Source organism: Gambusia affinis, linkage group LG20, assembly GCF_019740435.1.
Source record: "Gambusia affinis linkage group LG20, SWU_Gaff_1.0, whole genome shotgun sequence".
Classification (NCBI taxonomy): domain Eukaryota; kingdom Metazoa; phylum Chordata; class Actinopteri; order Cyprinodontiformes; family Poeciliidae; genus Gambusia; species Gambusia affinis.
The window spans coordinates 20,832,867-21,405,025 of NC_057887.1; the positions used below are offsets into that span (position 1 = coordinate 20,832,867).

General features: G+C 37.6%; 32 protein-coding genes and 3 long non-coding RNA genes across 60 annotated transcripts in view; 20 read left to right on the plus strand and 15 right to left on the minus strand.

The window, feature by feature from the left end:
* Positions 1-7,677, plus strand: part of pth3r (parathyroid hormone 3 receptor) — a 50,596-nt gene extending 42,919 nt beyond the window's left edge. For all 6 annotated transcript variants that reach the window (XM_044103303.1, XM_044103302.1, XM_044103306.1 and 3 more), the window contains 7 exons: positions 717-870; positions 1,005-1,065; positions 3,070-3,136; positions 3,221-3,315; positions 4,582-4,723; positions 4,808-4,849; positions 5,748-7,677. In XM_044103303.1, the coding sequence (XP_043959238.1) occupies positions 717-870; positions 1,005-1,065; positions 3,070-3,136; positions 3,221-3,315; positions 4,582-4,723; positions 4,808-4,849; positions 5,748-6,188 (1,002 nt within the window). In that variant the 3' untranslated portion in view covers positions 6,189-7,677. The remainder of the gene's footprint in view (positions 1-716; positions 871-1,004; positions 1,066-3,069; positions 3,137-3,220; positions 3,316-4,581; positions 4,724-4,807; positions 4,850-5,747) is intronic.
* A 5,312-nt stretch (positions 7,678-12,989) lies between these two features.
* Positions 12,990-23,016, plus strand: rundc3ab (RUN domain containing 3Ab). 2 transcript variants are annotated; one of them, XM_044103307.1, is made up of 11 exons: positions 12,990-13,403; positions 14,971-15,086; positions 15,990-16,117; positions 16,235-16,320; positions 16,731-16,820; positions 16,913-16,993; positions 17,188-17,350; positions 18,301-18,458; positions 19,386-19,505; positions 20,318-20,418; positions 20,511-23,016. In XM_044103307.1, exons 1-11 carry the CDS (start codon positions 13,297-13,299, stop codon positions 20,651-20,653), a joined length of 1,293 nt encoding a protein of 430 aa, XP_043959242.1. In that variant the 5' UTR covers positions 12,990-13,296; the 3' UTR covers positions 20,654-23,016. The 2 variants fall into 2 exon arrangements, with proteins under 2 accessions (XP_043959242.1, XP_043959243.1); XM_044103308.1 differs by lacking the exon at positions 14,971-15,086 and having other exon boundaries at positions 13,121-13,403; positions 20,511-21,060.
* Positions 23,017-27,174: 4,158 nt separating this feature from the next.
* On the plus strand, positions 27,175-40,650 carry LOC122823555 (glucocorticoid-induced transcript 1 protein-like). Its single transcript, XM_044103310.1, has 8 exons — positions 27,175-27,855; positions 29,443-29,588; positions 30,987-31,082; positions 31,348-31,464; positions 33,804-33,932; positions 34,008-34,176; positions 35,345-35,507; positions 37,903-40,650. The coding sequence occupies exons 1-8, from the start codon at positions 27,732-27,734 to the stop codon at positions 38,177-38,179; spliced, it is 1,221 nt and encodes a 406-aa protein (XP_043959245.1). The 5' UTR covers positions 27,175-27,731; the 3' UTR covers positions 38,180-40,650.
* A 1,942-nt stretch (positions 40,651-42,592) lies between these two features.
* Positions 42,593-46,712, plus strand: LOC122823556 (cytochrome c oxidase subunit NDUFA4-like). Its single transcript, XM_044103311.1, has 4 exons — positions 42,593-42,770; positions 45,035-45,123; positions 46,222-46,282; positions 46,437-46,712. The coding sequence occupies exons 1-4, from the start codon at positions 42,723-42,725 to the stop codon at positions 46,491-46,493; spliced, it is 255 nt and encodes an 84-aa protein (XP_043959246.1). The 5' UTR covers positions 42,593-42,722; the 3' UTR covers positions 46,494-46,712.
* A 1,305-nt stretch (positions 46,713-48,017) lies between these two features.
* Positions 48,018-55,350, plus strand: cenpt (centromere protein T). 4 transcript variants are annotated; one of them, XM_044103316.1, is made up of 14 exons: positions 48,031-48,355; positions 49,416-49,536; positions 49,617-49,752; positions 49,836-49,929; positions 50,031-50,167; positions 50,294-50,348; positions 50,432-50,568; positions 50,857-51,501; positions 51,673-51,948; positions 52,892-53,164; positions 53,243-53,342; positions 53,452-53,616; positions 53,791-53,895; positions 55,163-55,350. In XM_044103316.1, exons 1-14 carry the CDS (start codon positions 48,270-48,272, stop codon positions 55,290-55,292), a joined length of 2,460 nt encoding a protein of 819 aa, XP_043959251.1. In that variant the 5' UTR covers positions 48,031-48,269; the 3' UTR covers positions 55,293-55,350. The 4 variants fall into 4 exon arrangements, with proteins under 4 accessions (XP_043959247.1, XP_043959251.1, XP_043959248.1 ...); XM_044103315.1 differs by having other exon boundaries at positions 48,032-48,355; positions 50,857-51,113; positions 51,144-51,948; XM_044103312.1 differs by having other exon boundaries at positions 48,018-48,355; positions 50,857-51,948.
* Positions 55,351-56,089: 739 nt separating this feature from the next.
* Positions 56,090-73,571, plus strand: LOC122823558 (speckle-type POZ protein). Its single transcript, XM_044103317.1, has 10 exons — positions 56,090-56,185; positions 61,928-62,143; positions 62,463-62,584; positions 63,816-63,967; positions 65,965-66,092; positions 66,168-66,345; positions 68,088-68,143; positions 68,877-68,999; positions 70,179-70,321; positions 71,960-73,571. The coding sequence occupies exons 2-10, from the start codon at positions 62,066-62,068 to the stop codon at positions 72,102-72,104; spliced, it is 1,125 nt and encodes a 374-aa protein (XP_043959252.1). The 5' UTR covers positions 56,090-56,185; positions 61,928-62,065; the 3' UTR covers positions 72,105-73,571.
* Positions 73,572-76,183: 2,612 nt separating this feature from the next.
* LOC122823559 (neurexophilin-1-like) lies at positions 76,184-83,453 on the minus strand. 2 transcript variants are annotated; one of them, XM_044103318.1, is made up of 4 exons: positions 83,427-83,453; positions 83,382-83,393; positions 79,410-79,517; positions 76,184-77,606 (listed from the first exon to the last, which is right to left on the minus strand). In XM_044103318.1, exons 3-4 carry the CDS (start codon positions 79,461-79,463, stop codon positions 76,875-76,877), a joined length of 786 nt encoding a protein of 261 aa, XP_043959253.1. In that variant the 5' UTR covers positions 79,464-79,517; positions 83,382-83,393; positions 83,427-83,453; the 3' UTR covers positions 76,184-76,874. The 2 variants fall into 2 exon arrangements, with proteins under 2 accessions (XP_043959253.1, XP_043959254.1); XM_044103319.1 differs by having other exon boundaries at positions 83,382-83,447.
* A 5,320-nt stretch (positions 83,454-88,773) lies between these two features.
* LOC122823560 (alpha-tectorin-like) lies at positions 88,774-184,541 on the plus strand. Of its 8 annotated transcripts, none has more exons than XM_044103323.1 (37): positions 88,774-88,852; positions 88,994-89,058; positions 89,645-89,671; positions 90,337-90,360; positions 90,582-90,605; positions 90,825-90,848; positions 91,101-91,124; positions 92,054-92,077; positions 92,301-92,324; positions 92,773-92,796; positions 130,340-130,363; positions 130,779-130,802; positions 132,815-132,838; positions 133,039-133,062; positions 133,378-133,401; positions 134,923-135,038; positions 135,129-135,407; positions 135,487-135,582; positions 135,718-135,883; positions 137,591-137,991; positions 138,098-138,674; positions 138,758-139,341; positions 140,068-140,620; positions 140,715-141,313; positions 141,520-141,674; positions 141,837-142,237; positions 142,368-142,564; positions 180,324-180,719; positions 180,805-181,088; positions 181,203-181,480; positions 181,585-181,704; positions 181,903-182,087; positions 182,176-182,336; positions 182,732-182,983; positions 183,072-183,231; positions 183,306-183,411; positions 183,500-184,541. In XM_044103323.1, the coding sequence occupies exons 2-37, from the start codon at positions 89,013-89,015 to the stop codon at positions 183,592-183,594; spliced, it is 6,522 nt and encodes a 2,173-aa protein (XP_043959258.1). In that variant the 5' UTR covers positions 88,774-88,852; positions 88,994-89,012; the 3' UTR covers positions 183,595-184,541. The 8 variants fall into 8 exon arrangements, with proteins under 8 accessions (XP_043959258.1, XP_043959255.1, XP_043959257.1 ...); XM_044103320.1 differs by lacking the exons at positions 180,324-180,719; positions 180,805-181,088; positions 181,203-181,480; ... (5 more) ...; positions 183,306-183,411; positions 183,500-184,541 and adding exons at positions 143,781-144,176; positions 144,261-144,544; positions 144,656-144,933; ... (5 more) ...; positions 148,032-148,137; positions 148,230-149,065; XM_044103321.1 differs by lacking the exons at positions 180,324-180,719; positions 180,805-181,088; positions 181,203-181,480; ... (5 more) ...; positions 183,306-183,411; positions 183,500-184,541 and adding exons at positions 143,781-144,176; positions 144,261-144,544; positions 144,656-144,933; ... (5 more) ...; positions 148,032-148,137; positions 148,230-149,065 and having other exon boundaries at positions 88,818-88,887.
* On the minus strand, positions 147,823-150,944 carry LOC122823562. Of its 2 annotated transcripts, XR_006369354.1 has the most exons (4): positions 150,582-150,944; positions 149,093-149,147; positions 147,995-148,055; positions 147,823-147,912 (listed from the first exon to the last, which is right to left on the minus strand). It is a non-coding gene; the product is annotated as an uncharacterized LOC122823562 (long non-coding RNA). The 2 variants fall into 2 exon arrangements; XR_006369355.1 differs by lacking the exon at positions 149,093-149,147.
* Positions 155,071-157,709, minus strand: LOC122823563. The gene is made up of 4 exons (XR_006369356.1): positions 156,890-157,709; positions 155,914-156,060; positions 155,564-155,665; positions 155,071-155,250 (listed from the first exon to the last, which is right to left on the minus strand). It is a non-coding gene; the product is annotated as an uncharacterized LOC122823563 (long non-coding RNA).
* Positions 184,542-189,178: 4,637 nt separating the features above from the next.
* Positions 189,179-191,590, plus strand: LOC122823498 (sushi, nidogen and EGF-like domain-containing protein 1). The gene is made up of 5 exons (XM_044103164.1): positions 189,179-189,188; positions 189,481-189,596; positions 189,723-190,001; positions 191,192-191,287; positions 191,411-191,590. The coding sequence occupies exons 1-5, from the start codon at positions 189,179-189,181 to the stop codon at positions 191,588-191,590; spliced, it is 681 nt and encodes a 226-aa protein (XP_043959099.1).
* A 363-nt stretch (positions 191,591-191,953) lies between these two features.
* On the plus strand, positions 191,954-213,764 carry LOC122823499 (IgGFc-binding protein-like). The gene is made up of 36 exons (XM_044103165.1): positions 191,954-192,045; positions 192,719-192,786; positions 193,760-194,034; positions 194,126-194,702; positions 194,786-195,369; positions 195,845-196,397; positions 196,492-197,090; positions 197,297-197,451; positions 197,614-198,014; positions 198,145-198,341; positions 199,571-199,966; positions 200,045-200,328; positions 200,443-200,720; positions 200,824-200,943; positions 201,699-201,814; positions 201,900-202,178; positions 202,262-202,357; positions 202,493-202,658; positions 202,995-203,395; positions 203,487-204,063; positions 204,147-204,730; positions 205,527-206,079; positions 206,174-206,772; positions 206,978-207,132; positions 207,699-208,099; positions 208,215-208,411; positions 209,128-209,523; positions 209,609-209,892; positions 210,005-210,282; positions 210,380-210,499; positions 212,118-212,302; positions 212,389-212,531; positions 212,696-212,947; positions 213,036-213,195; positions 213,307-213,412; positions 213,505-213,764. Exons 1-36 carry the CDS (start codon positions 191,954-191,956, stop codon positions 213,597-213,599), a joined length of 10,722 nt encoding a protein of 3,573 aa, XP_043959100.1. The 3' UTR covers positions 213,600-213,764.
* A 17,610-nt stretch (positions 213,765-231,374) lies between these two features.
* ngfrb (nerve growth factor receptor b) lies at positions 231,375-269,866 on the minus strand. Its single transcript, XM_044103329.1, has 6 exons — positions 268,151-269,866; positions 259,968-260,109; positions 251,333-251,692; positions 238,022-238,259; positions 235,800-235,960; positions 231,375-235,464 (listed from the first exon to the last, which is right to left on the minus strand). The coding sequence occupies exons 1-6, from the start codon at positions 268,202-268,204 to the stop codon at positions 235,121-235,123; spliced, it is 1,299 nt and encodes a 432-aa protein (XP_043959264.1). The 5' UTR covers positions 268,205-269,866; the 3' UTR covers positions 231,375-235,120.
* Positions 269,867-281,576: 11,710 nt separating this feature from the next.
* On the minus strand, positions 281,577-293,321 carry eif3c (eukaryotic translation initiation factor 3, subunit C). Its single transcript, XM_044103330.1, has 23 exons — positions 293,139-293,321; positions 290,447-290,564; positions 290,305-290,370; positions 290,026-290,215; positions 289,820-289,945; positions 289,686-289,737; positions 289,030-289,151; positions 288,165-288,298; positions 287,943-288,081; positions 287,183-287,286; positions 286,802-286,943; positions 286,525-286,650; positions 285,771-285,864; positions 285,491-285,678; positions 285,188-285,412; positions 284,915-285,106; positions 284,027-284,198; positions 283,778-283,937; positions 283,387-283,452; positions 282,929-283,016; positions 282,649-282,814; positions 281,999-282,040; positions 281,577-281,900 (listed from the first exon to the last, which is right to left on the minus strand). Exons 2-23 carry the CDS (start codon positions 290,542-290,544, stop codon positions 281,821-281,823), a joined length of 2,772 nt encoding a protein of 923 aa, XP_043959265.1. The 5' UTR covers positions 290,545-290,564; positions 293,139-293,321; the 3' UTR covers positions 281,577-281,820.
* A 694-nt stretch (positions 293,322-294,015) lies between these two features.
* On the minus strand, positions 294,016-300,780 carry LOC122823567 (protein ADP-ribosylarginine hydrolase-like). Its single transcript, XM_044103334.1, has 8 exons — positions 300,692-300,780; positions 300,004-300,124; positions 298,795-298,903; positions 297,750-297,848; positions 297,573-297,678; positions 297,093-297,359; positions 295,962-296,176; positions 294,016-295,578 (listed from the first exon to the last, which is right to left on the minus strand). The coding sequence occupies exons 1-8, from the start codon at positions 300,697-300,699 to the stop codon at positions 295,430-295,432; spliced, it is 1,074 nt and encodes a 357-aa protein (XP_043959269.1). The 5' UTR covers positions 300,700-300,780; the 3' UTR covers positions 294,016-295,429.
* A 770-nt stretch (positions 300,781-301,550) lies between these two features.
* On the minus strand, positions 301,551-309,815 carry LOC122823566. Of its 3 annotated transcripts, none has more exons than XM_044103331.1 (9): positions 309,607-309,815; positions 305,694-308,339; positions 305,546-305,579; positions 304,678-304,809; positions 303,634-303,723; positions 303,105-303,218; positions 302,899-303,009; positions 301,842-301,892; positions 301,551-301,688 (listed from the first exon to the last, which is right to left on the minus strand). In XM_044103331.1, exons 2-9 carry the CDS (start codon positions 306,927-306,929, stop codon positions 301,654-301,656), a joined length of 1,803 nt encoding a protein of 600 aa, XP_043959266.1. In that variant the 5' UTR covers positions 306,930-308,339; positions 309,607-309,815; the 3' UTR covers positions 301,551-301,653. The 3 variants fall into 3 exon arrangements, with proteins under 3 accessions (XP_043959266.1, XP_043959267.1, XP_043959268.1); XM_044103332.1 differs by lacking the exon at positions 309,607-309,815 and having other exon boundaries at positions 301,552-301,688; positions 305,694-306,106; positions 306,158-306,567; XM_044103333.1 differs by lacking the exon at positions 309,607-309,815 and having other exon boundaries at positions 301,553-301,688; positions 305,694-306,106; positions 306,209-306,567.
* Positions 309,816-310,871: 1,056 nt separating this feature from the next.
* si:ch211-136m16.8 (microtubule-associated protein futsch) lies at positions 310,872-321,317 on the minus strand. The gene is made up of 6 exons (XM_044103335.1): positions 320,951-321,317; positions 313,199-317,944; positions 312,084-312,279; positions 311,923-312,002; positions 311,206-311,303; positions 310,872-311,103 (listed from the first exon to the last, which is right to left on the minus strand). The coding sequence occupies exons 1-6, from the start codon at positions 321,008-321,010 to the stop codon at positions 311,043-311,045; spliced, it is 5,241 nt and encodes a 1,746-aa protein (XP_043959270.1). The 5' UTR covers positions 321,011-321,317; the 3' UTR covers positions 310,872-311,042.
* A 2,326-nt stretch (positions 321,318-323,643) lies between these two features.
* si:ch211-180a12.2 lies at positions 323,644-345,532 on the minus strand. The gene is made up of 14 exons (XM_044103338.1): positions 345,412-345,532; positions 344,957-345,130; positions 336,675-336,989; positions 335,595-335,888; positions 334,515-334,820; positions 333,702-333,812; positions 332,016-332,177; positions 330,413-330,727; positions 330,279-330,329; positions 329,232-329,486; positions 328,012-328,359; positions 326,375-326,644; positions 324,856-325,131; positions 323,644-323,932 (listed from the first exon to the last, which is right to left on the minus strand). Exons 2-14 carry the CDS (start codon positions 345,120-345,122, stop codon positions 323,901-323,903), a joined length of 2,901 nt encoding a protein of 966 aa, XP_043959273.1. The 5' UTR covers positions 345,123-345,130; positions 345,412-345,532; the 3' UTR covers positions 323,644-323,900.
* On the plus strand, positions 344,976-352,134 carry zgc:123217 (uncharacterized protein LOC641414 homolog). The gene is made up of 5 exons (XM_044103341.1): positions 344,976-345,104; positions 348,789-348,867; positions 348,963-349,057; positions 349,152-349,297; positions 350,035-352,134. The coding sequence occupies exons 2-5, from the start codon at positions 348,845-348,847 to the stop codon at positions 350,332-350,334; spliced, it is 564 nt and encodes a 187-aa protein (XP_043959276.1). The 5' UTR covers positions 344,976-345,104; positions 348,789-348,844; the 3' UTR covers positions 350,335-352,134.
* Positions 352,135-355,330: 3,196 nt separating this feature from the next.
* On the minus strand, positions 355,331-361,687 carry aldoab (aldolase a, fructose-bisphosphate, b). The gene is made up of 7 exons (XM_044103340.1): positions 361,550-361,687; positions 359,952-360,070; positions 358,577-358,843; positions 358,336-358,496; positions 357,233-357,491; positions 356,067-356,266; positions 355,331-355,980 (listed from the first exon to the last, which is right to left on the minus strand). The coding sequence occupies exons 2-7, from the start codon at positions 360,061-360,063 to the stop codon at positions 355,888-355,890; spliced, it is 1,092 nt and encodes a 363-aa protein (XP_043959275.1). The 5' UTR covers positions 360,064-360,070; positions 361,550-361,687; the 3' UTR covers positions 355,331-355,887.
* Positions 361,688-366,142: 4,455 nt separating this feature from the next.
* Positions 366,143-381,504, plus strand: LOC122823571 (integrin alpha-M-like). Its single transcript, XM_044103337.1, has 30 exons — positions 366,143-367,103; positions 368,391-368,493; positions 368,581-368,684; positions 369,345-369,415; positions 369,517-369,631; positions 369,759-369,886; positions 370,107-370,249; positions 371,921-372,071; positions 372,468-372,618; positions 372,837-372,925; positions 373,012-373,135; positions 373,346-373,482; positions 374,087-374,227; positions 374,347-374,568; positions 374,879-375,012; positions 375,154-375,296; positions 375,371-375,525; positions 375,632-375,757; positions 375,977-376,050; positions 377,612-377,753; positions 377,822-377,920; positions 377,999-378,078; positions 378,156-378,242; positions 378,334-378,403; positions 378,505-378,603; positions 378,679-378,759; positions 379,016-379,126; positions 379,246-379,359; positions 379,444-379,554; positions 380,825-381,504. Exons 1-30 carry the CDS (start codon positions 367,067-367,069, stop codon positions 380,903-380,905), a joined length of 3,423 nt encoding a protein of 1,140 aa, XP_043959272.1. The 5' UTR covers positions 366,143-367,066; the 3' UTR covers positions 380,906-381,504.
* Positions 381,505-389,234: 7,730 nt separating this feature from the next.
* LOC122823570 (integrin alpha-M-like) lies at positions 389,235-405,038 on the plus strand. Its single transcript, XM_044103336.1, has 30 exons — positions 389,235-389,448; positions 392,869-392,971; positions 393,042-393,142; positions 393,767-393,837; positions 393,916-394,030; positions 394,158-394,285; positions 394,433-394,575; positions 395,482-395,632; positions 395,744-395,894; positions 396,132-396,205; positions 396,293-396,416; positions 396,629-396,765; positions 397,190-397,330; positions 397,450-397,671; positions 397,982-398,115; positions 398,381-398,523; positions 398,598-398,752; positions 398,859-398,984; positions 399,198-399,271; positions 401,477-401,618; positions 401,689-401,787; positions 401,866-401,945; positions 402,025-402,111; positions 402,203-402,272; positions 402,374-402,472; positions 402,548-402,628; positions 402,957-403,067; positions 403,179-403,292; positions 403,377-403,487; positions 404,187-405,038. The coding sequence occupies exons 1-30, from the start codon at positions 389,412-389,414 to the stop codon at positions 404,283-404,285; spliced, it is 3,423 nt and encodes a 1,140-aa protein (XP_043959271.1). The 5' UTR covers positions 389,235-389,411; the 3' UTR covers positions 404,286-405,038.
* Positions 405,039-405,736: 698 nt separating this feature from the next.
* Positions 405,737-415,342, minus strand: LOC122823573 (integrin alpha-D-like). The gene is made up of 17 exons (XM_044103339.1): positions 415,130-415,342; positions 413,822-413,924; positions 413,637-413,734; positions 412,264-412,334; positions 412,071-412,185; positions 411,816-411,943; positions 411,428-411,570; positions 411,014-411,164; positions 410,559-410,709; positions 409,869-410,005; positions 409,458-409,598; positions 409,122-409,343; positions 408,678-408,811; positions 408,394-408,536; positions 408,165-408,319; positions 407,942-408,067; positions 405,737-406,143 (listed from the first exon to the last, which is right to left on the minus strand). Exons 1-17 carry the CDS (start codon positions 415,164-415,166, stop codon positions 406,054-406,056), a joined length of 2,145 nt encoding a protein of 714 aa, XP_043959274.1. The 5' UTR covers positions 415,167-415,342; the 3' UTR covers positions 405,737-406,053.
* Positions 415,343-421,979: 6,637 nt separating this feature from the next.
* On the minus strand, positions 421,980-425,315 carry vkorc1 (vitamin K epoxide reductase complex, subunit 1). Its single transcript, XM_044103343.1, has 3 exons — positions 425,038-425,315; positions 423,347-423,456; positions 421,980-423,212 (listed from the first exon to the last, which is right to left on the minus strand). Exons 1-3 carry the CDS (start codon positions 425,217-425,219, stop codon positions 423,001-423,003), a joined length of 504 nt encoding a protein of 167 aa, XP_043959278.1. The 5' UTR covers positions 425,220-425,315; the 3' UTR covers positions 421,980-423,000.
* A 976-nt stretch (positions 425,316-426,291) lies between these two features.
* mapk7 (mitogen-activated protein kinase 7) lies at positions 426,292-434,898 on the plus strand. Its single transcript, XM_044103344.1, has 7 exons — positions 426,292-426,407; positions 428,179-428,459; positions 428,556-428,721; positions 429,328-430,769; positions 431,523-432,583; positions 432,664-432,794; positions 434,595-434,898. The coding sequence occupies exons 2-7, from the start codon at positions 428,195-428,197 to the stop codon at positions 434,740-434,742; spliced, it is 3,213 nt and encodes a 1,070-aa protein (XP_043959279.1). The 5' UTR covers positions 426,292-426,407; positions 428,179-428,194; the 3' UTR covers positions 434,743-434,898.
* Positions 434,899-435,766: 868 nt separating this feature from the next.
* zgc:92313 (uncharacterized protein LOC436869 homolog) lies at positions 435,767-440,977 on the minus strand. Of its 2 annotated transcripts, none has more exons than XM_044103346.1 (6): positions 440,684-440,977; positions 440,415-440,512; positions 440,136-440,212; positions 438,680-438,951; positions 437,715-437,875; positions 435,767-436,244 (listed from the first exon to the last, which is right to left on the minus strand). In XM_044103346.1, exons 1-6 carry the CDS (start codon positions 440,727-440,729, stop codon positions 435,990-435,992), a joined length of 909 nt encoding a protein of 302 aa, XP_043959281.1. In that variant the 5' UTR covers positions 440,730-440,977; the 3' UTR covers positions 435,767-435,989. The 2 variants fall into 2 exon arrangements, with proteins under 2 accessions (XP_043959281.1, XP_043959280.1); XM_044103345.1 differs by having other exon boundaries at positions 440,403-440,512; positions 440,684-440,976.
* Positions 440,978-448,689: 7,712 nt separating this feature from the next.
* Positions 448,690-459,368, plus strand: pax10 (paired box 10). Of its 2 annotated transcripts, XM_044103349.1 has the most exons (8): positions 448,690-448,805; positions 449,437-449,628; positions 450,793-451,005; positions 454,187-454,269; positions 454,807-454,963; positions 455,221-455,294; positions 457,181-457,313; positions 457,414-459,351. In XM_044103349.1, exons 2-8 carry the CDS (start codon positions 449,523-449,525, stop codon positions 457,512-457,514), a joined length of 867 nt encoding a protein of 288 aa, XP_043959284.1. In that variant the 5' UTR covers positions 448,690-448,805; positions 449,437-449,522; the 3' UTR covers positions 457,515-459,351. The 2 variants fall into 2 exon arrangements, with proteins under 2 accessions (XP_043959284.1, XP_043959283.1); XM_044103348.1 differs by lacking the exon at positions 448,690-448,805 and having other exon boundaries at positions 449,319-449,628; positions 457,414-459,368.
* Positions 459,369-464,726: 5,358 nt separating this feature from the next.
* Positions 464,727-467,066, minus strand: LOC122823582. The gene is made up of 3 exons (XR_006369358.1): positions 466,161-467,066; positions 465,758-465,804; positions 464,727-464,995 (listed from the first exon to the last, which is right to left on the minus strand). It is a non-coding gene; the product is annotated as an uncharacterized LOC122823582 (long non-coding RNA).
* LOC122823581 (transient receptor potential cation channel subfamily M member 4-like) lies at positions 465,727-484,020 on the plus strand. Its single transcript, XM_044103350.1, has 28 exons — positions 465,727-465,983; positions 469,450-469,511; positions 469,581-469,758; positions 470,579-470,759; positions 471,681-471,850; positions 472,017-472,194; positions 472,346-472,410; positions 472,485-472,718; positions 472,949-473,051; positions 473,127-473,248; positions 473,340-473,639; positions 474,185-474,286; positions 474,357-474,485; positions 475,091-475,220; positions 475,715-475,860; positions 476,787-476,899; positions 476,990-477,103; positions 478,262-478,296; positions 478,385-478,623; positions 478,720-478,835; positions 479,704-479,836; positions 479,941-480,115; positions 480,526-480,691; positions 480,888-481,069; positions 481,588-481,720; positions 481,797-481,869; positions 483,014-483,107; positions 483,271-484,020. Exons 1-28 carry the CDS (start codon positions 465,921-465,923, stop codon positions 483,300-483,302), a joined length of 3,768 nt encoding a protein of 1,255 aa, XP_043959285.1. The 5' UTR covers positions 465,727-465,920; the 3' UTR covers positions 483,303-484,020.
* A 1,779-nt stretch (positions 484,021-485,799) lies between these two features.
* On the plus strand, positions 485,800-494,561 carry LOC122823583 (cilia- and flagella-associated protein 251). 2 transcript variants are annotated; one of them, XM_044103351.1, is made up of 6 exons: positions 485,817-486,808; positions 489,310-489,413; positions 490,298-490,369; positions 490,474-490,528; positions 490,623-490,659; positions 490,753-494,561. In XM_044103351.1, the coding sequence occupies exons 1-6, from the start codon at positions 486,244-486,246 to the stop codon at positions 490,772-490,774; spliced, it is 855 nt and encodes a 284-aa protein (XP_043959286.1). In that variant the 5' UTR covers positions 485,817-486,243; the 3' UTR covers positions 490,775-494,561. The 2 variants fall into 2 exon arrangements, with proteins under 2 accessions (XP_043959287.1, XP_043959286.1); XM_044103352.1 differs by lacking the exon at positions 490,753-494,561 and having other exon boundaries at positions 485,800-486,808; positions 490,623-490,663.
* Positions 494,562-497,226: 2,665 nt separating this feature from the next.
* LOC122823584 (carbonic anhydrase 4-like) lies at positions 497,227-527,898 on the plus strand. 3 transcript variants are annotated; one of them, XM_044103355.1, is made up of 17 exons: positions 497,227-497,313; positions 497,466-497,517; positions 497,686-497,712; positions 498,499-498,675; positions 498,761-498,909; positions 499,002-499,091; positions 499,165-499,231; positions 499,663-499,829; positions 501,187-501,286; positions 502,274-502,303; positions 502,386-502,568; positions 503,565-503,719; positions 503,800-503,889; positions 505,294-505,341; positions 505,433-505,514; positions 505,601-505,764; positions 527,502-527,898. In XM_044103355.1, the coding sequence occupies exons 1-17, from the start codon at positions 497,266-497,268 to the stop codon at positions 527,661-527,663; spliced, it is 1,791 nt and encodes a 596-aa protein (XP_043959290.1). In that variant the 5' UTR covers positions 497,227-497,265; the 3' UTR covers positions 527,664-527,898. The 3 variants fall into 3 exon arrangements, with proteins under 3 accessions (XP_043959290.1, XP_043959288.1, XP_043959291.1); XM_044103353.1 differs by lacking the exon at positions 527,502-527,898 and adding an exon at positions 508,381-508,672 and having other exon boundaries at positions 497,230-497,313; XM_044103356.1 differs by lacking the exon at positions 527,502-527,898 and adding an exon at positions 508,381-508,672 and having other exon boundaries at positions 497,270-497,318.
* LOC122823585 (carbonic anhydrase 4-like) lies at positions 514,843-517,961 on the plus strand. Its single transcript, XM_044103357.1, has 9 exons — positions 514,843-514,896; positions 515,066-515,141; positions 515,261-515,287; positions 515,361-515,531; positions 515,984-516,132; positions 516,218-516,313; positions 516,399-516,474; positions 517,160-517,323; positions 517,412-517,961. Exons 2-9 carry the CDS (start codon positions 515,066-515,068, stop codon positions 517,586-517,588), a joined length of 936 nt encoding a protein of 311 aa, XP_043959292.1. The 5' UTR covers positions 514,843-514,896; the 3' UTR covers positions 517,589-517,961.
* Positions 527,899-534,796: 6,898 nt separating the features above from the next.
* On the plus strand, positions 534,797-537,902 carry LOC122823586 (carbonic anhydrase 4-like). The gene is made up of 9 exons (XM_044103358.1): positions 534,797-534,846; positions 535,016-535,091; positions 535,214-535,240; positions 535,314-535,484; positions 535,928-536,076; positions 536,162-536,257; positions 536,341-536,416; positions 537,101-537,264; positions 537,353-537,902. The coding sequence occupies exons 2-9, from the start codon at positions 535,016-535,018 to the stop codon at positions 537,527-537,529; spliced, it is 936 nt and encodes a 311-aa protein (XP_043959293.1). The 5' UTR covers positions 534,797-534,846; the 3' UTR covers positions 537,530-537,902.
* Positions 537,903-550,729: 12,827 nt separating this feature from the next.
* Positions 550,730-554,077, plus strand: LOC122823587 (carbonic anhydrase 4-like). The gene is made up of 9 exons (XM_044103359.1): positions 550,730-550,970; positions 551,140-551,215; positions 551,335-551,361; positions 551,435-551,605; positions 552,046-552,194; positions 552,280-552,375; positions 552,454-552,529; positions 553,276-553,439; positions 553,528-554,077. The coding sequence occupies exons 2-9, from the start codon at positions 551,140-551,142 to the stop codon at positions 553,702-553,704; spliced, it is 936 nt and encodes a 311-aa protein (XP_043959294.1). The 5' UTR covers positions 550,730-550,970; the 3' UTR covers positions 553,705-554,077.
* A 2,788-nt stretch (positions 554,078-556,865) lies between these two features.
* Positions 556,866-569,535, minus strand: mmp25b (matrix metallopeptidase 25b). Its single transcript, XM_044103360.1, has 11 exons — positions 569,469-569,535; positions 569,285-569,385; positions 568,204-568,336; positions 567,053-567,194; positions 565,649-565,935; positions 564,946-565,125; positions 563,202-563,286; positions 561,108-561,190; positions 560,872-561,024; positions 560,022-560,309; positions 556,866-558,546 (listed from the first exon to the last, which is right to left on the minus strand). The coding sequence occupies exons 1-11, from the start codon at positions 569,488-569,490 to the stop codon at positions 558,290-558,292; spliced, it is 1,731 nt and encodes a 576-aa protein (XP_043959295.1). The 5' UTR covers positions 569,491-569,535; the 3' UTR covers positions 556,866-558,289.
* Positions 569,536-572,159: the final 2,624 nt, after the last annotated feature.

The following is a 572,159-nucleotide window of genomic DNA, read 5'->3' on the forward strand; positions in this document are numbered from 1 at the left end:
TTTTAAAACTGAGTAACTGTTATTTTTCTGGTTTTGTGAACATGATATAAAGTTGTAACTCCTGAGCTTGAATTGAGCAAATATTGGGCCCCTCTGTTTCACTGAACGGAGTCAGGCTAAAAGCGTCCATATGTTTCCAGGCTTTATGCTCAGATAAGAGCATAAAGACTTATCTTTATGGTTGAAAGAGTTGTACGGAGCCTCGTGCTGGAAGCCCTTTGAAATGCTGTTTACATGGTTTTAAACTGTGATTGTGAGCGTGAGTGGGAATGAAAATAGCAACAGGTATTTTGTTCCATATAACACAGTAGGAGTGCAACCAGTAAACCTTTTATGGATGCAAACTTGACTAAGAACCCACCTGATTAGGATTGTATTTAAAACGTAATAAATTCCAAATTTATTGATGGAACTTGACTTCATGTCGTGTTTGATTGTTGATTCCATGTTGCATTGTGTTTCTGTGTCTAATATGATGTAAAGCACTTTGAAATGCCTTGCTGCTGAAATGTGCTATACTAATAAAATTTGATTGATTGATTGATAAGATGGCAAAATTAGCCTGTGTTTAGATATCAGCAGGAATTTGTCTAAGTGCATGCACCAAAAATGGCCGACTAATTACTGGAAGCCAGTAGAGCAGTGGCCAATGTTCAGACAAAAGTTCCACTAATGGGTTGATTTGTTTCCAGTAACGGCTGCTTCTGTGCCATCAGGCTGGGTGTAAAGCTGCGGTTACGCTCTTCCTGTATTTCCTGGCAACCAATCACTACTGGATTCTGGTGGAGGGATTGTACCTCCACAGCCTCATCTTCATGGCGTTCCTGTCTGACAAGAACTACTTATGGGCTCTGACCATCATGGGTTGGGGTAAGTGGTGTCCCAGACGGGCTGCACAGGTCCAGAGGTGGGCAGAGTACCCAAAAAATACACGACACTAACAGCTAAACAGTATGAAAACTTTCTATCAGGATTGACTGTAAAGTGTCTTTTGCTGATCCCAGGTGTTCCGGCTGTGTTTGTGTCCATTTGGGTCAGCGCTCGAGCTTCGCTGGCAGATACTCAGTGAGTTAACTGGCACAACTTAATATTTATACTCATAAAATTAGCTCCCTCCACAATTCCTGGCTCTACTGGCAACCTATGTGTAATTGAAGTTGCAGAAACTGATTGAAATTGTAGGAATCAAAATATAACCATTCAATAGTGAAAAAATAAGTAATTACCATTTTTCACAGAATTACAAAAGCAAAACATTTTAAGGTAATCTATACTGCAAAAAAACATAACATTTTACCAAGTGTTTTTGGCTCCTAGTGGCGATATCTCTGTACACCTGAAATAAGACAAAATTAAAAGTAACTTTTCAGCAAAATACAGAAGATTGTGTTAAGTCGGCAATTACTTAATCCTGATTAAAAGTAGCAGATTATTTCACTTAAAACGAGACTTTTTTTCACGTTATAATTGAAATTTTTCACTTATAGAAAACATGTCTTGTTAAAAGTGCAATAATCTGCCAGTGGAACTAGAACTTTATGAATATCAAGGATTTATTAACTACAAACAAACTTCTCTATCTTGAAAAGTTGTTTTGTCTTATTTAGGCCTGTCACGATAAATGAGAAATCGATTAATCGTACGATAAATTAAAACTATCTACGTCATTTTAATTATCGCCGTTATCGTCTCTTCCAGCGTTTTTCTCTTTCTGTTGATGACGCTAAATGAAAAGGCTCAACTCCGGTGCTCTCCACTGACCCTCCCTTCCTCATTTCCTTAGTGTAATGTCCAGCGCACACTACACCATCTTAGTGCTGTCGGTCGATTGTCGGCCCATTTTCAAAATCTGAGATCACACATTAGCCGACAGAAATCCTAGGTATAACGGTTCCATCGGGTTCGATGTGCCGTGTGATGTCCAACAGTGGGCACAACATAATGGCTACAAGTCCAGCTAACTAATTTTAAAACCAGGCATTAATCAATGTTTTACTACAATCTATCTGCAACGCATGTGGCTCTAGTGTCAGCATAACGTCCTGACTGAATGAAAACCATTATAACCTATTTATGTCACGTTAACGAAGAACAGCTGAAAAGTTACCGGGTTCATCAACTAGCGATTTCGCTCCAACTCCTCCCCTCGTCATTTCTATATTCTTTGCAACAAATGTTTTATAACCATTAATGTTGTTTCCACATATCATCTCCAATGTCCGCTGGACTTCAGGTTGCGCCGTGTCAGCTGTTTGGGATTCCCCTCGGTAATTTCCCCTCAGAAAGCGCGGAGCAGAATCCGGCTTTCTGATTGGCTACCTGTCACATTCAACAGGCTGCGTTAACGATCCCAGCGGGGAAAACCCCTGATTTAGATCGGAGGGGCCACAACGGTCTACCATAACACACCATACACTACAGGATGATCACAAGAGACAATCTTAGAACGATCAAAGTTCTAAGATTATCTTAAAGGGAAAATGTAGGTGTGAACTAACGTGCAGTGTGAACTATTGCATCAGGTAGTCGATGTTCCATCTTCTCTATTTAAATCTAATGATTACTGAAGGGCAATATGGTAAACCGACTTCATAATCTGCACTCTTTTGGTTGAATGCAGTATTTATTTACACTTTGGCTTTATGTTATTTCGTTTTTATTCAAGTATATTTTTGTTAATGGAGACTGAGAATCAATTTTATTTTTATTTTTGGTTGTTTTGTTTATCAGTTCCAGTGTTGGTTGTTCTTTTTAAAATAAAGTGTATCTATCTTTGGCAGGAAATCGCATGCATTATTACGTCATTTCCATTAAATCAGTGTAAAAAGGTTTTCAAACGATACTATCGTCTATCGCAATAGTTTTTTGAGACAATTAATCGTTCAGCAAAATTTGCTATCGTGACAGGCCTAGTCTTATTTCATGTAAACAAAGATACTTTCAGCAGAAACTAAACCAAAAATACTTTGTAACACAAATCTTACAAAGTAGGAAAAGATGCCATTTTCTGGCTTTTGGGCCTGTATTTTTTCATTATGTTCACTATAGTTGCTTCTTTCCTGCTTCCAGATGTTGGGACATCAGCGCCGGAAACCTGAAGTGGCTCTACCAAGTTCCCATTCTGGCAGCCATTGTTGTAATCAAAATACTTTTTCCTTCAGTTGCCTTATTGATGGTTTCAGTATAATGATGGTATAACTTTACATCTCTGCCCATCCAGGTGAATTTCCTCCTTTTCCTAAACATAATCCGTGTTCTGGCCTCCAAACTGTGGGAAACCAACACCGGAAAACTGGATCCTCGACAGCAGTACAGGTAAAGGTTTCGTAAACGTGAAAACGGGCAAAAATCTACATAAAAGTCAAATCGTGGTTTTAGAAAAAACTATAAGAGATATCAAAAAGCTGAATCACATGAAGATAGCTTAATATCTTGTGACTTATTTAAAAGTTGATCTGAGTTTCTAGGTTAAAGTAGGCAGAAGTGGTGAGCTGTCAAAGAGCACAAAACCTTGTGGAATTCATTCATCACAATGCATTTCAATGGAGCTGAAATTTCCATCCATCCATCCGTTTTCTATTCAGCCTTTGTCCCTAATGGGGCCAGGAGGGTTGCTGGTTCCTCCCCAGCTAATGTTCTGGGCGAGAGGCGGGGTCACCCTGGACAGGTCGCCAGTCTGTCGCATGAAATTTCCATAAACGTTAAAAGAAACCACAGACAACGTTTGAGTTTTCAACCAAGCTTCTGCAGAAGGAGAAGACACAGCAAACCACTTCTCCAAGGTGTTTACCATGCAGTCTGACTCCCTGCTGCTGAACCCGGCTTTTGTATTCAGCAGAAGAAGGAAGGAAGTCGAGAGTGAAATGTGGGAGAGTGACAAATCAAAGAATGACTTTTCTGAAACAAGGAAGAACTGCATTCTACACACAAGCAGTTTAAGGAGTATCCTCCCAAGATAAGAAGCAGGTGCAGCTTCAAGGTTTAGGGAAAAAACAAGTTTTGTCTTTCACACGGTTTAACAAATTCTTCCTCTCTGGGCTGTGAATACTAAACCTGTGAAACTGGTGACTACTTATGTAAGAATGATAACAAAACATAATTATTATAACATTTACTGTAGTACTTACTGTTCAACCAGCAAAATTAGCTTAGCTAATGTAGCTTTTATCCGCTAGCTATCCGCTACACGTAGCCTACGTGTTTGGACTACATGTATTTACTCTGCCAGCCACCAGAACCCTGTTATCCACACAAAGAGTTAATATGTCCTTTACAAATCTGTTTAAACAACTGATTGTTAGATTTCATATGAAGTACCTCCGTGGTGTCTTCACTCTTCCACCTCATGCGGGTCGATCCCGACAGCAGCCATTTTGTTCATGTATCTTTTCTTGCATATTAAGCAACAGGTTTTCTCTTTCTTTGTGTCGAAGCCATGGCTCTGCAATGCGCTGCACCTGTGCTTGTCTACTAAAATGGCCCAGATCACTTCCAGTCTAAACATGTGGGAGCTAGCTATGATAAAGAAAACACTTTGAGCTAAAACACTTTGAGTTTTCTCCCTTGTATTGATTTCTGCAGGAAGCTCCTGAAGTCCACGCTGGTCCTGATGCCTCTGTTCGGAGTCCACTACATAGTTTTCATGGCGCTGCCCTACACTGAGGTGACTGGGCTGCTGTGGCAGGTGCAGATGCATTATGAGATGTTCTTCAACTCTTCTCAGGTCAGAGCCCAACCTGGCTGTTTTCATCGTGGTTAACGAGTCAACTATTTATGCTAATTGTTTTCTTAAAATGTGTGTTTTCAGGGGTTTTTTGTGGCGTTCATCTACTGCTTCTGCAATGGCGAGGTAAAACTGCAACTAAATAATTTTAGTTATTGATTAAAAATTTGCACTTTCTGCAGATTTTTTAGTTAAGCTTTTCTTATACAATCTTAGAAATTTATTAAAAATGAAAATAAATAATTAAATTAAATTTTTTTTTTAAAATAAACTTTTTATTGCCTAAAAAGCAATAATATAGCATTCCTTTAGTGAATGAAGTCGAAAAATATTTCTAACATCAACATGTGAAAAGCTCAGCCTTTTCTATTTGACTTAACATCAAAACAGTGTAGGGCTGTTGGGTTTATTTTTCAAAAATTGGTAACAAAAGGTGCTTAATATGAGATATTTTAAACACAATTTAAAATAGGTGAAGCTAAAATTATTCCACTTGAGGAGTTCTGGGTTTAACATGTTTATGCACTGCAAAAACACAAAATCTTACTAAGTATTAGTCAATAATTCCTGAATATTGATGAAAAGTACTAGTTTCACTGGAAGAATATATTTTAAAAATTGGATGATTTTTAATTTTTTTGTAAATAATTTTTCAGCAGTATTAGAGACCAACTGATTTAAAACAAGTTCCTATATTATGCTGAAAAATTACTTCTCAGTTAGTTTTGTCTTATTGTAAATATACTAAGAAACTAGACAAAAAAATGCTTAGAAAGATTTTGTTTTTGCATTGTAGACAGCATTTTTATTTTTTAAAATTTTGTAGACTTTGGTATTAATTACTCTTCTCAGAATGTTGTTCTTTCAGAAATTGTCCATTTTTAATTCTGTATACTCCACTTGACAAATATTTGAACAATCAATTAATCAGGATTAATTCGATTAATCGTTTCAGTTGTAGTTTTGTTGAATTAAGTTTCCAGAGGTCAGAGGAGATGAGTATGTGTCTTTTGATGTAAATCAGGTGCAGGCAGAGGTGAAAAAGGCCTGGTTAAGACGCAGCTTGGTGCTGGACCTCAAGCAGAAAGCCAGGATGACCAGCAGCGGCGGCGGGAGCTGCTACTACGGCGGCATGATGTCCCACGCCACCACCCACAGCGTCTGCATGTCTGCCATTCATCCCAGGGCTTTCTCCTTCACAGCGGGGTCCGGAGGGGCCCCCGGGGGGTCAGGGGTCAGGCCGCCCCGTCACTCTGCCCCGTCGTCGCTTCCCCACAACCACAGCAGTGTGTGTGTGTTCGTTCCCAGCACCGCTGGGACCTCAGGCTCCCAGCAGGACGCGGCGGTGTGGAAACCAGGGAGGGCCGAGTCCAGAGCCAACAAAGAGAATGATAGCAGCAGCAGCAGCGCAGCAGCAGATCCAGACTGCCCCGTACCTGTGAAAGAGCTAGAAACCATTTTATAATCTTCACTGATCGTTGTTGGCAGGACACAGTGGTTTTAAAACTGGATCTTTTCTGCGTCGTCATGGTTATATGGAGAGATTCACTATATTCACTATCTTGGAAATTGAGGGTTTCTCCTTTTATTTTAACAAAAAAAAATCAGAATACAACCCCGTTATGGGTTGCCCACTCCAATAGCTACACAAAACAAAAGTATATAGACCCTTTGCAGCGCAAGATCCCGCCGCCATCATTCTACTGGAGGGCAAAAAGCAGCTGGCTGACCACGACCAGCACTGGTTTTAGCTGTTAAACTATCAATATCTTAGGAAGGGGGTAGTTCAGTTATTCTTGTTTGACTTGACAACCTTAATATATAGATGTGATGTATTTTTACTAAATAAAAAACAAAGATGGCCCACACACCAACTCTAACAGATCACTAATCGTTGATCTGTTTGCTGGTATTTAAATTAGCTAACCAACCTCCGCTGTTAGCTAATAGCAGCGATAGCTAATCTACCACAGCGATCACTTATTAGTAATCACAAAGCAAACATCAAACTTGAAAACATGACACTGTAACGGACTGAATGTCCTGATCTTTGTATGGGAAATATTTGCGTATTTTTTCGGTTCTGAATCCTGAAACCTGTCAGTTGCTATGGCAACGTAGCGTAGCCGACACAGAGAGTGAGAAAAAAAAAATAGGAGTAGTTTTGAGTTGTTCTTCAGTGGCTTTTCTGCGTTATTTTTCCCTTTTCTGTGGCGCACTGCACTGAATTACAAATACCTACATCTCAAGATTTTATTTTAACATTGTTGTACCGCGGCAGCGCGAATATGAATGACGTGTTCCTTTTTTTCCCCCAGCGTTGTGCGCATGCGCGAAATTTCCGGATCCGAGCAATAACTTGTGAGGGTCTAGCAAAACTAAAGTCAATTCCTGCAACTTTATAATCGCAAGTTCGATTAAATATTGACATTACAGGATGGAGCTATATTACAATGGTGATGATAACAAAAATGCACTTAAATAAATCTAGAAATAAATTTACATGAAACATAAAGGGGTGCAAACAATTTAACAAATCCATAGAAATAAGAAGGAGGGGCTCCTGATCTTAAAGTCACACATTTATAACAGTTATAATAGTTTGTAAAGTGTTTACAGTGAGGTATGGGAACAATCTGAATAACTATAGACATTTTTTGTAATGATAACAAAATAGAAGTACAACCCATTTACACATTCCAAAAATATCCATACCCTTTGGACCAGCTCTCACTTTCTTCCTGATCTAATCCATAAATTGTTCTTCAGCACTAAATTAAAGAGTAGGGTGTGAATACTTTTGTAAGGTTGTGTGTTTTGTTAACAAATTGAAGTTTGTGTTTCACTGCACTGCAAAAATGCTAAATTTTACAAAGTAATTTTGGTCTAGTTTCTAGTGCAAATACCTTAGTGCACTTTATATAAAGTTATAAGTAACTTTTCAACAAGATGTAGGAGCTTGTTTTAAGTCAATAAGTTCTATTTCCTCTGGCAAATTATTTCACTAATATCATAAGAAAATGTTTTCCAAAATATTAAGGCACCACTGACTTAAAACAAGCTCCTGTATTTTGCTGTGAAGTTACTTATGAGTTAGTTTTCTCTTATTTCAAGTCTTCTAAGATATTTGCACATATAGACCAAAAATACTTAATAAGTTTTGTGTTTTTTGCAGGTAAACGGTGACAGACAAACATGTTCCCCATTCATGGTTTATGTTTTATTGTTATTTAAGCCCTCTGGTTCTGATTTATGGTGCCTGGCATTTAATTTCTCTCACCGTATGAGTTGTAATATTGCTTTTTTTTTTCATTCATGTGAGAGTAATCTGAGCAGGTTCACGTGCAAACAGTGGAACGATGTGATGCCGGGGAGGATTTGGTGAAACCCACTCACACTGTGTGTGTGTATAAACAGTGCAATATTTTCCAGTGTGATCCTTCTCCCTGCTCTCATCTGCCTGTGTTTGGTTTTCCAAGCTCCTGTGGAGGACCCTCAGTCCAAGTCGTACTTCCGACGATGCTCCCTTTTCCAAAAGTAGACCTCCACATGGTATTTATTACAAGGACATCATACAGTAACTCCAGCTCCTACTTTAACAACCCATCCATCAACTTCTCAGTATTTTTTTGGAGTCTAGACGGCGTGTCTAGACAAATCTCCCTCCCTTGTTGTTGCCCAAGCGCTCAGAACGGTCCTATTTGTCAACCTGTTACAAATCACAGGGCTGATGCACTTTTCACCCTTGATTCCTTCCTCCGGTGTGACCTCTGCCCCGGGTTCCCTCACAACACCGTCCAGAATTTCACACGTTCCCTTCAGGCCGCGGCTCGGAGCAACAGACACCGGAGTTATTTTGGAGAGCTGGAGCCTGAGTGAGAAGCCTGCAGGGCGAGCCGCCAGGATTCACCTGGTAAACAGACAAAAGGACTGCATCTGTAAATATTTTATGACGTTTACTCTGTGTTATACGACGGCGTTTCAGGGCCAAAAGAGGAGTACATTTCAGCAAAAACAAACAAAAATATTTTTAGATTAACTTTAGAAATTTTATGGAATAAACTTGGAAATTTCTGAGTTTGAAAAGTTAAAAAAAATATAGAAGAAACTCAGAGATTTTGAAACCTTGGAAATTTGAGCTTAAACTTTGGTAGAAGAAAACTCAAGCTTTTAATTTTTATCTCCAAAATTTTGTACAAGAAGCTTGACTTAAGAAATTTCAGAGTTTCTTAAGTGAAAAACCTGCTAGAAAAAAAGTCAGAAATTAATCTCAAACATTTTCTAGAAAAGATCTTGGATATTTCTTAGTTTGAAAAGTTTAAAATTTTCTAGAAGAAACTGAAATTTTTATATCAATCTTAAAAAAAACTCCAGGAAAAAACTTGAAAATACAGCTCAAGAAATCTAAAACTTTCCAAAAAACTCATAAATTTAGATTTATATACAAAATCTTGTATAAAATGAAATGTCTGACTTTCAAAAGTTGAAAATTTGCTAGAAACATTTTTTATTTTAGATTCATTTCTGAAATTTTCTAGAAAACAAACTTCGAAATTTGAGCTTGAAAACTTCAAGATTTGCTTGAAAAAAATGAATATTTTTGAAATTCATCTGAAATTTTGCAGAAAAAAACTCGTGGGTTTCAAACATCAAAATTGTCCATGTTTTCTCCAGGAGATGTTTGATATTAATTCTTAGTTTTTCTTAAAAAATTTTGAGAACTTCAGACATGTTCACATTTTGTTTCTAAAAAAAATCAAATATTAATCTCATGATTTCTGATGTTTTCTGAAAGAACATTTTAGACTTCTCAAACTCAAAAATTTCATTCTTCTTTCAATTAAAAATTCTGCGCTAAATCTCAAAATTTGAGTGTGTTGCAGAAATTTACTCCATTTGTTTTTATCTATACTGGCCCTAAAGCGCTATTGTAGTTTTGTGTATTAATTGTAATAAGAAAAAAAATAATTCTGATTATTTAATAAATGTTTTTGAAGTAAAGTGTGATATTTCTAATAAATTGTGCAGACTTGGTTGAAAGTCTTTAACTCACTTCAGTATTTAACTTTGAAAAAGTGAAGAAAATGAATTGAACTCCCAAGGAAGATCTTGCGCCCTCTGTCGTAAAAAAAGAGTACTGCGACACCCACTCATCTTTGCTCATTTAAAAGCTTAAAGAAGAGAAGCACATTTTCAACATTTGAAGTAAAATTAAACGGTATCTGTGTTATTGCTGCTATAGTTACTGATTATCATTAATTATTAGATAATCTCTGGTTCATCAACCAGAATAATCCATTCCAAATCCAATCTGAAAAGACCTAAAAACTGATGTTTCAAAGAAGCTTTCCTCTGACCTGACTCAGAAAATGTTCATCTGGTTTCAAACAAGCTGCAGATGCAACATCAGTAAAAATGTATTCTAGAAAATATTGACTCATATGGCCATTAATAAAAATATAAAATACAAAGGAAATACATTTAAAACTGTGGTTTTAATACCTGGAAAAGATTAAACAGTGTGCACTGCAAAAAACACAAATCTTAACAACTATTGTTGGTCTAATTTCCAACACACCTGTCATAGTACACTTGAAATAAGATAAAATGAACTTAAAAACCTTTAAAGTAAGACATAGGATCTTGTTTTAAGTCAATAATTCCTTAATAATGATTAAAAAAATTACTGGCTCTGGATTATTTTCCCCTTTTTATAAGTGAAACATCTGCCAGTAGAGCAACAGTAAGCCATAATTAATGTTATGGAGTTATTTACTTCAAACAAACTCCTACATTTTGCTGAAAAGTTGCATGTAAGTTTGTCTTAAGTGAATGAAGATATTTGCAGTAGAAACTAGATAATAAATACTTGATAACATTTTGTGATTTTTGCAGTGTATCTGCTGTATTACTTCGCATGATGCAATATATTTGCATTACTAATAATAAATTAGTTTTATAATTGTTTGTTTGGGGGAAAAAAGCTGAATCAATCCGTTATTTTGTAATTGTGTTGTTTTCTTTTTTTCTTTAAGTCTTTAAAATACCATAATTTGGACATAACGTTTTCTTTTTTTAAATCAAGAACTTACTTACTTTTGTACTTTTTCATGTAAAATGTTAATGTGGTACTTTTACTAGAGTGCTTTTTCTTTATTTATTTGTACTTCTTACTTAACTAAAGTGTTTCTTTACTTTCTATTTAGGTTCATTTGTTATTTCAAGTGCCAGCATGGTTTTGTTGTTTTGGTCCTGTGACGTTTCCAGGGTGAACCTTCGCCTCTCACCACATGACTGCTGGAAAAATGTCATCACAAAATGGAGGTATGTGAGAAAATCCCACAAAACCATCAGCACACAAGGATGCATGTGAGTGATTACTGCTGCAGCAACACCAAGGAGCCCACAAATCTGCTGCAAGACTCACCAGAGACATGGTGGCAATCCTCTGTCAGCTCATTGGAGAGGAAAAAAGAAATGTGACACCACCAGCCACATGTATAAGCATTTATAATCATTTAATGAGAAGGAAGGAGAAAGGGAGGAGTAAAAGAAAACGGTGAAATAAGCTGGCAGGATGGCTGTGGTGATGGTTCTTATTGCGTCATCGTCCGTTCTGTACTGGGAACCAACTTTCAGACCAACAACATGTAATCATGATGTCTGGAGCAACAAAGCAGACACATGTTTGTGTTATTCTTCAAGTGGAAACAGAGAGATTTATATATTTAGCAATGGCTCCCACTGAACAGTTGACAGCGGTTGACATAGATAACATTAATTATGATAACAGCTAAAATGAAACGTACAAAAACATGAAACCCTGTGTATCATTACGTTTCTCTAAGCTATATGTTAAGATGTAATACGCGTAAAGACAAAAACAGAGCAGAGTTAGCGCAACGAACAAACAAACAACAACAGAAAAAGGGGGAGAAATTGTCGGTTACCGGTTGCTATGGTAACCACCAACAGCCAAGAGCAGCGTGACGTAAAATGACTTACCGAAGCGAATAAATAGCTTTTTGCCTTAACAACATTAACATTGTTACAATTCAAGCAACATGCTTTGGAATTGTAGTTTTAAAAAACTTCTAATTTCACAGAGCACACAAAATTATCAATATCTAATATTATTTTTTATTTAAAGCTGTTTTTACTGTAATTTCGAAATAGTGTTTTTTTCGACAGCGGTATGTGGACAAAGTTCTGCGCACAGAATGACGCTTCACAGCAAGAACAAAATAACAAAAAGGATTAATTTAAAATACATCCAGAAGACCTTAATGAAAAATAAACTTACATAAATAAACTATACATATATAGGTCTATTGCGCTTGGTTTTGTGTGTTTTTGCATGGTGGGTCCTCCAGAGCGAGCCCACGCATGCGCACACTCCACGCAGAAAGGTCAAGAAACTGGACTTTCTTGTTGCTAGGCAACAGTGCTAACAACTGTAGCTCCATGCAGCTCCAGTCACATAAATATAAACATAAAGCTGCAATGGATGAACAGTTTGTACAAGAAAAAATATCTATATATTTTTTTTGTTTTATTAGCTTCTCTGATACAAAATCATTGAAATAAGAATTATAGCCTGAGCAAAACTAATAAAATTAGCTGTAATAAATCAGAGTACTTTTAAAAGTTGGTTTAAAGAAAACTGAAGTGTAGCAGGGTGTGGTTTAGAGATTACATAGTTTCTGTTCAAGGCAACAAATATTCTGGAGGTCAATTAAATGTAAATAATGAAAATCAATATCAAAATTTCCGGAAAAAGCTGGTTATTTTCTGACTGTTAAGGAATAAAACCAAGTACCTTGTTTCTTTATTTTTAATATACACTGTAAGAAAAAATGGTTTGATTTACGTCCGGCAGAATTTTACGGTACACAAATGTTACCATCTATAAGGATTTTACTGCATAAATGTGGTAAAATCTGTATTCATATGGTGAAATTCTTTGGTTGTCAGAATTTTATCACATACGTGTGGTAAAATTTGTTCAGTAAAATTAGTAGAAATATGAATTTTATCGTATAAATACAGTAAAATTTCCAGTATAAATTTTAGCTTAAAAAAATTCTGGCCACCACAGCTGCAGAGATACAGTTTTTTTTTACAGTGTAGTATTGTGAAATTTGTCCTTGCGTTAAATATCCTCTACGTAATGTTATCTGTTGAAATAAAATGTAAAAAAAAAACAAAACAAAAAACACTGGCACACTGGAGCTAATACGTCATGTCCCTCTGTCTGTCTGAAGATGACGCACGCCGCTTACGTCACGATGAAGTCACCATTTAGGTGGAGAAATCGCGATAAGACACGGGCGCTTTTGAGTCCTCTAAACGCAGGAATCATAATAAACCCGGGTCATCTGATGATCCGATGAGTTTCGGGGGTTTGCTTCCTTCGCGCCGCTTCAGAAACACGCAGTCGCGCTGCTGCAGCCGGACGGCGGACGTGATGATGCGGCCCGTCAGCCTCAGCATCCTCCGCCGGCAGTGACCGCGGAGGAGCCGCGCGCGGCCGGCAGGGAGGGGTCCCTCCTTCCCGGGGCTTTTTCCTCCGCATGGAGCCCGGATACCTGCAAGCAGCGATGGCGATGGCAGAAGTGTCGAAGAGGGTGTCGGCTCGAAACGTGGCGGTGGAGAGAAAAAACCTCCTCACGGTCTGCAGGTAAGTTTAATTAAATGTTTTACTTTAATATTCCCTTTTCTGTTCTGTTAATATGAATTATAATGAATATAAACAAAGGGAGGACATGTGATGGTTCTGGAGGATGAATTGCAGTTTATTTTTGTGAACTCTGGTTGCCATGTTGGTAAGCGTCCTGGCACCCCAGGGACTGAGGTATCACGTTATGAAGCGGGCCGGCCGTAGGCATATGCGAGTTAAGCAGCTACTCCTCTAGCAGCCCCCAAAAACACTAAGATAAAGTAAAGTAGTAATTTTTTTACAAATACTGTTTTACTTGAGGACAATATTTGGATATCCTGCCCACCTCTGCGAAGCTAGCCTGATAAATACATGTATGTAAAATAGAATAATAAAACACTAAGTACTGTTACAGATAGAAAATCTATTTCTGTTATTTTTACAGTTGCAGAATTATCTGTCTCCAGTTAAATGTCTGTTCCAGAAACCTTTGGGCTCATTTTTAGTGAAGTGGAGAATGATTCGTCCTGCTTTCTGTGCTGCTGCGACCGCGATGCTAATGTCCTCGCTTTGAGGACAGTCGTCCAGTTATCATCCAACCCAAACTCAATGAGACATTGTTGTCTTGGGAACAATGGAGGCTGAAATCGCTTTGTTAAGTTAAGCTTTGTCTTATCAATGTGTGAAAATGGACAGACTCTGTGGGTTAAAGTTATACATTAATTAACAGATTAGTTTTACTTCAATTTATTTGCTGAAATTAAGTTTTGTTATTTTAAAGAACAAAATTACAATAATTCATATAAGTAACAAAAAATAACAAAATCAGGCAAAAGAAAATGTTTCCTAATCAGTTTCTTTCAGTAAAAAACTTATGAAGCTTTAAGAAAAACAGCAGAGGAGTTTCTGTCTGGTGACTTTTTGGTTAAATCATCCTTCTTTTTTATTCAGTGGGTAAAAAGCCACACATTTTACTCAACTAAGAGTAGAGATATGTAATAAGAAAATTACTCAAGTAAAAGTAAAAAGTACAGTGTAGTAAAAATACTCCTAAAACTAAATTTATATGTATATAAAAAGGTTACTACTATAAGAAGGAGACATTTTTGGAGAGCATTTATGTTGCTGAAAAGTAAAAGTTTGGTTAAAATCTTTTCAAGAATCAACCTTTAAAATCTGAACAGATGTCAGTCTGCGTATAAACAGAAACATAAAAGCTCTACAGTAAACTCTTTGTTTGAGCTTCCTGACAGTCGGCATGACCAGGTTTTCTTCGCAGGAAGTGGATGACATCAGGCCGGATTACAGAAAGGAAGATGCATCAGCAGTGATGCTCTCAGTAGTCACCAGAGTGTAATATAACAATATGGAGGATTAAATCATGTCATCACCATTTCCTTTCCACTAAGAGACAAATCTGCTTCCAAATATCAATTAGAAATTCAAAATATTTTTAAGAAGCGCTGCGATAATGTTAGATTTTAACATTTTTACCAGTAATTTCCTGCCATATTTTGATTATTGTTAAGTTTCCTGTTGGAAAATCTATTTTCCAAGGTTACTTAATTTTTATTTCTCTCCCATGCAGGTTTTCCGTTAAGACTCTGTTAGAGAAATACACTGCCGAGCCCATCGATGATTCGTCCGAAGAGTTCATAAATTTTGCAGCAGTCCTTGAACACATCCTCAGCCACCGTTTTAAAGGTAGCAAACCCAAATATCAGAGCCCAACTTCAGGTTGAAAAACAAAAATAATGAGATGCTGGCAATGATTAAATTCCCTGGATTTAAATTTAACTGGTTCATGGTTATGGGGCGCCATTTACAAAAGTTATTGTCAAAAATTAACAGCAATAATTTGGATTATTTAGCCTGTCATGAGAGTAAAAAATCTGGGTTAATTTAATTTTGCAAGCTAAATAATACATTTATAAACTGAATACTAATTTCAAATGAAGTATATAGCTTGCTAGCTAAGTAAGAAAGTGTAAACTACACATTTAGCTAGCAAGCTATATATTTAATTTACCACCTAAATATTTAGCTTAGCAACTATTTAGGCGCAAACAAAATATTAAGTCTTGTTTGAAACTACATACTGACCAAGCAAACTAAATAATTAGTTTGGAGCAAAGTATTCGGCTAGTAGCTAAATATTCAGTTGTTTAGCGAAGCATTTAGTTAGCAAGTTAAATATTGTGTTTACCAACTAAATATTTAGATTAGCAATTGAATATTTAGCTCCAAACTAAAGATTTAGCTAGCAATTGAATATTTAGCTCCAAACTAAAGATTTAGCTAGCAAGCTAAATATTTAGTTAGTAAAAAAGTTTTAATTTATTAGCTCTATGTTTCAATCCAAACTAGACATTTTATTAACAAGCTAGCAAGATATTTTTACTTGGTAAAGTAAATATTTAATGTCTAGGCTAAATAGACTTAATAGACTAAATTTAGCCTAGTTAGCATGTTATTTAGTTAGCATGAAAATACTTTGTCGCAGACCAAATAACCCAAATCATTGCTGTTATTTTAACAGCCTATTGATGGTTATGCTGTTTTCAACCTAAATATAATTTATGTTGTTCAAATGTTTTTATTTTCCAGGCTCTGGTAGCTGGTTTGACGGTCAGAGAAGTTATTGGGACTACATCCGCCTGGCATGTGCTAAAGTCCCAAACAGCTGCATCAGCAGCATTGAAAGCATGGAAAACATCAACACATCTCGAGCGAAAGTGAGTCACAAAAAAACAACCGGTAGCTGTTAGCGAGGAACATAGCATAGCAGCATAGCATAGCACCATAGCGGTGTTGGTGTAAACTGTAGCCGTCTTTCCATTTGATGTTTTCAGGGTCGAGCCTGGATGAGAGTCGCCCTCATGGAGAAGAGGCTGTCTGAGTACATCGCCACTGCTCTGCGGGACAGCAGGACAACCAGGTCAGACTGACTGTCTTCCAAAGTGACTAACGGTCCTCCAAAATGGCTGACTGAATGCCGCCAAAGTGACTAACTGTCTTCCAAAATGGCTGACTGTTTGTCCAAAATGACTGACTGTCCACCAAAATGGCTGACTGTTCGTCCAAAATGACTGACTGTCCACCAAAATGGCTGACTGTTCGTCCAAAATGACTGACTGTCCTTTAAAGTGACTAACTGTCAACCAAAATGGCTGACTGTTCGTCCAAAGTGACTAACTGTCCACCAAAATGGCTGACTGTTCGTCCAAAGTGACTAACTGTCCACCAAAGTGACTAACTGTCCACCAAAATGTCTGACTGTCCTTTAAAATGTCTGACTGTCCTTTACAGTAACCAGGTTCCTCTGTGTCTGTTGTCTTTGTTCTTCAGGAGGTTTTACTCAGAAGGAGCTATAATGTTGAGAGAAGAAGCCACAGTGCTAACAGGAATGCTCATTGGTGTGGGAGCCATAGATTTTAGGTACTGGGATTGACCTTTGACCCTTGTACAGAGAGTAATATTTTTGTTGATGTAATTTATGGTCTTAATTTAGAGCGTCTTCCTTTCCGCAGTTTCTGCCTGAAAGGAGAGGCCCTGGACGGGAAATCCCCGGCGGTGATCGACTACACTCCATACTTGAAATTCACACAGAGGTAACGGCTGCAAAGCAGCAGATAAGGTTGTTTAGACAGCAGCAGGAATGTTCAGCGTTTCACTCTGGAGCTTTAAAATGAGAAACGAGCTGCATCAGTCGGGTCGGCCATCTTACTCTAAACAGTAAAACAAGATGGCTGTAAAACAGTCACAGAGAGAGAGAGGGGAAGTACAGCAGTTGTTTTCTGTGCAGCTATGAATACTTGAGTGATGATGATCGGCAGAGTGTCGACAGCAGCGCCAGCGACGACAGCGTCCCCGAGCATCCGTACGTCCCGCTGGTCACCGACGATGAGAGCTGGAGCACAAAGTGCCGCAAAATGGAGCAGAGGTTCAAGATCGTCAACGCTCAGAAGGTGTTCGCACATTTCACTGCTTCATCCCCAAACAGACTCTCAAGTTAGAGACACTGTGGACGGAAAAACAGGAGAAAAATTCTGCCAAAAAATATTATTATATCATGATTTCTGAGATTCATTTCAACATTTCTTAGATGTTTTCTAGTAATTTCTGACTTTTCAAGCTCTGAAAATGTAAAGTTGTTTTCTTGAAAATTTAGTCTCAGTCTGCAGAACTGGAGCTGCAGTTCTTTTGTTCGACTTTTCTAACTGAGAATTTTTTATTTTTTATTTTTTTAAAATTTGAGTTTAATCGAGTTTTTTCTCACAAATTTTTGACTTTTCAAGCTCAGGAAATTTCAAGTTTTTTACTAGAAAATGTCTGAACTATTTTCTACCTTTGAAGCTCAGAATTTAGTTGTTTTTTTTTATAAAATTTAAGATAAAGCTCAAAATTTATGATTTTTTTGTAGCAAATAATCTTTTTTCCAGATATATCTTTTCAAAAAATGTTAAATTAATTGTAAAATTAGCTATTTTTTTCTAGCAAATTTTCTACTTTTCAAGATGACAAATATATATTTATGGAGGTTTTTCTTTTAGAAAATTTGAGATTAATCTTAAAAGCTTCTCAGTTTTTCCAGAAACCTTTTAACTTTTCAAGCTTACACATAAAAACCTTTTTTAAAAATTCTGAGATAAATCTCAAAATTGTTAATTTTCTTGTAGCAAATTTTCTACTTTTCAACTTGAGAAATTTTATTCTATTTTTTAAAAATAATATTAATGTGCTTTAATAAAATTTTATGTGAGAAATCAACACAATTTAGTTAAAGATTATGATTTTTGACATAATCATAATCTAAATAATCTCCTAAATAATAATGTGATTATTTAGCATATTACTAAATAATCACCAGTGCATTTTGTGCATAAAAATCAAACATAAATTTGGAAACCGTTGTCAGGGGTACCTGGAGGAGCTCGTGCGCCTGCGTGAGTCCCAGCTGAAGAACACAGAGACGGAGAACAAGAAGCTGAAATCTCAGCTGGAGGAAATTCAGAGCCAAAGCCAACAGGAGAAGAAGGAGCTAGAGGCTGTTATCCTGGAGCTGCAGGAGCAACTGTGAGTCCACTAAACGTCTTCATCATGTCTGATCAGGTCACATCAGATCAGGGGAATCTCCCAGACCTGAAGGTTTTGGCAGCTTTACTCAACAGGACAGGAATTCATCCACAAAATTAATGGTAGCACACGCTAACAATTTAGTACATCTGAAAAAATGTATTAATATCTTTGTACTCTCTCTGTACCAAGGCTGCAGCCCATTTAACTCACCACCAATCTGTAAAGGTGACCCGTGCATGCACTCTGGGTTACACAAAACATGTTTATTTCAGTTGTTGCACATAAAAGTTTTAGATAATAAGATTTCAGTCTGCGCAGTTCTGCCTGTTGAGGCAGGCAGAACTGCGTTGACGATCAGAATGAGCTGTTTTACAGCGTCCTGTCGCTTTAAATCCAAATAAGCTGCTGCAGTTGAAAATGGCTGGAAACAAGTGCATAATTATACAACCGTATGTCTTTGAAGAGCATTATTAGAGCCTCCTGCACAACCAACAAAAATGCAGAAAGTAGTGGTTTCTGGACGGTAAGTCAACGACAAAACTCTTGTCTTTTCCAGCAGTCATTGTACAGCAGCCATTGAACAGTTTTTACAGTGTTTGTAAAATCAAACACGCTGGAGCTCCAGTTGGGTTGCTAAGTAACGGGCTGAGTTAGGCTGGGGTTGCTAGGTGACGGCGCAGTTTTGTCATTTTCCACACAACAAAAAACATTAACTTATCACCAAAAATAGTTGGGTGTTTTGTTGTTTGTTTAAGCGCGTGGATTGTTTCTTGAATGAGTTGAGACCCGAATGGAAGAATAAAAACGTGCAAAAAGTGAATTTTGCATCATAAGTCGGCTTTAATTTAAAGGAGGTTCTTTTTGGTTTTTGGAAGAAAAATAAACCAGAATATTTCCGCCATGTTTCCCTCTGCTGTGCATTAGGACGAGCCTGATTCCATGCGACTCCAACCACCTGGCCAAAGATCTGCCGATCCCCCTCATCAACCAGTGGCCGACCCTTGACCCCTACAACATCCAAGAGGACATGAAGCTTTTCCGCAGGTTTGACTGGCAAAACTTCACCTAAATACAACAATTCATTATTATGATGTTGGAATAACAATCTTTAATTCAGTGAGGCTGGAAAATACAAAATATGAGAAGTTTGAATAATTCAAAGGTCGTGTTAGTGAGAACAATTTATCCTACAAAATTAAAAATATAAATAGTTTAATTACAGATTTTTTTTATAGATTGCTCTTGTAATCTATGTTTGTTTCCTTCTAGTTACACACTTTTTATTTGTTTTTGCTGTTATGGGCATATCGTTATTTTTCTTCCTTTGTTTTTCTGTTTTTCAGATTCTTTTCAGTCTCTTTTATTGCCCATTCTGTTTTTATTCTTTGTTTTACTTTTTGTTGCATTTTTCTTCTCTTTTTGTGTCACGTTATGTTTATGGATTTAAAGGATCCAGGTAGTCGTGGATTAAGGATTTAAATATTTCTAGTTATGGATTCTGGGAATTCTTAGATAAAATTGGCATAATATTCATGGATATATTTGGTTTTTGGTTTTTTCTTAACAAACCATCTTTAAAAGTTTTGGTGAAAAAATCATATTAAAAAAAGTTTTATTTTGTACCCAGTAAAATTTTTCCACTGGATAAATGTGTGTTAAATCACAGATTTATTAAAATTACCGACTGAATTTTTCTTTCTTTTTTTGTTTTAATTAAATCTACTAGACCAGAAACAGAGCTCCCTGCGAACAGGAATATTGACTGCATTCAGTTTGTCTGTCAGTTAATTCAGATTAATGCGACTCCGGGCCGGCTGCTGAGCGTCTCCCTCTCTTGTCCTCCTGTTGACCTGCAGGAGGAGTTTCCCGAGCACAGAGCTGCTGTCCGTGGAGGTCAGCCTGGACTCCGACTCCCAGAGGATCGAGGGCAAACAGAACGGAGGAACCTGGTGCACAGGTGGCGCTGCAGCTGCTGAAATGTTTACTTTTAAAACTTTAAATGATTATTTACCCTAAATATTCAAAATGGCTGCTTTGTTTCCCCTCCAGGAAAGGACTACACCCCCTCCATGATGGGCCTGTGTGGGTCTTTGGCTTCTCTGCCAAGCACCAAATCTCTGGCTAGCTTCAAATCAAGTGAATGTCTGGTCAACATCAGCACAGAGAACAGCCCTGCTCTGTCTCCCAGCTAGGGGGCGCCAAAGACGCACTGGAAAAACAGACAATTCAACTGTTAAACAAAGTGACTGCTCCTCACTGCGATGGCCTGTTAGGGCCTCCATAGATACAAAAAGAAAGTACATTTCTGCAAAAAAAAACTCTTAAATTTTGAGATGAATATCAGAAATATTCTGGATAAAACAAGGAGATTCCTGAGCTCCAAAAGTTGAGAGGAAAAATTCTTACGTTTTGAGATTCATCTCAAAAAATTTCTAGCACAGAGAAAAAGTCAAAATTTTGCCAGAAAAAAAAAACACCTCTTAAATTTTGAGACTAATCTCAGACATTTGGTTAGGAAAATCAAATAAATTTCTGAGCTGCAAAAGTAAACATTTTCAGATTAATTTCAGATAAATCTCAGAAATCTTGCAGAAAAAATGTGGAACTTTTTTTCTGTTTAAAAGTTGAAAATTTACCAAAAAAATCTCAGTTATTTTGAGAAAACATGAACATTTCTGAATTTGAAAAGTTGTAAATTTTGGACGTTTGAAACTGAAAAAATAAAATCCAAGAGACGAGTTCCAAAATTTCATTTTGTGATTAATGTCAAAATTTAAGAGTTTTCCTGTCTTGCAAATTTTCAACTTTTCCAGCTCAGATTTTTCTCTAAATTCTGAGATTATTTTCAAAATTTTTGACTTTTCTTCTCACAAACCTAAGTCTTTTGGAGCTCACAATTTTTCTTGTTTTTGTTTTTTTTCTAGAAGATTTCTGCGATTAATCTCAAACTTTTGGAGCTTCTTGTCAGAAATCTAGCCCTTTCTTTCTGGCTGTGGCACGCCGTCGTACCTCACTGATGTGCGCTTTCATCTGACCCTTGACCTCTACGCTCTGAGCCCGTTTCTCTCTCTCCTGAATCAAACTTGAGTGAAGGAGGATCCTGCATGTCCTGAACTTTTCCAACACGGATGCAGAAAAAGCTGCTGTACTGCCTCGTTCTTCATTTCCGCTGCATTTCAGAGCCGGTTTACGCTTCACGTAGATAAAGTCCCACATCACCGTCCGTCATCACCGTACATCCCTGTCCGTTGAGTCCGCTGTCTTTATCAGTCCGTCTGTGTTTTCTCTCTGTTGCCTAACAGGCAGACTGGCTCAGCTGTTGTAACATTTTGGGATATAAAAGCAGCATTTTACGATAGTTAAGTACAATATTATCAGAGATCAGAGCGAGTTGAGGCTTTTTATAGTGAGCCAAGTGAACTATGGTGAAGATTATTTAAAATGTAACAGAGAAAGTATGTAATAATCCAATTAGATGCTGATTTTAGGACATGTGAGTCTGCCTCGGTAAACCTGTTGCATAAAAAGACAAAATGCTTTGGGACTATGCAGGATGAATGTTCTCTTTGTGTTTTTCTACCCGCTTGATGAAAAAGTTTGAGTAGATGAGAACTAGTGGATCTGCCACGTGTCTGTGTGCCTTTGTTCCCTTTGTTTTCATTTCCCGACCACTTTCATGATGCCCTCCGTACTTAATTGTAAGATCTGGTAAAGATATGAAGAAAAAAAAAAGGTGGAAATAAAGTCAAATTTCACTGAAGTAGCATATCTTTTGAAACATTTAGTTAAAAAATTCAGTGATTACAAAGTTCCACACAGATCATAGTTAACAGTGAATTTCAGTTGTTTATCTTTATATTTATTCAGGTTTTTTTTCTAGTACGTTCGAAATAAGACAAAACTAACTTAAAAGTAAAATTTCAGCAAAATATAGGAGCTTTCTAAGTCAACAATTCCTCATAGTGGATGAACATATATGCAGAAAATGCCCTGTTATGAGTGGAACTTATACATACAGTACATTTTTCATCAATATCAAGCAATTATTGACATAAAAGTCTCCTATATTTTACTGGGCAGTTACCTGTAAGTTAGTTTTGTCTAATTTCAAGTGTACTAAGATATTTTCACTAGAAACAAAACTCTCAAAACCAGAAAGTTGTGATTTAAATTGTAAAACAAATTTAACATAATCTTTCCCCATTGAATAATTGTGATTAAATCCGGTGTTAGATTTTGCTACTGCAGTAAGATGTGAATTTATTTTAAACTTTTTACACATCTTTAACATCGTGTTCAGTAAAAATGGAGGACGCTGTAATTTTTCCTCCATCAACATTTCAATCTAATGCCGTGTGGTTGAAAGCTGGAAATCATCGCATTACTTAAAACTGCAATAAAAACTGCCTTTTTTTGGAAACAGTAATTGCTGGTGTGTACATGTTGTTCCCCCAAATAAGCATTTCACTGTCAGATATAGATTTACATTTCTCGATTATGGGGTCGTTCCTAAAGTTGTTGGATGGATTGGAGATGAAAGTCTAGCCATAAATAAAAGTAATAAAATGAATACTGAGTTTTTAAAAACTTTTTTGGTGTGAAAAAGTTCTAGTTCCACTGGCAGATTAATGTCACTTATCTGACAATCAACTGGCACTTCGCCGTTACCTAGCAACACCTGCCAAGCCCAGTCCGTCTCCTAGCAACCCAGTTTGAGTTCCGCTGGCAGATTATTTCACTTATAAACATTTTTTTCTTCATTTTACGGTTGAATTAGCACATTTTTCATCATCAATATTAAGGAATTATTGACTTGCAACAAGCTCCTATGGCTTGTTAAAAAGTTACTTATATGTTAATTTTGTCTCAATTCAAGTGTACTAAGATATTTCACTAGAAACTACACCAAAAATGCTTAGTAAGATTTGTATTTTTTGCATTGTAGGCAGTTAGCACACGTTTCATTCAGGATGTTAATTCCTGACGCACCACCTATTACTATTTCTTTTCTGTAACTAACTACCAAATATAAACAAAATTTTCCACATTAGAAATTGGTCTGATGTACATTAAGAAATTATTAATTTAAAGATAGCTCATATCTTTCTGAAATGTTACTTATGTGTTAGTTTTGTCTAAATTCGAGAGAATTAGACTAGTAATTACACATTACTTTGTAAGTTTTGGGGTTTTTCAGTTGACTTGATGTTGGTTTTCATTTATGACAATGAGGAAAGTCATCTAACCCCTGGAGAAACATGAAGCATTTATGACAACTGAAAATTACTCTTTTGTGTCACAATGAAGAAATTCTGGTCCACATTTCTTTGCAGAATTGATTTAATTCAGCCTCACTGGATGGGTTTTCAAACTAGACCAAAAATACTTGGTAAAATTTGTGTTTTTGCAGTGTATCTGAAGCCCCCTGAGATGTTCTAACCCCCAGAATGACTATTATAAGTTTTAACACTTTAATTTTGACTAAAATCTTCATTATTATGAAGATTATTTGGGCCACAGAAGACTTTAGTGTTAATTTTAATCGTACTGTGTTGAGATTCAACTTCTTTTTCACAGCACTGACAAAGTTATTCTGTTAATTTAACACCAGATAAAAGCTACACCACAGAATCTGCTGACTTCAGTGTCATTTACTGCAATACTCAGAAACCCACTAACCCACCATCTTCCTCCCTCCTCTACTTTTTTCACAGTTTCCCTTTGCAAAGCTAACTTTGTCTTGTCTCCCTTCAGATAGGTTTGAAATAGCTCACGTGAGGTCAAAGGTTAGGCTCATTTATCCATTACCTCGGACAAATAGACAGAGCTAAACAAACATTCGCTGAATGTCCTTTGGCAAATGTTGGAAATGCTTTATGTGAGACATGCATTCCTGATTGACGTACCGTCCAATTAGCTCCCTGGCTGTAAATGAATGGATGCCAGTGGGTTTTGTGAAGAGTTTGAGTTTAGTTATCAGGCTTTGTCTCTGTTTCTTTCCACGTGTGACATCAATTCTTGGGTAGTTTTTTCTCTATAGTTTAGTTTAGTTTATTTCGTTGAGACTGACTGAGTTAGTTTTAACTTTTAGAGTGTGCTTGCTAGTTTTTTTTATAATGATTAGTTAAATATTGTTAATTATAGTTATACTGTCTTATACTTTGGTTAATCTTTAGGGGCAGAATTAAAAAACGTTGAAAGATATTTATGAGTGGGTAATGAATACTCAACAGAAGGTATAATTTTCTAAAACTGTATTTAGTTATTGTTGAACAACCAACTGACTGTGGCGTTTTATCCCAGCTTTTGCTGTTGCTATTTTAGCGGAGTAGCTTAAGTGCCGCCAGGAAGGGTATGGGGTGCCGTAAATTGCCGACAGATGACGTAAACAGCTTGGGTGGCGGAAAGCACGAAAACGAAGGGTATTATAGCTATAGCTAATATAAGTATCTTTTAGTTAAATAAACGCTCGATGTTGTTCCAGTTAGTTATATTTTTACCTCACGAATTACCGTTTTTATTTATTTCAGTAAACAAAAATGTTTTCTCAATTTCAGTTTTTGCTAGTTTTAGTTAATTATAATACCCTAACAAGCACCCGAAGCCAAATGGAAACCCGTTATCTCTGCGTTGGGGGGCATGAATCCTTTCGAGGAGGGCACAATTTTGGATCTGCGCGGTTTTGATGAGGGGACGGGTTGAGGTTTGGCGCTGGTCTGGGATCAGCTTGAGAAAGCGGTGTCACGTTATCTCTTGCCCTCTTCCCCTGTCCCCACCAATGGCACTCCCTTTCACACACAGGCAGGACATTTATCTCACACAAAGCACGCTGTCCTGCTAATACACACACACACACACACACACACACACACACACACACACACACACACACACACACACACACACACACACACACACACAGCTGGCAGTTATTGGTTGAAAAAAGGATCAAATGAAAAAGATATTTTGATTATATGTTGTCTTGGAGAAAGTCAAACATTGTATTTAGGTAAAAGCACAGTTGGGTGTTAAACTTACTTAACTTTTTTTGAAAAAATTTACTTTTAGGGGTATTTGTGCTGTACCTTGGAGTAATTTTACTAAGTATTGTTACTCTTACTTGAGTAAAAGTTCTGGATTTTCTACCCACTGAATTAAAAACAAAGAAATTCACCAGACGGACACACATCTGCAGATTTTTCTTAAGTTTCATCAGTTATTTATTGAAAGAAACTGATTTGGGAACATTTTCTTTTGCCTGATTTTGTTATTTTTTGTTACTTATATAAATTATTGTCATTTTCTACCTTAAGAGGACAATTTTAAGGAAGGATGTTGGCATTTCAAAATGCCACCATTTCCACCTTACTTTATATTTTGGTCCGTCTCATTGTGTAATTTTGAAATACTAATTATTTGTAATTTGATCAGTTACTCAGTACTTGATACTTTTCACTCTTTTAGATGGTTATGTTTTACTTTTACATTAATAAAATTACGCTGAAGTAGTGTTATGAGGACATACATGAGGACAATGTTTAGATACTCCACTCACCTTTGGATAAAAGGTTCAGATTCTTGTTGTCATTTAGATTTTTTTTTCTCATTTTGCTTTTAATTATAGATTTTTTAAAAATCCAGCTGTGCCTTCTTTTTTCTAAGAGACCAGAATCAGTTGTAGTAGATAAACAACTGAAGGTTCTGCAGAATATAGTGAGAAAGTACAGAGCACTGAACCATGAGAGACTCCTCACATCCTCTTCGTGAACCTTTTGAAAGTTAACATGAAATGCACAACAACCAGATGACTGTACAGGTTTCTGCATTAAGCTGTTAAAGATAGCCTTTGTCATATTACCAACTTATTGTACACATGTTTATCGATTGTTGGTTTTCATATATTTGTGTTTTATTATGTTTCTTACATCCCTGCCTTTTGTTATATGCAATGAATTAACAATAAAATGTATATTAAATGAATAAAAACAATAAGAAAATGTATAAAATGAAATGTAAATTGAATGTGACAATGATTTCATTTTGCTCTTGTTTAATTGGTCTGCAAGAAATTTCCACCCTTCATTGTGACAGAAAATTCACCTGAATAAAACCTCAATTCAGGGTTGCAGCAAACATTTTGAGGCACAACAAATCAACAATTTTCAAATATGAGGATCTGCTGTTTATCAGTCACTCTGGGACTCTGCTAATTGGTCTGGAGCTAACTGTTGTTAGCAATTAAATAAGATAACAATTCTCTCAATTTTATGTTTTTTTTTAATGAAAGGAATATGTTGACAAGTAGAGATTTTATAGCTCTATGTGTGCTACTGATTTAATGAGATGCCCTTCAATGTTTGATTTTACAGAGGAGTTTGGCTAGTAGCTTTAAATACTTACCAGAAGTGATTTACTGTCATAATTATTCCCTTTTTGAAAGCAGTCTGTTCATCTGTAATGAAGTAGGTATCAATAAAAATGAGAATTTACAGCCCTAACAACATAAAATTTAGTATTTAGGGGGATTTTAAACGTAGTAAATCTGTTAATGCGACGTATGAATGGGGGCGGGGACAGAACATTTTATTGTTTGAGATTTGACGGATTGATGGGGCATTGACCAATAGCGTTCAAGAGCGAGTCCGCACCAGCCAATCAGAAGTCAGAGTGCGTCTAAGTTTGGCATAATTAAATCCACTACAGCGTGGTTGCGGTGGAAGTGTTTTGAGTTTGCCATTAAAGCCAGAACACTGGAGGGGGAAGAGAACCACGTCTACTTTCGCAACTTTCAAGGCCGTTAAAAACACACCTCGGCCCGAAAAACACATAATGAAACAGGCCTCTAAATGAGCTCTGAAGACGGAGGAGTTGACGTTAGAGTGACTTTTTTTGAAGCTAGAGCTGCTTCCTCGTTCGACAGAGGGGTGAAACATCTCAACATCCTCACAAAGAAACTTTGCTTTGCTAGGCTGCTAACTCGAAAACGACCAAGTCAACAACAAAAAAAAGTATCACTAGCGACGGCGCTTGCACAATAAAACGTTTATATGTCGAGCTGAGTGACGTTAACTTCTTTAATTCACTGTGAAAGTGTTATGTGTGCGGTTCAGGGGAGAACTTTGTAACGGTTTCGAGTAATCATCATCATCACTACAGGAGGAAGAGCTGCAGTGGGTAACTTTAGCCAAGCTACGAGCAGCAGCCCAACTCGTACATCTGAAACTGGGCTGCCAGTTTTTAGGTGATTAGTTCAAGCTGGTTCCCGCAGACATGTCCGGCCGAAGTGGAGCTGGACATCCCCGGCCTGGCTCTCTGGGTCCGCAGCCCCTCAAGGCGACTGTTCCCTTCAGGCTGGCCAGCAAACCGCGACCGAACCGGAGGGATGGGAAGTCAGGTATGGACTCAAAACACCTGTTAAGCTCTGACTGGAAACAGAAACTTATATAACATATCAGTCAAGGATGACGAGGATTTTTAGACAACTTTTACTCTGGAAAGATGTCATATTTATTCCCCCCAAAACAATTTTTAACAGAAAAATTACTCAAGACATTTTGTGCTCTAAATGTAAAATATTTTTGACTTATTTTGCAGTAATCTGGGCATGATCTGTAATCCTAGATCAGAGCCATCTTTGATCTCAGGACAACAGAACAAAACTGGTAATATGTTTTGACAAAGGGCGACTTACAATTTGAATAAATGTCTACTGGAGGAAATGTTATACTTTTAAACAACCACCATTTTATATCTATTTTTACGCTTTAAAGTGAAGAAAAACGAGTCAAGAAAGTTGATATTTGTGAAAAATATCGATCTAAAAAATATTGCTGGTACTTTTAGTATCATTCTGTTGTGGAAATGCACCTAATTTTATATAGAAAAGTGGTCTATGTGTTTTTTAACTTGTTTATTATTAGCTGATGTTATTTATTGTGAAAGTTTATTGCACCACTGTTAATGAAACATCCTGTGTGGTACCGCATAGGAAGAAATAAGATTATATCAATAATCAAACACTAATGGGCTTCTTACAAAACAACTAGTTATAAAATGCATTTAGTTATTTTAGGCTCTTAATGTTGCATTAAATATTAGGTAAACAAATAGGAAGTGAGTAACGTACTGAGAGTCTGGAGGTGACTTTTCTATTTGCAAAATAAATTCATAATTTGTTTTCTGATCTGGAGACGTTTCATTCTCCTCCAAAAGGGCAGAAGTAGCTTAAAGGTTACTGCAGTTTCACAAGCTCTTTTCCTGCCTGATTGAATGTATTCATGAGGTGGTTTTAAAAAAAGTTATTGGTTTTTAATCCAGTTGCACCAAATTTAGTTATGACTACCAGAATAACTAGTTACACCAAAAGTTTTTTTAAAATTGCTTTTATTTGAAACAGGAAAGCAGTAAATGTACATAGCATGTTAGCTATTACAGTGTTAAACATTGATTTATTCTTTTGTATGCATGAATTTAAAATATGAGCTGATATGGTTTTTTATAGTGTAACATTATGAATGCAACAAACTGATATTTGCTGGGTAATTAGTCAGCCTGTGTAACCTCAATGGGTGGGGTTCGTTCAGTTTTCACAACATGACTGTCTGGTTTTATCGTCTGTTTCTTGGCAGTGCAGTTCAGTAACTTTAGCAGCAACAGGTAGGGGAGGGGCAACGCTGTAAAACCATGTACAACATCCATATGTCTACGAAATAATCGATTAAATATTGGTGATGTTTCTGTGAAAAGTTTTGATGTCCTTAAAGTTTTGATGTCCGTTTTGATGAGGAAATTGAGATGCAGATTTTCATAGAAGGAACTTAAATATTTATTAATAAAATGGTCAGTTTCATTGTCCAGATTTATTCCAAAATACTCCCTTACAAAACCGGATGTTTAAATGAAAACATGAATTTCCGATGCAAAATGTCTAACCTGCTTGCCTTTTTTAAAAATACATTATATTTTTCTGCAACGTTTGTAGCTGGAAAGCCCAGGCTGCACCAGCTGAGCTCTGGGATGAGACGGACGATGTCGCTGGACGCCATCATCGGGCCGTACCTGCAGGGACACTGGCCGAAAGAACCCGAAGTCCACTGCGGTCCGTCCTGCAAGGACAAATCAACCCAGGTGTGCTATAAATGGAGTTAATCAGCAATAAATCGACTAATCGCATAGTAAATTAACATTACTGTGATAATTTCCAGTCGTTAAAAAGAACCTTTCCTTTAATATAATCGAAAAGCCTCCATTTTGAAACTCGGCCTGCCACGATAGATCTTACTGGACGATAAATCGTCCTAGAAGTTATTGCGATAAACGATAATGTTGTTTTTGAGATAATTTTCAATTAATATAATGGCAATAAGACATTCTCAAAGATCAATAAACTTTAAAATCTAGAGAACATTTAACTCTGGAGCTGGGAGACATTTTAAATATCTAAAATAAAATAAAACAAATATAGTCTCTGTAAACAAAATTATCCTTCAAAAAAAGGGCCTTGAGGCCAAAGCACCAAAATGAAAACTAAAACAACCAAATAAAAAACAGCCAATAATGCAAATGGTAATTATTGATCTTGTTTTAATTTATAATACGATTAATTGACTTATTGCTACATTTGACACCCAGTAAGAAGCAGCTAGTTTGCACTTCCTGCCACTTTTGCCTGTATTATTCTTATTCTTCTTATTATTATTAATATTTTTTTTTAAATGCAGTTTTGGTTATCGAGTCTTAATAAACAGTTTTAATCAATGTTGTTTTGTTTGTTCATTTTGTACATTTGAAATATTTTCCAGTTCCAGGGTTGAATGTTCTTTAGAAATGTATATTTGAGAGGTTCTGCCTGCGTCAATATGTTTATATTTTTAGTTGAAAATGGTCTCAGAATGACAATATTATCATTTACCGCATAACTTCTGCAGCATTTGTTATTTTAGGAGTTTAAAAGTGAGTCAGAGGAATGAGTTTATCACAATTTTGTTAAAGCTCTGCATGAGTTTACAGTTTAGTTTTGTTTAAATGGACAGATAGGCTTGAGTCACGGTGTCTATTTATTACCCTGCAGTTTTCTGCAAAGATAGAAGTGAGACAGTGAGTGGAAGGAGGGGAAGAAGAGCGAGACGGAGGGAGGGAGTGTCCGGTGCTTGCACAGCTATTACATAGTGTGAACCACAGCCATGAGAACAGTGACTGAAGTCAGCTGATGAGGCTGTTCTGGCTGCACCCATCCTCTCTGCTCCGCGTGTGCAGGCCCTCGCCACTGGTCTTCGGTAGCCCACATCCTCCACCCGCTCTATTTTTCAGTTTCTCCTGCTCTTTTGCTCTTCTAGAAGTGTGAAGAGCATATCTGTGGGTGTTAACTGTTTAAATTATCAAGTCAAGAATGAGATAAAACCATCTTGTCTGTGCGATCTAGACCAGAGGTTTATTCTTGTCGCTGTTTTTGGCCAGACTCAGATGATGTGATAATCTGAGTTAAAAATTTATATTAAAAACCTTTTTTGTTGTTTTTATCTGTAGACTCCAGAGTCATGGGTGGAGAAGTCCAGGAGCAGGCGAGCTAGCAACAGCCACAGACGCTCGGCATCGTGGGGCAGCGCTGAGCATCTTCGAGAGGTCAGTTTCTGCTTTTATTCCTCAGCAGGTTATAACTCTGGATTCAAGTGGCCAAACTCATTAAAAAAAGCTTTTCTGAGCAGTGATCTCATCTGCTGCCTGGAAACTTCCTGTTTTCTCACCTACATGCACATGAAGCTCTTGTTACAGCATATTTCAACTGTTATTTGCAAATGAGTTTTATTTTTTTTAACATGCATGACTAAAGCTATTATTGCCGACGTATGCACAAATGTGATTGGCTGCAACCTGTGTTATTTTGCAGATTACCAAACTGAAACAACAACTGCAGCAAGGCAGCAAGCCTGCAGCCTCTGGGGTGCATGACAAAGATCGGCAGTGTTGTTATGCTCATGGGAGCTGTAGCCTAGGAGCAACTCAGGTACTTTACCACCATCATCAAACAAACACAGAGGCCCATTGAGACTTTATAGTCTTCTACTACTACTGTCTGTGTCCAGTTTTTGAACTTATACGTCAAGTGTGCAACTATTTACAGGAAGTGTCTGAATTAAAACACTGAAGCAACAGGAAGATCACTACATCACATGTACTTCTTCTTCTTAGGAAGAAAGGCCTAGTTCTGCTTTTGAGCACAGCTGGTCATTTTGTAGTGTTTGGTAATTGCACACTTGATTTGGTTTTTGAGGCTTGTGGCCACAATTGTTTAAAATAAAATCAATTCGTAGTTTATACTGGCTATTTTAGAGCAACAAAGACAGTCATTCTAGGCTCATTTTGTGATCTATTGTTGTGTGAAAGACCCAAAATCACACACTTTCATAACAACAATTTGTAAATTAAAGCATAGCGTTTAGTTCCTGATGAAACAGAAGTGTTGTTTCTTTAAATTCTGTCTGCTCACAAGGAAACATCAATATGAACTGAATTATCAACAAGTCCTATCAAATCCGAGGAAACAAGCTAGCATTAGCCTAGCATCTCAGAAAACTCCTTCCTGTGCAAAGATCCTTAGCAGAGTTGGATGCTTGTTCACTGAAGAGTTTTTCTAGCCGAGTCAGTTAATCCGTTAGAAAAATTAAGCAACAAGTGTTTTTTTAGGGGAAGTGTAATTGGAGCATAACAACTTTCTGAAACCCAGTTCTCTGGGTTTTTAAAGTTTTTCATTCATACCCCCTTTCAAAGTTTTGCAATATGTGTGCAGCAGCGCCTGTTGCAAATCAGTTTTTCTGTTTTCTTCACATCTTTTGAGTCTACTATGACCAAGCACTCAACAATGAGAAGCTGGGATTGTGGAACCAAAGGGGCGTGGCTTAGAATTCCTGTCTTTGCTCAATAAAATTTCTCACTCATTCTGCAATCCCTTCTCACAGACGCTCCATTTAAATCTGTATTTTTTTAACATAAATCATGAAATTTTATTTACACTGAAGAAATTAGCTTAATTGCATGAAAAGCTGTTAAGCTAATCATTGTTTTAAGCAAAATTTCTGGTAAGATTGAACAATTTCCTTGAGTTTAATATCAGATATTGGGTATATTGGGATGTGGACATTTTAGTGTGAGATCTTTCATTTTCTCTTCCTGAAAGATGAAAAAAATGAATATTTTCGACACGGGGAACGTGACGAGCATTCAAAACCACCACTAGCAACATTAGCTGGTGTTCTGGATGCTCCAGCCGTTTACAATGTTGAGAAGGAATTTTGTCCCTTTCTTCTTTACAACTCGGCTACATTTCAGTTCCTTGCAGCAGAAGGACAGGGGTTCATTGTCCTGTTGGTGATCCAGTTCTGGTGCAGCAGGGTTAGATTTAGTTTGTAGTAAGTATTTTTTTTATAATTTCTAGATATGAGTAGAAGTTAAAATATTCTCATCTCATATATTTAAATGTTTACATTTTCTTAAAATGCTACAGTACACTTTTCTCCATTTTTTTTTTTAACAATTCCTGTTTATAGCAGTTGATTCTTCTAGAATATAAGTTATTAGGGATGTGTAATTTTATCGATTCTACAATATTTATAGATTTTTTTACTCCAAGTATCAACTTTTCATCTGCAAGTATTGATACGTAAAATCCTACTTTGAGTTTTTATGTAAAATGAATCTCACACATGACATGTTTTGCCCAGTTGCACTGGTACATTGAAAATTACGTGTAATGAAACCACCAGTTTATATTAATTAAATAATAAAATTAAATGGACAAAGTACATTGTAAAATAAGTGAATAAGACAAAAAAGGTTCCTTTTCTACATAGCAATATACACAAAACCACACGATTGGCATTTAATCAAAGCAAATGTATAAAAAAACATTTATTACACCATCAGTTCAGTTAATTCATTTTCACAAAATGTCACCAACATCACTAAAATCTTTCAGAAAATCTTTGAAAATGTATTGAATCATATTGTTTGCAGAATATCGTCAAATATATCGTACTGTGAGCAGAATATCGCTTATCGTATCGTATTATGGGATTAGTGCATTGCTGCAGCCACCTCATTATAAATGTCAGTCACATTTCGATGTGATTGTTGGCTGTGTTTTATAACTTTGTATTTTTTGTGTGTTTTTATGATGTAAACTTTGAACTGCCTTGTTGCTGAAATATGTTTTGCAAATAAACTTGACTGATTAATTTATATCAAATAGCTGAACTGGTAATTTGTGTGGTTGTTGACCTGAAGGCAGGAGCTGCTCTTACAGTGTTTTGAACTAAAAGTGAAGTGTTTTTGTGTTTGTGTCCTCAGACCCAGCCGGTTCCCATCCCCCTCTCGCCTCTGTCTACTCTGGTTCCCCGCCTGCGCTGCAGCGTGGAGGGCCTCAACCAGGAGCTGGAGGGCATGTTCATCAGCCAGTCTCCTCCCCCACAGCACAGGGTTGGTGTCTCTCATGTCTTCTGTCTTCAGACAATCACAGTGATGCCTGATCTATTTTGATCTCCTTCTCGTCAGCTGCTTGAAGTTCCAGACGGTCACCGCGCTCCGGTGCCTCTGCACAGCTGCAGCAGCGGTTCGCAGAGCGACCGCGCCACCACACCCCTCTCCTCCTCCTCCACCTGCTCCTCCCCCTGCGCCTCACCTCCATCTAACGCTCTAGATGCTCCTCTGGACCCTCACCAAGGCTAGTTTATATAGTTTATTACGCAAAATAAATCCACATTTTGGATGTTTTTCTACTTGCATTTGGCTTCTAAAATCAACCCAAGCACTTAAAAATAAGTTAATGTTTTTTTTTTGGTGTCTGGAAAACGAGCCGTTTCAAAAACCTGAACTCTCATTGGACGCTCACTAAGCCTGTCGCAGTCACAAATTTTACTGGACAATAAACTGACCAAGAAGTTATCGTGATAAAAGATACTATTGTTGGTTTGGGAACATTTTCAAGTAGTAAACTGGCAAAATAAATCAAGAACACATCAAAGATCAGTGAACTTTAAATTGTAATGAACATTTAACACTGGAAATGGAAGACATTTTAAATGTCCAAAATAAATAAAACGACAAATAAAATGAATTTTGAAATATCTTTAAACAAAAAAAAGGGATAATTGAGAGAAAAGCACCAAACTGAAAACTTTTGTCATCCAGTTTTTGGTAGAGAAAAACAAACATTTTAATTTGTTATTCAGTTAGTCACGTTTGTTCGTCTGGTTTTGCCCCTGTGTGTGCTGTACAATGGCTGCTGGAAAAGACAAGTGTTTTGTTGTTGACTCATCGTCCAGGAACTACTTGCTGTATTCTTGTTGGTTGTGCAGGAGGTTCCACTTCTGCTTCTCAAAGATGTACGGTTGTATAATTCCGAATCTGTTTGCAGCCATTTTCAGATGCGAATGTAAATGTGGCCAGAAGCAGTTTGTTTGGATTTAAAGTGACAGAGCCCTGGGGCGTGCTCCGGTGGCGTAGAGGCTAACGCGCCCCACGTTTGGAGGCCTTCAGTCCTCGACACGGCCGTCGCGGGTTCGATTCCCGGACCCGACGACATTTGCCGCATGTCTTCCCCCCTCTCCTTCCCCCTTTCCTGTCAGCCTACTATGAAAAAAGGGACACTAGAGCCCACAAAAAGGACCCCCTGGTGGGGAAAAAATAAAAAATTAAAGTGACGGAGCCCTAAAAGAGCTCATTCACTGATCGGACTGAATTCTCATGATCTAAGAATGATTTTGACCAAAACATATGATGAAACTGTTTTGTATAAACTCATCCTAACCTGTTGAAGGAAGACTAATACGTCTCCTTTAATAAAGCAGCAAACAAAAACGTTATTTGCATGTTTTTCCTTTTTGTTTCAGGCTCGGTAGAGAAATGTCCGCTGTCTCCAGTGTCCTCCCAAAGCGAGGCCGAGCTCAGCCAGCCGCCACAGATCTCCTCCTCTCCAGGCCTGAACAAAAGCTTCTGCTTCCAGCGAGAACCTCCAGAGGGCTGCGAGAAGGTCCGAGTCTGGGAGGAGTTCAGGTACCGTTCTGCTGCTGCAGGGACGTCCAGATAATCTCAGTTTGAAATGTAGAGAAAGGGCAGAATGTATCGATGAAACCACCTGCTAGCAAAACATTATTAGAAATAAATAATATCTTTTTACGTTGTTTATTTGGCAGCTATACAGATAAAATGCTTTGATTTGACTGATAAAATGATACACAAATTTTAATTAGAATAGGAAACGGCTAAAAGAAATCTGTGAAGTTTTAGGGCTGCAAACAAAGTTACACTCAAGAAAGAGTAGTGATACTTCAAAGTAAAAGCATTTGATAAAAAGTTTACTCAAGTACTGAGTAACTAATCAAATTATCAAAATATTTAAAAATTACATAACAATATAAAGTTGAGCAGAAGTTTAGGTATTTTAAGGACAAAAATTACAATAATTCATATAAATAACTTTAAATAACAGAATCAGGCAAAAGAGATTTTTTTCCAAAACAGTTTTAGTTCAATACAAATTTATAAAACTTTAACAGGAGTGTGTGTGTGTGTGTGTGTGCGTGTGTGTGTGTGTGTGTGTGTGTGTGTGTGAATTTTTGGTTAAAACATGTTTGTTTTTGATCCAGTGGGTAGAAAATACAGAAATTTTTACTGGAGGAAGAGTAGAAAGTACAGCATAGTAAAAATACTCCTAAAGGTTTTGTTTTTTTTTTGTTTTTTTTTTACATTTTAATCAAGTGACAAGTTATTTCCCTATTCTGACTGTAACTAATGATTATTTTTAGTTATCGATTAATCTATTGATTATAACACATTCTGTATTTAAGCTTAAAAATACAATAAAACGTGCAAATGACAAATAAGTCTATTTTTTAAATAGGAAAATAAATTTTGCCTGAAATGCAGCAAAGGATTAATCTGCATCTAAAAAGTACTTCTAACATCGACATGTAAGACTGATTTGTAGACTTTATATATATATATATATATATATATATATATATATATATATATATATATATATACATATAAAGCAATTGTGATTAATATTTGTGCATAAAGAAACAACTGAATGTTTACAGGAAATGAACAAACTTTCCAAATAACAGCAGGGTTGTCATTTGACGCTTTAACAGAAACTGTTTGTGACGCATCGACCTTTTCTGATGAGCAACATAAAATTTTATTATTTTTATGTAGATAAACTGAAACAAATATTTTAGCATAGTTCCTTCTCCGCCTGGCAGAATATCTCGTTTCATTTCCACTTTTCATGATGTGTGGAAATTGTTTTGCATTATTGGCTGAAAATGAACTGAACTGTTGAAACTTATTGGGTGTAAAATCTCTAACAGGAAGTGAAGCTGCGTTTTCATTCCCGTTTGTCTCGGTTTTAGTCTCTCACTCCCTCATGAGTTAAACTAACAGCTTCTGGTTTACAGTGACGACATGTAGCTCCTTTTTCAGGCACATTGCTCATAATTTGGTAATCTGGTGGTAATCTGGTGGTAATCTGTGCATTCATTAATCCAAACCAGTATTATAAAAGTTTTAGGTTTTTCATTGTAGCTTAGTTTGATTGTCTAATTCTGTTTATTTGTTAAATATTATAATAGTAGTTTTAGTTTTTTCATACTTTGTTTTAATTGTATGTGCAAAATGCTAAAGTATGGTATCGTGATTGGGTGACAAATACTCAACAGAAATTACTATTTTCAAAAAATTTATTGATTTATTGCTCAGCAACCAATCGGTTTGGGTAGAATATCCAAAAATTGTCCTCAAGTAAGAGCAGCACTACTTCAACATATACTTTTACTTCAAGTAAAAGTATCCATCAAAGAAATTAATCAAGAGTAAAAGAGTATTTGGTAAAATGTTTACTCAAGTACTGAGTTACTAATCAGATTATTAATCATTTAATATTAAAAGATTTTATAGTAACAAGTGGAAATTTTGGTATTTTAAGGACACAAATGACAATATAAGTAACAAAAAAGAACAAAATCAGGCAAAATAAATGTTTCCAAATCAGTTTATTTTAATAAAAACCTTATGAAACTATAAAAAACTGCAGGTGTGTGTTTTGGTTAAAACATGTTTGTTTTTCATTCAGTGTGTAGAAAATCCTGACATTTTACTCAAGTAAGAGTAGAAATACTTTATAATGAAATTACTCAAGTGAAAGTAAAAACTCTCCCAAATGTAACTGAGTAAATGTAACTAGTTACAGTTAAAATGTAACGCAGCTGATTAAACTAAAATTAATTTCACATCAGTTTGAAAGGTTAATAAATATGTTAATAAAATGTCGTCGCTGTAAGTTCAGTATGTTTTAGTTGGTTTATAAAAGTTACAGTTCTCCTCAGTTAAATTGTTTAGTTGCCGATGAAAACCTCGATCCAAACCGTCCTGATCTCTCCTGCAGTATCCCACACCACCACAAGGAGGCCCCGGTCTCCTCCTGCCCCGACCCCAACAAGGTGAACTTCACCCCCCACGGCGGCTCGGCCTTCTGCCCCGTCAGCCTGCTGAAGCCCCTGTTCCCCTCCATGGACCTGCTGATCCGCAGCCTCACAGTCTCTCCCGTCGGGAACTGCTCCGGCCCGGGAACGCCGTCCGCCGGGAACCGCGGCGCCTCCCCGGATCCGGCCGCCGCCTCCGCCGTGCTGGGAGACGCGTCGGGAGAGGCGCTCGCCTTCTGATCGCAGCTGCAGCTCTTTTCTGTGAAAATGATGATGCAAATGTTTACCTGGACCAGGACAGGTGTGTTTGAACTGCTCTTCTTCTTTAGATATAAAATAATCTGATTTATAAATGACTCTGGAGGAGGGCAAATAAATGACATGGCAGTGCAAACACCCCTGGTGAAATTTAGGTATTTTTACTGACTAATCAACTCTTTCCACCTTTTATTGTGACTCCTTCTCTCAATCCGTTTCACTTTCAGTCAAATTTAACTCTAATTTTAATCCAAATTCATTCGTTTGTAGATGTACATTTAATTATTCATATTTCCTGACGTATTTGGATTTTAAGTCTCACCTTGAACCAAAACATTATTTCTCAGCATGATAAAACTGTAAAATGAGTTTTGTAGTAAAAAAATAGAATAATATAGCTGTATTTATTTACATTTTTATTAAAATTTGTGTTGCAAATTATTTATATCCTTCTCAATAATTGGTTTGTGAGTCTCGGCTCCCTCTGTCTGAGCTTTAAAAACATTCATTTCACATCCACATCCCAGTAAAATTAAAATAATATAATAATTTGATACAATAATTTTGTGCTTTTCTGTATGTTTGGACTTCTAATTTTTATTTTCTAGCAGAAATCCTGAAGGTTTTGCGTAAAAATTCCTAAAAGTTTTCAGAAATGTATCCACCATTAGCAAGAAAATGAAACCGAACCCACAGCATAATGATGCCACCACCATGTTTACCTCTTTAGGGAATTCTCTCTTGAGTCCCTTCTTCTTAGTCTAGATATATGGATAGTAGAATATATCGTCTGATATAGAATCAGTGCTGCTGTTGCCTTCCTGACGGGTTCACGTTTTGTTTTTGGATACATTTCTCAAGGTGAAATGCTATAAAAAAAAATAATGCTGAGGAATTTTATTTGTAGCCTTCTTCTGACTGGTACCTTTAAACAATGAGGCTTTTCTGACTTTAGCAACCAGATTCACTAGAAAGATGGTAGAAAATCTGAATGCAATTAAAACAACAGGTTATCGCTGCTTTTTCCCCCCCAACATTTTTTCTCTTTAACAGGTCAGGTCAGAATATGTCGCATTAAAAGTGGAAAGTTTTGATTATTTATCAGGATTTCCTTTAAAAAAAACAACATTTTACCAGGGGTATGAACACTTCTGAGCTCCGTCGAAACCCAAAGGAAAGACTTTATAAGCTACAAGTTGTTTCCAGGAGCTCAAAACATTTAAATTGGGGTCAATCAGTTTTATTTTCCAAAGAAATTTATGGCCAAAAAAATCCATACAACAGAGCTTTGACTTTACTGACTTCACTTCCTGCCTAGATCCTCCTCTTTTTTATGTTTGTCCAAAATATCAGGAGTCTAGGTCTTCTGAGAACACTCACCTGCTATTAAAATGAGTTTTCTTCCTTGTTTTAGGTATTCAAAGATATTTATGTGTAACTGGATGTTGCTAGTGCATGACAAATCAGCTGGTAATCTTTGCTTGACTCAAGAGAAGACAATGAAATCACTTTTTTTGTTTTATTCTACTAGACTGAAGGGAAATTTCCGTTTTTGTTGGAGTTGGGTTGCATTTATACCCAAGAGCTTCAGCTTCCTGCTTTAAGGTAGTTTGTTGTTTTTGTAAAAATATGTATGAGTTTGTAGTTAAGGATGTTGTTTCTCGATGTTGGTGTATCAAGAATTCACCAGACGGGTGTGTTTTTGACACTATGTTGATAGTTTGAGGTTTCACGGCCTAGTTGACTACCTAACCAGTTTTAGTGGTATAGATGCGTCGCCTTTAATGTTTGCTTTGATATGTTTTCGTTCTGCCAAGCTGACAAGTCGATCAACTAGTTTTATTTCCGGTAGACATGTTTGCACAGATTGAACTGTTACCTTTGAGTTGCAATTCTTTGTTGTTGTCGTTTTTCCTTTTTTTTTTTTTTTTTTTACATTCATACCCTTTGTACTTCATTGTAAATCTTCAGAGTAGTAAAGTGTATTTTGTGTGTCTTTATCAGTTTCCTGCAGCATAAGCTAAAAGTAAAAAAAAAAACAACCATCCTGTTATTTCTAGTTTTGTTGATGTTCGTTTGTGGCAGGTTTTTCATCGTCGGTGGAGTTTTATGCACTTCCAGGAGAGGATGTTTGGTTTTTTTCCACTTTTTACACATTTCTGGGTAAAATGTCCGACAGATGTGTGTGCGTGTGTGTGTGTGTGTGTGTGTGTGTGTGTGTATGGTGATGGAGACTTGATTGGTCTTTGGACTAACTTGTAGTTTTTTTATTTTATTATTAAAGATACAGAATAGAATTGTTCTTTTCCCATTTGATATAAAATGCTTCCTTTCTGTTTGGATGTTGGGAATTTGCTGTTTTCTCAGGTTCTGTGTTCTGTCCACATAAATATCGTGTGACAATAAACTCTGGTTTCTGTCATTTCTCCACTTCTTACCACATCCGTCAAAAGAAAGCAAATAAATTTGCCCTTTTTCTTTTTTCCATTTTCAGTTTTTCAAAATGGGTATTTATTGTCGATCCAAAAGTTGATCGGGATAAAAAAAATAATAAAGTAAAAGGCAGAGTAAATTTCTGCCAAAAACTTCAGAAGTTTAGTGATTAACTTTCAAAAGTGAAACATTTGAAACTCAGAAATTTTGAAAATTAATTTCTAAATTTCTGATTTTTTTGCTAGTAATTTACTACTTGCTATTTTTTCTCTTTCGCTCTGATTACATGATTGTAGATTTTGCACATTTCTTATATTAAAAGAAAGTTTGTAGTTTGGACTTTTTTGGTTTGATTGACTTTATTTTCAGTAATAACAGAATTTAAGTCACTTTCTTTAAAAACTTCCTATATTTAGACGTTTAATTAAAAAAAAAGTTAATTTGTTGTGTTTTTTCCAGAAAAAGTCTCTGGATATATAGTTTTACATTTCCTTTTAAAGCTTGGTTATAAAAATATGAATACTTTGTCAGAACATTATGTCGGTAATTATTTAAGTCTTATTAAAAACTTGAATCCCTTTTGAATTGCAGTTTGAGGGCCCTGCACAAAATCAGTCTTAGGGCCACCAAAGGCCCGTGGGCCACACTTTGGACACCCCTGACTAGGTCTCTTCTGTACTGATGTGAAATGAAAACTAGTTACTAGAACCTTTCATGTTGACTCCAAAGTTTGCAGATTTGGCCCAAACTTTAGCGCCCTCTGCTGGTGCGTGACCCATGCGGGCGTTTAAATTCACAAAGATTTCTAAAAATAAATAAACACATTTTGTTGAGGCTAATTAAAAATCTCGGTCGCTTTTCACCAGTGATTGAAGCCATTTTGGTTTTTATCACCATAATTTTAAAAATGATAAAGATTTCCCCCCTGCTGGTCGCAATCATTGTTTTAGTTTTGTTTAATTACTTTTGTAATATTTCAATTAATGTAGGAAAATGTTTTTGGAGAACAAAGAAACATTAAAACTCTTTTGTTTTGGGTTAATTTGGATCTGAATGAGTTTTGACCTGCTTTTAAAGGTTTTTTAAATTTTTTAAATGACAGTTTTTGTTCTAGTTTCTTGTGCAAATATCTGTACATTTGAAATAAGACAAAACTAACTTTCAGCAAGACATTAGAGTTTGATATCAGTCAATAATTCCTTTTATATTGATTAAAAGGTTCTAGTTCCACTGGCATAACAAAACATTTTTACCCATGTTAGTTACTTGTAAGTTAGTTTTGTCTTATTTCAGGTACACTAAGATATTTGCACTAGAAACTAGAACAAAACTTGGTCAAATTTGTGGAGGTTTTTTTTTGTTTGTTTTTGGCAGCGTGGCAGAAATATTTGGTACTATTTCAGTTTGATTTACAGAATCTGTATTAGCAACTGTTTTCCTGCAAGTACGAGTAATAACATTTCCTTCCAGATGTGTTTGTAATCAAAATTTTAAACTTTACTAAGTTTAACTTTAACTCTGACTTTACTAAGTGTAAAGCATAATATAGTTAATTTCTGTTAGTAATTCAGTTGAACAAAGTGGTGTATTTCATGTATTTATCATCATAGAAATTAGAATGTTGTACAAGAACAATAGAGTTCTTTTGTTGTTGTTTTTTTTTGTCCAAATGTTTGAATAAAAAGTTGAGTGGAAGGAAAAGGTGAGGTTAACAAAAGGTGCACAAACACATGGGAGGATTCTGATGGAGTTTTGCCTCAATTCTTTGTGATTTACTATTTATTCAAAAACTAAAAACAACGCATATTTTATTGAAATGCATCAAAGTTGTGGTGCATAATGTGAAAATGTGATTGTAAAAGCAGAGACGGGCGGCAGCAGGTGATTTTTCTTTAAGAGGTCCGCAGCCTCGCGGTGTGACCGGGGTCCGCGTACCCGGCCGGGATTGGCTGGCAGCGGAGGAGTGGGTGTTCAGCTCCGCTGCGTGTCTGCAGGCCTGCAGAAAGAAGATCCGCAGCAGCTCTGCCTGTTTGTCCGCAGATTCCTACAAACCCAACAGACTCTGGTTGCTGTTGCGAAAAGACCCTCCACCATGTCCATGTTCTCGGTCGTCCGGAAGCAGATGAAGAGTCACCCCTCTGTAAGTCTCAAATGCTGTAATTTAATTTAATTTTTTCCCTCCTGTGCTTTTTATCCTTATTTGACATTGAAACGTGCGCGCTGAGGGTGAGGCGCGTTCCCGATTGCTGAAATATTCAGTAGGCTAAAAGGGCGATCACTTATTAAATACTATTAAAAAATTAAACAAAATATATCCACATTACTGGGATCAGAACCCATATGTTTGGGTTTTTTCTTCCAATAACCTTAAATCCTAAAATTTGACCTAAATGGCTTATTATTTTTTATACATAAAAACCACCAAGAAATGAAAAAGGAATGGATGATTAAAACACGAACGCACCTCATTTGGGTTCATTTCTTCAGTAGAAACAAATGAATTGCACTGATTTTTCCTTGCGGTTACCTTTTCACCTGCTGGGATTTGCTGCACTTTACACTCAGGAGCAACATCTGCCAGATTTACTCTGGAGAACCCAGCCGCCAAAGATCCAGGTGGGGGATACATACCGCAGCCATGCGTGGTAGTCGCCCAAGCACGTATGATATTCATACAGGCCTGAATTGACTGAAGTCTATTTTTCCAAGGACGACGAGGTGAAACAGTCTGCTTTACGGCAGAGACCATATAAATAGACCACTGATATGTTTATGTCCTCTGCTGGTCGGTGACTCATTTGCCAGTTTGTTTAGCTGGTTGGGGCATTTAGTCGTGAAAGTTTGATTATCGCACCAAATCTCCAATTTGGAAATAAAATTCAATCGACTTCAGAAGAATAAACCCCCCAAAATTAATGGATAAATGATTTCAAAACCCCTTTATCCCATCCACTCCAACTGATTAATATAATTTGTTGTCGTGAACTTTTTGATATACTTTCAATATTCAATCCTTTTGGATTCACGCAGTGAACCCAAAAATAAAACTCAGCCCTCAATTTGCATTACTTAGCTAAACAGCTACATTAGCTGCGTTTTGGTTGACCTTAAAATTGCATTTTATTACGAAAATAAATTTGCTTAAATTAAGGTTATTTCAAAAATTTGCGTCTTTCAGAACGCAAATTAAGAAAAAGTGAACGTTTATTTTTTTCATAAAAAGAGGTTATTTTCCGGCTGAATCAAGAAGTGTCTTTTCCCGTGTCACATGAATCATGTGATCAACAACCGGATGTTGCTGCTGGCGGAAATAACGAAGACTACAGGAAGTGGTAGGAGGATGATTGCCAACACTTTTTAAATGACTTATAGCGTGAACAAACTTATTTTAACTATGTTATTTATTTAATAGAAACACTGCAATTGCAAAATTGTGTTGTTTTTTTTTAAATTGGCAGAATATCAACAAAGTTTTGTGCACATTTGTAATAGAAACAGCTTATGACAGGGGAGCAACTACATACTTTCGTATTTGAGGAAAAATGAGATAGCACCCCTACACACCTGTAACTACAACATACAGTAGCAAAACAAAAGTCTTGCTACTACATTTTATTAGTAACATAAAGTAACCTGAATACTTACAAGCCTCCTCTCGATAGACTGAAATAATTCTCATCAATCCTGTCATCAAACAGGATTCAAATAAAATAAAATAAAATAAAATAAAGGCAGTCACACTTACATGCTTTCTACATAGGACAGTTTTTCCACCATCATTTGGCGCCCTCTTTAGCACAGCACCCACATGCGTCGCATATAATGCTTACACACTTTTTTGTTGTTTGACTCGAGAAGAAATTTCGCAGAAATCATTTATATTCACAGTTTATCTGTACTAAGAAAAAGGTTTGCCTTTTTTTTTTTTTCCAGAGAAAGCATCTAGGGCTGGATAAAATATTGTAAAAACTTTGTTGGATGAAACCAAACATATTTTGGGCTGAAATTGCCACTGGCAGCGTTGGGTTGCCGGTTTGAATCCCCGATCCTTTCAGCCTCAGTCTCTGTGTAAACGTATAAATTACTAAATGTAGATTAAAGAGCTTTGGAGTCCTCTGACTTGGTAAAGCAAAAGCCATTTACGATTTCTTCTATTTTACAGTAAAACATGGTAGGGGTGGTATTATGATCTGGGATTTTCAATGTTTTTTAGCTAAATTGTACAGCTTGTATGTAATATTAAAGGGGGAAAACATGATTTTTTTTCTATTGTTTTACGTCACATAAAGACTGTATATGTGAAATGACATGGGTTTGTGTTATTATCTCTTATTCAATGTAATAAGGCCTTATTATCATATTATCTGATTATGTTTTAACACAATGAATGCTTGTTTTCTACAGCTGATTCCCCTCTTCTTCTTCATCGGTGGTGGAGCGACGATGAGCATGATGTACTTGGCCCGACTGGCGCTGAAGAATCCTGATGTCTCGTAAGTATCTCTGCACTGCAAAAACTTACCAAGTATTTTTACTTTAGTTTCTATGCAAATATCTTAGTACCCTTGAAATAAGACAAAATTTATTTACAAATATCTTTTTTAACAAGATATAGGAGCTTGGTTTAAGTCAAAAACTCATTAAAAAGTACTACCTAAAGTTTAAAAAGAATATTAAAATTTTTCTTAATTAAGAATATTAAAAATTAAAACAAACCAATTTTAAATGGCTGAGGCTGTTTGTTTGTATTTTTGTGTTTTGATATTGTTTGTGTGTTTTGAAGTATCTTGATTTGTCTTTTTTGTGATTTTATTGCAATGTTTGTCTCTACACTGTAAAAACACTAAATCTTACCAAGTAGTTTCTAGTGTAATTATCTTAGTATTCTTGAAGTAAAACAAAACAAACTTACAAATAACTTTCCCACAAGATCTAGAAGCTTGATTAAGTAAATAATTTCTTAATATTGATGCATTTTATTTGTTCTATTAACAGATTATTTCACTTATAACAAGGCATTTTTCCCAGGTTATAAATATAACTACCACTTTTTCATTAATATTAGGGAATTATTGACGTAAAACAAGCTTACTTCAAGTGTACAGAAATGTTTCCACTGGAGTAATTTTATGTTTTTGCATTGAAAATTACCTGCAAAACAGCATAAATACAAATCTAACCAAGTTTTTTCATCTGGTTTCTAGTGCAAATATGTTAGCAGTGCAAAGATATGTAGGCTTGCTTTAAATAAATATTTCTTTAATATTGATGACACAGTACTAGATCCACTGGTAGATTATTTAATGTATAACAAGATATTTTCCCAAGTTATTAGTTGAAGTATCTTCCAGTGGAACTAGAACTTTTTCATCAATACTAAATAATTATTTACTTAAAACAAGCTGCTATATCTTCCTGAAAAGTTACTTGCAAGTTAGTTTTGTCTTATTTGAAGAGACTAGACAAAAGTTCTTGGTAGGATTTTGTGTTTTTGCAGTGTAACACAATATATAGTGTGATTTTAAGATTGTTTTGTTTTGTAAATCATCATATTTTAACCTCTGATATCCCCTACATTATGTCATCTTCAGGTGGGATCGCACAAACAACCCAGAGCCCTGGAACAAGCTGAAGCCCAATCAGCAGTACAAAGTAAGACATTAAAATAAAACACATGCTAGTTAATAGTTGTTATTTCTTCGTATCAGGTTAAAGCACAACTTGTGTTCTTATCATGCGTCAAAGTCCATGTTTCCTTCCTCACCCTGACTGTGTCCTTTCACGTTTCTTTTTCTCACTCTTCCAGTTTTTAAGCATCAACACAGATTACTCCAAACTGAAGAAGGACCGGCCAGATTTCTAGGTCCTTTCACAACCGGGGTGCCGAGATTATCCACTTTTTTGTTTTGCTAAAGTCCAAGTTGAGTGTTGGTCATTTAACAGTCGATTATCAACAGGAAAAGGATCATGAACCTATAAACGTTTGAATAAAAGCAGGGTACCACCTGTTTCTATTGATAAATTCTGTTTTTTTTCTTCTATGTGTTGTAAATTATTAAAGCAATTAAAATGATTAACCTCATTAATATGTTTTTTTTTTTTTTTTACATAATCAAAGGTTTTATAAACACAGCTGTAGTCGAGGCGACTATTCAAACTTTTACTTGGATCCTCAATTTAAGTTTCGTTTTTCTCCAAGAGAAAACGTCACGGTCAGTTTGTTTTGTAAATAATTGACTAATCAAGATTAAAAATAAATTCTTTCCCAAAGCAAGTTGACTTGAAAACATTCCTCTGGTGACGTCACAAAAGGAAACGGATCTGAGATATTTAGTCTTCTTCTTTTTTGTTTACTTGCATCTTTTTTCAATTATTTCTTCCTTCAAATGGGTTAAATTGCATTTGCTTCAGCAAAAACTTTGAAATATAACTGCATAGTAAAACACATAGAATTGGACAGATTTTGTCCTTAAAAATTCCCATCTAACCATTAAAGGCTAACAATATTGACATCACTTGGTTTTTACTGAACATGAAGGTTGAGTGTTTAACCATGGAGCTGTTTCTTCTCCAAGTTAAAATGTCACTGCTTTTGCTTTCACACTAATATTTACATTTCAGCAGTGAGCTGCACTAAAGCATTGCCAGCCCAGTGGAAGCTGCGACTTCTAAAGCAAACTTTGACCTGTCAGAAGCAGAGGATTTCTATTACTAGTATAAAACATTATCAGTAGTAAACAGAAGACTGAACCTGCCTGGAAGACTTACAGGAGTTGGGAAATATCACTCGAAAGTGGAGCAAGGAGCAACTGGAAGTGAAGCAAGATGTGACTCTGTTATACGAAAAACAAACTATGAGACAGAGCTTCATTTCCTATCTGTGGGAAATTGCATGAAAATATACCTCTATGGAAAAAGAGCAGGGTTGCAAAGAAAGAAAGGGAAAAAAAAACCCCACGCTTTTTGAGCTCAAATAGAGCCCCGGCTATTTTGTCATATCAGGCAAAATTTCTTTGCAAAGATTTTGAGAACTATCTTATTATCGTATCATTGTATATTCTTTCCTTGTGTATTTTCTTATTTTTAAAATATATTTTACATGATAAATGGCCACAATAACTATAAACAGTGCAATGCAAATACAATTAAAAACAAACAGGTTCAATTAAATTACATTGAACAGTATGTTGCAAGTGTAATAACTCATTTTAATGAGGAATAATTGAAAAGTGTAGTCACATTAGAATATATTTCTGCCATGACGAAAATGCAAGAGAAAAACAAAAAGCTACAATTGTTGCTACCCTCTACCGCCGCTAGAGGGAGCCAACACACAAATCGAACCACGCCACGTTGAAGAAGAAACAAGGTAAAACTTTCTTATCGCGAGACTTCACTCAAATGTAGCGCGGGACCGTTGTTAAAAACATTAATGTTGAACCAGAAAACAGTTACAGCTTAGCGCATACGAATCTCATGGTAATTTAGAGTCGAGCGAGAGTAATTTACGCCGTTTTTGGCTCTCTTTGGTTCGTAAAACTTCGCGCTGTTGTGACAGTTTGTCTGTGGCTTCAGCTCGTTGTCAGACGGAGTTCCTCTGAGGTTTGTTAGCTGTTTTTCTTTTTAGCTCGGCAGGCTAATGGATTCTACGGAGGATTTATCCCCTCGAATTCTCCTCAAGCAAATTCTGATCACCGAGCCGCCCAGGACTCCTGTCGGCAGCAGGTACTGTCTTCTCTTTCAGGGAGAAATAGTGTTTGTCTTTTAAAAGTATAAAGTTTAAAAGTATAAATGATAAACCCCGTCACAACATCCTGCTTTTTAAATAAATTACCACAATTATTGGCACTCCTACTATCGTTACTACGTCTTATTTGTGCCCTTTTTCGTTAGGAAAGCATTGTACTATATTTTTTTCCTTTCTCCAGATTTATGTTTGTTCCTCTGTTTATTTGGACAATTATCTTTGAAAATTACCCTGCTGAAAGACCCAGTCACGACCTATTTTCACTTCTCTAACAAACGCCATGACCCTGCAATAAACCCTTTCGGTATTTTACAGAGTCTTTAAATTTAAGAGGCAGTATGGACCTTATCACAGTATTTTCTCATTTGTTGAAAAAAGTCTGACAACAATGTACAACTGGATCGGAATTAACTTTTAAGTGAAAACAAAATGTACATTTACTGGACGAGAAATTGTCCCAGAGGTTTGTGCGATAAAGGATAACGTTTTTTTGAGACCGTTTTCAAGTACAGTTATGGAAATGGTATAATAATACAAGAGCACATTCTCAAAAAATCTATTAACTTTAAATTCTAATAAGTTCTAAGTATCCAAAATAAACTAAACAACAGAAAAAGCAAATAAAATGAATTATAAAATCTCTGTCTTTAAAAAATGGCTAGACCAAAGCAGCAGATGTAGACTTTTGTCTTCCAGTTTTGGTAGAAAAACAGAGAAAAGAAAAAAAATCAGTACATTTTTCAAATAGAATTAATGAGTTTGTTTTAATTTATTATGTGGTTAATTTATTTATTGCTTATTGTGACAGACATGTTGTGTTAAAAGACGCTTTGAGTTTAAGATGTTACCCTTTGCTGCAATTAGCTAACAGTTTTATGTTTTTAGCCATATCCAGTGTTATAAAGACAATAGAAATTGATGCTTTAGTTGTGTTAACAGGAAGTCGCTTAAATGTAAAAATTTAAAGCTGCAAAAAAAAGAATACTAGAAATTTTAATTGAAAACGGGTAATTTTCTTCTTCTCTGTCTGCATGTCAGTGAGCCCCAGGCAGCAGGTAGCAGCGAGCCACGGCGCAGCAGCAGGCGCAGCAGGAGAGATGCTGAGCCCCAAACTCCACAGAACATCCTGCGACGCAGCCTGAGGAACAAAATCCAGGAGGTGAGAAGAACGCAAACGACTCGGCTGTTTAAGGTGGCGTCAGTTTAACCCGTTAAAACTGACCGTGTTTTTGTTTTCAGAATATAACCAGGAAATCCCTGCCTCTCAAGCGAAGAACCGCCTCCGCTGTGCTCAGACAGCAACGTCCCTCCTCCTCCATGATGTTTGATGATGGAGAAACTCCCAGGCATTTACTCAGGAACATCCTGCAGACAGGTGAGTGGATTTATCTGGTTCTCAGTGAGGCGGATGTTTTTGTTTTCCTCTTTACATCCATGTTGTTTGGTTCTGCTTTTCAGAGCCTGTGAAGTCCCCAGTGGTTCATGACAAAGTCGCCCCTGCAGAGCTGCAGCCTCCTTCAGAAGACAATACAGTTACTAGAAGTCGGTCTAGGTGGGTTTAAGACGACTGTTTGGTGTAAAATGTAACTTTCTTCTGTTTCTCAGCTCCTTTATGTTGACTGTTTGTACATTTGTGTTTATTTTTGTGTCCAGTTTTGAGCTGTCAGGTCTGGATCTGCCGGATGTGACGATGGGGAACATTGTGAGCGCCGCTAAGGGCCTGAGCAGAAAGAGACCCCGTCAGAGCCTCAATGTCACCGCTTTTGAAAAACGACTTAAAGGTGAAAACGGTAAAGTTAAACTTTATTTATTTATTTTTCCGTGAAAGATTGTAAACATTTTTACTTGTGCTGATACAGACTCTAGAGTTAACAGAGTTGTAATATTTATGTGATTTGGGGATTTTTTGTTTACAGATGCTGAAGAACCAGAAAATTCAATAGGTGAACATTCATCTCTTTCCCTGTCAAGGTAAAGTTTAAAAAAACTCTTCCAAGTGAAATAATTGTATTTATTTAATATAAAATGATCTGCATGTTCCTTCTGCCGCTCAGCTCCTCCTCCCTGAGTCTGAAAACCCCGTTTGTCGACGTTCACACTGAGAAGAGAGGCCTTCAGAGACGAGTTTCGAACCGCAGAAAGATCACAGAGGAAGAGTTTAGTGCTGCCCTCAGCAAGCAGCAGACGGGAGGTGAGTCTGTCTTTTCACTGCGACCAAAAGCTTCTGTTCATTTCATTTTTCTGATTCTTTACAGCAAAGGTGTCAAACTTGAGGCCCTGGGGCCAAAGCCGGTCCGCTGTAGCTTTTTATGTGGCCCTCTAGACTCCAATAAGTTCCTCAATTTTTTCACAAATCTGCAAAATTCACATAAAATCAACAAATCCCTACTTTTTGTTTTACAGCAAATCTTTATTACCAATAAGAAGAACTTTCCTTTTTATTTTGGCTCTATTTCTTTTTCTCTACTTTGTGTCCCAGATGTGAGCCGCGAAGCACTTCAGGGGCGAGAGGTCGGCGGCGAAGACACAAACTTGGCGGGAATTACGTTGGGTCTGAGCAAACTGAGCGAGCCCGACGTCACGGTCGACATCGTGAACTGCCAGACGGCTCTGTACGACCAGCATGACGCCATGACCTCCAACTTCTCCATCACTGCCACTCAGGATAAACCCACCGTCATGGCGACTCAGCTCCAGAGAGACATGCAGGAGGAGGAGGAGAGACAGAAATCAGCTGAAGAAGAAGAAGTTATGACCAACATGGAGGAAGAAGAAGAAGTTATGACCAACATGGAGGAAGATGAAGAAGTTATGACCAACATGGAGGAAGATGAAGCCAAGGAAATTGCTGATAAAACACAAGATGTTTCATCAAAACCTGAGGAAAAGGACGATGCAGTTGGATTCCAGACTTTTGATCTGGATGATGGAACTGAGGCTGCAGCCGATTCTCAGTCTGAAGACGTCGAAGGAGGTTCTGAGGAAGAGGAGGCTGCAGTGGGTTCTCAAGCTGAGGATGAAGGTGTGGAGCAATCCCCAACTGAGGAAGAAACTGCAGCCGATTCTCAGTCTGAAGACGTCGAAGGCTCTGAGGAAGAGGAGGCTGCAGGTGAGGAGGAGGAAGGTGTGGAGCAATCCCCAACCGAGGAAGACGCTGCAGTAGCTTCTCCATCTGAGGAAGAGGATGCAGTGAGCTCTCAAGTTGAGGATGAGGGTGTGGAGGACGGTCCTCCTGAAGACGCTGCAGCGGCTACTCCGTCTGAGGAAGAGGAGGCTGCAGGTGAGGAGGGGGAAGGTGTGGAGCAATCCCCAACCGAGGAAGACGCTGCAGTAGCTTCTCCATCTGAGGAAGAGGCTACAGCTGGCTCCCAACCCGAGGATGAAGGTGGATCAGTAGTAGGACTTAATCAACTCCAACGTGACAATGAGGAAAAGTGGGACGGAGCCGATCATCAGACTGACGAAGACTATAAGGATGAAGAGAGGAATCGGGAGGAAGAGCGACACATCAGTCGCAGGGCTTTTCGCTCAGAGGGCGGGCTCGTTCTGCCCGTCGTCAAGGCGACAGAAGGTACAACTATTCATCTTTTGGCGTCATCTGCGAATTTACAACCCAAACTGACATTCTTACCCAAGTTATCAATTTATGAGTTTATCTAAAGTTGATTGATATTATCGATTGAATAATAATTAATCGGTAGGCGGCCATTTTCTTAAAAACCTCTCCTATCAAGAGGGATGACCGTCTTTCCTAAATCTTTCATAATATACTTAATTTAACATTATTTTGTGTCAGCTGTATTAAATACTGACTGAATAAACTTAAAATTTTGTTTTCACATAATTATAAAATATATCACATATTTTTAAAATATAGCTAAACAGAAACCTCTTAGGTTGCTGAATAGAAAAATTAAAATGTTAAACATTAAATCCCGTACTAACAGTCACGCAAAGTGGTGTGTGGTTGATGTAGAAGGAATGTTGATGCAATTAATGGAGAAAAGTTTTAACCTACGATAGCCATTAGGCTACATTTCTCTGTTGTGTCCTCCGCTTTTCTGTCATAAATCCTCGCCTTCGTAGCACGTCGGTCATTTTTGAATAAGAAATTGACGCAGCTCGGCTAAATGAGCGATATTAAGGTGAAAACTAAAGGATTTTGTCGAGTGATTACAATTCAAAACAACTCAAGAAGTTTGAGTGTTTTTGTTTCAAAGCCGCATCCCGTACCGGACTCTCTCTGGACCGTTACTCTTTACCGTTGCTTAATGGGCGCCATCTTTGATTCTTTATCAGCGGCTCCGCTTAAGGAAGACCAGCGGCGCCCTCTGCCGGATGGCGGTCAAACCGCAACACTAAAAGAAGGTCAAAGCAGACGTTATTAGTCAGAAGATTGGAATTTTTTTTTTTTGAACAGTCACTTATGGATCTGGATGAAAAGAGATGATAAAAGGAGACTCAAATATGTTTTTATTTTTAAAAACCAAATTCCTGCCGTTTTATTTTTACAGGTATCTCAGTCATAAAGTCCAAAAGCTATAGCGCTCTGGGTTTGAACACCAGCTTGGAAAGAATTCAGAATCAAACTGGAAAACCAGACTGGGCTAAACCTTCGCTCCAACATCTGGACGAAGATTCCTGGGATGTAAACGATCCGGCGGACAGAAAAAACGCCTCGTTCCACCTCCTCCGTGTCAGCCATGATGCAGAGGTCAGCGGGCAGCAGGAGGATGTTGAAGCTGCTGCAGAGGAAGAGTCAGATGAGGAGGAGGATGATAATGAAGGTGAAGGCTCGCACCTTTTAGTTTGTGTGATTCTTCATATTTAAAAAGTGATCATAATTTGGATTCTTTAAAATGCAGATTTCCCAGGCAAGACGCCAGCTTTTGTCAGAGAGAAAATAAAGTTTTTTACCTCCAGTCTTCCAGCGTCGCCTTCAGTTTCTAAAAATCTCCCAGCAAGGCAAGTCACATTTCTTTCTGCAGCGTCAAACAAGCTTTTACCCGGTGAAATAACGTGCTGAAGTCTAACATTTCTCCTATTTACTGCTTGTTTTTTATCCTTGCTGTAGTGCAAGCGAAGCTTTACCTGCAGCTAAACCAAAGCAGGCGAGACGGCGGCGAACTGGGCTGTCCAGGAGGGAAACAGTCCTACCAAAGACCTACCTGACCAGTGTCTTCAAGCACTTTGCCAAAACAAAAGTCTCTGCAGATGTCTTCCCCGTCCTAAATGAAATGTAACAAAAATTATACTGGTTTTGTTTATACAAGAAAAATCAGCGACTTCATTCTGAAAAGTTTTTTTTTTTTTTTTTTTTTTTTACTGCTGTTCTTTGTGAGATTTTGATCCTGCAGAAATAACCACAAACAGTTTTTACTTTTGTAATTGATGCTCATCCACTTTGTGGCAGAATGGATAAGTTCTTCGACCGTGTTGCTGAGGACCTGGAGACGTACGCGGCCCACGCCAAGAGAAAAACTATCGAAGTTGAAGATGTTGAGCTTCTGTTGAGACGGTACGTTTGGATTTGACGTGTGTCAAACTCGAGGTCTGATTAATTGCAGTGGCAACAGGATTTAGTGTTTAGTTACTCTTCCAGTGCAGTTTCTGCTGAGTTTTTAACGTTAATTTACAAAATTTTAAAAATATTTTTCAACAGAAAAAATCAGATTTAAAACATTCAAATTCAATCAGCCAGATTTCCTCATGTTGATTCCAGAGATTATAGTTGGAGACGCACCAATCAGCTGCTGCAGGCCGATTCCGATTACCGGTTTTACTGGTTTTACTGGTTCTTTGAAACTCTGTTTTCACTAAGCGGTTTAATGTAACACATTAACCACAACTTCCTGATGGAGGCAATAGTTTTAAAAAGGAAGGATGTGCTTTATTCTATCAATTTATTTATCAAAATGTATCTGATTTTCACCAAACTTTAATGTGCGTGGATTATATGCTGTTTGCTGTGTTCACAAAACAATTTTTTCTGTTTTTTCCCTACGAATCAATCGGGAGAATCGTCCAATTTTTATAACTTTTAGATTATTGTTTTATGGTTTGATTTGACATAACCAACATCTTTAAAGGTATCCTGAACATTCAATACATTAGAATATTATTGAAAAGTCCATTTATTTTATCCAGCGAAAACATTATGTAGATTAATTACACACAGATGGATGTGTGAAAACCTTTATTTCTGTTATGGTGATTTTCCATTTATAGTTAATAAAATCTTTACATTTAAAATTAAAATGTTACATAAAACCATTTTTAAAAAAAACTATTGTTAAAAACAGAAAAGCATTAGCTTCTGCCTGGGATTCACAAACAGAAAATGCTTCAAAATGTAAAGAATCAAATGAAAACAAATTTCTCACTTTTATTTACTATTCAATAATTATTGCATTTATTTAGCATAAATTCTGCCTCCCTTATGATTTTATTTGGCAACCAGTTTTTAGAGGAAAATATTATCAGGTATTATATCATGACTTTATTAATCTGATGTTGAAGAAATTACCAGATAAAATTTTCCACCACAATCCCCTTTTGATAATAAAATATCCAATATTTTTCTATTAATCCATCAAATTTTATTTAATCTTTTTTCTTGATGGTTCCTTCTGACCGTCCATTTCTAGCTTGAAAATAAAATTTTCCTGACTGAAAAGCTCAGTCCTACATGAATGGATTCTTTATAAATAAACCTTCACAGTTTGCATGCATTACTCTGTCAGTTTTTAACTCATGTTTGTTTTGGTTTCTTTTGCATTCTGCAGGCAGGGATTCGTAAACGACAAGGTGCCAGTGGAGGTTCTCATTGAAAAGTATCTGCGCATGGACCAGCGAAAGATCCTAATCCCCATCGCAACCAGTGGAAATGTTGTGATCCCTAAAATACGGAAGTGAATACTTTTAAAGAACCTTTTTTGTCTATTTATCTCTGTTAATAAATGTTATTTCTATATGGAGTGGTTAATCATAGCATAAAGGTTTTTGTACATATGTAAATGTTCCTCGAAAAGATATTCTTTCCATCGTTGTATTGTTTTTTTTCTTCTGTATATGTAAATGTTGAGAGGGTTGTGCTCTGATAAGTGGGATTGTATGAATTATTTTTTAATTTTATTCTCTCTTCTGATTGAATACACAAATAGGTATATAGTTTCAACCATTAATAAAGATTAATCTGCATAACAAATAATTTTAGACTTTAAATTATTTTACCTGCTAGGTATTATGAAGCAACTTGCAGCTGTAGCTGAACTAAAAACTGGTTTTACATTTTTTTGCTTTTTATTGGGGAATTTTAGGTTGAAAGTTGGCAGGTTTCTTTACTGTCCACTAGATGGCGCAAATCACCTGAACTATTCCAGGTGATTTGCGCATTCAACAGCTTTCTTCTCAGTAAAAGAAACTGAAACCAAGTCCCCAAACTGTACTGCAGTCTTGTGCATTTGTTTTAGTGCTTGTTGAAGTCCAATTGGAAATGCTTTCTGCTAAATAATGTGCAATACGTCCATGGATGTTCGCTGGATGCCGCTAACTTCTTAAACTCAAGCTGTTGACTCAAAAGCATACATAGTATTCAATTTTAGTTTTTTTAATACATTAGGATGGAAATATAACCAATCTATTTTACACTAATATGAGAAAAGCTTGTTTTTATTGTCACTGGACTGTAATTCCACCCCTTGGCACCAGGGGCGCTGTTCATGTAACGTGACTATGGAGAGCTGTCACTAGCTAACAACAACAGAAAATCCCGGTCGGCAAACGTTTTAATTGGACCCGACATAAAGGTGAGTTTGTCCACAGATGTACTCAGAAAGAATAATATTAGGATTAATAACTTGTAACCCCACGATGGGGACGGTTGTGTTGCTTTTATTTATCAACTGGAGTAAAAATCCCGGTGTTATTTGTTTGTCTCGGGTTAGCTGCTACAGGAGTGAAGCTAACCGAGACCAGCTCTGTGGAATTAGCTGCCATGTTACCGTTAGATTACCGTGGATTATTGATGGGCTTTCTGTTGTTTTAGCAGGGTCGGACGCTGTCATTTGTCATTTAAAACTGACCTTTTCGTCTTCCTGGGTGTTTTAAATTGAAATGAAGTGAGGTGTAGGCTGTGTGCATTGCTAGCAGGTTAACTACCTGCTCCGCCTACAATGACTAACTCTAAAGTCTTTAAGTTTACAACATCTAAGAGTTTTTGACTTGATGCAAAATCGGTCATTTTTAAATTAAACAAAATTTGAGATTCACATTTAAAATATATAATGATATTTTGTGTCGTGTCCCTTTTATACGTGTCATTTACGATCTTTTACTCAATTCATTGTAGCATATTTGTTAGTGGTTTATGTTGGGGCTTGTTTTGTTTTACCTCAGGAGTAATTAACGAAGCAGCTCAGGCACTGACAGGCTCACCAGCTGGTTGGTTTTATTGTTTCAAAGATGACATGATAAAGTTAAGTAAGATATTACTGATACACCGCAGACAAACAAGAGTAGCGCTACTTCAACATATTGTTACTCTAAAGTAAAAAGTAGCATCCAAGAAATTACTCAAGAGTAAATAATATTCTGTGCAAAAGCTACTGGAGTATATCTGTCAAAAATATGAATTTATATGCAAAGTCAGGTACTTTTAAGACCAAAATGAATGAAAACAAAATAACTAGTCATTAGTATCATTACAATATAAAGTAGAATACACAGAAGAAACACTTTTCCAAATAATTTTTTTTCAATATAAAACATGAAAACGGCATTAGAACAAACAAAGCTTTGTTTTGGATGCTATGTTAAGTTATTTATTTAGAATAACTTAACATTTGTTAAGATATAGGAATGACTATTGAATTAATCACAATAATCATTCCTGTTGTTGACATTTTGTTGCTTTTATTTGATGTTTTTCACCTCATTTCTCTATAAGATTTGCCTGTATTGACAAATGTAAACTGAATGAAAAATATCCACATAAACTCTTAAGACTGGCTTTTATTTTTGGTAAAGTTTGGCGAAACAATAAAGAAGTGAATCAACATTTCTGAAAATAAAATGCGTATTATTCCTTCATAAAGTTAAAGTTTGTAGGAGTTTTATTTAACTCTTTTTTTGCTTGTTTTCAACTTGCTTTTAGGAAATTATATTGTGTTTGAGTTACTCTTGTTTATGTATGTTTTGGTGAGTCTTTCATTCAATCTGTACTGAAAATATTAAGTCAAATTTACACGTTTAATCTTATTTAATGTCTTGAAAGTCATTTTTATTAATTTAGCAGAACTTGTCGATGCATATCACCTGTTTCAGTTACATAATATTAATATATTTCTAAAACGAAGTGAATTTAAATTAAATTTGTGTTTCACGGTTGGTATAAACATTGTCCGGACACAGAGGCTAATAGCTTTCATATCGTCTTGCAGTGCTTTTTGGCAACGCAGCAGTCTGTTGTTATCTTCTCAGCTAAACAGTTTAACACGTTAAAAACATTGTAGTATTTTATGCAAACAGCAGTGAAAAGTATTTTGCTCTCAGTTGGACTTTTCAGTCATCCTTCACCTTCCCAGCCTTGAATCTGAAGCGGCTTGTAAGGAATAAATGGGCTCACCTAAATGTGACACACAATAAATCAGAGTTTCTATTTATTCTAACTGAAAATGTAAAATTTGCCCCAGTGTCAGGGTCTTGCTTTGTGGCAGTTTTTGCTGCAGCAGTTATTTAAAGGTTTAAACACTTAGCAAGAAGCTAACATGACAGCTAGAATCAGTCCTGACTGGAAGAACTGGCTCATCCATTTCTCTTATTCAAACTTTTCACATTTTGTCACTTTACAGCCATAAACCTTAAAGCTTTTTATTGGGATTTTATGGGATGGATCAACACAAAATGCATGAATGTGGATAAAAAAAGAAAATAACAACTGCTCTCAAATTTTCATACAAACATAAAAATTTTAAATTTGTGCCTTATAGTAGGGCTGAATTGATTAATTGTAATTAACCAATTATTTAAATAATCGTCAACCAATTTAGTAACCGATTAATCATTAACTAGAGCATGCAGACTCAAAAAGGCCATTTTCCTAAACAACAACAAACTCAGAGCAGGAATTATCCAAAACTGTAATAAAATATACATACTAGGACTGAATCAATTAATCACTATTAGGTGTGATTAACTGATTATTGAAATAACTGTCAACCAATTTAGTAATCGATTAATCGTTAACTGGAGAATAAAAACTCAAAAAAAGGAAATTTCCTGAAAGAACAACATAGATATTAAGAAAATATACACATTTTGCATATAAGATAAAATGTAATTTTACTAATTGGTTAATCCAAAAATGAACCCCAATACAATTATCAATAATAGTCAACTAATTCAATAAGCAATTAATTATTGACTGGAGTATAAATATATAGAAAACATAATACACATACAGACATTTTGCATTTAATATATAAAAAATTTGTTGTTAAATATCAAAAATTTGTTGTTAAATATTTTCAGCCAAGATTTCCTCAAGTGACAGTTTTATTTCACCTGGTTTAAATTTTGTACAAAATCTCCTATTGAGTACTTTTGTTATCAGGTATTAATCGGTTAATAAAAACAAACAAATATAAGAATAAAGAGATGAGCCCCACACTGTTTATGAGAAGTCAAGAAAAGGCTGAGCTGATGTATCTGATGTTACAAATGATTCAGCATTCACTAAACAAATGCAGTTGTTGCGTTTTAAAATGTTTATTTTCTTCATAAAATGGAATTGAACATTTGTTTATTTGCATCTTTTATTGAATCAGCAGAATGTGGCATTTTTTTATCTGATTAATCAATTAATTGTCAGAATAGTTACAAGTTGCAGGCCAGGTTTAAATGTAAAATAAATGAAGTGTAGAGGTTGAATTGTCTGAACGAGGTGAGCGGACGTGTTGGTTATGCATTGGGGTCCCTCCTGCGTTTAACCTGCCAGGTGTGGAGAAAACAGCAGAGTTTTTGTTGGGAGCCTCAGATGGGAGGAGGTGAAGGCCGGCTGCTAATGTTTTCTTTCTTTCTTCGTTTTTTTTTTTTTTTTTGCCCTTCACTGTAATTGCGGGTCCGCACAAAGTTAGAGGGCTGTGGTTGGTGGGGGATGAAAGCGAGGCGAGCCGGTTGCTGGAGCAGAATCAATAGTTCATACCTCACTGAGATTGAGTTTTTAGGGAAGGAGAAGCGCCGTGACCGAGGGCAGAATATGAAATCGCTTCCACTGAGGCCGAGCGCGATCGTTGGAATCGATCCCGGCTCCTGTACCAATTACAGCTTTAAGGTTCGTCTTTGGCTCGCCGCCGTCCTCACAGACCGCCGCTTTGGAAACAGACGTCGTGTTCGCTGACACTTTGACAAGCGCTGCAGTTTTTTCATCTCTCTTGGAAATTGCGCTCTGAAATGCCTTCATACTTTCAGTCTTTAATTTGGAGCGGAGATTGATTTCTTCTTTCTGATGTGAAATGTCGATGAAAAGGACATAACTGCATTTTCTGTCCCACATGTTTTCAAATTTCACATTTTTTTACCTTCAGGTCAAAAGTCTGGCTGTTGTGGATGTTTGCTCTCTACAAAGTGTGCTGATAAATTGCAACATCTTGGTGCATAAAGCAAATATTTCTGGGTGAATTTTAGCCATTTAAAGCTGAATTTCATCAATATTCTGATGAAATGTGAAATATGTGTTTGAATTTCACCGTTTATTTCAGGAACCAAAGTTTACAGACTCCTCTTTTATGGATGTTTGGTTGTTGGTATCAATAACAGAATTATCTTCTTTTTATTTAAATTTTTATTGTCATATAATAATAAAAAATACAGATGATAAAATTGGGTTTACAATAAAGAAAAAAAAGAAAAATAGGAGAAGAGTCTAGTGTAGTACTTTGTAAATTTGTAGTTTGTTGATATGATAAATCAAATGGAAATTTAATGACCTCGTTTTAGTTTTCTGTGTGGTTAATTGATTTATTGTTTGTTATTAATTCATTTCATAATTAATAGGTTTTAAACTCTGACTGCTCTGTGCAGCAAATGAAACCGATTCTGTTTTATTTTATAACTTTTCTGGACACCTTACTGTGTTTATTTTCTCTTATTTCAAAGTTTGAGTCTCCATTTCTCATTTTATTTAGCTTTTCTAAAACATCTTATATTTTATTGTCAGAGTTGGGCAGTAAATTTACCTTTACTTTATTTCTTTACTACAATTTACCTGAGTAATTTTATCATGACGTATTTCTACTTTTACTTCAGTAAAATTTCTGGATTTTCTACCCACTGAATGAAAAACAAACCAAACATTTACCAGACACAAACACACACCTGCAGTTTCTGTTACAGTTTTGTAAGTTTTATTTTAAAAGAAACTGATTTGGAAAAAAAATATTTTACTTAATTTTGTTATTTTCTGTTACTTATATGAATTATTGTCAATATAACCCTTAAAATACCTAAATTTACCTCCTAACTTTATGTTATTATGTAATTTTTAAATACTAAATGATTGATAACTTGGTTAGTTACTCAGTACTTTTCACCAAATACGTTTTTTCTCTTACTTGAGTATTTTTTGGGTTCTCTCCTGCTCTGGGTGTCGTTTCCCACCTGCAGGTTTAAAGTTTCCTCTCCTGTCTGCAGATCTGGATTTGATTTCTCTTTCATGCGTTTCTTTGATTCTCTGCCGCCTCCATCTAACCTCTTTTTGTTCCAATTTATCTTGGTGAATGGTTCCACAGATGCGGCTCCATCCTTCATCCACCTCTTGATTTTTCATTTCACTTTTCCTTTAATCGTCTCCCTCTGCTCTTTCTTTTCTGGTCATCTTCTCTCTCCGTCTCACCTGGTGCAGAATAAGAAAAGCTGCTGCTGATAATTTATGCTGATAGATGGAAATCTGGATTGATTAATTTGTTCCTCAGTATTTCAGGGCAAATTATCGACTGATTTTCTCAATAACTTTGATTTAAATTCAGACAGAAGTCTCTTTATCCATTCATCTTTTCTACTAACTTTGAATCTAATTTATTTATTGTTGAATATTTTATATTTCACTTTAATCCCATCGACTGGTTCTGATGACGGATTATGACTCCAGATTAAGGCTTAGAGTTAAGTCTGGTGTGATAAAAGAAAAAAGCAGAGTTTTAATAAACATTAATATTGAAACAATATCAATTGTAAGTAATGAAGATTAAATTCTGTCTTGATCTCCATCAGTTCCTCCTGATCACACAGAACAAATGAGAACAACTTACTTCCTTCTTCCTTTCTTTCATTCATCTGTTTGTTTTGGTAAAAATTCTCAGTTTTATTTAATTAATGTTATTTTAAATAAATACATTTTAATTCTTTCTGTTCAGGTGAACCAGGATCCTCGTTTATTTTTACACCCCGACATTAAAACAAAACGCAGAGACAGTTTATCTCATCCTGCAACATGAACTGAATAATAATAATAATAATAATATTGACTCTACTGTGTCTGGTTCTGCCTGTAGGGGGCGCCCTGCTTCCCTCTGCTGTTCACCGATGCAGATGGACGTCGGGACCGACGCTGACTAGAGGAAGTGTCACATTCCAGCTCTTCTCCTTCTTCTTCTCCCTTGTGTCCCACTCCTCCCTCTGTCACACTGGCAATGTCCAGGGTCCCGAGTCCGCCGCCCCCCGCGGAGATGTCCAGCGGGCCCGTGGCTGAGAGCTGGTGCTACACGCAGGTAAGATGATCTCAAACTGCACAATTCTGCGACAACGCTTGTAATCGTTATTTACAGTTGATACTTTCAGACACCAACTAAAAAGAGACAGAAATACTTTATTTGAAGAGTTTTACATAAAGACTGACATGAAACTTTTAATGCAAAGATAAAAGTTTGAAACAAAGCAGTTTAAAAAGGAGCTTATTGATAAATATGTTGTGTATGAGAAGTTTGAAAACTTACTTTAAGAAAGTAAAAAGAGTTCTTGAATAAATAAATTCAGGCATTTATCTATCATAAAACACTTCAATCTTTTGCTGCGTCGTCTCTCTAACAGATCAAAGTGGTGAAGTTTTCCTACATGTGGACCATCAACAACTTCAGCTTCTGTCGTGAGGAAATGGGCGAAGTCATCAAGAGTTCGACCTTCTCTTCTGGGGCCAACGACAAACTCAAATGGTGAGAATCACAGGAAATAATGTACAAAAACAAAAAATACAGGCTGGAAATCAAACTTCATATTTTAACTCTCCAGTGTATTGTAAGCCTGGTGGGTCACCAGGCTTTACTTCCTCCCCCGCCAGGCTAATGTTACCTGTTTATGTTAAATGATAATTTATTTTATATGTACAACAGTAACAGTAATAGCAATATAAAACATTAGGAATCTTTAGTAGACAATTACCTATTTAAAAAGATAATGGCATAACCTTCTATTAATCTATTTTCTTTGTTGTTGATGTTTTATTTCCAAAATTTCCTGTCAACTTTTTTAAACATAAGAACATCGTAGGTCAATGCTAACACCGCGTTTGGCTAGTTTCCTGGGTGAGACCCTGAACCTGCACATCTCTGCTGTTGGGTTTAGTCTCTGAAATTTATCTTTTCCTGTAATTTAATCTACAAGTATTTTGAATCTGGACATTTATTTTCCAGTTCTTTGCTAAGTTTAGCTGAATTTCGAATCTTGCCAACGATTCTCAGTTGGATTTAAGTCAGGACTTTGACTAGGCCGTTCTGATATATGAGTATTCAATTCAAAATTACTGTTTTTACCCCAAAGAGAAACTAAATGTTGCTGTAACTCGTATCCTTGAAGTATCTTCGTAGAATGGTGATGAGATGCGAACAACATCCAAAACTAGAGGAAATAACTGTCCAAACATGCAACGCCTCAAAGAAAGAAAAAAAAGATTAGGATATCTAAAAAAACAGCAGATCAGGGCTAACATAATGCAGCTGCTTCATGAATGAATTCATAATTCTAGAAATTATGAATTATAATTAAACTTTGAGCTAAGCCATTCTTCGTATTGCAAAAATATACAAATCTTACCAAGTTTTTTTGCTCTTAATTTCTTCTGAATATATCTTAGTACACTTCAAGTAAGACAAAAATAAATTACAAGTAGCTGTTCAGCAGGAAATAGGAACTTTTTTTATACCAATAATTCCTTAATATTAATGAAAAAGGGTTACTTCCACTGGCAGTTTGTCTCACAACCGTTACCTAGCAACGCCTGCCAAAGCCAGCCCATCACCTAGCAACCAAGTTCTAGTTCCACTAACAGACTTTTTCACTTACAACAAGACATTTTCCCATTTCATAGGTGAAGCCAGTGGAACCAGTACGGTTTGGGTTGGTTAGCACTGACAGGAGGTTTTAACTGCTTATTTTATTTTTCCTCAGGTGTTTGCGAGTGAATCCCAAAGGCCTGGATGAGGAAAGCAAAGATTACCTGTCTCTGTACCTGCTGCTAGTCAGCTGTCCAAAAGCAGAGGTGCGAGCAAAGTTCAAGTTCTCCATCCTCAATGCCAAGGGAGAGGAGACCAAAGCCATGGGTGAGCAAAAACATTAATAATAATAATAATAATAATAATAATAATAATAATAATAATAATAATAATAATAATAATATAGTTTAGATATAATGCCCCGTATATCAAAGGACAGGAAACAAGAACAAAACAAGCAATTTTAATTAACATTATGGAGCATTCAGAGCTGGTAGTACCTACCGTATTTTCACGACCATAAGGCGCACATAAAAGTCTTAGATTTTCTTCAAAATGTGAGGTGCGCTCTATAGTGCAGTGCGCCCTGTGTGTGTTGTAAGGCGGACGTATTAGAGAACACCATGAGAACGTTAAAGGTTGAAGTGGGCGTGGATTGTGTATAAAAGAACGGGTATGTGCGTTATGCAGAATATTGTTGTTTTAACAACCCCTAAAAATGGCGAAGAGACACGCATATGAAGCTCAGCTTAAACTGAAGGCCATCAGCTACGCGGAGGAACATGGGAATCGTGCAGCCGCAAGAGAATTTAAGATTAATGAATCTATGGTTCGCAAGTGGAGGAAGCTGAAAAACGAGCTCCGACAGGTCAAGAAGACGCAGCTGAGTTTCCGCGGACGTAAGGCGAGGTGGCCCGAGTTGGAGGAAAGACTAGAGCAGTGGATCATCGAGCAAAGAACGAGTGGGAGAAGCGTTTCGACGGTCACCATTCGACTAAAAGCAGTATCACTGGCAGAAGAAATGAAAATCGAACATTTCCAAGGAGGTCCGTCTTGGTGCTTTCGTTTCATGAAACGGTACCATTTTTCCATCCGGACCAGGACTACGGTAGCGCAGCAACTTCCAGCGGATTATAATGAAAAGCTGGCCGCCTTCCGCTCCTACTGCCGCAAACACATCGCCGACAAACACATCCAGCCCAGCCACATCACTAACATGGACGAGGTGCCGCCACATCCCGGTGAGTCACACGGTGGAGAAGAAGGGGACCGCCACGGTAGGGATACGCACAACGGGGCACGAAAAGTCTTCGTTTACTGTTGTGCTTAGCTGCCATGCTAATGGACAGAAACTGCCGCCTATGGTGATTTGGGCTAACGTGTCTGCTGACACTGTTGTTCGAGCGTTCGCAAAAGCCGGCATCATTTCCGAGGACGGAAAGTGAGTCTGACAGTGAGGAAAGTGAGCCTGTCATGTTAGATAGAAATTTAGCGCTGCTGTTCAATTCAGACACAGAGGATGAGGACTTCGAGGGGTTTGACTGATGACATTACCGGTAAAACATTGATGATTGATGTTAGTACTTTGTAGTTAATACTTAAATAAAGCACAACCAAAATCAGTTTTGCTTCCACTCTATTTTTAAATACATACTTGTATGCTTGTGTGTGTGTTGTTGATGTAAAACCCGCGCCCTATAACACGGTGCGCCTTATGTGTGTGTTAAATACAGTAATGGCACACAAAACTGAGACTGCGCCTTTTAGTACGGTGCGCTCTATGGTCGTGAAAATACGGTAGTTATATTAACGTGAGTAACTTTTTTGAACAACTTTTTTAAAAGTATTTTTACTACGCTGTACTTCTGAGTAATTTTATTATGAAGTATTTCTACTCTTACTGGAGCAAAATGTCTGGATGAAAAACAAACATGTTTTAACTAGACACAGACACACACCTGCAGTTTCTGTTAGTTTCACAAGTTTTCTTACTTTTTCTTTTGCCTGATTTCATTATTTTTTGTTACTTGTCATTTTCATCTTTAAAATAACAAAATTGCCACTTTTTTGGTTTGTCTGATGAAGTAATTTAAAAACATTAAATGATTTATGATTTGATCAATTACTCTGTAATGTTTTTACCTAACACCTTTTTACTTTCCTTGAGTAATTTCTTGGACAGCTATTTTTTACTTGAGTAAAAATATGCTGACGTAGTATTACGTACAATTTTTGGATAGTCCTCCCACCTCTGGTAACATTTTAGAATATTTTTTTACAGTGTAATTCTTCTAAATCTTGAACCTTTTTTTGTCCGTCTGCAGAAAGCCAGAGGGCGTACCGCTTCGTCCAGGGAAAAGACTGGGGCTTTAAGAAGTTCATCCGGAGAGACTTCCTCCTGGACGAGGCCAACGGTCTCCTACCTGACGATAAGCTAACGCTGTTCTGCGAGGTAACGCTGATTTTCTCCTGTTTCCATCGCGGCGGAGTGTTTTCTGTGTTTCAGCTGCGGCTTTGCTTCCTTCAGGTGAGCGTTGTGCAGGACTCGGTCAACATATCGGGTCAGAACACGATGAACATGGTGAAGGTACCGGACTGCCGGCTAGCGGACGAGCTGGGCGGCTTGTGGGAGAACTCGCGCTTCACAGACTGCTCCCTGTGTGTGGCTGGACAGGAGTTTCAGGCCCACAAAGCCATCCTGGCAGGTGAACAAACACACCTATCAGGTTAACCCTGAAACCCTTTAAGTCCTAAATTTCAAATTTCCGCCTGGATATTTTTGCTTATTTTAATTGTATGCGGTTCTTTAAATGTCCTGTGTGTAAATATATTTTCCCACTTATCCATAACAAATAGAACTTTCAATATCTAGGAAGTTATTTTCGTAATTTACCTCAGGTAAATTTTACTTCCTGCTACGGTGGGAGTGAAATTACTGTAATAACCCGATATTGGCTGGAAAGCGCAGCGTCTCCCCTTTCCAAAACTGTTGGAATTTTTCAGATAGTGCAAAGTCTTGGGGTTATTATGGTAATTTGTCCGGGTCATCATCGCTGATCCATTAGGTCTGGAATTGACATAACGCTGCCTTGGTGGCATAGGGGATAACGCAACCCATGTTTGGAGGCCCTGAGTCCTCGACGCGACCGTCGCGGGTTCAAATCCCGGACTCTGCGACATTAGCACGTGCTAACGACTCAGGGCTCCATGCTAACGTCTCAGGCTCCGTGCTAACGTCTCAGGGCTCCGTGCTAACGTCTCAGGGCTCCGTGCTAACGACTCAGGGCTCCGTGCTAACGACTCAGGCTCCGTGCTAACGTCTCAGGCTCCGTGCTAACGTCTCAGGCTCCGTGCTAACGTCTCAGGCTCCGTGCTAACGTCTCAGGCTCCGTGCTAACGTCTCAGGGCTCCGTGCTAACGTCTCAGGGCTCCGTGCTAACGACTCAGGCTCCGTGCTAACGACTCAGGCTCCGTGCTAACGTCTCAGGGCTCCGTGCTAACGTCTCAGGGCTCCGTGCTAACGACTCAGGCTCCGTGCTAACGACTCAGGCTCCGTGCTAACGACTCAGGCTCCGTGCTAACGTCTCAGGGCTCCGTGCTAACGTCTCAGGGCTCCGTGCTAACGTCTCAGGGCTCCGTGCTAACGACTCAGGGCTCCGTGCTAACGACTCAGGGCTCCATGCTAACGACTCAGGGCTCAGTGCTAACGACTCAGGGCTCCGTGCTAACGACTCAGGCTCCGTGCTAACGACTCAGGCTCCGTGCTAACGACTCAGGCTCCGTGCTAACGTCTCAGGGCTCCGTGCTAACGACTCAGGCTCCGTGCTAACGACTCAGGCTCCGTGCTAACGTCTCAGGGCTCCGTGCTAACGTCTCAGGGCTCCGTGCTAACGACTCAGGCTCCGTGCTAACGACTCAGGCTCCGTGCTAATGACTCAGGCTCCGTGCTAACGTCTCAGGGCTCCATGCTAACGTCTCAGGGCTCCATGCTAACGACTCAGGCTCCATGCATTGGCATTTAAACACCTTTTCATACTACTGTTTATTTCTAAGCATTTTCCTGAAGGCAGATTTTCACAAGCCGGTATTATTCAAGTAATTTTGTCCTGCAGTATTCACACTTACATCCAGTCAGACTTTTCTGTCCCTCATTTGTCCTCTTGGACTTTTCGTTGATGTCTCTGTTATTTCCCGCTAATAACCTTACAGACTTGACGTAGTTACAGAATTTTCTTGTCTGCCATCTTTGCCTCAGTGTTGGCTTATGAGGGAAAATTGACTCTAAAAATGAGGCATTAATATCTGCCTCAATAACAGTGTGGTTGTCGGAGGACTGCTCTACTTCTCCATGGGGGCGGAGCCGGCGTTATGGAATGTTAAGGAATAATTGACTTAAAACAAGCTTGTATGTGCTCAAAAGTGCTTGATATTGTTTCCTCTGTTTCAGCGCGTTCCCCTGTATTCAGCGCCATGTTTGAGCACGAGATGGAGGAGAGCAAAAAGGTGAGTCCGAACCGTCCCCCTCCTAAAAAATTAATTTGTTTTGTTCCTTGATGGCTGTAATTTTCCAATTTTTGAAGGATTGCGTGTCACTGAACAGCTGCAACACAAAGGTGTTTGCAGAAACTGGATGATAGTGAAACCCAAACGCAATTGTCCCGCTTTCACTCGGGGGTCGGGACTCATCCTTCACTGTCAGAGACGCAGAAACAGAGAATTGCTTTTTCGCCCTTCTGTTGACGACAAGAGATGAAATTACAGGCCCACTGATTTTTTTTTTTTGTTAAGTCAGACCAGCAGAGATACTTTTAATTTTAAATGTAAATTTATTAATTTAAATAAATTTGGAAAAATGTACAGTTAGATTATATTTACATTGGTTTTCACTACAGTGGCATAATTTGTCTTTGATGCAGCACATAACCTGATATCTTTACAAACACAATAAATGGGCTGACGTGTCCCAACGTTCGTTTTAATCGATTTATTGTATATTTAGGATAATTAAGAGAAGATTTAACAACACATTTTGAAATAAAACCTTTTGAATTTTAAAAAATACCAGAAAATGAAGAAAAAATTAAAGGAAAAAACTCCTCACCACCTCTTCTTTAGTACGGTGTTCTTGCATGATTTGTTGCAGAAATTATGGGTAAAAACTAAGCAGGTAAATGTTATTTTTTCTTTTCACAAGTGTTTTAATAAATCTCATTAATCAACCGTCCTCCTCCGTCAGAATCGGGTGGAGATCAACGACGTGGAGCCAGAAGTCTTCAAGGAGATGATGTGCTTCATTTACACAGACAAGGCTCCCAACCTGGACAAGATGGCCGACGACCTGCTAGCAGCAGCCGATAAGGTAATGCACTCACTTCCTCCTCCTGGGCTCATTGTAGGTTGGAAAGAAGACATTTCAGCAGTAGATATTTTATTATATTCTTCATTAAGCAAGAAGAAAACATTTCATTTGTAAATATTTCCAGTGTGATTCAGGTCACATACACCAGTTATTGCATTTCCAAATGCATCTACATTTCAGTTTCTACAATGACTGTTTATTATATCCAATTGTTTATGATTTTCTGCCTGGCTATCGTTAAAAATTTATACCATGGGGAAAACAGCCGCCCAGCTGTTAGCTGATGATGAATAGCTTTGGTTTTAGCTAGCAGGTTGTCAGTATAACGCACAAAATCTTAATTGTATGCCTGATATATAAAAGAAAAATGGATGTGGTGCTTTGCTACTAATTGTCAACAACTAGATATCAAGACCAGGAAAAAGTTTATTTAAGAGAAAAATATATATAGGGAGAGGGAAGCTGTTCTGTTATGCTAGCTTGACTTTGAAAATCGTAACATGTAGATGTGCTGTGGAATTCGGTGTGTTTCGTTTCAGATAAAAATTAAAAAAAAGGCGACACTCTTTGATGTTATTAATCTCAAAACAAACATCGAGCCTGAAAACATAAAACTGTAACGGACTGAATGTTCGGTTCTTCCTGTGGGAAATGTTTGGTGTTGAGTCCCGAAACGTAAAGCGCCGTTGTTGTCAGTTGCTACAGCAACGAGTCTGTGTGTAGCGTAGCCGACACAAAAAACCAGAAAAAAGAAGAATATGAGTTATTCTCCAATGGTTTTCTGCGTTTTTCTTTCTTCTTTTTTTGTGGTGCATTGCACTAAGTTAATAATAATACCCACAACTCCAGGTTTCATTTTGCTAACGGAGCTGTTTCTCCGCGACGGTGCAGTTTTGGATGGGAAGTAAAAAATATCCTTTTTGCCTTCCAATTTTGCGAAATTTTCAAATGTAAACGAGAACGTGCAACATTCAAATAGGAAACATTCAGTTTTAATTGATTCAGAATCCACAGGGTTGGACCTCCAGTGCCATTTTTACGAGTACATGTTGTGTAGCTGCTCTACCCTCCTCTTATAACCAGTTATCTCTGTCAGAAGTTGGATTTAAAATCTTGTTGCTGTAAAATAGAGGTCAGTGTTGGGAACACGAAGGACTCAGTGTCTCTGTCTTCTTTCAGTACGCTCTGGAGAGACTCAAGGTCATGTGCGAAGACGCGCTGTGCACCAGCCTGTCCGTGGAGAACGCCGCCGAGATCCTCATCCTGGCCGACCTGCACAGCGCCGACCAGCTCAAAACGCAGGCGGTCGACTTCATCAACTAGTGAGTTCACACACAGACGGCCGCTCTTCGACGCGCCTCACAGGTCCGCCGTGTTCGCGACGTGTTCGCATCGTGTCAGCTCGTTTAATCTCGTTCCTTCCTTCCAGACGGCACCAGGACTTTGTTAGAGTTGCTGATTTAATTTCACATGTGTCTCGGTGAAGTGGCGGGTTGGATGTTATTAAAGCGTGTCGAATGTTCCTGAAGGATCGGGGCGTCCTGACTCCTCGCCGCGCCCCGTCGGCACCTCCTCTGTTGCCGCAGAGACGGGATGTGTGATAAAGATTGATCACGTGTCTTTCCGGACTTCTGGCTCACACAGACTTTGTGTAGGAGCCGACGATGGGTCACAGAAATGTTTGAGTTAGTGGTAAGAAACATAAATAGGCAAAATATGATGAACAAACTCAATACTGAATCTTTTAGAGTTTTTTACTGATTCATCATGAAAAATGTTGGTTTTTGTGAAGATTCACATACGGGTGAAGTGATTAATCACGATTAATCGATTTTTGAAGTAACTGTCAATTCATTTAGTAATTGATTAATTGTGAAATGGAGGACACAGACTCACATGTTAAAGTATTTTTAGCTGCAGATTTCCTGGAATTTATCAAACGTTCATTAAAGAAAAGCTCTTATTGCTTTTCAGGTAATAAAATGTTTATTTTCGTATTTTAAAAATGAATTAATTATTTATTTATTTGCATCTTTTAATGTATTTCTAATATTTTATGTTTATGTTTTGTTGTTTTCTGTGCCAAATGAAATGTAGGAAATTAAGCAGATTGTTTGGTAAAATAATGCAAAGTTTCTATGATGGACAAATTGAGTTCAACTCTAAAACATTTAAAAATGTTAAAAAACATCAGAATATCAGTAGTTTTAGTTCTTTCAAACAATAACAGAAATCCTGTTAAGTATCTTGAAAAGCCTTTTTATTTTCAGAAAACGTTTTGGAGGATGTTTATTAAAACATGTTTATATTCTTTGGAAGTGAGAATATTGTAACTTTCTCTTAGTTATTGATTTTTTTTAGTTTCAATTAGAATTTTGTATAGATTTTTTTAATTTTTGTTTTTATTGATTGATTATTTTTTGTTTTATTTTTTATAGTTCTGCCGGATCGCGGTAGTTTGTCAGTAAACAAACTACCGTGTTGATCTCTAGCTGTTTTTATTCGCTCCATAACAAGAAATATGATTAAATGAAAAATGTGAAGTTCAGAAAAATAAAACTGATATATGTTGGAGACCTATATCTGTAATCAATACTGATATTGATCGGTTCATCCTTCGTTTTTTGGTATTCCAACTGATTTTTAATGTTTTTTAAATTCTCTTATTTATTGATTCTTTTTCATTTAAATTTTTTACAGAATTTCCTGATTTCTACGTAATTTGAAGAAATCAGGAATCTGGATTTTATTGCAACTTTAAAGGTTAACAGATAAAAAAGCAACTTATAATTAGGATTAAAGTGAACAGCATTTAATTTCCTTTTGACATCTAAAGTAAATGTAATTTGTAATTTCCTTTCTTTATTTAAAATGAATGTCCAGCTATGAAATCCATTTTTCCTTCGTGTGCCAGGTGGTTTAGTTTGACCTCTGGTGACCTCTGTCTCTCGTCCCTCCAGCCACGCAGCGGAGGTGATGGAAACCGCCGGCTGGAAGTCGATGGTCGCCTCCCATCCGCACCTGGTGGCCGAAGCTTACCGCTCGCTGGCGTCCGCCCAGTGCCCCTTCCTCGGACCGCCCCGCAAACGCCTCAAACAATCCTAAAGGCAACAAAACACACACACTCTCTCTCTCTCTCGCTCGCTCTCTCACACACACGCACAAACAAACAGAAGCTCCCAGACACACAGGGATTCCCATCCTCCTTGCTGTTACCTACAACACCACCACCCAGAACCTGCTGTATCCCGTCTTTTTAAAGAAGAAGAAGAGGAAGAGGAGGGAATTGTAACAAGGATCTTTTAGTGTTTACAATAAAACCCGCAGCACCCTGTTCTTCTTCTTGCTCCCCGGTTCTGATGTTGTTCTCCTTGTTTTTTTTTTAAATTATTTTAATTTTTTCCCGTGTATCCAAGGAAGAGTGGAGCGCCTCCTCAAAATTCGCAGATTTGGAGCGTGGGGGCAAATAAAGTGTCTGTTTAATCGTAAAGCGAATGGCGCGATCCACCCGAGACACTGGAGGACTCTGTAGGGAGGGCTCTGGTTGCAAACTGGAAGCCCGAAAAGAAAACCAAGGGCTAGTCAAAATCGAAAAGTTCCCAGTAAAACTTGGGGGGAAAAAAAGAATTGCACTAACGCCACAAATCAGCCCTCGCCAACCCGTAACCAGCGGCAACCAAGAAATACTGTAGGCAAGCACACAATGGACCCAGCTGGACCACAACCACCACCAAGAACAACAACCACAACAACAACAACAACAACAACCAGTTCCCTTTAAGAAAATCTGTTCAAGTGACTCTAACGAACACCGGCGTCCATCTTTCTGTCTTCTAAACGCCAGGAAGCATAAAGAAATAAAAGCAACGCACAACTAGATGTCGTTGGTATTTCTCCTGAAGTCTGAGAACAACGTCAGGAAACGGTTACGGATATTTAAAGGAAAACCGCAGCGAAGGGTTTGGTCAGACGCGCCGTTTTGTTTTTTCGCTTTCATAGGAAATAGCGCAGATATAAATTTGTGTTTCAGGACTGAGAGCGTTTTTCTTTGCAGCATAAAGACTAAAGGGAAATGAGATTACAATGAACACGTTTTAATGTTCAGATTATATCAATTGCTGACAAAAACAAACAAAGGAAGTCCCGAACTACAGAAAACACAGTCAGTGTGAAAAGAAAGTACACCCTCTGTCAGTTCCTGGGTTTTAATGTTTCAATTTCCTGTTTTTTATCAGGTTGAGAAATTATTTAAACCAAACCACAGATTCCACCACTATTTATTAAAATGGAAAAAGTTTGGTACAAATAAATTAAGTACACCCCCTAAATATGTACAAAATGGGTAAAACCCTTGAATTTAAGGGGTTGTACTTTGTTTTTCTTTTCTTTTGTTTTTAGCCAGGACTGTACATTTGAAGTTTTCATTTCAAACTGTTGGAAAATTGTAACGATAGAAGGAACCGTTGTTTCTTTTCCTGTAGATATTTCTGATTTTGAGAAGTGACACTTAGCTGTTGCCATTTTTTTGTTCCCAGAAAAAAAATAAACCACAACTATTTTGTATTGAACGCCGTCCTGATGTCGTCTGAGTGTTTTTATGAACACAAAGGATATAAAATATTCTGATTGTTGCTTATCAGAACTCCTGGTACAGAGCCTGCAAATCCTTAAATGTATTTTAATGTTTTACCAAAGATTTAGGAATATCCTATGGCATCACATTCCTGACAAAAACCTTACGTAGTGGTTTACAACAGTAAATTTTTCTAAACAAAGGTCACATTTCCATGTATTTGCACCCTCCATGAACGCAGCATGGGAAGTAGTAATAAAATGAAGACGGCTATGGAAAGCCGCTAGCACCCTCTTCATCCGACCGTTCAATCCCTCCAGGATTTTCTGATTGTTTTTGTAATTCTTTAATGAAAAAGTGACTAATTTGTGGTTATGTTTTAGAAATATCTGCATGGAAATTTGCGTTTATGTTTAACAGTAAATTTACTTTCATGTCCATTAAGGATAATAATTTGACACCAAGTAAAGCGGAGGCAGCAGTGGAGTGGAATTAAGAAGTACTGCCACCTGTTGGTGGGAGTTAGCATCAACTGGAATAATGTTTTGGACATTTTTATTGCAGAAAATTTGCAATAAAGTCACAATTATCCATTAGTGCAAAAAAAGAGAGAATCTTTAATTTTTCTTGAAATCTCATGATTATAGAATCACAAAAAACTGACAGGATTAATATTTTTATAACAGAGTAAGTTCAGTCAGAGGCTTCATCTGATCTCGCTGCAACACTGACTGCTACAGTACATAATTTCTACTGTACAATGTTTCTTTTTTAAAAAAAAAAACTTGGATGAAATGAGCTACAACCTCTAATTTCATTGTGGGATTAAAAACAAATTTTAAGTAAAATTTCTGTATTTTCTACCCTCTGAATGAAAAACTGAAAATTCACCAGACAGACACTTCTGTTAAAGTTTTCAATTTTTTTTTTTATTGAAAGAAACTGATTTGTATTTTTTTTTATTTGCCTTATTTTATATTTATGTTATTTATATGAATTATTTGCATTCTGATCTTTAACATTCCAAAATTTCAACATAACTTTGTATTTAGTCCGTCTGATGATGTAATTTTTAAAATATTATTTAAAAGATGTTTTGATCAGTTGCTCAGATTTTGAGTAGACTTTTTACCACATTTTTTAAAAATATTGTTTATTTTTATTTGTGTAAAAGTTTAATGTTCTGAAGCACAAACACCTTAGATTTTGAACCTGGATCTTGATCTGATCCCACATGAGGTTTGAGAAAATAGTGAAAAAAAAAAAAAGCGCTGAACTTGGAGAAATAAAATAACTTAAAGCACCTTACTTTGGCACTTTTTGCAGGGAACTCGTGCAGAAATGTGTCGCTGTCGGCAGATTCTCAGCATGAAATGTGTCAACTCTGCAAACCTGACTAACTGTTTTCTCACATCCACTGCAGCCTGAGAGTTTCTCTCTTTTTCCCTCTAAAAATCATCAGAGAGCTGATGAGGTGCTAATTGGAGGATTTCCATTGACTGGGGGTGAAAGGTCAATGCGTTTGTTGCTTCACGATTCCCTCTGATTCTGTGTGAATATTGAATTTAGAGCTTTTAGGGCTGATGAGTTTATTCAAAGATGTTCTTTCAGTTTCAATAAATAATTTTTCTATACGTTATGAAACCTTTTATCTTGGACTAAAAGATTTACCATTATGTATCTAGCAACTCCTTAATCATGTAATGCTGAAATATTACAATTTTGTTTTTATTTTCTTGCATAAAATTTCAATTTCAAGTTAAAATAAAAATATTTTATTGACTCCCAAAGAGAAATTAAATAAAAAATAACTTGGTTTACTTAATTTTAAAGTTTTTTTTTCCCGTTTTAGTAAATAATCAATGTTAAAAACATATTTTTGCTCCGGTTATCTTTGATATTTAAGGTTTAATTGCGCTGAATGTGTGTTGATTTATGGTTTCTGTTTGGATCAGATATTATGAACTCTTATTTAAAACCAAAATAACTGATTGCAAATGTGACGCCAGAGAATTATACAACATTTTCTTCTTGTACACTATAAGATGGTATAAATTAATTTAAAAATCACAAAAGAGACAAATTATTTTAAAAATATCTGCCACCAGACAACTTAAACTGCAAAAGTTTGAAAAAGGCGTTATTATGAAGGCTAAATTTTTACATATTCAATTTGATCATTTTTGATAAATATTGAAAAGTAATATCAGCTACAATGATTTATTTTTCAACAGGAGACATCACCAAAACATATATTTTATTATATTTAATCAAGCATGTTCTTAAAGGATCCCGTTTGTAAAGTTACATAATCAAAATTAAAACCAAAAAGTTTATATAAGAGGGAAAATATAAATTTCTCAAAGTCACATTTTCACCACGTTTTTCATTCATATATTAAGGTTCCAGTTCCAAACTAAATATTTACCATGAACACAAATATTTAGCTCAATTTAATTAGTAAGCTAAATATTCACTAATATTTAGATCTCTCAATATTAGTAAGCTAACATTTAGGTTACTAAAATTTACTAGCTAATAATTTAACTTACTATTAAGCTGGTAAGCTAAGTATTTAGCTTATCAGTGAAATGTTTGTTCCAAACTAAAGATTAGCAAGTTAACAAGCTGAATATGTTTTTTACAAACTGTTTATTTTAGCTAAATATTTAATTTGTAACTAAATATTTAGCTCAAAACTAAATATTAGTAAGTTGGCAAGCTAAATATTTAGCTCACAAGCTTATAGTTAGCTCATATTAACAAGTTAGCAAGCTAAATATTTTTGCTCCAATCTAAAGTTTTAGCAAGTTGGCATGTTAAATATGTTGTTTACAAACTATTTAGCTAAATATTTAACGATCAAGCTATATATTTAATTTATGTTTAGCTCCAAGCTAAATATTAGCACATTAGTGAGCTAACATAATATTTAGGTAGGTTGTTGCTTACAAGCTATAAAGCTATTTAGCTTGTAAACTCTGAACTAAATATTTAGTTTCAAACAGAATATTAAGAAGTTAGCAAGCTAAATCTTTAGTTTGGGTCTAAATATCTAGTTAGTAAACGAAATATTTAACTTGCTAAATGAATATTTAATTTGAAACTGGGACGTTTATAAGTGAATGAATAATATGGACAGAATATGAAAAGGAAACCTATTTTTCCCGCTAAATAATCCAAATTATTGCTGTTAATATTTGACTCACTTACTGTACAAACAGCATTCCACATATTTCAGGACAAAGTTTTGAACGGCTCAAACAGCATCGTCCCTTCATCCTCGTCTCCTGGGCCCATGTTCACCCTGTGGGCAGGAAGGGCGGGACCTGGGCGCTGTAGTCCGGACAGACTTTCTGGACCAGCCTGTAATCGGTGCTGTAGAACGACATGTAGACACAGATGACCTGGAAAGGCTTGGAGCACATCCAGGTGATGTGGCTCTGGGTTTGTTCTTGGTCGCACGTCTTCGACGGGTCGTAGTTGCACAGCATCACCTTCTTGCTGCGTTCGGTTTTCTCGTAGTCCACCCTGCAGTTGAACGTCTTCGACTCCTTGGGGTGGACCACGCTCTGGCGCTCCAGGTCGAACTCCACCTCCTTCATGGGCGGGACCAGGCTGACCGACACGTTCCCAACACCCGTGGAGTTGTGGCGGAAGTAGACGCCGAGAGAGCCGTTGCCGTGATCCACAATCTTCCCCATTATCAGCAAATTCAGCTTGACGGTTTTGATGTTGGAGTAAAAGTCGCCCCAGCTGAACAACCTCGACGGTTTGGAGAGTCCTTGAACTTTCATGATGGGCTGAAGCTTAATTTTTACTGACGGGTTGGACTTGGACTTGGGGATTTCCCAGAGCTTCTGCTTCAATAGAGGAAACGAGGGATTGTTGAGGACTTTGGAGTTCTGGACGGCGGTCCTGGACTGGAGGGCCCAGAGTTTCTGGAGATGCTTCTCTTGGTCTCTGTGGGGTTGAGGTGATGATGAGTTCATGAAGGGGAAGTTGCTCTGAGTCTCATGTTGACAGAGAACCAGCTAGATGGGAAATAGTGAGAAAATGAGCCTCAGAGGAAGTTTCAAAGAGCGTTACTAGATTCAAACTAGACTTTTTTAGCAGCTTCTTTCAAACTACAGTGTTTACCAATTCTGTTCTTTGTAGTTTTTGGGTTTTACTTATAAATTTTGTTTGAATTTATTGTGGAAATCCAATTTTACAAAGATATTTTTCCTTCCCTACCAATACCTGAATAAATGTTTCCAGGATTCAGAGAAACCAAACAGTTTTTGTAGTTGTGAGAAAACTTTTGACATTATTCTAGCCAGACATTTGAGCTCAGTTTTTGTCAGATTTGGTAAAGTTAATTTAAAGTGGTTAATTATTGGCTAAAGACTTTAATGTTAATCCAGAAGCTTAATATTAATCCTCTTTTCAAGTATTGATACCAAGAAATGCAGGTTTTAAATAACTACTCTTGATTTGTGCTCACAAATTAACAAAATCAGTATTTGTACCCAACCAGTTCTTTTTGACTGCCAGCAGAGGAGGAGGGTAGAGTACCCAGAAAAGTACTCAAGTAAGAGTAGTACAACTTAAACAACGTATTTTTACTCTCAAATGGAAGTAAAAAGTAAACATCCAAGAAATGACTCGAGTGAGTGAAAAGTGTTTGGTGAAAAATCTCCTCAAGTACCGAGTAACTGATCAAGTTATCAATCATTTAACATTTAAAAACTACATCATTAGACGGACCAAAATATAAAGTTAAGTGGAAATTTTGGTATTTTAAGGACCAAATGACAATCATTCCTATCAATAACAAAAAGAAAACCAGGAAAAATAAATTTTATCTAAATCAGTTTCTTTCAGTGAAAACTTCTGAAACTTTAGCAGAAACTGCAGGTGTGTGTTTGTTTCTGGTTAAAACATGTTTGTTTTTCATTCAGTGGGTAGAAAATACAGAAATTTTGCTAAAATAAGAGTAGAAATACTTCATAATAAAATTACTCAAGTAAAAGTCAAAAGTACAAGTAACATTGTTTCTGTATATTAATCAGCCTGAATTCATAGTTAAATAATTTGAAGTTGGATTTCCTTCATTATTCCACGGAGAAAAGAAGCATTACTAATAATGAACTACACTGTAAAAACACAAAAGCTTACCAATCATTTAGTCTAGTTTCTAGTGCAAATGTCTTAGTACACTTTAAATAAAACAAAACTAAATTAGAAATAACTTTTCAGGAAGATATACAAACTTGTTTTAAGTCAATAATTCTTAAATATTGGTTAAAAACTACTAGTTCCACTGGCAAATTATTTCACTTATAACAAAAATATATTTCATATGATAAAAGTGAAATAATCTGTATTAAAACTAGAACTTTTTTACCAAAAATTAAGGAATTATTGACTTAAAACAAGCTCTTTATATATTGCTGAAAAGTGACTTGTAAGTTGGTTTTGTCTTAATTAAAATGTTTTCACTGGAAACGAGAGTAAAAATACTTGGTATGATTTGTATTTTTTGCAGTTCTTGCTAATTACATTTTTTTTAGTTGCTCAAGAAAAAAATCAGTTAAAAAGTATCATTAAAAGCTCTAATTTACAATATTAATCCCAGTTTTTTTCAGCATATCATCTACTGAAAACGCACTACAAAATTATTTGAAGCATAAATTAATCATCACATTTATTTCCTTCTAATTTGTAAAAAAAAAACCCCAAAAAACTTGCATTCTTGTTCCTTTTAAGCATTTTGTCTATTTCAGTCTATTTCAATTTACTGCACAGGTTCCCTTCACAGCTGTTTAAATCTGTTAAATTAGACTTTTACTCACCAAATTAAAGCTTCCGGTCAGAAGAATCCAGCGGATCCAGGAGAACCTCTCCATCGCTCCACATCCACCGGAGCTTCATCCAGGACGAGCCGCGTAACGTGATCCCCTCTGGAGCAGGAAGCGTCGGTAAGCTGCTGCCTCTGACCGAGAAAACCTCCGATCGGGACGTTTTCTCCGTCTTCCTCACCGCCCCCTCTTCATCGCTCACACACACGTTTCTTTCTTGAAATCCCCAGAACACACAGATTTGACTGTCCACCTGTGTTTCCGCTGAATACTTCATCCATTGTGTTTGTAATGAATCAGTCGGTTAAAATCAGAATTTATTTGCATCTTAAATGAAGAGGCTGATCAGATGTGGTGAAATACTGCCATCTTGTGGCCAGCAGAAAGAATGCAATCTCGAAGAAAACATTAAAAGTACCAAATTAGTCAATTATTTAATTAAAAATACGCAAGTTTATTTGTTGCCATGATCTGGAATTAATTAAACTTACAATATTTCAGTAAAACAATCAGTGCAGTTGGATTTGTATTTATTTTTCATGTACTTCATAAAAAGTACATGATATAGAAACTAAAAAAGGGTTTGTGGTTTTCTGAGCAAATTCTTGATTTATTTTATTGCATAAATATCTTAATATACGTGAAATAAGAGAAAACTAGATTAAAGTAATTTACAAGGAGCTGGTTTAAGTCAATAATTTCTTAATATTGATGTAAAAGTTTTGCTGTCAGATTATTTTACTATAAACATGGGAAAATATTTTGTTATAAGTGAAACTAACACTTTTTAGTCAGTATTAAGGAGTAATTGACATAAAACAAGTGTCAGGACTCCGGGCTTTGGGTTGGTTTTGCTGCTCATTTTATTTAGCTTCATGTTTTAGTTCACTTTAGTTTAGCTCTTCATGGTCCTTTTGATGTTATTATTATTTGAGGTATAAAATAAGGATAGAAAATATCCTTATTTTCAGTCCTTTATAGTGTTTCTAGGTTTATTCTTATCTTAGGTTCTGTCCTTGTTAGTCTGAGTTCATGTCAAACCTTCTTTAGTTTAATTCTATTTTATCCTTCTAGTTATTTCTTATTTCTGGCTCCCTGCAGTGTTTCTGGTAATGTTTATTTCTTAATTTCATCCCTACAGGTTCAGTTATTCTTCCATGTCTGAGTTTATGTAAATCTTTCTTTAGTAATTCTAGTTTCTTTCTTAATTCCTTCTATCTTTCCCTGTAGTGTTATTAATTCTTATTTGGTCTCTTTATGTTCGGTTCGTCTTTCTTTAGTAATTCTAGTTAGTTTATTTCTTTGTTTAGATCTAGTTCCTCTGGCTCTATCTTCCTTAGTTCTTATTGTTGTTAGGTCAGTCTTGTTTCTGGTTATGGTTCTTTCTCTCCTAGTTCATCAGGTTTTTCTTACTCTTAGTGTCTTTTGTCTCTATAAGTATTTTTCAGTTCCCTGTTTCCTCCCCTTTGTGTTCCCAGTAGATCTCCTTGGTTTCCCGGTGCCACCTTCTCCCCACCCCTCAGTCAGCTCCTGTGCCAATTACTGACACCTGGAATCACTCCTCTCATCCAGCGAGGCCTTTGTTCCAGTTCCTCACTCCCAGTATTTAATCTCCTCTACCAGTCACAACTCGTCAGTCCGTCTCGTCACCCTGATTGTTATTACCCATGATTCCCTCCCTGGATTTCCTTTTGTTCCCTCGTGTTTCCAGTTTGTTTTGTTTTTGGATTTTCTTGTACCCTTGTATTTTGGATTTTTGTTGGTTAATTTTTTTTTCATTAAAACATCTTTTTATTTCTTCGTCTGCTGTGTTTGGGTTCACCGCCACACCATGACAACAAGCTCATATATCCATCCATCCATCCATTATCTGAACACCCTTCTTCCCTAATGGGGTCGGGAGGGTTGCTGGTTCCTCTCCAGCTGCGTCCCGGGCGAGAGGCGGGGGTCACCCTGGACAGGTCGTCAGTCTGTCGCAGGGCAACACAGAGACACACAGGACACACAACCATTCACACACAACCATTCACACACACACTCACACCTAGGGAGAATTTAGAGAAACCAATTAACAGTCATGTTTTTGGACTGTGGGAGGAAGCCGGAGAACCCGGAGAGAACCCACCATGCACAGGGAGAACATGCAAACTCCATGCAGAAAGACCCCGGGCCGGGAATCGAACCCAGGACCTTCTTGCTGCAAGGCAACAGCTCTACCAACTGCACCACTGTGCAGCCCTGTAACAAGCTCATATATTTTGCTTAAAATTCATTTTTAAGTTAGTTTTGTCTTATTTCAAGTGTATTAAGATATTTGCATTAGAAACTAGACCAAAAATACTTTGTAAGATTTTGTTTTTTAAAGTAAAGTGCACAAATCGTACAAAAACAAGCCCAAACCATCACTCCTCCACTGCCTTACATCACAGTGAGTGAGAGGGATTTGTAAAATGTCTCCATCTTGCTCTCATGTGTCCAAATGGCCGCGTACCAAAACTGTTTTGGTTCGTTTCAGTGCAGATTTACAAACCAAAGCAGTGCTGCTGCATTCTTCTCAGAGTGAGGAACCTTTTTCCTGACAGCCCTTCCCAACAAGTCGTACTTGTTTAGTTTATTTTAGATTCTCCTGAGATGAACTTTAAACACTTCAGGCCTTTACGGCCTCTGATGGAGCTCCTGCACTGCAAAAACACAACATCTTATTCCTACCAAGTAGTTTTTAGTACAAATATCTTAATACACTTGAAATAAGAGAAAACTAACTTACACTGGTACTGAGGACAAAACAGTCCAAGTACTCTTTTAAAAAAAGCCTTAAGACGTTTCTTTTTAATAAAACTTTGGTTCATTTTCTTGAACCAATCTCATTTATTTATTTATTTTTCTCCAATAAAATTGCTTGTTTTGTTTTGGAGGTTCTTTTGCCCTTTGAGATTTAAAGATATAAAAGGCATTATAAATAAAATTTGTAACAATAATAATAATAACTACTGTTATTATTATTATTACATGTTTCTTATCAGCAGATGTAGCAGCTGGTTTTAAGTCAATAATTCTTTGATATTGATGAAAAATTACTAGTTTCACAGGCAGATTATTTCACTGAAAACATGGGGAAAATGTTTTTAGTGAAATAATCTGCCAACAGAACTAGAATTTGGTTGCTAGGTAACAGGCTGGGTTTGGCAGGTGTTGCTAGGTAACGGCGAAGTGGCAGTTGATTCCAGTGGAACTAGTAGAACTTTTTCAACAATTATGAATTATTTACTTAAAACAAGCTTCTATATTTTGCTGAAAAGTTATTTTGAAGTTACTAAGATATTTGAACCATAAACTAGACAAAACTCCTTGGTAAGATTTTGTGTTTTTTCAATGCAGTCTTGTTTAAAGTGAAGTTTTTATTAACATTTATGTAGACTGGTTGCATTTCTACACCAGTAAAGTAAGTCGATTAAAGTATGACAAAGGTAAAAATGATCCCAGACGGATTTGACAGCCCAGCTGTCAGTGGAGTCACTCACAGTTTATCATCTGATAGCAGCCTGGAGGTGTTTGTTTTGGCATTCGAGTTCAAACAACAAGGAGTCACGGTTCGGCAGTGAGCCAACAGGAACAAATAACATTAACGTGACTCTGATAGTGGTGTTTCTCTGAACCGGAACATTTTTCTGCGTGTTCATGATTGTAATGCATTAAAAAAGAACAAGAAGAAAGAAACTAAAGGTGCCGCCCTCATTCTCAACCACAATACAGAGATTTTCCAGTTCGCCCAAAGCTGCTGCTCTTACTGAAAACCACTCAGAGTTTGTGGAGGAAAAGTATCACTTCATCAACGTTCGTGATTAAACATTGTTTGGTTCCAAACTGACTGCATTGTTTTGAGGATTTACTGCAACACGACTCCATTTCTTGGTCATTGCAGCCATTCCAGGTGCTACCTGGAAATGCTTCTTCCAGGTGACTCACCTTCACCTCGACCTTCAGGTCAAACTGGATGTTTTCCTGTTTGACCTTCAGGTCAAACTGGATGTTTTCCTGCCAAGCTGGAAACTCTGTGGAAAAGAGAGAGAAAAAACACAAAAAGAAATTAAAAATGGAACGAACCACCAAGATTTCAAAGTTTTGAACAAATTGATGCTGCAGGTTTTGGTTTCTGTGCTCCTCAGCCGTTGAACCAACTGCATGAAAACCTGATATCTGCAGAAACTGTTGGATGTTTTTTTAATACAAAAAGCCAAAACTGCCTTATAATTTCTATGTTGTCTTTATTTGCCCCAATAAAGCGTGAAGGTGAGTCATCTGGAAGATATTACCAATCATTTGGTAATATGATTCGTCCTCGTTCTATTAGCAGATGAATTTACTTTTAATAAGACAATCCACCATGTTATAAGTGAAATAATGTGACAATAGAACTAGAACTTTTGCTCCAATGTTAAGGAATAATTTCCTTATTTAAACAAGCTTCTATATTTTGCAGAAAAGTTTCTTATAAGATAGTTTTGTTTTAAAGTTTACTAATACCAGAAATGAGACAAAAATACTTGGTAATATTTTATATTTTTGCAGTGAATGCACAGAGAACGTGTTAAATGTTCTGATTGACCCGGTTCAATCATCTGATGATGTATGCTGGACTTACATTGTTATTTTAAGAGCTTTTTTAAAAATGTTCAAAGCTTATATGTTAATATTTTGTTCTCCCCATTAACACATAGTTTTGTTTTACTGGAAAACGAAACACGCCTCCTTCAAAAATGTTCAGACGTGAGTTACAGGAACAAACAAACGTTCAGGCGGGTCAACTGGGAACGTCTCACAGCTGGAGGTTTCTACAGCCAGAACCTGTTGGTGGATGTTTACACTAACAATAAACAATGAAGAATAAACTTACATCACATTTTTTAAATTAAAACAATAGTTTTTTAGTGATAATTTAGTTGAAAGGTGTGTTTAAAACTGACATGACACTGAATGAGTCATGACGGGTCATTTGGTAAAGAATGACACTTTTAATGCAATTTTTAATGGAAATTTACATTAAAAGTTTCATAATTTACCAAATTATGTAAAGTTGGAATTTTAATGGACTTTCAATGCAAGTTTTAATGCGACTTTGCATTAAAATTGTCTTTATTTTCCAAATGACACTTCATGACAGTCGTAAACATTTATGGAGACTCATGTCAGTCTAATGCACAATGCTTTAAATAAAATGTCACCAGTTTTTCATTAAAAAAGAAAAGAAAAGTCTTTTTTCGTAAGAAATGGACGTGTAATTCATTATAAATCCCAAACTATCAGTTTTGCATGTTTTTTTCTGTTAAAAGAAAGAAATATTTAGAAACATGTAATTTGGTAACTTTTTATTTGAAAACACTTGCTGTACTTTCCCAGGATTTAATAAAATAATTCTGATAATAGGTAGAGTTGCACGTGGCCCCACAAAGTCAGGTCACGTCCCGCAAACGGCCCCCAAGCCACACTTTGAATCACAGCATTCTTGTGTTTATTTTGCACCTGCAGGCAGAACGAAGGTGGAGCAGCAATGATTTAGCAAATTTTACACATTTTACTCATTCGTACGACAACTTGTTGCAAATATAAATCTACTGTTGTAGAGATTAGATCATTTAATAATGGTTCCGTCAACAACAACTCTGTATTAGATCAGATTAGAAAATAAGATTTAATGAGCTGAAATTCTGGCAGCAGCAAATTTTCAATGCAAAGAATCTTTAATAAAAGATTAAACTGCATCATTTAATGTTCAAACTGCCTTAAAAAACTCAGTGTTACAAGAATCAAAAGTAAATGTCACTCTGATTGATCTGTGTCTGTATCTGCGTTGTAGCATTTCTGCACGAGATAAAATGTGTCCTCAGTCTGTGCGTGTGTGCAAAGCGAAACCAGAGAGACGAAGATGTCAATCTGTCACATTAAAACACGACTCCATCATCTGCAGGCGTGTTTGATATTCACATTGTTATTTAATGAGGAATTTGTGTTTTGTTCATCTGGTTAACTCATACATTAACTTTAAAGAAAACGCTACACACCTTGTTTAACAATGTTCAACCAGGAACCAAAGTTCCCTTCTGTCAGGTGGGAATGTCTCTGTTTCTAAATCCTCTTTCATCTTGGTATTAAATGTTTTTCTTGACTCTGACTACATCAGATCAGGTGAGGCGTCTCTACAGACTGAACATATAGTTTGAGATTCAACTATATGAGGAACAAATCTAAAATAAAACTGTTTGTATAACTGTATTTAGTCTAGTTCCCACCTGCCACCAGTCACAGATTAAACTGACACATTTCAGCCGTCCTCATGAATGATTTTTATTAAATATACTCGTCCCTCCTGGGTCTGAACGTCCTTCTCAAACTCTCTCGCTCCGACACCAGAACCAAAACAGGTTTTAGAAACAACAACTTGAAAATCTGGGATGTGCAGAAACTGTTGTGTCTTTTAAATCCAGAACAAAAACCTTCCTGTTTATCACAGATTATCTGAAAGACTAAAGATTTGGTCTCAGCCTTTTATTATATTATATATTATATGCGACGCCTTGTTTGTCCTTTTGATATTTCATCTAATTTTTAATCTCTGATTATTTCTGGAATGCATCTTGAATAACCAGCTGTGTGAATGAACAGCTGACTTTTAGTTTTGGTTCTTTTTAATCAATAAAACAATCAAACTTTATTTGTATAGAACATTTCAGCAGCAAGGCATTTCAAAGTGCTTCACATCAAATCAAACACAAAAACACAAAGTGATGCAACACAGAATCAACAATAAAAACACATCAAGTCAGATTCCATCAATAAATTTATAATTGATTACGTTTCAAATAAAACTCTAAACAAGTTTTTAGTTGAGATTTAAAGGAAGTCAGTGTTTCAGCTGTTTTACAGTTTTCTGGACGTTTGTTCCAGAATTTGGTGCATAGATGCTAAATGCTGCTTCTTCTCGTTTGGTTCTGGTTCTGGGGATGCAGAGCAGAACCAGAACCAGAACCTGAGAGTTCTGGAAGGTTGATACAACAGCAGCAGATCTTTAATGTATTGTGGTGCTAAACCATTCAGTGATTTATAAACTAACAACAGTATTTTAAACTCTATTCTTTGAGCTACAAGGAGCTTTGAGCTTTTAGTTTATATTAAGTTGGAGTGAGAACCAGTTAAATCTCTCTATATTATTTGGTTTTATTGTATTTTCCCACCAGTTTGTATCAGATCTATTTTATGACTGAACTCTACCTTCATACCTTCACACCATATAAAAACAAAAACTTTTTTTACCTCAGAGTGGACAACTTTCTATCTTTCCTATGTCAATTTGATACACGCTCCTTTTTTTAACAGTTACAACTGTTTAATTAAGTTTTAACTGTTTAATTAAGTTTTAACTGTTTAATAAAGTTTTAACATGACGTATCCAGTTTTTCCGAGTCGCCTTTAAACGCAACACGAGCGCTAAGACGCTCCGCCGATTTGAACGACCTGCTGCTGCAGCAAACCGGCAAAAGACAGAAAAACTTTTGCACAATTTCCCCCAAAAAACAAACTAACGGAGTGAACTGATAAACGCTGATGGATGCAGGCAAATGTTGACTAGCTAATGTCAATATATCACGTTTAACTTACTAGCAAGAAAAGGCTTCTGGTGTTATTCATGTAGAAAGGTGGTAGTACTGGTTACATTTACTTGAGTAACTTTTTGGAAAAAAATGTACTTAGAAGAGTTTTTCTGCACTACTTTTCTCTTTTCCTTGATAGATTTATTTTGCATTTGAAGGAGTAGATTTCAGAGATGGAGCTATTATTACTCAACATTTTAAACGTGTTGCTGTTTACATCTTTATTGTTTATTTTGTATTAATAAACATGGTTATTTTTATTAAAAAGATTACACGAGGATTTCTGTATAATTTTATATTAAAGTAAAAGCTCATTTAGTCAGATAAGTCAGTGCGCCTCATGCTAAGCTCCTCTGGGAGGAAACAAGGAAACACAGTCTTTTATTTTATTTTAACCTGTCTGAAACAGTGACCTGTCTCTGTTACTGTTTCAGCTGAACTGGACTCACTGTGCTACCTGTAGTGCTGCCAGGTCTTTGGTTACATGGATTCATGTTTTAAAGAAATGGTGGGTTTGTTTCTTCTTGCTTTTCCTCCGTATGATTCTCTGAAGAGATTCACATCAGCATGAATCAGCTCCCAGTTACCAACAGCTGAGCAGTTACAGGTTGAACTCGCTGCGCAGCTTCGAAGGTTTTCAGATGTTTTCAACTAAATCAAACAAAGAGCAGCAACATTTTTTGCTCTCACGGCCTGAAAAACTCCTGTTTGAGTTTCTCCCATGACTGAAGAAAACAGAAACCAAAACAGAGACAACTGTAGATTTTCTTGACCAATTTAAATTTTTTTTCTTCTAGTTTTAACAGCATGTTGCTGTTTCCTTTTGAATTGATTTGTCACAAATTTGCATAAGGCAAAACATTTTTAAAATCTGAGCTAAATTTTGCTTTATGATACAAATCTCTAAAGCATGAAGTGCAGATTCATCTGTCATCACGTTTTATTTTCTTTGTTTTATTGTAAATAATTAAAATAATTTTAATCCTGATCAATACAGATATTTCTGTAGATAGAAATTGCAATAACTGATTCCTTATTCTTTATTAATAACAGAATAAAAATATTCTACCTGTTCATGTGCTTCACTGACGTTGCCAGGTTTGCACGCCGCTCCTTAATCTGACATCGCACTTCAGGTGATAATTCTGCTGTCAGATTACATCTGCATATTTAACTCTGCAGTTTCTCTTCTGAAGAAACAAAAAGTTAAATGATTGGGATTGGGGGCCGCACAGAATCAGTCCAAGGGCCAGAAATGGGCCCCAGGCCGCAGTTTGGACACCCCTGCTTTAGGTGATTACAATGAAAACTTACATAACCAAACAAAACATGTTGATCTGTTTAGCATGATCGTTTTTCTGGTCACATGATTAGCCTGTTTAGCGAAGCTTAAACTTTAATTTTAGCAACATTATATTAACCTATTTCCAAATTGCAAACAACCTTTATTCTCCTTTATGTAGATATAACTGCTGCTATGCATGGTTTGTTTGCACATCTCTTCTTAATATCTACTTAATTTTTAGCTGTAAACTCTAAGATACTTTGTGATAATTTAGTTTATAAGACCCAGTAACAGATTAATATTAATGTTTAACCTGAAAGCTGTGAGGCGGCCTTGATGACCGTATTGTGCTAAAATATGAGGAAGCAGCTGAGTTTCATCATTTCAATGCAGCTTACTGGAAAAGAAAGAATAATGGGCTTGTGCCAGCTGACTGTATATAAAGCATTGTTGCAGTGCAGGTTGGTCACCTGAGATGCTTTTGCACCAGAGAGGCAGTTAGACAGGTAAAAACTACAAACTGATGTTTTTATTTAACTCTGTGAGTAAAAAAACAAAAAATATTATCATAGTTTTTACTGCAAATTTTGATGCATTTCTTGATTAACATGAATTCAGATGCTTTTATTTTTATATTTTTAAAACAGGTTTGACAGATTTGGTAAAATGGCAGTTTGCATCTTGCTGCCTTTACTGCTGCTGTCAGTGATACGTAAGTAACTGCACTGTAAAACTTAAATCAATGCATCTAGTTTAATTTACTCAGAGGTGTGAAAGATGAAAACTTGAAGTGTTTATATATTATTACTCTACACATTTACTGTGTTACTAAATCTATCTGATGATCTCATGAACTTCACTAAATAATTAAAGCAGTTTAAACATACAAGAACAATTATTATGTAATCGCAACATGATTTTTGCTGCAGAGAAAAAAGAGCTAATTTTGAACTTTCTTTATAAAATGGCTTCATCTTTAAAACTGAAATTTATAATGGTGTAAAATATACAACTGAAGTATTATAGCCTGAACAGCTATAAATATATTCTATCATCGATTTTTTAAAAACAACAAACTGAAATAAAACCTACTAAATACATCAGAGAAAAACAAAGAGAGCTTGTATTAATAAGAGTCTAAGGTAATAAATGATAGAGTAATCATATCCTAAACTTATATTACTGTATACATTGCTAATTGATAATTAAGTTCACCTGTAATTACAATCCAATCCTGCCAAATTAAAAATGCTAATTTGTTGGTATGTTTAAGTTTATGTTAAATATTTGTTTTATAGCTGGAGTGACAACACAAAACATTACAGGTAAGCTGAAAGTTTCTGTCTTTCTGTGCATAAATATATATAATATTTGATTTTACCTCCAGATATTATTATATCGTTACGTTTCCAAGCAGAGCAGGGCTCCTGTTGGAATTATACAGATTTTTCCTTTTTTGTTACCAAGTCTGCAGAAGCAATGCAGTGGAGAGGAAAGTCTGTTATAATTTATGTCATCAGATAATCCTAACCCAGAATAGGTTACTGTAAATGATATCTTTGTTGTTGTTTTATCTCAGAATCAAACTCGGTTTTGTCTGTTCCAAACATCTGATCTTTTAATTGTCAAAGAATACTGCAGAAATAATATTCAAATTTCCAAAACACAAAGTAACAAAAATAACCTCCAACATTGTCTTTGCATCAGTTTTTATCAAACTGTGGTGCCGGGACCATTAGTGGTCCATGGCGCCCCCCAGTGGTCCGCGCGGTACTGCATGTAAACAACGGCTTATTTATTTTTAATTTTTTTTTAAGCAACAGTTTATTTGTAAACTACTCAAGTAAATAATCAATACTGTATATTACAAAGGAAAAATGTTTGTCATACCAATGAATGTAGTGATTAAAAATTTACTACACAATAAACAAATCTGTTATTATTGACTTTAGTTAAATTAATATTCAATATTATCTGTGTGTTTTTACAGCTGCAGTGACAACTCAACGTCAAGGTGAGCTAAAAATTTAGACCAATCTTCTTTTTCAAGAACTTTGTTATGTTTTTATAATTCTTATTAATAGATAACAGTAAATAATCAATACTGTATATTACAAAGGAAAAATGTTTGTCATACAAATGAATGTAGTGATTTAAACTTTACTACACAATAAACAAATCTGTTATTATTGGCAATAGTTAAATTAATGTTCAATGATGTCTCTGTGTTTACAGCTGCAGTGACAACTCAACAACAAGGTGAGCCGGAAGTTTAGACCAATCTTCTTTTTCAAGAACTTATATTTTTATTGTTATTATTACATATATAATGGGAAATAATCACAACCTCATATTTTATTTTAAAAATGTTGGCCAATCCAATGAAAGTAGTGGTTTAAGCCTTGCTACACAAAATAAGACATTTTTAATTAACATTAAAGTCAATTTAATAATCAATACTATCTGTTTGTTTTATAGCTGGAATTTCAACTGTGGGCCAAGGTGAGCTGATAATTTATACGTATCTTCTAACTTCAAGATATTATTATTAATATCTTAATAATGATAATAATAATAATAACATTTATTATTATTATTATTATTATTATTATTATTATTATTATTATTATTATTATTATTATTAATTAAATAATTAATCACAAATCATTACGCTGGATCATTTTAATTAAAATGCCACACACATTTTATTTTATTAACCTAAATTACCTTTATTTTATCTTTGTGTTTCTATAGCTGCAGTGATCGCTCAGAATCAAAGTAAGCTCAACGTTTCTTTCAAAAGTTTGTTTTAATTCAATAGCATGTCTCAATTTCTAAAACACATTACAAAATAACATCAGACTTTACTTTAAAATATTTTCTAATTACGTTTTTCTCAGTCGCTTTCATGCATTTCTCAGAACAGAAGTGAAATTCTCAAACCTGCTTGTTGAAATCAGTGTCACTTCTGCACTTCAAAAAAGTATCAAATTTAATTATATAAGTCTTCACATGCAGAATGCTTGAATAAGGTGTCATAATATGTAGAGCATATTTTTATACGTTTCTGTTAGACGTTTTATCTAAATCTGTGCTCAACTGGAGAATTTTGCCCAGATAAATGCTGAGTTTCTCCAGTGCAGGTACATTTGTGAACCATTAGCACAGCCGGTTTTCTTTAAAAAAAAAACTGGCTTTTGCAGATAATTCCTGGTGTTTTGCTCTTTGCATGAATTGCTCTGAGAAATATATTTACTGTTTTGCAAATGTCAAGATCGATTGGAGAAATGCACCAAAACGACTTAGAATATTAACAGTAAATAATCAATACTGTATATTACAAAGAAAAAATGTTTGTCATACAAATGAATGTAGTGATTTAAACTTTACTACACAATAAACAAATCTGTTATTATTGACTTTAGTTAAATTAATATTCAATATTATCTGTGTGTTTTTACAGCTGCAGTGACAACTCAACAACTGAGCTAAAATTTAGACCAATCTTCTTTTTCAAGAACTTTGTTATGTTTTTATAATTCTTATTATTAAATAAATAACAGTAAATAATCAATACTGTATATTACAATGGAAAAATGTCAGTCATACCAATGAGTGTAGTGATTTAAACCTTATTACACAATAAACAAATCTGTTATTATTAACATTAACTAATTTAATGTTCAATAATGTCTCTGTGTTTACAGCTGCAGTGACAACTCAACAACAAGGTGAGCCGGAAGTTTAGACCAATCTTCTTTTTCAAGAACTTTATTATATTTTTATTATTATTATTACATATATAATGAGAAATCATCACAACCTCATATTTTATTTTAAAAATGTTGGCCAATCCAATGAAAGTAGTGGTTTAAGCCTTGCTACACAAAATAAGACATTTTTAATTAACATTAAAGTCAATTTAATATTCAATACTATCTGTTTGTTTTATAGCTGGAATTTCAACTGTGGGCCAAGGTGAGCTGATAATTTATACGTATCTTCTCACTTCAAGATATTATTATTAATATCTTAATAATGATAATAATAATAATAATAATAATAATAATAATAATAATAATAATAATAATAATAACAGTTATTGTTATTGTTATTATTATTATTATTACTATTAATATCTTATTAATAATAATAATAATAATAACACATTATTATTATTATTATCATCACTATTAATATCTTAATAATAATAATAATAATAACAACACTTTCATTATTATTGTTATTATTATTATTATTATTATTATTATTATTATGACACACATCATGATAAATAATTCTGTCTGCATATTACGTTTTTAAAATGTTAGCTATTCCAATAGTGGATTCAATCTTCTTTACAGCTCATATTTATTTGACAATAATTATCTTAATTTAATGTTCAATAATGTCTCTGTGTTTACAGCTGGAGTGACAACTCAACGTCAAGGTGAGCTGGAAGTTTCGGACCAAGCTCTTTTTCAAGAACTCATTATATTAAAATTTTGTCCACTGTCATGTTGGTCTTTCTTTCATTAACCGAGTGGTACCAACAAATGTTGTCCTTTTGTGTATGTATATTTAAATATATGTCAATGTGTGAGTGTGTATATGTCTGTGTGTAAAATATGTTTTTATATATGCAGGTTTTGTTTGTTTGTATTAATAACAGTAACTTAATGTGCACAAGTAAACCTGCACATTACATTGGAAAACTGTTTATTATAGCAATGAAAATAATGCCCTAAACCTTAAACACGTCTAATTTGTTGACATTAATTTTTGCAAATTAATGTCCAAATATATTTGTTTCAGAATCTGGGTAAGTTGAAGGTTTAGATCGATAAATCAATCTGTCTTTCAGCCTGTCTGTCTAGAAACTATATATTGACACTGTTAGTATGATGTTATCCAGAAAGAGTCTAATTTAATCAATTAATCTCTCTTGTATTTTCTAGGACCCCTCTACCCAATTGCTGGAACAATAAGCTCTCGTTCAGATGATGGAAGCTCACCTGCAATTTCACTCCTACGAACCTTTAACTATTTCGGACAGCTTTACTCTCAGATTTATGTATGTTACTTGACATCTTGTACTTCCATTCACTTCCCATTTTACTGTAATCATGAAGACAAAATTTAAACATTTACAAAAAGTGTATTAATAGTCAGACCTAATTTAGAGCTCTTTTTCTCAGGTGAACCACAACGGACATCTGACCTTTGATGCACCATGGTATAGTTATTCTCCTCAACAATTTCCGATGTATGGAACCAGAGACATCATTGCTCCGTTCTGGACTGATTTAGACAACAGAGGCAATGGTGATATCTACTATGTTCAGTACACCAGTGGCTCTCTTCTCCAGCAAGTTACACAGGACATCAATAGATACTTCCCAGCTCTTAACTTTCAGGCCAACTGGATCTTCATAGCAACATGGTATGAAGTTGCATATTTTCCAACAACTGGAACAGTAAGTGATCTGTTTTTGACTACTGAAACTAATTCAAATAGTGTGCAAATAAAATAAACCTTGTTTAATCTTTGAATTCATTCTCAATAAATATATTTTTACTTTCCCAGCAAACAACTCTTCAGGCAGTCTTGACTACCAATGGCCAATATTCATTTGTGCTGATGAATTATGGGTCAATAGCCTCCACATCAAGATATATACAGGTTAGATATTCAAATAACTGCTTGCTATAAATATGTTTTATTTGCCTTGTCTTGGTCCCAGCAAATGTAAATTTCTCTGAAAAATAAAATTTTATTTACCTGTGCTCATTCAATTTCCAGGCTGGATACGATACGATCAGTTCCTCTCACCACTTCACCATCCCTGGATCATTCTCTAGTGACGCAACCGGACCTAACTCAACGTTCAGTCTTGGCAGTAATGTCAACATACCCGGTCGCTGGGCCTTCCGTGTCGATCATGGATCATTAGTCTGTCATTTTAATGGTAGGAGAACAGAGTCACTGAGGGTACTTCTTTATAAAAATGAGCACATCTACAATGGAAATAAGCAAAAACTTTAATCTCTCCTGGTAGAACAAAAGGATTATTAAAATAAGTGTTTTAAAACTGAAACATCTCTTCAGTTTAATTCTTCCTCTGTAATCCATCCATCCATCCATTTTCTATTCACCCTTTGTCCCTAATGGGGTCGGGAGGGTTGCTGGTTCATATCCCCAGCTAACGTTCTGGGCGAGAGGCGGGGTCACCCTGGACAGGTCGCCAGTCTGTCGCAGTCCCCTGCAATCTCTTAATTTTAAATAGTTCTAAATGTGACGTTAAAAACACCACAAACTAACTTATCATTAAAGCAGCCTTAAAATGTCTGCTGTTTTTTTTTTTGTTTAAAGGTCAACCTGTTCAACTTGGCGACTCTTTCTGGAGTGACAGCACCTGTGCACAGAAGTGCACCTGCACAATAGCAGGGCTGCAATGCTACAACAATCCTTGCTCCTTTTCCGAAATCTGTCAGCCAGCTGCCTTTCAGTACTCCTGCCAGACTGTGCAAAGACAAACCTGCACCGTCAGTGGAGATCCACATTACTACACCTTTGACAACTCAGTGTTTCACTTTCAAGGCACATGCACATATGTTCTGTCAGAGCAGTGTCAGAACGGACTGCCCTACTACAGAGTTGAGGGGAAGAACGGGCATCAAGGCAGCACTCATGTTTCATGGACACAACTGGTCAAAGTCTTTGTCTATGATGAAACTATCGAGCTGGTTAAAGGACATCAGAGTCAGGCCAAGGTAACAGGATTTTCTTACTCACTGTAACATAGACCTAGCATTTTTTCCTTTGATCATATTTGTAACTATTTTATTGTTGCCATCCTTACAGGTCAATGGAAGCTTTGTATCAACTCCATTTTCCCTCAGAAATGGCTCTATCCAGGTTTATCAGTCAGGTTTCTCTGTTATCGTCAGCACTGACTTTGGTCTGATGGTGTCTTATGACAGGTTTTTATATGTCCGTATAGCTGTGCCCTACACTTACCAAAATAGCACATGTGGGTTCTGTGGAAACTTCAACAATCGCCCTGAGGATGACTTTCAAACCCCTCAGGGTGAAGTGGTTAGCTCTGATGTGGTTTTTGCTAACAGCTGGAAAATATCCTGGTGATGATCAGCCTGGCTGTGAGGTTCAGTGTTCAGGTCTGGCCTGTGCCGGTTGCACAGCAGCTCAGACAGCACTGTACAGAAACTCTGCCCACTGTGGTATTCTTGAGAACAGCACAGGACCATTTGCTGCATGCCATCAACATCTCCCTCCAGGATCTTTTGTGGATAGCTGTGTGTATGATCTCTGTGTCAGTGGAGGGTATCAACCCATTCTGTGCCAAGCCCTAAATGTCTACTCAAGTCAGTGTCAACAAAATGGGATCCAGCCACAAAGCTGGCGGACTTCTGGCTTCTGTGGTATGTCTGCCAGTCACAATAATTTTAAAAAGTAAATGCTGTTAAATATTCAAAATTTGAGTATAAATGTTTCTTGTGTTTAGAAATCCCCTGCCCAGCCAATAGCCACTATGAGGCCCAGGGTACAGGATGTCCATCTACATGTGTCAACCCCAATTCCACCAACAACTGCCCCCTCCCAAATCAAGAAAGCTGTATCTGCAATTCAGGCTACCTCCTGAGTGGAGGGGTCTGTGTCCCTCATGCTGACTGTGGCTGCAGCTTTGAGGGTCACTACTACCGCTCAGGAGAAACTGTCATACTGGATGCAGACTGTGGGAGACGCTGTACATGCAGCTATGGCTCCATGACTTGCAGCTCTCACAGCTGTGGCCAACATGAGTCCTGCAGGGTGGAGGATGGAGTAAGAGGCTGTAGACCAAACAGCTTTGCAACGTGTTGGATAAGAGGCCCAGGATCATATCATACATTTGATGGAGTGATGTACCAGTACCCAGGAGCATGTCGCCTGACCCTTGCCAAAGTTATGGGGTTCTCTAATCATTCACACTTCATGGTCACTGTGGAAAAAGTTCCACAGGGGGCTCAAGGTTTCTCCAATGTGCTAAAGTTTGAGGCAGAGGGAACACAAGTTGCTATTGAGATGGCAAGAAGTACCACTGTTAAGGTGAGTGACAAATAATTTTCTACCAATAAAACAGATTACATGTTTGAAGACTATTACAACAAACTGTTTGATAAAATTTCACACACTAAACAAATGTCATATAAAGCATAACTTTTAGAGTTATGCAATACAAACAAGACATGGGGTTATTACAATTATCATCATTTGCACAACTTTTATGCAGCATTAAGCTCAGTTGTATTCTACTTCTGCCAGATTCAAAATATTGCTTCATAGTGGAAGTTTCAGATTTTACTACCAATTTTTAGAGAAAGCAATTGATCCTAACTAGAATATTTACAGAGAATTATGATGGTCAGCCTGTGCAAGAGGAGTGTCTGGAAAGAAATACTAATGAAGTGTGAAAAAGACCCTTGATGTAACCATGTAATCAAAACGTCTTGATGAAACTTAGTGTACATAATGTCAGATTGCCCTTAGTGGTCTGAGCTTAAGCCTCTGATTAATCAAAACAACCCAAATATGTGTTAAAAGTAAGAAGGAAAATTAGCAAGATTTATTTAACTGTTGTGGAAAATAAGCTACAAACAATGAATACACTGAAAAAAATTTTTTATGAGTAAAAATTATTTTGGGAAGTTTTCTCTAGTGAGAAAACATTCTGCATAGAGAAAACTTGATTTCTCTATGCATTTGAAGTAGTTTGAACATCTACCCCAAAACCTTTCTAAAGTTTTTTTTGTTATGTGTTATAGGTTGATGGCCAGCTGACCAGACTGCCCTTTAGCTCTGGGTCCAACAGAATCCGCATCTTCCAAAGCAACACTCACAGTGTAATCCTTCGCACAGACTTTGGTGTAACTCTGCAGACTGTCTGGCCTCACTTTGTGCGTGTCACTGCACCAGGTGTCTACAGTGGTTCATTAGGTGGACTTTGTGGAAACTACAATGCTGAACAGAGTGACGATTTCCGTACACCCAATGGTACTCTAGTCAGTGACTCCCAGATGTTTGGGGACAGTTGGCGAGATGGCTCCCTGGCAGATCACTGTGTGGAAAACAGACCCCGTAACTCTGCAACCAATTTCAGTTCCAGTGAGTACTGTGGAGTTCTTACTTCACACGCTGGACCTTTTAGATCATGCTGGGCTGCAGTAAACCCTTGGCAGCAGGTAGATGCATGTGTAGAAATCCTCCAAGGCTCCAGAGATCCAGCATCAACACTATGTGAGGTCTTACGAGATTATGCACTGATGTGTCAACATAAGGGTGTGTCCCTGGGACAGTGGAGGAATGCAACTGGCTGTGGTAAGTTCTAGAACCACATTTGATAGAGATGTCTTTGAAATGATCACATTCATAATTACTTTTTATTGAACTTCTTTCATTCCCCCCAGAACTAACCTGTCCTTCAAACAGTCATTATGAACTCTGTGGAAGCTCATGTCCATCTTCCTGCCCCAGCCTCTCCTTCCCCTTCACCTGTGACACTCAGTGCCAGGAAGGGTGCCAGTGTAATAATGGGTTTGTCCTCAATGGTAACCAGTGTGTGCCTCCAACATCCTGCGGATGCTTTCATGATGGACGTTATCGGCAAGCTGGTGAACAGTTCTGGGATGGAGATGAATGTCAGAGCTTTTGCACCTGTAATGGTGTAACTGGTGTAGTCCAATGTTCTCCAAATTCATGTGGCCCTCAGGAGTCCTGCCATGTTATGGGGGGTGAATATGGCTGCCATCCCAACCCTCATGGCACCTGCTCTGCCTCTGGAGACCCTCACTACATGACCTTTGATGGCAAGGCCTATGACTTCCAGGGAACCTGCCGCTATGTTCTAGCAACAATTTGCAATGACACTCTGAACCTTCACCAGTTTTCTGTGAAAGCAAAGAATGAACCATGGTTTGGACTGCCAGTTTCTATCACGGCTGAAGTTTTTGTCGATGTCTTGGGCTATGAAGTGCGTATGTCGAGAGGCAACATTGGTACTGTGGAGGTAAGTCAGGCTGTCTCTGATGGAAGATTGCTAAATATTTAAAACTGTTTAAAGTAGATTGGACATTACTTTTGCAAAGTACTTTTCAAAGCCAAAACATTTCTTCTTGGTATATAAACAACTGTTCAGTTCTTAAATATCCACATCAGTAGTAGTCCAGAAATATCAGTTGTGTGTCTCCCATAAATGTACTTTTGTCTTCACAGGTGAATGGAATCACAAGAAACCTGCCCATTGTCTTCAATGGAAGCCTGTCAATTTTTGGAAGTGGGTCTCAAACATTTGTCAATGCAGAGTTTGGGCTGAGTGTTATGTATGATGGAAGTAGCACGGTGTCCATTTCGGTGCCCCCAAGCTACAGGTAGTCTATCTAACTTTCAACACAGCTTTAATTTAAATATTATATTCTTCAATGCTATAGTAGCCGAATTAATGCCTTTTTAGAACTGTAAAAAGAGAATATTACCATTGTCTGTTTCATTGTCACTCAACATTTTGATTCAGTCTTTCTTATCTTGATCAGAGGAAACATGTGTGGACTTTGTGGAAACTTCAATGGAAATCCAAATGATGACTTCCACACTCCAAGTGGAGCATCGTCCAACTCAGCAGATGCTTTTGGGGCATCTTGGAAGGTTCCTGGGAACTACACCTGTAGTGACAGCTGTGGCTCTTCATGCGCACAATGCAACGATGACCGATCTGCCAGGACCCAGTGTGAGGTGATCCGGGCAGCTGATGGCCCCTTCAGCTTCTGCCACGAGGAGGTGGATCCAGCACCATATTTTAGTGACTGCGTCTTTGATGTCTGTGTGTCGGGAAATCGAGGCAGTGATCTTCTGTGCAGGGCTCTAGAGACATACGTCAGTGCCTGTCAGTCTGCTAATGTCCGAGTCTACCCTTGGAGACAAAACACCACTTGCAGTGAGTAGGGAAGGCAATGCGCTATTAAAGTATTCAATCAAACAACCATCTTCCTCAAAAGTCTCTCAAAATATGTGCTCTCCTATCTTTGAACTTGTTTTAACCAATTTGTCACCCTTTTTTTCATCAGGAATGGTCTGTGCAGCCAACAGCCATTATGAGCTGTGTGGAACAGACTGTGGCCACACATGTGCCAGCAGCATTGATGCTGCCTGTGACCATGTTTGCTCTGAGGGATGTTTTTGTGATGAAGGTTTTGCCAGGAGTGGAACAAGCTGTGTCCCTGTGGAGAGCTGTGGCTGTCAGTATGATGGCTTCTACTTCAATGTAGGTCATTTCAGTTCACGTTATTCTAGATAAATTAGCTGAGAATTAAGACTCTTGCTGAATGGCTTTGAAGAAAGAAACACCAATAAGGTGTTGCATTTTAAGAAAACAACTCACACATAATGTCCCCTTGTGTGACCTCACAGCAAAAGCAAATAACATTTCAAAAAGAGAGTTTAATAGACCTTCACAAGTCTCCTTGGGTAAAATTTCTTGGTATCTGAAAGTGTCATTTTCACCGATTCTGATAATTATATGCAAGGACGGTTCTGTCTCACAAAGATAAAAGAAGGTGCTGGCTGAGGCTGGACTTAAAGGCACACAGATTAGAAGCAGCCAATAGTCCAAAATTAGCCTTAAGGAGAGAATATAGTTTTCAATGCAACCCAACAAAGGAAAGCAAATGAGAATTGACAGGTACCCTTCACCAAATAAAATGGAATTAACATATATTTTCAGACATCAGCCAGAGGGTTTTAAGGTTGTAGGTTCAAATCTAACTTCCACCTTTTACACATCAATCCGCGCTTGGATCGTTAGTTGTTTACCGATCCTGGAACTGGTGCATAAATGTATGAACATTAGTCAGTGTGATTGGGTGAATGTGGCTATAGTGTGAAGTTCTTTGAGTGCTCCCTATGACTAGAAAAACACTCAAATTCAGTCCTTTTCTATTTACCTTTGGAAGTTTTCATAGATTTGCAGAAATTAGCATTAGAACAATTACTATAATTGCCCTGTATCTATTTGGCTGGTAGGTGCTTTAAAGTCAAAACTCAAGTATGAGGATATGCTATACATCTCGTCTCATTCTTTTGTTTGGCACCCACATTGGAAATTCTTCCAGTGATTGACAAAAATCTTAACTGACAGGAAGGAGTGGAAACTTGGGAAGGGTAAATTTGGAATGAGGTTGTGCATGATGTAGTTTTGCAACTATGATTTCAGACGGAGAAGCATTGCTGTAATGCATTCCTTATTACCTCAAGGTTCATATATTCACAATGTTGTCACACAACCTAATATTTTTATTTGTTTCTCATCTTGCAGGCTGGTGAGTCCTTCTGGACAGACGGTTGCTCCCAACGGTGTGAATGTCAAGCGCCCAATGACCTGATCTGCAGTCCCTCATCATGCACTCCTGCACAACAGTGCACCATCAGAGATGGCCAGCTGGGCTGTTACGACTCCATGTCTACCTGTACTGTATGGGGTGACCCACACTACATCACCTTCGATGGAGCCCTAGCTCATTTTCAGGGATCATGCTCTTATGTCATCACTGAAAGCTTGAGACACAGCAACAATGAAACTCAGTACAAAGTTGTGGCCACCAACAAGCACAGAGGAAACAATCTTGTGTCTTTTGTGTCATCAGTTGATATATTCCTCTCAAATCCTCATCAGAGAGTTAATGTTGGGATCGGACCTAACAAGAGAGTCAAGGTAAACTTTATTTAAGTTCACAATAAAAAAAGTTTTTGTTTTAAAACCTTTGGTCTAACTCTATGAACTCTCATCATAACAGGTAAATGGAGCAGAGGTTTCTCTTCCTGCTAATGCAGGAACTTTTGGTCAGGTGATGAGGGAGGGAAGTTACATAGTGTTTGATGCTGTTGATGTCGTAGTCCAGTTTGATGGCTCTAGTACTTTACTGATCAGGATGGGCCGCAACTATCAGAACAGAGTCAGTGGAATGTGTGGGAACTTCAATGGTGATCCCAATGATGACAAAGTTTTGCCCAATGGTACTTTGGCCCAAAACGACAACCAGTTTGGCCACAGCTGGAAATCAGAGACAAGCCAAGAAGGGTGAGCTCAGGCTCCATTTGTCTGCATTCACTTGATGAAATCTCAGCAATTGCAAACATTTGTATATCTGCTGTCTCTAAAATCTTTTAAATGTCTAAACAACTTTTCTAGATGTGGATCCACTGATCAGAGAAGTCGTGATGGACTAAGTGACTGCAGCTTCATAGAAGAATACACAGAACTCTGCAGAGTCATCACCAACACCAGTGGCCCATTCAGTTCTTGTCACCTGCATTCTGACCCCCAACCATTTTTCACTTCTTGTGTTTACGATCTCTGCCTCTACACGCCAGCCAATGGCATGCTATGTTCTGCTGTCTCTGCTTATGAGAAAACCTGCACCATTTTGGGTTTAAGCATCCCCAACTGGCGCTCTCCTTTGCGTTGTGGTATGCTTGTTTTACTCAATAGATTATCAGAACCATGAGCGATTGATTGGTCGTATGTAATGTTTATGGTTTGAAATGTTGTTTTCTGATATATTTGATTCAGCTGAGACTGACCCCTGTGAACAGCTGGACTGTGCAGAGCATGAGTGGTGTGGTAAGAAAAATGGTGTGTACGGCTGCTTCTGTGACGAGCACCATCATCGACCCAACAATGAGAGCTACGGTAAGGGCAACACCTTTTAAACCTTCTGTTCTTCATATGAAGAACTGCAATGATTGTCATGTTCCAAACATGATTTGTTCACTGGTGCTATATTGTTGATGTTCATTTTTGAAGCATAATTTTAGTTTTACTGCATCAGTTGGTTTAGTTGGTCACAAAACCTCAAAATATGTTTCTCTCTCTGGTGAGCAGACTCAAACATTGAATGCTCCAGCAGTTCTGGCACCATGTCAATATCTCGCTGCCAGCTGTTTGAAGCGGGCTTCCACTCCAGTGCTCTCCATCTCCGAGACAGCTCTTGCAGTGGGACTCTCCAGGACGGACAACTCATCTTCCATTTTGACAATGATGACCATCTGTGTGGGACAGCTCTTAGGGTAAAGTTTATGAATTAGAACATCTTCTTTAAAGCTTCCAATATGTTACTTAACTTGATTGATGCTATTCTGTCATTTCACTGTTTAGAGCAATGGAACCCACTTCATGTATGAGAACACTATTCAAGGGAATGTGGATCCTCATGGAGGTTTGATCAGCCGTCAGAGGAACCTTCATCTCGATTTCTCCTGTATTTACCCCTTGGCTCAGGCTCTGTCAATGGCTGTGGGCATCAACCCTGTGGAGAGGTGATCATACCATTTTCTCCCTGTGGTTCCTTTGACCATTATGTCCATGACCATTATGTCTCTAACCAGTTATTAGTTATTTTTTCTTTACAATGGAATCCTGTAAGCAAATTGGGTGTGTGATTATCAGATGCATTTAACTGGTTGGTCACATTAAATGTTTCTTCTGCAGCATTCTGAGGAAGAAGCTTCCTGTTGGCACTGGATCGTACAGTGTGAGGATGATCCCCTATGAGGATGAAGGTTTCCACTTCCCCTTTAGCACTAATGGAAACATAGAAATGGAAGTTGATGAGATGTTTTACTTGGAGGTGCGAACGGAAGGGGTGGATCAGCACCAGTTTGCCACAGTTCTGGACTCTTGCTGGGCCACGCCAGTCAACCAACCCAACTACCCTGTCCGCTGGGATCTCATTACTGCACAGTAAATGAGACCATATTGTTGTCTTTATAATTTAATTCAGTGTCTTCTTGCTGACAGTCTAACTGATGCTTCTGCTTCTGCTTCACAGGTGTCCTAATCCAGATGATGGAACCGTAGAGGTGATTCAGAACGGTGTCTCCACTGTGTCTCGTTTCTCCTTCAGGATGTTCACCTTCACTAACCACACACAGATTTTCTTGCACTGCAATGTCCACTTGTGTCTTTTGAGAAACAACAACTGCAGAGCTGTAAGTTTTATTGTGTGCTTGTTGTGGTTATATTGTATATAATTAAGTTGCGCACCTTTAATGTTGCTGTCTTCCGCTTTTTTTCCAGCATTGCTACCCAGGTCACCACACTCTATTCAAGAGGGACATATCTTACCATGACTCTGCAGCTCTGTCAATTGGACCACTGGTGCTAGTGGCACAATCAAACACTGGTAAAGTTCTATCATATCTCCATTGTTTTCTAATTACAAAGATTATATTCCAATTGACTGACAAAATCTATGCATCTCTCTTTTTTATGTAGGTGGACTAATCCAAAGAAATGGTGTGAATCCAAAGATATTGGCGTCAGATGGTACAGGCCATCTGGCATCAATTGTTACCCTGATTGTCAGTTTGCTGATGACCAGAGTTCTGGTCAATTGATATCAACGAATAATCACACTTTGAAATCCAATAAATTTTGTTACTTAAGATTCATAATGATAAGAGGTGTTTTCTGGGTTTTGGTTTGTACTTGTAATTAGGCGAGAAACAGAAGTAATTTTGCTTTTCTAATATCTGGTCCACTGTGGTGTTTTAGACCATTTGTGGGATTAATATAACGTTCAGTTGTTTTGTGGTATCTTTTTGAATCATTTATTTTTGGTAATATCATAGGATATGAAATTTTAACTCATTTGGAAGGAAGGTTACATATAAGTACATAAAGTTAATGTTTGAAGGAATAATCTTGAAGTGTCAAACTGAATAAAATGAAGTATGATTTTGTCGTCTAATTTTTATTGTATGTGGTGGGAGATATATATACTCTGTTATGAAAGGTATTAATAAAAAAAAATCAAATTAATTTTATTGTGTACTTTTCATATTTTTTCCTGTTGATCAAAGCTTTAAGTTGTCAATTTAGTACATGGCATGTTTTGTATTATATTTTTCCCAGTTTAGGATCTGAACATTTTGTTTTTATGGTATGACTTTCAACCTCAGCAGTTGTAAAAATGGGTTAGTAAATAATTACCAATAATATCCTTGGAAAATAAAATTTAAGACACACTTTGAAGGACTAGGGTCAGGTTGTCTGTCACAACCAGGGGTGAAACCAGGCTACTTATCCAGGAATCTCTCCATACTGGGCTGATAGAGGGGTGATCAATGTGCCACTGACCATGCTCTCCATGAGGACTCAGATACTGTTTCCCCTGCGTCTCAGCACTGGCAAGCAGCAAAAAAAATGTGTGCACTTGTTTAGGGCTCTTGCCTGTAGGGAACTACGGACAGCTTGAAAGCTCAGTGTTTCGGCAAAGTAGACCTACTTTTTTGCTGGTCTGTTCTCATCAGATAAACTGATCTGTATAGATAGATTGATAGGTATGGATTAGGGGTGCACCAATTTATCGGCCAGCCGATTTATCGGTGCCGATTTCCTTAATTTTGGGAGATTTGTGGTGGGCCAAATTTCAAATATGAAGCCAATCTTATCCAGCCATCTTTTCTAGCTTGGCAAAGGTCTAAGAATCAACCACTGTCCTCTTTTGCTCTCTGGTGAGAAAGGTCTGACTGACAAACCAGCCCACAAATTGTGTCTGGATGTTTATAATTAACAATAGTAACCCCACTGTTGCCAACTCAACAACTTTCTTGCTATATTGAGCAACATTTCAGACTAAAAACATTGGTATCGGCCAAAATCAGAATCGGCAGGTTAAGCTTTTTAAAAGATCGTAATCAGCCAGAAAACTGCAATCGGTGCATCCCTAGTATGGATATATATGACCATTATCTGGTTCTATCTCTTTGCTGTTCAATGTTCCAATCAGTGCTGGTTGGTTGTGACAGCAGTTCATTATCCACACAAAACACCACTGTAATTCAGATGTGGATAGAGATCTCGTGGATATTTAGCATGAGCTCTATTTTGCCTTGTTTTGAGTCATTATAAATTAAAACAGAAGTATTTTTTTCATTAATGATAATATTGACATATTAGTACAATGGTAATATTCAGAAATTCTTGTGATTGCATGGTTGATTTTTAAAAATAAAAAAATACTGTTGTGGTTGTTTCTGCTACCATAAATGATACATTTGTTTTTTGTTTTGTTTGGAGAGGGTGTGGGGGGATTGTGTATGGGTTCAGAAAAAAATAAAATCTTTAGTAATAAAAAATACAAAAGTCAATAAAATCATTTTAAAATGTGAACCAAAATAAATCCTATTTTCTAATTTTTATAGTTTTTTTATGTTAAATTATGTGCAACAAACATGTGAACAACAAAAGAATAAAACTATAAAAATTATCACATAACATTTAAATAACATCCCACATTGTACACAGTAACATATCTGCACAAAATACCAGCAATTCAGTCACTGTAAATAGAGATCTTGTGGATGATTAACATGCACTCCATTTTGATTTGAAAACAGTACCGTTAGCTGCTAGCTTAGCCGAATGCTTGGATATAAAATTGTGCCATACAATAAAATCCAACAGTGACTAACATGGCTAAAATAGACCAAAAAGCATACAACACAACATAATATTGCTAGCTTTTAGTTCTGAAACACTCTAACATGACTAAAATATTTTATTTTACCTCGTTTCGAGCAGTCCTGTGCAACGGCGCAGACCCACAGCTACAGTAGCTACTAGCGACAGCAGATGGCGCCGTTTCACTACCAAGTTATGTTTTACACAAGTTAAACAAGCATCGGGAGAGTTCAATCCATCCATCCGTCCGTCCATCCATCCACCCATCCACCCATTCATCCATCCATCCATACATACATAACACCCTTCTCCCTAGTGGGGTCGGGAGAGTTTGAAAGAGATAATTTACTGCTAGCAAAGCACAAGCTAGTATAGCAGCCGACAGTATAGAGACTTACAATTTCTCATTTCTGTGTTGAAATATCATCAGCAGATTTTAGCATCAACCTCTGTTTCACCTTAAAACGTTTGGCATTGTTTTTATGTAACTTTTAACTGTATTAAAATCTAAGTATGTTTACATTTAATATATTTACATTTAAAATGAGGAAACCAACCAGAGGTGAGTTCAGATCGCACAGTTGAATAACAGTTTAAGAAGATAACAGAGGGGCCAAATGAACCAGTTTCCATATATAATACAGTCCTTTTCTTACTTCAAACTATGAATCTCCCCCCCACAAAAAATGGATTCAGATTTTTTGTTTATGGTCTTTGGCTCTATATCTTTGTTTATGTGATTTCGGTTTAATCTTTATTTTCCGGTTTAATATTAACTGAACAATTTTGGCCCATGTGACAAAAAGTTTACACCCCTCGTCTATGTCATTCGACTTTCAACAAAATCTTTAGTGATTCTCTAGAGAAGATTTGAAAATTTGAGCAATGTTGCAATAGTTTCATGAAGGGTTTTATTATTTGCCAAATAATGCGAAGTTGACACTTTTAATGGACTTTTAATACAACTTTAGTGGAAATTTGCATTAAAAGTGTCATTATTGACCAAATGATGCAAAGTGAAACTATGAGTTGTCCTTTAATGCAAGTTTTAATGGAACTTTGTATTAAAATTGTCCTTGTTTACCAAATGACATTCATGACGACAGTCATAAACATTTATGAAAAACTCCTTCATATTCATGAATACACTGCACACGGCTTTAAGGAGCTTTACTGCTTCAAATAAAGTGTCACCAGTTTTTTATTTAAGTAATATTTTTTGTTCATAGGAAAGGGATGTATCATGCCTTTATAAATCCAAAACTATAAGAGTTTTGCATGGTTTCTCTAACAAAAGAAAGGTTTTGAAAGAAGACTGAAAACAATATTCTGTTTTTCCCAGTATTAAAAATTTGGTAACTTTTTATTTGAAAACACTTGCTGTACTTTCCAGGATTTAATAAAATAATTCTGATAATAGGTAGAGTTGGACGTGGCCCAAAGTCAGGCCACATAAGCCACACTTTGAATCATCTGTTTATTTTGCACCTGCAGGCAGAAGGTGAGCAGCATGATTTAGCATATTTACACCCAAGGGACATTTTACTCATTAACATGTTGCAAATATAAATCTACTGTCAGCTGTTGTAGAGGTTGGAATGGTTCCGTCCAACTCTGTATTAGATTGGCAACATTTGAAGTTTCAGTGTTAATGAAAGTACACCATGTAAGGTCCAATGTGCATTGAAAAGTTTAGTATAATTCACAAAGAATCAATTCTGATAAATATCAAATGGTCAAAAAAATTCTCAAACTCATTCTGACTGATCTATATTTGAAACTGTGTGCTTTGTTATTTTGGTATTAAATGTTTTTTCTTAACTCTGATTGGCAGGAGTGTGATTACATCAAATCAGATGTGGTGGCTCTAAAAACTGAACATAGAGTTTGAGAATCAATTATAAAGCAAAAAACTATTAAATACAAAAATCAGCAACAACCTGCTTGTAAAAGTGCATTTAGATTAAAACAAATACTGCGTTCAGTTCACTAGAGGAGGATACTGAACTGCTTAAGAACAAAGTTGGATAGTAACTATCCTTACAAAAATATCCCATGAAAATCACATGTACATGTTACTACACATGTGGTTCACACAAGTTTTTACATGTAAATAATGTGTGGAAGATGTGAATCACATGTGAAAGCACATCTATACATGTGATTTTGGAAGGTTTTGTGGTAAAATCACATGTGATTCCTGTGTGATACACATGTGATGCACATGTGAAACATTTGCAACACATACACCAGGTGTGAAATAGTTGAAAATATATACAATTATGAAATAATGGGACCACCTTTTTTTTAACCATGAAAATTTCCAATTTCTTCATATTATTCACTTTTCACATGTTGATCTCATATAATTCTCTAAGACATAACTGCATACTAAAGTAAACTTGTAGCTGTGAATCAAGACTTCCAAGACAAGTATATATATGTACACAAAACAACAATTTATTTACTTCTGTTTGAAACTGTTGAGAACCAGAAACAATTTTTAACATCTGAGCATGACACCATACAGATTTGCCCCATATTAGGCCCAGACAATGAACGTGTCGAAACCAGATGAGTAGAAATGGGTTTAATACCATCAGTACTAAACCCAGAGAGGGAAAACAAAACCTCAGTGACTGGTCCTTCACGTTGTTTCAGGAGAGACTGTACCTTTCCACTGTGAACCCTCTGAGTCTCCTTGATGTCTTCAAGGATGGTTAGAACACACACACACACACACACACGTTGGCATTGGTATCTTGTATTGGGGTCTTCTTATATGTGCCAGTAACCACAGGTGAAGGTGCTGTGGGTGGTGATGCTCAGGTGGGGAGTTTTCCTTCTCCAGTGCTGAAGGTGATGAGGTCTCTGGCTGTTCTGATGTGTTGCCCCATTCATTCCTCATCTGAGCTTCACTGGACCACTGGCCTCAAACAAAATGTAAAAATTAATAAAACAAAGCTCCTACACTGAGAAAAAAGACCAATGGTTACTTAAAAATTAGCAACAAAGTGACACGTAATAGAATTGAATAGATTTTAGGTTATACAATTTTGATTAAAAAGTATTGAATATGTTAACTTAACTTAAAAAAATTAAGTACATCTTAATAAAAGCAACAGCTGAAATGTGTTGGATTTAGTAATATCAAGCCAAATGATAAGTTATATTGCCCAAAAATATTTAGTAAATCCAAGTCAATTTTACAAGGAAAACTTATTTTTATTTACTAAGTATCTGAGCAAAAATTATTTAGATTTACTAAATATCTGGGGGAAATTTATTCCTATTGTTGAGGAAAAATAATTATTTTGGAAGTGCTAATACAGTTAATCATACGCCAGGTACAAATTTTTAATTGTGAATAGGTTTTGGTTAAAGATTTAAAACTAAACTACTCTATCGGTAAGTATTCAGAAGCAGGAAATTAATGCAGATAAGAAGGGGATCTCTCTGTGAGAACAAGAGGTCAGGAGGCCGTAAAATCAGCATCTCCGGGAGACAGAAGCCGGTTTGGTTCACAGAACATCAAAGGTCTTCCAGAACCACATCTGGCATGGTTTAAACTAAATACAATATAGAATGTTGAGATCATTAACATTTTTCTAAGTATTAATAGCAAGTTTTTAACCAAAGTGCTTTATCTAAGTTTAGAATGGTGAATGCTGAATGTATTTGAAAATTGTACTGTCTATGATAATATCTGAATCAAATGGAAATTGTTTCAATGAAAATGTGTTGTTTAGTATTAGAAAATTGTTCAGGATTTATGTGATAAGGCAAAGATTCAAATCTTTGGAGATGCTGAGTGCAGACGAGCAAAACTAGGTTTGTGAAGGTAATCTTTCCTTGAACCAAATTACTGAGTTTAACTTTGTGAAGGAGACACTTTAAAATTCACAGGTATATGTGAAGTCTTTTGTTAAGGGTCTATTTGATCAGGTGGCCCTAGAGCCCAGAAAACCAGAATGCAGCTGCTTGCTCCATTGTTCTACCAGAGAGCAAATGGCCTTTGATCTCTGGCGTAAAAAAGAGGAAGTTCTAAGTTTCTTTGAGTGTCCAGAGGAGAGCCGGGTTGGTTAAAACAGAGGTACGCCTTTCAAATACATTCGAATACATTAAAAAGTTAAGAAACACCTCCACTATAAAAGTTCGTGCACAGTAATAATAATTTAGATAGCTGTCCTATTCTGCCGTTTTGGCATCAGCCTTCTCCAAAGACATGTCTTTGCCTTTTTAATTTTTTTGTCTGTCTCAGGTAATGAGTCTGTATCTTGGCTGCTTTGCAGTTTTTGTTGTTACTTCATTGTGGTTTTCTATTGGATTAAACTCTGTAATTCTGTGACGTCATCACGCATTGTTGCTTCCTTGTTTTGCCACACGCTGCTCGCCAGAAAGAACTTGGGACCGGAGGAAAAGAGAGAGCCAAGCTTTTTCCAAAATTAAGTTAATTTTAACTACTTTTTCTCAATACTATTTACTGATAATCTAGGTGAAATTAACTTATATTTATTAATTAAATGGGTGAAATTGATTTAGATTTACTAAACATCAGCATAAAAATTATTTGGATTAAGTAAATAATATAAATGATATCAACTCATATTGTAGCACATTATTGCTTAATTCAACACATTAACGCTGTTGTTCTTATTTATCTGTAGCTAAAATAATTGATAAATTTTAAGTTTTTATTTGTATCATAGGACTTTAAATCTATTCAATAATATTGAATGTCACTTTGTTGCCATAATTTTTCTGTGTTTAATTTACACAATATCCTGACTAAACTTGAGTGGCATCAAAAAACAACAAATTACAATGCATAAAACAGCAGCAGCATTTATTTGTGCAACTTTATAAAACGTGTTTATCCAGCACCCAACAAGTGCAAAATTCCAAAATACAACAATAAAACAGAGAAGGGGCAATATATATCAGTATCAAGTCAAAAACATAGTGCCACTCTGCTCAAAGTATAGTTAACATGATTTTTTAGAACCATCACATCAACAACAATCAACTTGGACTCAGTTAAGCTTGCTTCAACAATTTATCAATCCCATAAGAGTTCCCTTTATGTTTAAGAGGCATGCAGAGCACAAAACAAGTATGCACATAAAACTTACCTGGGGAAAACATGACAAGATGTGAGAGAGTTTCTGAAACACTTCAAATGTGTATCTGAGCTCCTTTGGATAGGCAAGATTCACAGCATTCGCCAACCCAACAAGCAGGGAGCAAGTCCTTGGAAAGTTACCCAGAGCAGTTAGAATTTTCATGCCGTCCACCACGATACCGATGTCTGGATCCTCTGACGTGTTAGCTTTGATGTTGTAGATGTTCAGGCTTTGAACAGCAAGGTCCTGTGACACACTGTCTTCATCAGCATCCTGTAATAGCAAGAACATTGTGCATATCAGACAGTATAGCCAAAGGAGAAGGTTCCATTTCCAAAATTGCTTACAACTGTTTGGACAAGAAAATCTGGAGTTTGTCAGCCGTTGCTTGTAATGCACTCTATTTATGTCAGTGTTTTAGACAAATCTGAGATAACACTAAAAAAAACCCGCACATAATTTAAAAATGAAAAAATATATATATAAATCAATCATAATAATATATTATATTATTATAATATAATCAATTATACAATGATGAGCTGAACAGTTACAAATATTTCTAAAAGAAGTTTCTGAAATTAAATCAATCCATTACACTATTATTTCTTCTTGGCACTGTCTTGATGAATATCTTATTCTGCATTGCCTCAGTCTTTCTGTAAAAATGTCTTCGTATTCACAAAGCAACGTCTTGGCCATCATTTCTTAGCTCACTTTTAGGGACAAATTGCAAAGACTTAAAGAAAAAAAAACAAGTTATGGTTAGGTAAAGCATTCTTAGGAAAAAAATTACATAAATTACTGACAAGTTTTAAATTATGCCAGTTGGTGAAATCAAATTGAGATAGCATTCTGCACTAGCACTTAAAAATTCCTTAATGGAAAATAAAAATGTAAACACACTTAACAGAGGACAATGATATAGCTTGCCAAGAACTACTGGGAGAAATACAGTTATGACTATTTTGTGATTAGACTTTCCAACGAATTCCAAGTAGAAGAGATCAGAGAAATCAGCTACTTTATATTTTAACATCTACTTCAACTTACATCGTACTCTTTTAAGAGTTGATCTGTAGATTCCCCAAGGTACAGCATCAAACATCGAATGATAACATCTCTGGTCATGTTGATGTCAGGATTGTTTGGAGTCTGAAACGAAAAAAATAAACACCAGGTGGTTTATATTACTGTTAATAAGCTCAAGGATCCTTCCTGTGCCGTCTTGGGGACCAGTGTAATAAAACACTACTGAAACAAATTCTCATGCGATTATTTCATATTCCATTTGTAAAGAGAATCACAGGCTAACCTCCAGTAAATTTAAGTAATGATATTCCAGAAGTTTAAACACAAAATTTTGAGAATAAAATGTTAGCAACCATAATGCTCAATGAAGGATACCTTGAGTAGGATAGCCTGCAGTCTCAATCCCATGCTTCCGCCCTTGGAGTGGAAGAGGTTCAGAAGTCGAGGAGTATATTCATCCAGTTTGGACATGAACTTTGATTCAAGATGCACCATTGTGATTCTGTGAAACTCAGCCTGGATCTGAAAGACAAATCATGAAACCAGTTTTAAAGCCTCAAATATTACAAACATACATACTGTTCTTACGACATTTTTCAAAAGCAAGACGATGGATCAAATTTGATCTATAAAATAGATGACAGTAACGTAACACATTTTGTATCAAATAGTTCTGCCAAGTCTGTTATGATGGCCTGGTCAACAATGCTCTTATTTAACTTCAATGTTGAATCAAGTATATCTCTAACAACTTCAACAGATGCTGAAGATGAAATGAACTGAAGGTCTTCAACTAAGGCATCGTTGCACTTCACTGAGGCATTATAGACACTTTCTAGCTTCAGCAGAAGTAAACCGATTCTTTGAAGAACCAAGTATGAAGCACTTTCCTTATCACAATCTAAACTTGTGCCCTCATTATCACTGGCCTCTAATGAATCAGAATGGTCAACAATCTGATCGTGGTGACTCTCATACACACTTTGCTTAAAATCACTCGAAGAATAGGATTTGTGTTTTGTACTTTTGTGTTTCAAAAATGTATTGTATATATTTGTCCAGCTGCATCCTTCAAATACACAAAAGACAGTTTTGTGGCTCTTCAGGTGATTTCCTATATGCTGAAAATAGTCCTTCTCTGTAGAACAACTAGCACTGCAAACTAAACACTTAAAAGCAGAGATGATTCCTGGCTGTATACTGACATGAGCTGTATGATACCTGGACAAATGTGTGCGAAGGGCACCCTGTGTTTTAAATGTGCAAGGGCAACTGTCATATAGACATGGCTGGGTTTGCCCACGACCAAATGTTGCGTGTTGCAGTCTGTAATGTTTTAGTAGATTACCCTTTGTTGCAGACAAAGACTTGCAGATCTTGCCACCCCATAGGCCAGAACCTAAGATAATAAGAAAAAAATGTGTTTTTAAATTAGTGTATAACTAGTAGCCTACATCACTAATAGATCTAGTAATTAAATAATGTGCCAGGGCTGAACAATTAATCAAAATTTTATCAAAATTGCAATACAGCCTACTGCGATTTTGAAATCACAGGAGGTACAATATTTCTTAAATTTCTTAAATCTTAAAAAATTATTTTAAATGAAATGTTCTGCTGCAAAGATGTCCTGGCCTACACATCATAATCTAGAGACTTAAAAAAACAAACATCCGTTACACATCCCTGGAAGAATCGCGCCATAATCATCTTAATTTTTTCAATGAAAATAAGAAAACAATTATACAAAATTATATTTCCCTCAGAAATTGCAAATCATTTCGCAACTGTAATGTCACTGAAAAGATCATCACAATTAAGCATTTTTTCAAAATCATCCTGCTCTATAATATACCAACTATGGATGAATATCTCATCCAATCCCACTTCAAAAAATGAACTATCGTTTTAAGATGTTAGACAAAAATATGAAACAGATTTTAAGGTAATATGCACATCAACAAATGCCAAACAATAAGTATTAAAATCAAAGATGCCCAAAACGGACTAACGAAACATTTCTCTCACTCTCTCTGTGGCAGATCAGAGTCAGTACGAAGCTCTAGGTACTGATTTCAACCAAACATTCACAGACGCATCTCACTGTAACTGTTAATCTGTCAGTGTGAGCTGCAACCACATTTTGAAAGCTTAACGTTTTTCCGAGAAAACAGGAAAAAACGAGGAAGCCGTTTGTGCCATCTGAATGAAACTAACGTAACGTTGATGGAGAGCCTCAGTGAGAGCCGGTGAACTTGGGTTTAGCAAAACACCAGCCATTGTGCTCAAAACACAATAATAGAAGTTCGATGAAAATAAAGCCAAATTAAAAGAAAAAAGAAACAGCGCACTTTGTCTCAAAATGTAACTATGCAAAACGGCTGATTTTTCTTCCGAAATGTGTAACGTTATAAAAACTGATTAGAAATCTGCTTTTAACATGCTACTTGAGTACATTTCAATTGTAAAAAGTAAATGCAGTAACTTTAAACGAAACTCCTAAGTTGATTAGCCTTCTCACCGTTGAAAACAACGTCTGTTCCGCCATTATGGTGCCCAAACATGCTAGTTAGCTTGTTAAGGTGGGGGAGGGGGGTTTGGGCTGAGGCCAAAAAAATAAATTAAATAAAAGAGTAGCTTGTATTCTACGGCCACTATATAACGGTATTACGTTAGTCACATTAAATTGTGACATTGAGACTATTTTTTCAATCATTGCAATGCATTTAGTCAAATCAAAGACTACGTAGACTGACTTCGAATCCTTCACACTATAACTTAATTGACTTGCTGTACAGTAAAGTTGCCATGTTTGGTAATTTGCAGTAACTTAAGACAATGTTTAACTGCTACAGACACTTGAATTGTTTAACTAAGAACAATTAAAACATGTCTTACCTTTAAGCAAACGGTAGTCCATGAAATGCCAAGCAGACTCGATGTTCCTGTGATGAAAATGCCTTGGGCGGGAAAAATTAAGGCCTCCCAATGAGTAAAATTTATCAATTTTTTGCACTTTTGACTTTACCAATGAAAATAAATAAATTCTACTTATTGTTTTTCTGCTGATTTTATTTAAAAAATACAGAGTAAAATGCAGTTAATAAAAGTAATCAAATTTATTAATTCAGCTCAGTGAGATTCCAAACTGCACAAAGTCTTTTTTATTATGTATAGTTTGCTCTTATTTATTTAGTAAATATTAATTAATCCTGATCACAGTTTTTTCAGTGTATGATCTTGACTACATTTAATCTACACACACACAGCAGGGTCCTACTTTTACATTAGTATGTAATTGACCAGAATGACATGGGGTGCTCTGATCTGCTAAATAAAGAAGCATAACGTGACGTTGTTTGCTGACTATCCTGTGTCAGGCTAAAAAACACTTCAGTTGATAAAACTATGATTCTCTTGGCAATTAAAGAAAAAAAAATCACGCAGAGTTAAAAACAGTAACATATATTATATATATATTTCTCAACTGGAAGAACGTCATCATAGTAGCAGCTCACACATCTGCACGCGCTCCAGACATGGAGGGAAAGTGGAAAAATGGCCGTTTTATTATAACGGTCCTTAACTTGAATTTTGACTGAAAAGGCAGCAGCCATCTGTTGTGTCCTCCATTAAAAATAGCCAAGGTAAAGTTTCAGTAGTGAAGCATCGAACCATCAAATCCCCACTAATTTGTTTTGTGAGCAGTAGGACTCCAGATAATGCCTTCAAACTGTAAAATCGGCCAGCATTCAGCTAACGTTTAGCTAGCTTAGCATGACTTTAGTACTAAGGAAAAGTTCACCGGTACATCACAATCAGTACGCATTACTTTCCAGATTTATATTTCTGTGAAAACATTTCCGATACACCTCGAGATTCAAATCAAGTAAAACATTTCTCACCTTTTATTCTGGGGGAAAAAAAGCAAACTCTTCAAGTCTACTTTATCCACAAAAACAAAGAAAGCGCTCAACTATCCGCTTTTTCTTCTTTTTTTTTCTTCTTTTTTTTTTTAACAGTCCTCAACGGTCCAATGACGCGAAATGAAGAATCTCCTAGAGTGGGGGTTGGGCTTGAAAACATCTCGCGAGATATTCGAAATAACACATAAATAAAAGTGTCACTCTTTCTTAAAGTTTAAGTTTATGCCTCCAGCATAACTTAACATTTATTTAAGTTATGCCAGAGGCACATAAACTAAGGCACATGTGAAGAATATGTGATCACATGTGATCCCATGTTGAATAAACCATGGATCACATGAACAAAATACTTTATCACATTTGGCATTGTGTTTGTAATTAAAATCGAAATATATTTACATTTGATAAATTTACATTTAAAATGAGGAAGAGACCAACCAGAGGTAATAAAACGGTGCCATCTTGTGGCCATAAATTCAGATTGCACAGTTGAACAACAGTTTAACACAATAGCCAAATTAGTCAGCTTCATCCCTCATGTTATTTTTGGAGCCGTGCAATGAAGTACAGGGGCTGAAAGCCTCTGACATGAAGTAATATTTCTTGTTTTTCAATTTTTGACACATTTTGATCTCCTTAGGTTAACCTACTTTTGTTCCTTCTTGTATTATTTCCTATTAAAAGCTTAACTTAGACTGTATGTTTATTATTTGTGAAACATTATATTCTGGATTTGCTGCATCTTTGGTTTTATTGTGTTGTATTTTTCCACCAGTTTGTTTCAGGAGCCTGGATCTATTTTATGATTATTCATACCTTCATACCTTCAAACCTTCAAACCATATAAGAGCAAAGCTGCATTCTGCGTCACATTGGCACAGGTTACCATTGTGCACTGGACAGTACAAGGAAGTGCAATGATTGGTCAATCCAGTAGCACTGCAAACCACGTCACTAGCATAATAAATAATCTAAAAGTGGCATTTCTAATAACAATAATAATAACAATATAAATAATCATAAAGTTCATAAAGTTAGTTAATAAAGTTTGCTGTATTTTAGCTTAATCTGTAATTAAACCTGATATTTCTTCCTAAAATCTTTAATAGCTGACATAATTATTATATTAAAGAGGTTTTCCATATTAAAACTCAGTGGGAAGGTTAAAATCTGCTCTTCAGCCACTAGATGGCGGTAGAGCAAAGCCAAAGTGACAAAGAAAAGCAGCACACCTATCCAAACTCCAGTCCCTGGGAATGAATTTAAAAAAACAAAAACATGTTATTTATGCAGTCTGTCTGTCTGTTCAATCTAGGTAGCTAGCTATCAGTGCATCACCAGGGGACCAACTTTATTTCCTATAACCACATATTAACAAAATTTAAAGTTTTAGCTGTCAAACTGGTTGTGTTGACGCAATTAGCCTCAAACATCTACAGGGTCCGTAGCAGATAATTAAGATCCAAATGGCAACATTGGAGATGAAATGTTGAGTAAAACACCATTCGTATATGTAAATTATTTCTTGGAACACATAATGTAATGAAAGTGACAGGTAACAGAGTAGGAAGCCTCATGATTTAACGGCATGAACACAGAAAGGAGTACAACACTAAACACACTGGCATTTTAGTCAAATGTGACAGCACAGAAGACAAAAGTAATCAAGATAAATAAAACATTTATTGAACTATGTCATGAGCCTTTTGGAACACGAGTAATATCCAAAAATAAAAACGTCTAAATATAAACTACATCTGACCTTCTCTCTGTGCTACCTATATATTCTAGTAGAAAACATTTTGGAGAGTGAATGAGTAATAATTCTGAAATATTGTAAAACCTGCAAATACCTGCTTGGTTTATAACTGTAGTACATGTTCTTGTTTCAGCAGGTTATAATTTTACCTTCCCTGAGAAAACTTTGTGTTATTGTCCTGCTGCTGCCTCTCGTCTGTCTCCTCCTTGACTCTTCGCTTTCTTTGTGACAATAAAGATTTCTTCTACATATGTGAAAAGCAAATAAAGTACATTTTTAGTATCAGCCTTCCAGACCTCTCATGTCTTCTGGTTCTGGTACTGCTCAGCTCTGCATCCCCAGAACCAGAACCAAACAGGTAGAAGCAGCATTCAGTTTCTATGCACCACAAATTTTCAGAAAACTGCAAAACAGCTGAAACACAGATTTCCTTTAAGTCAAGGCTGTTTAGAGTTGCTTTTGATTAGTATAACTAGAACATTGATCAACATATTTGATGTGTATCTGCTTGATGATTTTGATGACTGCATTTGACAAAATGTTGTTGACTGTCTGATGGTTTTACTTTCACTTCACTTTAAATGGCCTTGTTGCTGAAATGTGTCACACCTAGATTAAATTTACCGTGGATTTTGTTTCCCTTAACGGTTTCTGGCACATATTCAACATGGTGTAGTAGAGACATGAGTCCATATTAAAAGGATGTTTTCTCACAATGGCAGCGGATTTGTCTCATGCACAGACAAGATGAGAGTCTCACATCGCGCCACATACCATCCAGGCTCTTTTGGGTTCAGGTCAGGCGAATGTGGAGTTCAGGGGATAAAAGGGAACCCATTGTAATGTTCAAGGAACTAACTTGAAATTAATGGTAAAACAGACATTTCTCTCACTAACCACCAATCAGCCGAATATTAATAATCTAATCATATGCATAGCTACTGTTGATATTATCAAACAAAAAATATGAAATTCTGAAAAATGACTTCAATAAGTTAATCGGAAGTCTCAAAATGAGGGTGTTTATCAGTGGGCCACTACAGACAGTTGGACATAGAGATGAAGGATAGAGTAGACTGCTTTTGATTAATAAAAAAAATAAAAATAAACATGCCCTGCCAGGTCAGTGGACTTCGTCGTCAATCACAGGATCTTCTGGGAGCGTTAAACAAGATGGAGTCTGCTTTAATAAAGCTGGAAAAAAACTTAATGCACACTTATTTTATTTGATCAAAAACAAGAAAATTACCGCCAAAGAAGAACAGACTCAAAAACGTCTGATAACGATGGAGCAAACTGCATATCAGGGCGATTTTGTTCCAGAACAAACGGATAAGCTGGCAGCTCCTTCATTAAAGTCACCTGCTAGAAGCCAAGACGTCTCATCAGAAATGTTTCTATTCTACATCAGAAGTGTAAGTACATTGTTTCTGTATATTTATGAGCCTGAATTTATAGTTAAATAATTTGAAGTTGGATTTCCTTCATTATTCCTTCAAAAAGAAGTAATGCTTCTTTTTTCCACGGAGAAAAGAAGCATTACTAATAATGAACTACACTGTAAAAACACAAAAGCTTACCAATCATTTAGTCTAGTTTCTAGTGCAAATGTCTTAGTACACTTTAAATAAAACAAAACTAAATTAGAAATAACGTTTCAGAAAGATATACAAGCTTGTTTTAAGTCAATAATTCTTAAATATTGGTTAAAAACTACTAGTTCCACTGACAGATTATTTCACTTATAACAAAAATATATTTCACATGTTAAAAGTGAAATAATCTGTATTAAAACTAGAACTTTTTTACCAAAAAATTAAGGAATTATTGACTTAAAACAAGCTCTTTATATATTGCTGAAAAGTGACTTGTAAGTTGGTTTTGTCTAAATTAAAATGTTTCCGCTGGAAACAAGAGTTAAAAATACTTGGTATGATTTGTATTTTTTGCAGTGTCCTGCACCTAGTTCCTGTTAATTACATTTTTTTTAGTTGCTCAAGAAAAAAAAATCAGTTAAAAAGTATCATTAAAAGCTCTAATTTACAATATTAATCCCAGTTTTTTTCAGCATATCATCTACTGAAAACGCACTACATCACTTTTATTTCCTTCTATTTTGAAAAGAAAAAACAACAAAAAACCAATTAACCAACAAAAATCCAAAATACAAGGGTACAAGAAAATCCAAAAACAAAACAAACTGGAAACACGAGGGAACAAAAGGAAATCCAGGGAGGGAATCATGGGTAATAACAATCAGGGTGACGAGACGGACTGACGAGTTGTGACTGGTAGAGGAGATTAAATACTGGGAGTGAGGAACCTTTTTCCTGACAGCCCTTCCCAACAAGTCGTACTTGTTTAGTTTATTTTAGATTCTCCTGAGATGAACTTTAAACACTTCAGGCCTTTACGGCCTCTGATGGAGCTCCTGCACTGCAAAAACACAACATCTTATTCCTACCAAGTAGTTTTTAGTACAAATATCTTAATACACTTGAAATAAGAGAAAACTAACTTACACTGGTACTGAGGACAAAACAGTCCAAGTACTGTTTTAAAAAAGCCTTAAGACGTTTCTTTTTAATAAAACTTTGGTTCATTTTCTTGAATCTCATTTATTTATTTATTTTTCTCCAATAAAATTGCTTGTTTTGTTTTGGAGGTTCTTTTGCCCTTTGAGATTTAAAGATTGCATGTTTCTTATCAGCAGATGTAGCAGCTGGTTTTAAGTAAATAATTCTTTGATATTGATGACAAATTACTAGTTTCACAGGCAGATTATTTCACTGAAAACATGGGGAAAATGTTTTAAGTGAAATAATCTGCAAACAGAACTAGAATTTGGTTGCTAGGTAACAGGCTGGGCTTGGCAGGTGTTGCTAGGTAACGGCGAAGTGGCAGTTGATTCCAGTGGAACCAGTAGAACTTTTTCATCAATAATGAATTATTCACTTAAAACAAGCTTCTATATTTTGCTGAAAAGTTATTTTGAAGTTACTAAGATATTTGAACCATAAACTAGACAAAACTCCTTGGTAAGATTTTGTGTTTTTTCAATGCAGTCTTGTTTAAAGTGAAGTTTTTATTAACATTTATGTAGACTGGTTGCATTTTTACACCAGTAAAGTAAGTCGATTAAAGCAGGGGTTTTCAAAGTATGAAAGGGTGAGCCCCCCTCCAAGGAGCACAATGCCTGCTGCGACCCCCTCCCTGGAGGAGGAGAGTTGTAAAACTCCACCTTCAGCCCCACTCTGGCCAAAACCAGTGATAGCATAGTTACTTTGAAAAAGTAACTTAGTTAGATTACTGACTACTTGATTTGGAAAGTAACTAAGTTACACTAAAAGTAACTTTTTATTTATTTTCAGCAGCTGCTAACAACAACGCTCTGCCTCCTGTGAAAATAACATTGAGCTTTGTACTTGTACTTAATTGTAATTTATTTTATAATGGTAACATCAACAATGTGTCTCCACTGATAAGGTTGAACTGAAGAGGAGATTGTAGAAAAAAACAGTACAAAAAAATAAAAAACATGAGTAATTTGTGGGATCCACTGTTGTCTGGAAAACTCTAAGTAGGATTTTAAGGCCCCTCCTCCCCCCAACCTCCAGATTCTGCGTTATGGCCCTGAGTTTGATGTCGCAGCGCACAGAGCTCCTCCTGCAGCTCCACAGCTCAGATGGCTGCGACACTTACCGTAATATTAATAATTAGAATGGCGTTAAGTCACCATTATAATTATTTCCAACTACGGACACGTTTATTCGTGGCTGTTTTCATGTTTATTGCGCTGTTCATATTGGTCTCGATGTTTGCAGTTTTCTGGAGCGCAACGCGAAACTCAACGTCATTCAGAGGTAATAAATTAAGTTGACATTAACAAAGACACAGCGGGACGGATCATCCGGGAAATGATGGACAGGGAGAGACTGATTAAAACTACCTTAATGACGGACAAATTCTGGGATTTATTATGAGTCTCTGCTTATTTCCAAACCCAAATGAGAAACTTCACGTTCAAAAACGAGCCCAAAAAGGCGCAACCAGCAACTCGTTAAATTTGCAAGCGACTTTAAAGAAATGAAGCCCAAAGCCGTTTATAATAATCGGTCTTGGCGACTGAAACTGAAAATAGTTCCAGTTTTTCCACCAACAAAATGCGCATCTCCCTCCATTGTTTACATTTCTGTCGCATAGAGACATCGGTCACTCGACAAGACGAGTAGAGGAAATACGATTAAATAACAAAAGAAGATAGTAACGCAGTAACGCAAAAATGATTTTGATAAGTAACTGTAGTCTGACTACTGGATTTGAAATAGCAACGCGTTAGATTACTGGTTACAGAAAAAAGTGGTCCGACGTCAGTAACGTTACTGACATCACTGGCCAAAACATCCTCTAAGGTGGGAAACATTTCCACTGATCCCCGCTCCACACGCGCACCCCACAGTACCAACTTTTTCCTAAATCCACAGAGTTGATCGGGTAATGCGTAAAGACGTTTCTCACATCAGTAGACAGCAAGCAGATAGCTTTTCCGGTTTTTTTTCAATGCAGTCTTGCTTTAAAGTGAAGTTTTTATTAACATTTATGTTATGACAAAGGTAAAAATGATCCCAGACGGATTTGACAGCCCAGCTGTCAGTGGAGTCACTCACAGTTTATCATCTGATAGCAGCCTGGAGGTGTTTGTTTTGGCATTCGAGTTCAAACAATAAGGAGTCACGGTTCGGCAGTGAGCCAACACTAACAATTAACATTAACGTGACTCTGATAGTGGTGTTTCTCTGAACCGGAACATTTTTCTGCGTGTTCATGATTGTAATGCATTAAAAAAGAACAAGAAGAAAGAAACTAAAGGTGCCGCCCTCATTCTCAACCACAATACAGAGATTTTCCAGTTCGCCCAAAGCTGCTGCTCTTACTGAAAACCACTCAGAGTTCGTGGAGGAAAAGTATCACTTCATCAACGTTCGTGATTAAACATTGTTTGGTTCCAAACTGACTGCATTGTTTTGAGGATTTACTGCAACACGACTCCATTTGTTGGTCATTGCAGCCATTCCAGGTTTTACCTGGAAAAGCTTCTTCCAGGTGACTCACCTTCACCTCGACCTTCAGGTCAAACTGGATGTTTTTCTGCCAAACTGGAAACTCTGTGGAAAAGAGAGAACAAAAAAGAAAAAGAAATTAAAAATGGAACGAACCACCAAGATTTCAAAGTTTTGAACAAATTGATGCTGCAGGTTTTGGTTTCTGTGCTCCTCAGCCGTTGAACCAACTGCATGAAAACCTGATATCTGCAGAAACTGTTGGATGTTTTTTAAATACAAAAAGCCAAAACTGCCTTATAATTTCTATGTTGTCTTTATTTGCCCCAATAAAGCGTGAAGGTGAGTCATCTGGAAGATATTACCAATCATCTGGTAATATGATTCGTCCTCGTTCTATTAGCAGATGAATTTACTTTTAATAAGACAATCCACCATGTTATAAGTGAAATATTGTGACAATAGAACTAGAACTTTTGCTCCAATGTTAAGGAATAATTTCCTTATTTAAACAAGTTTCTATATTTTACTAAAAAGTTTCTTATAAGATAGTTTTGTTTTAAAGTTTACTAATACCAGAAATGAGACAAAAATACTTGGTAAGATTTTATGTTTTTGCAGTGAATGCACAGAGAACGTGTTAAATGTTCTGATTGACCCAGTTCAATCATCTGATGATGTATGCTGGACTTACATTGTTATTTTAAGAGCTTTTTTAAAAATGTTCAAAGCTTATATGTTAATATTTTCTTTTTCCCCATTAACACATAGTTTCGTTTTACTGGAAAACGAAACACGCCTCCTTCAAAAATGTTCAGACGTGAGTTACAGGAACAAACAAACGTTCAGGCGGGTCAACTGGGAACGTCTCACAGCTGGAAGTTTCTACAGCCAGAACCTGTTGGTGGACGTTTACACTAACAATAAACAATGAAGAATAAACTTACATCACATTTTTTAAATTAAAACAATAGTTTTTTAGTGATAATTTAGTTGAAAGGTGTGTTTAAAACTGACATGACACTGAATGAGTCATGACGGGTTATTTGGTAAAGAATGACACTTTTAATGCAATTTTTAATGGAAATTTACATTAAAAGTTTCATAATTTACCAAATTATGTAAAGTTGGAATTTTAATGGACTTTCAATGCAAGTTTTAATGCGACTTTGCATTAAAATTGTCTTTATTTTCCAAATGACACTTCATGACAGTCGTAAACATTTATGGAGACTCATGTCAGTCTAATGCACAATGCTTTAAATAAAATGTCACCAGTTTTTCATTAAAAAAGAAAAGAAAAGTCTTTTTTCGTAAGAAATGGACGTGTAATTCATTATAAATCCCAAACTATCAGTTTTGCATGTTTTTTTTCTGTTAAAAGAAAGAAATATTTAGAAACATGTAATTTGGTAACTTTTTATTTGAAAACACTTGCTGTACTTTCCCAGGATTTAATAAAATAATTCTGATAATAGGTAGAGTTGCACGTGGCCCCACAAAGTCAGGTCACGTCCCGCAAACGGCCCCCAAGCCACACTTTGAATCACAGCATTCTTGTGTTTATTTTGCACCTGCAGGCAGAACGAAGGTGGAGCAGCAATGATTTAGCAAATTTTACACATTTTACTCATTCGTACGACAACATGTTGCAAATATAAATCTACTGTTGTAGAGATTAGATCATTTAATAATGGTTCCGTCAACAACAACTCTGTATTAGATCAGATTAGAAAATAAGATTTAATGAGCTGAAATTCTGGCAACAGCAAATTTTCAATGCAAAGAATCTTTAATAAAAGATTAAACTGCATCATTAAATGTTCAAACTGCCTTAAAAAGCTCAGTGTTACAAGAATCAAAAGTAAATGTCACTCTGATTGATCTGTGTCTGTATCTGCTTTGTAGCATTTCTGCATGAGATAAAATGTGTCCTCAGTCTGTGCGTGTGTGCAAAGCGAAACCAGAGAGACGAAGATGTCAATCTGTCACATTAAAACACGACTCCATCATCTGCAGGCATGTTTGATATTCACATTGTTATTTTAAGAGGGATTTGTGTTTTGTTCATCTGGTTAACTCATACATTAACTTTAAAGAAAACGCTACACACCTTGTTTAACAATGTTCAACCAGGAACCAAAGTTCCCTTCTGTCAGGTGGGAATGTCTCTGTTTCTAAATCCTCTTTTATTTTAGTATTAAATGTTTTTCTTGACTCTGATTACATCAGATCAGGTGAGGCGTCTCTACAGACTGAACATATAGTTTGAGATTCAACTATATGAGGAACAAATCTAAAATAAAACTGTTTGTATAACTGTATTTAGTCTAGTTCCCACCTGCCACCAGTCACAGATTAAACTGACACATTTCCGCCGTCCTCATGAATGATTTTTATTAAATATACTCGCCTCTCCTGGGTCTGAACGTCCTTCTCAAACTCTCTCGCTCCGACACCAGAACCAAAACAGGTTTTAGAAACAACAACTTGAAAATCTGAGATGTGCAGAAACTGTTGTGTCTTTTAAATCCAGAACAAAAACCTTCCTGTTTATCACAGATTATCTGAAAGACTAAAGATTTGGTCTCAGCCTTTTATTATATTATATAATATATCCGACGCCTTGTTTGTCCTTTTGATATTTCATCTAATTTTTAATCTCTGATTATTTCTGCAATGCATCTTGAATGAACAGCTGACTTTCAGTTTTGGTTCTTTTTTATCAATAAAACAATCAAACTTTATTTGTATAGAACATTTCAGCAGCAAGGCATTTCAAAGTGCTTCACATCAAATCAAACACAGAAACACAAAGTGATGCAACACAGAATCAACAATAAAAACACAACATTAATTCAGGTTCCATCAATAAATTTGCAATTGATTACGTTTCAAATAAAACTCTAAACAAGTTTTTAGTTGAGATTTAAAGGAAGTCAGTGTTTCAGCTGTTTTACAGTTTTCTGGAAGTTTGTTCCAGATTTGTGGTGCATAGATGCTGAATGCTGCTTCTCCTCGTTTGGTTCTGGTTCTGAGGACGCAGAGCAGAACCAGAACCAGAACCTGAGAGGTCTGGAAGGTTGATAGAACAGCAGCAAATCTTTAATGTATTGTGGTGCTAAACCATTCAGTGATTTATAAACTAACAACAGTATTTTAAACTCTATTCTTTGAGCTACAAGGAGCTTTGAGCTTTTAGTTTATATTAAGTTGGAGTGAGAACCAGTTAAATCTCTCTATATCATTTGGTTTTATTGTATTTTCCCACCAGTTTGTATCAGATCTATTTTATGACTGAACTCTACCTTCATACCTTCACACCATATAAAAACAAAAACTTTTTTTTACCTCAGAGTGGACAACTTTCTATCTTTCCTATGTCAATTTGATACACGCTCCTTTTTTTAACAGTTACAACTGTTTAATTAAGTTTTAACTGTTTAATTAAGTTTTAACTGTTTAATAAAGTTTTAACTGTTTAATAAAGTTTTAACTGTTTAATTAAGTTTTAACTGTTTAATAAAGTTTTAACATGACGTATCCAGTTTTTCCGAGTCGCCTTTAAACGCAACACGAGCGCTAAGACGCTCCGCCGATTTGAACGACCTGCTGCTGCAGCAAACCGGCAAAAGACAGAAAAACTTTTGCACAATTTTCCCCAAAAAAACTAACGGAGTGAACTGATAAACGCTGATGGATGCAGGCAAATGTTGACTAGCTAATGCCAATATATCACGTTTAACTTACTAGCAAGAAAAGGCTTCTGGTGTTATTCATGTAGAAAGGTGGTAGTACTGGTTACATTTACTTGAGTAACTTTTTGGAAAAAAATGTACATAGAAGAGTTTTTCTGCACTACTTTTCTCTTTTCCTTGATAGATTTATTTTGCATTTGAAGGAGTAGATTTCAGAGATGGAGCTATTATTACTCAACATTTTAAACGTGTTGCTGTTTACATCTTTATTGTTTATTTTGTATTAATAAACATGGTTATTTTTATTTGAATTTCTGATAAGTTTATATTAAAGTAAAAGCTCATTTAGTCAGATAAGTCAGTGCGCCTCATGCTAAGCTCCTCTGGGACGGTACAAGGAAACACAGTCTTTTATTTTATTTTAACCTGTCTGAAACAGTGACCTGTCTCTGTTACTGTTTCAGCTGAACTGGACTCACTGTGCTACCTGTAGTGCTGCCAGGTCTTTGGTTACATGGATTCATGTTTTAAAGAAATGGTGGGTTTGTTTCTTCTTGCTTTTCCTCCGTATGATTCCCTGAAGAGATTCACATCAGCATGAATCAGCTCCCAGTTACCAACAGCTGAGCAGTTACAGGTTGAACTCGCTGCGCAGCTTCGAAGGTTTTCAGATGTTTTCAACCAAATCAAACAAAGAGCAGCAACATTTTTTGCTCTCACGGCCTGAAAAACTCCTGTTTGAGTTTCTCCCATGACTGAAGAAAACAGAAACCAAAACAGAGACAACTGTAGATTTTCTTGACCAATTAGAATTTTTTTTTTCTTCTAGTTTTAACAGCATGTTGCTTTTTCCTTTTGAATTGATTTGTCACAAATTTGCAAAACATTTTTAAAATCTGAGCTAAATTTTGCTGTATGATACAAATCTCTAAAGCATGAAGTGAAGATTCATCTGTCATCACGTTTTCTTTTCTTTGTTTTATTGTAAATAATTAAAACATCTTGTTTTAATCTTTATCAGTGCAGATATTTCTGTAGATAGAAATTGCAATAACTGATTCCTTATTCTTTATTAATAACAGAATAAAAATATTCTACCTGTTCATGTGCTTCACTGACGTTGCCAGGTTTGCACGCCGCTCCTTAATCTGACATCGCACTTCAGGTGATAATTCTGCTGTCAGATTACATCTGCATATTTAACTCTGCAGTTTCTCTTCTGAAGAAACAAAAAGTTAAATGATTGGGATTGGGGGCCGCACAGAATCAGTCCAAGGGCCAGAAATGGGCCCCAGGCCGCAGTTTGGACACCCCTGCTTTAGGTGATTACAATGAAAACTTACATAACCAAACAAAACGTGTTGATCTGTTTAGCATGATCGTTTTTCTGGTCACATGATTAGCCTGTTTAGTGTAGCTTAAACTTTAATTTTAGCAACATTATATTAACCTATTTCCAAATTGCAAACAACCTTTATTCTCCTTTATGTAGATATAACTTACATTATGCTGCTATGCATGGTTTGTTTGCACATCTTTTCTTAATATCTACTTAATTTTTAGCTGTAAACTCTAAGATACTTTGTGATAATTTAGTTTATAAGACCCAGTAACAGATTAATATTAATGTTTAACCTGAAAGCTGTGAGGCGGCCTTGATGACCGTATTGTGCTAAAATATGAGGAAGCAGCTGAGTTTCATCATTTCAGTGCAGCTTACTGGAAAAGAAAGAATAATGGGCTTGTGCCAGCTGACTGTATATAAAGCATTGTTGCAGTGCAGGTTGGTCACCTGAGATGCTTTTGCACCAGAGAGGCAGTTAGACAGGTAAAAACTACAAACTGATGTTTTTATTTAACTCTGTGAGTAAAAAAACAAAAAATATTATCATAGTTTTTACTGCAAATTTTGATGCATTTCTTGATTAACATGAATTCAGATGCTTTTATTTTTATATTTTTAAAACAGGTTTGACAGATTTGGTAAAATGGCAGTTTGCATCTTGCTGCCTTTACTGCTGCTGTCAGTGATACGTAAGTAACTGCACTGTAAAACTTAAATCAATGCATCTAGTTTAATTTACTCAGAGGTGTGAAAGATGAAAACTTGCAGTGTTTAGATATTATTACTCTACACATTTACTGTGTTACTAAATCTAACTGATGATATCAGAAACTTCACTAAATAATTAAAGCAGTTTAAACATACAAGAATAATTATTATGTAATCGCAACATGATTTTTGCTGCACAGAAAAAAAGAACTAATTTTAACTTTCTTTATAAAATGGCTTCATCTTTAAAAGTGACATTTATAATGGTGTAAAATATACAACTGAAGTATTATAGCCTGAACAGCTATAAATATATTCTATTAAAAAAACAACAAAATGAAATAAAACCTACTAAATACATCAGTGATAAATGACATTTGTTTTATAGCTGGAGTGACAACACAAAACATTACAGGTAAGCTGAAAGTTTCTCTTTCTGTGCATAAATATATATAATATCTGATTTTACCTCTAGATATTATTACATAATTAGGTTTCCAAACTGAGCAGAGATTCTTATTGCAATTATACAGATTTTTCCTTATTTCAACAGCTGTTAAAAAAACAACAAAAACTCCTAAACACATCAGAGAAAAACTAAAAGAGAGCTTGTATTAATAAGAGTCGAAAGTAATAAATGATAGAACAATCATGTGCTAATTCATAATTAAGTACACATGTAATTAATTACATTTGAAATCAATTATATTAAGCACAATGTTATATTACTTTGATGTTTTTCTAAAACATCAAAGTAGAAAAACTTTGATGTTTTAGAAAACATAGTATTCTATGTTTTCTAAAACATAGAATACTATGTTTTAGTATTCTAAAACATCAACATCTAAAACATCTAAAAACATCTAAAACATCTAAAACATCAAAACTTTGATGTTTTTCTAAAACATCAAAGTAATAACATAATCTCTGACTTTACCTCAATATATTATATGATTAAGATTCCAAGTGAAGGCTATGTAAAGCATGACCGTTCTGTTGCTCCAGGAGAGCAGGGAGCCCTCTTAGGTTATTAGCCTGTCAAAGTAATGCAAGGCATCCCAGTAGAGTAAGGAACATTATTGTAATGTTTCACACTTCATCGTTATTCTTCTCTGCTAAAACACTTAGAGTGGAAGAACCAGGAAATGATGGAAAAGAATCTGATAAGCATATAAACCTAACCACTAGTCAGAATTAAAAAATGTACATCCTCCTCCTATATTAGAAAGTGGATTGACATGAATTTTCTAGTGACTGAGCCACAAAAATGAAGATAAAGTAAAATATTGGGCTATGGATAAAAATTGTGCAAGTTTAGCAACACCAAACATCGATTGTGTATATCTCCTCCACAACATTTCATGATTAGAGAACAAACGTTTGGCCTGTTTTCACTCAAAAGTTTGTTCTCTAATCAACAAGAACAAACTTGTTGATTAGAGAACAAACTTTTCTAATCAGCAGGTTTTTTCAAGGTGAAAATCGTTATATGATCATGGAGGGAGCATGGCACTAGGTGGCGCTGTTAACAAAGGAAAAGTATTTCAACAATTTCCTCCACAACTGCTAGATGCAGACACAATTCCTCTTTTCCTGCACATTCTTTGAATTATTGTAAATCAGTTGAGTTTTGCAATAAAAAACAAAAACGTTCTAATTGTCCTGACTAGTAGAAACCTTGCATCGTAAACAAAATTATGCTTTGAGCCTCCAATGGCTCAAAGCCAGTTTCAGCAAAACTTCAATTGGTATTTTAAAAAGAGGTATTTTTACTGACATTTCTTACTTTCAATTTATGTTCAATTATGTCTGTGTGGTTTTTACAGCTGGAGTGACAACTCAGAGTCTGGGTGAGCTCAAAGTTTATATCCGTATCTCTGTGTGGCTCCTCTTTTAATTGTCTCTTAGCATTTAAAATTTTAAATTGTTTCCCAAAAAATTGTTTAAACATATATTGATTTCTAAAACACAACGTAACAAAAAACCCCTCTGACTTCACCAGTAGATTAAATTTGCTCTTTGCTCTTATAAAATTGCTTAATTGATGAAGGGTAAGGGGTTAGGGTTAACCCTTACTTTACTTACTTACCCTAACCCCAACCCTACCCAACCCTAACCCTTCCTGTCCATTACATTACAAACATTTTAGTCATTCCAAAGAATGTAATGGGTTACACCCTTACATACAAATAAGTTTAACTACCGGTAGTGTCTTATTTATTGACATTTAATTTAATGTTCATTTATATCTCTGTACTTTTATAGCTGGAGTGACAACTCAGAATCAAGGTAAGATAAAGGTCTAGACTCATCTACCAATCTATATATCTATATATCTGCTCAAAGGATTGTTTAAAGGCTATAATATGTAACAGTAACAGCTTCAAGTTTAAAATACAAAGTGATAAAATAACCTCTGACTTAACCTTTAAATATTCTTCTATATTTTTCATTGTACCGTAATTAATTAAGTAATTCATTCATTGTTAGATGATACCTGTGTATTACATTGGAAAAAATTTTGATTGATAAATATTGCTTATATTAATTGATACATAAGTGTTTGTTATACTAACAGAATGGAAATGTTAGTCATTTCAATGAAAGTAATTATTTAAAATTGCCACATAAAAACTAGTTTCTTTTGTTTACAACTATATATATATATATATATATATATATATATATATATATATATATATATATATATATATATATATATATAAATATGACGTAAATCTTTATATGACATTAGAAGCATAGTTACTGCAGTGACATTACTACCTCAAACCTTGCCAGAAAACAGGTCTTATTTATGTAGTAGCAACTCAGAATCAGAGTAAGCTAACAATTTACATTCATTTATCTGTCTGTCTATTTGCTCTTTTAATTGTTTGATAACACTGTATAAATTATTTATCAGAAGATTATTTAAACACAACATCTCACCTTAATGTTTAAACTTTTAAAACACAAAATAACCAAATAAAATCTGACTTTATTCCTAGATTTAGTTTTTTTCAAAGCTTTTTATTGTTTAATTAATTAATTTATATTGAAGTATACTTGTAGTTGACAACAGAAACATTTGAGTCGCTATTATGAAACTAATAATTAAACCATGCCAAAAACACAGGCCTTTGTTTATTGACAATCATTTTTATGTTCAACAATATCTGTGTGTTTTTATAGCTGGAGCAACAACTCAAAACCAAAGTGAGTTAGACTGACACTGTGACTTTACCTCTGGAGATTATCTTTTTTCTTTATTGCTTTATTAATTGACTAATTGATACATAAGTATAGCTATATACTACAACGGACAAATGTTAGCCATTCCAATGAAAGTAATGATGTAAACATTGCCACATAAAAAACATGTCATTTTTATGGACAATAATTATCTAAATGTTATGTTAATTGATATCTGTGTGTTTTTACAGCTGGAGTGACAACTCAGAGTCTGGGTGAGCTCAAAGTTTATATCCTCTTTTAATTGTCTCTTGACGTTTAAAATTTTAAATTGTTTCCCAAAAAATTGTTTAAACATATATTGATTTCTAAAACACAACATAACAAAAAACCCCTCTGACTTCCCCAGTAGATTAAATTTGCTCTTTGCTCTTATAAAATTGCTTAATTGATGAAGGGTAAGGGGTTAGGGTTAACCCTTACTTTACTTACCCTAACCCTAACCCTACCCAACCCTAACCCTTCCTGTCCATTACATTACAAACATTTTAGTCATTCCAAAGAATGTAATGGGTTACACCTTTACATACAAATAAATTTAACTACCGGTAGTGTCTTATTTATTGACATTTAATTTAATGTTCATTTATATCTCTGTACTTTTATAGCTGGAGTGACAACTCAGAATCAAGGTAAGATAAAGGTCTAGACTCATCTACCAATCTATATATCTATATATCTGCTCAAAGGATTGTTTAAAGGCTATAATATGTAACAGTAACAGCTTCAAGTTTAAAATACAAAGTGATAAAATAATCTCTGACTTAACCTTTAAATATTCTTCTATATTTTTCATTGTACCGTAATTAATTAATTCATTCATTCATTCATTGTTAGATGATACCTGTGTATTACATTGGAAAAAATATTGATTGATAAATATTGCTTATATTAATTGATACATAAGTGTTTGTTATACTAACAGAATGGAAATGTTAGTCATTTCAATGAAAGTAATGATGTAAACATTGCCACATAAAAAACATGTAATTTTTATGGACAATAATTATCTAAATGTTATGTTAATTGATATCTGTGTGTTTTTACAGCTGGAGTGACAACTCAGAATCTGGGTGAGTTAGATTCACTTGAACCTCTGACTTTAACTCTAGATATTATTTTTTCTTGTTTGCTTTCTCAATCAATTTAGAACAAAGGATCGGTGTATGCTACATTTTAAAGACTGTTTAGTCATTACAGTGAATGTTATTATTTAAACCCTGAGAGTGATTATCTTAATTTAATGTTCATTTATATCTCTGTACTTTTATAGCTGGAGTGACAACTCAGAATCAAAGTAAGCTGAAACTTTTAAACCTGACTTTACCTACATATTATGTTTCTCATTGCTTTTATTAATTAATTAAATTTAAACTCGTATACTACAATGGAAACATGTTAGTTATTCAAAGAACAGCATTTTATAAACATTGTGCCTAAAAACATTAGGTCTTTTCTACTGACTATAATTATCCAAATCAATTAATTGATATGTATACTTCTACGTTACATTGAAAAAATGTTAGTCATTCCAATGAAAGTAATATTTTAAACCATTTAACACAAAAAATAGCAATTTTTTATGTTCAATGATATATTTTTGTTTTTATAGCTGGAGTGGTGACTAATAATCAAGGTAAGCTGAAAGTTTAGACCTATCCTCTCGGTTATTATTATTATTTTTCTTTATTGCTTTTATTAGTTAATTGATACATAAGCAGTCTTGTATATTACACTGGAAAAGTATTAGTCATTCCAGTGAAAGTAATGATTTAAATATTACCAAACAAAAATTAGGCATTTGTATTGGCATTAGTTATCTTCATTTAATATTCAATGATATCTCTGTGCTAACATAGCTGGGGTAACAACTGAAAATTAAGTTTAGATTGATCTCTCTTTATCTTGTAATTTTCTTAACCAAAAACCAAAGATTTTCTTTTAAACACAATATGTTACCCAAATATTTTAATTTCTAAAGGAAATAATTAAATAGCCTTCGACTTTTCATCTAGATTTTCCTTTTTTTCATAAATAATTAATTATTGATTCTATAAGTTTATAAGTTATTTACCTAAAAGAACAGACTCAACTTGTAATTGAGATTGATCTCTCACCCGGTACTTTTTAATTATCATCATAGCTGCTAGCTCCAATTGTCTTGTTCTTAGATATTAAAGTTATATGTAAATGTTTGACGACCATTAAGATAATTAAATATCATAATGAAGACACATAAACACATAAGTGGTTAAATCCTAAACATTTTCAGCCAAAGGACAATTCAGCACAAATAACTTGTGTTTTCAATTTCATTTTATCCATCCATCCATCCATCCATCCATCCATCCATCCATCCATCCATCTTCTTCCACTTATCCGGGGTCGGGTTGCGGGGGTAGCAGCTTCAGAAGGGAGGCCCAGACTTCCCTCTCCCCAGCCACTTCCACCAGCTCCTCTGGAGGAATCCCAAGGCCCCAGGCCAGCCGAGAGTCATAGTCCCTCCAGCGTGTCCTGGGTCTTCCCCGGGGTCTCCTCCTGGTGGGACGTGCCCGGAACACCTCACCAGGGAGGCGTCCAGGAGGCGTCCTGACCAGATGCCCGAGCCACCTCAACTGACTCCTCTCAATGCAGCGGCTCTACTCTGAGTCCCTCCCGGATGACTGAGCTTCTCACCCTATCTCTAAGGGAGAGCCCAGCCACCCTACGGAGAAAACCCATTTTGGCCGCTTGTATCCGCGATCTCGTTCTTTCGGTCGTGACCCAAAGCTCATGACCATAGATGAGGGTAGGAACGTAGATCGACCGGTAAATCGAGTGCTTCGCCTTTTGGCTCAGCTCTCTCTTCACCACGACGGACCAGTACAGCGCACGCTTGACACGCTTCACCCGAGTGTCCAAGACATACGGCCGCAGGTCCGATGAAACGATGACAAAGTCGATCATCGAACTGCGGCCTAGGGTGTCCTGGTGCCAAGTGCACATATAGACACCCTTATGCTTGAACATGGTGTTCGTTATGGACAATCCATGACGAGCACAGAAGTCCAACAACAGAACACCACTCGAGTTCAGATTGGGGGGGCCGTTCCTCCCAACCAAAATAAAATTTAATTTTATTTGTTTAATAATATTTATGCTTGTTTGGTGTTTGTAGGACCTCTCTACCCAATTTCTGGATACACAACTTATCCAGCTCTCGATGGAAGCTCCCCTCGGATTGCTCTACAACGACCTTTTGTGTATTTTGGACAAGCTTACGATCACATTTATGTATGTAAAAATTTTAGTTGTGCTAAAGTAAAAAATACTTACCATTTTAAAAAGAATTCTGCAAGTTTTTGCTTGTTTTTTTTTTATTAGGTGAACCATAATGGACATATGACCTTTAATAGTCCATGGTCGATGTACATACCTCAAGGCTTTCCAATGTATTCAACGTGGGATATAATTGCTCCATTCTGGACTGATTTTGACAACACACAAACTGGTCTAGTCTACTATAAACAATATTCCAGTGGCAACATCCTCAACCAAGCAACAGAGGACATTAATAATTACTTCCCACAGTTCAACTTTACTGCAAGCTGGGTGTTTGTTGCAACTTGGCATGAAATACCGTACTGGCTACATTATGATGCAGTAAGTTTTTTTTCTGAATTTTATGATGGATATGGTTTGAACTAAATTTCATATCACAAAAAAACTGTTTATTTTTCAGCGAACAACAGTCCAGGCTGTCTTGATCTCTGGAGGCCAATACTCCTTTGTGCTGATGAACTATGGGAATATATCCCCAAATCGTTGGAATGTACAGGTTAGAGCAAGTATATTCAAGTTATACAATTTTAAATCTTTTCTACTGTGCAATTCGTCACTTTAGCTGTGAATACTAAGACTAATTTAAAGTGTGCACATATTAAATGCATCTCTGTGTGTTTTATTATGCCAGGTTGGATACGACACTATTAATTCCATTCACCATCTCACCGTTCCTGGATCTTTCTCCAGTAACGCTACAGGCAATTACTCAGTTTTTCGCCTTAACAGTAACGTCAATGTACCTGGTCGCTGGGCTTTCCGACTGGATCACGGATCAAGAGGCTGCACTTTTAATAGTAAGACCGAAATAATCAGAAATACAATTATGCCTGCATTAGCCCACGAACAACGGAGAATAAGTTGTAATTTATCTCAAACATGCAAAAATGTAGCTACCTGATGGAGAACTCAGGCCAAAATATTAGTGAAATGGAAATAATTTAATAATAATTACAACTCATGCCCAATGACATCCACAGTACAGTTTCACTAGCTATGATTATGACATTTAATTTGTCATAATAAACAGGTTGCCATGTTGTTTCACTTCCATAGATAAATTTTAATACAGTAGTATATATTGTTTTTATTATTCTATTATAATATTATTTCAGCTTATTTTAAAAGCTGAATTAAATATATGATGTCAGCAAATGTCTGAACTATGTCCAGGCAACCTCTTATCTCTGTTTAATCAAACTAAAAATATTAAAAGATCTCCAGCTTACACTTAGAGCAACTTGTATTCACCTAGGCACTGTACACGATGAAGACATTCTGTATAAAATGAAAAATCTGATTAGTTTTAGCATTTTCTTTTGTATAAACATTACTGCTCTTCTTGATTTAATTCACAATGTAAATGTTTGTCAGAACTTGTGAGATTCAATCAGATGCAAACTAAATACTTACTTTAACCATAAGGTACAAAAATAAATGCCCATATTAAAAAATAAATAAGTGAAAAAAATTCAATGTTCAACATGCTTGACTATGTATGTCGCCATAAAAACAAAACAAAAAATGAGAAGGCTAAACTTCTTAAAAAGATTTTCATTCCATACATGAGAGTATATTTTGGATACTGCATGTTCCATTTTGACATGAAAAAAGAAAAACCACAAAACCCAAGAGCAGAGAAATTTTAGGCTGTTCAGAATTTTCCTTTAAAACATTTACTGTTTAAGTGAAATGTGCATAAGTATGGAGGCATAACAGTATTACCCTGTGAAATGTTTCAGGAAAACAAAGATTTTACTTACTGCAGCTCATGGATTGTGTAATACTGTAAAGGATTATGGGAAGCAAAAATCTCATATGCAATGTTTTGAAGTTTATTAAAAAAGTACATTATTTGATCAGCAATTTATGCAATGAATCCTGTACAAGACCTGCTGTATTTGATTAATTATATTGTTAGTAAAATGTACACAACATATCTTTCATTGGACCATGATTTTTATATTTTATATATTATTCAGTCATTCAGTAATTATTTCACAACTACAGAAAGCTCCATTTGTTTTGCTATGTGCACAACTAGACTTGACATTTCAACCATCAACCACCTTACATCAAATATTTCAAATCAAATAGACATCCTTCTGTGTAAATGTGTGTGAGCATATTTTACAAAATGAAAAAACAAGCTTTGACACAGAAATAATTCAACATCATTTATCGACTAAATATTTTTAACATTTTACAGAAGTAAGAACGGTACCTCATTTAGGATTAGAAAAGTTTTCAGTGGTGAGAGCCTGAATGATTCATTAAGGCATATCAAGCAATAAGAAACTCCAGTGAGTGAACAAGAAACAGTAACAGTAACTTGTTGTAGGTGGTTTTACTACAGGAATTTAATTGTTAATATGATGTAAAACAGCAATTGTAACAGAGCATTAGAAAAATGCTTATAACTTTTTTGAAAAAAGTTGGTGAGTACCGTAGTTCCTCAGAACAATGTTAAACTTTGTTGTGTTTTTGTTTTGTTATTTTTTAAGATCTACCTGTTCAACTTGGCGACTCTTTCTGGAGTGACAGCACCTGTGCACAGAAGTGCACCTGCACCAGAGCAGGGCTGCAATGCTCCAACAATCCTTGTTCCTTTTCCCAAATTTGTCGGCCAGCTGCCTTTCAGTACTCCTGCCAGACTGTGCAAAGACAAACCTGCACCATCAGTGGAGATCCACATTACTACACCTTTGACAACTCAGTGTTTCACTATCAAGGCACATGCACATACGTTCTGTCAGAGCAGTGTCAGAACGGACTGCCCTACTACAGAGTTGAGGGGAAGAACGAGCATCGCGGCAGCACTCATGTTTCATGGACACGACTGGTCAAAGTCTTTGTTCATGATGAAACTATCGAGCTGGTTAAAGGACATCAGGGTCAGGCCAAGGTAACAGGATTTTCTTACTTCCTGCATCAGAAGAGCATTTTTTGTTATATATATTATATGTTATATATATATATTTGTAACTATTTTATTGTTGCCATCCTTACAGGTCAATGGAAGCTTTGCAACAACTCCATTGTCCCTCAGAAATGGCTCTATCCAGGTTTATCAGTCAGGTTTCTCTGTGACCGTCAGCACTGACTTTGGCCTGATGGTGTCTTATGACATGTCTTCATATGTCCAGATAGCTGTGCCCTACACGTACCAAAATAGCACATGTGGGCTCTGTGGAAACTTCAACAATCGCCCTGAGGATGACTTTCGAACCCGTCAGGGTGAAGTGGTTAGCTCTGATGTGGTTTTTGCCAATAGCTGGAAAGCTGCTGGTGATGATCAGCCTGGCTGTGAGGTTCAGTGTTCAGGTCTGGCCTGTGCCGGTTGCACAGCAGCTCAGACAGCACTGTACAGAAACTCTGCCCACTGTGGTATTCTTGCGAACAGCACAGGACCATTTGCTGCATGCCATCAACATCTCCCTCCAGGATCTTTTGTGGATAGCTGTGTGTATGATCTCTGTGTCAGTGGAGGGTATCAACCCATTCTGTGCCAAGCCCTAAATGTCTACTCAAGTCAGTGTCAACAAAATGGGATCCAGCCACAAAGCTGGCGGACTTCTGGCTTCTGTGGTATGTCTGCCAGTCACAATAATTTTAAAAAGTAAATGCTGTTAAATATTCAAAATGTGAGTATAAATGTTTCTTGTGTTTAGAAATCCCCTGCCCAGCCAATAGCCACTATGAGGCCCAGGGTACAGGATGTCCATCTACATGTGTCAACCCCAATTCCACCAACAACTGCCCCCTCCCAAATCAAGAAAGCTGTATCTGCAATTCAGGCTACCTCCTGAGTGGAGGGGTCTGTGTCCCTCATGCTGACTGTGGCTGCAGCTTTGAGGGTCACTACTACCGCTCAGGAGAAACTGTCATACTGGATGCAGACTGTGGGAGACGCTGTACATGCAGCTATGGCTCCATGACTTGCAGCTCTCACAGCTGTGGCCAACATGAGTCCTGCAGGGTGGAGGATGGAGTAAGAGGCTGTAGACCAAACAGCTTTGCAACGTGTTGGATAAGAGGCCCAGGATCATATCATACATTTGATGGAGTGATGTACCAGTACCCAGGAGCATGTCGCCTGACCCTTGCCAAAGTTATGGGGTTCTCTAATCATTCACACTTCATGGTCACTGTGGAAAAAGTTCCACAGGGGGCTCAAGGTTTCTCCAATGTGCTAAAGTTTGAGGCAGAGGGAACACAAGTTGCTATTGAGATGGCAAGAAGTACCACTGTTAAGGTGAGTGACAGTAATAATTCTCTGCCAATAAAACAGATTACATGTTTGAAGACTATTACAACAAACTGTTTGATAAAATTTCACACACTAAACAAATGTCATATAAAGCATAACTTTTAGAGTTAGTCTGCAATGCATTACAACCAGGACATGGGGTTATTACAATTGTCATCATTTCCACAACTTTTATGCAGCATTAAGCTCAATTGTATTCTACTTTAGCCAGATTCAAAATTTTGCTTCATGGTGTAAGTTTGAGATTTTGCTAACAATTTTTAGAGAAAGCAATTGATCCTAACTAGAATATTTATAGACAATGATGATGGTCAGCCTGTGCAAGAAGAGTGTCTGAAAAGAAATACTAATAAAGAAGAGTGAAAAAGATCCTTGATGTAACTATCAAGGATATCTACCCTAAGTTTCTTGATGAAACTTAATGTAGATATTGTGAGATTACCCTTAGTGGTCTGAGCTTAAGCCTCTTTTTAATCAAAACAACCCAAATATGTGTTAAAAGTAAGAAGGAAAATTAGCAAGATTTATTTAACTGTTGTGAAAAATGAGCTACAAACAATGAAAATATTGAAAACATTTTTTATGAGTAAAAATTATTTTTGGAAGCTTTCTCTAGTGAGAAGCAATGCAAAACTTGATTTCTCCATGCATTTGTAATATTTTGAACATCTACCCCAAAAACATTTCTAACGATTTTTTAATGTATTATAGGTTGATGGCCAGCTGACCAGACTGCCCGTTAGCTCTGGGTCCAACAAAATCCGCATCTTCCAAAGCAACACTCACAGTGTAATCCTTCGCACAGCCTTTGGTGTAACTCTGCAGACTGTCTGGCCTCACTTTGTGCGTGTCACTGCACCAGGTGTCTACAGTGGTTTATTAGGTGGACTTTGTGGAAACTACAATGCTGACCAGAATGATGATTTCAGTACACCCAATGGTACTCTAGTCAGTGACTCCCAGATGTTTGGGGACAGTTGGCGAGATGGGTCCCTGGCAGATCACTGTGTGGAAAACAGACCCCGTAACTCTGCAAGCAATTTCAGTTCCAGTGAGTACTGTGGAGTTCTTACTTCACACGCTGGACCTTTTAGATCATGCTGGGCTGCAGTAAACCCTTGGCAGCAGGTAGATGCATGTGTAGAAATCCTTCAAGGCTCCAGAGATCCAGCATCAACACTATGTGAGGTCTTACGAGATTATGCACTGATGTGTCAACATAAGGGTGTGTCCCTGGGACAGTGGAGGAATGAAACTGGCTGTGGTAAGTTATAGAACCACATTTGATAGAGATGTCTTTGAAATTAATACATTCATAATTACTTCTTATTGAACTTCTTTCATGTCCTCCCCTACAGAACTAACCTGTCCTTCAAACAGTCATTATGAACTCTGTGGAAGCTCATGTCCATCTTCCTGCCCCAGCCTCTCCTTCCCCTTCACCTGTGACACTCAGTGCCAGGAAGGGTGCCAGTGTAATAATGGGTTTGTCCTCAATGGTAACCAGTGTGTCCCTCCAACATCCTGCGGATGCTTTCATGATGGACGTTATCGACAAGCTGGTGAACAGTTCTGGGATGGAGACGAATGTCAGAGCTTTTGCACCTGTAATGGTGTAACTGGTTTAGTCCAATGTTCCCCAAATTCATGTGGCCCTCAGGAGTCCTGCCATGTTGTGGGGGGTGAGTTTGGCTGCCATCCCAACCCTCATGGCACCTGCTCTGCCTCTGGAGACCCTCACTACATGACCTTTGATGGCAAGGCCTATGACTTCCAGGGAACCTGCCGCTATGTTCTGGCAACAGTTTGCAATGACACTCTGAACCTTCACCAGTTTTCTGTGAAAGCAAAGAATGAACCGTGGTTTGGACTGCCAGTTTCTATCACGGCTGAAGTTTTTGTTGATGTCTTGGGCTATGAAGTGCGTATGTCGAGAGGCAACATTGGTACTGTGGAGGTAAGTCAGGCTGTCTCTGATGGAAGATTGCTAAATATTTAAAGCTGTTTAAAGTAGTTTGGAAATTACTTTTGCAAAGTACTTTTCAAAGCCAAAACATTTCTTCTTGGTATATAAACAACTGTTCAGTTCTTAAATATCCACATCAGTAACATTCCAGAAATATCAGTTGTGTGTCTCCCATAAAAAAACTTTTGTCTTCACAGGTGAATGGAATCACAAGAAACCTGCCCATTGTCTTCAATGGAAGCCTGTCTATTTTTGGAAGTGGATCTCAAACATTTGTCAATGCAGAGTTTGGGCTGAGTGTCATGTATGATGGAAGTAGCACGGTGTCCATTTCGGTACCCCCAAGCTACAGGTAGTCTATCTAATTTTCAGCACAGCTTTCATTTTAATATTATATTGTTCAATCCTATAGTTACTGAATGAATGCCTTTTTAGAACTGTAAAAAGAGAATATTACCATTGTCTGTTTCATTGTCACGCAACATTTTGATTCAATCTTTCTTATCTTGATCAGAGGAAACATGTGTGGACTTTGTGGAAACTTCAATGGAAATCCAAATGATGACTTCCATACTCCAAGTGGAGCATCGTCCAACTCAGCAGATGCTTTTGGGGCATCTTGGAAGGTTCCTGGGAACTACACCTGTAGTGACAGCTGTGGCTCTTCATGCGCACAATGCAATGATGACCGATCTGCCAGGGCCCAGTGTGAGGTGATCCGGGCAGCTGATGGCCCCTTCAGCTTCTGCCATGAGGAGGTTGATCCAGCACCATATTTCAGTGACTGCGTCTTTGATGTCTGTGTGTCGGGAAATCGAGGCAGTGATCTCCTGTGCAGGGCTCTAGAGACATACGTCAGTGCCTGTCAGTCTGCTAATGTCCGAGTCTACCCTTGGAGACAAAACACCACTTGCAGTGAGTAGGGAAGGCAATGTGCTATTAAAGTATTCAATCAAACAACCATCTTCCTCAAAAGTCTCTCAAAATATGCAATCTCTTATCTTTGAACTTGTTTTAACCAACTTGTCACCCTTTTTTTCCACAGGAATGGTCTGTCCAGCCAACAGCCATTATGAGCTGTGTGGAACAGACTGTGGAAACACATGTACCAGCAGCATTGATGCTGCCTGTGACCATGTTTGCTCTGAGGGATGTTTCTGTGATGAAGGTTTTTCCAGGAGTGGAGCAAACTGTGTCCCTGTGGAGAGCTGTGGCTGTCTGCATGATGGCTTCTACTTCAATGTAGGTTAATTCAGTTCACTTTATTCTTGATAAATTAGCTGAGAATCAAGAATCTTGCTGAATGGCTTTGAAGAATGAAACACCATTAAGGTGTTGCATTTCAAGAAAACAACTCACACATAATGCCACCTTGTGTGACATCACAACCAAAGCAAATTACAACATTTTAAAAAGAGAGTTTAGTAGACCTTCACAAGTCTCCTTGGGTAAAATTTCTTGGAATCAGAAAGTGTCATTTTCACCTATTCAGATAATTATATGCAAGGATGGTTCTGTCTCACAAAGACAAAAGAAGGTGCTGGCGGAGGCTGGACTTAAAGGTACACAGACGAGAAGCAGCCAATAGTCAATAGCCAAAATTATCCTTAAGGACAGAATATAGTTTTCAAACGCAACGCAACAAAGGAAAGCAGGGGCGTGCTCCGGTGGCGTAGAGGGTAGCGCGCCCCACACTTCAGTCCTCGACGCGGCCATCGCGGGTTCGATTCCCGGACCCGACGACATTTGCCGCATGTCTTCCCCCCTTTCCTTTCCTGTCAGTCTACTGTTGAATAAGGGACACTAGAGCCCACAAAAAGACCCCCGGTGGGGTACAAACAAACAGACAAACAAAGGAAAGTAAATGAGAATTGACAGGTGCCCTTCACCAAATAAAATGGTCTTGTGTGGAATTCACATATATTTTTAGACATCAGCCAGAAGGTTTTAAAGTTGTGGGTTCAATTCTAGCTTCCACCTTTTACAAATCAATGTGCTCCTAGATCATTAGTTGTTTACCAATCTTCGAATTGGTGCGTGAATGTATGCACATGTGCTCCCTATGACTAGAAAAACAGTAAATTTACCTATTTACTATTTACCTTATGTAGTTTTCATAGATTTGCAGAAATTAGCATTAGAACATTTACAGTAATTGCCCTATAGCTATTTGGCTGGTAGGTGCTTTCAAGTCAAAACTCAAGTATGAGGATATGCTATATATATCGTCTCAATCTTTTATTTGGCACCGACATTGGAAATTCTTCCAGTGATTGACAAAAGCCTTAACTGACAGGAAGGAGTGGAAACTTGGCAAGGGTAAATTGGGTATATCAGGTTCTGCATGATGCAGTTTTACAACTATGATTTCAGACAGAGAAGCATTACTGTAGTGTATTCCTTATTACCTCAATGTTGTCACACAACCTAATATTTTTATTTGTTTCTCATCTTGCAGGCTGGTGAGTCCTTCTGGACAGACGGTTGCTCCCAACGGTGTGAATGTCAAGCGCCCAATGACCTGATCTGCAGTCCCACATCATGCACTCCTGCACAACAGTGCACCATCAGAGATGGCCAGCTGGGCTGTTACGACTCCATGTCTACCTGTACTGTATGGGGTGACCCACACTACATCACCTTCGATGGAGCCCTAGCTCATTTTCAGGGATCATGCTCTTATGTCATCACTGAAAGCTTGAGACACAGCAACAATGAAACTCAGTACAAAGTCGTGGCCACCAACAAGCACAGAGGAAACAATCTTGTGTCTTTTGCGTCATCAGTTGATATATTCCTCTCAAATCATCATCAGAGAGTTAATGTCAGGATCGGACCTAACAAGAGAGTGAAGGTAAACTTAATTTAAATTCAGGATAATAAACAAGTTTTTGTTTTAAGACCTTTGGTCTAACTCTATGAACTCTCATCACAACAGGTAAATGGAGCAGAGGTTTCTCTTCCTGCTAATGCAGGAACTTTTGGTCAGATGATGAGGCAGGGAAGTTACATAGTGTTTAATGCTGTTGATGTCGTAGTCCAGTTTGATGGTTCTAGTACTTTACTGGTCAGGATGGGCCGCAACTATCAGAACAGAGTCAGTGGAATGTGTGGGAACTTCAATGGTGATCCCAATGATGACAAAGTTTTGCCCAATGGTACTTTGGCCCAAAACGACAACCAGTTTGGCCACAGCTGGAAATCAGAGACAAGCCAAGCAGGGTGAGCTCAGACTTTTCCATAGTTACCCTAAAAAAGCTCAACCATTGCAAACATTTGTTCAGAAATTGAGTGTCTCTAAAAATGTTTTAAATGTCTAAACAACTTTTCTAGGTGTGGATCCACTGATCAGAGAAGTCGTGATGGACTAAGTGACTGCAGCTTCATAGAAGAATACACAGACCTCTGCAGAGTCATCACCAACACCAGTGGCCCATTCAGTTCTTGTCACCTGAATTCTGACCCCCAACCATTTTTCACTTCCTGTGTTTACGATCTCTGCCTCTACACACCAGCCAATGGCATGCTATGTTCTGCTGTCTCTGCTTATGAGAAAACCTGCACCGTCTTGGGTTTAAGCATCCCCAACTGGCGCTCTCCTTTGCGTTGTGGTATGCTTGTTTTGCTCAATATATTGTCAGAACAATGAGTTATTAATTGATTTTATGCAATGTTTGTTTTGAAACTTTCTTGGCCTTTTCTGATATATTTGATTCAGCTGAGACTGACCCCTGTGAACAGCTGGACTGTGCAGAGCATGAGTGGTGTGGTAAGAAAAATGGTGTGTACGGCTGCTTCTGTGACGAGCACCATCATCGACCCAACAATGAGAGCTACGGTAAGTGCAACACCTTTTAAACTTTCTGTTCTTCATGTGAAGAACTGTAATGATAGTCATGTTCCAAACATGTTTTGTTCACTGGTGCTATATTGTTGATGTTCGTTTTTGAAGCATAATATCAGTTTTACTGCATCAGTTGGTTTAGTTGGTCACAAAACCTCAAAATATGTTTCTCTCTCTGGTGAGCAGACTCAAACATTGAATGCTCCAGCAGTTCTGGCACCATGTCAATATCTCGCTGCCAGCTGTTTGAAGCAGGCTTCCACTCCAGTGCTCTCCATCTCCGAGACAGCTCTTGCAGTGGGACTCTCCAGGACGGACAACTCATCTTCCATTTTGACAATGACAACCATCTGTGTGGGACAGCTCTTAGGGTAAAGTTTGTGAATTAGAACATCTTCTTTAAAGCTTCCAAAATGTTACTTAACTTGATTGATGCCATTCTGTCATTTCACTGTTTAGAGCAATGGAACCCACTTCATGTATGAGAACACTATTCAAGGGAATGTGGATCCTCATGGAGGTTTGATCAGCCGTCAGAGGAACATTCATCTCGATTTCTCCTGTATTTACCCCTTGGCTCAGGCTCTGTCAATGGCTGTTGGCATCAACCCTGTGGAGAGGTGATCATACCATTTTCTCCCTGTGGTTCCTTTGACCATTATGTCCATGACCATTATGTCTCTAACCAGTTATTGGTTATTTTTTCTTTTCAATGGAATCCTGTAAGCCAGGGGTTTTCAAAGTATGAAAGGATGAGCCCCCCTCCAAGGAGCACAATGTTTCTACTGCGGAGGTGGAGTAAAAACTCCACCTTCAGCCCCGCTCTGGCCAAAACCAGTGATGTCATAGTTACTTTGAAAAAGTAACTTTAATCGGACTACTGATTACTCCTTGAAAAAGTAACTTAGTTATATTACTGACTACTTGACTTGGAAAGTAACTAAGTTACACTAAAAGTAACTTTTTAGTTACTTTCAGCAGCTGCTAACAACAACGCTCCGCCTCTTGTGAAAATCACATTGACCTTTGCCAGTACTTAATTGTAAGTTATTTTATAATGGTAACATCAACAATGTGTCTACACTGATAAGGTTGAACTGAAGTGGAGATTGTACAAAAAACAGTACAAAAAATAAAAAAACATGAGTAATTTGTGTGGTCCACTGTTGTCTGAAAAACTCTAAGAAGGATTTTAAAGCCCCCCTGCCTCCAGATTCTGCGTTACGCCCCTGAGTTTGATGTCGCAGCGCACAGAGCTCCTCCTGCAGCTCCACAGCTCAGATGGCTGCGACACTTACCGTAATATTAATAATTATAACGGTGCTAACTTGCCATTATAACTATTGGAAACTCCGGACACGTTTATTCGTGGCTGTTTTCACGTTTATTGCGCTGTTCATATTGGTCTCGATGTTTGCAGTTTTCTGGAGCGCAACGCGAAGCTCGATGTCATTGAGAGGTAATAAATTAAGTTGACATTAACAAAGACACAGCGGGACGGATCATCCGGGAAATGATGAACAGGGAGAGACTGACTAAAACTACCTTAATGACGGACAAATTCTGGGATTTATTATGAGTCTCTGCTTATTTCCAAGCCCAAATGAGCAACTTCACGTTCAAAAACGAGCCCAAAAAGGCGCAACCCGCCACTCATTAAATTTGCAAGCGACTTTTCAAAGATGAAGCCCAAAGCCGCTTATAATAATCGGACTTGGCGACAGAAACTGAAAATAGTTCCAGTTTTTCCACCAACAAAATGCGATCTCCTCCATTGTTTACATTTCTGTTGCATAGAGACGTCGGTCACTCGACAAGACGAGTAGAGGAAATACGATTAAATAACAAAAGAAGATAGTAACGCAAAAATGATTTTGATAAGTAACTGTAATCTGACTATTGTATTTGAAATAGCAACGCGTTAGATTACTCATTACGGAAAAAAGTGGTCCGACGTCAGTAACGTTACTGACATCACTGGCCAAAACATCCTCTAAGGTGTGGTATCATTTCCACTGATCCCCGCTATTTTTGGTAATATCAGTACCAACTTTTTCCTAAATCCACAGAGTTGATTGTGTGCGTAAAGACGTTTCTCTCACATCAGAAGACAGCAAGCAGATAGCTTTTTCCGGTTTACTTTTTTTCACTGAATAAAATGAAGTGCTCTGGCGCCCAGGGAGGCGCACACACTTTGAAAACCGCCGCTGTAAGCAAATTGGGTGTGAGATTATCAGATGCATTTAACAGATTGGTCACATTAAATGTTTCTACTGCAGCATTCTGAGGAAGAAGCTTCCCATTGGCACGGGGTCATATCGTATGAGGATGATCCCCTATGAGGATGAAGGTTTCCACTTCCCCTTTAGCACTAACGGAAACATAGATCTGGAAGTTGATGAGATGTTTTACTTGGAGGTGCGAACGGAAGGGGTGGATCAGCACCAGTTTGCCACAGTTCTGGACTCTTGCTGGGCCACGCCGGTCAACCAAGCCAACTACCCTGTCCGCTGGGATCTCATTACTGCACAGTAAATGAGACCATATTGTTGTCTTTATAATTTAATTCAGTGTCTTCTTGCTGTCAGTCTAACTGATGCTTCTGCTTCACAGGTGTCCTAATCCAGATGATGGAACCGTAGAGGTGATTCAGAACGGTGTCTCCACTGTGTCTCGTTTCTCCTTCAGGATGTTCACCTTCACCAACCACACACAGATTTTCTTGCACTGCAATGTCCACTTGTGCCTTTTGAGAAACAACAACTGCAGAGCTGTAAGTTTTATTGTGTGCTTTTTGTGGCTATATTGTATATAATTAAGTTGCGCACCTTTAATGTTGCTGTCTTCGGGGGTTTTTTTTTGCAGCATTGCTACCCAGGTCACCACACTCTATTCAAGAGGGACATATCTTACCATGACTCTGCAGCTCTGTCAATTGGACCACTGGTGCTAGTGGCACAATCAAACACTGGTAAAGTTCTACCATTTCTCCATTGTTTTCTAATTACAAAGATTATATTCCAATTGACTGACAAAATCTATGCATCTCTCTTTTTTATGTAGGTGGACTAATCCAAAGAAACGGTGTGAATCCAAAGATATTGGCGTCAGATGGTACAGGCCATCTGGCATCAATTGTTACCCTGATTGTCAGTTTGCTGATGACCAGAGTTCTGGTCAATTGATATCAACGAATAATCACACTTTGAAATCCAATAAATTTTGTTACTTAAGTTCATAATGGTAAGAGGTGTTTTCTGGGTTTTGGTTTGTACTCGTAATTAGGCGAGAAACAGAAGTAATTTTGCTTTTCTAATATCTGGTCCACTGTGGTGTTTTAGACCATTTGTGGGATTAATATAATGTTCAGTTGTTTTGTGGGGTTTTTTTTATCATTTATTTTTGGTAATATCATAGGATATGAAATTTTAACTCTTTTGGAAGGAAGGTTACATATAAGTACATAAAGTTAATGTTTGAAGGAATAATCTTGAAGTGTCAAACTGAATAAAATGAAGTATGATTTTGTCGTCTAATTTTTGTTGTATGTGGTGGGAGATATATATACTCTGTTATGAAAGGGATTAATAAAAAAAATCAAATTAATTTTATTGTGTACTTTTCATATTTTTTTCCTGTTGATCAAAGCCTTAAGTTGTCAATTTAGTATATAGCATGTTTTGTATTATATTTTTCCCAGTTTAGGATCTGAACATTTTGTTTTTATGGTATGACTTTCAACCTCAGCAGTTGTAAAAATGGGTTAGTAAATAATTACCAATAATATCCTTGGAAAATAAAATTTAAGACACACTTTGAAGGACTAGGGTCAGGTTGTCTGTCACAACCAGGGGTGAAACCAGGCTACTTATCCAGGAATCTCTCCATACTGGGCTGATAGAGGGGTGATCAATGTGCCGACTGACCTGCGTTCTCCATGAGGACTCCCAACCTGGTGGGTAGGATGTTCTGCTGGTAGTTCTGGGTGTTACAGTTTCCCATCAGATACTGTTTCACCTGCGTCTCAGCACAGGCAAGCAGCAAAAAAATGCGTGCACTTGTTCAGGGCTCTTGCCGGTAGGGAACTACGGACAGCTTGAAAACTCACTGTGTTTCAGCAAAGTAGACCTACTTTTTTGCTAGTCTGTTCTCATCAGATAAACTGATCTGTATAGATAGATTGATAGGTATGGATTAGGGGTGCACCAATTTATCGGCCAGCCGATTTATCGGTGCCGATTTCCTTAATTTTGGTAGATTGGTGATGGGCCAAATTTCAAATATGAAGCCAATCTTATTCAGCCATCTTATCTAGCTTGGCAAAGGTCTAAGAATCAATCACTGTCCTCTTTTGCTTTCTGGTGAGAAAGGTCTGACTGACAAACCGGCCCACAAATTGTGTCTGGATGTTTATAATTAACAATAGTAACCCCACTGTTGCCAACTCAACAACTTTCTTGCTATATTGAGCAACATTTCAGACTAAAAACATTGGTATCGGCCAAAATCAGAATCGGCAGGTTAAGCTTTTTAAAAGATCGTAATCAGCCAGAAAACTGCAATCGGTGCATCCCTAGTATGGATATATATGACCATTATCTGGTTCTATCTCTTTGCTGTTCAATGTTCCAATCAGTGCTGGTTGGTTGGGACAGCAGTTCATTATCTATACAAAACACCGCTGTAATTCAGATGTGGATAGAGATCTCGTGGACATTTAGCATGAGCTCTATTTTGCCTTGTCTTGAGTCATTATAAATTAAAACAGTAGTATTTTTTTCAATAATGATAATATTGACATATTAGTACAATGGTAATATTCACAAATTCTTGATCGCATGGTTGATTTAAAAAAATAAAAAAATACTGTTGTGGTTGTTTCTGCTACCATAAATGATACATTTGTTTTTTGTTTTGTTTGGAGAGGGTGTGGGGGGATTGTGTATGGGTTCAGAAAAAAAATAACATCTTTAGTAATAAAAAATACAAAAGTCAATAAAATCATTTTAAAATGTGAACCAAAAAAAATCCTATTTTCTCATTTTTATAGTTTTTTCATGTTAAATTATGTGCAACAAACATGTGAACAACAAAAGAATAAAACTATAAAAATTATCACATAACATTTGAATAACATCCCACATTGTACACAGTAACATATCTGCACAAAATACCAGCAATTCAGTCACTGTAAATAGAGATCTTGTGGATGATTAACATGCACTCCATTTTGATTTGAAAACAGTACCGTTAGCTGCTAGCTTAGCCGAATGCTTGGATATAAAATTGTGCCATACAATAAAATCCAACAGTAACTAACATGGCTAAAACAGACCAAAAAGCATACAACACAACATAATATTGCTAGCTTTTAGTTCTGAAACACTCTAACATGACTAAAATATTATACTTTACCTCTTTTGCAGCAGTCCTGTGCAACGGCGCAGACCCACAGCTACAGTAGCTACTAGCGACAGCAGATGGCGCCGTTTCACTACCAAGTTATGTTTTACACAAGTTTAAACACAAGCATGGGAGAGTTCAATCCATCCATCCGTCCGTCCATCCATCCATACATAACACCCTTCTCCCTAGTGGAGTCGGGAGAGTTTGAAAGAGATAATTTACATTTACTGCTAGCAAAGCACAAGCTAGTATAGCAGCCGACAGTATAGAGACTTACAATTTCTCATTTCTGTGTTGAAATATCATCAACAGATTTTAGCATCAACCTCTGTTTCACCTTAAAACGTTTGGCATTGTTTTTGTAATAAACAGTTTGTAACTGTATTAAAATCTAAGTATGTTTACATTTAATATATTTACATTTAAAATGAGGAAACCAACCAGAGGTGAGTTCAGATCGCACAGTTGAGTTTAAGAAGATAACAGAGGGGCCAAATGAGCCAGTTTCCATAAATAATACAGTCCTTTTCTTACTTCAAACTATGCATCTCCCCCCCACAAAAAATGGATTCAGATTTTTTGCTTATGGTCTTTGGCTCTATATCTTTGTTTATGTGATTTCGGTTTAATCTTTATTTTCTCGGCCCCACCGGGTGTATTAACTGAACAATTTTGGCCCATGTGACAAAAAGTTTACACCCCTCGTCTATGTCATTTGACTTTCAACAAAATCTTCAGTGATTCTCTACAGAAGATTTGAAAATTTGAGCAATGTTGCAATAGTTTCATGAAGGGTTTTATTATTTGCCAAATAATGCGAAGTTGACACTTTTAATGGACCTTTAATACAACTTTAGTGGAAATTTGCATTAAGTGTCATTATTGACCAAATAATGCAAAGTGAAACTATGAGTTGTCCTTTAGTGCAAGTTTAAATGGAACTTTGTATTAAAATTGTCCTTGTTTACCAAATGACATTCATGACGACAGTCATAAACATTTATGAAGACTCCTTCATATTCATGAATACACTGCACACGGCTTTAAGGAGCTTTACTGCTTCAAATAAAGTGTCACCAGTTTTTTTATTTAAGTAATATTTTTTGTTCATAGGAAAGGGATGTGTACGTCTTTATAAATCCAAAACTATAAGAGTTTTGCATGGTTTCTCTAACAAAAGAAAGGTTTTGAAAGAAGACTGAAAACAATATTCTGTTTTTTCCCAGTATTAAAAATTTGGTAACTTTTTATTTGAAAACACTTGCTGTACTTTCCCAGGATTTAATAAAATAATTCTGATAATAGGTAGAGTTGGACGTGGCCGCACAAAGTCAGGCCACGTCCCGCAAACGGCCCCCAAGCCACACTTTGAATCACAGCATTCTTGTGTTTATTTTGCACCTGCAGGCAGAACGAAGGTGGAGCAGCAATGATTTAGCAAATTTTACACCCACGGGACATTTTACTCATTCGTACGACAACATGTTGCAAATATAAATCTACTGTCAGCTGTTGTAGAGGTTGGATCGTTTAATAATGGTTCCGTCAACAACAACTCTGTATTAGATTGGCTTTGGAGAATAACATTTGAAGTTTCAGTGCAAACAGAATGAGAAATCTTTAATGAAAGTACACCATGTAAGGTCCAATCTGCATTGAAAAGTTTAGTATAATTCACAAAGAATCAATTCTGATAAATATCAAATGGTCAAAAAAATTCTCAAACTCATTCTGACTGATCTATATTTGAAACAGTGTGCGTGCAAAGTGACAGCAGAGAGATGTCAGTCTGTCACATTGAAGCATCTGGGTAATGCATGCGTGACTGTAAATCACATTGTTATTTTAAGTGGGGTTTCTCTTTTGTTCATCTGGTTAACACATATTTTCACTTTAAAGAAAACACTTCACACCTCGTTCAAATATGTTCAACCAGGAACCAAAGTTCAGCTGAGTCAGGGGGGAATGTCTCTTACCTGCTGGTTTCTAAATCCTCTTTGAAACATGGTGGTAAATGGATCATGTTTGTTATTTTGGTATTAAATGTTTTTTCTTAACTCTGATTGGCAGGAGTGTGATTACATCAAATCAGATGTGGTGGCTCTAAAAACTGAACATAGAGTTTGAGAATCAATTATAAAGCAAAAAACTATTAAATACAAAAATCAGCAACAACCTGCTTGTAAAAGTGCATTTAGATTAAAACAAATACTGCGTTCAGTTCACTAGAGGAGGATACTGAACTGCTTAAGAACAAAGTTGGATAGTAACTATCCTTACAAAAATATCCCATGAAAATCACATGTACATGTTACTACACATGTGGTTCACACAAGTTTTTACATGTAAATAATGAGTGAAAGATGTGAATCACATGTGAAAGCACATCTATACATGTGATTTTGGAAGGTTTTGTGGTAAAATCACATGTGATTCCTGTGTGATACACATGTGATGCACATGTGAAACATTTGCAACACATACACCAGGTGTGAAATAGTTGAAAATATATACAATTATGAAATAATGGGACCACCTTTTTTTTAACCATGAAAATTTCCAATTTCTTCATATTATTCACTTTTCACATGTTGATCTCATATAATTCTCTAAGACATAACTGCATACTAAAGTAAACTTGTAGCTGTGAATCAAGACTTCCAAGACAAGTATATATATGTACACAAAACAACAATTTATTTACTTCTGTTTGAAACTGTTGAGAACCAGAAACAATTTTTAACATCTGAGCATGACACCATACAGATTTGCCCCATATTAGGCCCAGACAATGAACGTGTCGAAACCAGATGAGTAGAAATGGGCTTAATACCATCAGTACTAAACCCAGAGAGGGAAAACAAAACGTCAGTGACTGGTCCTTCACGTTGTTTCAGGAGAGACTGTACCTTTCAACTGTGAACCCTCTGAGTCTCCTTGATGTCTTCAAGGATGGTTAGAACACACACACACACACACACACACACGTTGGCATTGGTATCTTGTATTGGGGTCTTCTTATATGTGCCAGTAACCACAGGTGAAGGTGCTGTGGGTGGTGATGCTCAGGTGGGGAGTTTTCCTTCTCCAGTGCTGAAGGTGATGAGGTCTCTGGCTGTTCTGATGTGTTGCCCCATTCATTCCTCATCTGAGCTTCACTGGACCACTGGCCTCAAACAAAATGTAAAAATTAATAAAACAAAGCTCCTACACTGAGAAAAATTTGACCAATGGTTACTTAAAAAACTGTAGCAACAAAGTGACACGTAATAGAATTGAATAGATTTTAGGTTATACAATTTTGATTAAAAAGTATTGAATATGTTAACTTAACTTAACTTAAAAAAATTAAGTACATCTTAATAAAAGCAACAGCTGAAATGTGTTGGATTTAGTAATATCAAGCCAAATGATAAGTTATATTGCCCAAAAATATTTAGTAAATCCAAGTCAATTTTACAAGGAAAACTTATTTTTATTTACTAAGTATCTGAGCAAAAATTATTTAGATTTACTAAATATCTGGGGGAAATTTATTCCTATTGTTGAGGAAAAATAATTATTTTGGAAGTGCTAATACAGTTAATCATACGCCAGGTACAAATTTTTAATTGTGAATAGGTTTGGGTTAAAGATTTAAAACTAAACTACTCTATCGGTAAGTATTCAGAAGCAGGAAATTAATGCAGATAAGAAGGGGATCTCTCTGTGAGAACAAGAGGTCAGGAGGCCGTAAAATCAGCATCTCCGGGAGACAGAAGCCGGTTTGGTTCACAGAACATCAAAGGTCTTCCAGAACCACATCTGGCATGGTTTAAACTAAATACAATATAGAATGTTGAGATCATTAACATTTTTCTAAGTATTAATAGCAAGTTTTTAACCAAAGTGCTTTATCTAAGTTTAGAATGGTGAATGCTGAATGTATTTGAAAATTGTACTGTCTATGATAATATCTGAATCAAATGGAAATTGTTTCAATGAAAATGTGTTGTTTAGTATTAGAAAATTGTTCAGGATTTATGTGATAAGGCAAAGATTCAAATCTTTGGAGATGCTGAGTGCAGACGAGCAAAACTAGGTTTGTGAAGGTAATCTTTCCTTGAACCAAATTACTGAGTTTAACTTTGTGAAGGAGACACTTTAAAATTCACAGGTATATGTGAAGTCTTTTGTTAAGGGTCTATTTCAGTGGTCCCCAACCACCGGGCCGCGGACCGGTACCGGTCCGTGGACCAATTGGTACCGGGCCGCGCAAGAAATAATTAAATATGTCCGTTCTATGTATTGAGTATGGAGGAGCTTTTATTTTGAAAATCGTACACCGGATGCCGAGGTTTGAGTCATGCGCTAGCTCACAACGCGCGCGATAACACAAAAAAAAAAAAACGCACATAATTTAAAAATGAAAAAATATATATATAAATCAATCATAATAATATATTATATTATTATAATATAATCAATTATACAATGATGAGCTGAACAGTTACAAATATTTCTAAAAGAAGTTTCTGAAATTAAATCAATCCATTACACTATTATTTCTTCTTGGCACTGTCTTGATGAATATCTTATTCTGCATTGCCTCAGTCTTTCTGTAAAAATGTCTTCGTATTCACAAAGCAACGTCTTGGCCATCATTTCTTAGCTCACTTTTAGGGACAAATTGCAAAGACTTAAAGAAAAAAAACAAGTTATGGTTAGGTAAAGCATTCTTAGGAAAAAAATTACATAAATTACTGACAAGTTTTAAATTATGCCAGTTGGTGAAATCAAATTGAGATAGCATTCTGCACTAGCACTTAAAAATTCCTTAATGGAAAATAAAAATGTAAACACACTTAACAGAGGACAATGATATAGCTTGCCAAGAACTACTGGGAGAAATACAGTTATGACTATTTTGTGATTAGACTTTCCAACGAATTCCAAGTAGAAGAGATCAGAGAAATCAGCTACTTTATATTTTAACATCTACTTCAACTTACATCATACTCTTTTAAGAGTTGATCTGTAGATTCCCCAAGGTACAGCATCAAACATCGAATGATAACATCTCTGGTCATGTTGATGTCAGGATTGTTTGGAGTCTGAAACGAAATAAATAAACACCAGGTGGTTTATATTACTGTTAATAAACTCAAGGATCCTTCCTGCCTTTGGGGACCAGTGTAATAAAACACTACTGAAACAAATTCTCATGCGATTATTTCATATTCCATTTGTAAAGAGAATCACAGGCTAACCTCCAGTAAATTTAAGTAATGATATTCCAGAAGTTTAAACACAAAATTTTGAGAATAAAATGTTAGCAACCATAATGCTCAATGAAGGATACCTTGAGTAGGATAGCATGCAGTCTCAATCCCATGCTTCCGCCCTTGGAGTGGAAGAGGTTCAGAAGTCGAGGAGTATATTCATCCAGTTTGGACATGAACTTTGATTCAAGATGCACCATTGTGATTCTGTGAAACTCAGCCTGGATCTGAAAGACAAATCATGAAACCAGTTTTAAAGCCTCAAATATTACAAACATACATACTGTTCTTACGACATTTTTCAAAAGCAAGACGATGGATCAAATTTGATCTATAAAATAGATGACAGTAACGTAACACATTTTGTATCAAATAGTTCTGCCAAGTCTGTTATGATGGCCTGGTCAACAATGCTCTTATTTAACTTCAATGTTGAATCAAGTATATCTCTAACAACTTCAACAGATGCTGAAGATGAAATGAACTGAAGGTCTTCAACCAAGGCATCAATGTACTTCACTGAGGCATTATAGACACTTTCTAGCTTCAGCAGAAGTAAACCGATTCTTTGAAGAACCAAGTATGAAGCACTTTCCTAATCACAATCTAAACTTGTGCCCTCATTATCACTGGCCTCTAATGAATCAGAATGGTCAACAATCTGATCGTGGTGACTCTCATACACACTTTGCTTAAAATCACTCGAAGAATAGGATTTGTGTTTTGTACTTTTGTGTTTCAAAAATGTATTGTATATATTTGTCCGAAAGCTGCATCCTTCAAATACACAAAAGACAGTTTCGTGGCTCTTCAGGTGATTTCCTATATGCTGAAAATAGTCCTTCTCTGTAGAACAACTAGCACTGCAAACTAAACACTTAAAAGCAGAGATGATTCCTGGCTGTATACTGACATGAGCTGTATGATACCTGGACAAATGTGTGCGAAGGGCACCCTGTGTTTTAAATGTGCAAGGGCAACTGTCATATAGACATGGCTGGGTTTGCCCACGACCAAATGTTGCGTGTTGCAGTCTGTAATGTTTTAGTAGATTACCCTTTGTTGCAGACAAAGACTTGCAGATCTTGCCCTGCCACCCCATAGGCCAGAACCTAAGATAATAAGAAAAAAATGTGTTTTTAAATTAGTGTATAACTAGTAGCCTACATCACTAATAGATCTAGTAATTAAATAATGTGCCAGGGCTGAACAATTAATCAAAATTTTATCAAAATTGCAATACAGCCTACTGCGATTTTGAAATCACAGGAGGTACAATATTTCTTAAATTTCTTAAATCTTAAAAAATTATTTTAAATGAAATGTTCTGCTGCAAAGATGTCCTGGCCTACACATCATAATCTAGAGACTTAAAAAAACAAACATCCGTTACACATCCCTGGAAGAATCGCGCCATAATCATCTTAATTTTTTCAATGAAAATAAGAAAACAATTATACAAAATTATATTTCCCTCAGAAATTGCAAATCATTTCGCAACTGTAATGTCACTGAAAAGATCATCACAATTAAGCATTTTTTCAAAATCATCCTGCTCTATAATATACCAACTATGGATGAATATCTCATCCAATCCCACTTCAAAAAATGAACTATCGTTTTAAGATGTTAGACAAAAATATGAAACAGATTTTAAGGTAATATGCACATCAACAAATGCCAAACAATAAGTATTAAAATCAAAGATGCCCAAAACGGACTAACGAAACATTTCTCTCACTCTCTCTGTGGCAGATCAGAGTCAGTACGAAGCTCTAGGTACTGATTTCAACCCAACATTCACAGACGCATCTCACTGTAACTATTTATCTGTCAGTGTGAGCTGCAACCACATTTTGAAAGCTTAACGTTTTTCCGAGAAAACAGGAAAAAACGAGGAAGCCGTTTGTGCCATCTGAATGAAACTAACGTTGATGGAGAGCCTCAGTGAGAGCCGGTGAACTTGGGTTTAGCAAAACACCAGCCATTGTGCTCAAAACACAATAATAGAAGTTCGATGAAAATAAAGCCAAATTAAAAGAAAAAAGAAACAGCGCACTTTGTCTCAAAATGTAACTATGCAAAACGGCTGATTTTTCTTCCGAAATGTGTAACGTTATAAAAACTGATTAGAAATCTGCTTTTAACATGCTACTTGAGTACATTTCAATTGTAAAAAGTAAATGCAGTAACTTTAAACGAAACTCCTAAGTTGATTAGCCTTCTCACCGTTGAAAACAACGTCTGTTCCGCCATTATGGTGCCCAAACATGCTAGTTAGCTTGTTAAGGTGGGGGAGGGGGGTTTGGGCTGAGGCCAAAAAAATAAATTAAATAAAAGAGTAGCTTGTATTCTACGGCCACTATATAACGGTATTACGTTAGTCACATTAAATTGTGACATTGAGACTATTTTTTCAATCATTGCAATGCATTTAGTCAAATCAAAGACTACGTAGACTGACTTCGAATCCTTCACACTATAACTTAATTGACTTGCTGTACAGTAAAGTTGCCATGTTTGGTAATTTGCAGTAACTTAAGACAATGTTTAACTGCTACAGACACTTGAATTGTTTAACTAAGAACAATTAAAACATGTCTTACCTTTAAGCAAACGGTAGTCCATGAAATGCCAAGCAGACTCGATGTTCCTGTGATGAAAATGCCTTGGGCGGGAAAAATTAAGGCCTCCCAATGAGTAAAATTTATCAATTTTTTGCACTTTTGACTTTACCAATGAAAATAAATAAATTCTACTTATTGTTTTTCTGCTGATTTTATTTAAAAAATACAGAGTAAAATGCAGTTAATAAAGTAATCAAATTTGGTTAATTCAGCTCAGTGAGATTCCAAACTGCACAAAGTCTTTTTTATTATGTATAGTTTGCTCTTATTTATTTAGTAAATATTAATTAATCCTGATCACAGTTTTTTCAGTGTATGATCTTGACTACATTTAATCTACACACACACAGCAGGGTCCTACTTTTACATTAGTATGTAATTGACCAGAATGACATGGGGTGCTCTGATCTGCTAAATAAAGAAGCATAACGTGACGTTGTTTGCTGACTATCCTGTGTCAGGCTAAAAAACACTTCAGTTGATAAAACTATGATTCTCTTGGCAATTAAAGAAAAAAAAATCACGCAGAGTTAAAAACAGTAACATATATTATATATATATTTCTCAACTGGAAGAACGTCATCATAGTAGCAGCTCACACATCTGCACGCGCTCCAGACATGGAGGGAAAGTGGAAAAATGGCCGTTTTATTATAACGGTCCTTAACTTTAATTTTGACTGAGAAAACAGCAGCCGTCTGTTGTGTCCTCCATTAAAAAATAGCCAAGGTAAAGTTTAAGTAGTGAAGCATCGAACCATCAAATCCCCACTAATTTGTTTTATGAGCAGTAGGACTTCAGATAATGCCTTCAAACTGTAAAACCGGCCAGCATTCAGCTAACGTTTAGCTAGCTTAGCATGACTTTAGTACTAAGGAAAAGTTCACCGGTACATCACAATCAGTACGCATTACTTTCCAGATTTATATTTCTGTGAAAACATTTCCGATACACCTCGAGATTCAAATCAAGTAAAACATTTCTCACCTTTTATTCTGGGGGAAAAAAAGCAAACTCTTCAAGTCTACTTTATCCACAAAAACAAAGAAAGCGCTCAACTATCCGCTTTTTCTTCTTTTTTTTCTTCTTCTTTTTTTTTAAACAGTCCTCAACGGTCCAATGGCGCGAAATGAAGAATCTCCTAGAGTGGGGGTTGGGCTTGAAAACATCTCGCGAGATATTTGAAATAACACATAAATATAAGTGTCACTCTTTCTTAAAGTTGAAGTTTATGCCTCCAGCATAACTTAACATTTATTTAAGTTATGCCAGAGGCACATAAACTAAGGCACATGTGAAGAATATGTGATCACATGTGATCCCATGTTGATTAAACCATGGATCACATGAACAAAATACTTTATCACATTTGGCATTGTGTTTGTAATTAAAATCGAAATATATTTACATTTGATAAATTTACATTTAAAATGAGGAAGAGACCAACCAGAGGTAATAAAACGGTGCCATCTTGTGGCCATAAATTCAGATTGCACAGTTGAACAACAGTTTAACACAATAGCCAAATTAGTCAGCTTCATCCCTCATGTTATTTTTGGAGCCGTGCAATGAAGTACAGGGGCTGAAAGCCTCTGACATGAAGTAATATTTCTTGTTTTTCAATTTTTGACACATTTTGATCTCCTTAGGTTAACCTACTTTTGTTCCTTCTTGTATTATTTCCTATTAAAAGCTTAACTTAGACTGTATGTTTATTATTTGTGAAACATTATATTCTGGATTTGCTGCATCTTTGGTTTTATTGTGTTGTATTTTTCCACCAGTTTGTTTCAGGAGCCTGGATCTATTTTATGATTATTCATACCTTCATACCTTCAAACCTTCAAACCATATAAGAGCAAAGCTGCATTCTGCGTCACATTGGCACAGGTTACCATTGTGCACTGGACAGTACAAGGAAGTGCAATGACTGGTCAATCCAGTAGCACTGCAAACCACGTCACTAGCATAATAAATAATCTAAAAGTGGCATTTCTAATAACAATAATAATAACAATATAAATAATCATAAAGTTCATAAAGTTAGTTAATAAAGTTTGCTGTATTTTAGCTTAATCTGTAATTAAACCTGATATTTCTTCAAAAAATCTTTAATAGCTGACATAATTATTATATTAAAGAGGTTTTCCATATTAAAACTCAGTGGGAAGGTTAAAATCTGCGGTAGAGCAAAGCCAAAGTGACAAAGAAAAGCAGCACACCTATCCAAACTCCAGTCCCTGGGAATGAATTTAAAAAAACAAAAACATGTTATTTATGCAGTCTGTCTGTCTGTTCAATCTAGGTAGCTAGCTATCAGTGCATCACCAGGGGACCAACTTTATTTCCTATAACCACATATTAACAAAATTTAAAGTTTTAGCTGTCAAACTGGTTGTGTTGACGCAATTAGCCTCAAACATCTACAGGGTCCGTAGCAGATAATTAAGATCCAAATGGCGACATTGGAGATGAAATGTTGAGTAAAACACCATTCGTATATGTAAATTATTTCTTGGAACACATAATGTAATGAAAGTGACAGGTAACAGAGTAGGAAGCCTCATGATTTAACGGCATGAACACAGAAAGGAGTACAACACTAAACACACTGGCATTTTAGTCAAATGTGACAGCACAGAAGACAAAAGTAATTAAGATAAATAAAACATTTATTGAACTATGTCATGAGCCTTTTGGAACACGAGTAATATCCAAAAATAAAAACGTCTAAATATAAAGTACATCTGACCTTCTCTCTGTGCTACCTATATATTCTAGTAGAAAAACATTTTGGAGAGTGAATGAGTAGAAATTCTGAAATATTGTAAAACCTGCAAATACCTGCTTGGTTTATAACTGTAGTACATGTTCTTGTTTCAGCAGGTTATAATTTTACCTTCCCTGAGAAAACTTTGTGTTATTGTCCTGCTGCTGCCTCTCGTCTGTCTCCTCCTTGACTCTTCGCTTTCTTTGTGACAATAAAGATTTCTTCTACATATGTGAAAAGCAAATAAAGTACATTTTTAGTATCAGCCTTCCAGACCTCTCATGTCTTCTGGTTCTGGTACTGCTCAGCTCTGCATCCCCAGAACCAGAACCAAACAGGTAGAAGCAGCATTCAGCTTCTATGCACCACAAATTTTTAGAAAACTGCAAAACAGCTGAAACACAGATTTCCTTTAAGTCAAGACTGTTTAGAGTTGCTTTTGATTAGTATAACTAGAACATTGATCAACATATTTGATGTGTATCTGCTTGATGATTTTGATGACTGCATTTGACAAAATGTTGTTGACTGTCTGATGGTTTTACTTTCACTTCACTTTAAACGGCCTTGTTGCTGAAATGTGTCACACCTAGATTAAATTTACCGTTGCTTTTGTTTCCCTTAACGGTTTCTGGCACAGATTCAACATGGTGTAGAGACATGAGTCCATATTAAAAGGATGTTTTCTCACAATGGCAGCGGATTTGTCTCATGCACAGACAAGATGAGAGTCTCACATTGCGCCACATACCATCCAGGCTCTTTTGGGTTCAGGTCAGGCGAATGTGGAGTTCAGGGGATAAAAGGGAACCCATTGTAACGTTCAAGGAACTAACTTGAAATTAATGGTAAAACAGACATTTCTCTCACTAACCACCAATCAGCCGAATATTAATAATCTAATCATATGCATTGCTACTATTGATATTATCAAACAAAAAATATGAAATTCTGAAAAATGACTTCAATAAGTCAATCGGAAGTCTCAAAATGAGGGTGTTTATCAGTGGGCCACTACAGACAGTTGGACATAGAGATGAAGGATAGAGTAGACTGCTTTTGATTAATAAAAAAATAAAAATAAACATGCCCTGCCAGGTCAGTGGACTTCGTCGTTAATCACAGGATCTTCTGGGAGCGTTAAACAAGATGGAGTCTGCTTTAATAAAGCTGGAAAAAAAATTAATGCACACTTATTTTATTTGATCAAAAACAAGAAGATTACCGCCAAAGAAGAACAGACTCAAAAACGTCTGATAACGATGGAGCAAACTGCATATCAGGGCGATTTTGTTCCAGAACAAATGGATAAGCTGGCAGCTCCTTCATTAAAGTCACCTGCTAGAAGCCAAGACGTCTCATCAGAAATGTTTCTATTCTACATCAGAACCACATGACTGTGATTCCACTTCCACTCTACATGTCTGAAGTCTGAGATGAGGGTCCAGAGTTTAGTTGTAGATCTGTCTTCCTCAAGAATGCCTCTGCCCCCCTGGGGGCTGGGAAACAGGAGAGCTGAGCACCACAATACATTAAAGATCTGCTGTTGTCATAGCAACCTTCCAGAACTACTCAGGTCTTCTGGTTTTGGTCTGCTCTGCATCCCCAGAACCAGAACCAAAGGAGGAGAAGCAACATTCAGCTTCTATGCACCACAAATCTGGAAAGAATTTCCAGAAAACTGCAAAACAGCTGAAACACTGAGTGCCTTTAAATCTCAACTCTGCCTGGTTATAGTTGTGTCTAAACCATAATAAATGAAACTCTGACCAACATTTTGATGTGTGATTATGGCACTTGACAAAATGTAATACTTCACTTGTTGATTTTTGTGTTTTTATGATTTAAAAACCTTTAACTGCAATGTTACTGAAATGTCCTATACAAATAAAATTTGATTTGATTAGAACAAATGATCAGACAACAGAAAAATTAAATACAATGGTCTAAAATCAAATCTGAGATATATCCTGTCTAAACCAATCTCAAATTGAAGAAACGTCTATCACTTAAACTGGCTCTGCTAAATATAAGATCCTTAACAGCAAAATAACTTTTAGTTCACGATTTTATCACAGAGCAAAATATTGATGTTATGTTTCTAACAGAAACATTGTTGAATCGTACGAATTGAATCAGAGCCTCCAAATTACAATTTTTCTGAAGTGGGAATAGAAAGCATAAGAGGGGGAGGTGTTGCTTCAATAGTTCATAATTATCTAGACTGTAAATAGGTTTTTGTGGGAAAATGGGATTTTTCTGAATATTTGGGTATCAAGGTAAACGGCCATAAACAAGCTCTGACACTAACTTTATGCAAAACCCCCAAATATCTGGAAATTTGGTCAATGAGTTCAGTGATCTTTTGTCTTCTATATGCTGCTTAATAATCGTGGGAAACTTCGCCATCCATATTTACAAGCCTGAAGGCGTTGGTGCCAAATAACTATATGATGCTTGAAAACTGGGTTTGAGTCGGCTTGACAACCCACAATTGAGGACACACTCTGGATCTGTTTGGGCATGAAGATTTATAACGTCTCTGAAATTGCCGTCACCCTGTCTGATCAGACACCTGTTGTCTTTGGAAGTATAATCTCCATTGACTCATTTAGTAAAACGAATAGTATTGTTTTATTTTTTTTACAGACACCACAGCAGAAACTTTTTAACTCTATTCTTCCACCTCACTTCTCTGCTGTAACTCAGTAGATGAGCAGGTAGATAATTTCCATTCTAAAATTTCAGACATCATTTATCCCATTGTTCCTCTTAAAGTGAAATTAACGTCTAGTGGGAAGAAATCTTCTTGGAGAACTTCTACACTATGTAGACATGAAAGAAAGTAGATGGCATAAAACTAAACTATATTTTATTATGAGATCTGTAAAGAAAGAATGCAAAGCTATCACTCCACATTAAGTCATGCAAAAGAAATGTCCTTTGCGGAAATCATAAATAAAAACATAAACAGTGATTGCATCTTATTTGCCACTGTTTACAGGCTCACAATACATTTTTCAACTTCTTTGGAGAGAAATCAACACAAAATCAGTTTCAATGCAATATCAAGCATAACAGATGCAGAGGAAATGACTAAATTTCAACAACTCAACTACAAAAACTTAGAAGAAATTATAAATCTATTAAGCTCCTCCTGCTGTCAACAGATTTCCTTAAGAAAGTTTTGCATGTCTTTGCATCTGGTCTGATTCAAACAGTGAACTCATTCCTCTCATCCGATGTTTTCTGTCAGGCTTTAAAAACACACAATATCAAAACACTGTTAAAGAGAAGAACAATCTGGACAAATCACTGCAGCAGTATCACAAGCCAACCAAAATTATCAGCAAAATTATTGAAAAAGCAGGTAAATAGTTTCCTAACTACAACCAGCTGCTTTGACATCTTTCTGTCTGGCTTCCATACTCACCGCAGTACTGAGACTGGCCTAGTCAAAGTGTTCAATGATATTCGTATAAAAACAATGTGGAAGAACCACAGCGCTGGTTCTGTCGGGCCTCAGTGCGGCTTTTTGACACTGTTGACATTTTACTGAAACGACTGGAGAGTCGGGTCGAACTCTCTGGTCCAGTACTCAACCTGTTAAAATCTCACATACAGAACAGGGATTTCTTTGTTTCAATAGCAAACTTCTCATGGAACCAGACAGAAGTCTGATGTGGGGTACCAGTACCCCAGTAACCCACGGCTCAATTCTAGGGCCCTTGTTATTCAATACCTATATGCTCCCACTAGGTCATAACAGGAAATACGATTAGCTACAATAACATAAGGTATCATTACATTACAATGTACAGCGGGGTTCAGAGTTGATTGAACCTATTCAGGAACTGAACAGATGCTTAGAACAGATAAATGTGTGGATGTGCCAAAACTTTCTCCAGCTGAACAGAAACAGAACAGAAGTTATTATTTTTGGACCTAAAGAGGAACAATCTAGAGTCAGTGCACAGCTATCAGGCCAGAAACCTGGGAGTAGTGATGGACTCTGATCTGAACATCCAGAGCCACATAAAGACAGTTACAAAGTCGGCCTTCTATCACCTGAAGAACATTTCGAGGATTAGAGGACTAATGTCTCAGCCAGATCTAGAGAAACTCATCCATGCGTTTATTTTCAGTCACATTGATTATTGCAACTGTGTCATAGACAAGTCTGTCTGACCAGAACTGCAGCTGAGCAGGCTGCAGTTCTGCTGCTGGCGTTCTCACTGAAACCAGGAAGCACATAGCCCCAGTTTTAAAGTTCTTACACTGGCTCCCTGTAGCTCAAAATAATGTTGTTAGTTTATAAATTACTGAATGGCATTGCACCACAATACATTTTTTGTATCAGCCTTCCAGAGCTCTCATGTCTTCTGTTTCTGGTTCTGTTCTGCATCCCCAGAACCAGAACCAAACATGGAGAAGCAGCAGTTAGCATCTATGCACCACAAATCTGGAATAAACTTCCAGAAAACAGCATAACAGCTGAAACACTGAGATCTTCTAAATCTAGACTGAAAACCCACGTGTCTAGCTTTGGTTTTGATGAGCAGCAACTAAAACATTGATCAACATATTTGATGTGTATCTGCTTGATAATTTTGATGATGGCATTTAACAAAATGTTGTTGATAACTGTATGATGGTTTTACTTTCACTTCACTTTGAACTGACTTGTTGCTGAAATGTGTCACACAAATAAACTTGATTTGACTTGTAGTTCAGTTAATATAAACACACCTTGTTAGCCTGACCTAGATTAGATTTACCGTTGCTTTTGTTTGGTAATGCAACAAGAATACTGGGCTTGTGCCAGCTGTCATAGTATAAAGACATGCTACAGCCTGACGTTGTTAAAGAGATGTTTTCACACCAGAGAGGCACTTAGACAAGGTAAAAGGTGTTTTTGTTTGTTTCTTTGTTTTGCAATAAATACAATTGTACCTAATATTTTGTTGCAGGAAGCAAAGTTGATTTCATAAATGTTTTAATATACTGTGGGTAAAAAAACAAGATGCAATAATTTTGCAATAATTTTGCAATAATTCATTTCCTTTTGTATCTGTCAATCAGGTTTGATTTTCAAAAAATGGCAGGTAAAATCATACTTCTGCTGCTTCTGTCAGCTATAGGTAAGTACTTACTGAAGTCAATATTTAATGAATGCATCTATATTCATTTATACCGTGATGTAAAAACTCTAAGTCAGTGGTGTCAATCTCATTTACATTTTGTTCCATATCAAAATGATGTTCTGAAGAGCCAGTTGTGCCAGCATGTATTGATAAAACCCATTAACAAGTTATTTAAAGTATTAATACAGAGCTTTCTCTGCATTTAATAAGTACTTCTTAAAATTAAATAGTTATCATCTCTCCACATTGATTAGTCCCTCAAAATATTATAATATTTGCAAGAAAATTTGCCATATTTGCACTTATGAATTATGGTTTCTGATGTTCTCAAGTGGTATCAGAGAATACAACTTGAGATCAGGTAATGCTGAGGCAGCAGTATTGTAAAAGTAAGAAATTCCTCTCCCTCGGATGGGAACTAGAAGTAACTTAAACCCAAAGGGTCTGACTATTCTTGTGTAAAATTTGCAATGAACTCAAAATTGTGCATCAGCACATAGAAAAACGGCATGTGGGTATTTCGGTGTGGGTTAAGGGGTTAACAAAGAAAGGCTCTTTCAACAGTACTAATTATGTGTACTTAACATTATTTGGAAAAGTTTTCCGCTTTACTTTCTTTGCTGTAATGGCATCAGCAATATACTTCATTATAGCAGTTAAACATCTGACTCTTCATTCAACACTACGTTACCCATGAAGGACTTGTTTGATTCTCTTCCTTGTCAGGAAAAGCAGCAGGTTCTTCAGTTCCTCTGCTGGATGACGACTCTGACTTCTCTGAATTAGGTAAGTCGTACTCTGTCAGATGTCCAGGAAGCTTCCTGCTCCTGTGTGGATGCTAATGCTAATGACTCTTCCCCTGAGAAGCTTTGTCTTGTGGAGTTGCCATGTTGTTGATTCAACCAATAAACAATCCGGCTCCAAGGACCGCTTGTAAGAGACGGTGCGTTTAACATGTGCTAATGCAGATTGCTCATCAATTGAATTTTCCTCAGTGAGAAGAAATAGGCCAACTCAAACTGTGCAGCTCAGAAGGTTTATTGACATTGCCACGAACCTGAAAAACTCTTCATGAATATTTGACTGTTATCATTAAGTGTCATTTAGTAAATAATCACACTTTTAATGCAAAGTTCACATTATTTAAAATGTCTTTGTTATGACAACCTGACATTAACCAAGAATGATTATTAATTATCAAAATTTAAAGTGTTGTGTATCTTTGTGTGTTATCACATTATCTCGTCATTTGTTGTTAGTCTTAACTGTTACAGTCACAAGTCCATTGTAATTGTGTCATTAATATTTTCCCTTACACATTGGTCTAGTTACAGATGTCATTAAGTGTTAAGTTACACTGTCAAAAGCCTGAATAACAAATGTATTAATATTTCCCCTTACCTGAAATAGAGTGGAAAAAGTAGGGCCAATAAAAAAGATTTCATTAAGTTTTATTACACAGCAAATGCTTTAAAAACAGAATTATTATTAATTCCCTTTACATCAAGTAAAAGTGGAAAACGTAGGACCATTTAAAGATCCCATTAAGTATTATTACAATGTAAAATGCTTTAATAACACAGTCATTATTATTTTTTTTTTTTTTAAAGTGGAAGGAGTAAGACGTGTTAAAGATACGTTCATTAACATTAAGTCTTACCAGTGTTACGGTGAAAACAATCAAACAAGATTGGGTAGTTGATGCTGCAACATTTAATTAAAGATCTGCAACACAAAACAGTTCAGTTTAGTGAACAACGGTGCTCAGATATATCCGTCTTAGAAACAATCATTTCTGTCTGATAATGCTGTTAAATGTCCATTCCTTCATTTAACACTACATTACCCATGATGCACCTGTTTGTTTCTTCTCCATGTCAGGTTCTTCAGATATGGTGCAGGTGGATAACGCTCCATCCTCTGGATCAGGTAGGTCATGCTCACATTCTGAGCTTTTTCAATCTTCAAAGCATGTTTCAGCCACGTTTTAAACAGTCAAATATTATTAGGGTTTATTTAGTAAAATAGCAACACATTTGCTTATTTCATAACATATTTCAGTGACTTTTTCTCCTATGGTCTGTTTAAAAACTATGATCTTGGATCAACACAGCCTTCCAGTACCGTCAGCAGCAGAAACCCCCAACAGCAACTTTATACCTATCAGGGAAACAGAGACTAAATTTGCTTTGCGATGACAATAATACAGTGTAATCCAGTTAAATATTAGATTGTTGATTAATACTGGTTGTTGTTGTACAGCTTTAAGATCTTGTTCTATATGCCCCCTTTTTAACTTTGAGCCTCGACCCCTCCAGAGGTCTTTGACCCCTGGTTTAAGCATTGACAAACAAAATAAGGTAATTTTTATTTACCTTATTTCTCTTAACTTAATGTTCAATGAAATCTGGGTTTTTTCATAGCTGGAGTGAAACTCAGGATCAAGATAAGCATAACATTTAGACCTATTCACTGACATATTACTTTTGTCCCTTTTTCGCTTTTATTAATTGGTTAATTGATAAATAAGTGTACTTACACATTACATGGGAATAATATATCATTCCAATTAGAGTAACGATATAAGTTTCCCCAAATGCAAAAAGATGTCTTATTTATTGACGTTAGTTATCTTGTAAAATATAAATTTTATGTGTGTTTCTATAGCGGGAGAGACAACTCAGAATCTGGGTAAGCTAAACGTTTAGATCTATTTGTCTGTCTATCCTGCCTGCTCTTCTGTAATTATCCAACAACACTGTAGGTAATATTTTAACAATAGGGAAAAAATGTTTTATTACAATAATGCTGCCCTTGTGTTTTAATTTCTAAAACACATACTAATAACATAATCTGTTACTTTCCTTGTAGATATCACAATAATAATAATGATAAATGTAAATGTTACAATATGAATTATTTATCTCATTAGTAATACTATATATTACAAGTATATTCTATTCTAGAGTTTTCCCATATTTTCATTTGGGGAAACCAGGACACCTTGGGGGTGGGCAGGTGGGGGGCTGGAGTGCAATAACATAATATGCACTGACAATTTAATGGTCCAATGAAGGTAATTTAAAAAACAGGACATTTCCTCACTTTCTAAAAAAACCCGGGACGCCCGGGACAGGACGTGAAATACGGACGTTTGGTCACCCTATTCTATTCTATTGGAAAAATGTTAATTACAATGAAAGTAACGGTTGAAACCAGCCTCTCTCTCAAACTGTGAGTCATGACCAGCGGTGGTCCGTGGGCGCCCCCTAGTGAGGTACTGCATGTAAACAACCATTTATTTGCAGAGACGTGAGCTCAAAGTTTGACACTATAGTTAGCGTAGGATTGTGTCTAAGAAAGCCTGAAGATACCGGTGGAAAGAACTTTTGTTTGTCAACATTATTATGATACGTAGCATGCTACAGGCGGTGCTGAACGCGACATGATGGTGATGATACAGTGAACAGCGCTGGGCTCCTTGCTGACTAACTGCATCTTAACACCTAAAATAAAATTATTTATATGATATCAACTGCCTGAAAGAAAATGTTTTTGCCAACACAACTCAGGCCTATTTTTTGTATTATCTTCTTATGTACAAATAGCCCTAAAATGTTATAAGTGCACAGAACACTTTTTTTCCCCTTGTGTTTTCTATCATTGGAAAGCTTACCATCCATGCTCCCAGAATCTGTAAACAACTCAAAACATCCAGAATAGACTTGTTTATGTTATTTTGTGTGTGGCCAAAACAGCACCACTCTTTAAGTCAGGAGGAACAAACCCAATTAGTTAATGGATGAATATTTTCATTTCAAGTTGTATATGTTAAGGTGTTATGTTATGCTATATTATGTTATTGTGGTGTAGTTTTAAGTTAGATGGTCCATGAGTGTTTGTTAAATGGTTTAAGTGGTCCACAGCCTGACAAAGTTTAAAAAACAATGGTTCAGATTAGTGGTCCCCAAACTTTTTAGTAGAGCGGACCGGTCAAATTTTCTACAGAGCTGGGTGGAGGCGGGGAGGGGCTGTTGCACGCCGTAAAGATCCAGACCGATGCCGTTGTTTCATGCTCATTCTGCTGCACTTAACCGACAACATCCGGTTTAGGATTTTTGAAATGAAGCCTAGGCGTAAATTCAAGCTGGAAGACTCTTTAGCCCTAGCTGCATCATTCAACCGGCATTTCCTGCTAATCACCGCTGATCACCTGACGCCGATCCAAATCAAGACACGCCCAATCCCCGACCGAGTCCCAGCTGAAAAGGACCTCATTCACGGCGGCTCTCGCTTTCCAGCAGAGCTCAACCCACCTCCAACCCCCTCACCTCCATGGCCCGGCCATCTGGCCGCATCCCTCATCGCTTCCACCACCAGTGTCGGGTCCTGGGGGGATGACGACCTGGTCAGCGTCCGGGATGTCCATCCGAGCCCATCGCAAAGCTTGCGATAATAGATGTCCCCAGCCGGGGCCCGAGCGCCAAAGTATAATTCATGCTGTCAATAAATCTTCTAATTGTTTCCCTTTCTCTGTCTGAGTCTCTCCAGATTGAAATAAAAGCTCCTCCAAACTCAATAGATAGAACAGACATATTTAATTATTTCTTGCGCGGCCGGTACCAATTGGTGATTGGGGACCACTGGTCTAGATCTTTCCACACGTATCAAACAGGTCTTATGTTTTCACATTAGTTATCTTAGTGTGGTGTTCACTAAAATCTCTGTTTTTCATGGCTGGTGAGACAGAAAGTAACAACTTTGTACTTCTAGATAAAAAGAAATCATGTGTAACAACATTGACATTTTTAGCATGATGTTATCCACAAAAAGAGTCTAGATTAATCAGGTGATCTCTCTTGTATTTTCTAGGACCCCTCTACCCAGTTGGTGGAACAATAAGCTCTGGAACAGATGATAAGAGCTCACCTCCCATTAAACTCCTACAAACCTTTAACTATTTTGGGCATTCTTACTCTAAGATTTACGTATGTTACCAGACCGCTTCTTCTAGTCACTTTCCTTCTTACTGTAATCATCATGACAAAATTTTAAAAGTGTATAAATAGTGAAACCCAATTTATATATATTTTTTCAGGTGAATGACAATGGACATCTGACCTTTGATGCACCATGGTATAGTTATTCTCCTCAACAATTTCCGATGTATGGAAGAAGAGACATCATTGCTCCGTTCTGGACTGATTTAGACAACAGAGGCAATGGTGATATCTACTATGTTCAGTACACCAGTGGCTCTCTTCTCCAACAAGTTACACAGGACATCAATAGATACTTCCCAGCTCTTAACTTTCAGGCCAACTGGATCTTCATAGCAACATGGCATGAGGTTGCATATTTTCCAACAACTGGAACAGTAAGTGATCTGTTTTAACAGCTGAAATGTATTTAATGTATAAATAGAATAACTTTAGTTATCTTTAAATTCATTCTCAATAAATATATTTGTTTTCCCCAGCAAACAACCTTTCAGGCAGTCTTGACTACCAATGGCCATTATTCATTTGTACTGATGAATTATGGGTCAATAGCCTTCACATCAAGCTCTGTACAGGTTAGATGTTCAGATGATTGTATACTATAATTAGAAGTTTTATTTGCTTTCTCTTGATCCCAGCAAATGTACATTTATCTGAAATATCAATTATATTATTTATATTTTCACATGTCATATTTAGGGTGGATATGATACAATCAGTTCCTCTCACCACTTCACCATCCCTGGATCATTCTCTAGAAACGCAACAGGACCTAACTCAACGTTCAGTCTTGGTAGTAATGTCAATGTACCTGGTCGATGGGCCTTCCGTGTCAATAATGGATCAATAGGCTGCAATTTCAGTGGTAAGAACACAAAGTCACCAAGGGAACTTCTTTTTAATAATGAGTACATGTACCAGAGAAATAAAGAACAATAGTCTATATCTCATGGTAGAGTAGGGCTAATGAACGCTAAACAGTTCTCCAGGTTAATTTTTTCTCTTTATGCCAGCTGTCATGAACTGAAGTGTGAAGTGGTGAGGCAGGCGTAGTGGCCAGTTACTGGCCAGAGTCCAGTAACTGAGAGAAATTATGATGATTTAATGAAAAAATGCACAAATAATCCAAAATTCCAGGAAGCACAGGATGCGTGGAAAGGCTAAGGCTCACCACTGGTAGCAAATGGCAATAATCCAAACAATACTTGACAGGAGGACACAGAATCAACAAGGACCCGACAAAGACAGAGAAACACATGTGGCATTAAATCCACTTACAGGGGCGAATTGCCCACTCACTGGGATGGACCACGCCCCAGTAAGAGTCTGCTGGCAATAATCTAAACAATGCTTGACAGGACGAGACAGAATCAACAAGGACAATCAAGGGATTGACTTGACAACACGGAGAGTCAAAAGACACAGAAACCCAAAATAAACAGACAGAAAAACTAAAATCAACACAGACAAAACCAAATCCTTACACTATCATTTGGCAGATTTTCCAAACTACATTGTTTGAAACATTACAAATGAATTCAAACTCAAGTTAATTCAACATTATTGCAGCTTACAGGATATCATCAAAAATAATTAAATGACTCTTCTTCCATTTTTATTTAAAGGGCAATCTGTTCAACTTGGCGACTCTTTCTGGAGTGACAGCACCTGTGCACAGAAGTGCACCTGCACAATAGCAGGGCTGCAATGCTCCAACAATCCTTGCTCCTTTTCCCAAATTTGTCGGCCAGCTGCCTTTCAGTACTCCTGCCAGACTGTGCAAAGACAAACCTGCACCGTCAGTGGAGATCCACATTACTACACCTTTGACAACTCGGTGTTTCACTTTCAAGGCACATGCACATACGTTCTGTCAGAGCAGTGTCAGAACAGACTGCCCTACTACAGAGTTGAGGGGAAGAACGAGCATCAAGGCAGCACTCGTGTTTCATGGACAGTACTGGTCAAAGTCTTTGTTTATGATGAAAATATTGAGCTGGTTAAAGGACATCAGGGTCAGGCCAAGGTAACAGGATCTTCTTACGTTCTGTAATATAGACCCAGCATTTTGTGTTTTGCTTATATTTGTAATTTTTGTTGCCATCCTTACAGGTCAACGGGAGCTTTGTATCAACTCCATTTTCCCTCAGAAATGGCTCTATCCAGGTTTATCAGTCAGGTTTCTCTGTTATCGTCAGCACTGACTTTGGTCTGATGGTGTCTTATGACAAAAGTTTATATGTCCGAATCAATTTGCCCTACACTTTCCAAAATAGCACATGTGGGCTCTGTGGAAACTTCAACAATCACTCTGGAGATGACTTTCGAACCCGTCAGGGTGAAGTGGTTAGCTCTGATGTGGTTTTTGCCAATAGCTGGAAAGCTGCTGGTGATGATGAGCCTGGCTGTGATCCTCAGTGTTCAGGTCTGGCCTGTGCCGGCTGCACAGCAGCTCAGACAGCACTGTACAGAAACTCTGCCCACTGTGGTATTCTTGAGAACAGCACAGGACCATTTGCTGCATGCCATCAACATCTCCCTCCAGGATTTTTTGTGGATAGCTGTGTGTATGATCTCTGTGTCAGTGGAGGGTATCAACCCATTCTGTGCCAAGCCCTAAATGTCTACTCAAGTCAGTGTCAACAAAATGGGATCCAGCCACAAAGCTGGCGGACTTCTGGCTTCTGTGGTATGTCTGCCAGTCACAATAATTTTAAAAAGTAAATGCTGTTAAATATTCAAAATTTGAGTATAAATGTTTCTTGTGTTTAGAAATCCCCTGCCCAGCCAATAGCCACTATGAGGCCCAGGGTACAGGATGTCCATCTACATGTGTCAACCCCAATTCCACCAACAACTGCCCCCTCCCAAATCAAGAAAGCTGTGTCTGCAATTCAGGTTACCTCCTGAGTGGAGGGGTCTGTGTCCCTCATGCTGACTGTGGCTGCAGCTTTGAGGGTCACTACTACCGCTCAGGAGAAACTGTCATACTGGATGAAGACTGTGGGAGGCGCTGTACATGCAGCTATGGCTCCATGACTTGCAGCTCTCACAGCTGTGGCCGACATGAGTCCTGCAGGGTGGAGGATGGAGTAAGAGGCTGTAGACCAAACAGCTTTGCAACGTGTTGGATAAGAGGCCAAGGATCATATCATACATTTGATGGAGTGATGTACCAGTACCCAGGAGCATGTCGCCTGACCCTTGCCAAAGTTATGGGATCATCTGTTCACTTGCACTTCATGGTCACTGTGGAAAAAGTTCCACAGGGAGCTCAGGGTTTCTCCAATGTGCTAAAGTTTGAGGCAGAGGGAAGACAAGTTACTATTGAGATGACAAGTAGTAGCACTGTTAAGGTGAGTGACAAATAATTTTCTACAGAACAAGTAAATAACATAAAATGAAATGGAACCTCAGTTTTGTTTGAACAGTATTACGGAAAACTAGAAAATTCCTGAAGAAATTTAACCGGGGCCTTCCAAAGTGTGCCCGTCGGTTTGGACCCAGCGTTCTGATGCTAAAAATTAGCACCAATGCTAAAGAAACTGCAATGTAATGTGGAGAATCACAAGAATGTTAACTAACCTGGATGTGCACCATTCAGAAAGTTAAACTTATTGAATTAGCTAAAATTGGTCAAAATGCTAATGGTAGCATGAATACGGTCAGTAGCATATGGTGCATCACCAGCATGTTGTCTGTGATTGACTGTCTCCATTCAGTATACTAAACATGGCTAATAAGTAAGAAAAATAGCTAATAGCTTAATTAAGATAAAAGGCTAATGCTAATGCAATGCTGCGCAAGGCAACACCCTAACCTGAGAGAAAAGATAATGCAGGCTAATATTATAGCACCGCCTATGGCGGTGCACTAACCTGAGGGGAATATTGAGACTTTTATTTTGAAATTTTCAGTAAGCTTCATTTTAAATTGCCACACTAATACCATGTGTAACAATGGTTGGGTAAAATCAGCTCAGCCCTCAGTTTTAACTGAATGTCAGTTAGAACTACAGACATGATGTATTTGTAGTCTTATCCATTAACATTAGGTCAATGGCTAATGCTAATGCTCTTCCTTGCTGCGCAAGCCAGTGCCCTAATCTGAGAGAAAAAGATAATGCAGGCTAATACTATTCTTCCGCCTGTGGCGGTGTACTAACCTGAGGGGAATATTAAGGCTTTTATTTTGAAATTTGAAAACCGTTTGAAGCATAAGTGAGGGCTATTTGTTGTCTCCAATAGTACCGTGATTCATATCTCTACCTCACTCCCATATCTCTACCTGTGATTAGAGGCAGATGGTGTGTGGGGAGGTCTGAAATTTTTCAGAAAAGTATGAAAATGAATGGCTGAGAGCGTCAGTTACCCTGGCGCATAATTTCACTCTGTAGCACCTTGCCAGAAAACCGTAAGCCCTAACTAAATTTCGAAAATATTTTACCAGAGCAGGCATGCGTATCAATGTCATGACTGAGTTTGATACCAACAGGGCAATATTTGTGGGTGAATTCAAAATGCATGGAATTGCATGGAGGCAGTCACTGCATGAAGGCAGTGACTGATTTCCCTATGCATTGCTATGGGCTGGCCCCAACTAATGTTTTCACACACTAAGCAAATGTCAAAATAGCATAACTGTAAGATTTTGGTCTGCACACATTATAACCAGGACTTGGGATTATCATAATTATCATAATTTCTACAATGTGAATTTAATTGTTTGCATTTCAGTACAGCCAGATTGCTGCAGTAATACATATGTCATATTTCATTAATTAAGGTAAAAGGCCAATGCTAATGCAATGCTTCGCAAGCTAGCGCCCTAACCTGAGAGAAAAAGATAATATGAAGAAAATAGCCTTTCCCAAAATGGGAAAGATCAAAAGCCTTTCCCATCTTGGGAACTTTCCAACTTTGAAAGTTCAAAGTTGGAATATTAACATTTAATGATGGTTAACGTGCAAAAAAACCAAACAAATAAACAAGCAAAAAACTCTGAAAATAACTACTTCTAAAGAGTGGTGAATATGGTGTTAGATCTTGGTGTAACTATATTTGCAAAACGTCTTTATAAAACATAATTTACATATTACATGTTGTTCGATTACTCTAGGTGGACTGATCTTTAACCTTTGTTTGATCAGAATAACGCAAATGTGTTAAAAGTGAGAAGAAAAATACGTAACATTTTATCAACACTACTAAACCAACAGCTGCAAATGAGCTACTCACATTATGTTTACAAATAATTAATATATTGTCAACATTTTCGTGTGTAAGACTTATTTTTAGGAGCTTTCTCAAGTGATAATAAAGGCAAATTTTGATGTCCTCATGCTTTTTGAAATACTTTGAATGTCTACACCAAAACCTTTTTACATATTTTAAAAAATTTCTTAAAGGTTGATGGCCAGCTGATCCGACTACCGCTTAGCTCTGGGTCCAACAGAATCCGCATCTTCCAAAGCAACACTCACAGTGTAATCCTTCGCACAGCCTTTGGTGTAACTCTGCAGACTGTCTGGCCTCACTTTGTGCGTGTCACTGCACCAGGTGTCTACAGTGGTTTATTAGGTGGACTTTGTGGAAACTACAATGCTGAACAGAGTGACGATTTCAGTACACCCAATGGTACTCTAGTCAGTGACTCCCAGATGTTTGGGGACAGTTGGCGAGATGGCTCCCTGGCAGATCACTGTGTGGAAAACAGACCCCGTAACTCTGCAACCAATTTCAGTTCCAGTGAGTACTGTGGAGTTCTTACTTCACACGCTGGACCTTTTAGATCATGCTGGGCTGCAGTAAACCCTTGGCAGCAGGTAGATGCATGTGTAGAAATCCTCCAAGGATCCAGAGATCCAGCATCAACACTATGTGAGGTCTTACGAGATTATGCACTGATGTGTCAACATAAGGGTGTGTCCCTGGGACAGTGGAGGACTGCAACTGGCTGTGGTAAGTTATAGAACCACATTTGATAGAGATGTCTTTGAAATGATCACATTCCTGGCAACTTCTTATTGAACTTCTTTCATTTCCTCCCCTACAGAACTAACCTGTCCTTCAAACAGTCATTATGAACTCTGTGGAAGCTCATGTCCATCTTCCTGCCCCAGCCTCTCCTTCCCCTTCACCTGTGACACTCAGTGCCAGGAAGGGTGCCAGTGTAATGATGGGTTTGTCCTCAATGGTAACCAGTGTGTCCCTCCAACATCCTGCGGATGCTTTCATGATGGACGTTATCGGCAAGCTGGTGAACAGTTCTGGGATGGAGAAGAATGTCAGAGCTTTTGCACCTGTAATGGTGTAACTGGTGTAGTCCAATGTTCTCCAAATTCATGTGGCCCTCAGGAGTCCTGCCATGTTGTGGGGGGTGAGTTTGGCTGCCATGCCAACCCTCATGGCACCTGCTCTGCCTCTGGAGACCCTCACTACATGACCTTTGATGGCAAGGCCTATGACTTCCAGGGAACCTGCCGCTATGTTCTGACAACAGTTTGCAATGACACTCTGAACCTTCACCAGTTTTCTGTGAAAGCAAAGAAGGAACCGTGGTTTGGACTGCCAGTTTCTATCACAGCTGAAGTTTTTGTCAATGTCTTGGGCTATGAAGTGCGTATGTCGAGAGGCAACAGTGGTACTGTGGAGGTAAGTCAGGCTGTCTCTGATGGAAGATTACTAAATATTTAAAACTGTTTAAAGTAGTTTGGAAATTACTTTTGCAAAGTACTTTTCAAAGCCAAAACATTTCTTCTTTGTATATAAACAACTGTTCAGTTCTTAAATATCCACATCAGTAACAGTCCAGAAATATCAGTTGTGCCATAAAAAACCTTTTGTCTTCACAGGTGAATGGAATCACAAGAAACCTGCCCATTGTCTTCAATGGAAGCCTGTCTATTTTTGGAAGTGGATCTCAAACATTTGTCAATGCAGAGTTTGGGCTGAGTGTCATGTATGATGGAAGTAGCACGGTGTCCATTTCGGTACCCCCAAGCTACAGGTGGTCTATCTAATTTTCAACACAGTTTTAATTCAAATATTATATTCTTCAATGCTATAGTAACTGAATTAATGCCTTTTTAGAACTGTAAAAAGAGAATATCATCATTGTCTGTTTCATTGTCACTCAACATTTTGATTCAGTCTTTCTTATCTTGATCAGAGGAAACATGTGTGGACTTTGTGGAAACTTCAATGGAAATCCAAATGATGACTTCCACACTCCAAGTGGAGCATCGTCCAACTCAGCAGATGCTTTTGGGGCATCTTGGAAGGTTCCTGGGAACTACACCTGTAGTGACAGCTGTGGCTCTTCATGCGCACAATGCAACGATGACCGATCTGCCAGGGCCCAGTGTGAGGTGATCCGGGCAGCTGATGGCCCCTTCAGCTTCTGCCATGAGGAGGTTGATCCAGCACCATATTTCAGTGACTGCGTCTTTGATGTCTGTGTGTCGGGAAATCGAGGCAGTGATCTTCTGTGCAGGGCTCTAGAGACATACGTCAGTGCCTGTCAGTCTGCTAATGTCCGAGTCTACCCTTGGAGACAAAACACCACTTGCAGTGAGTAGGGAAGGCAGTTTCCTTAAAAATCTAGGTTTTGAGGAAAAACTAGATTTTTCCTAAGTATGTAGAAGTGTTACATACCCCCTATTTATATATTTTTTAACTGATTTCTCATCCTTTTTTCCTCACATATACAGGAATGGTCTGTCCAGCCAACAGCCATTATGAGCTGTGTGGAACAGACTGTGGCAACACATGTGCCAGCAGCATTGATGCTGCCTGTGACCATGTTTGCTCTGAGGGATGTTTCTGTGATGAAGGGTTTTCCAGGAGTGGAGCAAACTGTGTCCCTTTGGAGAGCTGTGGCTGTCAGCATGATGGCTTCTACTTCAATGTAGGTCATTTCAGTTCACTTTATTCTTGATCGAGTTAGCTTGGAAAGTGTGAATGCAAGTGCTTAAATAGCACTGCCAGAGTGGCTTTGAAGAATTAAAGATAATTAAAGGTGTTCCATTTTAAGATAACAACTCAAACATAAAGCCTCCTTGAGAATCTACACAGCAAAATCCAAAAGAATCAGGCAATATTTTAAGAAGATATTTGTGAATCTCAACAAATATCTGGTGGAGGTTATATTCTTAGGTATGTCTAAGTATCTAAAAGTGTCATGCTCATTTCTTGAAAAAAATATGTGATTTGAAAAACTGTAGGCATACCAAGCAATTGAACAGTTCAGGGTGGGTCTGGCTCACAGAAATTACCCTGTTCTTTGTGAAATATGCAAATTAACTTCACCCATAGTCAACTTTGAGAACATGCTGACTGAAGCTGGTACAAGTCCTGTATCTACATGGGCTTAAAGCCATTCAGAGCGAAAGCAGACATAAGTCACAAAGTAACCTAAAGGAAAGTAAAGTCACATTTGAAAATCTAGTTTTCAAATGTAACCCAACAGAGAATGGACTGGTGCCCTTCACAAAACAAAATGGTATTATAACCCTGAAGGTTTGACGGCAGTTTTGCAGTTTGATTCTAGTCTCTACCTGTCAATGAGCTCCTTTATTGTTAGTAGTCTACTGATCTGCCAATTGGTGTATGAATGTGTGCATGTTAGTGAGTGTGGTGGGGTGAATGCGTCTATACGGTAGTGGGAAGTACTTTGAGTGTTCCCTATTACTTATTTGGGCAGTACAAACTTTTGGACAACAGTAAAATATGATGACACATCATATACATAATCTTAATCTTTTGTTTGCCACCCAGTTTGGAAATTCTTCCAGTAATTAATAAAAGTCTCAACTGGCAGGAAGGGGTGGACAATTTCGCAATTTCAGAGAAGAAACATTGCTGTAGTGTATTCCTAATTACCTCAAGGTTCATTGCTTCTTAACATTGTCACACATCTTAATACTTTCACTGTTCTTTCATCTTGCAGGCTGGTGAGTCCTTCTGGACAGACGGTTGCTCCCAACGATGTGAATGTCAAGCGCCCAATGTCCTGATCTGCAGTCCCTCATTATGCACTCCTGCACAACAGTGCACCATCAGAGATGGCCAGCTGGGCTGTTACGACTCCATGTCTACCTGTACTGTATGGGGTGACCCACACTACATCACCTTCGATGGAGCCCTAGCTCATTTTCAGGGATCATGCTCTTATGTCATCACTGAAAGCTTGAGACACAGCAACAATGAAACTCAGTACAAAGTCGTGGCCACCAACAAGCACAGAGGAAACAATCTTGTGTCTTTTGTGTCATCAGTTGACATATTCCTCTCAAATCATCCAGAGAGTGTTCATGTCAGACTCGGACCTAACAAGAGAGTGAAGGTAAACTTAATTTTAAATTAAGGATAAAAAACAAGTTTTTGTTATAAAACCTTTGGTCTAACTCTATGAACTCTCATCACAACAGGTAAATGGAACAGAGGTTTCTCTTCCCACCACTGCAGGAACTTTTGGTCAGGTGATGAGGCAGGGAAGTTACATGGTGTTTGATGCTGTTGATGTTGTAGTCCAGTTTGATGGCTCTAGTACTTTACTGGTCAGGATGGGCCGCAACTATCAGAACAGAGTCAGTGGAATGTGTGGGAACTTCAATGGTGATCCCAATGATGACAAAGTTTTGCCCAATGGTACTTTGGCCCAAAACGACAACCAGTTTGGCCACAGCTGGAAATCAGAGACAAGCCAAGAAGGGTGAGCTCAGGCTCCATTTGTCTGCATTTACCTGTTGAAATCTCAGCAATTGAACATGTTTGTTAAAACTTCTGCTGTCTTAAAAACTCTTAAATGTCTAAACAACTTTTCTAGGTGTGGATCCACTGATCAGACAAGTGGTGATGGACTAAGTGACTGCCGCTTCATAGAAGAATACACAGACCTCTGCAGAGTCATCACCAACACCAGTGGCCCATTCAGTTCTTGTCACCTGCATTCTAACCCCCAACCATTTTTCACTTCCTGTGTTTACGATCTCTGCCTCTACACACCAGCCAATGGGAAGCTGTGTTCTGCTGTTTCTGCTTACGAGAAAACCTGCACCGTCTTGGGTTTAAGCATCCCCAACTGGCGCTCTCCTTTGCGTTGTGGTATGCTTGTTTTGTTCAATGTATTGTCAGAACAATGAGTTAATTGATTTTATGCAATGTTTGCTTTGAAACTTTCTTGGCCTTTTCTGATATATTTGATTCAGCTGAGACTGACCCCTGTGAACAGCTGGACTGTGCAGAGCATGAGTGGTGTGGTAAGAAAAATGGTGTGTACGGCTGCTTCTGTGACGAGCACCATCATCGACCCAACAATGAGAGCTACGGTAAGTGCAACACCTTTTAAACCTTCTGTTCTTCATATGAAGAACTGTAATGATTGTCATGTTGTAGAGTCAAACATAGTTTGTTTGCTCTTCCTTTACTATTGGTATTCAAATTGAAAGTATAATATTAGTTTTACTGCATCAGTTGGTTTAGTTGGTCACAAAACCTCAAAATATGTTTCTCTCTCTGGTGAGCAGACTCAAACATTGAATGCTCCAGCAATTCTGGCACCATGTCAATATCTCGCTGCCAGCTGTTTGAAGCGGGCTTCCATTCCAGTGCTCTCCATCTCCGAGACAGCTCTTGCAGTGGGACTCTCCAGGACGGACAACTCATCTTCCATTTTGACAATGACAACCATCTGTGTGGGACAGCTCTTAGGGTAAAGTTTGTGAATTAGAACATCTTCTTTAAAGCTTCCAATATGTTACTTAACTTGATTGATGCCATTCTGTCATTTCACTGTTTAGAGCAATGGAACTCACTTCATGTATGAGAACACTATTCAAGGGAATGTGGATCCTCATGGAGGTTTGATCAGCCGTCAGAGGAACCTTCATCTGCATTTCTGCTGTGTTTACCCCTTGGCTCAGGCTCTGTCAATGGCTGTGGGCATCAACCCTATGGAGAGGTGATCATACCATTTTCTCTGTTTGGTTTGACCAGTTTGATCAATTGATCAAGTTGATTTGTGTAGCACATTTCATCAACAGTTCAAATTGCTTTAGATCTTAAAAGGACAAAAAAAACCACTATTCAGGTAAGTTTTTAGCCTTGATTTAGAAGAACTGAAGTATAGTTAAAATGCTGCTTCTCCATGTTCAATTTTGATTCTGGGGATGCAGAGCAGAACCAGAATCTCAATACCTGAGAGGTCTGGAAGATTGTGTAGTGACTTTAAAACTGGAGTGATGTGCACTTTTTTTCTGGCATAGTTAGAATTCGAGCAGCAGGGTTAAACCATGCACTTCACCATCCAGTTAAATGCATCTGATATGATTTAGCCGTTAAATTTTTATTTTGCAGCATTTTGAGGAAGAAACAACTTGTTGGCACGGGGTCATATCGTATGAGGATGATCCCCTATGAGGATGAAGGTTTCCACTTCCCCTTTAGCACTAACAGAAACATAGAAATGGATGTTGATGAAATGTTTTACGTGGAGGTGCGAACAGAAGGGGTGGATCAGCGCCAGTTTGCCGCAGTTCTGGACTCTTGCTGGGCCACGCCGGTCAACCAACCCAACTACCCTGTCCGCTGGGATCTCATTACTGCACAGTAAATGAGACCATATTGTTGTCTTTATAATTTAATTCAGTGTCTTCTTGCTGTCAGTCTAACTGATGCATCTGCTTCTGCTTCACAGGTGTCCTAATCCAGATGATGGAACCGTAGAGGTGATTCAGAACGGTGTCTCCACTGTGTCTCGTTTCTCCTTCAGGATGTTCACCTTCACCAACCACACACAGATTTACTTGCACTGCAATGTCCACTTGTGTCTTTTGAGAAACAACAACTGCAGAGCTGTAAGTTTTATTGTGTATGCTTAAGTTGCACTCCTTCAGAAGCCTCTAACGTTGTCGTTTTACTTTTTTTGCAGCACTGCTACCCGGGTCACCACACTCTGTTCAAGAGGGACGTATCTTACCATGACTCTGGAGCTCTGTCAATTGGACCGCTGGTATTCGGGGCACAACCGAACACTGGTAAAATTCTGTCATATCTTTATTGTTTTGTAAAGACAAAGATTATATTGTGTTAACAAAATCTACGCACATCTCTTTTTTTATACAGGTGGACTAATCCAAAGAAACGGTGCTTCAGGCCATCTGACTTCAGTTGTTTCCCTGATTGTCAGTTTGCTGATGACCAGAATTCTGGTCAAATGAGATGAAATAATAATCACACTTTAAAATCCAATGAAGTTTTGTTACTCTTCATGTTAGTAAGAGGTGCTTCAGGGTTTTGGTTTGTACTCTAAATTTGGTGAGAAACGGAATTAATTTTACTTTCCTAACATCTGCAACAAGGTTGTGTTTAATACCATTTGTGATATTAATGTAATGTCCAGTTTTTTTGTTTCTTCTGTGGATTTCTTTTTCATTAACTGTTGGTAATAGGGATTGAAAAATATTACCTAAATTAATATGGAAGTGTCAAACTGAATGAAATTACCAAGGATTGTATTATGGTGTAAATTTTGTTTTGTGTGGTGGAAAATATCCTCTATTTCAAAAGGGCTTAAAAATGCCATGAATTTCAGATTTCTAAATTTCTAAATAAAATCATTAAATTCCACATAAATTAATGCGTCCTTAACAATCTGACCTTTGGGTGATTTTTGATTGAAAGAGTGGTTAAAAAAAAATACATCTCCTAAAAACATCATGTCAGAAACTTAATAAATTCAAACTCTTGCACCCAGTTCTTGGTATTGAAATTCTTTAAGGCTGTTTTAAGGCGAACTCTAAATCACTCTTCATCCCACCATTAGTGTCTGACCACCACTTTATGTCCTCAACCGAAAAGTATTTTGATGCATTATGAATTAATCATTGTTGCATTTCCTCACTTGTTGAAGAGTATTCCTGTATTTCTAAATACATATATATGTTTCAGAGCACTGGATCACCCATGTACCAGGGATCTGGTGTTTTTTCTGTGTGGTTAATGTTTTGTCACCAGAGGGCGCCATAGGACCGGTACCTGAAGGTGCATCTTGTCAATGTACTGCTGTTGTGACAAGAGATCAACAGCAGTACGTTTCTTCCCCATTTGCATGTCTTTCTTTCTTTCTCTCTGTATTGATGCAGCTGACCTATTTCTGGCCCATTGTACTGGGGCTGTTTCCTTTTGCATGAAAGTGATCAACTTTTCATGATGCATCTCTGGAAATAAATAAAAGTATATATATATAATTTACTGTCATCGTTTCTCAAACCTTTTAAATCTTACTTTAGACATCTAAACAAAGCTATGAGACTTTATGTAATGGTGGGACTCACTACAGAAGTCACTGAATTCCCACCATAGCTGTTAAGTTTGTTTAATTCAACTTTAATCACAAACAAAAGGAGAATCTCTCCACAGCTCCATGTCTTCCACCTTAATCTGAGCTTCAATTGGGATTCAAGTGACTTTTAGGTGATCAACTCTATCAAGTCAATATTGGAGCAGAAAACCCTCTATATGATGCCGTCTCCACACAACAGCTTCCCGAACCGAGAGAATCTTTCAGTTCTGGAGATTTTCATCATTATATTACTGTGTCTTCATCACATCCCCTCTCTCTCATCTCTGATGATGTGAGAGAGAGGTCCAATATCTGTGGTCCAATATCTGTGGTCCAGTATTGGACCACATCTGTGTCTCTGACACACTCACAAATGATTCTTGAAATCAGCAACAACATACATTTCTTTTCATAAAAAAAAACCTTGGGTCTCTGTTTCACCTTAAAACTTAAAATGAAAAGTCCAGCCGTATTAAATCAGCCAATCACAAGAGACGTTAGCATCTTATTCAAGCACTGGAGCAACGCACTCTTTACATTTGTAGAGTCTCTGTATTCTGTGTTTTGGGGACATTGTAGTTTTACAGAAGAGCTATGGATTCAACAGCTTTGAATTTTACTTTTTTATGAACTGACAGCTCGAGTGTTGGCTTTCCAGTTAGAAAATAAAATAAACAGTCACGTTTCGTAGGTATAAACCAACAGGAACAATTACTACCAACATGATTGCAACGGGGATTTTTCCTCATGATTGTACTTTGATAAAAGAAAAATAAAATAAAAGAGAAGAGAATGTGAGCCACTCCTTTTTCCAAACACAATACTGAAACTTCCTGGTTCACCCACAGCTGCTGCCCTTCCTGCATATCAGTCCCACCACATGAAAGAAAAGTAGGAGTATAATTCTTTCAAAATTGGTGATTCACATTGTTTGGCATCCAAATTTGCTTCAGTGTCTTGAGAACCTACTGTCATACAACTCCGTAACTCCATAATGGCCATTATGTGCAGGTTTTATGTGCCAACACTTCTTTCATCTCGCTCACATTAAAAGCGTCATATGAAAGATTCATCTTGTGTTCCAGGTCAATCTGGATGTTTTGTTGTTAGCCCATTTAACTGTCATGATGAGACTAGTGTGAAAACTCCTGGGAAGAAAGCAAAGCAGAAAAAGCGTGACTAACTTTGTAAAGAACCAGTGAAGGGATCTTTGTGCACATGGTGACTGCACCTCGATGCACGTGGTTCAAAAAAGGTCATCCACACGGTGAAGAAATGGAAGTCCTTTAGTGCACAGAGACTCTGAAGGACTCTTTTGACTTTTACCACAGTGAGGATATTGGCAGCCTTGTAACCTACGTCAAGCCACATTAACTCAGAGTTTCCCCTGGTGTATTGTAGGCCTGGCGGGCTGCCAGGCTACACGTTGCTTGTTATTTATACATTTGTGAAGAAACAGAGCTCAAAGATTAAACTCATAGAATCAGATTGTAACTATAACAAAACAATCTAACTATCTTGATAGTTATTTGCACTTTTACAAAGTAAACTTGCCAGCTTCTTTTAAATCTTGAGCTTAAATATTAAACAATTTAAAATATTTTAATTTATCTACGTATGCTGAAACCATTCATTCAAATTGAACAGCGTTGATATACTCAATAAACAAATGTTAACCTGGTCTAACTTTAATAAAGCCAGTAAAAATGTAGAGTAGGACTACCAATAAACTGGAGGAGCTTTATTATTTTAATTTAATCTGTCACATATTCTACTGTCAGGACAACAGTTTTAGAAAATATAAAAAAAGAAAGTACAATTTATAAAGGTTTCCTGCTGCAGCTTTAATACATGACTTTTGTTGTTGGGCTTCTATAAGCACATTATTGAAAGTGATTATGCTTAATTTATTGTTATGCATGGAAATCACATATTTCTGATTGGTGTTGTAATCTATCCATCTGTTACAAGTGGTAGAGAGAGGTACCAGGCTTTCACTGAGTTAAAACTATTATATCAAAAGATATAGTATTACATAAACTACAGTCTGTCAACAAAGCAGAGACAACAGATAGAAATCCTTCAATAAAACAAACACATTCATACCAATATTTATTTAACCTGAAAGGTATCAGGTAACCTTTCTCACCAAATTGTGTTAAAATATGAGGAAACAGCTGCGTTTTAATTTTTCAATAAAAGGAATATTGGACATTTGCCAGCTGTCACTGTATAAAGCTTTGTTGCAGCCCAGTGCTGTCACTTCAGATGTTTTCACCAGAGAGCGGCTCTTAGACAAGGTAAAAAGTGTATTTTTGTTGCAATAAATTAAATACTGACATTTTGTTGTAGCAAAGGGGAAAATTTTTATTCAGAAATGTTTTATTTCACATAGGTTTGTGGGTAAAAATAATTGTTTTGTCTGTAAAACTTGAAGCATTTGCATTAAAATATTTAACTATCATGTATCTTTTTCTGTTTTTAAGACTTTTGAAAAATGGCAGGCCAAATCTTACTGCCTGTCCTGCTTCTGTCAACGATATGTAAGTAGATACTCAAGTCAATCTTAAATGAATGCATCTGTGTTAGTTTATCCAGAGATGTGAAACACAATTTATGTTTTCATGAACATTAAAATCATAATTGCAGTAGTAGAATTTGAATATACAAGAACAACAACAAACAGGTTCTTCTATATATAATCAATTCCTGCAAAAGTTCATTTTAAACATTCTTTATACAACAGCTTTACTCTTAAAAAATAGCAACGTAAAAAATTATAGCCTCAACGATCGATAGATAGATAGATAGATAGATAGATAGATAGATAGATAGATAGATAGATAGATAGATAGATAGATAGATAGATAGATAGATAGATAGATAGATAGATAGATAGATAGATAGATAGATAGATAGATAGATAGATAGATAGATAGATAGATAGATAGATAGATAGATAGATAGATAGATAGATAGATAGATAGATAGATAGATAGATAGATAGATAGATAGATAGATAGATAGATAGATAGATAGATGGATAGATAGATAGATAGATAGATAGATAGATAGATAGATAGATAGATAGATAGATAGATAGATAGATAGATAGATAGATAGATAGATAGATAGATAGATAGATAGATAGATAGATAGATAGATAGATAGATAGATAGATAGATAGATAGATAGATAGATAGATAGATAGATAGATAGATAGATAGATAGATAGATAGATAGATAGATAGATAGATAGATAGATAGATAGATAGATAGATAGATAGATAGATAGATAGATAGATAGATAGATAGATAGATAGATAGATCCCTTTGGGATTTTCTCTCACAGCACCAATAGATCAAATACTTAAATATATCCTCTATAAAAGAGGTCCAGGGTGGCTCTATGAGGTCCAGACCAATGATGTGTATTTTTATAAAATCCACAAAATAAAACAAATGAAATATGGTTACTTGATGCTACAAATTTAACAGTGTTGCTATACTCAGTAAACAAATGTTAAACTTTGTTTAACGTTTTTTTCTTCTGCATACAAAGCAGAAAATAATGGAAAGAAAATGTTTTTTTTTTATCCACTAAATACCAAAGAGAAAAACAGAAAACTTGTATTTATGAAATATCAAAAGTAATGAATTATTCCATCATCATACTTATAAAAAGTGATACATTACTTGAAATGAATCAATCTTAAACAGTTATTATTATTATCACCACTATTATTACTGTTAGTAGTAGAAGTAAATACTTAAATGATAGATAAGAATACTTTTATAATATATTGGGAAAATGTTAGTCCAATGAAATTAATTGTTTAAAACTCACAAAAACCAGGTATTATTCATTTACACTGGTTATATCAAATCTATCTATCTATCTATCTATCTATCTATCTGTTCTTTTTATTGTCTAACAAAATAGATAATCTTCTAAAAGAAGACACAATATTCTTCTAACACAAAATGTTACCTTAATATTCAAATTTTTAAAAACCCAAAATATGAAAAGAACTCGGCTTCACATCTAAATATTAGATTTGTTTAATTTTATTAACAGAAGACTAAAGGTTATTTTGTTACCAATATGTTTAATTAGTAAACTATAAAATAGCTAAAATAACCTCTGGCTTTACTTCTTGATATTATATTTTCTTTACTCCTCCAATTAATAAATGAAATAGTAAATAAGAATATTTGAATATTACATTGGTCAAATTCTTGTCATTTCAATAAATAACAAATGGTCAAAAGTTTTTCACAAAGATTTTGACCGTTTGTTATTTATTGACGTTAATTATCTTAATTTTATGTATATTTTTACAGCTGCAGTGACAACACAGAATCTGGGTAAGCTGAGAGTTTGTACTTGTCCTCTTACTTTACCTATAGATTTTTTTCTTTACTCCTTGTACAAATTAATTAATTGACATACAGCATACATGAATGTTAGTAGAATTAAAGCAATTGTTTAAGCTTTACCACAAAAAACAGAGATCTATAATGCTGTAAAGTAAGTGTTGGAATTTTTAAATTCTTTACTGTAAATTTTACTGATTTTTTTTACAGTTTGAATTACAGTTGAAACACAGTATGTCAACTAAATGTTGCAATTCCCAAATGATAGATTAACAAAATAATCTATGACTTTACTTTGAGATATTATTTTTCCTTTACTCCTTTCAGCATGTTGTTATTTAGAAAGAGTCTAATTTAATCAATTAATCTCTCTTGTATTTTCTAGGACCCCTCTACCCAATTGCTGGAACAATAAGCTCTCGTTCTGATGATGGAAGCTCTCCTGCAATTTCACTTCCACAATCCTTTAACTATTTCGGACAGCCTTACTCTCAGATTTATGTATGTTACTTGCCGACTTGAACTTTGAGCACTTTCCTTTTTACTGTAAACATCAAGACAAAAAGTAAACATTTACAAGAAGTGTATGTATAGTCATGCCTAATTTTTAGCCTTTTTTTTTCTCAGGTGAACCACAACGGACATCTGACCTTTGATGCACCATGGTCAAGTTTTTCTCCTCAACAATTTCCGATGTATGGAACCAGAGACATCATTGCTCCGTTCTGGACGGATTTAGACAACAGAGCCAATGGTGATATCTACTATGTTCAGTACACCAACGGCTCTCTTCTCCAACAAGTTACACAGGACATCAATAGATACTTCTCAGCTCTTAACTTTCAGGCCAACTGGATCTTCATAGCAACATGGCATGAAGTTGCATATTATCCAACAACTGGAACAGTAAGTGATCTGTTTTTGACTACTGAAGCCTACACTATTTTGCCAAACGTATTCGCTCACCTGCCTTGACATCCCATTCATAATCCCTAAGGTTCAATATGATGTTAGTCCACCCTTTTTAGCAAGAATAGCTTCAACTCTTCTGAGCACCTTGCTGTCCACAAGGTTTAGGAGGGTTTATGGGGATTTTTGACCATTCTTCCAGAAGCTCATTTGTGAGTTCACATACTGACGTTGGACAAGAGGGCCTGGCTCTCTGTCTCCACTCTAGTTCAACCCAAAAGGTGTCCTATTGGGTTGAGGTCAGGACTCTGATCAGACCAGTAAAGTTCATTCACACCAAACTCTGATCCACAAAGTTGGGAGTCTGGAATTGACCAAAATGTCTTGGAATGCCGAAGCATTCAGAGTTCCTTTCACTGGAACTAAGGGGCCAAGCCCAGCTCCTGAAAAACAACTCCACACCATGATCCCCCTTCCACCAAACTTTACACTTGTCACAATGTAATCAATGTAATCAGATAAGTACTGTTCTCCTGGCAACCGTCCAATCCACACTCATCCGTCAAATTGCCAGATGGTCACTCCAGAGAACGCACCTCCACTGCTCTAGAGTCCAGTGGCGGCGTGCTTTAACCCACTGCATCTGACACTTTGCACTTGGTGATGTATGGCTTGGATGCAGCTGCTCCACCATGGAAACCCATTCTATGAAGCTCTCTGTGGTCTGTTCTTGAGCCAATCTGAAGGGCACATGAAGTTTGGAGATCTGTAATGATCTTCTCTGCAGAAAGTTAGCAACCTCTTTGCATTTTGCGCTTTAGCATCCACTGACCCACTCTGTCAGTTTATGTGGCCAACCACTCCATGGCTGAATTGCTGTAGTTCCCAAACACTTCTATTTTCTTGTAATACAGCTGACTGTGGAATATTTAGGAGTCATTAAGTTCCACAATTGGATTTGTTGCACAGGTGGCATCAGTTCTGCGCTGGAATCCACTGAGCTCCTGAGAGTGGCCCATTATTTCACAAAAGTTTGTAAAAACTGCCTACATGCCCAGGTGCTTAATTTTATGCACCTGTGGCCACGGAGCGAATATTTATGGCAATATAGTGTAATTGATGTACAAGTAAAATAGTGTTTGATTAATCTGTAAATTCATTCTCAATAAATACATTTATTTTTTCAGAGAACAACCTTTCAGGCAGTCTTGACTACCAATGGTCGTTATTCATTTGTTCTGATGAATTATGGATCAATAGCCTCCACATCAAGATCTGTACAGGTCAGAGTTATTCAAACAAACTCATACCAACCCATGTCTTATTTGTAGTTTATTGGTCCTAGACAGTGTGTATTTCTCTAAATATAAATTAATTTTATTTATGTATGGACAATTCATTTTCAGGCCGGATATGATACAAAAAATTCCTCTCACCACATCAACATCCCTGGATCACTCTCTAATAATGCAACAGGACCTAACTCAACTTTTAGGCTCAACAGCAACGTCAACGTACCCGGTCGCTGGGCATTTCGAGTAGATCATGGTTCAAGAGGTTGCACTTTTAATGGTAGGAGAACATAGTCACTACAACAATAAGCACACATATCATGAAAATAAGGGAAAACTCCAATATGTGTCTCAAGGCAGAAAAATAGGGGTATTAAAATAAGTGCGTTGAACCCTAAGAATCTCTTCAGTTTAATCTTCTATAAACCCTTCATTTCCTACATTACATGTCATACCTAAGGCCTTGAGGACCGGTGTCCTGCCTCTTTTAAATGAGTCTCAACACATTACAACCAAGTACCGCATTTTTTGGACTATAAGCTGCTACTTTTTTCTCCAAGCTTTGAACCATGCGGCTTATAGCCCGGTGTGGCTTTTCTGTGGATTTTTCCTTAACCACCAGGGGGCTCTTTAGAAGAAAGTAAATTATTGGAAATAATGCGGAGAAGTTCATATGATGCCGCTTTTAAGTTGAAGAGCTTACGTACAGCAGCCATCGATCTGGCAGTACAGATCAATACCTGCTGCATGTAAGCTGAGCGTGAACAAAGCCATGGTTCGGCGTTGGAGACGCAGCGCTGCGCCTTTAATAGCAGATTTACTAAGTATGCAGCCCTCTGCTGCACTGGAAAATCAAACACCAGCGGCTTATAGCCCGGTGTGGCTTATATATGTACGCTCCCAGTTTTAAAAGAAAAAAACATTGTGGGTGGGTTATAATATGGTGCGCTCTATAGTCTGGAAAACATGGTAATGTTGTTAGTAGTGATGTTAGTAATGCGACTTAGTAACGCGTTACTACGTTACCAAGTCAGACTACTTTTTTCAGTAACGAGTAATCTTAACCATTGCTATTTCAAATCCAGTAGTCAGACTTCAGTTACTAATCGAAATCGCTTTGCATTACTATTTTCTTTTGTAATTTCATTCCATTTCCTCTATGCATCTTGGAGAGAAACCACTGTTTCTATGCAATGGTTATCAGCAGCGACAGAAACATAAATAATGGAGGGAGAAACTATTTTGAGTTTCACTCTCCAGATCTGATTACTATAAGCAGCTTTGGGCTTGTTTTTTTCTAAAGTCGCTTGCAGATTAAATGAGTTGCGGGTTGAGGTTTTTGGGCTTGCAGACATAAATCCCAGAATATGTCTGACATCCAGTTAGTTTTTGTCAGACTCTCTGTCCATCATTTCCATACAGTGGTTCCAAAAGTGTGGGGCGCCCCCTGGAAGGGGCACAGTGCCATTACAGGAGGAGCGCGGGAAGCGGTATGGATGAATGAAAAAAAAAATTGTTACACAAAAGTGTTTCACTGGAAAGATGGTTTTTAGTGTGTTTTGTTGCAACCTGAAGTGTGAAATAAACTTCAGTGATGTTTGAAAACAAAATATGTGTTTAGGTTTATGTCTGGTTGAACGACGTTTATGGCTAGTTGATTATTTTTTTCGTTTTTGGGGAGGATTTTATTATAATCCATAAGGAGACCCAGAAAATCTTTGGGAACCACAGAGTTCATTTATTACCTGTGAATTACGTCGAGATTCGTGATGCGCTACAACAAATTGCAAACATTGAGACTAATATGAACAGCGCAATAAACGTGAAAACAGCCACGAATGAACGAGTCTGTAAAGTTGGGCAACTAAGTGCCATTATTATTATTATTAATATTAAGAAAAGTGTCACAAATCTGTGCAGCGGGACATCTGAGTTGTGGAGCAGCAGGAGGAGCGCTGTATGATGCGTTCTCATACCAAATGTAACGTAACACACAACCTGGATGCTGGGGCGGGGTAATCAAGTTATCAGTAATCTAACTAAGTTACACTTTCAAAGAGAAATCTGTAATCCGAGTAAAGGTACTTTTCAAATGAACTATGCCATCACTGATTAAGTTAAAAGCAGGACTCACGAGAACTTATCTACATACTTAGGAAGTAATTCAGCCAATTGATTCTGATGTGTTGGACCTGTACATCTAGAATATTCAGGACAGTGGCTCTTCAAGATCAGAGTTTGACACTTCTGTTTTAAAAGAATTTTGATGTTTGAAACATAAACTTATTCATGATTAAAGCAGCCTTAAAATAAATCCAATTCTTTATTTGTTTAAAGGTCAAACTGTTCAACTTGGCGACTCTTTCTGGAGTGACAGCACCTGTGCACAGAAGTGCACCTGCACAATAGCAGGGCTGCAATGCTCCAACAATCCTTGCTCCTTTTCCCAAATTTGTCGGCCAGCTGCCTTTCAGTACTCCTGCCAGACTGTGCAAAGACGAACCTGCACAGTCAGTGGAGATCCACATTACCAAACCTTTGACAACTCAGTGTTTCACTTTCAAGGCACATGCACATACGTTCTGTCAGAGCAGTGTCAGAACAGACTGCCCTACTACAGAGTTGAGGGGAAGAACGGGCATCAAGGCAGCACTCGTGTTTCATGGACACAACTGGTCAAAGTCTTTGTCTATGATGAAACTATCGAGCTGGTTAAAGGGCATCAGGGTCAGGCCAAGGTAACAGGATTTTCTTACTCACTGTAACATATACCATGCATTTTTTCCTTTGATCATATTTGTAACTATTTTATTGTTGCCATCCTTACAGGTCAATGGAAGCTTTGCAACAACTCCTTTTTCCCTCAGAAATGGCTCTATCCAGGTTTATCAGTCAGGCTTCTCTGTTATCGTCAGCACTGACTTTGGTCTGATGGTGTCTTATGACAAGTTTTTATTTGTCCGGATCAGTTTACCCTACACTTTCCAAAATAGCACATGTGGGCTCTGTGGAAACTTCAACAATCACTCTGGAGATGACTTTCGAACCCGTCAGGGTGAAGTGGTTAGCTCTGATGTGGTTTTTGCCAACAGCTGGAAAGCTGCTGGTGATGATCAGCCTGGCTGTGATCCTCAGTGTTCAGGTCTGGCCTGTGCCGGCTGCACAGCAGCTCAGACAGCACTGTACAGAAACTCTGCCCACTGTGGTATTCTTGAGAACAGCACAGGACCATTTGCTGCATGCCATCAACATCTCCCTCCAGGATTTTTTGTGGATAGCTGTGTGTATGATCTCTGTGTCAGTGGAGGGTATCAACCCATTCTGTGCCAAGCCCTAAATGTCTACTCAAGTCAGTGTCAACAAAATGGGATCCAGCCACAAAGCTGGCGGACTTCTGGCTTCTGTGGTATGTCTGCCAGTCACAATAATTTTAAAAAGTAAATGCTGTTAAATATTCAAAATTTGAGTATAAATGTTTCTTGTGTTTAGAAATCCCCTGCCCAGCCAATAGCCACTATGAGGCCCAGGGTACAGGATGTCCATCTACATGTGTCAACCCCAATTCCACCAACAACTGCCCCCTCCCAAATCAAGAAAGCTGTATCTGCAATTCAGGCTACCTCCTGAGTGGAGGGGTCTGTGTCCCTCATGCTGACTGTGGCTGCAGCTTTGAGGGTCACTACTACCGCTCAGGAGAAACTGTCATACTGGATGCAGACTGTGGGAGACGCTGTACATGCAGCTATGGCTCCATGACTTGCAGCTCTCACAGCTGTGGCCAACATGAGTCCTGCAGGGTGGAGGATGGAGTAAGAGGCTGTAGACCAAACAGCTTTGCAACGTGTTGGATAAGAGGCCCAGGATCATATCATACATTTGATGGAGTGATGTACCAGTACCCAGGAGCATGTCGCCTGACCCTTGCCAAAGTTATGGGGTTCTCTAATCATTCACACTTCATGGTCACTGTGGAAAAAGTTCCACAGGGGGCTCAAGGTTTCTCCAATGTGCTAAAGTTTGAGGCAGAGGGAACACAAGTTGCTATTGAGATGACAAGTAGAAGCTCTGTGAAGGTGAGTGACAAATACATTTCTACAAATAAAATAAGTAAATAACATATAATAAGTGTAGCTTTGTTTGAAGATTATTACATATAACTACTATATAGTGAAATTTCAAACAAAAAACAAATGTCAAAATATCTTGATAAAACCAAGCTTAGTGTAAATATTGGCTATTTCAGATTACCCTGAGTGGACTTATCTTCAATCTGTTTAATCAGAACAACCCAAAAGTGTTAAAACTAAGAAGGAAAATGTTTAACATTTCATCAGATCTACTTAATCAAAACTATTTAACTGTTGTAGGGAATAAGCTTTTCAGAGAATATCTACAAAAAATGGACACATCATGTATAGTACATTTTGTATTAGTAAGATTTCATTATAGGAATTTTTCCAAACTGATGGAGCATGTGAAAGTTAATTTCTAAATCCATTTTGAAGTATTTTTAACATCTACCCCAAAAATTTTCTTGATGTATTATAGGTTGATGGCCAGCTGACCAGACTGCCCTTTAGCTCTGGGTCCAACAGAATCCGCATCTTCCAAAGCAACACTCACAGTGTCATTCTTCACACAGACTTTGGTGTAACTCTGCAGACTGTCTGGCCTCACTTTGTGCGTGTCACTGCACCAGGTGTCTACAGTGGTTCATTAGGTGGACTTTGTGGAAACTACAATGCTGAACAGAGTGACGATTTCCGTACACCCAATGGTACTCTAGTCAGTGACTCCCAGATGTTTGGGGACAGTTGGCGAGATGGCTCTCTGGCAGATCACTGTGTGGAAAACAGACCCCGTAACTCTGCAACCAATTTCAGTTCCAGTGAGTATTGTGGAGTTCTTACTTCACACGCTGGACCTTTTAGATCATGCTGGGCTGCAGTAAACCCTTGGCAGCAGGTAGATGCATGTGTAGAAATTCTCCAAGGCTCCAGAGATCCAGCATCAACACTATGTGAGGTCTTACGAGATTATGCACTGATGTGTCAACATAAAGGTGTGTCCCTGGGACAGTGGAGGAATGCAACTGGCTGTGGTAAGTTATAGAACCACATTTGATAGAGATGTCTTTGAAATGAACACATTCCTGGCAACTTCTTATTGAATTTCTTTCATTTCCTCCCCTACAGAACTAACCTGTCCTTCAAACAGTCATTATGAACTCTGTGGAAGCTCATGTCCATCTTCCTGCCCCAGCCTCTCCTTCCCCTTCACCTGTGACACTCAGTGCCAGGAAGGGTGCCAGTGTAATAATGGGTTTGTCCTCAATGGTAACCAGTGTGTGCCTCCAACATCCTGTGGATGCTTTCATGATGGACGTTATCGGCAAGCTGGTGAACAGTTCTGGGATGGAGAAGAATGTCAGAGCTTTTGCACCTGTAATGGTGTAACTGGTGTAGTCCAATGTTCTCCAAATTCATGTGGCCCTCAGGAGTCCTGCCATGTTATGGGGGGTGAGTTTGGCTGCCATGCCAACCCTCATGGCACCTGCTCTGCCTCTGGAGACCCTCACTACATGACCTTTGATGGCAAGGCCTATGACTTCCAGGGAACCTGCCGCTATGTTCTGGCAACAGTTTGCAATGACACTCTGAACCTTCACCAGTTTTCTGTGAAAGCAAAGAATGAACCGTGGTTTGGACTGCCAGTTTCTATCACCGCTGAAGTTTTTGTCGATGTCTTGGGCTATGAAGTGCGTATGTCGAGAGGCAACATTGGTACTGTGGAGGTAAGTCAGGCTGTCTCTGATGGAAGATTGCTAAATATTTAAAATTGTTTAAAGTAGTTTGGAAATTACTTTTGCAAAGTACTTTTCAAAGCCAAAACATTTCTTCTTGGTATATAAACAACTGTTCAGTTCTTAAATATCCACATCAGTAATAGTCCAGAAATATCAGTTGTGTGTCTCCCATGAATGTACTTTTTTCTTCACAGGTGAATGGAATCACAAGAAACCTGCCCATTGTCTTCAATGGAAGCCTGTCTATTTTTGGAAGTGGATCTCAAACATTTGTCAATGCAGAGTTTGGGCTGAGTGTCATGTATGATGGAAGTAGCACGGTGTCCATTTCGGTACCCCCAAGCTACAGGTAGTCTATCAAATTTTTGGCACAGCTTTAATTTAAATATTATATTCTTCAATGCTATAGTAGCCGAATTAATGCCTTTTTAGAACTGTAGAAAGAGAATATCATCATTGTCTGTTTTATTGTCACTCAACATTTTGATTCAGTCTTTCTTATCTTGATCAGAGGAAACATGTGTGGACTTTGTGGAAACTTCAATGGAAATCCAAATGATGACTTCCACACTCCAAGTGGAGCATCGTCCAACTCAGCAAATGCTTTTGGGGCATCTTGGAAGGTTCCTGGGAACTACACCTGTAGTGACAGCTGTGGCTCTTCATGCGCACAATGCAACGATGACCGATCTGCCAGGGCCCAGTGTGAGGTGATCCGGGCAGCTGACGGCCCCTTCAGCTTCTGCCACGAGGAGGTGGATCCAGCACCATATTTTAGTGACTGCGTCTTTGATGTCTGTGTGTCGGGAAATCGAGGCAGTGATCTTCTGTGCAGGGCTCTAGAGACATACGTCAGTGCCTGTCAGTCTGCTAATGTCCGAGTCTACCCTTGGAGACAAAACACCACTTGCAGTGAGTAGGGAAGGCAATGTGCTATTAAAGTATTCAATCAAACAACCATCTTCCTCAAAAGTCTCTCAAAATATGTGATCTCCTATCTTTGAACTTGTTTTAACCAACTTGTCATCCTTTTTTTCCTCAGGAATGGTCTGTCCAGCCAACAGCCATTATGAGCTGTGTGGAACAGACTGTGGCAACACATGTACCAGCAGCATTGATGCTGCCTGTGACCATGTTTGCTCTGAGGGATGTTTTTGTGATGAAGGGTTTTCCAGGAGTGGAACAAGCTGTGTCCCTGTGGAGAGCTGTGGCTGTCAGTATGATGGCTTCTACTTCAATGTACGTTATTTCAGGTTACTTTATTCTTTATCTATTGGCTCAGAAAGTCAGAACAAGCTAAACAACAGATCCAGAATGACTTCAATGAACTAAAGATCATTCAAGGTGTTGAAAGTTAAGGCAAAAAACTCAAACACAATTTCTTTTCTGTATGACATCACAGCAAAATCAAAAACAAGCAGTCACTATGTCAAGATATTGTGAGCCTCTGTGTTGGTTTGTCCTTGGATACAAATTCTAGGTGTCTAAAAGTGTCACGTTCACTTGTTCAAATAGTTATATGCATTTAGAAACATTGTAGGTATAACTAGCGATTGCACTGTTCAGGATGATTCTGCCTTATGGAGGAGACTCTATTCTTGCTCAAAATGTGCACATGCCGAATACCCCATGACCAAACAAATATATGAATAAAACAATGCTGATGACTCAGAAGAAAGTTGACTGAAGCTTGTGTGAGAGTCAATATCTGAAATTATTTGAGCCCTGTGCCTACAAGGACTTACAGACCATTCTGGGAGGAAACAGCCTTTGGTCAAGAAACAGCCAGAGGTGTAAATGTAGTTTTCAAATGCGATCCAAGCGATAATGGACTGTTGCTCTTTACAAATAAAATGGTAATGTAATGTATTGAATATATTTGAAGATATATTCAAATCTTCCAGAAGGTTTGAAGGTTGTGGGTTTGGTTCTAACTTCAATCCATTACATGTCAATGAGCCCCTGCATCATTAGCTTTCGAATGATTTGTGAATTGGTTTATGAAAGTGTGCGAGTATGATTGGGTGAATATGGTCATAGTATAAAGCTCTTTATGTGGCCTTGAGAAGCAGTAAAATTTAGTCTATTTCAATTTACCTTTTGAATTTTCTATAAATATGCAAATATTAGCACAAGCACATTTACTTTAATTTCACAGTAACTATTTGGGTGGCAGGTCCTTTTGAAACAAAAGTCAAGAATAACAGGTAATAGAAATCATCTCACCCTTTTGTTTGATACTCAGATTGGAAATTCCTTCAATAATTAACAAAAGCCTGAACTATCAGGAAGGAGTGGAAAATTGGCAAGGCTGGATAATGAATCAGGTTCTGCATGCTGTATTTTTACAAGTATGATTTGAACTGGAAAAGAAGCATGGCAGTAGTCCATTGCTTATTATCTCCAAATTCAATTCTTCTTAATATTGCCACACAAATTTATATTTCCACTTTTTTGTCATCTTGCAGGCTGGTGAGTCCTTCTGGACAGACGGTTGCTCCCAACGATGCGAATGTCAAGCGCCCAATGTCCTGATCTGCAGTCCCTCATTATGCACTCCTGCACAACAGTGCACCATCAGAGATGGCCAGCTGGGCTGTTACGACTCCATGTCTACCTGTACTGTATGGGGTGACCCACACTACATCACCTTCGATGGAGCCCTAGCTCATTTTCAGGGATCATGCTCTTATGTCATCACTGAGAGTTTGAACCATAGCAATGATGAAACTCAGTACAAAGTCGTGGCCACCAACAAGCACAGAGGAAACAATCTTGTGTCTTTTGTGTCATCAGTTGATATATTCCTCTCAAATCATCCAGAGAGTGTTCATGTCAGACTCGGACCTAACAAGAGAGTGAAGGTAAACTTAATTTTAAATTATGGACAAGTTTTTGTTATAAAACCTTTGGTCTAACTCTATGAACTCTCATCACAACAGGTAAATGGAACAGAGGTTTCTCTTCCCACCACTGCAGCAACTTTTGGTCAGGTGATGAGGCAGGGAAGTTACATGGTGTTTGATGCTGTTGATGTTGTAGTCCAGTTTGATGGCTCTAGTACTTTACTGATCAGGATGGGCCGCAACTATCAGAACAGAGTCAGTGGAATGTGTGGGAACTTCAATGGTGATCCCAATGATGACAAAGTTTTGCCCAATGGTACTTTGGCCCAAAACGACAACCAGTTTGGCCACAGCTGGAAATCAGAGACAAGCCAAGAAGGGTGAGCTCAGGCTCCATTTGTCTGCATTTACCTGTTGAAATCTCAGCAATTGAACATGTTTGTTAAAACTTCTGCTGTCTTAAAAACTCTTAAATGTCTAATCAACTTTTCTAGGTGTGGATCCACTGGTCAGACAAGTGGTGATGGACTAAGTGACTGCCGCTTCATAGAAGAATACACAGACCTCTGCAGAGTCATCACCAACACCAGTGGCCCATTCAGTTCTTGTCACCTACATTCTAACCCACATCCATTTTTCAATTCCTGTGTTTATGATCTCTGCCTCTACACGCCAGCCAATGGCATGCTATGTTCTGCTGTCTCTGCTTACGAGAAAACCTGCACCAACTTGGGTCTAAGCATCCCCAACTGGCGCTCTCCTTTGCGATGTGGTATGCTTGTTTTGCTCAATATATTGTCAGAACAATGAGTTACTGATTGGTCGTATGTAATGTTTATGGTTTGAAATGTTGTTTTCTGATATATTTGATTCAGCTGAGATTGACCCTTGTGAAAAGCTGGACTGTGGAGAGCATGAGTGGTGTGGTAATAAAGACGGTGTGTACAGTTGCTTTTCTGATGAGCACTATCCTAGACCCAACAATGAGAGCTACGGTAAGGGTAACACCTTTTTAACCTTTTGTTTTTCATATGAAGAGAATTATTGATAGTCACATTGCAGAGTCAAACATGTCTTGTATTCTGGTATTCTTCAAGTTTTAAGGATAATCTTCATTTTCTGCATCTGGTGGTGCTGGTTACTTCTGTATCTGTGGTTCTTGTTGTGGGGATGTAGAGTAGACTAGAACCAGAAGAATTGAGTGGTCTGGAAGGTTTACACAGTAACACCAAGGTTGACATACTAAGAACAGTACTTCAAAGTCTATTCAATGAGCTATAGGGAGCCAGTGTAAGAACAAGAAAATTGGGGCGATGTGCTCCTTCCTTCTGGTTTTAGTGAAAACTAGATTGGCCATTTCTTCCACTTGAAAATAGTTCTCTCTTCCAGCACTGTCTGGAGTCTTTCTTGGATTGTCTCAGGTAAATTTTTACCGTGCCAATCCGTAAAGGGAAGGAGAAGTTGTGAACGACCAACGATTACTTTGATTTTTGAATTGTCGTCTCCGTGTATTTTTGCAGTGGGAGTGGAGGAAGTGAAGAAAACTGTTCAGTCCTTGTTGCCCATGCTTTGAAATATTGAATTAACATTAAGAGCTGCCTCATTTCTAGGAATCGTATCTAGGCATCCTTAATTAAAATATGGCAGGATAAGTGGTTAGATCCTAAGCTTTTTCAGCCACTTCAGCAGAAACAAATTTCTATTGTGTTTCCATTTTAAATTTTTCTAATGAAATCTGTGCTTTTTGTAGGACCTCTCTACCCAATTTCTGGAAACACAACTCAACCAGCTCTCGATGGAAGCTCCCCTCGGATTGTTCTACATCAACCTTTTGTGTATTTCGGACAACCATACAATCAGATTTATGTATGTAAAAATTGCCTCCATGTTAAATAAAAAAAAACACTTACTCATTTGCCAGGAGATAAAAGTTTTTGCTTGTTTTTTTTAGGTGAACCATAATGGACATATAACCTTCAATAATCCATGGGGGATACACATACCTCAAAGTTTCCCAATGTATGGGACCAGGGACATAATTGCTCCATTCTGGACTATATTTGACAACACACAAACTGGTCTAGTCTACTATAAACAATATACAAGTGGCAACATCCTCAACCAAGCAACAGAGGACATTAATAATTACTTCCCACAGTTCAACTTTACTGCAAGCTGGGTGTTTGTTGCAACTTGGCATGAAATACCGTACTGGCTACATAATAATTCAGTAAGTTTTCTTCTCTTTGAAATGTATGATGCTTTTATCTAAATACCACATAACAAAAGCAATAAATTGTTTTTGTTTTTCAGCAAACAACAGTCCAGGCTGTCTTGATCTCTGGAGGCCAATACTCCTTTGTGCTGATGAACTATGGGAATATATCCCCAAATCGCTGGAAAGTACAGGTTAGAGCAAGTATATTCAAGTTATACAATTTTAAATCTTTTCTACTGTGCAATTCGTCACTTTAGCTGTGAATACTAAGACTAATTTAAAGTGTGCACATATTAAATGCATCTCTGTGTGTTTTATTATGCCAGGTTGGATACGACACAATTAATTCCATTCACCATCTCACCGTTCCTGGATCTTTCTCCAGTAACACTTCAGGCAATTACTCAGTTTTCCGCCTTAACAGTAACGTAAATGTACCTGGTCGCTGGGCTTTCCGACTGGATCACGGATCAAGAGGCTGCACTTTTAATAGTAAGACCAGTAGTCCTGCATCAATGGACGACTTATCTTTAGACCTTGGGGTCGGTGGCAGGGGGAAGGCGGGAGGATTAATTCCTTCGTCACATGGAGACCTCCAGTGATTGAACAAGAAATAGGAATAGCAAGGCTGCTGTAAGTCTGTTTACCAGTGGAATTTAGTTGGTAATAAGGAGTAAAATAACTGCAAGAGAGCATTAGGAGGATGTTTAGAACATTTTCAAACAAGGTTTCTGAGTATTTACTGAACTGTTGAGATTTTCAGAAAGATCTTGACAGTAAAAAAATGTTAAGCTTTGTTCTGATTTTATGGGTCTCTTATTTTTTAAGATCTACCTGTTCAACTTGGCGACTCTTTCTGGAGTGACAGCACCTGTGCACAGAAGTGCACCTGCACCAGAGCAGGGCTGCAATGCTCCAACAATCCTTGCTCCTTTTCCCAAATCTGTCGGCCAGCTGCCTTTCAGTACTCCTGCCAGACTGTTCAAAGACAAACCTGCACCGTCAGTGGAGATCCACATTACTACACCTTTGACAACTCAGTGTTTCACTTTCAAGGCACATGCACATACGTTCTGTCAGAGCAGTGTCAGAACAGACTGCCCTACTACAGAGTTGAGGGGAAGAACGAGCATCGCGGCAGCACTCGTGTTTCATGGACACGGCTGGTTAAAGTCTTTGTCTATGATGAAACTATCGAGTTAGTTAAAGAACATTATGGAGAGGCCAAGGTAACGAGAGTCTCTTAGTTACTTTAACATATACCATGCATTTTTTCCTTTGATCATATTTGTAACTATTTTATTGTTGCCATCCTTACAGGTCAATGGAAGCTTTGTAACAGCTCCATTTTCCCTCAGAAATGGCTCTATCCAGGTTTATCAGTCAGGCTTCTCTGTTATCATCAGCACCGACTTTGGCCTGATGGTGTCTTATGACATGTATTCATATGTCCAGATAGCTGTGCCCTACACTTTCCAAAATAGCACATGTGGGCTCTGTGGAAACTTCAACAATCGCCCTGAGGATGACTTTCGAACCCGTCAGGGTGAAGTGGTTAGCTCTGATGTGGTTTTTGCCAACAGCTGGAAAATATCCGAAGATGATGAGCCTGGCTGTGAGGTTCAGTGTTCAGGTCTGGCCTGTGCCGGTTGCACAGCAGCTCAGACAGCACTGTACAGAAACTCTGCCCACTGTGGTATTCTTGAGAACAGCACAGGACCATTTGCTGCATGCCATCAACATCTCCCTCCAGGATCTTTTGTGGATAGCTGTGTGTATGATCTCTGTGTCAGTGGAGGGTATCAACCCATTCTGTGCCAAGCCCTAAATGTCTACTCAAGTCAGTGTCAACAAAATGGGATCCAGCCACAAAGCTGGCGGACTTCTGGCTTCTGTGGTATGTCTGCCAGTCACAATAATTTTAAAAAGTAAATGCTGTTAAATATTCAAAGTTTGAGTATGAATGTTTCTTGTGTTTAGAAATCCCCTGCCCAGCCAATAGCCACTATGAGGCCCAGGGTACAGGATGTCCATCTACATGTGTCAACCCCAATTCCACCAACAACTGCCCCCTCCCAAATCAAGAAAGCTGTGTCTGCAATTCAGGGTACCTCCTGAGTGGAGGGGTCTGTGTCCCTCATGCTGACTGTGGCTGCAGCTTTGAGGGTCACTACTACCGCTCAGGAGAAACTGTCATACTGGATGAAGACTGTGGGAGACGCTGTACATGCAGCTATGGCTCCATGACTTGCAGCTCTCACAGCTGTGGCCAACATGAGTCCTGCAGGGTGGAGGATGGAGTAAGAGGCTGTAGACCAAACAGCTTTGCAACGTGTTGGATAAGAGGCCCAGGATCATATCATACATTTGATGGAGCGATGTACCAGTACCCAGGAGCATGTCGCCTGACCCTTGCCAAAGTTATGGGGTTCTCTAATCATTCACATTTCATGGTCACTGTGGAAAAAGTTCCACAGGGGGCTCAAGGTTTCTCCAATGTGCTAAAGTTTGAGGCAGAGGGAACGCAAGTTGCTATTGAGATGACAAGTAGAAGCTCTGTGAAGGTGAGTTATAGAATTATTTTCTTCAAATAAAACATGTAAGTGACATCTGTTTTGTTTAAAGAATATTACATATAACTAAGTTTTTATGACATTTTGCATATAAAGCAAATGTTACAAATAGTATAGCTTTTAGATTTTTTTTCTTCATACATGACAAGACTATATATAATTAAACATAACTTAGTAAAATTACAATTATAATTTCCACAACTTTATTACATGAATTAAATAATTTGTATTTTAGTACAGTCAGATTCTGTTTTTTTCTTGCAGTAGTAGTAGATTCAGATTTTGTTGGCAATTTTTAGAAAGGAATTTTTCCCAAACTGAAATATTCGTATTTTATTATGATGATTCCCTGAGCTAAAAAAGAAAGGATCATAAAGAGGACTAAAATCTCATGTTCTTGATGCAACTAAATTTGGTAAATTTATTGACATAAACAAGCTTAGTGTACATATTGCATATTGTGAGATTATCCTGCATGAATTCATTTTAACAGTTTAATCAGAAACACAGAGAAAGTGTTAAAAAGTAAGAAGTTACATTTCTAACATTTTATCAGCTCTTCTGAGTCAACACTTTAACTGTTGTGAGGAATAAGCTATTCTCCTTATTTCTACAAATAATGAATACATTAAATATCTTTAATAAATTTTCTATGAGTAGGAATTGAATATATCTGGAAGCTTTTTATAGTGACAAAATATGCAGAAATTAATTTCCATATCCATTTTGAAGTATTTTGAACATCTACTCCAAAAATTTTCTAAAGTTTTTTTGCTATGTGTTATAGGTTGATGGCCAGCTGACCAGACTGCCCTTTAGCTCTGGGTCCAACAGAATCCGCATCTTCCAAAGCAACACTCACAGTGTAATCCTTCGCACAGCCTTTGGTGTAACTCTGCAGACTGTCTGGCCTCATTTTGTGCGTGTCACTGCACCAGGTGTCTACAGTGGTTCATTAGGTGGACTTTGTGGAAACTACAATGCTGAACAGAGTGACGATTTCCGTACACCCAATGGTACTCTAGTCAGTGACTCCCAGATGTTTGGGGACAGTTGGCGAGATGGCTCCCTGGCAGATCACTGTGTGGAAAACAGACCCCGTAACTCTGCAACCAATTTCAGTTCCAGTGAGTACTGTGGAGTTCTTACTTCACACACTGGACCTTTTAGATCATGCTGGACTGCAGTAAACCCTTGGCAGCAGGTAGATGCATGTGTAGAAATCCTCCAAGGCTCCAGAGATCCAGCATCAACACTATGTGAGGTCTTACGAGATTATGCACTGATGTGTCAACATAAGGGTGTGTCCCTGGGACAGTGGAGGACTGCAACTGTCTGTGGTAAGTTCTAGAACCACATTTGATAGAGATGTCTTTGAAATGAACACATTCCTGGCAACTTCTTATTGAATTTCTTTCATTTCCTCCCCTACAGAACTAACCTGTCCTTCAAACAGCCATTATGAACTCTGTGGAAGCTCATGTCCATCTTCCTGCCCCAGCCTCTCCTTCCCCTTCACCTGTGACACTCAGTGCCAGGAAGGGTGCCAGTGTAATGATGGGTTTGTCCTCAATGGTAACCAGTGTGTCCCTCCAACATCCTGCGGATGCTTTCATGATGGACGTTATCGGCAAGCTGGTGAACAGTTCTGGGATGGAGACGAATGTCAGAGCTTTTGCACCTGTAATGGTGTAACTGGTGTAGTTCAATGTTCTCCAAATTCATGTGGACCTCAGGAGTCCTGCCATGTTGTGGGGGGTGAATATGGCTGCCATCCCAACCCTCATGGCACCTGCTCTGCCTCTGGAGACCCTCACTACATGACCTTTGATGGCAAGGCCTATGACTTCCAGGGAACCTGCCGCTATGTTCTGGCAACAGTTTGCAATGATACTCTGAACCTTCACCAGTTTTCTGTGAAAGCAAAGAATGAACCATGGTTTGGACTGCCAGTTTCTATCACGGCTGAAGTTTTTGTTGATGTCTTAGGCTTTCAAGTGCATATGTCAAGAGGCAACCGGGGTACCGTACAGGCAAGCAAATTTTCTCTGATAGAATTTTGAAGATGATTCGAAATGTCTAAGGTTTATTTGAAATTACTTTTGCAAAGACTTTTTAAAGCTAAAACATTTCTTCTTGGCATATTACCAAAAAGTGCTCTGCTCTTTATATCTGCATGCGTAAGTGTCCAATAACATCAGTTGTGCATCTTCCACAAAATGCACTTCTTCTTCACAGGTGAATGGAATCACAAGAAATCTTCCAATTGTCCTCAATGGAAGCCTGTCTATTTTTGGAAGTGGATCTCAAACATTTGTCAATGCAGAGTTTGGACTGAGAGTCATGTATGATGGAAGTAGCACGGTGTCCATTTCTGTGCCCCCAAGCTACAGGTAACCTATGTACTTGATTTTAAATTTAAAGACCATATTCTTTTCATTCCTTTTTTACTAATTAATGCCCTTTCTAGGACTGTTACATAAGTATATCATCATTGTTGCTTAGACAAAATATTTATATGTATTTTGAGACAAAACTGACTCATCTAAAAATATAGATGCTGTTCTTTTTTTCATTTTTGTTGAATATCTTGGTCTGTTTTGGGAATTCCATGCAATCACTGCTCCAAAATCATCAAATTCTGGGACCAATAAAATACACGTTAACCTATCTGAAATCAGTTTCATGTATTATTAAATGTTAAATGGTTGAATGTTGTTGATGAGGTAGCTAATTGTAGTTTCCAGCTATAGTTAGCATAATAACTAGCCAGAAAATATTTCACAGCTGTAGCTAGCAAGCTAACCATCTCACTACTGAAAATATGAATTAAAATTTTTAATTCCTACATTGTTTTCAATAGTTTCATAGCACATTGTGTTTTCTTGCCAGTGATTGTGTCCGTCTCACTCTTATGCCAATGCAAAAAATTTGATTCAGTCTATCTCATCTTCTTCAGAGGAAACATGTGTGGACTTTGTGGAAACTTCAATGGAAATCCAAATGATGACTTCCACACTCCAAGTGGAGCATCGTCCAACTCAGCAGATGCTTTTGGGGCAGCTTGGAAGGTTCCTGGGAACTACACCTGCACTGATGGCTGTGGCTCTTCATGTGCAAAATGCAATGATGACCGATCTGCCAGGGCCCAGTGTGAGGTGATCCGGGCAGCTGACGGCCCCTTCAGCTTCTGCCATGAGGAGGTGGATCCAGCACCATATTTCAGTGACTGCGTCTTTGATGTCTGCATTTCGGGAAATCGAGGCAGTGATCTTCTATGCAGGGCTCTAGAGACATACGTCAGTGCCTGTCAGTCTGCTAATGTCCGAATCTACCCTTGGAGACAAAACACCACTTGCAGTGAGTAGGGAAGGCAATGTGCTATTACAGTAATCAATCAAACAAGTTTTTTCCTCCAAAGTATCTTGATTTTACTTGTTTTAATTGACTTATCCTTTTTTTCTTGTGTATAAAGGAATGGCCTGCCCAGCCAACAGCCATTATGAGCTGTGTGGAACAGACTGTGGAAACACATGTACCAGCAGCATTGATGCTGCCTGTGACCATGTTTGCTCTGAGGGATGTTTCTGTGATGAAGGGTTTTCCAGGAGTGGAACAAGCTGTGTCCCTGTGGAGCGCTGTGGCTGTCTGCATGATGGTTTCTACTTCAATGTAAGTCATTTCAATTCAGTTTATTCTTCATTATTTAGTTGATCGTCAACACATAAGAGTTAATGCATCTTTTTCAGAAAGGCTTTGAAGAATTAAAAGATCATTTAAGGTGCTGCATTTCAAGGCACCAACACAAACATCAAGCCTCCTTGTGGGACATCTCATAAAAGTCGCTATCTGCCAAAATTCCAAAGAAAATATTTATGCACCGCCATAAGACTCCTTGGTACAATCTCTAGGTATCTGAAAATGGCCTCTTCTCATAATTATAAACAAGGATAGTTCTGTTTCTCAGAGGCAGAAGAAGATGCTCAATGAAGCTTGGCTGAATGGCCACCAATATAGGAAGCAGCCATTGGTACAAAATTAACCTAAAGAGCAGAGTATAATTAGTATGTTTAATTATACAAAGTATAATTAATTACATATGCAACTCACCACTACGGGACTGGTGCCCTTTACCAATTAAAAAGATATAATGTAGAATAAATATAAATGTATAGATATCTTCTGGAAGTTTTGAAAGTTAGGGTTCTCATTCCAGCTTCCACCTTAGACATTTCACACGTTTGTTTGGTACCTAGTCTAAAATTTCCTCCAGTAATTAACAAAACCTTAACTGACCGGAAGGAATGGAAACGTGGCAAAGGCGGCTCATGAATCTCGTTCTGCATCATGCAGCTTACTGTTGTCATATACTTTCACTATTCTTGCAGGCTGGCGAGTCCTTCTGGACAGACGGTTGCTCCCAACAGTGTGAATGTCAAGCACCCAATGTCCTGATCTGCAGTCCTTCATCATGCACTCGTGCACAAGAGTGCACCATCAGAGAGGGCCAGCTAGGCTGTCACGACTCCATGTCTACCTGTACTGTATGGGGTGACCCACATTACATTACCTTCGATGGAGCCCTAGCTCATTTTCAGGGATCATGCTCTTATGTCATCACTGAGAGTTTGAGCCACAGCAATAATGAAACTCAGTACAAAGTTGTGGTCACCAACAAGCACAGAGGAAACAATCTTGTGTCTTTTGTGTCATCAGTTGATATATTCCTCTCAAATCATCCAGAGAGTGTTCATGTCAGATTCGGACCTAACAAGAGAGTGAAGGTAAACCTAATTTTAAATTAAGGATAAAAAACAAGTTTTTGTTATAAAACCTTTGGTCTAACTCTATGAACTCTCATCACAACAGGTAAATGGAACAGAGGTTTCTCTTCCCACCACTGCAGGAACTTTTGGTCAGGTGATGAGGCAGGGAAGTTACATGGTGTTTGATGCTGTTGATGTCGTAGTCCAGTTTGATGGCTCTAGTACTTTATTGGTCAGGATGGGCCGCAACTATCAGAACAGAGTCAGTGGAATGTGTGGGAACTTCAATGGTGATCCCAACGATGACAAAGTTTTGCCCAATGGTACTTTGGCCCAAAACGACAACCAGTTTGGCCACAGCTGGAAATCAGAGACAAGCCAAGCAGGGTGAGCTCAGACTTTTCCATAGTTACCCTAAAAAAGCTCAACCATTGCAAACATTTGTTCAGAAATTGACTGTCTCTAAAAATGTTTTAAATGTTTAATAAAACTTTTCTAGGTGTGGATCCACTGATGAGAGAAGTGATGATGGACTAAGTGACTGCAGCTTCATAGAAGAATACACAGAATTTTGCAGAGTCATCACCAACACCAGTGGCCCATTCAGTTCTTGTCACCTGCATTCTGACCCCCAACCATTTTTCACTTCCTGTGTTTACGATCTCTGCCTCTACACACCAGCCAATGGGATGCTGTGTTCTGCTGTTTCTGCTTATGAGAAAACCTGCACTGTCTTGGGTCTAAGCATCCCTGACTGGCGCTCTCCTATGAATTGTGGTATGCTTGTTTGGTTCACTACATTATCAGAACGATGAGACGTTAATTAGTCATATGCGATAAATTTCCTTTGTCATTTGTGATATTGTCAATTCAGCTGAGACTGACCCCTGTGAACAGCTGGATTGTGTGGAGTATGAGTGGTGTGGTAAGAAAGATGGTGTGTACGGCTGCTTCTGTGATGAGCACTATAATAGATCCAACGATGAGAGCTACGGTAAGGGCAAAACTTTGTAAACATTTTTAATAGTAAAGGAGGTAGCAATAATCGCATAGCATTGTCAAACATGATTTGTTCACTAGTACTGTATAGTCGGTATTTTCCAGGTTTCAAGCATAATCTTTACATCGGTTGGTTTAGTTGGTCTCCAAACGTCAAAACTATGAACTATGGTGAATGATTGTTTATGAATTAACCTGAACAATATCTCAAGGGGGAAGTGGTTGCCATTGAGTCTGAGTGGGCCATGTTCTACACCTCCATTGTCGAGGGAGCTTATGAGAGTCGGGATGAGGATCAGTGCCTCCAAATCCGAGGCCATGGTCTTGAGCTGGAAAAGGGTAGAGTGCCTTCTCCAGGTCGGGGGGGGGTGTCCTGCCCCAAGTGAAGAAGTTTCAGGATCTTGGAATCTTGTTTAAGAATGAGGGAAGAAGGGAGCGAGAGATCGACAGGCGGATTGGTGCAGCGTCTGCCGTGAAGAGGGCGCTGTACCGGTCCGTCATGGTGAAGAGAACTGAGACAAAAAGTGAAGCTCTTGATTTACTGGTCGATCTACATTACCACCCTCATCTATGATCATGAGCTTTCGGTCATGACCAAAAGAACGAGATTACGGATACTAGCGGCCGAAATGACTTTTCTCCAAAGGGTGTCTGGTCTCTCCTTAGAGATATGGTGAAAGCACAGTCATCTGCGAGGGTCTCAGAGTAGAGCCGCTGCTCCTTCATGTCGAGAGGAGTCAGCTGAGGTGTTTCGGGCCTTCAGTTAGGATGCCTCCTGGATGCCTCACTGGTGAGGTCTTCCGAGAAATTCCCACCGGGAGGAGGCCCCGGAGACGACTCATTACATGCTGGAGGGACTATGTTTCCCATCTGGCCTGGGAATGCCTTGGGAATCCTCCGAACGAGTTGACCCAAGTGGCTGGGGAGAGGGAAGTCTGAGTCTCCCTTCTTAGGCTGTTATCCCCGCGACCTGACCCCCAGATAAGCAGAAGAAGATGGATGGATGGATTATTTTGAGAAACTGGACTCAGTGTAGCATTGCTGTTATTTGTATACTTGTCACCTTTCTCTCTGTATTTATAGACAGTCAAATGTGTTCCTTTTTGTTTATAAATTACTGGCACAACTTCCCTCTTACTGGGAAGTAAGAGGGAAGTTAGATATTTATCTCAAATACCTAACAGCATTTGAGGTAAATCTCACACCCGGTTTGAAATTCGGGTGCAGCTTTTTTTCCTTATGTTTGTGCCCAGAGTTAGAACAGATCTTGCAAAGTCAGGATTTAAACATGCTGCCCCCTATGCTTGGACTCTACCAGGAAGAGTATATATTGACAGAAGTGACACTTGGTGAACTAAAAACATTACTGAACGACCATGAAGAAGAGGGTTTTAACTGCCATTGCTTTTGATATTCATGTTTTTATTAGTTGCTTTTATTATAGTATGCTTTGATGCTTTTAAAACTTAAGGTGTTTCACTGATTGAATGTAAATAACAATTCTTGTAAATGGTGCTGCTATCTTATCAGGCCCCATTGAAATAGAGATTGTAGATAGATTTTTTTTCCATCCGAGTAAATAAAGCTTAAATGTTTCTGTCTTTGGTGGGCAGATGCAAACATTGAATGCTCCAGCAGTTCTGGCACCATGTCAATATCTCGCTGCCAGCTATTTGAAGCGGGCTTCCACTCCAGTGCTCTCCATCTCCGAGACAGCTCCTGCAATGGGACTCTTCAGAACGGACGACTCATCTTCCACTTTGACAATGACAACCATCTGTGTGGAACAACTCTTATGGTAAAGTTAATGAATTGGAACATCTTTTTTAAAGCTTCAGTTTGTTTCTTCAGTTGATTGATTCCATTTTGTCATTTCACTGTTAGAGAAATGGAACTCACTTCATGTATGAGAACAGTATTCAGGGCAATGTGACCAACCATCAGAGGAATCTTCATCTGCGTTTCTCCTGTGTTTACCCTCTGGCTCAGGATCTCTCAATGGTTGTGGACATCAACCCGGTGGAGAGGTCTTGACACAATTTTCTCTGTTTTCTTTGAGCAATGTGTCCAATTACACTTCTATGTTTTACTTGGTTATTATTTATAATGTAATCCTGTAAGCAAATTATAGTAGCTTAGCCAGCCTATTAGATACATTTAAGAGAAGTAATAATAAATGCATATTCTACAGCATTCTGAGGAAGAAGCTTCCCATTGGCACGGGGTCATATCATATGAGGATGATCCCCTATGAGGATGAAGGTTTCCTCTCCCCCTTCAGCGCTAATGGACACATAGAAATGGATGTTGATGAGATGTTTTACTTGGAGGTGCGAACAGAAGGGGTGGATCAGCGCCAATTTGCCACAGTTCTGGACTCTTGCTGGGCCACGCCAGTCAACCAAGCCAACTACCCTATCCGCTGGGATCTCATTACTGCACAGTAAATGAGACCATATTGTTGTCTTTATAATTTAATTCAGTGTCTTCTTGCTGACAGTCTAACTGATGCTTCTGCTTCTGCTTCACAGGTGTCCTAATCCAGATGATGGAACCGTAGAGGTGATTCAGAACGGTGTCTCCACTGTGTCTCGTTTCTCCTTCAGGATGTTCACCTTCACCAACCACACACAGATTTTCTTGCACTGCAATGTCCACTTGTGTCTTTTGAGAAGCAACAAATGCAGAGCTGTAAGTTTTTTTTCTGTGCTTTTTGTGGCTGTATCATGTATGATCAAGTTGAACATCTTCAGAGGCTTAAAATGTTGCTGACTTGCTTTTTTTTTTTTTTTTTTTTTACAGCACTGCTACCAGGATTATCACATTCTAATCCGGAGGGACGTATCTTACCATGACTCTGCAGCTCTGTCAATTGGACCACTGGTACTCGGGGCACAACCAAACACTGGTAAAGTTCTATCATATCTTCACTGTTTTGTAATCGCAAAGATCATATTTCAATGGATTAACAAAATCAATCCACATCTCCTTTTTACACAGGTGGACTAATCCAAAGAAACAGTGCTGTGGGTATACTGACAACAATTGTTACCCTGATTGTCAGTTTGCTGATGACCAGAATTCTGGTCAATTGAGAAAGAATAATCACCATCTAAGATCAAGTAAAGTTTTGTTACTTATGATTTATGTTGATAGGAGGTGTTTTCTGGGTTTTGGTTTCTACTCGTAATTATGCAAAGTAAATGTGCTTTTCTAACATCTCGGGCACTGTTGTGCTTTAGACCATTTGTGGGACTAATGCAATGTTTGTTTTTTTCTGTGGAATTTTTATCATTAACTGTTGACAATATATGATTGTAAAATATCAATTGTGTGCTTGGATAAAACTAAAATAAATAAATATATATATATATAAAGTTAATTAATTTTACAGGAAAGAGCTTAAAAGAATTTTTGTTTGTGGTGGGAAAAATATTCAATTAAAAGGGGGATTAATAAAGAATATAAATAAAGCTTTTCATACTTTTTCCTGTTGATAAAAGCCTTAATAAACTCTATATTTTGGATCTGACATGTTCTGTATTATATTTTATTCAGTTATGGATCTTAACGGCTTGTTGTTATGGGACAGCTTGTAACATCAACAGTTGTAAAATGGCTTAGTAAATATTCTCAGTCTCATTAGTAGTTGGTAAACATTTGTAATTAGACATGATTTTTGACCCTATAATATTCAATAAACTGTTAGAATTATAATATTTTTTCCTTGTTATAACTCTGGGTGAAGGTGGAGATCTGGTCTTCAGCCACTAGATGGCAGTAGAGCACAGCTGATCTGACAAAGATTACCAGCTGATCTAGCCAAACCCAGTCTTTGGTACTAATATTTTTAAAATGTGATGTTTATATGTAATATATATGATGGGGTAAATATATATTCTTTTTCTTCTTCATCTGATTATCTATTCTGTGAGTAGCTCAGTTGACTGGATGCAAAATGGAAGAGTTTAAAACTCCTAAGTCTTCTGTCAAACCTACTTCCCATTTGGGACAAGTTCTGCCTTTTCTTTCATTCATCATCTGCTGCCCTGGCATCATTCTGTCAGGTTCTTCTTGCGAGACAACATTCCTACATGGGCTGCTCAGCACTTTGTATTGCCTTGTTGCTGAAAATGTGCTGTATAAATAAAATAACCTTTACCCTTACCTTACTTTCAGACAGCAAATTTAGTAAAAGTAAGGGAAAGTAACCTATTTTTTAGTTTGTATTTAAAACATATTTACTTATCATTACTATTATAGGTTCTGAAGAGAAAGTGAGATGTCCAGTACATGGGAAAAATGGAAAGAAAGCTGTGAGGGAAGTCAACAATGTAGGCATGTGAAGGGGAGAAGGGGAAATATGAGTGACAGCTTGTTGATTTTTACTAGCTGCTGAGGACCCAGTGGATCAAATTGGATTCCCTCATGAAGTCCCCTGTGTGGTGTATTGAAAGGGTCAGCCAGGGTACCATCTGACGTTTGACCTGCTTATTCCCCATTTACCAGACCTGATGTCAGCCCTGTTGACCACCTGCGAACTGCTGCACAGAGAGTGGTGAAATCTAAACTTGAGACTTTGTTGTAAAACCCATGTTTTCTCTCTTTCCATTAATAATACGAATAAATCACACATTCTGATTTAAAAAGCACAGTAAAAACATTAGTGGTATTGCACAGCTGATAAAATGCTACTCTGCAAATATCAGTGATGTGCCAGTTAAATCTCAGTTTTTCAAACTAAAGTGAATCTAATCTGTTATGGTCAAGTTACATCCTTTTTTGCATTATCGGTTCTGTGTTTGTTAAATTGTAAAACAATATCTGACGCAATTACCTATTTATTTAATCTATACATTTCTTTATTATATCAGACAAGGGGTAACACAAGGGTATCTTTTTTAACCTAGTTTTTGGACAGGACCGAGTACTGAACCTTGAGGAACCCCACTGCCAATGTAAAGTTCTCTTACATGGCTAACAAACACAACAAAGGACTGATGTTCAGTTAAGATCACCTTAAACCAATTTAATATTGTTTTTAATATATCCTCAGTAAGACCTTGACCTTGTCAAAAACATCTCTAAGGCCAAGAAGCAAAAGGTTATCAGAATCTTAATATGTAGTTACATCATTAAGCATTAAGATGAAAGCTAGTTTTATGCTATTTTGGGCCCTGAATCAGATTTTAATACTTGATGATTGTTTTTGTTAAGGCAATCATTTAACTGATGAAAATTCTTGAAATGTCTGTCTTCAGTGGTGGCCTGACTACAGAAGGTTTTGGTGAAAGAACATGGCTTCATTACTGTCACGTCTGAAGGATAATAGTAAACTCATATGCAAATACAGAACTTACTTTCTACGTTGTGCTGGATTTATTGAACGATCAGGGCCATGACACAGGATTTCTTTGAAATTGATGGTTTCTTGATTTATTTCTGACGAGAACAAACAGAAAACAACCGTGTTATAGGCCACCCACTCCAAGTCCTACACAAAACAAAAGTACATAACAAAACTAAAGTTAATCCTGCTATTTTGCTTGGTAACAAGCTATGCAGATTTTTACGCCCTAGCCTTGTATTAGTCAGGATATGGTACAAATAACTTACCAAACAAGGTAGATCCCATTATTTTTCAATAAAATACAGAAGTATGGCTCCAGTTGTCAGGGTGGTGGTTGTAGTCCCAAGAGAAGCCAGAAACGAAAGTCCGGAAGTGACGGCACTCACAGAAATCTTTTTTTTTTTTTTTTATTTATTCAAAATTAAGTTCTTTTCTATTTTTATTTAAGTAATGTTCTCCTTAAAGTTCCGTTAACGTAAGGTTAAAATAAATGCAATGGACATTAGAAATCAGATATATAACCCTTATTTTAATGGAGAGTGCATGAGTGCGGCATTGAAGTTTTGTATCCTTATTTTATAAAAATGACACACAGATGTTCAGATAACTTTCAAAGGTGAAAACCTATTCTAACGACAAAAATTGAAATTTTGTGAAAAATAGTAACCACCATAAAGGTAGATGTTAAATCTGTTTAAATAAAATCACAGCAAAAACATTTTTTCCGTAGTGAGCGAATGTTGGGAGTGAACGTTAAGACAACGTTTGGTGTCACATCCGGCAGTTGAACATTAGCTTGTTAGCTGAGTGAAGTGCACGGGTTTACATTTAGCTTAATTAGAAATCTACAGCAGACACAAGGAAAAGAAAGCAGCAAAGCCAAAAATATGCACAACACAGTGGCAGCTCCAGAATTTTTTTCTGCAGGTGCTAAGGGGGAGCTAAGGATTTTACTGAGGATGCTATGACAGATTTTTTTGTCCCTTATAGTTATCAACACAAACGCATTAGTTTAGTTATTTTAATCAGACTGATTTGCATTTATTTGACGCTTAGACGTCAGCACAAAGCCTTGAGCCATTAGCCAGATGACTTCCAGATAATATTACATTGAGGTTAAAACAGCATTCATGACAAAGGGGACACCCTAGTATTGACCCTTTGCAACTACATCACCAAATCATTTGAAGCGCCATGATGTAAATCGGAAGTGAGAATCGGGAGTATTGAACTGAGCGGCTAAAGTTGTCTTTCAAAGTTGTTTTTGCCAGTTTATTTATGGTTTCTACTTGCTGGAATCAAGCTAATTTGTCTGTGAACGTCTGTGAAACACCTGGTTGGGGCTCATACCCGGCGCTATTTACAGAAACCTGAAACAGCTAGCTTAGAAACCGACCCGTACCTCCTCCCTCCTGACATGTTGATGAAATTACCAACTTTGCCTGAATTCACCACATTATTTTTGTCACCGTGTCATAAACAGCGTTTCCCCTCGAACCGGAGCAGCCTTAAAAACATACAGAAGACGAGACGCTAATCATTTTTTCCCATACATGCTAGGCTACATGACGGCGTGGCACTGTTTCCATGGCTACTGATGGTTATACGCTATCTTCTCCATAATGCGATATTTGATATCCTTCTGATATACTTACTTATAAAGTGTATGAACGTTAATCTTCTTACCTTGTATAAAGTGTTCGCTGCACATCCGCGGATACACCGACAGCTGCTAGTCGTAGTGATTAACGGCTGATAACCATCGCCGCATCTTTCCTCATTAAAATAAAATGACAAGCTTGGTTTTGACCTTTGTCTGTTTGTGCGGCCCACCGCGCAGCACCTTGTGAGGATTTTTACTGCGAAATCAACTAAATAAAAGCGATATTAGGCTACCACATGCACGTATTTTGGCAGGCTTTATACAAGAGAGCATCCATCTTGGTGGAGAGAGTGACGTCACGTGCAAAGGATCATATTGTCAAATTAGTTTTTTATTTATTTATTTAAAATTAACTTGTATTTATTTAATTGCAAAAACTAAATTGTCGATGTCAGTTCATCTAGATATCTAGATGAGGGACAAATTGCGACCGCTGATTGGTCAGTTGCTGACAAATACCCTGGAGTGATTGGGGGAGGATTGTTCCACGTCTGCATGGGGGCGGAGCCTGCATCTTGTCAATTGTTTCCTGGAACTGATAATACGCATGGACAAAGTTCAAATCCTCTTGTGGGATGTTTTGGGGTTTTTTTAAACTCAATATATAATAATTTATTTTTATTTTGTGTCTTTTGATGAGTCATTTTATTGGGTGTAGAACAATAGGTGCCTGCCATGCATTGCATAGGGAGAGCAGTGACTGCCTGCTCTCCCTATGCATTGCTATGGGCAGGCCCCAATAATAATAAAATATAAATGCCAAACCTGCATTTATGTTTAGCATTTATGCTAAACATAAAACACATGCAGCAACACTGGTGCAACACAGTGTTAGCCACACAAGCAACACTGGTTCAACATAAAAAATTCACTGCTTTATGTGCAAGCAGCAGCCAATGAAGAGGAAAAATATGGCTCCTTTCCTCAAGACAAAAACTTAAATTCAGTCTTACCTGTGATTCTTTCTGGTCATAATATGTGCCAGAGAATATTTTTCCATTTGGCTCAGTCCCCCGATATTTGTAAATCCCACAGATTCTACAAACTCTGAAAATGTTGCGCATGCGCACAATGCTGGCAGCAGCTATGTGACACTCCGTTCACTAAAAAACCTAGAAATGTAGGTATTATTTATTTTAGTTCAGAGCGCCACACCAAAGGGAATATAACAGAAAAATTGTTTAAGAATAACTCAAATCCACTTTTTTCCTCGCTCTCCCAGTACAGACTTGTTGCTATAGTAACTGACAACAACGCCACTACATGCTTCAAGGTTCAACACCAAAAAAGAAAAACTCAAACGTTTTTCATGTGTTTTTGCGATTGTTATTAAATAGTTGGTTGCCTTTTTTATTCTGTCACTGAATGGAAATACGCCCAATTCCACTTCATATCTACATGATAAGGTTGTCAAAGTCAAACAAGAATAACTGAACTACGTCCCTCTCCCTTGCAATTTTTTTTTCTTAATTAAAACTTTTTCCTGATCTTGTCATCTAGTTGTTGTAGTGTTGAAAATTAGTAGCAAAGCACTGCGTTCCTTTTTCTTTTATATTTCAGGTGTACATTTAAGATTTAGCGTCTTATAGTGATAACTTCACAGCTAAAACCAAAGGTAGTGAGCTCAGCCAGCAGCTGTTTGCCACACAGCGGAGAGAAGGGGGCGGGGTCTTGCGTGTGTGACGTCACGGGTATTATTGACATTTCCAGGTAGTGAGTTTTTAGGAACAGTAAGCTTTGTAATATCTGACACTGATGAATTGCTTTTAGTCATATGATATGTAGGGACAATTTCCTGTGACATATTTAGAGATAACTACACAACACAGAGTTGTTGACAAATTAAAAGAATATAAAATATTGGAAATATCTAAAATGAATGCAGTGTTTAAGGTATGCCTTAAACAAACATAGCTGTTTGACTAAGTCTTTTTTATAAATGACGCTGCATGGTCCAGGGTCGAGCCTCATGACCGCTCGCTGTTTTGAAAGCAGTTTTTTGGTCATCTTCTCTGAGTTCAGTAAATTGCATTAGCTGAAATGTGTAGCTATGATCTAAAGCCAGAAGCATTTCTTTCTCCTTTGCTCTCCTTCCTCCACCTCCTGTTATTATCTACAAACAAACTTAGATCATGTTTGAGAAAATCAAAGCCTTGTTCAGTTTTCCGGTGATTTATTTTGACCCAGTTGTGTAAAGTTTTCTGAGTATTTTCAATTTACTTAAAATCCTTTTAGCTAATTTGCTTGCTTGCTCTAATTAGGTTTAGTCCAGGAATAAGGCCAGGGGCTGATGGAGCAGGAGACTGGATGCAGGGTAATAACCTCTCTGCTTTTCTTTTCCAATGTGTTACCATGTTTCTCCACCCCCGCCACCACTCCACCTCGTTACTCCCTCCAACAGTCACCATGGGCTGTTTATCGACTGACTCTTCTTCCTGTTTGTGGTACTAAGAGGCTGAAATTAGATCTGCATTGGCGAGGATTTGAGATAAATTGGGCAGTGGATCGGTTCTAACTTCATTTTATCTTGGTTTGTCAAGCAGGGAGAGGAGGATAGCTCTTTATGATGCATCAGATAAAATCACTACCAGACTGACATGAATAACACTAGGCCAAATTTTGGTCTTCTCAGTTCAGGAAGCATTGCATTTAATGAGCTGACGTAATCACAGCAGAGCAATTCTCTTTGCAGAAATTCAGTGAGCTACAGGGTCACTGATAATCATATATGTGGCCCTTTGTGGTTCCCCCAGGTTGGGCAAAACAGATTTACTCCGGGGTAATTGGTCGCTCCCATTACAACCCCCATGGGAGAGGGGCTTGCTCCTTCGCTTCTTTGTACGGTTTGGAGTTTGGGGTGTGGATCTAACTCTTTTCAGCCTCCCACTTTGATCTAACTCCAGTCCCTGACAGCCGATCCGGTAGCTGAACCTGACACTGGGTCCTGCATCTGTAGAAATCCAGAATGGGAAGAGAAGTGCAGGTCTGAGAGGAGTGCAGCTGAATGCCGAAGTATCTGGTGTTGTATGCCAGACAGAGACCGTGACCCCCCATGGTTAAACTCACTGCAGGAGGTCACGGCCTGTAATAAAGGATAGAAAAGCCCGTAGGGTTAACAAAAGTATAATTTTTACTACTTTCTTTGGTTTCCATGTATTTGAAAAGTATGATAAGAAAATTATTGGAGATTTTGAACATTGAATTATTATTTATACTGACAAGATGTTCACATGTTCACATCTGACATCTTTCATTTACAGAAAGTCTAGTAAAGCATGAAATAAGCTGTGTCAATTTAGTGTGTTATTGTTGACGTGTTTGTTTAACTATATATTTTTTATACATAATTGAAAACATAAAAGACTTAAGCATAGCATAACTGTTTGGTGCAAATTAATTGTGAACCTACTGGGCGTGCTGTGATGGCGTAGTGGAGAGCGCAACCCACATTTGGAGGCTTTGAGTCCTCGACGTGGCCGTCGCGGGTTCGATTCCCGGACCCGACCGACATTTGCTGCATCTCTTTCCACTTTCCTGTCAGCCTACTGTCACATAAGGGACATTAGAGCCCACAAAAGACCCCCTGGTGGGAAAATAAATAAATAAATTGTGAACCTACTGTCTTATAAACATGTTTTAAACTTGAAAAATACAAATTTTCTACATTTCCAGTACTTCTGGTAAAGTGTTGTAAAACGTCTCAATTTAAATTAATCATATATTGCAACAGCTGAAGTTTTACCTGTCTGGTTCAAGGAAAAGTCAAATACATATAAAAAGTAAAATCAGAGAATTTTAAATGATTTTTTAAATTTTTACTTATATATATATGTAATGTCTGCTAAAACACTGAAAATGAGTTGTGATTGGGTGTTTCATTAGGAGAGTGATCTAAAAAACACAAAAATAGTTCACCGCTCATAAAATTGTCTTTTTTTTTATTGCCACCTCATTCTTCAGACCTTATTCATGTAGAAAACCTGTGCGGTGATCTGAAGCAAAGCTTTCAGGTAAATTTCTCTCACTCTTTTCTTCTCTGTTGTGAAAATGTCTTTATGGATTTACAACCTGTGCAGATGGTTCCCTGCCTATTGATCAACGGAGGGCCATCCGACTGCAAGCAGGAGGAATCAAGTATTGACCTTGATGTTTTTCTAAATTATTTATGAGACAGAAGTAAATTTTCTCTGGTTGTAATGTTTCATGCATGAACCTTATGTAGGACTCCTTTTGCATCCCAGTAGTCTTCTGTGGCTGCCATAATCTCCGCCTTCCTGTTCAACCCCAGTCAGTCAGAAAGGTTGTGACATATCCTTATTATTTTATTATATGGATCTGACTTAATGTTTAGTATGTTGAACTGAAGGACAACAAAAATATTCATATCCTTTTAAACACGAGACAGATGTTTCTAACAAACCAAGTCTAACTCCTGTGGCTTGTTGCGACTTGAAGACACAATAACTCAAAATTATTTTCCCCCACTGTTGCCAAAGAGAGGAAAGAACAATAGTAAGTGCCTTTACAAGTGAAACTACAAATTCTCAGACTCTAGAGACTTATATACACCTATAAATCTCTCCAACTTTGTGTTGCACAATGATCTTATTCAAACAGTTACATTATTATCCCAACATCATTTGCTTTGTTTGTTTTTTTTTACTAAGAAGTGTCTCACCATCAACAGAACACATCTCCTTGTGATTTTACAGTTAATTACCAAACATTATTTGACATTTAACTGCAAATTAATTACCAAATAATGAATTTGATAATACTTTGAGATCTAACAAACGTTTCATAGTTTTGCATTTGTATTTTTCCTGCAGGGGATTGTGTAAGTATTGCTTTCCTGCACATGGAGCTCACCAGCATGCAAGAACCCCATGCTATTGGAGACATCAGTAACATAAGAACCTGGATTAAACTGGATGAAAGCCTTTCAAACAGTATCCGCTTAAAAACACTGTTATATTGTAATGAGTTGCTTGTTTTTCAGCCACCTTTGCCCTTGTCAATGCTACGGGTTCGGTCTGACATTTTGTTCCTACAGAAAAGATCAAAACATGCTTTGCACTCTTGACTCACGAGAATCTTAATCCAGTTTCGGAAACTCACAAACAGACAAGCTGCGACAGATTCTGCCTCAGGTCAACAATGCAGCGCGTGTTGACCCACCAGGCCTCTGTCTGTCGTCACAAAACATGAACAGGCTTGAGTAATACAGTGAAAACTGTCAGATTCACACATACTGAGAGGATTTACTGTAAATCTGCATCACAACACAGTTCAGACGAGTTTTAGATGCATTTATAAGCCAAAGATTTTTAGAATTATAGCTTGACGTGGGTTGCATCGTAATATATTGGAACATTGGTACATTTATTTCAATATTTAAATTAAAGAAGTCATAAAAGATTGGAAAAATGTATGGTTATCACTCAAACTGGTACTTTTTTATTCATATTAAAATGTATTAACCCTAAATTTAAATGTCTGCCTGGATATTTTTGCTCATTTTAATTGCACAAAGTTCTTTAAATGTCTTGTGAGTAAACATATTGGCCCATTTATTCATGACAACTGAAACTTTCAATAACAAGCAAGACATTTTCACAATTTACTGTCTATTAAAAGATGCTTCTGTATAAGTGACAGCATCTGCTTCCTTTACTCACATTTCTGTCTCAACAGGGAACAATATCATGTGATAACAAACGCAACATTGGATTAAAGAACATCCGAGTGAAGCTCTGTTTCTAGGATCTGCAGATGAACGTGGGAAAGCGCCATGTCCTGCTAGAGAGCGGTATCTTTTTTTAGGAGTACAGTCATTTGCTCCTGTTAGCCTTTTCCGCATCCAGAGTGCAATATTACATCACTCCATTATTTAGAGGCCATATCAATGTGACATCATGACCATCACTCTATACCTGCATTCACCACAGAGACAAGTTGCTGCAATCAAAACCGGAGCCCATGTATTATATGAGATGCAGAACATTGGTGCTTGTCCTTGGCTGTTCTGATGACTGATCAGATTTCAGGCAACAGAATATGGAGACCAAAGTTTCAGTTTGCTGATGCTTTTTCTCCTAAAAAACAGCTTACAGTAGATTCCTCTGGCAGTATTTTGCTTTAAAAAATGAGTGGAAATTCCTCAGCAAGAGGTGTATGAGGATTATGTTAAGATGCTGCTGAAACTTTTTCATTGAAGCTTTACTTGATTCACAGTCTTTGATCTCACTACTTATCACTCAGATAAGATTTTGCACTAAATGGCTGCTTGCCTGCATAAGCACCACACTGAAACAAAAAGATTATTCTTCGTTATTCATCTCCTTTAAATGAAAATGTAAAGTCAGCTGACCATCTGGTAGAAAAACTGCATAACTGTGTCCTACAAGCTAATGCTAACACCTAACTTAGAAGTTTGAAGAGGTTTAATGCATATACCACTGTACAGAGAGTGTGAATATCTACTGAAAATATTGATTAAGAAACACAAAAATGTTGTGAAAAGGTTGAAATAATTAGAAAAAGACAGAATTGAATGAGTGTTGAGTTATGCATTGCTTTCAAGAAATTGTGCAACAGAATCCCCTTCTATCCATCTGGTTCTGGTTCTGGTTCTGGTTCTGCAATTTGATATCTAGCTAAGCAAAACTGCCTAAGAAATTATTGCAAAATGTCAGAACCCTGAGCCTGTGGTAATATTAATGAATCTCATGCAACACAGTGTTGAAGCTCTGTATGTCCTGATAAGGATTCACTCACCTCAGCATGCTGAATGCTTGTTTTCTGATAAAGAAGCTCATAATTTCTATCGTTTGTGTAAGATTTAAAATGGGTTTTTTACACGTTTGATGATCGCAACAGTCGCTTCAGAATGAGTAAAATGAATGATGCATACAGATACTGGTTAACTGGCTCATACCAAGAGAAACAACATTAGTCTCAATGAGAAACTACTCTTCATTCAGTTAGTATTTACTGAAAAACATAGAGATTATGTTTAGGAATATAACATATTTTCACATCTGTGAGCTTTAGATATTCATCTACTTACCATATTAATAGCAAAAATGAATATTGGCATATATCATTGCTGCCTAAGACAGGAAATCAAGACAAAATAAAGTGTGAAGACCACCGAGTTGAACAAAAAGACTTTTGGACTATTTTATGACTTAGATTTTAATATCAACGTTATTAATGCTTCATAATTTCACCAGGGTTTTTTTTTTGAGGGATTTAATTTAAAGATCAAAAATACACTATCTTAGATTAGTTATTTACATAACAATAGAATTATGATGGTCCCAATATTTTTTTTTCCCAGTTTAGTCTCTGGAAATAATAAAAAATATATACTTCTGATTGGTGTTTTTTGACAAACAGAGACCCAAACCTTAAGAACAATTGCTGCACATCATATGATGTAACAAAAAGAATCAAATTCAGAATCTTAGAGGGAATCTGTCTAATAAATCTAATAATGTATTTTTTCATTGACTACATGCAAAATTACTCCATTGTAAACGTCTGCAGTGATTTTAACTCCCTGCTCTTTGTAATGTAAAGCTGACAGAGTATCTGTTTCACTCCAGCAGGTTTCATTTTCAGGTGCACAAAAGCTTTGGAGGGAACTTTCCTGTCTGGTTGAGTGAACTACGGACCTTTTCTTTGTTATGACATGCAGATCCCTTTAGTTCAACGACTCACTTGTCAGGATTATGTAACAAAAGAATAAAAAAGCTAAAGCCACAAGAGACAAAAAGTAGAAACTCTGAACAAGACATTTGTTTTGCATGAAATGCAATTAATATGTTTATGTCTCAGTTTTTCCTTCTGAATAGCAAGAGCATTATCACCTCTCCTCACTGGGTCAACAAGTTAATAGAGTCAATAACGAGTCATGCAGCACTGATAATCATAGATATTCAGCTTTTGAACATTTAAAATCTCCTTTACAAAAAAGTCCAAAAGTAGACATTTTTTTCACAAATAATTTGAATAAAAATCTAGAAAATACAGAACCTCATTTAGATTGAGGTTCATTGTAATTTGATTTATTGTCAGAGCTTGAAAACTATTCATGTTTCTTTTTATATTTTTGTAGAGCGCATGCAAATATCTGGTTTTATCTGTATTTAATCTGCAAACAGGATGTGATAGGAAGGGCTTTAAGGCAGACTTGAAGTAAAGTCTGGCTTCAGAGACAACCTCTGAAAACTTTTAAAATAGACACAAACATAATAGAGGCTCTTGTACAAATGATCAAATCAAACGAGGCTTTATGTTGCAAAGTAGCTAAAACTTTACGATAAACAAACTTTGAAAATCTTTTGTTTCTCTTAAGCAGAGGTGAGTAGAGCATCCTAATATTGGGTACTCTTAACTAAAATTAACAATACTTTAATATATCATTACTCAAGTAAAATTAAAATTACTCCAGTGAAAGTGAAAATTATGCTGTAAAAATGTCTACTCAACTCCTTATCAAACTATCAATAGTTTAAAATGTAACAATTATATCCACGAATGGACAAAAATAGAAAGTTAGGTGGATTTTTTTTTTGTATTTTAAGGATGAATAATAAATAAATAAAAAAGTGATAAAAATCAGGCAAAAATAAAATTCTTTCAAATCAGATTTTCAATAAAAAGAAACGACTGAAACTTTAACACAAACTGCAGGTGTGTATCTGACATGTTTGTTTTTCATTCAGTGGGTAGAAAATCCAGAAATTTCACTCAAATTAGAGCAGAGGTACTTCAAAATAAAATTAGTGAAGTAAAAGGAAAAAGTAAAGCATAGTAAAAAAATAGTCCTACAAGTAAACTTTTCCCCAAAAGTTACTCAAATAAAAGTAACTGAGTAAATGTAACAAGTTACTTCCCTACTCTACACATAAGCAATTCATTTCTAGACACAGATTACTATTAGAGTGTTAAGTCAGATGTTTTGAAGAACATAATAATAATAATAATAATAATAATAATAATAATAATAGATTAGATTTATGCACCAACATAACCTTTGTTCTTGTGTTTCCAAAACAAACATTTACTTCAGAATCTGGTTTCCAAACATTAAGAATGAGTTTTTATATAATCTAGGAACACTTTATTATATAAATTAATCAAGTTATCTAAAAAACAGGATGGATGTTTGGTACAATACACACAGACAAAAGGTAGGAGAGGCAACCCTGTAATGACGTTGTACCGACTCTGGAGAGAAACAAACAGAAGAGAAACGACTGGAGGAATTAAATAATAATAGAATGATGTGGGAGAAGGTGAAAAATGGCTCTATTATGAGCCTAATAGAATTTCCCCTGGTCTCAAAGGGAAGCCGAATGGACTCACCTTCCATCCCACTCCGCCTTTCCATCCATTCATCCGTCCATTTGCTCATACAAGACAGATCATTTCATCAGTCTTCACTTAATTGTGTGGGTCACAGGGAGAGCCTGGCTGTGTGTTTCAGACGAGGCACAGAGGCAGGTGATGGGGAGGATTATGAGCAGAATAATAGAAGAGAGTTGGAAAACGCACCAATTCATTGTTTAGATGGACAGTTTGTAAGAATATGGGTTAGACTGTCCCCTTTGAGAACTGAGCAAAACACTTACTGTATGGACTTTAGAACTGGTGTTATGTGCTCTATCTTCCTGGTTTTAGTCAGAACTCCAGCAGCAGCATTCTGGACAGACCTGTGAAGACGCTGTTGCAATAATCAATGTGACTGAAGATAAACGCATGGATGAGTTTCTCTAGATCTGGCTGAGACATTAGTCCTTTAATCCTGGAAATGTTCTTCAGGTGATAGAAGGCCGTCTTTGTGACTGTCTTTACGTGGCTCTGAAGGTTCAGGTCAGAGTCCATCACTACTCCCAGGTTTCGGGCTGATCGCTGGTTTTTAGTTGTAATAACTGAAGCTGTGCACTGACTCTAGATAGTGGTAGCTAATCCCATTTCCTGTTATAACCTGAGCCAGTGGGAGCATATAGATATTGAACAAGAGGGGTCTTAGGATTGAACCTTGTGGTACCCCACATGTGACTTCTGTCCACTTCCAGGAGAGGTTTCCTACTGAAGCAAAGAAATCCCTGTTCTTTATGTAAGATTTGAACCAAATGAGAGTATCATCATAAGTTCTTCGATGTCTCTGTTTCTTTTTACAATAACAATGTTTTGTTTTTCAATGTTTAATTTTACAACATTTTATTTTTTAGTGCAGAATCTCTTTTCAGTCTTGCTATCATCTGTCACCATTTCCGCTCCATACTAATGTGTGTAGTTGAGTAACAGACCACCTCATGAGGTAGCCCAACCTAAAAAACACATTTTTGACCCACTTCTGCATCTGAGGTTTATTAAGAATGAAGAGTTCGAGTAAACAAGCTTCAGCTGATGTGCTAACAGTTTTATATTTCATACCTGCTCCATCCTTACATGCTAAGTTTACATAACAGACCATTATTTGAAACTGATCCCTAATCCACCCATGATTCTATCCAAAATAGAGAAATCTCAGCTCCACCTGTATTACTTTGTCTCACAGAAACCTTTGACCCAACAGGATCAGTCACTTCTTTACTGAACATCTCCTTTCAGACATCTGATCTCCTGCTAAACTATGTTAAACACCAGAGACGGTACACGTGCACTCGTCTCAGATAATCTGGAGTGCACGTGTCAAACTCAAGACCAAATTCCATCGAAATGTCCCTCCAGATTTTCACATTTCTTCTGCAAAATTCACACAAAATCAACAGATTCCAACATATTTTTTTTTATTTTTACTGCAAGTCTTTTTCTGAAAATCGGTCAGAAACATTGGGTTTAAGTGACTGCTGCCTCAGCCTTCCTTGACATTCATGATCAATGCAATGATGAATAAAAACCCACATTTAACATCACAAATGCACAAGAGCAAATACTGCAAAAACTCCAGACAAATATTTTTAAATTAGTGCCACAAAATATGTGATTTTGATTGCAGCGACACAAAAACAATCACAAAATCCTGGACGGATTGACCAGTGTGAAAAGATGATCAATATTATTTCATTTTAAGACACACTTACTGAATGCTGAAACAAACGGTTGTTCATTGATGTTTTGACAGTTTGATGGGTTTTATCAACGTTTTCTGCCACAGCCGGCCCTTTAAGAACATTCAGATTTTGGGTTTGACTCTCCTGGTTTAGAGTAAAAACAGATAATTCTTCATTCTGATCTCTGTAGTTTTATGTTTTTATGGTGTAAAGCATTGTGAACTAACTTGTTGCTGAATGTTGCTGAAATAAACTTCACTGACAACATTCATACTCATGACTTTATTGTGTTTGCCTGAAAAGCAGCAGATTCTCATCTGTAACATCAGACCTTTATTTCTTCTGATGTACCTGTAGTCTTACAACCCAAAAGTCCCGTTGTTTTGATTCAAAGCTGAAAGTTAAACTGTCGACTCAGTTTGTCTTAAAGCGAGAGCAGCTTTTCTTCCCTCTCTTTAAAACTTAAATCCATATCTAACTGGTCACCTCACCGCAGTCCGACTTATCGCCTTTCACCACCGCATGTCACTTCTGCACACATGGATCCATTCACACGTGTAGCGTTTCCCGCTAACGGCTCACTGGAGGGCAGCAGTTAGCTTGGAAATGTGGTTTCCATTTGTGGAAAGGATAACTTGGAAACTGATATTGGATGCTGGGGCTTTTTATGACCTGCTTATGTCATTTCTGATCTGAACAAGCTGAGAGAGATCAAGGTGGAGCGAGGTTGTGGGTTCAGGTTAGAGACCGTTACACCAGATTTTCATGGACTAGGAGCTTGTAAAATTGGTTTTAAGTCGATTGTTTGAGACTGGTTTTCACAGCTTGATCCTTGTGAAAAAATACTTGGTGTGTTTCACTTTACCTCAAATATAAATCCAATTTTATTTGGGAGAAATACCCATGTACAAGTTGTGCAGCATACACAATTTTGACATCAATATTAATTATGCTGGTATAACACAAGAAAGACTTGATAGTAAATAAGAAACGTCAGATAAGATTTGGCTGATGTAGCTCAATAAATCAAGGTTCTAATCTGAAGGATTTTTTGATAATTTCAGTGTTTTCCAGATGATTAGAAAAAGAAAATAAGTGGTCAGAAAAGATTTGTACTTCCTACAAAAATAAAACATACTAAAGATTCCTACAAAATACAAAGTATTTGTATATTTTCGTCTCTCCTTTCCTTTTCATGCCCTTACTACTTTCCATTGTTTTTTGTACATTTAATTTTTCCCTAAAAGGCATCCTTCCTTTATGAATATAGAAATATCTGTCATTGATTTGTAGTGAGATTTTCTGATTTGTAATTAAATATTTCTGCGAAATGTTTCATTGTTACATGAATTTAACTTTCTCCACTCTGAAGAAATCTGAATTTACATGAAAAATGTGTAAAAATGCTTTACCAACCTAATATTCTCTGACTTCATCTACAAAACGCTGCAAGATGAAGTGAAGAATGTAGTTTTATTCCTCAACCAGAACTACGACCATAAAAAAAACACAAACAGTTTTTAAGTTTAATCAAATAAATTAAAAATAAAAGATAAATTTCACCTCACACAAAATCAATGTAATTTCTCGATACATTAAGCTATTTAAATAATTTAGTCATAAAATCAATAAATCATTATGTTTATGCTATAGTTTTTGTTAAAATAAGTTTTTACCCTTTTCCTGTTTATTTATTTTGATTAGAGGTTTAATGTGACGTCTTCTGTTGTTTTTTTATCCAGTGAAAACTCGTTACTCTTCGCAGAAGCTCCATCTGTTCTGCCCTTTCATGCACCATTTATTTTCCGGATCACTCATCAGACACAGGAAGCAGCGCTGACAGAGCAGGGCCACCGATTACAACGCGCTGATGAGGATCAGGAAGACACAAACTCTTTTTTAATATATGTTACTCTACTAAACAATTCCTCTTCCTCTGTTTAGGTAGAATTAATCTGAAGGATTTTAACTTTTTGGTGCTGAAGGCAAATCTCTTTCAAATAAAACCTGGTTTAAAAATTAAGGATTTTTGTTTTGTATTTATAAACAATGATGGTATTTAAGAACTAAACTGGAATGTATGTTGAAGAGGAGTTGTTGGTTTTGCATTTTTCTGTATTGATTTCTCTGCAAATTCATATCCAAACAATTTTCAAGAGATCATATTTTGTTTCCATATCCAGTAGGAATTCATTGTAAAATAATAAATATTTAGCTCTGGAAAAATGAAGAGCCCACTGGACTGAACTCCATTGAAAACCTCCTGGTTCTTCCACCAAACAGTGATTTCTGAGTTAAAACTTTAGTATTGTTGTTTCTAAATGCATGTGAACTTTGAATGATTTGAGGTCTGCAAGCACTGCAGCTTTTTTGTTATTCTACCAAATAAATACAAAATATTTGCTTGGAATTTCAGACACATGATGTCAGTAGTTCATAGAATAAAAGAACAATGTTCATTTTACTCAATCTATACATATAAAGAGTAAAATCAGAGAAACTGACCATTTTAAGTGGTTTTTAATTTTTTTTCTAGAGCTGTATGTTACAAAAAACATTTATGAGTTCAGCTTGATGTTGGAAATCTGAAAAATATTTGTTGTTACTAGCTAACTATAACGCAAAAAAAGTGGAAAATAAAAGTGTTGCAATCCAAAAATAATTTCTTAATTCACTCAAATTTGATATTTTTGTATATTCACATAATTTGTTTCTCATCTCCTTTCATTGTTCATTGTGTAATTCAATACTCTCATCTGTATTATGTTGGATCAATAAAGAGCATGAGTGAATTAAAGAGCTTTATTTACTGCTTGTCTATTGAAGAACTTAAAGTAAATTCACATTCAGTATAGGACAGTATATGTGTGAGTATACATGGAACATTCACTGTTTCTGTACAATTCAGTCCTGGTTCACTGTCATTCTCATCACTGTTTACTATCAGGGTTTGTTTTTTTACCCAAAACAGTTTTTCACCCTTACGCTCTCACTCCAACCTATTGTCAGTCCCTTTTTGCATAATTAGGTTGTAACTTGTGTCTCAAGTGCAATATCATCACATTCACCTTCAACTGTACAGGCAGACCAGCGTCTTAGGCAGAAAAAGCAAGAAAAAAAAACCCAATTTATGTTGTTTGACATAATTTAAATAAACCAAGATACATGCAGATGATCAGTATGAGGATGAGAAATCCCTTAGACATTATAAGTATCAATAACTAAAATTTATCTTTTATGTGATATTGTAATATTGTAGCTCATCTAGAGGCTTAAACTGAGTTATGCTTTTGCTGGTGGAAATGTTTCAAATACTCTGGTCTGGGAATGTTTTGTAATTTTTCTGTAATATGTGATATTATGACGTTTTTTAGTGCTACAGTTAGTAATAGTGCACATGTCTGAATATTACAACACATCTGAAAACTTTTGCAAATGACCTCATCTGGACATAAATGATAAAGTACTTTTTATTTTAGTGGAAAAGGAGGATTGCTTTTTCAATTTGGAAATTGAATAAAGTAGTAAAATTAGCATAAATAGTTCTCATTTATGCCTCCCTGCAGTTGCATTAACAAACTTATAATTGCAGATTTTCAGAGTTTAAAAGTGGTGCATGCATCTCCTCATAACTTATTCACAATTAAACATAATTTACTCTATGGAGCTAATAGGAAAGTACAGAAAGGTCTCACTTAGCTTCATTAGGCTTTTTATGGGAAATTGTTTCTCTTTGGTTGTGAAATTTCTCTTGTTTGTGTTTTTATGCATAAAATATGGTAAACCACACCAACTAAGGTGTATTTGCTAAAACACCTGATAACTTTCAGACTTAATGCTTCATATATTTTTTTTATCTAAATCTAAATTTTTACTGCCTTCTTAATTTTAAGATGCTTGATGGTCAATAATTATAAATGAAGTCAATTTCCTTTTGCTATTTACTTAGATAAACCAGGACAGCACTGACAGTCAGAACGTAAGCCCTGATTACATTTACACTATACAGTGTTGCCTCCAATGTTTCAACAAAACTACAAAGAAAAGATAAAGATAAATTATTTACAAGTAAAAAAAACCTAGAATTACACTTACAAATTCCTTAAAACGATAAATGTACAACACCAACATACACCTGAAATAGTTCCCAGGCACTTGTGATGCATAAAACATAAATGACTCCACATTTAAGTGCTACAATCAAAAACAAAAATGTAATACCATTTAAAATTGCTTGTACTAGCAGTAAGAATACCTTCATATAAAGCAATAGACCAGCAATATGCTCAGTGTACAAGTGAATAACAGAAATGTGAGTTAACGCTACGTTTGTGTCTTCTGGTGAACAGTGAACAAAAAATGTAACGCAATTGTAAAAAAAAAAAAAAAAAAAAGATGCAACATGAGATGAAGAAAATATTTTCTCAAATTCAAAAAAAAAGAACAAAAAAATCAACATGCGTACATCTGAACAGGTTGTTTAACGTATAGGCCTGGGTTTCTCCTTTGCATTGATTGAAGTAATCTGAGACTTCTCCGTTTCTCTCATGCATCCTGTGACTTTTGTCTCAGCTGGCCTGCCTTTTATCCGCCGTTCATTGTTTCAAACAAAGAAGAAGTGAAACTCCCCTCTCCTCTTCTTCCTTCCTTTTCTGCTGACCAGTTTCTGAGTCTAACTGATCAGCTTTAAGGATTGTCAGTCGCGAGAATAATGGCATCCTTTGTCACGTCGGAGCGTGTTTATGCAGCTGTTTGAGATTTGAATTAACGTCCCTGAGATTTCTCTTCTAGATTCTACATTTTGGGGGTTTATTTGGCGGAGGGAGACGTGTTTCTGATGGTTTGAAATGAGTGAAAAGAGAGACTGTCTTGGCTGCTGCACCTCTTAAGTGTGTATTGAATTACTGTACTAACAGATCATATCAAAACAGAGGGAAATGCTAAAGTCGTGGTGCGTTCACACCAAACGTGTTTTGAGCATCAGGCGGGTCTGGTTTACTTTCAAAGTCTACATGGAGGTCCTGTCGCGGCGCGTCCAGGTCCTGCCGCAGGTCCTGTCGCGGCGCGGCGCGTCCAGGTCCTGCCGCAGGTCCTGTCGCGGCGCGGCGCGTCCAGGTCCTGTCGCAGGTCCTGTCGCGGCGCGGCGCGTCCAGGTCCTGTCGCAGGTCCTGTCGCGCCGCGTCCAACAAACAGGCCAGCAACAGAAAACAGGTAGAGCAAATTTGACGCACCTCAACAATGACTTTGAATGTAAAAGATTGCTAGGTGTGGAGCAACACGTCAAACCAGTGGAAGTTGTAAATATTTTGCAGACTGCAGCTGTATGTCTTGAGTGATCATTAAAAAACAGTTAGTCAGCATTATTTCCTGCCTGTTACCAACAAAAGCAACCAAAGCCTTTAGAGATCAATGAACAAATTGCCACAAATATGAACAATAAACAGTATATGGTCCCTCGGTTGAGTGTGCCAAGCCATATATGTGGCAGAATATAATGTCTTTCTTCTTTTATCATCCTTAACTTTGAATGCAAGTGTGTGTTTGTTGAACACAGTGCATGCATGCAGGGCTACAGACTGTAGGTGTGTATGTACGTCAACTAAATCTACATTTGTATCTACTTGTTTGTCATGTAAATATGGTACATAGGATTTTTACAGAGTTTCTACCATGTTCAGGGTAGGAATGAGAAACTGTGATACTGGAATGATGTTTGAGCGGTTAAAAGCAAGCCGAGGCCTACATACCAACAGGCTGCATTTTTACAGCGCCTCAGGGAGAATTAACAAAACAAGAGTCAGCAGAAGTAGATGGAGTGACGTGGAGATAACATCCACCCTTTACGCTTTTATCTATTACTAAAATTAATACGGGAGCGAGGAAGCAGGTTCACGTGAAATGAGTCCATTAGAACCTCCTCAGGTTGTCGATCCAGAAGCTTCTTCATACAGCAGAAGAAACAGGCGCAGGAGTTACAGACACAAGACACTTGTCAAGTTAAATGTAAAACGTCTGACAGGAAGTGTAAATAATGTCACTGAACAGGTTGGGTCTGAAAAACACTTCAACTTCTTTGGTAACATAAACGTAAAAGAAAGACACAATGTAATAAGTGGAAGTTAAAAAAGAACGGAGCAGAGAGAAACTAAGAGGAAGTTATCCACAAAAGTTTGTGTTCAAAGCAGACAACTGCTCCACGGCGAGTTCAGTCAGAGGATTTTAAACCTGTTGTCCCCATAATTTAAAGTAAACTGTTTCTTTCCTACTTTCAAATTGCTTTAGTTTTCCATTGTCTGCCTGTTTCAATAATGTGGAAAACCTAACTGCTTTGTTTTTGGTAATTTATTTCAGATTCAGGGGGATTTACAACGTGATAAAGGGGCTTCTAGGATCATCTCTCTGACTTGCATCATGAAGATATAGTGTCAAGCAGCTGCAGCAGGAATTATGTGGAATTATCTAAGACGCTGTATTTGGAATATGTGAATGTTAAGGTCCAGGTGTTGAGTTGCTTCGGACAGGAACGGAGAGACGCTACACCACAGAGGTAGCAGTGGGCTTTGTGCCGCTTGGGCTGAGCACCAGACTTTGCGCGATGTCGTCGCGGTTGATCTTGCGGAGCGCTGTGCACAACGCGTCGACGCTTGCACAGTCCTTCCTCGCCCAGTCAGACAGCAGCGCTCGGACCGGATGCTCTTCCTGCTGGAAGGTCGCAATTCGCTCTTCCTCGTATCCGAGGAGGCCTGCCAGGTTGCACCAGTCGCTGTCCTGCATGTGGTCGCCGTTTTCCCCTTCACTGCCCTGGAAAAGCAGCTTCTCCACTTTCTCTCTGGTATGGAGAGGAAGGAGCAGACACGGTTCTTCGTCGATGGTCACAACTGCAAGGAGAAATTAGGAACGATGTATTTTATTTTGAATTATTTACTTGCAAAAATTGATGGGAATTTTTTAATCCAAATTCTGTCGGCTGCGAGAAGCTGCCAGTGTTGGTAGAAGCAATAGTTCCTTAAAGGGACGTTAAGATGTAATGACCATGCAAGACATCTAAAGGAGTTGTCTTGTTTGTTCATAAACAGAAAGAAAAACTTAATGCAACTCAGATGTTTCTGGTTTTACATAAAGGATGTTTTTGCCTTTATGTGAAGACATATAGAGTGTAAATGTCTTTACATAAAGTTAGTGTTTTGCTTTTTAATGTGAATGGTGCAGCTACCTGTTTGTGACTGCGTCTGGCCCTGCTGCTCCTGCAGACTTTGGCTGTCCACAGAAATGCCGCTGTCGCTGTGGAGCTTCTCCCCCTCTGGAGACGGAGTCTGGTTCGGGTTGGTCGTGCAGTTGTTGGCTCCTTGCTTGTTCTGCTTACAGCTGTTCCACCTGAATGAAAATCAGTGCAAACAAAAAGTATGACCTTGAACTTTGCTTTGTGGGACGAAATCAGAGTTTCCAGAGAGAGAAACTGCAACACCTGCCTGCTTACAACATTCTAGTTTTATTATTAGTGTTAGTTTACTATTTTTGTTTGATCATTGCTGTGCCTATTTTTCTTTAGTTTGTTAGTGATTCTAGTTTATTATGTTTATTTCTTCCATCCATCCATCCATTTTCTGTTCGCCCTTCGTCCCTAATGGGGTCAGGAGGGTTGCTGGTTCCTCTCCAGCTACGATCTGAGCGAGAGGCGGGTTCACCCTGGACAGGTCGTCAGTCTGTCGCAGGGCAACACAGAGACAAACAACCATTCACACACAACCATTCACACACACACTCACACCTAGGGAGGATTTAGAGAGACCAATTAACCTGACAGTCATGTTTTTGGACTGTGGGAGGAAGCCGGAGAACCCGGAGAGAACCCACGCATGCACAGGGAGAACATGCAAACTCCATGCAGAAAGACCCCGGGCCGGGAATCGAACCCAGGACCTTCTTGCTGCAAGGCAACAGCTCTACCAACTGCACCACTGTGCAGCCCCCCATGTTTATTTCTTGTGTCTAGTTATTAGTAGTGACTGTTAGATTCACTTCCTAGTCCTTTCATTCTGTGAGGTTTGTTCAAAAAATAAACAAAGTGAAACCTAATTATGAAAAGTTTACAACAGGACTTTTAATACAATGATAAACATTTTCATTGTGCCTCACTAATACAGCATTAATACCTAAACATACTGTGCATGCAACATTTATGTGAGGAATGGATACGGTGACCCATAAAACAAGCAGATTGCTGCCATATTGAAATGTAGCAGCAGACGATTTCATTAAATATGAAAAAACAACCATATTTTAAATCTGGTGAGTTCAACATTTATTTATTAACTTAGGCATCAGCGCATTAACTCACTCTCAACAAAGGTTTACAATACGTTCATTATAAAGACAAAAAGATTTAGGTTAAACAGATGAATCTTTATGGATTCATTATATTGCTGGTTTTAGACACGTGACCAGGATGATTCAGATGGGGGTCAGGAAGTGAATTTCTCCGGTTCAAAACAGGACAAAATGGATCACAACGAGGAGCTAATTCCCTAAATGGGCCGGCAAAAAATAGGCATATATTTAGGATATTATCCATATTGTCACGGTAAAAAAAGACTTTTCATAAAATCTGGAGGATTTATCCGCCGTCGAGGCGATTTACATAACTATCTGGTGCTGCAGAGTTTATATTATATGATGAGCCTGAAGCATAAAAATGATTTTGTTTCAGGTTGGGTCGACCGTTTAGGATCAAAAGAAGCATTAAACTGGTTTCTGCCCGGGTAAGTAGTGAGTTGTGCTATTTTCAGGACTTAGTCTATGACAATAATGCTATCGCTAATGCTAACAACAAGCTAACCCATGTTATTTCTATGTGCTTGGATCTCCTGGTAAATAATTTATTTAGCTTCTGTAAACCTGTTAATGTTGAGTCATTTCTGTAAAGTTGGCTGACCGTTCGCGGCGATTTACAGAAACCTCATTAAAAACATGGTTTGACCAAGACGGGGCGTAAAAATAATATATCTTACCTTACCTCTGAATGCTTGTCTTTCTAATTAACTGTCCAATAAAATATCTGAAAATACAGTTTAAATTGTTACCTGTTAGAACGTGGTCACTGCATTGTTAGTTTCTGCACCTCCTGTTTTTAGCGGTAGATTGTTGATCCAATTTTATCGTCTTTTTTCTGTAAGATTTTAAAAATTAACTTCCTTGTGACCAACTACCTTTGCAACACGGAAATAACTTTTATCTTTCTCACTGTTAGAACGGTTGGAACAACCGTACAGGACACAGACTTTAGGCATTTTGAAGCTGGATCAACAGACGTAAATGGGCTACATTTAGTTCCTGCCCTCCATCTGCATTGGGTGACGTTGTGCTGCGTCATCTGAAACCCAGCAAATGCTTTGTTAGTACGATTCCTTATGACATCTTTAACCATGGATTGCTCACCTCTTAAAGATGATGAAGGCCACAAGACCCACGACGACAGCTGCCAGGATGGAGCAGTAGATGGGGATGAGTTTGTCATTCATCCCCTGGTAGAGCCGTTCTTTGGAGTCTCCATTGCTGGTGGCGGTGGTGGTGTTGGGACTGGGCGCCTCTGGTGGGAAGTTTTCTAGCGTATTGTATTCCTCAAACATCCCTGGGAAACTAGTATAAGGTGTGGATGTCAGCCCTGCGTAGGTTGCTGCAAAAACAACCAGATATAAACTGGGTTTTATTATTAAGTGTCGTAAATACAGTAGAAAAGCAGCATTCTGATGACGGGCTTTAGCTTGTTTTACTACAATATTCTTTCTCCTTTCAGCTTTCTGTTTGAGCTGCAGCCAGCTTCTCCAGGCTATAACCATTTACTGATATTTAAATTAGTGCTTGACCATGTTTGCAAATCTCTGTTTGGTCTTAGACGTTGTACAATTATTCAGAACTCATTATCGGTGACGGCTTCTCACAACTGGATGAAAGTACCAGAGAATGTTAGAACATATGAGTTAATACATAAAAACCAGAACAAAAACAAGAATCACATGATCAATGCCTTATCTAGAAGCTATTTGTCTATATTGCATCATAATATATTTTATTTATAAGGATTGTACCTTGACAATGTTTGCTTCTCTATATGTTGCAGCTTATGGAGCAACATGCTTTTAAATATCACATTCAGGGTTGAAGATCTAAATTCTAGAAGCTCCTGTTTCTTTTTCAGCTTCTATCCTTCATGGCCGTAAATGCAGACACACATTGGATCTCACGTCAGGGTCATTTCCCCCAAATCCCAGAGGAACCATCAATGAGCGTAAGAGCAGGTTCGTCCATCCAGTCCTGCCCGCATTCCTCCGACCATTAGCGGACATGTTCCCTCCTCACCGCGGATATGGAAACCTATCCTCGCCTGTCACTTACTTACACTTGCTCACATCATCAACAGGAAGTCAGCGTGTTGGCTTCTAAGGGCTCTAAATACCTCAGGAGAGCCGCTGAGTGCAAGGCGTCCATTTTTCACTGAGGAGGTGAAAACGTTTACCAGACGATGCGGTGAGCTGCTGTGGAGCTTTTGGCAAAGGGATTTCCAGGGAAGAGAAAAGTGCTTTGTGGAAACACCAACACTTTCCTACTTGTTAAGGACTGGAAACTGTTCTTCAGGCTGTTTTATTTGTTCCACCCCAGTCTTATGACAACCTTGCTGAACAATTATGCTAAAGTCTAAAGCCTCAGCAAAACTGAGGCACCTTTTATTGGTGTTCAACAAGCTGCAAATCAATTAATTTTCTTATCAGATTTGTGTGTTCATAACTTATAAAAGGTATCTTTCTCTTCCTTCCTGTGCTGCTCTATTTATTGAACTATTGACCATTTAGTATTTGTTAGAAAACCAATTTATGGGTTTTTCTGCAGTCACTTGAGAGCACATATGTTCAGTTTGAAAGCAGGACTTTGTGTCTTTCTTCTCAAAACTTCTGCTCTCTTTCAGATGTTCGCTGTTCTCTCTCTAACCTGCCTCCTCACGCTCAAAACTTGTTTGCTCGGATCGAATCTCCGCTTGCAAAACGCTCTGATCGCTTGCGACTCATTCTACACTCTTGGAACAAAAAAGTACCGTTGCCTGGCAACCTCTCAGCCAATAGAATGAAAGTGTTACACTGGGTGCGTTCGTTTCCTTCTAGTGGGAGTGCCTGTGTGGCTACTATCGGCAGACAGATATCATGTTGTAACTAAGTTGTAACACGGTTGGTTCTGTGGATTGGATGAACAAACTCCTGCCTAAGGTCAGTAGCTGTTAGTGATATTATGTATTTAGTTTAACAAGAAGCAGAAAGTTGAGGTCATTGTTTCTTCCTACGTCCAGTGGGTGGCACAAGTTCCCACAATCGATAGTAGCCACACAGGCACACCCACTAGAAGGAAACAAACGCACCCATTATAAAACTTTCGTTCTATTGGCTGAGAGGTTGCCAGGCAACAGTAAGCTTTTGTTCCAAGCACGAGCAGAAAATGATTCGCAAGCGAGCAGAGAGGTTTGCAAGTTGAGATTTGATTCGAGCAGAGGCGAGATTTGAGCACGAGGAGACGGGTTTGAGAAAACAGTGAATATTTAAAAAGAGCAGAAATTTTGAGTACAAAAGACATGAAATCCTGCTTCCAATCTGAAAATGTGTGCTCTCAAATTATGACGGAAACATTCCCCCATACCAACTGCATTCAGCTAGCTCAGTCATTATATACCTTTACAGAAACCATATTATTAAAGTCTCTAAACTTGTATGTGGCCATTCGGACCTTTGTGCTGTGATTATTTTAGGTGTAGGATTTACAACAGTCTGACAAATGGAACGTCTCAAGCAAAGTGTTAAAAATATCTGTAAACGGCTCATCAGTGCAGCGCTCGGCGGTTTCTAGTAGCTATGACTCAGCAGCTACGATTTATTGAGGAGGGGTCACCTTCCAACCGAAAGGTCAACGCCCCCCAGCAGTGAACTGGGTGTGTGTTTGCATTAAAGTACTCTAAGCAGATCAAAGTTAAAAGTTTTATGTTTAAAACGTATTGAGTTAATGCCAATGAAAGTTTATACTCTCGTTTCGATTTGAGTGAATCTGTCATGATCTGTATGTTTCTGTTTCGATTATTTATTTGCTTAGATTTTAAGAAGAAACTACAATCAATCATGTCCCATTCAGCCGTCTTCAGATGATGCACCAGTATCACCATAATCTCCATAGTTACCCCACCCCATTATCTTTTACCCCCAAGAAGACATATATACTCAGGAAACAGGACACCATTCATTGACAAAAATGTCCTTTGTCCAGGACAAATGTCCCCTCCCACCTTCTCTCTTCATCTTCCAGGCTTCTACATTTTATCCTTGTGCTGCTATCAGTTTTCAACCTTCTGTTTAGTTAGTTTTGCATTAATTTATTGTGCTTCTAAGTTACATGGAACTATTACTATGTAACCTTGTAGATTACCTGTTTACATGTTTGACTTTCACTATTCCAATTCATCCGTTATGCTGAGCTACATGAATGTTAAGTTGACTAATCTGCATTAATTAGATGTGTGATGTTATCCTACCAGTATGGACCAAAACGTCTGAGAAGGACGCTGGATACCGTGTTGGATCTATGAGACAGAACATTAGTTCAGTTCTGAAGGAAAAACCGTTCAGTAATGTGTGCTGGTGTGTTGTGGGCCAGCATAACGCCGTCCTTTACACCCTCAGCTTTAAACGTTTAAGAACTGAGGAGGCTACAAATGGAGCCCGGAGGCGATTCGTTCAGACTCCAGGTGCCTCCACAGTCACATAACCCAAGCTTGTCATTAAACATTTTACAGCTGAAAACTGCAGAGCTTTTAAATTAACAGGATCTGTCAGCTGGAAACCAACTATAACAGTAACAAAACCTTCTAATACATATTTTTAAGGTTAAGTCTGGTTGTTAGTAATATTAAAAGAATTTTTCTTCTGGCTTCATCTGATAATAACTTGTGACAGGAAATCCACTCATGCATGTGTTGTCAAGCAAGTAATTATACAGGAAGACGCTGTTGCCTTTCACCCTTGCATGAGTGCTTTGTGTGCGACGGGTGTGTGTGTGTGTGAGTTATTCAGCCACACCTGAGTTTAACTTGTAATTCCAGCAGCTTGCAGCCTCTTGCAAACAGGTGTTGATGTTTCAATACTTTGTCGTCTTAATGTAAAGGAAAGGAGGGTTTTCTTTTTTAAAAGCTGCACCCACCCAAGTAAGCAAGACAAACCCAGAGCAAGAAACGACAGATAACACAATCCCTGTTCATTTCATGTTTTCTCTTTTCTCCTTGAGATTTCTGGCTGGGATTGCAGCTTACTTGACCCATCTCAGTTTTCCACGTGCATACGTGAGCCACACCTCTACGTGTGCATGTTTGTGGATGGGAAGCTGCCATGTGTGCCCGCGTGTCACTCCGGTGGATGTGTGTGTTTGCCTCTTCTGCGGCAGAATGTGATCGGCACTCGTAGAGGTCAACTTGGGAAACCCGAGAGTGCAGAAGAGTAACTCCATCGGTTTTATCGACCAAGGCACATTCTGAGCATCTGTTCTCCTTCTCCACCCCGAGAAACTTTCCGTCTCTTTCTCTGTTTCTTTCTCCTGTTTACCATCAAATTCAATATTTTTTTTTCATATTATTTTCAAGAGGATGAACTTCCTTGATATATGTGGTATCTTTTTGCTACTTAAGCCTGAGAGTCTTCATTGTTTGAATTGTTTATTTGTGGAACAGAAAAGCTTCAAGTCACTGAAAAGATAAATGGGGACATTTTTGTTCAGTTGCTCTGAAGATAATAAAAAGAAGGTTTGCAAGTAGCGCAATGTTCACTGCAAGGACTACAAAATCTGGCCATGTCAGGTTCCATGTTTTTCTGTGTATTTATTTCAAGTTTCCTGTGTGTCTGAGTCTTTGTGTTGTCCCGTCTCCCCTTCATTAGTTCCCAGGTGTGTCTCGTTCCCTGATTACCTCCTGTGTATTTAGTGTCACCTGTGTGTCTGTGTGTTGGTCGCGTCCTCGTCTGATGTCTGTTCCATTCGTTGCCTCCAGTTGCTAACCGGTGCTGAGCCTTTGCTTTCTGCTCTGCCGTGCTGCCTGGTTGTTGGACATTTTTGTGGACCACTCTTTACAATAAAACCATCTATTTCATCACTTCTACCTGGGTCTCAAGCCTCTGCCTCACCACACCACCACACTGCTTCATGACAGGCCAAGTAGTTTCAGTCAAGTTTCCGGTGCAAAAAATCTTAGTATTCTAGAAATAAGACAAAACTAACTTGCGTGTATTTTTCAGCAAGATATAGGAGTTTGTTTTAAGTAAATAATTCATTAATATTGTACAATAAAATATCTTGTTCTAAGTAAAATATTCTACTTGTTTATTCTTACTAAGGAATTATTGACTTGCAGAAATGTTTGTTTAATGTACTTGCTTTGACAAGATTCCCAATCAACACCGTTTTATGTTTTATTCTAATACGCTATTAAAAAGCTTTTCATATGAACCTCCTAGCGCCAGGTTTAATTCCTGAGAGGAAGTTATGGTTGTTTTGAAGCAATCCGATTGGCTGATAGGTTTTAACTTTGAGCTACACTGCCCTCTATGGGTTTGGCATGTTTACAGCAGCGCTCAGTGACAGACTTGTGTGGGTTTGTTTATAAAAACGGATATTTCTTTAATACCAGGCTACATGTGGACCAGGCTGCAGAAAACTCATATTTTATTGATAGGAGCTGTTGTTCTTTATGCCACTTAATACCAACTCCACTGGAGACATCTTTGGGAAATTAAAACACAGCATCAATGTGAAAGGGACTGGACTTGACAAAGACACTTTCAACCAACACAAGAATCTAAATCTTCACAAGGAAAAAAAAAAAAAAGTGATGAACTTTTGACAACAAATTGACAGCAGGAGTGCAGACAGGAACTGTTGTGTTCACCCCTGCCACCCGACACATTCGCTGGTGTAAAAATCACCCCCGAAAACTTTCCCACTTGGAATGTCAGGGCAAATTCCTGCGTGCTGGCTGGCGGCTTTAGGAGACGGAGTCAGGGTGCATACATGTTGTCGCCTTTAAAAACGTCCCGCAGCGTTACAATGTGCATACTGTGTGGAGCAAGGATCAAGAGGGTAAAAAAGAGGAGGTCAGCTGTGGCCGTACAGCCCGGCTCAGTGGAGATGTAGGTCAGTTCAAGTGATCCAAGCCATAAGACGCACAAAGACGGACTGTGATGTACAAAGACTGACAATTGTTAAGTGGGAGTGGGTTTGGGGATTCCTCATATCCGTAGAGTTGATGTGGTTTTACACGCAGAAAATCAGGAATGTTCATGGCATTTTGTTCTTTTGTCATTTCCCCCATTTGTCCCATGGTTTTATTGTTTGTCTGTCAGATTCCTTTCAAATGCATTTCAGGATCACTGATTTATTGTTTGGTGGTGATAACTCGACCCCCTACAAGTTAAAAGTTGCAGCTTGTTAAAGTGATGTGTAAAATATGTATTTTTTCAGAGCTGTATGTGTGTTTATATAATGTAAGAGAAGTTTCTGAAACATTTGTTTACTAATTTATTCAAAGATTATTCATGGTTTATTTAAAATAAAGTATAAATGTCAGTGCATTTCATATTAACAGACCAAACAAATGCAGATACATTTTTGATAAAAATGGTTATTTATTAATTTTTTTATTAAAATGTAAAACAGATAGACCTTTGAGACGATCTTTTGAGAGACGCCTGTCTCAATGAATACTTTTGGACTTGACTGTAATAAGTCGTACTAAATCTTCATTTTTTTGAAAAATGATTTGCACCCATAGGCAATATTAGTAATATTGGTAATAGTAAAACTATCACAACAGAACTGATAACTACAAATTCACTGTAAATGATAAATAAATGGTTAAAACCCACTATATTCTTTAGCTCTTAAATTTATTTATTTATTTATGTTTCTTTTTTTTTTCCCTTCTTTCCCACTTCTACCCAAGATTAATGTGGCCCTTTAGTTAATCTGGTCGATTAACTAAAACAAGTAATATTGGGGGAAAATACTAGAACTACTAATAAGAATTAAAATCAGAAAATAATTGCCAAAAAGAAATGAAAGTATCCTAACCCTTGAATATTGTCTCCTTTCTAAAAATAATGGACTAAATATTTTTTTCCGGACGTTATTTTGGCGAAAAAAAAAAAAAAATCCCCATGTCTTTTTTTTTTTGCCAAACGATGCATTAGGCAAAACGTACCCATTTTAATTTGTTCTGCTTCTTTGTTAGAGTTTGCTTATCTAATTTGTTTTGTAGATCCATACCTCTTATTTCTCCTCTGTAATGTTTGGCTTGTCTGCACAAATCAGTGAATAAGAAAAATGACATCCGCCAACAACAGATAGGAGGTTTTGTGTCTAATCCATCTTCTTCCGCTCTTTTTATGTACCTTAATCCTTTACACGTTTGACCTTCTCCTCCCGTCCCTCTCTTTGTATCAGAGAGGTTGTGCATTATGCCGGTTAGTCGATCTTGCTTTCTCGCTTGCAGAGGTCAGGCTGTCTATTGTGAAGGTCACCAGAATTCAGGAAGGAAACATCTCCTGGCCTTCTCACCTATCAACTCAATACCAGAATGGACTTGACCCAGTCAATTTCTGCCTCCCTTTCTCTAAACCTTCATCTTTCCATCTGTGATGTTCAATCAGTCATCTTATTGATTTCAATCTGTGCTGGAAGAAAACACACGTGGCTTAGTTTTTTAGTGACTCACAGTGAACGAATCCCTTGAACTTTCCTCTTTTTTTCTATTTTTTTTTTTTTTTTTGCACAAGTAAATTGATTTCACATGTGGCATTGTTTTTGCAGCCGTACAGTCAGAACCTTTAGGAACCTCTAGTTTTGGGTGAAAGGTTAGCTCACATTGGCGCTGGGTAAAATCCCACGGCAGAACACTGCCATTGCACATCTCTGTCCTTCAGAGATGTTGGCAAAAACCTCAGCCTGATAAGAACGGGCAACACCTACTTGATCAAACTCAAGCACAACTCATTCATCTTTAATCATGGCAATAAAACGCTGAGCTAGCATGACTCCCCACTCCTATTAATTATGTATTTTGAAATAATCTCTCTGTGGAACTAATGTGCATTACTTCAAATCAGCTCTCCGTTCCACCTATATGATCGTTTTTAGATCAGGCCAACACTTAACTTATCCCAAACCACAGGCGCCTGCAGGATATTATCGGAGGGCACGCACAAAACTATCATTGCATCTAATCCACATGAACGCTGTCGCAACGTGATGCGATGGCACAGGAACAGCAGATCTGATCCACACAACGCCTGATGAGTCCAAATGCAGCACACACGTACACACTTCCACATACACACTTATGCCTGCATAGCCTACTATTTTTGTCAAATTACACTAAATAATAAAGACAGATCCACGGGAGGAGGAGGATGATTCCCAGATTCAGGTGGTGTGTCTGAGTCTTCCAGAGGAGGACAAGGTGAAACGATAATGTTTGATTAATTTCTACTCTTTTTGACCAATGTTTTGAGTGGATTTAACTGTTTCACTCTACCAGTATAGAGTGGCACAGGTGAAGTGCGCGGCAGGTGTCATGGTCTGTCAATGGAGAAGCGATGTGGTGCTTCAAAAATAAACAGGCGGACTGCGCACAGGATAAAAGGTTTAGGTGGGGTTCACTCACCCCCTCTCAAAACTGCATGAGGGTTAAATGTCCGCTTATTCATTTTTAGCTAGCTTCACTGTATGGTCGCATTTAGCTTACAGAAAGAGCGCCAAGCCGCCAAATAAAGAAAGTATTAAAATAATAGTATCTATTACAATAAGGACATATGCCTGTGTAGATGTGGGATACATGCACAATATTTTGACACAAAAGACCATTTTTATTTTATTCCATCATCGTTTGAACAGCAAAGGGGAAACACAGGCTCCACTGTCCCAAACGATCTGGGTGGTCTGTAGGTCTACCAATGTGAATATGGCCAAGTTGATGCAACAGAAGTGTCTTAGTGGTACTAAATTTGTAGGATTTAGAAATTTCTGAGATGGGCAAGAAGTCTTGTGTTGCCCCCATCTTGACGTGATGCTAATCCTCGTAAGTTTCCACTGCTGCAAAACAAAATGTTGCTACAATAACCAAGAACAGGTGTCATGTTTTTAAAAACCACAACTCATAAATAAATAGTTGTAAAGGGGAAGGTCTCCAAAATTAGGTTTAAAGTGATCTTTTAACAGGGGTGTGTTCTGTATTTCCTTCATAGCATTGTAATTTGTAGGAACTTTTTACTAATTCGAATTAAAAACTGAAACTGATTGCTTTCGTTGTTGTAAATATTTCATGTTAACTGGAATTAAGTGTGAATGTAATTAAATTGACAGATAACTGGGTTTATTTAATTGCATTTTTCTGGACGTAAATTGGACCCAGTCTGTCCTCTACAATGACGTGAGATTACATCGTTTTGAATTATTTCAGTGTAAATAAACTTGACAAATAAACTAACTGCAATTTGGAGCAGTTAATTTGGGTTCCGAGAACCCGAACCTGGGGGCGGTCCACTTGGAGTCATGATACCAATACCAAAAATGAGAAGAGAAATAATCACTTTCATTTTATAAATATAGTTAAAAATAAAAAATAAGATCTGAAAGTGAATAAAAGTAACATGTTGGTCAATTTACTGTTTGTTGCTGCAGATTGTGTATTTTTTTAACTGACAGTAGAAATGCTTGAATTTTCAACCAACAGTTGAAAATTCAATATTTTTATTGTGTGGATAAGAAGCTGGAAGGTTTGGAAACCACTCCTTGTAACGCTACAGAGAAAATATAAAACATTTAATCTCTAAGATTAATACTGCAGAAAAAACACATCATTTTATATTTTAAACATTAACTGGCTGTATTTAAGCTCACTGTTTTGCTACATGCTTTGACTAATAATTTTTTAAATACTGATCAGAGTTGTAGTTGTGAATATATCAACTTATTTATGCTCTATTACTTTAATTATTACCTAATTACCCTCATTTTCACGGTTGCTGATTTGATGTTTTGACCCCTGAAAGGATTATATACCGTGTTGTTCAGCTCTGGTGGGAGCTCACTCTGCCTCATAATCCTTCTTAAAATACAAGCCTCCCATGATCTTCGACCTTTGACCTTGCTCTGTGGCCTACAGAGGAGTGGAAGCCGTATCGCACTTCTTAAGATAACCATCTTGCTGTCAAAGTGTCAACTCTGGAGGCCTAGCCTGAAAAAGACTGCTCAATGTTACAGAGTAAGATGAAGATTTTTTGAACTATCCCACCGGAGGAGTTGGAGGAACTTGGGTGTATTTCCCACCAAATAGCAAAAATCTTAAATTATCACAGGGGAAAATTTGCCCTCGACGCTAAACTTAAGCATAATCAAAACAGAGAAGCAGGAACTCTAGCTTTCTCTCAAAGGATAATCTGATTAAATTGATGATCTGTTCTTTCCACCTACAGCTAAACTATGTCTCTAGTATCTCAAGTTACAGCTTGCCCTGTTACCTTCCTGGCTGTGTTTAGCCTTCAGGCCTGATTCGCCTGACTCCACAACATTAATGGATATGGACATCTGGCAGCACCACAGATTCACAAGCGCCGATAACGCGTGTTCTTCCCTAAAACGATTACATTAGAAATAAAAGGCACATGATTGGGTTAGAGGGAGGAGTAGGATATGACAATACAGCCCATACGCAGTGGGCTGTAAGACATCATGCTTACAATCACAGTTAATTCCCATTCATCATGATCTGTGGTTGGTTTGTTATCAGAAGGGATGTATTACCGTTGGAGTTCTGGCTTCTCATGTCTTGATCTTGGGTGCATCGTTCAGCCAAACGCGCTTCCCACTCAGAGACCACAGCCTGCATTAAGCGGCTAAAGCGTTGCTGCTAACTGTAGCAGGGCACTTGGTGGAAAACATCAATACGTGTTTTTCCTCTTTTGCTTGTCAAATAACCTAATCCATCTGCGGTCTATTTCCCAAGCTCCTTTTAAAGCCAGGAAGACAACAAACAATTTATTACCGTTGCACTCACTCAAGTTTTACAGTTTAATCACATGTAAATGATGAAAATGTGTTATGCACGAGATAAATTACTTAAAAATTTATCCAACGCATTTCTCCTTCTCTAGAAAATCTTATACTGAAAGGTTTTTTTCTTTAAATTCTTATTGCAAAAACCCATTCAGAACTGATAAATTAGTCATTTTCTTGTTGGTTTCACAAAACAAGAAACAACACGGTGCTAAAATGAGCAGGTCAGTCTGGCTAAGAGCCATTTCACTGCTTTTCTCGTCTCCGTTTCTAAATCTTTAACTCTTGTACTTAGAAGAGTTTAAAGTGACTCATGTACTTTCTTTAAAAGTTTCTATTTGTACATTTGGTACAACTTGTACCATTAAAGTCTGCAAGTTCAACCTGTCGTCTAAAGAACTGCAATATTTATGTTTTCTTTATTCTTAATTAGCAGCCTGTCAGCAAAACCAAAATTCTGATGGATAAAATGTTGATAATCTAAATAATTGAGAAGTAAATATAAAATTATATTTAAAAAATAAATAAATGAAAAAATAAAACACTGCTATACGTAAAGAATACGTAAAATCTAAATTTGATCAAATCTGGAAAACTGTCAAATAAAAATAAACACTTTCCAAAATTGCATAGAAACCCTGAAACTCACATTTCTGAGTAGCATCTCAGCTTCGTTTAATAATTGGTTTAATAATTGGTGTAATAATTGGTTTAATAATTGGTGTAATAATTGGTGTAATAATAATAACTTTTATGTAGCCTAACTGGGTAAAACAGGCTAAACCAGGATCTTAAGTCCTAGGAAGTGTAAAAACAGAAACAGAAGCTTTGCATCAACGATTTACAAAAACAGTATTATGACTTTTAAAAAAATGGTTAAAATTATGAAGCATACCCTGAATTAAAGACAGCATCTATGTGCATCCCCAAAACAAGTTCATTAGAGTCGAACAACAGACCGCCTTCATGTTGAGAGTAACTCTGTGTTTGCGGCTGTGATCACGTCTTTCAGAGCAGCTAATCAACAGACTCCTTATTGTCAGCTCACAAAAGCGTTGATTTAATCTGCGAGGCATCAGATCATCGGAATGAGAAGTGACTGTGGTCTTTAGGAATTTGTGATTTGGAGCATGATACCCACAGGGTCCAATGATATAAAAAAAAGAAGAAAACTTCGAAGCCCTGTTTATAGATCTGACCCTGACGAAATCCACAATATATAAAAAAGAGACTGTAGCCCTTGTTCCTTGAGAGGGGATGAGTCCAAGAAGACAACGAGACTAGCTTGAGCCTGGCATTTAGGCCAACAACGCCGATAGTGTTGCACTGAGATGAGCTGATAATGCGGCTGATGAATTATCTGTCCAGTCACTGAACTGTCCGCTCAGCAAATATGCACTCAGTTATATTCCATTGACTGCAGCGTGACCCCGGCCAGTGAACCCAGTAAATCAACTCCACTCTGCACAAAACTTTGATAAATGCCTCTGCTGGTCCGATAGAACAGCTCCGTATGTGTTAGTTTATAAGCTAACATAAAAGAAATAAATAAAATCCACTGCAATATTTCAACAAAACTGTCCAACTCGGCTGTTTCGTGCTTTTAGAGATGTGGATCAAACTCTCTGTGGGATTTTAAATTATCTAAACCAATGATTTGTGCAGCTGCATAACTTTAGCATAAATAAATTGACATGAAAAATAAGTTGGGGAATTCGTCTCGTCATCTGCATAAACGGATATATCCTGAAATTTGATTTCGACAAATAAAATACCAAGTTGGCTGTTATATTAAAAAAGTGTTATATTACGAATAAGAAAAGGTAACTGAGTTTGCAGCATTAAGGCAAATAGATATTTGAATGTGAAGTGATAAAAATGTTTGGTTCTCTCAAAGAAAATGATTTGGATAATATATTATTATTGGGGGAAAATATAATTTTTCTATTTCTCCATGAATCTCTAACCAAAATATCCACTGGAAAATATCCACTGGACATTTTCCAGTGGATATTTTTACCTTGAAAGATTATATTCTGATCATTTCTGTAGTGACAATTTATTTTGATACCTGAATCACATATTTTCTGTGAATGAAGAACACATTGGTAGAATTATTAATCTTTCTTTTTAATTGTTGCTCTTCGGTGGGTAGAGTTGTTTTGTTCAACTCAAGTTCAACTTCATCAAAAGTGTAAAACCATTTAGCTTTCGTTCACACTGCAGGCTGAAGTGACCCAGTTCTGATTTTTTATTTTTTATTCTTTTTGCCTTAGTGCGATTAAGTTGTTAATATACTGTTTGGACAACAACTTCAAAACTGCAAGATGTGCTTCACCGTTAGCATCCAGGTTTACACTGAGCTCTACTTCTTTATGGCTGTTGGAAAAAAAATCTCTGTGTGACGTCATGGTGCCCTTCACTGTGCATTCGAGACGCTTCCAGGTCGTTTGCAGTTCACACTGGAGATCACAAACAGTTCGCATATATTTGGAAAAATCCGATTTCACAAAACCAGTCGGATTTGGGTCACTTCAGGCTGCAGTGTGAACATAGCCTTAGATGGCCAATCTTACAGCATATTCAAATAATTTACTGTAGAAAAAATGAATATAATTGACTTACATTGGCAAACGGTGTCGCTGACAGGACTGCAGTCCTGCAGCACCTCGTCTCCCTCGTCACAAGTTGTGCAGGGGATGCAGGGATCCCTGAAACTGTCCTGGTCCGAGAAAGTGTCGTCGTCGCACGACTCACACACCGTGTCTTGGTCCGACCCACAGCTGTACAGCATGCCGTGGCCTTCGGGACACTTGGTGCAGGCTTCACACCGCTCCGTGATTTTGTTGTGGTAGTAGCCATAGTTGCATGTGCAAATGGCGTCGTTGGTGTCGGTGCAGGGCGTGCTCATGCGGAGCAGGCCGGTGCATTTGGTACAAAGCTGACATTTCTCTGTGTGGCTGAAGCTTTCTGAGAAGGTTTCACCTGGAAGAAGAAAAGCAGAAGGAAAAAAATCACCTTTTTGCTTTTATGTCTGCACACACAACACATTGAAGAAGAAAAATTCAAGAAAAGGTTTTGGACAGCTTAAGCAGTTAATTATATTGGCATTTTTAAATTGACATTTGTGGCTGTAAATTAAATAGACTAGGGTATATTTGCTCATTTATTTTGAGGGAATGCAATATTTTTGTGTTGTCTTCGTACAAAACAAACCCATTCTGTTTATATGCAGAAATATGTGATCACATAAATCAATCATACAGATTTAGTTACTTCCATTTTGATTCCAGTTGTAGTAAAATTCATGCAAGTTCAAACCTTGCTGATAGTTTTGAGTCCCCAGCACACATTTGCTTTCATTTCATAAACCCAAACCTGTTTCTGTATAAATTTCTCCACCTGAACAGGAAAATATTTCTTTCATGCTAAAAGTGAGCAGCAATAATTTGATATTTATGTACATGTTGTTTGTTGTTGTTTTTTAAACGATAATTACATCAACAATATGTTTTGAACACCTGCCAGAAATCCTCGGACAGACAGATCTGCAAAGGTTACAATCAATACTTCATGGTTTGTGGAATTGTATTTCAGCTGGATGGAGAACTGGGAAACGCACTAAATTATGCAACAGATCCATTTGTAAAAGCAGTGAGTGTGTTTGTGTAAGACTAAACAGCAAAAGAAATGAAACTATAAGAGAGATTGCAAACAAATATGACTGCGCAATCTCTGTTTTCAAGAACTGATTGGATTTGTTCATCATTTATTTATCTGTTAATACAGTGTTTGCATCAAGTTTTGTAGTTTAACTTTTCTATGTCAAATATAAATGTTACGTTTTACATGTTATTTGCACAGGATCAATAACTGATAGAAATACTGAGGGACGTGGTTCTTTACATGTTTGGATGGCGTGTCTGGGACGACCCGTGTTGTAGAGTTTGTCTTGGTTTGATTCTGATCCTTGAGGCCTTTGCTGCATGTCTTCCTCTCCTCTAGTGACCATTTCCTGTCTGGTAGCTGCTAATGATGGCCGACATGTTACCCTCTAACATCCGAGAGAGAGAGTTGATTTTATCGTACGGCGGCAGAGAAATCCTCCATCCAGGGAATGAGATTAGGGAATAATCTGAAGAGTGATATTAAAAATGCCAGATATATTGTGTGTATTTTCAAGTGCACCTGAGTTTAAGTTTAAATAATTTCAGAACGCATAAAGAACCAGGACCCGTACTCTACGGCGCCCCCTAGGGCACATGGGGAAATGTTTCTTTTGCGTTCCCTGACAATAAGCGTATACTGTACACCCTGGTCTACTTTGTAGACGGTCACAAATGGCAATTTAAATTGGACATTTACACAAATATACACATATTTAAAGAGCCTCAATGAAAACGTGTTTGTGAATTCTTAACTCGTTGGTGCAAAACTCTGAATAAAAATCCATTTATTCACAGAATATTCATGTGCAGTTACATCTCAACTTTACACAAAGGCTCTTTTTTAACCATTCAGACCAACACAAAAAGACAAAAAACGATTTATAAAGTCACCATGAGGGAAAGACTTTATTACTCCTTGGAAATAACTCAGAAATAGTCCAAATACTTTGGATGTATTTTTACTTTCTTCCCTTCTTACGGAAAGTCTTTGTTTATATTATAGAAGGGGTGAAAAAGAGATGGAAAATCCATATTTGGCCTGTTTTGCTTTTGCATTAGTCAAAGATGTAAAACTTAAGATATCTCACAAACAAGATATCAACAATACGGATAGTTTATATTAAAGCAAATAGCACCGTAAGAAAGACTTTCAGTATTTAGTTATTCTGCATAAACTGATCAGTACGTTACTGTGAGGGAACAAAATAAATCCTTCATGTCCCCTGGGGGCCCCTGTAGTACTCCTCAAGATTTTCTCTGACTTCCTTTATTAGCCTAAAATTTCCTCCCAAGGAGCTGAAAAGTGATTCAATCAGCTGCTGACATCGAGTCTGATTGAGTTTTTCAATCAGTTTTTCTAATTTTTACCTTAGTGAGGCGATGTGATGCTGCTCAGTTCTTCTTCTACTTCTTGTTGTTTGTTGGTGAACAACTTAACGGAGAGTTACTGATTACTGCCACCTACTGGTAAGGAGTGTGAACTGAATCCCAGAAAACCCAAAACAAGAAGACTTCATATCCTATTACCCTCTATTAAGAGAGTCGGGTAGATTTTACTTTCTGAGAATAAATCAATATGATCTAGTTATGACTGTCGTTGGATGATTCATGAAACAAAGTAAGACACAAAAAAACTGAAATCCACTCCCACAAAATGAACCTGCTGTAAATTGAAAAAGAGCTTCAGCATGTTTGATATATTTGTGTTTTGTCACGGCTTCTCGAAATGCTGGCCTTTTTACCGCATCGTCTATTTAATATTAACTATTAATTGTTATTAATGTGGACACTAATTCACTGTGATTGCCTGCTTGTGTTAGCTTGTTTGATGTAAAATGGGGGAGGAAAAGATGTGAAAACTAATCAGGAGAATCCATTTGACAGATAATATCTCTCCTTTCTGTCTGTCTTTTTCCCACCATCTTCCCTGCTTAAGAAAATAAAACCATCTCCTATAATTTAGTAGTGCAGAAAAGTGCTTCTCATACAACTTATTAAGCTTTTAAAGTCACTATCACTTTATTTTCCATACAACATTAAACTAAACAGGAAATAAATTGCGTTTAGGAGTTGGTGGGAGGTAGGTTTTGTTGCAGATCAAGTTCTCAGCCTGCATCATATTTGCCCACCAACAACGTCAAATACTCTGATGGCACAGAGATTAAACCAGAGATGAGGAGAGATAGACCCTGAGACGGAGAGACAAAAGAAATCAGAGACATCTGAGAGCAGACCGATCTCAGCCCGTTGTGTTTTTAATTGATGGTGTCAAATGTGTGTCGCTCGCATTTTTGCTTAATTGTCGTTTTTTCAGAGCTAGAAACCATCAAGGCCTTATTGGTGTCCAGTCATGTATTGCAATCCCCCCCATTATCTGCTCTACTCAAACAGACGCACACACTCAGACTACTCTGACTGTCCCCCCTGAGGGCTCTGAGAGCCATTATCATAATGCCATGCATCAATAATGCAAGTCAATACATTAATAACAGTGGCTGCAGCTTGGAGAGAAAGAGAAATGGGAGAAGGAGACCGAATTCTCCTTCTGAAGGACAAGATATCCGTTCTGCTGCCACTGGTCAAACAGGCTGTCGTTCCGTTTGTTTTAACACCCAAATAAGGACTCTAACGTCGCCCACTTTGGCTCGCGGTGTGTGTGTGTGTGTGTGTGTGTGTGTGTGCACGATGCCTCGACTCTTGACTAAAAATGCTCCTTTGTCTCCATTCCAACTCCTCTTGTTCTGTTTTATCTCCAGTTTTCTGCAGATTCATCCAAACTCCTCTGGTGTTTTACACTTGGATATCCCTTTGGCAGCTTTTCAGCCAAACCTCTGGTCACTACTTGTTCAAAATGAAGCCTATGTGGAAACTTTAGCTAGAAAATTGTGGCAGAAAATTCTGCATTCTCCAACATATGGGAAATTATAGACATTGAGTAACAGCTCGTTGATTGACACGTACAAAAAAAGCCTTTATAACAAATTCTGCACCTTTTTTTTCAGTTTGTTTATTTAGAAGGCTGGAAGACGTGCTGTTAATTAATAACTGTTTATGAATAAATCAGAAATCCCACCATTATTTGAACCAAACTTAATGATAAAATAGCTAAAGCACTGTTTCCTTTACTTCCCAGTGGGCTCTTTCTTTAGGCCACTCTTTAAAATGGAAAAGACAAAAGAATTTGCCACCCAAGGAAGGAAGATATTTTCATAAGGCAGGATTTGTTGGTATTCAAAGTTTAGAGGAATTGCAGAAAAAACTGTGACTGATGAACAAGACAGAACCCCAGGAAGAAGCTAAAATCTGCATTTAGTTGTTACTCCCACTAAAAACGCTTAAAACTGCCTATTTAATGGTTCAAGCACCAAATATGACTTAATATGCATTAATATAAGCAGTGGAAACTGAATTGGCACTAATTCATTCATGGTCTTTCTTATCTCTCTCTTGCAGCCATCTGAATTTGGCTGGTTTTTAGCGTATCAAGTAGCATTGAGCTAACCGGTTGCTGCTTTTTCTTTTAAAAATTTTAGGTGCGCTCTACAAATAGGCAAATTATCCAAGAACAGGCAGTTGTTTGCAGCCATGCACAACACGGAAGGAGGCGAAGGACTCAAACAAGAAGAGAGAAAGCATTCAGAAGTACGAGACGCATTTTAGGATTGACAGTTTTGCATGAAAGCAGCTCATTGCATTCACACCAGTTTGCAAGAAAAAAAATGCATATCATGTTCTACCACCCCAAATAAATGTACAAAGTTTCCTCCACTCCACAGAGCAGTAAAGCTTTTCACAAACCATCAGAGATTCAGTTTTTTCCCCTGGATGTTCATATCCTGCAGATCAAGCTAACAACATAAAACTCGTAACGTTTCAAAAACGTAGCTCCAAATTTTTATTTTTTCTCACTGTTTATTTGTTTCCAAGTCATTTATATTGGCAACCTAAATACCTTCTCTGAAAGATTAGCCTAATCTTTACAACTGTTTCCCAATTATGCTGGTATTTACAGGAAGAACAGCTAATCGTTTTAACATTTTAACCTTTGCAGTCATGAAAATGTTGCTTTTTAACAGCTTAGTCATTGTTTCAGAAGCAGGTACTTAAAAATGCTCTGCAGCTGAAAGGTCAGAGTTTAACACCTTCCAACCAGGGTGAAATAAATAGTTTACATGCTTGTGCTAAACATCATATCACTCCATCTAAATTTGTGGCTGTGTGATAAAATCGGACAGAGAGCTATCTGTATTTCTCCATGTCCATGATTGAATGCACATGGCTTGTCATGGTGCGTTTGCTCATGTCTGAGCAGAACAAGGCGTGTACGGCTGGTATTTATCGCCTCTAAAAACTTCCACGTTGTACAACAGAAAGACAAAACATCCGAGAATGTCTCAGAGGAAGGAGGTCACCTTAATCCCAAAATGTACCAGGAGAAAATTGGGGCTTTGACTCTTGATGTGAGGTGCTGTTTCAATCCATCCAAAGGTTTTCTGCAGACACTATAATAAATTTTCCATCTCTGTGACTTCTCTCATGACCTCCATTTGCATCCTTTGCTTATGGTTTACAATGTTTCACTGACCCACTGAGGTTGACATCTACTTCCTGTGCAGGATGAGGGAATTCATACGTGGAAAATCTCTGGGAACGCTGGCAGAGGACCAACCCCGTCCTCCGCAGAGGACAGTAACCTTTGACCTCATGTAACGGTTACTCTCAAGCATAAATTCACCTCAAAGAGGCAACCTTTAAAAATACGCAGACTTCTTCGGCTACCGGTTGTGCTTGTCCAGTTTGAATTTACAATGCATGCCGCTTCAATTATAGTTCAATAACGTATCCGATGCTTTGAATGTCTCCCCCCCGGAGATCCGTTCAACTGCATCTGGAGCGGATCCCACTCTTTTATCCTCCGTACGCTGCTGTCCTCGTGTGCATCAGTCATCCAGAGCTTCTCTCCCTACATGGCAAAGGCCAGGATGAGGGCAGCTGAGCTGGAAAACACTCCATTGCTCTGATTCTTTCATTTGAGTGAAGAACGATGCTTGCAAATGATAATTTATGCTTTTTGTCGCACTGATTGTTGAAAAAACACAGACATTGCTCAGAGTTTGGGACTTACACTGCAAAAACACAAAATATTACCAAGTATTTTTGGTCTAATTTCTAGTGTAAATATCTTAATGCACTTAAAATAAGACACAAACTAACTTAAGTTTTTAGCAAGATATAAGAGCTCAGAAGAAACTGAAGCCTGTAATGGACTTTTCTCAAAGATAACACTCCCACTTGATCCTTTTTCACTTATTATATGAAGTATTTTCAGGTTTATTGTGACTAATTTGTTGTTGCAGCAGAAATGGAGGTAAACTCCTCCTGACTACACTGCAAAAACACAAAATCCTACCAGGATTTCTGAGTCTGGTTGCTCTAATAAAACAAAACTAACTTAGAAGTAACTTTTTGGCAAGACATAAGAGCTTGTTTTAAGTCAATAATTCCTTATAATTGATTTGAACAAAAGTACTTATACCATTGGTAGATTATTTCACTTATAGAAAGACATTTAGTAACCATCAGTGAAATAATCTGCCAATCAAACTAGCACGTTTTCAGGAACTTTAAGTACTTTAACTTTACTTTAAACAAGCTACAATATTTTGCTGAAATGTTACTTATTAGCTAGTTTTGTCTTATTTCAAGTCTACTAAGATATTTACATAAAAACCTGAAATACTTGGTAAAATGTGTTTTTGTTTTGTTGTCAGCCGTATCAAATGTTGCTTTCAGATCTAAAAGCAGCGAGAGCTTCAGGAGTTCCTGCAGTTTGGATAAAACTTTAACCATCATTTGGTTTGAAATAGAAACTATTTGCAGTAGAAACCAGATCAAAAACCCTCTGTAAGATTTTGTGTTCATGATTCACATTGTGAAAAGATGATTGCGAGGAGTAAAGGTAGTTTTGTTTGTCTGTGTGATTCATTTAGTTTAGCTTCACTTTATAAAATGTATATGTTGTTTAACATGCGGCGTCAGAAAATCCACTTCGGTTTTCCAAACGCTCCGTCTGCTGCTTTAAAATCGATGTGGCTGTTTATCATCAGAGGTTTCAGTTTGAGTGTATTAATGCGAATCTGCTGCAGATGATTGGCTCCTGAACTCTCTGCTGATGATCTGGACGCTCATCACCGGCCCTGGCTGCAGTCAGGACCAGCAGCCGGAACCTCAAAACAGATTAAACTGGGTTTTACTTTTTCCGTATGAGTTAAAATTGTTCGTCTTCCTTTGGAAGCAGGAACAACCTGAAGTGTTCACAATATATTAACTGCATAATAATGAGGATAAAACTGAATTTGTGTGGTTTGATTTCTTTTACTATGAAAACAAAGTTTTAAGAGAAGTACATTAAAAATAAGGATTGAATATTTGCAAGTAAGTATGTGTCCTTAAAAATAAATCCAACCTCAGAAGTTAGAAAAAACATTTAAAAACCATTAAAAGACACGTGAGGACATGCAATGAGCATTTTGTTCTTTATTGTTTGATAACTTTTACATTTTGGGTGAAACTAGGATGAGTTGAGCCACTTCTTTGTTAAAAAAGATAAATCAATAAAAAAACACTGATCATGTTTACACTCATTCTGATTGTTTGAAACAATGGAAAAAAAATCCTGAAATATGTATTATATACGTTTTTTATTTCTTATTTCTTAATAAATGTTTTTCAGCCTTGACATGAATTTTGTCGATCATAAGTTTAATAAAAGTTGTGCTTAGACCATAAATTAGTTTTATTAATATAAATATCATGCTGAGTCTGACCTGCAACATGAGGCCAGAAAGTGAAAATAAAACTGTTGCATTTTAGATTTGGGCACAAATAAAGTCTGAATGGAAAGTTCAGCCATTAAACAAGATTTTCTGAAACAGTTAAGTTCAGAAAAACTCATTCTGATTGTTAGAAGGAATGCTTAATAAAGTCTATCACAATAAATAAATCAATTAATCACATAATAAATTAAAACAACCTCAATCATTTCCATTTAACTCTCTCTCTCTTTCTACTGAAATTGGTTTTCAGTTTGGTGTCATAATTCATTTTGTTTGTGGTTTTATTTATTTATTTTGTACATTTCAAATGTTTTCCAGTTCTAGTGTCAAAGTTTACCGATCTTTCAGAATGTGGTTTTTTTCCCACCAGGGGGTCTTTTGTGGCTCTAGTGTCCCTCATATGACAGCAGGCTGACAGGAAAGGGGGAGATAGAGAGGGGGGAAGTCACCGGGTCCCGGAATCGAACCCACGACAACGGAAGGCCTCCAAATGTGGGTTGCGTTTTCCCCTACGCCACCACAGCACGCCCCAGAATGTGTTTTCAACCATTACATTACTTGAAAATGGTCTTTAAGCAACAATATTCTGAAATAATTTATCATCCAGTAAAATCAGGGTTATAAATAAGCAGCTGTATAAGTTGGCAACAAATCTCAGGTTGAAATCTTCCCCGTTTCTGTCCTTTTACTGCAGGCGGTGTAATCAAACAGAACCAGTCTACTTGGGGGAGAAGAAAAGGATTTTTTGGTACTCACTGTCGAGACACGGCGCACACTCGGTCTGTTTGGCGCCGCAGAGCGTGGCGACGCCCTCGCCGGGTGGACACTGCTTGCAGCATTCTCCGCTGGTCGTGTTCTGGCCCGACGGACAGTCGGGCTGAGAGGCCACAGCGCCGGCCTGCGATCCAAGAGAAAGGTCCAGCAAATGAGCGCCTACTTCCATTCTGTTTTAATGCTTGTCGCTTTAAAAAGTTCATGCATTTGTTTCCAAAGTGCAAAGGTTTGTGTTGCTCTATCAAAAGAAAGTGCAATTATTCTGAAAATTAAAATGTTTTTCCAATATTTTAGGTGTTAAACTCAAGGCCAAATCCTGTCGTAGTTTTGTATGTGGCCCTGTAGATTCTTAACACTAAGTGGGCTTAAATATCACGTTATCAGTCAAATCAATGCAGTTTTTCTCTGTTTACTGTCAAATTGTATCAATCAGATTTATTTTGTTTGTCTTGCAAAATTGTCTTGTTACAAGTAAATATATCTGCCAGTGAAATTATAACTTTTTCAGCAATATTAAGGAATAATTAAGTTAAAACAAGCTCCTGTATCTTGCTGATAAGTGACTTGTAAGTTAGTTTTGTCTTAATTCAAATTTACTAAGATATTTCCTCTAGAAATGAGAGTAAAAATACTTGGCTAGGGAAAGCAGAAACAATAAACAATATTTCACTCTCCTTCTCTCTTCATTCATTTCTTTCTCTCTAACAAACCTATTTTTGTAATTTTCTTTGATCAATTTAGGATCTGAAGAGATATTCGTCCTCATGCAGTCGGATCAGGACTTGGAAAAGAAACAAACAACAAAACAAAACTCTGGAAAACTTTCAGCTTCTTTCCCATGATCCTGTGAAAAACAAGACAGCTTATCTTCATCTGGCTTCTAAACAAAGGAAAATAAAACCACACTGCGGTTGGAAAACTTACAACCTCAAGTCAAACAACGTTTTATAGCAAAATCGGGACAAAAATGTATTAATAGGCACATTTTACCTGCTGATAAATTTTTTGAGTGTTAGAATCCTAAAGTTATTCCAAGTGTCAGCTCTTAAAGGGTTAATGACCCACCATCCCTCTGCTGGCTCTCAGTTTAATATTTACACGTGTAAATGAGACGCTGCAGTCAAGGAACACAACAGATCCGTGCAAAGTGAAGTCGCTCTGCTTTCTTCAGAGACTCAGGAAGAGGCGTTTGTGCACAAAGCCATGGGAACACTTTGCTCCAATCTTGAAATTCCCACGTTTATGTAAAAAATTAATCTGTGATCTTTAAAAAATGGTATCACAACACCAAATGTTTCTCGCACCACCTCTTTGTTTGTAATCTCTTATCCAACGAACGGCTTTATCGGTTTGAGAAACCCGATAAGAGCAGCGATAAGTTTCAAACTAAATCAGATCCAATCTTACGCTAAAAAAGAAAAAGAAAAAGGAAAAAGTGAATTGTTTAGTTTTTTTTTTAGGATTGTTATTCCATCTGAAACGTTAAAAGGATTTTGCACATTGGCTGCCTTAAGAGACGAGTTTTGGACATTCCTGGAGTTACTCTTCAGACCAGCATTTATCAGCAGCAGCTTGTCTCCCATAAATCTCCATAAATCAGAGCAGAAACTGTTTTTAAGCAACATGTGATTCGTTTCCTACTGGGTCGTCGCTGCTACATTTACTGGAGTAACTATTTGAACAAATGGACTTTTAGGAGTATTTTTACTATGCGGCACTTTTTACTTTTACTTAATGTTATTATAACGTGTCGCTGCTCTTACTTGAGTAAAATCTCTGGATTTTCTAACCACTGTTGTAAACTTTTCATAATTAGGTTTCACTTTGTTTATTTTTAGAACAAACCTCACAGAATGAAAGGACTAGGAAGTGAATCTAACAGTCACTACTAATAACTAGACACAAGAAATAAACATGGGGGGCTGCACAGTGGCGCAGTTGGTAGAGCTGTTGCCTTGCAGCAGGAAGGTCCTGGGTTCGATTCCCGGCCCGGGGTCTTTCTGCATGGAGTTTGCATGTTTTCCCTGTGCATGGTGGGTTCTCTCCAGGTTCTCCGGCTTCCTCCCACAGTCCAAAAACATGACTGTCAGGTTAATTGGTCTCTCTAAATCCTCCCTAGGTGTGAGTGTGAGTGTGTGTGTGAATGGTTGTGTGTCTCTGTGTTGCCCTGCGACAGACTGGCGACCTGTCCAGGTGAACCCGCCTCTCGCCAGGAACGTAGCTGGAGAGGAATCAGCAACCCTCCTGACCCCATTAGGGACAAAGATGAACAGAAAATGGATGGATGGATAATTTGATCAGTTACTCAGTACTTGAGTAGACATTTTACCAAATACTTTTTTACCTTTACTTCATTTCTTGGATGGCTACTTTTTACTTTGACTTGAGTAAAAATACTTTGAGGCAGTGCTGCTCCTACAGTTTTTGGATTCTCCACCCACCTTTGATCAGGAGAGAGTTTAGTGCCGTTTAAAGGGATGTGCGCACACATGCAGGCTTTGAGCGGAGGGGGTTCGCTCTGCGTAACTCGTCAGGCTTCAGGTGTGTGAGGAATGCGGCTGACAGGAGAGCGAGGACCCAGCGTTCCTTCAGGCGCCTCTGAGTCAGCTGACGAGTTTCTGAAGCCGCGTGAGCGAGAGAGCGAAGTGAAACACAGCGCGCCTCACCTGGCTGGTCACATGGTTCACCTTGGACATTCACTCTCCTTCAGGTCAGGAATCTGTCATTGAGTTTGTGGAAACTGATGGAGATCTTTTAACTTTAAAAAAATCAGTTTGCCCGAATGTATTGATGAAACACATTAAAGTGTTAAAATACTGATGAAAAGATAATTTTGAGTTTGTTTTAGATTTGGTGGTGCTAATTTAGAACTATATGTAAGGAATTATGATATTTGCGCTAATGCATGTTACTCGCTGGCATCATGTAAGGCTGGAGCAGCAGGCGATTAAACTCAATGTTTTTGACCAATTTTTGAGAAAAAAAAATGTCAACAAAATCTGAAAAAATTTTGATTTTGTGTGAATTTTGAAGTTCTGTGAAAAACTGGAGAGACTTATTGATATAATCTGGAGTCCAAAGGGCCACAGGAAAAGCCACAGAGGGCCAGATTTGGCCCCCGGGCCTCGAGTTTGAAATTGTTTTAAACAATAAATAATAATAATAATAATAATAATAATAATAATAATAATAATAATAATAATAATAATAATAATAATAATAATGCTATATTAAGTAGTAAATAAAAATTATCATTGAAAAGACTTCTTGTATTTTTACTTTTTTGTCAGAAAAAAATTAATTGAGTTAATACAAAAAAGCCAATAATTTTATTTAATAAAGTTTCAGCGTAACTTTTATGAAAATTATCATTTTTATCATGTCTTGACAGTAAATTATGAGTCTGATAATCTGTGAAAGAGCAACACAAACCCAATTGGCTATGTTGGAAATTTAATTAAGCAATATGAATTAACTGTCTTCGTTTTTCTTTTTGTATTACTAACCTGTGAAATTAAGAGATTAAACAGAACCTTCCTGACAACATGAAGCAATCGACACTCAAGAATCCAGAAAACTGCTCTCTCTGTCTGAAAAGGGTAAATTTCTAGAGTTTTGAGAGGAAATAACAACAAGAGGAATTATTTACAAATGGAGAAACCCTGGAGCCGTCATGAGTTTGTAAATGTTTTGTAGTAGAACCCAAATGCAGGAGACAGAAGCGGCCAGTGAATATGAAAAGTTATTAAAGAATATGAAAAAACAAACTTGCAAAAACACAAAAGTCAATGTAAAAAGATCCAGCAAAGGGAACATGAGGAAGTGAAGGGAGTAGACATGAGGATCCAGCAAGTAGTGGCTGAGAATGAGAGGCTTAGGGAGCTTAACAAAAGGCCAGGGCTGATGAGCTGATGGATTCCAGATGCAGGAGAGAAAGTGGCACAAGGGAACGAGAAGCAATATCAGCACTAAAGAATAACTTAGACTAAAGAAACATGATAGACTAGAACAACAGAAAGAAAAAACATAACTAGAATCACCAAGGAAGAACAGAAGAGGAAAAAAAGTCAAAAATAGAAAAAAATAAGGACCACCAAAAATGATTAAAATCCAAAACTGGATCAGTGCTTAGCCAACCAAAGCATCAGTTAAACATAAAAAACAAGAACAACAAATAAGGCGACATCACAAATGCAAAAAAATAAATAAATAAAACAACAGCAAAAAGAAAAAAAACAAAAACGATGGAGTTGGACGGCTAAGCTGCTTGTGGAGCAGAACATCCTTCTGATCTCTACCTTTTATTACAAATCATTTTTGCAAACTCAGTTATTAAGCTCAGGGTGCAATTATTTGATCTCTCAGGGTTAGTTTGGTTTGTACAGCTTTTTTTCCAACGATCATATTCCCTCAGGTTGAATCTGCAGTGGGGGAAAACCTGAACATTGTAATTTTTTAAACAGTACTTAGACCCTCAAAGATGCTTCTTGTCTCCAACAAATTGTTTCTCATTTTGTTCAAAACCGCAAGACATGCTGTGCGTCACTGCTACACTCCACAAAAGCAGCCATTAAAATGTAAATCAGGCCCACCTGCTGCGTGCTTCCCCTCTTCTGCCCCCCTAATTTAACGCACACGCCGTTCGGCAGACACACGCCTCCTCCCGTGATCTGAACAAACCCGTTTTAAAATGACACTTGGAGTGATTCCAGCGTTTGGCATCTGCTTATTTATTTATTTTTCTCTCTCTCTCTCTCTCTCTCTTCGACCCGTTTTTACCTCCGGGTGTCGGTGCTACAAAACACCGGCTCAAAGACGAGATTAAAACGCATCAGCAGGCTAGAATCTGATGAATGGTGCAAGGAGATTATTGGAGGTTGGCATTTGAGCACATGGCGTGTGAAATGGAAAAAAATATATTCTTAACAAGCCTTTTTGGCAAGTTGAAGCTCGACTTTTAAGCTTCCATAAGCTGGTTTTAATGTGGAGTCCCTGAAGATGGAACAAAATGTACACTGGTGATAAATGTGAAGGCTGAAATAAACGCTCTATCAGATCCCAACGCGGCTCTGATGGAGCTGACTGCTCCGCTCAGGGTGAACCTCACCACCTGCTGTAGGCCAATATGTCAAACCTCAATTTAAGAGGCTTTGAAGGCCTTTAAAATGGGACTTTTTGGGAAAAAATGCACTTTTAGGAATACTTTCATTATGCTTAACGTTTTATTTTTACTTGAATAATTTTATTGTTAAGTATCTCTACTTTTACTTGAGTAAAATGTTTGGATTCTCTACTCAACGTGAAAAACAAAGCAAAAATTTAGACACACCTGCAGTTTTTACTAAAGTTTCATAAATTTAGTACTAAAAGAAACTGATTTGAATAATTTTTTCTTTTGCCTGATTTTGTTATTTTTTGTTACTTAAATAAATTATTGTAATTTTCATTGATAAAATACCAAAAAATGTCTACTTAACTTTATATTTTGGTCTGTCTGATGATGTAACTTTTACATTTTAAATACTCAGTACTTGAGTAGACTTTTTTTTTTAACCAAATATTTTTTTACTCTTACTTTAGTAATTTCTTGGATGGATGCTTTCTGATTTTACTTGAGTAAAAATATTTTGAAGTAGTGCTGCTCTCACTTGAGTTCAGTATTTGGACTATAAAAACCTCATTTTGTATTTTCTAAGCTAGAAAAAAAATCTTTAAATAATTTTCTTTTGAATAATGCAAGTGAAGTTTGATTAGCACATCCAGGTATTTTAGCTTTTGACTACATATAATTAAACGTCCAGATTCCTTTAAAAACAGTGAAAAGACTGAGTAGGTTGAACAAACTGGAGGCTGTATTCTCTGACTGAACTACATTTCTGCAAAAAAAAGTTATTATTGACAAACTTACAGCCCATAAATCAGTTTTAAGAGCACTAAGTGTGCTGATAACTGATGTTATACTGATTCTAATGATTGACTGGGCAGCAGAAAATGCAAAAAAGGACAAATATTGCTGTTGACCATTTCTTCTTTAGAGCAGAAAACTGTTGTTTCTAATCTGAGCCCAGACTGTGGGCATTATGTCACTGACCGTTCCACTACAGCAAGAATTAGACATGCAACCTCCAAGCACTACGAATCTACAAACATCTTTGATTTTGCTAATAACACCAATAAGAAGAAAATTTCTGAAAATCATGAGTAGAAAGAATTATTTCTGTTTAAAGTGGGTTTTTTCTCTCCACTGTCGCCACATGCTTGCTTAGAATGAAAACCTGCTGCAAACATAATTCAACACAACTGGCTCAGCTTTTCTTCTTTACCAATAACTGACGCCACACGGCAAACTAACTTCGATTGTATTATATTTAGGATCTAATTTACCTAAATCTGAATTCAGCTCTAACTTCAAAAGTATTTTGAAGTTTATACCCAGATCTGTTAGCCTTCTTAAGCTAACACAAGTTCCAGAGTTGCAATGTTGGGATTTCTTAGTATCATGCAACTTAAATTTGTTGCAGATATTTATGCCGTCTTTTCACCAAAATGCTGTTGTTTTGTTTTTTTTATACGATAGAATATATGACTAACACAAAGCATGTAGAAACTTGCAGTGCTGCTGGGTAATAAACATTACATTGTTACAAAATCTGTTCATTTGGAAACAGTTGTAAGAAAATGTGGAGTTGAGTATGTAGGCTGCATCCATGTGTATTGGGTTGGACGACTGACATTTGAAGCAAAATGATATATTTGAAATTTATCAGACATCAACAACAGCAGCTTGGTACCGATTCACTGTGGGCACCAGCCAGGTGACTACCTTAAAATAACTGAGTTACAAATAATCAAATTAACTTAATCCAATTAAATATGTTGGATTAACTTAATCGACTAATTAGCCTTTTCTTTAACTGTATCTTAGATACGATTAAGAACATAACAAATTAATAATCAGAGTTGTCAACATGTTGCTCCCCTCTGCTGTCATCTGGTCACATGCTTGTTTTTATTTTAGTTAGTATATTTTGTTTATGTAATTACAAAGTTTTATTTTTATTCCTTTGGTTTTTACCATCTGGTGAAAAATAGCCTTCAGGCTAATTCTGTACTTACAGATTGTAATAAATAAATATATTTAAATTACTTTTAAAAAATGTAAAGAAATGAGTAAATACAAATTTTCTAACTTTTTCTGCCTGCTTTTTAAAAAAAACTAAAAAAAAAAAAAACACATATTCATTCTAAAATAAATGTTTTAAGATGTTGAGTTGAATTTAAAACCGAGCAGAAATTATATATGTGCAGAAAATCAGACAACAAACAACGCTGAGTCATCACTTCTTAAACAGAGGAAAGAAGAAGCAGAACGAGGAGAAGATGGAGAGTGGCAGAGGAAAGGAGGAGAGGAAGAGGACGAGGAGGAAGAGTGGTCCAGCAGCTATCAATACTGCATGTGCTGAGCCAGCAGGGGTTGCACAGCCATCAGTGGGAGCAGCTGTCATGTGCCGGTGATGTAGCGGGCTCCTAAATCAGGAACTCATGGAGCCCACCGACCATTGCTTTCGGAAACTGAAAAATGTATCCCGTCCTTTAACCTCTGGGTGAATCACAAGTATTATATATCTGTCAAGCTGGGCTTCCCCTCATGTTCGGAGAGCGTCTTGTTCCTGTTTTGACTCTTGTGTAAGTTTTGATATGAGGTCGTGTGACTCTTGACAAACAGAAAAGCTCCTTGCATAGTAGACTATTTTGGAGCGGCAAAAAGTGCTTTCTGTAAATGTGTGGCTGCTGCACAGAGTCCGCTGTTATTGTCCTTCCCTCTGCGGGCGCACATGTAACTGAGACGGGCGGAGAGCTGCAGCTCCATGCAGCAGTCGCAGCTATAAAGTGTCAACCTGAATGACTGCTCTGCTGCATGCATCCGTCCTGCTACAACACTGTCCAGCGCCAGAAACAAGACAGGTGCAAGGCGGAGAAAGTCGGAGAAAAAAGCAACGATTTGTGAGACGTTATCGCTAAACTGAGGGATTTTAAAGAAATGCAGTGATTTTGGAAATCTTAGATCAATAATAGGGGGAAACTTTCTAACAAACACATATAAAAACTTTAATCAAAGGCTTGAGACATGTTTGACGCGCAAAATTTGCACAAGTGGCACTCACCAGTCCAAGTAAGGCTGCTATTAAAACCAATTTCATCCTGTATCTCCTTTGCATGTTTCTAGAAGCGTCAGCAATCAGATGCAAGATCGACGGAGGTCTCAGCAAGTCTCAGCAACTTATTGGTGAAGGATTCACGGCGGTCATCGCTGCGCGATTCTTTCTTGGTTTGTTGTCAAAGAGAAGAGGAGGAGAAAAACCTCACCAAATGAGAAGTCGCTTAAAAAACAACAACAAAAGTAGGTCAGTTTTTAAAGCTCCCCCTGCATTTAGCTACAATCCAGTCTGAGGGTCCAGATGACGGTGAGGATGACCCATCGGGGGTTGTTCTGGTTCTGTGCGCTTTTCTTCCGTCGGGTTTGGCTCAGGGAAGCGGTCGTGCCCGTTTCCACGCCCACTCTGCGCACACACGGACACAGCGTGTTCTATCTTTAACAACTCCAATTACGCTCCAGGACGCTGCTGTTCATCCGGACTAAAGTGCAGCACAAGGCCGATTAGATACACCTGTTGATTAGTGCATTTTGGTTTTTTAGAGAAAGCAAAAACTTACAAGTAACTTTTCAGGAGTTTGTTTTCATCAATAAATCCTTAATACTTAAATAAATACTTTAGTTTCAGTTTGGTTTCACGGTTTGGTCATCTGTCCATAAGAGCCTCACAGTTATTTGCTTTGATTTTGAGCCATTCCTTGTGTCAGAACTGGTGAACAGAGTCAAATCTGTCCACATGTCTGCTTTGAGACTCAGCCGGCCCAAGGCATAAGAGAACTAAACAGCTGCCAACAGTCCCCAGGTCTTCAAGGACCTGCCATAAATACTTCACTTGTAACACAAACCACAGATATTTGTTTTTTGAGAAAGACAATGCAATAAAATCTGATTTTAACAGTTTTGGTATAGATAAATAAAATGATTTTAAATTGATTACTAAAAGTGTAAAGATTAATTGTTATTAATACCTACTGTGTTTTTTTGTTGTTGTTGTTTTTTTTACTAATAGCTTCTTGTTTCCTGACTGGCCCTTCAGCCCATGTTGGTGTCGGCCATGTTTCACTGGATAATGACCCTGTTTTAACCAGTTTCAGCCAACATCTTCATAAAGGTTTTCCTTTGGTCTGTGGTGCTCATGTTGCACATGAAAACACATTCCTATGACCGCTGGACGTTCCCAGGCTGTTTATGCTTGAACAGATGAATGTGACATCGTCAGGTACCTGGAAATTGTCCCCCAGTATGAACCAGACGTGTAAAGGTACACAATCCCCTGCCTGTCATCTTTTGTTATTTGATACTTCCATAATGTCTCAGAAGGAAACTGCTGAAATAAATCCATCTGCGTGCCTCCAGTTAACTCAAATAATGTGAACGAAAGGGGAAAAGTTAAGTCTGATTTAATGTCAGATAGGACTCTTTTAAACCAGCGTATGTAAATATCTGGTTTCGTCTGAATGTATAACGTTTCCGTTCCTTCAAAGGAAGCAATCAGCCTGTGGCAAAGCTTCGGTTCTAAAGCAACCAGGTCGCCATGACAGCAGCTGTATTGTTGGTTCTGGTCTCTCTCATCTTCCCCATGATGAACCTCTCCAGTGTCTCTACGGTACATGTGTCAAACTCAAGGCCCGTGGGCCAAATCTGGCCCACCGTAGCTGTTTATGTGGCCCTCTATATTCTAGACCGGCGGTTTTCAAAGTGTGAGGCGCGCCTCCCCTGGGGGGCGCCAGAGCACTTTAGGGGAGGCGCGGTGCGAGGGAAAAAATAAACCGGAAAAGCTATCTGCTTGCTGTCTACTGATGTGAGAAAGCGTCTTTACGCACGATCAACTCTGTGGATTTAGGAAAAAGTTGGTACTGTGGGGTGCGCGTGTGGAGCGGGGATCAGTGGAAATGTTTCCCCCCTTAGAGGATGTTTTGGCCAGTGATGTCAGTAATGTTACTGACGTCGGACCACTTTTTTCAGTAACCAGTAATCTAACGCGTTGCTATTTCAAATCCAGTAGTCAGACTACAGTTACTTATCAAAATCATTTTTGCGTTACTGCGTTACTATCTTTTATTGTTATTTAATCGTATTTCCTCTACTCGTCTTGTCAAGTGACCGGCGCTCTATGCAGAAATGTAAACAATGGAGGGAGATGCGCATTTTGTTGGAGGAAAAACTGGAACTATTTCGAGTTTCTGTCGCCAAGTCCGATTATTATAAGCGGCTTTGGGCTTCATTTTTTTTTTTAAGTCGTTTGAAAATTTAACGAGTTGCTGGTTGCGCCTTTTTGGGCTCGTTTTTGAACGTGAAGTTACTCATTTGGGCTTGGAAATAAGCAGACTCATAATAAATCCCAGAATTTGTCCGTCATTAAGGTAGTCTTACTCAGTCTCTCCCTGTCCATCATTTCCCGGATGATCCGTCCCGCTGTGTCTTTGTTGATGTCAAGTTAATATATTACCTCTGAATGACGTCGAGTTTCGCGTTGCGCTCCAGAAAACTGCAAACATCGAGACTAATATGAACAGCGCAATAAACGTGAAAACAGCCACGAATGAACGTGTCCGGAGTTTCCAATAATTATAATGGCAACTTAACATCATTATAATTGTTAATATTAAGATAAGTGTCACAAATCTGTGCAGCCATCTGAGCTGTGGAGCTGCAGGAGGAGCTCTGTGCGCTGTGACACCAAATGCAGGGCCGTAACGCAGAATCTGGAGGCTGGGGGGAGGGGGGCTTTAAAATCCTTCTTAGAGTTTTCCAGACAACAGTGGACCACACAAATTACTCACGTTTTTTATTTTTTGTACTGTTTTTTTGTACAATCTCCTCTTCAGTTCAACCTTATCAGTGGAAACACATTGTTGATGTTACCATTATAAAATAGCTTACAATTAAGTATTAGCAAAGATCAATGTGATTTTCACAGGAGGTGGAGCGTTGTTGTTAGCAGCTGCTGAAAGTAACTAAACAGTTACTTTTAATGTAACTTAGTTACTTTCCAAGTCAGTAGTCAGTAATATAACTAAGTTACTTTTTCAAGGAGTAATCAGTAGTCCGATTAAAGTTACTTTTTCAAAGTAACCATGCCATCACTGGTTTTGGCCAGAGCGGGGCTGAAGGTGGAGTTTTTACAACCCCCCCCCCACCCACCACCTTCGGGGGGGGGGGGAGGGGGGGGGGCGCAGCAGGCATTGTGCTCCTTGGAGGGGGGCTCACCCTTTCATACTTTGAAAACCCCTGTTCTAGACTAACCACTAAGTGTGTTTAAATATTGTGTTATCAATCAAATCAATGCACTTTTTATCTGTTTACTGCCAGATTATATCAATCAGTCCCTCTAATTCCTGAAAATTATTGTACACCTTCACACAAAATCAACAAATTCACACATTTTTGGTGCTAATGCATAATTCTGAGTTTATTGCAGATTTTTTTTCTCAAAAATTGTCAAAAACTTTCTTACTTGTACTAAACAGCTGCCTCAACCTTAATTGATGGCAGATTATAGTCCATGATCTGTGCAGCGAGTGATAAAAAGTCACATTTACTGTCATAAATAAGCACAAATATTTCCAAATTAGTACCACAAATACTTTGATTTTTTTTTGTTTAGCAAAAAATCACAAAATCATGGAGGAACTGATGAAAAGATGTTCAATAATATAATAAAATACATATTTAACAGTTTGTGAACAGGTTTTATCGATGCCTTCTGGCACAACCGGCCCTTTAAGAGCATTCATGATCTTGATTTGGCCCAAAATGAAAATAAGTTTGGGGTTTAGTCCAGGACAGTTTCAAACACATTGAATTCTCAGTTATTAAAGAAGATATTGCAACTTTTGGCAGAGAAGGTGCCAAGACTTGCCAAAAAATAAAATTAGCATATCAATCAGGGAAGCACAAAGGGATCCAAGATTTCTGAGACAAGATTTGATCAAACAAGGTGAACCAACACTAACAGATAACATCACTGCTGACGATGGATGAGCAGAGTTTTACCTTCCACTCAACTTCCCTTTAATAATTTGGGTGCACTACTTTGTGAACAGCCAGCTACTTTGGAAATAAACAACTTGTGGCTTACATTTCTTGTGGGTGTCCATAACTCTCTGGAGGAAAATTCTTATTTTATTAAGAAAAAGATTTAATTAAACTGAACCAATAATCTTTTTTTAATAGGTAACTTAGTCTTCCTTCACTCAGCAAGAGAAACATAATCCACTGAAAATTCATACAAGTTGTGCCAAACTTGTTCAGAACTGAACTGACTGAAAAGAAATGTTAGTTTTTAGTTCTTGCTGCTCCACCATTTCTGCCGCTCTGGGCTACTGCCAATATGAGTCATATCAGAAACCGACACTTTTGAAGCAAACTTTCATAATTAACCTGTTTCTGTTTTCTTTTCTCGTACTCGGTATGTCAGCGATGTTTAGTGCCTGTTCCCAAACAACAGAGCTCTTTCTCATTGCTTTTCAAAAATAATCCCCACCTATTTTTCTCTTTTATTACACAAATTTCAATAATTTACAAAAAGTTGAAGAAGTTGACACCAGATGTGGATTATCAGCCTCCTCTGATAATTATATTCAGCTTTGAACTGTAAGGGTAACTAAGTTCACTGACTGTTTATAAATTTGGTTCTAAACAACAAAATGTAGCAGCTGTTTTGCACGTGTTGTAACTGCTCTGTAGGATTTTATGCTCTGAAAGCCTCTAGCAAAAATTAATTAAAAAACTTGTTTTATGGCTGCACTTCAAACTTTTGAAGGGTTTGGATGTTGTTTTACATCCTAACAGGCCCAAACCTGTTGCTATTCATCGATAATGAGTTATGGTGTGATGATAGATCTCATTATAGAGTATTACTCAAGTAATATATCATTTCTAATTTTGTGCTTTTTTTTTTTTGCATAGTTCTACATATTTCTAACAAATAAATGCAAGCTCAGTCAGACTTTTGTGTGAATGTTTTACAACCTCAAAGGAGAAAAACTGATACATCATATAGCAACTCAGTGTTTATGTAAGCACTGTAGAACAGTTTAAAGTTTGTTTAACTTTAAAACGAAAGTCCACCTGCTGCCATGAAAATGCAATTAAAGTGAACAAAATTATTTTGGTTTTAACTCAGAAATTAAAGTTAATGAAACAAGAGTCTACGCGTTGTTTTTAAAGTTCATTCATCTTGTATTGTTTTAACTTAATGCTACAATTTCAACTAAATAATTATTTCAAAATATACAATAAAAATCTGCCCTAAGCTAGTCAAAGAGTACACACCTCTGTATTATTTGCATACAGAAGTATGCAAATAATACAGAATAATAACCACTCCTGTCTTTTTCTTCTTTCAGTTTTTTAAGTGCTAACCTCAAAACTCTATAAACAAAATTAATAAAAAGTTAACACAACTTATTACCGTAAGTTTAACTTTCACAAACTCACATTTAGGTTCAAGATCTAAAACTCACTAAATTTATTTGACTTAGAGTAGAAGATAGTAGACACAACTAAATGTCATTGTAGTCATTGTCATAAGATCACAACAAGACGAAGAAAGCTAAGAAACAGGAACGCACAACTAATTTCAGAGGCCTTTTGGTGCAGAATTATGATCAGGGTGCAGCTGTGAGGAGAGAGCAGAAGGCAGAGGGAGGGAGAGGAAGAGAGAGAAAGAGATGGAGGAACAAGGTAGAGTAAGCAAACTGGGAAACAGGAAAAACAGTTTAGTTTAGTTTGTTAGTTTATTTAAAACAAGGACAATGAGCAAAATACACTGATAAACGATCTTTTGCACCAGATTTAGCTTAAGCTATTTTCCATATGCAGGTCCTTAATTTAAAAGGACCAAAGAATAACAAAACACAAGAAATAAACAAACATGATCCAACGAAAAGATCAGACTGACCTAACGTAAGATAGAAACAGAAGTTAATCTAATCAAAACAAAACAGCGAAAAGAAAACAAAGACTAACTAAGGCCAAACAGACAACAAAAGATCAAAACTAGAAACCAAGGAAAACGCAAAACAACACAAGATTCTGACAGAGGGGAATGGCAAATGTATAAAAATAACCCAAAGTTCACATCTGGAGAACTCAAAGAGTGGCATCTTGGACTTACAATGTCCAGAAAACAGTAATTTTATTTAATGTTCATGTGCAAACGTTTGGTGTTTGTAGGAAGTTGCTGTAAAGTCGCAGCTGTGAGCTAGATTACCATTGTTACCACCTTCTTAAATATTAAAGCATCCATGACAGTGTTTGTAGAGCGTTTTTACAGCATGAGGCCTGATGGCGATGCATCACAAATTACACTTGATGAGGCTTTGATTTACAGAAATCCTGTCAGGACTAAGTGCTGTGTGGATTTGCAGCTGATGAAGAGGGAGAGAGGAAGCTGCTGTGGAATTGGTTAAATAAATAATTCATGTATACAAAAACAACAAAAATACAAGAAACCAAAACAACTCTGAGGACCAGAGTTACATGGAAGAGAAAACTTAGATGGAGTTTTTGTTTTCTTTTGTATTTCCAAAAGTTTGAACCGGAAGTTATCCATCGCACATACGGAGTGAATAGTAGACTCACAGCTTGGAGACCAACAAAAAGAAAATCTGTGGACAGTTTTGAACAAGATGCGAGAGAAAGACACACGAACAAAATGGTTGCTGTCGGGATTGATGAGAAGGAGAAGGAAAAAATTATGTCAGATGATGTGGACAAGCTGCGTCCGATCTCATACTACGATGTAGCTAGTGAACACAAAAGGTACATACATTATGGAGGAACTTTGCCTGAAATCTATGGACGAATACAATCAATGTTAAAAAAGACTCGTAAAGGACTACAAACTCTTTTTGTAAGGCTCTGCTGGCAGGGAAAGTAAGTACATGTGGTAACATGCAAGTAGGCTACATGTCCGTCTTAGCTAGATGATAAAAGCTACATTAGCTAAGCTAATTTTTCTAGTTCAACAGTAAGTGTATTACTGATATTTATCTTAGAATTACCCAGGGATGGGTAGAGTACTCAAAAATTGTGATCGAGTAACAGTCGTAACGATACTGTTTATAAGTCAAGAACCAGGCAAGGGCTAGTTCTAAGCGTGTGGCTTCTTTAACGTTGTCATAGCAACTGCCACCAACATGGCTGTCAGCTTCAAAGAATAAATATGAACGGTTTGTTGGCATTGAGGCTCACAAACCGTTCAGTCTCCAACTGTTAAAATTATTTTTAATGTTTCCTTCTAAGAATATTTAAAACTGAAATGGAAAGCTTTTTTTCCGAACAGAAAGCCACCACAGGTGAACAATTTGAAATGCAGAAAAAGAGTATGAGTCATTTTTAAACCTTTCTCTGTTTCCTTTCGTAAAAACAAGGATCCAAAAGCAAGAAAACTTCATATTTTTAAGAAGAAGTGAAAACGTACCGGTCTGTTTTGGTCTGAAATCACAGCTGTGCATAGTGTAGCTCACAGTGACCATCTGCTCCCAGACAGATTAACAGGATGGGTGGTCCATGATACCTTAACTGTCCTATCTAAAGTTTCAGTAAAAGGATCTTGTTCTTTTATTGAGTCCATATATCTTTCTTTTTAAGAGGCCAAGAAAGGGAGAGTCTGCATGGAGCCCACAGAACCAAAACTGTCAAGTTTAAAAAGCTGTTTAATGGTCAGATTTTAATTTAAGGGTGATTGTTAAGTCTAAGTTTAAGCTGTCAGTTGTTGCAGTTAGGTTTGTGAACATTTTTACAGTCTCATGGTGAATAGGATTCCCCAAAATGACTTTATTTACTGAAAAATATGAACATGTTTTCTTTGTGCATCAATGTAACCCAGAAAATGCATCAAGAAGCAATTTTCCCCTGAACAAAACACTTTAATGTTAGTAAATCAAGAATGGCTCAAATTTGACCCTCCGGCAAAGAGAGCTGATGCTGATGGACGCTTTTTATCAGTTTTGAAGACTGACTTATATCTCCTTAAAAGAAGAGTTTTAAGTACTAAACAAAGTACTTACTTTGATTTGCCACATCTTTTGTTTTCACATTAACATTAGATTAAGTTGGGCCACAAACATTCAATGATTTTATTTAAAAACTGACTTGGTTGCAGCTGTTTGTGAGCAGTTTCCACTCAGCCATCAGTTCCTTCAGCCTCCCCAGTGTAAATAAATCTCTTTCTCAGTTCCTCCTTGCTGGTTAACTCCTGTTAAACCTCTTTGCTTCCCTGTTTTATCCTGCTGCCTTTTTGTTCTGGATTCCTGTTTTTCTTTGGCTCAGGTTTCCTGTGTTCCCCGTGAAATTTGTAAATTTTTTGTTCATGTTTTTGATTAAACATTTCTTATCTACAAGCTGCATTAGGGACTTCTTTAAACAACACATGATTATTCTGTTAATTAAACTTGGCCAAATACAGCACCTATTTTTCAAAGAAAGTACTTATTGACGAGAATAGAATAAAAATAATTTCTACACCAACAAAATATAAAAAAGTTTAACCCCAAAATTTTGGAAACTGCACACCTTTATTTTATTAACATAAAAGATAAAGGTTTTTTCCATTATTTGTTTGTCCTTGAATATTTTGTTCCAATGAATATAAATTCCTGTATTTCTACATAAAAAGGCCAAAAATAAATCATTTTTACTGATTTCGATAGATTTCAGGACTTGTTTGATTTATAAATATTAATAACACCCAATAGAGATGATAAATCTCTTTAATTCTGTCAATCTTTTTAGCGGTTCATATCTCCTTGTTCCAACCCACCTGAGCGACCTCTTCATGTATAATTACTGTCATTTCTCTTCCATCTCCTGAATCTACAGTCCATCCTGCATCAGGAGCATAAGCATGGGCAACGTGATCCACGGTTTTTCTGCGAGCTCTCTCTCTAATGCACTGTAATAGCTGCAGGGGCATCATATGACAGGCAGAGGAAGCCCTTGAATTACTCTGAGAGCACTCGCACCAATAACTGGAGAAATATCATGTTGTTTTCGGTGCGGGACTCTTGTGTTGTTTATCCATGTGATTTTGGAGAAAGTTCAGCAAAACAGTCATTACGTCCTGAAAGGCCCTGGCTGGTGAAGTTGGTAGATGTTGTTGATCTTGTTGTAAGGCTGCTGCAGGAACTGGATGGTGGAGTTTGTGGACTGCAGGATGACCAGATGGCAACAAAGCCAACGTTTTCCCCTGGGATTCCCTCATCTGATCTGTCTAACCCTCTTTTCTCCACACCCACGCTCCGTCCTTTGTTCGCTGCTGTCACATCATGCAGACAGGGTATAAATAATTTAATCTTTATGGAGAAAATAGTTCACACTTGGAGCTTTTGATTCACACCAAGAATTTGACAGATTACACTTCTGTAATTTCTTGCTACTATTAATTTGCCTCAATATTTAAAAAGTATTTTGTTCATTCATATGTATCTTTTATGTATTTATTTGTTTGTTTATTTATTTGCTTTTTTATTTACTTGTTTATTTATCTATCTATTTATTTAGTTAATTGTTTGTTTGTTTATATATTGTTAAGTCTGTGCAGCCTCCTATAATCTCTAAAGGATCATTTTCCACTGAGTAGAACGTTTGTGGTTGTTTATTACGTTCCATTTTTGCAACTCATTGACTGAGACATATTTATTTTGTTGTTAAAAAAAAAACAATCTGTGTTTTGGTTGCGTTGAATGGCATCTTTTCTCAACTACCTACCTGTTTTAAAAATTAAAAAGTGAAATGTTTAGTGGATTAGAGTCAGGGCAGCAGTTGGAGAGTCTTTGTTTTAATATAACTGAAAACAAGGTGGCGCCAGAGCTGCTTTTGTTTGTTTAAGCCGCTGCTTGTTCTGTGACTTTTCTCCCAAAGCTGCAGTGAATGGGAATGAATGAATGCAGAAATGACAGCGGTTGTTTCTTCTGCTGATGAAGCCGACCTTCTAACCTGGAGATTAAGGACTTTGAAAACTCTTTAATGACTCACATGTCTCGAGTTTTCCCCGAACATCAACAACAGCACTGTATTTGTTTCTTTTATGACACAGCAGATGTTTGGGGAATATTTTTTATTTACTTCAATATATTCATTGATGTTTTTTCAGTTCAGTCGGCCATATTATTGATGAGAGTTGGAGGACACATCTCCCTCCAAAACACTGCGGTGACAATGAGCCTCAGGCTGAGGACGATCAATAAAGTCTACTAAGCAAGAGACACCCACTGGTGTGATGATGACTTCATACACTGCAAAAACACAGCAAATTACCAATTAATCTAAGTCTAGTTTCTAGTGAAAATATCTTAGTACACTTAAAATAAGGCAAAACTAAATTACAAATATGTTTTCAGAAAGATATTGAAGTTTAAGTAATTGCTCAATACTGATGAAAAATTACTAGAGTCATTGGCAGATTATTTCAGTGTGACATGAGAAAAGTGTCTTGTTATAAGCAAACTAATCTGTCAATGGAACTAATAAGTTTTCATCAATATTAAAGAATTATCAATCTTTATCTTGCTGAAAACTTGCTTCTAATTTGTTTTTGTCTTTATTTGAGTGTACTAAGATATTTTCACTAAAAACAAGACCCTATTTGCTTGGTAAGATTTTGTGATTTTTGCAAGGTAGAATTTTTATGGAGAACCTAAAAACATAATTTTTCAGATATTTTGCTTTAAACTCTAAACATTTATTTGTTTTCACTGTTAAAATGGGTGTTGGGTTTATTCTTCAAATGAACTCTGAAAGAATCACAAAGATCCAAAAACTTGTCTTTCGCAAAAGGGGAGACGCGTGTCAGACTGAGCTGCGTCAGACGAGCTAACTCCAACAGGCCAACGCCAACGGGGGCCTGCAGCCCTTCAGTATTTATTCACTGCTATGCATAGGCGTGTCCTCATAGCGATTATTCAACAGCACAGGCAAGTACAGGTAAATACATTCCATATATGGTGTCTCTCTAAGACAGCTTAGGTTTTGTAAACAGCTGTGAAAGCATCTGCATATTGTCTGGAAACATCTTTAGCAGAAAATCACATGTTGCAGAAGTATAAAAATAGCAGATACATCAGTAAATAAATGGTAAAAGGTATCAATTCCCTAAATTCCCTACCACATTCTTTTCAGATATTTTGCTTTAAACTCTAAACATTTCTCTCTTTTTTCACTGTTACAATGAGAAGCAAGAAATTACTTCTAGAAAGAAACTCCTATATCAAAAGTAATTCACATTTCAAATTTGAGAAACAATGAGTTAATTATCTGAATAGTGTAACACGGGTACAGTACACGGATGGATCTGTGATGCTGCGGGCCGATTTCTCTTCAAAAACCCTGCTAATGCAGAGTGTAGCAGCATGGTTGGACGAAATTACTGAGTGTTTTTTATTCACCTTCGACCCTCTTCAACAGCCATCTCACTCCTCTGTGCTGTAGTTTAAACTACTGACAAGAGTGTTTTCTTTAAGCTGATGCTGTGATGCTATTGTCATGCTTGAAAAGAAAATCCCCCAAAACAATTTGGATTTGTTTAGAGTTGTTTAGCTTATTTGTATCTCTAAATTGAAAGTGACTTCCAGCATCAGAGGTTAAAACTAAATAATTGTCCCCTAGCAAAAAATGTCACAGTAATTTAAAACGCCTATCGTTTTAAATTAAAACAGCAGAAAGACTCCAAAATGAATCATTTGTGAAGAACAGTTGAACGTCTGTCCACACATTTGTGCAAATCTGAGTTCATTCATTCACCAGAGGCTGAAATCTGTCAGCAATGCCCACAAAAACAAAACATGTAATAAACTAAAATTTGTCGAAGGTCTACTGATGACAAGCAAAGACACTTCATGTCATATCATAGGAAAAGAGGCATTAAGGTTAAATAAGTTAGTTGGTTTCACCAGCAAACTTAATTATTGGATCAAATAAATAAATGTATAATGCTCATTTTGATAAAAATGTAGAGTTCAGTTTTATGGAATGCAATATTTCTAAATAGATTCACTCAAAAGCCAAGAAAATGAAATAATTAGGATAAGTGATCTTCTAATCAAATCAAATTTTATTTGTATAGCACATTTCAGCAGCAAGGCATTTCAAAGTGCTTTACACCAAATCGAACACAAAAACACAATGCAACATGGAATCAACAATAAAAACACAACATCAAGTCAGATTCCGTCAATAAATTTGCAATTGATTACGTTTCAAATACAACTCTAAACAAGTGGGTTTTTAGTTGAGATTTAAAGAAAGTCAGTGTTTCAGTTGTTTTACAATTTTCTGGAAGTTTGTTCCAGATTTGTGGTGCATAGATGCTGAATGCTGCTTCTCCTCGTTTGGTTCTGGTTCTGGGGATGCAGAGCAGAACCAGACCCAGAACCGGAGAGGTCTGGAAGGTTGATACAACAGCAGCAGATCGTTAATGTTTGTGGTGCTAAACCATTCAGATTTAATGTGAACGTAAAGCAGAAAAACCTCAAAACCATCCGATTCTGCCCCCTGGTGGTGAACATTTGTTCTGACGCATTCTCATAGTTGAGCTTTACACTGGAGGATTATTAGACTAACGAAGGTTAACGGTTTCTGCCCAAGTTCTTTTACAAATATTTTGTTTTTACCATTTAGACTATCAGCAGTTAACAGTCACAATAATGGTTATTAGCGTTTAGTTAACAGTCACACTAACTGTAAGTAGCATTTAGGCTAGCGGCAGTTAGCAGGCACCTTCATGTGAACACCTGGATTGCTCATTGTGTTGACGTTACCGCCATCTTGGATATGACAGACATCGAAGAAATGGCACATTCTCCTGGATAAATTTAAACTTGTGAATTTTATGTAATTTTAAATAAACAAATCCCCATGTTTTTACACGTTACATCCCACAGCGTTCTGCACTGTGTCCACTTATTGTCATTATGTATGTGAACAATTTACCTCCTGATATATTTCAATGTATGCTAATATTTTATTCTTGGTCATAGCAAAAGCAGAAGTTGTCGCAGGCATGTTGACGAATTTATGACAAAGATTACAAAACTAGCATGGATGTTTACAGCTGAATGCATCAAAAATAGTACAAATGTTATCCAGTTATAGCAGTTGGTCCATTTTGTCTTTCGGGAGAATGACTGACAGTGTATTTAAAATTTTGTTAGCATAATTGCATAAATCCTACTTTTAAAACAGAATTTAGGCAATTGTGCTAAGTCCTATTAGCATAATATGACTTAGACATTTATGCCACTAGGCTTACTATATGTAGGTTTATAGTTAGACTCAAATGTTAACCTCAAACTGTAAATTTGTACTTACCAAGCTCCTGCTCTCAAACGGATATTTAGCTGTGCATATCCATGTTTTAGCTATAAGTTGATTTGGTTCATCAAGAAATTCAAAACCCTTTTTAGTCTTTCTGAATAAAACTCAAGCCAGTGTTTATTTTTTTCTTTATTACTGTTTAGTAAATAATTAACATGTTCTAATTGACCACGCTGCTTTGCTACAGAGGAGAAAATCTTCAGGGTTTGGTACTGAACGGCGGTGATGTTGAAACATTTCATAGCAGATGCAGGACAAACTGAAACCATTTTTCCATTGGTGGTTGTTGGTGTGGCATGAAAAAAACTCCAGGTAGAAAAAGTGAAAAAAAAATAAAAAATTCTAGCACAATTTCTAAGTTCAGTAGTTGCTCTGGTTTTGATTCCTGTAGCCTCCTCGCTGGTAGCCGCCCTGCTTCTGCTGGTAGCCGCCTTTCTGATCTGTTAAAAGGTCAAAATGTAAAAATTACAATCAGCATTTAACTAATTACAGACAGAAAACCAGGAGCAGGCAACATGATATAAATATTTATATCTACCTCTCTGGTATGGCTGCTTCTGCTGATATCCGCCTTTCTGATCTGAAAATCCAAAACAAAGAAATTATTTTTTTCTGAAGGTACTTGCAGATGATTTCTGTATAGATATCAGACTGGTATGTTTCATTAAAATATTCTGCACTTTGTTTTGATAATAGTTTTGTAAAGATGTGTAATTTTAATTTTATAAATTTTTAGGTTGGTTTTAACAACTAAAAAAAGAAAAAACAAAAACAGACTAAAAGGTTTTTTAGCTAACTTGGGTACATTTACATTACATCATGTTGGTTAATGTGCACTGTCACTTGACAAATAAATAAATCTTAATTTGAAAATTTGAGATTTAGATTTTTCAGAAGACAACAGATGATGTTTTAGTAGCCCACGTTTACTTTCAACATGGTTCCCTTTGCAAAATGTTTTGGCACCCCTGCTCTAAACCAACTTTATAAATTAAAATCTAAAGTAAAAAGGATCCTAACTCTTAAAATATCAGCATATAAATACTTGCACTAAAAACTCCTTTAAAGTTAACTTCCATCCGGTTTTTCCGGATGATGTTCAAATATCATCCGGTTTTCCCAGATCTTTCTCAATCTAAGACAATTCTTTCATGTCAGGATTAGTTCCATATTTCCAGTCCAGCTCACCTCTGTTGAAGTATCCTCCGTAGACGCCCTGCTTCAGGTCGAAGATTCGCTCGTTGTTCTCCACCAGGCTGCCCAGTTTCTCTGCCAGCTGCAGAGCCATGTTCTGCAGGGAGGTGGGCTCTGTGCGGTGCATCACCACCGTCTGTGTGGGCTGGTCCAGCGACGCCTGTGGAGATCCGTGCAAAAAGCTCTTAACGCCTTTAGCGATTAACAGTTGAATTCATTGGTTCAATACTAAGATTTATTTTTTTTTTAAGCTTATAGGAAGACTTAAACGTACCATCAGTTCCTCATTGATGATCATTTTGCTGATAATACTGTGAACTGTTGGGATCTCCAGTTGAAACATCTCAGACAGAGTCTCCATGCTGCAGATCAGACAGAAACAATGAACATAAAAATAAACATTTAATATATATTTTTTGCAGATCTAAATGTCTTTGTCAGTTTTCAGATTAATCAGATTGCTTCCACAGACTGAACACAGAATTGTCCTTTTCTGCATGATTATAGGATTATAATGAATAAAAATCCCAGATATTTTTCATATCAAATCCAACTGTACATTTTTTCTTGCTTTCCTTTCTAGGAGTGCATTGTTGGGGGAAAAAAATATCCAGATTTTCCAAAAATGCAACCATCAGAAACAAAATATTTGATAAATGAATACAATACAGTTGATTTATCGCTCAGACCTGCAACGTAATGCCAGTGCTGGTAAACAGACGATGCGTTTACCTGATGGAGTCGTACACACTGCTGTAGGTGAACAGGTACGTCCTCAGGGATTCCTCCTGGATCTTCCTACAAAGGGTTTTATGAACATTAGGAGCAAAACTGGAGCCGCCATTCCATTAAGAGCATTTAATCAGATTAATCACACTATGATTTATCAATATGCCCGACTTTGTCAACAGCAACTAAGAGAAACTTATCCCACTACATTCATTCAAATGGTAGCAAACTTGTACTTGGGATAGATAAGATACAACAGATACAATTTATTTTAAAGATCCTGGTTGTGCCACCCCTTTCTGATGTCACCCTGGGTATCTGCCCACAACAAAAACCGCCACTGTGTCGAAAATGTTTTAATTTCTGAAAGCAGGGAACAGGAGGGAGGAGTTACCCGACGAGCATCTCTCTGACTCGCTGCGTCTCAGGAAACAGGTCCCACACTTTACTGTTCATCTTCTCATTGATGATGAACGAGTGGCAGGTGCGCCAGTCGCCCATCTTCATGGCCTTGCTGGCTGCCACCACGTGTTCCCTCATGCTCTCCGGAGGTCCTGCGGGTCAGAAAGGTTAAAGTTCATCCTCTCTGCTTCCAGAGTGAGATGAATCCCTGACGGAGGGAGTTTGGAGGATTGTTTGGTACCCAGCAGCGGCTGTCTCTCTCCCACTCGGAGCTGGTGGTGGAACTGCTTGCTGATCATCCTGCGGCGGGCGTCGAACTCGTGGGCCGCCATGTAGGGAATTTCCAGCAACATGGCCGACACCAGGTACACACACTCCAGCAGCTCCAGGTTGATGTGCATGTGGAAAGGAACCTGCAACCAAAAGGTGCCAGTTTGGAGTCACATCATAGCAAAAAAACACAAATATCACCAAGAATGTTTCTAGTACAAATTTAGTTGTTTAGATTGGCATTAAAAAAATAATTGTATTTTGTTTACATTTGTCTGCTGTGTGAATGTAGCCTAAGGTTCTTTTCACACCAAGTTTGATTCTGGACCAAAATTGCAACATTTGTTAAATTTTCAGCTGCTGAAATTTGCTTTCAAAGTCCAATGTGTCAAATGAACCAAAACCCGTGAAAGACCTGTTCCCCTCCTCGCCTGTGGGAGCGCTGTATTATGAACCACTGAAGAAAACGACACAAAAACATCTGAAGTAGACACTGAGTGCAACTTCCTTCTTCACAAAATGTCAACAAAAATGCAGCAGCGTCAGATTTTAGCAGTTGTAGGATTTCTAAAAGTAACTTTTCCTGCTAGCGCTAGACTCGCATGTTTGTTTTGGTTGAATTTACCCAGAATCCTCTGCACGTCATATTTTTGGAGCGGATTCCAGTTCGTTTGGCGTTCACATATGCATTCAAACTGCACCAGAGTTTTAAAACCAGACCAGGGTTTGTAGAAGGACCAATGTTTTATTTTTTTAGTCCGCATCAGTTTGATTAATTGTTCAAACTTTCTAGGGAACCGGACTGGAGTTGGATTAAAGTAAACAGTGCTGGTGTGAATTCGTCCTCCTCGTCTCCTACCTGTCTTCTCTTCTCAATCTTCTCCTGCTCGGCGTTCCTCTCCTGCATGTTCCTCATCAGCAGCCCCTGCCCCAGCAGCTCCTTGGCTCGGCCCGATGACTGGATGTCCAGCAGAGCATTGTGGGCGTCTTTAATCATCCCCTGTCTGAAGGCGCAGATGCCCAGCTGGACCATGGTTCTGTTGTACAGGATCTTCATGGGGAAAACGGAACAAAAAGCAGATTATTCCCGTTCTCCTCAGGCTGAGTTTCCGGTGCTCTTGAGGTGACCGACCTGCACGGGGGGGTCGGCGTGCTGGATGTTGTCCTGCAGGTGGCTCATGAGCATCAGGTCGCGGGCCTGGTACCAGCGAGAGTGCAGGGCGTGGTGGTAGATGTGGCACAGGATGGCGCAGGTCCGGATGCGGTCGGTGCGGTCCTTGGCGTAGATGAACTTGCAGAGGCGGTCCATGATGACGGCGCTGTCCTCGCCTTCGCTCTCCTCCTGGTCCTGCTCCGACTAAACAGAATTCAGAAAATAAGTTATTCTGCGCTGGGGGAGCCGCAGTTCTTCCCTCCACACACGACCTCGCCTCACCTTGGTTTCTCCCTGCAGGCCGAGGCTGCGGCGGTGGGCTTTGTAGTCGAACTTGTAGTAGGTGTGCATGATTCTCCGCAGGTAGACGCGGCAGATCTCCTCTGTGGATCCTTTGTTCTCCAGGTAGGAGAGCAGCCGATCGACGATGCCACAAACCCGACCTTCGTCTTTCAGGTTGTCCACGTACTCTGGACAAGCAGAGAGAAAGAAAGAGAAACAGAAACGTGAATTTACAAAGAAAAGTTACAGACACAGCAAAAATAATGTTGGCGTTTCGTACCTTGTGAATGAGGGTCGGTGTTCTGCATGATCTTGGTGAACTCTTCGTCCATCCTCTCCACCAGCGTCAGGACACACCCGCGCACCCTGAAAGGCTGATGGACACACACACACACACACGGACACACACACACACACACACAGAACGGTTCATGGATTCGTCACACTGAAAACTTTAGTGCAACTAAAGAAACTGAAGGTCACCCTGGTGGCAGGAAGGAAGAAAAAACAACAAAAAAACTGCGTATCCATTATAAATCTGAGCTAATCTGTGTTTATATTCCATCTAAGGTAAGAAAAAAAATCTCAATTGTATTTTCATTAAATATTTCATTATTATTGAACAACAACAGACTCTGGTATTTTCTTCCATCTTTTGGACGTAACTACCGCCGGCAGGTAATCTGCTGACAGCTCACGCAAATGACTTGTGTGGGGAAAAAATAAATAAGCAAAAAATTAATTTTACAACAATTTGAAAGGCTAATATATAGACACAAAAACGGAGGACATGATTAATTTTAGTAGATTTTAACAAATGCATGACAAAGTTCCAGTTATAGTTTTTATAGCTTTAATTATTTCCATTAGCAAAAATGTTTTCTCAATTTGTTGTTTTGTTTGTTTTAGTTAAAAATAATAACCTTAGTGATAAATAATTTTTTTCTACTGGTATTAATATCCGGTTGTTGATCACATGACTTGTTTAAAAACGTGAGTTTTGTCCTAAATCTTAGAGAAAGAGTGCAGGTCACCTGATCTGAGATGATCAGATTCTCGCTGTCCTCTGCGATGTTTTCCCCGATGAAGATGTTGTTGTGTTCAAACAGGATGTCCAGCAGCTCGTCGATACAATCCAGGCATTTCTTCCACATGTCGGCCTGCGGAGCAACATGACGACAAAAAAAACATCCTGAACCTCAAACTCACCAGAACTCTGGAAGAATCTGATCCATTTAACCTCACAGATCATTTTAAAATGCTTTCTTTACGTTTCGGTAACGTCAGATCATTTAGAAAGCAGAGGCTCACCTTCATGAAGGCTGCCAGGTTGGGGTTGTAATCGTACAGAGAGGCGATGATGTTGAACTTGATCTTGACCAGGATGCCTTGGCCCAGATTGTTCTCAGCAGCGATGGCTGCCAGAGCGTGGAGCAACTCGATCTGAGCCGCCCTGTCCGAGGAAAGAACCACTCATCATCGCTTTAGTGTACCAAACAGACCAACATCAATCTGAGCTGTTCATCTGCTCACTACGGTGGTGACACAATATCATAAATCTATTGGAACTCCAGTTAGTAGAAAACAAACTGTGAAGGAGCTCAATCAGGTTTTTACTGCGGTAAACAAGATGGAAACTAAAGAAACTCTCTTGTTTCAAAGAAAAGGTTTGTTACAGCCGTTTCCTCCTACCTGTCTGTTCCCTTTTTGCCTCTTGCTTGCAGGATCTCATTGAGCTTCTTCACCACCACAGGAACGTTGATCTCTGTGCCTTTGGCAAACATCTTTGGTTTCTCCTGGACGACAAAAAGCAGCAGAATGACGTTTAGCGGGAGAGCTCAGTTATATTTGCTTTGTTTTAGAGACACGTCTCCTAAATGTGATCCATTATGCTTCCTTCCTTTAACAGGTTAGGATTAGTCTATGTTCATTACATTCTTTTGCACAAAATCATTCTCAGATTATTAGACTTTAGTCTGGTCGGTTCTGCCTGTTTGAACAGAATCAGCTGTTCTAGAGTCTCTGTCACTATAAATCCAGCTAAGCTGCTGCTGGCCAGGCAACAACTCAACGTTTACACACACACTTGAAAATGGCTGATGCACAATTATACAACCGTGCATCTTTGAAAAGCATAAGTGGAGCCTCCTGCACAACCAGTAAGAATCCAGCAAGTGGTTTCTGGATTGTAAGACAACAACATAAAAAGCATAAAACCAGCTGACAAAACGTGCTGGAGCTCAGCTTGGGTTGCTAAGTAACGAGTTATGCTCAGATGTGGTTGCTAGGTAACGGCATAGTGCCTGCTGATTTGTTATGCAACATTAAAGAGGTTTTTGAAATGGCTCATTTTCCAGACACCAAATTCACATTAACTTACTGCCTAAAAATGTGCAGGATGTGTGTTTTGATTTTTTAAAAGGATAAAAACATACAAAATGTGAATTTCTACCTTGACCATCGGGACGCCTCCTTTAACCTCCACCCAGTCGTCTTCGTCTCCTAGCCCCTCCTGCAGATCCCCAGGTCGCTCTTTCTTCTGCTTCTTCTTCTTCTCTCCCTTCTTGATGCCGGTTTTGTCGGTGCCGGCCCTGAGGACGGTAAACGTTCCCGTTAGTGACCCGTTTGGCTGCGGAGCGATTTGGGTCGGTCGACCGTCGGACTCCAGATTTACTTCTTGAGGAAAACGGTGGCCAGAGATTTGCTCTTCCCTTCCTCGTCATCCGAGCTCTCGCTGCCGCTCTCCTCAGTCTCTCCGCCCCAGTCTTCATCATCGTCGTCGTCTTCATCACTAGAAGTCGACTCATCCTGTTGAAACATTTGCAATTTATTTGGAGACTTTTCTCAAAGGAAATTCAATAACTTTTTTTAAAGTAAGTTTCAAACTTTTCTACTTTGGAGATAAAAGCAATACAAAAAAATCTTTAAAAAAAAAACTATTTCAATTCACTATTATATGATATTATTTATTAAAGCTCTTAATTATGTCATGATAGTATTTGACGTTCTGGGTAAATTAAAAGAGAACAAAATTTTATATTTTAAAATGCGTCTCCCTGGTTTGAGAACAAAACATTAATTTTAAAAAATTGCCCAATTTTAGAAACATTTATTAACATATAAAATAGTATCTAACCTTTATTTCAAAAGATAAATAGGTCATTAGGAATAATAAATACTAATTACATTGAAACAATCCAAACAAATCGTGTTAAGGTAATAAATATTAAAACATTATATAAAGAAAGTTACAACCTCTAAAAAATGTTCTTGGTAACTTTTCTGGAATTAAGCAAACAGAAATTATTTTGGTAAATCTAACTGACCTAAAAACAACAAAACTTTAGTCTGATTTAACTTCAGCTGTAAATTACATTTTCCAAATTTAAGCTTTTAATCAAACCTTAGATTGATTTTACTGCCAAACTGTGCAGTTTGAATATCAAGGACTTTATGCAGAAATCAACCTTGGAAACACCTGATTAAAATCCAGACATTTTCAAGGATTTGAAGCGGTCAAACAACTCGAAGTCTCTCACCCCAGAGCCCTTGGCAGACTTCAGAAATTTGCTCGCGTCTGAGGGGCCTTCAGGTTTTTTCTTCAGGAAGGATTTTGCCGACACTTCCTCCCCCGCGTCGTCGTCGCTCTCAGACGAGGAGCCTGGAGAAAAAAAATAAATAAATTGTTTTTGAGATGATCTTAACACTTGTAATTATGCCTGACATGATAAATTTTATTGGATGGAGAAATTGTTGTAATAAATGATAGTTTTGTTGTTTTGAGACCAGTTTCAAGTGATATAATAATATATTAATGCTAGAACATATTCTCAAAGATCACTAAATCTTAAATTCTAGTGAATGTTTGACACTGGAACTGGAAGACATTTTAAAAATCCAACATAAATAAAGAATATAACAAATCAAATGAATCATGAAGTCTGTGTAAACTAAACTGTCCTTCAATAAAAAGGCTAGTTGAGACCAAAGCACCAGACTGAAAACTTTTGCCATCCAGTTTTTGGTAGAAAAAGAAAAAATATTAAGCTAATTTTATTTAATTGATTTATTATGACAGGCCTATCTGTAATCCTCAAAAGTGCTAATATTTTTCACTACGAATCTAATATAATGGATAATCTGTAGCTTTTCCACAATCTTGGTTGTTTCTTGAGAAGATGACAGAAACATTTACCAGAATCCTCCTGCTCCTTCTCCTCCTCTTCATCTGCAGACTCCTGTGGATTCTAAAAAGTGAACAAAATACTTTTATTCCTGTTCAGTTGTTTCTTTTTTACCCAACCATTGTTGTTTTTATTTCCACCTTACCTCCTTGTAAGCAGCAATTTCAGTTTCAAAGTCTCTGTTGTATTTGCGGATCTTCTGGCGCAGGGTGCTCAGGGCCTTCGCATTGTTTTTGTTCATCTTCTTCTTGCCCTCTTTGTCCTCCCAGAGCTTCAAGGAAGAGAAGAAACATTGTTTATTTAATGAAGGAAACGTCTAACGGTTGTTTGGTATTAACGGAGACAGCCGACCTGGTTGAGGTAATCCTCCAGGTCAGCCAGCAGGCGGATGTAGAATTGAGGAACTCCTTCTTTGTCCACTATGTTCTTGCTTTTCAGGAAGGCTCGACACAGCTGCTCAAACTCCTCCAGACATTTGGACATGTCACGGATCTTCATGGCGTTGCGGATTGTCTTTATGAAGTTGGTTAACTCTTCAAACCTGAAGTTTAAATGGAAATATTTCTTTATGATGAGCTTGGTGGACGATTTCTGCCATTTTGAGGCTGTTTAAAAGCACAGCACACCCACCTTTTGTCTTTGGCGCTACGCACCACTCTTTTAGTATCCTCCTCATCGTCACTAAGCAGCAGCGACCTGTAAAAGAAGCATCATTGTGTGAGACCTCAACAGATGGATTTGGTGCGATGACAAACTGGAGAGATGCACTGACTGCTTGAAGGTCCCCCCGGGCGCTTTAGGGGTGATTTCATCGGCGGATGATGACTCCTCTGACTCGCTGTCAGACCCGGTGGCGAAGAAACGAGACATCACTGAAGGGAGCTGTCAATCTGAAACGATACGCATTACACATCAGAGAGGTCAGTGGATGCACTGATCAGTCAATATCTATATTTTTAAATTATTTTATGTTGCCTAGACGACACAAAATTTAAGCCGACGTTCCACTTATATCTAGGCCTGTCACAATAACAACTGGACTATAAACTGCCCTAGAAGTTATTGTGATAAATGATAGTATTGTTGCTTTGAGACTATTTTCAAGTAATATAATGATATAATTTGGCCTGTTACGATAGCAAATTTTGCTGAACGATTAATTGTCTCAAAAAACTATTGTGATAGACGATAGTATTGTTTGAAGACCTTTTTACACTGATTTAATGGAAATGACGTAATAATGCATGTGATTTCCCGCCAAAGATAGATACACTTTATTTTAAAAAGAACACCCAACACTGCAACTGATAAACAAAATAAACAAAACAACCAAAAATAAAAATAAAATTGATTCTCTGTCTCCATTAGCAAAAATGTACTTGAATAAAAACGAAATAACATAAAGCCAAAGTGTAAATAAATACTGCATTCAACCAAAAGAGTGCAGATTATAAAGTCTGTTTACCATATTGCCCTTCAGTAATCATTAGATTTAAATAGAGAAGATGGAACATCGACTACCTGATGCAATAGTTCACACTGCACGTTAGTTCACACCTACATTTTCCCCTTATGACAATCTTAGAACTTTGATCGTACTAAGATTGTCTCTTGTTATCATCCTGTAGTGTGTGGTGTGTTACTGTAGATGTTGTGGCCCCTCCGATCTAAATCAGGGGTTTTCCTGCAGCCTGTTGAATGTGACAGGTGGCCAATCAGAAAGCGCAGATTTTCCTCCTGCTTTCTGAGGGGAAGTTACAGAGGGGAATCCCAAACAGCTGATGCAACCCAAAGTCCAGCGGACATTGGAGATGATATGTGGAAACAACATTAATGCTTATAAAACATTTCGTACAAAGAATACAGAAATGACGAGGGGAGGAGTTGGAGCGAAATCGCTATGTTGATGAACCCGGTAACTTTTCCGCTGTTCTTCGTTAACGTGACATAAAAAGGTTCTAATGATTTTCATTCAGTCAGGACGTTACGCTGACACTAGAGCCACATGCGTTGCAGGTAGATTGTAGTAAAGAATTGATTAATGCCTGGTTTTAAAATTAGTTAACTGGACTTGTAGCCAGCCATCGGAACCGTTATACCTAGGATTTCTGTCGGCTAATGTGTGATCTCAGATTTTGAAAATGGGCCGACAATCGACCGACAGCACTAAGATGATGTAATGTGCGCTGGGCATTACTCTAAGGAAATGAGGAAGGGAGGATCAGTGGAGAGCACCGGAGTTGAGCCTTTTTCATTTAGCGTCATCAACAGAAAGAGAAAAAGGCTGGAAGAGACGATAACGGCGATAATTAAAATGACGTAGATGGTTTTAATTTATCGTACGATTAATCGATTTCTCGTTTATCGCGACAATAATAATGGAGGAACATATTCTCAAAGATCAATAAACTTTGAATTCTAATGAATGTTTAACACAGGAACTGGAAGATATTTTAAATATCCAAAATAAACAAACAAAACAAATAAAATGACTTATGAAGCCTCTAAACAAAATTGTCTTTCAAAATGAAAAAGTTCCTCTACTCCGCAGAAAAAAAAGCAAAATGTACTTTTGAAAGCAAAGCGTTAAATTATTCATTCACCCTTATTTATGTTTCTACTTATACTTGCTAAAAGTTACAAATAAACAGTGAATATCCTCTGCTGAAAAACTGTAATATTGATGACTGATTTTTTCAAATTTATAAGGGGGTGAGTTATTCTTTAATCAGGACAAAAGAGGATAATTTTTATTTCCGCCAAAGACGATAATTTAAAAAGTAATCCAAACTGTACAGTGAATCAGTAAAGTGCTAGTCAAACTGTCAAATGGACTTTTTATATTACTTATTTTAATTCTCATTTATATAAGAGTTTTATACCATAGAGCAACCTGACTCAAATAAAACATCTCACACGGAATCATTCAGGCGTTAAAAAACAACTAATCTTACCGTTATTAACTTTGTCAAGCCTTTGACAATATCAGAAACCGACTATCTGTAGTTTGAAACTCAATCTGTACGTCCGTTATGCAGCCTAGCTTTATAGCCATAAATTGTCCTTTTATAAACGCAAAATGATAAATTTTTAGAATAAATTACTATTTCCAGACGTCAGTGAAACGGGACCTGCGTTAGCAACTAGCTATCTACATGCTACCTGTCAGTAATGCAACGTACTCTTTAACATATGGAGTAGAATAAGCAAATTTATCCAAACGTGGATTGTATTTTCGCTTAAGATGTATGCGTCATCACAAACAACATCTTGTAAATGAATACCACAATTAAATACCAAGCAAAGAGCATTTTACTGATACTGAAGCTCGCCGTTAATGTGGCGCGGCTAGCAAGCTAATGCGACGGTGAAAATGTTAGGCCTTACGAGTTTCCAGTGAATCAACAGCATCCTTTCAAGCTAGCAAAATACATGATTATTATTGCATTCATGATCGAACTTACTTATGTCGTTCTGGAAATGTTGTTATCGTGTGTTTGTTCTCGTTGAAAGGTTAAAAAATCCAGGTTTGCTGAAAGTAGGGCCACGGAAAACGTGTGCGGCAACCTCGCCGGGTGCTTTGCGTCGGGAAAAGGGAGCCTACTGTAGATCTACACAAGATGGGGATGGTGCAACTGCAGATCTACATTCTCACCGACAGTGGGCTTTTCTGGGTTATACTGCCACCAAGTGGTAAAAGTTTTTATCAGTTTAGCAAACGAGAGTAAAACACGGAAAGAAAATGTCATCTCCACAATGAACAGTTTGGAACTAGTTATATTTACTTGAGTAACGTTTTTGGGAAACTTTCCTCTTAGGGGTATTATTACTTTGACTTGGTTAATTTTTTTTATGAGGTATCGATAATCTTACCTGTAGTAACAATTCTCTACCTGCTGTAATAAACAAGCTTGTTTTAACCATAATTTCACCTCACACAAACACACACCTTTAGCTAGTTTTTAAAGTTTGATATAGAGGCAAACTGATTTGGAAAAAATCTTTTTTCTAGATTTTAATTTTGTAATTAATATTAATTATTTTCCAAATTTCCACATTTTGATCTGTTGATTATGTAATTTTTAAATATTAAATAGTTGTTTAATCAGTTACTTAAGTAGCTTGTAACCAACTACTTTACTCATGAGTAATTTCTTGTACAGCTACTTTTTACTTTTACTTGAGTAAAAATATATTGGATGTAGTGTTACTCTTAATTCAAAGTAGTTTTTGGGTACTCCTCCCATCCCTGGTTACTGTAATGATCTGCATGTAAATGAGTGATAAGCAAAGAGAATCTGCTTTCAGCTTAGTGACAAAGAAGAAGTAAAGAAATATAAGGGAGTTTGAATTGAAATTAGTTTATTTGCATAGAACAAAAATCACAAAAGTGGTTTCTTCCATCCTGGCATTCGTGTAGCTTTTATACATTCCCATCTTTCATTCCTCAGAGACAACATGGGAGACATTTTGAAAGCTTTTGTCAATCCGACTGAAGGATATTTTTGCAGGCATTTGGTCGATGCAGTAAAACAATCGATTCACTACAGGATAACAAGGTTCTTCATGATTCATTCCCAGCTGTTTCTGAACTTATATTAAGGAAAGTGCAGGTAATTTTACCCCAGATACAGTATTAAAGTGATTGTACAAGTTTGGTGTAAAAGCCATGGGCGTTTCTCAGCATTGCAAAAAAATAAAAAATAAAATAAAAAATAATAATATCAAAAACTCAGCAGTATCAAAACAACAAGAGTAGAAAGCAGCATCAACATGATGACAAAGGTAATAGCAGCAGAGTGAAATTATTAAAAAAACAATGTGAATATTTAGGTCATTTTCATACATTTCATTTCTAAGGTAGATTTTAGCTATAAATTATATTACTAATCCAAATTAGTTAGGAATAAACTTTCAATTGTTAATATATTGTAGAGCTGGAAAAGCCAACAAAATTTTGAAGAATGAAACTAAATATTTAAGTGAATTGCTTATTTGAAAACATTTTTAAACAAAAAATATCCAGTGTAGGTAAAATATTCCTGTACTTTGTGCAAGCTGCTAGAATTTAAGTATTTATAGTTACAGTTTTTAGAAACAATCGGTCACTTCCTGACGATGATTCATTACAGGCAGACTGAGCTTTCAAGGGTCCCGGTTTGCTAGGTCTCCAAGCTAATCCCTTCACACTGGTTAATTCACTTTATACACCTCAAAACTCCTTCTTTAAATTAAATTTAACAATCATAAAAACATAAATAAAACGTAATTTTTCAATTATTTCAAACATTCATGCTGTAATCCTCTTCCTCAGTTTCTCAGGACAGCAAGGAGTGAAAACAGAACAACAGTTTTTTAAAAGGCACCATCAATGTCCAACTAAGCATTTCTGAAAGTGGATAATCTGTTTTTTTCCCATTTCCCGTCACAGCTCAGCGCCCTCTGGTGGAGGGATACGTTAACACTGGGGAGATTCTGACTGAGCTGATCACAAATTAAGTGATTCTGGTTTCTGCTTCAAACATCTGAACTCATCTTTGAATCCTGAGGAAAATAAAATCAGTGGTGTGGGTTTTTTGTAGTTTTCGTGGCACATTTCCTCACATGCAGAAGCTTTGATTTATTTAATATATTAGAGCAATAATATGCATTTACTATTTTTAAATTGTATATATTTTTATAGACTTCAGATTTGCTACCACCTAAGCACTGATTTAAGGCACCGAAAATAAAGATAGAATAGAAACATGTGTTTTTAGTGAGATAAAGTGTAAAGCTGCTCAGCGCAGTGCTCCAGACGATCCCGGTACTCCAACTTGGAGTAGTTGCGTTCAGGAACCCCTTTGGTGCCGTAGAGAAGACCCCAGCAGCAGCAGGCAATCACCGCTGTGCTGTCGTTGTCACCTGGATAAAGCCAAAAAGGTATAACGCCATAAAAACATATTTAAATCATCCTCATGTCTTCATATGAAATAATGTAAAATCTGACAGTGTTAGAGGCAGAAACATGCAATAAAATTGGATGAATCAACCCCACTGATTCCAGATTCCACCAGTTTCAACATGGCCAAAATCAGTTTTGTCCATGTTCAAACAGCCATATGTGTTCAAGTTTCAAACCTCCAATCCAAAATGTCTCCCTCATCTAATAAAGTCAACTCAACAACTAAGGAAAGAGTGAAACAATAGTCTGCTACAACGGAATAGAGGTTTAAATTCTGTTTAATTCATCCCTTTAAAGCTGGTATTGGTACACAAAAGAGACGTTTCTTGTTTGAACCACTGACCTCCATGGAAAGCAGCTCTGTTCATCAGCTCCTCCCAGTCTGAACCGGCTCCCAGTAAGGCATCCAGTGCTATCATGGGAGCATCATGGCCACAGGATCCCCCCCAGCCAGACAGACTGAAGCTCTTATAGGCCTCATCCCTCTCAGCCACACCGTAGGGGTCGGGCCAGGTCACCGGCCCCTTTCCATCAGAGATTCCCCGCAGATCCAGGTACCTGAGGTCAGAGGGGAAAGCTTACTGATGTTTACAACCCAATTAAAAATCAATTATATCCAAAGTTGGGATGCAAATTATGGATTCATGAATTAATCTGAAATGGATTAATTTTATCTACATCAAGCGCAGCCATTTTTTCTTGTAGTATTTTCTCTACTACAAAGTTCGACCATTTTTCCAAAACATGAATGGCTCAATTTTTCATAATACACAGATGGTTTTTTTTAAAAGAAGCATATCATTATAGTTTAGTAATTTTGTCAGCTTTATTCCGTACAGACCAAAGAAACAGAAAATTAAACTTAAACATATTTATAAAACGTAACAAAACAGGGACCTCTTAGGTTGTTGAACAAAAAAAAATTTAAATGTTAAAAGAATAAAATATTTGAAACATTTAATGCCCCATAAAGCGAGACATTTCAATGACTTTTTCCATCATGTTACAATTTGTCTGCGTCATACCTTAATCTTTTTTGTCATTATATGCCTTAGCAGCAAAATAATTTAACGAGACTTTGCGGTTGTTCCGTTGTGCACCTCGGCTTAATAAGAGCCATTAAAGTGAAACTTGAGAAGTTTGTCCGGTTTTTATATTTCAAAACAACTCAAGAAGCCTGTCAAGAGTTTATATTTCATAAACGAACCGAATAAAGTGCATTTTACATCCCACATCGGACTCTGTTCGGACCGTTTCTCTACTGTCCTAGTATGCCTCCGCCATCTTGTCCCCGCTAGCTCCGCTTAAAGACGACCAGCGGCGCCCTCTGTTGGATGGCGGCAAAACTACAACACTGATATAACGTCTAAATGAACGTTATTAGTCGAATGGAACCAGTTTTAATATAGTCGTAATTGAATCTAAAATCAGCACAGCCTCACAACAATAGAAAACTGAATTCAGCAGCTTGTACCGCTTCCAGTGCTTAGAGAAGGAGTCCCAATCCTTCAAATTCTCCTCCACAGCGAAGCCGCTGTCTGTAATAACCTTCTTGGCTATGGGACAGGCCTCTTCCAGCAGACCCACACCCCAGGATTCAAGCGGCCGCCGCTGGATGGCGTAGGAGGCGAAAAGCGCCGACGCAACGGATCCCAGAAAACCAATTGGGTGATGGTGAGTCATCCTGCCCGTCTCCACGGCAACAAGCACCAGAGAAGACAGCTGGTCAGGGTTTGGATACCTGGAGAGTAAAATAAACCAGAAAACAGAAATCCAAGCTTTTTCAAGGATAGCAAATCACCTTTCTTGTACAATTCTGCTTAAATTCTGACATAAAACCTGGAATATTTAGTCAAAACCAGACATCCACTTGCTTAATTATCCCTTGTGGGAAGACTTTAGATACCCAAACTCTTCAAAGATTAAGTGCAGAAGTCCCAGAGATTTGTCTTACCTCAGGCCGATGCACATGGCCCTCATGGCCGCTCCACAGCCGGCACCCCGGTTGTTATATGGCACTCTGTAGCCTCCTTCCTCTCCAGGCTTCAGCCTGTTAACATCTAAGAGTATATTCAGTTCTAAATATCTCTCCTACAAGAGGACATGATATAATTTCATAATTAAAACCTACTATAACTAGTGGTACTTCCAGGAGCCCTTCCACTCATGTCTTTCATCCCCTTCACATAACAGAAAGCCACTTCATGTAGAAGCTTCTCCTCGGTCTTTCCTGCAAGGAACACAAACGTTTGCTCAATTTGAAGTCAGTAGAGGTGACCTATTATGCTTAGGATAGGTCTGTGAGCTATGCAAAACAAGTTCACTACATTTTTTACACAAAATCATTCGTAGATAATTCGATTTTAGTCTCCTCACTTCTGCCTATTTTAAGTTCCTTTCAGAATGAACTGATCTAATTCCTCTTGTCACGATAAATCCAAAAAAGCTGATGTTGGCCAGGCCGCCAAACTCAACGTTTACATTCACATGTGAAAATGCGAATGTAAACGCATTTAGATTCGCATGTGAAAATGCGAATGTAAACGCATTTAGATTTGCATCTGGCTGCACAGATGTGCAGCCATACAGATATGCAGCCATACAACTGTACGTCCTTGAAAAGCAGAAGTAGAGCCTCCTAAACAACCAACAAGAATGCAGCAAGTGATTTCTAGATGATAAGCCAACAACAAAACAATTGTCTTTTCCATCAGCCATACAGCTGTAAAATCAGCTAATCAAATGTGCTGGAGCTCAGTTTGGGTTGCTAGGTGATGACCAGAACTCTGTGGGGGTTGCTAGGTAACGGTGCAGTGGAAGTCAAATATGACATTCCATTCGGCCAATTTCTGAAATGACTCATTTTCCAGACACCAAAAACATTAACTTATTACAAAAAAGCAGCTAGGTATTTTAAAAAAAGTATAAACACATACAAAAGGTGAATTTTGCATGATAGGTTCCCTTTAAAAATATTTCATTATCTGCACACAAAGTCAACACTGTCAGAGAAAAGGTGATTTCCAGAATCCATTGTTCTGTTATACAGAGGGTTAACAGGGCAGAACATCAAGTCAAGGCAAAGGTTACATTAGATTTAGCTGAAGATCTAGAAGAAGGTGAGGTGCAGTCAGTCAGCAAAACCACATATATGACTGGGTTTTCTGATAACTCACCGGTTATCAGAGCTTCAGCTGTTGCAAGATGCAGGACTGTGTCGTCGCTCACCGGCCATCCAGGAAGCTGGACAGTGATTTTTTTCAACCCACCAAGCTTCTGCAGCTCCTAAAGATGAGAAAAATAATTAAAAGAACCTGTCATCTACTTCCTGAGGTATTTTCTAATTCATTTGGCACAAATCAAAACTAAACTTAATGTATTTTTCTGAATTTTCCAGGTTTACATCCAGTATGGATGTCAAGGTTTCTGGTTGGGAACCTCAGGATCTCAGCTGTGCTTTTCATAAGTCGAACCCTGACCATCCTCTTCATGAGACTGTCTTGGGAAAGCACAGCGTCTTCAGTCAGAAGCTTCTTCAGATTCAGTGTAGTACAGACTACTGCAGGACAAAGAACCTTTGAAGAACCTAAATTAATGAGTTACAACAACATTTTATTTCCTTTTGGGATTAATAAAGTATTTTTGAATTTTGAATTGATGGAACTCTTTTGGTCATGAGTGTGAAAATGTCAGAATTTTCCAAGTCTCTTTCTAGAAAATTGCTGAGATTAATCTGAACATTTTAGAGTATTTCAATCTAATTTTCAACTTTTGGAGGTCAGAAGTTTCTCTATTTTTTTAAATTAAAATTTCTGAAATGAATCTCAGAATTTTGAGTACTTAGTGGAGATTTACTCTTTTTCCTGATATACCGTCGTGCACGTAGCTCCTCAAAATCAACCACCCCCTTTCCTCTATCATGCTACAGGTTTTCTGTCGTTACAACCTCGCCTTCGTAGCACCTCAGTACATTTTGAAGCTGGCGTTGCATCGTCATGCAGATCGACTGAATGAGGCTATTAATGTGGTTCCTTAAGGAGTTTGTCGGTATTTATATTTAAAAACAGAACCACATAAAGTATGCAATGCTTCCCAAACCGAACTCCCTCCCGGTATGGCCGTCGTTTTTGATTGTGCATCAATGGCTCCGCTCAATTAAGGATGCCCAGCGGCGCCCTCTGCTGGATGGCGGCCAAACTACAACACTAAAAGCAGGCGTAAGAGGACGTTGAAAGTAATTCTAACCTAAAAAGAAAAAGGGATTAATCTACTATTAACTGAAAGTTGATTAATTGTTTGCATCCGTACCTAAAACTATTAGGCATTTGGTTATAATGGTTCATAAGTACCCAGTCCCGTGTTACAAAGGTTTTAAGAGCACCGACCTGGTGGATATCTAGTCCAACATAATTAAACTCCCAGGTCCCGCCCCTGTAGCCCAGAGCATCACCGGCACCGCTGAGGACCATGCCTGCCTTATAATGCTCCACTGTAGCAGGTTCAAGTCTGCAGACACAAAAAGATGAAACATTCCAGGTTATATTTCAGGTGGGTTGCTGGAACATAAATGCGATACGTGACACCAGAGGAGCACAATTATTCAGGACTGTTTCTCACTTTACATAGATTTTCACAGAGGAGGTCCAGCATTGAAACTCTTACCTCGCCAGTTTCTAAATCCGCCAATCGGTTCATTGACGTTTTTAAAAGTAAATTTATTCAAAATTTTCTGCATTTCCAACATAGGATTTAAAATAAATCTGCAACAAGTCACCATATGTTTCACTTTTCCGCACGATAGCGTCTTCTATGAATATATTGACAGTCCAATCAGTTAAAATCAAGGTACAACATATTGTTGTCGCAATATTTACACTTTTAGACTCCGACCCCTGAGGCCGTTATTAAAACCAGTCATATTGTATTTAGTCGATCTAAATGCAACACCTTTTAAAAGATAGTATTTTTCTTTAAACCACGCTTTATTTGGGATGTATTCACATCGGAGGATTATGTTAACTATTAAAAACATTCACTCTGCGGTCATATTTCCTCACTAAAGAGAAAACTCACCTGTCCATTGCAGAAACCAGTTTCTTAACATGAGATCAGAATCAAAACTTCTTCCTTCCTCGAGTTTCTTCTTCGGAGATTTATTTTTGTAGTTGACAACGATGTGGTGCATTACCGCCACCAACTGGTTGGGAGTTCGGACAAGAATGATGCTTGTACCAAATAAACGAAATAAAAAAATAAATAAAATGCAACCCTCATAACATTTAATGTAAATACATTTGCTTTAGAAACTAAAATTCAATCAAAAATGTTAAAATCTGCCATAGAACATGATCTATTCAGATTTTAAGGAAACTCAATTAAAGTACTATATACTGTTGTTGATTTTGAAGAGGTTCAAATTAATATTAAGTAGATGCCTTTCAAATCTTCAAGACAACTCAAACAAATAATCACCTATTTTTAACATCCCATATTTTTAATTTATACATAATTCTCTACACTGCGTCTGGACAAATAAATAATTCAGACTAAGTTTGCACGATTCCAGTGATGGAAACTTGATGTAAATGAAAAAATTTGAACAATAATTTCTCCTTAATCAAAAAAAAAAAACTCAAACAAGAACTTTCAAACCTGAAAATAATGCTCTTTATTTTTAATTTAATTAAAAATGTCTAACTGAGTTGGCCTAATTCTGCAAGTATGTATTGTTCTTTCCTCTGAAGTCAATACTTTAGTGTTGATAATACATGGGAGATTATTTTGAGTTTTCAAAAATAAAGGTCAGTACAATGTTATAGGTAAATATTCAGTTTGATAGGTAAAAGTTGCAGATGCACACTTCACTTACAAGAAAAAATTAAGACTTTGTAAATCCTTAAACTGTTTAGAAAACAAACATCATGTCCTTCAGTTAATCATAGAAATTTATTCTTGTTTATTTTATAAATCCACATTTAATCAAAAGCAACAAAAAGTTTAAAAACTTTCATTATTTTTTAAAATTACAGAAATCTTCAGCCATTCAGTGGTATTTTATGCTTGCGAAGCACTGTAAGAAAAAAAACAAAAAACCAGAAGAAATCCCTGCATTAATAAACATTTAAAACAAATGAGTATTTAATATTGTTGATCATTAACTTAGAAAAATGTTTGAAATCTCCCACAGGGTCAACATAAAATGCAGAGTAAAGTGACATGTTACCTTCCTTTAACCTTTCTATTTCCTGTGACAGATGTTCACATTTGGTACAACCTGGAGTCAAGAGAAAGGAGACAAAATAAAAAAGTTTTTCTGTCAGAAGATTCCTCACATTAATGAAGTCGTAGTGATTTAATAGAGGACGCTGATAATTTGATTTTTGGAAAGTTCACCGTTTCCACACATTCTTAAAATTAGTTAAATTTTTCAGAATCAACTTTTCAGAGTTCTCAGTTTGTTGTAGAGACGTGATCAATATCAACACGCCTGATAGAATATTCAATAATTTTGATGAACTCCAATTCAGAACCGCAAAGCATTCTGGGAGAGGTAGGCAGAGGAACGGCGTTAGCTGCTTAACCTCTCACAGATAGCTAAGCAAGGTTGGTGGATCAACTGACTCACTCACTCTCTGGTTACCTAGCAACTCACTCACTCTCTGGTTACCTAGCAACTCACTCACTCTCTGGTTACCTAGCAACTCACTCACCCTCTGGTTACCTAGCAACAACCTGAATAGTAACTGCGTAAGAATAAATGGAAAACTGTGGATAAAAGATTCACGCCACCAGTTTAGCATTAATTTTGATATTTAAAACAAAACAAAACAAAAAAACCCTTAACAATAATTATCGATATGAACAGACGTGTTACAGTCCTGCTTGTAATTTTAACTCATTTTGTTACCCTTTGGGGAACAAAATGAGAAATCTTCTCATGAACTTTGCTCTTGGTTGTAGCTCATATCTTAATAGCTAATAAATTTTACTCAATTAAACAAATAACTTGTATTATTACTGTGTTTGAGTTTTTTTTATTTCAGGATTCTCTTGTAAATGAGATCTTAGATCTCAGCGAGACAACCTGTGTATATAAAAGTGAAATAAAACAAAAATATCTGGTTTTATTGTTCAGGGTTTGCTTCACCGTCACCAGGTGACATTAAGAAACTGAAATGAAATCCAAACAGAAATGATCACATTCTTCACATGGCGTGAACATGTGACAATCAATCAGGAGCTATCCATAAATAAATGAAATCATAATATGATCATCTTACCCTGGCTTTGTGTTTTAACATGTTTAGCTCTGGGATTGGCTGCGGGCTGTTTTAAGCCCCTCCCCCTGCCGATGACATCATATGATGCTGCAGTTTTAGCAGCTGCAGCATCTGAAAGTTGGAGAAGAGAAACATGTGAGAAACGGCTCAGATTGTTAAATCCACTCTATGTTGCTGCTTGTTATGCATCAGAACCAAGAACCCACCAGTTCTGGAGGATTTATCTGGGGCAGATCTGTGGCCGGCTGTGGGCCGTTTCCCCGTCTTTACCCCACTGGTGGCGTCGCTGACGGAAACAGGAGCTTCAGTTGTGCTGGTATCTAGAAGCATCAGTGAGAATAATTTTTACTGGTTTATCAGCTTCAGTTCTTCAGTGAGAATGTAGAAATGAGTTTCCCTAAAAACTATAATCAAGATTTGTGAATACAAGATTATTATTATTTTTTTTTTTGGCGGTTTCTTTGCACCACAAATCTGCAACAAACTTCTGGAAAATTTTAAAATACCCGAAACACCGAGTTCCTCTAAATCCAGACTGAAACAGTAAGAATAAATGTTACTTATTGTTGTATTGACAAACTAGTTCAATGCACTTAAAAAAAAGAAATAACCTTTTATTTGTTAAAGATCTTGCAACACATTTTTATCTAGATTTGTGTAAACACCAAGTGTGGCACTTTTACTCAACATTTGTATAAACATCACAACGTGCTGCAGCTTTACTTCCATATTTACCGGTTTTCTTCCTCTTTGACACAGGAAAAACGTCTCCTTTAGCCAAAGGATGCCTCTTTCCTGGTGCCATCTTTGTGAAAGAGTTGGCAGCTAAATGAAGAATCAACAGACAAATTAGACAGGAAAGAAACTGCAACAGTGAATTCTCAGTGTTTCAAATGTATTCAGAGGGCTGGCTGAAACGATTAATTGGATTAATCGTGATTAATCGATAACTGAAATAATCGTCAACTAATTTAACAATCAATTAATCGCTAACTGGAGTTTAAACCCCCCATAAAAAACTAATAGCTGAAAAAACCCCAAACATATTCAGAGCAGTAATTAAGCCAAAAGCACAAAAAACATAAATATATTTTGCATAATGGAGTAAAAACACCTTAGTTTGTCAAAATCCTTTACCCAAAACTCATCAGGTAGGATTGTTTTAGCTTCATCTGGCTCAAATTCACTAAAGGAGCGCTTTATATTATTGCATTTTAGGCAATAAATGTCTACTTTCTTACTAAAAAATAATTTTATTATTATTTGCATTTTTAAAGTACTTCTAATATTGTATAAAAAAAGCTTGAGGTTAAATGAAAAATGTTTTTTTGTCTGATTGTCAGAATAATGGATAGAATAATCAATTTCTAAAATAATCATTAATATTTAGACTAACATTATGAAAACTATTTTTTTGTAAATTTAGAACGGAAGTTGGTTACAACCAAACTATTTGGGTTAAATATAAAATATCTTAATGAAAAAAGAAACAAAAATATTCAAAGAACAACTAATGTGAGTCTTTAGTTCTGATATTTTTTAACTTTAGTTCATTTGGTGATTGAGTTTATCAAATCAGGAGAAAATGGTCCAAATTCTGATTAAAAACTAATCAATCAGTGTAAAAGAAAAGAAAGGCATTCACATTTTTATAAATCAAACGGTTGATTCATGTATTAGAAAAGTCGCAGGTTTCTTTACCTGCCATCAGTCTGCTGGGTATTTCTGTCTGAGTTTTAAGCAACGCGGAGCGAGCAGCCTGACCAGGTGTGAACAAACCTGCAGGTCCACTTGGTTTTTCTGAGCTTGAGCAGGGAGCTGCTCTCAGATTCAGCGTAGCCCTCGAGACGCCAACGGGAATGCCGCTCACCTGAGGCCTCTGCAAACCAGAGGGGGCCGGCAGCTTGGAGGCTGCAGATGGAGCAGAGGAACAATGTAAAAAATATGGAAAAATGTGTAATTTTTGCACATTTGGTCACATTAAACCCAAAAACATCTGTGCATTTTATTGGAAAGTAATGGACTGACGCAACATGGAGTATAACTGAATGAAGACAATGCTTTCTATATTATGTTTTTAAATAGCAATCCTTGACATGTAGTGCATATTTATATTAAAATAAAATTCATAAAATATGGTGCAACTATTACCTTCAGAGAGCCAGCGATTAGTAAATAATAATAATTTAAAATACTTTTATAATTTAATTTCAAATTTCTCTATGAAAAGTATCAGCATTAATTCCAAGGTTTGTTTTATTCCTTAAGTGCCTAGTGGATCTAATTTGCATCATACCTAAATTTACACTGATGCATCTGTCACAATAAACAATTAATTAATCGCTTGATAACTTAAAACAAACTTGCTAATTTCCATTCTGATGATACATATTTTTTTGAAGGGCGATTTTGTTTACACAGACATCATCATCCATTTTATTTAAGGTTTTGTTTGTATGTGTTTTTTTTATTTATTTCATTTTATTCATTGTTTTTGGTTGTTGTATTTTATTTGTGGTATTTAAAATGTCTTTTAGTTCCAATGTGAAGTCTCCCGCACAAAATAAAAGTTTATTAGTCTAAATTTCCTGCTAAAATATTTCAATCTGCAGAAGAATTTCTGGAAACAAGAAGCATCATTGCTCACCTAAAGATCGCAGGTTGTACGAACTTGAGTTTTTCTGGAATACAAAGGATCACAGACATATAAAGATACATCCATAAAGTTGAGTAAAATGATCAAATCAAAAGCAACATAATTGTTTTATAAATTCAGCGAGACCCAATGTTTTTACCTCCTGTTCCTGTGGAGCAGCAGAACTTTTCGCAGCCTCTCCATCTGGTCTCTGTTGTTTCACCAGCAGGCCTGTTGCCGCCGCTGATGGATTACGTTTCAACAACTCGGAGGCGATTTTGGAGGAAGGGTAAAGGTTTTTAGCTGTGGGCTGCTTGAAGAATGTTTTACGATCACCAATGATGTTTGACGGTTTGACGGTGTTTGACGGTTCAGTAGGTGTTTTCCCATAAAGTTTTTTCTGCGCTGCTAGGATGTGGCCTGGCTCTCTCCTTGTCTCCAAGGTGTACATTTTAATGCTCACCATTGGTGTAGAAGATGCCAAGCACTGAGGTCTTAAAACCAAATTCTCATCAAAATCGGAAAGATCTGATTGTGAAAGATATATGGACACATTGGCTGGCTGTAGAGGAGCTTCAAATGTCATGTTTGGGCTTCCGTTCTTCTTGATTTCTGGTTCTGCACCTTCAAATGTCATGTTTGGGCTTCCGTTCTTCTTGATTTCTGGTTCTGCACCTTCAAATGTCATGTTTGGGCTTCCGTCCTTCTTGGTTTCTGGTTCTGCAGCTTCAAATGTCATGTTTGGGCTTCCATCCTTCTTGGTTTCTGGTTCCGCAGCTTCATTTGTTTGGAGTTTTGATGAGTTGTTTTCAGAACAGGCGTCTTTAAATGTAATTGTTGCATTTCTTGCTTTGGAAGTGGAGGAGCTGCCCAGGTCGCTCTGATGACTGTCATTCGAGCTCATTTCTGCCAAAGTTATCGTGCCGTTTAGTTGTGAAGGAAGCTTATAATCAAATGTGCCGTTCCGCTGACCAAGTGGAGCAGGAGTTTCCTTTACGGCGGAACCGATCTGGAGTTTATATTTTTGAAGAGGATCTCTGTCCGCAGTGGCATTCTGCCCAGTGGCGAATGTGGTTTCCTTTGCATCACAGCTGCTCTGATGCACAACAAAGGAAGTTTCAGTTTTAGAGTTGACAGAGGTTTGTTGATCTCCGTTTTCCTCAACATCTTTTGTCTTGCTAACGTTGGTCGGTGGAAGATCTAGAGTCTCGTTATTGACGATGGAAAAGGTCTGTAAAGAGAGCTGCTCAACTGTAAATGTACCGTTTGCAGACACGTCTGGTTTCAGGGTTTGTTGTGACTCCTTGTTGGTTGTTGTGAATGCAGTTATGAAAAACACAAAAGTTAACGGTTTGTCTTTGGATTCAGATTCCAACTCGGGGGAGGATTTGTCCATGTCAGCAGGCAACAGTGCAGTCTGTACAGACGAGCAAGCTAAAAGAGAAATGTTTGTTAAGCAGCGAAGTGCTTAACAAACACTTCTACGTAACCAGCTCAGAATATTAATAGCGTGGATACAGAGTGTGTCTGAACTCTGATATATCTCTAGTTTTTGACAGCTGGTCTCTGATTCTGGGCTCCGTTGCGACTCCTTTGTGACCATCTTAGCCTCTATGCAATCAGGGTTTCCTCTGGGTTCAGGACAAACCTCATGGGTTGATCTTTCTGTGCCAGAGGAAGAGATGTCGACACTGGTAGACGCATCACAAGAGGAGCACAGATCACGAGTAATATTAATAACTTGAGTGCTATCAACTGGATTTTGAGATTTCTCCACTTTTTGTCCACCGGACTCAGATACAGACTTGCTGTTTTCCAAAGTAACATCCTGAGTTACCTCCAAGGCTGCCTTAATTGAGTTTTGCCTTGAACTCTGGGCAGAGTTTCCGCTCGTGCTGGAGAGTTCCTCAATCGTGATTGTGTCCGATTTGTCTGTCATAATTTGATCACTATGATCAGAAGCAGCTCCGTCATGTTCCATGTCCCTGAAGGACACGTGTTCAACTGGAGAGACCCGAGTAACTTCAAGGAGAGTAATGTCTTGTAAATAGTCATTAAAAATCCCTCGGAATGAAAGATCACTCTGAAAAGAGTCATCCACCTTTGCATAAAAGCCATTTTGATGATGTGAAGAGTTCGTCTTTTTACTATAAAGCTGAGGAGTTGCATGTTGTCTTTCAGGGAAGACTGAATCATTCATTGTCAGGTCCAACATTGAATCTGAGGTAAGATCAGACAGAGTAACTTCTGGCAAGCATTCATCATTGATCATCGAGAAATCCTCACCATTCTTTTGTGTCTTTGAATCTCTGGTTGATTTTTGACAGTTTGCAGCATAAAAATGAGAAGGAACAGCAGGATTAGGACTGTTTCGGAGTTTAAAAGGCTCTGGAGATGCGCTTTTATTCTGAATATTTAGATCTTTTAAGACTGGGGTTACAGCAGATTGGACACCTGACAGTGACGACTTTTCCTGGAAATCACTGGTTTTATTCTTTGAAGCAGGAGTGGAAGAGACAAAAGCATCCACACCATCTTCCTCCAACTGGAAGGTGAAATTCTCAGCATTTTCTAGCTTTGAAGAGTCAACAGCTTTAGGATCTCTAGGTGGAACATTTTCACGGCATTCATCAACCTGTGCATCCACTGTGATGTATGAGGCTTGAGTTGTTGTGGTATTAGCCATGAGAGAGTAACTTCTTTGTTTTGCTTTGAGAAAAACTGAAACAGGACTTTCCTCTTCTAAAACAAACAATACTAGAGAGGCTTTAAGCACATTTTCCCTCACAATCTTAAAGCAGGCTCCCTGTGGAAGAAAGCAAAATCACAAAAAACACATGAAATTTATTCCCAATTTCTAAGAAGAAATGCACCGCTCGTTCAAAAACAACCAATCAGAGACAGGAGGAGGGCTTAATGTATCCCTGTTGAATAAAAAAATAGAGTTCTGTGTTTGTTAATACAGTTTGATCTTATGCTGCTTCCTTTTCTTTGTATGAAAACCTGTTAGTTTACATATTTTTACATTCAAAGGCCACTGATGGGACTACAAACTAATATAGACGAACAGAGGAGGAGGAGATCAGGTGTCTTTCATTCAAATTCAGCTGGATAATACAATATTTGGCCACACTGATTGACTTCCACTGACGTTATGTCAGACAGAGAGCTTAGGAAGCAAAATCCTAAATCTAGGGAGAGTTAGAGAGCAGAATATGGATTATTTGAAATTAATTTTGACAACTCAGCATTACAACATTATGGCTTCCTAATATTTTTAAAATACTGAGAGCAAAGAAAATTCAGATTATTCATAGAAAACTGGCTGAGATACTCATCTTAGCCACATAAAATAAATAAGTGCTGTTGGTAATATTACTATCAGATTTTTAACCATCAGTGGAAAAAGCCATAAAGTTTAACCACCTGAAGAGGTTATATTATGTTGTGGGTGTGGCGCGAATACCAAACTTTAAAAGTTTGGTATGTGGCTAAACCAGTTGACCAACTTATCCACATCCACTCCGTAAAACTTTAAGGACTGTTCTCAATACATGTGGTCTCAAAAGAATAAAAATAAAAAACAGGAAAAAGATACAATTCGGGTAAAGAAAAGAGAAGAAAAGGGGACAATTGAGACCAACTTTGTCTGTCCTATAGTAAAATATGTAACTAAACATGGAGAAAACATTTCAGTCGTTTTCTAAAAATAGTAAAGAAGAAAATATATTACGTCTTACATATCATCACTTGCCCGTGTTCATTTAGTAAAAATGTGGCGTGACAAAAAGTGTACTTATTACCTTAATAAAGAGAATCAGTAGCGAACTTAGACGAACAACACTACAGTTTTAAACTGATGGCCAGATTGACCTGTTAACCTGTCCCTTAGTCCAGAGTCAGTAAACTTAATGCAGACGGACTCAAACGTTTCAACATAGGCAAACAAGTTTATAAAAGTATTACTGCTTAACTGTTGCTAAACACTGAAAAGTAACTGAACACATTTAGGGTGTTGCTAATGCGGCGTAACTGTGGCAATTTCAACGAAAAATTCACTTAAGAAAGCTTACCTTGGAGAAGACAAGTCTATTTTATGTTTCAGGAGGTATTTTAAAAGATCTTTAGTTTTAGTTCAAAAGCAAAAACTTTAAACCGCCGTGATTTCGGATGGAATGCCAAAATCCATAAAAAACAACACAAGCGTTGAAACGCCAGTCTAGTTTGAAAGTGTCAGTTTCCTCATTGGATAATAATACCAGCCAATCACAGCTCGATGCTTGTTCTTCGTGACTCTCATCAGAGCACTTTATCGCCATCTACCGTTTGAACAGGTTAAAAAAGAGGAGCTCAGAAAATACCTGACAGTTTTTGTAACAGTATTTTTGTTGCATTAAAAATACCCATATAAAATAATGACCTTGATAAATGACGACATAAAAATTCCCAAACATAAATTAATAAATATATAAGAGTGAATTCTGAACAAGCCCGTCATTTCAGGTCAACGGCGCAGCCATATTGTGAGTGGCATTTTGTTGTAAAACAACAAGAGTTAAGCTAAGCAGTGTCAAGACCTTACTCAAGTAAGAGTAGCACTACTTCAACATATTTTAACTTAATACGTTTTGGTTTTACATAGTAAAAGTAAAATGTATACATTTAAGAGAATATTCAAGTAAGAGTAAACATGTTTTTGGTAAAAAGTCTGCTCAAGTAACTCGTCACAACTTCTGATTCACATAACATATTATACAATAACATCATCAGACAGACAAAATATTTAAAGTTATGTTTGTCTCACTTTCGCATAAACTATAGGTGAGTCTCTGGTTCAATAATGGCTAAACATGCCTTTTCTTTATTCAGTAAAATTATTCACAGTAGGTTGAGCATTGAGAAATGTAACTTAAGTAAGCGTTGCGGTACTTCATAATATTACTTGAGTAAAAGTAAAAAGTACAGTGTAGTAAAACTACTCCTAAAATGATTTTTCCTTGAACAATTTGTTTCAAGAATTAATACAATTTCAATTTATTTATCTATCTATGTTTGTTATTCCTTATTCTGTAAAAAAAAAAAAAAACAAAAAAACTGACCATGCCCTTATTGTTACTACTACTACAGTGAAGAGTTATAATAATAATAATAATAATAATAATAATAATAATAATAATAATAATAATAATAATAATAATAATAATAATAATAATAATAATAATAATAATAATAATGGTTAACCCTCTCTTAATAAAGGTATGTGTTAGACCAGCAGAGTAAGTGTTAGTACAGAATAAAAAGGAGGATAAGATAGTGTTATCATGACTAAATGTTTACATGAAAGAAACAACAACTCCGTATTTGGTTTTGCTTTATTATAAATGCTAAATACCAAAAAATGTATGTAGCATGAAAATCTCATCAATGCTTTTAGCTTGATGAAAGACTAAAACAGAGCAATATTTTTAATATATTGAGCTATTCACAGAAAGCATTCAGAATATTGTTTTCACTCTTTGGGAGTTTTCTTCAGCTTGGTCTTGAGTTCAGACATAAGTGGATTTCCAAATCTGAGGAGACATAAAAAAAAAACAGAAACAAAATTCATGATCTTTTGCTGAAAACAACAAAGTTTAGGTTGTTGTTGGAACATTTTGTTGCTTCGGTTTTACCCTGGTTGTGCAGGTGGCATCCATTTGGGTCTCTTTGGTGCTTCATCCTTTTTGGCAGCATCATTCTTCTCTTCCTCTTCCCTTTTCTCCTCAGATTCCTTTGGATTTAGAGTTAAATCACATTAGCTTTCCCCAACATAAAGATAAGTAGCGATGTATGGATTAATGTAAGGTTGAAGTGATTAATCTGATTAATCAGTCGCAGAAATAATTGTCAAAGAATTGATTAATTAGTTAATCAGTAACTGGAAAATACAGACTCTAAGAAAGATATTTTGTTGAAGTGACAACACAGTCAAATCAGTAATTAATACAGAACTTTACAAGAATATATGCATTTACATGCAAGTCCCCAAAAACCGTACACTGAAGGAATGATGAGTTATTTACAGAGGAGGATCATGAGAAAAAAAAAATCTTACTTTTTTCCTCAAAATCTTGATTTTATTCTTAGAATTCTGACTTTAATTTCAAAATTTAGTCTTCTGAGAAAATAATCCAAAATCTGAGAAAAAGTCAAAATTCTTTTATTTTTTTTCAGTGGCCCTAAATATCTATTTTAATACCGAATTGAATAATTTTATTATTTTTTATTTATTTAAATTTTTTAGTGTATTGCTAATAATGCATTAAAAAGATTGACGTGGTTAAATGCAATTTTTAATCTGATTAACTGTCAGAACAATTGATTAAAAACTCATTACATAAATGCAATACCTGTGATTTTGTTTCTGGGCTATCTTCGTGTCTTGGGGGCCGTTGTGTCTTCTTTAAGACAGGAAAACCTGCTCCAATCCCTGAATTCAAACATAAGCACATAAATAATTTTAAAAATTGCTGAAAAAAGGGACTGATGTGCTGCGGAGAATCAAACCTACCAGGCAGTTTGATCCCAATCCCCAAGCCGCCTAACGGCACACCCACAGGAACTTTCCCAGACACCGGCAGGGAGGGAGTTGGATCCACAGACGGCTTGTGGATTAAGGAGCGGGGGTCTGTTGGGGGCCTGGCACGAGGGTTTTTCACAGCAATGCGAGACTTTTGCACTGCAAAATCAAGCATGGCAGCATCAACCTGCAAAAAAAAAAAATCATCTCATTCCATAGCTTATCTGCACACTGTAAAAACACGAAGACTTACCAAGTATTTATGGTCTGTGTTCTAGTGCCAGTATCTAAGCACACTTGAATTAAGACAAAGTCAACTGACAAGTAACTTTTTAGCAACATATGGGAGCTTGATTAAAATCAATAATTCCTTAGTATTGATTTTAAAAAAAAGTTCTAGTTCCACTGGGAGATTATTTCACTTATAAAATGGGTAAAATGACTTCTAATAAGTGAAATAACTAAAACTTTATCATCAATATCAAGAAATCGTTGGCTCAAAACAAGCTGCTATATCTTGTTAAAAAGTCACTTGTAAGTTAATTGTATTTTATTTCAAGTGAACTAAGAGATTTGCACTAGAAACTAGACCAGAGCACCTGGTAGGACTTCATGGTTTTGCAGTGTAATAAAGAAATTAAGGATGACAAGTTGGTATTTTTTAATGAGCGAAGTCAACATTTTAATCAAAACCACACTGCAAAGTCACAAATCTTGCCAAGTTTTTTTGTCCAGTTTTGAGTGGAAATATTTTAATAGACTTGAATTAAGACAAACCTAACTTGCAAGTAACATTTCAGCAAGATACCACAGCTCATTTTAAGTCAATAATTGCTTAACATTAATGAAAATGTTCTAGTGGCACTGGCAGACATTTTACCCAGATTAAGTGAATTATTCTGCCAGTAGAACTCGAACTTTATCATCAATATTAAGAAATCATTGGCTCAAAACAAGCTCCTATATCTTGCTGAAAAGGTTTAACATAATTCAAATGTACAAAGATGTTTGCACTAGTAACTAGACCAAAACTACTTGGTAAGATTCTGTGTTTTTGCAGTGCACTTCAGAGAACGGATGTTGTTTTGGTTTGTCTGAAACAATACCTCGCTCCAATCTTCTTCCAGCTCAGTCCTGCTTGGGGCTGGAAATGATCCGCTGAGATCTTGTGAAGGTTTTCCCTCTGGTGCATCCAGGGAGAAATTTCTTTTCTCAGGTTCATTTTGAGGTTCACCTCCAGAAGGTGGTTCAGTCAAAACACTTTCCTCCTCCAGCAGAGGAGAGATCTGGATTTCACTGGAGATGTCAGACTCTGTTGCTTCTGTCAGTGACGTAACATCTGCTTCTTCATCGTCTCCACTCACTGCGTCCGTCTCTGGTTTAGTTTCATCTTGCTTCTTTTCAGCTGTACCTCCTTCCTGATTCGGATGTTTTGGTTCTGGTGATGAAACTCCTGAATCGGGGCAGGATCCGATCTCACCGGATGCTCCCTCCGCTATCCGGTAAGGCTGAAGAGTTTCAATCATTTCTTCCATTAATGCAGATTCAGAGTTAGACGTAGGAACTTCACAGATGTCTTCTGAATTGTCCTTTTTGTCAGCAAGTACTACACTGTCTCCTGATTTAATTATCTGAGTCTCACTGAAGGTCTGGTCCAAAAATCCAGAGTCCAGTGTGATCAAGGAAGTCTCTGTTTCTTCTGAAATTGCCTCCATTACTCCCTCTTTCTTCTCCTCTGACGATGTTTCACCCGGTTCCTCTTTAAGTTGGTCTTCTTTAATCCCACCAGTGTCCTTTGACATCGCTGTCTCGATCCACAAATCAAGGATTTCTTCATCAATCCCATCTTGATGTTCTTCAGCTGGATCTTTCGAGCATTTCTCCGTTTGTTGCGGCTCATTTGTAATTTCAGCAAGGGTCGTCTTAGATTCATCAGCTGTTTCTGTGTCTGTCGATATCTGACAATGAGATAAGGCTGATTGTCCTGTGATCAGATCAGATGCTGTCCTCACTAAGTGAAGAGTCGCAATCTCATTTAAATCCAGGACTTCATGCTCCGGCTGACCTTCGTCAACGTACTCTTGTTCTTCGGTGTGTGGAAGTTCAGTGGCACTTTCATCAAAAAATGTAGGCTTGATCTCACGGTCATCCTCCAATCTAAAAGCTTGTAGGAGTTCTGGACCAAAACTTATCTGTGCCATCTTCCCTTCTTCACTCTTGGGGAATTCAGGAGTTTCATCTGCAGAGTCAACTCCTTCATCAGCTGCTACAGCGTTTCTTTTCTCACAGACATCTTGGGGCAGCCTGTTTGTTTCCAGTTCATCTGTTTCGTCCTCATCCTCCAGTTCAGTCTCAAATTCCTCATCTGATTGTTTGATCTCTGTCTTCATTGAAGTATCCAGTAACTCGACCTTTTCTTCCTCTGAAAAATGATCTAATACCAGATTTATGTTGTCGCTTTTTGGATTCTCTGTATCTTCTGCAAATTGAAGCGTTCCAACCTGCAACTCCTTGCTTTCCTCTGTGCTGCCTTCTTTTATCAGTAAATATTCACCTCCTCCTGCTTCGGTGCTTTTAAAGACCTCCACCTCTTCTGGTAAGTGAATGGTCTGAATTTCCTCTGAATTTCCTCCCTCAAAGAACCTTTGTGTGGTATTTTGATCTGACTCGAGTTCATTGTTGTGCTCAGGAACTGCCTCTGGAGTTTCCTCGCACGCCTTGGTGTTGAGCTCGTGAGACAGGCCAGCCTGGCCTTCGATTACCCCCAAGGGAATATCGCTAAAGCCAATGTTTATTTCCTGTTCAGACACGCCTCCAGCTTTTACAGTAACTGGAGCGGTTGTGCAAACTCTTTTCATACAGATCTCTTTGTCAGAAAGCCTCTCCTCAACATCTGATAAAACTTCCTCCACAGTCATTTCTTTCTCTGTGGCAGTTTCCATACTGGTGACATCGTCCTCTTTAAATGTAAACTCAATTTTTTCCTCTTCTATTGTCCTTCTGTTCTTGTCCTCTTCCAACTCTTCATCTGTTGTCTGATTTAGATCTTCATCTCCAAAATCAGTCATCTGGAGATTGATATCAGTTACCGCATCTCTGCAGACAGGGAGAAGAGTTTCTACTTTAGTTTTCTCATCCGAGAAGTTCAGCAGTGATGCATCTTCCAGTATTGCTGCAGAAGCTTTATTGTCCCTTTCTCCTTCTGTCTTTTCATTGCTGCCCTCTTCCTCCTTTGTTGGGGTGGTTTCTTGCATCTTGCTTTCCTCCTCAGAGTCTTCTTCAGCTTCTTCTTCATCATCTTCCAAGATGTCCGCCAAGGTTTCCAACACTTTCCAACGATCATCCAGTCTCAGATGCTCTTCTTCTTCACTTGATTCAGTCCCGTCTGTCACCCGCTCCTTTAACTGTACATGTTCAGATCCAACAGTTGCTTCCTCTTCGTCGTTTCCAGGCACTTCACTCTTTTCCTCAAAGTCTCTTTCAGTTTCCTCTGCATCATCTTCCTGGATTTCACGGCACTCTTCCTCCCAGTCTTCTTTGTTTTCATCAAAGGATCGATCGCTGTCCGTTTGGTTGAACTGCTCCTCTCCTGTGTCTTGATCGCCCTCGCTGCTTGTGGGACTTAGTTTTACAATATTTTTTTCTTGTCTGACATCTTCAACTTCTCCGCTACCCTTGTCCTGCTCTGCCTCTTCACATGAGACAGACTCTTCCTCCTCAACCCTCTCATCATCAACCACACCAGACAACTCTTCACAAACAAGCTGTTGAGTTTCCACTTGTTCTGTTCTCTCTGCTGAGTTTTCATTTTCAGATTTCAGCTGAGTTGCATCTTCACAGATGTTAGCATCTCCTAGCATCACTGGACCAGCCTCGCCTTCCTTTTGCTCCTCTCTCTCTTCTTTCATAATGTGTTGTTTTATGACAAAGACTTCATCTCGATTGTCTTCCTGTATTTCACCTCTCTCTTCCAGAAAGCCTGTGTTTTCAACCTTTTCTATTTCTTTACAAGTGTGTAAGTTTTGGATCTCGGTTTTCTCTAGTCCAAGTTGGTGTGTCGTCATGTCTTCAGGGATCAGCTGATCTCCAGAGTCGTTTCCTCTTTGGCTAAACTGTTCCTCTTCTGTCCTCTGATTAATCTCAATGCTTGTGACACTTTGGGTGGAAATATTTTTCTCTTCATTTGTCCTTCTGCTCTTCTCTTTTTCTGACTCTTCTGTTTGTTGGCTTGCAGCTGTATTCTCACCCTCTCTTTGTTCTCCTGTCTCTCCATCAGTGGTAAACTGCTCTGCCTCACTTTCTTCCTCAAACTCTTCTTCATTTTTTTCTCTATCATCCGTCTGGATTTCATCGCTCTCTTCCTCCAACTCTTCTTTAACTTCAACCACTTTTGCCACCTCTTCTTCTCTCTTTCTGCTCACAGACTCTTCCCCAACATCTCCATCATCTCTTTTTTCCAGCTCTTCATAATTTGCCTCATTGGTTGTATTTTCTTCTTTATTTTCAATCACTTCTTCTGTTTCTGCAGAAGTGTGCAACTTTTTTTCTAGTCCAAGTTGATGTTCAGTCATGTTTTTATTTATCAGCTGTTCTGCAGAGTCGTTTCCTTTTAGGTTAAACTGTTCCTGATCGTCCTTGCTGCTTGTGACACTTTGGGCTAAAACGTTTTCCTCTTGTTGGACATCTTCATCTCCTCTGCTACTCTTCCTGTCCTCTGACTCTTCATGTGTTGCAGACATATTATCCTTTTCCTCCTCAACCCTCTCATCTTCTGCCACACCTGACAACTCTTTGCAGACCAGTTGCTGAGTTTCCTCTCGTTGCGTTTGCTCTGCTGAGTTTTCATGTTCAGCTGAGAGATTCTTGCCTTCTGCCATCTCATAATCAAGATCTGCTGACATTTCCTCCACGGTCACATCTTCCTTTGCAGTTTGCATAATGGTGAGCTGCATATCCTCTTCTCTAATTGTAAACTCTGTCGTGTCTGGCTCTGTTTTTTGCACATCTTTGCTACTTGTGCCACTCTGAGTTAAAATATCTTCGGTCGTCTGTCCGCTCTTGACCTGTTCTGACTCTTCTGGTGTTGTAGCTTCTTCAAAGAGACTCATCTGGACGTTTTCATCCTCTGATAACTGTCTAAGCTGAGTTTCTACATCTTTAGTTTTCTCATCTGGGAAGTTTTGATTCCCAGAGCTCAGCTGTGATGCATCCTCACCGATGTTTGCATCTCCTAGCATCGCTGCAGAAGATTTGTTGACCTTTGGATCTCCTGTCTTTTCATTGCTTTCCTCTGAATTTTCTTCAGCTTCTTCCTGAATGTCCGCCGAGGTTTCCAACACTTTCTGATGATCACAAGATCTTATTTCTCTTGAATCCATGTCCTCAAACACTCCCTCCTTAACCCATCCATGTCCAGTTGCAAGCTGTCCATCGTTTTCAGGAGCCAGACTTTCCTCACAAGTGTCACATTTCTCAGTATCCGTTTTCTCTTGACTGCCTTGATGTACCTTTACACTTTCTGTGACCAGCTGACCTGCAAAGTCATTTCCTGTTTGACCGAGCTGTTCCTCTATTAGCTCCTCTTTGTTCTCATGATCTTCTTCTTTGGGCTTCAAGTCAATGTCTGCAGTGCAGCGCTCCCAGGCAACAACCGGTGAGGACAAGCTAGCAAGAGAAACAGTGGAAAGAGACGGTTCCTCGCCCACTTCTACCCCTCTGGCGTCGTCATCTATTTGGCTACCGTCAGCAGGCTCGCCGTCGACTCCGGGTCCATCTGAGAACGTTGGGTCATTATCGGTGGCTTCAGCTGGTTGTGGCCTCAGGAATCTGCCCACAGCTTCGGTTATGTAACACTGAGGAAGAGATGGGAAAGTGTTACTCATCTTAATGAGTGTGTAGTGAACAATTTGATGGAGAAGAGAGACAGACATAAGAAGGCACTTAGTTCCACTTGTACACTAACAGTGTAAGAGGCTATTTACACAATAGTGTCCCTGCCACTTTGCAGGCTGATTGTTAAAGGTCCTTTCCTGTTTTAGAACAACAATACCTCGACCCACAAAGTAAGGTTCATTAGCGGGAGTCTGAAAGAAGTGGCCTTTGCTGATTACTGATTAAATAACAGAACTCACTTATATAAGACTAAGGGTGTGGTGTTAGAATACATGCATATTCCTGATATGTGCAAAACATGACAACGTTTTACAGTACTGTGAAAAAGTAATGTCCTATGTTCTTATGATTTGCTCACAAACAAACAAACAAACAGGTATTTCTGTAATCTCCTGAAATACGATCTCTCAAAGAAATGTTGTCTGTTAAACCTCCTAAGGATCATTTATGCATCATAAGACTCTTAGCGTGATTTCACACCTGATAGTCTGGCAGACTCGGTTTGATTCAGGACCAAAACTGCATTGTCTATTTGTGAATACAGTTATGAAAAACACAAAAAGTTAACATAAAGCTGCTTTTAACTGGAGTTAGCAAGCTAAAAGAGAAATGTTTGTTAAGCAGCGAAGTGCTTAACAAACACTTTGCTACGTAACCAGCTCAGAGAAAAGCTTTACCATTCTTATCTACAAACAACAATAAATGTCCTAATTTACATTTTTATTGTTGCAATCATAAATATAGTAGATAACTTAAGAAGCAAGAAAAAATATTTCTGCATTTCAGTTGAAAACAAAAGCAACTGGATTATTTTTGATGCCTTTTTGTTTAAAATGATTTGGATAAATACAGTACCATTAAAGAGTGGTAAATTTTATTCAAAGTTGGCAAACTGTCAGTCAGAGTAATGTACTAGTCTAAGAAATATTCCCATTATAACTCTGTTTAATTGGTAATAAAATGGCATTTTAGCAAAAAGAACTAGCAGCTAAAACCTGACTGTCCATATAAGTAGGTTTACAAAAGAGCTATTTAAATATCGGGTCTTGTGTTCAGTGGCGCCACCAAGTGGGGTCGGGATGCAATTACCATGGCTGTAAATTTGACGCCCCACCTCCAATCAGTCTGAGATGCATCCTGTTATGAGTTTAATTCAGAAGAAAAGAAGGCGAGTGCATTACCTTCAGAAATATTTTAACATATATATTTTATCTTGTTTTGTCCTTCATCAACCAACTCTGTTCTGTTTTCAAACAGCCACTGCAAAGTCATGCTGAGGAATCAGGAATGGGGCGAAATATTTTAGACCTGACCCTGAAGCATACCTTGAGTTTTCACCCATTTCATCCCAACATGCTTCATTAAGTCAGTTAATTAACTTTAGAAACAAATATATTCACATAAATGTATATATATTGATACGAATTATAAGCTGTCAGTGTTCCCAGAGTTAAACCTTTGTTAAAGAAACAATATATTGTCTTGTTTTTCTTCTCTTTCTGACTGTATCAAGAGTTTTGTGTTGTGTATGGGAGCAAATTCCTGCCATGTGTTGAAAAAAAAGAAGATGAAGAATTTGGACCTCTTACGTATAAGACATACATTTTATTAGAATTGGAATAATCAAAACCATGAGAATGTAAAAACTGTAGGATATGAAATTATTAAGAATGGATGTGACAAAATCCAAACTATTGAAACTCGAAACATACTGTTGCTAAAGTAGCTGATTATTATGAGTCCTGGATATGAAGGAGAAGGATTTTAGACTGAAACTATATCTATGTTTGAGTCTTATTTTGAAGTGAGAAAGGAAGTACTTTTTGTTTTGCTGCATTGTTTTGACATATTTTTGACTTTAGATACTGCTGATCAAACCAGAACTGGTTAACACTTATCAGACATTCATAAGAATACAGTTTTATTAAAATTAAAGCTGTGTCTTTTCCTTAGAATGAATTACAAGATATTATCTCAGCTGAAACATAGTAAGATAATTAAATGATTACCATGAGACGTCAAATTATACACTTTTTCCCCATCATGGTGGCAGACATGGGCTCCCATAGACTGAATCCCATCATACTTTATTGCCATAGGCTACAGTTTTATCACATTGCAGCATTATTTAAAGATGCAGAATATAAATTTAATTCCTAAAAATGTATTTATTTTTTTTATTTATTTTATTTATTTTTTTTACATATTTGTTAATATTAGACAGATAATCTGTGAAAAGATCGATTTTCTCCACCTCCTCCAGGAACTGCTACCATCTGAAGAAATGCACCGCTCCGTTCAAAAACAACCAATCAGAGACAGGAGGAGGGGCTTAATGTATCCCTGTTAACAGTGCTAACAGCAGAGAAACAACTGACCTTTACAGAAAACTGTTTTTTTTTGCCGTTGTTGGTGGCTATGCTAACTAGCCTGACCATTCACAAAATGCTTTGCTAGCTGTGCTAAGCCCCGCCTCCTGGCTCTGATTAGTTGTTTCTAGTTAACATGAGCATAGTATACTGTCATAGTGATATTTTCAATAAATATGGAAATATATAAATATACATTATATTTTATCATAATGTTTAAATATTATGAAAAATATCATAATGTTATTATGATATTTTATCATAATAACATTGATAAAATGTTATTATGATAAACATTTTATCATAATAAAAATGTTTATTTTTTATGATAAAACATTATGATAAAAGCGGATAATTTTTATAAATGTTAAACAAATAAAGAAGATAAAATAAAAGAGCGGACAAACGTGACTGATGCAAGTTAAAGACCAAATATAGACGAACAGAGGAGGGAGGAGCAGAAAGCAGGGAGATGGATGTGTGTAATGTTTGTGTGAGAAACATCTAAACAGGAAGACATTATTAAAACATTAATTCTCATGTCGCAACTTGAAACTTTAACATCAAATCTCTGTAAAGTTAACATGATCTGCTCACCCAGACTGAGACCAGCGTCCTCTCCACCCGCTGAAACGGACCGTCGGGGTCCGGCTCCATCTTTGCGCCTCCTTTCTTGTTTAACTCTTGACCATTTGAAGCAGAGAAACGGAAAAGCGCATGAGTTCATCCAGAAGCTTCATCAGAAAGCTGCTTCCAGACGCCCCTACGTCCTGCAGGTGGACTCCTCTGTCCTGGCGTTTGTCCGGCGCTGTGACCAGGAAGAGGCTGGTCCCAGCTGAGCGCCGCGTCGAGCCGATGCGCTGCAGTTTGCGGATGTAAACAGCGCTACTTTTGACACATCAGACCACTAAAATGCACGTGATAAGTTGCTGAGCTGCAGTGAGAAATGCAATTTTAAAATAACTTTGAGTAGGCCGAGTCATGGTGGGGAAAACTTTACCAGTGCATGAATTGAGCTGCATTCCCCCCCCAGTGAAGCATGTTTATTTATTTTTAACTTTTGCATGTTTAGGCTCAAAAAAGCAGCATGGGAGACGTTTGTAGAAGTTAGGAATTGGAGAAGTGCCTCAATGTCATAAAATTAGATTGCACAGGTTTTATCAGCGGCAGTTCGACCTAAAGCACATTTCCTTCGCTTCAACTTCTGTTTCTGTCACTACATGAAGAGAAGTGACAGAAACAGAAGATAAAAATTTTATTTCATACACAGAGCCGTGGAAAGGTTGTTGCTTCATTGTTGCTGCTTAATGCTTCAGATCTGGAAAAAAAATGTCAGTAGGCTATTAGAAAAGAAACAAACAAAAAAAAAAACCTGAGTAAATTTAAAAATAAGTTTTCAAATTATACACTGCAAAAACACAACTCTGGCAGATTACTTCACATATATGAAAAATGTCAGTGTAATTACAATTTCATCAATATTAGGGAATTATTGTGGTGAAACAAGCTCCTATCATGCTGAAAACTTACTTGTAAGTTAGTTGTGTTTTATTTTGGGTCTATTAAGATGTTTACACTAGAAACTAAACCAAAAATACTTGGTTAGATTTGTGCTTTTTGCAGTGTGATCTCATTTGTGAAGTGTAAAGTTATCCAAACCAACCTGGCGATGACATTTTATATCACTGTGGAAGAAACTTACTCATTTCCTTCTCAGAAATGCTTTAATTGTTTTGTTTTTTAAAAATAAATGGCCTGTCTAAAGTCACACAGCAGTACCTCAATTGGAGTTAGGTCTTTACTTTGACTAGGACACTCCAAAACCTTAATTTTCTTGTTTTAAGAAAGAGGCAGTGATACTGGTGCTTTTTTTCCTCACTGGTTTTGAATTTCTGTATCATAAAATGTTGCTTTTAAAGATCTTTTATCCTACTTCCTGTTGTCAGACAGGTCCTATAGAAGTGAATTCAGCATTTTGCATTTACTCAGGTCATTTTAACTGGTATCAACATTTATTTAATGATCTGAATGGAAAGCAAAAACAGCTACTATTTCATGTCTGATAACATAAAATAGTAAAACACGTCTGGAAGCTTCAGCAAATCAGCAGCTGAGAAGAGCTAAAGAGAAAAGCTGTTAGTGTTAGTGGCCGGCTGAAACCTCTGCTAGCGCGGCGCTTCCAGGAAAGTGAGGCTGATTGTGTGATTATTTCTGCTGCATCTCTGCTGATTTGCTTGAGAATTAGATTTATTTTCCATATTTCCAAAATTTAAACCTGAAATATTCCTAAACAACTCGTTTATTTTTTCTTCCTTGCAACAAAAGGAATAAATTTGAAGCCTTTTTCCAGCTACCTGTGTGGTAGTGCACAGCAACAGGTGGGGGAGGGGAGGTGCATTACTCAGTGTTTCATACAGACATAAACCCCCCCCTAAAACCCCCCCAGAATTATCCAAAATATAACTGGTTTGAGCCAGCTGCGTTTTATCCACTCCTATTTTATTTCTGTTACTGTTTCATCTGTTTGAACTGTAACATAATCTTCTGCATTAAATCAATAAAATTTTGATTGATTGGATAAAACTAACATCCGAGCATCGCTTCCTGTCTTCCTAATGAGCACTTAACAGTCAGAGTGCCCAGAGTGAGGCCAAGCATATTGCTCCTCAACTTTGTCTCTTTTTTAAATACTGCACCTATACATACTTATTTAAAAAAACTTTTCATTAAAATAATTATATAAAGTGTCTGTAACATTTTACACTTTTATTGCTTTCTCAAATCAATCATAGTAAAATATATATATACATATATATATAACATTTATATTTTACATTTCATATACCTGAGAGACAAAAATATACAAATATCCAAACCCAATAAAAATACGGAGCTGATTCTGGTTAAAACTTCAATGTGCCTTAATACCAGAAACCACTTCCTGTTTCAAGTCCACTGCCTCATGAAGTATTGCTTCATGGCTTTCGAAAGTACAACTTGCACCAAAGGTTGTAATACAGAATTGATCAACACATTCCTGCAGCACTGAGTGGCATTTAATAAAACACTGCAAAAAGTTATTAACGTGAGATAAATTTGTAAATAAGGACGCCACGTCTCTGCAGCAGCTATGCACACAGTAATGAGCTCTTCCTGTGGTCAGAGCATAAAAAAAACCCCAGAAGTATATTTTGGAACAAGAACTAATCATCACAGGTAACCATAAAGGCTACAACTTTTGCACATAACTTTAAACACCAGAACTGCAGAAACGACAAAACACATCCAGGTCAACATGATTTAGTTTTTATTTTATCGTCAGCTTATTCATACAAAAATAGGAATTTTTGTGGGAAAAACAAATACAAAGTTTAGAAGTAAGAGTAAAAGACAAAAAACTAGAGATATAAATAAACCCTCATCTAACAGCAGAAACATGTGAGCTGCAGCTGAATGCTGTAATTTTTGTTAAGCTTCAGAGATAAATACATGACATTAGATACATGAGAAGGGATGTGAAATAAGGAAGCAGAGTGGTGGATCTTCTTCATGCAGAGGATGAAATTTCCTCTTTGGGCTCTGAAAGAGAAAAACACACAGATGAGCAAACTTCCTGTTGAGTGTGGGAGTTTCTTTCTTAACTGGTCAATATTTTATTTAAGCAGCAACATTTCTTCATTTGAGAAAAGTTTGTCAGTTCGTAGAAACGTTTCACGTCATTATGGTTGATATTTAAAAGAGGAGTTAAATGATAAAGTAATGACTGGCACTGAATAAAATATTTTAGCTGGAAGTTGAACATTTTAAAATAAATTCTTATATTTGGAAGAGATAAAAAAGAGGCTCTGCTTCCCCCTCATGCTTCATTCTAATGGTTTATCTCTGTAGTTATGCACTGCAAAAACACAAAATCTTAATCCAACTACTTTTGGTGTAGTTTCTAGCGAAAATATCTTAAGACAAAACTAATATAAAACTCACTTTTCAGCAAGATATAGGAGCTTGTTTTCAGTCAATAATTGGGTCTCTGTCTCTTTAAAAACTCCTGCTCTTTCTGAAACTCCGCCTTCAGGAAGTCATCCCAACATGGCTCCTCTGTTAACCCTTTAAACGTTTTACCAGCGTTTCACTGAGAAGTACCACAACAGATGAGCAGTTCCACCAGGCGTTTGCTAATTGCTGCTGGCTAGTCTGAAGGAGCTGACTGGGGGAGGAGCTACTCCTCGAAGGCGGAGCTAGGTGCACGCAGGCGTTTTGAACAGCTGGATGGTTGCCATGGAGACTAAAGGATTCTCAAACATGCATGAAAGAATCAAGGCAACGCTCCATGAATGTTTTTGATGAAAGAATAATCTATGATTCTCATCAAATCATGATGAGAATCCTCATATCATGATATGATATTTACATCGTATCATTTACTATATGATGTAAAGCTCAAAAAAGTTAATTTTACGTAGCACTGTCCCTTTAAATAAGAGGTGTGCTACTGAGGGTCTCACCTGTCCACGTCCGATAAACAGGAATCTTGAGTGCTGGGTGTGTGATCTCCACACACACTCTCAAACGTTCCCTCTCGCCATCTTTCAGACCCGTCCTCAGGTTGACTTTGTTGATGTGGAGCGCGCCGGCGGCGTCCTCCATTTCCTTATCGCTGTGCTCGTTGTCGTCCTCCGACTCGGATATGGTCTTCTCGTACCCGTCCTTCTCGCTGTCCACCTTCTCGTCTATGTATTCTATGCCTTCAGTGTCGGGGTCTGTGACAGCAGCTTTTGTTTCTGAAAGAGGAATTGCATACCAGAAGGGATTTCAATCTTAATTTATAAATTATTCTGATGATTAATTTATTAATTAATTTATTTATTAATTAATAAACTAATCATCATTTAAATTAATAAAAAAATTGGCATATACTACAGCTTTTGTTGTTTAATCACCCTCTTTTTTATATTCAATATTAGAAAAACATCAAAAAATGCAAATAAACAAATAATTTCTTTTTTAAATAACAAATGAAACATTTTATTATGCAAAATGCAATAATATTATTCCTTTAGTAAATTTGAATTGAGTGAAGCTACAACTAGGTCACTTGCGGAGGTAAAACATATTTGTGGCCAAATGTGTAAAAGTTCAAGGGTCATATAGACTTTTACAAACAGATATTTTAAAGGTAGAGTACACAAAAATTGTTCTCAAGTAAGCGTAGAACTACTTCAACATATTTTTACTCAAGTCAAAGTAAAAAGTAGCTCTAAAAGAAATTACTGATGAATATATCAATTATTGAATATTTTAAAATTACATAATCGATGGACCATAATATAAAATTATGTTGAACTTTTTATATTTTAAAGGTCAAAAAGGAAACAGTCCTGCTTTAGGCTTATATTACATTGCATTATAATTGTACATTTATGAAAATATACTATATTTCTAATATAGCTTAATTATTTTATTATATAAAGTGGTATGATTGTGGACTGATGTACTTGTTTTTGCAATAATGATTTATGATGTGGACCCGAAGAAGAGTAGCCATTGTTTGTCAATGGGTTATGGGGATAAAAAAAACAAACAAAAAAAACAATGAAAATTAGTCATATTAATAACACAATTAAAGTTTCAGAATTTATAAAAGTTATAAAAACTGCAGGTTTATGTCTGGTGGATGTTTGGTTAAAACAAACATGTTTTTCATTCAGTGATAATACTCACACTGGGTCAATTATCCAGAAATTTCACTGAAGAAGGAGTAGCGACACTTCACAGTAAAATTACTCAAATAAAAATAAGTCAGTAAGTAGAGCTTAGTAAAGATACTGATAAAAAGTTTTTTATGGGTATAAGAAAAATCATCAAATTCTAAAATATTAGCCCAAGTCTTTTTTTTTCTTCCAAAAAGTGATTTCAGCAACAACAAAAATTCAAATAATTAAAAATAAATAATACAAATAAAATCAAACAAAACATGACTGGGCTGTTGTATTAGGAAGGTGATATTATATAATAGACATGTACTTATTGCGTGGCCATTCTTGCGTCTCTCCGGTTTGTCCGGTGTTCTCGGCAGGTTCGCGGACTTCTCCAGGGCGCAGACACTTTTCAGTTCTCTCTGTCCGTCATCTCCGATCTCCTCTGTCTCACTGGACATTAACGGAGAGAAAGTCGGTCCCCCCGCTGACCAGAGTAACTTGGCCTTAGGGTGACCTCCCTTCAGCAGGATGGAGAACACGCCGACGCCTTCGCTGCTCCAACAAACGGAAATCGACGGCGGGATGGTCGGGGAAGCTAAAGAAAACGGAAGGAAGTCGTCAAATGTTAAACCTGAATCAGGACTTTTCGCTACGTTCACACAGAAGGTCTTCATGCTTATTAATCCGCTCATGCTACTTATTAAACCCTACCGCAACGAGATTTCTGTATAAACGGCTAACGGCCCTGAAGCAACCCGCATGCGCAGAAGAAGAACGTCGACGTCACACAGCAGCGCTTTGTTTACGGAAGTAATACTGGATCGAGCCGTTTATGGATCGATTTTAAAGTTTATTCAGCAATGAGAGCCGATAGTATTGTCACATAATCATAAAAAGAAAGATTAATTAACAGCGATGGCTTTTTGTGGAGCATTTACTGTAATTTATGTAGGAAAATTTGCTTGGATCTGTAGTCAGGACCAGGGACTGCGATTTATAAACTGATAACCATAATTCTCAGTCATTGTTTACGTCCAAATTTACAGCGTCTACTTTTTTCTGGTCCACAATTAAGACACACATTTCACCTCACTCACGTAATATTCGGATAAAATACGACACGATCCTTCAGACTGCTGATACTGTGAAAATAATATCCGAATTACCACATATGGATCTGTTTTTTCCCCTTCTTTTGCTGAAAAGGTTGGAGTTAAATAATAAAGAAAGAAAGAAAGAAAGAAGGCTGGTTCCATTCTGGGAAAACTGTGGAACCTCTGGTGATGATAATGAAAAAGATTTTACATAAAATCAAGAAAACCATTGACAAACCTCACCATCCTCTCCAAGAGGCTGTCTGAGAAAAATTAAGTGCTATAGTCAGAAGCTTGTTCAAATTTGCCGTAAGACAGACAGAGGTCTGTCTTACGGCAAATTTGAACAGGATTTGAACAGGAGATCTTCTTGCCAACAGTTGTCACAAGAACAAGAACTCTCTGAAGAATTTTTAATTAATATGAGTTACAAAATTTAATTTCCCTTTGGGATCAATAAAGTATTTTTTAATTTCAAAGAAATTATCAAATAAATAAAATCATGACAAAAAGGGAATATTACGAGAATGAAGTCATGGTATTTCAAAATTAAAGTTGTAGTATTAGGAGAATAATCATAATATTACGGTTTGATTCTCAGAGTAATTCTCATATTATTGATCAGTTGTTACTCATAAGACTTTATTCTCATAATACTATGACTTTATTCCTACGCAACGTTTTCCTCATAATTTAATTTGTGTTTTTTATTTTTCTTAGTTCGGTTCTAATAGTAGAATTATGCCATTCAGACTGCAGTGATGAAGTTGGATATAGGTTGCATTTGGGCAAAAAATGCAAATTTGGGTCACATTTATTAATGTGTGTTAATATGGCTTTAATAACTGTAAATGTTAATATTTCCCACCATTGTCTCCGTTTCTCCAGTGTTTCTCGATCGGCTCCTTTAGGGAACAATGCTGGACTCTGCAGGTAACGCCGCTTCCTCTGTTCCTTTTCTCCTGCAGGATTGGCCTTCTCTTCAGAGTCGCTGTGGCCCTGAAGAGTCTGGGCTCAGTTTGTATGGGGCCCCACAGCTCTCCTCCCTCTATCACCTCCTCTTCTCTGTCATCCTCCTCTCCATCTTCAAGCTTCAGCCACGTGACTGAAATGTTCGGAGGGTAGAAATCTGTGATCTCACATCCCAGAGTGCAGCTCTGATCCGAGGCATCAGTGAAGCTGACAACATCGGACACGCACGGCCTTTTGATGAAGCCTGAAAGGAAATAGATGTTGCAGAAATGTGACGTATGTTACATGTAAAGTTTCTTTTTAGTAGCTGCGTTTCCATTACAAATGTGCGAAAACTGATGCCGGAAAAAACTTAATTTTTCAATTTCTGTGTGTTCATTAAATAAGAAATCTAATTAAAATCACATAAGTTTGAAAAAGTCATGGCAGCAACGGATGTAAACAGTTACATGGGAAATATTCATGATTCAGCCATGGCGCTCATCATCTATCAGAGGAGACGTCGGTGTCTTATTTAGTAAGGGCCATGCTAAATAAATAAATCAAATTATAAGAATAAAGTTATGATATTTTGAGAATAAATTCACAATATTACTAGAATAAAGTTGTAATTTTCTGACTTTATTCTCGTTTTTTTTTTTTTTTTCCTAAGCGTGGCCCTAACACTAAATATCTTAGCACTCTTTAAATAAGAGAAAACTAACTTTCAAGTAACTGATCAGGACGATACAAGAGGCGTTTTGGGGAAGTTCACAGAAGAGCTATGGATTCAACATATTTGAATGACAACCAACTTCGTATAAAATGTGCAATGCTGTGAGAGCTTTGGTTGCACATTTGTCTTAAAAAACAAAATCACCCATTGTCATCGTATCACTTCCTGTTGTCTTCTTTGTCGTTTCTGGCAGTAGTAGCATCTGGTTGTTGATCACGTGATTCATGTGACGTGACAAAAGTCTTTTGATACTGTTGAAAACCAACTCATTCCAGCACGAAAACTCTTTACAGCAAAACATGAGTTTTGTCAAAAGTAGCATGTTTCTATTAAGCCATTTTTTTTCTCGTAATTTCAGTTTTTGGTTAGTGGAAATGCAGCTTATTGTCTGTTGTGGGCACCTCTAGTCTCACGGGTGATTGGTTGCTTCAGGGCCACGTGGTGCACGCTCACCCACACCTTGGTGGCACCCTTCTCCACCTCGCGGCGGGGAAGTTTGCACTGACTGAAGGCGGAGAAGAAGCCCTCTGAATTCGGCCGAGGCGACGAAGAGGCCTTGGAAGCCACGGGGCTGAGCTCCCCGCCCTGACAGAACCAGCGGAAGGTGATGACATCTGGATGGAAATGTGTCGCCCGCACTGTCATGTTGATGACATCTGAAAGAGAAGGGCGCAGCTTTGAAAAGATGGGAGACTAACACATAGGATGGTACATTTAATACACAACCTGAATGTGTTGTGTATTAAACACAAAGTGGGACATGATTCATTTACCTCTGAAGCCATATTTTTACGCAAGTAAAAGTACAAGGTAGCCATCCAAGAAATTACTCAAGTAAGAAGAAAAAAGGAAACTCAAGTAACTGATCAAAACATCAATCACTTAATATTTAAAAATTACATAATCAGACGGAACAAGATATGGAAATTTTGGTATTTTTAAGACCAAAATGAAAATATTAGTATCATAATTCCAAAATAACAAAATCAGGCAAAATAAATATTTTTCCAAATCAGTTTATTTTAATATAAAAATTATGACACTTTAACAAAAACTGCAGGTCTGTGTCTGGTGAATTTTTGGTCACAGCATGTTTGTTCTTTATTCAGTGAAGTTACTTACGTTACATTTTACTCATGTAAGAGTAGCGATATACTTTATAACAAAATTACTCAAGTGAAAGTAAAAAGTACATCATAATAAAAACTAAGTAAATGTAAATACTTACTCTGGGTGCCATGTGTCAGTTTTGACCAGCTTCCTTGTCTGTGCTAAAAGCATTCCCACAGTATAATACTGACGCTGCAGCAAAACTTAAAAATGGATGTTTACTGACTCAATCTGAGATGTTTTGTAGTCCAAACTCACTATCCCTACTAGTCCCAATGAAGTTTGTGGTTTTAATGTCAACGGATGAGGAGAAATTTTTACATGAGGATTTTATTTACCTAGATTGTTTTCTGTCTCTGTCAGCTGTATTTCAGACACCTCTGGAGCAGCTGCGTAAGAAAGAAGGATTGTTACAAACAGATTATAAAGAAAAATTAAACGTATTTGAAGAGGAAAGAAAATGCTTTCTTACAGAGAAGCGTAAACCTCTCCGACACTCTTTCCTCCACAATCTTATCCTTGCCCACATAGGACACCTGACATTTAAACACAGCGCCCTTGTGTAGAGAAATCCGCGGGACGAACGTGAGAGCGGAAACCAGCTGCTGGGTCCTCTTCCCGGAGGGGTGCACCGGCCCCTGCGTGTGCAGCTTGTAGTACCCGATGTCGCCTCTGGGGGTCAGCAGAGCCCCTTTCTCTGAAGCTGGGGAGGTGAGAGTTAGACCGAAGGGCAGATGGATGGTGGTTAGGGGAGTGGAAAGGCAGTTAAAGTTAGACCTGGAAGTTCCTATTGCATGTAATGTTGTCAGGCGGGAAGATTATGGAGACGTTGATGAGAAAACATTACAAGTTAGACGTGAAAATATTTCACCATCACTTATTTAAAAGTTGTTGCACTGCAACAACACAAAATATTTTAAGCATTTTTGGTCCGGTTTCTAGTGCAAATATATGACGCAGTACAAGGACTATACTAATAAAAAACAATAAAATAAAGTTATGAAAACAAAGCTATAAAACCACAAGAATAAGGTAAAACTAGTATGAAATATTACAATAAAGTTGATGAGAATAAAGTTATACAATTCAATGACTTGAAATACGACTTAATTCTTGCATTGCTTCAGTTTCATTCTTGTACGAGTTTATTAAATTATGACTTTATTCTTGTAATTTTACAATTTTTTCTTGTAATCCTGTAACACTATTCTTGTAATTTTAGGATCTTATTCGTGTAATTCTATGACTCGTTTTTTATAAGTTTATGACTTTATTCTTGAAATTTTACAATTTTTTCTTGTAATCCTGTAACACTATTCTTGTAATTTTAGGATCTTATTCGTGTAATTCTATGACTCGTTTTTTATAAGTTTATGACTTTATTCTCGTAATTTTATGGAGTTTCTTTCATGTAATTTCATTTTATTTCTTATTGGGGCCTGAAAACATATCTAGGGTTTACGATTTTCTGTCAAGGTGCTTCAGAGCGAAGTCATGCAACAGGGTAAGCTCACATTCTCAGCCACTGACCTCCAAATATTTCTGAAAAATTTCAGAGCTCTGAGCACACCTCCTTTCTCTCATCGTTATTACTGTGAGTGAGGTAGAGATATGAATCGCGGTACTATCGGAGACGACAAATAGTCCTCTCATACGGTTCAAACGGTTTTTGAATACGTATCACGGTTCCCGAATGGGAAGGAGTTGTTCGGACTGCTTTTTTAGTCAAACTGGCTGGCTCAAACAGATAGAATTTTGTGTGTCTCACTCACAGCTGGCAGAGGATTAGTTACCATAGCAACGGAACCCAGAGCAGGAAGAGCTGCTGCTTAGGACTACAAATACGCATCACTGTAGTTCTAACTATGGTGGAAGACTCAGTTAAAGCAGAGGAGGACTGAGCTGGCCTTTAGAACTACTTGTGTGTTGGGCATTATATAACTGATTTAACCCAATCACTGTTACACATGAGATTAGTGTGGCCATTTAATATGAAGCTTACTAAAAATTTCAAAATAAAAGCCTCAATATTCCTCTCAAGTTAGTGCCTGCATTATCTTTTGAAGTGTTCCAACCTGTGAGCGAGGTGTCATTGATGGGGGTGTCATTGAGAAACCACCTGGTCTGGACCCGGTCCACGCGCCGGCCCTCGATGCTTACGCTCACCCGCCCCTTTTGGCCGACGATGACGTGTGGCGGCAGGATGATTCCTGACACAGTGAGCGACTTCTGTTTCTCTGTGGCAGGCGAGGCAGAGGAAATGAGAAATAAATAAATGGTTCCTTCACCTGGCCTTCTCATGAATTTGACCTCTTACCCAGTGGTGTCCAAACGTTTTGCAATGAGAGCCAAAATAATTTTACTATGAGTTTTCCAGCCATGTAGTAATTACTTGATTATTATAGCACAATTAAGTAATTTTAATATTCACCACAAATCTGGAAAAAACTTCCAGAAAACTGCAAAACAGCTGAAACACTTTAAATCCAGACTGAAACCAATTCTGTTTAAAGTTGCTTTTGAAACATTATCAATGAAACATTAGTCAACATTCTCATGTGTAACAATGGCAGTTCACAAAATGTGATGCTTCAGTTATTTTTGTGTTTTTCTCATGTAAAGCACTTTGAACAGCCTTGTTGCTGAATCAGTCAAAAATAAACTTGACTGATTGATTGATAAAAATGTTGGCTTTGTGAAATTAGGCCTCTGTCTCTTTAAGAAACTTCTGCTCTTTTTGAATTTCTGCTTTGAGGAAGTAATCAAAACATAAACATTTTGCACTTTTTTAAAATTTTACCTGCTTGATGATAACCTAAAAATGTAAAAATGTATTTAAATCAACAAGTAGATGTTTCTGTTCCGAAAGTGAACAGAAACACTTTTGGTTGAACCTGTTTTGACAGGTTCAACCATGTTGAACCTGTTTCTCTCACCGAGAGCTAAAAGTAGAGGAAATGTTTTTATTTTAAACTGACCAGTTTACCGATGGGTCACAGCAGCTCTAACAGCTGCTTTGTGACGTTTCCTGAGTGAATGTGTGAAAACGCTGCTGCAGCGGTGCAAAAGGGAATTAAGCTCTCAATAACAGAAAAAAACATCTCCCTCATTTTGAAGGATTTTCGTTTTATCTTGAAAAACATATTTTCTCAGAAAATAAAGAAAATCTGTTATATTTTTAAAATATTTTATGGGCTAAATAAAGACAACAAATGACTGACCTAAAAATATGTTTAGTTTCCGCAGGAAATGTGATTGTAATACTCTTTTTTACTGTTTCGTGTTTTTATTCTATTATTTCTGATAATTTGAGACATATTGTCTTAGATAAAATCCATGAAAACAGAAAATAAATGATTAGCTGTTTCTGTCACTCTTTCATAAACGTTAGATTTGTGCTGTAGATATTACCCATCCACTCATTCTTCCACCTGAGCTTTGGATCTCTGCAGCTCCTCCAGAGTCACAAACAAGTGGTTTCTAGACGATAAGTCAACAACAAACTCTCAAAACGTTCTGGAGTTGAGATTGGGTTGCTCGGTAACAGGCCTTGGCTTTGCTGGGGTTGCTAGGTAACAGCACAGCTGAATGTGACTTAACAATCGGGAGGTTTTTGAAACAAAAAAACTTTACGGTATTGCCAATAAAACGGCTGGATGTTTACTTGGGCTGTTTTTAGAAGCAGCAGAGACACAAATGAAAACTGATCATTTTGAGAAACAGATTCCCTTTAAAGTTTTTCATCTCAGGTTCTGACTCACCATCTCTCCTCGTCCAGGAAAAGCCGAAGCAAAGCAGGAAGACCAACACAATAGAGATACACATCATGGCCACGGACGCTTTGGCTGACTTCGTCAACACAGGAGTTTCACCTAGCAGAGGGAAAAAAGAAAAAACTTCATGAAGAAGTACAAAACCAGCAGAAACTAAAATACACTTTCAAAAAAATCCACATTTCAAACAGCTCAAGATACCAGAAAATGTTTTATCTAATCTGGATGCTGCAGATAAGAGAGCATTTCCAAGCTCAGAGATTCTCAGAAAAAAAATTTTTTTTAGGATAAATAAAGAAAATATGTTTTGTATTTGCAGGAAATGTGAGTACAATATTATTTTAATACAGTTTTGTGATTTTATTCTGTAATTTCTGAAAATATGAGACATATTGTCTTAGACAGAATCCACAAAAATAGAAAGTAAATTATTTACTGTTTTCCTAACTGCAAAAACACAAAATCTTACCAAATATTTTGTCTAGTTTCTCGTGCAAAGACCTCAGAACATTTGAAATAAGACAAATCTGGATTCAAAGTAACTTTTCAGCAGAAGTTTAAGTAAGTAATCTGTGAAAATAGAAATAAAATACCAATTATTTCCACTAGCAGATTTTTTCACTTGTCCTTTTATAAGAAATATTTACTCAAAACAAGCTCCTATATTTCCCTGTCAAGTTACCTGCAGGTTAGTTTTATCTTATTTCAAGAGTACTAAGATATTTGCAGTTAGAACTAAACTAAGGCGACTTGGTAAGACTTTGTGTTTTTGCAGTGTAGACCAACATGTTGAGTTTTTACCCTGAGGATCCAGTTTGTCCAGGTCTGTTGAGGTTCTGGTCGGATCCACCAGCCCCGGTTGGTTCACTGCACACTCCACCATGCCGCGCCTCCACCTCTGCGCCGGGCTCAACGTGAAATACCGCCTGGTGGTGTAGGTCCCATCCGGGTTCTGATCCGTGGCCGGGGGGTCCGGGAGCGCCGTGCCGTTCTGGAACCAGGACACGGACACGTCCTCTGGGGAGAAACTCTCCACATCGCAGTAAAGAGTAAGAGGAGTGTCGGTGGAGCGAGTCGGAACCATGGACAATCTGACAGAAGGGAGATCTGAGAAGACAAACCAGAATAATCTTCAGATTAAAATTTATTTAAATGAGATGCAGAGATGAATGAAGGCTTTTGTGGGTAGAAAAGAAATTATGCCAAAAAAACTAAAAGATTTTGAGAATTATCTAAAAAATGTTCTAGAAAAAACAAAAAACATTTCTGAGCTCTAAAAGTCCATAAGTTGCAAGAAAAAAACCCATAATTTTTAGATTAATCAAAAAAAAATTTTTTTTTAAATGTCAGAGTTTAAAAAGTAAAAATTTTTAGGAATTTTGAGATTAATCTAAAAATATTCTAGGAAAAACTTGAAAATCTCTGAGTTTAAAATTGACAAATTTCAACTGTTGAAAATTTTGACTTTCCAAACTGATAAATTTTCCAAAAGTAATTTTTTTTTTTTTTTTTTACTTTTGAAACTCACAAATGTCATTTTTATTTTTATGTTTTGGAAATCCTTAACGTTTCAAACACAGAAGTTTTTTTTTCTTTTTTTTTGACCAAATTTCTAACTTTTGGAGTTCTGAAATAATTTAACGTCCTCTAGGAAACGAATGAGATTAATCTAAAAATTTCTGTGGTTTTCTAGCAAATTTTAGATTTTTCAAACTCAGAAATTCTCAAGTTTTTACTTGAAAATTTATGAAACTGATCTCAAAACTTCAGAATATTTTTGGCAGGAATGTTCTCCTTTATTTTCTGTCTACAGTGACCCTGAACCGATTTTCATGCTGAGCCTCGGGCCAGAGAGCATTTTCCTGTTGGAATCAAACTCACGGGCGACACTGAGCCGGAAGTCCAGCTCGTTAGTGCTGCCTCTGTGTGACACCTGGCAGCTAAAGGTCACGTTCTGGTCCTCTTCGGAAGGGTTAAAGGTCAGATTGTTCACAGCCGTGTAGAATCCATCCGGACTCGGCTCGCCGTCCACCTGCAGGGCCGGCTGGATCACTTCTTCTTCTCTGGTCCAGGAGAAAAACACCGGCGGTGGGTAGAAGCCTCTGGCATGGCACTCAAGCTGGTTCTCTTTTCCTAACAGAACCCACTTCTGAGGCACGGAGACTGAAGGGGGCGCTAAAGAGCGGAAACAATAGGAAAGGACGCAGACTTTTAGGGCCATGGTAGATATTAAAAAAAGAGTAAATTTCTGTCAAAAAGTTCAGAAATTTTCCAAAAGTCGACATTTTGGAGCTCAGAAAAGGTTTTTCTTTTGGAAAATATGTTAAATTAATAAAAAAATTTCAGAGATTTTTTTTTTTTTTTTGGAGCTCTGGAATTTTCTCATTTTTCATGAAAAATTTCTGAGATTAATTTACAAATTTCTAAGTTATTTCTCATAAATTTTGAACTTTTTGAGCCAGAAAATTTCCAAGATTTTTCTAGAAATTTTCTGAGATTAATCAAAAAAATTTCTGAGTTATTTGTAGCATAACTTCAACTTTTGGAGCTCAGAAATTTCCTTTTACAAAATTTCTGATCTCCAAATGTCACATTTTTTCTCCTCACACATTTATTACCTATAGCTTGAAACTGTACTTTTTTTTTTCTGGAAAATTTGACATTTCAGTCACTGAAAGCAATTTTTCGACTTCTGTAGCCAAGAAATGTCCACGTTCTTTCTAGAAATTTCTGAGGTTAATCTCAAAATTTAAAATTTTGTACTTAAAAATGAATGATTTTTGTACCTCAGAAAACTCCAATATTTTTCTAGAAAATTTCTGAGATTGTCTCAAAATTTCTGAGCTTTTTTGGCAGGAATGTATCCCTTTTTTTCTAACCACAATGTCTCTTGTATGCTGTTGTAGACTTGCTTCAGTTTTACAGTATGAATCCATTAGAAACAAGTAAAGCATAACATACCTAGAATACTAAATGTAATATTTCTAGAGAGCAGGTCTGTAGAGTTGTAGCTGACTGTGCATTTATAAATCCCCTGCAGACTCAAGCTGGCGCTGAGGATGGAGATGGAAAAATCCCCCTTGGTGAAATCAGAGGGATCCCAGCTGAATCCTTCCTTTATTTCTTCTTCTGCTCCATCGAAGGAGGCGACAGTCGAGTTTTCTCTCGTCCAGTCGACTCTGATCAGAGAGACGTCCATCTTGTCTCTTGGTGGGGAGATGCTGCAGGGGAGTGTCGCATTTGTGTTCGGGTTCGCCTCGATTTCATCAGCAGACACTGCAAGCAGAGTGAACACAAGCGCATCTCAATGAAGTTCATTCAAAATGGAAAACTCATGTCGATAATTTCACAGCGATGCATTTAAGTTGTTAATTTTGTTATAACTTAGAGGTAATGAAACACAAAAATTCAGTTCATCTGAAAACTTGAATATTACATAAAACAAATAAAGAAAAGTAAGTATCTGAGTATGTTAGTGGAAAGTTAAGTGGAAGGAAAAAATTCCAGAAAACTACAATATTACCAAAAAGCCCAAGAAACAAGTAGGGTAAGAATCTGAGTATGTTAAAGGAAAGTTGAGTGGAAGGAAAAAGATCCATCAAGTTAGAATATCACATAAAACCAATTAAAAAGTAGGTCATTACTTAAATGGTTGACTGTAGTATCTGAGTAGGTTAATGGAAAACTGAGTGGAAGGAGAAATATCCATAAAGTTACAATATTACATAAAACCAACTTAAAGTGATTTAAATTAAATATTTTTTGGCCAACTGAGACAGTGCAGTCCTTGTCAATGTCAATGTCAAATTTATTATATAACACTAAAAAACAGGTTTAAAACTGCAACAAAGTGCTGTCTGTCCCAAATTATAGTGAACTAAGATGATGAAAAGAAAAAGAAAAATAATACAAGAAAAATAGATGTATGTATAATGGTAAAATGATAAGAGTAATAATAATAAATAAGCAAAAAAAAAAAAAAACCTGGTTGACTGACCTGTTTGTCAGGTCAGATGCGTTTGACGCTGCCTGTGGGTCAGGAGTGGCTTAACTCAAGTAATCTGACAGTTTCTGTCCATGTGTGCAGATTCTTACATCACCAACTCCAGCTGTGGTCCAGACCTTTCGGGTTTCCCCAAAACTCCTAAATGTGCTTTTTGTTCCACTTTTATTACAAAGATTCAGGTTATCCAGCTTTTCCTTCCACTCAACTTTCCATCAATATGCTTAAGAAAATCATCTTGTTCACATTCAGTTTCTCAAACAGTGACCTTCGTGACATACTAAATTATTTTTTTCTCAAGATTGTAATTTTCTAAAATGAAATCAAATTCTTTAAAACTAAAATAAAAGGTTATAAATCAGTTTCACATTTTACATTTAATCACTGAAACAAAGTAATTTCTAGACGGTATTCTAGTTAACTGAGATGCAAATGTTTCTATTTTACTTTATATATTTCTTGTAATATTCTCTGCAACAGAAACAAGAAGAAGGAAGCAACAAAACTCTTAGGAAATTATTCTATTTTCTTCCTGGAATGAAAAATCTTGTGTGCATTTGAAAGCAACACCAAATTTAAACAAACACTTTTTAAATCCAATCAGTCTTGGAACCTTTAACACTAATAAGCTGATTTTTATTTTATTTATCGCTCATCTCCAGACTCTAGTATTTTAGTTTTAATCTTTTCCTCTCTTCAGGTAAATCAGTAATCGCAGTATAACCCACTCTCAATGAATCGGTGTAAATATAAAGTCTTCTAATCGGCTTAATTAGTAACCTACACAATAAATACTTGCATGCAGATACGGCACCGAGTTGCACAAAACTTTCCACGCTTAAGTTTTTATGCTTCACCTCCAGCGAAGTGTGACAGATGAGCCTTCAGGACTGAGTGATGCCTTTTTGTTGCTTATAGGTGCAAATAAGGTGAAGTAGTTTCAATCTCAGCTGCAATCAATCATGTTGAAAAAGTTATTTTCCAACTGGAAACTTTTCTAGCTGAAGACAATAATACTTCATGAAAATGTATGAGTCCCACTTACAGATCACTTCACCTACATCAAGATATTTTCCCCATGTTATAAGTGAAATAATCTGCAAGTGGAACTAGAACTGGGTTGCTAGGTAACAGGCTGGGCTTGGCTGGGGTTGCTAGGTAACTAGAACGTTTTCATCAATATAAGGGATTTTTGAGTTAAAACAAGCTCTTATTTTCTTGCTGAAAAGTTACTTGTAAGTTTGTTTGGTCTTATTTCGAGTGTACTAAGATATTTAGTACCTGTAGTTTCTATTTACAGTAGAAACTAGATCAGAAATAGTTGTTAATATTTGTGTTTTTGCAGTGTTTCCGTCTGGGGAGTCATTTGTTTTAAATTGGCACACTGCAAAAACACAAAACCTTACTCAGTAGTTTTGTTCTAGTTTCCAATGTAAATATCTTACACTTGTTTTAGGACAAAAGTAACTTACTGGAAACCTTTTTAGCAAGATTGATTTAAGTAAATAGCTTCTTAATCTCGGTGGAAAAAGTTCTAGTTCCAGTGAGCCGTTACCTAGCAACCCCAGCCAGGCATAGCCCGTTACCTAGCAACCCAGTTCTAGTTCCACTTGCAGATTATTTCACTTAAAACCTGATATTTTCCCCATATTACAAGTGAAATGATCTGTCAGTGGAACTGGTATTTTTAAATCAATATTAGGGGCATTAAAACAAGCTCTTATATCTTGCTGAAAAGTTACTTGTGAATTTGTTTTGTCTTATCTTCTAAGATATTTGCACTAGAAAACAGTACAAAAATACTTGGTAATATTTGTGTAGAACAACCTGATTTCAGATTCCAATCTGTGACCAGTTTGTCCATCCATCCATTTTCTGACAACCTAGCAATTTACAGACAAGCCCACAGCATCATAGGTCGTCTACCGTACGTAAAAGTGTTTTAGTTTCACACCTCACCCACCTGGAGTGTTTTGCTGCTAAAAAGCTCAATCTTGATCTCATTTGACCTAGTTAAAGGCCAAGTAGTGTTCTGTAAAAACTCCATATGTTAATGTTTGTGATGGTAGGACAGAAAAGGTTTTTTTTAAGTTTTTTTTTTTTAAATTACTAACGTAATAATGTATTTGAACTAGAAACTAGACTAAAATACTTGCTAAGATCTATATTTTTTGCAGTGCAGAATAAAGTTGGGTCTTCATCTGGTCTCATTTATCACAGTTATTTAGATTTTTATTTTTATTTTTAACATTTATTTCTTTATGTTGAACAACTTTTATCAAATTAAAACTTGTATTTTTCTCTTCAGTTAAAGTAACAATAGTCACAATATTCATTTATTTTTTAACACCTTTTCTAGGTTTTCCAATAAACATGGAAGGACATTATATCCAAAAGCTGTTATATTGTTCTATGTATTATTTTAGTGAAATTTTTTTTAAAAAAAGCTAAATTTTTATTTTTAAAATAATTCAGATTATAATGTTCTATTTGTCCTGCAGTAGGAAGAGTCGGCTGCACTAGACAATCATTTCATAAAAACACAGCAGACGCCATGTTTCACCCGGGAACATGTGGATAAAAATTAACATAAAGGCCTGGAAAACATTGTTGCAGTGCCTTACTTACAGACTCTTTTTATGCTTCCCTGTCCTCTTTTTATCGGCGTTATCAGAATCAGGTCATAGATAAATAAATAATGGCAGTAATTATTGCAAAAACTACAATATCGGCGCTGATACACTGCAAAAACACAAAACTGTACCAAGTAATTTTGGTCTAGTTTCTAGAGCAAATATTTTAGTTTAGTTAAACTATCGTAAAAGTAACTTTTCAGCAAGATATTGAGGTTTGTGCGAAGTCAATAGTTGCTTAATATTGATGAAAAATTGGTAGATGATTTATTGATTTTTGTGTTATGACATAAATCACTTTGAACTGAATAGTTGCTGAAATGTGCCATAAAAATAAAATTGGATTTAGTAGAAGTGCAATGATCTGCCAACGGAACTAGTAATTTATCATCAATATTAACAAATTATTGACTTAAAACAAACCTCTTTATTGTGCTGAAAAGTTACTTTTAAGTTACTTTGTCTTATTTGAAGTGCATTAAGATATTTGGACTAGAAATACTTGGTAAGATTTTGCGTTTTTGCAGTGTATGCATTGAATTAATATAATTTTAATAAATAAATCTACATTTTTCTACTATTATCATCATTATGCTTGAATGTACACCACTTTAATATTGCATGATCACAATATTACAAAGCACAAATTCTCTCTGAGAGTGAAAACAGGAAGTAAAACTCTGTTAAACTCTTCCAAACGTCCAGTTTGAGCTGGAACCCGCAGATTAAGAGCAGAAATTATCCATGCAGGCCTGTGAATGTAATAACACACAATACTCACCAGGCTTTACGAGAGACAGGAGAACAACGAAGACGAGGACTTTACACTGCATGGTCGGGCTTGTCTTCTGTCCAGGTTCTTATCAACAGGTCCGTTCTGCAGGCTTCTGCATTTATAGAGGTCGGAGGTGACAGTGGGCGGGATCGTCCCGAAGGAACAAGAAAAATTGTTCCTGGGCCTCACAGAGAGAGAAAGGAGGCTCTTTGATATGTGAACGTTCCTCCAAATAAAGGAGGAAAGAGGGGAAAGATGTGCGGGGAAGCACAAGTGGAGGAAACGGGTCACTTAAAATTCACACGGGCCGGAGTCCAAGGTTTTCTGGGGGGCTGCTTGACATTGGTGCAGCGTTGCCGTGAACAAACGGAGAGTAATCCCCACTGAGCTGGTGTGGGCAAACACTCAGCCGACACTGCAGCGCTTTTCTGACAGAGCAAAAAGTTACATTTAGGACAGAAAAGGAGGTTCTGTTCTCCTTCACAGAGTTTAGTCCCGGCCGTGATGAGCTGCTCACAGGGTTAACGGCTGGAGGGAAATCTGACAATTCACCAACATCTAATTAATTAGATGTTCATCTTGTTCCACTTTGGATATTGAAGCTATTAGGGCCATCGCAGAAAGAAGAAGGAAATAATGAGGAGCACTTTGACACCAGAACCCAGTGATTTTGAGCCCCAACAGTTGAAAATTGGCAAGAAAATATGTTTGGATTAAGCTCACATATTTTCTAGAAAAAAATTTGTGAATTTTTGAAACTCTGAAATGTCCGGATTATTTTCCTACAACACTTTTGAGATTAACCTCAAAATTTGAGTTTTTACTTTTGGGATTCAAAATTTCAGAGTTTTCTCCTTGTTTTTTTCAATCTTAAATCAATCTTAAAACTTTTCATAGCAAAACATTTTTCCCAAGTTATAGGTGAAATAATTTGCCAATTGAACTTGTACTTTCATCAATATTAAGGAATTATCAACTTAAATCAACCTCTTTCGTATCTTGCTAAAAGTAACATGTAAGTTAGTTTTGTCCAATTTGAAGTGTATTAAGATCTCTGCTCTAGAAACTAGATGAAGTTAGCTGGTAATGTTTTGTGTTTTTGCAGTGCAGGCTGGTTCTGTAACGTTTTGTCTTGTTTTAACGGATCCGGCAGGAATTCGGTTTGAGTGTCTCCATTAAAATTAAATTATTAAAATTAAAATTCCTGGAAAATGTGGATAATTTAAGAAAAAATTTGAGCAGCTTTCTTCAAATCACAATTTGATACAATGTTTTTTTTATTTACTCAGCTTATATTTATTAAATATTTGATCATGTTTAATAGTCAAATACTTTTCCTAGTAGGACACAGCGTTCCTGTCACAGAGCTGAAGATTGTACAGAGAAACAAACACAAAGCTTGAAATGCTTTAAAAAGTGACTAATGAAAACTTGACAGTTTGATTGATCTTTTTGATTGATTAATGTTTGTTCATTTGACTTGTTTGCATTCTGTGTTTGAACACTTATTTAATGGAAAATTTTCTCCTTTCTCCTTTGACACAGATTGCTTTCAGTGTGAAGGTTTAGAAAGACGAACAACAGGAGAGGAGAACTTTCTGCATGATGATTTTATGTTTCTAGTTTGTTTGACATCAACAAAATCTTCCTCTAGGCCAAAATGTGACATCTGTTTTCCATGCAGACTGATTAAACAGGAAAGTAAATAACAGAACAAATGTCATGATGATGATGCAACTTTGGACAAACGATGTCAGCTTGATTTCAGATTAATTTTGCTTTTGTTTTTAAATAAAAACTATTTTGAAGAAATTGAGCATCAGAGAAGAGCAATCCATCCAAACATCCTCCCATTTCTCATTTCTTAGCTCTACAAATCTGGTCACTGCCCAGAGTTCAGACCGAAGGTGATGGTTTAACATAGATTGATTGGTAAATCGAGATGCTGAACAAATCCGCAGATCGATCTCCTGCTCCACTTTTACTCAGATAGGAAGAGGAATTTAACAAAAACACAACCATCCTGTTGGGTAAACCTGGCTGTGACGGACTGTTAGGGCCACTTTACACAGAAAAAAAGAGGAGTAAATGTCCCCAAAAACTCAGAAATTTTGAGATTAATTTCAGAAACTTTGTAAAAGAAATTTGTAAATTTCCGAGTTTGAAAAGTTGAAAATGTGCTATTTTCAGCTTAATCTCAGAAATTGCTGAAAAGATACCTCTGAGTTAATTTTGTCTCATTTTAAGATATTTCCACTAGAAACCAAACCTAAATTAATTGGTAGATTTTGTATTTTTGTAGTGTAATCAGCAGCCATATTGATGTCATTCGTAGCATCACCGATCACCTGCATGTCTAGAAATGGTGTGTGTTGTTTTCCAGGAACCAAATGCCTTTTTACATAACAGAGGTGTCTCTGGGGTCAGATTACAACAATGATACACCCACACACACGTCTACGTATGCATGCACACACACACACACACACACACACACACACATGCTTGGGAAGAACAGGTTGGGCTGCTTAGATGAAAGATGACTAGAAAGCTACAAGACGTCAAATGCTTCATGCCAGCTCTACAATTGACTGTAAACTTGGTTTTCAGGTTTTGGATGAATGCAAACTCGATGCGTTGGAGCTAACCGGCATGAAGGGAAACCGGTTTGGGTAGGGAGTGTTTTCCTTGCTTCATTACTGTACATGTAAGCAACAAAGACATGAAGCTGGATAAAAGCTTTCACAACAGTTTGTGTGGACAGAAAGCAGGTTTTGAGCGAACAACATGGCGGCGGCTTCGACTCTGTGGGTGATGTTGATGTGTGCGGTCCTCTCTGGCCGAGGTGGGATTAATTACTAACTATATTAATTATATTTACCCTACTTGTGTGTGTGATCTGTGGCAAATAGATGAATATAAACTACATAAGCTGATTTTTAGTGTTTCTTTATAGTGTGATCCGTTTAAATTCTCAATGAGTGAATTCAATTGCAATTCAAAGAAGCGTTTTTCCTGTTAAATTGTACCTGTAAACTTTGAAATAATGACCTTTTATATAAAAATGCACTGCAAAATCACAAAATTACCAAGTATTTTTGTCTAGTTTCTGGTGTAAACATCATAGTACACTTGAAGTAAGACAAAACTCACTTACAAGTAACATTTCAGCAAGAAACAGGATCTTGTTTTAAGTAAATAATTCATTAATATTGATGAAAGAGTACTAGCACTAGCAGGTTGTTTCATTTATAACAATACATTTTCCCATGTTATGATAAAAATTTTATCTTATGAAAAATACTTGTAAATTAGTTTTGTCTTATTTCAAGTGTAATAAGATACTTGCACTAGAAACTAAACCAAAAATACTTGGTAAGACTTTATGTTTTTGTAGTGTGTAAGCATATGTCAGGTTATTGTTGTGTTTTAAGACATATGAGGTATATAAATAAATTGACCAAGGAAATATAAACTTAATTTTATCTGTTAAATTCATGGTAGCACAGGTAGGGAACGTAGTAATGTTTATTACAGGGAATTAGTTTCTAAAAATAAATCATGACGAAGTTCAGTACAAAGTCCACTGTGTTCTCAAAGAAAGCACAAACGGCAGCGCCCTCGTGTGGTCACTTTGACACACTGCGACCACCAAGCTGAAATTAATCTCTACATTTTCTTGTCCTGCAGGGCTGAACGCTCAGGGTGAGTGTAATGACGCTTTTTCCAACTCTTTAAAGTTTTAAATAATGAAAATTACTCTACTAATTATTATTATTATTATTACTATATAATTATTATCTGTTTGCTTTGTCAGGCTGCGGAGTCGCACCTCTAAACACAAAGATCGTGGGCGGCGGTGGCGCGACTGCCGGGTCGTGGCCGTGGCAGGTCAGCATACACCGGACGTCGAGCCACGTCTGTGGAGGGACGCTCATCAACAGCCAGTGGGTTCTCACAGCGGCCCACTGCATCTTGACGTAAGACCCACTCAACATGTCGTCCACTGTGGGAACATTTATGAAGTTAGGAGGAATATTTTTTCAAAAAAGACCAGAACCACCTGAAAATAATCGAGTAATAATCATTCAGACTTAAATCTTAAAGCAAAGGGAGAAGAAAGAAAACAAAAATAGAAGAGCATAAAGCAGATCAGGGACATTAAGCCTGAAATCAGTTGACAAACTTTAGCCTTCAAGTGTCTCTGTTTTAACACACCTAAAAGCTAAAGTATGAAACTTTTCTAAAATAAAATGTTTTATTTTTGTTGTTTTTTTTAACACCTACCTCTAAAAACACTGAGGTGACATTTAAGTGATGCAACTACACAAACATCTTTCAGGCAGCAGATGAGAAACTTCCTCAGTGGTGAAACACCCGCCTTCAGCTGCGCGGCGCCGGCCGACACGCGGCGCCGGGCCTAATAAGGAACACGTCGTGTTTCCCGCAAATGTTTCTCATTCTGACTGGTCATCAATGCAGAAAACCACAAACTGACCAACGTAAAGACAGAAAACCTACAACGATTGAATAAAACTTCAAATATAACACGGTTAGAGTTTTTAAAATGAATGTTGTTTTTGTGGAGGATAAAAGGGGATTTTATTCTGTGATGGGTTTTTTAAGGATCCAGTTTTTTGTCTTTGTGACCTTTTAAGGCAATACAATACATGAAGGAAGTGCAGGAAGGGGTAGTGAGGTGTAAAAAAACAACCAAACAAAAAAAAACAAACAAACTCGAAACTCCCACTGGTTCCCTGTTTACCACAGGTGGCACCATAACCCACTCTGCTGGAAATCCACTAACCTGAGCTTTTTTATTTTATTAGTTATGTCAGTTATGTTTTTGTCCTTCTGTTATGTTTTTGCTCACTTTCCATCTAACTCATCCAGTAAAAATAGCATTAAACAATGGCAAGATAAAATGCTTAGGAATCTGAAAACTTTTTACCACAGAAAACCTTTAAAATCGGCATTGAAAGGAATCTACTCAGTCCAGAGAAATAATATCCGACAGGCTATATCCTTTACATTGGTTTACATGTAAAGGAGGAAGTGAAACATTCTGATTCATCATGAGACTTATGACGGCTTAAATGCAGAAACAATTAGTAAGCTGTCTCTTCTCAGAAGGATGAGTTATATTGCCATAAAATTATCACATTAGTTTTGAAAATAGAGCAACAGATTTAGAAAAACAGTGACATTAAAAGTGCAGAACATAATTCAAATTAGTTCCCGTCGCCAATATTGTGCAGCTCCTGGCTAAAAGTTTTTCTCATTGTCTGACGTTAAATCAGATTAAACATTTCCTGCTTTCATGCTAACCGGAGTAAATACAAAAAAGTATTTTTTTATCATCACATTGTTTCAAATAAAGCTAAATATTGTGAAATCACAACCAAATATTGTTCACAAGGCGACTGCTAAATATTCCCAGTATATCTATTGGTATGTGCTGAATGTGCATCATCAGGCATATTGGCTACTTTCATTTCAGAAAGAGTTCCTAAGGTGACAAACAGGAAATTCATGCTCTTAAACTTTAAATAACTCAATTGCAATAAATTATTTCTGCAGAAAAGAAAGACCCAAAAATTTATTCAAATTGATATAAAAAAATATTTTGTTTCCCTGAATAAATTAAATTATTATTTAACTGCAATAAAAAGAAGCAAAAGCAGAACAAATCTACCTTTTTAAGGCAACTTACGCCAATTTTTGAGGATGCTGCTAATAATTTGCGACAGATCAAATCATGATGATGATAATTGATTACATTTGAGTTAATTGGAGAGACAAATTCGGATCGATTTAAAGGGAAAACACCAAACATGCTGCTTCCTTATGTGACATTGCGGAAATTTCAAAAGAAATTAGATCTACACAATTAATTACAGGTACAAACCAACAGTTGTCCACGTAACCCTTCTCACTTTTCACAGCACCAGTGTAGCCTTGCTTTGGTTGTTGTCACCTAGTGTGATATAAAATGAAACTCTCACAATGTGACTGACTGCACCAAGTGGTCCAACAGCTGAAAAACAAAAGACACAGTTAGTGTTGTGACCGAGTGGTCAAAAACAAACACCGACTGGCGCAGCTCTCACTAATACGGTCATATTTTTCCAGTCCAATCACAAGAAAACTTTATAAATTATATTGGTAAATATTACATGATCTTTCAGTATTTCGTTAATTGTTGAACTAGAAAAATATGATCCTAAGTAAAGAAATAGCGAAGAGCTGCTTCTCTGCACCTCCACCAGCGATCCATACTGGTGGAGGAAGCCGGCAGTCACTGCAGTCACTCATCACACCACTAGGTGGCTCCAAACACATGAATCAAAAATCTCACTGCAAGCACATACACACTATTATTATTATTATTATTATTTTGGGCAAAATTCACATACACATTCATACACACCTTTCCCTCTGTTACATCCGACCACTGTCATTTTGGGAAGGTGATGTATTCTGTGTCCCAGAGATTAAAGTATTTTGGGGGTTAAATAGGCGTATCAACTCTAGAGTAAAGCAGAACAACTCATGGTAAGAAAGTATTATCATCATTTTTTGTTTTATTGTTTTGCATCTTCTGCCCTGTTTGTGTAACATACTGTAGTTATGTTGGTCAACAGAGGTGCAGCTACTCAATCAAGTTCAAACATTGAGCAGCTCTTGACTCAGTCCACGTTCTGCATAGCCTGCTTTGCTGCATGACACCAAAATTCATCTTCTCTTTTTAACTGACAACTCAACAAGTTTATATTCAACACCAGTAGTTTACTAACCTTCCTTCCACCTGCTTTCTACAGAAAATAACAAACTAGAACGCGTTTTTTCAAACTTTGTGGGGATCTATTACGATAATTCACATTTTGCATGTTTTTATACTTTCATTTGGATTTTTACTGCGTCTAAAAACACCCAGCCATGTTTTCACAATAAGGTAACGTTTTTGGTGTTTGGAAAATGAGCCGTTTCAAAAACCTCCCAAACGCTGAGTCAACAGGGACTGCACTGCTACCTAGCGACCCTCACTGGTTACCTAGCAACCAAATCAGAACTCCAGGATTGCGCTGTACAATGGCTGCAGGAAAAGACAAAATGTTTGGTTGTTGATTTACAATCCAGAAATGACTTGCTACTTTCTTGTTGACTGTACAGGAGGCTCCACTTCTGCTTTTCATACCTGTATGGTTGTATATTTGTGCATTTGTCTTCTACCATTTTCATGTGCAAGTGAGCGCTGAGATGGGGAGCGTGGCCAGCAGCAACTTATTTGGATTTAAAAGACAAGAGGATCTAAAACAACTTAATCTGTAAAGAGTTCACAACAGGCAGAGCGAAGTAAAACCTCATTATCTCAGAACGACTTTAAATTAATGTAACAAACATGTTTTATAGATTACAGACCTATCCTAACCTGTTCAAGGAAACACAATAGGTCATCTTTACTTATGCTTGCCACCTTAAATGGTAAGAAATGGCATTTGAGGCTTGCAGAAAACAATAAATCAGATTTGGGGGTTTTTATGACAGAAAATTGTAAAAAAAAAGAAAAATAAAATCTAATAAACAGATGGATGGATAAATTAAGACACATGCCTAATTATGAGACCATTTCTTTTCTTATCGTTTAATTTCTCTAAATGCAGGAAGACACTGAGTGAGTGGACCCTCTACTTCGGAAGACAGACCCAGACTGGCCCCAATGCTAACGAGGTTTCACGCCAGGTGAGCCAGATCATCGTCCATCCAAACTACAACAACACGCTCTACAACAACGACCTCGCCTTGATGAAACTCAGCAGTTCGGTCACTTTCAACAACTACATCCAACCCATCTGCCTCGCCAGCAACCTCAGCCGGTTCTTCAACGCCACTTCATGCTGGAGCACCGGTTGGGGAAAACTATCGAGCAACGGTGAGGATCCTGTGTGGAGTTTTGTTTGTCAAATTGAACGTTATTATTTTTTAATTAGATCATCTGATGCTAATTTTTACATTGTGATTCTCAGTGACCTTGCCAGCGACCGCTAATCTACAGGAAGTTGAGATTCCGGTCATTGGAAACAATAAGTGTGCCTGTAGCTACCTAGAGATAAATGAAACCATCACGAACAAAATGATGTGCGCCGGGCAAGAGAACAAAGGAGCATGTCAGGTGAATCCCGATAAAGAGCTAAAACATCTAAAGTCGATGTGATTAATCCAGCTTATCCACAATTACAGCCTCAGCTCAAAGACTCAACCCACATTATTTTTGTCATAAACTAACACAAAGCAATGTGAAGAGAAAGGAAAGTGGTATTTAGTTTCAAGGGTTTTTTTTGCAAATAAAAAAGTGTTGCATGCATTTATATTTAGCCTCAACAGCTGAACCACCAGTTAGAGCAGAAAGTCTCATCCACCGGGCCGTGGGCCGGTACCGGGCCGTGGACCAATTGGTACCGGGCCGCGCAAGAAATAATTAAATATGTCCGTTCTATGTATTGAGTCAGGAGGAGCTTTTATTCTAAAAATAAAAGCTGCCTTGTTATAAGTGAAATAATCGGCCAGTGGAACTAGAACTGTGTTGCTAGGTAACGGGCTGGGCTTGGCAGGTGTTGCTAGGTAACGGTGCCAATGGAACTATAACATTTTTTAAAGGGATTATTTACTTAAAACAAGCTGCTATATCTTGCTGAAAAGTTACTTGTAAATTGGTTTTGTCTTAATTCAAGTGTACTAATATATCTGCAGTAGAAACTAGACAAAAATATTTAAGAGTTGGTTTGTTTGCAGTGTATTCTGATAAAATATGGAAACGTTTAATGGTACAAATAGTTCTCCAAGGCACCACATTGTTTGTTATTTATTGCAGTGTTATTTAGCTCTGTGTATTTTGTTCTGCTGTGTTAGGGAGACTCCGGTGGACCTCTGCAGTGCAAGCAGGACTCTAGGTGGATCCAGGCTGGAATCACGAGCTTTGGGATCCCTTGTGCCACTGCTGGTTTTCCTGAGGTCTACGCTCGGGTGTCTGAGTTTCAGGCGTGGATCTCAGACCAGGTCGCTGGGACCACAGCGGACTTTGTGACGTTCAGCTCTAATGGCACTGACGCAGACGCCAGCTTTACGTGTCGCAACTCAGGCGATCTTTCCACTCAGTTCTCATTTGCCGTCCTTATGACTGTGATGCTGCAGTCATTCATTACTCAATGAAAGTCTCTCTCTCTTTTTTTTTTTTTTTTTTTTTACAGTTTTACTACACTTTAAATTATCTTTGGTCAGAGTTGACTTTGTATAAATATAGTTTCAGTGCGTTTGTCATAATTTAGTGCTGCCATAAAGACCCAAATGTTGCATCAGAAATGTAAAAAACAAAGTCTAATTTAAAAAGGAAGACTGGAAGCCATGAAAAACAAATGGTTATATTAGTTTACAGTCTTTTAGTTAACAGTCTTGTACAGTTGAAACCAGATATCTACATACATAAAAAGACAAATATTTTTTTTCTTACTGTCTGAAGTTAAATCTGATCAAACATCTCTTGCTTTAAGAATTTTTTTAAATTCAGAAGTTTACATAAACTTGGTAAGCGTCAGAGATAAATGTCTTTTAAACTGCCTGTGCAGTACAAGTGATTACGTACTAATGTGGCGATGCACCTGCAAGTCAGTGATGAAGTAATCTGCTGGGTTTCCTTACAGAGAAACATTTTCAGTCTAATTTGAATTGAACATGATACAATGTTTGGTAACTAGGAATAATCACAATGACGGCATGATTGGACTGAAGTGACCATTTCTGTAAAATTCGGTTGTGAACAGAAGTTATTTGAATCTTAAAACAATCTAAAATAAATTACATATATATAATTTTTTTTTTGGAGTCTGAAAACTCCAATTAGCTATTAATCTGATAGCTTTTAAGAATGTTTAACCCCAAGATCCCAATCTAAACTGCACTTTTTTCTGCTCACTGCTAGAAATAAACTTCTGTTATGCCACATTTATTAGCCAGGAAAACAAAAGGTCGAGAATTACTAACCAGAAGTGCTTAAAAATGGGGATAAACTTAAAAACTTCACATTTATTTACTTTTAAATGGACTGTCTGCTGTTATTAAAATCAAGTAAATCATTTTTATTGTGAAAGATTATGCAGATGAGCTGAGGAGAAAACATTTTAAAGCATTTCTCACATCTTCAGCAGGCAGAAAGTGCATCTGTGCATGTTCAAGATTAGAGAGCAAAGCATGACAACTATGGCGCTGTGGCGCAGCTGCCTGTGGGAGGCTGTGATTAAAATGACACTCAGGCCTTTTTTAGACCCAGGCTGGACATGACAGAGTCGATGTTCAGGCCTAAGATGGAAAAACGAGAAAGAAAAACAAATAATTGATCTCAAACTCTGGAGATAAAAGCATAGAACTGCAGCAGTTTCAATGCTTCTCAATCTGGTGTTTATTTTTGCACAAATTGCATTGAATGTGACACTTTTCTATGTGGGTATGGAGGAAAGAGATAAGGAGTTTGACACTTCATCATATTACTCATGAAGATGTAACATTTTCGGTCATTAAAGAGACCTCCGACTCTAAATCTGGTGGTGACTTCACCAGGACTGCTTCCTCTGCAGCGGCGAAAAGAAGGAACTCGTAAAATGTCATAAATTAATGTGAAAAGAGAAACTGAGCCCAGCAGGACAAAAGTATGAATTTAATTACCCATTAAAAAAGGAGAACAGAGTTCAGTCTGGCATGAAGGAGCAACCAATGCGTGAAGATGACTGTGTGAAAATGGGACAGAACTGAAGTGGTGTTTTGTTATTTTCATGCATGGCGACAAGAAATCCCAGTTACATAAAGCTCTAATATAATGAGAAACTACAGGGAAGTGGTTCACTTCTTGTGAATTTAAGAAGTGAAAAAAAAAAAGGGAACAAGAATCAACAGAACAAAACTGTAAAAACGAGCATTAAACGTTTTCACTGCTGATAAAATGACATTTACTCTGAAAAATGTTCTCTTGTGCTCATTTGATAAAAATACTAAAGGTCACTGGGGGTCGAGGATTTGAACTACTATATTCTGACTGATGGGTGGAGCTGTTTGCCTTCAAGTCAAACAGTTTTACTAAGATAGTTGATAATAGATTTTCCAAATCTACAAAACCCATTTATAACCGAATAACTAGAAAGGAAAATCTGGTCTTTCTTCAATGTTTTTAATAATCTGCAATCTCTCCGGTTCTGTATCAGGTCTTTTAGATAATGGCTACTTTTTGGTTTAAAAATGCTGCTTTTACTTTTATTTTTTGAGGTTTTTCTAGACATTCAGGGGAACCTTGTGTCTTTGCAAGAAGCTGCTAAAAAAATAAGTGTTAAACTGCTTCAAAAGAGCAACAGCTGCATTTCCACTCACCATCTAATTCTGGAAATTGGAACTACAAAAATAAATTTGCTCAACGGAAACACACCAATTGAAAAAATTGTTTTTTCAATGATAATGAGGTGGATTTTTGGCTGTATTTCGTAAATGACCAGTGGAAACACTTTTTTTTTTCACGTCACACGAGTCATGTGATCAACAACAGGATGTTGCTACAGGGGGAAAGAGACGAAGAAGACGACAGACAGAGGATGATGGTGCGGCATGTTTTAAACGACATCGCCTGAATAAATGTATTCGCTTGAGATTTCAGTTGAGGTTCTTTTGTAAAGATTTTGTTGGCTCTAGTGGTTTGAGATGGAAGACATGCGGCAGGAATCGAACCTGTGACCACCGCCATGAGGAGCAAGGCCTCAACACGTGGGTCGTGCTTTTCCGCTGCACCACCACAGCACCGCTGCAAATGCGTTTCTAATTTAATGGGAACAAATCTACTGCAATATTGTATTTTTGGTTTTTCTTACATTAGCGAAATATTGACCAGGTTTTGTTTTTGCTGGAATGTTTGTGGGAACGTGAAATGTGTTTTTATTGAGTAATACGTTTTTATTTATTTTATTATGGTTTTCACGACTTTTACTGTGTGAATTGTAGTTAATTGTGGAAGTAGCTTTGTTTACTGTACAACCCAGGTGTCAAACTCCAGTCGCTGTCCTGCAGTTTTCAGATGAGCCACAAGTAAAAAACACTGGAATGAAACGACTTAATCACCTCCTCCTTGTGTAGATCAGTTCTCCAGAGCCTTAACCCTTCAACTGTCACCCCAAATACTGTCACATGCAGGTCAATGGGTCAATGGGGACACCGGCGTCCTCATGGCAGTTAAAGGGTTGATGACCTAATTATTCTTTTATGTGTGATGCAGCAGAGGAACATCTAAACACTGCAGGACAGCAGCCCTCTAGGACTGGAGTTTGACATCCCTGCCGTAAAATGTCCAAAACCCCCTTGGGGATAATAAAGTATCTGTCTGTCTGTCTGTCTGTCTATGCGAACGAGTGACTACAACAGGATGAACCTCCCTCTGAACTGTAATGATGTTTGTTGTTCTGTTTTGACTTGTTACTGTGGAACAGCTGAACAGATCAGGAAGCTAACTGTAATCTGGTAATTAATACATTTATTTACCATCTAGTTTCCCTGACGAGACACTCAGTCAGGTCCAGACATGAACTCATTTTGAGAAGTTCATCACGACTTAATCTGATTTTCTCATGCAATTTCCTGTTTCAGTATTGGGAAGGATATTTCTACTAACAAAATGGAAACTCAACCGCAGTTACAGTTGTAATGTCAAACATAATCTGATCGCTTTACAGCTCTACATTACCGCAGCTGAAATAATATATTAGTTACATTTATGATTTTATTTAATTACTGTAGGTTTTTTTAAGCTAAGCATGTTTAGAAAAAGCTGTCATTTAGATTTACATAAATTTGCATCAAGCATCAGATAAAACTGAGGTAGAAGATGATAGAATAATCTGGAATAATCAGCCGCTCATACTATTTGAGGCTTTTAAGTAAATATTATAATTGAGCAGAATATTCATAATGTTTCACTCTCCAGAGCTTTGACCTGAAACCTGCAGCCTCTTCAGGCCGCGGACGATGGGTTTTAACAACTTAAAATAACAGGAACATGAAACTGTTTGGGGTTTTTGGAAGATTTTGAAGCTGCAGTATGCAACTTATTACAAAAAATTATCATTTAAAAAAAAATCTGTTAAAATTCTTATTATGTCGTGACAGTAAAAGAGATAATCTGTGAATAAATCAAGCTCTTCTTCCTTCTCCCAGTGTTCCCACGACTAATTACTGAAATATGTCCGTCAGAAACAACCAATCAGAGCCAGGAGGAGGGACTTAGCGCTGTCAATCAAGCTCATGCTCAACCCGTCTCTGCTAAGCTATTGCTGGTTCACCACAACATAGCCTGAAACCAATGCTAAAGCTAGCTAGCATAGCCACTAAATGATTTATTTTACTGTAACATTAAGTTGTTTCTCCAGTATCATGACATTGAGCAGCATACACAAGTTTGGTTGACAGCGCTAAGACCCGCCTCTGATTGGAGGTTTTTGACTGGGAGCACTGGGAGGAGAACTCAATTAAACCGATTATCTGATATTATACTGTCAGGACACAGTGACAATTTTAAAAAATATAGAAAAAAATAATTTTTGTAAAAGTTACATTCTGGAGCATTCAGTTAATCTCCATTGTGTTTTGCTGTAATGTTCAAACGACTCATTTCATGCAGTAAAGATCTTCTCAAAATTATATGCAAATTTATTTTACTACTTACAAATTAAGACAGCAGAGAAGTCGCTTTGTTTGGACTGTGGCTCTGCATGAGCCAGAACCGGGCAGCGTCTGTTCTGAAACTCAACCGCTGCCACAGTTAGATGGTGACAAAGTGAGGATGACATTCTGCCGGGGGGCCGTTGTGACTAAAATGGGTTTAGCATTTGTTGCGACTGACATTTGTTTGCCCAGTGATAACACCTTTTATCTCCTCAGCACCTTTCTTGTCACTAATTGCAAAAACCAAAAAGTTTTGTTCCTCTTTCCGAAACACATTTAGACAATTTGATCTGCAGTAATGCAGGAGTTATTCCTGGAACATATCTGAGAGCGGCTTCTTTTTGCCAGTCATGCAGCTTCTCTCACTTTGTCGCTCAGTTCATCACTATTATTTCTGTGTGACATAAAGAGCATGCAATGCAAAGAGAAGTGAACTACAAAATGGAAGTAAAGCAACATGTTTGGATACAAACTTTATTTCACGGTATTTGCACACTGGAAAAAACACAAATCTTACTGAACATTTTTAGTTATGCTTCTAGTTGGATAATTATTCAATATTGATAAAAAAATTATTAGTTCCACTGATAAAAATCAATATTAAGGAATTAATTACTTAAAACAAGCTCTTCTCTTGCTAAAAAGATACATGTAAGTTAGTTTTGTCTTATTTCAAGTGTACTAGAAACTAGACTAAAAATACTTAGTAAGATTAGTATTTTTTGGCGTGTAAATGTTAAACTCTGTACTTGTCCGAAGCAGATAAAGGAACAAAATGTGTAAAAACAAAAAGGGAATCTTCACCTGTACAAAAAGGTGTTTAGAAATAAAAGGTAAGGGAATGGAGACAAACATTTTCCATCAACCACTACTTTCTCTTTCTCTTTCGGCCAAAGTGTTAGTGTTGCTCTTACTGGTGAACAAAGGATGTTGAAGGCGCTCCTTTATGTAGGAAATGCCCTTTTTAGAAATGGTGATGCGGTAATGGTGAGTAGAAGGTGGGTAGTGCATCTTTGCTTAATAAGCATGATTAGCCACAAACAGTGACTCTCCACCAGCAGTGCTGGTTCCAGACGAGACGTATTTGCCCTGGCAGGCCAGGCTGTTGGCCTGAAGGAGGAAAGTTAAATGTACATTAATGGATTTACTCCAAGCGCTGGAGTTCATTCTGGAGTATTTCATAGTTGAAAGCTTACCAGAGCTCTCTTGACGAACTCATCTTGGCATGCCTTTCCGTTCTCCTTCTTGCCCCCCCAGGCTTTCAGGGCGGAGGCCTGCAGGGCGCGGCCGTATGAGAAGGTCAGAGCCCAAGGTCGGTGCAGAGGGCACTGGTTCATGGCATTCAGGTTAACAGAGGCCTCCTCCTCGCTCTGGCCACCAGACAGGAAGGTGATTCCTGTACAAGGGATGGAAATAAAAATGTATCCAGAGCAGGCACAAGGCATATGAGAGTTAAGGGGCTGCTCAGGGCCCCCAACACCACCAGGGGTCCCCCAAGAGCATCATTTGATTTTATTTTGTAGTAACAGATAACACATTTTACACTGTCTACACTTTCTGTTTCACATTTTAAGAACAAAGCATATTAAACTTTCTAACTTGTTTACTGTAAATTCAGTGTTTGTCTGCAAATGTTACTTACAAATAATTAAATTAATATGTCACACTTACAGTAAATACTGTATAAGAGAAATAATAAAACAGGTATGATGTACACTGCAAAAAATACAAATCTTACTAATTATTTTAGGTCTAAATTCTGGTGTAAATATCTCAGTTCACTTAAAATAAGACAAAACTAACTTAAAGTGGATTTTCTGCAAGATATAGGAGCTTGTGTTTAGTCAATATTTCATTAATATTGATTAATATCCTTAAGTATTGATCCCACAGATGTGAGGAAATAATTTGAAGATTTTTTCTCATATAATAAATAAGAAAACGTCTCGCTTATTAAACAATTTCCTTTTACAAGTGGAAATGTGATCAATATTAAATTATACATTATAATATTACTGACTTAAAACAAGCTTCTATATCTTGCTAAAAAGTTACTTGTGAGCTAAATTTGTCTTATTTCAAGATATTTGCTGAGATATTTCTCTAGAAACAAAAAGATACTTGTTAAGATTGTGAGTTTTTGCAGTGTAATAATAGGTATGTTACATGCATAGGACTGATGAAGTTTTTCACATGTTAATATGAGGCACCCCAAAGTAAAAACTACTTGGGGCCCCAGAAAGGTTTGGGCCGGCCCTGTATTTATTCTTTATATCTACAAATCCATCAAGAACCGAGGATCTACAGAAGAAAGCTGCCTTTTGTATCCTTTAAAAAAAAAAAGTGTTTAAATGTCGTTTACCTGGAACTGCAGGGGGCACAGTGCGACGCAGGGCAGTGACCGTTGCCATGGCGATCTCCTGGTTGCTGTACTTGTGTGAGCAGGAGTGTCCGGAGGTGACCATGTTGGGCTTGAGCAGGGTGCCCTCGAGGTAGACGTGGTGGTCGGAGAGGGCTTTGTAGACGGCGGCCAGGACTTTCTCGGTGATGTACTGGCAGCGCTTCAGGTCATGGTCGCCATCAGGGAGGATCTCCGGCTCAACGATGGGGACGATGCCGTGCTGAGGAAGACCGGAGCAAAGGCAACACGATGGGCGCAAGAAGAAAGAATATCAGAGGAAAGACACTGCTGATGCTAAAGGTGACATTTTATGCCTCCTTGAACAGTTAGCACAGCTCTTTACTAAATGACTTCATTAAATCTTTTGTACTAAATCATTCTTAGATGATGAGATTTTGGTCTGCTCAGTTCTGCCTGCTCTGAGCTCCTTTCAGAATGAGCTGTTTTAGGGCCTCTTGTCACTTTAAGAGCAACGTTTACACTCGCATGTGAAAACAAAAGGTGCAATCATACAACTGTACTTCTTTAAAAAGCAGAAGTGGAGCCTCCTGTACAACCCACAAGAATGCAGCAAGCGGTTTCAGGACAATAAGTAAACAACAAAATACTTCTCTTTTCCAGCAGCCATTGTACAGAGCATGCAGCAGTAAAACCAGCTGACTAAGCATGTTGGAACTCCATTTGCTAGGTTGCTAGTCAACCAGCTAGGCTTTGTTTGGTCAGAGGCAGTGCCTGCTGATTTGTTACTCAACAATCAGGAGTTTTTTGAAAGGTGACATTAATTCATTGGCAAGGTGTTTTTTAAGAATTTGGGCTGTTTTTAGAAGCAGTCAAAACCCAAATGCAAGTACAAAAACATACAAAATGTGAATTTTGCATAATAGGTCCTCTTTAAATCCTAACTTCTTAACATTCTCCTGACATCGATGGGCATATTGTATTTGAGTATTTACCACTCTTAAGTTTTGAGCTTTTTTTAAAGTTTAACTTAGTAACCATGCGATTAACGGATACAAAAGTCTCAGTGAAACAGATTCTAAACCTTCTCAAGAGATTCTTCTCACCATCTGGCAGATGCTGGCATAGCGAGCCAGGACATTGGCATTCTCCAGGATGGCCAGCCTTGAGGGGGTGGTGGGGGTGATCTTCAGAACGCAGCGCCACTTGGCGAAGTCAGCACCATCCTTCTTGTATTGTGCACAGCGCTCATACAGTCCATCAAGACCTGTAGGATGGAAAGTATTTTAAAAGTGGCTGATACAAATCGTTGGTAAAGGATTCACTACCAGCTCCTGTTCTACTCACCCTGGGTTGTTGTCTCGCCGTTGGTTCCGGCCAGAGGGACAACACCCTTGTCTACCTTGATGCCGACCACCATGCCTCTTTCCTTCAGGTACTGAGGGAAGGTCTTTCCGTCGTCGGTCTTCTGGTACATGGTCTCGTGGAAAAGGATGACGCCACCAATGCAAGGGACGATGCGGTCGTCAGCAGTGAAGAGGAGCTGGCGGTACAGCCTCCTGTTCTCCTCAGTGTTCTCAGCATTGATGCTCTGGAAGCGCTTAGCCACACTCCCTGCAGGTTATAAAACCACTCTTTGACTGAACTCTTGCAGAAGACTCCATATTATTTTGATTTAAAGGTGTACATATCAATGCTAAAGTGTTTCAAAGTTATTTATTTCGGGCTAATAAAGAGTTATCCAGTTGTTGTTAGCATGGGTTTGGCTAAATAATCATTGCTGAATCCCACAATATTTCTAAATCACTCGAGTGGCACAATTTGTGGTTGTAATTACAGTAAACAAATGGTAATTTAGTGAAAGATGTGACACATGATCAGATTAATGGCTACTTTTTATAGCTGGGATAGAAAATAATGTTAAAATCTCAACCAGACTATTCTTTGCTCTTATAGGTTATTTATTTTATCTGAGAAAACATAAAATAAAAGACAATTTCAATGTTTCTTAATACCCTTTAGACATAATGCAAAAGTTACCAGACAATTTACTGTTTCCAATTTGGGCTGGATCACATTTAAAGGGCTATACTGAGTTCTGTTTTGTTAAAGGACAATATTTTCTGTAGTCTTATAAACAGTATATCATTATTACAATCTTGATTTTCTTTTTATCATTTGTTTTTAACACTAAGAACTTTTTGTGTAACCTTTAAATCTGTTGCTGCTGTTACACCTGAATGTCCCCTTTGAGAGACAAGTTGTTTCTATTTCTAATGGTTGTTTGTTGTTCAAAATCTAAAGTTTAAAGGCTGGGCCAAAGCCTAACAGGATAACTCTTTGGTAAAAGGAGATTTATTAAGGTGCAGTCTGGAATTACAACGCTGAAGTTTGGCATGTGGATGACTTTAAATGTTATCCTGTTAAAAACTACCAGACATTAAGAACTGAACCCAGGACTGAATTAAACTACGCTGATAAATGATCCATAGAAACACTTGAGATTTGTTAACCATTTTCTCTATTTTTGAAAACAACAAAAAAGTAATATTGGTGATTAAAACAGAGCGTGACATGGCATAGTGTTCAACAGATCTCAATACGTTTATTGTGTTGAGTAGTGTTTAGATGCCAACTCTTGGTTGTTATGATATAAATAGATTTATAAGGAGGATGTTTGCTTTACATTCGCGGTGGATGTTCACTGCTCTCCCTCACTCACCTGTGGACTCATCTGCAGCAAGGATTCCCTTGCCTGGAGCGACAATCTTCTGAGCAATGTCACTGAGCTCCTTCTTCTGCTCAGGAGTGAGGAAAGGGTAAGCGTGAGGCATCCTGACTCTGCGCAGAGAAAGGAAGCGCAGACAAAGCTCAGGACCAGCAAACGCAAACAAGGGGCTTGAACTTTACTAAGCACTGAAAAGGGGAAAAAGCAAAACTGCAACGGAGCAACGTCTAACGTCTGTGGTTTTGGTTTTTCTTCTAGATGAGTGGGAAAGTGCTAGATGAAGGCCACAGACCGAAAGGTTGAACGTGTGGAGGAAGTGCTGGTAAGGAGTCTTTGCATAAAGTTTTTTTTTTGTCTTTCTATGTCCTGGTAAAAAGCGAAACCTGCTAAATCGTTTGGTACAGTTTCATGTGTGTGAGTGTTTTCTGTTGCTTCCCAGAACAATGTATTGTTGCTCACTAGGGCCGTTGCAAAAATGAGGGGTACATTTCCACCAAAAAGTTGACAAATTTTGAGACTAATCTCGGAAATTTACACACAAAAAAGAAAAACGATTCTGAACTTGAAAAGTCAAAAATTTGTTAGAAAAACTCAATTTTGAGATAAATCTCAGACTTTTTTCTAGAAAAAACTTTAAGAGTTTCAAAAGTTTTTCCTACAATATTTTGTTTTTATTTTATTTTTCTCAGATCTTCAGTGTTTTGAGCTCATACTTTTCCTTGTTTCAATAAAAAAAAAATTATGAGATTAATCTAAAAATATCAGGGTTTTTTTCTTGTAAATATTTGGAGCTCAGAAAAATTCTTGTTTTTATAGAAAAAAATTCTGTGATGAAACTCAAAATTTATGAGCTTTCTGGCAAAATTAACTCCACCTTTCTTTCTTTTTTCTATCTGCAGAGGCCCTAACATGCCGTCCTACATAGGAGATCTACGCTCCACCCTCCACACTTTAAAATCCCTCCCAGCAGGTGGCTGACCTATTCCATTTTCCAACCCAGTATCTGTGACCTTTCCCTTCACACTTACTGCCCTCTTTCTCTTGTCTTTGCCTGCTCTATGAATAGGCTGAGCTAAATTTACCTGGTATGTCACTGCAAGGCTCCAAAGCCAAAGAAAAAACCTCAGATATTCAGCAGCCATGCAGTCTGGAGGACGATTAACAATGCAAAGAGCCCTACTAGACTAAAATGACTTTTAAATGACTTGTTACAGTTTCCCACGCATAGAAAACAGAAACGCCACCACATTGACCACAGTCTCAGATGCTCTATCTGCTCACTCATACATTTACTGAACTTACAAGCTGTTATGTTCATTGTATATGTGCTACAGATGAAAAGATTTGCAGGTTTAAGTACTTTGATGATGTTATTCACCACATGCTAAAAGTCCTTGTAATAAACAAGAAAAAAACTTGTACGAAGCATGTCATCTGCAGTGGTGAGCCTGTGGGTTGCATGCAGCACACATATCTTTTTGCAGTCAACTCGCACTTACAAAATGTGACAATCATCTCGGTTTTATCTCTGATTATTAAAAATATTAAATAAAAAGAGCAGATTTTAGACTCTATGCTCTTTTTTATTTTACCTTTGAGTTTTGGAGGAGAGCTGAGAGAAGAGTGGTAGGCAGAAGATCCGGCCTTCGTCTGCGACACCTCTCCGCTGCGCTGGCCCTTGTATTTATCCTGCCATTGTGACCCCTCACATTTCAGCTGCCCGGCTATAAAAAGAACAGCACGCAACCAGAGACGGCTTGTGACATTCAGCGAGCTCTCAGGCTGGAGTAGCATGCTAGTGAGCAGCCAGCGAAAGGGCAAAGATGGTTTCAGTGAATGGCAGAGAATGCAACAAAGTTGGAACGGTTGTAGAGGTGAACAGGCAGGTTTGCTTGATCCCAATTCTTTTACACTCTTGCACCTAAATTCAGAAATTTCCAACATTATTTGAGTGTTTTAGTGAAATGTGTACAACTAGAACACTGTTCAGAATTTATTACATAAACCAAAACAAACTTCTTATTTGAAAGGCTGAATGGTAAAACATTACTGTGTTACAGTACCATGGATGTGACTTTTTTTTTTTTACAATTTGTACAGTGTCATTTCCAGTATACATGCAACTATTCTGTGAAGGTTTGTTAGAGAACATTAGAAAACATTGAAACTAAAGAACCCAGCAGACAGGTCAGGAAAGTTGTGAAGTTTAAAGCAGAATTAGGTTCTATAACTTTATCCCAAGTTGATCACTGCATGATCAGAATATGCTAAACGCATTGCACTGTCGAATGGTCATTCACCTAAAATGTTGTGAGGGAGCTTCAATAAGAGAAGCACCATAACTCTACAGGAGCTGCAGAGAATCACAGCTCAGGTGGGATAACTAGTTAACAGAAAAAACTATTAGCTTTGCATTTCAACAATACTGGTTTTTATTGAAGAGTGGTAAGTAGAAAGCAAAAGTTGAAAAGGCCATAAGAAAGCCATAAAATTTGCCACAAGTCAAGAAGAAAACCCAGTAAAAAAGTGGAAGAAAGTCCTCTGGGCATGCAAAACGCCTTCTCTGATGGAAAATTAACACTGCACATCATTCAGCATTCACTATTCACACTGAAACATCAGGCCTAAATGCAATCGAGACATTCTGCATCCAGATTGACTGAGCTTGAGTTATCTTGCAAAAGTAAATGGTTAAAACGTCTATCTCTAGATGTGCAAAGCTGATACAGGGGAACCATAAAACACTTCCTGCTGAAACTGCAGTGAAAAGTGGTTGAAATACTGAGGGGTCTGGAGACACAAACATGCTACACTTCTACAGCTGTGATCATTATTCAAAATCTATGCAGGATTACTGCCTGGTATTTGTAATCTACTTTTGTTGGTCTGTCATATAAAATTTAAATAGGTTGACTGAAGAATACGACTGTGATAAGACAAAATGTGAAAGTTAAAGGGGAATTAAAACTTTTGCAATCACTCTATAGAGTGTAGGCACTAACAGTACATATGGGAGCTTGTGCAGCATGTGACATTGAAAATCAGCCTTTAGAAATCCAAGCCAGACATGGCAACACAGAGCACTGATCCTTGACCTTTTCCCGACCTTTCTCGCTCGTCTTTGCTTGGTAGGAATGGAGGTCGAACAGCAAGCTCTAGAAAAGGTTGGACGCTTTATATATGTGATACCCACCCCACAGCTGGGTAGTGGGTGAGGAGTGGGAGCCTTAAAGGTGACCTATTATGCTTCCTTAAACAGCTTCAGATAGGTCTAAACAAAACATGTTCATTGTTATTATTATTGTTGTTATTGTTATTATTTCTACAGAAAATTATTCTTAGATAATCAGATTTTAGTCTGTTCAGTTCTGCCTATGTCGAGCCCCTTGCAGAATCAGCTGTTTCAGGGCTCTGTCACTTTAAAACATAATAAGCTGCTGCTGGCCACGCCCCCCAAGGCAACGTTTACACTCACGGGAAAAAACTTGCAAAACTTGTAATGCAACCCTACATCTTGGAAAAGCAGAAGTGGAGATTCCTGCACAACCAGTGAAAATGCAGCACGTGGTTTTGGGATGGTAACTCACAGAGCCAGTCCAAGCCTTTTTGGGGACCTAAGCAGATTTTCATTTGGGGCTCCTATTATTCCTAAGCTTAGGAATGATACCTACTATCACTACTGTCATTTGTAATTATCTTACGTCATACCAGTGTTATTGTGGCTGATTATTTTAATTTTACAGGAGTAGCAAATTAAAAAGACATTTAGATTTTTAAATGCAGAGTGGTATTTAGGTGTGCCATGTTAATTTATGTATCTGAAAGGAACATCAGCTGATAAACGCTAAATTTACAGTAAAGTTAACAAGTTTGATATTTCATAATTCACTTGTGGTGGCAGCCAACATCAGGAAGAGATTGGCCTATTATTTGCATATGTAATAGAATTTAGCTTGGATTATTAAATAGTATTTAAAATATATACATGTATTTTATCATGCTAGCTTGATGCTCTTAGGGTTCCCTGGAGGTGTGAGACTCCTAAGCAGCCGCTTAACTTGCTCTGGTGAGTCAGCAACAAAATACTTGTCTTTTTCAGCAGCTATTGTACAGCGCATACAGCGGTACACATCAAAACACATTACGGTAGCTTATTACCAAAAAATGTCTGGATGCTTTTTTTAAGCACTTGGGTTATTTTTAGAAGCAGCTGAGACCAAAATGGAAGTACGAAAATGTGCAAAATGTGAATTTTGGGTAATTCAACCCTTATAAAGCAGAACAAAGTTAGTAAGCTTTATCAATGATGATAAGTAGGAAGTAGGAAGGTTCACTTCCTGAGCTGGAGGCTAAATGAGTCGATAAAAAAAGCCTGAGACATGACAGACATGAAACGGAACAAGATAACCTCCACAAGCAGGCCGACGTCAAAACTCAGACTGTTTTCTTTCTCACCCTGCAGCTAACCTCAGATTATTTTAGAAAAAACAGATCAGGCTTCATGTTTTCAAGATACAATTCGGATGAAACAATCTCTTTAAGCAAGTTTTTTTCTCATCATAAGCAACATGCAGAATGCATCTTTGATAACCAGCTGACACAGAATTAGCTCATCCCGTCTCAAACACACAATAAGAATATTCAGAGGAAGTCTGACAATAGCAGAAACGTTACTTTTTATGTGTCGTGAGAAGACTTGAAAGACTCATGTATGATTTGACAGACGGCTAAATTATAGTATTTTCACACCTAGATGATTTGGAAAAATACCCTATTTGGACACAGCCTAATTATTTCTACATTTCTAGTTAAAACCCAAACACAGGTGAGCAGAGCCTGATTCTGTTTCCTCCCCCCATCTGTTTACCTCTTTATTTAACAAAATCAAACCCCAACTCCTCCTCGGGCGATGCCCAATTTATTCAAACTATCACAAAAAGCCAACATGCAGCTTTGGACCAAGGATAATAAATAATACCACCTTTAAAAGTTGCAATAGAAAAATACAGTAGACTCACATCTGTTTGTATTTTTTTGTGTTAAGTACTGTAACACATTGTAGCTATTCGCAGGCATGTTCTTGTTTCTTTAAGGTAAGTGTAAGGAAAGTGGTGTTCAGCGAAATGCTGTTAATTAAGTTTTGTTATGAATTGCAAGAATAGACTATTTTAATGTACTGACTTTAAAGTTGCAGTATGTAACTTTTATAAAAATATTTTTTATATGTTGTGACAGCATGACAATATCTTAGTGCTGTCAATCACAGCTGTGCTGCTCATCTCCTCTTCACCTCTCTGAATGCTAATGGCGACCGATGACTGTGCACAGTTTTTCTGTAATGGTGAGTTGCTTCTCCGCCATTTGCACATTAAGCAGTGCATTCACGAGAATGATTTAAAAATTTTAAAGAGAATGAACACGAGGGTTGTTCAAAACTCTGAACAACCCTCGGTTGTTTTTGGTTGGGAACAGAGCATTTCTTCAGACAGCAATAGCAGCATGGAGAAGGTGGAGAAGTTCAATCTCTTCAGACACTATCTGTCTCATGTCATTATTTCACAACATGGTGAACGTTCAAAAAAAAAAAAAAAAGATATTTAAAAAAAGTTAAATACTGCAGCTTTAGGGTGTAACCAAACCACAACCCGTTAGAGGTTTGAAAGGCAAAAAGAGTGTGCTGTTAATGTCACGTCAAAACGATGCGGTTTGGAAGCACTAGATTTATTTTAAATTGGAGTAAATGAGGCCAGATACAAATGTATGTTACCATTTAATTTTTTTTTGTATTTTCTCTTTAATTTCGGAGTATTGTTCTACTTTTTTGCTTGGTTTATAACATAATAAAAGGCAGGGGAAAAGTTCATGGTGGTACGAATGTTTCATAAACCAGTCAAAGCTGCTGTTAATAATTTAATGTTGTTCTGTAATGCAGTGGTCCCCAACCACCGGCCGCGGACAGGTACCGCTCTGTGGACTAATTGGTACCGGGCCACGCAAGAAATAATTAAATATGTCCATTCTATGTATTGAGTCTGGAGGAGCTTTTATTTTGAAAATCCTAAATCAGATGCTGTTGATTACGTCATGCGCGCCAACATGCAGCAGAATGAATAATAAACAATTGTATCGGTCCCGATCCTTACTTCCTGTTCTAAAGAACAGGAAGTAAGGATCCTGTTCCCCCCCAAGAAACAACAACGGCATCTGTCCCGATCCTTACGGCGCGCACCTACCCCTTCCCGGTCCGCAGAAAATTTACGAAGGGCTCTACTAAAAAGGTTGGGGACCACTACTGTAATGCCTTAATGCTTATTTATTTTTACTTACAAAATCTGCTCCATATTCTTCTATTTGTATAACTCATTTAAAGAGGGATGTTTCGTAAACAAAGTTTCTGCAGATATCTCCTCCCACACCACCACCACACTGTTGCATGAGAACAGATGGTATCAGAAAGCTGCGTGCAAGCAACAGTGTGTTGACTTCCAGCTCTATATTTTGTTACTAGAAAAGGCAAAAACACCAGATATTTGATGCAAAAGTAATCAAAGGTTATTAGTGAAATCAATAGCAGATATACTAATGTAAATTCAGCAGTAAGATTATTTTTATTTCAGGATAAAAAGCTACAGCGGATCTGTCTGGTTTCTTTTTGGGATGTGACTTCATAGATTTTAGATTAAATACTTAACAAAGTATTTCGCAAAGACAAATGGCAGAAAAATACCCTATTTGGACACAGCCTAATTATTTCTACATTTCTAGTTAAAACCCAAACACAGGTGAGCAGAGCCTGATTTTGTTTCCTCCCCCCATCTGTTTACCCTGAGTTAATTAATTAAAGATATTAGACTTCACACTACAATTTTAGAGAACAGACGGGAAGAAAAGTAAATTAAAATACTTCTGATCTGATTTTCAAGTGCCCCTGTTGTAACTCCTCCTACGTCACTCTTCCTCTATTTGCTTTGAGGTGTCTGCTTGAATTTCTGCAGCGTACCCCTCAACACTTTCAGGGGGAAAGTAACGCTCTCTGCCACAGTTTCCTGCTGAAGCTGGTTCACAGACAGGATATCACACTTTTAGTTGCTCTCAATGCCAGAAACACAATGGACTGGATAATTACTCTGGCACTTTTCTGTTCAGGTAAGAAAAAATTGTGTATCTTCATTTCATTCAGATGTCTTGTGCCAATGTAACAACTTCATTAGGTGTGATTACTTGATGGAAGCTGCAGACAATAAAATAAGCTCTTGTTTTATCTGTCACTTCTTGAATGTTACTCAACAAAAAGTCATAAAAAAACAGAACTAAGCACAAGACCTATCTTTACAATTCCCTACGAATATCATACAAGATAAAAGTTTCTTATGTCTTACGTAGAAAAAAGCAGAGGCCTTTTTTTCTTTAGCTACTAAACTTCTTACGGTCCTTTTTCTGGCCACAAGAGATGTTTTCTACATGCATTGTACTTTGCTTCTCTTGTATTTAGTGATTGATCATCAATAAAATCTGAAAAATGGTCATTACATATATTTGTGGATAATGTTATCGGGTGAAAACTGTTGGAAAACAAAAAAATCAAAACTTTTAAGATAAACACTTTCAAGTGCAGGTTTTCTGTAAAAATATTTAAAATATTTATTGCATCTTAACTGCCACAGTCTTACAGGTGGTGGTAGAGAAGCATCCACATGGAGCAAAATTAATTTGTTGACAAAAACCAAAAAGAAGCATAGAAAGCATCACTCAAGGTGCAAAAATGCTTCCACTTCAGATAATGAAACTTTCTTGTTTCTGGAGGAAACTGGAGGAAAGACAATTAGTAGGGCAGACTAGCTGCAGACCAGCTGCAGACTAGCTGCTGACTAAGCAGATGAACCAGCTGTGACTAAGAACCAAAGGGAAGAATATACTGAGAACTGACGAGTGGAACAAGATTTATTTGAGAAACAAATGAGAGCTGTCAGAAAATTTACTTTAAAACAGGAACTGAACAAACAAGAAACTAATAAGCACTACTTGACTAAAACACACCTAGATATAAAACTCAAAACCAACAGGAGGCTGAGAAACACAGAACAGGAAGTAAATACAGAACAGAAAGGACCAAAAAACCAAAATAAAACAGGAAGCTTCTAGTAAGAAATAACTCAATTCAAGAAACTCTCCACACCTGATGAATAAGGTTCAATAAATGACTCTCACTTTCAAACAATGAAACCACAATGTTAACATCCAGATACCTGCAGAAGTTTGCAGCAAAAGAAAGTTCATCCCCCAGGGTTTGTATTAAAGTATGAACAGTAGAAATTCGTGCATGAATGTAATGTTAAAACAGAAAAAGTGAATAACAAACAAATGACAACAACCCCCCATAACAGCTTTGAATTAAAGAAATTCTGTTAATTGTTTTCTTCTTTTTTCCCTCAGTGCTAAAAGCTGCAGTCGGCTTTAATGTTGATTCTGGGTCTTGGAAAACCCTGAGCGAAGGTGATGAAAGTTTTGGCAACCAGGTGGAGCAAAGACAATCAGAGTGAGTTTTGATTTAATTTTTAAAAACCTTGTTTTGTAAAATGTTTATAAAATGGTTTCTAAACATTGTTTTCTGTGTTTCTCTCAGTCTGCTCGTCAGCGCCCCACAACTGCAGTATGAAAAGAATAAAAGGGGAAAGATATATCGGTGCAACCCAAAAGAGAAGAGATGTAGCAGTCTACTCGCTCTAGGTAGGAATCATTGTACTCCTGATTTTAGATGTGCACAAATTTCACAACAAAGACATTTAAAATTACAAATTTTCTAAGTTGATCTTATGACCAGATGTTGTATGGACCAGGCGCTCCAAGAAATAAATAAAATACTGCGCAATGTCAAACATGCAGTTCTATAAAAGTATTTCCTCCATCAAACTTAGATAATCCATATTCTGATCTAAATATTTTCAACAAGGCAAAAACACAAAATCTTACCAAGAATTTTTGTCTAGTTTCGAGCACAAATATTTTAGTACACTTGAGCTGAAACAAGAATAACTTATTAAAAAGATGAATAAGCTTGCTTTAAGTTAGTCATTCTTAAATACAACCACAAGCAGTACCACCAGCAGATTTTTGTTTCACTTAAAACTGGAAAAATGTCTTGTAACACATTGCTATTAGTATTTGTGTCTACATTAAAAATTGTTAACTGAAAACAAGGTTTTACTATTAAGTTATTTTGTCTCATCTTTCATCAAACTGGTGATAAAACAGCTTCGCTTGTGAGGGTATTTAGATTACAACAAAGTGAAATGCTGCAATAGAATACTGTATGGCATTAATTATATGGGAACCAGGTAATCGGTGATGGCTCAGAAAAGTTGTCACCACTAGTGATTGTTTTTACAGAGCAAATAGCTGCTGTCAACATGTCTCTTGGTTTGGCGATGGCAAATGATCCGTCAACACAAAACACAATGGTGAGACGATGAGCTGCAGAAAATAATGAATAATGGATGAAAACGTAAAGTTAAAGTGACCATCAAATATGAATTTATGATATTTTTGACACCTTTTTCAGGCCTGTGGTCCAACCGTTCCCAGAGACTGCAAAACTATCACCATGTCTAATGGTTTGTGCTATGAGATCGATCAACTTGATACGATTGAAAAGTCTTACCCGTCTACAACTGAAGGTAAGAACAGTGAGCTTGTCTCATCATAATTATGTCACTGCCTCTGTAAACTGGAGGTTAACTTTCTCATCAACACACTTGAATAACGGTCAGGAAACCTGTCTGGATCTCTGATTTCTTTTCCCAGAGTGTCGAACTCAAGCTGACATTGCGTTTCTGCTGGATGGCTCAGGCAGTGTAGCTTATGATGATTTTATCAGAATGAAAACATTTGTGAAAAATATGATCAAAACATTCCTGGGAGGAGATACACAGGTGAGATTCTCATTGATAATTTGGTCTATTGTTTTAGTAAACGTGTCTGTTCCTGGGCAAAGCTGGGAGGCCCTCAAAAAATTATCCAGTAAGGCAATTGGTAAAGAAAAATATCAGTCTTGTTTAATTTATTTGCTGCTTTTATTGTACTGTAGTTCTTTTTTATTGAAGGGAGTTTTAATTTAATAACCATGTTTCTTTTTTTTTTTTACTTTTGCAGTTTGCCATTACCCAGTTTTCCAATGATCCAAGAACAGAATATTACTTTAATACTTTCAACACTTCCAACTGGGAATCTCAGATTAACAAGATCAGTCAAAACATTGGAAGTACATTTACAGCTAAAGCCATCCAAAATGTTGTGTAAGTACTGTGGCATGTCAATGTATTACACACTACATTATTTCAGGTCTATTATACTGAATGCTTAAACTAACAAATTAAAAGTTAAAAGATTTGTTCAAAAGTCATGTTTAGAATACCACTTTTCTGTTTAAAAAAGCCAAAGATTTATTTAGCAGCTCATGTTTTTTATCCGCAAGAAAAACTAATTATTGACGTAACTGAAGAGCGATTCTAGATTGGCTCTAGCCAGCCCCTTGGCTTCGTGTGCTTTTTGGCTCGATTCAAATCTCACTTACAGCACAGTCTGGACTTTCTGCCATCTACTTGGATTTTCTCCAGAAGATCTACTTGGCCAATCAGCGACGGGCTGAAGTTGAGAATGATGATGTCAATTTTCTGCAGTGTTTTAAAATTGTAGTCTGCCTGTAGTTTAAGCAATGGCAGCGGAGGAAGTGAACAAAACAGTTCACTCCATGTTGGCCACATTTCCCAATATTAAATTAACATTAACAGCCATCTCATTCGGTTCAGACCTTCTCTTTTTGCAGTGGAGGTAGCTATCTACAGCGCAGAAAACCTATGGTAAGCTTCATAGTGTCAAACTGTCACGTTAAATAAGTCACAGGGAAATGTTAGCAAATGGGTCAAATTTAAAACCTCAAAATAGTCCACGCCTCCAGAAAGCAATCGTTTCTCTATGTATAACATTAGACGCTCCTGCCCCCATCTGCTTTACATCATAAAAACACAAAGTCATGCAACACAGAATCAACAATTGAAACATTACATTTAGTCAAGTGACATTCAATTCTTAACCAATAATGCTTCAAAAGCAACTCCAAACAGGTGGGTTTTTAGTCTAGATGTAAAGGCACTCAGTGTTTCAGCAGTTTTGCAGTATTCTGGAAGTTTGTTCCAGATATGTGGTGCATAGAAGTTGAATGCTGCTTAATTCAAATAATGTTGGGTCGCACCACCGCCTCCTCTTGACAGCTTAGATGCACAGAGGGCATTGTGCTTTTTTAGCATCCTCTGTGCTTACCTTAAAATACAACCAAACCAAGGGTTCTTTAACTGAATATTTTCCGTCTGACATTTTTTTAAACAGTGACAGAAAAATCTGACCAATCATTTCAACAGATTACACATACCTGCCCATTTGGTGCAGATGCACAGACAAATTCACCTTTACATACAGAACATTGCAGAATTCACTTAATTTTTCTTCAAAAGAAGAACAATTTCCTTCAAAAGAAGAAAAATTTCCTTCAAAAGAAGAAAAATTTCCTTCAAAGTATCACGTCTATTCTGGGCTCTATCTGAGAGCTGATGGGGCTGCGTTATAAAAAGTTATGGAAAAATGACTTTGAATCTGAACCATTGCTGAGAGATTATTCTTCCACTGAAGGGAGTGTTTGTGGGATGAAGTAGCATTCAGAGAGTCTTGCTGATTTCTGATCACTTCAATAGGAGAAATAGTACCTTTCAAAATTTTGTCACAGCAGAGAAAGAGTTAACTGTAATCAGCTAGATGATGATACGATGTGGATTAACCATTCAGCTTGTTGAATATTAATTAAAACAGAATGAAAATGAAATGCCATAAAATGTCGAGATCGGTAATCAGTGATCGGCCAGAGAGCTGCAATCGGTTCTACTCTAATATGTATATATTTTTTCTTTTGACAGGGATGACGTCTTCTCACCACAAAAGGGTTCCAGATCAAATGTGAAAAGGATTTTGATAGTGGTTACAGATGGACAATCAGATGACCCCGCTAAATTACCAACAGCAACAAAATCAGCTGATGAAAAGAAAATAGTTCGATTTGTTATTGGGGTAAGTTGCATCTATTACTTCTTTTCCAATTTCTTGTAAATATTTATGTCTTTTGTGGGTTAAAACTACACAAATTGCATTTTCATACTGCAAAAACTTTATTAGGTTTTATACTTACTGCATTGTTATGTCCTCATCTGTAAGCTGAATCTGTCAATAGCATAAATCTAAAACATACAATTTCAATTTTTTTCCTCTGAAGATCTTGGTATAAATTTTCACATAAAGTCTAAACTTTTAAAGTTTTTAGAACAGATTATTGTACTGTACTAAAAAGCTTTTTTGACATAAAAACATAAACTTAAGAGAAAATTTAGATAAAGACAATTGTGACTACTGTCTTGAAAAGAACTACTGCAGTATAATGTTTTACGCACATTGTATTTACGCCTCCAGGTGGGGGACGCATTCACAAGTTCAAAAGCAAAAGAAGAGCTCAGAACGATTGCATCTCAACCTGCTAACAATTCTGTGTTTGAAGTGGGAAGCTTTGATGCTCTTGACAGAATACAGGAGACCTTGCAGGCCAAAATTTTTCCCATTGAAGGTAAAAAATGTATAATTTTCAGCATGATAAAATGCTTCAGACATCAAATTTTATTTCACAGCTGTGGCTTTTAACAAATCACAATAATATAACAAGTACATAGTTATATTATTTTTGTATTTTGCAGGAACAAAACCTCAAAAACCTAGAAAAACAATTCAGTATTTCTTTAATAAATTCAAAACCTAATGTATTTTTTTTTTTGTTGTTTTGCACAGGATCTCAAGGGACTGGAGAGACACTGAAACAAGAAATGTCTCAAGAAGGCTTCAGAGTAGCTTATGTGTCTGGGAAAAATAATCTCAAAGTAAAATTTTTAGAGTATTAGGGTCTTATGGCATTAAAAACAACCCATATTTGAAATAAAATGTTCTCTCTGTTCTTGCATTGCAGTATATTCAGATGACTATGGTTGGTGCTAACCAGTGGAAAGGAGGCTACAAGAAATACTCGCTTAGTGATGTTTTAGACACAGTCTCATTTGAGCCATCGTTGATTGAGCCAGACAGTTACCTTGGTAAGAACAGGACAGAAATGTGACTTTTTTACCAGCACAACTTCAGTTTGATTTAACAAAAATAATTTATTGACCCAGAAAGTTGCTATATTTGTCTATTAAAAAGCCACATGTAGGTATTTCAGTTTGTTTAACAACATAACTGTCCAAAGCAATAATTACAAAAAACTATTTTCTGATGTCTCTGACTATTTAACCATTAAACTCCAGGTTACTCCATGGCTGTTGCTAAAACCAAAAATGGCCCACTGACAATTCTTGGTGCTCCAAGAAACCAACACAAAGGACTTGTTATGACAGTTTTTAAAGAACAAGCCAGAGACAAAATCAGACCTTCTGAACAACAGGTAGGTACAAATAAAACCAGACATTTACATGTACTCAATAAGAAAACATAACTAATTTTCATCTGTGTCTGGCATTAAATTACGCCAAATTATTCATGTTTTAGGACAGCGAGGATAAACAAAATTATTTATGTTTGATAAACACAAAAATAATAGATTATTTTCTTACTTTTTCCAAATTCAGGGGCTCAGATTAATTTCCTTTGTATTTAACAGAAAAAAAAAACATGTTGGCATTCTTGGGAATTGATAGAAATATGTAGGGTCGGCATTTCAAGTAACCTTGATGGACTTGTTACTGAACTTTTCCCTATTACTGTGATTATTCCTAAATAAAATTTATAAGCTTGATATTTCCAATCCAAGTTTCAGGATATCAATGTCAACTTTATTTATAGAATCCATAAGAAGCCTACAACATTAAGATTATGTTGTCCTGAAGCCATCCATGTACATCTAGGTACATAGTTGGTTTTATACTTGATAAGGAAGCAGACATTGACCTGAGTGGATCAGACTCAGGTCTGACATTGAATTAACTGTGTATGCAGCTAATGATGGCTCTCTTGACTGTCTCTTGTTAATTTCTTCTTGATTTTTCCAGACTGGTGAATATTTTGGGGCCGAGGTTTGTGCCATGGATGTAGATTCTGACGGCCTGACTGATCTAATCCTCATATCCTCTCCGATGTACAAAGACGTTGACAGAGAAGGACGAGTTTATGTCTGTGAATTAAGTCGTTTGGTAAATGCTGAGTATTTTATGTTTATTTTATCTAACCAAAGTTTTTCTCATGTCAAGTTCTGTACTGCTAAACGTTGGCAAAACACAACTAAGATTTTCTCATTCCCTCATTTTTCCAGAGTGTCATTTGTTATTTTGATAATCCATCACAAATAACCACACTAAGAGGTGATGCGTCTGTCAGAGGGAGGTTTGGGTCGTCTCTTGCTGTTCTGCCTGATATAAATGCAGATAAATTCAATGATTTGGCCGTTGGAGCTCCTTTGGAGAATGATGGCCAAGGCAGCATCTACATATTCCGAGGAGAAGGAGGAAGAAAAATAAATCCTACTTACTCACAGGTGAGCAAAACACAAACATAAATCACTAAATGTTTTGTTCTTCAAAGTGAGTTGAACCTTCACAGTTGGTAGGGTCTTTATTGAATGGAGTTTACTTGTTCTTCACATTATTCTGTAAGTTCTCTCCAGCTACTCTGGCTTCCTCTGATAGTCCAAAGTCATTACTGCTAAGTTTAATGCAACCATTACAGGGCCTGGGGGTGGGCTGGTGACCTTTACCCCCAGCCAGTCTACGGCTCTGCACAGGCAAGCTGGTAAAAGAAAAATGGATGAATGGAATTGATAAAGCAAAATGTTTCTCATTACACAGAGAATTGCTGCATCTACAGTTGAATCAGGTCTGAAGTTATTTGGCATCTCAATCAGTCAGTCTTCCTACGATCAGAGTGATGATGGACTTCCTGACTTAGCAGTGGGTTCAAAGGGAAAAGTTGTCATACTCAGGTAAGTTTCTGCTACGGTTATTTATTAACACACATCTCTCTCCTAGCTCAGCAAATTATTCTTAAATTGCCACCTTATACGATAAATGTTTTAACTGCATTACAGTCTCAAAATCAACAACATGGCCTTTTCTGTTTCTAGATCCAGACCAGTTGTAACAGTGACTGCCACTGTGACATTCAAACCAAATCTGATCCCAACTCAAAACCCAGTCTGTCCGAAACCACTGCCAACCAAGGCTACTGTCTGCTTTATTATGAGCAAACTGTCTAATGTGAATGAAGGTACATTTCTTTAGCTTTTCTATTTGTCCATCCTTTTATTTAAGAAATTTTAACAAACAAAACACATCTTGCAGCTCAAGCACAGGTTACTTTCACTTTAACATTGGACGCAAATCGTAAGATACCAAACAACCGAGCTGAGATCAGCAAGGATGTGAGACACAAGAGTGGATCTCTTAATCTTTTCTTGGATAGGGAAGAATGTACTAACGTGGACTTTTTTATTGAGGTAAGTCCTAATGGAACCGTTACAGTAATCTTATACAACTATATAAGATTCAACTGTTTTTTAATTAATCATCTCTCTATTTCATAATGTCTCCATCATCCTGCAGTCTTGTCCAGAAGATGCTCTCAATCCACTCAATAATGAGCTCAGATTCACGTTTGATGGTTTGCCTTCTGGCTCAAACCCAAGACCAAGCCTTTCTCCACAGGTTAAAACCACAACATTTCATCCTGTGAGTAACTCCTGTACATCCTGAATCTGAACAGAAAGATCTTTACTGACATCAAATATCTTACTTCCCACAACTGATTGATGAGTTTCTTTCATGGTTACCAATATAACTGCTTCATACAAAACATTACATCACAAAGTAATTTCAAAAACAAAGGATTGACCTAAATGTGAATTTTTCTGAGAATAGATCCGTTTAATATTTCGCTGTCCTCCACAGATCGGGTTTGAGATCAGCTGTGGAGCTGATGAAGTGTGTGAAGATAACTTGAAGGTGGATTTTAACTTCACCAAGTAAGAGATTTGTTTCTGGAAGTAAAGCCTTGATATATCCGGTGAATTATACACATTATGTCTGCAAAACTTACACGTTTGTATTTGTTTGGCAAAAGTAAGATTTACAAGGAATGGTGTTAGAATCCAAGAACATTTATTTGTCAGTTTCTTAACAGATAGATAAAACATAACACATTCTCAAGCTCAGCAGCTTCTCTGTTTTATGCCTCTCCATCTTATTCTGCGCTGCCCCCTAGTGGCTAGAAACAGAACGATTAGTCAAACTACTAGCATCCTCCCCCCTTTCACTTCTTCAGTGCCTAAACCTTACTTTACAGTAAAACATCATTATAATAAATACGGCAAATATTAAATTAAAAATTTATTCTTAAGTATTTGCCATCAAAATTGCCCTTAAAAATGTTAATCATCACTATGTAAATTATTGATCTCATTTTCATTTATCATGAGATTACTTGCTTAATGCGACAGGCTAACTGACAAACGACTCTTCAATCTTCCCTTGTTGCTGTGCGAGTCTGTGAAAGCATGAACTCTCACTGTGTTTCTTTTAGGCATAAATCGCTTCAAATTGTCCTATTTATCATCTGCCGTGAACGTAAAAGTGCTAAATATTAGCTCTGCTTCTTTGCCCATCACATAAAAAAGTGTATTTACTTGTACTTCACCATCTTCCTGGTCAAGCTTTGTAGCGATCTGATCCCGGGAGAAGAAGTGCTTCCAGGCAGGCTCAACTGCTCACGCCGCCATTTTGATGCTTAAATCTTCCCCTTGACTAACTTCTGACACCATGTCAAGAAGTCAAGCAACTGATTAATTCGCATCCAGGAGGATTTACCTCTGGGTTTTGTTCTTTACAGGAGAGCAAAACACGTCGACCGTTATTGTCCAGCTCAATTTCTTCTCCCTTTTACATCTCTGTCTTATTCTGCTCTGCCCCCTAGTGGTTAAGAACAGAACTACTATGTATTTGTCTTATTATTATTATTATTATTATTATTATTATTATTAATCCTTTTTATGTCGGCTGGCAAGCAACTTTTATGTGTATATTATCGCCACATATTGGAATGGAGTATGGATCGATATGCAATTTTTAAAACTAAGAATAAACAAATAGCATCCATCCATCCATCCATTTTCTAACATTCTTGTCCCTAGTGGGGTTTGGAGGGGTGCTGGTCATAATGTTTCAGGCAAGAGGTGGGGTAACCCTGGACAAAGTAACCACATTCTCTCTATTAATTTTACTTCTTAAGGTGCCCTAACAAAAAACAATAAGATTCAAAACAGGAAGGTTTATACAAAACGATTTGTAAATTCAACTGCAATTAGTTTTCCTGTAATCTACATACTGTTCCTTTCTCTCAATTGAAACCTTGGGAGAGAACAATAAGACATCTTTGACTGTCGCTTGAAAACAAAAAACACATTTTCCTGTGGGAATGTTTTCCAATTTTAAATAATCTACTGTTTAACACTGTCTGACCAAAATGTAGAATGAATAGTGAATGATATCACAATCTTTATGCACCTGTCATCTATCATGTTTTTTCAGATCCTCAGTGGTTAAAGTCGGCATAGATGAACTTTTGGATGTGACTGTCTCTGTGAAGAACAGAGGAGAAAACTCGTACAACAGTCGCATTATTCTCACATACCCCGTTGGGCTCTCCTACAGGAAGGTTACACCTCTGGAAGTAAGGCACTAATATTAATTTATGTTGGTGAAGCTACTGCAACAAGCTGATGATCTGTTTTATTGCAGGGAAGAATTGAATGCAACTCTGTTGACAGTGAGGATGGTGTAACAAAAGGAAAGACACTCTGTAGCATCGACAAACCAATATTCAAAAGCAACTCTATGGTTAGTTTGGGCTGCTGCTTCACTCATTAATTAAATAGAAGAGGAAGTCTTCTGATCCCTCTTTCATTTCCTCTGTAGGCAATCTTCATCGTCTCATATGGTTTCAACACCAACAGTGATCTTAGTAGAAAGATCGAAGTGACTGCGAACGCCACTAGGTACAACTCAGAGTTTAAGGTGCAACTCTTTGATGCTGAATGTTTCATTAATTTTTTATTTGATCTTTCTTTCATAGTGACAATAACCATCACTCCTCTTCCACTGAAGTCTACAAAAACAAAGGCATTGATGTCAAGTACAGTGTTTTTGTCACAATTGAAAGGTTTGTTAATTCAAGCAAATGATTTATTACCTGAAAATCCACAATAGTTCAAATATATCTTATTAAATGAATGCATGAAATGTGTGCTCAGCTCCCTCAGCTACAACAATTTCACATTTGGTGAAAATGCTGCTCAGAAACCACTGGAGCAAAAAATAAAGGTAAAAGAAGATTTCAATCAGTCAGATCAGAAATATCTTGTATATACGAGAATAGTCATAATATAATTTGGTTTCTTTTGTTTTATTCCCACTTCTATCAGGTTTTTAACACTATCAGACCACTAAATTTGACTGTGGTGATCAAAGTTCCTGTAAAACTTGGTGACAAAGACATCTGGATGGACATGAGCAGCTTTCAGGTGACAAATGCTGCAAACTAGAGCTAATTAAATGTAAATAAGACTTAAACTGATGAGATGGAGCTCTGTTTTCAGATTCCAGGCTGTCAGAGCAGCAGAGATGAAAAACCTACTGTCACTGATTTTGTTGATAAGATAAAAGAAAAGAAAATATTGGTATGTATGTCTTTATAGGTTGTCTTTCACAAGTTTACACATTTATTATTATTTTTTATTAAAAATGTGACTTTTATAAGTAATTTCCAAATAGTTTCCACACAATGTGACATTTCAACTTTCATTTAATCAGAGGTTTTATTGTGTTCATTTCAAAGAACTAATTAATACTTTGTTAAACTGTGTTTTTGGATTTAGGTTTTGCATTTAGTGTTCTGAAATTAATCAGCATCATGCAACTTTAATTTTGGTACAGGACTGCACTGTAGCGAAGTGCAGAGTGTTCAGGTGCTCCAACTTCATGGAAAGGAACAAGGACAAAACGTACACCATCTCTGCAAACATCAGCTCAGGATGGATAGAACAGGTAATTGATGTGAAGGTGATGTAGATGGGCTGACTAGGCTGTAAAATGTAAATAATAATAATAATAATAAAAAAAAGAATAAAAAAGCTCCTCATCCCTGATTTGTTTCTCTCTCTCAGATCGGACTTTCATCTGCTAAGTTCCTCCTGACCAGTACAGCCAGTCTAGAGTATGATGAGAACCAGTATATCTTCTTCTCTACAACCTCTAATAATGATCCTCCTGTTCACAAGGTGACAGCACGTTGCTATCAACATCTTAGTACCAATCAGACCTTTAAGGGTTTTACTTGAAACTTCTAAACCTCTCATTTTCAGATTGAAGCAGAGGTGGAAGTGTTTCCTAAACCAGATTTCACTAAAGAGATTATAGGCGGATCTCTGGGAGGGTTGGCCTTTCTGGCTTTACTTACTGCCGGTCTGTATAAGGTGAGTCCACCGAGGTCTTCTTAAAATCCCAAAGATCCCCACTTGAAAGTAATCGACAAAACATGACCAGTAATTTCTAACAAGCAGATTTTTTAAAGGGGACACATTATGCTAAATTAACTTTTTGCATATTTTTATACTTCTATTGGTAAAATGGTAAATGGACTGAACTTGTATAGCACTTTTCTAATCTTTTGACCAAATCAAAGCACTTTACACTAGAATCACATTTAGCCATACGCACTCACATTTTTACACCAATACGCAGATCGGTAGGAAATTTGGGGTTAAGTGCCATGTCCAGAGGAAGCTGGAATCAAACCTACAACCTTCTGGTCGCAAGACAACTACTCTACCCACAGAGCCACAGTCACACTTTGCATCATTGGCATCTGCTTCTAAGCACTTAAAAAGTCCAAGCACTTGGAAAAAAAAATACCCAGCGCAGTTACCTAGCAACCCAAGTCGATCTCCAGCATGTCTGATTTGCTGGTTTTATTACTGTACACGCAATTGTACACAATTGCTGCTGGAAAAGACAAGCTTTGTGTGATGGAAAAATTAACCAGCATTTAAATGTCACTTGCTACGTTCTTGTTGGTTGTGCAGAAGACTCTTCTGCTTTTCAAAGATGTACAGTTGTATAACTGCACATCAATTTGCAGCAATCTTCATGTGTGATTCTAAATGTTCAGTTGGGGGGGAGGGTGCAGCTCATTTGGATTTAAAGTGACAGGAGGCCCTAAATCAGCTCATTCTGAAAGGAGCTCTAAATAGAACCGACCAGACTGAACTTTCATTATCCAATGCTGTGTTCAGACCAAACACGTTTTGCATGTCAACAACATGTCTGACATGTGCACTTTGAAGTCAGACACTTGATATTTTGCTGTAGACGCCTGTAGTGTGCATTGTTTTCAGCTGCCGATTGATTGGTTGACGCTTCCCCGTCTAGCGGCAAAATTTCAGATTTTCCAACTCTAGCGTCGGACTCACCTAACGCTCGAAATGCTTCAACCTCGCAGCGCTAGACATGCAAAGCCTGCAACATAGACTTTGAATGTAAAGCAGACACCCCTGACGCTCAGATCGCGTTCGGTCTGAATGCAGCATAAGAATGATTTTATGCAACATGTTTTACTCGTACAACTATCCTAACTTGTTCAAGGAAGCATAATAGGTCACCTTCAAATGTTTATCTTATGTCTTCCAGCATTTATCTTGCCACATATAATTTTCATTCTACTCTCTTTCCTGTTTTTCCTCTCAGGCTGGATTTTTCAAGAGCAAATATAATGGCATGATTAATGAAAATGCAGGAGCTGAAGGAGACGCACTAGCAGAGGGATGAAATTGCCTCTTACTTGTTCGGTCAATCCAGTGCCTTTGTAATGATTACTGTTTCTATGAAATGGCCTTTTAATTTAGTGAATGTACCAAACACAATGTGTATTTATCAAACCATTCTAGTTTGAACAACAAACAGTAATAAAATGTTTGTTGTAAATAGTAAAGGTATGTATAGAATAACTGGTAAAAATGTAGCTTTTCTTAATGTTAGGGAAGTGTTGAGGGTACATTCTCTCTTTTAAAACTCCAATTGAAGACACAAAAAAGAGCTTTGCACTGCTGCTCACAGTTACTGGGGACTTACGGGGTTTAATAATGTTGATGTGTAAAGGACCTGAAACACAAAATGAACTATCCACAAATTCAATGTAATGTTTCAAAAACTTTTATAGTAGTGTCTTAAAAATGATATTTTGTATTTACATGTTTTATCTTTACCAGATGATTTCATGATGGACAAAAGAAACGTAACAGTCAGGGATTTTCAAGCAGTTCGAAAAACAACCTGCTTTACGCTGCTTGAAGGCTAAAAAAGTGTCTGTGCTTGACAAAAGTATGTAAATAGCTTTGTCTAGAAATAAATAATATATGAAATATAAACATGTTTCTTGTGTTGTTATTTATAAAAAATATTTTATTTAAGAAAATGTATGATCATATTTTCTTGTCTTGTTCATCTTTTGTTATATTAATATGTTGTATATTCGACTAATTCAAAGACAAAAAGGAGTTGGGTGGATTATTGAGATGAAATTTAGTGAATAAAAAAAAGTACCAATCAGACCTTTAAGGGTTTTATTTGAAACTTCTAAACCTCTCATTTTCAGATTGAAGCAGAGGTAGAAGTGTTTCCTAAACCAGATTTCACTAAACAGATTATAGGCGGATCTCTGGGAGGGTTGGCCTTTCTGGTTCTACTTAATACTGGTCTGTATAAGGTGAGTCAACTAAGATTTTCTTAAATCCCAAAGATTTTCTGTTGAAATAATTGACCAAACATGACCAGTAATTACTGGCATTTTTTGTAAAGGGAACACATTATGCACAATTAACCTTGGGCACATTTTATACTTCCAATTGCATCTCAACTGCTTCTAAAAAACAGTCCAAGCACTTGAAAACATACACAGCCAAGGTACCTAGCAGCCCAACTGGATCTCCAGCATGTTTAGTTAGCTGTTTCTATTACTGTATACTCTGTACAATGGCTGCTGGAAAAGTCAAGCATTTTAACCTAGAATTTAAAAGTCACTAGCTACATTCTTGTTGGTTGTACAGGAGGCTCTTCTGCTTTTCAAAGATGTACAACTGTATAATTGCACATCAGTTTTTCAGCCATCTACATGTGCGAGTGTTAATGTTCATTTGGGGGGCATGGTTAGCAGCAGCTTATGTGGATTTAAAGTGACCTTAAAATAGCTCATTCTGAAAGGAGCTCTAAATAGAACTAGTCAGACTGAACACTCATTATTGAATGCTGTGTTCAGACCAAACGCGTTTTGCATGTCAACAACACCTCTGACATGTGCACTTTGAAGTCAGACGCTTGACATTTTGCTGTAGACACACATTAAAATTGCGGTAGATGCACATTGGGATGAGCCGTTGTTTTCAATTGCCGTATTTGTACAATGACACATAAAATTGAGAGTGGCACCAAAATATCATGTAGTGAAATCTTCTGCAATCTTAACGGAGGCTCAGATGTCTGCTGAACATTTTGTGTTCAGTTTTTATTGAACAAAAGCCGCAACAGCTGGTAATGGCATGATGCACGTTAGGAGGAGCCTCTTGTCTTTTTGCCTCTCCCAGTTATTTTGAACAATGGCGGCTAAAACGTTGAGAGTCTTGGCTTTATTTAATTATCTGGTGAATTCACAATGAATTCACCAGATAATTCAAAGGTGTTGTGAGTTTGGTGAGTTTCAGGAGCTAGCTGGATGCTGATAAGGGTCACTATCAGCACTATTTTTGTCTCACTCCTGCTACTTGGTGACATAAACAAAATGGTGAAAATAACAACATGCTTTAAGCTGCTTGAAGGCTACAAAAGTGTCTGTGTTCAACAAAACCATGTAAATAGCTTTGTTTAGAAATAAATAATATATGCAATATAAACATATTTCTTGTGCTGTGTTATTGAACAAAAACATATATTTTAAGAAAATTAATGATTACTTTTGATTTTCTTGTCGTGTTCATCTTTTGTTGTATTAATGTGTAATGTGATAAATGGAAACAAACAGCCAGACATATTTAAATCTTTAAAGGCTAATGTAAAAATTACCCCAAAAAACATTTACGAATTTGTTTGACGGATAAAAATCCAATAAAAATAAATTCCACCAGTAGTTTCTAGTAGATATAATTTATACTAAGGCTGTTATAAACGAATATTTTAGTATCCAAGTAATCTATCAATTATTCTTACAATTGATCGAGAAATCAGATAAAATTTTTTATAAAATAAAATAATAGTGAATCTAATATAACAGGAGAGTTGTTTTAAGATATCAACATCAGTCCGTTTTTTCATATTGGAGCATCCCTATCAGTTAGTTTTCTAGTTTAGAAAATTAACCTGTAACAATAATAGCTCACTTTCTAAGTTAACCTGAATAAAGGTTATACAAAAATCTGAAATTATATCCAACTTAATAATTAGGAGACAGGCTTACAAATGTTTTATTTTATGCATTCATCTTAAGTCAATAAAATAGATGGACTCTCACTTTGCCCAGCGATTTATAGCTTTTATGTCCATGTAAAAGACTGGATTCGACCCCTTCCTTCGTCACACAGAAACAAATCTACCAGCTATGTACCATCACAATGCACTCTGCCACCTATTTGCTGAGACCAGGATAATATGAAATTTATTTCCCGGTTTGTCAATAAAGCTACACTTGTGTTAACCATCAACTACAGCGCAGCCAACCTCAGTGTTCGATCTATCAACTCACCTGTATAAACACGCCTGAGGCACTCTTCACGCCGTTCACTCTGTGTGCCACCACACGGCAGCTCCAGGGGGAGGAAGGCTGCCGTAGTCCAGGCAGCGTGCCAGTCGTTTTAAGGATGCTTATTGGTTGCCCAAAAAGAAGAAAAACCCAGACATGATCATTTTAATGATCGAGGTACTCCAATCATTTGAGGAATGGTTACAGCCCTGACATATACTTTTGGTTAAAGAATGTTCTAAAAATAGTACCTTCCAGACCAAACTTGAAAGATGGACATTATGCTGCTAGCACTTAGCACTTACCAGCAACTCATAAGAGGAAGTGAGAGAGCTGCCCAACGCAAATAATGACCTGACTGGAACATGGTGCACTAAATAGTAAAACATAGTTTAATGAGGCTTCGAGGCAATACATTTTAATAATAAAGGTACTCCAATCATTCGAGGAATGGTTACAGCCCTACTTTATACTTTTAGTTAAATAATTTTCTAAAAATAGTTCTTTGACTTGAAATGGCTTAATTGCTTAAATAACTCCAATTATGCAGTGGTACTTCTGCTTGAGTAACACTTTATCAGTATCATTTTACCTCTGCTGGCAGTTACTTGAGGAGTCCAGGAAGTTGCTGAATATCTGTAAATAAACAACAAAAGAGCATTAGCTAACATAAACTTAACAAGTATGTAGAGACAGCAATCCTGCGATAAAGTTGAGTCACCTCCGAGACTTCTTTTGCTTCATGCATCTTGTATTATCAAACTTATAACTAACATAAACGCGTAAATATAAGGAACATGTAACGTCAAACCCATAGTGATGTCGGCCATTACACCCAAACAAACAGTTAGTCAAGACACACCAGTGCCAAATAATTCTGAACAAGTTCATAGGAACACTAACCACGGTCCTACAACATTCCCTTAATGACTATTTTACATCAAACAGACCTCTAGTCACGATTTGTCCCTACTTTTAGTCAAACGATTTAAACAATTCACCGTAAACAAAACAAAAAAAGAGCAACTGTAGTCATTGATTCAAATTTTCTGCTTCAAGTACGTACATGGTACATTGTATAATACACTCTGGAAACTCCTGTGAGTCATCAAACAAGTCAACATTTATATTAGGGACACAAAACAAATAGTAAATAATAGTTTTACTTACATTTGACGTGGAGGCTCCAGAATCAGTGGCAGTGTGGCGGTTAACGTCCTGTGTCTGTACCGCTTTGAGCGCATTTGTAAACCAGAAACCCACGTTCTGGATGCGGAATACGATCCAAAATACTTGAGTAGATTTTTATGATATTTTGTTGCACTTTTTACTATCCACAAATAGGTGCTGTAACAGGATTTACCAACTATAATAAAGTTGATTTGATGTCTTAAAAAATTTTAACTGATTTGAAATGGATTGTATTTACGAACCTCAAAAATCCTTTTTCTTTCAGTGGTCATCAGTAGACTTAAGATGGCTTTCTGAAGAACTGGGGTTACAGCGATGCATTCTGTTACAGAACAGAGCAGAGCAGTTTCTGAAAATACAGAAATAAAAAAAACAGCTCTTAAATACTGAAAATAAACACGTGAGTAAAGAAACCTATTCCTCAGGATAAATCCCCTTTGTTATAAATGCTGTTTTAACCTGAAGAAGGTCTGGCTAACTGCTGAAGGCTAACGGCTCAAGGTTAACGGCTCAAGGTTAACGGCTAAGTTAGCTATAATGGTAAATTACGCCCATACTAACAACAAAGAGACCTTTTTAAAAACTACAAACATACACCGGCAGCCAAACAGTACCGTCAGAAGCGATAATTAACAACAACACATTCATATCACATGATTACTAACATTCCTCACATCTTCAGTGATCATTACGCAGATCGGGTCTAGAACGAGGAGAAATAGGAAACTGCATAAAACACCTTCAAAATAAAAGCATGAATATGAAAACATTAACTGCTTGAAATTATTAACGTTACTTAACACATGGTGTTTGCGCAAAAGCACAAGTGCACCATTCATGTTTATTGACGCTAATTGACGGTAAGCCCAGGAATGAAAATTATAAAAACTATTCGCTTTTGTGATAATAATACAATTACACTGTGTTTTTTCATGCAAATTAAGGTATACTTTGTGTTTAAACTACTAAAATAGTTTAAAACGTTGTAAGTGTTTTTAAGAAGGGTTTCATGTATTTGCAAATTCCAGCTATTTGTAGGTGGCTGTGGCCTCTAAGCCCCAGTTTCTAACTGTCACCTTGGAGCAAGAAAGGTTTGAATTTCTGTCTGGGGTCTTTCTCCATGAAGTTTGCATGTTCTCCCCTTGCATGCATGGGTTCGTTGTGGGTCACTCGGGTTTCCTACCACAACCAAACCTAAAAGGCTTCCTGCTGCAACCGCAGTAAAAAGTGGTTGAGGAACTCAGAGGGCTGAGAACAAATACCTGCTACTCTTATTAGATGTGTGGTAGTGAATACTTTCCAAAATAACTTTCTAAAATATATGCATAGTTACTTGCAGCCTTCTTCTACCACATACAATGCAAAAACACAAAATCTTAAAAAGTATTTTTGGTCTAGTTTCTAATGCAAATAGTTTAATAAAATTGAAATAAGACAAAACTAACCAACAAGAAACTTTCAGTAAGATGTCAGAGATTTTGATTCAATAATTCCTTAATATTGATGAAAAGTACCAATTCCATTGGAAGATAATTTCAACTATAACATGGGGAAAATTTCTTGTTAGAATTTTTTAATAGTGTTTTTGCATTCTAGTCATGATCCAGTTTTGTTGGTCTGTCATATAATCTTAATAGAATAGGTTGGGGATTGAAGATTAATGTAATGAGACAAAATGTGACAGACACTATGAAGAGCAAGGGTCTTCAACTTTGGTCCACATGCTTTACATGTTCCCCATTCATGTAAGTACCCTACTGCCCAATGTGCGATTGGCAGAGAAACAATTTACCGCTAAAGGAAAATAGTTTCTCATTTTTCATAAAAGTTACATGCTGCAGTAACATATACCGATGATCCCTGACATTTATTCAACTTTTCTTGCCCGTATTTGCTTGACAGGAATCTGTATCGAATAGCAAGCTCTGGAAAAGGTTGGACGTTTTATATTTGTCATACACACTCACAGCTGGGTGATGGGTGAGGAGTGGGAGTCTCGAAAACAAAAAAAGTGTGTAAACTTTGTCACTGATGAGCAACAGCAAGTGAGGAGGTTCACTTCCTGAGCTGGGGCCTAAATTAGTCAACAAAAGGCTGAGACACGACCACGAAGTGAAACAGAAAAACACATAATCTACCAGCAGATAAACCTGCTGCAAGCCTCAAATCATTTAGGGAAAATCAGTCTCAGTGTTGAAATTTTTATCAAAATATAATTCAACTAAAATCTGCCAGCTTATTTTAGCTGAATGCAATTTCTTTTTTCTTTGCTGCTTCAACAAGACATAAGCAACCTATAACATATATCCTTAATAACCACCTGACAGGGACTGGCTTATGCAGAACTAGCATGTAGACTTGACTCACAAACAGGATGAGAATATTGAGGAAGTCTGAGAAAAGTAGAAATGTTCCGTTTTATTTTTACTTCTGTGTTATGAAGAGGCTTGAAAGACAGAGGTAAGATTAGACAGATGGCTAAATATTAAATTTTTCTCATGTAGATTGTTTTAACTCTCTGATTGTAATAAGGATAATAAAACATTAAAAAATCAGTACAGAAAAACAGTGGATATAAATATTTGTGGTCCAGTATTTGAGAATTATTATTATTAAAATATTTGATAGATAATTCAGCTTGATAAGCAGAGATACCCAGGTATGATGCTACAGTCTAGAAAGACTCTCCTCTGTCAATATTAATGCATATCGAGATATATTAAGTGTGTACATGAAAAGAAATAATTCATAGAAGTGGTGTATTTGGGGAATTTAATTATTTGCATGTGGTGTATTGCATATATAGTTTCTTTGGTATTGTAAGGGAAACAGTTTTCAGAGACTCTCCTCCTCCCCCAAATATGGCTGTTAATTCACTCATTTTTGCAAGGAGTTGCCATTTTATTTCTGCTGACTTTAATGTGTAACCAAACCACAACTAAAGAGAAGATTTCACAATGGTAAGACGGCTGCGCTGTTCTGTCACACCAACATGTTCTCCTTCCTATGCAATGGATTTTTTAATTAAAGATATCGGAGTAAAAAGGCTAGATACAAATGCATGTCATGCATTTTAGATTTTTATTTGTGTTTTCCATTTAATTTTAAAGTAATTAGCTTCTTTTTTGTTTAGTTTATAACACAATAAAACACCAGAAAAGACTTTCAAGATGGTATGATTGTTCTTCTTTTTTTGTTTTTTTGGGCGGCGGCAGGGGGGCGGGGAGGGTGTCAGACATAGTGCTTCTTATATAGTGAAGCATCAATGTTTACTTCTGCTTATTTTGTACAAACTCTTCTTTCTTTTTTTTACAAACTTCACTGACAGTGAGGATGTTGGCTGAAACTTCCTGCATGGATCCCCACCTCCCCCTCCAAACACACACACTTCCCCAAAACACATTGCCTCAGAAAGCTGCGTACAAATAGCAGTGTGTTGATTGCTATCTGTATATTTTATGAGTAAAACAGACCAAAGCACCAGATATTTGATGCAAAAGTAATAAGAAGCTATTAGTGAATAGTAGTTATATACTAAAACACAAAATCTTAGGATTTTTGCTTTAGTTTCTAGTGCAAATATCTTAGTACACTTGAAATAAGTCAAAGCTAATTTACAAGTAACTTTGCAGCAAAACAAAGGAGCTTGTAAATAATTTCTTAGTCTTGATTTTAAAAATGCTAGTTCCACCGGTAGATTATTTCTGTTACAAGTGAAATAATCTGCTCATGAAGCTAGTATTATTCACTTTAAACAAGTTCCTATATCTTGCTTTTAAGTGTACTACGATATTTGTGCTAGATAGACCAAAAATACTTGGTAAGATTTTGTGTTTTGATGTAAATTAAACAGCATCAGTAATTCATCAAAAGCACAGTAGAAAGATTGCGCTTACTTCAGGAAGAGAACTGCGGCTGATCTATCTGGGCAGGCAACAACAAACACTCACAGAGGGTTGCTTTTAAGGATGTGGTTTAATTTCTTCATTTCCAGATTAAGCAAAATGACCAAACCCACACGGCAGAACAGATGGCAGAACAATACCTTATTAGGTCCTGACCAGATTACTTCAGGATTTCCAGTTAAAACAACCCAAACACAGATGACCGAAAATAGATTCTGTGATCTCCCCCCATTGGTTAACTGGGAACAGATAAAAGCTGCTAGACCTCACACTAAACTTTTAAAGGACAGAGAAGAAAAAGGCAAATGAAAATATTTCTCATGCGAGTTGAAAGTGACCCTGTTGTAACTCCTCCTACATCAAGGAAAAAGTAATGCACTCCCTCTCAGTTTAAAGTGGTTGACCAGAGTGGAAATCACACTTTTAGCTTGATCTCAGTGCCAGAAACACAATGGATTGGATAATTACTGTGGCACTTTTCAGTTCAGGTAAGGAAAGTTTGTGTCTTCTGATTTCATGCAGATGTTTTAAGCAATCTGTCAGTGTGACAACTAATTATTTGATGGAAGCTGCAGACAATAAAATAAGTTTCTGTTTTATCTATTATTTCTTAGACGCCTAAAAAAAACCAAACAAAAAAATGACCTAGAAGTACAAGACATAAAAACATTTAAAATAGCTTTTGTATATCATCCAAAGATAAAAAGTAACAAAAGTAAAGTTTATTATGTTGTAATGGTAGGAATTTATGTGGTAACCAGTTCAAACGCCCACTCTGCAAATGTGTGAATAACTAAATGTGGTGTGAAGCGTTTTCAAGTGCTCTAAACCTAACAAAGCATTAGACAAGTACAGGCTATTTTTAGTCTTTTGGTGCAATAGAGCAGACAGCCACTTTAATTCCTTAAGATGCTGAAATCTTGACCACTTTTCAGTCTGTGAGAGAAACGTTTTCTACTTGCATTTGGGTTTGATTTCTTTATCTAGGGATATTTAGGGATTTATCATCAGTATGCATGTTAAAAATGATCATTACATTGAATTGTGTGAAATGTAACTGTGTAACGTAACTGTATTAAATTCCCTACACAATTTTCTTCATGATGACAAATATTTTCTTTTACTTAGTCCATACGTTCCGATAGTTCTCAAGATGTTGGATTTTATTTCTTTGGATTTATTTAAAACTTTTCTTTGGAATAAACAACATGAATCTATTAACAAGAGTCAACATTCTTAAGTAATTTTTTAATGGGTTGTATTATATCTTTGTTCTGAGTAAACATTTTGATGGTTACACAAGTTCCTCTTGCAAATGAGACTTATCTGTGTGGAGTTTGAAACTGGTTAAATAAAGAAAATATTAAAAGTGAAATTATGAGAAAATGTTAAGATTGCCTGAGTGAGCTGGTGGTAAAAGCAAACAGAGAAAAGCTGAACTTTTAATGGTGTCTCTTGGATGAAAGCTTTTAAATGCAGGTTTTCTGTAAAAGTAATTAAAAACATTTTACTGTCACAATCTTCGTGGCGGTGGCTGAGTAGCACCCCAATACAGAAAAATGGAAGGCAGAAGGGAACTGAAAATACGAGACAAAAATAAAAATGAGACAATGAAACTAAAAAAATGTCTAACCAGAAAGAGGAAGACAAAGAGTTACACAGGGCAGGCCAAGCTGACAAAGCAGATAAACCAGCAGTGACTAAAGAACCAAAAGGGGAACATATTCTGACATAAACTTATGGGTGGAACAAGAACCAACCGAGAAGCAGATGAGACAGCTGTCAGGGAATAAATAGCCAAACCCAGACTGGTAACGAATAACCAGTACACAATTAAAACACAACTAGGTGTAAAAGACTAAAAACCAACAGGAAACTGGGACATTTAGGAATGGTACAAGAACAGAAAGTAAGAAAAACACAGAACAGAAATGGCCGGACCATACGCTTTCCAACACTTTGTCTGAAGTGTTGAAATGAGTTCCAACAGCTCAAGTCAAGTTTATTTGCATAGCACATTTCAGCACCAAGGTAGTTAGAAGTGCTTTGCATCATATAGTCATTGATTATGAAACAAGTAATTAGGGGTTCCTGAATTTTTGTTAATTTGGTGAGATTGTGATTGATCGATACTTACATGTGAAGCCGATCTCAACCAACGATCTTATCTACTTAAAAGTCAACCACTGTCCTCTTCTAGACAGACCCACCGGGTCATGTGTGCTTTTTTCCAGTTAACATCCGTCAGCCCCCTGTTGCCAACTCAGGGACTTTATGGCTATATTTAGCAACAGTTCAGACAAAAAAAGAAATCGGCAAAAATCAGAATCGGCTGGTCAGACTTTTTAAAGAGTAAAAAATCAGCGATTGGCCAGAAAATCGGTGGCCTCCTACAAGTAATAGACATTGCATTTTGTCAAATGTCATAATCAAAATCGTCAAGGAACATCAGATATGTTGATCAATGTTTCACTTACAGCAAATGAAAGGCAACTGTCAACAGGTGGGTTTTTAGATTTAAAGGCACTCAGTGTTTCAGGTGTTTTGCTGTTTTCTAGAAGTCTGTTCTAGATTTATGGAGAATAGAAGCTGAATGCTGCTTCTCCATGTTTGGTTCCGGTTCTAGATGCACAGCAGACCAGAACCAGAAGACCTGAGAGGTCTGGGAGGTTGCTATGACAACAGCAGATCTTTAATGTATTGTGTTGCTAAGCCATTCAGTGATTTATAAACTAACATCAGTATTTTAAAATCTATTTTCTGAGCTACAGGGAGCCAGTGGAGGTACTTTAAAACTAGGGCGATGAGCTCTAGCTTCCTGGTTTTAGTCAGAACATGAGCAGCAGCGTTTTGGATCAGCTGCAGCTGGGGGATTAATTTTTGTAGGCAGACCTGTGAAGACACCGTTGCAATAATCGATGCAACTGAAGATAAACATGTGGTTGAGTTTCTCTAGATCTTGCTGAGACATTAGTCCTTTAAGTCTGGACATGTTCACAGGTGATAGAAGGCCGGGTTTGCAACATTCTTTATGAGACTCGGAACGTTCAGGTCTGACTCCATCACTACACTCAGATTTTGGGCCTGATCTCTAATTTCTATTTGTGATAACTGAAGCTGTGTGCTGACTCTGTATTGTTTCTCTTTGGGTCCAAAGATAGTAATTTCAGTTTTGTTTTTGTTCAGCTAGAGAAAGTTATGGCACATCCAGGCATTTATTTGTTCTAACCATCAGTTCGGTGCTAGGTGACATGGTTTGTAATGAATTAGAAGAGCCAAATCCCATCGAGTGAGAGCCAGCTCGTCTCTTCTTTACCATTTGCTGCTCAGCTCTTACTCTCAGTGATTTCACTCTGCTCACTGCAGAGCTTTGTTTTTACTGGCAGGACGTTGGTCTAATTAGGTTCTAAAAGGATGTAAATCTCACCCCAGGTAACATTACTCATTTTAAAAATATGAAGTTGAATTGATTGTGGAGAAAGAAAATCTAATAAACACAATCCTGTTATACAGGAAACATCCTTCAATACGTTGAAGGATGTTCAACATATTAAGCATCCTTCAAACTTTGCTTACAAAGTTGTCTTTGTACTATTTCCGTTTTTACAGTAAAAAAAATAACAAGCCAAGTGGATGATACAGCTTAAATATTAAAATCTAACTGCGCTACTCAACTTACACTGTTTATCGTTTCTGTTTCTTGTGACATTTGAAAAGTTTGGTCTTTAGTGCTTCCTACTGGTTAAACAAAGACATTGCAGAACGTGTTAGTTCTCTCTGGCAGTCTTCACCAAAATATTAGCATACTCAGTCATTAAACTAGAATAATTTAACAAATAGTAAAAGAAAAATCATATTAGCTTTGAATTAAAGGGATTCTGTGGATTTTTTCTTCTTTTTTTTCTCAGTGCTAAAAGCTGCAGTCGGCTTTAATGTTGATTCTGGGTCTTGGAAAACCCTGAGTCAGTCTGATGAAAGTTTTGGCTACCAGGTGGTGCAAAGACAATCGGAGTGAGTCAACTTGATTACATTTTTAAAAACTCCTGTAAAATGTTGTAACCAATGTTTGTGTTTCTCTCAGTCTGCTTGTCAGCGCCCCACTACTACAGTATGGAGGGAATAAAAGGGGACGGATATATCAGTGCGACACAGGAGGCAGTTGCAGCAATCTTGTTCCTCTAGGTAGGAATAATTTTACTCCTGAAATTTTGAACGCACAAATTTCCCAATAAAGACATTTAAACTTACAAATTGTATAACTTGATTTCAAGGCCAGATGTTGTATGCACCAGGAGCTGAACAATGTCAGACATGCAGTCCTGTCAACAAGTATTTCCTCCATCAAACTTATATGTTTCAGCTGAAGTGTTAATATCAGACAAAAGTAATGTAACATCCTGTGAACATCCAGGTTTAGGGGAAATTATTGGCTTCTCTATTTACTCGGTTGGATGCCAACATTTATTTGATGCCCCAAAAAGGAAAATAATCCATAAGAGTGAAATAATCTTTCTTATTAAAAGGTCAACCTACACTTCTCATTTTTATATCTCGTTACCATTTGATTAAAAATATAGCAAACATTTCCCTTTAACAACTTCCTTTTTCTTTTTATGGTTTAAGGTTTATGGAGCAACATTCAGCTAAGTCAGCCTTTGAGCAAACTGGTGTTATAAGACCTTCAGTTGGGAGACATTTAGATTAAAACAAAGTGAAATGTTGCAAATAATTACTGTATTTTAAGGGAACAATTCTTGATGAGTGATAATTTTGTCAAGTCGTCACCACTAGTGATTGTTTTTACAGAACAAAGAGCTGCTGTCAACATGTCTCTTGGTTTGGCGATGGCAAATGATCCATTAACACAAAACACAATGGTGAGAGGATGAGCTGCAGAAAATGATGAATAAGTAATGGATGAAAATGTAAAGGTATACTATTCACAAATTTCCCAGGCCTGTGGTCCAACCATTCCCAGAGACTGCAAAACTATCACCATGTACAACGGTTTGTGCTATGAGATCGGTCAACTTGATACGTTTGAAAAGTCTTACCCGTCTACAACTGAAGGTAAGTACAGTGAGCTTGTTCCATCATAATTATGTCACTGCCTCTGTAAACTGGAGGTTAACTTTCTCATCAACACACTTGAATAACGGTGAGGAAACTTGTCTGGATCTCTGATTTCTTTTCACAGAGTGTCGAACCCAAGCTGACATTGCGTTTCTGCTGGATGGCTCAGGCAGTGTAGCTCCTGATGATTTTATCAGAATGAAAATTTTTGTGAAAAATCTGATCAAAACATTCGTGGGAAGAGATACACAGGTGAGACTTATAACTTCATCCAAAACCTTGTTGTTGTTGCTTTTCTAAGTGTACATCTCCTTTAAGGTCATTGCTGATTTTAATTTACTGTAGTTGATTTTTATTGAAAGTAGTTTTAACTTCTTATCCATTTTTTCATTTTTGCAGTTTGCCATCTCCCAGTTTTCCTATTTTCCAACAACGCATTACTACTTTAATACTTTAAGCACTTCCAACTGGGAATCTGAAATTGACAACATCAATCAGTTAGGTGGAGGAACAAATACAGCTAGAGCCATCCAAAATGTTGTGTAAGTATTTCTGTTCTGATGTGTTAGTGTATAGTTCACAAAATAATTTCAATATTATTATAGAGAAAGCTTAAATAAGCCAAATTAAATTTGATCATGAAAGGTTTAGAAAGTCACTTTTTCTGTTTAAAAAGACATGTTGAAATGTAGTTTTTACCCACTAGGAAAATAATTATGAATGTAACTTGAAAAAGGTTCTAGACGGGTTGATTATTTTTTCCTCAGTTTGTTTAGATACAAAAAAGCTACACTACTACCCTTTTCTTTAATATATTGTAAGAAAACTAAAAATATTTACTTTTGTCTACTTGATAGTTGCACATATAAAAGAATTAAAGCAAATCAGATGAAACTACTTAATACAATATGAGAAAAGTAGACTTAACCCTCCTGTTATCCTAAAATAACATTTAGTGGATCTTTGGGGAGCTTTAACACAGTGGCGGGTCATTTTGACCCGAGGACAACAGAACGGTTAAAAGAAGATTAAATCTCTGCACTTGCTGCATGATGGTGGGTTAAAATAAAGAAAATGTTTTTAGACAAAGATATTTTCTGCCCAGATGCCCTAAGGAGCGCTATGTAAAGTATTTTCTGCCACATGTGGTCAGTCTTTATACATAATTAGCCTCTAGAGTTGTGTGACTTAAATGAATATGTTTTTAGCAATTGAGTGTCCTTACGACTATGTTGTTAAATAGTGTAGTTTGTGTTGTTTTTAATCGTTTTCATTTTTAATCCAGGACAATATTGAAATATTTCTGAAAACTACAACATTGATAAAATAAAGGCCATGACATGTAGGGTGGAAACAACCCAACACTCCAGTTTGTTTACAATACATTTTTTAAAAGAGAGAGAAAACAGGGGGAACAGAAATAATAATAATTTGTTTTTTTTTAACAGGGATGACGTCTTCTCACCACAAAAAGGTTCCAGGTCAAATGTGAAAAGAATTTTAATAGTGATTACAGATGGAGAGTCTCATGATCGCCAAAACTTACCAGCAGCAACACAATCAGCTGATCGAAAGAACATTCTTCGATTTGCTATTGGGGTAAGCAGCATCTATTAATTTTCTTTTACAATTACATGCAAACATATATGTCTGTTTTGAAAAGATCTACTGCAGCATAATATTTTACTCACATTGTATTTACACGTCTAGGTGGGAAACGCATTCACAAGTACAAGTGCAAAAGAAGAGCTCATAGAAATTGCATCTCAACCTGCTGACAATTTTGTGTTTCAAGTGGGAAGCTTTGACGCTCTTGACAAAATACGGGACAACTTGCAGGCCAAAATCTTTTCTATTGAAGGTATGATGTATGATTTAAAATCTGAAACATTTGTTCATTTTTCAGCAAGATAAACACATTTTGTTTCATAGCTAACAGTGGAAAGCTAGAAATATAAAGGACAAATATATTAAACTGCTAAGTAATGAATGTATTTACGTTATTGTGCTCCGTATTTGCCAAAGTCTGTAAGGCTGTGGTGTAGAAGAACTCTATAGAAATATGTAAACTAATATTTAATTTGTTTTGAATTTACAGGATCGCAAAGTGGTGGAGAGACACTGAAACAGGAAATGTCTCAAGAAGGCTTCAGAGCAGCTTATGTGTCTGGGGTAAATAAGACAAAGTAAAATTTTCAGTCTTACAGTGTTAAAAACCCATATCTGAAATAAAATGTTCTCTCTGTTCTTGCATTGCAGTATATTCAGATGACTATGGTTGGTGCTAACCAGTGGAAAGGAGGCTACAAGAAATACTTGCTTAGTAATGTTTTGAATAACGCCACATTTGAGCCATTGTTCATTGAGCCAGACAGTTACCTTGGTAAGAACAGGACAGAAATGTGACTTTTTAGGGCTTTTTATCTGCACAATTTCAGTTTGGTAGTGCAAAGATAATTCACTGCACCAAAGAACTGCTATGTTTGTCTATTTAGGTTTTTCAGTCTGTTTAACAACTTAACTGTCCAAACCATTTAAAAATGTAAAAAGACAATTTTTCCTGATGTCTCTGATTATTTGACCATTAAACTTCAGGTTATTCCATGGCTGTTGCTAAAACCAACTATGGCCCACTGACAATTCTTGGTGCTCCAAGAAACCAACACAAAGGACTTGTTATGACAGTTTTCAATGAACAACAGAGAGATCAAATAAGACCCTTTGAACGACAGGTAGGTTCAATACATCCATTCAATAAAAAGACACACAACTATTTTTTCTCTTTCTGGCATTAAATTACATCAAACTATTTTGATTGTAGGTCAGCTATGAATACCAAAGCTATTTCTATTTGCTAAATGCCAAATTGATTAAATGTTTTAGAAATTATTTGATTACTTTTTCCAAATTCAGAATCTCAGATACATTTTCTTTGAACATATCCAACTAAGCTCTACACATGTTGACATTCTTGGTGACAAAGGAAATTAATTGAATAAAAGCTAGGATAAGTGTTTCATGTGACTTGTGGCCCATTAGGTATCAACAACGATCTTGTTACTGAATGTTTTTGCTTTATTATTACCAGATTATAAGACCAACTGTTTAAAAAATGAAGGCTTGTTCCTGATGTCCATTTCTTCTTGATTTTTCCAGACTGGTGAATATTTTGGGGCTGAGGTTTGTGCCATGGATGTAGATTCTGATGACCTGACTGATCTAATCCTCATATCCTCTCCGATGTACAAAGACGTTGACAGAGAAGGACGAGTTTATGTCTGTGAATTAAGTCGTTTGGTAAATGCTGAGTATTTTACGTTTATTTTATCTAAACAAAATTTTTCTCATGTCAAGTTCTGTACTGCTAAACGTTGGCAAAACACAACTAAGATTTTCTCACTCCCTCATTTTTCCAGAGTGTCATTTGTTATTTTGATAATCCATCCCAAATAACCACACTAAGAGGTGATGCGTCTGTCAGAGGGAGGTTTGGGTCGTCTCTTGCTGTTCTGCCTGATATAAATGCAGATAAATTCAATGATTTGGCCGTTGGAGCTCCTTTGGAGAATGATGGCCAAGGCAGCATCTACATATTCCGAGGAGAAGGAGGAAGAAAAATAAATCCTACTTACTCACAGGTGAGCAAAACACAAACATAAATCACTAAATGTTTTGTTCTTCAAAATGAGTTGAACCTTCACAGTTGGTAGGGTCTTTATTGAATGGAGTTTACTTGTTCTTCACATTATTCTGTAAGTTCTCTCCAGCTACTCTGGCTTCCTCTGATAGTCCAAAGTCATTACTGCTAAGTTTAATGCAACCATTACAGGGCCTGGGGGTGGGCTGGTGACCTTTACCCCCAGCCAGTCTACGGCTCTGCACAGACAAGCTGGTAAAAGAAAAATGGATGAATGGAATTGATAAAGCAAAATGTTTCTCATTACACAGAAAATTGCTGCATCTACAGTTGAATCAGGTCTGAAGTTATTTGGCATCTCAATCAGTCAGTCTTCCTACGATCAGAGTGGTGATGGACTTCCTGACTTAGCAGTGGGTTCAAAGGGAAAAGTTGTCATACTCAGGTAAGTTTCTGCTATGGTTATTTATTAACACACATCTTCCATAATTTAACAAATTCTTCTTCATTTGCAACCTAAACATGTTTGCATGTTAGTTTTGTATTTCATTTTAATTCCTGTAAAGCACTTTGTATTGCCTAGTTGCTGAAAAAGTGCTATATAAATAAAATTACCTTTACCTTTTACAGGAAAAAACTCTGAATGTTACTGAGTAAAGTTATTTGCTTCACAGTCTCAAAACCAACAACATGACCTTTTCTGTTTCTAGATCCAGACCAGTTGTAACAGTGACTGCCACTGTGACATTCAACCCAAATCTGATCCCAACTCAAAACCCAGTCTGTTCAAAACCACTGCCAAGCAAGGCTACTGTCTGCTTTATTATGAGCAAACTGTCTAATGTGAATGAAGGTACATTTCTTTAGCTTTTCTATTTGTCCATCCTTTTATTTAAGAAATTTTAACAAACAAAACACATCTTGCAGCTAAAGCACGGATTAATTTCACTTTAACATTGGACGCAAATCGTAAGATACCAAACAACCGAGCTGAGATCAGCAAGGATGTGAGACACAAGAGTGGATCTCTTAATCTTTTCTTGGATAGGGAAGAATGCACTGTTGTGGACTTTTTTATTGAGGTAAGTCCTAATGGAACCGTTACAGTAATCTTATACAACTATATAAGATTCAACTGTTTTTTAATTAATCATCTCTCTATTTCATAATGTCTCCATCATTCTGCAGTCTTGTCCAGAAGATGCTCTCAATCCACTCAATAATGAGCTCAGATTCACGTTTGATGGTTTGCCTTCTGGCTCAAACCCAAGACCAAGCCTTTCTCCACAGGTTAAAACCACAACATTTCATCCTGTGAGTAACTCCTGTACATCCTGAATCTGAACAGAAAGATCTTTACTGAGCTTTAACCTTCCCACAACTGATTGATGAGTTCCTTTCATGGTTACCAGTATGACTGCTTCATACAAAACATTACATCACAAAGAAATTTCAAAAACATAGGATTGACCTAAATGTGAATTTTTCTGTGAATAGATCCGTTTAATATTTCGCTGTCCTCCACAGATCGGGTTTGAGATCAGCTGTGGAGCTGATGAAGTGTGTGAAGATAACTTGAAGGTGGATTTTAACTTCACCAAGTAAGAGATTTGTTTCTGGAAGTAAAGCCTTGATATGTCTGGTGAACTATACACATTATGTCTGCAAAACTTATTGTCAACACATTGTCAAGCTCAGCAGCTTCTTTGTTTTGTCTCTCCATCTTATTCTGCGCTGCCCCCTAGTGGCTAGAAACAGAACGATTAGTCAAACTACTAGCATCCTCCCCCCTTTCACTTCTTCAGTGCCTAAACCCTACTTTACTGTAAAATATAATTATATTGCAACTCCCACAACATATCAGAAGCACAGAACAATGTGAACTCCTGCTTTTCAGGGAATTAATGAACTTTTTTTCCTGTTTAATTTTTACATAGTTCAAACTGTTAAACACGGAAAATATTAAATTAAAAATTAATTCTAAAGTATCTGCCATCAAAATTGCTCTTAAAAATGTTAATCATCACTATGTAAATTATTGATCTCATTTTCATTTATCATGAGATTACTTGCATATTGCGACAGGCTAACTGACAAACGACTCTTCAATCTTCCCTTGTTGCTGTGCGAGTCTGTGAAAGCATGAACTCTCACTGTGTTTCTTTTAGACATAAATCGCTTCAAATTGTCCTATTTATCATCTGCCGTGAACGTAAAGGTTTTAAATATTAGCTCTGCTTCCTTGCCCATCACATAAAAAAGTGTATTTACTTGTACTTCACCATCTTCCTGGTCAAGCTTTGTAGCGATCTGATCCCGGGAGAAGAAGTGCTTCCAGGCAGGCTCAACTGCTCACGCCGCCATTTTGATGTTTAAATCTTCCCCTTGACTAACTTCTGACACCACGTCAAGAAGTCAAGCAACTGATTAATTCGCATCCAGGAAGATTTACTTCTGGGTTTTGTTCTTTACGGGAGAGCAAAACACGTCGACCGTTATTGTCCAGCTCAATTTCTTCTACCTTTTACATCTCTGTCTTATTCTGCTCTGCCCCCTAGTGGTTAAGAACAGAACTACTATGTATTATTATTATTATTATTATTATTATTATTATTATTATTATTATTATTATTATTATTATTATTATTATTATTATTATTATTATTATTATTATTATTATTATGTCGGCTGGCAAGCAACTTTTATATGTGTATATTACCGCCACATATTGGAATGGAGTGTGGATCGATATGCCATTTTTAAAACTAAGAATAAACAAATAGCATCCATCCATCCATCCTTTTTCTAACATTCTTGTCCCTAGTGGGGTTTGGAGGGGTGCTGGTGATAATGTTTCAGGCGAGAGGTGGGGTAACCCTGGACAAAGTAACCACATTCTCTCTATTAATTTGACTTCTTAAGGTGCCCTAACAAAAAACAATAAGATTCAAAACAGGAAGGTTTATACAAAATGACTTGTAAATTTAACTTCAATTAGTTTTCCTGTAATCTACATACTGTTCCTTTCTCTCAATTGAAACATTGGGAGAGAACAATAAGACATCTTTGACTGTCGCTTGAAAACAAAAAACACATTTTCCTGTGGGAATGTTTTCCAATTTTAAATAATCTACTGTTTAACACTGTCTGACCAAAACATAGACTGGATATCCATCCATCCATTCATCCATCCATTCATCCATTCATTCATCCATTCATTCATCCATCCATCCATCCACCTTATCCGGGGTCGGGTCGCGGGTGTAGCAGTTTCAGAAGGGAGGCCCAGACTTCCCTCTCCCCAGCCACTTCTTCCAGCTCCTCCGGAGGAATCCCAAGGTGTTCCCAGGCCATCGCCTCATCTGAGTCCCTCCCGGATGACTGAGCTTCTCTCTCTAATGGAGAGCCCAGACACCCTACGGAGAAAACCCATTTCGGCTGCTTGTATCCGCGATCTCGTTCTTTCGGTCATGACCCAAAGCTCATGACCATAGATGAGGGTGGGAACGTCGATCAACCGGTAAATCGAGAGCTTCGCTTTTTGGCTCAGCTCTCTCTTCACCACGACTGACCGGTACAGCGCCCGCTTGACGGCAGACGCTGCACCAATCCGCCTGTCGATCTCCCGCTCCCTTCTTCCCCCATTCGTGAACAAGACCCCGAGATACTTGAACTCCTCCACTTGGGGCAGGACACCCCCCTGACCCGGAGAAGGCACTCTACCCTTTTCCGGCTCTTGGGACGTAGACTGGATAGTGAATAATATCACAATCTTTATGCACCTGTCATCTATCATATTTTTTCAGATCCTCAGTGGTTAAAGTCGGCATAGATGAACTTTTGGATGTGACTGTCTCTGTGAAGAACAGAGGAGAAAACTCGTACAGCAGTCGCATTATTCTCACATACCCCGTTGGGCTCTCCTACAGGAAGGTTACACCTCTGGAAGTAAGGCACTAATATTAATTTATGTTGGTGAAGCTACTGCAACAAGCTGATGATCTGTGTTTTATTGCAGGGAAGAATTGAGTGCAACTCCGTTGACAGTGAGGATGGTGTAACAAAAGGAAAGACAGTCTGTAGCATCGACAAACCAATATTCAAAAGCAACTCTATGGTTAGTTTGTGCTGCTGCTTCATTCATTAATTAAATAGAAGAGGAAGTCTTCTGATCCCTCTTTCATTTCCTTTGTAGGCAATCTTCATCGTCTCATATGGTTTCAACACCAACAGTGATCTTAGTAGAAAGATCGAAGTGACTGCGAACGCCACTAGGTACAACTCAAAGAGTTTAAGGTGCAACTCTTTGATGCTGAATGTTTCATTAATTTTTTATTTTATCTTTCTTTCATAGTGACAATAAACTTCACTCCCCTTCCAGTGAAGTCTACAAAAACAAAGGCATTGATGTCAAGTACAGTGTTTTTGTCACAATTGAAAGGTTTGTTAATTCAAGCGAATAATTTATTACCTGAAAATCCACAATAGTTCAAATATATCTTATTAAATGAATGCATGAAATGTGTGCTCAGCTCCCTCAGCTACAACAATTTCACATTTGGTGAAAATGCTGTTCAGAAACCACTGGAGCAAAAAATAAAGGTAAAAGAAGATTTCAATCAGTCAGATCAGAAATATCTTATATATACGAGAATAGTCATAATATAATTTGGTTTCTTTTGTTTTATTCCCACTTCTATCAGGTTTTTAACACTATCAGACCACTAAATTTGACTGTGGTGATCAAAGTTCCTGTAAAACTTGGTGACAAAGACATCTGGATGGACATGAGCAGCTTTCAGGTGACAAATGCTGCAAACTAGAACTAATTAAATGTAAATAAGACTTAAACTAATGAGATGGAGCTCTGTTTTCAGATTCCAGGTTGTCAGAGCAGCAGAGATGAAAAACCTACTGTCACTGATTTTGTTGATAAAATAAAAGAAAACAAAATATTGGTATGTATGTCTTTACTTACCAATTAAGCTCCTTTATTAATACTTCTTAATAAAAGAGCTTAATACTCCTCTTCTTTAATAAAGGAGTAGCTCTCAAAAGTTTACATAAATTTTATGCTATTTCTTAATATTTTTCACATAATGTGACATGTATCGTGTGTATTTAAGATACATATCATGAATCCAATAACACCTACATGAGAGGTTTAATTGGATTCACATCAGAGAACTAATACTTTCTTAAAGTGTTTTTTGATTTAGGTTTTGCATTCAGTCTTTTGAAATTCCCACAGTTAACCAGCATCATGCAACTTTAATTTTGGTACAGGACTGCACTGTAGCAAAGTGCAGAGTGTTCAGGTGCTCCGAGTTCATGGAAAGGAACAAGGACAAAACGTACACCATCTCTGCAAACATCAGCTCAGGATGGATAGAACAGGTAATTGATGTGAAGGTGATGTAGATGGGCTGACTAGGCTGTAAAATGTAAAAAAAAAAAAAAAAAAGAATAAAAAAAACTCATCGTCCCTGATTTGTTTCTCTCTCTCAGATCGGACTTTCATCTGCTAAGTTCCTCCTGACCAGTACAGCCAGTCTAGAGTATGATGAGGACCAGTATATCTTCTTCTCTACAACCTCTAATAATGATCCTCCTGTTCACAAGGTGACAGCACGTTGCTATCAACATCTTAGTACCAATCAGACCTTTAAGGGTTTTATTTGAAACTTCTAAACCTCTCATTTTCAGATTGAAGCAGAGGTGGAAGTGTTTCCTAAACCAGATTTCACTAAAGAGATTATAGGCGGATCTCTGGGAGGGTTGGCCTTTCTGGCTCTACTTACTGCCGGTCTGTATAAGGTGAGTCAACTAACATTTTCTTAAAATCTCAGTGATTTCCAGTTGAAAATAATTGACAAAACATGACCAGTAATTTCTAACAAGCAGATTCCTTATTTTTTCTTTCCAAAATTCCCATTTTCAATGTTTTATGCTTTTCTTTCTGTCTCTACTGCGTGTAAAAACAGCCTGAGTGCTTCACCCAGACATTTTCTGGGAATAACTGAGAGCCTCTTAGTGTCTGGAAAATGCTGAGTAATACTGCAGTGTTACCTAGCAACCCTAGCACACCCCAGTACAATTGGTTCTGCTGTTTTTACTCGCAGTACAATGGCTGCTGGAATAGACAAGAGTTTTGTTGTCGACTTACCATCCAGAAACCACTTCCTGCATTTTTGTTGATTGTGCAGGAGGCCCCACTTTTGCTTTTCAAAGATATATGTTTGCAACCATTGTAGTGAGCAAGTGTAAATGTCAATTTGGTGGGATGTGGCCAGTTGCTGCTTATTTAGGTTTGAAGTGAGAGGAGACCTTAAAACAGCAAATTTTGAAAGGAGCTCAAAAAAGGCGGAACTGAGCAGATTGAAATCTTTGATTTTGTGCAAAGGATATAATGAACTTCGCCCACCATGTTCAAGGAAGCGTGATAAGTCACCTTTAAATGTTTATCTTAAGCCTTCCCTCACTTATCTTGTTCTCTCTTTCCTGTGTTGCTCTCAGGCTGGATTTTTCAAGAGCAAATACAACCAGATGATTAGTGAGAATGAAGGAGGAGAAGCAGAACCAGGAGCTGAAGGAGCAGCTCCCACAAATGAATGAAACTTCCAGTACATTTGCAATGATCATTGTTTCTATGAAATGTATCTGATGGTCGTTTAATTTAGTGAATGTACCAAACACACTGTGTGTTTTTCAAACCATTCCCTGTGTTATTTTGTACATATGAGTTTGAACAATGAACCAGTAAATCTATGCAGAATTACTGGTAATAATGTAGCTTCTCGTAATGTTAGGAAGTGATGGTATACTTTCTTTTGTAAAAAAAAGAAAAGAAAAAGTGTAATATTCCTGACGCTTTGTTTGTTTGCTTTGGAATTTCAGGTAAAATTTGTTTTACCTTGACTAGTCGATTTTATGGTGGTGTTCAGTGATTTTTAAACATTTTAAAACACAACATACTTAAAGTTATCTGAAGGCTAAAAAGGTGCTTGACAAAAGGATTTATACTGCTTTGATTAGAAAGAAAGAACAATTTATATTAATAAAAAAACTTTCTTTTATTGTGTTGTTCATGAAATAATTCAGATATTTTATTTAAGGAAGAATAGAGATCAGATTTTATTGTCATGTGATGTTTTATGATTTACAATGTGTAATGTGGGAAACTGTACTATTAAACTAAAGTGGCAAGAATCACTTTAAAAAATAAATGTTTACTTATAAATAAACTTTTCATGGCTAAAGTTTTATTTGTATCAGCACTAATAAATTAAGAATGACCTGTCATGCATTAATCCTTCTTTTCCAGTTAAAAGTATAAAATCAAAACTAAAAACAAAACCAACTTTTTTGTGCTTTACATCATATTGTAATTTTATTCAGTTAGCAAACCTGGAGTGTTGCCTTGATTCTAACATAAAAGTTTGAGAAATCCTTTAATCTCCATGGCAACCATTCAGCTGTGCAAAACTCCTGGGGGGACCTAGCTCCGCCTTCCAGACACAGCTCCCCCTCAGAGCTGCAGTTTCACCACGACTCCTCCACTCAGCTCCTTACGACTAGCCCACAGCAATTAGCCAACCTCTGGTAGAACTGCTGGGCTCATCAGAAGAGCTACTTGTAAGAGAAACTGGTGAAAACTTTGTTAAAGTTGGGATGACTTTCTGAAGGCTGAGTGTCAAAACGAGCAGGAGTTTCTTAAAGAGACAGAAGCGTAATTTCAAAGCATTAAATATGGAAGTCAAACTTAAGTCATATTTGATACAAACCACATTTTTATAACAATTAAAGGTAAAATAGTCAATTGATTGTGCTATAAAATGACAGTTTGGGCCTGGAAGATGCAAATTACTGAAACATTGTTTGGCCAGGTGATCAGTGTTTTAAATTCATACTCCACTGAAAATGTACATTTGTTTTAAGCCAAGTAAAACATGCATTTTGAACTGCATATGAATTAAAGATAATTTTAGAACCTAGAAAATGTCTTATTGAAGACAATTTGCAGAAAAGAGGGAAATAATCACAGATACATGGAAAAAAATAAGAAATTCATTTAAAAGATTTTGTTTATTTGGATAATCACAAATTATAAAAAACATTTATGATGAAAGAAGCCAAGCAAAATTTTCGCTCAAGGTGAGAGCTGCTTTACAAACTGCAATTTTAATCAACACTTTCCTCATAGAAAGAGAAACTACATTTTCACCAGATAGTTTGCATTTCAAGGTAGCAATTAACAAGTAATGATTTGGAAAATATACATTGTGTTTGGCCCATTCAATAAATTAAAAGGCCATGAGTTACATTTCATAGAAACATTGATCATTAAATTGGACTGGATGGAGATAACAGAGAAGAGGAAATTTTATCCCTCTCTGAGTGTTTCTCCTTCAGGTGTGGCTTCTCTTGCGTTTTCACTCATCATATTGTTGTCATTGCTTATGAAAAATCCAACCTGAGAGAAAACAGGAAAGAAAATGGAATGAAAATCACATGTGTGGTAACATAACTACTGGAAGACTTGATGGTTTGTCAATCATTTCCGACAAGAATTTTTAGGATTTCTAGAAAACCACAGATTATTCATCTTGTACAGTCCGACTGTAAGTAAAGCCAGAAAGGCCAACAAAAGCCTTGTCTTTTCCAGCAGCCAGTGTACAGTGCATTCAATGATAAAACAAGCTGACCAAATGTGCTGGGCTCTGCTGGGGTTGCTAGGTAACAGGTTGAGCTCCACTGCGGTTGCTAGGTACTAGGTGACACCACAGTATGACTCAGCATATGGGAAGTTTTTGGAACAGCTCATTTTCCTGACACCAAAAGGCACAAAATTATTCCCAAAAATGCCTTTTGCCTTTTCAAACCACTTGGGTTGTTTTTAGATGCAGCAGAGACAGAAAGGAAAACATAAAAATGTCCAAATGGGACAACTCTCCCTGGCAGCAGTCTCTGATACGGTGGTCTTATCTAAGAGCAAGTCCTTGGGAGTTCTCTGCTCCACAGTTGCACGGAAGTCTTTAGGAAGGAAATGAGGTGGGTAAGAGCGTCTTGTTTACATATCATCCAGGAGATTGGAGATAGCCAGACAGCCATGGCGGACACAAGGGAGCCTGTTCAGATAGACAATGTCCTCTAGGTCAGGTAGACTTTTTTAATTTCCATCTGCCCTAAAGTCTCACCGGTACATTTCTGTTGATTCAAATCATCCAAAAAAGTATGGTCATTCCCGCCGGGCTGAATTAGCAGCTTCTCCGAGATCGATTTCATCCCGCTTGTGAACTCTGGTGCTTGCAAATCTCAGAAAGAATTGCATCCAGTTTGCGGCTCTGGTTCTACAGCATGAGTGTCCGTTAGTCAGTCCAATCCATCAGACTGATCAGGCAGCTTGACAAGGGCCAAAACAGCTGCTGACGTCTTTGTCGATATGCCAGATATCCGGAACACTAAACTGCAGAAATCCTGTTATCATGAATCCAAATAAATACAGGCCCTCCACGTTTTCCAGGGATAAAGTGGGCAGACAACATTTTTCATAACCATCCCAAGAGGCCAAAATGAGTCCTGCCGGGTGTTTCCCCCCACAGGACAGATGCGATCTCCTTTGCCCAGTCTTCTCGTTGAGTAAATATGATCAATTGCATTGAGAGACCAGTTGACCAGATCCATAATTTGTAAATTCAGAGGATATACAAAGAGAGGCTCCAAAAGTAGCACACAGTCAGAGCAAGGACAAAGATGGATAGAAAGGGAGCAGAGGAAGTCTAGTTTATTACGGCTAAAACTAGTGATCAGGCCTGAAATCTGGGTGCAGTGATGGAACCGAACATTCAGAACCACATGAAGACAGCTACAAAGTCGGCCTTCTGCCTGACATACAGCAGGAGAAACACAGTCTAAATTAATGGGCGAAATCAAAGGAAAAACTAAGCTATAATGTTTTGGCAAACTATAACTTAAATTTGTTGAACTTTAGAAATTTCCTTTAGATCCTGCTTTTGCCAAAGATATGCAGAGATGTAGGTTTTGCAGACATGTTATGTAAAAGTTCACATATCAAGCTTTTACTTCCAGAAATCATTGACGTACTTGGTGAAGTTTAAATCCACCTTCAAATTATCTTCACAAGCTTCATCGGCTCCTCATTAAAGTTTTGTATGAAACAGTCATAGCAGTAACTCATCAAATGTAAAGGAAAGGTTAAAGCTCAGTAAAGATCTTTCTGTTCAGATTCAGGATGTACAGGAGTTACTCACAGGATGAAATGTTGTGGTTTCAACCTGTGGAGAAAGGCTTGGTCTTGGGTTTGAGTCAGAAGGCAAACCATCAAACGTGAATCTGAGCTCATTATTGAGTGGAATGAGAGCATCTTCTGGACAAGACTGCAGGATGATGGAGACATTATGAAATAAAATTAAAAATGTTGTTGAATATATTATTGTTTCATAAGATTACTGTAATGCGTATATTAGGACTTACCTTAATAAAGAAATACACGTTAGTGCACTCTTCTCTATCCAAGAAAAGATTAAGAGATCCACTCTTGTGTCTCACATCCTTGCTGATCTCAGCTCGGTTGTTTGGTATCTTACGATTTGCGTCCAATGTTAAAGTGAAATTAACCTGTGCTTGAGCTGCAAGATGTGTTTTGTTTGTTAAAATTTCTTAAATAAAAGGATGGACAAATAGAAAAGCTAAAGAAATGTACCTTCATTCACATTAGACAGTTTGCTCATAATAAAGCAGACAGTAGCCTTGCTTGGCAGTGGTTTCGAACAGACTGGGTTTTGAGTTGGGATCAGATTTGGGTTGAATGTCACAGTGGCAGTCACTGTTACAACTGGTCTGGATCTAGAAACAGAAAAGGCCATGTTGTTGGTTTTGAGACTGTGAAGCAATTAAAACATTTATCGTATAAGGTGACAATTTAAGAATAATTTGCTGAGCTAGGAGAGAGATGTGTGTTAATAAATAACCATAGCAAAAACTTACCTGAGTATGACAACTTTTCCCTTTGAACCCACTGCTAAGTCAGGAAGTCCATCATCACTCTGATCGTAGGAAGACTGACTGATTGAGATGCCAAATAACTTCAGACCTGATTCAACTGTAGATGCAGCAATTCTCTGTGTAATGAGAAACATTTTGCTTTATCAATTCAATTCATCCATTTTCTTTTTACCAGCTTGTCTGTGCAGAGCCATAGACTGGCTGGGGGTAAAGGTCACCAGCCCACCCCCAGGCCCTGTAATGGTTGCATTAAACTTAGCAGTAATGACTTTGGACTATCAGAGGAAGCCAGAGTAGCTGGAGAGAACTTACAGAATAATGTGAAGAACAAGTAAACTCCATTCAATAAAGACCCTACCAACTGTGAAGGTTCAACTCATTTTAAAGAACAAAACATTTAGTGATTTATGTTTGTGTTTTGCTCACCTGTGAGTGAGTAGGATTTATTTTTCTTCCTCCTTCTCCTCGGAATATGTAGATGCTGCCTTGGCCATCATTCTCCAAAGGAGCTCCAACGGCCAAATCATTGAATTTATCTGCATTTATGTCAGGCAGAACAGCAAGAGACGACCCAAACCTCCCTCTGACAGACGCATCACCTCTTAGTGTGGTTATTTGGGATGGATTATCAAAATAACAAATGACACTCTGGAAAAATGAGGGAGTGAGAAAATCTTAGTTGTGTTTTGCCAACGTTTAGCAGTACAGAACTTGACATGAGAAAAACTTTGGTTAGATAAACGTAAAATACTCAGCATTTACCAAACGACTTAATTCACAGACATAAACTCGTCCTTCTCTGTCAACGTCTTTGTACATCGGAGAGGATATGAGGATTAGATCAGTCAGGCCATCAGAATCTACATCCATGGCACAAACCTCGGCCCCAAAATATTCACCAGTCTGGAAAAACACATATATATTCCTTATCAGAATTTGTGTAAAACTGAGCAGGTTAAGTAGCACACATGGTACAATGCTATCCGCCATTGTTTTTGTTGTTATCCGTCTGTGTATGCGCAGCTGTGTAAACGAGCGCCGGGATCTCAACAAAAATAATACCAGAGGAAAAATGTATAATAAATATAAATTACTGAGTATATTTACAGATTCTCATTAGAAAAAGACCTTTCTATTGAGTATCAGTAAATATCTGGTTCCAATTGTTCCTACCTGTGATTGAGAGGGTCTGATTTCATCTCTCAGTTGTTCATTGAAAACTGTCGTAACAACTCCTTTGTTCTGGTTTCTTGGAGCACCAAGAATTGTCAGAGGACCATCGTTGGTTTTAGCAACAGCCATGGAGTAACCTGGAGTTTAATGGTTGTCAGAGACAACAGAGAATATAATCTTTTTAAACATTTTGGACAGTTAAACAGACTGAAATACCTACATGTGGCTTTCTAATTAAACATAGCAGATCTCTGTGTCAATGAATTGTCTGAAATTGTGCAGATAAAAATGTCCTGCAAGATTTTAGTGGTTGTTGAAATTCTCTTTTGCCTTTAGCTAAAGATCAAGGGCCATTTCTCCATCAAGTGCAAGATTTGCATGTTTATTTTGGTTGCATTCACAAACTCTGCAAACAAACTGAACTTTGTATGCAGACAGATTGGAGGGATGGTGCAAATGCACCTTTAGACCCTGAAGGTTTATTACTCTGTGCTCAACCCGGACCGTCTGTCTGACTGTGACATTTGCTGTGCTCCTCTTGAGCAATAGACCACGGGAGGGTTAAATATGTATTAATTAATATGATAATTTATTATCATTGTGATTTAAATTTGGTTTATGCCACTGTTAGCTATGAAATAAAATGTGGAGTCAAAACATTTCAGATCTTGTAAAATAATAAATTTGTACCTTCAATGGAATCAATTTTGTCCTGCAAGGTCTCCCGTACTCTATCAAGCGCATCAAAGCTTCCCACTTGAAACACAAAATTGTCAGCAGGTTGAGATGCAATCGCTATGAGCTCTTGTCTTGCCATTGTATTTGTGAATGCGTTCCCCACCTAGAGGTGTAAATGCAATGTTAGAAAATATGCTCCAGTAGTTCTTTTCATAACCGTAGTTATGATTATCAAAATCAGTCATAAAATGTGGACCTGCATGTTTTTAATCACTTTTAAATACACAAGAAATTATCTTACAGCATAACTTAAAAATTTAAGATTTTATGAGAATAAAGACCTTGAATTAATAAATTTTATGCTCAATGTTTATATGTTTGCTGTACAAATCAATAGTTAACCATAGTTAGTAGTTTTATTAACAATGTTAATAAAAATGTGATTGTAATTAATAAATGCATCTTACCCCAATAGCAAATCGAAGAATGTTTTTTCGATCAGCTGATTGTGTTGCTGCTGGTAAGTTTTGGCGATCATTAGACTCTCCATCTGTAATCACTATTAAAATTCTCTTCACATTTGACCTGGAACCTTTTTGTGGTGAGAAGACGTCATCCCTGTAAGAAAAGAAAAAAGTCATAATTATTATTTCTGTTCTTGCAGTTCTGTGGTCAGAGTGGAGGGTCGGATTGTTTCGATTCTAAATCATGTAGATTTAATTTAACCAATAGTTTGTCTACCACTGAAACCTACAAATAACATTTTTGGGTTCTTTGAACTAAAAAAGCAAAATTCTTAACATGACTTCTAGTAATCTGTTTTCTCTATAATAATCTTGAAATAATGTAGTATAATATGCTGGCATGTCAGAAATACTTACACAACATTTTGGATGGCTTTAGCTGTAAATGTTCCTCCACGTAACTGATTGATGTTGTCAATCTGAGATTCCCAGTTGGAAGTGCTAAAAGTATTAAAGTAGTAATGCGTTGTTGGAGAACCTGAAAACTGGGTGATGGCAAACTGCAAAAATGGAAAGAAAAAATAATATGAAGTAAAAATGGCTTTCAATAAAAATCACCTACAGTAAATTAAAACCAGCAAGGAAATTAAAGGGGATGTACACTTGAATAAAAAAACATTAAGCTTTTTGGTGAGTTTATGATTAATGTTTTCATTACCTCTTGCCATATTGAGACTCTTTTATTTTAGTTTTTTCTGCTAAATTTAACTAAAATAATAAACCAAATTACCAATGATAGTCTCACCTGTGTATCTCTTCCCAGGAATGTTCTGATCAGATTTTTCACAAATATTTTCATTCTGAAAAAATCATCATTAGCTACACTGCCTGAGCCATCCAGCAGAAATGCAATGTCAGCTTGGGTTCGACACTCTGTGAAAAGAAATCAGAGATCCAGAAAAGTTTCCTGACCGTTATTCAAGTGTGTTGATGAGAAAATTAACCTCCAGTTTGCAGAGGCAGTGACATAATTATGATGAAACAAACTCACTGTACTTACCTTCAGTTGTAGACGGGTAAGACTTTACAATCGTATTGTCTCGATTGATCTCATAGCACAAACCGTTGTACATGGTGATAGTTTTGCAGTCTCTGGGAATGGTTGGACCACAGGCCTGGGAAATTTGTGAATAGTATACCTTTACAATTTCATCCATTACTTATTCATTATTTTCTGCAGCTCATCCTCTCACCTTTGTGTTTTGTGTTGAAGGATCAAGTGTCATCACCAAACCAAGGGACGTGTTGACTGCAGCTCTTTGCTCTGAAAAACAATCACTTGTGATAAAGTTGTCGCTCATTAAAAATTGCTCCGATAAATTACAGTGAACATTTGTTTCTAAGGCTGCGTTCACACTGCAGCCTGAAGTGACACACATTTTTTGTGATGTGTGTTTTTGTGAAATCTGATTTTTCGTGCGTGGTCATTCACATTTCCAAATATGTGCGACTTGTATGTGATTTCCAGTGTAAACCACAAATGACCTGAAAGTGTCCCGAATGCGCAGTAGAGGGCGCCATAGCGACACTCATAGAGCGCGTGCTCAGCAGAAAGAAGCCTGGACGCTCTGACTCAGGTTACATTTCAACAGATCAGATACGTATCGGATTTAGAACCACATATCCTGGATCACATTTGAAAAAATACAATTTGTGTTGTTCAAACTGTAATTAAAAGGTCCAATATAAGTTGCATTAAGGCAAAAAAAATAATAAAAATAAATAAATAATCGGATTTGGGTCACTTCAGGCTGCAGTGTGAACGTAGCCTAGTGTTTTCTCTCATTAGCTGGATGCTAAAACCTTTTGCTATTCTTCCCGACCTGAAAACTGTTAAACACGTTGTTTCTCACCTGTTCTTGGATTTCTTTAGTTCAGTTACAATACAACACCTTTTAGTCTAATTCACGATGTCGGACAGGTTCCACTTTATTCTAACAGTCAAGGAGTGAAGAAACCGAGTGTCGAAATAAATACAGTTAATCAGAGTTCACTTCATTTTATTTTCACTTACATTAGATGCCAAAAGAATCTAAGTTTGAAGAGGAAAATAAGTTTTTACAGGACTGCATGTTTGGCATCCAGTAGCTCTTCAAGTGTTTCACCCTTAAAAAGAACTGAAAAACTCATACAGATTTTCACTTTTGTGCAGCTTTATTAAACAAAATCCACGGTTCGAGCGCACAGCGTGTGTAGTTTTGTCTTTTTCATACACAATCACGGGTCATAAACTTTCAACCATCATGCATTGCGTCGTTTTTAAAGGGGCATTATTATTATGACAGAAATCTATGAAATTTTTTAAAAATGAAGCAATTTTAGCACATATTTAGCCATAAACCAAATAAATGGTTTTATCCAAATATTAAACTAAATAAATGTTTGCTCAATCAGATCATTATACCTATTAATTGAACATTATGACGTTCCTAACATATTTTCCGAGCTCTACAGAAAATATATTTCATATGTCTGGTCATGAAATCAACTTATAAAATTTGTAAGTGTAAATGTCTTTCTTGTGAAATTTATGCATGTGTAATATTGGGAGTAAAATGATTCCTACCTGCAGTAAACAGAGGGCGACAACTATCTGTTGAGCACTGAAATATCTGTCCTGTTTTATTATTTTCATGCTGTAGTCGTGGGGCGCTGACAAGCAGACTAAGAGAAACAGAAAACATTAGTTAGAAATAATTTTATAAACATTTACAAAACAGAGTTTTAAAAAATTAAATCACGATGACTCACTCTGATCGTCTTTGCACCACCTGGTATCCAAAACTCTCATCAGAATGACTCAGGGTTTTCCAAGAATCTGATTCAACATTAAAGCCGACTGCAGCTTTTAGCACTGAGGGAAAAAAAATGTAAAAAAATTACTGAATTCATTTAATTCAAAGCTATGACGTGTTTTATGTGTTTATTTATTCAGTTTCTCTTTTAATGACTGTATCGTTCTTGGTGAAAAGACGTCCTCTGCAGTGTCTATATTTAACCGCTAGGGAGCACTAAAGACCAAACCGAGAAATGTCACAAGAACCGGAAACAGAAAGCAAGAATTTGAACAACACGAGTTGAATAATACAATCAAATTTGTGATTTTTAAAGTATTCAGTCTATATAATGTGTTTGGCTGTTTTTATTTTCATATTAAAAACTAAAATAGATTTTGTGACGAAATATGTTTTTGCATCAATATTTTGCTTTGCTGCAGAAAATGTGCAATATAAATAAAATTACCTGTACCTTTTACCTTTAAGACATACAACACATTATATTTACTAACTTTTATTCTTATACACAATATACATAAACAATTTAAAGTCTTGGATGTCTTCTGTGAGGATGACTTGGGGTGTTGCACCAAAATAATGTTAAAGTGTAAAATGTGCAAATTTCACCACAAATCTGAGCCAGACAAGTAAATTATTCTACATGTTTCAAAAATGTGCTGCGTGAGACATTTCTGCACCTGCCAGTTTGCTAATTGTCAAAAGTTTTCTGCATGTCTGTGAATTACTTTATAAACTTAAACAAGTCTAATAATTGCCCTGTTCTAACTGACACACATGTGAAAGAGTTGCTTTGAGTTGCTATATCAGAGTACAAACCAAACTTAAAGACACTTATAAAAATGCAACACTATCAGATGTCCCACTAAAGACTTAGAGTCCAAGAAAAACAGTTTCACCAAGCAACGCGGCATAAAACTAATCTTGAAGTTGCTGTGTGGCTCTTTATGGTGATGATGAACTTAATTTGACTCGCCGCCCCTTAGACCAATTAGACCAGTGGTGCCCAAAGTGGGTCCTGGGGGGCCGGCATCCTGCATGTTTTAGTTCTCTCCCTGGTTTAACCCACCTGGATCCAGCAATGGCTCATTAGAAGCCTAGGAAGAACATTGACCTGCTGAAAAGGTTGTTCTACCACCAGGAAGAGAACTAAAGCGTGCAGGATGCCGGCCCTCCAGGACACACTTTGGACACCCCTGAATTAGACTGACATCACTGGGTGCAAGACATCCAAGTGAAATCAAAAAGCGCATTTTTGTCTTACCTGAACAGAGAAGAGTCACAGTAAATATCAAATCCATGGTGCTTGTCCCACTGAGAGCGAACTAAATGTGTGATAATGTCTCTGGTCCAGCAGATTCAACAGGAGACGGTGGTACAGCCTGATTTTATACTTTCCTGGGAGTTTGAGAAAGACCTCGACCTGCGTTACATAACAACGTCCATCTGGTTGTTGATCTCATTACTCGTGTGCGTAGGGGGAGGGGGGGGCAGAGGGGGCTTGGGCCCCTGCCCCGTTTATCCTTGTGCCCCATTTAAAGTTTTTTCTTACATACTTTGTATCTGTGCGGTCAGGAGCCCTGCTTGTGCCCCTCAACAATAGTGTTTAGCTAAATATAATAATTTATCAAAAATAAATGAGTCTGATAAAGACTGAACCGATTCTCAGTGTCTCTGCCTTCGTGTTGTTAAGACACCGAGCCCACGACGAGGATGAAGGAGGCAGAACCTCTGACTACCAGATATATCTTCATCATATATCTTCATCATATATCTTCACCTTCCTAAAGGTGAAGATATATGATGAAGAGGTGGTATAGCGCCCCCTGGTCCGTCCCAACACCTTTCTGTTTGCTGCAGCGAGGTGGACTGGAGGCTGTTTGCTAATGCTGCCTTCATCAGTGTTTACTGAACTTCCCTGAAACTGAACTTTACACAACTGGCCACTGTTTACAGAGTCAACTTCAGTCAAAAGTTCAAGTCTAGTCCTGGGTTGTATTCTTATCACACAAGTTCATGACCAGGACAGAAAAACATGCCTCTCAGACATCAACTACCAGTCGTCCAGGTAAAGGGGGACGGCCAGGGTCCAGTAGCATTGAAGGACAGTTTTCACTGAGTTTTGCCGTAACTGTAGATGAGGCTTGGCACATAAACTGTCTCTTTCCTGCCACCCTGACAAACGAAACCAAACCCTGTCAGATAAACTAATTGTCTAGTTTATCTGGTTTAAACTTGGTTACAGTCAAGTTTACTATTCATTGTGGTTTCAAATTTGCCATGCACTAGTTTCTGGCAGGGCTGCACAGTGGTAGAGCTGTTGCCTTGCAGCAAGAAGGTCCTGGGTTCGATTCCCGGGGTCTTTCTGCATGGAGTTTGCATGTTCTCCCTGTGCATGGTGGGTTCTCTCCGGGTTCTCCGGGTTCCTCCCACAGTCCAAAAACATGACTGTCATGTTAATTGGTTTCTCTAAATTCTCCCTAGGTGTGAGTGTGTGTGAATGGTTGTGTGTCTCTGTGTTGCCCTGCGACAGACTGGCCACCTGTCCAGGGTGACCCCACCTCTCACCTGGAACGCAGCCGGAGAGGAACCAGCAACCCTTCCAACCCCATTAGGGAGAAGGGTGACCAGAAAATGGATGGATGGATGGATGGATGGATGGATGGATGGTTGGATGGTTGGATAGTTTCTGGAACTTTTTTTTTTTTTCATCACATTCATTCCAAGGAGACAAGGAACAGATGAGGACTGTGCTGAATCTTTAGCTACAAGTCAGATCCATAACCTCAACTTCAAGCTCGACAAAAAGCGTGATTTGTGATTTTTAGCCATTAAAAAGCAGGATGAATGCTGCTGTCTTTTGCTGACCATTGTTTGTTGAAAGAACCCTCTGAAATGGTACTCACTGGACCCCCAGTGTCAAGAAGACATGAAACTTTCACATCCTGTAGTTTAATTTCCTCCGTCTTACATTCGTCAACTGCCCTCTCTAAAACTACATCTCCGCCCAGGGATCATGTTAAACAGGCTGATGTTTCCCTCCGAATTGTTTGACTCATGACAACCTTTCTAGTTTTCCTGCCCTTCAGGAGAAACCGTAACAACATCAGTGAGGAAAACTTTGCTTTGTGCACATTTTCTGGCAATTTGCCCAACCCCTCTACATTTAAAACAGGTCGGCTGACCTCATGTGTGGTTCAGGTTAAAGACATACCTACTGCAGTTGATAACACAGTCAATGATTTCCCTAACTCAACCAACTGCTCCCCCTGGTGGGCAACAGTCCAACCCGTTGGACCTCATCTGAAGCTCAAGGGGGATGATTGTTTGGGCTCTGAATCACTGAACCAAATTGTTTCTCAAACCTTTAGCAGAATGTGATCGGTTATCCTCCATTTCTCACAGGAGACATTATTTTCTCACATCTAGCAAGAGTTTGGTTTCTCTTTGACCATTTGTGTTCAGACCGACATGCCTTAAAGAAGTGCACACAGGGCCGACATCCTGTGTGTTTTAGTTCTCTACCGGTTTAACGCACCTGGATCCCATGATGGCTTGTTAGAAGGGTTAAGAAGAACTTTTATAAAACCAACATGAAAACCTGTTTTCATTTTCCAGAAGAAACCTATTCAAATTATAACTGCATCTGATTATTTTCATCCAACTAGAGAAATATTTCTTTGCACACTTAAACTTTGTGATTCAGTAGAGCTCAGAATAAACTCCTCCCAGGTTCTGTAAAGATGTGGTTTGAAATTAAAGAGGTAAACTATGAATTAAGAGAAGGATTTATTTAAAAACTAAAGGTCAGGATTAATATTAAAAACTGTTGGACTGCAGGTGCAGAATAACTGTTAGAAACAAAATGTGTGAACATTTCCTAAACAAATTACAATAAGGGTTTGATATTTTCTTTTGAGTTATGAGATATGTTTTAGAAAAATATACGGGTAAGATGTTGTTTCATTGATTTTTATGCTTTACATATAAACTATGAGAAAGTGAAAGTATAGGTTTGTGCTTCTAACTACACTTTTTCAGTCTACATGTTGTAATATGCTATTGTCAGGAATTTAAATATAATTTTTTTACTTATTATTGTGTTGTTTGTTTCAGAATTGCATTTTTTTTCTTTTATGACTTGGGATTAAAATGACAGAGAAAAATAAATATAATAGTTTCTCTTTTACTTTCAGAAAGATTAGGGAAGAAAATTGCCTGAAATAGTTGAAAAAGAAGCATAAGATCCAGGTTTTATATTTCCGAGGAAGTAAATGCTGTCCTGTGAATCATCCAAAACAAAAGACCTTGTGAAATGTTGCCTGAAGCCGACGAGAAAGAGTCAAAAATCCCTCACATCACCTGAAAGGACAGAAGAAATTTCTCCAAAACCAACAGTTGCAGTTTGCAAATGCAGACAGAGACGTTAATTATTGGAGGCATTTCCTGATAAAACTAAAACTGAGGTGTTTGGCCATAATAACTATCATTACATTTGAAGGAAAACATCACTGCAGCTCTAAAGAAGGAAAGTGGCAGCATATCGATGTGAAGGAGTCGTTTCTTTTGAGCTCTTCACATGACAGGATGAAGAAACATGATGTGGAAATATAGACGCAGCATCATGACAAGAACCAGGAATATGTTGAATCTAGTTCAGAAACATCACAGTACTGTCTAATAATTATCACTTTACTAACTCTTTATTATGATGCATTTTTCATCAGAGTGACAAAACGGTCTATTTTCTTATTAACAGGCAGTTTGTCTTGATGACAAGAGTGCAGAGATCCTCAGAGAAACAGGATGACTCACTCAAACCTTGGCTCACTAACACAGCAGGATCACTACAATTTCCAACACGAAATTAAAAGTAAGCTGATGTCATTTAAATATAATTCACTTAGTTGATTTTAGCAAAAAGTATTTTACTTTCAATGTAAAATATCTGGAAGTTGTTTAATTTCTGATTAATTACATTTTAGCTTATTAAAAATGCTAATAAACTATCACTAGCTTATTATCATTAGAAATAATTTCTAATGATAGTTTATTAAATCACTGAATTACAAAATTCAGTAATTTTGTTTTACTGAAACAAAATTACATTCCAGGTGGATTTAATTTATTATTACATGATTGTGCAGCTAAAATAAAACATCAAACATTTGCAGTGAAAAATTACTCCTGAAAGTCATTTTACTCTGGAAAAAATCCACAGGTGCCAACATTAACTTTTATGTTTTTATCTTATCACATGAGAAAAATCTTTTAAAAAATGTATTTTACAAAGCTAATTTAATACCTTAGAGAAACTCCTGTGCAGATGATTGTGAATTATGATTGTGAATGATTATAATTAACGAGGCAGTAATTCCAGGATGTGGGAATAAATGTAACTGATTCACATCATCTTGGTTAGTCATTGTGTCATGTTGTCACTTTAATCTTAACACGTTCCTGGCAACTTTGAACCAAAAATAAGAATAAAAACTCCTGGATCGTGGTTTCCTGCTGGTGGGTTTGTTCCACAGAAACACACTCAGGTGATTAAACCTTTCAGGAAGCATCTTTTTACAAAAACTGAATCATTTCCTGCAACGTTTTTATCTGTTATGTGATTCCTGATTTCACATCATTCAAACACATTCTGCTTCATGTTCTGAGGTTTCTTTACTTGAATTAATAACATCAAAAAGACTCAAAAACTGAGCTAATCAGTTGTTATTTGTAGTCAACAGTAATATGGCACAGAGATGACTATTGATGATGTCATTACAGGAACTGAAACACGAGTCAAGTTTGAGTAACAATATAGTTCAACGTGTTTAATTTAAGTTTTACTCATTAAATATCTCTAAAAAATTCCTGGTTTTCAAACTTGCAAAGTGGGTTTATTCAGATTAAAAATAAAAACATATTAGGTACAGCAGCTCCAGTGCAAAATAAAATACTAATCAAGAAAGTAGTTCAAAACTAATTTTCAGAAACTTGAAAAATGAATTTTTGGTTGGAGATAAATCTAATATTTCACCAGGATCTTTTACAGGAAAACATTTCATCATGAAATCTTTTCCTGTTCGTCCAAAAGAACACTGAATGTTTTTTTTCCTGAAAGACATTCAGTGTTTTTCACATGCATGCTGAGAACAACAAAAAGAGAAATTTGATTAAAACATGCAAATACAGGAATTAATAAAATGTGCAAATGACCATAATAAAAAGCTCCAATACTTCATGTGATGTCAAAGTTTGTTTTGGGTATTAAAATCTAGAACAAACAAAAAAAATGGAAAAACTGTTTGAAAAAAAAAAATATAATTTTCACTTTTTGCAGGTGAAAAACTTTATTTAAAGTAGTTTTGATTGATTTGACTGAAAACCCTGATTGGTACCTTTAAATGACAGCAGATTCAATCAAAGTGAATTTTAGGCAAACTTTAGAAATTAATGTTTAAAAGACAGAAACTTAAAAAATCTTAGCATTTACTAACCCACAGAGCAGCTGATGCACCATGACTGAAGCTAAAGCTGCACGTTTTGCACACAGAATGGGGGAGGGAGCGTTATCCTGCACCGTTAGGAGGGACACAATGGACTGGGTGACGTATAAACCTGGGATATAAAAGGTGACAGAAAGATTCGGCTGTTACATTCACAATGGCTTCGTGGAAACTGCTGCAGGTTGTGGCTTCGCTGAGCCTTTTCTTTGCAGGCAAGTCATTCTTTTGTTTAGAGACATTGAAAAAAGGACAAACTAAATTCAAAGTGTTGCATTGCTTAGACAGAAATATGATTCAAAACCAACTGCAAAATCTAGTTTACTGATTAATCTCAAGATAGTCAGGATCGTCGCCTGGATGATCAGTTATGTCAACTCTCTATCTTTTAATTTGGTGGTTTCAGATTTTGAACCTAAATGCTGATTGGTGTTATTAAATAAATGTCTATGACAGTTTACAGAATCATGTCACCAATCCTGAATGTTTAAACAAATTCATTAGATGTTCAATAAATTCATGTCGATCAGAATTTGGTTCATGGTTGGATTGATGGATTGGACGTGGGTTTCTCTCAGTCGGCATCAGTCTTTATCTGGATCGGTGGTTTCTCCAGTTCTATGTCAAATTAAACTCTTGGCCTGGGATCCAGAGTGTGAGTTTAGCCGCAGCTGTTTGATGATTATTTAACCATTCTTTAGATGGTTTGGATTTAAATATCCTACAAGTATCTGGATTGGGATTATCATTATTTTTGTAAAAGATATTTTATGTGATCAGTCTAAGGCTCTTCAATATTTCATCTACTCTTTACATAATAATGTTTCACCTTAAACCAACACGAATTTCTCTGCTATGATTCCTCTTTCTAAGAATATTTATGTTTCCTTCAAAGAACTGTCATGTTGTAATGGTGTCAAAAATAAACTTTACACACTTCACTTTAGTCTTCCTAAAGGTTCATACAGGGACTGAAATTCTGCTTGTGTAAATTTATTTTGACAAACATACTGTAACTTTTCTCTCAGTGGAATTTCTACATATTTTGATTTTACTTTGAAACTTTCACAGGACAACATTTATAATATGTCTTTTTACATCACACAGATTATTTAATCTACATATTCCTAGAAAAAAAAACACCTTCAGAGGAAGATGATGATGATGATGATGATGATGATGATGATGATGATGATGATGATGATGATGATGATGATGATGATGAAGATGATTATGATTACAGCAGTGATTCTGGATTTATCATCAGAATAAGTCAGTTTATCAGGAAGCACAAACAAAGCAATGATAGTGACTCAACATCCAAATATAAAATCAATTATGTGGAAAATTATTCAACTTTTGTACATTAATAGATTTTACCACATGTTGGATGGAGCTGAATATAATCTGTATTACATAAATAAAGACCAGTCGGGTGTGTCAGTGAATATTCTTTGGTGTTTTATGAACGTTCAATGAGGAGGTTAACTGTCTATTTAAATACCTCTCAGAAATGTTTACGGTGTTATCAGTTTGCATTTTGTCACTCTAAAATCTTTTAAAGTTCAACAAAGTTCAGTAACAGACTAAAATAATCTGAGTCGATAGAAAATATGGTTTTCAAATGAAGATTTTATTTGTGAAGAGAGAAAAAATATATATGTCAAAATATAAATCACATTTCTTAGTTTAGTTACACTATCCACACCCAGGCCTGAGAATTCACTTAGTTATCTGTATTTATAAGATTAAAATAATTTCAAACCATAAAACGTTTAGAAAACCATGTAAAGGGTTTTACAAATAATATAGAAATACGAATATATGTTTTATTCAATGTTTATTACTAAAATTATTAAAATATATAACAATTTTGACTATTTTGGTCTAAAAATAAATGTTGATCTCTGCAGATTGAATTTTCTATTCAAGAAAACAAAACCTGCTTTACCGACCCTGAAACAAAAGCTTATATTTGTCTCCCTCTGCTGGTAAAACAGTGTAATTACACAAAGGATCCCATGTGACTTTATACGTAAATCGTATCAAACCATAAAAGGCTTAGACAAACATGTTAAATGTCATAAATAGAAAACCTAAATATATGCTTTATTTAATGTTTATTACTAAAAGTTTTAGAATATTTAAAAAACGGATCTAGTTTGGCGTAAAACAAATGCTGAGGTCAGCAAGAAAACAAAACCTGCTTTTGCGACACTGAACCAAAACCTGATATTTTGGTATATATATTCTCCCTCTGCTGGTGAAACTGAGTAATTACACCAAGGAGCCTATGCGTCTTTATAAGTTAAAAATCATTTCAAACCATAACGTGTTTAGAAAAACATGTAAAGGGTTTCAGAAATGAAAAAATAGAATATATGAACATACATTTTATTTAATATTTATTACAAAAATCATCAGAACAAATAAAATGAACCAGTTTGGCCTAAAACAAATGTTAATTTTCATTTCAATAAAGTGTTAAGAAAAGCATGTAGTGTGTCACAAATAAAAAAAAAACAATACATAGAAATATGATTTATATAATGTTTATTACTAAAATTATCAGAACTTGTAAAATACTGAACCAGTTTATTCTAAAACAAATATTGCACTCGACAGATTGAATTTCCTATCCAGTCTTTTCCTTCATTCCTTCGATTGCTTTCTGTCTCTTCAGGTTGGTGTAGAGCAGCGCGAAATTGATGACATACGTTGAGACACACACCATGCAGAAATCTCCCAGAACGAAGGCGAGAATAGATGCGAGATAAAGCGAGCCGGCTACAGAGACCCAGGAGCAGATGACCAAGGCCAGGGCTGCCTTTTTAGACAGAGACAATCCTGCAGTAAAGAAAAATGAGTTTATATGCAGAAATCAACCCCTATAATCTCACACGCAGGCCGAGCTATAATAAACATAACGGTTAGCATAAAATCCCTGCTCTATAATTTGCAGAGGACAATGGCGGACCTACCAAGGCCCATCTGCAGAGTGTAAAACAGGATGCCGAGGACGCTGTTGGGCTGGTTCAGAACGCTGTCTTTGGCCACAAAGAGCTGGACCAAACCAAAACCACGTCCCCATCTGCCAAAAAAAATAAAAAATGGCGGTAACTTTGACAAAATGCATTCTGAGATGCTAGTTGAAAAAACTGTTGTGTGACAGAAGTATTGGTGTTCTTTTTTGTGTTTTGTCACATTACAATCATAAATTGTAGTGCCTTGTTCTGGGGTAATGGTTAAGTGGAAGGAAAAATAGGAAATTAATCAATTAATCATGGTGAATCGTCAACTAATCACTAATTGTAGTACAGACGAAAAAAAAGCCAGTTTGGTGCAAGAACATCACAGTCAGAGCAGAAATTAAGCCAAAACCGAACACAAAAACATACATTTTAATTTAAGACAGAATAAAAACACCTTTGTGTATAAATATTTTCTACCTAGAACTCCTCAAGTGGCAGTTTTAGCTTTACTTAGTTCAAGTTTTGTAAATAAAAATTAAAGCTCCCGTATGTAACATTTATATAAAAAAAAAACAACAACAGAAAAACATTTTTACTTATTTATGGAAACTGTCACAGTTTATGAGACAATAATGCTCCTTTGCCTTCTCCCACTGCTAACTAAAAACAACCAATCAGAGCCAGGAGGCGGGTCTTAGTGCTGTCAATCACAACCTGGTGTGGCCCATGTTGTGAATGCTCAAGCTAGATAGCACAACCATCAATAATGGCAGATAAACGGTTTTCCTGTAAAAGCAAGATGACTCTCCATCATTAGCTACATTTATCAGCAAGTACACGAGACTGATTGACAGCACTAAGACCCTCCTCCTGGCTCTGATTGGTTGCTTTTGGTCACGAGTCAGTAGCTCAGGAGATGGCCAAACATGTGCAGTTTATTTAAAAAGGAGGACAACAATTTGCACTATTATTATTTAGTTTTGAATTTTAAACACTATACTGCTGTGTGAAGATTTGAGACTGAGGAGGTTCACCTCTCAGCAGGACTCCACAGCCGGACCTACAGCAGAGTGGTCAAAATCCAACCTATTATTGTGTTATAACGGCCCAGTCAAAGTCCTGACATTCTATTTTTAATATGATTTTGCAAAGCAAAATATGTAAGGCTGGCAGAAACAAACCCCAAAGGTTTAACAGCTTTAATGTCAGGAAAAGATGGTTGTAAAAAGTATTTAATCAAGGCAGACTGAAAACAAATGTACGCCACACCTTTAAGATCTTAATTTATTACAAACATCTAAAAACTGAGTGTCATTTTCCTTCCATTTAACAAATACAAACCTGTTTTTCTTTTGGGGATAATATAAATTCCCCAAAAGAAAGAAAACATAAGTATTTGGTTGTTATAATAATAATAACAATAATAATAATATAATTGAATAATACTTATTCAATAGCCAAAACAATCAGCTATACAGTTGAGTCACAGAAGAACGTTCACTTTATGGGTAAAAAAAGCACGCAATTCCCAAAGGAATCTCAAATATTCAACACGTGGCAATAAAAAAGGGGGTTTAAATGCTTTAAAATATGAGGAGCTAATCCACTCTGAGCCACAGTTATATAAAGTTATGGTTTACCTGCTTCGTGGATTCTGCAGGTATAATTTACAAAACAAAAGCTGTGAATGAAATTCATACCTGGAGGTAAAAACCTTGGAGCAGCTCACGGACTCCCCCAGGTCGCACATTGCCCTGTAATCTGGGTCTCTCTCTCGGGAAAGCTCCACATGAAGAGCATAAACCGACAAAACCAAACCCAGAAGACCCAAAACGATGCGCGCTGTCGGCTCCCACCTCGGCAGCCCCTGAGCCGCAGCCATGTGGAAAACCTCACGGAAACAATAAATATATAAACTATAAATCGATTCCAACAGTTTCTGCTTTCTTTCTAATCCAACCGAAGTCCGTTTACAGTGGGCGACGTGGTAAAAGTCACATCCTCACTTCTGATTGGCTGGCTTCATTTTTGTCCCCGCCTGCCATTGGACGGTCGGATCCAAACGTTTATTTGGTCAAAAATGCTTTGACTTGTCATTACATAATAATAAATTAATATGTTACAGGTAACTTTTTATTAATGTTGTTGTTATTATTTTAAATCTAGTAGTGGGTGGAACAATTTAAAACTATTTTGTTGTATTAAAAACAAACAAAAATTTTTTGGTTTGGACTTGGTTTATTTTAGAAGTTTGATTATCTTGTTTTTCTTTTGTGCAAAAACAACAAAAAAGCAATTCTGAGTTAGTTAATCAGAGCAAATAAATTGGAGTAAGGGAATAGGTTTTCACTAGGATTTAATTAAATCATTACCCCTAAATCAGCTAGTAAATTATCTAAATAGATTATTTAAGCTTCTATCTTGGTGTTTCTGTGTAAATTTCGAGATTTTATTGTACATTTGATTATTTTGAGTCTCCCTACATTCACACTTTTTATGCCTGTTATGTGGATATTTGTGTAAACAACTCAAAGTGGTTAGGACAGAAACAAATATATGAAGAAGCAATGGACATGTCTTAGTTGTCAAGGGGCTTATTTGTGGCCCTCCAAACAACATTGTGCGGCCTCTAACTCCAATCCAAGAATAAGCTTCCTTCCTTTCTTTCTTTCTTTCTTTCTTTCTTTCTTTCTTTCTTTCTTTCTTTCTTTCTTTCTTTCTTTCTTTCTTTCTTTCTTTCTTTCTAAAATATATATACCATTACGTCATAATTGCTTGTATTTTTCTCCAACTTTCGTGAAATGTGGAAAACGACGTCACCTCCCATGAATAAATAAACAAAATTACACAGACTCCATTCTATTTGGCATAAAGCCCCGCCTCAAAGTACGTACTGCGCGCCTATTGGATGATGGGGCCTCCCTTCCTTCATCTAATTGGCTGGTCGCATGAGACGCAAAGCAAATCCGGAAGTGGACGAGGAAGCGGCGGACAAAACAAGTGAATTATCGTGCTCTTTCGTTATTAAAACTGGAGCTATGGACGGTGTGGTTTCCCTCACAAGCTGAAAGTATGTTAATCTATTTTGAATCGCATTCATTTGCAGTTTTGTTTCGTTTATAATCGAGAAGGAGCAGGTTTAACGGTATGTAGGAAGCCAGACCTCCAGGTAACGTTAACAAGCCTACGCCCCTGCGTCAAGAAGTGAGAAAGGTTTGCTCCTTTGTCACCGTTGACCAAATAAAACTAGCGTGCCTCTCTCTTCAGCTATAAAATGGGGTCTGTTTTAGGCATTTGACTGAGATCTACAGGTTTTCTTCTTACTTAATCAATTCAGGCCTCTATTTGTTAAATGTAAGGAAGCGTTTGCCTTATTCTGTCCATTTTATTCCTCTATTTTGAGTCTCAAGAAAAATTATCTTATGTCTTTCTAAAGAGAGACTCTGTTGTCTCTCATTAAGGAGAAAACGGAGAAAATTCTAGCATTGATTAAGTCAGTGCTAAATTTTTTAAAAGGAGAATTTAAGCACCATTCAGAAGCACCTGCTTCCAGTTTCTATCAGTTAATTAATGAGTAATACCATTCAGTAATATGTCTGAAGGTTAAACTTCCTCACACGGTTGTTTTACCATATTTTTCTTTCATGTGGAGCACTAAAATGCAGTTATTTCAGGTTACATCACGTTTATTGTAATTGCTTGTAAAGATTTCTAAATATATTTGACACAAAAACATTTTTGTTGCAATCTCACGCTGAAAAGTCGAGACAAATCCAATCTTTTATTTGAGTGCAAAAAGTAAATTTCAATAAATAATTATTTTAAAAAATATCCCTGTGATTTTCCACTTCCCTGCAGGGGTTGAAAAGCTATAACATATATCCACCATGTTTGATGTTTTAGCTTTTGTTGCTTTTACAAATCAATCTTGTCCAGTAAAATTTGGCTCTATTTCACTCATTGTGAGTCTACTATCAGTCACTGTAAAGGTCCTGAATATCTATGTAAACACTTGTCTTATGTTACATAATTTTTATCTAATTGTCACTATTTTCTTAGAAAATTGGTTGCTTTGTGGAAGCAATAAAAAGGAAAAACATCGAATGGGGTGAGTACGTTTTAGAAGCACCGTAAATATGACGGGACAAAAAGTCCTCTACACTCTTTTTATGGACTTTGTGGGCCATAAAAATCTTTGAAAAGTAACAAATAACTGCAGATACAGGTAATATTTAACCAGAGGTGGGCAGAGACCAAAAACACTGGACTCAAGTAAAAGTATCACTACTTCAAAAAAAGTAGCTGACCAAAACATTACTCAGAGTAAAAAACTATTTGGCAAAAAGTTTACTCAAGCACTGAATAATTGATCAAATGATCAAATATTTAATATTTTAAAAATACATAACATGGACCAAAATATAAAGTTTAGTATTTCAAGGACAATAATAAATGTAAGTAACAAAAAAAATAAACTCAGGCAAAAAGAAAGTTTTTAAAATCGGTTTCTTTCAATTAAAAACTTATGAAACTTTAACAAAAACTTCAGGTGTGAATCTCTGTCTGGTGAAGTTTTGGTTAAAAAATGTTTGTTTTTCATTCAGTGGGTAGAAAATCCAGCAATTTTACTCAAGTAAGAGTAGAAATACTTGACAATAAAATTACTTGAGTAAAGGTAAAAAGTCCAGTATAGTAAAAATACTCTGAACAGTACATTTTTTCAAAAAAGTTACTCAAGTAAATGTAAAAAGTTACTACCCAACTTTGCACTTGACCCACTCTCTGATTGATGACATCGTAATAAAGAAACTATAACTTTGTCTTTTATTTTTTTTGTTTAGATCTCATTACAGCAACATGTCGAATAAAGAGGGAGGAGGTGCCAAAGTTTTGGCCTCTCCTGAAAAAATGGCCACAGACAAAGGCAGACAGAACCAGAACCAGCGTGGAGTTGAGGCGATACCAGGCAACGCAGACACCAGCATAGCAGCAAAAAACCTGGCCCTGCTTAAAGCACACTCTCTGGACGTAAAGTTTGACGTCGGGGAAGAGTATGATGTCATCGAAACCATCGGCACCGGGGCGTATGGCGTCGTTTCATCTGCCAGAAGAAGGGACAACGGTAAATCTCTTGATGTGTTCAAATGTGAAAATGTTCATTTAATTGAAATTACTCTTTGATCTTTTCCACTCTGTTCTTTATTTTTACTTCATGTAGGCCAGCAGGTGGCAATAAAGAAGATCTCTAATGCTTTTGAGGTGGTGACGAACGCCAAGCGGACATTGAGAGAGCTGAAGATCTTAAAACACTTCAAACACGACAACATCATCGCCATCAAAGATATCCTGCAGCCCAACCTTCCTCACTCTGCCTTCAAGTCTGTGTATGTAATTATTTCCTCAAAATGCAATTTCTCTTTAAGCATTTACATAATGTGTTACCTTTTATAGGTAGAACTAGACGTTTTCATGATCTTTTTATTTTTTTCTGATTGTTTTCTCAAAGTAACAACTTCATTTTCAAATGGTCTTTATTTAGTTTTTTTTCCATTTTCCACATATACTTTTTCTAGATGGTTTTCTCAATATGATGAGTTAATTTCTCGATGGGTTTCTCAAAATATCAAAAATTTCCTGATGGTTTTCTCGCGATAACTGCTTAATTTCCTATAGTTTTTTCAAAATTACTAGTTAATTTCCCGTTTTCCTCACATCCTTTTCTCCGATGGTTTTCTCAAGATAATGAGTTAATTCCCTGATGGTTTTCTCAAAATAAAGAGTAGACTGGTGTGTGTATTAAGCACATGCATTTGAAGGATGGAATCTCCCAATCATCTCAAGATCTCGAAAAAACAAACTTTAACTCATTTCAGAAAATCATTGGGGAAAACGTACACGCAGAAAATATCTGCTCAGCTTCTGTAAAGGACAGCCCATGACTTGAGTTGTCATTCCTAATTTATCTCTGTGCTGCCATCCTGTGTTTGCAGATATGTTGTGTTGGACCTCATGGAGAGCGACCTGCACCAGATCATCCACTCTGCCCAGACTCTAACCCCTGAACACACGCGCTACTTTCTCTACCAGCTCCTCCGTGGCCTTAAGTACGTGCACTCTGCCAACGTCATCCACCGTGACCTCAAACCCTCCAACCTGCTGGTGAACGAGAGCTGTGAACTGAAAATAGGGGACTTTGGCATGGCGCGGGGTCTGAGCTCCCACCCAGAGGAGTCGTACTGCTTTATGACGGAGTACGTGGCGACCCGGTGGTACCGCGCTCCTGAGCTCCTGCTGTCTCTCAATCATTACAGTTTGGCCATTGACATGTGGTCTGTGGGCTGCATCTTTGCTGAGATGATGGGGCGCATGCAGCTTTTCCCCGGGAAGAACTACGTGCACCAGCTGCAGCTCATCTTGAGCGTGTTGGGCACTCCCCCTGAGGGTTTGATCGGATCCATCAGGGCTGATCGGGTCCGCTCCTATGTCCAGAGTCTCCCATCCCGAACACCTGTACCTTTGGCCAAGCTGTACCCGCAAGCTGAAGCCTCGGCTTTAGACCTCCTACGGGCCATGCTGCAGTTTGATCCTCGTGAACGCATCAGCGTGACGGAGGCGCTGGCGCATCCTTACGTGTCCAAGTACCACGACCCAGACGACGAGCCAACATGCGTGCCAGCTTTTGACTTTGAGTTTGACAAGCTTCCAATGAACAAAGAGCAAATTAAAGAGGCTATTCTGATGGAGATTCAAGACTTTCACAAAAAGAAACTGAGTTCTCGTCCACGGCTGCAGTTCAAGCCTTTGTCAAGGGTGGAACCAGCGGCGCAAAGAAGCAACCAGCCAGCAAATGTTGACCTGACCAAGCAATCGATGGTCGCAATTGCACAGCGCCTTGAGGCAAAACAGATTCAGCAACAGCAAATGACAGAAGCAAACTCCCAGAAGCAACAAAACAACCCACCAGCAGATGTGAACCAAGCATTCACAAACCAGGTGCCCCATCATCTACCCCTCCTCAGTAAAAATGTCAGCTGTCCAGTCGACGTGGACATGCCCAGTGCCAACTCCGACAGCGGACAGCCAGAGACGATCGACCTCACCACACCAGTGTCCACTCAGGACGCCCCATCAGAAACGATGAGAGACGGAGGAGGACAGGCAGGAATCCCAGCCATCCAGAGCCAGTCCATGGAGCCCAACGCCGTTCCCTCATCACAAGCACAAACCATGACCAGCGTGCCTTCCCTGTCTCTGTCGGCAGCACAGGTCCAGTCTCTGTCTCAGTCTCTTTCACACTCGCTGTCCAAGAATGCAAGGCCTCCTCTGCGTGCAGCAGAGGGAGCGAGAAAGGAAGGCGCCATTTCTGAAGACACCAAAAATGCCCTGAAAGCAGCTCTGTTAAAATCTGCTCTAAGAAATAAAGCCAGAGGCGGTGAGTGTTTTCATATCCACAGTTCTCTGAGGGAGTATTCATTCACTTTAAACCTTTAGACACTTTGTCATGTTAGAACCAGAAATTATTTTGTATTTTATTGGGATTTTACGTGATACACCAACTAGGCCTAAATCAATTAATTCAATTAATCGCATCATAAATTTAAATTCTATTTGCATGATTTATTGATTTCCTTTTTTTCACCTTTTCTACCAGAAACAGATGTCAAAAGTCTTCAGTCTCCACTGCAAAAACACACAATTTTACCAAGTGTTTTTGTCTAGTTTCTGGTGCAAATATCTCGGTGAATTTGAATTAAGACAAAACTAATTTAAAAGTATCTTTTCAGCAGTATTCACCGTAACATTGGTGAAAAAGTGCTTGTTCCATTGGCAGATAAATTTACTTATAAAAAATAATTTCTCCATGTTATAAGTGATTTTTTAAAATTGTTGGCTTAAAACAAGCTCCTATATCTTGCTGGAAAAAATACTTGTAAGTTAGTTTTGTCTTATTTCAAGTTGCATTAGAAACTAGACTAAAAATACTTTAAGATTTCGTCTTTTTGCAGTCTGGTGTTTTGGTCTCAACTATACCAATTTTGTTTACAGAGACTTCATAGTTCAATTTATTTATTTAAAATGTCTTCCAGTTTCGGTGTTGAATGTTCGTTAGAATACAAACCACTTTAATGACAAAGAGCAACATTCTTAAATTTAAACTGATCTGAACTTAAGTTCCTTCTTGCAGACGGAGGCGGCTCTGGGTTGGGCGTTGACGGTGGCACCGGAGGAGGAAGTATCTCCTCTGCGGTGTCTTCTGTTCCCGAGTCGCGGCGGCCCGTCACGGCCCAGGAGCGTCAGCGAGAGAGAGAGGAGAAAAGAAGAAAGAGGCAGGAACGAGCACGAGAGAGGGAAAGAAAAATGAAGGAGAAGGAAAGAAAGGAGAAGAAACAGGGCGACTCGCTGGGCGGGGTCCTGCTGAGCGACAACGACAAAAGCCTCTTGCAGCGCTGGACGAAGATGATCGACAGCTGCAGCGACAAATCCCAAACTGCTCATAACGACGGGAAAACTAAGGATTGTAACCTGAATTCCCAAAGAATCAGTGAGAACAATAAAAAGAACATGGAGGCGAGGAAAAGTCAGCCTCACGAGCAGCTAGTTCCTCCAGTAAAACCGAACCAGCAGGGTCTGTTTCCACCTCCAGCCAGCAGCCAGCAGCTACCTCTGCCTTTCTCCATGAGCCAGAGGAAGCCTCCAGGAGACGTAGTAGCTGCTGTATGCGGCGGCATCGACATGATGGCCGTCACTGGTGGATATGTGAAAAACAACACGCTCCAGCCGCACGCAGACGGCAACGGGGAAAGCGAATTCGCCGGCGTGGGAAACTGGAGCGGCCAGCAGCTGGAAACGAGGCCGACGCAGCAGCCGAGCAGGACGGCGCAGCCAGCGTCCAGCTTCCTGCAGAGCCAGCCGCCGCCCGACCCTAAACCTCAGGCGCACCTGCTCCCCCTCGAGAGCTTTCTGCCCAAAGCTCCCACGGTGGCCATCAGGGAGACAAACGGGAACGTGGATGTCAGAGGTCAGAGTGACCTCAACTCGTTGACTGCGAGTCCTGGACTCATGGAGAAGCTTTGCTCTTCTCTGGGTGAGAAATCAGCAGCACAGAGTATAAACCATCTCTGTGGAACGTTGGCGGTTCCTCCCTCCCAGCCACACCCCAGCTTAGGATTTACAGACACGGGGCAACAAGGGCCCTCTATTGCCCCTGACATCCATACAGTGACCCTGCAGCTCTCAAAGTCACAGGTGAGCCGTTTTATTCATGGTTACTGCAGGTTTTAGTTTTTATGAAGGGTTCATAATTTTTACAATTTTCCCTATGCCAGGTAGAAGACCCGTTACCCCCCATGTTCTCGGTTACCCCAAAGGGCAGCGGGGCAGGATACGGGGTGGGCTTCGATCTGGACGACCTTTTCAACCAGTCTCTGACAGAGCTGCAGCACGGTGACCGGGACAGGTGAGGTCGTTACTTTTTCTGTCCAGTAAGGATTATTAAAACTTTTGCATCTGTTCTTTAGGGAATCGGTGATTGGGATTGTTTTACATCACTTTCATTTTACCACTTAAAGGAGGTGTATTATGTAAACCTGACATTTTTGAGGTTTACATGACGTTGTAATGTCATTCTCTCATCAAAAACAGGCTTTGATTCTTTCATGCATGTTTGGGAAATCCTTTAATCTCCATGGCAACCACTCAGCTGTGCAAAGCGTCTGGGTGGACTTAGCTCCGCCTTCAAGACGTAGCTCCAGTTTCCAAGCTTCTGAGCTCCTGCTTCACAAAGCACCCCTCCCCCACTCGGCTCCTTCAAACTAGCCAGCAGCAATTAGCAAACACCTGATGGAGCCGCACATCTGCTGAGCTCATTATGAGCTACTTTTCAGTGCAACGCTGGTAAAAAAAAAAAATAGAGGAGCGTTTCCACTAGAACTGCGTTCAGTTTCCATGTTAATCAGCAGTTTCTAAACCTGCGCCACAGGATTTAGATTTGCACCAGAGCAACTGATTGGTATCAGTTGTGTTCAAACGTTGCTGTTGTGGTCAAAAACAAAAACACAGCAGGGTTTTTTTTCGTGAGCGTTTTTAGCTCACAATAGCATAAATGCTATAAATTGTAAATAAGCACCCCTTTTATCTCAACATTGACAAAAATGCAGTTGTGTCCGTAACAAGCTCCAATGAAAACCAAACCATTTTATATTTTTAAATGTTTAAATAACCAATAACTTTATATTAAGATTTACTGCAACCAGTCTCTTTAAAGCAGCAGCATCTTCACCTTTTGACCAGAGAGCCAAAAGCATCAAAAAATTTTAAGTTTTAAAATAAATTTCTTATGCCTTTATTTTTATTCACCTAATAAACAAAACATACAAAATGTTATAGAGTTGAACAAAGTAGAACTTTTTCAAAAAGAGAAGAAGTCAGTCCAGAACTAAAGGATTGTGTTACGAGAGGATTAGTTTGCAGTCCTACTATTGTAGTTACAGTGACTACTACGGTGTTGCTGTGACTACCGTTGTCATAGCAACAACAGCAGGACGTTGAGGTCACTCTTTCTTTCAAACGGCTTGCTGCATTGGCGAACTTCCTAAAACATCTAAAAGTTACCGGATGTTGGTGGTTCCATTTATGACCGAATTCAAAAGAAGAATCTTTGTTTATTTTTTTTGTCTGAGAAAATGTTTCCCTAAAAGGTGACGTTCAGTCAGAACAATTAAATTGTGCTTTATTTATACCGAAGTGAAATTAAATGTTTTAACTCTTATCACTCGAGTATCTTTGTTGTGGGCAGGAAGGATCTCCAGCAGCAGCCTTGCAGTGAATCTGAAAAAGCCTCTGACTGAAGACACTTAAAAACTCTTAACTGCTAATCCACCTCCTTTGCTTTTGATGCTCTTGTTTAAATCTGTGGGTCAGAGGACAGATGTTGGGCTTTAAAGGGGAAATAAATCCTGTAAAATCTACAAAACGGAGCCACTAGATTAAATGTAACTCTTGGTCCAACATAGTTTTTTTTTCTCCCAGGTTGGTGAACACTCCAGACCAGTTAGCTGAACTATGTGCAAACAGCATGACTCCTTGTTTGCCCATCGTGTAGCTGATTAAACATTTACAAGTAACTCATTAAGCTTTAAATTCAGTGGATATTACCAACATGTCTACAGTTTTCCTGACCTGTAAGACATATAAAACACCCCTTTAAAAAAGAAAAAACCCATTTAAATGTTGACATTTTGCATTTTTTTCCCGTCAGCTTCGACTCGGCGCCTCTGTCTGCCTCCCTGTTATCTGATTGGAGCGAGGTCCACCGCATGACTCCGGCTGACCTCGAGTCGCTGCAGCAGGAGTTGCAGCTCGGATCACCCATGATCCTCTCTGATACCATCCCCCATGATGCCTGACTTGACCTCCCTCCTCAAACACACTTGCATTTGTGTTTTAACCACCAACTTGGGCAAAACGCATCAAGTCAATGATGTTTCCTTCCATAGGCAATGTAGAGCATTTCTTAAATCATGCAGCTCTTTCTGCAATAAAAACATTTTGGTACCACCTGTCTTCTGCCTTTGAGAGTTTTATTAATAAAATTTGATAATTTTGCCTGAAGCAAATCTATTATTTCCACTAGGGATGGACAATAAATCAATAACGTATATTGCAATAGATGACCAATATCAATAGACAATACATCTGATTAGAATATTCAATTTCACTCCGTCCAGAACTGCATAGCATTCTGGGGGATTTAGGCGGACGAAAAGCTTTAGCTAGCAAATCATTCTTTGGTTACCTAGCGACTCACCTTGGTTACCTAGCAACAACCAGTTGAGTAACTGGCACAGCAGCAGTTTAAGGTTTTACCACTCTGCTTCATAACTGCTTAAAAATAAAACGTTGTGGAGTGAAAACAGGAAAGTGACAAAACGTCACCAGTTTGGTAGCATTTCAGATATTTAAAAGAAAAAACTAATAAATTTTTGCAATGCAAAAATAAAAACTTATCAAGTATTTTGTTTCTAGTGCAAATATCTTAGTACACTTGAAACTTAAAAGTAACTATAAAACAAGATATATGTACTTGTTTTAAGTAAATAATTTCTTAATATTGATGAAAACGTTCTAGTTCTCTTGGCAGATAAATTGATTTATAACAAGTTAAATAATCTGCCAATGAAACTAAAACTTTTTCATCAATATTAAGGAATTATTTACTTAAAGCTCTGTATCTTACTAAAAAGATACTTGTAAGATAGTTTTGTCTTATTTCAAGATACTTTCACTAGAAACTAGACCAAAGATACTAAGACCTTGTTTTTAGGTTTGATAGACTGATCTGAAATGCTTATATTGTTTGAAGTTTTCAGCCGTATTTCCCAGCATTAATTTCCATTCTGAGCTAAAAACAAAAAACAGAAGAGTCAAACATCTTAATCAAACTTTTTCTTTAATTTGAAATGAAACTTCTCATTCGTATTTAAAATCTAATTAATTTTAATTAAAAGCAAGATCAGGTTACAAAGTTCCATATGGCTTAATGTGCAGACATGATAAAATTTTTTTACAAATTTGATTAAAACTATCTGAAACAATTTAACTCCTTCATTCAAAACGGGTTTCTTGCTCCAACTCTTAAATATAAAAAACAGTTTTATCTCCGAGTTAGCATCAGGAAGATGGACAGACAGCTGGCATACACAACAACACAGCCACACACACTCCGATGCGCTCCTCCGTACAGCTGGATCTCTGGTATGGTGGAGCGGATGAACTCGGAGTAGCTGGTCAGCCTGGTGTAAACACCCGGCCGGTTCTGTTTCGCACAACCAAGTCCAAAACTCACCACTCCGGCCTGCACCCAGGTGCCGTTCACCATGCTGCAGACCAGCGGCCCCCCTGAGTCGCCCTGAAGAGATGAAGAGTTATTCAGATTGCAGTGTGATGTCATGTGTGCAAGATGGCGCCCCCTGCTGGACGAGGCCTGTCGCATAGATTTTCCTGGATGATGAATTGTTCCAGAAGTTATTGTGATAAATGATGATATTGTTGCTTTGGCAACCATTTTTAAGTAACATAATGGTAATGGCAAAATATTAATGCAAAAACAAATTCTGAGAGATTAGTAAACTTTAAATTCTGATGAACATTTAACAATGCAACTGAAAGACATTTTAAATATTCAAAATAAAAAATAAAAAAACATAAGAATTTTAAAGCCTTTCTAAACAAAAAAAAACAAACAAACAAAAAAAAGGGGGTTGAGACCAAAACACCAAATTGAAGACTTTTATCATCCAGCTTTTGGTAGAAAGAAAAAAATCATGTCAATGGAAAGTATTGAGTTTTAATTTAACTGTGGGATTAATTTATTGATGGAGGGCAAGATAATTGCTGGCTGACAATGACTAACATTGATTTTAGCTGTCCAGTTGTCAACTTAAAGCACTAAATAAGAGGTGTCAAACTCCAGTCCTCCAGTCGCTGTCCTGCAGTTTTTAGATGAGCCACAGGTACAAAACACTGGAATGAAATGACTTAATTACCTCCTCCTTGTGGAGATCAGTTCTCCATTATTATTATTCTATTCAGCAGAGGCACATCTAACTGGCCCTCTAGGACTGGAGTTTGACACCTGTGCACTAAATCTTAAATGTAAACTTATACATAAAATAAAAATAAACAGAGCTTTGCCACTGATTGTCATCACTACGACTAGAAAAGGTCAGAAAGAAATTTAATAAAAGAATAATAGCAAGGGAGAGGGAAGTAGGTCAGTTACGCTAGCCTGACTATGATAACCTTAATGCAGATGTGTTGTGGAATTTGATGTGTTTAGTTCAGTTAAAAAATTATTTTAAAAAAATAAAATAAGGCGACGCACACATTGACTGACAGATCATCAGTAAAGCAGGTGTTTAGATTAGCTGGACACCTTCTCTACTGCAAAACAAACATCAAGCCTCAAAACATAAAACTAACATAAAAGAGAAATATTTCTCTTTATTCTTGCATCTAGAAAATGTAAACAATTTCTGCTCTTTGTGTGGGAAATGTCGGCATGTTTTTTGGTGTGCCATTGTTGTAAGTCAGTTGCTGTGGCAACGCGTCTGTGTGTAGCGTAGCAGACGCAGAGCGAGTTGTTCTTTGATAGTTTTTCTGTTTTTTTCCACCCTGGTGGTTTCACACTGCACTAAATTTATAATACCCGCAACTCCTGGTTTCATTTTGCAACAGAGTTGTTCTACCGCAGCAGCACAGCTGTGAATAGCATGTAAAAATATGGTCTTTTTGCTCTGACATGCTGTGCACCTGGATGTAAACAACATGCAAAGTGTCTCCAGCTCAGGGAAAATGTTTAACATAAATGAAATGGTACCTGGCAGGCGTCTTTGCCGCCCTCCTGGTATCCTGCACAGATCATGTCGAACAGAATGTCCACCTGCTCCTGCGGATTCGTTTGGTACATTTCCTGACAGGAAGTCTGGGAGATGATTGGCACCTTCACTTCCTGCAGAGTCCCAGTTCCTGTCAGAGGCACTGGAGAGGAAGTAAGATGGTTAATTGCAGATGCTTTTATAGCAAAGCATGTTTTAAAACTTAAGATCATCTTACATTAGAATATTGTATGTGTAATACAGAATATTCACATTAATATACAACATACACATTAATGTAATACATGTTTTGTATCTGTGAATAGTTAGGAATGCAAGTCATTGATTAATAAATTAATCCAAATTGACTAACAATTGATAACCATTTTCCTAAAAATTGTTCTTTTAGGAATAAGGAGGTTGACAGTTTTCCCAAAAGGTCTTATTTTTTATGAAATGCCTTTTTCCTTTTTTAACAAATATTGTATATTAAATATAGACTGAATAAATAAAAAATGTGATTACCTTAGACCTTAATAAAACAAAAAATAGGAACCTTTTAGGTTGCTGAGTAGAAAAAGACGAAAAGAATAAAATATTTTTCAAACAGAACCGGATTATGTTTGGACTGTTTCACTTTCCGCCATCTTGTTTCTCCTAGAACATCCACTTGTTAAGACCAACACTTATTAATCGATTGGAACTCATTTTAATCTAAACACTAATCAGAAGTCAATTAATTGTTTGCATCTGCAGTCGATATAAATAATGATTGATTAGTTTTTTTTTTTGTTAAATCATTTAAAGATGCTCTTCTCTCTTTTTTTTTTATTTTATTTTTTTTGCACTTCCATGTGAAACTAATATAACATCAGGGCCCCATGTTCTGAAATGAAATAAATTAAGTGGGGATATTCTACTTTCCGGAAAGCTGCCGGTACCACAGCAGAAAGTCGACGGGTTTTACCGTCTTCCTTGGTGTTTCCCCAGCCCGTGACGTAGCAGCTCATCCCGGTGGGAAACAACGTTCCCGGCGCAGGCAAACACACGGGCTGGACGAAGTTGTTCCAGGACACGGAGCTGGACAGCTGCAGGAGAGCGATGTCTTTGCCATTGTTGGGGTTTTGGTAACCAGATGGAATCACTATGCGCCTCACAGAATGGGCCGACTCCTGCGGGTTGATCCCAACCAGCTGGTACCGTCCGATGTACAGAGTGTAAGCGGACACATCGGATGGACTGAAAAACGACAAATAAGAAATCATTAGGCTTTAAACTTTCAAATCAGAGCAGAAACCCAGAGCTTTATAGAAAGTAGTTCTAATAAGTGAATAACTTAAATATGTAGAGCCACTTTTCACTATTAGAATGCCATGAAGTATAAAAGGACAGATTATGCAGACATTTTAATCCAAGGTTGCCTCAGAGCAACGCTCGGCGTTTAGTTCCTCTTGACGAAAACAATGCGGCCCATTAGAATAATTTTAGCCGACATGCAAAAATGAAAGTTTCGAGTTTCACAGTCTCTGTTTCATGACCGAAAGGTAGAAAGGTTTGGTGTTTAAAAGATTTTAAAAATGGCAGAAATGTAAACTTTAAAGGCTAATCAGAGGCTGCTACTCTTTTCAGCATGAAAAAGGTTTAAATTCAGATTTTTTGATAAATTTTCACACCATACTATGGTTCAATTTAAACAACAAATATTATGAAAAAGCACATAACGGATTATGAATGTTGATAAAAGTTGCTGATTGGTAATCTGTGCAAAGATTTTATGTATCAATATCAAATTAAATGATTAATTTTGATAAATAAGGACTAAAAAATTACAGTGTTTTCTAATAACAAAGAAGCAAACGGCAAAGCGATTCTGAAATATTCAGCTGTATCAGAAAAGTTAGAGTTTAATTTTCCAACCCAGTAATTCTTAGCAAACATATTCCAAGTGTTATAAACCTTCATTTCATATCCTAGTGTAATAACAAGCCAGTTGGGCAAAGTTTCACCAAACACATTAAACAAAATAATAAAAAACACAGAATGATGGAAGAAATAGGAAATCATTGCAATATTATATATTTTTGAAATCCTATTTTAAACACTCATAACAAAAGTGCCACAGGGAAACAGTTAAATCCATTTAAAATCTTTTTATTTCTTATGTGACTAATGTCACGTCACAGCTAAATTGCAATATTTATTAATATTATTTTATTAATTTAGCATTTGATTCAAATAATAAAATCAAATTTATATATTTTTAAAGGTCCTCTATTGGTTCACAAACTGAACAAGCAACTTAATCTTTAAGTTTTAGTGTTTCAGATTCTGATTAAATGTAAAACAGCTCAGATACTTTCAATGCAGTGAAACAGCAACTTAGACAAGAGTCCAGCAGTTTCTGTCCGGTGGAGGTTTCTCACTTGGGGAAGCAATGTGCAGCTGAAAGCACCCAGTCCTGCGTGATGAGGGAGCCGCCGCAGACATGCACGTTATCTTTCTGGAGGCAGAGAGGAGGGGAATGAAGGAAAACAGCAGTGAGTCACTTCTGCATCACAGGCAAACCCCTCTCTCAGCAGGTCAACTTCACCACGAAACCCAGACTAAACCACAACCAAAGCTTTCCTCCGGGCTCAGCTGTGAACCCCCGGGATGAAAGTGTAAACATTTCCGATTAATTGGGGGTTTACCTGGATATCTACCTGCCATGGCCAAGCCCCATTCAAGGCGTCCACCCCTCCTACTATCCTGTCCTTCAGCTGCGGACGGCCGCATATCTGCGCATTAGAGCCCCTCAAACCTGGAGAAAATGTGAGTTTATGACCGAAGAACAAAGCATGAGAACATTTCATCACCGCTGAACACAAACGGGCGAAAACAAGCCGAGAGAACAAAATGTCTGTTTATCAAACAAAGAAACCTGCATGGTGGGGAGGGGAACCGACAGGAAGACCCTCCGCTCTCCACTCACCTGTTACGCACAAAAACATTACAGAAACCAGTAACTTCGTCGCCATTTTGACGAACAAATGCGTTACAAAAATCAGTTAGAACAATTTGAAGCTGGTTATTTCAATAAATCCTCAAACGCTGCAATTAATCCTCCTCGTGATGACACAGCAGAAACTACCTTTAGAAAGTTATATCACTTTCCTTTCCTTTTGTTTTCGGACAGAAATCTGTTTCCGCCCCCGGTTCTGTCCCCCTTAAACTTGCTCAATTCTGAGTCACAGTTTCAACGGAGAAACCTGTTACCTGGGCGGAACGTCACTCCCCATCGGAACCTTTATCCCGCCCATGCAGCTCACCTGAGCCAGTGAAAATAACGGAACTGCGTCCTTGCATTCCTTGCAAGGTTGTTTTCCAAGCGGGTTTTGGCTCGGTGGAAAATAGGTGGTACGAATGTTTTATCAAAACCCCAACAAGGAGAATCCAAAAGGTTACTTTGGAGTGTTTCAGTTTTCCTTTTTTTTGCATTTCCAAAGTTTACAAAAAATCTTTTTAAAATTTTTTTTTGGTGAAGAGGTTTTTTCAAATTTATGCGTTTACATCTACTCCATCAATATTTGGTAAAAAAAAAAAAAAAAAAAACAACAACAACAACCCCAAAATAAAACAAAAAAACAACAACTTCAGTCAGATTTTTAGATTTTCTTAAACTAGACTTGGTTAAAAGTTTGCTGTAATTTTGACCCATTCCTCCAGACTGAACTGTTGAGTCTGTTAAAATGTTCAGTTTTGCCTATAAATGTTGTTTTAGTCGGAGATCAGGAGTTTCTGATGGCTGCTACAAAATGTTTGGGGTCATTGAGCATTTGGAAGACAATAACTCAAAATTATGTTGTTGTTTTTTTGTCATATATTTTGAGAAGTGCACCAGTCCCTCCTGCAGCAAAAAAACAAAAACAAAACAAAACAAAACAAAACAAAAAAAACACAGCATGATGCTGCCTCTCCAGCTTGCAGGGTTCCCTTTTTCCTTTTTTGCTCCAAAAGGACAATCCACATTTGTACGTCTTGCAAAGCAACGATTTAATCACATGAGCTTAGTAATCTCAAGGAATGTAAATTAATTAATTTAAAAAGTAATAAAGAAATATTTCTCTATATTCTTGAATTTAGCAAATTGAAATAATTTTGGTATTGGGAGTTTATTGCATATTTTAAAATTTTAAATCTTATTTACTGTCATAAATAAGAGCAAATATCGCAAATATTTCTAAACCAGTACCACAAAAACTTTGACTTATATTTCAAAAAATAACAAAAAGAATCACAAAATCCTGGAGAGACGGAAAAGAAATTAAATAACAGTATTTAATTTTAAGAATTATTGATATTTTAACAGTTTGTGATCAGGTTTTATCAATATTCTCGGCTCAACCGGCCCCTTAAGAGCTTTCAGGATCTTCATCAGGCCCAAAGTGAAAATAAGTTTAATTGTTCAGATGTAAATCTGCCTCCATGTTAAACCAGTTCAGCAGGTGTAATTATTTACTTCATAATGAAAACCTTATTCAGTGCGTTTACGGCCACACACACACACAAGCAGGTCAAGGGTCAAACACTCCCCTGATTCAGCTGAATTAGTCCTGCTGTTTTAAGTGTTTGATTATCTGGACAGAATGAAAACAACATGATCAATTTTTTCTCTCCATGTGCTAATCCTGTTTGTTTTACATGTCACAGAGCGCTTATTCCTTCTGTCTGTCTGTAAAGCTGTCTGTCTCCCCTTTTCTCCTCCCTTCCTGCGTCCCTCCATCCCTCCCTCGCTCCGTCCCCCCGCCCGCCCCAGGCAGTGTGTCTAGTTTCACAGAGCAATTGAAGGTGACAGGGACAGAGAGAGAGGGAGCGGGAGGGAGGGACAGAGGGAGGACACATCACAGTATCGCCCGCGGCTACACAACAGTACAGGAAGAGCGAGAGATGGAGGGACAAAGAAAGGGAAGGAGAGACTCACCAAAGTCCTCCCAATGAATCCGATAAGCAGGTAACAGGGAGGTAAAGTCACACAGAAACAGGTGATGAAACCAAAAATGTGTGTGTGCCACATGCCGTCCGCCTGCAGGGTGAGCAGACCTTTTAAATTGATTTTTATTTTATTTTTTTTATTTTTTATTTTTGCCCTCCCTCCCACTCTGCCTCCCTTCACTCATAATATATGAACGCATTATTGGATCCCAGTCAGTAAGAGCAATTATAATGCACTCCCATTTGTTTTTATTCTAACAACTTGATGAATATTTGTCGTGGCACGGTAACCATGGCGACTGGCTCCACCACCGCCCCTCCCTCCCCTTCCCCATCCCCCCTTCAGTGCTGAAAAAGCAAAGGATGGAGGGAGGGAGGGAGGGAGGGAGGGAGAGAGGTGACAGGAATGAACTAACAAGATGCACTAAAAAAAATGCATGTCCTGGAGCAACATAAATCTTTGCAGTGAAGCACGCGCCACCTCACACACACACACACACACACACACACACACACACACACACACACACACACACACACACACACACACACACACACACATGCATTAGTGTGCTCAGCGTGCACAGGGATCAGATAGGTTCAACCAAATTCCAACAACTGAGAGACAATAAGAAAAACAAAAGCTTGAACACACACAGCCGACTGCTTCAATAAAACATTGTTTATTGATTTTATGGTTGAATTAATGTCACAATTTTAATCCTTTTTCTCATCCTGAAGTTTTATTTGACCACTCAGACATTCAAACAGGGATTTTCCTTCTCAGGGGTTTTAATCTCCTGGCATTAATACTCAGAAATACTGATATTTATATATATATTTTCAAAATGTTATTTAATGTCTTATAATTTACTTGTTAAATACCAAAGTACAGGTTTGTCTGATTGGATAAAATCTGATAAAATCACCTCAGAGGATATTTCTAAAAGACAAGCATCGATCCAACTCACAGTTTTATTTCTTGCTCATGTTAAGGGTTAAAAAATAAAAAAAGTACACCCCGTTACACACCGGAGCTCACATAGTTTTTATAGAGCAAGAATATTTTACATCCTTACAGTTCAATGAGCCGTTTTGCATCCGATCCAATTAGATAAAAGTTGTTTAGAATGTTGACTGTCATTTTTAGAGGAACATTATTTTATTTCCATTTTTAGGTTTTAAAATAATGGAAAACATAAAGCTTTGGCAAAAAGAGGATGCACTTATTTGATCATATTTTGGGGGAAATTATGAAACAAAACAAACAAATGAATAAGTTTGTAGAAGAAAAATCTTATTTTCATTGCTGTGAATAAACTTAAAAAATGTTATAGACTTTAAAAATGTAAAGTAATAAGCCCAAACAGTTAAATGTTAAACTAAATGTAAAATATTGTGTTTTATTTATTGTTCTCCAGGTAAAAGAGAAATAACTTACAATGATTTTTTTTAATGACTGTGACATAAATGTAAGTGTTGAAAGTTTTCTCATGCTGGTATTTTACATATTTTAGGTATTTTCTTGGTTCTGCTCACCTGAATGAAATGATAAATCATTATCAGGCCTCTGCAGAACCCGACGACATGCAGAGGAAATCCCAGCATTTCATTCAACTGTTCTGGAGCAGAAAATAACCAAAACCTAAACTAAGGTAGGAGTAGCAATAATTCAACAAGTTTTTACTCAAGTAAAGTAAAAAGTAGTCGTCCAAGGAATGACTCAGGTATTTTGCAAAAGGTTTACACAAGTACTGAGTATCTGATCAAAACAACAACCATTTAAATATTAAATCATCCGACGAAATTTTTATGTTTTAAGGACAAAAATGACTGTCATTTCTATAAGTAACAAAAAATAACAAAAACAGGCAAAATAAATGTTTCCAAATTAGTTTATTTCAATAAAAAAACTTATGAAATTTTAACAAAAACTGCGGCTGCGTGTCTGTTTCTGGTGAATTTTTGGTTAAAACATGTTTGTTTTTCATTCAGTGGGTAGAAAATCCAGAAGTTTTATACAAGTAAGAGAAGAGATACTTCATAGTAAAATGACTCAAAGAACAGCCTAGTAAAAATAGTCCTAAAATAATTTTTTCATGAGTTACTCAGGTAAATCTAACTAGTTGGTACCCAGCGCCGGATGCAGGTCCGGAGTTTGACTCGTCTGATCGAAGGCCTTGAACTTCTGGCTCACATTTTGTTGCTGCTTCTCATTTTTATTCGTTTATTTCTGGCTTGAAAGCGATCTGCCATGCAGCCAGGGATAACTGAGATAATTACAATTAAATAAAATTAGGTGTTGGTTCAACAGGAAACAAAACATGATTTTATGTTTTGGGATTAAACGATCAACTGACTTTGATTGTATTTTCCTTTAATTAGTATCACATTTGACTAATTTGAGGAGAAATAGAATTTATATGAAGTGAACTTAGAGATAAATAGACCAGGTTTAGGTGAAATTTGCTGTATTTTGTACATCTGGCCTGCCTGTGCATTTTAGAGTTTATTTTATTTTCACTTTTAAATGTTTGAATGATCTTTCTCCAGAAAATCTCTCTGAGCTCCTTCAAGCTTACTTACCTTTTTTGGCCCCTCAGGTCAAGATTTGACCTGGTTTGTTTAACTCTTGGTCTTTTTGTGTTATATTTTTGTATATTTGTTTGTAGCTTAAAACAGCTGTGGCTGCTTTAAAGTGCTTTATACATGAATTTTTAAAAAGCCTTTAGCCTCCAACAGCAGGGAAAGTTTCCTTTCAATCAGTTACGCAGAAAACAAAAACATTAGGTGGAAAAGCATCCCAAATGAACCGATGAAAATATTGCACAATGTTTACTTGTAGCCAAGCAGGAAACTTTTAATCAAGTATTGTAATTCCCGTGCTTAAGTGGAGTGTCTGCACGCATCTACCACCACTGTTCTTTTTACCTTTGAACTTGTCAAGTCCTTTCTTTTCTCCAAGGCGCATCTCGCAGGAAAGTAACAGAGAAGGGGGGAGCAGAGGGGGCAGCAGAGAAAGAATAGCAGAGTATGAAAGAGAGAGGGAGCGACAGAGAGAAAGGGAGCGCAAAGTCTTGTCAACCGGAAATAAAACAAGCTGGCACCCTCCCCATCCCCAAGCCCCTACTCCCACCCCAAAGTCATATACTTCCTCCTCACTCTCTCTTTTTTCCTCCCCTCTGCCTCTCCCGCCTCCATCTTCCATCTCTCCCTTCCGCTGCATGGAGATATATTTAAACCCGGCTTCTGCTCGGCTCGGCGCTGTACATACCGTCATACCTGCGTCACCGCATGCACCTCACGTCGGGCCGTGTGTGTCCGTCGGCAGGCTGCAGTTCCTGGATGGGGATCCTTTAAGCTGCTCCGAAAGGCCCTGATGGCGCCTTTTGTTTCCTGTCTGTGGAAAATCAGGAGTGTCGCTGCGTCTTCACAAGCTGCTGAATATCTGAGTCCAGTTGGACAAAAAACTCTTTAAAAAAGTAGAACATGTTTACAAATCCAACGAAGCGTTACGTTTCCTTTCTCTAATGTTTCTAAACAAACATATGTGATTGGATAAAAGGTTTATTGTCCCTCCAGGTGATAATTTTATCACAATAATAATAAAATTGCACACAGAACAGCTCTGGAAAAATTAGAGACCACTTCAAATGATCAGTTTCTCTGATTTTACAGGTTTATGTTTCAGTAAAACCAACACTGTTCTTTTATTCTATGAACTACTGACAACATCTCTGAAATGCCAGAAAATGGTCAAAATAAGGAAAAACATGCAGAGCTTTCAGACCTTAAATAATGCAAAGAAAACCAGTTGATATTCATTTAGAAACAACAACACTAATGTTTTATCTCAGGAAGAGTTCAGAAACAAATATGCAGTGAAATAATCAGGAGGTTTTCAATGCGGTAAACCACCACAGTTTGTTTAGGATTATCTCAGATTATTAATGAGAAAATAACAATCTTCATTTATACCTTTCTGGGTTAAATTTAATCTCCATATATCTGCAGGTTGAAGGCCTGTAATGGTGATGAACCCGTAGATATAAGACGATTAAATGTAAATTTAACTTAGCTTTTATTTTTTTCTCACATTACAGCCACATAATTATTTGGTGGTATGCATTTAAATTCAGCTTCCTTTACTCTGATACCACTAAATAAAATGAATCGTAATCAGTCAGAACTTATTTTCAGTGAAAGTTTCTCACGACTGGATTAAAACACCAGATTATTTTCTACCAATTTAAGTTTTCTAGATAATCAACTCATCATTTGATTTTAGTTCCTACTCTGTTTTCATGTGTTGTTCAGATACTTTTTCACTGTTTCTGTTTTTAAGGTAGAAACAGAAGCGGACTCTTTTTAAAACCCTTCAACGACCCGTTTACACTCGGATCTCATGAGAAGTGCACCACCACACCTGCATTAAATTTTAATAACGCTCCAATTCAACACAGTTCAACTCAGATTTTTAATTTACAACAAATTCGAACAAAAATCGTTCTCTTCATCAGACATTTCTCACTATGATATTTAATGAAAACATGTTTAAATGAAATAATAAAATTATTTAAACCTTCAGTATTTTCAAAGATAAGAGCAAATCAACCACATATTTGATGATATTCTTTAACATTTCCTTCCTAAGCAAATAAAATCAGGTGTTGTTGTTTCTGTTTGGCTGCTGCTGGACGTGTTTGGACTCAGAGTCCGGCTCTCTGTTGGCTCTCAGTGGATGTAGGTCATTACTGTTAAAACTGGCCGTGTTTTCCTCCTCTAACGTCAGAACCGAGCTTCAGGTTCTGGTCTGGCTGGAAGACAAATGAGTTTTACCTTCAAGCAATTTTCCCCAAAACTAATGGACAAATTTTTCTCTAAAAACTCTTAATAATCACCTGCTGTGTTCGTTGCATGAACACAAAGCAGAAAAATCTTCTTTTTCTATCAGCAGTAATAGATTTTTTATTACAACGTGTCCTCAGAAAGCTTTTATCCACAGAAGGTTTTGTTATTAAAGCTGCACTGTTACAATAAAACACATTAAATTTCTTCTGTCTTATTTCTTAGATGATATGTTTGACGTTTCCTCAAAGCTTCAGAGCTTAAATATGTTTTAATTATCAAACACTAACGATTTGTTGCCACTGTGGGAAAAAAAAACAAAGTTTTTTGTTTGTTAATCTCAGATCATGTGAAATTATTTGGATTATGTATACTGATTGTGAAACAAATATAAAGTAATTTATATTCTGCAAGAAAATGTTACATGTTTTAACTAATTGATCAGAAATAATTTTAAATAATTTTTTTGTTGATTTTTTAAAAATGTTTTGCTTTATTGTAAGATTTCAGGTTATGGGTGATATAAAGGCACATTTAATTTATTTCTGAAAATATTTAAAGTACATACACATTCTCACCACATCAAATTAATCACAGAAACATATTAAAGAAATATATTAATGTAAAATATATTAAGATGTAATAAAGAAAGCAGAAAATGTTCATAATTTAAAACAGGTGAAATAAAGAGAAAAATTCCCATAAATGAACCAATAATTAAAGATTTGACCCTGTTCAACCAGTCTGGTCTGGAAATACCTTCCTGCTGATTTTACTGGGTATTTATGTGTAATTTATGGCTAAAATTGAACCCCATCATCTATTTATCATCCCCTATCTTTCCATTATCTGTGCTTTATGCTCCTCTCTCCCAGCCTTCCCCCTCCTCCTCTCGCTGGCATTAAGTTCAAACTTGACACTGATGTTGACTCACTTTGTCACCCCTCGGTGGCTCCCTCTCCCTTCCTCTCTTCCTCTTCCTCTCTCTCTCCATCGCTCGGAGGACACGAGCGCCCGCAGACGCATTTCTCTCCAGAGCCCCCCCTCCTCCCACCTCCCTCCATCCCTCTGTCCCTCTCCTCCCTCTTTCACTCTATCTCACCCTGTCCAACTCTCTTCATCTTTCTCCCTGCACTCTCCTTTGCCACACACACACACACACACACACACACACACACAGCGTTGTCAACAAAGCTGGACGTTGGGGGAATAAAGGTCCGCCGAGGAGGAGAGGAACTCTCAGGACGACTGCGTCCGTCTCTCTGGTCAACTTGGTGAGTTGGTGAAAATTAATCTTTAAAGCTTTTAAATGTTTCATGCTGTATAATTTTCTAAACCCAGCTCTGAAATTTGTGAGATTGTTGAATTTAAATGAATCCAAATTGACCTTTGACACTTTTTCGCTTCAGTCACACTCTTATATAATGTAAAAATGAAAATAAAATAAAAAAATTGAGCGTTATGCATCCTATCTTGCAGCCTTTTCTTGCTTGTACAACATTGATTTTAAAGCTTTCCAACTCATGCAGTGGCTCCATTTCTGCACATCTGCAGGGAAAGTTTATTTGTCTCATATAAATTCCTATTTTTATGGGGTTTTTTTTTGCTAATTTTTGAGTGCATTCAAGCTTGAGTTCTGCAAAAACAGAGCTAAAAGCAAGTCAAATGTCACGGCTCTCTGAGTGGGTTCTAATGTACCTCCTCTCCCCGTGGTATACTAGCATTGCAATGTATAACACACACACGTTACGACAGCGAGCATGTAACTAACTCCATTTATGTCTGTCATCATGAGGCTAATTCGCCACAATGCCAACCATGTGTGAACTCATGCGATACGAACCCCTCCTTCCTCCTTCTTCTTCTCCTGCTTCGTTTTTCTGCCGTTTCAAAACGGACCCAAAGAGGCGGAGAGGAGTAAACGGGGGCGATCACACGCAGAGGACGGGGGTTCCTTTATTTCTCTCCATGCTGGTCTGGACGTCCGTAGTATGTATGAGAAGTTAACCATGCTGAACCTGCAGAGCGGCTCCAACTGGAGCGGGCCCAACAACTGGTACCATGACCCCACCGGCGTTCAGACGCAGCACAGCGCAGGTGAGCAGACGCCTCACATAGATGCATGTCAGCTGGTTGAGGTCAGATCTGTTGAATTTTAAAGCAGATTAACTTTTGCAGCCAGCAAATCTTAGCCTGTAGTTTGTGACATGGGAGATGTGGCTCACCACCCAGGGCGCCATGGACTAGGGGACTACAGCGTGCATCTAGGAGTGAAAGAAGTTGCCTCTCATTTACATGCAGAATGAGTTTTTGCTGTTTATTTGCATGATTAGTCAATGATTGGATTATGTTATATACAGTTTAAGTGCTGGGTAAAGGTTATTTTTATGCAGTTTGTGCAACATTTAAATCTAAAATCAAAAATATTTAAACGGGCCAAACCTGAAGAGGACTGTTCCACAGAAATCAGACATGCTTAAAAACAAAAGGTTTGGATTGTTTACATTTTTATTCTGTTTGTAAAAACATAAAAATTAAAAAAATTTCTATATTTTTGTTTGGGCATTAATTACTATCTTGAAGGCCAGCCTGAAGATTTCAAAATACAGACTTGGACCAAATTATTTCATGCTGCTTACACGTTGATCTGCGACGCAGTTTTAGGACCATATTGAGAAAAAATAAATACAATTAAAATGACGACAATAATGTCATAAACTTACAAAAATAAAGTTATAAAAATACAAGAATAAGGCAGAAATGATATGAGAGCAAAGTTAGAATATTTCAAAAATAAAGTAATAATATTATGAGAATAAAGTTCAGGAATAAAGTGGAAATAATGAGAAAGTAAAGTCATAGTATTATGTGAATAAAGCCAGATTATGATTTTAATCTCATAATTTTATGACTGTATTCTTGTATTTGTATTTATTTTTTATTTTTCTATTGATCCGCCTTTGTTCATGTAAATCTATGGAAAATTATTTTAGTTAAGCAGAAAATATTACATCAAAATAATATCAGAGTTATTTTAGCTGTTAAAGTGGATGGCTGAGTCAGATAAGATACACTGCAAAAACTTTTTTATTTTGTAAAATTTGCTCAGTATGTTTGACAGGGGGGCCAGAAAGAGGGGCTCGCCCAGGGCGTCATTTATTTAGCAACAGCCCCTGCTGCTAACATGCTGCAGCCCTAAAAAGCAACATTTCTTTTAAATAAACTTCTTCGTGTGTGTGTTTTTCCTCTGCTTGCTGGCAGTGTCCGAGGGCTGCATGCTGGACACAGAGGGCAGCATGGGGGGAGAGGCAGGGGGGGGAGGCGCTGGCAGAGGAGGAGGAGGAGGAGGGGGAGGAGGAGTCCCTGTGGAGCGGGATGAAGGCGAGGAGTCTCAGCTGAGGCTGCAGCTCAAGAGGAAGCTGCAGAGGAACAGGACCAGCTTCACGCAGGAGCAGATCGAGGCTCTGGAGAAAGGTCAGAGCGCTAACGCACGCAAAGCTCAAACCAGCGCCATGATGCAGCAGCAGCAGCAGCAGCAAACTGGTTTACAGATTCCTGATTAATCACAGCACCACAAACAAAATCAGTTTGCATATTTTGACAGGTCGTGATCTTTATTGGCGCCTCCGGCGGCCAAACAACTCCACTTCCGGATGCAAATCATCCATTATCGTATCTCCGCAAATATTCCCGCTTCGTTCCAAAAAGGCCCGTAGCGGCGAAAAGCAGCAGAAAATGCGTCGCTGCTGCAGCGGGATGCGGCCCCTGGATCAGGGAGCCACCGCTGACTGGATGTGGCTGCGCAGGGCCCCGGGGCCAAATGAGGAGGCAGTGTCCACTGTGCGCCCGAGCAGAAACCGATCACTGCGGCCAGTCTGTGCACATGACAGTAATGAGGTACACTGACCTCAGTGCGCAGCCGAAGCGCAGTAAACATGACGCGTTAACACAGATGCCAGCTAAAACCAAGCCAATTAGAGCAATTTATCACACAGGTTTAATTTAAACTCTGGTGGTGATATGTTTATCAGAAATGCACCTCTCCGATATTAATATATGTATCAGTACTGATATTGAAAATAATGCTAGGTATTGAGAGAATGCAGCCGATCCATAATTGCAGAACAATTCAGTCTAATTCTACTGTTTATTTGACATTATATTTACTTTCTGAACAATTGGAAGGCTTTGTTGCATGTTTACATGTTTGATCAAGATTATCAACCTATTGTTTTTGTCAGATTCATTTTATTTATTAGTATTTATTTTACGTTGGCTGTTTTACTCCTAACTGAACTGACTGGACAAAACAAAGTTGTTTTTACATGTTTGATGAATACGATAGTGCGCTGTACTGGTGCAGAGTTGTCAAATAAACTTGTAATTCAGTAGATTTATGTCTGTGTTTAAAAAAAGAAATGCTCTACGTAAATTCAGCTGTTTTTCTGTATTGTATCAACATCAGCCGATACTAGACCTCAGATATCGATATCAGTATCGGAAGTGAAAAAAGTGAATTGTTCCATATATTGGTTTTACCTAATTCTATATCTTACTTTTGGAATTTCACTTTTTCTACACAAAAAATGAAATATTGCCAAACGTATCCTCCTTGTATGGGAAGAAAATGACCTTCTGTTCAGCCAGCTGACTAGCAGTGCTCAGTAACGGGTAGCACAGCCTTGCTCTAGTTTTATAATAGTTTTAAAACAACTTCATTGTAACTGAATGCATTATTTGTCTGCGATAAACAAACAAACAAAAAAGCAAAATCACTTTCTGCATCATCCTGCAAGAAATTATGAATAATTTGTGTTTCTTTTATGCCCTGTATTCACTTCCGATGCAGACATCTGAGGTTTCATATTGGCCGATATGGATCCGACACAGAAAAACAGATTTGAAAAGATTTAAAATGCTTCTGTACATAAATGTACTGAATTACAAATCTATTTGATAACTCTGCACAAGTACAATAATAAAGAAACTGACAAAAATAATAGGTTGACTACAAACTCTAGTTATGAGTCCATTTTATAGAAAGAAAACAAAAAAAATATGTTTGTCATATTGTTCACAACAGATGGCAGCTGTTACAGAAAAATGAATAATTTTTACTTTCCAAACCATGACTGTTTGTGTTTTTGGCGACAGAAACACCCAAACCGTTTTTTACATGTTTGACTCTGTGACCACCAGTGCACAGCAACAGGTGGGGAAGGGGCAGAGTGTGTTGATGTAGCCTGAGAAACTCATTAAGAAAACTTTAGACTGTTACTGGTTTTGAAACTTCACGGCAAAAACACAAAATATTACCAAGTATAGTTTATAGTGCAAATATCTTAGTTCACTTGAATTAAGACAAAACTATCTTATAAGTAACTTTTTAACAGGATATGGTAGCTTGTTTTGAGTCAATAATTTGTGAATATTGATTTTAAAAATGTACTGGATCCACTGGCAGAATATTTTACTTGTAAGACATTTTTCTTATTTCATGAGCAGAACTTTTTCATCATTATTAAGGAATTATTTACGTGCAACAAGCTTGTTTGTCTTGCTGAAAAGTTATTTGTTAAGATTTTCTTTTTGCAGTGTTGGAACACGTGTACTTATTCTCTAAGTGTTTAGAGCAGTTTAGGTTTTAGGCAATCAGCTTTGAAGTGTGAAGTTCGGAGCTTTCTTTGGAACTAAAACTGAAAACGTGGGGATCAGGACTCAACCTGCTGGCGACAGGGTGGAGCTTGTTCACGTTTTGACTTGTCAACAACAAAAATGTCAGCAGTTTGTCCGCTTTGAATTAACCGTCTGCCGAGCAACAATGATCTGAAATCTAAAGTCTAACTGCAGAGTTCACTCATACCCAGATTTAGTTTCTAATTTAGTACACTGCAAAAACACAAAATCTTAATAGGCAATTTTAGTGTCTAGTTTCTAGTATAAATATCTTAGCTTTGTCTTTTTTCAAGTGGATTAACTTAAAAGTAACTTTTAAGTTAGAACGCGGTGCTTTTTTATGTAAATATCTCCTTAATATTGATTAATTAGTATTTGTTCATTGGCAGATTATTTCACTTTTAACAACATATTTTGTGAAATAATCTTTCAGCATGTTTTCATCAATAATAAGGAATTATTAATTTGTAATTTATGTTTGCCTCATTTCAAATGAACTAATATATTTGCACCAGAAACTAGACCAACACTGCTTGGTAATGTTTTGTGTTTTTCGCAGTGTAACTCCGGTTTATCTCATCGAATTCAAGCTGAAACCAGTTTTGATGAGATTAAAATCAAAGTGGACTTCTCTGCTGTTTAGCTTAAAGCAGCTCTGCTTTGAAATAAAATGCTAAGGCAGCTTCTCAACTTGAATCCTTTCAGTTGAACTTTGTGCGTGTTCCACGTGGATGAATAATTTACACAAAGTGCAACAGATAAATATTTCAAAACGGGTTGTAAGCATAGAAGCTTAACTTCCTGGATTTATGGTTCCTCTAAAACATAATTAGTAATGCTAATACTCGACATAGAGTCTGTTAAAATTAGCCTCTTTTTGATTTTGAAGTTTAGTTCTGTGTGACTACGATTCTGTGTGTGCAGTCCTGTGTTTCCCTTATTGTGATGCGTGTTTGACGTTATGTAATATCCTCCACAGAGTTTGAAAGGACACATTACCCAGATGTTTTCGCAAGGGAGAGGCTGGCGAACAAGATCGATTTACCTGAGGCCCGGATACAGGTGAGCAAATCAGGACGGATTCCAGCGGATCTGGGGAGCGGTCTGGAGTCTGAGATCAAAGTCAGGATTCTGAGATCAAAGTCAGAATTCTGAGATCAAAGTGAGAATTCTGAGATCAAAGTCAGAATTCTGACAGCAAAGTCAGGATTCTGAGATCAAAGTGAGAATTCTGAGATCAAAGTTAGAATTCTGAGATCAAAGTCAGAATTCTGAGAAAAAATTTAATTCTGACAGTAAAGTAAAATTTTGAGAAAACAATCATAATTCTGAAATTAGAGTCAGAATTCTCAGATTAAAGTCAGAATTCCCACCTTTTTCTCATGATTCCATTTTCCCCCCAGAATTCTCACTTTAATCTTCTGAAATCAGAAGTCAGAATTTTGAGGTTATAGTCAGAATTCCAACTGTTTTCTCATAATTTAGATTTTTTTTTTCCACTCAGTACTCTGACTTTAGTCTCAGAAGATTAAAGTCATAATTCTGAGGAAAAAAGTGAATTTGTTTTGGTCTGGAGTCTGACTGGAGTCTGACTGTCAGGTGTGGTTCTCCAACCGGAGAGCCAAGTGGAGGAGGGAGGAGAAGCTGCGCAACCAGAGGAGGTCAGGCAGCGTCACCTCCTGCTCACAGAGCCAGGCGCCGCTCAGCACCTCCTTCAACACGTCCGTCTACCATCAGCAGCACAGCAGCAGCTCAGGTAAAGGCCAGACCGTCGCATCGGAGCAGCAGTCTGCATCTGCTGCACATGATTTAAACATCCGAAGACTGGAATATTTCAGTAGTTTGTAATTACACAGTGGCTCCTGCAAAGCATCAGGGTTTCTCTATTAGAGTGCAAACGTATTAAATATTCCCACTTCGAGATGGTTTCAGTCAGTCTAAGTGTGTGTGTGTGTGTGTGTGTGTGTGTGTGTGTGGGTGTGTGTGTGCTCACCACCATGTCTGTCTCTGCAGGGTCCATGTTGAGTCAAACGGAGCCGTCGCTGCCCAGCTACAGCTCGCTGTCTGTCTTCTCATCTGGAGTCCAGGTTAGACATTCAACACTCATCATTCATCAACACCTTCCAGACTACGTCACAGTCTGAGCCATGTCTCTGTCTATGGAAGAGGATTAGGGCCAAAAAGAAAAAAAGAAAAAAAGAAAAAGAAAAGAATGATGAGATTCAAGTCAGAATTCTGACCTTATTCTCAAAACTTTGATTTTTTTCTCAGAAAAAAACCTGAGGGCTGCACAGTGGCGCAGTTGGTAGAGCTGTTGCCTTGCAGCAAGAAGGTCCTGGGTTCGATTCCCGGCCCGGGGTCTTTCTGCATGGAGTTTGCATGTTCTCCCTGTGCATGGTGGGTTCTCTCCGGGTTCTCCGGCTTCCTCCCACAGTCCAAAAACATGACTGTTAATTGGTTTCTCTAAATTCTCCCTAGGTGTGAGTGTGTGTGTGAATGGTTGTGTGTCTCTGTGTTGCCCTGCGACAGACTGGCGACCTGTCTAGGGTGAACCCCGCCTCTCGCCCGGGACGCAGCTGGAGAGGAACCAGCAACCCTCCCGACCCCATTTAGGGAAGAAGGGTGTAAAGAAAATGGATGGATGGATGGATGGAAAAAAACCTGAGTTCTGAGATTAACAGAATTTTTTAATTAAAATGACAAATTAAATGTTATTTTTAAATTATTTTTTTACTTTTGGTTACCCTAAACCTCTTTTATACTCTCGCTGCGGGGAAACCCTTATCTGTAATTTAAAGTCTCTCCTGATTTGCTCCACCTGAGCCATTTTTGATCCTTTGGGTTCTAATGCAGACATTGTTGACTTATTTTAAGCCAGTTCTTTATTTGGATATTAAATGTGTAGAACGTAGAATGGAACGTTGTTCCAAACGTTCCTGAAAAAACATTGCACAATGTATGTCTAATATCTATGTCTGCACAATAATATAAAAATAATGTTTGGTTCTGCTTAAATATGAAAAACGAAAGGGGGAAATCCTACTTTTCAGTGTAATACAGTACATATATGTATATTAGACATAAATTATCTTTTCCATGCAATTATTTAAGTATAAAACACCTGATTCAACGTTAGGGGTGATTCAGACTCCAGCTGATCTACACTCTAGCTCCCCCCAGTGGAGAAACTCCAGCATCGCTTTATCTTCTCTTGGTCAATGTTGTTAAACTTTTTGTCTTGGCGGCCAAAACTGACAAATCTAAACTATTGGTGTGTCCTAAAATTTATTGAATTAAAAATGCAAAATTAGTTTACTGTGCTTTAGATTTATTATTATTATTATTATTCTTTTGGTTTTACCTGCTCAAAAATAAACAAACATTTGCATGAAATCTGTGCGTAATTAAAACTGCAGTATGTAACTTTGATGAAACAATATTTTATTTTACATATTTATTAAAACTGTCACCATGCTGTGACAGTTTGTTATGAGATAGATAATCTAAGAGATGATCTGCCTTGTTCTAGTGTTATTTATAAATAACCAATCAGAGCCAGGAGGAGGGTCTTAGTGCTGTCAATCACCCTGCGTGTGGCTATGCTGCAGCTAGCACAGCATGTTGTGAATACTAAGTCTAGTTAGCATGGCTACCAATGACAGAGGATAAATGGATTTCCTGTAAAGGTAAGTTGTTTTTCCACCATTAGCACATTCAGCAGGGAGAACAAAAGATTGATTGATAGCACTAAGCCCCGCCTCCTGGCTCTGATTGGTTATTTTTGGTTAGTCGTGCTGCATTTCTTCAACTGGCAATGACAGCTCAGGTAGGAGGTGGAGGATGTGGATTTTTTCACAAATTCACAGGTGCAAACAAAATCATTTCAAGGGGTATAAATGGATCCCGAACCCCACTTTGAACCCCCCTGGTCTTGATGCTACGTTCTCTTTTTCCTCTCTTGCTTCCCTCTCAGTCTATTCCTCCCCAGTCGGCCTCCTCGTACTCCTGCATGTTGCCTCCGTCGCCCTCTGCGCCGCGCAGCTTCGACTCGTCGGCGTACTCCTCCCCTCACCTGCAGACTCCGCCCTCAGCCAGCTCCAACACAGGTGGGTGTTTGGTGGAAACGTCTCATTTTTATCTTCCAGTTCTTTCCTCTGTGTTCGCTAAGATCAGAACCGTGGTGTTTCCCTCTCCTCTCCCGCTCAGGGCTCATATCACCCGGGGTTTCGGTGCCAGTCCAGGTCCCAGGAACTGAGCCGCAGAGCATGAGTCAGAACCTGGGGCAGTACTGGGCCAGATTACAGTGAGCTCCAGGCGAATGCTGATGGACAGGAGAGGAAGAAAAGAGGAGGAAGAGGAGGAAGGGCATGTAAAGGTCGTGTCAACGAAGCAAGATTAGCATCCATGTTTTAAGGAAGGTCAGGTCGGAGCTGTAGAGGAGCCTTGGAGGGTTGAAGACCCCGAAAAGCATTAAATGTTTACAGAATCAACCAAAAGCAGCTTTGGTTGCACTTCACAGTACTCTCCTGGTTCCGATTCTGTTCGGTTCCGTTCGGTTCTGTTCGGTTCTAACGGTCAGGAGGCACGGCTTCACCAATTTACAGGAGAGCCAAAAAAACAGGACCAAAGAAGTAATCACACCCTTTGAATTTTTCAGATTTTGTCTCATTACTATGATGGAGTAACAAGGCCAGGCTAAGAAAATGTTTTAAAAATTACAGTTTTTATATTTTAATATATCTGAAATAAGAAAAGACTAACTCATAAGTAACTTTTCAGCAAAATATAAAGGCTTGTTTTAAGCCAATAATTCTTTGATACAAATGGGGAAAAATGTCAGAAGTGAAATAATCTGACAATTGAACTATTACTTTCAATCAAGTTGGTATATCTACTTGCAAATTTACTTGCAAGTTAGTTTCGTCTCATTTCAACTAGTCAAAAATTACTGGGTAAGATTTTGTGTTTTTGCAGTGATTTTTATTCCAATTCACAATCATGCAATACCTTGTGTTGGATAATCCAGATAATCCATCCATCCATTGTCTATAACCGCAAGGAACTGGAGAATTAAAATGTTCAAGAATGAATTCAAAACTCAAGGTTTGGATTTTTATTTTTAGAAAAACTGCTTCCAATTTTGATACATTTGAATCTGAGAAAAGTGCAAGGCTGTGCTGCACACACAGATCATTCATCCCAGGTAAATACCAGCATATTTCAGGTGTATTGTGAAGTGTAACCACTGTCTCTTGTTACTTGAGCAGCTTAACCATATTGTGATAAACTAGCTTGTTCCCTAAGCTGTGAGACTACTGTGAAGATTTTAGACAATCACTTGTACTTAAAACTTAAAAAATCTACCATAAAAAGTGTAAATCCTGCCTATCCTGACTGCATTGAGGCTGCATATTTTTGTACAGACATCTGTGGGGTAAGAACGTAACTGCAAGACTGCAAAGGGTTATTAGAGGAAAGAATGTAGCATGATCTGGGCTCCAATCATCCTTAAAGCACAAGACAATTTATCAAAAATAGCAATTTTGCCATTCTGTTATAGGTTTAACCTTGAAACATGAAATCTGCAAGCAAATTTCTTCTATATTTTATATTAATTTGGGAATATTTTTATCCAGTCAGTTAAAAAAACAGTAGCAGCTTGTAAAGCGATTAAAAAGTGACTCACAAAGTCTTTTAAACCGTTTTATACATCACTAATGACACTTTTTCTTCAGCGAGGGACAATCAGAAATTCTTGCACCTCAAACTAAAATGCTAGCACTTCAAAGAGACAATCGGAGGTGGAGGAGAAAATGTAAAACTACTACAGACTTGAACCTGCTGTGCATGACCAAAGGATGGCGCTATAGAGACAATCAGCTACTCAGAAACAAATCAAATATTGTACAGAAGCCTTTATTGTACTTTTACAGAGATGTAGGCTCTGCTCACTTTTTTCCTCTGGTTCTGTTGATGCAACTCATATAAAATGTCCTTAAAATCTCCTATTTATTTGTGTCTTCACTTGTTCTCACGGGTTATTTGTGTTGAGGTTTCGTTGTTGTCATGTGTTGTGTTAGTACTCTGTAGCTACCAAGAGTCAACCCCTTTTTGTGAAGGCCTTGGATCCCTTTAATGAAAATAAAATGGTGTGTCATACACTTATGTGCATTTGTGGTATATTTTACTCAGCACAAGTCTTAACAGATGATTAAATATTAAAATTGTTTCTAAGATAGAATAAAAAATGTGATCTTACCTGAATATGCGGTTTGTTTGATGGTCATCCATTGCTTTTTTTGAAATCGTCATCTCATAACATAAGAGTTATGCAAAAAGAAAATCAGCTGAAACAACTGCAATCAAAACCAGTGTGCTCTCTCTGCAAAGACAAATCATTATAAAAACAAACAAACAAACAAAAGAAAACTAAGTAAAGTAAAACTTAGGTTGCGTTCACACTGCAGCCTGAAGTGACCCAATTCAGACTTTTTGTCAAATCAAAGTTTTTTGCCATGGTTGCTCATATTTCCAAATATGTGACCAAGTGACATGTAGATAATCTCCAGTGTGAACTGCAAATGACCTATAAGTCATAAAAGGGCGCAATAACGTCACAAATAGAGAGTGTGCTCGGTGTTTTGTCAACTGTCACAAAAAAGAAGTAGAAGAAGAGCTCAGTGTTTGCGGAAGTAAACGTGGATGTGAATTGTTCGGAGCTCATTTCATTCAGATGTTTAATAAAAGTCATGGAGCTCTTTTTCCATTCTTGCTCTGCCCAGGATGCAGCAGATGTTGCTAATCATCAGAGAGATGATTAGCAACTTCTGCTGCATTTGGGGTACAATATGCTGCACCCGACTTTGAGTGTCTTAAAGCTGCCGGCATTGAACCTTCTACTGTACACATCCCTCTGTTCCCTGATACAAACATCATAGGTTCCAGACTCGAGCTCAAACAGTACCAGACCCCCAATACTATTTTGACCCAAATTCCACCTGATGACAAATCTTTCTTTACAGCTCACCTCTCCAACACATTTTCTGAAATTCAGTTTTGGTTTTGCGTTTGAATTCCAACGTTTATCAGAGTCCTACCATCTATGACGCAGCGCTGAACAACAGTTTAGATTCTGTCACCTTTCTGGTGGTACTGCACTGTTTCAGTATGTCCTCACAAAAGACACAGTTTCTCTGTTGAAACATTTACATGCTTTTGGCCACAAAGTTACTTTGTCACAATTGCAATTTGTTCAGGAAAATGTCCCATTTTTAGAACAGATTATCACGTTCTGTCCTCCAACGTGTTTTCCTTTTCTTTTTTATCTCTCTCTGTGAGATTTAAGAATAAAAATAATTGAGTAAAAATAGACTGTAGACAGAACTTGCAGAATCCCAGCATCCAAAACACAATATGTACCTCAATTTAAACTGTATTTGATGTAAATGGCTCCTGACTGTTATGGATAGACATTCTGTATGAATGTGTTCATTCTTTGTTTTTATTTCAATACAGAAAAAAACCCTTTGGACTGTAAACAACTCTGGCTGCTGCAGTTTGTTTGGGATCACTCCAAAACTTGAGAGCAGCTGTGAGATCAAGGAGCTGCTCAGTGAAGGCCCAGTGATTTCTGGATTATTGCTCAGCAGCAAGCGAAGCAAGGGAGGAGAGGAATGACGGAGGGCGTGTGTGTGCGTGGGTGTGGGTGTGTGTGTGTATATATATAATGGATCAATGTAACCATCAGAAAGTCACATGAAGTACAAGTCCAATGTTTTGCTGAGATGTTTTGGCTTAATGATGGTTTATGTTGTCTTCATGTCTCCTGTAAACAGAGAGTAAAACTGCCAGATTCATTACAGGAGAAATGAACGAACGAACGCCCGACATTTAAAACAACGTTTATGGACACGCCCCCTCAACCCGCTGGCCTTTAAAAGGGCCAGCGACTGACCGGGGAAGCCAACAATCAGCCAGACGCTACAAATGGTTTCTGCGAGAAGCAACGGAAAAGATTCACATTTTCTCTGTAAGTACAAGTTATTTCTTCTTTTTTTAAGTGAGGTTTATTTCTTCACTGTAGAAGATAATTAGGGATAAACTCTGAGAAAAATGTCAGATTTTTTTCTTTTCTTCTTTCTCAGAATTAAAGTCAGAATTCTGAGAGTAATAATTCACTGGTTTTTTTTTACTGGCCCTAATTGTCTTCCATACTTCCCAGATAATAACTCAGATTAAGTTTTTTTTTCATTCTAGGTGCCGACAGAATGGGTATTACTTTTCTGCTGCTGATGATGATGCTGGTGGTGTCTCTGACTTCTGCCTCCCCACAGAAAGAAGGTCAAAGGTCAGCAATAATTCCCTCCCTGCTGATGTAAATAATGTAATAAGGCACCACTTTCCCATAAAAATATTAATCTAATGCTAAAAACACCATTACTAATGAAGCCATCAGGTCTTTAAAAATGTTTAATAAGCAGTTTTAAGACACTTTTATTAAAAATGCATACTGTTATTTTGAAGAATATTCATTTTAAGGTTATACCTGCTTATCATTAGTTTATCATCTTAAAAGTTAAATTAATACACTGCAAAAACACAAAATTTCACTAAGTATCTCTGGTTTAGTTTCTAGCGCAAATATCTTATAACACTGAGATAAGACAAAACTAACTTACAACCTTTCAGAAGGACTTAGAAAATAAATAAATTTATAAATAATTCCTTACTATTGATTTAAAACGAACTAGTTAGTGAAATAATCAATAATCCTGATTAAAATGATTGACTTAAAACAAGCTCCTATATTTTGCTGAAAAATCACAATTAAATTACTTTTGTCTTATTTCAATAGCACTGAGATATTTTCACTAGACACAACCAAATAAACTTGGTAATATTTTGTGTTTTTGCAGTGTAATGAATAAAAACTATTTGTTAATAACTGCCAGTCTTATTGCAGAGAGGTTTATGTAATCTTTAAAATCAAAGCAGAATGATTGTAATTGCTGTGAGTTGAACCACGTTGTCGTTTCTGCAGCGCTGGAATAGAAACCGACCCCCGGAGAACGGACCAGATTCCCAGGTCAGAGGTCAAGGAGAGAAAATACGCTCCCAAACCACAAATCATCCCGTATTATTCAAACATTAACCAGTTTAAGAAGTCCAATCTTCTTACCTCTTTTTTTAATCCCTTCCTTATTTTAGATTTGTGTTAAATAAACTCAACCTGATCATTAATTTGTAATTTAGCTGATCTCCTCCTTTTTTCTTTTTTCTTTTTCAGTAACACCCTGAATACAAAGTTACGTTTCCGTCGAGTCACACTTCACACAACATGCAAATTCAAGAAATGTCACTTTCGCAGCCTGGACAGCCCTTTGGTCCAACTCAGCGACGATGAAGGGGAAGTGGAGTTGGGGAGGGACAAGGTCCCGTATGGATTCGGCCGTTAGGGCCGGTCGTCCAAACTGGCATGTTGAGATCTTTCCTGTTTCATTCACAGAATAAAATAATGGCAAATAAGAAGAAAAGGGTATTATTACTGAAACAGATTGTAATCTTTTTAATGTTGATTATTATGATTAAATAATAATATGATTGTGAAATGTATAAGATGAATCACGTTGTAACCTTAGTGCTGTGAGTAGGCCAAAGGTAAAATCAGTTAGGGTCAAGAGAAAACTAAAGAAAATAGAGGAATTTTGAAATTATTGTTGAAAAAGTATAAAAGACTCTGAAAAGGGGAACAAAGCGCTTTGTCCCCGGCTGCAGACGTCCAGACAGAAAACCTACGGAGGACTGGAGCCACGGAAAGACATGGCCTTCACCAGAGGTGGGAAACTCCAGGCCTTCAGGGCCGGTCTCCTGCAACTTTTAGATGTACCTCTACTTCAACACACAGGAGCCAAATAATGAGGTCATTAGCAGGACTCTGGAGAACCTGACTGCACTTGGGAGGTGATTCAGCTGTTGGATTCAGGTGTGTTGGACCAGGGAGACCCTAAGAGTTGCAGGACATCGGCTCTTGAGGACTGGAGTTTGATGTCACTGGCCTACAGCCATGGTTCCTGTTAGACTGCTGTCCTCGACTCTCCCAAAGAAATCTCCAGTTGCTGCAACAGACTGTGGCTAAAGAGGCAAAACCACACAGAGGACAACAACAAGATCACATCCATTCAGAGGACTCTGCAGTGAAGAAGCAAGGCTCTGTCCAAGGACAGCAAAGTCGCCTGTTGCTGAGATCATGTACCATCTGAGCATGAGTTGAACTGTTCATTCATTAATTAGCAACACAGATTAGGGAAAGGCAGTAGATTGAATACATGTGATTTTGAAATTAACTTGGATCTAAAACTATTGATTATTGAGTTTATGCTGTTGCTTCACCTTGCTAAATAAAGCATCATAAAAAATTTTAAGATGAGGTGTGGAAAATCAAATTAATGTCATCTTTTAATGTAGATTTCTTTTAATGATTGTAAAAACTAATGGCACACGGTTCTAGAGATTTGGAGGTTTTTAATGGTTACAACACAGGTGGAGCTCATGTTGCTACTAAAATGAATGTGGTATCAAGAGCTCATTGTTGGAGAGCTTCTGTTAACAGGTATGGTTCTTATGCAGCTGCAGGGATACTCAGTTGATTGCTTCATTAACTGAAAAGGGCGTGGCACCTGGATTGCAGGTAGTTAAGTGGCACCAGTTTAAGCAGATTGTTCCAGAAGCCCGAGTCAGAATGAGACTCATTAGGTTTAGGAACATTAATTTATTCCCATAACGTGGTTGGGTGTTTTTTAAGCACTTGGGCTGATTTTAGAAGCAGTAGAAACCAAAATGAGAGCATAAAAATGTGATTTTTGCACAGTGTGGCCCCTTTAAGAAATGACTTCAAAATACTTTCCCAGGTTGGGCAAAACTAATATTTTCCTTGTAAGAACCGAGTTACAGTCCTCCACATTTATAATAAGCTTTCAAGTAAACATTCATCATCATCTTTAAAAAAAAACAACAAAAAAACACTTTTAGCAAATCTATCTTAGCAGACTTGATAAGAGAAAACTAACCTCCAGGAAACTTATCAGCAAGATGTAGGAGATTGTTTTTAAGTCAATAATTCCTTATTATTGATGAAAAAGTTTTAGTTTCATTGGCAGATTATTTCATTTATAAAATGATTTAAAAATAACAAGGTGACAGATCAATGATGAAAACCAGTTTGTAGGTCTTTTCAATGAGAACGGCTTGAACGTCCTGGAACGGCTCCGCTTCTCTGTTGCTACTTCAGCGCCTCTTAGTGGTGAGATCTGGAACTGCAACAATAGTTGACGGTCCAAAGTGACGGTAGAGATTCAGACTAATAACGCAAATCACTCATTTTGAGGTGAGTTTTCATGTATTTATTTAAGTAATACATTATATTATATAGAAATAATGTGTGGTAAAATATTTAGAATATTTTCTTAATATTATTTGGGTGTCAGTGATTCTGGAGCTATCAATGGGTCATGTGTGTCAGCTGGTCTAGGAAGTTTTTAACTTAGAAAATATAATTTTTACTTTTTATGTCAATCACATTGACTTGACCAAATATATATTTTTCCCTTTTACTCTTCAGAGGATTAGTTGAAAGCCAGTCCGGTCCCCTATTCTTTGGAAACTTGGACCACTGCCCTGATCTGCCGGTCCACAGGGGTCGTCCCGTCCGCAGCGTGACTCCAGGGAGCCCTGTCGGCTGCTACATCCTCTCTACTCCAGAGCTTTCATCATCTCAGGGAAAATCTCACCACTTAAAAGACAGTTTGAAAAAAAAAATATGGATACATATTTAGAGCTGGAACGATTAATCATGTTAATCGTGATTACTTAAAATAATCGTCAACTAACTTAGTAATTGATTGATGGTTAATTGGAGTGTTATGCAGACTCAGAAAAAAAATAATTTGCTAAAAGATAAATGAACTTAGAGCAGTAAACCAAAATTATACAAGAAATATACAGATAGAAAAATAAGCACCATTAGCAATCCAATTATTGAAAATGTTATCAGTTTATCTACAAATTATCAAACGTAATGCTGTTTTAGGTAATAAAATGTTTATCTTGTTTTTGTTTTGTTTCTTTTTTTTTTTAAAAAAAAAGGAAGAATGAATTGTTTATTTGCATCTAATGTTTTAAAAAAGGCCTTAGTGCTCAAATAAAAAATTTGCAAAATGTGGCCTTTTTATACGAGGTATTTTTATACGAAATTTTGATTAATGTCAGAATAACCGACCGAAATGACTAAAAGTCGTTTTATTTTACGCTTTTGTCTTCAAAACTGTGAAACCATAAAAAAACAAATACCAGGTGTAAACAACCAGCAACAGTAGTAAAAAAATTTATAAAAATGAATATAGACCGATAGATAGATCTGTGTTTATAGTTGTCATGTCAGGAAGTGGACTCAAAAAGGAAGACACTAACTGTTTTTTAAAATATCTGTGACAAGCCACGCCCCCTTTTCGGAGTTTGATAGTCATACAGCTGCGCTGTGAAGACACACCCTCACCTGTTAGGTGTGTCTGGGCTGCAGCGCACCTCGTTTATCCTCTTTGACTGCAGGAACAACACAATCAGGAACTGGTATTACAGTGGAGGAAAATGTTAGAGAAATTCTAACCTCGCCTGCAAACCTCCCACTGACAAGGACGGAAAGGGAAGAAAAGAGAAAGATGAAAGATACCGGGGAAGTGCGAGGAAGCACAGACAAGCTCAGTAAATCTGAGAAAGACCAGGTGGGTAAACCTTTAAGAAGAGAAAGAACTAAACAAGTAAAACGAGCTGCATTATGACGGCGGTGATAGAAAAGGAGCGGAAGAACAAAGTGAAAGGTGTCATCAGAGCCGCAGTATCCATTGTTAAGAGTCCCGAAAGAAGAGAAACTTTAGCTTTGTGTGGACCTACTTACTTACCGGTACTGTCGCTGATAGTTATAACAATGTTCTGTTTATGGAAACCCAGGTCTCTGTGGCAGCGTCATTACGGAGGGAACGTAAAAGTCCAACGTAATCTTCAACACCACTTGTCCGACAAGTTACCGGAAGTTAGATGACGTATCTCATAGGTAATTAACTGAATCAAAGCTCCGATCAGCAGCACATTAAACGGGTTAGGTTTTTTTTTTTTTTTTACTCTTCAGCGACCACGCTTAACCAGTTGCAGGTGTTGTGCCTGGATCTGTTTGCGCTTCTATACTGTGATTTACTACTTCGTTCAACGTCCGTGGTGCGTTTAAATCAAGTCGTAAAATAAAACTAGTAAATTTATGAGTTTAATCGTTACTATTCCCCTCAGATTCATTCAGACTTCCTAAATAACATTTTGACCATTTTAAAAATATTTCTGGAGAAATATTTTGGTACGTGTTACTAAAACACGCATTATCAAAACAAACATAAAAAAAAGTCCTTTGAATTTCTCTAGCATTTAATCTGGTTACAATTTAATACTCTTAAAGATATTGTCAAGCAGTTTATTTAAAAAAAAAACAACTAAATCTACACTAACATATTTTTTTCCAGTATTTTTATTTGAATTCATTTGCTAATATCAGTAAACATAAAACAAGCGACTTCTGAATAGATCTAGAAGCATTGAAGTTGCATTTGTATGGAAGAAGATTAATGCCACTTAAAAAAAAAAAGAATGAAAACAAACAAATTTGAATCTCACAATTCTGACTAATGCAGATAAGCATTAAGAAATGCCCATCTGTTTTAGATTAGATACGAGTTGCGCAGGAGGAGAACTAATTTATTGTTGGATTTATGTGTTTTACTTCTTCACTCAGTAATCTGAAAAATCTAATTGTAAGTTTGTCTCCCTGCAACGGCCTTGACTTCATGTGGATGTAGCGATTTCGCAGAAAATCACACATGAATATCTTTTCATTCGAAGTCATCAACCAGACTGTGGTTTTGTTGCAACTTGAAATGCTCGCTAAAGATCTTTGATAATGGAACCGTCTCAGTCTCCCCTGGTCTTCTGACTGTTTTATTATTTTCAGATTTTTCTGTAAACCATGCGGTTTCAAATATTTTTCTGCTGTTAAAGTAACTGCATGCAAATAAAGAGGACAAGTTTGGTTAGTTGGATATGAGGTTTTGGGAATGACATCATACCTGATTGGTTGTTTAGCAGCTCAATCTATTAACTACATTACTTCCTATTATGTGCATGCCATCAGTAAAGTTTGTGTTTCTCTGGTTAAATAGTTTACTCCTGCAGTTACACTTACAGCAGAGGTATTATTAAACTCAGGTTTTCCTGTGGCTGCTCTGTTTTTCTGTTCAGACTGAAGGGGATGGTTAATTTTTCCAATTTTCAAGGAAAAGCAAATCCTCTGTTTCGCACATCTATATTCTTCCAACACACTGAAACCCTGACATGTAGGATTTTGTCGTCCATGTTGTTCTACAGCTCATTTCACTCCATTAATTTAAAAAGATGCTTCAATAGAAAACATTTGTTTTCTTCAGTTTATCATAACGATGAGTTGAATTATATTCAAATAATATATTATTTAAAAAAATATATTATGAAATAACCAGTTTAAGTTGTTTTTATTAACTTTTGTTACAAAAAATGTAAATAAATGTTCTAGTGTACAAGTTGTACTTGAACATTAAGTTTGTTGTTATGACCGTAAAACATGGGATAGAAGCGCAACGCAGAGGTAAGTTTTCTGAGGAACTTGATTCCTCTCAGCAGCTCTTTCGCCAGACTGAAGGCCGCGTTCCGTTTCTTTCAGCGGCGCCAGTTCGCATGGCTTCTGTATGATCCGCGTCATGTGCAGAACTAAATGGAGCAGACCCAACATGTCATGTCCTGTCAGAAACATATTCTGCATTGTTGTGCACATGCCTGCACATGTGTTTATGCCACATGAGCACAAATGCGGTTAGATTATTTATTACACATAATAAATTTAAATGAGCTTGATAATTTCCATTTTGATTTATATTTTTGAAAAGCTGCTTTGTTTAGACTTGATAATCCATTTTATTTATGGTTCTGGTTGTTTTATTATATATCTAAAATGTCTTCCAGTTGCAGTGTGGAATGTTCTGTGCAAATTTAAAGTTTATTAGTTTTTGAGATCGTAAACTTGCATTATTATGCCATTATCATCTCATTGGATAAATACAAATTTGTTAAATGCATCTGTTGGGATCAACAGTCTTGAGGTCTTTGGGAATTAATTTGTCACAATGTTTTATTTTTTTTTACTTGCCAGAGTTCTCTGCAGTAGAAGGAGGGACTGAATATTCCTGAGTTGGTTGGGATGTTTTTTCATCTGTCTGTGAAATTTAAGTTTTTTAATAAAAACATTCCTTGCACTTGCAGTGTTTGGTCTGTAGTTGGCTGTATTGTAAGAGCCACCAGTGTCCTCATGGATAGACATATAAGGGTCCTGCACCCTTTTACAGGTGTCCATCCAAGACACAATAAAAACGTATTCAAACAAGGGGACAGACAAATATTCTTTACCAGGCCTTCAAAATAAAATGTGCTAACTGAAACACAAAAATACTTAACTCATTTTATCCTCATCCATTAAATAAAATAAAAAAAATCTGGATAAATATCAAGTATTTTAGTAACTAAATCATTTCTCCACCTAAGTAAAACAAAAAGTGCGCTTCACTCTCAATTTCCCCCAAATCACACAAAGGAAGTTTCTGGTCCTCCTCTGGGACTGAACGGTGGTCTGTGTGGATTTATCACATACAAATCTAGAGGAAACACAAAACATTGGCTTTTAGATACCTGCCCACTGCTTAAATTATTGTTACTTTAAACAAACTCCCATATGTTGATTAAAAATTCCACGTGTATTAAAATATTTGCACTTGAAATTAGACCAGAATTACTTGGGAATGTTGGTGCTTTTTGCAGTGTTTCAAAATATTTCTAATTTCAAAGATGTGAGGAAACCAGCCTCTGTTGGGACGGCCGCTGCTGCTTTGCTTTATAGATTCATGTTGGCTGTGCATAGATTCACAGTTGAATCAGCAGCGCCCCGTCAAAAGTCACATTCAGGTGTTCGGGTCGAGCCGGACTCTCTAGCTAGACATTCTCTGCTCTCAGCTGCATGTTCAACTCCCTGCAAGCAACATGCACAAAAGGGTAAGAGAGGGTTTAAACTGGACTTTGTAAACGCTTTACTTCAGCTTCCTGAACTGTTTGAAATCTTTACAGACTTGGATCGCCAGGACCTACAAGAAAAGAGTTTGCACCACCTTTGTGGAGGACTCTTTCAGGTAACTGCAGAGTGACTGTTATGTGCTGTGGTGTGGATATCGGACCCTCATCTCGTCTCTGTGTGTCAGTAATGGAGCGCTGTGTCAGTGTGGAAGAGCGAGAGACGCCCACTCCTCCGTGGCGCTCGGGGACTACTTCAGCACGGCCATTGTGAACCGCTGGGACAGCGCCCAGCACTCGTCTGAATACCCGACCGACGCTTTTGGAGAGGTTCAGTTCGCAGAAGCCAGCAAGAGACACAGCCATGTGGGTCCCTTCTTGTTTTGCTTCAAGAAATCTTATCTGAATTGGTTAATAAATGTCTTTATCTTAATCTTATGACCTAATTATCAAGAGAGATTATAGTATTTGTCAACACTTTGGAGATTCCTGAACTCTGACCTGTGGCTTCACAGGTCAGGTCAATTAAATGTCCCATTGTGGATTTATTCTGTTTCAGACAATCAAACTACTTTTACTATCAGAGAAAGTACAGAGTAAATACAAAATCCAGTTGTTAAATTGTGGTTTTATTTGTAAAAGTGATCCAAAGCAACTTGGCTCCATGTGGAAAAGCCTAGTACACTTCAAAAACACTAAATCTTACCAAGTAGTTTTGTCTCGTTTTGATGCACTTGAAGTGAGACAAAACTAACTTACATTTTCAGTAAGATATAGCAGCGAGTTCCACTGGCGCCGTTACCTAGCAACCCCAGCCAAGCCCAGCCCGTCACCTAGCAACCCAGTTCTATGTAGTTCCACCAGCAGATTGTTTCACTTATAATAAGACATTTTTTGCATGTTATAAGTCAATTTATCTGGCAAAGAAAGTAAACCTTTTTCATCAATATTAATGAATTATTGATTAAAACTACATCATATTTCTTGCTGAAAAGTTTGATTTGTCTTATTTTGACAATACAAATACGTTTTGTCTACGAACTAGACAAAAATTACTTTTTAAGATTTTGTGTTTCTGCAGTGTATCAAACAATCACAGAAATTTGCTTCAGCCTGTTTTTGACCTAATGTGTGATCCCTCGCTGGTTTCTTTGATTTTTATCTGAGAAAAATGTCGTTCTGTCAGTTTTTGCGCCTGTCGCGGGACACCGAACCATCTCAGGTCTACTACTTGATGACGACCCATTGGCGTCTTCCCATACCAAACCTGGTGGTTTCTGTTGTGGGTGGAGAGCGCAGAATGAAGGTGAAGTCCTGGGTACGAGAAGTCCTCAGGCAGGGACTTGTGAAAGCAGCACAAAGAGCAGGTGAATGGAAACCAACTTCTTTAAAAACCAGAGCAGAAAAGATGGAAAATCGGCACGCAAGACGTTTTTCTCCAAATTGAAAAAGTCAATTATAATCCAGAACAGAATTTTCTTTTAGACAAGAAACTTTTTGCACATTGAAATTTATTTACTCACTTTGCATCATACAACTTTGTGCAGTTTTAAATCATTTTCACTTCGTCCAACATTACAGCCACTAACTTCTGAGGATTTTCATGCTGCATTTTTTTATTTCATATGAAGATCAAAGCAATAATCTGCTTGTTAATGAACTGCTTGCATACTGCAAATATAAACACAAAAACTCACCACGTATTTTAGCTTCTTGTTCAAATATCTTGGTCCACTTGAAAGAAGACAAAGATAACTTACAAGTAACATTTTGGCAAGACATATGAGCTTGTTTTAAGTCAATAATTCCTTAACATAGATTAAAAAGTACTAGTTCCACTGGCAGATTATTTCATTTATAACATGAAAAAAATGTCTTGTTATAAGTGAAATAATCTGCCAGTAGAACAAGTACTTTTACCATCAGTATTAAGGAATTATTGACTCTAAACAGCCACCTATGTTTTGCCAAAAAGGTAATACTAAGGTTTTGTCGTATTTCAAGAATGCTGAGATATTTGCATTAAAATCTAGACCAAGAATACTTGGTGAGATTGTGTGTTTTTGCAGTGCACAGTCAAATCAGCTGATCACAGTGCTGATTTCACACAGGCTGCAAACGAATGGCAGACAAATTAGTGACAAAACTGCAGTATTAGGCTGATTAAATCTCCAAAAGGCTCAGATATACTTTAAACATCTTTCATGGAAAGATCAGGACATAGATGGACTTCTGTTTAGACTTTCTATTGAACACATAATGACCTGTGCTGAACTGTCCCTGCCCAGGAGCGTGGATCTTTACAACAGGACTGGCTGAAGGCGTTGGTAGGTGTGTTGGCGAGGCGGTGAGGGATCACGCCACTGCAGCCTCCTCTGACTCCCTCAACAAGGTGGTGGCCGTGGGCATCGCTCCGTGGGGAATAGTGCACAACAAGGAGCAGCTCGTCAACCCTAAGGTTGTTGTTTTAAGAGGCACATGATCTTACCCTAGAAGTTTCTATGCTCTGCAGTTTGCTCAAGGATGTCTCCACTATTTATACTCACTGTAGCTGAAATGGTACGTTAATTAATTTTGCAGGTTTCTCATCTGAAATAAATTATCGTGGATGCTTTCTTGAGCAGGGCAGTTATCCTGCAAAGTACTACATACAGGACCCATTTCGGGATTCCTGCTGTCTAGACAACAAGTACCAGTCCTTCCTGCTGGTGGACGATGGGAGAGAGGGCTGCAGAGGAGGAGAAATGGCCTTCAGAACCAAGCTAGAGGACTACATTTCCCATCAGCGCACTGGAATATCGGGTAAGAAATATATGTATTTACTTTCTGTTCATGAAATGGATAAAAAATGATCTAAGGGCTTCTTGTAGCCTGTAATTTGAACTATTTTGACCTTTTTGGGTAATCTGATAGACAATGGAAATGAAGGTAAAATGAATATTTTTCTCAACAGGTAGCGGAACGATTGACATCCCTGTTCTTTGTATGTTGATATCTGGAGACATAAGCAGTTTAGAGGTGAATTGTCATCTTGATTACTGTCGTTTTGCCTTAGTTAACATGGTAATCATGGATTTTCTGATCTCTGCCAGCAAATGGATCTGTCGCTGAAGAACTCCGTGCCCTGGCTGGTGCTGGCCGGTTCAGGAGGCCTGGCAGACTTCCTCACTGACCTCCTGGAGAACGTGTCGACTGCCCCAGTCTTCCAGCCCACCGCTGAAGGTGACGGCGAACCTGGTCCCAGTGTGGATCTGAAAGAAAAAATCGCAGAGCGAGTCAAGAAGCACTTCCCTGCAGAATCGGAGAGTGACAAACTTGTTGAGCGTGTGAGTTCTGCTTGTTATTTCTGTACTGAAAGAGGAAGTGGTTTTCATGTTTAAGAAAATACCAAGAAAATATTTACCCAAGTGCTTGTGGTGAGAATTTTGGTCCAGCTGCTCAAAGTGCCAGAACAGAAGGTGGTTCAACTTTTGTTCTTGCTTCTTGAAGGTGTCTCTCTTTGGCTTCTTCAGTCCTGATGCCAAATTTCTTTTCATTTTGACGTCTCTGTCTGCAGGCTCTAAGAATCTACCAATGCAGAGACTTGATTTCAATCTACCACGGAGAGCAGGAGAGTCCCACGGACTTTGACACAGTCCTCCTCAAGGCATTGGTTGGAGGTAGGGAAAACCTTTAAAACTAAAACCTGCAGATGTTTTTATGTGGTCAGACATGGATGTTGGTTTTTCTTACAGCAAGTAAGCAGCGTGTGTCAGCCGAGGCCAGTCCGTACAACGAAGAACTTAAACTCGCTGTTGCATGGAACAGGGTTGACATTGCCAAGAGCGAACTTTTCAATGGAGACATTCAATGGAAAGTAAATGGAAAGAAATGCAGAGTTTTCTACATTTTCTTTTAGTCGTTTTACCTATTTCTTGGTTATAAAAATGTAATTCTCGTCCAAACAGTATGAGGATCTGAAGGAATCCATGTCAGATGTCCTGATCAATAATAAGCCCCAGTTTGTGCAGCTTTTCACTGAGAACGGTCTAAACATCACTAAATACCTGACCTACGGCAGACTGGAACAGCTCTACCGCTCCGTTCCCGATTCAACGCTGTTATACCAGCTGCTTCAGCGCCGCTTAGTGGTCAGACTGGGAACTGCAACAACTGTGCCTGCAGCAAGTAGCGAGCCAAAATCACCTGTGGAAACGCTAGAAGAGAACTTTCAGAGCGAGCCAACGACAGACATCACCCTTTTCGAGGCGAGTTTCTGCCTCCTTCATTGATATTAAATCTTCTGAAACTGTGGGAGCCTTGAACAACTCCTTCAGCAGCCGGTTGAACGTACCACAGGTCTTTCTTACCAACTACTGTCAGACGGTTTAACACCTACAACAAGTGATGTTCCATTAATAAATTGCTGAAATATCTCTACAGCGTCCAACACCACTGCCTCTGGTGTCGGTCATCTATGCAACTACAACTATATGGACATTGTGCACTGCCATAGTTTCATAAGTTATTTTTTATACATTATTTTACTAAGTGCGATATTACAACGTCTTTTAAAAATAACTATTTTTATACATTGCTCTAAATATTGTTATATTTTATATTGTTTTTCATTGTGAGTTGTTTATACTGCTGTGATACATGAAGATCCCCATGGTGGTGTTTTTCTCTCTCTATCTTTGTCTGTATCTCTGGCTGCATTTCTGTCACTCTCTTTCTATTACTTTATTGATATTACAAGAATTATGTGAGAATAAAACACCAAGTGATGAAACTTTATTTTCCATATTCTTAGATTTCAGGAGTCCTGGATTTATTATTGGGTGATACCTGCCAGCCGTTCTACTTTGACGTTTTGGGCATTTCAGACATCAGCTTTAAAAGGAAAGCTATCAAAGTAAGCTTGATTTTTCTGTTTGTTTTTGTCAAGTGTTTGGATAAGAACCATTTTTGTTTCTTTTCCTCAGCATGTCTGCAGGCTGCTGCGTGAAAATCGCTCGTATCAGGAAAAGCGCTGCCTCTACCCCTGGGCTTCGCTCTTCATCTGGGCCGTTCTGCAGAACCGCACTGAGATGGCCACTTTCTTCTGGGAGATGGTAAAATATCTGACACAAAGCAAGAATGCATTACGTAACCTTTTATTAAGACAAAAAGCTAAAATATGGATCCTAATTTGAAAGGATTTTTATTTTAAGTTTGTCATTCCACAGATCTAACATTTTCTTAGAACCTGCTAATTAAGAATTGTGATTTCTGTCCCATTTTTGTTTCATTTTCTGTTTAAAAGATTAAAAATAAATTTGCATCTGTCATTTGTATTTGTCTCATTCGGCTTGTTTTACTGTACTTATTCACACAAACCTTTAACCCAGAACCGTGAAACGATATTTAGGTGTATCGTTATTCCCAATATATTATGATTTGTACACGACCTTCTTCAGCTTTTAGTTATTTTTGTTTTAGGCTTTCAGCATTTTATATTACTACTAGACATCTATAAATGAGAAATAGGTTGTTTTTAAGGACAGCAAAAATATTTATGTAAACATTAGTTTTGTTTTTGTCAGTTTGGTATATCAGAAAAATTTCTTACGTTGTAAAATTTCCCATTTTTAAGTCTCGGGTGCTTTACGTTGAAAATAATATAACGATATTCTCTAAAACCATTTCACGTCTTTGCCTGTCCTGCTGTGTTTCTGAGGCAGGAGAGTCGGTGCTGACGGCTCTCAGTGGCTGTAAGATGCTGAGAGAACTGTCCAAGCTGGAGTCTGAAACGGAAATCAAACTCTCCATGAAGGATCTGGCCCAGACGTTTGAGAATCTGGCACACGGTGAGACGGTTGCTAAAATGTTCCACTTTAATTCAGACAAACACTAAAATAAATGTTGAGAAATATTATTTTGTAGTCTGCTAAATTTATAAGAAACTTCAAATGGTATTTGTCTCAAAATGTTAGTGGCAGTGATAAAGATTGATTTTTACCTTGATGCTGTCATTGACTCTATAAAACTGCATTTTTATTTTGTGGAAAATTCTGCTTTAGAACAGTTTTGTAAGCTATTTTTATGGATTTGTTTTTTCTATTTAGTTGGGGTTTCTGATACTGATTATTTAAAATTGATGCTTGGAATTAGATCAGAACATTCCTATATTATTTATTCATAAAATTAGCATAAATTGCATTAATTTTAACACGTCAGTTGTGGTTTGTTCTGGTTATTGTGTCGCTTATTCTGATCCTTTAAACTCTTCTTAACTGTGATGTCATCAATAAATCTGTTTCTAACAGTCACCAGGCAAACTAATCTCCTTTCTTTGTCAAAGATATCTTCAGCTCTTGCTACCACAGCGATGAAAGTCGTTCCTTCGATCTGCTGATTAGGAAATCTCCTGTTTGGGGAAGCACCACCTGCTTGCAGATGGGCATGGGCGCCGACGCGCGCCTCTTCTTCAGCCAAGACGGCGTGCAGGTGCGTCATCGTTTCTGCACTCTGATTATTCATCCGTGTTAAAACGATGGTTTGGGGGAAAAAAATGTTGCTGTTGGTCCAAAACTATTTTTTCAGATCTGTTCTGTTCTTTCCTTTCAGATTTTTTCCCCTCAAAATCTTCAATCCTGGAAGATTTTGAGTGGAAAAAAAGTCACAGCGATTTAAATTTGTGAATTTAGCTTTAAATTGTGCTAAAAAATTTCATCAGTAATGGAGAAAACATGAGCTCCATTTTTTCCTCGAGTAAATCTGCATCCAGACTCTCCTTTGCATTTTCATGTTTTTGTCAACACCGTGTGGTGGTGGGAAGGAAATGTTTCAAGAAAAAATTGTTCTATTTGTAAATGATGTACAGTGAATCATCATTCGGTACTTGTTGACCAAAGGACCGAAGAAATAAACTGAGCATTTAATATTTTAAACAAATAAAGAGTCAGATTTCTTTATAGGAAAGGGTTGTGTGAATTAATGTATATTCAAAACATGAAAAGAGTTTCGTCCATTTGCTTTATTTAAAAAAGACTTGCAGTTTGCTAATTATTTCAGGTTTGCTTTAAACAAATAAGTAGAAATTTAGTATATGATGAAAATGTTTGCTGTATTGGGCCAAATTTAACTGAATAGATTTGTCTGCACCAATGTCAGTTTCTGAATAGATGTCGTAGAATTGTTTAATAAGACTTTGTTCGATTCTTCCAATTTCTATTGCAAAAATATTTTAATTTTTCACTAAATAAATAAAAATTTTCTGGCCCACCTAATTTGTGTCATTCTTAAACTCCAAAAATATTAGTCCAAGGACCACAAATGGCCCCTGAACCACTATTTTTACCCAGAACAGCTCAGCCTCTTTTTGCATCTTTTCATGATGAATCCCACTTGACGTCGCCTCACTTCCCTTCCAGTCGTTTTTGTCCCAGATCTGGTGGGGCGACATGCAGAGAGACACGGCGGTGTGGAAGCTTCTGCTGACCTTTTTCTGCCCTCTCCTCTGCTACACAAACTTCATTTCTTTCAGGTAAAATCTGCAGAATCTCGGTTGATATTAGGCTTCCAAATGAGTCGGAGTCACTGTAACCTTGATGTGCATGTCGTATTTCCAACGTAGGGAAAACGATAACCAACAGGAAGAGGAAGGAAGGAGCAGCGATGAAGACCTGAGTCCGGATGCGGACAATCACTACGGGACAACCATCTTCTCTTTCTCCGACATCAAACACATGTAAGGCTTAATTATTCTTTTATATTTTTCACATACAATTCCCTGCAGGCGTAGAAACCTTTTCACATTTTGCAACTGCAGTTTTTTTCACCAATAAAAATCTGAAAAGCGTACATTATTTTTTTCACCCCCATTTACCGTAATGCCCCTAAATAAAATCCAGTGCAATCGGGCTCCACCTACTCGGTGCATAGAGTTCGTCTGTTTGTTCACAAGTCTGTGTTTAAGAGTTTGAGAAGCAGAGAAGAGGAAACTTTGGAGGAGCTGCAGAGATCCAGAGCTCAAATCTGACCTGTTATACCAAAGTATAATTCCCTAATATTGATTTTAAAAAGAGTTTTGATTCAGTGGGTTGAATAAATATGCATGTCACACTTTCTCATAGTTTAATTTCCAAAGACTTTGAAAACCTCATGTTATTTTTATTCCATTTCAACACTACATGCTACTTTTAATGTCAATAATATAAATTGAATATTATGGTTCTCTCTTTGTAAATGGTGTTACATCTATTCACCTGCAACTAATGATTCATTTAGTAATCAGTTAAAATATAAATTATTCTGGTGATTAATCGGATAAAAATATTGGCACTTTATGCAGATTTTTCATGTAATCCTATTTTGTATAATATTAGGAATACATTAGATAAAAAACTAAAAATGTTGTTGCTTATCATCATTCCTTGAGTGAACACTTGATCTTTTTGTGATGCATCTGCAGTAAAACATAAACATGTGGAAAGTTCACTCCTTTCTGCTTGACTTAACATCAGTCGCTGTTTTATTTTACATTAACTGATTACTAAAGATTTTTATGTCTTAGTTTTTACAACATTTTAACCTGGTAAAGCTAAAACTATTCCACTTGATTTTTGTGTAGAAGATGTTTACAGACGAAGGTTTTTTTTATATCTTAAATGATGCAAAATGTATATTGTCTTTTGTACAGTTTTTTTCTTAATTACTGCTTTGAGTGTGTTTCAGGAAATACTCTCTTTTGAGTCTATGTATTCCAATTAATAATTAATCAACATTGGTTGCAATAATCGATTCATTACGATCAATCTGATTAATTGTTTCAACCCTCAGAGGTTTTATTATCACACATTTTTGCAGCTTTATGAACTCGTTCACTGAAAATCTCTCATTTCATTAGTGAAGCTGATGGCCAGCTCTCCAGTACCATTGAAGGTGAGGCTCTTCTGAAGACAAAATCACTGGAAAACACTTCAAACATCATTAATGTTCATTTTCAGGATCTGTTTTTTCGTGGACACAGGTTTTCCTGAACCCTTCAGACCGCCGCGGCGCCCGTTCATAGTGTCTCGCTGGCGCCAGTTCTGGTTCGCTCCCGTCACGGCGTTTTTGGGGAACGTGTTGATGTACTTCCTGTTCCTCGTCCTGTATACGTATGTGCTGCTGTTGGACTTCAAAGACCCGCCGCCTGTAGGTCTGGCCGGGTCGGAGTACGTGCTCTACTTCTGGGTTTTCACCATGGTGTGTGAGGAGATAAGAGAGGTGAAAAACTGTTTAAACGGATTTTTCTGTTTACTGTAGTTTGCATTTCCAATAAAGTAATATGTTATTTATTTATTTATTGTTTTGCCCTTCCAGGCTTTCTTTTCAGGGATGATGACTTTGCGTCAAATGCTCAGAGTTTACATTCAGGATGTGTGGAATAAATTAGACCTTCTTGCTATAACTCTTTTCATCGCAGGATTAATCTGCAGGTATGAACTTTGAATTAATTTCAATTTATTTATATTCTCCCATTTCACATCAAACGTTTCTAAAGTCATTTTTATTATTGTTGACGTAGAAAGTCTCAAATGATTTTCTCTGTTCTGATGGTTTACGACCACTAGATGGCGCTGTTATCACAATATTTATTTTGCGTTCAGGGGACCTATTGTCAAAAAAATCATATTTTGAACGTTTTTATACTTCTCAACTGCTTAAAAGTACCCACCCAGTCAGTTTTTAGTTGATTAGTTCATTTATTTTGATGTCTGGAAAATGAACCGTTTCAAAAACCTTCCAATATTTAATAAATTTATCAGGCATTGTGTCGTTACCTAGCAACCCTAGCCAAGCAAAGCCCCGTTCCCTAGCAACCCAAGCAGACCTCCAGCACATATGGTCAGCTGGTTTTACCGCTGTATGTGCTGTACAATGGCTGCTGGAAAAGACAAGTGTTTGGTCGTTGACTTTCAATCCAGAAACCGTTTGCTTCTCATTTCATTCTTGTTGGTTGCGCTGGAAGCTCCACTTCTGCTTTTCAGAGATGCATTTTGGGCATCTGTTGGGGGCCATTTTCACACTGTTGAAATGGGGGGCGTGGCCAGCAGAAGCTCATTTGGACGCCAAGACGCCGTAAAGCGGCTCAAAACAGACAGAACTGACCAGACTAAGATCCAGTCATCTAAAAATGATTTTGTGCAAAAAAAAAAATTTGATGAACATTCTTTGTGTCGCCCATAAACCTTTTCTAACCCGTTCAAGGAAGCTTAATAGGTAACCCTCAACTGTATTTTAAAGTTTGGCCACCAGATGGCGCTGTTACAACACTATTTATGTTTGCATTAACATTTCTTTCAGGATGTTTGAATGGTCTTATGAGTATGGAAGGGAACTGCTGTGTGTGGACTTCATGGTCTTCACCCTTCGTCTCATTCACATTTTTGCCATTCACAAAGAGCTGGGACCAAAAATCATCATTGTTGGCAAAATGGTGAGAAAAGTTTCCAAATACAACATTATTGTAATTGCTCTTCATTTTTCTGTTGCTTTTTTTTTCTTCAGTGCAACAAAAAGCATCTCTTTTTTTCTTTTAAGGTGAAAGACATCTTCTTCTTCCTCTTCTTCCTGGCAGTTTGGATCATGGCGTACGGAGTGGCTAATCAGGCTTTGCTTTACCGCCACGATCCGAATTTTGATCGCATCTTTCGCAGAGTTTTCTACAGGCCGTACCTGCACATCTACGGTCAGATTCCTGTGGAGGAGGTCGATGGTAAGATGAACGTTTCATGGGTTTTACAGCATTTTGGAATTTCATTTTAATATTTTACATATGTCTGGAAAAGAAAAAGAAAAGAAAGTTATATTCATTCATCTTCCGATTTGTCCCATAATGCCTGTACCCTTTATCCGTCCCTCTGTCCATCCAGCTAGGCATCTTTCCATCCATTTTTAACTTTGTTTATCTGTCCATCCATTTGGATGGATGGATTGATTTGTCAATTTGTTCATCTATCCATTCATCCTTCTCTTTGTCCATCCGTCCATCTGTCTGTCCTTCCATTGGTTTATCTGGGTTTGCATGTAAACCCAGATAAAAGCAAATTGACGATAGAATAAAACATAACTGCACCTTTTCTTTTGATCTCAGTGTCTTTTGTTTGTTTTGTTTTTGTCCTTCAGTTAAACAAGTTTGGGATGTAGAATGCACTGAAAACCTGACATTGGTTGAAGAAGGCGCTGAGCAGTGCAGAAATCCCTCCGGTAACTGGTTAGTGGTCATTCTACTGATGGTTTATCTCCTGGTGACCAACATCCTGCTCATCAACCTGCTCATCGCCATGTTCAGGTAGGTGGACCAGGAACGGACAATCAGATGCCTCTGATTCTGGGTTTAATTTAAATGACTCTGATTCTGGGTTTAATTTAAATGACTCTGATTCTGGGTTTAATTAAATGACTGATTCTGGGTTTAATTAAATGACTGATTCCGGGTTTAATTAAATGACTCTGATTCTGGGTTTACTCTACTCTTGTCCACGCAGCAACACGTTTACTGAAGTCCAGGCCAACAGCGAGTCCTACTGGAAGTTCCAGCGTTACAACCTGATTGTCCAGTATCACTCCAGGCCGTCTCTGGCTCCTCCGTTTATCATCCTCTCCCACATCAATCTTTTCATCAGGAGGAAGATCCGTAAAGTTCCCTCTGTCAAGGTTCAGCATTTTGGTCAGTATTTTGATTGGATAAGCAAATACAGGTGTTTCCGATTCTTTATTTGGGATTACAAGTTTGAGTGACTAAATTAAAATATACATCAAGTTCTTTTGGAGACCAAATTTTGCAGCTTTATTTCAGACAAACACTGCTTCATGCTTCCAACTTTGGGAAAAAGTTGGGAGAATGCTTATTTCATGTTCTAAATTATGTAGTCGAAAAGACATTTAACTGATTCAAGCACAGACTTGACTTCAAATCTAGTAGAGAGCATTTATGGCGAATTAGAGCTGAGACCGTGAGCCAGCAGTCGTCCAGCATTAGTGTGTGACCTTACTAATGCTGTCCTGGAATGGTTCAGTATTTCCAAAACACATTTCTCAGTCAATGAAAGTCATGAGGGTGTAAAGTCAAGCTTCTCTCTGTTTTTTTTTTTTTTTTTTTTTTGCTTACTGTCGCCTTTTTAATAAAGATTACGAGGATCGACTTTACGTTTACGTAACCATCCGCTCTCCTTTGCCTTCTTGTAGTTTTGCAGTTAAGTCCGAAGGATGCCAACAGACTGATGACATGGGAAACGATCCAGAAGGAAGACTTCCTGACTGCCCAAAACAAAATCCAGAAAAGCAGCGACTCAGAGAGGCTGAAACGGATGTCTGTCAAGTGAGTGTATCGATTACTAATGATGATGACAATGATTTATTATTATTATCATTTGAATTTTTGTTTTTCTCTCTAGGATGGATAGTATTGCTAAACATATGACTGAAAACAGAGACCTTGACCAGAGACTTCGGGCTCTGGAGAACGAGGTGAGAATAAACTTAAAGCTGTTTTTGTTCCCACAGTCGCAGCGCCACCTGCTTTTGAGTTTCATGAATGTGAATAAATAAATAACAGAAGACAGAAAAATAACAGAAAGATCAAGTGTTAAGAATCCCAAAGCCACATCTTGTCTTTGAACGCATCACTGTTTAAACAGCCTGAAAACGATGAAAAAAGTAGCATCCAGTGACTCTCATGGCCAAAGTTGGAAAGATTGATGGGTAAGGTGATTGTTTCCTACTTCAACTGGTATTTATGAGCTAATTACACATAAATACATGTGTATTTATGAAATAAATACCCCAATCGCCTCACCCATGTAAAATATGTTCTGCGGCCATGACTTTGTTCCTTTATTCTTGCTAAAATACCGAAAACTACAAGAAATTTCTCTTGCAATTTTTCTAAAATGAAACAAACAAAACAAAACCACAAGTAATGAGGCAGACAGGGAACATGGAACAGTAAACAAAGAAGTGAAAGTCACATCAGAGTTTGACCTTTAGTACCACTAATTAAAGCTAGCATAGCCTTTTCTCTTGTTTTAAACAAGCTAGCGCTAATTCGCCAGCTAGCTTAGCTAACAGCCAAAACATTACGCTGAAGTTGCATGTGATCTATAGAAATATTTAAAAAAAAAAAACATATTAAAGATTTTAGCTGATGTATTACAGCCACAGAAAATTATTTCAAAATAAAGTACTTTTCATAACCAGACAAGTTTTAATTTTGAGATTTTCAAAATAAGTGGAGGGTTTTTTTTGTGACTTTGTACATAAAACTTGTTTTTCTTTTAAACCCCCGTATTTTTAAGACCCTTCTGGTCTGATTTGTCATTTCTCTTAGTGTTTATACATTTACACATCTTTTGGTTTGATAATCAACCAATGTGAATACAACAGAATACATAACGTCACTTACAGCTGAAGAATAAAAACATCAACAAGAAAACTATCTCAATAAATATATAATTAACTTTGGTTTTTGTAATAAGACAAAATTCAGATGAAAGTAGAGAAGTTATGTTTGTATTTCCTTTTCCTTTTAATTCCTGTAAAGCACTTTGTATTGCCTTGTTGCTGCTGATGTGCTATATAAACAAAATGATCTTTCCTTCCTTCTTCTCGTCAGATGGAGAACTGCTCAAATGCTCTGAGATGGATTGTTGATACTTTAGCACAAGGTGGAGCGTTTAAACCACCCAGACCGCCACCTACGTTTAGAGGTAATTTCAAGAATTATGCAAAAAGCTTCACAGGCATCTACAGAAATATTGCAGCCATTTAATGTGACACAAACTTTAAGCCTGTTTGACAAGTTATTCAAAACTACAGGGTATTTATCCTCACCTCTACCATCTCTTATCCTTCCTGTGGTTTCCCACACAGATGCCGTTCCCAGTTCTTCCAGTTCATCGTAGCTGGACCGTCACGACCCAAAAGGCCTGAAAGGGACGTGACACTTTGGCAGCTTGTTGAGGCTCAGACACGTGGTTCCCACCCGTCATTATTACTGGATTAAAAACAACAATCCACCTGTAAAACGTTCAGAAACACCTAAACGTGGAACAGATTTTATGGACTGATACTGAAATGCTGATTGTGTTTTGTTACTATGTTTGCATTTTAGTCAATTTAACATGATCAAGGCTGTAGTTTTAAGGGCTGCACTGCAAAAAGACAATATTAACTACACTTAAAATAAGGCCAAACTAACTTATAATTAACTTTTCAGCTTGTTTTATATTTCCATTGGCAGATTATTTCACTGATAACATGGGATCAATGTCTTATTAGTAAAAATAATCTGCCAATGGAACAAGAACTTTTTCATCCATTTTAAGGAATTATTAAGCTCTTATAACTTGCTGAAAAGTTATTTGTGAGTTAGTTTTACCTTATTTCAAGTGTAGCAATATATTGGCACTAGAAATTAGACCAAAATAACTTTGGTATGATTTTGTGTTTTTGCAGTGTGTATATATTTACTTGGGGAAATAAAGAGTATTTAATTTTATTGTTTATTTTTGGTCAGTGGCTGCTTAAAATTAGCAGCAAAACCTTTTTGTCTCTCATTGAGCCTAAGAATTTTATACCTTCTGTCTAATAAATGCTTGAAATAAAGTTGAATTTACACTTGTTGTGTTATTGAAAGCCCTAAACTTTTGTTCCCTCATGCTTGTTCACAGAAATTTGGGATACCTTTTAGACTTTTCATATTTATTAGATGGATTTTGAAACCTAGAAGCCAGTTGTCTTAAATTAAAAAGTAATTTTCAGAAGCGGGTTTGACTTTTCTCATTTGTTTAATTGCATTCGGGTCACATAAAACCCATGGGAGGAGAATTTACTGAGGACAGAGTCATGGTGCCCGGTTTCAACATGACATGGCTCCACTGAAGGTCACATAGTGGAGCAAACTATTGAAGGAGCCTTTACTCTAAATAGTGCGCTGGACCAGCTGTCGGTGGCACGGAGCAGCAGCGGCTCACGCTGAGAAACGCCGTCATCCCTTTCTGACCTACATTTCGTCTGACTGTGCAGGTTTGCAGCAAGGATTGTTTAAGATGATTTAAAACATAAATCTGTCCTGTGACAAAACCTGAGAGTGAAAGCTTCACACGGTTAAAAAGCGACTGGAATGTGCACATGACAATCTTCTCCATGTTTCCTGCTGACACGCCATCCTGAGATCATCGTACAAACTGGCATTTAAAGACGTTTCACTTTGCTTTTTATCACCTCATAATATTGGGCATCTTATTTATTTAGATTACATTTCATTTCCTCAAACTGCAGAGGATCAACTATTGGGTTGTGGATACAGATGAACACAACTTCACTAATCACAGCTTTTAATCAGCAGCCACATTCCTTTTTGTTCATTTTTGTATTTTTTATTCCAAACCAGAGATTTTAATAAGAAATATTTTGAAAATTGGCTTTTTGTGACTTAAAAACAGTCATTTGTTCCATATTAATCCAAAAAGTGAAACTCTTATTAATCACTCTGATTATTTAGTTACGTCTCACAGCCAACCCCATGACATGGATACAAATAAGTTTCACAACTGAAATGTCACCCCTCAAATCCAGTGTCCTGCTTCACATGTTTTCCTGGCTTAAATTGTTCTCTGAGAACATATAAACTACATATTCATTTAATTCAGGTTTGATAAAACATTTAAAAATATTCAGGCTACCAGCATTCAAGGACCGACTTCAACCACTGGCCTGAGGTTTGACAATTATTCAACAAACAGGCTTGACAAACTCCAAAGAGAGAGTAAGTCACAAAAGGTCATTGTTGAACAAGTTGGTTGGAAGAATATTAATGGAAAGTTGAGCGGAAGGAAAAAGTTTTATGGAAGTTCCCTAAACAACAGGAATAACTGCAGTTTTACATCAACAAAAATGAACAAATTTGCAGTTATATTATTGAGATTTTTGACAATGGAGGGTAGAGAGCCGAAAAATTACAAGTAAGAATAGCACTAAAGCTTATTCTTACTCAAGTAAAAGTAAAAAGTATCCATCCAAGAAATGAGTCAAAAAGTACCTGATCAAAACATCAATCATTTAATATTTAAAAATGACATCATCAGACGGACCAAAATATAAAGTTAAGTGGAAATTTTAGTATTTTAAGGACAAAAATGACAATAATTCATGTAGGTAATAGAAAAAGTTTCCAAATCAGTTTCTGTCAGTAAAAAACTTCAACAGAAACAGCAGGTCTGATTCTGGTGAATCGTTGGATTGTTTTTGATTCAGTTGGTAGAAAAATCCAGAAGAGTAGAGATACTTTATAATAAAACTGCTCAAGTAAAATTAAAAAGTACAGCGTAGTAAAAATACTCTTACGAATAAATTTTCACCAGAATGTTATTACAGTAAATATAACAAGTTGCTGTACAACTCTGGTCTGGGTTTTCAGTCATTTTAAGCTAAATTTCTGTTAGAAAAAAAAAAGCAGAGTTCATCAAAGTGTATCTCACATTACTAAATATCTATAACTATTCCATCTTTTTCCAGCTTGTGCTTTTTTTATCCTCCTTTGCCTCATGCAGGACAGACCCTGAGCAGGCGTTCCCATAATGCACTGTTAAGGACATCAGGATCATTCTTCCCAGGCATGTGCCTCTGTCACTCACCAGCCTTCAGCTGCACGTTGCTGTCCCTCTGTGTCCTCTGTGCTCCCGGCACACGGCTGGCACTTTGCTCCCGGACCTCCCCTCGCTGCCCCTCTGCAGCCGGAGAAAACTTTTTTCATTTTCTTATTTTAAACTGCGGTTCAAAACAGGAAGTTTTGGAGGATCTGAGCAAAGACGGTTGGACGTCGTTTACTTTTCACGCTCCATCATGGCCTTCGTACGAAGCTGGGTAGTCGCCCTCCTGCTGGTGCTCCTGTCGCCGCTGCAGCTTCCCCACTCTGGCTTAGCCCAGGATGTGGCTGAGGAGGAAGAGGAGGAAGAGGAGGATGACACCAGACATGCAGAGGAAGCTGAGGATGAAGATGGGGAAGGTGCTGAGGAAGACGAAGAGTTAGGAGAAGAAGAAACTGATGAGGAGGAAGCTGACGAAGAGGAAGCTGACGAAGAGGAAGCTGACGAAGAACAGGAGGAAGGAGAGGAAGAGGAGGAGGAGGATGAGAAGGAAGGAGAGGAAGAGGAGGAGGAAGAGGCTGCAGAGGTAGATGATGAAAGCGATGGAGAAGAGGAGGAAGAAAATGAGGCATCAGAGTCGGATGATGGAAGTGAAGAGGAAGAGGATGATGAAGAAGAGGATGAGGCTGCAGACGATAAAGTAGCTGGTGATGAGGAAGAGGAGGATGATGAAGTAGCTGGTGATGAGGAAGAGGAGGATGATGAAGTAGCTGGTGATGAGGAAGAGGAAGCAGAGGATCATCCTGCTGAAGATGAAGAAGGTACGGCTGCTCTTCATCCTCCTTTTACAGATCATAAACGTCTTCAGGATGTGAACTTATAAACTTTAAATCTGGAGTCATCTGAGTGGATTTTTAATCTGTGACGCTGCTAAAGTCCCTCCAGCTGCTTTGGAGGCGCCGTCACACATTTCAGTCCAGAAATAGAGCTGCTTATCTGTGGCGGAAACAAACTGCTCCCGTCTTTGTTCAGTTCACTTCTGAGGCTCCAAAACAGGCTCTAAAATAAAACATCAAACTCGGATCAGAACGTTTTAATCTGCTTTCTCTTTGCCAAATTTAAAAAAAATGAATGATAAACAGCCTCTAAACATGTCTGCCTCTGATTAATGAACATAAACTGCTGAGTAAAATCCAAACTACTCACCACTTTCTGCTACTGACTTAAAAATGCATCAACATTTTTAAGTTGATGTATTTTGTCAGTATTTGTATCTGTCAATATTTTTTCCTGTTTATCCAACGTTTAATCCAGATGTTTGTAATCCGGAAACACAAAACGAATCAAACCAAATTATTTTTATTTGATTTATTCATTTCAAACAGCTTTTTAAAAACAGCAAGAAAAATCAGTAGGACAGAGAAAAGATGTGCGAACATAACCAAGAACTAAATAATTAGTTTCCCACGACTTTTCTGTGTGAAAAGCAGCAGGAAGACGTGAACACTTGTTTAATCCTAGTTCAATTTAATTAAACATATTAATTACCGACTGAATAATCATCAGAAATCAGAAGATAATGAAACGTATCATGTGTAGAGAAAACCAGTTTTGTGCTCCTCAGGTATAAATTTAACCCATTAATCAACAAAAACATCTGAATTAGAAGGTTTTGTTTGGTGCCTCCTTTATTCTGAAGATTTACAAATTATTTTAAGCTGAATAAATTAATTTTCTTATACTTTTTGTTGGAAGACGTCGTTCTAAAACTATATTTTTTCATCAGAAGTCCTTCCTGGAGTTATATAAAGTCTGGCAGAATTAAATGCTAAAACAATAAATACTTTAATGTTCCCATTTCCAAGTTTTACTGTTTCTGTTTTAGGGATGACATCCAGAACCGTTTCCTCCTTTAAGCATCATTTGTATGGTGGCATCCATTGTTTTCAATTCTGACCAACTTTTATTGTGTCAATTACATGCTCACTGCCAAAACACAAAACCTTAATGAATATTTTGGTCTAGTTTCTAGTGCAGATACAACTCTGGAGAAAAAAATAAGAGACCTCTTGAAACAATCAGCTTCTCTGATTTCACTCTTTAGAGGTTTATGTTTGAGTAAAATGAACTACTGACAACATTTTTCTGAAATTTTTGTATTTATTTGCAGAAAATGAGAATGCAGAGATGCAGAGCTTTCAGACCTCAAATAATGCAAAGAAAAGAAGTTCCTAATCATTTGGAAACAACGTCACTAATGTTTGAACGAGTTCAGAAGTTCAGAGGTTTTCAGTGCAGTGGGCTCTGTAGTTGTATCTTAGTGCACCTAAAATAAGACAAAGTAAGATATAGATGTATTTTTAAGTTAATAATGGTTCCATTGGCAGATTATTTAACTCATAACAAGACATTTACCCCATAAGTTAATTTATCTGCCAATAGAACAAGAACTTTTTAATCAACATTAAGGAATTATTTACTTAAAAAAGGCTGGAAGTTTGAGTTAGTTTTGTCTTATTTCAACTGTACTAAGATATTTGTGTTAGAAACTAGATTAAAGATACTTGATAAGAGTTTGTGTTTTTGCAGTGTGAATAATTTTCATCATGCTTTTTCTTCAGGAGTGGAGTCTGATGCAGTGAGTGTGCATGGAAGCCATATTTGCTGAACACATAACTTTTTAGTTTTGACAGAAAAACTGTACCTGCTTGTTTTAAGTCTAACAACAACAATTCTTCTCACATTTCTGAGATATTTTGCAATTTATTTGTGGTCGGTTTATGGTGAAAATGTTATGGACCAAACATATGCAGAAGTTTGGGAGCAACTCCTGTACATGTGAGTTGAAGGGTTTTAATAATAACAGAAAATAAAACTTTCAGAACCAGAAACAATGAAAGAAATGAGCAGAGAACAATGGAAACCAGGGAGCTTCAACACAGAGGAGATTTAATCCATGACATGGAAACCAAGTGAGTCTAATTAGGGGGATGTTGAACAGCTGCGGGTCTGCTGAGTGGAGCTTACTGAAGGAAGGAGACTAATTAGCACAGAGGGAGCTGAACCAGCACAGAAAGGGGAAAAAGTCCAACCCAAGAGGAATTAACTACAGAATTAAATAAAAGGAATGAACTCACATTATGAGGTGACAGAAAAGAGTTTGAGCTGAGACTCAAACTGAGACTAAATGTGTGTTCATTCTTAACTTGGACTAAATGTGTTCATTTCTTTGCATTAACTGCACAACGTTTAGTTGTGTCTACAGTCTTCTACTCTTTAAGTCAAATAAGTAAATTTATTTTCTTTATTCTGTTGGCTTTAGATGAAGAAGAAATCACAACCGATGAAACAAACGAAGAGGAGGAAACTTCAGGCAAACAGCAGTTCCACTCCGGATCGTTGTGTAGCGTTTGCTCCATCTGCGAGGTATAAAAGAGTAACTTTTACTTGTCATATTTTTATAAACGTCTAAATTAACTTTTCTTTTTTTGCTGTTTCTTTAACTCCCTCTCAGTCATTTTCAGATCAGTGGGATTATTTATATTTTTGACCCGTGAATCATTCAGTCGTAATAAGACTTCATTAAGACTGAAAACAGTCTGGACAGTTTTATGTCTACACTAACAGCTCAGCAAAGAATCACAAGAATAAAACTTGTTCCCTGTTTAGTTGTGAAAAAGATACTGAAGCTTCATGGTTTATATTGAAAATCACCTCAGTCTAAAAAATATTCAGTGTTTCAGAGACTTAAAATCTTTTCTTTAAAAATAAGATTTTCTTTTTTTTTTTTGCAGAGATCAGTAAATGAACCGTTACAATAATCCAAACGACTAAAAATAAAAGCCAGTTTCAGTTTTCTGTGTCCCTTTATGACAGTAAGCTGGTTGTGGTCAAAGTTTTGAAGATCCTAGTAAGCTGATAAATGCTGGACTTAATTGTTAAAGTTCAGGTCGGAGTCCTGAACATTTGAATTTTTGTAGCCAGAAACTAAAACTCCAGTAAGCTGGAAGATAATAAAGTCACTTCCTCCTTCTTTCCCACGTTTCCTCTGCTGGGGAAAGTATTTTCTGCTCTTTCTGTGTCAGTTAATGCACCTTAAAGTACCCATAAATTATTTTAAAGTATTTTGTTGACAACTCAAACCTTGTCCTAAAGAAATAAATCAAAGAAAAAGGCAGAAAAACTCCTCAAAGTCAGAAGTTTGATGATACATAAAACTTTATTAAAAAGTATCGGTATCGGTGATCCGGGTCCGGTATTTACTTGGTACCTCTGTTTCTCACTCTGCATTGTAAAACTGTTTCTTCCAGCGTTGCTCTGAACACTGTGATAAGTGTCCGTGTGCGGAGGGAGACGAGTCGGATCACTGTGAGAACTGCGAAGTGAGAACCTTCATCACTGAAACTCCTGAGCAGAAAAATTTATTTTATTTTATAATTCTGCAGATTGTTTCTGTCTGACGGCTTTCTGCTGTGTTTCTGTCCAGGTTTGCTCGTCCTGCTACATCTGCCCCATCCTGTGTGAGACCATTTGCACTCCAGGTCAGTTATCTCACTTCTGCTGCCGTCTTCTTCTTCTTCTTCTTCTTTTTCTTTTAATCTGATGAAACGTTTTACTATGTTGGATTTTGCTCAGGCGGTTTCGTCGATGAACTCACCAGATCCATCTTTCAGTGAGTTTTATTCCTTCTTGCATCACTTGGATATCTGGACAGAAGAAAAGCTCCTGTGGCTTTAATAGATTTCTGTATTTGACGCCTTTTCAGATCCGTTTCTTCTCTACTTTGAGCAAAATGCACCGAAGCTTCTTCCAAGAAGATGATTGGGATAAAACTGTTTGTTCAGCAGCAAAACAAGGACTTGACATCCAGCAGGAGTTAATCTTCAGTCATTGTTTATGTTCTAATTAAAGCTTTAATGTTATTAGGAGGTCAGGTTGGGAGGTTTATTACATTTTTGTATGAATTGTCTTGTAAAATATAAAAGCTACAGTCACTCATTTCATGTTGGAGCAAGAATATAAATAAAACTGAGGGGGAAAAAAGTTGTAAGTAACATATATTGACACTTAAATACACAGAAAATGTAGAAAAGTAACATCCACCTCTTTTTAAATCATGGATTAAATGTAAATAAACACATTTCTATATATACATATATAGTATTGGCAATTTGCTAAATCATAAAGTTTAAGGACTGAGGGAGAGGGAGGGCGCTCATCCCGCCTCCCATCTAAAGCCCTGCAGGCCTCACCTTTCAGTTAGCATCAGCGCTGATACATTCAAACAAGCTTTTTATGCTCTAGTGTGGCTGAATTGAAACCATTCTGCTGCCAAAAACAACCAATCAGAGACAGGAGGAGGGTCTTAACGCTGTCAATCAACCTTGAAAACGCTCTGCTAAATGTGCTAATTGTGGAGAAACAACTTACCGTTACAGGAAACCCGTTTACCCTCAGCTATCAGTGGGTATGCTAACTAGCCTTAGCATTTGCAATAAGATCTGTTGACGGGAAAAGCTGCAGTCACATGACATGATGTAATCAGTATCAGAGCTCTGATTGGTTGTTTCTTGCACGGGGAGCAAGCAGAGGAGCTTGATTTTTGTTTTTTGTTTTATTTTTGACAGACGAGATTACGTGATGGATTCGTGAACCGTCACGACATGGAGACTGTTTCACCAAATATGTGAGAAAAATATCTACATTTTTTAACAAAAGTTCTGTACGACGACCTTAAGGGAAACTAATCTTGACTAAATTTATTAAAATAAAAAAATATAAAATAAATGAATTTATTTTATATTCAAATCTTCATTAGATAGCAAAGTGTAAAGCAGAAGTTTGCAGCCCAAACAACGTGGAGAGACGTTAGCTAACGTGGGTTCAGGAAGAATCTCCTGATTTACTTTTCAAGAAACGCTTCCTTTCCTCCTCATTCAGCTGACTCAACAAATTTAGCAAAGTAAACATAAACTCCATAATCAAAACAAGACTTTTGCAGAAGCTTACAACACTTTGGTTGTAAATTCATGTTTCCTCATAACCTGGAAAGAAACCTGTGCATCAAAGAATCACCGCCTGCAGCTGAGGCAGCTGGCAGGTTGTATGTCTGGTTTTCTGTTTTTATGGGACCGGTGGTATGTACTTACAGCTTACCTGCATACAGTCTGAGTTCAAAAGAAGCGGCAAAGTGCACCAGTGCAACCAGTTACTCTGGAACTTTGAGGATGTTAATTTTTTATAGTAATTGTTTTTTATAAATCTGTTGGATTGGTTTGATCCGGGTCTCACTCACCGGAAAGCCTCGGTCTTGGTCTTGGTCTTGGTCTGGACTCGGTTCGGTGATTTCGACACCAACATCCCTTTGACCTCCATTAGAGATGCACTTTTCCCACCAAGCCTGTCATGTGATTAACAATCAAGTTGATAGTGACAGTTTTGCTCTGGAGGCTCACTTTTGTGTAGAACCTTTTATTAATATATCAGGACATTATCCTCAAGCTTTGCAAACCATCAGCTGCATTAAAATAAACATTTGCCTTAATAACACCAGAGTCAGATCAAAGTAACGCTCTTCATCTCAGGATACAAAAACACGCCGCTAAGCATTCTGGGAAATAGTTCCCACTCCTCTCTTTTTCTTCTTTCAGTGTATTTAAGAGCTAAACTAAAATCTAAATAATATAAAGTAACACACAACTAGCTACTGTTGCAAACTCACGCATTTAGGTTCGAAATTTAAAACTCACTAAATTTGACTTAAAGAGTTGAAGATAGTACACAGAAGTAAATGCAGCTCCAGTTTTTTACAGTGAAGTACATTTTGGTGTTAAGCAGGAAAACCTACAAAATGAAAATACTAATGATGAGCAGGTGGTGAAAGAAAACACAGACAGGGCGTGGGAAGGTAATGACAGGTCGTCTCCTCTTACCACCGGGTGTCTGCTTAGTTTTTTAAAGTTTTCTGATCAGTAATGCAGCCATCAGTATTGTTGAGAGAAACCCAACAGATTCACGTTCCCATGTGGATCATTACAGCCGTTCTGATGTACTCACACACTCCAGCATCTCTGTGAATGCAATGATTTTTACATGCAGTGGTGATAAATCGAGGCGTCTGTCCTTCAGCTTTGAATCAGACTGAAGAAAAGTGTTTATACAACACAGTTGGTGGCGGTCATTAACGAGAGTGGCGGGGGAAATACATTTAACAGGAAGCACATCGAAGCACGGCTCTTGGAAGCCATCATGTTGTTTCGACGACAAGAAAACATTCTTCACACTTGGCAGTGGTTCTGCTGTCTGTGACTCAGCAGAAACAAAGGAAAATAACTTTAGTACCGACATACTGAATGTTAGGTCTGGTGCATCTCATAATTAAAACATCAATCTCCTTCCTTATGGACCTCAATTTCATAACTGTAAATCCTTGCTGTGTTTTTAAATTTAGAATAATAAAAACTCATTTTCATTTTGGGTCAAATCAAAAATCTGGATGTTCTTAAAGGGCCGGTTTATAGAAGCCATTAAACTGTTAAAATATCAACAAATAGCTGCTGGTTTCAGCATTCAGGATGTCTTCCTTAAAATGAAATAATATTGAAAACCTTTTCAGTCCAACCAGGATTTCTTGATTGTTTTTGTGGGGTTTTTTTTGTTGTTGTTTTTTTGCAGTTAAAATCATAGATTTTGTGGAGCTAATCTAGAAATATTTGAAAGGAATTTTTACAATATTTGCTTTACTATATGACATTAAAAGTGACTTTTTTTAAATTGCTCATCAATCATGATCTCTGACTACAAGTCGACATCAAGTAAAGCTGAGGCAGCAGACACTTAAACACAAAGGTTTTGGACAATTTTTAGAAAAATTTGCAGTAAAACCAGAAAAAAAGTTTGATTTTTCATGAATTCTGCAGATTTGTGAAAAACTGGAGGGACTTATTGATGTAATTTGGAGTCTAGAGGGCCGCATAAATAGCTACAGTGGGCCAGATTTGGCCCGCAAGCCTTGAGTTTGACATGTGCTTCAAAAGGACGAACAAAAAGAGGACTAATGACGTGTGGTGAAGCGTGAGTGAAAACACCGGCTGAAGGTCAAACAACCGGTTCATTAAATGCAATGATGTTTGTACAAAAACAGGAAAAATTATATTAAACAGAAGTGGGTACTGTGACACGAGGTCCTGCTGCAAGACAGCGTCTGTTGTTACCTCACATCTCAGGACCTCCATGTTGCGGTAAACGGCAAGGAAAGTGAATAAAATCTGCAGGAAACTGGTATTAAACAGTACATCAATGATATTTCTGTTATATATTAAAGTAAATGGCAGCTCCTCAGCTTAATACTAGGAATAAAACTGCCTGCAAGCAACTCTGGAGCTCAATTATTAACATCTAGTGCCACAAGTTTAATAAATACAAAATACAAAGTGAGACAAAAGGACAGAGTGTGGATAAAGGAGCCTGGACATTTCCAGAAAGTCAAACATTTGAGCCCCTGATGAAGGAAACAGTGAGTTTACATCATTCCTCTCTTGTAATTATAAAACACATAAACATGTAATTTATTCATTTCTTTCTAAAAGACAATGGGACCGATTGTGTAAGTTCTCTTAACAGGAACTTCTTTCTAAACTGTGATTGTGTGCACAAACTGCATTCAGCACTTTTTTCTATCACTTCTGTAATTTGCTGTGGAATTGGTTTGCAAACCTTCCTGCAGATTAAACACTTAATCATGCTGAGATCCATGATTACTTATTGATTTAGATGTTTTTTTTTGGGATGTATTTATTTGCTAATTCTTCTATTTTGTCTCAGTGCTCTCATATAAAACCTTTATATTCCACAGGCCAATAGGAAAGGAAGAATCAGACACCTGGTCTACTGGTCTGCAGCCAGTTTAGTATATAATTGTACTTTCTCCTACTGCTCTCCAATGTTACATTATTTGCTGTTGGTTTCAGTTTTCTAGTAATTCTGGATGTAACTCTGGTCTTCAATTTTTCACATATTTTTCTTTGAACTCCGACTTTTCACTTATTTTCCATCCAGTTCTCGTGTTTCTTTTTTTAAAAATGACAGTTTCAGCCGATCAACAGAATCTGAAGATCTTAAAGAAACAGAAAAGTCCAGCAGACCCAAAAACCCGAAAGGTATACGATTCTTTTTCAAAGCATCCAGTGAGCTGAGGCATCAGATGACACAATAATATCATCTGTAGTTTAACATTTTATGTTTTCATGCTTCCTGTAAATTCAACCTAATGAACTTGTGTGTTGGAGAGAAAACCAGTTCCTCCCTTTGGTTTAGAAACTCTATTTTCTAACCTAAAACATTCAGAGTGGCTAAACATTTTCTGGACATGGTCAGTTGGACATAACGGGAAAATTCTCCAAAATCCAAAGGAAAACTGAACATGAACACCAGAAAACATGGAGGCCCATTGATCAAAACCACGTTTTAAGATTGCATGAGCCTTTGGCCCAAATCTGAAATACTGAGCCAGGACTTTAGCGTGTGAAAATACTAAACCTGAATTAGTTATGTCACTCTGATGGTTTGCTGGTACCTGTATGTGTATGAATTAGTCTGTCATCGTAATTATGTCAATCGTCCGGGAGAAATGGAAAACTAAACACAAACAAACGTCCATGTCTGTGTGTTTATCCTCTTACCTGCCACGTGTTCAACTGCTTGTTACCACAAATGAATTAGCAAATCCCAAAGCTGCTGCAGGTTTTGACAATTTACCAGAAGTCAAAGGGATCAAGATGAGAATAACTGGAGACAGTAAACATGGAGCAGTTGGTGTCAGACTGAGAGACCCGCTGATCTACCGGCTCTCTGTGGGCCCTCAGGGGAGGAGGAGGAGGAGATCGGTCATCTTTGTTCATCAGACCTGAGACAATCAGCTGATCTCATCCTGTGGGCCATAATGTTGCTGAACTTTGACCTGACCAGCTGCAGTAACCCCAGGTCAAAGTGCTGCAGGCTCCATGCATGATGGGTTCATCCTTTCATACATGAATTATGATCCTTTATGTCAGGATGTTTTTCCCCAAAGTGTTTTGGATTTTCATTAGGCATTAAAAAAAAGTGTAAAAATTTTTTTTTACTTTTTTTCTTTTTCTAGGAGATCAGTTGTAATTTTCTCCAAAATCAAAATAGTTATTTGTAAAACACATGAGTAGTGTTGTTCTTTAGGGGCTTCCTGATGACACAGAGTTTTTCACAGCAGGACGGACCGGGTTGGTCTGCATCTTCTGTCTGTCTGACATTTTGGATTTAGCAGGAATTTTCTTGCACTTGCAGCAGACGGCCAGCAGTTGAAAGTGTTTAGTAAAATGTGCTGGTGTCGACTTGTGGTCTGTGTGATTTATAACATAGATCCACAAGTAACAGAAGGAAATGGCTTTCAGGTATCCGTCCACTGCAGTGACGGCTGTGCATGAACGGGTCAGTCGCCCTGAAGCGCCCATCAGTCTGGAAGAGGGTAAATCTGAACTCATCATCACTTCACCTGCTGCCATTCTCATCTTTATGCTTTCCTGCAACCTGAAGCCTCTTTCTCTGGTTATTCTCTCTGATTTTTCTTTTGCATGTAGAAATACTTTCACTATTAAACATAACTCTTAATTCTGCTGTCATTTTTCTTCTATTTGATTTCACAAAACGTTTAAATGATTGCCGATCACAATCATTATAAATTACTTTCTAACTACATTTCTTCTTCAAATGCAAAGGTTTCCTACTTTCCCTACAGTTTTTAAAAACAATGAAACATTCTTAAAACTAATGTTAATATTTTAAACAATTTCTTTTGATAATTTCGATAAACATCTTTTTCACAGCAGATTGTGTGTTTAAGAATAAGAATCATTTGGTGTTGAATAACTTCTTGTCAGGTGAAAGATAAAGACATTGTATATGTTATATTAATATTAATATTAGTATAGTAAGTTGTGGTTTATGTAAAGAGACAAATACATTATTGTTAATTTAAAGTTTTGGATGCAGATCAGTGAAGTAAAGAAAATCAGAGCTTCAGATTCCTTCAGAACACGCTATCTCGTTTGGACACGAAATGCAAATTAGGACATTTGATTGGTTTGTTGTGATCAGGTCTATTTAGAAAACAGCTGTTTGTGTCTCCATCATGGTTCGGTGTTGTATACACAGCAGGGGCCCCTCCCAGAGCGAGCCTATATATTTATCTCAACTCATTCTGGTGTCACGTTTCTCTTTTCTTGTTCATAAACTCTTCGTTGGACAGATGCTGAGTCACTCATTTCATTTAACATTTGAGAAGACTAATTGTAAGGTAAGGTTAGTAATCACCTCACAATCTAAACATTCACAAATAACCTGCAGGGTTGGGAAGGTTTGGCTTATTTTGGGCAGAACTGATGGAGTTGCTTTAAACCGCTGGTTTCATAATTATAAATTAAAACATTTCTTCTTCTTTACTTGAAGATGAGTCTCCTAAAGTTGGTTCTAGGTCTGACCTTGGTGGTTCTGGTAAAATGTGAGTATTTTTTTGCTTGTTTCCACTTCCTGTGTAATTTGTAGCACAGATTGGCAAAATATAAAGTTCTTAAACTGAATGCAGATTTAAATTTCAAAGTTACATGCATTTCATTTGTGATTTAAATACACAAAATCCATCATTTATGTTTCTCTTCCTCTGTTTTAGCCAATGAGTGGTGCTACATTAATTGTGGTAAGTAAACTATTATTTCTGATATATTTGATAGTTAGAGTTGGATAGTAACTAATTACATTTACATGAGTAACTTTTTTTGAAAAAAACTTAAGTAATTTTATTATGAAGTATCTCTCCTCCTACTTGAGTAAAATTTCTGGATGAAAAACAAAATTTTTTTTAACCAAAACGTATTTTAGTCAAATGTATAAAAAAAATCTAAACAATCAACATAATACCTACAGAAAACAACTTGTTTGTCATTTATGTTTAATTGTTGGAGTGTTTTTGTTTGACATTAGGTTGATTAAAACTAGGAATATTATTAAAAAAATGAAACAATTAATGCAAATAAAAAAATAACTGTCAAGAAAAACTGAAAAATCAAGTATTTTAACTATCATTTGTTCAGAATTGGATAGTTAGTAGCTACATTTACTCAGTTTCATCTACTTGAGTAATTTTCTTGAAAAAAAAAACCTTTTCAAAATTTCTGAATTTTCTACCCACTCTATGAAAAACAAACAAAAATTCACCAGACACAGACACACACCTGCAGTTTTTGTTAATGTTTCATGAGTTTTTTATTGAAAGAAACTGATTTTCTTTTGCCTGATTTTGTTATTTTTTGTTACTTCTATGAATTATTGTAATTTTCGTCCTTAAAATACCAAAGTTTCTACTTGACTAACGTTGAATTACTCTGACTTCAGTGTAATTCTGGGTCCTCTGCCCGCCTGTCTGTGATACTTGCGGGTTTCCAGGACGCTCTCACTGGACTAAAGGCCTCTGGATCTTTTATAGGTCACACTCCAGAGCATTGGGAAGCTTTACCTGGATCTCAGTGTGGAGGAGGAAAACAATCTCCCATTGATATCGTCACCAGCATCGTTACAATTGACCCAAACTTGCATAATTTCACCTTTGTTAATTTCTCCTCTCAATCCGCCATCAAGAATATCACCAATAATGGACATTCAGGTACAAAACTGGACATTCTTGGCAGTATTCAAAACATGCTTAACCTGATTTTAACCATTTCTATTTTTCTCGACCTTTTCCTCAGTGCAATGTGACATTGAAGTGAATGAAGTTGAAGTGAGTGGAGGTGGACTTGATGGTGAATATTCTGTACTGCAGTTTCATTTCCACTGGGACGTAGCAAACTATTCAGGTTCAGAGCACGCTTTGGACAGTCATCGTTATCCAATGGAGGTAAAGTTTTTAAACATCCCCTCCAGTTTTCTATGATTCATCTGATTGAGCATCTTTTGCTTACCAAAGTGTTTTTGTCTTTTCATCTGTAGATGCACATAGTCGCTTCAAAAAAAGGACTTCTCCCGAATGAGACTCTTAGTCACGAAGATGGACTTGCTGTTCTTGGGTTTTTTATTGATGTGAGTTATAAATTTTCTCCAGTTTACTCCTCTGACAAATTTCCCTCATCTGCTGAATGATTTATTCCTGAAGGCAACAGAAGATGGAAACTTATCTTGGCCGTGGAAAACGTTTACATCCTACCTGAAAGACGTCAGAGGTGAGTTTATCGTTCCACTTCAGTTCCTCTGTTTTCTATAGAAATATTGTTACCCAGCTGGACGAGTCTGAAGTGGAAAGTGTTGTGACTACGGTTTAGGGTAAATGTCATGCTTACTGCATTTTCATCAACAGGAAGCACGAAAGACACCACGAATAAAACCAGCAGCAATTACCACAGGGAGAAACAACAACAACTATCCTGCATGATTTCAGTGTTTAGTGTCAGCAGTTTTTTCAAAACATGATGCAGCAAATTACACAATGTCACAGTTATAAGAACTGCTCCACTTTCAGATGGGTTTAAAATCCATTTGTTGTTGCATTAAATTAAATTGTCATTTTTGTTGAACTTTATACCGTATACTATTCTTAAGTATGATCAAAATTAGATGTTGAACTTTCTTCTGATTTCTTTCATGTATTTCACAGAGGAGGGCTCTAGTGTGAAAGTAGACAACATCACTATTGATGATCTGATTGGTAACGTGGATCGCACAAAGTTTTATCGATACATGGGCTCTCTGACTACACCCTACTGCGATGAAGTCGTCGTGTGGACGCTCTTTCACGAGCCCATAAAAGTTCACAAAGATTTGGTAAGTCTTGCGATGTGCTGTGATGGCGCAAGGGTTAAGCACAGCCCACATAAGGAGGCCTTGGTCCTCGACGCGGCTGTCGCTGGTTCGATTCCTGGCCTGGCGACCTTTGCCGCATCTCTTCCCCCTTCTCTCGTTACCCACTTTCCTGTCAATTAACTATCAAATAAAGGCCACTAGAGCAAATAAAAAACCTCAAAAAAAAAAAAAAGATCTGGTAAGTCTACTTTCCAGAACAAGTGAGGTTAAGGTTATGTTGAGCCAACAAAAAGGGCAAAATGGTTTATCTTATATGAACCTGCAGTCATTTAAGGTTGGAGACATAAGTATTTATGTATCATTTCATGCAGGGTTTAGTCATTCCAAACAGCTGAACCACTGTGACCTGTGGTTGCATATCTTTTACATAAGCATCCACTGATGCATTCAAGCAAGTGTCATGACATGCAGTTATATACAGGCAGGCACCAGCAGACATACTGGTACCTACTGGCGTCTGTTTCACAATCAGGTTTTGTCTCTTCTTTTCTTCTGCTGAATGTATCAACAGTCAAAAATGTTGAGCACGCCACATGTGACTGCAGCAAAACTCAAAGCAAATACAAAAAGTATCTGCTTGTTTGCTGGAGGTTGATAAAGTTCTTTATCTGATCCAACTAACACTGATTTATGAGGTTCTCATACTTTAGTCTGTTGTTTTCATTTGATAGTTTCGTGTAGCAGGTGCTTGGCTGAATGTATTAAACTGAGAAGAGAAAAAACAAGTTAAAACATAGAGAGAGAGCACAAAGGAAGACAGCTGTGGCTCGCTGTAGTTAGGGTTAGGCGTAGAACCTTTAAAGCTTTTAAACTGCAATCATTTCATGACTGAGAAAAAAAATCTATCATTTTAATTCAGTACAGATGTGCAATGGAGAAAAAACAGAAACAACTACTTTTACCCAATTATCAACACATTTTAAAATTACTAGTTTATCAGGGTGTTTTTATCTCGTCCTGTTATTTCCATAAATATGACATTAAGCAAACATGCCACATCGGTATACATATGTGGATTGGGTCAGTAAGTTTCAGAAAAAGCCATTATGAACAGTGAGAAGCAAAGTAGGATGAACACCTATGTTTATTTTACAAACACCCACAATGTTATACAAAATAGCAGAGGTGAAAACACATTTTTCTGCAGCCCAGTGTTAGAGAAATTCAACAGTTTACTTCAGATGTAAATTGCAGTTGGTTGTTTTTATCACGTAAAGCACTTTGAACTGCCTTGTTTTTGGATTGTGAGAAAATAGAAACTTGATTTGACTTGACTTGAACTGTGAACTTTATATTGAGTTTGGATTTGTGTTCTCAGCTTCTGCATTTTTCCACTGAGAATAGCATCGCACCAAACTACCGACCTACTCAACCTCTTAATGGGCGAAATGTCACTGCCTCCCCCGCAACTCCTCTAGGTAAGTAAAACTGTTTGTTTTAGCTTGTCAAGGGCAGTTAGCATGTGGTTCAGGATCAGGACAATTTCAGTGTCAATAGTACACAGCAGTAGTATACAAAACAACAGAAAGTGAAAGGAATACATTCAATGTGATCAAGTCAAACAGATGAATGAGGGTAAAATCTGCTGGAAGGTGAAATCAGAGGCCTCAGTCAAAGAAACATTGCTGAAAATTTAGCGATGCTAATTTGTGTCGCTAATAGTAAGGATAAAAGGCCTAAATAGAAAAATAATGAAGGAGGGCATTTATGCAGGAAGTAAGGTGCTTAGAGGTCTGCAGTTCTTTACTAGGGCTAAATAAACCATAGAAACTTTAGCTGTGTTAAGGGTAAAAAAGAAACAAAAAGCCGAATGGCAACTTTCTTGTCAAATTTACATACAGCCTAGCTAGCTGGGCCTTTGCAGAAAGTTAGAAAAGTGGTGAACAAACTGTGAGAATTTGCTTATAAAAACATTTGGCAAACATTTATAAAGACACTTATAGATTTAGTTAATTTTTGAGGACTTAACCACCATAGCAAAACCTTACTAATGCACTTAGCTATTCTATGCTAGCAAGTCACAACAAAATACGTCAACAACACAACTGGTGCAAAGAAGATGAAAATAAATAATTCTTTCAAATAAAAATTTAGATCAAGGACAGCTGTGACAGAAGAAGTCTAATTTCTCTACATTGTACCAATTTTACCTAAAATAGTGATTAAATATTTTACAGGATCGCTTCCAAAGTCGTTTATGGTCAGGAAAACTTCTGTCAGCATGTAGTTCACCAAGCAGTCTTAATCTCTATTACAAGCTAATGTTTTCTTCTAAATTGAGCTGAAAAGTCTGAAATTTTTACATTTTTAGCTACTTTAAAGATAAAAATATATGTTGTAATCTTTCAGTCTTTGATTGTTGTTATTGTTCTGATTAAATATGTCTGTTTTTTTTCCATCTTTAGCTCATCTGTGGTGCTATGAGGACCACTGTGGTATGTATCAACTATGGGAAATATAGTTTAATATAATAATCCTGAGCTTACTCACATTCAGATTGTTTTTAATTCTTTCTAGCTCCAGATTACACGCCGTCTCATTGGTCTGATCTGCCCGGCTCCCACTGTGATGGTGAAAGCCAGTCACCCATCGACATCAGCACCGATAGCGTCGTGGAGAATGGGACTCTCAATTCCTTCACCTTTACGAATTTTGACAACAAACATGCCATAAAGTCTATCACCAATACAGGCCACACAGGTTTGGATTGTTTTATTTTTTACTGTCCTTGAGTTGTACTGCCCTGCAAGTTTTAGATGCATCCCTGCTGCAACACAGCTGCATCAAATGGTTGAATCTCCTCTTCAACATGCTTTCAAGTTTGGCAAAGGCCAGGTAACAAGCCATCCAGGTGATTCAGGTTTGCTTCTCAGACCTGCATGACAGTGGATTTTGAGGATGAGGACTGGAGACTTTTGGGAAAGATGATCAAATGTAGATGCTAAAAAATATTCACATGACAAATCTGAAGTTAAGGTGCAGTCGCAATGTTGTAAGAAAAAGAAATAAAACTGAACTGAACACTTATTTTTTACAGTAATTGTCTGTTATTGTGACTAGAAAAGCTTTACTTGACTTTGAAACATGACAACCGTTACAGCTATGACATTTTTGAGACGGTAGAAATCAGCTTCGGTCCGGGCCTCTCTCATACTTGCTGCATGTTTTAGTACGACTATTTTAGATTTATGCTACACTGCAAAAACACAAAATCTTACCAAGTGTTTTTGTTTAGTTTCTACAAATACTAAAGTACTAGTTCCAAATTATTTCACTTATTGGAAAAATTGTTTTTTTATAAGTGAAATAATCTGCCAGTGGAACTTGAATTTGGTTGCTAGGTGACAGGCTGGGCTCCGGTGGGCGTTGCTAGGTAACGGTGCCAGTGGATCTCGAACTTTTTTATTATATTAAGGAATTATTTAAAAACAAGCTCTTGTAGCTTGCTGAAGAGTTACTTGTAAGTTAGTTTTGTCTTATTTCAAGTTTACTAATATATTTTCATTTGAAAGCAAAAGTACTTGGTAGGATTTTGTGTTTTTGCAGTGTAAATCAGCATATCAATAGGGTTACCTACTGCAGGTAAGACGTTGTTTTTAGTCCTCTTTGAAAGAAGTTATCTTAAAAATTCTGAGCTTTTCCTCCATTTTGGATCCAAACGTTAAGTTACCGCAGCATTTGTGTTTAATCTTTCAGTGGAGTGCGTGTTGGAGGACGGACTGGTGGAGGTGTCAGGAGGGGGGTTGGATCACGACTACTCAACTCTTCAGTTCCACTTCCACTGGGGAACCGAATCAGCCGATTCTGAGGGGTCAGAGCACACCGTGGACAAGAAACGATACCCAATGGAGGTAGCAACTCAACACTATGTTACACAGACAAGAGTTTGTTTTGTGACTGTTTTATCCAATTGATGGTTTGTTTTGTGCAGATGCACATCGTGAGCAAGAGGAAGGATTTAACATTGGATGAGGCACTAAAGACTCCTGATGGCCTGGCGGTGCTGGGGTTTTTAATTGAGGTAAAAATTGACATACACTGTAAAACATTTAAGCCACATTTAGTTGTGTCTACTATCTTCTACTCTTTAGGTCAAATACATTTAGTGAGTTTTAGATTTTGAACCTAAATGTTTGAGTTTGTGAAAGATAAACTTAAACAGCAGTAAGTTGTAGTTAACTTTTTATTAATTTTGTCAGAGTTGAATAAACAGAGTTTTTAGGTTAGCACTTAACAAACTGAAAGAAGAAAAAGACAGGAGTGGGAACTATTTCCCAGAATGCTTAGCGGCGTGTTTTTGTATCCTGAGATGAAGAGCGTTACTTTGATGTGACTCTGGTGTTATTAAGGCAAATGTTTATTTTAATGCAGCTGACAGTTTGCAAAGCTTGAGGATAATGTCCTGATCACACTGAATGTTTCTGAGCTCAATTCATTCAGATGTTCAATAAAATTCATCAGCAGATCAGAAATTTGGTTCATGTGATTTGAAACAAGAAGTTAAATTATTCTACACCAAAAAACTTGATATTGTGACTAAAATAATAGAGAAATGTGTCTCTTTAACTGGGTGAGGACAGGTTTTTTTTCTTGCATATTTTGAAATAATTATTTGGTTTAAATTGCAGCATTAAGTTAAAACTCACAATTCAAGATTAATAAACTTAAAAAACAATGTTTAGACAACTTGTCTCTTGTTGATAAATCAACTTTATGAACTTTAATTAATCAAAACTATTTTCTTGTCGACTTAAATTACATTTTCAAGGCAGCAGGTGTACTTTCATTTTCAAGTTAAACCACCTTCAAATGTTTTACAGTGTATGTTTTGGGTCCCGAATAAGAATCTCTTTGAGATCCAGATCTTATTAGCCGTCCAACCTCTCCAAAACCCGTTTGGGGCCCACATATACATGCAGTCAGAAATGACTCCAGCAAACTTAAAGTTTCCAATGTAGCTAAAAACATGCAACTTTTTTTTTTAACCATTTCCAAACCATGTCAGACTGGCCTCTGTAACTCAGTGGGTGGTTCCTCTCAGGAATGTTGAGACAAAATGGCATGACTGTCAACTGTAAACTCAAACCATGTGATATTTTAGACAAAGAGGTGCAACAGAAAAGTTTATCTTACCCCCATTGTATTCGGTACACAGCATTCTCTCAGTTATCTGATAGCCAGTGAAGAAAGCAGGGAAGAAGAAACGGCTTATTTAATATAGAGAAATTAATAATCATTTTAGGAAATATTTTATTAAAGCCACGTCTGATTCTATTAGATTTCTTTATGAGATATAAAGTCTCCAATATAGTTAGAAGAAATTGTCTGTTTCTGAGGATAAGATAAAAATTAATAGGCCAGGTCAGTTGACATATTATGTTTCATGTAAATTTGTTAAATAAACTTTCTCTACATCTATTTTCAGGCTCCACAATCTACTAACAACAAGTCTTCCTCAGTTCTTGCAGAAACAGTAAGGCACTATTATTATTATTTTATTTTTTAAAGCTGTATTTCCCTCGTTCTGTTAAAAGTCAAATTACTCGTCTTGTTTTTCTGTTTAGCCGTCGCCCACATCGAGTTCTGTCTCTGACATGAAAGCCTGGAAAACTCTGACCCATTACCTGTCGAACATCAAAGACATCAGTGAGTGAGGTCTTACCTTGTTACATAATGAAAATACAGGATGTGCATTTATCCGCTCACCTGTTGCATCCTTCGCTCTGAAACAGAGTCAGAAGTCGAAGTCACAGATGAGATTTCTATCGATGACTTGCTTGGCAACGTGAACCGTGAATCATATTTCCGCTACAGCGGCTCCCTCACCACGCCTTCCTGCAACGAAGCCGTGGTTTGGACAATTTTCAAAGAATCAGTTAAAGTGGACCAAGACCTGGTATGTTTCACTCATCATTCCCAACATCCCACACATTGAACACTAAACATGTGGGTAAATCTTTTAGTTTGACGAAGGTTTAAGCAGTTGAAACAAACAAAAATACTCAGCTAATTTAAAGCAATATTCAGGAACAGATCCGATTTTTTTTATCCCTTTTGAAGTGCTGGAGGTTGGTGGGAAGAACATATTTTCACCATTGATCACAACCATAAATCAGAAAATAACAGAGGAGTCAAAAATATTACAAGAATAATTGTGGTTAGACTTAAAAGAAGGAGGTGCCGTTTTAAAAAACAAAACAGTGGTAGATTTAACAAAAATGGCTTCTCTGCTCACTCACTGCATAAGACTCCACTCCTGAAGAAGAAGCATGATGAAAATCGTTTCACTGCAAAAACACAAAATCTCATCGAGTATTTGTGGTCTAGTTTCTAGAGCAAACTTGAAATAAGACAAAACTAACTTAAAAATAACTTTACATTCAGAAATAGATCTATTTTTTGTCCATTTTGACAAGCTGGATATAAACTTCTGGGTCAGATTCTGGACGTTGGTGACCCAATGTTACCTCATAAATGCCTGGGGTTGTTAATCTGTTCATCCACCTCATTTCTGTACACAAGATTTAGATCTGTGGATTTTCCTTGGTAATAGTGTCCAAAATGCTGTAAAATACACACATCATCATCAAATTGCATTTGTTTTTTAATCGTGCCAACATTCATGAAGCGTAGATCAAGCTCTGCACTGGTGGCAACAGAGTTTTATGTCTGCTGGGTATTTTTGGACTTCCTGAAGTTTTCTTTACTTCAGTTGAATTATTTATTTTGGACTTCTTTGTGTTCCAGGAAATTAATGTTATACTTCTAAAGTTTTTATTACTACATTTTGTTTGGTATCTTTATTATTCACACATGGACGCACACCACTGGTGTATGATCAAGGATTTATGAAGGGAATTTCCTGTTGCTCTTTACAGTATTTCAGTGTTTTACTCTAGCATGACCTTGAGTTGTATGAGTAGTTTTAAATATTTAGTGTGTTCATCCTATTTCCTTTCCTATGATTTAATTACATCCTAGGAAATAATTTATGAATCCCATTGGAGAAGCTGCAAAAGGAGACGAATAAGAACAAAATCATGTAACTGTGTGTAAATAGTGGTCACACTAGAGCACAGGTGTCAAACTCCCGTCCTCCAGTCGCTGTCCTGCAGTTTTTAGATGAGCCACAGGTACAAAACACTGGAATGAAACGGCTTCATTACCTCCTCCTGGTGTAGATCAGTTCTCCAGAGCCTTAATGACCTCATTATTATATTCAGGTGGTGCAGCAGAGGCTCATCTAAAAGTTGCAGGACAGTTTGAGAACCCTGCACTAGAGCTTAGAAAAACCTCTGCAAGATTAAGGAACTGAAAGGTTGAAACTCCATGTGGGACATGCCAGCCTGATGTATGTTGGACTTTAAAGGAATGTGCACACGCAGCAGAAATAATGTGATGAGATGAATAACTCCTCAGATAAAGGCAGGTTATCGCCTGCAAACTGACGCTGCCAGTAAAGAATGGTGGCGGCGTTCTTATGGCACGTGGCACATTCTCGAAAGGCAAGCAGAGCAGCAAACTGATCAGAATCAAAGTGTCACAAATTACTTAAGAGGCACACCCTGTGTTAAACCCCACTGGTTTATGTATTAGATTTAAATCTTCATGTCAGAATGTAGAAACTTAACAAAGAAAACTACAATTTTGTCCTTTAAATGGCATTAATAGTGAGCCGGGTCTAAATACATTCAAGAAGTAAAATCTGTGTGTCTTCCTGGCTTAGTTGAAATTGCAGTAATGAGTGTAATCAGCTCCTATCAGGACAGATGTTATCATTAACATGTGACAAAAACCATGTGATAAATCAGTCACATGGTGACCAACCAGCCAGCATGTGACACAGTCTCTTTACTAATCTATAAGTGATGACGCTTCCTGTCCTTTGTTGCATTTTCCCCATCAAACCTGCACAAAGACACCTTAGATCTCATCTTTGTTCATTTTTATATTCGGTCTGACGTTCGTTAACAGGTACAGAGGTTAAAATTAGTTTCAGAACTTGTCAGAGAAGGCAGAAGAAAAGTTGTTTCCCATAAAACACAAAAATATTTCCTTTGAGTTTCCTTGCAATAAGCAGATACATCCTGGTCTATTTTGTATGCAGTTACAAATTAAAACATTATGAATTTCAAATATATGTTCATTCAAAGAGCCTCATTGAAAACATGTTCATATATTCTTAACTTGACATGTTTATATCTGTTTAAGGTTGAGATGGAACTCCATGAAAATGACCACAACTATTCAGACCAACAGAAAAAAGACAGAATCAAAACTGTCAGATGATTTTATTATCTCGTGAAAATAACTCAGAAATAGTTTGGATGTATATTCTGGAACAACATGGACCTGAAAATGTCAATGGTTTTGCTCATCATGAGAAACATTTTTTTAAAAACCATCAAGTAGAATTAAATCTTTCTTTCCGTATCCGTCTCTTCCTGTGAGTTTCGTCTCTGACTGAACATCCTCACTACTGAAGTGTTAACGTTGCGTTTAACTCCATCAGATGGCGCTGTTCCCGGAGAATGCAGGATATCACAACGTCTTCCGGTCCAGTCAGTCTCTTCATTCCAGAAAGATCTACACCACGGCTGCAGCCGCCGGAACCGGACCTGGACCCGTCTGGGTTTACCTGCTGCTGCCATGTCTCTGCGCTCTCTTCTGTTAAAGATGTTGAAGATGTTGATGTTGGAGCCTCAGAGGTGGAGCGTGATTTTAAATCAGTTTTGTTAAGTCTGCATGTCAACAATTTATATTTATGATTTGTTGTTTGCACAATAAATGAAAACTAGAAAATTCCTGAAGAAATATAACTGGGGCCTGCCAAAGTGTGCCCGTCGGTTTGGATCCATCGTCCTGATGCTAAGAATTAGCATCAATGCTAAAGAAAGCTGCAATGTAATCAATAGCATGTGGAGAATCACAAGAATGTTAAGTAAGCTGGACATGCAACATTCAGTATGATAAAGTGTATTAGCTAAAATGAACAAATATGCTAATGTAAGCATAAATACTTTCAGTAGCGAGGTTAGGGAACTGCCTTGCACAGCAAGGCAGTTCCCTAACCTCGGATAAACAGGTAATGCAGAATGATATCATTGCACCGCCTCTGGCGGTGCACTGTCCAGAGGGGCATATTGAGGCTTTTATTTTGAAATTTGCACTAAGCTTTATATTAAATGCCCACACTAATCCAATGTGTAAGAGTGCTTTGGATAAACCAGTCACATAAAGCCAAATAGAGCAATTACATGATGTAAAAATTGCCAAGGCTTTTATTTTGAAGTTTTTATTAAGCTTCATTTGAAAGGGTCAAAGTCATCCCATGTGTAACAGTCATTGGATTAAATCAGTCATATAAAGCTCAAAAAAGCAATGACCTGATGTAAAAATTTTCAAGGGCTTTTATTTTGAAATTTTCAGTAAGCTTCATTTCAAAGGGCTAGACTCATCCCATGTGTAACAGTGACAGGGTTAAATGAGTTATATACAGCCCATAGCAGCAAGTAGTTCTAAAGGCCAGCTCAGTCCTCCTCTGTTTTAACTGAACTAGTAGTTCGAACTACAGTGATGCGTATTTGTAGTCCTAAGCAGCTCTCCCTGCTCTGGGTTCCGTTGCCATGGTAAATAATCCTCTCTGCCAGCTGTGAGTGAGACATCCAGGGGGAGACAATTCTCTGTTTGAGCCAGCCAGTTTGACTAAAAAAAGCATTGCAAACAACTCTTTCCTGTTCGGGAACCGTAATACATATTCGAAAACCGTTTGAAGCATATGAGAGGGCTATTTGTCGTCTCACATAGTCCCGCCATTCATATCTCTACCTCACTCACAGTATTAACAGCGATGAGATAAAAAAAAGTGTGTGCCAAGGTCTGAAATTTTTCAGGAAAACATGGAAGTGAATCAGTGAGATCTGTCTGCTACCCTGGCGCATGACTTTGCTCTGAAGCACCTGGAGAGAAAACTGTAAGCGCTAGATAATTTTTGAAAACATTTGACCGGAGCAGGCATGCATTTCTATGTTATGACCAAGTTTCATACCAATCATGCAATATTTGTGAGCGTGAGGGCGAGTTAAAAAAAGATTTGGGGTCAAAATGTCACTCTGACTCTCACTCTAGCGGAGTGGCCTTCACACTCTGATTTTTCCAAAAATCAAAAACTTTGGGTCGCTTAGATTGAAGTTGTGGACAAACCATAATTCATATTGACGTGCTGTCTTCACTTTAAAAGAGATCACGGACGTATCTACAAAATGAAGTTTGAATGGCGTTTCTATATAAAGTTATGACGACAGAGAAAATCCTCAAAAATAGCGTATTTTCAGGATTTACTGGTTGCCTCGTCCCCTTGACGACGAGAGTTGCACCTGGTGAGCTCGTTAGTGATTTTGGGGTCGTTTTTGGCTTTTTACGTCGCCATGGTAACTCCAAATCCCACCAAAAATAATAGCACACCTCCCGGGATCGAGCCGCACGTTTTGATACCACTTTTGTGGGTGGGTTCGCAGCGGTACGAGCCACACTCACGGTGACGGAATAAAAATAAATAAATATATAAAGAGACATTCTATTGGGTGTAGAACAATAGGTGCCTCCATGCATTGCTATGGGCAGGCCCCAATAAAAGTTAATGTAAAGACTTTAAAATAGCATCGTTTAACGTTTCTTAAGTGTGTAATGCAGATTCTGCCTTGTGTATCGTTGTTTCAAATGATATGATACAAATATTGGTATTGATAAATATTATAAAATAAACAAAATAGATTTTTAAAAAATACTTTTTTGTGATTTTTGATGTTTCTGTTAAAACCAAGGAGGAAAAAATGCGGATTTCTCTGTAACTTTTAAAATAGTATAATGTATTATAACAATTAATATAAATGGTTTCTTCACTTTTGATTTCAGGCTGCAGAATCTAATACACTACGGGATTCATTTGCATAATTTATTGTCATAAAGGTACTTAGAAGTAAAGTTTGATATGAGAACAGAATATTTAAGAACATAAAACCCACCAGAGCAAAATGTGGGACTTTCAAGATCTTTCATGACTTTGGATTTATTTTCACTACAAACCTGATGGTAATATTTTAAAATCTAAGACTAGGCCTGTCGCAATAAACGATAAATCAATTAATCGGACGATGAATTAAAACTATCAATGTCATTTTAATTATGGGCTTTATCGTCTCTTCCAGTCTTTTTCTCTTTCTGTTGATGACACTGAATGAAAAATTAAAAAAATCCCCTTCCGACCCTCCATCTGAATTTTGCTCGTCATCCAGGTCACGTGACTGAAACCCAGCAATATGATCCTACATACATTATAGTCGACAGGAGAGGGCCCGCCGTCTCCAGCTCTCATCAGACGTGATAAAGGGTTGGATCCCTGAAGTCATATTCTGCCTCTCATCCGGGAGGCATGGGCCCGCAGCCCCCCACAGCCCCCTGACTCTCCTCCCCTGGTCAGGACTCTGCAGAATCACCAGACTCTCCTCCCATGTCTTCATGGACTTTGCTTTGTGCTCTGGTGCTCAGTCATGTTGGAAGAGGAAGGGGGCAGATCCAAACTGAATAACTCCAGAGAACGCACCTCCACTGGTGGCTTCACACCGCTGCATCCAATGCTTTGCACTTGGTGACGTCTGGTTGGATGCAGCTGCTCCAACCCCATGAAGCTCTCTGCTCCTTCCTCTGGAGCTAATCTGCAGGTCACATGAAATTTGGAGGTCTGTAGTGATTGACTCTGCAGAAAGTTGGCGACCTCTTCACACTACGTGCTTCCCCTTACAAAAACATCCCATGAAAATCACATGTGATCACATGTGGTTGACACAAATTGTACATGTGAATGATGTGAATCACATGTGAAAGCACATGAATACGTGTGATTTTGGAACGTTTCATGGTAAAATCACATTTAAATAAAATCACAGGTGATTTTCATGGGATTTTTTTGTAAGGGTCAGCATCCGCTGACCTTGCTCTATCAGTTTATGTGGCCTAACACTTGGTGGATGAGTTGCTGTCATTCCCAAACTCTTCCACTTTCTTATAATACAGTTGACTGTGGAATATTTAGGAAACCAGGAAATTACACGACTGGATTTGTTGCACAGGTGGCATCCTGTCAGTTGTTTCAGCCATTCTTTCACAAGTGTTTGTAGAAACAGTCTGCATGCCGAGGGGCTTCATTTTATACATCTGTGGGATCAGAACAGCTGGTTCTGATCATTTGGATGGGTGAGCAAACTCTTTTGGCGATGAAGAGTAATTTACTGAGATTCATGCAACACACAAGCACAAAGTTGTTCACAATTGTAAATAAAGTGAAAATTTGGGATTTTGCCTCTACAATTTATTTCTATTTGCTCTGATACTCAATAAAATCCAGTGCAACCGATTGTCTCAAGCAGAGCCGCCCATGTGTTGTTTAGTCTCAGTTGTTTAGTCTCCAAATGTTCTAAGAATGACGTTTACATCAAGTTTCCAAATGAAGTTTGGTGTAGAGAAGCTAAAGCATCATCCATCCATCCATCCATCCATCCATCCATCCATCCATCTTCTTCCGCTTTATCCGGGGTCGGGTCGCGGTGGTAGCAGCTTCAGAAGGGAGGCCCAGACTTCCCTCTCCCCAGCCACTTCTTCCAGCTCCTCCGGAGGAATCCCAAGGCGTTCCCAGGCCAGCCGAGAGACATAGTCCCTCCAGCGTGTCCTGGGTCTTCCCCGGGGTCTCCTCCCGGTGGGACGTGCCCGGAACACCTCACCAGGGAGGCGTCCAGGAGGCGTCCTGACCAGATGCCCGAGCCACCTCAACTGGCCCCTCTCGACGTGAAGGAGCAGCGGCTCTACTCTGAGTGCCTCCCGGATGACTGAGCTTCTCACCCCATCTCTAAGGGAGAGCCCAGCCACCCTACGGAGAAAACCCATTTCGGCCGCTTGTATCCGCGATCTCGTTCTTTCGGTCATGAAAGCATCAGTTCATGAAAACCATCCAGTAAAACAGGTTCCACAGAAATGTGTTGCTGTTGGCAGAAGATAATTTATGCTGCCAGGTAGAAACCTTTTGCTTTAGGATACATAGCAGGGCGTAGGAAAACCTTTTAGACACAAAGACAGGTGATGGAAGTGGCATTTATGGTTTTGGCACCATCATCTCTGCTGTACTTTCACACACTAAGTGCTTCATGCTGTTCTTGTTTAGCACGAACAAAGCACAATTGTTTTTTTACTCACCAGAGAAGAGATACTTATGAACTTAATGAAACACTCAAGGAAATGAAAACCATTTGGAGAAGAGATCTGTCTGAAGGAGAGCTTTCCATTTTTGTTTTTTGTTTTTTTTTTTGTGTGGTTTTTTTAAGCTGAAAGCTGCTTCTCCATGTTTGGTTCTGGTTCTGGTTCTGGAGTGCAGACCAGAACCAGAAGACCTGAGAGGTCTGGAAGTTTGACACAACAACATCAGATCTTGAAGCCGTTCAGTGGTTTATAAACTAACAACAGTATAAAATGTGAAGTTCTGAACATGAAGGAGTCTTCATGAATGTTTATGACTGTTAATTCATAAACATTCATGTTAATAAAATTAATAAATAAAACAAATTCAGCAAATAATGACACTTTTAATGCAAAGTTGATCATTTTACTGGACTTTCTATGCAAATTCTTATAGAACTTTGCATTATTCAGTCATTATTACTGACTGAATTATTATTATTAATGGGCTTTTAATGCAACCTGTAGTGCAACTTTGCATTAAAAGTATCATTATTTACAATGAACATGTCATGACAACAGTTCTAAACATTCATAAAGACTCCTTCACGTTCATGACTGTTGTTATGTCATATTTATGACACTGACCTCTTCAGATAAAGTGTTACCAACAAGTCAAGTCCCTTCTGGAGAAACATTTTATGCCAAGACAAAGACTAAGTGGAGGCTTCATGCTGACATAAAAGTGAACATGCCAGTGTTAGCTCAGTCATGCAAGTCATGCCAGAGACTATTACTAATCAGAGTTACTTTCACCTCAAACATGACTGTGCAATGAATGTGAACAAGCTTTGGCAGAAGTTCACTCCGATGTTCAAGAACCATTTTTTTGTAGAAGCATCTCTGTTAAGGGGCTGCACAGTGGCGCAGTTGGTAGAGCTGTTGCCTTGCAGCCTGGGTTCGATTCCCGGCCGGGGATCTTTCTGCATGGAGTTTGCATGTTCTCCCTGTGCATGGTGGGTTCTCTCCGGGTTCTCCGGCTTCCTCCCACAGTCCACAAACATGACTGTCAGGTTAATTGGTCTCTAAGTTCTCCCTAGGTGTGAGTGTGTGTGTGCATGTTTGAGTGTCTTTGTGTTGCCCTGCGACAGATTGGCGACCTGTCCAGGGTGAACCCCGCCTCTCGCCCGGGACGCAGCTGGAGAGGAACCAGCAACCCTCCCGACCCCATTAGGGATGAAGGGTGTAAGAAAATGGATGGATGGATGGATCTCTGTTAAGGCTTTGCTTTTGTTTTTACATCTGAGCATCACAAGCTGTGGTTTAAACTCCCAGAGAAGTCTGAGTGGAACAATAGGTGTGTCTATTGCTGGTACTCTAAACTTAGAACAAATTCAGGAAGCTGTGTTTGACATTTAAACTGTAAAAAAAAAAGTCCATGAGTGAGTAAATGTCTAGAATAATTTACATTCCGTTTACAGTTAAACTTCGATTCTGCTGATAAAATAAATAAATGACCAAAGAGATATTTCTAGATAATATACAGAAACCACTGCTTTTATAACAAGAATCCAGCATTTAAATAGTTTAGATTTCCTCAACTTACATCACCAATGTAAGGTATTTTAAGTATGTATTTGATTGATTTGTTCCTTTTAACAGTCATGCGATCAGGTATTGACGTCATTCAAGGATCCATTGAGTTCCTGCAGAAATGAGAAGCTATAAAAGGTTAGGATGAGGCAGAGCTTTTGCATTTTGCACATAGGGTTGGACACCTGCGTGGAAACACCTGCACCCGAAGGTAGGGGCAGCTGGACTGAATTTTTAAATCTTTGCACTTTTCCTCACTTTCTAATCAGCAGATTTGAGTTTTAATTTTCCATTTATTTTCATTTAATTAATTGTTAAATGCAAATAAAACATTTTTTTCCAGGTTCTATTCGTATTTTTCATGTTTGTTTCTTCCTCAGATGAATTTTCTGACAATAATTGCGGTTGCTGTGTGCGTCCTTGCACCAAGTGCTTATTGTGAATCATCCACGGTCGGTAAGAAGAAAAAAAAAGAAAATAATAATAATTAGCTATAATAAAATAATATGCACATACATTTTCACCACTATTTCTACAAAAAACGGAATCTACTGACCGGTTTAATTCTCTTCCAGAGTGGTGCTTCCATGACCCAAAATGCAGTAAGTATCACTTTCCTCTGTGCGCTCCAACATCATTTCGCTGCAGCCTCTCAGCTCCGTGCCTCTTCCGCAGGTGACAGCACCTGGTCGACCATCGCTGCGCTTTACTGCAACGGGACGCGTCAGTCGCCCATCAACATCGTGTCTGCCAACGCCACGGAGAACCAAAACCTGACGGAGTTCACCTTCGAGGGATACGGCAACAAATCCGCCTTGGCTACAATTGAGAACACCGGGGACACCGGTATGTTGAGAGACTGCAAAGGCGCAGCATCTCTTCGCGCATCCGGATTGAGACTGAGATTTTACGGCATCCGACGGACGCAGACTTTATTCTGTGGCCATAAGCTGCATGAATCAAACGCTGAATCATTACATCAGCTCTAAACTTGAAGACCTCATGGAAAAATAATAATAATATTTATTTAACAAAATAAAAAAACATGATCCTTATACAACAAATATTTTTAAAAAATCTCTCAATTTCACCTCACGCTCTCCCCAAGTTAATATTCCGTTTAATTTATTTTTAAATTAGGAATTTCAAGTTTAAAAAATAAATCTATCCTTAGGATGATGTAGAGACTTTAAATATTGATCCACTTGAGTCCAAGCAATAACAAATCTGCTGTCGGAAATTTTATTTGTGGCATTGGAGGAAATATTTAAAATCCTCATTTCCTTTTATTCTTCCAGTCAAAGTGAACTTCTATACTGGCGTCAAGATCTCAGGAGGAGGCCTGTCTGAGAGCTACGACACCCTGCAGGCCCACCTTCACTGGGGAAACGGCACGGCTGCACCCGGATCAGAGCACACTGTGGACGGCAAGCGCTTCCCCATGGAGGTATTTCTAACCTTCATGCAAACCTTTTACCCTCGTGTGTGTTCACTTTCTTTAAAAACGCATTTTGTTTTCATTCCTCCTTCAGCTTCACATTGTAAACATCAAGTCGAGCTACAACCGGAACACCACCCTTGCTGTGAAGGATTCTGAAGGACTCGCTGCTCTCGGTTTCTTCATAGAGGTGAGCAGAGATGACCTCAAGCTTAAGAGCTTTTTTCAGTTTTTTTCTGCAGCTGCTTCACCTGCATCTCTCTTCACCTTTAAAGGAGCTGACAGGTGTAGATGATCAGCCAGCCAGCTGGAAGACTTTGACCTCCTACTTGTCAAATATCTCAAATGCTGGTAAGCTGTGGCAGAGTTTCACAAACTTCTTCAGGCTGAGCGCCACTTAACCAATTTAACAAACCACCTCACTTGAAATTGTCCCACAATAACATCTTAATATAGACAAGCCGAAATGAAAATATGAGTCTTTGTTCTTTTCGTTGTTCATTAATAAGATGTAAATGTGACACAAGACGTTTTGAGTTATTTACAGATTCTGAAAGCGTTACGATTTCTACATGGAAGTTAAAAAGGACGTAGTTTTGTTTCCATTAATGATATTTTAGGCCTATTTGTAATTTTGCTTTGGCAGAAAAAAAAATCTTCTTCTGCACCATTAAATATAAAAATTAACCACTTAATTCCGTCAATTGTATCTAATAAAAATAACAATATCTGTTGAGGTGCGAGAAAAGCGTTACGTGAGACTAGTTCTCCGGTATAGAACCGTTCAAAAGAATCGAGTCCCTCCTGAACGACACATTCAGCAGGTATGACACTTTTTCTTTTGAGTGACCCTGTTTTAAGCCACTTATGCATCATTATTATTTTTGATAATCTTTTGATAAGCGAACTGCAGGCGACGCACTTTGACATCACGACGCAGCAAAATACGTGCAGTACCTCATGGACCACTAGGGGCAGTGTGGTAAAGCTTATTTGTTTTTGAGCGCCTCACTTTGATGTTCATTTCTCTCCTCAGGTGATAATAAAACAATGGCAGAAGATATTTCTCTAGATGATCTCCTTTCTGGCGTGAACCGAGCCAATTACTACCGATACCTCGGTTCCCTGACCACTCCTGTCTGTAACGAGGCCGTAGTTTGGACCGTGTTCAAAGAACCGATTAAAGTCAGCAAAAACCTGGTGAGTGTCTCCTTGAGGGAGGTTCTGATTTGGATCCTACAGAGTGGTTTCTTCCCATGAGGCTAAGCGTTGTCCATCCTCCCTTCAGATCGACCTCTTCAGCACAAGCATGTACATCAAAAACTCCACTTCTCTGATGGTTAACGTGTATCGAAGCATCCAGCCGTCACAGCCGGTCTCAACGCAGCCGAAGGCAAGCTCCTCCACCAAGTCTGGCTACTCTCTGGCTCTGATGACCTTTGCCCTCATGATGGCGAGATATTAAAACAAAAGCTAAGGTGGAAGGTCACGTTTTGAATAAAACATGCAGAAAATGCCAAACCTCCATCCTGTACATGTTGCAGGTTTTGTATGTGTGTAAAATGAAAAGACCTGCCTGTCTTGAACTAACCATGCAACACAAATTATTTTTTTACTCTTTTATTCTTGTGGTTCTTCTTGCACTTTGCAGAAACGTCTGCGTGTTTAAACTGCTCTAAAATCAAACCTGAAACAGTTTTTAGTTTGTGATGAAGGTTTGAAGTTTATCTCTGGTTTATGAAGGACTTGAATTTGTCCTGTTTGTTCTCTGGCATGATCCACACATTGTGTCCTATCATCGAAGATAAAAACCTTTTCAATAAAATATTTATCAATGACTTCTGAGTGTTTGGTTTTTAATTTTCAATATAGTTTTGAGTTAATTTTTTACTGGAGATTCTGTGAATTAGTTTGTGATGGTTTCCTGCTTGTAAAACAAAACTTATTTGGTATAAAATTCGTTGTTTCTCTTATAACTTTATATTTTGGTTTAAATATTAAATGATCGATGTTTTTGATCAGATACTCGGTATTAGAGTAATCTTTCTACCAAATGTGTTTTTACATTTACTTGAGTAATTTATTTTTTTACTTTTAACTGAGTAAAAATATGTTGAAGTCGTGTCGTGTCCTTAACCATCCTCTCTTCAACACAGTACTGTCTTCCTGTCCACTAATACATACATTTAATTGGATATACATAGAAACTAATCCAAATTAGCAAACAGTGCATTAAGCTCAGGTTAGTATTTAAATTCATTTATAAAGTTTTCCGTCTCTTGGACAATCTATACATCTCTGTGTTTAGAGACGTATTGAAATGCATTTTCTTCAAGATTTTCTTTCTGCATGGATGAAGCGTGAATGGATGGATTAGCTATTGCTAATACTTTCTCAGGAGGTCACATAAAAAGTGTATCCGTCCCTTTAAGAAAACCATGGCACAGCTGAGTCTTGTGTAAATAACACCTGTGTAATCTTAGCTACCATATTTCAACCTCACTTCAGAACTGGAACAAATACCAGTACAGAGATGTTGAACAACTGGTCTGACTCGCAGCTAAACAATGTCTGAATTGTAAAGACAAAGGAGTTATTAAGTAAATATGAATCAAACGTCTGAATGGAAAACTTTTCCTTAAATACAAACCAATCACTCTTCCTTTGAATCTGTTTTTTTTTAATTTTTTTAGGTTTGGTTACAGTAAATTCAGATTTGTTTGATCACAGAGACAGAGGGTTAACAGCAGCTGAGCATCGAGTCTCTTTCAGGTCACGCTGTGCGGTACAGGTGTTTCCTCAGAACTAACTCTTTAATAATCTTTGACTATTGTAGTGTCACTGAGGAATGATCAGAATTTACCTGTGTGCTGCGACAGACATGACAAACACAATAACCTTCACCTCTCCATCCTGCTGCAGGTGAACAACACAAACTGACTGAAATATGTCCTGGTTCTAATGCAACATGTAAAGTGTTGTTCAGGTAATGGAGGTGGATTCCACCTGTATTTGTGTTTCAACTGATGAAAGAAAGGTGCAGCTGTTGATCATAAGCAAACGTTTTTGAATTTTTTTTATGGCATTTCTCATTTTCTCATTTAGATTCCTGTGTTAGGCAAGGCAAAATTAGATGGAAAAATACATTTCAGCAACAATCAAAGTGTTTGATATGATAAAAACAAAATACTACAAATAAGTGACATAGTAAATGTATAGTATAGTATAGTCAGGTTGAGATGGCTGAGAAGGACAAGGAAAAAACGGCTTTTTGCACTCCATTTGGGCTGTTCGAGTTTAATCGCATGCCATTTGGATTGTGTAACGCACCCAGTACTTTTCAGCGACTTATGGAGCGCTTGTTTGGAGATTGCCGTTATCAGTCACTGTTTTTGTATTTGGATGATGTAATTGTTTTTTCATCATCCGTTGAACAACATTTGGAAAGATTAAATCAGGTATTTTCCAGATTGGAAACCCAGGGGCTAAAGGTCAAGTTGTCAAAATGTCATTTTTTCAGAAGAGAGTTAAATATGGGTCATGTAGTGTCAGAGGAGGGGGTTTCTACTGATCCAGACAAGGTAGCAGCAGTACGTGATTGGAGGCAACCTAAAACTCTGGCAGAACTGCGTTCATTTTTGGGGTTTGCCAGTTATTATCGGAGGTTAATTGGTGGTTTTTCAAGCATGGCTTCCCCCTTGAACCGTCTTGTTGCTAGGCTGCTTCCTCCTGGGAAAAGAGGCAAAACTCCGAAGAAGCCTTTGGGTGGCTTCTGGGATGAGGAGTGTGAGCAGAGTTTTTATAAGCTCAAATCTGCATTAATAACAACTCCTGTTCTTGCTTACGCAGATTTCCAGAAGCCATTTGTTTTGGAAGTAGATGCCAGTCATGCAGGGTTAGGAGCAGTACTCTCTCAAGATCATGGGGGTAAATTGCGTCCTATAGCGTTTGCAAGTCGCAGTTTGAAGCCCACTGAGAGGAACATGAACAATTATAGCTCTATGAAATTAGAACTTGTTGCTCTTAAGTGGGCTGTTACAGAAAAATTTAGAGAGTATCTGTTGGGTAATAAATGCACAGTCTTCACAGATAATAATCCATTAAGTCATCTGGCAACGGCAAAGCTTGGAGCAACAGAGCAGAGGTGGGTTTCTGAACTAGCAGCTTTTGATTTGACTTTGAAATACCGTCCTGGTTCTCAAAATGCTAATGCAGATGCATTGTCCCGTCAACATGTTACACACAGAGAATTGGAGGCTGGCTCTGGTGTGGATGGAGGGTTTATTGGAGCACAAGAAGAGATCTGTGCGTTACCTGGTCTCTCAAGAGCTGATCTCTGTACATTGCAGCATGAGGACCCGACCATCAGTTCTTTTATGCAATTTTGGACCAGGGGTAGGGTGCCTGATGCTAAAGAGAGGAGCGACCTTAATAAGGTCACCCGGGTGGTTAATCGGCTTAGGGAGCGAGAATCCATCCTGTATCGCTGCGTTCACGCTCCTGATGGGCAGACTGAGGTTGAACAGTTTGTGTTACCTCAGTGTTTGCAGGAAGGTGTCATCCGGTCACTTCATGATGACCACGGCCATCAGGGGGTGGAGCGGACTTTGCAGTTAGTTCGCTCCCGGTACTATTGGCCCAATATGTACTCAGATGTTGAAAAGTGGTGTAAAAACTGCGAAAGATGTGTGGTGTCAAAAGTTAAAACTTATATGGGCACAATTAAAGCATCTAGACCTAATGAGATTCTGGCAATAGATTTCACAGTTTTAGAACCTGCTACAGATGGTAGGGAAAATGTCCTTGTAATGACTGATGTTTTCTCAAAGTTTACACAGACTGTCCCTACGAAAGATCAGCGTGCTAGCACGGTTGCAGAGGCATTGGTAAAACACTGGTTTCAACTTTTTGGACCTCCGAGCCGGATTCATTCTGATCAAGGACGAAATTTTGAGAGTAATTTGGTTCAACAGCTCTGTAAACTTTATAAAATCAAGAAAAGTCGCACTACCCCTTATCATCCTGAGGGGAATGGGCAGTGCGAGCGTTTTAATCGCACCCTGCATGATTTGCTTCGGACTCTCCCACCTGAACAGAAACGCAAGTGGCCCCGGCATATTTCCCAACTCACTTTTGCCTATAATACAACGGTCCACCAAACTACTGGCATGACTCCCTACTTTCTGATGTTTGGTAGAAATCCACAGTTGCCTGTGGATTTTTTTGTGGGATTGGGTGGGGATGATGAGGGTCTTGACCTGCCCTTGGAAGAGTGGGTCGAGGAACACCAAAAGTCACTAAATTCTGCCTATGAAATGGTACATCAGAGAGTAGAGTGTCGAGTAGCCCAAAAAAATCAGAATGTGGATGTTGCTCCAGGTTTCCAGGAGGGAGACTTGGTATATACAAGGAACCACTCAGTCAGGGGTCGTAGTAAGATTCAGGATTTTTATAACTCAACTCCCTATAGAGTAGTTCGCCCACCTCCTGATCAAGGGGTGGTGTACTCCATAGTGTCTGTGGGTCAGGAAGGACCTCTTCGTCAGGTTCACAGGAATGAGCTTAGAAGTATCCCTGAAAACGGTGATGTGGACGACTGTCAAGAAAATGGTTTGGAGGAGGCACAGACAAATGTTAGTGTGGGAGATGAGATGGTGGATTTGCCTGAATCTGAGGTTCAGTCAGATGCTGAGAATGGTGAGGTTGGCATTTCTGCAGATGCAACTTCTGGTGTTCAGCCTCTTTCTGACCAAGAAACCACACAGGAGGTTGATACAGCCATCATTCCAGAGCTTAGGAGGTCAGCACGGAAAACTGCAAGGCAGCATTCCAACCCTTACAGGCTGCCCTGTTCTGTACAGAAGAAATGATTCTGTTTTTGGTTAACAGTTTTTTTTTTGTTAGGTACATCGTCGGGTCGCCGATGCATAATGGTGGGGAGGAATGTAACAGGTGGCACCATTAGGTGTCGCTCTTTCTATTGCTTGAGCCTCCATAAAAGGGAAGCTAGAAGGATGGTGGCAAGGTATCAATTTCCTGTGTGTCAGACCAGCTGTGTGTTGGGTGTTTGCTGGCTGTGGAGTTGATTGCCGATGGTGTTTGGACGGTATCATTACCTGGGCGTGGTTGTTCGACGCCGCAGGTAGGTTTTATACTTGGTCTTTTTTTTAATAAAAACTAATTGCATGTTTATATATTGTTTTATATTTTTGTCAGGGTTACACCAGATCGGCTACTCCACGGTTTGAGCTGGGAGTGTTGATTTATGCAACACAGGTAGGCAGTGTTTTAATGTGTTTTAGGTTGATTTGATTAAAATGATTTAATAAGAATTTAACAATTTTTGTGTTTTTGTTTTACAGTTTTTGCACTGCCTCCTGCTGTCCTTTTAGCGTTTGGTTTTTCTTTGTTGTTAGTCCACCCAGTTATGATTGTTTTCTTTTTGTAGTATTTGTGAGGGCGGGCTAACAACCTTTCATTTATTTTGTTGGTTTTGTTTAATTGTTTGTTTTTTTGGCACTTCCCTGAATTGTTATATCTCGTTTGGCGTGATCCCCATTACCGGGGTTGACAACGATGGATAAAGTTAGCGGGGAATCCCTTTAATCTATGCAACAATAAATATCAATAATTAACTTAATTCTGGTTGTTGATTATTGCGCTTTGGCTAATTGAGCCTATGACATAAAGAAAACCAGTGTTTCGGCTGTTTTGTAGTTTTATGAAAGTTTGTCTCAGATTAGAGGAGCTTAGAGGCTGAATGCTGCTTCTCCAGGTTTGGTTCTGGTTCTGGTTCTGGGGTTGCAGAGCAGACTAGAGCTAGAAGACCTGAAGGGTCTGGAAGGTTGATACAGTGATTTCAATGTATTTTGGTGGTAAAACATTCAGTGATTTATTAACAAAAGTGTTTTAAAATCTATACTCTGAGCTACAGGGAGCCAGGGTAACAATACTAAAACCTCCTTGTCATGAAAGTGTGGTGTGATGAGGTGAGGTAGACGCCGTAGACCCAGGTGAGTGGAGGAAAGGCAATTTTAACAATAATTTCAGCTTCAAAATAAATCTACAAAATTCTGGCGGCACGGCTGAGCGGAAGCCAGGGCTCACACCGGTAGCAACAGAATTAGCAGCGGCAAACAAAACAGGCAGACTGAGGGACGCAACAATCAACGAGGACCCGACGACCACAGACAGACACAGGTGACTCTAAATACACATGAGGTGATCAGGGGACGAGACACACCTGGGAAATAATCAAAGGGGGACAGGACAACACGGAGACGTAGAAACACAGAAAACTCGAACTAAACACACGGAACATGACACTCCTGGCTTTAGTCAGAACCCCAGCAGCAGCGTTCTGAATCAGCTGCAGCTGGAGGATTCGTTCGTTGGACCTGTGTGTTGTTGCAGTAATCAATGCAAATAAAGATCATGTATGAATTTCTAAAGATCTGGCTGAGACATTAGTCCTTTAATCCTGGAAATGTTCTCCAGGTGATAAAAGACTGACTTTCCAACAGTCTTTATGTGTCTCTGAAGTTCAGGACATCACTACACCCAGATTTACACCTTCTCATTGAACTATTTATATTTGTAAAACTATTTATAAACTATTTAAGGGCTGATCAATAGTTTGTATCTGTCATACCTGAAGCTCTGCAGACTCTTGATCGCTCCTCTTTTGGTTAAATTGATGCTGCAGTGATTTGTTCTGGGCGTCTGTTCAATGTTTTGATTGGTTCATTGTCATATAGTGACATTGTCATGTAGGCCTGTCAAGACTTTATCTTGTTGTATGTAATAACCCGAGTTACACTGTAAAACACATTTAGTTGTGTCTACTATCTTCTACTCTTTAAGTCAAATAAATTTATAGAGTTTTAGATTTTGAACCTAAGTGTTTGTGAAAGATAAAGTTGCTGTAGGACATTGACTGTGAGTTTCAAAGTAGGAACCTTTTCCAGGTTTCAGGGAAGTTCTCTTTTACCCAAAAATCAAACTAACATTTACTGTGGCGATGCACGGCGGGGCAGGTGGCAGGACTGTCTTCTCATGCAATACACACACAGACATTGTGTGTGGGTCTGTGTGTGTATTGTTTCCTAACAATACACACACAGACACACACAGGTTTACGCCCCTCCCCCGGGGTGTGACCCACCTTTACAAGCAGAAGTTGGTTGAATGGATGGAAATTTACCACATAAACAGACGCTGATAGAGAAGCACTTTCAGCTTTCCACAGCAGTTATTTAAAGTTAAACATAGAAGAGATTTGTCCTTTTGTTTGCAAATACAACATGGACAGAGTCAGCAGATACCCAGCAGGTACCAGATACCTGCTGAGTATTTTTGGACTTCCTGAAGTTTTCTTTACTTCAGTTGAATTATTTATTTTGGACTTCTTTGTGTTCCAGGAAATTAATGTTATATTTAGTGTGTTCATCCTATTTCCTTTCCTATGATTTAATTACATCCTAGGAAATAATTTATGAATCCCATTGGAGAAGCTGCAAAAGGAGACAAATAAGAACAAAATCAGGTAACTGTGTGTAAATAGTGGTCACACTAGAGCACAGGTGTCAAACTCCCGTCCTCCAGTCGCTGTCCTGCAGTTTTTAGATGAGCCACAGGTACAAAACACTGGAATGAAACGGCTTCATTACCTCCTCCTGGTGTAGATCAGTTCTCCAGAGCCTTAATGACCTAATTATTATATTCAGGTGGTGCAGCAGAGGCTCATCTAAAAGTTGCAGGACATTGGCCCTGGAGGACTGGAGTTTGAGACCCCTGCAGTAAAGCTGAGATAATGCTCTGCAAGATTAAGGAACTGAAAGGTTGAAACTCCATGTGGGACATCCCAGCCTGATGTATGTTGAACTTTAAAGGAATGTGCACACGCAGCAGAAATAATGTGATGAGATGAATAACTCCTCAGATAAAGGCAGGTTATCGCCTGCAAACTGACGCTGCCAGTAAAGAATGGTGGCGGCGTTCTTATGGCACGTGGCACATTCTCGAAAGGCAAGCAGAGCAGCAAACTGATCAGAATCAAAGTGTCACAAATTATTTAAGAGGCACACCCTGTGTTAAACCCCACTGGTTTATGTATTTTAGGGGGACCATATTTTCATTTGGGAAAACCAGGACACGCTGGAGGGGGGCAGACACCACGACACATTGGGTTCTCCGGGAGTATGGGGTACCGGGCTCTTTGATACGGGCTGTCAGGTCCCTGTATGACCGAAGTCAGAGTCTGGTTCACATTGCCGGCAGCAAGTCGGGCTCGTTTCCGGTGAGAGTTGGACTCCGCCAGGGCTGCCCTTTGTCACCGATTCTGTTCATTACTTTTAAGGACAGAATCTCTAGGCGCAGCCAGTGTGTTGAGGGGATCCGTTTTGGTGGCCTTAGGATTGCATCTCTGCTTTTTGCGGATGATGTGGTCCTTTTGGCTTCATTGGGACGTGATCTGCAGCTCTCGCTTGAGCGGTTCGCAGCCGAGTGTGAAGCGGCTGGGATGGCGATCAGTGACTCCAAATCCGAGGCCGTGGTCTTGAGCCGGAAAAGGATAGAGTGCCTTCTCCGGGTCAGGGGGGGTGTCCTGCCCCAAGTGGAAGAGTTTAAGTATCTCGGGATCTTGTTCACGAATGGGGGAAGAAAGGAGCGGGAGATCGACAGGCGGATTGGTGCAGCGTCTGCCATCAAGCGGGCGCTGTACCGGTCCGTCGTGGTGAAGAGAGAGCTGAGCCAAAAAGCGAAGCTCTCGATTTACCGGTCGATCTACGTTCCCACCCTCATCTATGGTCATGAGCTTTGGGTCACGAGATCACGGATACCAGCGTCCGAAATGGGTTTTCTCTAGGGTGGCTGGGCTCTCCCTTAGAGATAGGGTGAGAAGCTCAGTCATCCGGGAGGGACTCAGAGTAGAGCCGCTGCTCCTTCACGTCGAGAGGGGCCAGTTGAGGTGGCTTGGGCATCTGGTCAGGATGCCTCCTGGACGCCTCCCTGGTGAGGTGTTCCGGGCACGTCCCACCGGGAGGAGGCCCCGGGGAAGACCCAGGACACGCTGGAGGGAATATGACTCTCGGCTGGCCTGGGAACGCCTTGGGATTCCTCCGGAGGAGCTGGAAGACGTGGCTGGGGAGAGGGAAGTCTGGGCCTCCCTTCTGAAGCTGCTACCCCCGCGACCCGACCCCGGATAAGCGGAAGAAGATGGATGGATGGATGGATGGATGGATGGATGGATGGATGGATGGATGGATGGATGGATGGATGGATGGATGGATGGATGGATGGATGGATGGATGGATGGATGGATGGATGGATGGATGGATGGATGGATGGATGGATGGATGGATGGATGGATGGATCTTCATGTCTGTTGAAAATGGACTAATTAATATAACTGTGTACCACTTTAAGAGTTCAGGAAGCCGCCTGAGTAATGTTCGCTATGATCGGTTCTGAATAATCTCAAGCTAATAATCAGAGCACATGTTCAGTGTTAGCAGAAAGTTGAAGAAGTTGGAAGTCGTTCTGAGCTGTTGTTCAAGAGACTGAGAGCGAGTAAATGAATGAAAGTAAGTGTAATCAGTATTCGAGCAGCATTTGTATACCTGTGCAGTTTAAATATATGTATGGAAATGTAGAGTTAAGATTGTGATAATGTGCTTTATGGTTTATTTGTAGTCTCTTGCTGCCATCTGGTGGACAAATTGGATGGAACTCCATGAAAATGACCACAACTATTCAGACCAACAGAAAAAAGACAGAATCAAAACTGTCAGATGATTTTATTACCTCGTGAAAATAACTCAGAAATAGTTTGGATGTATTCTTTCTTTCTTTCTTTCTTTCTTTCTTCCTTTCTTTCTTAGGTAAAGTTTCTGTTTATATTTTAGAAGGAATGGAGGAAATGGAAATCCCATGTTCGACCTGTTTTACTTTTGCATTTTGCACATGGGTTGGGATGCATTTATATTCTAAAGAAAAAGATATAAAACTTCAAATATCTCACAAACCTTAAAGCACCTTAGGAAAGACTTTCAGTTTTAAATTATACCCCATGAACTGATCCGAGAACGGCTAAGAAAGTTTTCCTGATGTCCTTTATGGGATTCCGTGGGAAACACCTGATGCTGGTTGCTTTATGATAAAATGTGTTTCTTCCTCTGTAATATCCGGAGCCTTCACTATATTCTGGAACAACATGGACCTGAAAATGTCAATGCTTTTGATCATCATGAGAAACGTTTTTTTAAAAACCATCAAGTAGAATTAAATCTTTCTTTCCGTATTCGTCTCTTCCTGTGAGTTTCGTCTCTGACTGAACATCCTCACTACTGAAGTGTTAACGTTGCGTTTAACTACATCAGATGGCGCTGTTCCCGGAGAACGCAGGATATCACAACGTCTTCCGGTCCAGTCAGTCTCTTCATTCCAGAAAGATCTACACCACGGCTGCAGCCGCCGGTACCGGATCTGGACCCGTCTGGGTTTACCTGCTGCTGCCATGTCTCTGCGCTCTCTTCTGTTAAAGATGTTGAAGATGTTGATGTTGGAGCCTGAGAGGTGGAGCGTGATTTTAAATCACTTTTGTTAAGTCTGCATGTCTACAATTTATATTTATGATTTGTTGTTTGCACATTAAATGAAAATAAAAGTTAATGTAAAGACTTTAAAATAGCATCGTTTAACGTTTCTTAAGTGTGTAATGCAGATTCTGCCTTGTGTGTCGTTGTTTCAAATGATATGATACAAATATTGGTATTGATAAATATTATAAAATAAACAAAATAGATTTAAAAAAATACTTTTCTGTGTTTTTTTATGTTTCTGTTAAAACCAAGGAGAAAAAAATGCGGATTTCTCTGTAACTTTTAAAATAGTATAATGTATTATAACAATTAATATAAATGTTTTCTTCACTTTTGATTTCAGGCTGTAGAATCTAAAACACTACGGGACTCATTTGCATAATTTATTGTCATAAAGGTACTTAGAACTAAAGTTTAAGAATTCTTGAAGAACTTTCTTTTCACTACAAACCTGATGGTAATATTTCAAAATCTAACACAAAAAACCCCATAAACCAATAAATAAAAAAATACACTGTAAAACATCAGACACATTTAGTTCTGTCTACAATCTCCTCTTTTAATCAAATAAATTTTGCGAGTTTTAGATTTTGAACCTAAGTGTTTGAGTTTGTGAAAGATAAACTTACAGCAGTAAGTTGTGTTAACTTTTTATTAAGAGTTGAATAAACAGAGTTTTTAGGTTAACACTTAACAAACTGAAAGAAGAAAAAGACAGGAGTGGGAACTATTTCCCAGAATGCTTAGCGGCGTGTTTTTGCATCCTGAGATGAAGAGCGTTACTTCGATGTGACTCTGGTGTTATTAAGGCAAATGTTTATTTTAATGCAGCTGACAGTTTGCAAAGCTTGAGGATAATGTCCTGATCACACTGAATGTTTCTGAGCTCAATTCATTCAGATGTTCAATAAAATTCATCATCAGATCAGAAATTTGGTTCATGGGATTTGAAACAAGAAGTTTAATTATTCTACAGTAAAAAAAACTTGAGATTGTGAGAAAAATTATAGAGAAATGTGTCTCTTTAACTACATGAGGGCAGTTTTTTTTCACACTGTGAAATAATTATTCAGTTTAAACTGCAGCATTAAGTTAAAACTCACAATTCAAGATTAATGAACTTAGAAAACAATGTTTTGACAGTTTATCTCTTGTTAAATCAATTTCATGAACTTTAATTTCTGAGTTAGAAGCAAAATAATTTTCTTGTTGACTTAAATTCCATTTTCAAGGCAGCAGGTGAACTTTCATTTTCAAGTTAAACCACCTTAAATGTTTTACAGTGTTCAAGAAGTTCATTTGGTGTTAGTTGGGTTTTACTATTTGCGGTAAAACCCAAATAACATTTAAATGTTTGAAGGTCTCCAGTATTAAACTATTTTATGCTTAACTTTCTCAAATGTCACTGCAAAAGGAAATACAGAACCATACTTTCTGCATGCATGTTCTCCCAGGATACTCTAGTTTCTTCCCACATTCTAGAAACACAATTGTTGGGTTATTTGGTTTCTCTAAACTTTCCTGATAAGCAAGTTTATACCACAGATGGGTGTGTTGTTTTGATAGAGTAGCACTTCCTAGAGCCAGTCAGGCGGCCTCTCATCAGTTTCTCCTTCACTAGTATTTCAGATTACTGTGTGAAATATCTTTTCACTAATGACTTATATTATGTCATTATAAGTCATTATAATGACTTAATAAGTCATAACCAACCGAACATTTCCTGTTCGGTTGGTTTCTTCTAATGAATAAATTATGCATCACGGAAAATAGGTCATAATGTGTGAAAAAAACTATATTTTTAAATCTATTATCTCTTCTGGGAAGTCTGTCCTCACAGTTCAGGAGTGTTTATAGGGAGTTTTTGCCATTCTGCTAGAAGCGCATTTGTGAGGTCACCTACTGATGTTGGACGGGAAGGCCTGGCTCTCCTGGTGCGTTCGCACCAAACATGTTTTGAGCATCAGGGCCGTCCGGTTTACCTTCGAAGTCTGGAGGTTCGTCATGGCACGCTTGATAAAGTTTGAAGCTTTTCGAGCGTTTTTATTTAATTGTTTATTTTGAACACAAAAGTAAACGCAAGAAATAAGAAGAACAAAAAAAATTAAGATTAAAACAAATTATCATGCCCAATTGATATGTAATTTTATCGGGATCACTTTTTAAAAAATTTTAAATTTTTTACAAATTCCTTTCACCATATTTACGGTAAAATTCAGTAAAAGTTTACAGTATAAATACTGAAGAGAACAGGCGTTTCAACGTGCGTTCATTTATTTTCCTTCTTAGAACAGCGGTACAATACAACTGCAGTACACAGAAGACACAGTAGATGGCAGCATAACAGCCTTTCCATTAATAACCATTGAACAAATTACTGCTTCTTATTTCAACACTCCCACTTAATTTTTACAATGGTATTAAGACACAACATAGTGCTGAAATAACTTTTAACTCAACTTGCGAGACTAACTTATTATTCCTTTTCTGTTTATAGTTAACCTTTTTTGTCTTGCCGTACTCAACAAAAAATATTGTTTACTTTATAATGAAAAACTACAAAGCAAGACATTCTATCACAGATTTAAATTGGAAAAAATCCAATCTTTCTTCTAAAATACTCAAACTTCTGTCTTGCAAGAGGTTTTGTCAAGATATCTGCCTTCATATCGTCGGTTGGACAATATTCTAACTTGACTTCACCATTCTGCACACATTCACGAATATAATGGTAACGAATGTCTATGTGCTTGGTTCTTGAATGGTCCACCGGATTCTTTGCTATTGCAATGGCTCCTTGGTTGTCCTCCAGGATCACTGTAGGCTTTGTGACCATTCCAAGATCATTCAGTAATCTTCTCAGCCAGGTACCTTCTTGAGCTGCTTGACTGAGAGCAACATACTCAGCTTCTGCTGTTGAAAGTGCAACCATTGCTTGTTTTTTGCTTAGCCAGCTCACTGCTCCTCCACTGAGTAGAAATATGTTGCCTGTTGTTGAACGGCGGTCGTCCTGATCTCCAGCCCAGTCAGCATCAGAGAAACCAGTCAAATCTTTGTTCCCTGAACAGTCATACTTTAGAGCAAGGTTAACAGTTCCCTTTAGGTATCGAAGAATCCTCTTCACAGCAGTCAGATGTGCAGTATTTGGATTTGCATTGAACTTTGACACTGCACTCACTGCTTGTGCTATGTCTGGTCTTGTTGTCATTGCCGCATACAGTAGACTTCCAACCATAGACTGATATGTACTTGGATTGACAGGATTACTGACAGAATCATCCTTTTTCAGTTTTACACTGATGTCAGCAGGGGTTGCAACAGGATTTGCTTTATCCATCCCATATTTCTGAAGAATGTTTTCAATGTACTGTTTCTGGTGAAGAAAGATGCAGTTTTTTGCTTTGTCTTGAATAACTGAGATGCCGAGGATGTAGGACAGTTCACCCAAGTCCTTCATTTTGTAGCGCTCTTGGAGAGTCAGTTTTAACACATCCATGCGTTCAGTTGACTCTGTAATCAGCATCAGATCATCTACATAAACTGCAATTATCTCCAGCTCTTGTGATGACCTCACAAACACACAAGGATCTGAGGTGCTCTGCTTAAATCCAAGATCCATCATGAATTTTGTGAACTCTTTATTCCAACAACGAGGAGACTGTTTTAATCCGTAAATTGATTTTTTTAGTTTGCATATCCCACAAACCTGAGCTTTACAGCTTTCTTGTCAAGTTTTTGTCTTTCAGCGTCTGGAATATGTGCATAGGCAACACAACCAAACACTTTCACATGGCTCATGTCAGGTTTTTTACCAGCCCATCGTTGGTAGGGTGTCTCTTGCTTCAGAACAGATGTTGGTAATCTGTTTTGTATGTAGGCTGCTGTTGCTACTGCTTCAGCCCAGTACATCTTTGGTAGTTTAGCATGTGACAACATACTTCTAGCTGCTTCAACCAATGTCCTGTTTTTTCTTTCTGCAACTCCATTTTGCTGAGGTGTATGAGGTACAGACATCTCATGGTGGATACCTTGAGCCTTCAAATATTCTTGAAATTCACTTGAAATGTACTCCCCACCATTATCTGATCTCAGTCTTGCAACTTTGTGTCCACACTCATTGGAGAATGTTCTCTCAAATTCCTTGAATTTGCTTAAGACTTCACTTTTTTGTTTCATGAAGTAAACCTTACAACATCGAGAAAAGTCATCAATAAATGTTACAAAGTATTTTGACCCACCGATGGATTCAGTCTGCATGGGTCCACAGACATCACTATGGATCAGTTGCAGCTTACGTTTGGAACGAATTTTTCCCACTGCCTTACATGGCTGTCTTGTGAGCTTGCCTTCCACACAGGCTTCACAGAAAGAAAGTTCTTTGTCTGCAGAGAATTTCACTCCATTCACCAGATCTTCTAGTTTCTTTAGTTTGGTAGTGTGACCTAATCGATGATGCCACAGATTAGCTGTTACTGATGCACTTGATGCACTATGATAGACCTGCGAAGATCCTTTAATATCCAACTGATACAGTCCATCAGATCTTTGTGTTCCCATTCCTTGAAGAGTTCCATCCTTGCCACGTATGTAGCACCGAGACTTTTTGAACTGCACTGTATTTCCTTTTCTTGTAGCAGCTCCCACTGAAAAAAGATTTCCAGACAACTTTGGAACGAACAACACATCATACATTGTGGCAGGTTTAGCATCACTTATTTTGAAGGTCATGTTCAATTTAACAATGCCAAATCCTTGAGCTTCCACCACCCTGCCATCACCCAGTTTTACAGACTGTGTTTCTGAAAACTGCTGGTAGTTTTGAAGAATTTCTTTGTCACAGGTCATGTGTTTTGATGCTCCAGAATCAATCAACCACACATCTTGTCCTGGTCCTTCAGTTAGATTTGAATTTTCTGCAACAAAGGCACTATCAGAGGGATCTTTTTCATTTTCACAAACTGCATTTTTGGCTTTGTGATTTTTGATTCGTTTTTTCCAGCTTGGACAGTTACGCTTTATGTGTCCTTCTTTGCCACACTTGTAACATCTCCATGAACCCTGTCTTTCAGCTCCCACTACTTTTGAATGGTTCTGCATTTCTCTGTGAATTTGTGTTGACATGGCTGATGCACCACCTGATGTAGCAGCACTGTAGTCATCATTAACATTGACTCTTTTTTGCTCTTCATTGATTAATGCTTGCTGAACAAACTGCAATGTCAAATTGTCCATCTTAGTTTCGAGAGCAGTGACAATCGTAGCATAGCTTGGTGGTAAGCTACCCAGGAGTGTTACAATCTGATCTTCCTCTTCAATTATAGCACCTATTGCTCTTAGCTGATCAGTCAGTTCCTTCATTCGTTTTAAATGGTCATTTAAGCTGTCCTTTTCTTTCATTTCACATCTGAAATATTTCTTCTTCAAGAACAGTTTATTTGCTAAAGTGTCTCTCTCAAAATGTCCTTTTAGCATGTCCCAAGCCTCTTTTGGAGTTTGACAGCTTGTTATTAAATATAACTGGGGTGTACTCACATTTAGCACTAACATGGAAAATGCTCTTTCTCTCCGTCTCTCGAATTCCGCCTGCGCTTGTGCGCTAGCATCCGGAGTTAGCATATCCGTCTCCGTTAGCATGCCCCATAGTCCTTTAGCTTTTAGCAAATGCTCCATCTGAAACTTCCACGTTGCCCAGTTCTCTGGTCCGCTCAGCTTGTCGATAAACGTCTTATCATCCATTGTGAATCCCACAATTCCGTTTATCTGACTCAAAAAACTTCACTTACTGAACTTTTTAGCGACGCTCTGGGCCCATAACCTGAAGAGAACAGGCGTTTCAACGTGCGTTCATTTATTTTCCTTCTTAGAACAGCGGTACAATACAACTGCAGTACACAGAAGACACAGTAGATGGCAGCATAACAGCCTTTCCATTAATAACCATTGAACAAATTACTGCTTCTTATTTCAACAAATACCAGCTCATGGTTCCCATACTTATATGGTAAAAGTATGTGGTTCCCAGAATTTCACTGTATTCATGGTAAAATACTGTAAAACTTTGCTGCATAAATACCAACTCAGAGTTACCGCATTTATATGGTAAAACTGTATCGTATCTGTACAGTAAAATGATGTGGTCCTCGTTCACAGTGAACCACAACTGCTGGTATTTTACCATAAATTAGAGATGTTTTTTCAAAGTGAACATCTGCAATAATGCACACATGTGAAAATACTTCTGTGCTTTTCTAATGTACAGCTAGACACCTGAATAGATTGACATGTTGCAATGTGGGGAAAGTATAATATATATATATATATATATATATATATATATATATATATATATATATATATATATATATATATATATATATATATATATATATATATATATATATATATATATATATATATATATATATATATATATATATATATATATATTATACTTGCAGTTGGACCTTTAATGTGAACCTCTTTCTTGGTTCTGCTGAATTTCCATTCTTTGTGACAATAAAGTCTATTTCCAGTCTCCTATTTTAATAATCTAAAACAAATAAAATCTCCAGCTAATATTTCTCAGCTGTTAAAAGTTCACAGCATGGGCGTAAAGTTTGTGCTTTTACACTCAACCTGTAAAATCACAAAGAATCAACCAAATTTAAAAAAATCAGTAAAATGCAGCACAGACCCGCCAATATTTATTAGTTGGTTCATTTACAGAGCAGCTTACTCTGCAATTATGCATCAAATTAACAGTGAGCAAATGTCTAGAATAATTTACATTCCGTTTACAGTTAAACTTCGATTCTGCTGATAAAATAAATAAATGACCAAAGAGATATTTCTAGATAATATACAGAAACCACTGCTTTTATAACAAGAATCCAGCATTTAAATAGTTTAGATTTCCTCAACTTACATCACCAATGTAAGGTATTTTAAGTATGTATTTGATTGATTTGTTCCTTTTAACAGTCATGCGATCAGGTATTGACGTCATTCAAGGATCCATTGAGTTCCTGCAGAAATGAGAAGCTATAAAAGGTTAGGATGAGGCAGAGCTTTTGCATTTTGCACATAGGGTTGGACACCTGCGTGGAAACACCTGCACCCGAAGGTAGGGGCAGCTGGACTGAATTTTTAAATCTTTGCACTTTTCCTCACTTTCTAATCAGCAGATTTGAGTTTTAATTTTCCATTTATTTTCATTTAATTAATTGTTAAATGCAAATAAAACATTTTTTTCCAGGTTCTATTCGTATTTTTCATGTTTGTTTCTTCCTCAGATGAATTTTCTGACAATAATTGCTGTTGCTGTGTGCGTCCTTGCACCAAGTCCTTATTGTGAATCATCCACGGTCGGTAAGAAGAAAAAAAAAGAAAATAATAATAATAATTAGCTATAATAAAATAATATGCACATACATTTTCACCACTATTTCTACAAAAAACGGAATCTACTAACCGGTTTAATTCTCTTCCAGAGTGGTGCTTCCATGACCCAAAATGCAGTAAGTATCACTTTCCTCTGTGCGCTCCAACATCATTTCACTGCAGCCTCTCAGCTCCGTGCCTCTTCCGCAGGTGACAGCACCTGGTCGACCATCGCTGCGCTTTACTGCAACGGGACGCGTCAGTCGCCCATCAACATCGTGTCTGCCAACGCCACGGAGAACCAAAACCTGACGGAGTTCACCTTCGAGGGATACGGCAACAAATCCGCCTTGGCCATAATTAAGAACACCGGGAAAACTGGTATGTTGAGAGACTGCAAAGGCGCAGCATCTCTTCGCGCATCCTGACTGAGACTTTACGACATCCGACGGACGCAGACTTGATTTTGTGGCCAGATAAGCTGCATGAATCAAACGCTGAATCATTAACTCTAAACTGGAAGACCTCATGGAAAAATAATAATAATATTTATTTAACAAAATAAAAAAACATGATCCTTATACAACAAATATTTTTAAAAAATCTCTCAATTTCACCTCACGCTCTCCCCAAGTTAATATTCCGTTTAATTTATTTTTAAATTAGGAATTTCAAGTTTAAAAAATAAATCTATCCTTAGGATGATGTAGAGACTTTAAATATTGATCCACTTGAGTCCAAGCAATAACAAATCTGCTGTCGGAAATTTTATTTGTGGCATTGGAGGAAATATTTAAAATTCTCATTTCCTTTTATTCTTCCAGTCAAAGTGAACTTCTATACTGGCGTCAAGATCTCAGGAGGAGGCCTGTCTGAGAGCTACGACACCCTGCAGGCCCACCTTCACTGGGGAAACGGCACCGCTGCACCCGGATCAGAGCACACTGTGGACGGCAAGCGCTTCCCCATGGAGGTATTTCTAACCTTCATGCAAACCTTTTACCCTCGTGTGTGTTCACTTTCTCTAAAAACGCATTTTGTTTTCATTCCTCCTTCAGCTTCACATTGTAAACATCAAGTCGAGCTACAACCGGAACACCACCCTTGCTGTGAAGGATTCTGAAGGACTCGCTGCTCTCGGTTTCTTCATAGAGGTGAGCAGAGATGACCTCAAGCTTGGGAGCTTTTTTCATTTTTTCTGCAGCTGCTTTATCAGCATCTCTCTTCACCTTTAAAGGAGCTGACAGGTGTAGATGATCAGCCAGCCAGCTGGAAGACTTTGACCTCCTACTTGTCAAATATCTCAAATGCTGGTAAGCTGTGGCAGAGTTTCACAAACTTCTTCAGGCTGAGCGCCACTTAACCAATTTAACAAACCACCTCACTTGAAATTGTCCCACAATAACATCTTAATATAGACAAGCCGAAATGAAAATATGAGTCTTTGTTCTTTTCGTTGTTCATTAATAAGATGTAAATGTGACACAAAGACGTTTTGAGTTATTTACAGATTCTGAAAGCGTTACGATTTCTACATGGAAGTTAAAAAGGACGTAGTTTTGTTTCCATTAATGATATTTTAGGCCTATTTGTAATTTTGCTTTGGCAGAAAAAAATCTTCTTCTGCACCATTAAATATAAAAATTAACCACTTAATTCCGTCAATTGTATTAAATAAAAAGAACAATATCTGTTGAGGTGCGAGAAAAGCGTTACGTGAGACTAGTTCTCCGGTATAGAACCGTTCAAAAGAATCGAGTCCCTCCTGAACGACACATTCAGCAGGTATGACACTTTTTCTTTTGAGTGACCCTGTTTTAAGCCACTTATGCATCATTATTATTTTTGATAATCTTTTGATAAGCGAACTGCAGGCGACGCACTTTGACATCACGACGCAGCAAAATACGTGCAGTACCTCATGGACCACTAGGGGCAGTGTGGTAAAGCTTATTTGTTTTTGAGCGCCTCACTTTGATGTTCATTTCTCTCCTCAGGTGATAATAAAACAATGGCAGGAAATATTTCTATAGACAATCTCCTTTCTGGCGTGAACCGAGCCAGTTACTACCGATACCTCGGTTCCCTGACCACTCCTGTCTGTAACGAGGCCGTAGTTTGGACCGTGTTCAAAGAACCGATTAAAGTCAGCAAAAACCTGGTGAGTGTCTCCATGAGGGAGGTTCTGATTTGGATCCTACAGAGTGGTTTCTTCCCATGAGGCTAAGCGTTGTCCATCCTCCCTTCAGATCGACCTCTTCAGCACAAGCATGTACATCAAAAACTCCACTTCTCTGATGGTTAACGTGTATCGAAGCATCCAGCCGTCACAGCCGGTCTCAACGCAGCCGAAGGCAAGCTCCTCCACCAAGTCTGGCTACTCTCTGGCTCTGATGACCTTTGCCCTCATGATGGCGAGATATTAAAACAAAAGCTAAGGTGGAAGGTCACGTTTTGAATAAAACATGCAGAAAATGCCAAACCTCCATCCTGTACATGTTGCAGGTTTTGTATGTGTGTAAAATGAAAAGACCTGCCTGTCTTGAACTAACCATGCAACACAAATTATTTTTTTACTCTTTTATTCTTGTGGTTCTTCTTGCACTTTGCAGAAACGTCTGCGTGTTTAAACTGCTCTAAAATCGAACCTGAAACAGTTTTTAGTTTGTGATGAAGGTTTGAAGTTTATCTCTGGTTTATGAAGGACTTGAATTTGTCCTGTTTGTTCTCTGGCATGATCCACACATTGTGTCCTATCATCGAAGATAAAAACCTTTTCAATAAAATATTTATCAATGACTTCTGAGTGTTTGGTTTTTAATTTTCAATATAGTTTTGAGTTAATTTTTTACTGGAGATTCTGTGAATTAGTTTGTGATGGTTTTCTGCTTGTAAAACAAAACTTATTTGGTATAAAATTCTTTGTTTCTCTTATAACTTTATATTTTGGTTTAAATATTAAATGATCGATGTTTTTGATCAGATACTCGGTATTAGAGTAATCTTTCTACCAAATGTGATTTTACATTTACTTGAGTAATTTATTTTTTTACTTTTAACTGAGTAAAAATATGTTGAAGTTGTGTCGTGTCCTTAACCATCCTCTCTTCAACACAGTGCTGTCTTCCTGTCCACTAATACATACATTTAATTGGATATACATAGAAACTAATCCAAATTAGTAAACAGTGCATTAAGCTTAGGTTAGTATTTAAATTCATTTATAAAGTTTTCCGTCTCTTGGACAATCTATACATCTCTGTGTTTAGAGACGTATTGAAATGCATTTTCTTCAAGATTTTCTTTCTGCATGGATGAAGCGTGAATGGATGGATTAGCTATTGCTAATACTTTCTCAGGAGGTCACATAAAAAGTGTATCCGTCCCTTTAAGAAAACCATGGCACAGCTGAGTCTTGTGTAAATAACACCTGTGTAATCTTAGCTACCATATTTCAACCTCACTTCAGAACTGGAACAAATACCAGTACAGAGATGTTGAACAACTGGTCTGACTCGCAGCTAAACAATGTCTGAATTGTAAAGACAAAGGAGTTATTAAGTAAATATGAATCAAACGTCTGAATGGAAAACTTTTCCTTAAATACAAACCAATCACTCTTCCTTTGAATCTGTTTTTTTTTAATTTTTTTAGGTTTGGTTACAGTAAATTCAGATTTGTTTGATCACAGAGACAGAGGGTTAACAGCAGCTGAGCATCGAGTCTCTTTCAGGTCACGCTGTGCGGTACAGGTGTTTCCTCAGAACTAACTCTTTAATAATCTTTGACTATTGTAGTGTCACTGAGGAATGATCAGAATTTACCTGTGTGCTGCGACAGACATGACAAACACAATAACCTTCACCTCTCCATCCTGCTGCAGGTGAACAACACAAACTGACTGAAATATGTCCTGGTTCTAATGCAACATGTAAAGTGTTGTTCAGGTAATGGAGGTGGATTCCACCTGTATTTGTGTTTCAACTGATGAAAGAAAGGTGCAGCTGTTGATCATAAGCAAACGTTTTTGAATTTTTTTTATGGCATTTCTCATTTTCTCATTTAGATTCCTGTGTTAGGCAAGGCAAAATTATATGGAAAAATACATTTCAGCAACAATCAAAGTGTTTTATATGATAAAAACAAAATACTACAAATAAGTGACATAGTAAATGTATAGTATAGTATAGTCAGGTTGAGATGGCTGAGAAGGACAAGGAAAAAACGGCTTTTTGCACTCCATTTGGGCTGTTCGAGTTTAATCGCATGCCATTTGGATTGTGTAACGCACCCAGTACTTTTCAGCGACTTATGGAGCGCTTGTTTGGAGATTGCCGTTATCAGTCACTGTTTTTGTATTTGGATGATGTAATTGTTTTTTCATCATCCGTTGAACAACATTTGGAAAGATTAAATCAGGTATTTTCCAGATTGGAAACCCAGGGGCTAAAGGTCAAGTTGTCAAAATGTCATTTTTTCAGAAGAGAGTTAAATATGGGTCATGTAGTGTCAGAGGAGGGGGTTTCTACTGATCCAGACAAGGTAGCAGCAGTACGTGATTGGAGGCAACCTAAAACTCTGGCAGAACTGCGTTCATTTTGGGGTTTGCCAGTTATTATCGGAGGTTAATTGGTGGTTTTTCAAGCATGGCTTCCCCCTTGAACCGTCTTGTTGCTAGGCTGCTTCCTCCTGGGAAAAGAGGCAAAACTCCGAAGAAGCCTTTGGGTGGCTTCTGGGATGAGGAGTGTGAGCAGAGTTTTCATAAGCTCAAATCTGCATTAATAACAACTCCTGTTCTTGCTTATGCAGATTTCCAGAAGCCATTTGTTTTGGAAGTAGATGCCAGTCATGCAGGGTTAGGAGCAGTACTCTCTCAAGATCATGGGGGTAAATTGCGTCCTATAGCGTTTGCAAGTCGCAGTTTGAAGCCCACTGAGAGGAACATGAACAATTATAGCTCTATGAAATTAGAACTTGTTGCTCTTAAGTGGGCTGTTACAGAAAAATTTAGAGAGTATCTGTTGGGTAATAAATGCACAGTCTTCACAGATAATAATCCATTAAGTCATCTGGCAACGGCAAAGCTTGGAGCAACAGAGCAGAGGTGGGTTTCTGAACTAGCAGCTTTTGATTTGACTTTGAAATACCGTCCTGGTTCTCAAAATGCTAATGCAGATGCATTGTCCCGTCAACATGTTACACACAGAGAATTGGAGGCTGGCTCTGGTGTGGATGGAGGGTTTATTGGAGCACAAGAAGAGATCTGTGCGTTACCTGGTCTCTCAAGAGCTGATCTCTGTACATTGCAGCATGAGGACCCGACCATCAGTTCTTTTATGCAATTTTGGACCAGGGGTAGGGTGCCTGATGCTAAAGAGAGGAGCGAACTTAATAAGGTCACCCGGGAATTGGTTCGTCAGTGGAATCGGCTTAGGGAGCGAGAATCCATCCTGTATCGCTGCGTTCACGCTCCTGATGGGCAGACTGAGGTTGAACAGTTTGTGTTACCTCAGTGTTTGCAGGAAGGTGTCATCCGGTCACTTCATGATGACCATGGCCATCAGGGGGTGGAGCGGACTTTGCAGTTAGTTCGCTCCCGGTACTATTGGCCCAATATGTACTCAGATGTTGAAAAGTGGTGTAAAAACTGCGAAAGATGTGTGGTGTCAAAAGCTTTGTTGCCAAAAGTTAAAACTTATATGGGCACAATTAAAGCATCTAGACCTAATGAGATTCTGGCAATAGATTTCACAGTTTTAGAACCTGCTACAGATGGTAGGGAAAATGTCCTTGTAATGACTGATGTTTTCTCAAAGTTTACACAGACTGTCCCTACGAAAGATCAGCGTGCTAGCACGGTTGCAGAGGCATTGGTAAAACACTGGTTTCAACTTTTTGGACCTCCGAGCCGGATTCATTCTGATCAAGGACGAAATTTTGAGAGTAATTTGGTTCAACAGCTCTGTAAACTTTATAAAATCAAGAAAAGTCGCACTACCCCTTATCATCCTGAGGGGAATGGGCAGTGCGAGCGTTTTAATCGCACCCTGCATGATTTGCTTCGGACTCTCCCACCTGAACAGAAACGCAAGTGGCCCCGGCATATTCCCCAAGTCACTTTTGCCTATAATACAACGGTCCACCAAACTACTGGCATGACTCCCTACTTTCTGATGTTCGGTAGAAATCCACAGTTGCCTGTGGATTTTTTTGTGGGATTGGGTGGGGATGATGAGGGTCTTGACCTGCCCTTGGAAGAGTGGGTCGAGGAACACCAAAAGTCACTAAATTCTGCCTATGAAATGGTACATCAGAGAGTAGAGTGTCGAGTAGCCCAAAAAAATCAGAATGTGGATGTTGCTCCAGGTTTCCAGGAGGGAGACTTGGTATATACAAGGAACCACTCAGTCAGGGGTAAGATTCAGGATTTTTATAACTCAACTCCCTATAGAGTAGTTCGCCCACCTCCTGATCAAGGGGTGGTGTACTCCATAGCGCCTGTGGGTCAGGAAGGACCTCTTCGTCAGGTTCACAGGAATGAGCTTAGAAGTATCCCTGAAAACGGTGATGTGGACGACTGTCAAGAAAATGGTTTGGAGGAGGCACAGACAAATGTTAGTGTGGGAGATGAGATGGTGGATTTGCCTGAATCTGAGGTTCAGTCAGATGCTGAGAATGGTGAGGTTGGCATTTCTGCAGATGCAACTTCTGGTGTTCAGCCTCTTTCTGACCAAGAAACCACACAGGAGGTTGATACAGCCATCATTCCAGAGCTTAGGAGGTCAGCACGGAAAACTGCAGGGCAGCATTCCAACCCTTACAGGCTGCCCTGTTCTGTACAGAAGAAATGATTCTGTTTTTGGTTAACAGTTTTTTTTTGTTAGGTACATCGTCGGGTCGCCGATGCATAATGGTGGGGAGGAATGTAACAGGTGGCACCATTAGGTGTCGCTCTTTCTATTGCTTGAGCCTCCATAAAAGGGAAGCTAGAAGGATGGTGGCAAGGTATCAATTTCCTGTGTGTCAGACCAGCTGTGTGTTGGGTGTTTGCTGGCTGTGGAGTTGATTGCCGATGGTGTTTGGACGGTATCATTACCTGGGCGTGGTTGTTCGACGCCGCAGGTAGGTTTTATACTTGGTCTTTTTTTTAATAAAAACTAATTGCATGTTTATATATTGTTTTATATTTTTGTCAGGGTTACACCAGATCGGCTACTCCACGGTTTGAGCTGGGAGTGTTGATTTAAGCAACACAGGTAGGCAGTGTTTTAATGTGTTTTAGGTTGATTTGATTAAAATGATTTAATAAGAATTTAACAATTTTTGTGTTTTGTTTTACAGTTTTTGCACTGCCTCCTGCTGTCCTTTTAGCGTTTGGTTTTTCTTTGTTGTTAGTCCACCCAGTTATGATTGTTTTCTTTTTGTAGTATTTGTGAGGGCGGGCTAACAACCTTTCATTTATTTTGTTGGTTTTGTTTAATTGTTTGTTTTTTGGCACTTCCCTGAATTGTTATATCTCGTTTGGCGTGATCCCCATTACCGGGGTTGACAACGATGGATAAAGTTAGCGGGGAATCCCTTTAATCTATGCAACAATAAATATCAATAATTAACTTAATTCTGGTTGTTGATTATTGCGCTTTGGCTAATTGAGCCTATGACATAAAGAAAACCAGTGTTTCGGCTGTTTTGTAGTTTTATGAAAGTTTGTCTCAGATTAGAGGAGCTTAGAGGCTGAATGCTGCTTCTCCAGGTTTGGTTCTGGTTCTGGTTCTGGGGTTGCAGAGCAGACTAGAGCTAGAAGACCTGAAGGGTCTGGAAGGTTGATACAGTGATTTCAATGTATTTTGGTGGTAAAACATTCAGTGATTTATTAACAAAAGTGTTTTAAAATCTATACTCTGAGCTACAGGGAGCCAGGGTAACAATACTAAAACCTCCTTGTCATGAAAGTGTGGTGTGATGAGGTGAGGTAGACGCCGTAGACCCAGGTGAGTGGAGGAAAGGCAATTTTAACAATAATTTCAGCTTCAAAATAAATCTACAAAATTCTGGCACGGCTGAGCGGAAGCCAGGGCTCACACCGGTAGCAACAGAATTAGCAGCGGCAAACAAAACAGGCAGACTGAGGGACGCAACAATCAACGAGGACCCGACGACCACAGACAGACACAGGTGACTCTAAATACACATGAGGTGATCAGGGGACGAGACACACCTGGGAAATAATCAAAGGGGGACAGGACAACACGGAGACGTAGAAACACAGAAAACTCGAACTAAACACACGGAACATGACACTCCTGGCTTTAGTCAGAACCCCAGCAGCAGCGTTCTGAATCAGCTGCAGCTGGAGGATTCGTTCGTTGGACCTGTGTGTTGTTGCAGTAATCAATGCAAATAAAGATCATGTATGAATTTCTAAAGATCTGGCTGAGACATTAGTCCTTTAATCCTGGAAATGTTCTCCAGGTGATAAAAGACTGACTTTCCAACAGTCTTTATGTGTCTCTGAAGTTCAGGACATCACTACACCCAGATTTACACCTTCTCATTGAACTATTTATATTTGTAAAACTATTTATAAACTATTTAAGGGCTGATCAATAGTTTGTATCTGTCATACCTGAAGCTCTGCAGACTCTTGATTGCTCCTCTTTTGGTTAAATTGATGCTGCAGTGATTTGTTCTGGGCGTCTGTTCAATGTTTTGATTGGTTCATTGTCATATAGTGACATTGTCATGTAGGCCTGTCAAGACTTTATCTTGTTGTATGTAATAACCCGAGTTACACTGTAAAACACATTTAGTTGTGTCTACTATCTTCTACTCTTTAAGTCAAATAAATTTATAGAGTTTTAGATTTTGAACCTAAGTGTTTGTGAAAGATAAAGTTGCTGTAGGACATTGACTGTGAGTTTCAAAGTAGGAACCTTTTCCAGGTTTCAGGGAAGTTCTCTTTTACCCAAAAATCAAACTAACATTTACTGTATGGCGATGCACGGCGGGGCAGGTGGCAGGACTGTCTTCTCATGCAATACACACACAGACATTGTGGTGGGTCTGTGTGTGTATTGTTTCCTAACAATACACACACAGACACACACAGGTTTACGCCTCCCGGGTGTGACCCACCTTTACAAGCAGAAGTTGGTTGAATGGATGGAAATTTACCACATAAACAGACGCTGATAGAGAAGCACTTTCAGCTTTCCACAGCAGTTATTTAAAGTTAAACATAGAAGAGATTTGTCCTTTTGTTTGCAAATACAACATGGACAGAGTCAGCAGATACCCAGCAGGTACCAGATACCTGCTGAGTATTTTTGGACTTCCTGAAGTTTTCTTTACTTCAGTTGAATTATTTATTTTGGACTTCTTTGTGTTCCAGGAAATTAATGTTATATTTAGTGTGTTCATCCTATTTCCTTTCCTATGATTTAATTACATCCTAGGAAATAATTTATGAATCCCATTGGAGAAGCTGCAAAAGGAGACAAATAAGAACAAAATCAGGTAACTGTGTGTAAATAGTGGTCACACTAGAGCACAGGTGTCAAACTCCCGTCCTCCAGTCGCTGTCCTGCAGTTTTTAGATGAGCCACAGGTACAAAACACTGGAATGAAACGGCTTCATTACCTCCTCCTGGTGTAGATCAGTTCTCCAGAGCCTTAATGACCTAATTATTATATTCAGGTGGTGCAGCAGAGGCTCATCTAAAAGTTGCAGGACAGTTTGAGAACCCTGCACTAGAGCTTTGAAAAACCTCTGCAAGATTAAGGAACTGAAAAGTTGAAACTCCATGTGGGACACCCCAGCCTGATGTATGTTGAACTTTAAAGGAATGTGCACACGCAGCAGAAATAATGTGATGAGATGAATAACTCCTCAGATAAAGGCAGGTTATCGCCTGCAAACTGACGCTGCCAGTAAAGAATGGTGGCGGCGTTCTTATGGCACGTGGCACATTCTCGAAAGGCAAGCAGAGCAGCAAACTGATCAGAATCAAAGTGTCACAAATTATTTAAGAGGCACACCCTGTGTTAAACCCCACTGGTTTATGTATTTTAGGGGGACCATATTTTCATTTGGGAAAACCAGGACACGCTGGAGGGGGGCAGACACCACGACACATTGGGTTCTCCGGGAGTATGGGGTACCGGGCTCTTTGATACGGGCTGTCAGGTCCCTGTATGACCGAAGTCAGAGTCTGGTTCACATTGCCGGCAGCAAGTCGGGCTCGTTTCCGGTGAGAGTTGGACTCCGCCAGGGCTGCCCTTTGTCACCGATTCTGTTCATTACTTTTAAGGACAGAATCTCTAGGCGCAGCCAGTGTGTTGAGGGGATCCGTTTTGGTGGCCTTAGGATTGCATCTCTGCTTTTTGCGGATGATGTGGTCCTTTTGGCTTCATTGGGACGTGATCTGCAGCTCTCGCTTGAGCGGTTCGCAGCTGAGTGTGAAGCGGCTGGGATGGCGATCAGTGACTCCAAATCCGAGGCCGTGGTCTTGAGCCGGAAAAGGATAGAGTGCCTTCTCCGGGTCAGGGGGGGTGTCCTGCCCCAAGTGGAAGAGTTTAAGTATCTCGGGATCTTGTTCACGAATGGGGGAAGAAAGGAGCGGGAGATCGACAGGCGGATTGGTGCAGCGTCTGCCATCAAGCGGGCGCTGTACCGGTCCGTCGTGGTGAAGAGAGAGCTGAGCCAAAAAGCGAAGCTCTCGATTTTGTCGATCTACGTTCCCACCCTCATCTATGGTCATGAGCTTTGGGTCACGAGATCACGGATACCAGCGTCCGAAATGGGTTTTCTCTAGGGTGGCTGGGCTCTCCCTTAGAGATAGGGTGAGAAGCTCAGTCATCCGGGAGGGACTCAGAGTAGAGCCGCTGCTCCTTCACGTCGAGAGGGGCCAGTTGAGGTGGCTTGGGCATCTGGTCAGGATGCCTCCTGGACGCCTCTGGTGAGGTGTTCCGGCACGCCCCACCGGGAGGAGGCCCGGGGAAGACCCAGGACACGCTGAGGAATATGACTCTCGGCTGGCCTGGGAACGCTTTGGGATTCTCCGAGGAGCTGGAAGACGTGGCTGGGGAGAGGGAAGTCTGGGCCTCCTTCTGAAGTTGCTACCCGCCAATTCGACCCCGGATAAGCGGAAGAAGATGGATGGATGGATGGATGGATGGATGGATGGATGGATGGATGGATGGATGGATGGATGGATGGATGGATGGATGGATGGATGGATGGATGGATGGATGGATGGATGGATGGATGGATGGATGGATGGATGGATCTTCATGTCTGTTGAAAATGGACTAATTAATATAACTGTGTACCACTTTAAGAGTTCAGGAAGCCGCCTGAGTAATGTTCGCTATGATCGGTTCTGAATAATCTCAAGCTAATAATCAGAGCACATGTTCAGTGTTAGCAGAAAGTTGAAGAAGTTGGAAGTCGTTCTGAGCTGTTGTTCAAGAGACTGAGAGCGAGTAAATGAATGAAAGTAAGTGTAATCAGTATTCGAGCAGCATTTGTATACCTGTGCAGTTTAAATATATGTATGGAAATGTAGAGTTAAGATTGTGATAATGTGCTTTATGGTTTATTTGTAGTCTCTTGCTGCCATCTGGTGGACAAATTGGATGGAACTCCATGAAAATGACCACAACTATTCAGACCAACAGAAAAAAGACAGAATCAAAACTGTCAGATGATTTTATTACCTCGTGAAAATAACTCAGAAATAGTTTGGATGTATTCTTTCTTTCTTTCTTTCTTTCTTTCTTCCTTTCTTTCTTAGGTAAAGTTTCTGTTTATATTTTAGAAGGAATGGAGGAAATGGAAATCCCATGTTCGACCTGTTTTACTTTTGCATTTTGCACATGGGTTGGGATGCATTTATATTCTAAAGAAAAAGATATAAAACTTCAAATATCTCACAAACCTTAAAGCACCTTAGGAAAGACTTTCAGTTTTAAATTATACCCCATGAACTGATCCGAGAACGGCTAAGAAAGTTTTCCTGATGTCCTTTATGGGATTCCGTGGGAAACACCTGATGCTGGTTGCTTTATGATAAAATGTGTTTCTTCCTCTGTAATATCCGGAGCCTTCACTATATTCTGGAACAACATGGACCTGAAAATGTCAATGCTTTTGATCATCATGAGAAACGTTTTTTTAAAAACCATCAAGTAGAATTAAATCTTTCTTTCCGTATTCGTCTCTTCCTGTGAGTTTCGTCTCTGACTGAACATCCTCACTACTGAAGTGTTAACGTTGCGTTTAACTACATCAGATGGCGCTGTTCCCGGAGAACGCAGGATATCACAACGTCTTCCGGTCCAGTCAGTCTCTTCATTCCAGAAAGATCTACACCACGGCTGCAGCCGCCGGTACCGGATCTGGACCCGTCTGGGTTTACCTGCTGCTGCCATGTCTCTGCGCTCTCTTCTGTTAAAGATGTTGAAGATGTTGATGTTGGAGCCTGAGAGGTGGAGCGTGATTTTAAATCACTTTTGTTAAGTCTGCATGTCTACAATTTATATTTATGATTTGTTGTTTGCACAATAAATGAAAATAAAAGTCAATGTAAAGACTTTAAAATAGCATCGTTTAACGTTTCTTAAGTGTGTAATGCAGATTCTGCCTTGTGTGTTTCAAATGATATGATACAAATATTGGTATTGATAAATATTATAAAATAAACAAAATAGATTTAAAAAAATACTTTTTTGTGATTTTTGATGTTTCTGTTAAAACCAAGGAGGAAAAAATGCGGATTTCTCTGTAACTTTTAAAATAGTATAATGTATGATAACCATTAATATAAATGTTTTCTTCACTTTTGATTTCAGGCTGCAGAATCTAATACACTACGGGATTCATTTGCATAATTTATTGTCATAAAGGTACTTAGAAGTAAAGTTTAAGAATTCTTTAAGAACTTTCTTTTCACTACAAACCTGATGGTAATATTTTAAAATCTAACACAAAAAAACCCCATAAACCAATAAATAAAAAAATACACTGTAAAACATCAGACACATTTAGTTCTGTCTACAATCTCCTCTTTTAATCAAATAAATTTTGCGAGTTTTAGATTTTGAACCTTAGTGTTTGAGTTTGTGAAAGATAAACTTACAGCAGTAAGTTGTGTCAACTTTTTATTAAGAGTTGAATAAACAGAGTTTTTAGGTTAGCACTTAAAAAACTGAAAGAAGAAACAGACAGGAGTGGGAACTATTTCCCAGAATGCTTAGCGGCGTGTTTTTGTATCCTGAGATGAAGAGCGTTACTTTGATGTGACTCTGGTGTTATTAAGGCAAATGTTTATTTTAATGCAGCTGACAGTTTGCAAAGCTTGAGGATAATGTCCTGATCACACTGAATGTTTCTGAGCTCAATTCATTCAGATGTTCAATAAAATTCATCATCAGATCAGAAATTTGGTTCATGGGATTTGAAACAAGAAGTTTAATTATTCTACAGTAAAAAACTTGAGATTGTGAGAAAAATTATAGAGAAATGTGTCTCTTTAACTACATGAGGGAAGTTTTTTTTCACACTGTGAAATAATTATTCAGTTTAAATTGCAGCATTAAGTTAAAACTCACAATTCAAGATTAATAAACTTAGAAAACAATGTTTAGACAGTTTGTCTCTTGTTAAATCAATTTCATGAACTTTAATTTCTGAGTTAGAAGCAAAATAATTTTCTTGTTGACTTAAATTCCATTTTCAAGGCAGCAGGTGAACTTTCATTTTCAAGTTAAACCACCTTAAATGTTTTACAGTGTTCAAGAAGTTCATTTGGTGTTAGTTGGGTTTTACTATTTGCGGTAAAACCCAAATAACATTTAAATGTTTGAAGGTCTCCAGTATTAAACTATTTTATGCTTAACTTTCTCAAATGTCACTGCAAAAGGAAATACAGAACCATACTTTCTGCATGCATGTTCTCCCAGGATACTCTAGTTTCTTCCCACATTCTAGAAACACAATTGTTGGGTTATTTGGTTTCTCTAAACTTTCCTGATAAGCAAGTTTATACCACAGATGGGTGTGTTGTTTGATAGAGTAGCACTTCCTAGAGCCAGTCAGGCGGCCTCTCATCAGTTTCTCCTTCACTAGTATTTCAGATTACTGTGTGAAATATCTTTTCACTAATGACTTATATTATGTCATTATAAGTCATTATAATGACTTAATAAGTCATAACCAACCGAACATTTCCTGTTCGGTTGGTTTCTTCTAATGAATAAATTATGCATCACGGAAAATAGGCCATAATATGTGAAAAAAACTATATTTTTAAATCTATTATCTCTTCTGGGAAGTCTGTCCTAAAAGTTCAGGAGTGTTTATAGGGAGTTTTTGCCATTCTGCTGGAAGTGCATTTGTGAGGTCACCTACTGATGTTGGACGGGAAGGCCTGGCTCTCCTGGTGCGTTCGCACCAAACATGTTTTGAGCATCAGGGCCGTCCGGTTTACCTTCGAAGTCTGGAGGTTCGTCGCGGCACGTTTGACACGTCAAGCTCTGCAAAGTTTGAAGCTTTTCGAGCGTTTTTATTTAATTGTTTATTTTGAACACAAAAGTAAACGCAAGAAATAAGAAGAACAAAAAAATTAAGATTAAAACAAATTATCATGCCCAATTGACATGTAATTTTATCGGGATCACTTTTTAAAAATTTTTTAATTTTTTACAAATTCCTTTCACCATATTTACGGTAAAATTCAGTAAAAGTTTACAGTATAAATACCAGCTTAGGGTTCCCATATTTATATGGTAAAAGTATGTGGTTCCCAGAATTTCACTGTATTCATGGTAAAATACTGTAAAACTTTGCTGCATAAATACCAACTCAGAGTTACCGCATTTATGTGGTAAAATTTTTTCCGTATTTGTACAGTAAAATGATGTGGTCCTCATTCACAGTGAACCACAGCTGCTGGTATTTTACCATAAATTAGAGATGTTTTTTCAGAGTGAACATCTGCAATAATGCACACATGTGAAAATACTTCTGTGCTTTTCTAATGTACAGATAGACACCTGAATAGATTGACATGTTGCAATGTGGGGAAAGTATAATATATATATATATATATATATATATATATATCTATATATATATATATATATATATATATATATATATATATATATATATATATATATATATATATCATTTGGACCTTTAATATTTTAACGTGAACCTCTTTCTTGGTTCAGCTGAATTTCCATTCTTTGTGACAATAAAGTCTATTTCCAGTCTCCTATTTTAACAATCTAAAACAAATAAAATCTCCAGCTAATGTTTCTTAGCTGCTAAAAGTTCACAGCATGGGCGTAAACTTTGTGCTTTTACAGTCATTAACCTGTAAAATCACAAAGAATCAACCAAATTAAAAAAAATCAGTAAAATGCAGCACAGACCCGCCAATCTTTATTAGTTGGTTCATTTACAGAGCAGCTTACTCTGCAATTATGCATCAAATTAACAGTGAGCAAATGTCTAGAATAATTTACATTCCGTTTACAGTTAAACTTCGATTCTGCTGATAAAATAAATAAATGACCAAAGAGATATTTCTAGATAATATACAGAAACCACTGCTTTTATAACAAGAATCCAGCATTTAAATAGTTTAGATTTCCTCAACTTACATCACCAATGTAAGGTATTTTAAGTATGTATTTGATTGATTTGTTCCTTTTAACAGTCATGCGATCAGGTATTGACGTCATTCAAGGATCCATTGAGTTCCTGCAGAAATGAGAAGCTATAAAAGGTTAGGATGAGGCAGAGCTTTTGCATTTTGCACATAGGGTTGGACACCTGCGTGGAAACACCTGCACCCGAAGGTAGGGGCAGCTGGACTGAATTTTTAAATCTTTGCACTTTTCCTCACTTTCTAATCAGCAGATTTGAGTTTTAATTTTCCATTTATTTTCATTTAATTAATTGTTAAATGCAAATAAAACATTTTTTTCCAGGTTCTATTCGTATTTTTCATGTTTGTTTCTTCCTCAGATGAATTTTCTGACAATAATTGCTGTTGCTGTGTGCGTCCTTGCACCAAGTCCTTATTGTGAATCATTCACGGTCGGTAAGGAGAAGAAGAAAAAAATTAAATAATAATAATAATAAAACAACAATATGCACATACATTTTCACCACTATTTCTACAAAAAATGGAATCTACTGACCGGTTTAATTCTCTTCCAGAGTGGTGCTTCCATGACCCAAAATGCAGTAAGTATCACTTTCCTCTGTGCGCTCCAACATCATTTCGCTGCAGCCTCTCAGCTCCGTGCCTCTTCCGCAGGTGACAGCACCTGGTCGACCATCGCTGCGCTTTACTGCAACGGGACGCGTCAGTCGCCCATCAACATCGTGTCTGCCAACGCCACGGAGGACAAAGACCTGACGGAGTTCACCTTCGAGGGATACGGCAACAAATCCGCCTTGGCCACAATTAAGAACACCGGGAAAACTGGTATGTTGAGAGACTGCAAAGGCGCAGCATCTCTTCGCGCATCCGGACTGAGACTGAGACTTTACGACATCTGACGGACGCAGACTTTATTCTGTGGCCATAAGCTGCATGAATCAAACGCTGAATCATTAAATCAGCTCTAAACTGGAAGACCTCATGGAAAAATAATAATAATAAAATAAAAAAAAGCATGATCCTTAAAAAACTTTTTTTTTTTTATTTCTCAATTTCACGTCACGCTCTCCCCAAGTTAATATTCCATTTAATTTATTTCTAAATTAGGACTTTCAAGTTTAAAAAATAAATCTATCCTTAGGATGATGTAGAGACTTTAAATATGGATCCACTTGAGTCCAAGCAATAACAAATCAGCTGTCGGAAATTTTATTTGTGGCATTGGAGGAAATATTTAAAATCCTCATTTCCTTTTATTCTTCCAGTCAAAGTGAACTTCTATACTGGCGTCAAGATCTCAGGAGGAGGCCTGTCTGAGAGCTACGACACCCTGCAGGCCCACCTTCACTGGGGAAACGGCACGGCTGCACCCGGATCAGAGCACACTGTGGACGGCAAGCGCTTCCCCATGGAGGTATTTCTAACCTTCATGCAAACCTTTTACCCTCGTGTGTGTTCACTTTCTCTAAAAACGCATTTTGTTTTCATTCCTCCTTCAGCTTCACATTGTAAACATCAAGTCGAGCTACAACCGGAACACCACCCTTGCTGTGAAGGATTCTGAAGGACTCGCTGCTCTCGGTTTCTTCATAGAGGTGAGCAGAGATGACCTCAAGCTTAAGAGCTTTTTTCATTTTTTTCTGCTTTACCAGCATCTCTCTTCACCTTTAAAGGAGCTGACAGGTGTAGATGATCAGCCAGCCAGCTGGAAGACTTTGACCTCCTACTTGTCAAGTATCTCAAATGCTGGTAAGCTGTGGCAGAGTTTCACAAACTTCTTCAGGCTGAGCGCCACTTAACCAATTTAACAAACCACCTCACTTGAAATTGTCCCACAATAACATCTTAATATAGACAAGCCGAAATGAAAATATGAGTCTCTGTTCTTTTCGTTGTTCATTAATAAGATGTAAATGTGACACAAGACGTTTTGAGTTATTTACAGATTCTGAAAGCGTTAATTATACGATTTCTACATGGAAGTTAAAAAGGAAGTAGTTTTGTTTCCATTAATTATATTTTAGGCCTATTTGTAATTTAGACGCACAATAAAAAAAAATAAATTGAGTTGCTTTGGCAAAATCAAAAATCTTCTTCTGCACCATTAAATATAAAAATTAACCACTTAATTCCGTCAATTGTATTAAATAAAAATAACAATATCTGTTGAGGTGCGAGAAAAGCGTTAGAAAGCGAAGTTGTTCTCACCACGTGAGACTTGTTCACCAGCAAAGAACCGTTCAAAAGAATCGAGTCCCTCCTGAACGACACATTCAGCAGGTATGACACTTTTTCTTTTGAGTGACCCTGTTTTAAGCCACTTATCCATCATTATTATTTTTAAACATAATCTTTTGATAAGCGAACTGCAGGCGACGCACTTTGACATCACGACGCAGCAAAATACGTGCAGTACCTCACAGACCACTAGGGGCAGTGTGGTAAAGCTTATTTGTTTTTGAGCGCCTCACTTTGATGTTCATTTCTCTCCTCAGGTGATAATAAAACAATGGCAGAAGATATTTCTCTAGATGATCTCCTTTCTGGCGTGAACCGAGCCAGTTACTACCGATACCTCGGTTCCCTGACCACTCCTGTCTGTAACGAGGCCGTAGTTTGGACCGTGTTCAAAGAACCGATTAAAGTCAGCAAAAACCTGGTGAGTGTCTTCATAAAGGAGGTTCTGATTTGGATCCTACAGAGTGGTTTCTTCCCATGAGGCTAAGCGTTGTCCATCCTCCCTTCAGATCGACCTCTTCAGCACAAGCATGTACATCAAAAACTCCACTTCTCTGATGGTTAATGTGTATCGAAGCATCCAGCCGTCACAGCCGGTCTCAACGCAGCCGAAGGCAAGCTCCTCCACCAAGTCTGGCTACTCTCTGGCTCTGATGACCTTTGCCCTCATGATGGCGAGATATTAAAACAAAAGCTAAGGTGGAAGGTCACGTTTTGAATAAAACATGCAGAAAATGCCAAACCTCCATCCTGTACATGTTGCAGGTTTTGTATGTGTGTAAAATGAAAAGACCTGCCTGTCTTGAACTAACCATGCAACACAAATTATTTTTTTACTCTTTTATTCTTGTGGTTCTTCTTGCACTTTGCAGAAACGTCTGCGTGTTTAAACTGCTCTAAAATCAAACCTGAAACAGTTTTTAGTTTGTGATGAAGGTTTGAAGTTTATCTCTGGTTTATGAAGGACTTGAATTTGTCCTGTTTGTTCTCTGGCATGATCCACACATTGTGTCCTATCATTGAAGATAAAAACCTTTTCAATAAAATATTTATCAATGACTTCTGAGTGTTTGGTTTTTAATTTTCAATATAGTTTTGAGTTAGTTATTTACTGGAGATTCTGTGAATTAGTTTGTGATGGTTTCCTGCTTGTAAAACAAAACTTATTTGGTATAAAATTCTTTGTTTCTCTTATAACTTTATATTTTGGTTTAAATATTAAATGATCGATGTTTTTGATCAGATACTCGGTATTAGAGTAATCTTTCTACCAAATGTGTTTTTACATTTACTTGAGTAATTTATTTTTTTACTTTTAACTGAGTAAAAATATGTTGAAGTCGTGTCGTGTCCTTAACCATCCTCTCTTCAACACAGTGCTGTCTTCCTCTCCCCTAATACATACATTTAATTGGATATACATAGAAACTAATATTAGCAAACAGTGCATTAAGCTTAGGTTAGTATTTAAATTCATTTATAAAGTTTTCCGTCTCTTGGACAATCTATACATCTCTGTGCTTAGAGACGTATAGAAATGCATTTTCTTCAAGATTTTCTTTCTGCATGGATGAAGCGTGAATGGATGGATTAGCTATTGCTAATACTTTCTCAGGAGGTCACATAAAAAGTGTATCCGTCCCTTTAAGAAAACCATGGCACAGCTGAGTCTTATGTAATTAACACCTGTGTAATCTTAGCTGCCATATTTCAATCTCACTTCAGAACTGCAACAAATACCAGTACAGAGATGTTGAACAACTGGTCTGACTCACAGCTAAACAATGTCTGAATTGTAAAGACGAAGGAGTTATTAAGTAAATATGAATCAAACGTCTGAATGGAAAACTTTTCCTTAAATACAAACCAATCACTCTTCCTTTGAATCTGTTTTCTCTTTTTAGGTTTGGTTACAGTAAATTCAGATTCGTTTGATCACAGAGACAGAGGGTTAACAGCAGCTGAGCATCGAGTCTCTTTCAGGTCACGCTGTGCGGTACAGGTGTTTCCTCAGAACCATCTCTTTAATAATCTTTGACTATTGTAGTGTCACTGAGGAATGATCAGAATGTACCTGTGTGCTGCGACAGACATGACAAACACAATAACCTTCACCTCTCCATCCTGCTGCAGGTGAACAACACAAACTGACTGAAATATGTCCTGGTTCTAATGCAACATGTAAAGTGTTGTTCAGGTAATGGAGGTGGATTCCAGCTGTATTTGTGTTTCAACAGATGAAAGAAAGGTGCAGCTGTTGATCATAAGCAAATGTTTTTGAATTTTTTTCATGGCATTTCTCATTTTCTCATTTAGATTCCTGTGTTAGGCAAGGCAAAATTAGATGGAAAAATAAATTTCAGCAACAATCAAAGTGTTTTATATGATAAAAACATAAAACAGTACAAATAAGTGACGTAGTAAATGACAGTAAAGATACGTTGGGATACAGTATAATGTTTACTTTAATATTTATCAAAGGCAAAGCTAAACAACGTGGCTTTTTGCCTTGATTTAAAGAAAACCAGTGTTTCGGCTGTTTTGTAGTTTTATGAAAGTTTGTTCAGCTTAGAGGCTGAATGCTGCTTCTCCAGGTTTGGTTCTGGTTCTGGGGTTGCAGAGCAGACTAGAGCTAGAAGACCTGAAGGGTCTGGAAGGTTGATACAGTGATTTTAATGTATTTTGGTGGTAAAACATTCAGTGATTTATAAACAAAAGTGTTTTAAAATCTATTCTCTGAGCTACAGGGAGCCAGGATAACAATACTAAAACCTCCTGGCTTTAGTCAGAACCCCAGCAGCAGCGTTCTGGATCAGCTGCAGCTGGAGGATTCGTTCGTTGGACCTGTGTGTTGTTGCAGTAATCAATGCAAATAAAGATCATGTATGAATTTCTAAAGATCTGGCTGAGACATTAGTCCTTTAATCCTGGAAATGTTCTCCAGGTGATAAAAGACTGACTTTCCAACAGTCTTTATGTGTCTCTGAAAGTTCAGATTTACACCTTCTCATTGAACTATTTATATTTGTAAAACTATTTATAAACTATTTAAGGGCTGATCAATAGTTTGTATCTGTCCTACCTGAAGCTCGACAGACTCTTGATCGCTCCTCTTTTGGTTAAATTGATGCTGCAGTGATTTGTTCTGGGCGTCTGTTCAATGTTTTGATTGATTCATTGTCATATAGTGACATTGTCATGTAGGCCTGTCAAGACTTTATCTTGCTGTATGTAATAACTTGAGTTACACTGTAAAACACATTTAGTTGTGTCTGCTGTCTTCTACTCTTTAAGTCAAATAAATTTATAGAGTTTTAGATTTTGAACCTAAGTGTTTGTGAAAGATAAAGTTGCTGTAGGACGTTGACTGTGAGTTTCAAAGTAGGAACCTTTTCCAGGTTTCAGGGAAGTTCTCTTTTACGCAACAGCACCGCAGGGCAAAAATCCAACTAACATGTTGGAAATTTACTGAGCGATGCACGGCGGGGCAGGTGTCAGCACTGTCTTCTCACGCAATACACACACAGACATTGTGTGTGGGTCTGTGTGTGTGGGGGTGTGTGTATTGTTGGGAAACAGTACACACAATACACACACACCCCAGGGAGGGGTACAACCCCTCCCTGGGGTGTGACCCACCTTTACAAGCAGAAGTTGGTTGAATGGATGGAAATTTACCACAGAAACAGACGCTGATAGAGAAGCACTTTCAGCTTTCCACAGCAGTTATTTAAAGTTAAACATAGTAGAGATTTGTCCTTTTGTTTGCAAATACAACATAGACAGACCCAACACCAGCTCCCAGCCAGACTACAGGAAGGAAACACACTGGAATTCAATGTTTGTAGCACTTTAGATCTGCTTCATTTCACACAGAAAAAAATCAAAAACAATAAAAGAAAAATACAGAACTTTAACATTGAAAAACAAAATCTGAAAAAATTATTTGCATGAGTTCATTAATCCAAAATACCTGTGTGAATTTTGATACCACCTGTTGCAACGTGTGTGTTCAAAAACACTGCATGTTGCATGTTGGTTAAAACGCACACAGATTTTTTTTATCGCTCAGTGATAATTTATCCAATGTATGTTGATAATAGGAAGCCTGCCTTCCTTTTTAGGAAGCTTATAGATCTTCTGTAATCGTTGTGACAGAAACCGTTTACTCTCATTTTCACCCAAACAGAAAGTTACAATTGGTGCAATTTAGTCAAAATACATTCCTTTTGCCTACTTTACTTAAGTCTTAAACCATAACTGCTATTTAAAAACCTAATGGTTTTATGGGTTCACTATTTATTTTATTTCGACTCTGTTAAAGTAAAAAAGCGTCCAGTGTTGCCAGTGGGCCATCCAGTGTCTCAGAGGTTGCTGTAGTTGCTGAGTTTCCAAAGCAGCAACAAGCAGCAACAAGCAGCAACAGCCCTGATGATGCCACAGCAATATAAAAACTTCTGGGAAATTAAGTTTCTAGGGACAAAGTTCAGGATGGCCTAGTCAAATCACCAGTAAACCTGACAAAAACAATACACACAAGAGTTTTAAAAAAAACTAAAAATATCAGACAGATAGCGAGAGGTTCTGATTACAATTTTGAATATTTACAATTATATGTCTGATTGTTCATTTTGCACTGAGAACTCCATTAAAACAAACATTTCAAGTTCATCTGAGGATTTCATTCAGCTACATAACAGCCCTTTGTCCAAATGTTATTAACACAAAAACAAGTAAATTCAGGCGATTATTAAGCAGCAAACTTTAGAGCACAAACAGAGATAATGTACAAGTTAAAATTTAATCAGAAGATGTGCAAGACGTAGAAAATCTAACTACCATATTTCAAATTGTAATAATTTAAAAACAGGATAAACTAATGCATAATTGGTTGAATATATGTTAAAACACATCTAGAATATATATTGGAAGAACTCGATCTGGAAATCAGAAAAAGGCGTCTCAGGTTTAATCTTCTAACCTTCTAACTTTGTTTGTCTGGATCAGATATTAAAATGTGAAAGAAGAGCTCCATTTGCTGAATAATGGTGTTAAATATCAAACTCTCCCAAGGAGGCTGATATTTAAGCATTTTTGTCCAGTTTTATTCTACAAACACAAAAGTGTGAAACACAACCGGGATGGGAGAGTCCTACTATCCTACGGTTGCCAAATCCTTCCAGTAAATCCTTTGAATGAAGAAACAAAGCTGCATGGTGGTAGAAAGGAGTCCCGCTTACACTCCAGTGTAGAGAAAACAGCCCACATTAGTTAATTATTTACACAAATCAACCCATTAATTATCAGCATAACGGCAACCAGCAGCAGACAGTCGTTCCTCAGAGACGATCTGTTTAAGGCACAGATGCATTCCTTTGGCTTCCCAGGATTCTGCGGCGCAGCCGTCGGAGGAGGACCGGGACACCGCAGCCAGTCCATTCCTGTGGCCTTGGGAGAAACATACTCCTGGTTCATTCCCCCGTCCTTCAGCACCCAGTAGAAATCGTCCTTAAAGAAGTAGGCATCTCCTGAAGAAGGACAACGGGAGCAACGTTCAGCGAGGACAACCAAAGAAGCGTGACGGCTGCATTTCACTGATCCGCCTCCATAGTTCTGTGCTCTCTGCAGCTGTGGTGATTCTCTCTACCAGGAGCATCAAACTCATTTTCACCTTTAGGCCAAATCAAGACCAGGGCCGCTCTTAAAGGGCCGGTTGTGCCAGAATGTATTGATAAAACCCGGGGACAAACATTTAAAACATTAATACATTCTTAAAATTACATTATATCAACCGCCTTTTAACACCCTCCAGGGTTTTGTGATGATTTGTGATAAAAATCAAATGCTTCTAAACTAATTTAGAAGCATTTGCAATAATTGCACATATGAATAACAGTAAATGTAACATTTTATTACTCACCGTCATGGATTATAACTCGACAGTAAGAAAGTTAGCATCACTTAAACCTGATGCTTTTCAACATTTTTGCCAAAAAATCTACAATAAACTCAAAATTATGCCTTAGCACAGAAAAGTGCAGGGATTTGTTGATTTTTCTTGAATTTCCACAAAAATTTAATTTTAACTGAAAGAGTTAATAATCTTTTTTTTTTTTTTTTATACACAAAAAAACTAACAATAACAAAAACACCAACACTAGTAATACTATATAATAATCACATGTTTACATGGTGATTTGAGCAGTTTTATGTTTGGACATTGTGTAAGTTTAACATTCGAATGTTTTGATTCCACTTACTGATTTCAATTAGTTCATCCAGGGAAACTCCTATTAGTTTATACATTTTGTTTTCTCTTGTTATTTTGTTTGTATTTTCTATAATTCATGTAAAGCACTTTGAATTTTTTTTTGTTGCTGAAAATGTGCTGGATAAATAAAATTACCTTACCAAAAGTTTCTGTAACATTTTATTTGAAGGATTGGCATGACGCCGTCTTAAACGTATCACACCTCTTATGAACATGAAGGAGTCCTTATGAATGTTTACAACTGTGGTCATGAATTGTCATTTGGTAAATAATGACACTTTTAATGCAAAGTTGCACTAAAAGTTGCATTAAAAGTGTCAACTTTGCATTATTTGTACAATAATGACCCCTTTAATGCAAAGTTCTGTTAAAATAGGGATTAAACATCCATTAAAAGTGTCAAATTGCATGTAAAAGTTGATTATTTACAGAATGACACTTTAGAAACTTTCATGAACACTCCATGTTTATTACAGTGTCACGTCAGTCTTGTGCAAACCCCTTCAAATAAAGTGTTACCAAAGTTTTTTACAGTAGTTCTGCATTTTCATATTTTAAACGGTGATTCCTCCCTTAGCTTGAAAATAATTTAAACAACAGTTGAATGTTTAATTGCTTATTTATTTTTTATAAAGAACCAGAGCTGTCTGCTATCCAGTGTTGACTACATTCTCCATATGAAAACATACCTATAGCTCATGCTACTCATTCAGCGACTGGGATCGTTGTTACCTTCACCCCAGGTGATGACATCATCCATGTGGGTTGGCATTCCCGTCCAGAGGTGATTGCTCCGTGGGTAGCCGGGATCTGGCTCCTGATTGCCTGTTTTTTGGCTTTCATCAAACCTCCAAAACTGCCCCCCGCTGAACAGGTACGTCTTCCCGTTGTGGGCCCAGACGAAGGCTGCGTCCACCCGGTCCAGCGCGGCGCCGCTCGGCGTGGTCATTCTCCAGTCGGACAGGGGCCGAGGGTAACCGCTCATCACCTTTGTGTCGCTGAAGACCCAGTACTGCGAGCCTGAACACGTCAGAATGAATCAAAACATTTGGTGGATATCTGCTTTCATATAATGCCTCGCAAAATAGATTCATATCTCTATTTTATGCTTATTCTCTAAGATAATCGCGAACTTTAATGCTTCTTAATGGCAAACAGGAGCTTGTTTTAAGTTTAAAAAAAGTCCTTAATATTGACAAAAAAGTACTAATTCAACTGGCAGATTATTTTACTTACAATATGGGGAAAATATTGTATTAAGTGGAATTAGTTGTTTCTTTTTATTTACTTAAAACAAGCACTTGTAAAGTAGTTTTGTCTCATTTCAAGTATACTAAGATATTTGTAATAGAAAGTAGACAAAAAATACTAAGAATTTATTTTCTTTCATTGAAGAATATGCTATTAATATTAAAACTGTTTGAAACTAGACAAAAACACTTGGCTATATTTTGTGTTTTTGCATAGTTGGTTTGGTTTCTCTTTGCTTCCTCAGTAAATATTTGAGCAAACTGCTGCATGCAGTTTTAAAAAGGATCAAACTTTCTACTGTAAAACACAGATTAAGCTGTAGCTTTATTACCGATGAAAAAGATGATTTTGCTGTCGCTCTTTCTCTCATAAACGGCGTCGACTTTGTTTGTTCCTGTCGGAAGGCCCATCCAAAAGTTTGTGATCAGAGCCGGCCTTAAGGACACCAAAGAGCCGTCTCGCTTTGTTCTCCAGAAATGTGCACCTATTAAACAAAGAACAGGGTTAAAACATGACAACAATATTTATTTGTAATTGTTAAACTTTTACGCATGTGTTTCTTCTTGCCTCTGAAAAAGAAAACCTCTCCTCTGATGTTTGCTACTGCATCAAAGCCTCCTTGGCATCGCTCATTGAATGAAGGCTCAGGACTAAAACAGGGAGAGATTTTAAATGCAGTTACAAACAAATACCACTAGAGGGCGAAACAAGACTAAATGTGACCACAGGGAGGCTTACGGTTTACTTACGCTCAATATAATGTGCATAAATATCATTATTTTGATAGTTTTTTTAGTTGACACATATTAAAACATTTCATATATGAATCATAACAAAAAGCAAGACGAGTTTTATTATTTTTTGAGTTTCCATAATCTCCATGGGGCCAAAAATATACATACAACCTCACTAATGTTTAATTAAAATCTGTGTTAATAAATTTTGCAGCCAACTACAAGCTTTGTGTGTGTGTGTGTGTGTGTGTGGGTGTGTGTGTGTGTGTGTGTGTGTGTGTGTGTGTGTGTGTGTGTGTGTGTGTGTGTGTGTGTGGGTGTGTGGGTGTGTGTGCGTGTGCGTGTGCGTGTGTGTGTGTGTGTGTGTGTGTGTGTGTGTGTGTGTGTGTGTGTGTGTGCATCTGAACAGGTAGAGGCCTATTGCACTCAGAGACCCCCTAACTCTTCTGATTTCTGTCTTGGTTGTTCTTTTTAAGTCTTCAATCTTCCTATCACTGACACTTTGCAGATTAAGAAAAGTCTGTGAGTTTTTAATAGAGACGAGGTGAAGGAGGCTAATGCTAGGATACTTTATCTATTCCAAAACCAGTTTGGATTGTTAATGTTTCCAGATTGATCTGTTTCATTCCTCACACATGAAAGCCAATCAGACTGGATAAAACAGTAAATTAAAAACTAAAATCCTCCTCCAACAGATACCCAAATTTACAAACTTCATGTCTTCTGAAGGAGAGTTCAGGGTCAGAGAAGACAAAGTTTGGCCACAATGACAAGACAAACATTTGTAGGAATCGACGCAATGCTTTCAACAAACCATCCCTGCAGAAACTATCAATCATAGTCATACTAGCATTATGCTAGCAGGTTTGAATCTTCAGCTCACTTGCAACTGTAATCCTTTACTTGTTACTTGAGAAAAGCAATCAGACTGCTAGGGATGCATCGATATAAAAATCTGGGTCAATAATGATAATGTTATTTTTGTCATTTTTCTGACAACCAATATTTACAGATATTCTATATATCAAATGCAGCTCTGGAAAAAATTTTTAAAAACCTGCAAAATGGTCAGTTCCTCTGATTTTACCCTTTCTAGGTTTATGTTGGAGTAAAATGAACATTGTTCTTTTATTCTACTGACAACATGTCTCTGAAATTCAAAGGAAAAATTTAATGTTTACAGCATTAATAGAAACTGAAAAATGGTCATAATAATGAAAAAGATGGAATGCTTTCAGACCTGAAATTAATGCAAAGAAAACAAGTTCATAATCATTTAGAAACAACAATACCAATGTTTTAACTATCTGGTGGAATAACCATGAGGTTTTCAATGGGCTTCAGTGCAGTGGGCTCTTATTTTTTACCATCTTTCAACACCTTTTGATATTTTATATATTATACAAATTTTACTATGTTTTGACATCTTTAAGAAAAGCTTTTCTGCTTCAGTTGAATTCCTCATAGTCCTGCACTGCATCCCATTCTCCCCCCAGAAACAAATGGCACAAAGATGGAACTAAATATCAGGTTGTTTTTTTCAATATTGGATATGTAAAAAAAGGACAAACACAGGGTGATGCATCGTAGTTAATACCCTTCACAGGTCCTGAACCAGGAAACCAACCAGTTTAAATCAGCTCTACCAGTTCTTGTACGAATATATCAGAATAATTGAAGAAAGAGGCTGAATGCATGCGGGCCACGGTGAACAGGCCCTGACAGAATAATGTCAGGACCTTGTTGGTTGTTTCCGAAAGCATGTGGTTCCTCAGAATGTTGCTGTCATCGAGTCTGTATTTTCACTGAAATAGAACAGTTCCAAAGAATCATAAAAGCCCCCGCTGAAGCATTTGAAACCTCTACGATGGCTGTGTTTGAGCAGAACAGAATTAGAAGTTGTGGTATTTCACTTCTGTGGACTCACAGCCTCGTTGGCCTCGGGGGAAGAGGACTCGGAAAGAGCGGAGGGTCAGGGTTAACTCCACCTGGTCGTGTGTCGCCTCTCGCGCCTGAAACACAGAATCAGGACTTTAAATAGGAACTGAAAGCTGATGACAGCATGAGAAAAGTGGTGGAAGAACCGACGTTCTTCTCAGGAAGCGTGGGCTTCTGTCAAAACACATGCAACTGAACAGAAGTATCAGCTCAAGACAAGTATTAAAAATAACAATTTTATCCCCAATCTTCAACGCTTGTTTTAAGAGAAAATAAAGTTATCGTCAAACACAAACTTCATTTCCAATAACAGCAAGCCAAACCATTTTTTTTGGTTTTTATGACACAAAACTTTATTATTTTGTGAAAAAGGCTGAAGATTTTTACAAATTACCTACTGATCTAAACAAATACAGCTTTACCTCAGAATGTAACATGATTTAACCTTTTAAAGACCTTCTAAAGCATTTCCAAATTAATGTTTCGCTTTCAGTTAACAGCAACACTTGAACTGAAGTGTTTCTAAACACTTCAGTTTAAACTGAATAGTCTGAGCTGCTCTGTTGGCCAAACAAAAGAATAACTGCAGCTCTTTCATATTTGATTTAAATAGCAACCTTCAAATACGATGAGAAGCAAAGCAATTTACAGGACATCAGGAAAAACATTAAAGGAACAAAACATTATGTTTTGCTGAAGAAAGTTTAAAACATTTTATGAAAACGTACTGTGATCCAAATAGTTTACCATCCTTCACACTGCAAAAACACAAAATCCTGATGCAGTTTCTAGTGTAAATATCGTAATATACTTACGATAAACAAAACTAACTTAAAAGTAACATTTAATCAAGATATGGGAGTTTGTTTTAAATAATTCTTTAATGTTATTTTTTAAACAGTACTAGTTTAGAGACAGATTATTTCATTTTAATAAATTAAATTAATATAAATGTGAAAGAATCTGCCAGTGCTAGTACATTTTCATCAATATTCATGAATTATTGACTTAAAACAAGCTACTATGTCTTGCTGAAAAGTTACTTGTAAGTTAGTTTTGTCTTATTTCAAGTGTAATAAGATATTTGCACTAGAAACGAGACAAAAATACTTGGTAAGATTTTGTGTTTTGTTCATTTTTAAAACCTAAACTTATTATAATCAAGTGCTTATTATATAATTACATACAAAAAGAGATAAAGGCACTTAATTTATTTTACTAACGTCAACATTGTAATTCACTAAACACCCAAAAATTCACTGGACTTAGTTTAACTGAGTGTTATAAAGTTTGACCAGAGTCAAGTTATAGTCGTTCATATTTTTTCAGTTGTGAGGATCGAGACCAATGTAATTCTTTCTTCCTCATTCTACTGCATGTTGGCTCGCAAGACGTAACGGACAGCATCCGGTTCAGGATTTTCAAAATAACAGCTCCTCCAGACTCAATACATGGAACTGACATATTTAATTATTTCTTGGTCCACGGACCGGTACGAGGGACCGGTCCACTGCCCTACGCCACTACGCTATCTCCAGTTTTGACTTTCAATGATTCACTTCCTGCTATAGAGCCCCCTGGTGGTTGAAGAAAAATCCGCAGAAAAGCCGCACCGGGTTATAAGCCGCATGATTCACAGCGTGGGGGGGGGGAGAAGTAGCGGCTAATAGTCTGAAAAATACGGTAAATGCAATCTTAGAGTTTAGAGAGCAGAGACTCTGGATGCCACTGACCGTACAGCTGCTGGATGGCCAGTCTGTCGTCCAGATCCAGCTTGTACTGGGCCACGTCTCCCACCGGACCCTGGTAATACGGCCTCATGATGGACGGATCCGAGGAGGAATGAGAGAGGCCGAGAGCGTGGCCGAACTCGTGCACCGCCACGGTGAACAGGTCTGTGGTGCTGTCGCCACCTGTGGACGTGGGAACATCAGCAAAAACACAAAATCTTACCAAGGATTTGGTCTATTTTCCAGTGTAATTATCTGAGTACTGTTGATATAAGACAAAACTAACTTACAAATGACTTTTTAGTCAGATATAAGAGCATATTTCAAGTAAATAATCCCTTAATATCGATTAAAAAATATGCTAGTTTCATTAATCTTACAAGTGGCAAACTATTTCACTTATAACAACACATTTTACCCGTATTATACCGTAAGTGTGATAATCTGCCAGTGGAACTAGAACTCGGTTGCTAGGTAACGGGCTGGCCTTGTCTGGTGTTGCTAGGTAACGGCGTCAGTAGAACTAGACCCTTTTTCATCAATATTAAGGAATCATTTACTTTAAACAAGTTCCTGTATCTTACTGAAAAGTGTCAAGTTAGTTTTGTCTTATTTAAATTTCTCTAAGATATTTGCAGCAGAAACTAGATTTTGTGTTTTTGCAGTGCTGTTTCATATTTCTGCCACTGTTATTGTAAACTTGTACCTCTGTAGCTCCAGGTCTCATGGTCATCAAAGTGTGTGTCACCGGAGACTTCATCCAGGCCAGGAAAGAAGGCGTGGGCCAGGGTGCCGCCCGGCCCGTCGAACGGATACCCGTCGTTATGGAGCAGGGAGGCAAAAGAAACTCTGATGTCCCCGCCGGCCGCGCCGTCGCCCGGCAGCTGTCTGAAGTTCAGCGGAGCGGCGTCACTCCAGGCTTTCAAAGCATGAGCCAGGAGAGTTCTCACCTGTTCAGGGCTAACATTGGATCTCGATGGGTAGCTGTGGACGCTGGAAATAAGAAAAAAAAGTCTTTATTAAAACAAATATTCAAAAACAGAACATTTTGGCCTAATTAGTAGTTCAAATATCTAAGTACGTTTGAACTAAGACAAAACTAACTTACAAGTAACTTTTCAGCACAGTTTTAAGTCAATAATTCCTTAACATTGATAGATTACTTTTGATATGATTTTATTGATTAATTCTCAACATGTCACAACCAATCATTTATGACAAGACTTTTTCCAAAGTTGGAAGAGAAATATTCTGCAATCAGAAACAAAAGTTTTTAACTATATTAAGGAATCATTGGCTTAAAACAAACTCATATATCTGGCTGAAAAGTTAGTTTTGTTTTAATACGCTTCAAATAAGACAAAACTAACTTACAAGTAACTCTTCTGTAAAATATAGGAGCTTGTATTTGGGTAATAATTTATAAATATTGATAGAAAAAATACTAGTAATAACTAATTTCCCAGTGAATCAAGACATTTTTCCAAATATAATAACTTATAATGATTCCCATATTATTATAAGTTGCCATATGGGGAAAATGTATTGCTACACTACAATATATTACTAAAGACAACAATGTTTTCGACAATATCAAGAAATTATTGACCTAAAAAAGCTCATATTTCTTGCACTGATAACATATCTTGTTATGAGTGAAATAATCTCCTAATGATACATTTTCCTCAATATTGTTTACTTAACACAAGCTTGTATATTTTGCTGAAAAGCTACTTATAAGTTAGTTTTGTCTCATTTCAGGTTTGCTAAGGTATTTTCACTAGACGACTAAAATTACTTGGTAAGATTTTCTGTTTTTGCAGTGCGTTTCAAGTTGTTTCTCGATTGTATAAATCAGAAAGTAATAAGTGAGAATTGGAAAATATTTGTAGTTAATCAAAGCTACTTCATAATTTAACAAGAACACTTTCAGACAGAGTGAGGTTTTCAAATTTGCATTTAGTTTTAATAATAAAATTAGCTTGACATGAAACCTCAAAAGATAAAGAGTTAAAAAATAAATATGTAGTTCCCCTGATATTAAGCTGTGAAACTCTGCGGTTAAAGAAATGATCATGATTCATGCTGTCCAGCATGACAGGAAACACACCTCCATGTGAGATCTGTCTTGTGCCATTTAAGGCCTGACAGAGCGTATCTCTTCCTCCTCCTCCTCCTCCTCATCTCCTCGCCTCCGACGATGTCTGGGAGCGAGCATCGCGGCGTGGACATGAGCTTCAGCGTTTCGCTGTCTGGAGCAACAGTTCAATATCATGTGTTAAAACTGACCGGACAAAAGGAGAACTTAGACAATGTTGGGCTTCCCACTAAATATGATGTAAGAGCCACAAGGAGCTTTAATGGGATTTTGTGTTGTGTAATTTAAATTTAAAATGCTTATTTTGAAAATAAAAGTCTGAAAAGTGTAGCAGAAAATTACATCAATTCATCTTTACAGTTCAGACGGATTCTATCAAAAGCATCTGTTGTCACAGATCCTCAACTGGATTCAGGTGTGGGCTTTGACTAGGTCATTCTAACACTTTAGCCATTCATTTGCTCTGTATTGAGCTCCATCCATCATCTTATTAACTCTGACCATCTTCCTTGTTGCTTTTGAAACAAAAGCATTCCCACAGCATAATGCAGCCACCACCGTGTTACAAGGCAGAGATGATGTATTCAGGATTATGTGAAATTTTTGTTTTTTCTTTTGTTTCATAAAAACAGCAGTTGAAAAGGTTCAGTCTTGGCTTTTTCAAACAGCTTAGAGCCCCCACACCAGCAGGGGGCCCCCAAGAGCACCAAGCTAGTGATCAAATATATATTTAGATTTAAAAGAACATTGAGTAATACAACCTAAACTGTACTACATGTGGAAAAACAATTTCTATATTGTTTTTTGTAGTTGTTGTAGAAATAATAGGTTAATATTTTCCTCTTGGGGAAAGATATCAAACTTGTTAACTTGTTTTTTGTAAATTTAGTATTTTTCAGCTGTTGTTACTTTCAAATCGTTAAAAATAACACGGCACACTTAAATACTACTCTGCATTTCAAAATCCAAATGTTCTGGTGGTAGAGTATTTGGTGCAGACATGTTGGATGGGGGTGAGGGAGGTAACTGAAAATCTGTTTGGGGCCCCAAAAAGGCTTGGACCGGCCCTGGAGGTTTGACTGTGACATGTCAAAACATAAAAATGAATACTTTTGAAAAACATCATTAACAAATCATGTGTTTGGCATGTGTGTGTATTCTACCAATTATTCCGGTTTCCTGGATCCCTCCAAATCTCTGCATGACACGGATTGCCTGCTCAATCCCTTCTTTGGTCTGCAGTTTGCTGGTAAGTGGATCTGGAGGAGGAAGGTAGCCATATCTACTCAGCCAGTCCTAAACAGGAAGAGAAATAAGGAAACTTAGAGAAATTGAGCAATTTACTGGAGGAAGAAGAACAAGACAAAGAACCAGTCTTATTTTTATTGCTTATAGTAAATTACTGGCTATTGCAACAATGACAAGGGGAATGAAATCTGAATCATTTGATGTCTGGACCAGCAGCATGTCGGCCTTTATTGATGCAAAACCTCCATCCTCATTACACGGGTTAGATATCAGATCAAATGTTCTACTTAAAATTACACAAAAAAGCCCAGATGTGACAGAAATGTCTTCGACACATTAAGAAATGTGATTTTGAAACCATGTGAGGCTCCACCCTGACAGGAGCGTTTGATGCAGCAGCCGAAAGGAAAAGGTGTTGACAACGGTCTCTCTGTGGTTTTCTGTGTCTTTCTGGGTGGCTGCTGGTTTCCTTCTGGTTTATACCTGACTAAAAGGAAACGTTTTGTGCTGTTACACTGCAAAACCTAAGATGTTTTACACCTGGTGTGTCATTTTGGGACAATGTCCTCAAAGGGCCGGTTGTGGCTGGATGTATTTTTAAAGTCTTAATAAAAAGCTTTCTCCGCATTTAATCTTCTTAAGATTAAATAATATTAAACATATTTTCACTTCGTTTATGTTTTGCACAATGCAGAAAAAGCTGCTTTGATTTGATTTGGTTTTTTGCTTTTTGTCTGTTCAAAATAAATAAATAAATATCTTCGACTTTCGTTTCATCTCACGTTTTTTGGGACGGATGCGGGGGGCTCTTGTTATTAAAATATTAAAAGTTTTTCAATATAACGACACGTGCAAATAAGATGCAATTTCCCCCAAAAAAAACCTCACGTGTGCTGCAAACATTAAATCCAGTACAAGCGCAATTCCTATTAATTTTTCTGCGTCAAATGAGAACATTTTTGCACCACTAAGCAGCTGGAGAAGCGGCTCACTCACCACCGCTCTGCTGTACTGGTTGGACTGGGCTGCTGCTCGTCCCATTAAGTTCATCATCATCATCACCATCATCATCCACAGCAGAACCTCCAGCTCCATCCCTGCAAACAAAGCGCGGCGTCATTCGCTGAAACTTTGGAAAGTCCGACATTTAGCCTTAAAGCGAAGAAGAGCCTCGGCTCACCGCTGCGTCTGCTCCGGAGCATCCTGTCTCTGGGGACTAGGCTGGGCTGATCGATGCTCTGAACCGAACTGTCTGCGCTCCTTGTGGCTGCAGAGTAAAAAGGTTCTGTTTTTTATTTCCCACAAGCGGATGTCGAGCGCATGAGTCACCGAAATAAATCTTTTACCTCATAAGTCTCATCTAAACTTAGATTCCTGCAGCCCACAAAATATTCAAAATCCAGGTGGGCTACACGGATCTGTAAGGTGATGTTATGTCATAATAAAATATCTATTAAAATAAAACTCGGTGTATTTTGAAAGGTGAGTCATCCTTTTTATGCACTCTGCCACTGTAAAGGTAAAAGTCTGAACTGTAAAGGCTTTAATTCTTACAATCTCTCCAGAAAATCCAGTTCAGTTGCTTTTGGAAGATTTATAAAAAGTCTATAGAGTCCAGATGCATTTAATTACATCCATTCCTGAGCCACAACTGGAAATGCCAATAAATGCTTGTATTTAAACTCAATCTGCAGCTGTAATCTGCTTAGAAAGAACCAGAATATTAAGTTTGATTTAATAGTTTCACCATTAATACATTAAAAAAGTTTAACCTTTAAAGTAACTATAAAGATTACGTTGCAAAAGTATATTATAGTGTGATTGTTGTGTTGCTATGGTAACTCTCTGATTAAACTTTGTCTTTGAGCTTCAGTTTGTCAGTAAATACATCTGAGCAAATAATTATATCTGATTTCTTTACGCTCCCTTTCCCAGAATAAGCGTCCATTGTGTTTTTATAAATATTTGGAGTTTTTTTGAATTTCATAAGTGTAATTATTATATTTTAAATCGTTCAATCAAGCTTCAATCAATCAAGTTTATTTGTATATCACATTTCAGAAACAAGGTTCATAAAAGCATCATATAGTCATATTTTGTCTCATTTTATCATCAGAATAATCAATACACATCAATCAGTGGTTGACTGATAGATTGTTTTCTATTTAAATTTGTTCAACTCAAAATAAATCAATTAAAATTAAACTGATTTATTTTCCAGCAGGATCAGTTTTGGACTCTGTTAACACAACAGAAATTTGCCGACTCGTTCTTTTTTCCTCTTCCAGTCTGGTTCTCCGCTCTCCTCCGTCCCGTTCGCATGAGCGACTCTTCAGGAATGTTTAGAGGAAGCTCCAGTTCGGCACCGCCGTCCACACGGACTTCAACAAAGACACGATTACATGCTGAGGGTCAAAGGTGAAAAGTCTCAGCAGTTCCGACCTCAGATGAGAAATCAAAGGAATTCATTCTGTAATTCTGACAGTTTTCACACAAAAGTCTCTCAGACGAGGTGGTAACAATTTATTTCTGTCAGTTCAGAGGTCAGCTGCACTGTGACATCATTATGCTCTGCAGAAAATAATCTGAAGAAACGTCTGACAGTTTAACGTTTTCTGAAGACGGGATGTTTCTGAACATAGAACATAAATCCTGTCAAAACTTTATTATAAACCTCAGTATTATGCTTCCTTGAACAGGTTCGAATACGTCTGGCTTTAGAAAACATGTCCCATGTTTTTCAAACAAAATCATTTTATATAATGAGATTTCAGTCTGCTCAGTTCTGCCTGTTTCGTTTTAGAGTGCCTTGTCACTTTAAATCCAAATAAGCTGCTGCTGGCCACCAACTCAACATTTACACTCGTATGTGAAAATGGCTGCAAACTGATGTGCAATTATACAACCGTACATCTTTGAAAAGCAGAAGTGGAGCCTCCTTCACAACCAACAAGGATCCAGAAAGTGGTTTCTGGATGGTAAGTCAACAGCAAAACACTAACTGTCTTTTCCAGCAGCCATTGCACAGCAAATACAGTGGTAAAACCAGCTGACCAAACATGCTGGAGCTCCGCTGGGGTTGCTAAGTAACGGCGCAGTGACCATTCATCGAGACTCAACAATTGTGAGGTTTTTGAAACGGCTCATTTTCCAGACACCACAAAACATTAACTTATTACTAATTAAATAAATGGTTGGGTGTTTTTTAGAAGCAGTAAAAACTCAAAGAGAAGTATAAAAATGTGACTTTTACATAAAATGTCCCTTTTAAAAATGTGCCAGATGGATGTGTTTAAAAGAATTATAGGTGGAAGCTAATAGTTTCGTCATCCACCAATCATTCCCACACATATACTCATATTCGTTTTTACATTTGAGAAAAACTGTTTTATCAGTTAAAAAAAGTGAAACTGAATCTTGGATAAAATCCAATCATACAATCTCAACTTTAACTCAGTGAAAAAAACATAATTAGCATTAAAAATGTCTCTCTTTTATTGTCATTCTCACTTTTTGACAGGAAATAATTCTCCCTTCATTCTGCAAAGATGATGCTGCATTGAGCCGAAGTGCTCTGGCATTTCCTGCCTCCTCTTAGAGTCCCATTATGTTTGCAGGTCAACATCTTGATTCTCACAGCAAACCATCCATAGTATTATCTTTCCATCTTCCTCCCCCCCGTCCACTTCCTCCTCTCCTCTTGTCTTTAATTTCTGTTCTTCCCCCAGGACTGAACTGAGTCATGCCATTAGCACATAGTGCAGAGCTGCTAATGGCTGTCCAGTTTTTATCATGTCTAGTTCTTATTTCTGAAAACTAAAGGCGTTTTTCTGGCTGCTCAGTGTTTCCCAGTGTCACACTGATGTTAATA

What these genes read in the sequence shown, in the direction of transcription:
- si:ch211-136m16.8 (XM_044103335.1), bottom strand. Translation starts at nt 321,010, where the DNA reads ATGGAGCCGGACCCCGACGGTCCGTTTCAGCGGGTGGAGAGGACGCTG. An exon ending in TGGAAGAAGATTGGAGCGAG is followed by an intron (nt 312,280 to 313,198) that starts GTATTGTTTCAG and finishes TTTTTTTTGCAG; the next exon opens with GTTGATGCTGCCATGCTTGA. An exon ending in GATTGGGATCAAACTGCCTG is followed by an intron (nt 312,003 to 312,083) that starts GTAGGTTTGATT and finishes GTTTGAATTCAG; the next exon opens with GGATTGGAGCAGGTTTTCCT.
- LOC122823555 (XM_044103310.1), top strand. Translation starts at nt 27,732, where the DNA reads ATGTCCGGCCGAAGTGGAGCTGGACATCCCCGGCCTGGCTCTCTGGGT. An exon ending in CTCCTCCCCCACAGCACAGG is followed by an intron (nt 33,933 to 34,007) that starts GTTGGTGTCTCT and finishes CCTTCTCGTCAG; the next exon opens with CTGCTTGAAGTTCCAGACGG. An exon ending in TCCTCTGGACCCTCACCAAG is followed by an intron (nt 34,177 to 35,344) that starts GCTAGTTTATAT and finishes TTTTTGTTTCAG; the next exon opens with GCTCGGTAGAGAAATGTCCG.
- si:ch211-180a12.2 (XM_044103338.1), bottom strand. Translation starts at nt 345,122, where the DNA reads ATGTTGAGTGGGTCTTACGTCAAGATGCAGTGGGCCGCTGTGAGAACC. An exon ending in CTGGAGAAACGGAGACAATG is followed by an intron (nt 326,645 to 328,011) that starts GTGGGAAATATT and finishes CGTTTTCTTTAG; the next exon opens with CTTCCCCGACCATCCCGCCG. An exon ending in TGTTTATCGGACGTGGACAG is followed by an intron (nt 323,933 to 324,855) that starts GTGAGACCCTCA and finishes TTTCTCTTTCAG; the next exon opens with AGCCCAAAGAGGAAATTTCA.
- pax10 (XM_044103349.1), top strand. Translation starts at nt 449,523, where the DNA reads ATGTATGAGAAGTTAACCATGCTGAACCTGCAGAGCGGCTCCAACTGG. An exon ending in TACCTGAGGCCCGGATACAG is followed by an intron (nt 454,270 to 454,806) that starts GTGAGCAAATCA and finishes TCTGACTGTCAG; the next exon opens with GTGTGGTTCTCCAACCGGAG. An exon ending in TCTTCTCATCTGGAGTCCAG is followed by an intron (nt 455,295 to 457,180) that starts GTTAGACATTCA and finishes CTTCCCTCTCAG; the next exon opens with TCTATTCCTCCCCAGTCGGC.
- cenpt (XM_044103312.1), top strand. Translation starts at nt 48,270, where the DNA reads ATGGATTCTACGGAGGATTTATCCCCTCGAATTCTCCTCAAGCAAATT. An exon ending in AGGACTCCTGTCGGCAGCAG is followed by an intron (nt 48,356 to 49,415) that starts GTACTGTCTTCT and finishes TCTGCATGTCAG; the next exon opens with TGAGCCCCAGGCAGCAGGTA. An exon ending in CGTCGTCAAGGCGACAGAAG is followed by an intron (nt 51,949 to 52,891) that starts GTACAACTATTC and finishes TTATTTTTACAG; the next exon opens with GTATCTCAGTCATAAAGTCC.
- LOC122823571 (XM_044103337.1), top strand. Translation starts at nt 367,067, where the DNA reads ATGGACTGGATAATTACTCTGGCACTTTTCTGTTCAG. An exon ending in TCTGGCACTTTTCTGTTCAG is followed by an intron (nt 367,104 to 368,390) that starts GTAAGAAAAAAT and finishes TTTTTCCCTCAG; the next exon opens with TGCTAAAAGCTGCAGTCGGC. An exon ending in AAAGCCATCCAAAATGTTGT is followed by an intron (nt 370,250 to 371,920) that starts GTAAGTACTGTG and finishes TTCTTTTGACAG; the next exon opens with GGATGACGTCTTCTCACCAC.
- mmp25b (XM_044103360.1), bottom strand. Translation starts at nt 569,490, where the DNA reads ATGCTCCGGAGCAGACGCAGCG. An exon ending in AAGACAGATCTCACATGGAG is followed by an intron (nt 565,936 to 567,052) that starts GTGTGTTTCCTG and finishes TCTTATTTCCAG; the next exon opens with CGTCCACAGCTACCCATCGA. An exon ending in GGCCATCCAGCAGCTGTACG is followed by an intron (nt 563,287 to 564,945) that starts GTCAGTGGCATC and finishes TCTGTGTTTCAG; the next exon opens with GCGCGAGAGGCGACACACGA.
- zgc:92313 (XM_044103345.1), bottom strand. Translation starts at nt 440,729, where the DNA reads ATGGCGACGAAGTTACTGGTTTCTGTAATGTTTTTGTGCGTAACAG. An exon ending in GGGAAACACCAAGGAAGACG is followed by an intron (nt 437,876 to 438,679) that starts GTAAAACCCGTC and finishes CTTCCTCTCCAG; the next exon opens with TGCCTCTGACAGGAACTGGG. An exon ending in GCGGCAAAGACGCCTGCCAG is followed by an intron (nt 436,245 to 437,714) that starts GTACCATTTCAT and finishes TCATCTCTTCAG; the next exon opens with GGCGACTCAGGGGGGCCGCT.
- LOC122823570 (XM_044103336.1), top strand. Translation starts at nt 389,412, where the DNA reads ATGGATTGGATAATTACTGTGGCACTTTTCAGTTCAG. An exon ending in GGAAGGTTACACCTCTGGAA is followed by an intron (nt 401,619 to 401,688) that starts GTAAGGCACTAA and finishes GTTTTATTGCAG; the next exon opens with GGAAGAATTGAGTGCAACTC. An exon ending in TTACTGCCGGTCTGTATAAG is followed by an intron (nt 403,488 to 404,186) that starts GTGAGTCAACTA and finishes TGTTGCTCTCAG; the next exon opens with GCTGGATTTTTCAAGAGCAA.
- LOC122823498 (XM_044103164.1), top strand. An exon ending in AGCCTTACTCTCAGATTTAT is followed by an intron (nt 189,597 to 189,722) that starts GTATGTTACTTG and finishes TTTTTTTCTCAG; the next exon opens with GTGAACCACAACGGACATCT. An exon ending in ATTATCCAACAACTGGAACA is followed by an intron (nt 190,002 to 191,191) that starts GTAAGTGATCTG and finishes TTATTTTTTCAG; the next exon opens with AGAACAACCTTTCAGGCAGT.
- LOC122823583 (XM_044103351.1), top strand. Translation starts at nt 486,244, where the DNA reads ATGGCCTTCGTACGAAGCTGGGTAGTCGCCCTCCTGCTGGTGCTCCTG. An exon ending in GCGTTTGCTCCATCTGCGAG is followed by an intron (nt 489,414 to 490,297) that starts GTATAAAAGAGT and finishes TGTTTCTTCCAG; the next exon opens with CGTTGCTCTGAACACTGTGA. An exon ending in CTCACCAGATCCATCTTTCA is followed by an intron (nt 490,660 to 490,752) that starts GTGAGTTTTATT and finishes ACGCCTTTTCAG; the next exon opens with ATCCGTTTCTTCTCTACTTT.
- LOC122823567 (XM_044103334.1), bottom strand. An exon ending in AGCTGAAGCTCTGATAACCG is followed by an intron (nt 297,849 to 298,794) that starts GTGAGTTATCAG and finishes TGTTCCTTGCAG; the next exon opens with GAAAGACCGAGGAGAAGCTT. An exon ending in GCCATGTGCATCGGCCTGAG is followed by an intron (nt 297,360 to 297,572) that starts GTAAGACAAATC and finishes TTTACTCTCCAG; the next exon opens with GTATCCAAACCCTGACCAGC.
- mapk7 (XM_044103344.1), top strand. Translation starts at nt 428,195, where the DNA reads ATGTCGAATAAAGAGGGAGGAGGTGCCAAAGTTTTGGCCTCTCCTGAA. An exon ending in AAGAAATAAAGCCAGAGGCG is followed by an intron (nt 430,770 to 431,522) that starts GTGAGTGTTTTC and finishes TCCTTCTTGCAG; the next exon opens with ACGGAGGCGGCTCTGGGTTG. An exon ending in CAGCACGGTGACCGGGACAG is followed by an intron (nt 432,795 to 434,594) that starts GTGAGGTCGTTA and finishes TTTTCCCGTCAG; the next exon opens with CTTCGACTCGGCGCCTCTGT.
- rundc3ab (XM_044103307.1), top strand. Translation starts at nt 13,297, where the DNA reads ATGGAGCCCGGATACCTGCAAGCAGCGATGGCGATGGCAGAAGTGTCG. An exon ending in GACATGAAGCTTTTCCGCAG is followed by an intron (nt 19,506 to 20,317) that starts GTTTGACTGGCA and finishes GTTGACCTGCAG; the next exon opens with GAGGAGTTTCCCGAGCACAG. An exon ending in CGGAGGAACCTGGTGCACAG is followed by an intron (nt 20,419 to 20,510) that starts GTGGCGCTGCAG and finishes TTTCCCCTCCAG; the next exon opens with GAAAGGACTACACCCCCTCC.
- LOC122823586 (XM_044103358.1), top strand. Translation starts at nt 535,016, where the DNA reads ATGAATTTTCTGACAATAATTGCTGTTGCTGTGTGCGTCCTTGCACCA. An exon ending in GCAAGCGCTTCCCCATGGAG is followed by an intron (nt 536,077 to 536,161) that starts GTATTTCTAACC and finishes TTCCTCCTTCAG; the next exon opens with CTTCACATTGTAAACATCAA. An exon ending in GTCAAATATCTCAAATGCTG is followed by an intron (nt 536,417 to 537,100) that starts GTAAGCTGTGGC and finishes TTCTCTCCTCAG; the next exon opens with GTGATAATAAAACAATGGCA.
- vkorc1 (XM_044103343.1), bottom strand. Translation starts at nt 425,219, where the DNA reads ATGGCTGCGGCTCAGGGGCTGCCGAGGTGGGAGCCGACAGCGCGCATC. An exon ending in TCCAAGGTTTTTACCTCCAG is followed by an intron (nt 423,457 to 425,037) that starts GTATGAATTTCA and finishes TTTTTTTGGCAG; the next exon opens with ATGGGGACGTGGTTTTGGTT. An exon ending in CACTCTGCAGATGGGCCTTG is followed by an intron (nt 423,213 to 423,346) that starts GTAGGTCCGCCA and finishes TCTTTACTGCAG; the next exon opens with GATTGTCTCTGTCTAAAAAG.
- LOC122823566 (XM_044103331.1), bottom strand. Translation starts at nt 306,929, where the DNA reads ATGGACAAATCCTCCCCCGAGTTGGAATCTGAATCCAAAGACAAACCG. An exon ending in CTGCTCCACAGGAACAGGAG is followed by an intron (nt 305,580 to 305,693) that starts GTAAAAACATTG and finishes TTTGTATTCCAG; the next exon opens with AAAAACTCAAGTTCGTACAA. An exon ending in GTCAAAGAGGAAGAAAACCG is followed by an intron (nt 303,219 to 303,633) that starts GTAAATATGGAA and finishes TGATGCTTCTAG; the next exon opens with ATACCAGCACAACTGAAGCT.
- LOC122823558 (XM_044103317.1), top strand. Translation starts at nt 62,066, where the DNA reads ATGTCCAGGGTCCCGAGTCCGCCGCCCCCCGCGGAGATGTCCAGCGGG. An exon ending in AGAGCTGGTGCTACACGCAG is followed by an intron (nt 62,144 to 62,462) that starts GTAAGATGATCT and finishes TCTCTCTAACAG; the next exon opens with ATCAAAGTGGTGAAGTTTTC. An exon ending in AGAGGAGACCAAAGCCATGG is followed by an intron (nt 63,968 to 65,964) that starts GTGAGCAAAAAC and finishes GTCCGTCTGCAG; the next exon opens with AAAGCCAGAGGGCGTACCGC.
- LOC122823559 (XM_044103318.1), bottom strand. Translation starts at nt 79,463, where the DNA reads ATGGAGAGGTTCTCCTGGATCCGCTGGATTCTTCTGACCGGAAGCTTT. An exon ending in TGACCGGAAGCTTTAATTTG is followed by an intron (nt 77,607 to 79,409) that starts GTGAGTAAAAGT and finishes TTTCCCATCTAG; the next exon opens with CTGGTTCTCTGTCAACATGA.
- ngfrb (XM_044103329.1), bottom strand. Translation starts at nt 268,204, where the DNA reads ATGCAAAGGAGATACAGGATGAAATTGGTTTTAATAGCAGCCTTACTT. An exon ending in TAGCAGCCTTACTTGGACTG is followed by an intron (nt 260,110 to 268,150) that starts GTGAGTGCCACT and finishes CTTGGATCGCAG; the next exon opens with GCCGGCGCTGTGGCCTCTCA. An exon ending in GTGTGCGCCGTGTCTCGACA is followed by an intron (nt 251,693 to 259,967) that starts GTGAGTACCAAA and finishes TTCTTCTTCCAG; the next exon opens with GTGAAACCTTCTCAGAAAGC.
- LOC122823581 (XM_044103350.1), top strand. Translation starts at nt 465,921, where the DNA reads ATGAAAGATACCGGGGAAGTGCGAGGAAGCACAGACAAGCTCAGTAAA. An exon ending in TCAGCGCACTGGAATATCGG is followed by an intron (nt 472,195 to 472,345) that starts GTAAGAAATATA and finishes TTTTCTCAACAG; the next exon opens with GTAGCGGAACGATTGACATC. An exon ending in GAGACATAAGCAGTTTAGAG is followed by an intron (nt 472,411 to 472,484) that starts GTGAATTGTCAT and finishes GATCTCTGCCAG; the next exon opens with CAAATGGATCTGTCGCTGAA.
- LOC122823587 (XM_044103359.1), top strand. Translation starts at nt 551,140, where the DNA reads ATGAATTTTCTGACAATAATTGCTGTTGCTGTGTGCGTCCTTGCACCA. An exon ending in TTGTGAATCATTCACGGTCG is followed by an intron (nt 551,216 to 551,334) that starts GTAAGGAGAAGA and finishes ATTCTCTTCCAG; the next exon opens with AGTGGTGCTTCCATGACCCA. An exon ending in GTCAAGTATCTCAAATGCTG is followed by an intron (nt 552,530 to 553,275) that starts GTAAGCTGTGGC and finishes TTCTCTCCTCAG; the next exon opens with GTGATAATAAAACAATGGCA.
- eif3c (XM_044103330.1), bottom strand. Translation starts at nt 290,544, where the DNA reads ATGTCTCGTTTCTTCGCCACCGGGTCTGACAGCGAGTCAGAGGAGTCA. An exon ending in ACGCCGACCCCCCCGTGCAG is followed by an intron (nt 285,107 to 285,187) that starts GTCGGTCACCTC and finishes TTCCCCATGAAG; the next exon opens with ATCCTGTACAACAGAACCAT. An exon ending in AGATTGAGAAGAGAAGACAG is followed by an intron (nt 284,199 to 284,914) that starts GTAGGAGACGAG and finishes TTTTGGTTGCAG; the next exon opens with GTTCCTTTCCACATGCACAT.
- LOC122823499 (XM_044103165.1), top strand. Translation starts at nt 191,954, where the DNA reads ATGCGGAGAAGTTCATATGATGCCGCTTTTAAGTTGAAGAGCTTACGT. An exon ending in CAAGTAGAAGCTCTGTGAAG is followed by an intron (nt 195,370 to 195,844) that starts GTGAGTGACAAA and finishes GATGTATTATAG; the next exon opens with GTTGATGGCCAGCTGACCAG. An exon ending in GACCTAACAAGAGAGTGAAG is followed by an intron (nt 199,967 to 200,044) that starts GTAAACTTAATT and finishes TCATCACAACAG; the next exon opens with GTAAATGGAACAGAGGTTTC.
- aldoab (XM_044103340.1), bottom strand. Translation starts at nt 360,063, where the DNA reads ATGCCTCACGCTTACCCTTTCCTCACTCCTGAGCAGAAGAAGGAGCTC. An exon ending in TGCTGCAGATGAGTCCACAG is followed by an intron (nt 358,844 to 359,951) that starts GTGAGTGAGGGA and finishes TATAACCTGCAG; the next exon opens with GGAGTGTGGCTAAGCGCTTC. An exon ending in CGGCGAGACAACAACCCAGG is followed by an intron (nt 358,497 to 358,576) that starts GTGAGTAGAACA and finishes TCCATCCTACAG; the next exon opens with GTCTTGATGGACTGTATGAG.
- LOC122823584 (XM_044103355.1), top strand. Translation starts at nt 497,266, where the DNA reads ATGCTGAGTCACTCATTTCATTTAACATTTGAGAAGACTAATTGTAAG. An exon ending in CACCAATACAGGCCACACAG is followed by an intron (nt 502,569 to 503,564) that starts GTTTGGATTGTT and finishes TTAATCTTTCAG; the next exon opens with TGGAGTGCGTGTTGGAGGAC. An exon ending in AGAAACGATACCCAATGGAG is followed by an intron (nt 503,720 to 503,799) that starts GTAGCAACTCAA and finishes TGTTTTGTGCAG; the next exon opens with ATGCACATCGTGAGCAAGAG.
- zgc:123217 (XM_044103341.1), top strand. Translation starts at nt 348,845, where the DNA reads ATGCTAACGAGGTTTCACGCCAG. An exon ending in CTAACGAGGTTTCACGCCAG is followed by an intron (nt 348,868 to 348,962) that starts GTGAGCCAGATC and finishes CACTTTCAACAA; the next exon opens with CTACATCCAACCCATCTGCC. An exon ending in AGAACAAAGGAGCATGTCAG is followed by an intron (nt 349,298 to 350,034) that starts GTGAATCCCGAT and finishes CTGCTGTGTTAG; the next exon opens with GGAGACTCCGGTGGACCTCT.
- LOC122823560 (XM_044103320.1), top strand. Translation starts at nt 89,013, where the DNA reads ATGGCAGTTTGCATCTTGCTGCCTTTACTGCTGCTGTCAGTGATAC. An exon ending in ACTGCTGCTGTCAGTGATAC is followed by an intron (nt 89,059 to 89,644) that starts GTAAGTAACTGC and finishes TTTGTTTTATAG; the next exon opens with CTGGAGTGACAACACAAAAC. An exon ending in AGTGACAACTCAACGTCAAG is followed by an intron (nt 90,361 to 90,581) that starts GTGAGCTAAAAA and finishes CTGTGTTTACAG; the next exon opens with CTGCAGTGACAACTCAACAA.
- LOC122823573 (XM_044103339.1), bottom strand. Translation starts at nt 415,166, where the DNA reads ATGGATTTGATATTTACTGTGACTCTTCTCTGTTCAG. An exon ending in TAAATCCTACTCACTCACAG is followed by an intron (nt 408,812 to 409,121) that starts GTGAGCAAAACA and finishes CTCATTACACAG; the next exon opens with AGAATTGCTGCATCTACAGT. An exon ending in GGAAAAGTTGTCATACTCAG is followed by an intron (nt 408,537 to 408,677) that starts GTAAGTTTTTGC and finishes TTCTGTTTCTAG; the next exon opens with ATCCAGACCAGTTGTAACAG.
- LOC122823556 (XM_044103311.1), top strand. Translation starts at nt 42,723, where the DNA reads ATGTCCATGTTCTCGGTCGTCCGGAAGCAGATGAAGAGTCACCCCTCT. An exon ending in AGATGAAGAGTCACCCCTCT is followed by an intron (nt 42,771 to 45,034) that starts GTAAGTCTCAAA and finishes TGTTTTCTACAG; the next exon opens with CTGATTCCCCTCTTCTTCTT. An exon ending in AGCCCAATCAGCAGTACAAA is followed by an intron (nt 46,283 to 46,436) that starts GTAAGACATTAA and finishes TCACTCTTCCAG; the next exon opens with TTTTTAAGCATCAACACAGA.
- LOC122823585 (XM_044103357.1), top strand. Translation starts at nt 515,066, where the DNA reads ATGAATTTTCTGACAATAATTGCGGTTGCTGTGTGCGTCCTTGCACCA. An exon ending in TTGTGAATCATCCACGGTCG is followed by an intron (nt 515,142 to 515,260) that starts GTAAGAAGAAAA and finishes ATTCTCTTCCAG; the next exon opens with AGTGGTGCTTCCATGACCCA. An exon ending in CTCTCGGTTTCTTCATAGAG is followed by an intron (nt 516,314 to 516,398) that starts GTGAGCAGAGAT and finishes TCACCTTTAAAG; the next exon opens with GAGCTGACAGGTGTAGATGA.